General features: G+C 42.1%; 5 protein-coding genes and 4 long non-coding RNA genes across 25 annotated transcripts; 4 read left to right on the top strand and 5 right to left on the bottom strand.

The window, feature by feature from the left end:
* Positions 1–13243: 13243 nt before the first annotated feature.
* On the bottom strand, positions 13244–15262 carry LOC117071107 (E3 ubiquitin-protein ligase arih1-like). The gene is made up of 2 exons (XM_033190870.1): positions 14993–15262; positions 13244–13300 (listed from the first exon to the last, which is right to left on the bottom strand). The coding sequence occupies exons 1-2, from the start codon at positions 15260–15262 to the stop codon at positions 13244–13246; spliced, it is 327 nt and encodes a 108-aa protein (XP_033046761.1).
* Positions 15263–24250: 8988 nt separating this feature from the next.
* CA12 (carbonic anhydrase 12) lies at positions 24251–84464 on the bottom strand. Of its 4 annotated transcripts, none has more exons than XM_033189840.1 (11): positions 83917–84464; positions 77902–77922; positions 47775–47954; positions 46740–46882; positions 42638–42733; positions 41390–41453; positions 40958–41115; positions 39487–39613; positions 32451–32540; positions 27821–27905; positions 24251–27031 (listed from the first exon to the last, which is right to left on the bottom strand). In XM_033189840.1, the coding sequence occupies exons 1-11, from the start codon at positions 83999–84001 to the stop codon at positions 26959–26961; spliced, it is 1122 nt and encodes a 373-aa protein (XP_033045731.1). In that variant the 5' UTR covers positions 84002–84464; the 3' UTR covers positions 24251–26958. The 4 variants fall into 4 exon arrangements, with proteins under 4 accessions (XP_033045731.1, XP_033045733.1, XP_033045730.1 ...); XM_033189842.1 differs by lacking the exon at positions 32451–32540 and adding an exon at positions 28790–28822; XM_033189843.1 differs by lacking the exon at positions 32451–32540 and having other exon boundaries at positions 24252–27031.
* Positions 84465–88893: 4429 nt separating this feature from the next.
* Positions 88894–154799, top strand: LOC117070541. Of its 2 annotated transcripts, XR_004431955.1 has the most exons (4): positions 88894–88962; positions 90198–90376; positions 149182–149418; positions 153850–154799. It is a non-coding gene; the product is annotated as an uncharacterized LOC117070541 (long non-coding RNA). The 2 variants fall into 2 exon arrangements; XR_004431956.1 differs by lacking the exons at positions 149182–149418; positions 153850–154799 and adding an exon at positions 95050–95338.
* Positions 154800–173409: 18610 nt separating this feature from the next.
* LOC117070538 lies at positions 173410–200501 on the bottom strand. Its single transcript, XR_004431953.1, has 3 exons — positions 200459–200501; positions 199613–199697; positions 173410–174033 (listed from the first exon to the last, which is right to left on the bottom strand). It is a non-coding gene; the product is annotated as an uncharacterized LOC117070538 (long non-coding RNA).
* Positions 190480–193905, bottom strand: LOC117070540. The gene is made up of 3 exons (XR_004431954.1): positions 193800–193905; positions 192958–193077; positions 190480–190538 (listed from the first exon to the last, which is right to left on the bottom strand). It is a non-coding gene; the product is annotated as an uncharacterized LOC117070540 (long non-coding RNA).
* An 18800-nt stretch (positions 200502–219301) lies between the features above and the next one.
* On the top strand, positions 219302–309675 carry USP3 (ubiquitin specific peptidase 3). Of its 6 annotated transcripts, XM_033189833.1 has the most exons (17): positions 219578–220783; positions 245570–245722; positions 249162–249222; positions 250311–250426; positions 253828–253959; positions 271220–271303; positions 274280–274361; positions 275773–275855; positions 277517–277630; positions 280559–280672; positions 288101–288247; positions 291758–291864; positions 292033–292113; positions 306491–306609; positions 306856–306969; positions 307098–307165; positions 308871–309675. In XM_033189833.1, exons 5-17 carry the CDS (start codon positions 253931–253933, stop codon positions 309034–309036), a joined length of 1308 nt encoding a protein of 435 aa, XP_033045724.1. In that variant the 5' UTR covers positions 219578–220783; positions 245570–245722; positions 249162–249222; positions 250311–250426; positions 253828–253930; the 3' UTR covers positions 309037–309675. The 6 variants fall into 6 exon arrangements, with proteins under 6 accessions (XP_033045727.1, XP_033045722.1, XP_033045721.1 ...); XM_033189831.1 differs by lacking the exon at positions 250311–250426 and having other exon boundaries at positions 219575–220783; XM_033189832.1 differs by lacking the exon at positions 245570–245722.
* A 785-nt stretch (positions 309676–310460) lies between these two features.
* FBXL22 (F-box and leucine rich repeat protein 22) lies at positions 310461–319834 on the top strand. Of its 2 annotated transcripts, none has more exons than XM_033189838.1 (2): positions 310461–315862; positions 319356–319834. In XM_033189838.1, exons 1-2 carry the CDS (start codon positions 315345–315347, stop codon positions 319681–319683), a joined length of 846 nt encoding a protein of 281 aa, XP_033045729.1. In that variant the 5' UTR covers positions 310461–315344; the 3' UTR covers positions 319684–319834. The 2 variants fall into 2 exon arrangements, with proteins under 2 accessions (XP_033045729.1, XP_033045728.1); XM_033189837.1 differs by having other exon boundaries at positions 318757–319834.
* Positions 319835–326781: 6947 nt separating this feature from the next.
* Positions 326782–558247, bottom strand: HERC1 (HECT and RLD domain containing E3 ubiquitin protein ligase family member 1). 7 transcript variants are annotated; one of them, XM_033189823.1, is made up of 78 exons: positions 558115–558247; positions 498541–499496; positions 485312–485407; positions 474719–474913; positions 472955–473266; positions 471741–471837; positions 471012–471155; positions 469500–469627; positions 465891–466035; positions 465614–465785; positions 463663–463797; positions 462878–463043; positions 449915–450040; positions 448105–448326; positions 444149–444301; positions 443889–444021; positions 442325–442516; positions 439979–440200; positions 437879–438052; positions 433418–433532; positions 433209–433329; positions 430952–431123; positions 428003–428342; positions 427429–427549; positions 421477–421528; positions 413426–413694; positions 410505–410720; positions 409157–409277; positions 408694–408931; positions 408346–408539; positions 406812–406967; positions 404939–405045; positions 403994–404104; positions 400752–400928; positions 394967–395206; positions 394507–394590; positions 392156–392676; positions 388633–389408; positions 386752–386950; positions 383463–383623; positions 380291–380407; positions 379848–380079; positions 378387–378511; positions 376887–377107; positions 375652–375920; positions 374874–374926; positions 373648–373848; positions 372429–372603; positions 369976–370246; positions 369630–369843; positions 367994–368250; positions 366271–366398; positions 365112–365239; positions 363567–363767; positions 361914–362044; positions 359352–359551; positions 358558–358663; positions 356961–357107; positions 356515–356616; positions 355032–355205; positions 353530–353823; positions 352089–352154; positions 351789–351914; positions 350877–351015; positions 349322–349503; positions 348089–348244; positions 347207–347329; positions 346067–346169; positions 343850–344019; positions 342051–342189; positions 339367–339536; positions 337603–337772; positions 337171–337336; positions 336258–336334; positions 334926–335178; positions 334260–334412; positions 330416–330721; positions 326782–327430 (listed from the first exon to the last, which is right to left on the bottom strand). In XM_033189823.1, the coding sequence occupies exons 2-78, from the start codon at positions 499468–499470 to the stop codon at positions 327245–327247; spliced, it is 14664 nt and encodes a 4887-aa protein (XP_033045714.1). In that variant the 5' UTR covers positions 499471–499496; positions 558115–558247; the 3' UTR covers positions 326782–327244. The 7 variants fall into 7 exon arrangements, with proteins under 7 accessions (XP_033045714.1, XP_033045719.1, XP_033045716.1 ...); XM_033189828.1 differs by having other exon boundaries at positions 367994–368199; XM_033189825.1 differs by having other exon boundaries at positions 376908–377107.
* Positions 383694–386733, top strand: LOC117070534. The gene is made up of 3 exons (XR_004431952.1): positions 383694–383771; positions 385448–385496; positions 386635–386733. It is a non-coding gene; the product is annotated as an uncharacterized LOC117070534 (long non-coding RNA).
* Positions 558248–559176: the final 929 nt, after the last annotated feature.

Here is a 559176-nt window from a genome sequence, read left to right as displayed (position 1 = left end):
ACTGAGACCCAGAGGAAATAGTGATTTTTCTGTGGTTACCCAGCAAGCTGGTGGCAAGTAAGATCTTCTCTTACTCCTAGTGCCTGGGGCTCTCCTCACCACACGCTGGGGCCCTTTCAGTGACTCCTAAAGGTACAACTTGATGGCAAGTGGCTGTTCTCATTGGTCTGGCTTCCCTTTGAGACTGGGGATGAGGAAAATCAAACAGCAATGATCACTTCCTGGGTGTCCTGTGTGTTTGCAGCAGGCGATGTACTAAGGATTCACATAAAAGAACAATAACAAATTTCATTTAAACTTCACAAATGGAAGTCAAACAATACCATCTTTATTATACAGCTATGAAAAGAGAGGCCCAAAGAGCTCAAGTAACTTGCACTAAATCATATCCCTAGCAGACGGAGCGGCAGGATTCAAACCCAGAATTCTTTACCAGTACCCAGCAATCTTAACAATTGCCCTCTACTGCCCCTTGGGGCCCCTGTCCCCAGGAACCTGGCCAGCCAAAACTCACATCCCCAGGTGAGTGGCAACCACCAGAAGTGGTTGTCTCAGTCCTTGGAGATGCAAGCCCAAAGAGCCCAGGGAGGTCAGGCTTGTGGGGGCAGGAGGTAAGGGCCGAGTCTCGAGCAGGGAGCCCCAGGGGTTATCTGCCCAAGGTTACCCTGGGGTGACTGTCGAGGATAGGGGCTGGGCTGCTGAAGGGAAAGGGCTGGCTAACAATATTTTGGTAGGGGGAGTGCAGAGGCACCAGGGGGGCCCAACCCAGTGTGCCTCAGGAGTGGCACAGACTCTGGCAGTAGTCCTGCTGTCAGAGGAGGTCTGCAGGTGGGTTAGGGGCTACGACCTGGTGGTTTTTACCTTTTTCTTGGCCGCAGTCAATTTGCTCTGTCAAGTTTCTTCCTGCATGGTGGAGTGGGGAGGGAGGCGGGGTTGGGGCCACATCAGCGCAATCTAAACTGCTAAACACCTCCAGTCACCTACCAGGTAGCTGTGCGACTAAGCCAGAGGAGGAGTAACCAGGACCGCACTAGAACACAGAATAGGGGCATGGCCTCAATGCTCCCAAGCCCATTGGTTGATGAGAAAGATGAAAGGGAAAGGAGGTGTGGCCAGGCAGCAGCGTGTCCAGAGGACCTGTGGCATCACAAGGAAAGCTGCCCATGCAACCGCTGGCCCCTCCCCTCTCCCAGAGTGGGAGGGGCCGGCTTTCGCTGGGTGTCTGCTTAGCTTTCTGCGAGACTATTCACACTGGTGGTCAGAGTTCCTTTCCAAGAAGACCTAAGAGGCCACTTTTCTGTCTCCTGCCCTGGACCCTCCTGTGCCACTGAACCCTCTTTCCTGAGGGTCTCAGACCCCAGGGTTCAGGAGGTGGGTGAGGAATGGACTTCACAGTTTCTTTTCTGACTCCTCACAGCCCTGCCCCAGACTTCCCCTTCCCAGAAATCACCTCCAAGGACCCCTATACAGTGCTCCCCACAACCTCCCTCTCAGAACACCCCCTTCCTAGAGGGTCCCTACCCTGATCCTGGGGACATATCTGCCCCCTTTGCAGTTGGATCCAGTCCCAGGCACTCCTACTTCCCAGCTGCTCTTCCTCCTGCACCCACACAATACCCCTTCTCTCAGAGTGGGCCATGGGTCTAATCAGCCTTTCCCCTCGGATTCCTCTCCTTGACTGAACCAGGACTTACACAAAGTTGCCACGGGGCCTTCTGATCTCCTGCGAGTATGTCTTTCCCGCCCCCATCCCTGCCCCCGCACCACCCAGTCCCCATCCCCGACCCTCCCTCCGTGTGAGTCATTGCCTCTCCTGGCCCTCCTCTCCATCCCAACAGCAGCTGATCCCCCCTCTTCCAGGTCTTCTCCCAGCTGACTGAGGACCTCCAGGTCATTTCTCAATCCCTCCCCTTCCTTTCCTCCTGCCCACCAGTCTTCAAATAAGTGCTATCCTGTCGTGTCCTAGGCCAACTCCTCTCCCTCCCCATCCTGTCTCCTGCCTCTACAGATGCCTTTCACTCCAGTCCAGCACTAGCCATCTCTCCTGCTCACTGGTTTCACCCCTTACTCAGCCCTACCTTTAAACAAACCCACAGCTCCCCAGTCAGGAAAATGCTTGGTGTTTACCCTGGCCACTCCTTTAGCTGCTAATAGTCTCTCCTCTTCTTTTGCAAGCCACCCCCAAAACTCAGCCTCCACCTTCTCTCATCCCCCAGATGGAGTTGCCACTACCACTACCTCCACTCTCAAGTTACATTGTGAAAGACTTGGTATTTGTTCATTAATTTAGCAACTGCTGGGATACAGGTTTGTGCCAGATGGCCCCTGCCCTCCAGGAGGCTCAGGCAAAAAGCCAGTTCCAGGACAAGTATGCACATGGTTCTGAGAGGGGGAGCCCAGGCTTGGGCTTGCAAAGAAGCCTCCCCAGAGATGGCAAGGTCAGAGGCAAGGCCAGAAGGGCAAGCCACAGTGAGCCCAGATGATGATGACAGGGAGGCAACCACAGTTTGCCAAAAGCATTGGGCTGATTTTGCTTCACTCTGAGAATGAGTTGGTATCTGCTAACTTTGACCATGGGTGACTGACTGCAGATCATGCCTTTCTCATTCATGCTAATTCATTCCTTCTCTTTTTTTTCTTTTTTTTGAGACAGGGTCTCACTCTGCCACCCAGGCTGGAGTGCAATGGCATGAACTGGGTTCATGGCAACCTCTGCCTCACAGGCTCAAGCCATCCTCCCACTTCAGCCTCCCCAGTAGCTGGGACCACAGGTGTGTGCCACCACACCTGGCTAATTTTTTTGTAAAATTACCCTTGTACAGACGGGGTTTCGCTGTGTTGCCCAGGCCGATCTCGAACTCGTGAGCTCAAAGCAATCTGCCTGCCTCAGCCTCTGAAACTGCTGGGATTACAAGCATGAGCCACTGTGCCTGGCCTGGAAAAAAAAAATCCACTTCTAATCTAGCAAATTTTGTATTCTTGTTTACTATTTTAGCATTAATAACACCAAGTGACTTACATTCTCCTCATGAGCTGTATGCTAGGAATAAAAGCTTGCCACAGTGGAATTATCTAAACTAGAAGAAATCAATACCAGGGATCCCAACAAAAATCACCAAACGGGGCCACATGTTCATTTTATTTGATATATTTCTGGAAAAAAATGTTTGCCATAGCAAAGTGGAGAGAGGGGAGCCAAGCAGCAAAATACATCTGTAGTGAGGTAGAGAAAACAGTATCCACTAGAAATCTTTTCAGGAAGGGTGCCATTTTGGGTTGGAGAAACTCCTTGAAAGTTAATTTGGGGGAGAAGGAGAGTCCTTGAGGGACCAGGGTAAGGTCAGAACGTTTCCTGGGGGAAAGGGGAGCATTTCTCTGGCTCATAAGGGCACAGTGCTGGAAGGGTGAAGAAGAAAAAGTCAGTCAAGAGTGGTACATTTCAGAACATGAAAGGCCTCACACTGCATAAAATGGACTACACCTTAAGACTTCCAATTTTCAGTAAGACTCTTAGGCCCATATAAAATTCAGGAGACTGGATTTTTTGGTGTGGAAACCACTGAAGAGGCAGATTGTACGTCTAAACTTCAAGGGCGAGACTTCAGTATGAATTGGGAATTTAGAGTGTAGCAAAATAGTCAGACATTAGATAATAAATAAGCAAAGTTTATGAACAGTTCACCAAGAAATACAAATGGCTCTTTAACATATGAAAATATAACTGTGCAAGGAAAAAAAACATGCAAATTAGTTTCCAAGAGATACTTTCCATTTCTTGCATTGGCAAAGAACAAAAATTTCACTGACATAATTGTGAGGACAAATGCATTCACTAGTGGGAATTGGTAAAACTTTCATTGAGAGCAGTTTGGCAGTAACTATCAAAATTAAAAATGCACAAAATCTTTAACCTAATTATTTCAATTCTAGTAATTTATTCTATAGGCATAGACATGGGAAATGACTTTACATACAAAGGTATTCAATGCAGCATTATTTGTAATAACCAATGCCTAAAACCAACCTAGAGAGAGGTTAAATAAAAGTCCATACTATATGGCGCATGAAAAAGAAAGAGGCAACTATTTACATATTAATATAGAATAATGGCCAAGATACATTATTAACAGATAAAGTGCAGAAAACGCATATAGTATCTGTATTAATAAAAGGCAAAAATAAAGAGGAATATTATATACATAATTGCTTGTATACTTAGAAAATATTTCTGGAAGGATATTCAAAATGCTAAAAGTGGTTCTAAAGAGGAGAACTGGGTAGCAGGCAGACAGGGAAGAGAAGACTTTTTACTCTATACCTTTAATACACTCTGAATTTTGTACTATATGGATGTATTACCTACTCCAATAATAGAGACTGAGAAAATGAAAAGGACAACATATCAAGAATTGTGATAAATGCTAAGAAGGAGAAATATAGAACAGTTAGAACAAACAAAGGGGGACCAATCTAGACTTGTTTGGACAGGGAAATTTTTCCTGGGTAAGAGATGTTTAAAATGAGACCTAAAGGGTAAGGCATTAGCTTAGGGAAAGGTGAGAAGAGGTGTGCAGGCCAGGAAAGAATTCTAAGGCAAAGGAAGAACTTGTGCAAAAGGCCCTGAGGATGGAAGAAACTCAGCCAGTTTGCAGCACAGAATGAAGACCAGTGTGAAAAGAGAAAAAGGTAACAGGGTTGGTTGCAATAGGAGAAGAGGTAGAGTGCAGATCCACAAAGGCCATATGAGGAATTTTATTGTAAGGGCATTGGGAAGGCACTAGAGAATTTTGAGCAAGGAATGGCATGGTCAGAATGAACACTTAATAAACTCATGTTAGCTCATGAGTAGAGACTGAATTGGGAGGGGGACAAAAATTGATAATCTAATGTAAACTAAAGGATACTGCAAATGAGACGATGAAACGCTTCACTTGGACTAGTATGATGGCAAAGGAGATGAAGAAAAGGTAAATGGATTCTCAAGTTTAGAGGTGGGAAAACCTCCAATACACAGAATTGGATATGGGGGAATGAGGGAAAGGGAAATGGATGTTAAAGGAAGATTGCCAGGTTTCTAACTTTGAAAGCTGCTGGATGAGTGGTACAGCCAATTGCTGAAATGGGAAGACTTAAGGACAAAGATGTTTGTAGAAAGCTCATGAGGCTGTTTCCCAATATATAAAATCCCCCTGAAAGGGGTCCTGTGAGGAGCAAATGACATTCTTTATTCAATAACTAGAAGCCATTGCTATAATGCTTCAAAATCTCTCCTTTGACCCCAGATCTTGTGAGGAAGATAGAGCACGTTCTGTACAAGGGCCTTTTTAATAAGAAAGGACATTGGTTTCTCAAATTGCAATCACTAAACTTAAGGTGCTTTAATTATATACATAATTAGAAAAATCTCTTTTTAAAAAACATAATAGGTTGGATACTGCAGTTCACACCTGTAATCCCAATATTTTGGGAGGCTGAGGCAGGAGGATTGCTTGAGCCCAGGAGTTCAACACCAGCCTCGGCAACATAGTGAGACTCGTCTCTACAAAAAATTTTAAAATGAGCCAGGCATGGTGGCATGCGCCTGTAGTCCTAGCTACTTGGGAGACTGAGGAGAGAGGATCTCCTGAGCCCAGGAGTTCAAGGTTACAGTGAGCTATGATTGCACTCCTGAACTCCAGCCTGTGTGACAGAGTGAGATCCACTGTAAAACAAACAAACAAACAAAAAGTATCTTCACAGGAAAATCCCAGAAATCACATAAAACATGTTTCTTGTGTCACAGATGGATCTTTATTTCCCTTAGCAAATCTCCTCAAATGTGACCCTGCTTATCAAGATCATTCAAATCATATAGCTGTGCTGGGCATACAAAAAAAAATGGCATTTATCTATTTTTATGGTGGGGGCTGAGGACATAGAAGAGGAATCAGGCATCGATAACTTTTCAGCATCCCCAACATATGCATAAATAAGGAGCTACAGTTGAGTTTTTATATTTTAATGTTTTATCATTCGTACTGACAAGGTCCATAGCCAGCTTTGTTCTGATGCCACCTGCTGGGCAAGTCTGTAGCATCTTATGCCTCTTTGGAAGTGTCCAGTCCTCCCGAACCCTATACCACAAACTCTTGAGAGTCCTGCCAACACTTTGGGAAATATCACTTCAAAATAATATGAAGCTTCAGTGGACTTCATGAAGCATTTTCAGTATGCCCATTCTTGATACTACAGATATATTCAATAGCAATCAATGGTGAATGTGGGCAAAGGCATAAATACTGCATTGTTTGTGAGAAAAAATACTGGAAACATGGAAATGTCCATCACCAGTAACTGTTTAAATAAACTAAGATACATCTATACTAAGACATACTATGCAGCCTCTAAAAGTCCTCAGGTTGTTAAAATAAGTTACATGAAAGAAGAGTAGAAAATATAGTATGCTTCCATTCAGGTTTTAAAAAATAATAAGGCGGAGGTCAGGTGCAGTAGCTCATGCCAGAACTGTAGGAAGCCAAGGTAGGAGGCCAGGAGTTTGAGACCAGTCTAGGCAACACAGTGAGACTCCCCTGTCTCTACAAAAAATAAAAAAAATAAGGAAAAGATATTGACACATTTTAGAAACACAATTTGGAAAAGAAAACACAACAAACTGCTAAGATATTTGTCTCTGTGGAGGGAGTAGAGGCACTAGGGGAGTTAAGATGGGAAGGTGTTGCTTTTCTTTATGATTCTACAAAATTTATAGGTACTTTTAATTTTAAAAACAGTTAATGAGGCCAGGCGTGATGGCTCACACCTGTAATCCCAGCACTTTGGCTGAGGTGGCTGGATCAACTGAGGTCAGGAGTTTGAGACCAGCCTGACCAACATGGTGAAACCCTGTCTCTACTAAAAATACAAAAATTAGCTGGGTGTGGTGGCGGGTGCCTGTAATCCCAGCTACTCGGGAGGCTGAGGCACGAGAATCACTTGAAGCCAAGAGGTAGAGGTTACTATGAGCCTAGATTGTGCCATTGCACTCCAGCCTGGGCAACAGGGCCAGACTCTGTCTCAAAAAAGGAAAAAAATACTAGCTAATGAAATATGCAAATAAAACCATTGTTTAAACTCCCATTCCTAACCGGTTGTGGTGGCTCATGCCTTTAATCCCAGCACTTTGGAAAACCAAAGCAGAAGGATCACAGGCAACACAGCAAGACCCTAACCCTACCAAAAAAAAAAAAAAAAAATTAGCCAGGCATGGTGGCACATGACTGTGGTCCCAGCTACTCAAGAGGCTGAGGCAGGAGGATCACTTGAGCCCAGAAGGTCAAGCCAGCAGTGAGCTATGATCATGTCATGGCACTCCAGCCAGGGTGGAGTGAGACATGTTTCAAAAAAAAAGTTGTTTTTTTTTTTTTTGAGAGGGAGTCTTGCTCTGTCACCCAGGTTGGAGTGCAGTGGCACAATCTCGGCTCACTGAAACCTCCGCCTCCCAGGTTCAAGCGATTCTCCTGATTCAGCCTCCCAAGTAGCTGGGATTACAGGCACCCACCACCACACCCAGCTAATTTTAGTATTTTTAGTAGAGCTGGGGTTTCACTATGTTGGCCAGGCTGGTCTCAAACTCCTGATCTCAGGTGATCCACCTGCCTTGGCCTCCCAAAGTGCTGGGATTACAGGCTTGAGACACTGTTCCCGACCTAAAAAACCTTTTTATTAAAAAAATTAACTATTTCTGAAATTCACTACTGATATGAAGAAAGTCACAAGAGAATATACCTCCCACTTTAGCAAACAACAACAAAAGGCCAGATTAGCTAGAAAAATATGTTTAACTCATCAGAAAACTAAGGACACAAAGAAATCTAAGTTGGGTGCAGTGGTTTATGCCTATAACCCCAGGACTTTGGGGCGCCGAGGCAGGCAGATCGCTTGAGCTCAGAAGTTGGCCATCAGCCTGGGCAACATGGCAAAACCCTGTCTCGACAAAAAATACAAAAATTGGCCGAGTGTGGTGGTACACGCCTGTAGTCCCAGCTGCTCAGGAGGCTGAGGTGGGAGGATCAATTGAGCCAGGCAGGCAGAGATTGTAGTGAGCTGAGATCACTACAGGCTGTACTCCAAGCTGGGTAAGAGTGAGACCCTGTCTCAAAACAAAAACAAAAACCAAAGAAACCTAAATGATCCAAACTCCAGAAAGTGCCAACTCCTTCATAGGAGAGAAGAGACCCCCTAGCTGTTGTTATTCCTAGTTGAACTATGGTAGGAAGAGGAATACTACAGGGGGAGAAAAGAGAAACCTGTTGAAATTTAACAAAATCTTCACAACCCCTTGGAGGCTGGTGTGACATTAGAACCTAGAGGACCCAAATCCACAGAGGAAGGCTTCCCGCCAATCTTACCCCTTAGATGATAACCAGGTACAGGAGGGTGTAGTACACGAAAGTTGTGGATAATAGAAGGAAAGCTGAGAGAGCTTGACTTCTCCCAAGGGCAAAATACCCTTTAAAGATGAAAGGGGAGGCAGGATTGTTGTGAAATCCAACAGAGGCACTCTTGGAGGCTAAGTGGGGTCAGAAATGCTAAGAAACCCATCCCCTAGGCATTGTGGGCATTCCTCTACAAAAGGGCAGGGCACGCACGAGAGCTGAGAAAAATATCCTCCTGTCCCCAGCTCATTGATAAAAAAAATCCTGGCAGCAAGGTTGTAAAGCAGGGAAAGACCTCCCACGTTGATAAAAGCTGGTGGCTTAGCTATGAAGCAAAGTAAGATCTCTGGAATCTTGCCAATGCCCAAAACTCAGACCCTGGTGATATGAGAGTTCTGATCCTACCTTCATTCAAAATATTTGAAGCTAGAGGTAAACTGAATCAAACTAAACTAAAACTGCAATGAAGCCCCAATCTAGGATTCATATACATCACATTGAGCCACCATTCAAGTGGCCTGAAAAAAAATACAAAGGGCATGCCCTGTTTTGGAAGTAAATATTTGCTTCAATTTCTCTCTCTCTCTCTTTTTTTTGTCAGCATAAAATGTCCATCATCCAATCAAATACACAAGTCGTGCAAAAGCAAGAAAATAAGATTCATGGTAAGGGAGAGGAAGGGCTCAACAGAAGCAGAACTACAAAAGACCCGGATGTTGAATTATCAGTTTGGATCTTTAAAATAACTGATACAAGGAAAAAAAAAACAATAAAATAACTGATTAAAATGCTAAAAAGTAGAGTGGAAAATGTGGAAAACATGCATGAAGAAATAGGAAATTTCAGCAGAAAATGGTAATTATACAAATATAATGAAATGCTAGAAATAAAAATATTAGAAAAATATAAAAATAATTCAGTGCAACTATGTATTCATAAATAACTAAAACCAAAAAATTTTAAATGGAGAATTCAATAAACAAGTTTAACAGGTTAACATTGGAAAGCATCAAAAAACTTAAAGATGGTTAAATGGAAAGTATCCAAACTGAAAACAAAAAGAAAACAGGGCAGGGGGAAAATCATCTGAGATCTGTCGGTTTATATCAAATCATCTAATATACATGTAACTAGAATCTCCAAAGAGGAGAAGCAAGAAAGTATGAGACAAGAGAAAAATGTAAACAGATAATGCCCAAGAAAGAACCAGTATTAATGAAAGACATCAACACAGATCCAGGAAGTTCAGTAAACTCTATACAAAGAAAAACATACCTAGACATATCCTAGTCAATCTGCTGAAAAGTAAATATAATGCCCAGATGCAGCCATTGAGAACAACCACACATTATGGAAAGGGAAATAAAAATTAAAATGATGAATGACTTCTCACCAGAAACAAATGAGGCCTGAGTACAATAAAATAACTTCTTTAAAGTACTGAAAGAAGAAATAAAAGGTCAACATAGAATCCTATATGCAACTAAAATACCCCTTAAAAATAAAAGGAAGGACATTCTCTAATAGACAAAAGCTGAGAGAACTCATCTCTATTAAAAACTGCAATAGGGCCAGGCACAATGGCTCACACCTATAATCCCAGCACTTTGGGAGGCCAAGGTGGGCACATCACCTGAGGTCAGGAGTTCAAGACCAGCCTGGCCAATATGGTGAAACCCCGTTTCTACGAAATATATAAAAGTTAGCTGGGCTTGGTGACATGTGCCTATAATCCCACCTACTTGGGAGGCTGAGGCAAGAGAATCGCTTAAACTTGGGAGGCAGAGGTTGCAGATCGCACCACTGCACCCTAGCCTGGGCGACAGAGCAAGACTCAGTCTCAAAAAAACAAAAACAAAGACCAAAAAAACACAAAAACCAAAAAACACTGCAATAGGCTGGGCACTGTGTCTCATGCCTGTAATGCCAACACTTTGGGAGGGCAAGGCAGGAGGATCACTTGAGCCTAGGAGTTCCAGATCAATCTGGGCAACATATCAAGACTCCATGCCTACAAAAAATACAAAGAAAAATTAGCCAGGTGTGGTGGCGCACACCTGTGGTCCCAGCTACTCAGGAGGCTGAGGCAGGATGATCGCTGGAGCCAAGAAAGTTGAGGCTGCAGTGAGCCACATTCATGCCACCACACTCCAGCCTGGGTGACAGAGCCCCTGTCTCAAAACAAAAACAAAAACAGTCCATGGGAGCCAAATGTGGTGGCTCACACCTCTAATCTCAGCACTCTGAGAGGCCAAGGCAGGAGGAGTGCTTGAGGCCAGGAGTTTGAGGCCATCATGGGCAACATGGCAAGACCTACAAAAAATTTCTTAAATTTGCCTGGTGTGGTGACATGCACCTGTAGTCCTAGTTACTCAGGAGGCTGAGGCAGGAGGATTGCTTGAGTCCAGGAGCTCAAGGCTGCAGTGAGCTATGATCATGTCATTGCGCTCCAGCCTGGCAGCCTGAGCAACAGAGTAAGACTGTCTCTAAAACAACAACAAAATTGTCCATGGACTGGATCTGGCCCATGGGCCACTGTTTGCCAACCCCTATAACATACCATCTTAACAAAATAAAAAAGAGAAATACATAATAATCTTATGTAGAAGCTAAAAATGCATCTCACACAATTTAAAAACCCTTCCTAATAAAAATTCTTAACAAATTAGAAATAGAAAAGAACTTCTTTGGGCTGTTCTGTGAAAAACTGACAGTTAACATTATACTTAGTGATGAAATGTTAAAATCTTTATCCCTAAGATTGAGAGAACAAGGCAAGGTGTCTGCTCTCACCACACGTTAAACATTGCGCTAGATATTGTAGCCAGTGCAGAAAGGCATTATTTGCAAACTACACTGTTGTGTATATATTTAATATAAAACTGTATGGAATCTACAAGAACTATTTCTAGAATAAATGAATTTAGCAAGGTGGCACGATTCAAGATCAGCATACAAAAATCAGCCAGGCGCATTGGCACATGCCTAAAGTCCCAGCTACTTGGGTGGCTGAGGCATGAGAATCCCCTGAGCTCAGGAGTTTGAGACCAACCTGGGCAACATAGTGAGACCCATCTCTAAACAAACAAACAAACAAAAAATCAATTGTATTTCTAGATACTAGCAACAAACAGCCTAAAAATGAAAATTAGCCAGGCGTGGTGGCCAACAAGAGCAAAACTCCATCTCAAAAAAGAAAAAAAAATTAAAAATATTTTAAAAACCAAATGCTTAAGAAAAAGTCTAATGTAAGATATGCAAGTCTTATGCAAGGGAAGCTACAAAACATTGCTGAGCAAACAATTTAATACCTAAATAAATGACAAGACCTAATGTGTTCATGGATTAGCTGACTCAATACTATTAAAATGTTCACTCTAAATTGGCCTATAGACTCAACAAAACCCCATAACAAGATTCTAGCAGTTATTATTTATTTGTTTATTTATTTATTCATTTTTTTGAGACAGAGTCTCACTCTGTTGCCCAGGCTAGAGTGCAGTGGCCGGATCTCAGCTCACTGCAAGCTCTACCTCCCAGGTTCACGCCATTCTCCTGCCTCAGCCTCCCGAGCAGCCACCTCGCCCGGCTAGTTTTTTGTATTTTTTAGTAGAGACGGGGTTTCATCGTGTTAGCCAGGATGGTCTCGATCTCCTGACCTCGTGATCCGCCCGTCTCAGCCTCCCGAAGTGCTGGAATTACAGGCTTGAGCCACCACGCCCGGCCTATTTATTTATTTTTTAAGACAAGGTCTTGCTGTCACCCAAGCTGGAATGCAGTGGCATGAACACAGCTCACCCAGCACAGCTAAGTTTGAAAAACAAGATGAGCTAATTCTAAACCTTTTATGACAATCCAAAGAATCAAGAATAACCAAAGCAATCTTGAAAAATAAAAAACGGAAGGATTTACTAATTTAAAGACTTACTAGAAAGCTTCAATAATCCAAAGTGTGGTACTGATGTAAGGATACACAAATAGATTAATGGACCAGAACAGAAAATGTAGAAATACATACACACATGTGATCAATTTTTAACCAAGGTACCAAGTCAATCTCATGGGTAAAGAAAAGTCTTTTTAAGTAAATGTTGCTGGAACAACTGTATATCCACGTTGGAAAAAAATCAAACCTCATTCTGTTCACAAAAATTAATTTGAGATGGATCACAGACCTAAACACAAAATTCCAAACCATAAAACTTCTAGAAGAAAATATGTTCTTTGTGACTTTGAGGTCATAAAACCACAAAATAAAAAAACTGATAAAGTGGATGTTATCAAAAAAATTTGTTCATCAAAAGATCCCAATAAGTGAATATAGTCTTTAAAAAAAAAATCATAGCATATCTATCCATCGAAGGATTTATATCCAAAATACAAATAATACCTACAATAAAAAGACATCCAACTTTAAAATGAGAAAAGACATGAAAGACACTTCATGAAAGATATACAAATGAAAAAATAAGCATATGAAAAAGTGCTCAACATCATTAATCATCTGGGAAATGTAAATTAAAATTAGTTATTTAATGTATGCTGAAATGACTAATATTAAAAAACCTGACAATGTAAATGTTGACAGACACGTGAAGCAACTGTAACTCTCATACATGAGTGATGGGAGTACAAAATGGTAAAACCACTTTGGAGAACAAGAGAGCAGTTTCTTATAAACATGCACTTACCATATGAACCAGTAATTTTCTACTCTTATTTATCCAAGAGAAATGAAAATGTATATCCACAAAAAACAAAAAAAAAGGCTGTGTAAGAATATCAATAGCATCCTTATTCATAATTGCCCCAAACTGGAAACAAACCTGTCATTCAAGGTAGCCCGAGAGCACCTCTGTGGCATTCTCTAGGTCTGCTTGGTTATTCTGTAAGAAGAATAAAAGTAAATTTTGGCTTCAAAATAAAGCTAAAAGATAAACCATTTTCACTGTTTTGTTGACTACAGACTGCTCTCAACACTGATTCCATAACTTTCATAGGTGGTTTAACTGCACCTGTAAAGCTCTAGGGCTTTCATCTCTAATAACTTGTTTGTTCTTTTCCAGAACAATATTTGCAATGTTAAAAGAATTAAAGATTTCATCCATTACTTTTGGAAGAATACTGAAGACTATTTGAAAGGATTTAAAATGTCTCTTGGAATTTTCTCATTCTGAGAGCTGCTCTTTGCTAAAAACTCAAAGGGAAACGAGAAAAAATAGAAACCTATTATTGCTTACATCTGGCTATACTTATTTCTTTTTTTTTTTTTTTTTTTTTTTGAGACGGAGTCTCGCTCTGTCGCCCAGGCTGGAGCGCTGTGGCCGGATCTCAGCTCACTGCAAGCTCCGCCTCCTGGGTTTACGCCATTCTCCTGCCTCAGCCTCCCGAGTAGCTGGGACTACAGGCGCCCACCACCTCGCCCGGCTAATTTTTTTGTATTTTTTAGTAGAGACGGGGTTTCACCATGTTAGTCAGGATGGTCTCGATCTCCTGACCTCGTGATCCGCCCGTCTCGGCCTCCCAAAGTGCTGGGATTACAGGCTTGAGCCACCGCGCCCGGCCTACTTATTTCTTATAAGAGAACACTGTACAATCCCAGCACTTTGGGAGGCCGAGACGGGCGGATCACAAGGTCAGGAGATCGAGACCATCCTGGCTAACACGGTGAAACCCCGTTTCTACTAAAAAATACAAAAAACTAGCTGGGCGAGGTGGCGGGCGCCTGTAGTCCCAGCTACTCGGGAGGCTGAGGCAGGAGAATGGCGTGAACCCGGGAGGCGGAGCTTGCAGTGAGCTGAGATCTGGCCACTGCACTCCAGCTTGGGTGACAGAGCGAGACTCCATCTCAAAAAAAAAAAAAAAAAAAAAAAAGAGAACACTGTACAGAAGATTCAAATTGTATCATCCTTTACTGTGATGGCTAGTTCTGTGCCAGTTACCCAAATGAAGTCCCATCTGCTAGTCAGGCTTATTGTCTAGTCATATATAGATATCCATGTTTTATGCATCAATTTTAAATGAGCATCTTTACTTGAGAAAACATTACTGCTAAAAGCTGGCTTTTTAGTCATTACTTCTCCACTAAAGACAACCATAACCACCACATTAATTTCTAATATTGCAGGCTTAGTTTAGCCTGAATAAAGGTTTTTATTGAGAACTTATGAGTTCCAGGTGCCATATAGCAATTAACACAAATTGTCTCACTTAAACACATATTGTCTCACTTAAACCTCATAATAACCTAGAAAGGTATTATCCTCACTTTAAAATGGAGAAATAAGAGGTTAAGTAATTTGCTCCAAATTAACAGAGCTAAAATACAATAAAGTAAAGATTAAAATCTAGGGCTGACTCCAGAATCTGCGTACCTAATCACTAGCTGGCTAAACAACATCGATCTGAATATAATTTAGGACAGAAATAGAAATTTCTTGTATCTTTGTAATAATACATTCGTCTATCTACATTTTCTGAATAAACAAGAACCCTGAAAACTCTGTATCTTATATATGAAAGATCAGGTAGTCCTATGATACAAGGTGGGCTTTTTCCTCACCCAGAACTACTCCTACCTCAAAGATAATGGACTGGTTATTCTTTTTGAGGAAGAAAGTGAAAACATAAGCGTACATGAGTGTGGCACAACGCTGGCAGAGGACATCAACTGCTGTCTTCAGGAACTGCACCTCAATCCAGGGCATGTTGTGCTGTTGCATCTCCTCCATTTTCTGTTTCACCTGAGCATATAGTTTGTGCTCAAAGCGCAGACTCTGCATGTGGTTCATATAGCGATTACAGTAGAACAGGTACCTCTGCAGGGCTGCCCTAGACCGCTGTCCCATTAAGAAAAATTATAACACGTAAACTGTACACAAAAGCTGATTATCAAATTAAAACCACAATGAGGTATCACTTCACACCTGTTAGAATGGTTTTTATCAAAAAGATGAAAGGTAAGTCTTGGCAAAGATAAAGAAAGAAGCAAACTCTTGATACATTGTTGATGGGAGTGTAACTTAGTAGAGCCATTATGGAAAATGGTATGGGGAGGTTCCTCAAAAAACTGAAAACAAAACTACCACAGAATCCAGCAATACCACTACTGTGTATATATGAAAAGGAACTGAAATCAGTATGTCAAAGGGATCTCTGTACTCTCACATTCACTGCAGCATTATTCACAATAGCCAACACATGGAATCCACCTAAGTGTCCATCAATGGATGAAGAGAGAAAGAAAACGTCATACATGTACACACACACAGGAGTACTCAGCCTCAAAAAAGGAATTCTGTTATTTGTGACAACATGGATGAATCCACAGGACATTACACTAAGTGAAATAAGTCAGGCACAGAAAAGAAATACTACATGATCTCGCTTATACATAGAAACTAAAAAAGTTGAACTCATAGACATACAGAGTATAATGATGGTTACCAGAGGTTTAGGGGGATAAAGGGGTAGGAAGGGAGGGAGCTGGTGACCAAACAGTTTCAGATAGACTGGATGAATAAGTTTTGAGATTTATTGCATAGCAGGGTGAATACAGTCAATAATAATATATATTTCAAAATAAGTATCATTTCAAATGTCTCACCATAAAAATGCTAAGGCAAGGCAATACAATAATTAGTGTGATTTAATCATTCCATTGTTTACATATTTCAGCACATTCCACTGTACTCCATAGATATGTATAATTATGATTTGTCCATTAAAAATATTAATAATTTAAAAAGCTGATTTACTGATGAAACAGTACTGTGATCTAGGCTAAAATCAGGAATAGACATCTATTGCTACTTTTGTTATTTAACACGAGAACTACTTGACAAACGCACAAGCTTCAGTAACCGACTCAATCAACTGGAAGAAAGAGTATCAGCAATGGAAGATCAAATGAACGAAACAAAGCAAGAAGAGAAGTGTAGAGAAAAAAGAGTAAAAAGAAATGAACAAAGTCTCCAAGAAATATGGGATTATGTGAAAAGACCAAATCTATGTCTGATTGGTGTGCCTGAAAGTGACAGGGAAAATGGAAACAACTTAGAAAACACTTTGCAGGATATCATCCAGGAGAACTTCCCCAACCTAGTAAGGCAGGCCAACATTCAAATTCAGGAAATACAGAGAACGCCACAAAGATACTCCTCGAGAAGAGCAACTCCAAGACACATAATTGTCAGATTCATCAAAGTGGAAATGAAGGAAGAAATGTTAAGGGCAGCCAGAGAGAAAGGTCAGGTTACACACAAAGGGAAGCCCATCAGACTAACAGCAGATCTCTTGGCAGAAACTCTACAAGCCAGAAGAGAGTGGGGGCCAATATTCAACATTCTTAAAGAAAAGAATTTTCAACCCAGAATTTCATATCCCGTCAAACTAAGTTTCATAAGTGAAGGAGAAATAAAATCCTTCACAGACAAGCAAATGCTCAGAGATTTTGTCACCACCAGGCCTGCCCTAAAAGAGATCCTGAGGGAAGCACTAAACATGGAAAGGAACAACAGGTACCAGCCACTGCAAAAGCATGTCAAAATGCAAAGTCCATCAATGCTAGGAAGAAACTGCCTCAACTAGCGAGCAAAATAACCAGCTAATATCATAATGACAAGAGCAAGTTCACACATAACAATATTAACCTTAAATGTAAATGGACTAAATGGTTCAATTAAAAGACACAGACTGGTAAATTGAATAAAGAGTCAAGACCCATCAGTTTGCTGTATTCAGGAGACCCATCTCACATGCAGAGACACACATAGGCTCAAAATAAAGGGATGGAGGAAGATCTACCAAGCAAATGGAAAACAAAAAAAGCAGGGGTTGCAATCCTAGTCTCTGATAAAAGACTTTAAACCATCAAAGACCAAAAGAGACAAAGAAGGCCATTACATAATGGTAAAGGGATCAATTCATCAGGAAGAGCTAACTATCCTAAATATATATGCACCCAATACAGGAGCACCCAGATTCATAAAGCAAGTCCTTAGAGACTTACAAAGAGACTTAGACTCCCATACAATAACAATGGGAGACTTTAACACCCCACTGTCAACATTAGACAGATCAACGAGACAGAAAGTTAACAAGGATATCCAGGAATTGAACTCAACTCTGCACCTAGCGTACCTAATAGGCATCTACAGAACTCCAGAACTCTCCACCCCAAAGCAACAGAATATACATTCTTCTCAGCACCACATCGCACTTATTCCAAAACTGACCACATAGTTGGAAGTAAAGTACTCCTCAGCAAATGTAAAAGAACAGAAATGATAACAAACTATCTCTCAGACCACAGTGCAATCAAACTAGAACTCAGGACTAAGAAACTTGGTCAAAATCGCTCAACTACATGGAAACTGAACAACCTGCTCCTGAATGACTACTGGGTACATAACAAAATGAAGGCAGAAATAAAGATGTTCTTTGAAGCCAATGAGAACAAAGATACAACATACCAGAATCTCTGGGACACGTTTAAAGCAATGTGTAGAGGGAAATTTATAGCACTAAATGCCTACAAGAGAAAGCAGGAAAGATCTAAAATTGAAGCCCTACCATTACAATTAAAAGAACTAGAGAAGCAAGAGCAAACACACTCAAAAACTAGCAGAAGGCAAGAAATAACTAAGATCAGAGCAGAACTGAAGGAGATAGAGACACAAAAAACCCTCCAAAAAATCAGTGAATCCAGGAGCTGGGTTTTTGAAAAGATCAACAAAATTGATAGACTGCTAGCAAGACTAATAAAGAAGAAAAGAGAGAAGAATCAAATAGACACAATAAAAAATGATAAAGGGGATATCACTACCAACCCCACAGAAATACAAACTACCATCAGAGAATACTATAAACACCTCTACGCAAATCAACTAGAAAACCTAGAAGAAATGGATACTTTCCTGGACACTTACACTCTCCCAAGACTAAACCAGGAAGAAGCTGAATCCCTGAATAGACCAATAGCAGGCTCTGAAATTGAGGCAATAATTAATAGCCTACCAACCAAAAAAAGTCCAGGACCAGAGGGATTCACAGGCAAATTCTACCAGAGGTACAAGGAGGAGCTGGTACCATTCCTTCTGAAACTATTCCAACCAATAGAAAAAGAGGGAATCCTCCTAATCTCGTTTTATGAGGCCAAAATCATCCTGATACCAAAGCCTGACAGAGACACAACAAAAAAAGACAATTTTAGACCAATATCCCTGATGAACATCGATGCAAAAATCCTCAATAAAATACTGGCAAACTGGATCCAGCAGCATATCAAAAAGCTTATCCACCATGATCAAGACGGTTTCATCCTTGGGATGCAAGGCTGGTTCAACATAGGCAAATCAATAAACGTAATCCAGCATATAAACAGAACCAAAGACAAAAACCACATGATTATCTCAACAGATTCAGAAAAGGCCTTTGACAAAATTCAACAGCCCTTCATGCTAAAAACTCTCAATAAATTTGGTATTGATGAAACATATCTCAAAATAATAAGAGCTATTTATGACAAACCCACAGCCAATATCACACTGAATGGGCAAAAACTGGAAGCATTCCCTTTGAAATCTGGCAGAAGACATGGATGCCCTCTCTCACCACTCCTATTCAACATAGTGTTGGAAGTTCTGGCTAGGGAAATCAGGCAAGAGAAAGAAATAAAGGGTATTCAGTTAGGAAAAGAAGAAGTCAAATTGTCCCTGTTTGCAGATGACATGATTGTCTATTTAGAAAACCCCATTGTCTCAGCCCAAAATCTCCTTAAGCTGATAAGCAACTTCAGCAAACTCTCAGGATACAAAATCAACGTGCAAAAATCACAAGCATTCTTTTTTTTTTTTTTTTTTTTTGAGACAGAGTCTCACTCTGTCACCCGGGCTGGAGTGCAGTGGCCGGATCTCAGCTCACTGCAAGCTCCGCCTCCTGGGTTTATGCCATTCTCCTGCCTCAGCCTCCCGAGTAGCTGGGACTACAGGCGCCCGCCACTTCCCCCGGCTAGTTTTTTTTTGTATTTTTTAGTAGAAACGGGGTTTCACCGTGTTAGCCAGGATGGTCTCGATCTCCTGACCTCGTGATCCGCCCGTCTCGGCCTCCCAAAGTGCTGGGATTACAGGCTTGAGCCATCGCGCCCAGCCCACAAGCATTCTTATACACCAGTAACAGACAAACAGAGAGCCAAATCATGAATGAACTCTCATTCACAATAGCTTCAAAGAGAATAAAATACCTAGGAATCCAACTTACAAGGGATGTAAAGGACCTCTTCAAGGAGAACTACAAACCACTGCTCAGTGAAATAAAAGAGGACACAAACAAATGGAAGAACATACCATGCTTATGGATAGGAAGAATCAATATTGTGAAAATGGCCATACTGCCTAAGGTAATTTATAGATTCAATGCCATCCCCATCAAGCTACCAACGACTTTCTTCACAGAATTGGAAAAAACTGCTTTAAAGTTCATATAGAACCAAAAAAGACCCTGCATTGCCAAGACAATCCTAAACCAAAAGAACAAAGCTGGAGGCATCACACTACCTGACTTCAAACTACACTACAAGGCTACAGTAACCAAAACAGCATGGTACTGGTACCAAAACAGAGATATAGACCAATGGAGCAGAACAGAGCCCTCAGAAATAATACCACGCATCTACAGCCACCTGATCTTTGACAAACCAGACAAAAACAAGAAATGGGGAAAGGATTCCCTATTTAATAAATGGTGCTGGGAAAATTGGCTAGCCATAAGTAGAAAGCTGAAACTGGATCCATTCCTTACTCCTTACACGAAAATTAATTCAAGATGGATTAGATACTTAAATGTTAGACCTAAAACCATAAAAACCCTAGAAGAAAACCTAGGTAATACTATTCAGGACATAAGCATGGGCAAGGACTTCATGTCTAAAACATCAAAAGCAACGGCAACAAGAGCCAAAATTGACAAATGGGATCTAATTAAACTAAAGAGCTTCTGCACAGCAAAAGAAACTACCATCAGAGTGAATAGGCAACCTACAGAATGGGAGAAAATTTTTGCAAACTACTCATCTGCCAAAGGGCTAATATCCAGAACTGTATATGCTATGAACTTTTATATGCTAAAACAACTCTGTTATGGCTTTTGCATTTACTACACTGTATTTTTTATTGGTATTTTAGAGTGTATTCCGACTTATTAAAAAAAAGTTAACCCTAAAACAGCCTCATGCAGGTCCTTCAGGAGGTGTTCCAGAAGAAGGCATTGCTATCATAGGAGAGGACAGCTCCATGCATGTTATTGTCCCTGAAGACCTGCCAGTGGGACAAGATGTGGAGGTGGAAGACAGTGATGTTGATGATCCTGACCCTGTGTAGGTCTAGGCTAATGTGCATATTTGTGTCTTAGTTTTCAACAAAAAAGTTTAAAAGTAAAAAAAAAAATTTAAAAGCTTATAGAAAAAGGATGTAAAGACAGAAAATACTTTTGTACTGCTGTACAATGTGTTCAGAGTTCAAAAGTCAAAAAAGTTAAAAGTTTATGAAGTAAAAATGTTAGAGTAAATTTATTATTGAAGAAAGAAAAGTTTTCAGTCAATGTAGTGTAGCATAAGTGTACAGCATTTATAGAGTCTACAGTAGTGTACAGTAATGTCCTAGGCTTCATACTCCCTTCGCTGATTCACCCAGAGCAACTTCCAGTCCTGCAAGCTCCATTCATGGTGGACCATTTTTAATCTTTATAACAATTTTACTGTAATTTTTCTGTGTTTAGGTACACAAATACCATTGTGTTGCAATGGCCTATAGTATTCAGTACAGTAACATGCTGTACAGCTTTGTAACCTAGGAGCAATAGCTATACCATCTAGCCTAGGTGTGTAGCAGGCTGTACTATGCGGGTTTGGTCACACAACGACGAAATCTAATGATGAATTTCCCAGAAAGTATCCCTATTGTTAAGTGGTGTGTGACTGTATATATATGTATATATGCACTATATATACACACTATATATAGAGACACACTATTTTGTGTGTGTCTGTATGTGTGCATGTGTATTTATTCCTTCTCTCCAGTTCAGCCTTAGGAAAAGGGAAAGCTTGTGAACGTGTCCTCGGGAACTTGGTTTGCTGAATTAAGAGGTGAAGGTAACGTCTCAAGAGCTCAGTAGACCCCTCTGCCCAAATGCAGTTGGCAGTCCTCGGTCAGGCTTAACCCGAGTGGAGGCCAGGGGTTAGAGCTACCATGCAGATTGCAGGTGGGAGGTTGTGGTTGACTTTTTGGAAGTCATTAGTACAAATGCTTTTAGTGCCTTTAGCCCGTGGGGGTTTTACGAGGTCACGGCATGATTGGGATAAGCATGGTAAACTTTACGACCAGAAGGTGTTTCCATGTCACTGGGGCTGTGCAAGGTGGCCCTAGCACTGTCACTGAAGATCCTAGAGCTGTGGGAGCTCTGGGAGCCTGGCTTAGCCAGAGCCAGCTCCTCTTTCCCACTTGGAAGCTAGGGGCAATGCTGCTCCTGTCCCTGGGCTGTGCAATGGAGTGAAGGGGACTTGGGGCAGTCAAGAGTGAGAGGCATTGCCAAATCCCTGGGTGGCTTGCAGTCATTGTGACACACTGACCTGGTTGCAATCATTTTTATGGTGAATTATTCAAAAGCAGTACTCTGGCCCTTATCTCTGCCCAGTCATTCTATAATGAAGAGGCACGGGGTGGAGCCCGGGGCCACCGGGGCCACCTTTGCTGGCATTGTCGGGTCACACACCTTTCCCCTCACATCCTGCGACAGCTGAATCCGAGCCCGAGGACCACGTGCGGGCCGTCTCCAGTGTGGATGGCAGCCCGGCTGGAACGCACTGGCAGGTGATTCCTGCTCCCCAGAGGCCCTGTTTCCTTCCGGAGGCGAGGCTGGAACTGCTCCAGATACCCAGCAGGAAGGCCACGTGACAACGGGAGGGACGTTCCTGTGTGTGTGTGTGTGTGTGTGTGTGTGTGTGTGTATGTGTGTGTGTGTGTATGTGTGTGTGTGTGTGTGTGTTTAGGGGCGAGAGGGTAGGGGTGCCAGGGTCCTGCAGTCCACCAGGCGCCCACGTGCCTGCCACCGAGCGCCATTCACTCCCGACCGCCGGACCTGGGGCACGGCCGGGCCCCCTGCGGCGAGGCGAGGAGGTGGCGGGAGAGGAAGAGCGGCACCCACGATGTGCTCCTTTGGGCTTGATTTTCCTCCTGCCCTCCCGTCTCCCTTCCTGGCTTCACCAGCAAGGCTTTCTTCCCGGGCTAATTTCTGTGGGAGCTCTCTAGGCAGAACCCTCAGAGCCTCTGAAAGGTGGGTTCGTCGTCCTGGTCTGCGCAGGGCATGGATTTTGAGCGCTTGGAATGTGCCTCAACTGAGAAACGCTATTTTAATAAGTTTACATCCAAAAGCCGATCATTGATTCCATTATTTGGAAAACGACTTTTCAGTGTGTTTGGAACAACTCGGATATTGGAATCTTTTAAACTGTAAATTTTATGAAATCTAAATAACGACCAAATATCTGCAAGCAAAATCTAGCATCTGAATCGAGTGTGCTGTCAGTGTAAAACACACACCAGATTTCAAAGATTTTACTGCAGAAAAAACACATGAAAATACTGGTTACTTGTGGAAATGACAGTATTTTAGATCTGTTGGCTTATCTAAAATTAAATTTAAATTAATGTTACTGGTTTCTTTTACATTTTTCTAGTGTGGCTACTGGGAAGTTTAAATTTCATATGTGTCTCATGTTATATTTTATTACATTTCTCTCGGCCCGTGTGCTCTAGGTGGGCGATTTAGGGGGATTGAGATGAGGTAATGGCCAACCTAAAGGAGGGCCCGAGTTCCCTCTGCCGACCTATGGCTCTCACTGCTACGCCTCCCTGATTATCCACCCAGTGGATGTGGAAGTCAGGGAGACGTATTCAGAGATGCTCACTGCCTGCTCCGGGAAGTGCTGTCCCCAGTGGGGTGGGAGCAAGTCCGAAGAGTGCTTCATGGGAACTCTGGCTTCCCGGCTGTCCTCATGCCTGTGCGTGGCCATGACACCTGGCAGGACGCCAGAGGGGGAGAGCCGAAGCGTCCTGTATTCTAGCAGAGTACAGACCATCAGAAATGTTTCAATTCCAAAGCTGGGCCAGGTGCTGTCACCTACTGGAGCCAAAGTACCCTTGAACAGTTCACCTCTCTCAGGCTTAGGGTGATTATAGTGAAAATTGGATGCTTTTCTAAATAACTCAAACAATGATGGTGCCTATCTATAACCTTTACTAGACCACCTTTTTTCACCCCAATCAGAATATGAAGTCTGGATTTAGACAAAAGATTATTTGGAGGGGGTGATAGTATCTTTTGCAAAAAGAATTCAAAATAAGGTAACAGGCAACCAAGAGGGGCTGCCCACCTACTAGGTTTAATACTCTCAGGAGTAAAGGGACATAGGACCTGTTCCCTGTATCATGTCCCCTTGGTTGGGAACATCTGCCTCTTTTCCATCCATCTGTTCAAATCTGAACTATTTGTTCAAGGTGCAGCTCTGATCCCACCTCCTCCAGGGGCTTTCTTTGATTCCTCTAGGCTTCCCAGCACCATTAAGCAGTGTCGTGACCTGCAGCCACACATGCCATAGGCCTCTGTCCTCAGGAAAGTGATTGAGTCCACCGGCATACTTTCCTTTGAAGCCAGGTTCTAAGACGTGGATGCGAGTGACATTATTATTCTGATTAGTTACCTATCCCCATAACGGGGAGCTACAGAGTGCTTTGCAAATAGTAATGCTTTAACCTGACCTCCAAAAAAACAGAAGTCTGATGTGAAAAACATTTATAATTTCTTGTATTTATAGTGTGTATCTTCATTATAATCATTCTTACAATAAATACAGAAGTGCTAGACCATTATCACAGTGGCCTACGGGCTGAGGCACAGGAACTGAGGGTTGTGCCTATGGGCTGAGGCACAGGAATTTGAGACCCCAGTGCTTCTCAAGGGCTGGCCAGGACGCTTCTAGAGAGGCTAGTGAAGAGGAGAGAAATGTAGGGGGAACGTGAAATGTGATTAATAGACTCAATGCAACACACGCCAGAAACAGATACAGAGTTTCTGGTTTTTGTTTTAACTTTTACCAGATGATACTACAGAAAAAGAACAAAGAAAGAGATTCAAGATCCCACATGAGTGAGAATCTAAGGCCTTCCCCCATGGCCCTGGCCCCAGCCTGTGCCTTGTTTTTGCTATTTCCACCTAGGCATCTGCCATGCAGCAGAGTTAGGAGCATGTGGGCAGCTGCTGAGCCTCACACACGACAGTACTGGCATCCTTCAGGGGCAGCTGGCATCAATGGAATGAGTGCGGATCTGAAGAAAGGTTTCCCAGTTCCAAAGCTGGACCCGCAGAAATCCTGTGAGGATTTACAAAGACATTGACAGTGTTGGTTCTTGGAGCATCTTTCTGCCTCCCTGGCTTTGTCTGGTCTCAGCCTCGGGGCTGCAAGCCAGGTCTGTGCTGAGCAGGAAGAGGAGAGGAGAAATGCCACTGTCTCGTATCTCCCAGTAAGTCTCCCTTTTCATGAACAGCCCTTGTGCCAGGTACAATGGTCTCTCTGTTCTCTCACAAAACTCATCCACAAAAGATATACAGAGTCTTTTGACAGACAGTCCCACTGCTCTGGAGCCCTTTCTGTTAGTTTCTGAATGACAATTTTGAACCAAGGCCAAGAGACCCCCTAATTCACGTTGCTTCGTCATGAGGGTTGTCCTTGTCATCTGATGATGCACGAGGCATGCTAATGGCAAGGCCGGGATGCCACCCCAGGCTTCAAGGCTGTTAGAGGTCTTAAGTGCACCCACACATCTGAGCCCCCATTAGGTCACTTGTAACTTTGCCTAGCAAAACAGGCTCCCAAGACATAAGGCTTGCCATCATTACAAAAAGTTGTGATGGTACAGAAGAGAGAATTTTTTTTTCTTTTTTTTTGAGACAGTCTCGCTCTGTCACCCAGGCTGGAGTGCAGTGGCATGATCTTAGCTCACTGCAACCTCTGCTTCCTGCGTTCAAGCGATTCCAGAAGAGAGAATTCTTAGAGTCAGAGGGAGGAGTAGAAGGAAAAAGATATTTAAAAAGCTATGCTTCAAGGGGACATTGCGTGCTGTCAAAATGAGATTCTGAATCAGAAAGTTCTAGGGGTCGGTTACTTCTCAGTCATGGTACTGAGTCATCACCTGCGGGAGGAAAACGGAGGAGCTACGCCTGTCAGAAACTGGCTGTGTGACTCGGGGATGAATATGGAGTATCTTAGTAGCGTTCCATTATTACTGGCCCCTGAATACCATGATGATGCCAACCCCTGCACAGATAACCTCCTGCTTTTATAGCTTGAAATATATTTGATCTAAACCATGATTTGACAATCCACAGAGAGAGAGAGGAGTAGATAAGTCCCCATTCCAGGTTGGCAGTAGGGATCCTGCAGAAGTGGCTGAAATGAAATTTGGCCAAAAGAGATGAAGTTCTACAGTCATTTTGTTTCTGCCTATTTCCTCCAGATTCAAAGGCAGATTGGGTCATCTCGGAACTCATGTCTCCTCTAGGACCCAGCAACAACACATTTTCAAGGAATAGCCTCGTTATTTGTAAAATCTCTAGAGTGTAAAACATAACTGCCCCACTGACAGGAGGTTGGATTTGGACTTAGTATTGTTTTGTTCTGTCCTTACATTGTGGCTTGATAAACAGAATGGGATTCCAATTCTGATTCCAAAGTGAGACTCTTCCAAGATCATCCATGTCTTCTCATTTTCTCCCTCCCTCTAGCTGTCTCTCCCTTCTCATCCCCACCAAGAAGTGGAACTTGAACCTGCCTTTCCCTAAGGTCTGTGCAGTGTCTGTGATCCCAAGGACAGGACTGTGAAAGTGTCCCTAATATATCACAGTGTATAGCTCTTGTTTTTTTTTTTTTTTTTCTCTCTACAACTTGATCCTTCCTGTCCCCATTCGTCCCCGAGTTGTAAGGTGCAGATTAAAGGTTTTGTCATAGCAGAAGGAAATCAGAGGGAGATGCCTCGTCTCCAGAGGAAAGAAGTTGAATTCCCCAAGCAAAACCTAAGCAGAGAGTGCACATTCTTGTCTAAAAGCTTGGAAAAGCAGCAGAATTTCCAGGACACTTGAAAGCATGCTCTGGGGCAAAGCCCTGGATGAAAGCGTTTTCCAACCATTAATGGCCCACCAGCATGGCTTGTGATCCCAGAATTCAGACCACTTCACAATCTCACACAGATATAACAAGCAGCTTAGAGTTCCTGCTGCTTGGTCTGAGAGTGTATCCCATCCATGGATCGGATGGCTCTGGGGTGGCCATGGTCCCAAGGCAAGGAGGCACCCAGCAGAGGATCCCCTGAGGCCTGTCATGTTTGCTTGAGCTACAGAGAACACCTTGAGGTGTCGCAAGTGTCCAGAGAGCTGAAGTGTGTAGGGTCCAAAGCAAGGTCCTTCCTGGATGTGCCCAGGAGCTCCAGGGACCTCAAGCGTGGGCCTCAGTCTCCTCCTTGATGGCTGGCTTATAAATGACTCCCTTGTTATCACCTTTCTTGATACTAGAACAAAAAGAACACATAAGTCTTGTTAGAGAGGAGAGCGAGCAAGCCAGAGAACAGACTGACTCAGGTAGGGAATGAGGCCGTTTTTAAAAGTTGGATTCCTCTCTTTGGAACCTTTCCCCAATTCTGTTGGTCTTGGGAGGGAATGTCACCAAATAAAGCTTTAACCAAAACAGGATTTGTTCATTTTCCAACTGTTCTCTTTCACACCTAACAATACTAGACCTGTATTTTGAAAGAGGTCTCATTGTCACCCCCGCTCTTCAAACCCTGGTTCCATAACAGGGTTCCCAGAAACCTTTTTATTTTTCATACCCCCAAAATAAATTAGGTTTTAGGAAAAGCCAAATGTGACAATAAAAACATGGGCAAAGGGCGTGAAGAGTTAATGTGAGTGAGAGATCAGGTTTTCCTTCATCTTCCTTTTTGGATTCATAGACGAAAACGTGTATGTAAAGATCTTGATAAGAAGACAGCTTTGCTGCATAGCTCTAGGCACAAGCCCCAAGTCAAGAGACTTGTCCAACGCTGTACAATAGCAGTAAGCAAGGCACACACGCTTCCAAATCTGAGCACAGTGGCCCTTGAACCCCTTGAATGACCAGGGTCACGTGTGCGTCTCATGCAAAGGAGGCCAGGGCACGGATGCTTTGGGGACAGCACTCCTAGGGTAAGTGTTGGTCCAGATGACTGTGGCTCTTCATGCCACAAAGCTGCCTTCCCAGGCAGACTAATCGTCATGGACACATGGCTGCCCATTCCCGTTTTGGACCCAAACCAGCTCACCTCTTCCTTCTGAAAAGCCAAATGGACACTGCCACCACAATACAGATGCCAAGCACACCAGCCAGGGCCAGCGAGAGGATGATGCCTGGTGAAGAGGCAGAGGGCACACATTACACTCCTTCCTTCCCCTCCATCTTAGCCCATGGCCCCCGGGTGTGAAATCATGGCCCAGCTGCATAATCACCCACAGAAAGGAATAATTTCCCCATCCCTGTTCTCAGATTCTGGTCTTTGACTTAGTGGGACTGGCTGGAGTATTTTGAGGGGGTCATTTGCAAATTCTAATGGTTTTCCAGCAGGGGCTCTCAAATTTGCACAACGGTCAGCTGATGAGCTTGTTTAAAACGTAGGGGTTATTTATTTATTTATTTTTTTAGCCCAACCCCCAGAGATTCAAATTCAATCTGTTTGGTGTAGGGCCCAGGAATCTGCATTTTACCAAATACTTGCGGCTGATACTGATGCACGTGGTCCAAGAACCACACTTTGATAAGCCCTGGGCTACACAAATAAGAACTTACTCTGTCTTTGCCTGCTGGATTTAAGGCCCATTGGTTGTCTCTATCAGTTTTGCCCCCAAGTTCCATTGCACAGTCCTAAGCAGTCCCAGACGACCAGTAGTCCATTGCCAAGGTCATACAGCCTGTCAGCTGACCTCCACACTGGGCTCTGGCATGTTTTCAGCAACAGCCTCCCACCATGACCAAAAGAAAGTCTTAGATAGGTTCTTTGAATACACACATGCTGTAGAGTGATTGGATCTTTCATTAGAGGAACATTGATTGGCAGTTCATCTTTGAATCAGAGAGTGACTTGAGGGTAAGACCCATAGCAAGGAGAGGGCCAGGAGCCAGAGCAATAGTACAGAGAAGCGGAGAGGATGGGCTGGATCACAGAACCAGATCACACACCAAGAATGACAGTGATCACCCAGCTGCAACATGCATGGCCGGCCGCCCAGCCACATACCCAGACTCAGTCCTGGCGCAGTATAGGCTTGCACTTAAAAGGGGAGAGGAAAAGACTGGAGGTTACTCTAGAGTCAAACCACACCAGATTTGAGCAACGTGTGGAGAGATGCTCTACCTTTTGTTTGGGTGGCAGTACGGGTCTTCAGCAGACACATCTCTAGGGGTGTTCACCCTTGGCTCAGGGATTGCCTGATGAAGTAGAGGAAATTGCCTATCTAGGGAATTCATACTGCAATTCCTCCTTCCCATGCTTTTTTTTTTTTTTTGAGATGGAGTCTTACTCTGCTGCCCAGGCTGGAGTGCAATGGCACGATCTCGGCTCACTGCAACCTCCGCCTCCCAGGTTCAAGTAATTCTCTGCCTCAGTCTCCTGAGTAGCTGGGATTACAAGCACCTGCCATCACACCTGGCTAATTTTTGGATTTTTAGTAGAGACAGGGTTTCACCATCTTGGCCAGGCTGATCTTGAACTCCTGACCTCATTATCCACCTGCCTCAGCCTCCCAAAGTGCTAGGATTACAGGCGTGAGCCACCGCGCCCGGCCCTGATGCTCCTTTATCACAGCAGTTTCCTGGCTAGGGCAAGACTTCACTTCAGGCTTTTTATTTTATTTTGAGACAGAGTCTCACTCTGTCACACATGCTGGAGTGCAGTGGCACAATCTTGGCTCACTGCAACCTCCACCTCCTGGGTTCAAGCAATTCTCATGCCTCAGCCTCCCGAGTAGCTGGGATTGCAGGCGTGCGCCACCATGCTTGACTAATTTTTGTATTTTTAGTAGAGATGGGGTTTTGCCATGTTGGCCAGGCTGGTCTCGAACTCCTGACCTCAAGTGATCCACCTGCCTCAGCCTCCCAAACTATGGGGATTACAGGTGTGAGCCACCACGCCCAGCCAAGACTTCAGTTTTTAATACAACATGACCAAAGAGGAAAGGTGAAGAAAGGTAGGGATCCAGGCCTGCTTGGGCAGGCTCCTGTCCAAGTCCCTGGTACCTGCCTCTCTTTCTAGGCAAGGGATCCATCACCAGACTTCTCCCCCAGCCCATCCAGCTTGTGGTCATGGTTTGGTTCTATGTTTGCTTTGTCCCTCCTGGACAAACTCCTTCACCATACTAGCCCCACTGCTCTGCTCCATGGAACCAGGGGATTATGGCTTCAACCAGCAAGTTACTGTTGGGGATAAATAAGGTGAGAGAGAAGTCCTCAGTGGGGCTGACACCTGTACCCAGTTACCTAAGTCTCATAGTCGGCCTACTAGGTACCTCCTGGGGGGAAAATCACATATGAATCCATTGTCTTGAGTGAGCAGAGGATCCCAGTCATGAAGTCTCCCCTGGAAACCCCCAATCTGTTTTTTCCAAGGTTCCCACAGCCATTCCCCATTCTCCTAATCAGGTCCTCTATCTAAAGAAAGTATAGATTTACACATACCCTGTCTGGTGGTTTTCTCATCTCAATGGAAACTTCTGGCATGTGTGTGTGTCTTGGAGAAAGAAGGGGTATTTGTGCTAACTCACATTGGGAGCCACAGTTGTACAGATGGTGGCCACCCAGCCTGACACAGAAGATCCTGTGCCCATAGAGCCCACAGTGGTGGCTGAGGCCCTGGGAGAGCCCTGGTCAAGTGTAAGATGACAACAGGGGGCCAAGGACTCTCCCTTGGTGCCCTTGACACCCTGGGGAACCAGATCTGAGGCTGCAGCGTGAGGTTTTGCTTACTGCCCCTTCTCCTGTCCTACAGCCCAAGTCTAGCTGATTCCCCAGGAGCCATCAGCCGTGTGCTTTTCCTATTGCCTTTTTCTGCAATTTCACATTGAACCTGCAGCGCCTCCCTGGTCCAAGGCTGGGCCCTGGAGGTTCCTGATCTGGCTTCCCCAAGTGGCACTGGGCTGCTGTGAGGGTTAGCAGAGCAGGCAGGGAGAAGAGCTGTCCCTAAGGACAGGAAGGCCTATTCCCCCTGCTCTGCTGGCCACCACCAGGAGCTCATGACCTCCCAAGTGGCAGAGAGTGGCTCCACTGGTCAGACTCCCTGCCCCAGGCCTCTTCGTGTAATCTGAACACAAGGACCAGCCTGTGGCTTGGGGGGGTGCTCAGGACATGAGTCTCCACCTGGAGGGAGCTTCCAGCATTTGTACAGCACAGGCTCTATTTCCTGCAGGGCCTGTGGCCTCTGCACAGTGGAACTTGGCATTATGGCTGATTGGTTCTTTTTTAAATGTAACCAGAGACTATGGTCCCTGGAATCTTAAAAAAACAAACATAATAAACCTAGCCGTGGTTTTTCTTCCCAACCCTTTGATGAAATACACTCTCATTCTTTGTTCCTTAAGCTCCAGATGCTTGTGGTGCCAAACCAGTTCTCGCCACCTGAAGACTATTACTAGGAAGCCTCGCCACCTGGCTAAGCCATCCAGGCTGGATGGTTTCTAAGGTCGTCTCTTTCACAGTCACCTCAAACATTCTGAGAGCCACACAGGCCCCAGACCACTGAGCAGCCCAGTCTGTGGCTGGCAGAGGTACCCTTCATGCCTGGTCTTGGGGAGCTGAGCAAAGTTATGGACAGCAAGGCCCCAGCAAGGGTGGGGCTTTTCTCAGGGCACATGCCCTGCGTGGCGGCTTCTCTGGAGGGAGAGTCTGGCTTCCCCCAGTTATTTTGCGAGGCTCCTGTTGCAGGCCCTGTAAGCAACAGCATAGTTTAACCCAGTGCTCTGACCCGGGATCCTTGCTCCTCGATGACCACCTGTCAAGGTCTAAATGGACTCTCCTTGGAAACAATGAAATGAGACCAAATAGGCATGAAGACAAAGAAAGCCCCAGAGCCTGGGATAGACACTTTTCAGCCAAGACTTTGATACAGCAAAAACAAAGCAGCTTGACTGAGCCAACATCATAAGCTGCTAAGGAAGAGGAATGCTGGCAAGAGTGTCGCCTGGTAATTCCACCACCTCAGGAAGCCCAGGGCAGGAAGATGTCATTGGAATGCTGTCCCTGCCACTCGAGACAGCACCAACCATCATGGAGGTTCAGCTTCTTTGCAGAAATGGGCTTGATTCCCATTGGAGGCAGATGCCAAAACATCTGTTATCTGATGGGAGAGAGAAAGTCAGCAAGACTTTCAGGACACAGGGAGAACTGTCAGGGCAACCAGAGAACCAGAGCCTGAGAGCGAAGCCAAAGCCTGTTTCCCAGCAGAGCCTCAGCTGGGTGAGAGCCCAGCCTCTAGGATGCTGTAGAGAACAGGCATCAAAGATGGTACAGGGAGGGGCAGAACTAGAGAAATTAACTTTTAAGTTAAAGAAATGGTTTGTTTCTGAATAGAAAGAAGGCAGGCAATTCCCACGGAAGAACAATGGGACAGACAGCAGAAATGGAGACATGCTGGGTCACAGAGGTGGCCTACAAGAGGCATGGAGTGACAGCCCAACAGAAGGAGCTCTCAGGCTGGCTGGTAAGAGGGTGCACACCATGAGGACGTGGGAGAGCTGCCTGTTCACAAAGTGCTCAGATATGAGTCAGGGCGAGCAGAAAGACAGCAGTGTGACACACACAAGGAAACCACACAGATATAGAAAAGCTCGATGGTCACACGCCTTGCCCAGGAAGGTACAGACACCCAGAGAAGGTCGGTGAGCTGCTTGCCACAAGGGCCTTGCTACCTGTTCTGGCGGGCCCAGGAGCTGCGTCTTCCACCGGCATCTTGCTGGACCGAGGGATGCTGGTTAAGGACTTTTGAGGTCTTCTGAAGCCTCAAGCATAAACACAGAAAAGTCCAGCAGGAGGAACAAGCACCTCACTTTCACATCTGGAGGTTCCTGGAACAATAGTCTAGTATTTTCTAGCTCTATTTACAATTCTGTTTGACTGTAATAATCAATAATCCTTTTCAAGTATTATTTTAAAGTACGCACTGTTTACATAGATGGCATGTTATGTAGTGATATCCTTAGCCGTCTCCAGGCTTGTAAAAGAGGTCAGAAGAGTTTAGATTTGTCAGGGGTTTAATAGCTTAAATATACAAAATCTGTTTTAGAGAGGTAAAAACCCCCATTATTACACTTAAAACATCATAGAGTCATCATAGCACTGCAATGCCAGTGCTATTTTCACATGATGCTTTGCTAAGACAAGCAAGAAGCCCTCACCACAGAGTGAAGCCATCTTCAGAGGACATATTTAACCGGGGAGTTTTCCTTATGAATGCTATGCAATCCAAAAAAGAATTTCTACAAAGAAATCTGCCAACACGATAGTACCAGAATACATGGGGGATCTGGTTTTATACAACCATGGCTTTGCCTGTAGATTGCAGGAACGCAGGCCCTGCAGGCAGCACATTGCTCTGAAGGGCCTAAATCCCAGAGCCCCAGGGCAGGTTACAATGCTGGCACTGGGTGCTTGGCACTCTAAGCTGCCTTCTCTGTCCCTGCTGAAGGAATGGGTGGCGGGACGGGGGCCTTTGATCCCTATCAAGCCAGAGCCAGAGAAGGTACAACAGCATCTCTAGGCAACTTCCTCCCAGACCTTCAAAACTGACAGCTAAGTTCTGATCTTTAATTTTTCTTAAACAAATGGGTTGATTTTTAACACTATTAACAAATGGAGACTATAGGAAAATAAGACAACAAAACTAAAAGGCGACAACTGGCCAGGCTTATGTGTAAATCATTCTGCAGAGAAGACACTGGCGAGGGGAGGGAAGTGGAGATGCATCAGGGATATTCTTTCAAGCTTATAATGAGCGCCAGGCACCAGGCCAGGCATAAAAATGAGTAACACGTCAGTCATCCCTGGCCTTAAGGAGCTTGTAGTGTGTGTATAATATATACATATTGTTTTTTTTCTGTTTGTCTTCGCTGTGTGGTAATAATTACTCTATGGTGTGTCAAGTAACATAACAGTGATGGAGAAGTAGTTCTGGCTGCACTGAGGGAGATTAAGTCACCTTCAGGGGAACGGGGAGGACTTCCAGGAGGACGTGATTAGAGTTGGGTCTTGAAAGAATTTTCCAGGTGGAGGAGGGAGGGGGCATCTCAGACATCAAGTGTGTGTGCTTGAAAGCATCTGCCCTACAGTTTTCGGGGCTGAGGCCAAGACAGCAGGGATGGGGCTGTGGGGAGATGATGTGGAAGGACCAGCTAGGGCCCCATCACCAAGGGTGGGGTCCAGCCTTCTGCCCGGCCCCTTTTCCCATTGTCTTTCCTGAACATAGTCTGCCCTGTGCCACGGGCTGTGTTTACCAGCAAGATGACACCCACCATGGGGTTTTCTGTCCCCCATAGCACATAACTCGGGCTGTGCTCAGGAAACATGTGGTGTGTTAAAGGGACTAGGACCTCACTTCTTAGCACCTTGGACCAATGCCCCTGACTGCCCTGACTCAGGCCAGCAATCGAAGGTGGAAACGATGCTGGCTAATCATTTGCATCCTTTGGGAGAATCGATGCTATTCTTCCAGCTAATAGTTTTTATTTATAAATAGAAACTTTAAGAAATACAAGGTCAATAATGACAACACATGCATTCTAGCCTCAAAAAATTAGATAATTAGCCATCTTAGCCATGTACGATTTCTTTCTCCCTCCTTTTAAGGGTTTGTAAAACTGCCCAGGTCTATGCTTAAGCAGATCCTAATTGCACGACTACAAATTTGCCCTTGCAGTTGGCCACCTGGCACCCTCGTCTGAGTGTGCCTCAGCTGGCTCTGGTGGGTGACATGCAGTTGCTCAGAGCAAGCCCAATAATGATGTGATTATAGAAACTTCTTGGCTTCCTTTCGTCCCTCAAGTTTCCATGGCCCTGACACGTTGAACACAGGGCTAGATGGTGTTAGCATTTCTGTCTGATGGGCTCTTGCTTTATTACCCAGCATCTGGGCCCAGTGTTGCTGCCACTGGCTAGGAGGAGGTGAACTCAAAGGAACCAAGAACTAGGCCAAAGCCCTAAGCCTGAGCCCCTGTGATGTCCACCTGCCTCTGCCGTCTTTCCCCTTCTCCGCTAAGAGCACCTGACTTGAAACCCGAACTGACCCCAGGACATGTCCCCTCCCAGGGGCCCACCTTAAGGACAACACGTCTTGCTTTCTCCTTCAGCTCAAATCTTCCATCTGCTACTTGGAAGAGGCACTTTTTTTTTTTTTTTTTTTTGAGATGGAGTCTCGCTCTGTCGCCCAGGCTGGAGTGCAGTGGTGCGCTCTCCGCTCACTACAAGCTCTGCCTTCAAGGTTCAAGTGATTCTCCTGCCTCAGTTTTCATAATAGATGGGACAGGCGGGCACCACCACACCTGGCTGATTTTTTTTGTACTTTTCTTTTTCTTTTTTTTTTTCTAGTAGAGATGGGGTTTCACCATGTTGGCCAGGCTGGTCTTGAACTCCCTACCTCAGGTGATCCACCTGCCTTGGCCTCCCAAAGTGCTGGGATTACAGGCATGAAGCACCACACCTGGCCACTGGAACAGGCACTTTTTAAGAATGGAAAAAAGTGACTGGCATGACTTTCACTTTTCCATAAAGAGTGGATGGTTTAACTAAAGACAACAAGAAACATAGCGTACAAAAGAGAAAAACTCATACAAAAGGGAGGGAGAAAAAGAATGAAGGGGGGATCCTGAAGAAGTTGCTACTTCAGAGGCATTTGTGCCCAGATAAAGGATTTGTACTCTCCTAAGGGTGCACAGTTCTCTCTCATGCCACGTCTCTTGGTCTTACCCAATCATGTGAAAAGAATCTATACTTGAATTCTAAAGGAAGATGGGGAACAAGGTCTCTCTTGGGTTGGTTTGTTCTGCCTCAGTAACTTCAGCCTTACTGTTTCAGGGATAACCATCATCACACTGAAATGTTCATGCCATAAAAGAATGAAGACCAGGGCATGTGATATAAAACTGTAGACTCCTATGACATGAGCAAAAACAATGAGTTCTGGGCCACAGAAACCCTCAGGCAGTGGTTTTCCATGAGGGGAAACCTTGCCCCTCCTCCCTGCACAGAGTTGGCAATGTCTGAAAACACTTTTGGCTTGTACAACTGGGCAGGTGCAGCTGGCATCTACTGGGTAGAGACCAACGGTACTGCCAATGCTACAACACACAGGACACCCCCCATGTAAGAATTATCCTGCCCAAGTTGTCAATAGTGCCAAGGTTGAGAAGCTCTGCCCCCAGGCTAAGGTATAACTGGACTATAAACCTCTTAAGGACAGAAACCGGGTCCTGTACTCTTTTTCTAAGCACAGTCGAGGAAAATAGCAGGGTTAAGTTAAATGATTCAGTCCCAATTGTCCCAACCCGGCTAAACTTCAAATCTTTCCCCAAAGTCCATGTAATTTCTCTCATAGGGAATTATTTTTATTTTTAATTTTTAATTATTTAAGAGATAGAGTCTCACTCTGTTACCCAAGCTGGAGTGCAGTGGTGTGATCGTGGCTCACTGCAGCCGCAAACTCTCGGGCTAATGCGATCCTCCCGCCTCAGCCTCCCAAAGTGCTGGGATTACAAGCATGAGCCACCACACCCAGCCATCCTAGATGAGTTTTTAAGCGTCACTTTTCTCCTGGCAGAATTTTCTGACTCTATAGTTGTTATCTTCCGGAGAAAGCCCTGAGTAAGCCAGACCCTATTTACAAATATGCCTCAGTGGATGAGGCTACAATTTGAGTCTAAACTGCTCACGGTTCACACGGACAAAGTCTCACACCATAAACCTGAAACATCATGTTACGGTCTGAGGCCCGCTCCGAGCTGGGTGGGAGAGGCCTCGTGAACGCAGCCCCCTTGGGCAGATGAGGTTTGGGCCTCCACCCCTGTGGGGCTGCCTCCTCATTTCTCCTTGGAAAGCAGCTCCACTTGCTGCCTGTGCCTTTGGGAAGTGAGAGGCAGGGGAGAATTCTAGCCAAGCTTCTATAATCAGCCTCTAAATGGACAGGTTTTCCCTGGACTACCAGAGTCTCACTCAGAGGAGAAAGCTGGTCCCAGCCTGAGCTTGTGGAAGCACCAGCTCTGAGCAAGCCATGCAGGAAAAGCAGTGGCAACGCTGCATTTGGGCTTTGATCTTGATGTCCTAAGCTGGGAGTGGGTCTCCAGACTTCTTCTGAGAGGCCCCTCAAGTTTCCCCATCCAGACTGGGAGAATCTACTGAAGCGCTTGGCTACAAACCTGCCTGAACTGTCCCACTACCAGCAGCTGCTTAGACACAAGCTGGTCTAAGAAGATGGCTAATTATCCCCCGTGCCACAGTCCATCATTACAAGTGGGGGTTACTTTTGGATGTCAGAGTCAAGTTCCTGCCCGGTTTCTTCCAATCCTCTGTAACTGCCCTCAAACACTGTCCCTGCAATGTAAAGTCAGGATGGGCAGTTGTTAGTGTCCACTTAACCATCACAACATATTAGCACCGAAAGGACATTAGATCATCTAATCCAACCTGGCTTGCTTTTTTTTTTTTTTTTTTTTTTTTTGAGATGGAGTCTCACTCTGTCACCCAGGCTGGAGTGCAGTGGCATGATCTTGATTCACTACAACCTCCACCTCCCGGGTTCAAGCGAGTCTCCTGCCTCCGCCTCCTGAGTAGCTGGGATTACCTGGCAATTTATGGCTGAGGAAACCAAGGCCAAAGAAGGGACACGATTTGTCCACAGCATGCAGCCAGGAGGAAACAAAGCCAGGCCTTGAACCTAGGCCTCCTGACTATAAGGAGAGTTTGCGCCACCCTTTCCCTGGGTGTGCATAAGCTGAGCTCAGAAACAGAACCAGCAATGGGGTCCTGGGATCGCAAGCAAAATTCTACCTGATCTATGTGGGCAAAGTTCCTAATCTCCTGGCAGAGTTTTATGTTTTTGGTTTTAAGAGTTGAAGTAGTTCCATTTAACCCTTGGATACTACATTCTTCACTCAGAAGAATGAGAAAAGACAGCGCTGTATCCAGAACAGATACACAGGGATAATTCCATGCACTCAGTTCATTTCATAGAAAAGAAACTGTTAGTTATCATGACACGGATTCTGAATTTTCAGGAAGGCCATTGTTCACAGATTCTGTTTTCCAACCGAGAAACTGAGGTAAGAGGGAAATGATCTTAACTAGTGGTACCTGGAGAGGAGAAAACACAAAAGACAAATTCTTGGGCAGCTCTTCATGAAAAGAAAGAGAATGACATAATCCTGACTGTAAGGATGGGTCAGTTTCTCAAGCTTCCTGGAAAGGGCTTTCAAATACAGTCTCCATATGTTCAACTAAGTTTAGAAGGTGATAGTTATAACCTCATATAATAAGAAAGGAACCCAAAAAAAGTGCACCAGGTGAGACGAGGAGAGCAGATTCTAACAAGTGCGTTAACGGGTTATCTTTTTTTTTTTTTTTTTGGACGGAGTCTAGCTCTGTTGCCCAGGCTGGAGTGCAGTGGTGTGATCTCGGCTCACTGCAACCTCCGCCTCCTGGGTTCAAGCGATTCTCCTGCCTCAGCCTCCCGAGTAGCTGGGATTACAGGCACCCACCACCACGCCCAGCTAATTTTTGTATTTTTAGTAGAGATGGGGTTTCACCATGTTGGTCAGGCTGGTCTCGAACTCCTCACCTCATGATCCACCCACCTTGGCCTCCCAAAGTACTGAGATTACAGGTGCCAAGACACCATGCCCGACTAATTTTTGTATTTTTAGTAGAGACGGGGTTTCACCATGTTGGTCAGGCTGGACTTGAACTCCTGACCTCAGGTGATCCGCTTGCCTTGGCTTCCCAAAGTGCTGGGATTGCAGGTGTGAACGGGTTATCTTTAAATATGAACACCTGGCCCTGTTTGGGCCACACGTGATGCTGGGGATGAAATGGAACTGCACAGACCAGCCATGAAGATTCCCAAGTTGGGAACCAGTTGAAAATCTACAGTAAGAAAGTGAGTCTGAAAGTGGACTCAGAGATCTGAAGAGAGTGCTGCCTCACCCCTTTCCCCTGACACCCAGTTTCCAACAGTGTTGATGTAGGCACTGAGCAAGGAAAAAGGTTAACATCCTACTGGGGAGTTATTGGTTACAGCTGTAAAAGGGAGACCTGAGCCCTCGTAGCATTAGGAAGAAACCAAGCTATTAAGCTTTGTTCAATTGGGAACTTATATGCTTGTGCAAGCTCCAAGGAGGTTAGACAAAAATGCAGCGCACAAGGGTGCTTCCTTGCCTAACGGGCCCTGCTACATTAGTCATGGATGTGGGTTACACCCACTGTTTTACCTCTAACATAGGAACATTCCTGCTCATTCGGTGGTGGTGTGCGAATCACCTGGCCAGTCCTAAGATAGGCTGGCTGCAGCCTTTGATGCCAAGAAAGCTTAAGGAGGGAAGTTAGAAGTCTGATCTCATGAAAAGGGTCCTATCCTGTGTCTTAGGAGAAGGAATCATTGTCTGGAACAGAGAAGTCCCCAAGGAATTCTCTCTTCCCCATCTGTGCAAGACTCCCAGGCTTGAAGAGGGCTCTGGTCCATCTGCCTGGGGGCCACGGCTTTTTGCTTCTCTACAAAGACTCAGTGCAGGGGGACCCAGTGAGCCCCGCACCTAGTCTCATAAGGCACCTGGCTCCCGTGGCAGCCAGGGAGCTCTCAGCCAACTTCTTGAAGGCATCAGTGCCAGAGCTGAATTCACACAGAAGAGTCCAACATCTTGGCACCACACTCCCGCACCCCCTCCCCCCAGCACTACCTTTCCTCACCTTGGGAGAAGGAGGTGTATACCAGCCTCTCATCGAACTTCTGGACCTGCCGGAAATTGTTGATCATTTCTCTGGGGGAAGGGTCGTCCATGTGTGTGCAGTACAGGGCTGTCTCCAAAGCCAGCAGCTGAGGGCAAGAGCAGAAATAGCCCGCAGGCAGAATGACCTCCTCGCCTGACCCCCTGGCAAGAGGTTAGCTCTCACCTCTTGCACCTGGAAGAAGCCTCTGGAACCAGCTTCTGTGGGGCTGGGTGGGAGATATTAGAAAGCAGCAGGAAAGCCGGAGAACTGCTTCCCTCCACAGTGGGTGACTGGGAGCCGCGCAGCGCTGGGTTTGTCTTCCCAGCACCCGAGACTCCAGGGAAGGGCAGTGCTGTTAGTTCCCAGTTATACCCGGAATCTGCCCTGCGTGGAGGGAAACCTGGGGTGATGGAGTGCTCCTTAGCCTCCAACAGAGACTGCGTTCCTCTCATGAACTTAAATTAGAGCCCAGCTCTCAACCAGAGGGTCGCAGGGCTTGTTCTGATGGTCACATCAGAAGGCATAAAGGAGGGAGGTAAGAGTTTCACAGATCATCTGACTACAGGTTCCATGGCATTTTCATGCACCTACATAGATTACATAACCCATTCCCAAGGCAGTTTCTGGGGTAGGATGTTGCTGCTTCCCCACATGTTTCATCCATCTCTTGGTTCATCACGTCCTCATTCCTGTCCACCCACCTGCTGCCATTTACCAGGGGACTCAGAGCGGAAGCTTATTGTGAAGAAACGAAACAGCTGTGAGGCTGCCTTGGCCGCGTGAAGCTGGGGTGGGGCTGTGAGCCAGGTGCAGTGCTGGCCCCAGCCCCGTCTCCTGGGGAGCCATTTTTCTTCTCATGAATTTAGGTTGTAGAGTACAGGTACGAGCAGTGACATAGAACTCAGATGACCTAACTTTGGGGCTCAGCTTTGTCACTAACCCGCGGGTGATCCCACAAACTTCTACTCTTCTCTCCCATCTCCTATCAAATAAGAAACTTTAGAGATGATGGCTAAGGATTTTGTTCCCCAGTTTGCATTAGACCTTGAGCTTCTTGCGGGGCAGGGACCCTCACTTAGTCATTGCTGCAATCCCATTTGCTAAATGATTTCATCTGATCCTGTCTTTATTCTACCCTGTAAAGGAACCAGGCTCTCTCCTGCCTGGGAAGAGAATGCCACCTCAGCCACTGAGGATATATTAGCGAATGCAGCTTTATAGCTCTTTTTTAAAAAGAACTAGGAGACATGTATTCATTTGCCTAGCCTGACTTCTTTTGAATCTCAGCCTGGAATTTCGGCAGTGCTTTCAGACAACTGTGATATTTGGAGAGGTTTTGAAGAGCTGCCAATGAAACTAAGTGAGGAAATCAAGTCGTTGATTATGATATGGGGGATGATGGGGACTGAGGTGCTGTGTGGACTCTGGCTGAGTTTGGCACGACAGTTACCTGCTCCTGGGAAATCTGCACAGGGTTTCGGAAAACTGTCCAGAGCACAGTAGGGTTGCAAGGGGGTGTGGTCAGGGACCCTCGGTAGCGGTAATATTCAGCAGTCCTCTCCGGAAGCAGCTCTTCAATGTTGAATCCCGGAATGAATGCTTCCTGACCTAGAGAGACATGTTGCAGAGGTGATGCTGTCAGTCTCCCTCCCTAGGGCACAAGTGCAGCTGAACAGGGTGACTGAGCCTAGAAACATGCACTAGCCCCTTTCAGGGTCATCTAACCCCAGGACCTGGTTGCAACATCGTTCAACAACCTGCTCCTCTTACCCTGGTGAACACAGACAGCTCCTGCCCCTTGCGTTTGTTTTTCTTAAAGTCACACAGGGCTGACTACCTCCTTCTCCAGCAGAGAGTGAATATGCACGCAAGGACCCCTCACCTTTGTACTTTACATGTTGAAGGTGACTGAAGATCTTGTCATAGGACGGATTGAAGGGGCCCATCTGCAACAGAGACAGGGCAGGTTACACTGGGACAGAACAGGATGGGCTGAGCCGGGATTGACAGGCAAGGCTGTGGGTATGTTGCCACCACTGCCTGAAGGATCCACTTTACTGGACATTTAGGATGGATCACTAGGCTCTTGGGAGTTAGTGTAATGGTTCTGCCTTCTTGCATCTCAGGATGTCCTGTTTTCAGCTTAAGGCATTGGGCTTCAGTGTCCTGGGGTATGGGGTACAGTGTGTGCTCTTGATGATCCAGATGTGAGCCTGAAGTCTGCGACTAACATCCACGTCACCCAGAACTTAAGGAGCTCTGAGTTCACAAAAGCCACGTCAGACCAATGAGCATGTTGGGAAATGAGGTACGTGCTGCCCCATTCGGACAAAAAACATGCAAGTCAATCAGAAGACATTCCTGTTTCTTGGGATAAAGAAAGAATTCATTCCAGGGTCCATATAGAGCAGGGGTCCCCAACGCCCAGATGGTGGACCGGTACCAGTCTGCGCCCTGTTACGAACCGGGCCGCAGAGCAGGAGGTGAGCAGCAGGCAAGCAAGCATTATAGCCTGAGCTCCGCCCCCTGTCAAACCAGCAGAGGCCTCCCATTCTCATAGGAGCACAAACTCTATTGTGAACTGCGCCCGCAAGGGATCTAGGCTGTGTGTTCCTTGTGGAATCTAACTAATGCTTGATGATCTGAGGTGGAACAGTTTCATCCCAAAACCATCTCCCTCCCTGCTCCCTGGTCCGTGGAAAAATTGTCTTCTATGAAACTGGTCCCTCGTGCCAAAAAGGTTGGGGACTGCTGATCTAGAGGATGGAGCTTGGATAGCAGGAGTTGTATCAAGAGTTCAGGCATCTGATGGGGCAGATGGAGAATGATGACCCTTTTCCAGCACAGGTGCTCCCCAACCGGGCAATTCCATGCCTTATGCAACAGAGCTAGATGTTGGGGCCCATGTTTCCTATGGACCAAAGAACATTCCCCATTTCTGCTGCCCAGGCACAGAAGGTGCTGCCTCCAGGTCAAGAGAAAAGGTGCACTACAGGAGGATACCCCCTGCTCTGGAGTTGACACAGAGCCGATACAGGAACAGCTGATTGTCAACAGGTATGCATGGAACAAAAGGCGGAATCCCAGTCTCATCCCTGCTTCAAATTTCACCTTTTTAAATAGCTCTTACCTCAATGAGAACAGCTAGGACAGCGAGGCCTTCTGACTTGTTGCTGGCAGTGCTGGCGTCAGGATAAAGGTCTGAGTTATAATGGACAATGTGCAGCTGCAGTAGGGGAGAAGCCACCCATTAGGGGATAAGTGACTCATGGGAGCCTGTCGCTTCTGCAGAAGACTTTAATCCAACTATGAGGACAGAACCCCAGCCCCCACAGACCCCCAGACTAGGTTAGGTATCTCAGACCCTCTCCTTATTTTGCCAAGGATAAGGACATGTGCCCAAGGTGGTCAGGGCATGGCTTGTTTTGGTACATTTTAGAGACATAATACATCAATCAATACGTGCAAGATACACTGGTTTGCCGGGCACAGTGGCTCACGCCTGTAATCCCAGCACTTTGGGAGGCCCAGACGGGCGGATCACGAGGTCAGGAGATCGAGACCATCCTGGATAACACGGTGAAACCCCGTCTCTACTAAAAATGCAAAAAATTAGCCGGGCGTGGTGGTGGAGGCCTGTAGTCCCAGTTACTCGGGAGACTGAGGCAGGAGAACGGCGTGAACCCGGGAGGCGGAGCTTGCAGTGAGCCGAGATCGCGCCACTGCACTCCAGCCTGGGTGACAGAGCAAGACTCTGTCTCAAAAAAAAAGATACACTGGTTTGATCGGGAAGGGCAGGACAACTCAAAATGGCAGCTTCCAGGACACAGGTAGATTTAACTTCTTTCTGACTGGCAATCGGCTGAGAGTTATCAATAGAAAGGAATGTCTGGGTTCCAATAAGGGGTTGTAAAGAATAAGATTTTATCATGCAGATGAAGCCTCCACATAGCAGGCTTCAGAGAGAATAGACTGTAAATATTTCTGATCAGACCTAAGGTCTGTATTGATATTAATGAAGGTGGGCTTTTCCTGAATTCCAAAAGGGAGGAGGGTATAATGGGTCATGTCCAACTCCCTCTTCCCATCATGGCCTGAACTAGTTTTCATGTTAACTTTGGAATGCCGTTGGCCAAGAGGAGGGGTCCATTCAGATGGCAGGGAGGTGGGGTGGGGGGGCTTAGAATTTACTTTTGGTTTACACAACCCACACATTTTTGTTGGTTTTTTGTCCTTGAGACTATGACATATGGAGATTTTATCTCTATTTCTTTTCTCTTTTCATTCATCCTTTTCCATCTCATGTGTTTATAAATATAATTCAACATATATTATTGAATATAGCTTAATTCCCTCATTTTGAACTTTAAGTGGCTCCTTCTAATTTAAAAAAATTATATATCAAATTATTTCTTCTTTTAAGTGGTCCTCTATTAAGGATTGCTTAAGAGCTCCTGCTTCACCATCTTCCCCTCAAAGGACTTAGGCTGCCACACTGCCCACACCATCTCAGCCTGGCATCACTTTGAGAAACAGAGCTGAATTCTATATGATTAAAACCTCTGAGGTCCTAAGTCCCTATTTCCTTTTACAGCTGACCTTTGAGCTTGTGGTTTGTCTGTACTTTTCTTACTGTGTTCAGAGGAAGTGAAGACTAATCCAAGCATAAAGGAGCTCCCTGTTGAGGAGATAAGAGAGAAAGAATCTCTTTTTTTTTTTTTTTTTTTTTTTTTTGAGTTGGAGTTTCGCTCTTGTTGCCCAGGCTAGAGTGCAATGGCATCATCTCAACTCACTACAACCTCCGCCTCCCAGGTTCAAGCGATTCTCCTGCCTCAGCCTCCCGAGTAGCTGGGATTACAGGCATGTGCCACCAAGCCTGGCTAATTTTGCATTTTTAGTAGAGATGGGGTTTCACCATGTTGGTCAGGCTGGTCTCGAACTCCCGACCTCAGGTGATTCACCCGCTTCAGCCTCCAAAAGTGCTGGGATTATAGGCATGAGCCACTGCGCCCTGCCAGAATCTTCTTCTATGGACTCCATCCAAAAGAACCACTACACTTTCAAGGTCCTTCCTTAGAGGACCCACCTGAGGGATACCTTGATGTCTTTTCTCTAGTATTGGCATTTATGGTCCATCTTAACCAGACCCTTGGTCTGATGATGTGACTTAAGAGCAGAAAATACAAGAAGTAGAAATATTTTTAGGCTGCGCGCAGTGCCTCACGCCTGTAATCCCAGCACTCTGGGAGGCCGAGGCAGGCGAATCACGAGGTCAGGAGATCGAGACCATTCTGGCGAACACAGTGAAACCCCATCTCTACCAAAAAATACAAAAAATTAGCTGGGCACGGTGGTGGGCGCCTGTACTCCCAGCTACTCGGGAGGCTGAGGCAGGAGAGTGACATCAACCAAGAAGGCAGAGCTTGCAGTGAGCCGAGATCGCACCACTGCACTCCAGCCTGGGTCACAGAGCGAGACTCCGTCTCAAAAAAAAAAAAAAAAGGAAAATTGTTAAATACATAAACCCTGCCAATCTATACCCTAACCTCCTTTGTGAAAGGAAAATAAATCTCGAGACCCCCAAATCACTAAGCCAAAGGGAAAAGTCAAGCTGGGAGCTGCATCAGGCAAACCTGCCTCTCATTCTATTCCTAAATAAGATGGCTACAAAGATAAAAAAGCTACACATCTCACATTTTGCCCACTAGGAAATTCACTGTGGGCCGCAAGGTCTTTACCCAAAAGCAGTTCTGTTGAATTTCACCCTGACAGTGTCAATGGGTAACTTATCTTCACGGGTTCAGGACAAAGGACAGAACTCAAAGTCATCCCTCTGCTTACCTGAGACAAATGCATATCTAATTGCTTCCTCTGCCCATGTCTATTTTATCTTGTAAGAATGCAGATTCACTGAGCTACATGAATGCACAAGTGACTATTCCTCTACCCCATCTCACATGTGAATGGCCGATCAAAAACTCAGAAGATGTGACCTCTTGCCTCTTACCTCCCCACACCTTTTAAACATTTCTCCCTCTTTCCCCAGTATCTGCCCTTTCCCCTTTAAATATTGAAGCCCTGAAGATCATCTTTGGAGAAAGGCATAGACTTGTGCCCCTGTTTCCCAGGCATGCGTCCTTAACCTTGGCAAAATAAACTTCTAAATGGATTGAGTCTCAGACACTTTTTGGTTTACACCTTCTTTATTCCCCATGGGGAAAGCAGAAGCCTCAACACTGCAATTAGCCTGGAGGAAATTTCAGTTCTTGAGCTTCAGGGAAGGGCCTGCTCTGAAATATGTGAACCTCCAGTGGTGCCATCCTTTTGAGTCAGATCCTACCCCTTCCATGCTTGCAAGTAGACCTATGATTAGCCTGAGACATTAAGCAGTTCAGCAGTTATGAACAGAGGGGAATGGTCGCTATTGGCCATGGACTCCCCTGGCTGATCAGTCAGCAGCATTTATCTCCTTGTATTTCCCTGTAAATATTCAGAGCCACACCCCCAGTTCAGGGCTATTGGAGTTCCAAAGTGGAGCATCTCAACCCCCTCCTTGCCCCACCCCATCCTGCAATTGCATAGGACAAATGCTCTGCCCTTCCTCTAATTTTCTTTAGGCATTTTGGGGTAGCACCTCAAGGCGACATGACACGATGCTGCCCTGGGTGACATCTTGTCCCTAGTGAGTCTGCTTGCCATCATGCCCAACACATTAGACTGTCAGGCACCCCTAGACTTGTGGCCAGGTAGAAGAGTGGCCCTAGACCCATGTCCCCATGTTCTAAAAGCAACCCGTGCCGAGAGAAAGGAAAGAGCATCAAAAAGATGCAAACAGCATGACATATGAAGAAAGGCTGAGAAGTTTGGGGGAGCAACGAGCCCAGTGTGAGTCAGCAGGAGATTTTCATCTGCACAGATAGGAAGGCAATGTCCAAAAGAAGGGCATGTATGTCCCACTGGGCCACCCTGGGAATACTGCCTCCCCAGCAGCATCACTCAGTAAAAGACACAGGGACAAACTCAGCATGTTCAGAAGAAGAAAGGGACCAGGACAGTGCAGATGAGCTGCAGGCTGGCATGGCTGCACCCCCTGTGCCAGGGCCAGAGATGGGGCAGATAGCCTGAAGGCAGCCTGTCCCAGGCTCTGGTGTTATCTGCACAGCAGCCAGGTCGAGAGGGTGCCACACCACCCACTGCAGACCAGCCTCTGCCAGACTGGCAGCCCTACTTACCTCGGCGGCGAAGTGCTGTCCGCTGACAGTGTGCTCAGAGCCGTGCGGGTCATTCGGGTCCCCCCAGTGCAGGTGCAGCTGCGTGGCACTGTAGCGAGACTGGAGGCCCTGGATGTGCATGTCCGAGGGCAGGTTCAGCTTCACTGTGGGGAGTGGAGGAGCAGCCTTCAGAGCCCCGGCCAGCTGTGCACTGCCAGAGAGCAGTCAGGTAGGCAACACTCCCTCCCTGGAGCCCAGAGAGAGGCAGGTGGATGGAGTGAGGTGCAGAGCAGAGATGCAGCCTAAAGGTCAGACACCTGGGCTCTTTCCCTGAGAATGTCCCCTCTTCCCCAAAGCAACTCCAGTGGCACCAGCACCTTCTTGGTTCCCCCTGGAAAATGATGCCAGAAACACTAACGCTAGATCAACGGATGGGTATTTATTTACATATTGATGGATCAGACACCTGGAACCTTTAGTGAAGTAGCTTCCGAGCTTTAGAATTGTATAACAACAATGGTAACTGCTATTTATGAAGCATTTACTTCACTCTGCATGTCGACCCCAACATGCATAATCTGCAGTCTTCATGGTACCCATTCATATGTCCATTTCCAGATGGAAGCTCAAGGAGGCTAAAATTCTCACCTAGAGGCTCATGGCTCATAAGCAGTCAAGCCAGAGTTCAAGTACATGTTGGTCCGACTCCAAAGCCTGGGTGCCCCTCCTAAACTGTATGGTTCCTTGAGTCATTTATGATGGTCCAGAATTCACTCCAGCTGCACAGCCAATGAACCACGGGGCTCAGGTCTGTCTCCTGCCCCATCCTGAGAGATGTGCTTCTTCTGGGAAGTGCAGCCCTGGCAGGACCATCAGAGCCCAGGGCCTCCAACATCCCCTGGAGAGAGTGCTCCTGGAATCTCTCAAAGGCGCCCCGGCCCCATCCCTCCCTCTGGATGCTTCTGCAGAGCCCTTCCCTGCCAGATGGAAAAGGACAGGCCTGACAGCCAGGGAGACCCAGACATACCCCTCAGGTCTCCAAGGCCTCTCCCTCACCTGAATGGCCATTGTTGGTCAGGAGAAACTGCTGGTTGGCAGACAGATTGTAGCCTTGGAACTTGAGGGGCGTGAGGCTGGCATCATACTGGAGGATGTCACTGTGCAGGTCTATGGGGGACTGCAGCAGGCCCCCACAGGACGGGTACTTCTTGGACCAGCTGTTCTCCCCATCAGGACCTGGACACAGAGATCCATGCTCAAGATTTAGAGTTTCTCACAAAGGGATTTTCCTTATCTTCTAATTCTCTGTTCAATACAATTACTCCTTTTCTCCTCTTTTCTGAATCCCCAAAGGTAAATCTTCAAGGCCCAGAGTCTCAGCCTCCAGAATCAGGTCCCACAACCACTGAGGACCACCTGCTCTTAAGTGATGTGGGGAAAGAAGGACTAGGGCTGCCCAGGCCAGAGCCAGGAGCCCACCGAACTCTGCTTTATTTTGTCCATTGTTCCTATTTGACACACACGTCAAGACCTGTTGACTTTCAGTAATTCAGCATCTGCTTAGTCAGCACCTATTATGAGCCAGGAATTACTCTGGGTCTTGGGGCTGCCAGGTTGAATACGATAGAAGCCCTACTCATCCAAGCTGGCATTCTAGCGGGGAAGAATTTAGCAAACCTGCCGGGCCACCCCAGGTGGGAAAAATTCGTGTCTCACTGACCACAGCGCCAAGTATTAAGTTGGTGCAAAAATAATTGCGGTTTTTGCCATTACTTTCATGCAAAAACCGCAATTGCTTTTGCACCAACCTAAATAGGTCTTTGTGGCTGCTGGCTTTGCCAGTATGACCTTCCTGATGAGAAACCCCTGAGGACATTGACTCTTGATACCCACGTTTAGAGTAACTATAGAACTCAATCTGATAGGGACGCTTGACAAATGTTAAATAATTACAGGCCTGGAATCGCAGAGTGAAGTACAGAGTTTAAGCTGGAAAAAAAATATGACCACACTGTAAACTAATTATTACAATATAATTGATGCACTATCAGCAAAGAGGAACAGACTTTAAAAAAAGAAATTCCTCCAGGGCTCAAGCTTCTTGCTAACTACTAGAAAACAGTTCCTCCCCTGGAAATGAAAATAAACATGCTATGTGCAGATGAACTTTCCTACTCCCACAGGGAAAAAGTCTTTAAAGAATGTAAATCTATGTTTAAAAGATTATCTCCATGGTAATTAAACAGACTTTCTGGCCAAGGTTTCTCCAGAAAAGCAAAGAATTGGCATGTCATGGCTCGTGAAGATAGACCCAGGGTGTCCTGTGGGCTCTATCAGAGTTGGGGATCAAGCATTGCCATCTGAGGTCCGTTCATCAGTATTTCGACACAAGGAAGGCGAGTAAATGGAGAAAAGGGGAAAGGAATACCACCTCTTCTGGGAATTCTTCCGTAGACCACCACACTGTCTCACAAGAGTGTAAACGTTACATTGGCCCCGCAGAATCCCACCCCCTGGCGTCGTGCTCCCTAACTAGGGGACCTTATCTGAGAGTGGGAAGAATCAGAAGCGATAGCCAGTACCCAGGTTCGTTTAAAACGCTATGAGGCGTTGGTCCCAGGCTTAGTTCTTACTTCTAGGTCCGGAAACACACATCGGAACCCTACTGATTTTTCCGGCTGTCAACCTTAGGCTATGCATTTTCAGAAATGTTACAGCATGATGGAATGGCAGACTCTCCAGTCCAACCTTTCACTGGACACCAGTCTTCTTACTTGGGATACCAGAGTCTCCACTGGGCTATACTATTCTTATTTTCAAGGCCTTAAAGTAACTCAACTACACCAAGATGGTGACTAGGGAAGAGGGAGTCTGGAGGATATCAAAGCAGGCACTCCAGGGCCAAAGTGGAGTAAGACAGCCATTCAGCTGGGGGGCAAACCGAATGCTTTAGGGGCAGCAGGGAGCAGAATGAAGCAACCATGAGGCCTCATGTAGACCCCCGGGGTCAGGAAGAGACACAGCACAGGGTAAGACTCCCTAAGTGAGGCTGCCAGTCTTTCCTGTGCTCACAATACTGCCTGGGCCCACAGCCAGCAGGGCAGAAGCTGCCAGCCAGGCATGAATGCAAAAAACTCAAAGTAAAGAGATGTAGCAATGAGAAGCTCTCTCTTTGCACACAGGACTAAAGGGAACTGGATTGGAAGAGTTTTCTTTTCCTGTAGTGGGGGTTCAAAAAGGTTTCATCAAGAGGGCATTTTACTGCTAGCTAAACAAGAGCCTCATGAAAATAGGAACCCCTCATCTTCGTCTCTGTGAACCCATATTATTAGTAGGGTCACATGCCCTCATGGGCATTTAGGAATCACTTTCCCGAAGAATGAAAAAGAACAGAGGGCTTGGGAAGATGTGACTTGGGGAACGTTTCCTTTTTCTCTTGCCCTAGATACACTTTATTGGAAGTTAGGACCAAATGAGGTATTTGGGGGCAGGAAAGACTAAGGATATTAAAGGCAGTAGAGTTGGGGTTGGAAAAACCTTTCTTGGAAAGAGAAGCAGCTATGTTGGACCAGGGGAGTCCAGAGAACGAGATTCCAGCATCACTGTCCCAGTACCTCAGTGGGTTATGTTCCCTGCTGGAGCCTCCATTGCCCTTCGTACAAATGGTGGGGGTGGTGGTGGGGATGGGATGTGTGTGGATGCTATGTTCTGGAAGCTTCCTTCTGGCTCTTAAGCTCTGATATTTATTAAGAATACTAGGACTAAGCACCTTCACCATCTGTCAGGCGAATTTGAATGAGTCAGAGAGGTTGCTCATGTCAAGGCAGCTACTAGGCCTGTGACAAGGTGCCCAGGGGAACCAGCTTTGGGAATGAGGGCACAGGGCACTGGTGCTCCAGGACTGGCTTGGAGTGGACAGCCATCTGCATCAGGAACCTGCCCTCGTCCTGGCTGCCATCCACAGCGGAGTTCGTCCTTGGGCACTAGTCACAGGTCTGTAGGTCAGCAAGGTCAAGAAAGCCTTGTCTCCTCCTCCTCCTCCTCCTCCTCCTCCCCCTCCTTCTCATTGTTGTTTTATTGTAGTAGTTTTGATCCTTATAACTCTATAACCTGATGGGGTAAGCAAGGCAAGAATTACACCATTTTATAGATGAAAAATAGAGATTTAAGTGATTTGCCCGAAGTTTGACTTTGGCTAAGTAACAGTTACTTCGCTTGGGTCACAGGACTTATGTGTCCTTCAGTATTTATCTAGATTTTGTGCACCTGGAATTTCCTGGCTCCTGCACGCTCTCCTTGAAGGCAAGGACCACGGCTCATCCATCGCTGCGCTTCCCACAGTGCCTGGCGCAGAGCGGGCCCTCACATGTTACTAACCTGAACTCTCAACACCTGTTTCATGCTTGCTCCTTTCCCAAAGAATGCACACCCACCTTAATTCCCTCATATATTTCTTTCCCAAAGAATGCACACCCACCTTAATTCCCTCATATATTTCTTCTCCTCAAAAAAGAGGAGGAAAAATGAGATCACTTGCTCAGGTTCAAAATGTACCTTCCTAGCTTTCTAGCTTACCTGTGTGTAAATGGCTTCTGTTTGGGCCACTCATTGAGAAAGAAATCTGGGCCGGACACAGTGGCTCACGCCTGTAATCCCGGCACTTTGGGAGGCCAAGGCAGGTGGATCATGAGGTTAGGAGATCGAGACCATCCTGGCTAACACGGTGAAACCCCGTGTCTATTAAAAATACAAAAAATTAGCCGGTCGCGGTGGCGGGCACCTATAGTCCCAGCTACTCCCGAGGCTGAGGCAGAATGGTGTGAACCCGGGAGGTGGAGCTTGCAGTGAGCCGAGATCACACCACTGCACTCCAGCCTGGGCGACAGAGGGTGACTCCGTCTTGAGAAAAAAAAAAGAAAAGAACAGAAAAAGAAATCTGATTTCTGCCCTGTAGCCTGGAAGATGGCCTGCCAAGGAAGTTCATAGGGCCTCCCCCAGCATGTAATGGCTAGTGGTGTCCCTGCCTTGCACAGCTGGGGACACTGTCAGAGCAGCCTCCTGTCTTTGTGGCATGTGAGAGATAGAGGTGCCATGAGGGTGGGCACCGGGACAACCAATATCAGAGGTGACAACAGCAGGCCTTTCTGTTCCCTGAGCTGTGACATGTGACTGCATAGCGCTGGCCTTATGCTGGCCGCTACACCCTGGGCTACCATTTTTCAACTCGGTCTCAGCTTTCACACTCATGCCAAGTGCTCCACTGCCAGAAATCCTCCACTGGGACTGACTCTTCTAAAAGAAGCATTTATTTCCAGCTAAAAATTTGCCTTTGCTCTTCTGAGTTTTGACTTTGCCGCCAGTTGGTTGGACTCCTCCCATGATTCTGACACAGGGGGATCACGTGTCTCTCACAATTTGTTTTTCCAAATAAAGCCAAGGCATGATTTCTTTCCTGTCTATGCGTTTTTCCTGCTCTAGGCAAAACAGAAGTGGCCAGAATTCCTGTTTTGAAAGGTAACAAGAGATTAACATGGCACAGCTCAAAATGCCTCCCATGATTTCTGATTGGCAATTGTGAGGCCCAGGGTGTAGGCCCTGCATTATCCAAGGACCAGAATGTTTTTACAGAAAATTTCAAATGTATACAATGTAGAGAGAGGAGAGAAACGAAGCCCATGTCACCCAGCTTGGACAGCTTACAATTCACAAACAGTCCTGTCTCATCTATGCTAAGCCATTCTCCCCTTATCTACCTGGATAACTTGGAAACAGATCCAGATATATTTCATCTGTACATATTTCAGTATATTTCTCTAAAACATAAGGGCTCTTAAAACCACAGTACCATGACCACACCTAGTTAACAGTTAATACCTTAAGATTATCAAATTTAATTAGAATTCAAAATTTTCCAAATAGGTCATAACTTTTTAACAGTTTGTAAAATTCAGGGTTCAAATACAGTCCGTGTATTTTTTGCAATATTGCAATTAGAGGATGTGTTATGGCCTAGATTACAGCTTGATGGTGGAATGCCTCATCAGAGAACATCTGGGCCCCACTTCTCCAAGGCTCAATATCTCAGAGCCAGCTCGGTCTATCCTTTGCCCTTAGTGGGTCATGAACTCCCATGTTTCCATGGGTTAGGCCCTCGCCATGCCGCATTGCAAAGGCTTCCCACAGGCAACCGGCCCCAGCCTTCCTTGTTACGCTGCCAGACTGGCTCTCCTGCAGTAACCAGATCAATCTTGTCATAGCCTGGCTTGGGTGGCACCACCCCACCACCCATCTGTACACTCCCTTTCTCCCTAGCACGCCCTGCCCCACCCCACCAACACCAAGCACAGCCTAGCTGTTTTTCATGGCCTTGAAGTGCCCCAACTTGTCAAAGTCTTCAAAGGCCCCCACATCCCGCCCCAGCCTGCCCCATGGTTCAGCCAGCGGCCCGAGCCTAAGAGCAGGCTATGCCAACCCACCTTCACAAATGCCCTTATTAAAAACTCTGCTCAAATGCCCTCTTCTTTCCTCTGGACCTTTGCAAATTTCGTCCACTCTTCGAAGTCCAGCTCAGGTCCTGCCAAAGCTACCCCAGTGCTTTCTCATCCCTGGCTTGAACTTCTCGGCCAGCTGATTCGGGTTGTGCACACTAGCAAGCACAGTGATGATTGTTAGCATACCTCACCTGTGACTGTTAGCACCAGACTAGTACAGAAGCCTATTACAGACTAGAGCTCAGACTACGAGTTTCAAAGATCTTTGGAAGACCAGAACTTTATGTCATATCCCTACTCATGTCTGAACACATCCTTGAATGAATGTGGAGGGTTTTTTAAGCTCATTTCAGAAATTTCGCCATAAAGAGAGGAGAGAAGAGTATATGTGTGGTGGTGATGGTAAGGTGAGGGTAATGAGAAGGATTTTGGTTTTGGTTTCTGTTTTGTTTTTGAAACTGAGTCCTGCTCTGTCACCCAGGCTGGAGCGCAGTGGCGCAATCTCAGCTCACTGCAACATCCGCCTCCTGGGTTCAAGCAATTCTTCTGCCTCAGCCTCCCAAGTAGCTGGGATTCCAGGTGCCTGCCACCACGAATGGCTAATTTTTTATATTTTTAGTAGACATGGTGTTTCGCCATGTTGGCCAGGCTGGTCTCAGACTCCTGACCTCAAGTGATCCACCTGCCTTGGCCTCCCAAAGTGGTGGGATTACAGGTGCGAGCCACCGCACCCAGCCTGTGTTTTTGTTTTTTATGAAGAGGCTTCAGCAAACTGCTATGCAGATGGCAAAACAGAGCAGAGAAGGAAGGTTGGAGACAGAAGAAAGAGGGGCTCCCGGATGAAAGGTAGCCCCAGGAAGACAGTGGGGGGATCCAGCCACCGGGGTCAACATTAATTCTGCCCCGTAACACTTCTTGGAGGTCATACTCTGAGGTGGACCCCCCTGTGTCTGTGTCAGTGCTCACTGCAGGCAGCTGTCCTGGAGAAGTTGCCTGGGCCCAAGCTCCAGGGCACATCTCTTTGGGCCAGCTACCAACACGCAGTCAGAACAAAACTTGCCCCAACAGATACCGCTGTAATGGCAAAGTTTACACATTCTAGATGATGACACATCCTTTTTCAACAAATAGGCAACATTTCAGGACAATGATAGCTTTTGGTTAGTCCCTCAAAGTTTGTTTTGTAAGGAGATCTGACCATAATAAAAGGCATGTATATCTATATGAAAATGATCAAAAATTATGTACCAAATTTGAATATACATTTAATATGATGGATTGTATTTGCAATAAAAAATGAGTACTCAAATGTTGATGAAAGAGAGAACTCTCCAAATGCTCTCCTTCTTGGAGTGCAATTAATTTTGAAGTTAATGCATTCATTTCTTCAACAAATGTGTCTAGTATGTGTCAGGCATTGTCCTAGGTGCTAAAGATGCAATGGAGAACAAAACAGCTCTAGTCTCTGACCTTGTGGCACTCACAGTCCAGTGTAAGAGACTGATAATAAATAACAAGTAAACCAATGCACAAAGGAAATAATTAGTCTGCAAACCAGCACTGCAAAGGAATTAAACAAGGGCTGCAACAGAAAAACGGAGGAATCCCTGTTAAGCGGATAATGCAGGCAGGCTTCCTGGAGGAGGTGCCATTAAAGCTGAGATTTAAAGGACAAGCAGAACCAACCATGAGTGAAACCTGAGGAATGGCATTCATGAGAGAGGGCCCAGCAAGCTCAGAGGCCCTGCTGCAGTGGAGAGCTGGTATATTCTAGGGACGTGTGATGCATTGACTCAGAAAGAGCCTGGGATCCATCCGGCCTCCCTTTGCCAGGTCTGGGTCCTGCTGTGTGCCAAGGCTGAGCTGGGATCAATTGACACCTGCTCATGTACATTCCTCCATCTGTTAGAAGGATCTTCCTGTTGGGAGACTAGTACCTGCCTCTCTCTGGGGGTCATCCAAGAGTCCTGCTCCTGTGGCTAGAGCCACAGAGAACACAGCTAAGCCACAGGACTCAGAGGGGACAGCAGCCTTCATGTCCCATCTAAATCCATCTGGAAACCAGAAATCTTCAGGATGGTGTCTGCATGTAAAAGCCATTTTTTTTTTTTTTTTTTTTTTTTAGAGATAGGGTCTTGCTATGTTGCCCAGATTGGTCTCAAACTCCTGAGCTGAACCGATCCTCCCACCTCAGCCTCCCAAAGTGCTGGGATTATAGGCATGAGCCACTGCACTCAGCCTAGAAGCTACATTTTAAAAACATGTTTAAAAGACATTTATAGGTCCTGCGGTTCACTTCTGAAGCTGATTAAAATATCTACGTCTTCTCATAAAAACCCAGTGGGTTGAGCCAGTCAGTAGTGTGGCGTTCCCACAGCATCACCTTGGTAAGGGCCTGACCCCCCGCACAGAAGGCCACAACCTGCTGAATTCTACCTGTTTTCCTGCCTGGTAGGTGGAGAGGCAGAGTCATAAACCCCAATGTCCTGCCTAGAAGGAAAGGAGGTGACTGGGGCATGGGTTAATAATCGATGGGTGAGGTCTTATGATTTTATTATGTACAAACAGAGGGCAAGGAATCAAACTGGCATTAAGAGTTTTTCCTTTGTCAGTGTCACCACCGAATCAGAGGTGGTCCTGGGACAGTGAGGGAGGGCTAGAGGGTGAGGGTTACTTATTATGAATAAAGCTCAAAGCTGGACTGCCATAGCAGCCACTCTTTTTCCTTGGATTTTACATTATAGATCAATAAAAATAAACACATTTTCTAAAGATGCTTTAATCCACACTTTGCATCAAACTTTTGTCTTTATTATTTCCATTTTTGTTTGGGTCAGCTAGAGAAGGAGGGTTGAGACTTGGGCTTGGTAAAATCCACCCAAATCCACTCTTGGGGAGGCAGGAGGATCAGTTGAGCCCAGGAGTTTGAGAACAGCCTGGGCAACACAGCAAGACCCCATCTCTAAACAACAACAAAAAAGTGGCTTCTACATGCAGATACCATCCTGAGGATGCCTGGTTTCCAGATGGATTTAGAGGGGACATGAAGGCTGCTGTCCCCTCTGAGTCCTGTGGCTTAGCTGTGTTCTCTGTGGCTCTAGTCACAGGAGCAGGACTGATGGATGCATTAACACAGAGAGAGATGGGAATCATTTCCCATCCAGCCATGGTTGTGGGGGCCAGGAGTGCAGGCTGGAGGCCAGAATAGTTGAACCATAAGGCTGGGGCTGCCAACTCAGCCGTCCACCTGCCCTCAGGAAGTCCTTCTCCTCCACCCCGCCAATAATCCCCGCCTAATATTGCTGGGTGGGGGATGAGGCGGGGACAAAAAGTAGACTCCGCAGTCATTTACACACCGGTGTCAAGGTCTGCGTCGGGTTCCTTCTGGAGGCGAGGTTTATTACAGGGAGGCGGGTGAGGCTTCCAGGCTGCCAAAGGTAAAGGGTGATGATCTATTTGCTTTTGCTTCTCCATTTCTAACCCCCTCTTAGGTTCTCATGACCTGTGGCCTTAGAGTATGTTCATCGTGGAGAGGCTCCGCCCACCGCTCTGGACTTTTCTGTGTCTGCTCCCAGCCCTCCTTTTCGTTCCAGCAGCGCTGAGCTGCTTGCATCCTGCGGACACACCAAGCTGCTTCATATCTCCCTGAAACACCCTCTCGCCCGCTGGGGCAGGATAAAGGGGTTCCCCCTCTTCTGTGCTTCTACCCAGCCTTTGCATTTCTCTTCTACTGCAGCAGCCACACTCATCAAAACAATATTGTCTGCCTTTCCACCCCAATAGTCCAGTGGTTCTCAAAGTGTGGCTCCAGACAAGCATCATCACCGCTTAGGAACTCGTTCGAAATGTGGAGTCTCGGGCCCTAAACCAGGCCTCCGAACCGGACACTCTGGGGGTGGCGCCCAGCATCTGCCGTTGGACAAGACTGCCTGGTGATGCTGCTGTGGGCTGAGGCTGAGAAGCGCTGCACTACGCTGTCAGCTCGCTCTCCGCGTGCGTGTACCTGGCTCCTGCTACAGAGCCTGGCACATGGAGGTGTTCAACAAATGACTCTCCAACTAAGCAACAAACAACAACAAACCACTAAGTTAAACAAACTGCTGACATGCGAACAGCCTAACCCCTGTCATGAAAACTAGCCAGGCCTGAGCCCCGCCTCAGTGCTAACCATGTGTTACCCTCCTTCATCTTCCTTGGCCAATTCATGTGAGGAATTGTGCTAGATGTGAAAGTGCTAAGTCCACAGCAGAGCCCTGTAGCCACCGCCCTCACAAGACATCCTTTTCTATCTTTCTTCAACACAATATTCAAAATAGGGGGCTCCAGGCTCAGGCAAGGACCAGTAACCATCTCTGAACGGAAAGGACTGCAGAAACCATCTTTTTCATGCACTATTATATGCATAACATTTACATGATTAAATATGGTGTTTGAAGTAATTTTTATTCAGTGTTGACCATGAGAAACATAACTTCCTTTTCTAACCATGTTTTCATGGCTTAATTTATTTTTAAAAACTGTTGGCCGGGCACAGTGGCTCATGCCTGTAATCCCAGCACTTTGGGAGGCCGAGGAGGGCAGATCACCTGAGGCCAGGAGTTCGAGACCAGCCTGACCAACATGACGAAACCTGGTCTCTACTAAAAATACAAAAAAAAGTCAGGCATGGTGGCACGTGCCTGTAGTCCCAGCTACTTGGGAGACTAAGGCAGGAGAATCGCTTAACCCCAGGAGACGGAGGTAGCTGTGAGCTGAGATTGCACCACTGCACTCCAGCCTGAGTGACTGAATGTTTCAAATAAAAAATAAAAAATTGTAGTAAAATATACATAATAGAACTTTTTCATTATCTCAAACATTTATTGTTGGTGGGAACATCAAATAATTTGGTGGTGCCTTAAAATGTTGAAATAGAATTACCATACAATCCAGCAGTTCTTTTTTTTTTTTTTTTTTTTTTGAGTCTCACGCTCTGTTGCCCAAGCTGGAATGCAGCAGTGTGATCTCAGCTCACTGCAACCTCTGTCTCCTGGGTTTAAGCGATTCTCGTGCCTCAGCCTCCCAAGTAGCTGGGATTACAGACGCACACCACCACACCTGGCTAATTTTTGTGTTTTTAGTAGAGACGAGGTTCCACCACTCTCGATCTCGTGACTTCAAGTGATCCACCCACCTTGGCCTCCCAAAGTGCTGGGATTACAGGTGTGAGCCACCACACCTCGCCTGATCCAGTAATTCTAATCCTAGGTATAGATCTCAAAGTATTAAAAGCAGGGACTCAAAGAGATACCTGTACACCCATGTTCATAGCAGCATTATTTATATTAGCCAAAAGGTGGAAATAAGTCAATTGTCCATCAGCAGATGAATGGATAAACACAGTGTGGCACAGACACACAACAGAATATTGTTTATCCACACAAAGGCTCATCTCATTTTGATGCACCATTTCTTTTCCAAGAATCTAACCCACCAGATGCTAGAGAGGAGCTGGGATAGGTCTTTTTATTTTCACGACACTCTTTATGGAACCAAACTTATGGCAGATGCTCAGTGAATACTCACTGGTTGAGAAAAACTCTATAGTTTACTTGGCCTAGACTCGAATAGTGGTTGCCAGAACTTGAGTACACATCAGAATCTCGTAGAGGGCTTGTTCCCACACAGACTGCTGGGCCACACCCTCAGAGTTTCTGATTCATGGACAGAGCCCCAGCATCTGCATTTCTAACACATTCCCAGGTGCTGCTGCTGCTGCTGGATTCAGGAACTGCATTTGGAGAACCCCTAGCCCAGAGCCATATTTCTCAACTGTGGCTACACACTGGAATCTCCAAGAGCTCCTGATTTTGCTCCCAGCCCCAGTCCCTGAGATCAGGATTAATTGGTCTTGGTGTTGAGGTGGGAGGGGCTTTAAAAAACTGCCCACATGATTCTCATGCGCAGTCAAAGCAGAGAAGAGCTGCTGTGAAACCCTCATCACATTGAAGGCCTTGTGGTTCTTGTGAGCAGAGCCAGGCCCTTTTTCTCTGTGGTCTCAGGGGGAAGTTGCTTTCTTTTCTTTTTTTTTAATTAATTTTTTATTGTGGTAACATACATAGAACATAAAACTACCATTAGTAAAATTTAGTATATTCACAACGTTGTGCAAACATTACCCCCACTTAGATCCGGAACATTTCATCATCCCAAAGGTTACCTCATACCTGTGAAGTAGTCACTTCCCACTCTCCCTGCTCTCAGCACCTGGCAACCACTAATCTGCTCTCTGCCTCTGTGGATTTGCCTCTTCCGGATAGTTCATATAAACAGATTCATACAATATGTGGTCAATTGCAGGTGGCTTCTTTCATCTAGCATAACGTTTCCAAGGTTCATCCATGTTGTAGCATTCCTTTCTATGGAATAAAAATGGCCTTCATGCCTTTTTATGATTGCATAATATCCTATTCTATGGATATACCACAATTTGGTTATTCATTCGTAGGATTGCATTTTATTGTAGTTTCATATTTGACTCTGGTTAAATTGCTACGGATTCTCTTGTGTAAAATAGTTATTGACCGAAATAAAATGTTGGTGTTTCTCCTGTTTGAGTTTTAGAAAATAAGCGGTGCAGAGTGCTGCGAGGCAGCTGGAAGGAAAGGAAGACAGAGAAAATACAGCCTGGTTTCCAGAAAATGAGGGCCTGGGGTCAACGAGGCTATTATTTGCGACAAGCTCTTGAGTGAAAAGAGAGAACTTCAAATGATCATGATCATAAAGGCATATTCCACACAGGGTGATATAGCAATGTTCCCTGGTGCTCACAGGAAACCAGTGGGAGAGCAAATACTGTGGGCAGAGGCTGCTTTTGTGACAGGCTCCTTTCCTGGCAGAGAGACTTGAAAATGTCACAGGTGCTTTTCATCACTGGTACTGCTGTCTCCCCTGGCTGACAAGAAAACGCTCCCTCTCCCCATCCGCCTTCCCAGCACTCATCTTTGTGAAGAGTGCGAAGCAGTAGGTGGGAAGCCATGACTTGATTTGGCATTTAGACAGGAGGCCGGGGGAAATCAGGGTATCTAAATTGAATGTAACCTTGAACTAACTCTCAGTCATGGACATCCAATGTCTACTTCCTCAGGCGGGTATCCCTTTTTGCCCCTGACCTGATTACTCTCGTCTCCTCAGCTGAGCATCTTCAAAGAACTGTGTACATGCCCGCATCTGTGCCTCCACTTCCCATTCAGACCTCCCTGCTCTTCCACGCCCACGTCCCACTGAGTCCACATAGATTCTCGACCCTCGCACTTCATGCAGCCCTTGACCCTGGTGGCACTAACCCCCAACTCCCGATTTCTGAACCCTCTGTTTCTGGGGATGCTGCTTTGCTGAATTGTCCTCCCATTTCCCTGCCCTTTCTCAGATCTCTGTGGCCATTTGCCCCTCAATGGCAGCTGTCACGGTGGTTTTTATCATTGGCCCCTTCTCCTTCTTACAGACACACTCCCCTGGGGCAAAGCTGTCCCCTCCCAAGGCTTCAACACCAGCGCTACCCCTGCCCAGGTTTCCTCTGAGCTCCAGACCACCTGTCTACTGGGTACCCCCTTTGGATAATCCATGGGATCCTGAAACCAGATGTGGCTGGAAGGGGACTCAGGCAAGCAAATCATTTTTTAAATAACCAAACTCACCATCTTTTCCTTCCCCCCTTCCTCCCTCCAAAGCTCCCCTCAACTCTCTATGTAAGCTGGTAATACCACCCACCACACCAAATGCCTGGCCATCACAACTGACTCGTTCCTCTCCTCTCTTTCAACCCTCACTTCCAACCATCACCTAGAATCACCAGTTGTTAATATTTTGCACACTTGCTTTCTCTCGTGCGCTCTACTGTGTATATGTATATGTACCCTAACCCTAACCATATATATGTACACACACATACACACACATATATATACACATACAACCTCACTCCTGTCCTGAGAAACCCTCAGACAAATAAAGATCGAGGGACATTCTATAAGATCTATGTGCTATGTGCTACAAGGTCTGTTCTACATGCTTCAGAAATGTCAAGGGCAAAAAAGGTCTAAAGAGAGAACACAGATAAATGCTATCTGGATTGAATCCTGGATCAGAAAAAAAGAAAATGCTATCAAGGGTAGTACGAAGTTTGTTTTAAACTTGGCCGCCACTCTCCCAACTGGCACAGCCCTTGTTCAGACCACTTGCCCCACAGCTGTACCCCTCATTGGCCGTGTTTCTCCAGGCTCACCCTCCAGCTCTCCACTCTCCACAACAGTGCATACTAGATCCAGACAGTTTTCTGCTGAAAGTTCTTCAGTGGTTCCTTGAGATAAATGTCAAGCTCTGTCATGTAGCACACAAGACCCTCACAATCTCATTCACTTCTCCAGGCTTTGCTTTCCTCACTCGTCACCTGTCCACAAGTGCGGAGGCTCAGAACTTTTATCCTGCTTGCAGCTAACAAGTTAGTCTGCCAGTTTCATGGATATTGGCAGAAGACATGAGATGCCTGGGTCAGAGACAAAGGATGCATCCCCTGGCATTGAGCAGGCAGGACGTGATCACTGCCCTCAGGGAGCACTGATCACACAAACAGCTGTGTTAGATGTTCTTTTCAGGTTGTCATTGTCTAAGCATTCATCATAGGACCTCAGTTTAATACTCACAGCGGTAGCCAGAGTAACATTTGCACCTGTTTCCCCAGCCACAATTCCACAGAATGATATGTGGACCAAGTGATGCTGGCACATGCAAACTGCTCAGCATCATTGGCTGAGGAACTCAAGGTTCGGGAAACCTCAGTCTTTTAAAGGTGGCAGCTAGCAAACCTGTCTAACATTTACCCCTGAAAGGAGACATGATCCTTATTATACTGACAGCAAATAAATCTGCTCTTTGCCCTGCAGGGAGATATTGTCACTATCATCTAAGACTATTTGTTACATAAACATTCTTTAAAAGCAAGTCTGGAACAAAACCTGTCTAGTGTCTCTGTTCACAGATATGCTGAAACATGAAAGACCCATGGAGAACTGTCTCCCAACACCACCCCTCAAACACTAGGCTGCTGATTCTCTAATTGGGCCACGTACTCTTACCTACTTTTTGGGGCCTCTGTTGCCTGCAATGGGATGTCATCCTCATCCCTAAAACACACACCACCCATGCATATAAATACTCGCATATTCTCCGTGCCCCGCTAACTCCTGTGTGTTTCCAGAATTAGCTCCTCAGGCAAGCCTTTGCTGACAGCCACACATGCCCCCGAATTGAGGTTATTTGTCCCCTTTGTGTTCCACAATACCAGCACACGTCATCATAGCACTTAATGTGCTTCATTGTAATCACCTGCTTATATATCTACCTCCCCCTCACCTACCAGCCCATTGAAGGTAAGGGCTCTGTTTCTGGTTCCCTGTGACCAGCCCACAAAGGGATTCATTAAAGACTGGAGGAGAGAACAAAGGAATCAGTGAATAAACTATTATTTTAAAGCTATCAACAGTTTCTTCCTGACACTTGAGGTGGCGTCGGATGTAAATACAGTGAAGCTGGAAAGCTAGCATGGGGCCAGCGGTGGGGGGATTCATAAGCATCTTCCACACTCTGGGGGAGGCCCTCTCTGGGCTATGGAAGGCAGCTCTTTGATAGGCCCTCCTAGCTACACAGATGTGAGGCAGGGAGCTGCCCAGTGGAAGTATAGCCCCTGATGGAGCAGTCCAGATGCTGCTGCTTCGAGCTGAGATGCTCTGTGCTCTGTTTAATGATACAATAATACAAACTGGATCCATCTTTAGCAGGTTTGTGCCTTTGCAAAGAACACTGTTTTTCTAAGGATGAAGTTAAGCCATCCTAGACCGGATTTCTGTTGCTTCACCTGTGATGTTATTTTAGACTAAGCCAGTGATTTTCAACTGGGGTGATTTTGCCCTTCAGGGGACATTGGCAATGTCTGAAGACATTTTCAGCTGTCACAACTGGAGGGTGCTACTAGCATCTAGTGAGCAGAGACCAGAGAGGCTGCTAAGGATCCTGCAATGCGCAGGACAGTCCTGCACAACAGAGAGTTATCCTGCCCAAGATGTCCACAGGGAAGAGACTGGAAGGTCAAGACTGAACTATTGTGATTGTCCCCTCGTGGCCGTGAAGAAAGAGGAACCAGAGCATGCCCCACCGCAGAGGTTGATCTTGAAGGAGTTGGCTATTCTCCCTGTCAGTCATTCTCTGGGTCAGGAGAGAGTGGTGGGAGAACACAGTCAGGAGGGACTACAGTCCATGGAATGCAGCACGATGGCAGCATCTCCTGACATTGAGGAGGCAGGATGTGATCACTGCCCTCAGGGAGCACTGATCACACAAACAGCTGTGTTAGATGTTCCTTTTCAGTTGTCATTGTCTAAGCAGTCATCATAGGACCTTATTCAAGTTTTGTTAAACTCCAAGAACTAGTGAGGTTTCTTTCCCTTTTCTTTGTTTAAGCTACCATTTAATGAGCACTTTCTATGTCCCAGGCATTGTTCTATATCAGGGGTTGGCTAACTTTTTCTGCAAAAGGCCAGAGAGTAAGTTTTTGAAGCTTTGCAGGCCCTGTGGTCTCTGTCACTACCAGCTCTGCTATTGTAACCCAAAAGCAGCCACAGAGAATATGCCAACAAATGAACATAGCTGTGTTCCAAAGAAATGTATTTATAAAACAGGTGTTGGGCTGGATTTGACCCATGGGCCACAATTTGTCAACTGCCATTCTGTAAGCTTAACGTGCGTCAATTACTGCAATCTGCATAACAATGTTATGATATAGAGACTATGTTCCATTTAATAGACAAGGGAACCCAGGCACAGAAGGATTGACTAATATGGCCAAAGTCACACTGCCAGTGAGTAGCAAGCCTGAGTTCTGAACCGTGACAGTTCACATCCTCCACGACAGCAGACTCTCAATGCTCTTTGGAGGGTCCAGAGCCCAGGCAGTAGCAACGGCTATGAGGTGGTAAGAGGTGACCAGCAGATAAACCCTGGACAATGGTCCAGAGCTGGAGGGAGTGGAGAACCAACCACTTTGTGAACAATCCCTGGGGAGTCTGGAAATTACCCACAGAGGGGATCTGATAAAAGACAGAAACTTTCTGCAGTTCCCCAGGATGGAGCCCGAACTAAAGTGAAGGTTGACTGGCCCCTGAATGTTGACCTGGTGCTGGCTGGCTCAACGTTCCACGTTAACAGATTTCACAATAAGGATGTTCCTTCTGATATTTGACCTATAGCACTCTTGCTATTATTTAACGTTTTTCTTTATAGTAAAAAACCACAAAAACAAAAATATTTTGCTTTTTCGTGGTTCTTCTTAAACCTGAAGACCTTCATCCTGACTACTTCTGTCTCTTCTCTAGAGATGCGTGAAGTATAGTGGGAAGGTCAAGGGCTTTGGAGGCATTTGACCAACCTGCCAATCACAGCTCTGCCACCGACTAGTTATGTGACCTAGGGCACATTTCTTCGCTTCTCTGGGCCTCACTTACAAAATGGAAGTGGCGGTACCTATCTCACCAGGTGCTGTGAGGGATCACTGCGTAAGACCAGAGTCTGGACAAGGTAGACTCTCACACATGCTGGGTCCCAGGCCCTCCTAAGCTGACTGGTCTCAATTCTTTCTTGTTTTCTTAGGGGCTGGTTTCCAACCTTTTAGAGCAAATTCTCTCTGTCACTTCACCAAAAACAAATCTAAGGTTTCCTACATGTCTCCTTTTACTTCTAATGAGATGCGCATGGTGATGTAGCAGTTCCTTTCAGGTCGGTTTCACTTCTGAAATCCGACCATCCCAGATCAGTGTCACCTCCTCTCTGGTGCCTTCCCCGAGTCCCAGAGCCAAAAATAAATAGAGAAATAGCCCATTCTTTCCTCATTCATCAACAAGTGTTTCCTGAGCACCTCCCCGGGGCCAGGCTGTGTGCATCTATCTGCCTATGCAGCTGCTGTGGGGACGCTGACCCCTAGGCTGTGCAGACACACCCTCCTTCTAGATAACCCTCCTCGAGGGTACAAATGGCTCCTTGCTCAACCCCGTTCCTCTTGGAAGTCCTAGAACACTGCTGTGCATGCAGCAGGCTCAAGCTCTAAAACCACGATTGACTGAAACAATTCAGCAGTGATAATTTGACAAGTGAAAATCAGCCTTTGCAGGAAAGTCAACGCTTGATGATTAACCCAAGAAGTGCCCACACCATCATGGGACAGCTATGTGGCTGGAGACATTTGGTGCCTGTAATTCTTAACTTTTTACCAGGGCATAACAAGTTTTCTTACCAGGCATCTGTGCAGATACAGTCCGACTAAGTGATGAGTTGCTCCCTGCTTCATCCTTGCTGATGTACAAGTTCAGCATTCCACTAAAAGACTTATCAAGAGTGGGAGACTTGGCCGGATGCGGTAGCTCACGCCTGTAATCCCAGCACTTTGGGAAGCCGAGGTGGGCAGATCACCTGAGGTTGGGAGTTCGAGACCAGCCTGACCAACATGGAGAAACCCTGTCTCTACTAAAAATACAAAATTAGCCAGGCTTGGTGGCACATGCCGGTAATCCCAGCTACTTGGGAGGCTGAGGCAGGAGAATCACTTGAACCCTGGAGGCGGAGGTTGCAGTGAGCCGAGATCGCGCCATTGCACTCCAGCCCGGGCAACAAGAGCGAAACTCTGTCTCAAAAAAAAAGGGGGGGTGGCGCGGTGGGGAGACTTGGCCAGGTGTGGTGGCTCACAATCTTAGAGCACTTTGGGCGGCTAAGGCAGGTAGATCACTTGAGCCCAGGAGTTTGAGACTCACCTGGGCAACACAGTGAAACAGTGAAACTCCGTCTTTAGAAAAACAAACAAACAGGCTGGGCGCGGTGGCTCAAGCCTGTAATCCCAGCACTTTGGGAGGCCGAGACGGGTGGATCACGAGGTCAGGAGATCGAGACCATCCTGGCTAATACGGTGAAACCCTGTCTCTACTTAAAAATACAAAAAACTAGCCGGGCGACGAGGCGGGTGCCTGTAGTCCCAGCTACTCTGGAGGCTGAGGCAGGAGAATGGCGTAAACCCGGGAGGCGGAGCTTGCAGTGAGCTGAGATCCGGCCACTGCACTCCAGCCTGGGTGGCAGAGCAAGACTCCGTCTCAAAAAAAAAAAAAAAAAAAAAAAAAAAGAAAAGAAAAAACAGCGGGAGACTCTTAGGAAACTGCCACAAGGAGTCTCTTTAAGATTTCACCCAAGCACGGTTCCAAGCAGTGAGCTATAAATGCACATATGAGTAACCTGGAAACCAGCTGAGAGGCTGGGTCCCAGTTAAACTGTACAGGAGATGGAGCTGTGAGTGTGTGCGAGTACAGACACATCTAAGAGTACAGACACATACGCAGATGAACACAGATAGGGAGATGTGGGCGCTCCTCTTCAATCAGTCTTTGCAGCCTGGACTCTTGTCTCGCAGTGTGCTGCTCTCACATGATATCTGCTCACTGAATCACGGCTTGCTGCCCAGGCCCTGTAGTCCTGGCCCATTGTCCAGGCACATTTCTGGCATATGCCTCTTCACTGTGCATGGCCTCTCCTCTGTGTTCCCTCTTCCAATGTGGTCCTGTCCAATGCTAATCACTGCACTCCCTCTGCCGCCCAACCTCTTCCTAAGATGTGTTCCTGAGGGCACTGTTTCCAGATTGTTCCTGGAGGAACCCCTGCACCTCTTTCAGCCCTGTGCTGCTGACAGCAACAAGGACTGGATTCTATTTTGTTTTCCTAGCAACTGCACTGGTGTGTGTGTGTGTTTGTGTTGAGACAGGGTCTCTCTCCATTGCCGGGGCTGAGTGCAGTGGAACAATCACAGTTCACTGCAGCCTCAACCTCCTAGACTCAAGTGATCCTCCCACCTCAGCCTCCCAAAGTTCTGGGATTATAGGCGTAAGCCACCTCACCCAACCACACTGATCTTTGATCCACATTTCCCATGAGCATGTCACAACGAACAGTGTAAAATATTTATTTATGTCAACAGGTATGAAATCTACTGTGTTTTCTTTAACTGCTAAGCCTTTGATCCTGAAGAGGGAGAAGAAAAGCAAGTGAACTCGGCATAATTTGTTCCTGGCAAATCTACACTATTTACTCGTTAAGAAAATCCCTGCATTTCCTCAACGGCATGAGGTGTAGTGCAGGGCACACAGTGCCTGGCATAAAACAAGCATCCACCAAAGGACTGGGAAAGAGCACCAGGCAGCAGTCAAGAGGCCCAAGTTCTGACTCTACTCCTCAGGCTGCTGGAGCCACCCGGCAGTTCTGAGCTTTCCTGGCCTCAGCTGTAGACAGGGGCAGGGCTTAGTGACATGAGCTTCCCCTCCCCTGCCTGGAGCCCACCTAGGCAATAATGACTGTCTGGGTGCCTATTTGAATACTTCGTGAAGCCCAGCAGAGACAGAGCATTCAGCCACAATCAGGCTGCTCCAGGGTATCAATGTTGGGTATCTACATTTCTGGCCCAATTATATCAGGACGCCCATTGCTCCTCCCTTGGTCCAGATCCTCTCCCTTTCCCCTTACATCCCTCTGGTCTCCCTTCCTCCAGGATTTCACACTCAATCCATTCTCCACCTGCAGCTGGGATGATCCTCCTAAAATGCTAATCCCAGTTTGTCAGTGTTCTACTTAGAAGATCCAGCAGTGGGCCAGTGGCAGTGGCTGACGCCTGTAATCTCAGCACTTTGGGAGGACAAGGTGGGAAGATCACTTGAGGTCAGGAGTTTGAGACCAGCCTGGCTAATATGGTGAAATCCCATCTGTACTAAAAACATAAAAAATCATCCGGGCGTGATGGCGCGTGCCTGTATTCCCAGCTACTTGGGAGGCTGAGGCACAAGAATTGCTTGAAACTGGGAGGCAGTGGCTGCAGTGAACTGAGATTGCACCCCTGCACTCCAGCCTGAGCAACAGAGTGAGACTATCTCAAAAAAAAAAAAAAAAAAAAAAAAAAAAAGCAGGTCCTGCAGTTCCTGCTGCCTCTAGAACGAGGTCCCAGCTCTTTGGTTGGCTCAGCTCCTCACGCTCTGGCCCCAAGCCCCTTCCCTCCTCACTGAGGTCCTCGGTAATCTCCAGAACATAGCAGCTTCCTTCTTTGCACAGGCTGTCCCTTTGTACCATCCCCTGCCCTTTGCCTGGCTTGCTTTTACGTGTCCTTCAGGTCTCATCTTGGACATCACCTCCCCCAGGAAGCCTTCTTTAATCCTTTCCTCCAAAATACTGGGTGAAGTCTCTCTCCTCTGTACTGTAAGGCCCTGCTTACTTGCTGTGTTCTCCAGATTCTTAGTCTTATAATGGTAGGAACCAAGCCTTGTCAACCATTTCCTGAGCCCCCATACTTACCCGTTTCTTTAGTCCAATATTTGGTGCTTAGTATTCACTCAATACATATTTGTGGAATGAATGTGAACCATTTATCTCAGGCAAGTTGAAAACTTTGGTTGGTTTTTACATCTGCCTTTGATTAATAACAAGTGGGAAATTTAAAACCATTTCATTAAAATTTGTTTAAAAACTGTTTAAATCATGGTATCCATGTGGTGGGGGAAGGTAGAATAAAAGAGTGGTGAAATGGAGGATACCACTAGTCTAAGGCTTTTTCTAGATGAAAATCCAGAAATCTATTTGTTACAAGGTGTTGGCTCAGGATCAGGAAATAAGATCCCCAAGCTAGAAGGGTAACACGAAGGTGGCTTATTTATTTTATTTTATTTTATTTTATTTTTTGAGATGGACTCTTGCTTTGTCACCCAGACTGGAGTGCAGTGGTGTGATCTTGGCTCACTGAAGCCTCTGCTTCCCAGGTTCCAGCGATTCTCCTGCCTCAGCTTCCCAACTAGCTGAGATTACCGGGACATGCCACCATGCCTGGCTACTTTTTGTATTTTTAGTAGAGACAGGGTTTCACATGTTGGCCAGGCTGGTCTTGAACTCCTGACCTCAGTTGATCTGCCCACCTCAGCCTCCTGAAGTGTTGGTAGGATTACAGGTGTGAGCTGCTTTGCTTGGCATCTTTTTTTTTTTGAGATGGAGTCTCGCTCTGTCACCCAGGCTGGAGTGCAATGGCGCGATCTTGGCTCACTGCAACCTCCGCCTCCCAGGTTCAAACGATTCTCCTGCCTCAGCCTCCCTAGTAGCTGGAATTACAGGCTCCTGTCACCATGCCCAACTAATTTTTGTATTTTTAATAGAGATGGGGTTTCACCATGTTGGCCAGGCTGGTCTTGAAGTCCTGACCTCAAGTGATCCACCCGCCTCGGCCTCCCAAAGTGCTGGGATTACAGGCGTGAGCCACAGCGCCCAGCCAATGTGGCTTCTTTAGATTTGCAGGTCATAGAAGAATAGACATTTGCTCAAGTTGGAGACATCAGTTTGCCTCTGGGCTTCCTGGTGACCTAGGCCAAAAGAGCAAACAGTAAACACTGCCTCATACTTGCTTCAAAACTTTGTTCCACGACATTGAGAGTTCCATCTTTTCTCCTTTCTCCATTTCTGATGGAGTTTCCAGAAAAGCGGTGTGCCAACGAGGGGCCACCTTGGGAAGGCACCAGTCCCCACTTGCCAATGCCACCATGACCTTATGGAAGGAAATCTCACTGTCATCATTACCGAGGAGACTTTGCAGAGCCCTGTGTCCTAGAAGGAGGGGGCAGCATGTGCCATTTGTCCTGAATCTGCAGGTATCATTCTGAGAACTGGATGGGTTGCATCCATTTCACTCAGAATCCATATAGCTGAACTAGTCACAAGTTAATAATTGCAAAATTGTTTAAAAAGTTAAGATGAGCTAAGTGATCCATGTATTTGGAGTTACACCAGCTCTGAGTCAACCTTTATAGACTCAAGGAGGTGGCAGCTAGTATTTGTTCCTTCCTGGTTGGCATAAATTGAATGCTTATCAGGTAATTAGAAAGTTTCCTCCTTAAATGAATACTTATATAAACTAAAAAAGCTGGTGCCTAAATTACTTTGTTTTTACATACTTGTGATAACGACCCAACATCACCAAAAAGTATATGTGAACCGTGAATTAAGTGCAAGTTGCAAAAAGCTGTAGTTGAAGATCTGACATAATTCCCCATCATACTTCTGTGCAATGTCAGACCAGGTGCACACTGGCCGTATTTTTATACCGTTTTGCCTCCACTGTTTTCAGTATTGTGGAAATTAATCATTTCACCCCCTTTCTGTGTGTTCTTAGCATCTAACATGGTGCTTCCCTGTATTTGTGGAATAGCTACCATATCTCATTGCTTCTCGATGCAATTGATAACACGACATATCCCAACTTCAGAGATGCTAAAATGTGGGGAAAGTGGACATCTTAGAACCAATAAAACAGGACCTTTGACTGTAGCAGGTGCAATCTCTCTTTCTTGGCCTGGTGGTGTGGCCTCTGGAAGAGTCTGGCCATGGTGCCTGGGCTCCACTGTGGTGCCTACACCATTCACCCAGCAGTTGCCCCTGCAGAGGAAGAGAGTAACAGACCAGGAAAGAGGCCCCTGCTCCTGAGACTGCAGGATCCCATGGAAACATTCTCTGATCTCTTCTCTTCCTCATGGGAAACCAGGACTTTCTCCTTCCTGCCTGCAGCCACCTTCATACTCATGCTTTGAATTCAGGCTTTTTGCTTGAACGCTTTCTTTTGAGCAGGTTCACAGGGCAACCCACTGGCTCCTCCTCTTAAGCGGACAGGTTGCCAAAGGCTCTGGCCAGCTCTTGGAGAAGCCGTGCCCTGCTGTCACCTGAATGCCCAGGACTCAAGACCTGCAGGTAGCAAGTCGGAGCACAGCCAGAGGCCTGAAGGACCCTGGCAGGACAGCCCCCCAGCTCCTCCTTCCTCCTCACCTGCCAGCCCGCTGCACCTGCAGTTCCAAGGCTTGCTGCTGCCCCAGTGGGAAAAGGGCGCTGCATGGGGCTAGGCTGGTGTAGCTCAGAACCCAAATAGCTCACCCCAAGTTTCTTCCTAGGCTTAGGCCTCTACTCCTGAACCCCAAACCAGGCTCAGCCCCCATGGGCTAGACAGGGAAGCAGAGGATTTGCCTGCTCTCTGGGAGTCTTCAGGAGCATGGCTGAGGCGGCCATGGTTATGGAACCAGATATCTGGTTCCTGGATTCCAGGAAGGCACCAGGGAGATGAGACCTGACTTCACCTTGGTCTGAAGGACCAGGCTAGAAAGGACATTCTGGCCTGTGAGACCCTTGGGACAAGAGCTTGCAGTCCTTGTGTTTTTTACATTCCTTTCTTACTCAAAAAGGAAATACCTTTTGTTTATTCAAAATATAAAAGGAGTATTTCCTGGCTATAAAAACTCACAATTCAGAAAAGTGTGAAGAAGCAGAACCCCTCCTAACAAAAATAGAGCTCTCATGTGTTTGGTGCTGTAGAGTTTACAAGGACTTTCCCTCTATATTAGTTCATTTAATCCGCACCATAGCTCTGCGAGGCAAAGAGAAAGAAAAGACAATTAGCTTTGGGAGTATGTGCTAGGCCCTGTGTGAGCCTCTCGCCATGTGTTATCTTATTTGATCCTTACCACAACCCTCTGAAGCACAGCTGGGATTCTCAAACTTGAGTGAGCAACAGAATCACCTGGACGACTTGTTAAAACAAATTCCTGGGCCCAGCTCCCCAGAGTTTCTGGTTAGGAGGTAGGCCTGGGATGGGCTGAGAATTTGCATTTGGCCTCAGGTGATGCTGATGCTGCTGGCCCAGGGACCACTGATGTAGATGCCATGACTCTGATCGTGTAGCTAAGGAACCAAGGCTCAGAGAGGTTGTTACTTTCCTAAGGCCCACAGACAGAAAGAGGCCTAGCAGATATTTCCATGGAGGTCGCCTGGTTCTGGGGTCTGTACAGTTCCTGCTTCTTCCTCCTGGTTTTCTGCCTCATCTTCTGTTCCACTATGCCTGTCTTTAGGAACTAATGTTAGCTTCCCTGTTTTTACTCAGTTGTGAGGCCAGCTGTGAACACCAAAATGTAGGCGTTTTGGCAGCCACAGGTCAATAGCCTCCAGGATACGCACAAACCCCAATTCTGCAATTCAGGAAAGATGAGAAGTAACTATGAGTGGGCAGGCCTTACCACATCCAGACAGACCCTAGCTGTCACAACTTCAATTAGAAGTAACTGGAACTACAGCACAGATTTAATCCAAGATAGGGGGTCGGATCGCTACCCTCAGCAGAAATCCGTGGGACTTGGGGATAGGGATTCAGTGTGCTGGTATGAAAACCATGTCTGCCAGGCATGGCAATCACCCCTGTAATCGCAACACTTTGGGAGGCCGAGGTGGGGGGGCTCATTTGAGGCCAGGCGTTCGAGACCAGCCTGGTAACATAGCCTGTGTCTACTAAAAAATCTAAAAATTAGCCTGGCATGGTGGCACATGTCCTAGCTACTTGGGAGGCTGAGACAGGAAAATCCCCTGAGCCCAGGAGATGGAGGCTGTAGCGAGCAGTGATCATGCCACTGCACTCCAGCCTGGGCGACAAAGCCCTGTCTCAAAAAAGGAAAAGAAAAGAAAAACATATCTGGGCTGGGCACAGTGGCTTATGCCCGTAATCCCAGCACTTTGGGAGGCCAAGGCAGGTGGATCACCTGAAGTCAGGAGCTCAAGACCAGTCTGGTCAACATGGTGAAACCCCATTTCTATTAAAAATACGAAGATTAGCCGGGTGTGGTGGTGGGCGCCTGTAATCCCAGCTACTTGGGAGGCTGAGGCAGGAGAATTGCTTGAACCTGGTAGGCAGAGGTTGCAGTGAGCCAACATGTGCCATTGCACTCCAGCCTGGGCAACAGAGCGAGACTCCATCTCCAAAAAAAGGAAAAAGAAAAACATGTCTGGCGTTTTCTGGCTCTCCTAAGAGTACTTTGTACCCCTATTCATCCTCAGGATGGCAGCTGGGAGTGGCGAGAAGTGGCTGGAGTGTTTTGAGATGGCCAAGCCTCTCTACTTTGATAGAGACAAGAGCGCTTGGTCTATTCATTGCAGGTGCTCTCTGCTGTTTTGAGCCCTCACTGCAGCCTGCTTTTTATATTGCGATTCAGGTGTGAGGTCATGCAGTGCCCTTATCACTGCTGAAGAATAGAAAGTCAAGAGTTTGCTTCCTGGCCTCCTTTCATGTGTTCCATTTCTAGTTCTGTGTGGGAAGAGGTTGAAAGGGTGTCTGGAGCCCCAAGAAAGTTCATTACAGAAACTAAATGTTTCCACAGATACAGGACAGAAGGCAGGTAGAGGCGCGTGCCTGGAGGACTTCAGGGACATGAGAATGAGTTTTGCCCCAGTGGAGGATCTCACCCTGATTTCCAAAGGAAATTCTTTAAGATGGATAATCTATTGTCTGGGAGAGGAACTGAGGAGCACAGCACAAGGAATACACAGCACTGCCGGGGTCACACCGAGTCCTGCCACAGCCGAGGGCTGCGAGGGCCGGCCCGCCACAACAGAGAACTGGGCAGGCTGACCTGTAAGCAGGTGCCACCGCAGCCACAGCCAGCCGCCCGGCACCCCCGGCCAGGCCACCCTCTTTCCAGGGTTTCCTGAACAGGATGGAGGGACTGGCCTCTCAGGTGCCTGTGGGGCTGTGACAGGGGTTGGCGCACCCCCCAGGAGGAAGGCTTGTCATCCATGCTCTTCTGCCATCCCATCGCCTTTAAGACTTTCCAGATCTTGAGCAAACAGGGATTTTCATCTGTTTCTCAACCAGCTTACATCCAAGAAGCAGCAAGCCAGTATCTGATATCATCAGGGATGAAACACCGCGCCCATTCTCAGATCGCATGATGTGCTCTCGGGTCTAGCTCCAATACAGTCATTCTTTCTGGTTGCTGTGTTTTGAACACACTGAGGTTTTTTTGTTTTGTTTTGTTTTTGGGTTTTTTTTGTTTTGTTTTGTTTTGGTTTGGTTTGGTTTGGTTTGATTTTTTCTTGGGGAAGGACTAAAAAAGCTGTCAGTGTAAGGATGGCTCTCCCAGCCAGCTGGAACTTTTTAACTCTTTTTATTGAATATGAAATATAGAAAAGTGTGTAGACCATAAGCAAACAGCTGGATGAATGCTCAAAAACTGACTGCAGCACCCACACCAAGGACCTGAACGTGCCCACAACCCTTCCTGCCTCCTGGTCATCTTCATCCCACACAGGGCACGTATTCTGATACCTTAGCCAGCTAGAGTTTGTCCTTAGCTCATATGACAACCTGACCTGCAGCTGCCCTCAGTTCAGAGTAAGTGAAGCTGCCAGGCTCAGCGGGATTGATGCGGGACTGATTTCCGGCAGGGAGGGTCCATGTCACATCATCCCCAGCCCCTCTCTAGTGATGCCACCTCAGCCATGCTAAGCCGAGCAGACTTTCAACTGCTGCTTCGGCACCCTAGGAGGAGTGCAAAGAGGTGATGCTGGCCCCATCTTGGCAGTCAGATGGTCGTCCTCTCCCCAGGGAGGAGCCGTCCATGCAGTCAGCCTAGTGACTCAGCTATGAGGATGTAGGGGTAGAACTCCCTTTTTTTGTACTTTTGGAAGTCTTACCATACCTTGTGTGCCAGACAGCGGGAGGCCCCTGGAGAATGACTCAGCAGTGTACGTGCAGAGAAGCTGAGTTCTGCACCCAAGGAAAACCAGCACGGAGCCTTTGGTTGGACTTGCCCCATTCAGTGCGGCCCTTACTGCTTGGAAACTATTTCCCTCCAGCACTTATGCTGGGCCCTCTGTCTACCTGTGCAACTCTGAGCACAGGCGCCAGCTGCCAGTCAGGACGTAAGGAGGAGCTAGCCAGGACCTCCGGAGGAGTTTGCCTCCTTAGCTGTCTTCCTTCTGTCCTCTCCTACACGTCCCCTCTGAGGGCTGACTCCACATCACATGTGCCCGTGTCACTAATAAAAACCAGACTTGCCTTTGTGCTTACCCCATGCATGTTTATGCGTCATTAGACTCTGCCCTCTGCTTCCTCAGCAAAGAGCTGCTCTAATTGTGCGGGGCAAGAGGGACAGAGGGCTGGCCAGAGCTAGTGGTCAGGAAGAAATGCTTCTGGACGGGTCAATGTGGCTGCACTGAGAAGCCCGCCCTCGGTGAACACCACGTCATGATGAAGTTAAGATTTTCTTCCTAGCCAGGCGCAGTGGCTCACGCCTGTCATCCCAACACTTTGAGAGGCTGAGGTGGGTGGATCACTTGAGGTCAGGAGTTCGAGACCAGCCTGGCCAACATGGTGAAACCTCGTTTCTACTAAAAATACAAAAATTAGCCGGGCATGGTGGCGGGCATCTGTAATCCCAGCTACTCGGGAGGCTGAGGCAGGAGAATTGCTTGGACCCAGGAAGCAGTGGTTGCAGTGAGCCAAGATCATGCCACCACACTCCAGCCTGGGTGAGAGTGAGACTCCAAAAAAAAATGATTTTCCTCCCATACCTTGACACAATGTCTCTGTTCCCTGTCGCCATCTCATTCTGCCCAGGAGGGCTGTAACAGAGAGACAGGACCCCGTGCAGATGTGATCTGTGTTTCTATCATACCTGAGAGGCCAGCAGAAGAGGTGGGGCAAGTTTCCTCTGATCTGGCTAGACAGATCTTGGGAACTATTGGTCAGTGATTCTCTGAGAGAGCGCAGCTAACAGTCAGTCGGGGAGTGTGTTAAGAATACAGGTTTTTCAGGCTCCCTCCCTTTCCCAGGCCTAGCCCAAGGCCTAGAAATCTGCATTTTGGGGAAACATTCCAGGTGATCCTGATGTGGGTGACCCTAAGCCGTAGTCTGAGACACACTGGTCTAGAAAACCCCTCACCCAGGTTCCAGATGGGGAAAGTAAGGTCCCGGGGCTGAAATGGCTCACTGGGGATCACACGGAATAAAGCCCAGAACCCAAGTGCCACTTCTTTCCATGCCTGTCACCTCCCATACACAGAACTGCCATTCTCACTTTGTCAGGTCTCTTGTGCTGGCCTTGCCTTCCTCCTCACTGCCACCGCTGTAAACTGGATGTGAAGACACGGAACGGGGTTTCTCCACAGGCCGAACACCTTCCTGCCTCCCTCCCATCCTTACCCCTCCACCTCCTACCACCAAGTAACTCTTCCTAAAACACAGACTTACTCCCTGCCCTGCCCTCTCCAGGAGCACAACAAAGTGGGAAAGGCCTGCCCTGCCCCTGCACACCTCCCCGGTTTGACCCAGCCTATCTCTCCCCTGTAAACCCTTTTCCACATGCTTTCCTCAAACACCACCTTGTTCTTTCTTACTTCTGCTCATGTGCTACTGTTATTGCCTTGGCCAACAGCACCTCCTCCCCGCTCACCAAATCCTCCTTATCTTCCAAGGCCCAGGTGAAAGCCCTCCTCCTCCAGGAAGCCTTCCCTGACCATCTAGCCCTAGCACACTCGTCCTCCTTTGAGCACTCAGAGCTCTGAAGCATTTGTTTATGATGTTATTATTAGCTATTATGTTCTGCTTTGAATTGTGAGCTTTAAGTAATTCCCAGCTACGGACCACAGCCTACCCTTCTATTACCCACCCACTTAACAATGGGCTGTGCACATAATACGTACATAAGGGATGTTAGAAATAACGGAGCCATGCAGTGCTAGGGCTGAGGAGACCTTGGCCTGTAGGTAGCTGGTTGGTCAGTTCAGTGACTTTTCTATGCATCTTGGGCTGGTGGACCTCCAAAGGCTGACCTGTGCAAACTGGTATCAGATCTTTCTCCGGACGGTGCTTGCACTGTAGTCATCAACTTCCCGCCTGTCCCCACCCACAGCCATTGCATCCCATGGCTTTAACTTTGATCACATCCCTACTTGCTTAAAATGTCTTCTGTGCCAGTGAGTCAGTTCTACCCTTCTGCTACCAAAACAATCGATCTTGTGCATCTTCTGTGGCTGTGCCCCAACAAGACATTATCAACATTCCCGCACTTGCCTGGGGACTCGGATGCCTGGCCTGCCACATCCATTCCAGCCAGTGACCAATGTCTAATTCACTGCAACTCTCCAGCTAAGCTGATTTCCAGCTGCTTCTCTGGCAGGTCTGCCAGACGGGGCTAACATGCTCTTGAGACAGTCCCACAGAAAGCCGGGGCAACACGCACCCTTCGTGTTCCTCTCGCTCCATTTAAGACAAGCATCCCTCTTTCACTAAGGACTGACCAGCACCTCTTCATCCATCGCTAGCTTACAATCATGGCAACAAGAAGTTAATTCTAGACATACTGACAGCTTAAGTTCTGGGACCTGAGCCAAACTTTCAGAAAGGAGCCCTTTCTTCTTTGTTTATTACAGGATATGTGTCCTGCAAGGGAGAAAGGCTCTCTCCTGCCCAGGACCCTTGCAGTCTGGAGGTGGGGCAAGTTACCTCCGAATCTTGGAGGTTTGGTAGAAATTCTTGCAGGAATCTGAAGCCTTGATGCTATGACTCACAGTCCAGTGCCCTGAGCAGGCTCGCCTGCTTGGAGAAAGTGTAGTATGCAACCAAGTTGAAGTGTTCCTAGGAGATGCCTTTGTACTCTCTTTCTAGAATACCAGAACTGTTCTTCTGACCCCTCAAAATCACCTCCACAGAGCATGAAGTTTCTGTATTTCTCATTAAATACAACCATTTCTGTTTTCTTTTAAACAAAAAAGTATTTAAAATCTCTACTTACCAAAATAAGTCCACTTGGAACCTACAAAGAACAAAACACAGTAAGTAAGTACAATGGAACCAGATGAGTGATGGAAAATACTACAGATTTTATTTTGATATGAGTGAAATTGAAAAGGAGGTCGATGCCCAGAAATTGAAACTTTTTCTTTTTTTCTTTCTTTTTTTTTTTTTTTTTTTGAGGTGGAGTTTCACTCTTGTTGCCCAGGCTGGAGTGCAATGGCACAATCTCAGCTCACTGCAACCTCTGCCTCCTGGGTTCAAGCGATTCTCTTGCCTCAGCCTCCTGAGTAGCTGGGATTTCAGGCATGTACCACCATGCCTGGTTGATTTTGTATTTTTAGTAGAAATGGAGTTTCTCCATGTTGGTCAGGCTGGTCTCGAACTCCCGACCTCAGGTGATCTGCCCACCTTGGCCTCCCAAAGTGCTGGCATTACAGGCGTGAGCCACTGCACCCAGACAAATTAAAACTTTTTCTGAGTCTGCATCAGAAAGAACATCAGCTTCTCAGGGCAATTGTGCTCCAAACAGCAGCACAGGCAGTTGGTTCATGCAGGGGCTCATAGAAGCAGGAGGGGGCTTGAGTAGGCGCCTTCTAGACATCTTAGAGAAGCTAAACTTTATTATCTGATTAGGCAATAATTTCATGTGGCTCAAAACTCAAAAGCCACCAAAGGGTACATACAGTGAAAGCTCTTCCTCCCACTCTATCTTCCCTGCTTCCATTAGAAGCCTTCCATTAAGGAGGCTAGCAGATGATCGGGAGCCCTTTCACAGCCTGGCTGCACACACACACGCACTGATCGCCTGCTTTCTCTTCACACAAACATTGACACACTGGAAATAGGGTTCTGTGTCTTGCTTTCTCACACTTTACATTTTCTCTCTCTCTCTCCCTCCCTCTTTCTTTCTTTATTTCTTTCTTTTTCTTTCTTTCTTTCTCTCTTCTTTCTTTCTCTTCTTTTTCTTTTCTTTTCTTTCTTTCTTTCCTTCCTTCCTTCCTTCCTTCCTTCCTTCCTTCCTTTCTTTTTCCTTCTTTCTCTCTCTCTCTCTCTTTCTTTCTTTTTGTGAGACAGGGTCTCACTCTGTCACCCAGACTGGAGTGCAGTGGTGTGATCGCAGCTCACTGCAGCCTCAACCTTCCGGACTCAAGCAATCATCCCACTTCAGCCTCCCTAGTAGCTGGGACTACAGGTGCACACCACCACACCTGGCTAATTTTTGTATTTTTCATAGAGATGGAGTTTCGCCATGTTCCCAGGTTGATCTCAAACTCCTGGGCTCAAGTGATCTGCCCACCCCAGCCTCCCAAAGGGCTGGGACTACAGGCATGAGCCACAGCACCCAGCTGGGAAAAAGGTTCTATTTGAGGAAGCTGCTATCCACATCTGAGTTAGAATTCCAGGGGTAGTAGGAATGTGTAGGCAAAGTCCTGCCAGAAATAGAATAAAAGTCACCTACTACTTCCTACTCCACACCCTTCATGCATAAAGGTTCTTCGTTCCTATGTCAAAAGGTCTTTTTCACAAGTGCAGAACTGTGCTCTTGTGACCCTGCTTGCCGGCCTTCCTCTTCATGTCCGAGGAGGGGACCTGAGTAGAGACGCATCCCACTGTGCGTCTCAGGGGACTCATCCAATGAGGGGACTTTGCAACTCCTAAATCCCTCCCTCCCAACTTTTCCCAGGGTCTCCGTGGTTATCGGCCCACAAGGGTACTGATGGAAAAGCGTTTCTCTCGTGGGAATTAGTTTGCAGTAAAACTTAACTGACAAGCAATCTGGTCACTTATGACTCCTGGCATTTCCTACTCAAGCAAATTGTGTTTTTTATAAGTTAAAAAGTGAACTTGCCTTTTTTTTAAAAGCTGGTTAAATCTCATATTGTTTGTTATTCTGTTCCATTTCTTTGCCTCAGTGTTTGTAATTAATTTCATTTTTAATTTTCAAATGTAATTGGTAATTTTTATCAAATTACACTTGCACACGGTTTAAAAAGTCAGATGGTTCTACAAGGCTGTTTAACAAAAACCTCAGTTCCCTGACACTCCCTAACCATGTACGGCTCCCTAGAGCAACCACTTTGGATCTTTTTAAAATGATTCTTTTGCTATTATCTCCATATCTCCATATAACATGCTAATACTGTTTTACCTTGATTATTTTAGGTTTGGGAATTATTTATTGACATCCCACTCTGGAAGAGAAGAGTTTAGATCTCTTTCTTTCACTCATAGCCCATCTCCTATATATAGGTGAGGAAATGAAAGTCCACTAAGGTGAAGTGTCCTGCCCAATATTACATTCCCATTAAGAGGAGTCCCATCACATTTACCATTAATTTACCATTAGTGCCGTGAACTTAGGGAATCTTCAAATCTCCTCAATCTTTGGAGTAGTTAAGTGGAGGAGTCCAGACCCCCTGGAGTATCTGATGAGTATTATGGACCTCTCCCAATAAAAATGTCCCTAAGCTGGCTGAGTACAGTGGCTCAGGCCTGTAATCCAGCACTTTGGGAGGCTGAGGCAGGAGGATTACCTTAGGTCAGGAGTTTGAGACCAGTCTAGCCAACATGGTGAAACCCTGTCTCTACTAAAAATATAAAAATTAGACAGGGGTGGAGGCAGGTACCTGTAATCCCAGCTACTCGAGAGGCTGAGGCAGGAGAATTGCTTGAATCTAGGAGGCAGAGGTTGCAGTGAGTTGAGATCGTGCCATTGCATTACAGCCTGGGCAACAGAGCAAGACTCTGTCTCAAAAAAAAAAAAATCCCTAAGCTTAGACACATAAATTTTTATATACAATTCATTTCAGAAGGTCCACAGACCCCCCTGAAACCAGCTATGGGCACATTGAGAGTTGAGAGTGCAAGATCAACCTCCCTTGAATTAGTAATTGGATGAAGACATTCAGAACCATAGGGAAACCAAACTTGTATGTGACCCCCAAGTTTACTGCTCACCCCTTTGCTGAAACAACAATGAAAAGAAATAAAGAAAGCATTTCTTTAAAACCAAGCTATAGAAGACATAAAACCTCTTCTGGATATTTTTCTTCAGACTTTTGTGTGAGGCGTTCACTAGCAAGATGTAATCCCGGACTTTAGAGATACAATAAGCCAGATCATTGCTTCTTAGTAAGCAGAACAGTTGCAGGCCCAGGATGTAAAATTCCACAAGTAACAGAGGAGTTCACCCTTACTTTTCCCCTGAGGAGGCACAGGACACTCCAGTGATCCTGGAGGCCACTAGAAACACATCTGCAGCCTCAGCACTGCTGCCTTGCCAGCAGTTTGCATTGCACCTGCTCTCATCCAAATCACAGCCTTACACCCTATATCTTCTTCTACCCTCCCCAGAGCTTGCTAATTGAAGTTTTCCCTATTGTTGGAGCTCCCATCCTCAGATTGTTGGAGCTTCCATCCTCAGCATCACACTCCGGAAAGTCCAGGGATAAAAGTCATAGAGTTGACACCTGGGACTGTGAGGTCTCAGTGATGACATAGAACTGGGGACTTGTTGAAAGGCAGCAGCCTTCAGAGCAACATTCCCTGCCCTCCTCTCTGTGAGTGAGCCGGCTTGGGACTCCAGACTTGGCACGTTGGGTATAAATGGCAGTGTCTGGAGGGGCTCAGAAGCTGGAGAAGGGGAGAAGCGGCATTGTAAAATGAAGGTGAGGATGGTGAGTCAAAGGGGTTCATCGGGTGAGGATCAGGGTCCCAGCTCAGATCTGACCTCAGGAAGACTTTCTAAAAGTGTGTGTATGTGTGCGTGTGTGTGTGTGTGTGTGTGCATGTGCATGAAAGTGTGCTTTATTCAAGAATTGCACCCCCTGGTTCCCCACCTCTAGCTGTAAGAACAGAAGGCTTAACAGGATTAAACTGATTCCACAGGCAAGGCCAGACCAAGGCCTCGGGGACATCCTGAGAGAGCAGGCCCTTCCTGGAGGGGAATAGTTTCCTTCCAAAGGAAGGTTATCTGTTCCATCTGGGAAAACTGGGAGGCTCAACCTGAAGCCTGTTAGAACCTGCAGACCCAGCTGGTACTGAGCAGGGAGGTTCCCCTGGAGGGAATGCCTGAGAAAATGATATTTACCAAGATCTATATCAGAGGTCCTGGGCCCTGCCTGCTTCCTGTGCTGGGTGCTAGAACTTTCCCTGAGTAAACATCACCTGGGTAGCCCAAGACTGCCTGGCTCTCCACACCAGGTTTGCGCAGAGCAAGCTCTGCAGAATTCACTGAAATGTCCCCCCAAAGCCACGACAACTAAGAATTCCAAGGGTTTCTCCAGAAGACACTTGACTTCACCTTATTATGCTCCCTCCTGGGCCCCTGACATTGTTCTTGAACATTCTCCAATGCTGGAAGTTTAAATGCACCAGGCAGAGGGCAGAGCACACTTTGACCCCATTACTCGGCTTAACTCCTCTCCACCCCCAACTTTGGGTTCATACTGACATTCTACACCTCAGTGATTTTTGCTTTGACCTGTCCTCTAAGGCAGTTAAAAACCCCAGGAAGCTGCATGAGAATTTACAGAATGAAAGCTGTGTTCTTAGAACCCAGGGGTAGGCAGGCTCCTTCCTCAGAGTGAGGTGAAAGTAGTTTTGACTGCAAGCTTCCCCAATCCCAGCGTGGAGAATTGGGAGAGGAGATAGGAAGGAGGGAAAGGGAGAGGGGAGGAAGAGGGAGAGCAGGGAAAGTAGGGAAGAAAGGAAGGGGAGGGAGGGAGGGAGGGAGGAGAACAGGGAAAGGCAGGAAAAGAGAGAGAAGGGAGGGGGAGTTGCCCCAGAGTGAGAGGAGCAACCAGCTATAGGAAAGAGGGTCAACTAATGGCTGTTTCTCCCTTTTGTCTTGGAGCAGCTTAAGACTAAAGAGATTTCCAGGGAAACTTTGGTCTCAGTGAACCCTGCATAAAAGGAGGATACATGTAAAGTTTGTGGTTTTAAAACTTGATTTTCACTTTTACATCACTCCTTTCTCCCACCTACCGTCTGTTTCTCCCTGACCAGATGAGGGAGATAATATCAACCATATCATGCCAGTTAGTCGATTGGAATTTAATTAAGAGTTATCCAAAGCCTGGCTCCCCTGCCCTTCCCCATGGGCACCGTGATCTCCAAGAGAGGAGGCTCAGAGCTTTTATGCTGCTGAGCAGGACATATTTCCCACCATTGCTGCATAGCCAGGAAGAATCCATTTTCAACCATTAAAATCACTCTCGGTCCAAAATCACTTTCTTATTCCAAAAGATTAACGAACCAGTCTTGGCTGTACACATGTTAGCTCACTGGCCCCGCATGAGCCCACAGTTCAGGTCCCCCCTGCCACCTCCTCCTGCCACCCCACTCAGCCTCCATCCAGTCCCTCAGCCTCCAGATCTTTGGGATTTAGTGTTCTAATTACAATCAGAAATAAGGTGTGTGTGTGTGCGCGCGCGCGCGTGGATGCGTGTGTACGTGCACACACATGTACGTTCAGCATAGTAGAGCCCTCCTGGAGAAAAACAATGATTAAGAATGGGATGCATCATCCCTTTGACTTGTAGGTAAAACTTAATGGTAAAGATCCTGTTCTCCAAAGAAAAGCGCCTACCACTGTCTGCGGATTCTGCACAGGAGTACAGCAAACCTTCCTCTGTGCTTACTCCACTCAAAATGCCACAGTCACCTCTCTACTTTCAAACGTGGATCGGGGGAACACTGTTTTAAATCTTGGCTTTGCCTCTCCTCCCTGGTTAGCAAGTTCGCAAGCCACATCTTCAGAGCTGGCGGTGCTCGGGAGTACACGCAAACATTTTAACACTAAATCTGCGCCAACCGCCACTAGAAAGCAAAGTGCTTCCAGCTCCAACCTTAGCAAAGGAAAACGGAGCATCCTTTCTTGAGACTGTACTATTTGGTACTACGCCTTTCCTGCTCCCCCCAGCAAAGATTTTACTTTATCATTGAAGAGCCTTCAGTCCAGGGGCGGCTAAGCGCTCAGGAGTGTTAGGAAACAAGCAGGCGGAAACTTTACCGTTCGCTGGGGCCGGGCTGGAAGGCTGTTCCTTTAAGATCACCAGGAGGAGCACGGCCGCCGCTTGCAGGCTGCTCCGGGGCATCTTCGCGGGCTCCTGCAGGGCGGGCGCGGGCTGTCCCGGGGACTCCCGGTGGCCGCTCACGCTCCAGCCGCACACAGGGACCGCGTGCGCGCAGCCCGGGTGCCGTGGCGAGCACGTCCGCCCTTCGCTCTCCTTGCTGTGGCGAGCACGTCCGCCCTTCGCTCTCCTGGCTCCCCCGGGCTGCTTTTATGGAGCACTCAACCCCAAACACTGATGTCATCGTGCGGGGAGGGGGTGGGGGAGGAGAACGCCCTGCCCACCCGAGGGCTGGCGCCCCAGATCCTAGGTGAGTTGTAGCCTTGACTTCAGCCGCGCTCTGCGGGTCCCCGGCGCTCCTCAGGGCCAGGGCTGACCTGTGAACCCAGTTCTCCGAGGAGCTGCTGGCAGGCGTGGGTGAGATCCGCCTGCCTCACATCCAGAAGGGTGCGTCTAGGGATCCCGTCAGTGGCATGCCCTTGGTCTGTCACTGGTCCTGTAACAGCCCACTGTTCACCTTGCCCGCTGCTTAGACAGAGCCCATTTATCAAGACAGGGGAGTTGCAATGGAGAAAGTAATTCACGCAGAGCTTGCTGTGCCAGAGACTGGAGGTTTTCCTTCTTTTGTTTGTTTGTTCGAGATGGAGTCTCGCTTGTTGCCCAGGCTGGAGTGCAACAGCGCGATCTCGGTTCACCGCAACCTCCGCCTTCCGGGTTCAAGCGATTCTCCTGCCTCAGTCTCCCGAGTAGCTGGGATTACAGGCACATGCCACCATGCCCAGCTAATTTTTGTATTTTTAGTAGAGGTGGGGTTTCGCCATGTTGGCCAAGCTGGCCTTAAACTCCCGACCTCATGTGATTCACCTGCCTTGGCCTCCCAAAGTGCTGGAATTACAGGCGTGAGCCACCGTGCCCGGCTAATTTTTGTATTTTTAGTAGAGACGGGGTTTCACCATGTTGGCCAGGCTAGTCTGGAACTCCTGACCTCAAGTGATCCGTCTGCCTCGGCCTCCTAAAGCGATCTTGGCTCGCTGTGACCTCCGCCTCTCCGATTCAAGCGATTCTCCTACCTCAGCCTCCTGAGTAGCTGGGATTACAGGCACGCGCCACCATGCCCAGCTCATTTTTTGGTATTTTTAGTAGAGACGCGGTTTCACCACTTTGGCCAGGCTGGTCTTGATCGCTTGGTCTGGTGATCCGCCCAAAGTGCTGGGATTACAGGCTGCGCCCCGCCTCTGGGAGTTTTTAAAGAGTATTTGGTGGGTAGGGGCTTGGGACTCTGGGAGTGCTGATTGGTGAGGTTGGAGATAGAATCACAGGGGGTTTGACTTAAGGTTTTCTTGCAGTCTTCTGTTCCTGGGTGGGATCCCAGAACTGGCTGAGCCAGATCACACCCGGTCTGAGTGGTGTCAGCTGATCCATCCAGTGCCGGATCTGCAAAATAGGTTTTACAATAGTGATGTTATCTCCAGCAGCAATTCGGGAAGGTTCAGACTCTTGCAGCCTGACGCTGCGGGCCCCCTAAACCGTAATTTCTAATGTTATAACTAACTGACTAGTCTTACAAAGGCAGACTGGTCCCCAGGCAAGAAGGGGGTCTTTTCAGGAAAGGGCTATTAATGATTTTGTTTCTGAGTCAAACCATAAACTGAATTCCTTTCTAAGGTTAGTTTGGCCTATGCCCGGGAATGAATGAAGACAGCATAAAGGTTAGAAGAAAGACTAAGTCATTTAGGTCTGATCTTTGTCACTGCCATAATTTCCTCAGTTATAATTTTTGCAAAGGCTGTTTCAGCCCTACTCAGAATCCCCCAAGCACAGTGCTATTTGGGCAAAAGCCTCCTTCGCGCTTTTTTTTTCTTCACGTGCCTGTCTGGACTTGGCACAGGTTAAGGAACTGGACAAGACAGCTATGCTTAGATGAGTTCAGTGCATCCTGATTAGGTTCTTACCTTCCAAGTTTAGATGCAAAGAGATGAACTGAGAATAGGAGAACAGCACAGTGGGGTACACATGAAGAGCTTATTACAATTCCCCCTAGTAACAGGTAAGTAGTTCAATACATCATTCCGTCCTCACTAGGAAGCTGGGGGAGAGGGTCCCTCTTCTGGGGTGGCAGCAGAAGAAAGGGACTTACATTATTTACTGAGGACCTGCTGTGTCAGGCACTTTTTGGGGGGGCTCAGAACACAATACCCCAAAATATGGCACCTTGGCATGCTGAGTGCTTTGAACTGAAGGAAACTGAGAAGGCTCCAGAAACAAGGTCTCTCTGACTTTCTCCCATCCTCCTGTCTTCTTTCCCTCCTTCTCCCACTAAGTGAATGGTAGAAAGCAGAATCCCTCTTCCCCAGGCAACTCAGAGAAACTAGAGCCCCTCTCCTCCACAGCAAGCCATAAAACCTAGAAAGGTCACTCTCTCCCCTCTCCCTTTTCCCTTAAAGACCCTCATTCGAGAGGGGTCCTGCCCCACACCCAGGAGAAAGCAATGCTACACAGAGAGGTCAAGAAGGATCGGAACAGACAGGCCTTGCTGGGTTGCCCTCAGTCTATCACTATGAGATCACACCCTTCTGTTCAATCACATTTCTACATAGCCATCCACATTCTTCGTCAAACCTAAGCAGAAACACAGTTCTCCCTGAATCTTTGGGTCTTCGTTTCTGAAGTCTCTTGTGTCACATAAAACTGAGATAAATACAGCCATTGTGCTTTTCTCTTGTTGGCCTGTCTTTTGTTATTTGAGTGTCAGCTGTGACCTTTATGATGGGGGAGGAAAGGGATCACACCTTTCCATCCCTACGGGCTGTGCTAGATCTTGTGTGTCTTGGTCTGGCTCAGTGTCCAAGCTCTGTTTCCAGTGCACATTATCATCACCTGTTGCTCACTTCTGCCCACTTTTCTCATGTCTGAATGCTTTGAAGTGTGTGCACGCCGCTATCTAGTCATATACATGTGCTTCTGATGCCTTTTATATTCAGCCTATGTCCAGTTGTTAAGTAAAAAGTCTTCTTAACCTGCTACCCCTAATACCCCATAAATCTTCCCGCTGCTGTTGCCACCACTGTGGTCATTTGTGCTTCTGGCTTCCCTGGGCCCTCCACGTGTCTCTGCACTGCTGCAGGTGCCAGGCTCAGTTTCCTCCCCTCTCTATGATCCTACCTGCTGCTGCCTATGTATACCACTCAGGCCACCTGGGCTATGGAAGGGTGTCCACCCCAGTCCTGGTACAGGACCCCCGGGTTTGTGACCTGGCCCGTCATGCCCTCTTCTCTTGGCCACAGCAGCCAGACAGGCCTTCTCTGATCTCACGTCTGTGCTGACCCTCAGCCCGTGCACACTCTCAGGCCAACCTTACTGACCAATGAAGCCACTTGTCCGTGGTGGGTTTGAAGGGATGGAGTAGCTTCTCCTCCAAGAGCCACCAGGAAACAGATGCCACCCACATTTCAAGGGGTGTTACTGCTCTGTCCCTACCAGCTCAGCTACTGTGTGGGTTAATAAAGGGCTTTGAAGTCTCCTTAAGGAAGTTGTTACAAAGACAATCTTGTTACAAGCATTTCCAGACCACAGTAGGCTTAGGGATAATCTTTTCTGCCTGATAGAGAGCCTCGAGTGAGCTCTGGAGTGGTGCAGGAGTGTTTCTCTTGCTCTGATTTGTCATCGAGGGCAGTCTGTCTGTTTAGAAGATTAAATGGACTAGAGGAACACAGCTTGGGGAGAAACCACTGCAGGCTCAAAGAGGCAGAGACTGAACCTGTGGAGGGGAAATCACTTGCGCATGTCACAGCCAGTTAAAGGTAAACTGGGCCATGCACACACATCTGGCATTCCCACTCCAGGTGTTCACCCATCATGTCTGTCTAAACATTAAGTTCAATGTCTCCTTGAACATGTACCTCTAAGTGTTCTCCAGAGATCCCCAGAGATGGAGAGGTTAAAAAGGCAGAAACAGGTGGACTTCATAGACCAGTAAGGCTAGATTGTGAACTAGGTTTCATAGACAGAATGAACAGGGCTGAGATGTTTACTGCATGTCTGTGTCAGAAACGTGGTTAATTAGTAAAGAATGGATAGCAATTAAAAGGGAATTGAGCATGTAAACTGAGACCCGGTTGCCCTAGTGCTTTGAGAGAATTATTATTATGAATGGAACGACTACAGGTATTCAAGTTGAATGTCAAGGATCCCCCCTGACAAACAGCACAGACCCAACCAGCTTAGGTTCCCAACTCTGGGAATCCTTTGTCTGCTTCCTGAGGCTTGTGCAGATGAACATGCAAGGGCTTGCTGTGCCATCATCAGCTGGGGCTGTTGTCAGTCAATAAATAACCCATTGCTCAATGAGTTAGGATAGAAAGTAGACCTTCTGCACTCAAAATGTGGCAGTTGGCCACCAAATGACATGCCTAGACAGGGAATGGTACCCCCTAGGATGTTACCATCAGAATAGACATGAGGATGAGGCTGGTGAATCAAGGGGCAGAGAAGCGGGAGTGAACAAGGATTTGGTGTTAGGAAGTCTGGGCTGGCTGAAGTGCCTACCCCACCACTTTCTCAATGGCTGACCTTGACAGTGATGCAAGCTTTCATCCTCTGTAAAGTGACGGTGTAATCTATACCCCTGGGTCATCATAGAATTGATATATGGTTGGAAGGTGATAAGGCTAGTGAACATTTTCTTCATTCATTCATTCATTCATTCATTCATCTTCTATGTGCCAGGCACTATGCTAGGCTCTTGGAGAGTGCACAAACATAAAACAAATAATCTCATGGCTAACTATATAATTACAACTCTAATAAGTGCAATAGAAGGTTGAGACATAACTGAGAGGGGCCCACTCTGTACTGGGGCGGTGAGGAAGACATCATCAGTGTAAGGATTATATTCTATGACTTCATAAAACCTTTGAAATGCACAGCACATACCAGGCTCTTCTTTCCCAAACCTAGTGCCATTTGGTGGCATTTGCCCTGACATAGTAAGTTGTTAGCCTTTCAGGCATAAAGGTTAGGGTATAGAGAATTTTGTTTCTTAAGGTGATAATTTTATTTCTTAAGATAAGAATGAACTCTTCAAATGGTGTCACTCAGTTGGGAACACACCTTTATATGGAGCTAAAGAAAGGACTGCAGAGAGGAAAATGGACATTTATTGCACCTCTGTTTGCCTGCCACTGCGCTTGGCACTGTATTCTTACAACAACCTGCAGGGATAGTGTTAGGTTTGCCATTTTATAGATAAGGAATCTGAGGCTTAGAGAAGTTGAATCTTTTCTAGTTCATGAGGAATCCGGATGATTTTGTCTCCAAGGCCCAGGCAAACCCTTTTCATGGCTGTCCTACAGATGCCTCAGATTGGTACATTTTCTTACTGGGTGCCTCTAAGAGGAGGATTCTCCAGTTTTCCTTCTTTTCTTTTCTGTTTTCTTTTTTTTTTTTTTGGACAGAGTCTCTGTCACCCAGGCTATAGTGCAGTGGTGTGATCTCTGCTCACTGCAACCTCTGCCTCCCGGGTTGAAGTGATTCTCTTGCCTCAGCCTCCCGAGTAGCTGGGACTACAAGCGTGAGCCACCACGCCTGGCTAATTTTTGTATTTTTGGTAGAGACGGGGTTTTACTACGTTGGCCAGGCTGGTCTCGAACTCATGGCCTCAAGTGATCTGCCTCCCTCAGCTTCTCAAAGTGCTGGGATTACAAGCATGAGCCATCATGCCTAGCCTACGGTTCTCCAATTTTCTAGATGCTGTGATTGTTTATTTGTTGATCAGAGGCACATGTACCAATTCTAGCAATCAAATAATGTTCAGCAGGGGATATGGCTGTGTCTGAGGGACCGAGGGACCCTGTATCATACTCTCTGATCAGTGGATAGAACATTTGCCAAAAGGAGAGCTCAGAGCTTTGAATCGACGAAGGTCTCAAGCAAAGGAAGGAGAATGTGAGCCATACCACATAGCTCTTTTGTTATATTAATGAGCTCTGCTTTGACCTAGGAAGGCCAGACAAGACAGAGGCAGAGAGGGAATGGGGAGGAAGGGAGAAGAGGGAGGAAGGGAAGAAGGAAGGAAAAGGCCACATGGTATCCTTTGGGTAGTGGCTGAGGGAACCTCTAGGCCAAGACTCACATAGACCTATTGATCTGGGTACCAAAGTCTGTGTTTTAAAATATAGCCAGTTTTGTAGTTTTATTCACCTTTGCTTCTTCCCCCTCACAGTAATGGCTTGGAGGCATAACCCCTGTGTGAACCCTGGCTGCCCTGCTCAATTTCAGGCAGGATCAGTTGGAGGACAGTGTGACCTGGAGGAAAGGATGCCAGGCTTCTGACTCTGCCAGGAGCCAGCAGTGGAATGTCAGCAAGTCTTTTGCCATGTTTCTGCTTCTGTTTTCTAATCTGTAAGTCGGAATAAGAATGTCTAACTCCACACAGGGTTGGCAGTGGGATGAGAGCGCTATGGGAAAAACAATAAATAACAGCATTTGTCCTACATAAGATGTCACTCCTAAGAGTAGACTGCACAAGAAAGGAAGTGTGTTTGAGCTCAGCTTTGGTTTACTAATCTAAGAAAATAAAAACTGGATTCCAATAAGGGATTGTAAACTCTCACCCCATACCTGACACCAGTTACCACGATGACTCTCGTCTGGTTACTTGTTCCCTGAGTCCTTCAGCTCCTACTTCTGTTGAGTGGAGAATCACAGCTCTTCGCTGGGACTTTTATAATGCACTCTGCGTGATTAATTTAAACATAATAATTCAAATTTCTATGCACGGGGAAACTTAGCACTTTATGTGAAGTAAACCTTGGTGCAATAGTGTCACCTCTTTCCAGGTGCATTATTCACAATGTCATGGTTAACTGACACTCAGACATTTAGGAGATATAATTAGACTGTCATAGCTTAAGGTTTCTCACAGCCTTCTCTTTTTTCACACCTACTGGGGAACCCACTCTCCTCTAGCCTCAGGAATTTGGTCCATATCCTTCCTGTTCTTCTTGTTCTCAGTCTGAAGCACTGTCCTCTCCCACCCATCTTCTAAACCACAGTGTATTCACAGGCGGCATTCCAGTGAGCTCACAAGTGCCAACCTGAAGTGAGTAGTGCTAATATCAAGCCTGACAACTTCCGCTCGGAGTCAGGCAGGCAGAATGCTATAGGGGCAGAGCTTTGGCATCATCTGAACCTGGGTTTTGAAACTCAGCTCCACCATTCACCACCCTGTGTGACTTTGGGCCACTCAACCTCTTTGAATCTCGATTTCCTCCTGGCTAAAGAGATGAGAGTCCAGCCGGGCGTGGTGGTTCATGCCTATAATCCCAGCACTTTGGGAGGTCGAGGTGGGTGGATTACCTGAGATCAAGAGTTCAAGACCAGCCTGGTCAACATGGTGAAAAACCCCGACTCTACTAAAAATGCAAAAATTAGCAGGGCATGGTGGCCCATGCCTGTAATCCCAGCTACTCAGGAGGTTGAGGTGGGAGAATTGCTTGAACCCGGGAGGTGTAGGCTGCAGTGAGCTGAGATCACGCCATTGCACTCCAGCCTGAGCAACAAGAGTGACACTCCATCTCAAAAAAAAAAAAAAAAAGAGAGAAAGCAAAAAAGAGAGGGTCCTAGAGTAAGTATACCCCAGAGGGAGAAAGGGAGGAATACATTTAATCAGCTAGGCATATGAAGAATTTAGCATGGCGGCACATAATGAGGACTATGCAGCAGTCTTTGTCCTCTGTAGAAACATCCTGACTGGATGAAGGAGGGCTGTTTCTCCGAAAGTTCCAACCCTGGTTTGGGAAACTCCATCAACTTCCATGAACCCTCAGGGAAGAATGAGTAGAGACTTCCAGATATCCCTTTCCCCCACACATTGGCCTCTCATAGAATGTAACTTTGGTCATAACAAACCCAGTCTTACTACTGAAATAAGTTGAAGTCTTCTAAACAAGTAGGCTTAGAACCTCTTTACCACAGGAAATGCCTGATCAGTAGAATTTTGTAGCTAGAAGGTATTCCTGAGCTCAGAGATGCCACATATTATTGAAATTATTAGTAATTTCCTCTTGCTTGAGTACTGAAGCTCTCTACCATCGCAGAAATTCATGAGCTGACTGCTTCATTTCAGGTGCTTCCAAAGAAAACTGACAAGCAACCCCCAGTTGGCTGCATTTTAGTTTGCATTCATCTCCTCTGGGTGTAGGGTAATAGGAGCATGTAGCACAATTCTGCTTCTCTTCCAGCTGGAGTTTGTAGACTGAGCCAGGCCACCTTGTTTAGGCTCTAGTGACTGACAAGAGCTCAGTGGGCTGGAAGCCTAGTGCAGTTAACACTGCTGGCTTTGTAGCATGGACAGGTGAAAGCTAGTAAGCTTCCCAGTAGACCAATTGAGCTGAGTTCCCTCTCTGGCCAGAAGCCAGCCCTGGCAGGGATCCAACTTCTCTCAAGCCCTGAGAAAGGGCTCAGGTGTATCTGGTGGCTGGCAGAGCAGGTAGGCAGCCAAGGCTTCATAGTTCTCACCCACAGCAATTCAGCTAGCGAACTAGAGACACTTCCCCAAGGAAGTGGGCAAGCCCACTGAAATGAGTAAAGAAATCTTAGCTACAGAGTTCCTTCTTTATGCCTGCCCCACTTGAAGTGAGAGTTTGGGTCTCCTTTCACTGTGATTAAAACTGGATTACTTATGCTGGCATCTCCATTTTTTGACACAGCTATGCAAAACTTTTTGATCTTACATGTCTCTATTTTCTTTACTATCCAGGATTTTGTGGACAGTAGAAATGATAGCAAAATATAGTTGGAGTTCTTAAAGAATGTTCGAAGAATCAGAAAGTTCAAACCCCAGAAACTTGGCCTCTCTTTACGAACTCTGTTTCCCCTGAGGACAGTGGTGAAGGGGAAATACCTCCTTAACTCCATTTTTATGATAGGGACTATGCCACTTAATCCCAGTGAATATTTGTAAAATTATTTAGAGACATTTAGGAATGACATCAGAGTCCATAATTACAAAGTGTATTGGTGCTTGTAACTGTAGAGATGTTTGCTTTTAGTGGGTGCATCAGACCTGTCTGATAAGAAGGCTCTCTGGGTTCATATCACCCCTGAGATATCCCAGTTCACAGGAAAGAAGTCAATTCAGAGGCACTGAATGAGAGAAATCCCATTATAATAGGTCTTACATAACTAGCTGTCAGCAGAACGGAACTGCTAAAAACTGGGGGAAAGGGCACAGAAAAGGTGTGGAAGGAGTGGTGCTAACTTGCAGCCATTGTCCCAATAAGAAGGAAGGTGCAGGGAAATGAAAGATAACTCCGTGGCCTCCTCCAGGGCGATGAGCAACATGGTGCTTTTGTGAAGATTCCACCCAGAGCATTTGACGCTGGGTAAAGCATGCCTGGCCAGGACTGGAGACTGGAGACAGAATTTTCTTTTTTTTTTTTTTTTTTTTTTTTTTGAGTCTGAGTCTGGCTCTGTCACCCAGGCTGGAGTGTAGTGGCACCATCTCAGCTCACTGCAACCTCTTCCTTCCAGGTTCAAGTGATTCTCGTGCCTCAGTCTCTCAAGTAGCTAGGATTACAGGTGCTTGCCACCACGCCCAGCTAATTTTTGTATTTTTAGTAGAAACAGAGGTTTTGCCATGCTGGCCTGGCTGGCCTCAAATTCTGGCCTCGAACTCCTGGCCCCCAGCGATCCACCTGCCTTGGCCTTCCAAAGTGTTGGGATTATAGGCATGAGCCACCGCACTCGGCCTGGAAACAGAACTTTAAATGTTGAACTGAAACAGGGAAACATCTTAGCCAACTGATTTTTATAAAAAGTTATTAACAGAGAACTTTTAAGAGAAAAAAACCCTGATAATCCAACCTACTAGATAATGACTCTTCATTCTTACACGTTCCCTTCTTCTTGTCCATGCCAACAAAGACATTATACCTGGTTACTATGGAGAAAAGATACCCTATTGGATATACTACTTTTTAAAAAACTAACATTGGATTATAAACAGTTTCCCACATTTCTACATAGTCTTAATTATTTTAACATTGATAAAATCTTAAGACAATTTCCAAGAAGTCATGAAGCCTGGAAAGATTCGTGATTTAAACCAGGGAGTCAAATTTCTTGAGTGACTTCCTCTAGAAGGTCAGGGAACTCCTGGAAGAGCAGCAAAGCTACAACTTGAAGGATCCAGATACAGATGACAATAGGTAGACTGTTGGTAAGTCAGTGGCTTGATGGCTTAATGGAGACAACAACAGGAGGCGAGTATACCTATAGGGCTGGCCATGCTTGGGGAGGGAGCCCGCTAGAATGGGTCCAAGCCCATAGCCAAGAGCAGAAACCGCCATAGTGGTGGTCAAGGAGGCTTCATTCTAAGTCCCCATGCTGAACAGTGCTTCATCAGCAGACTCTCTGAAGAAGCTTCTGCACCTTGTAGCTCCCAAAAGAGATCAAAAGCCATGACCAAGACCGAGGGAAAGGTGGGGGAGTTGTGGGAGCTGGACACAAAGGACATTTAACTCCTTGTCCCACTTCCAGCAGCTGCCAATCATCCTCCTCCCACTCACTCCTAGCTCTCTTTTGCTCTCTTCTCTATTTTTTTTTTTTCTTTTTTAAGACAAGGTCTCACTCTGTCACCCAGGCTTAAGTGCAATGGCATGATCATAGCTCACTGCAGCCTCGATCTCCTGAGCTCAAGAGATCTCCTACCTCAGCCTCCCAAAGTGCTGGGATTACAGGTATGAGCCACTGTGCCCAGCCTTCTCAATTTTATTTACTTCTGTCCCTTTAACTGACTCCATCCCTCAGCCTGAAGAATCAATGGGCTGTGGTCTTTGGTTCCATACTCTACATGCTGTCCTGGGGGATCTAAGGCAGAGGTCGGGGCAGGAATGAACTCAGGTATCACGGAGAGATTGGTGGGAGCATTAGAAAGTTAGCAATAAAAATAGTGTTCAGGAGAACAAGGTGACATTTTTACTTGTTCCACTTCTGTATTGTTTGGAGTGTTTTTAAATGACAGATATGTTGCAAACTAAAACAATTACATGAAATATTTTTTTTAATTGAAGGAGATGAATGTTTTGTTTTCTAAGAGAAAGAAAAGAAGCTGTCGATAGTGCCAATAAAAGCAGCAGAAAGGTCACTCAGCGCATGTGCAAAGACAAGGTATTGGGCAACAAGTTCTGCAAACCACAGAGTGCACAGAAACTAGAAGCCAGGAAGAACACCGAGATGTGAGAAACGGTGACTGAATGATATGAGAATAGCCATTTAAAGACTTTCACAGAGAGGACAAAGAGAGAGAGCAAGAACAGAAGGAGCTCCTAAGATGTGGGGAACTTGAGGCAAATAAATGGAATAAGGGCTAGGCGCAGGGGCTCATACCTGTAATCCCCCCACTTTGGGAGGCCGAGGTGGGCAAATCACTTGAGGTCAGGAGTTCGAGGCCAGCCTAGCCAACATGGCGAAACCCCATCTCTACTAAAAATACAAAAATCAGCCAGGTGTGGTGGTACACACCTGTAGTCCCAGTTACCTGGGAGGCTGAGGCAGGCGAATCACTTGAACCTGGGAGGCAGAGGTTGCAGTGAGCCGAGATCATACCACTGCATTCCAGCCTGGGTGACAGAGCAAGACTCCACCTCAAAATAATAATAATAAGAAGAATAAGGAGAGCAGCCATTTCTGAAGCCAGGAAGAAATGTTTCAGATGGAGAGGAGCAGACAAAAAAGAGACAGGAGCAGTGAGGAGAGAGCCATTAGATGGCACTGCAGAGAAAACTGTTTGGAGTTCTGAAAATTTTTTATTGTGGAAAACTTCCCAACCCATATAAAAGTAGAGAATACATACTCAGGAGGTGGAGCAAGAGGACTGCTTGAGCCCAGGAGTTTGAATCCAGCCTGGATAGCAAAGGGGGACCCCATCTCTTAAAAAAAAAAAAAAAAAAAAGGAGACAGTATGGTTAAAATGAATCCCTATATATGCATCACCCCTTCCCCAGATTATTTTGAAAGAAATTCAAGACATCACATTATTGCGGTGGCTCTCAAATGTTAGCATGCGTTCCAATTCCCTGAAGGGCTCGTTAAAACGTGGATTGCTGGGCTCCACCCACAGAGTTTCTGATTCAGTAGATCTGGCCTGAGAATCTGCATTCTAACAAGCTCCCGTGTAATACTGATACTGCTGATCTGAGGGCCATGCTCTGAGAACCATTGTAGTTAGAGTTTCACCTACAGATATTTCTCTTTAAAAAGGACTGCCCTATTTAGACATAATCATGATGTTATCAGCACACATAAAAATCAATAATAATTCCTTAATATCATGTTTTCCCAATTATCCTCTAAGTGTTTTTGTGAACCAATTGTTTGAACTGGGATCCAAACAAGGTCTATGGATTGCAATTGGTTAATATGTCTCTTTAGACTCTTTTCCTCTATGGGTAGAGTTTGAATGGGCAGCATGAGAGACAGTTTGAGCAATAGTTGAGAGAGATGTGCAGATGTGTGTCATGAAAACAGTATAGAACAGACATGGTGGCTCTCACCTGTAATCCCAGCACTTTGGGTGGCTGAGGCAAGCAATCACCTGAGACCAGGAGTTCGAGATCAGCCCGGCCAACATGGGGAAACCCCGTCTCTACTAAAAAATACAAAAAATAGCCAGGCGTCATGGTGGGTGCCCGTAATTCCAGCTACTCAGGAGGCTGAGACAGGAGAATACTCAGAGGCTTGAACCCAGGAGGCAGAGGTTGCAGTGAGCCAAGATTGTGCCACTGCACTCCAGCCTGGGCAACAGAGCAAGACTCCATCTCAAAAAAAAAAAAAAAAAGCACAAACTTTGGTTTGGATCCAACCTCTACCACTTACTAGAGATACGTGAAGGCAATGAAGATAGTAAGTCTATTCATGGACTACTTTGACAATTATATAAAAATTATGCTTGTGGAGTGGAATCCATATATATTAGGGCTAAGGAATCAGAAGCTCTGTGACCTGGGGCAAGTACTTAACTTCACTAAGCTTCAGTTTTCTAATCAATAAAAAGAGAGGTTATAGCAGTACCTATTTTATAGGGTTGTGAATGAGCTACTGAGTGTAAACATCTTAAGCACAATATCTAACCTGTAATAAGCACTCAGACTTGGTATTGTTATGAAAATAACAATTATTCTAGCCGCACAATGAATGTCACTCCTCTTCCTCCTAAGTAGGAATGCCTTCTCAGAATCTTGATTTTCAAAGTGATGGATTGGGAGATCCCAAGCCATGAATGTGAGTTTGTGTATTTCCCTTCTTATTTATTTCTCAGTTCAGTTAAAGGCACCATCATCCTCCTAGTTGCCCAGATTAGGACCTTTGGGATCAACCTGAACTCCACCCCACATTCACCGTATCAGTGTTTCCATCTTAAGGTAGCTTCTGGGATCCATCCCCAAACAGAATGCAAGAATCTAACAGTACCTAGCACATGATAGGTCCTTAATCAGCTTTGATTATTCATATTTCCGCTGCCTCTGCTCTACTTCCAACCACTGTCATCTCCCACCTCCACTGCCCCATCCCCTCTTCCCTGGTCTCTCCCACCCTAGCCTCTCAGTCATTGTCCATCCTGCCAGAGTGACACACTTTCTGTTTTCCCCGCCTTCTCATCCTCTCCCCTTTCTTCTCTCCCTCTCTCTGTTTCTGACTGTAACTGTAGTGAGTGAAGTGTGTGGCTCACTCATTATCCATCTGTGTAAGGAGTTTGTTGTGTTGTATTTATTTGATATCCCCCCCTTCATTTCTGATACTCATTCCCCTCCCCCCTACAGGCTGTCACTCTGATATTGTGATAATATATTCTTGGGTATGTACGTGAACTTACAAAATGTTAGAAATGTTTGTTCCCTGGTGCCGCAGAGAAATAGCACTCAAACATAAATTTAATTCTCTCAGCAAGGCAATTTTTACTTTCTGCAGAAAGAGTGCTCATCGCAGATGGAACAATGGCGAAAGCACACCTGGACTGGGGAGGGGCAGGAGTTCTTATTCCTGATGCAGGTAGCCCCTGCTGCTGTGTCTAGGGGTTGGCTATTGGCTAGGGTTGGACTGCACAGTCTAAGCTAATTTCAATTGGCTATTTTAAAGAGGGCAGGGGTATGAGCCAGACTGGCACGGTGAGTAGTTTGGCAGGAAGGACCGTTAGGAACAGGTAACTAAAGGTGACTTAGGTCAGAGCAGGTGGCCAAGGGTGACTCAGGTCAAAGCAGGTGACCAGAATGAGGCAGGACGGAGCAGGTGACCCGGGGAACAGATGTGAACTACTGATTAGTACTGGAGGGAAAGTTGTTTACTTAAACTAGAAACAAGTGGGCAAAGAGAACCAGGAAGTTAAACTTTAAAACGGAGAATCAAAGAATAAGAGAGCTGAACCTACTGACATGCTGATTCTTTGAAGAGAAACTTGCAGTTCACCATATTTAACAAAAAATATGTTATTTTGTGTGGTTTGGTTTTTAAACCTACCTATCGCATTTACTTATCCATTCCCCTAGCAAATGTCCCAGCTCCCTGCTACCAGAACTAATAAGGGAGGAGACCACCCCTCATATCGTCTTATGCCCAATTTCTGCCTCCAAAGAAAGAAGAGGTAAAAATTAAAATGCAGAAATGAAAGCCACAGGCAGACAGCCCGGTACCACACCCTGGGCCTGGTAGTTAAAGATGGACCCCTGACCTAATCGGTTATGTTATCTACAGATTACAGGCATTGTATAGAAATGTACTGTGAAAATCCCTACCCTGTTTTGTTCCTATCTAATTACCGGTGCATGCAGCCCCCAGTCATGTACCCCCTGCTTGCTCAATCAATCACGACCCCCTCACACGCACCCCCTTAGAGTTGTGAGCCCTTAAAAGGGACAGGAATCGCTCACTCCGGGGGCTTGCGACATAGATCCTGAGAGCCTGAGAGTGCTTCTGGGTAGGCATTTGTCCCAGTGGGACGCCTCGCCAGAGCAGTGTGTGGAGGTCCCGGGGGAGGATCAACCCAGTGGCTGAACACCGGGAAGGAACTGGTGCTTGGAGTCCAGACATCTGAAACTTGGTAAGACTAGTCTTGAGAACTTGCCCACTCCATTTGAGTGGAAGCATGGCCTGATCACCCATGGCGTGCCTTTATTGGCACTTTGGTTTTGGTTTTGGTTTTGACTTGGTTTGAAGTGCTTGACAGGACTGGTCTTGGGAACTTGCCCACTCCATTTGAACAGAAGTGTGGCCTGATCACCCACAGGGTGCCTGTACCGGAACTTTGATTTTTGTTTTTGACTTGACTTGGATTGCTTGATATTTTGGTTTTGGTTTTGACCTGGCTTAGATTTCTGGGTGCTCTGATTTTGGTTTTGATTCTGGTTTGGCATAAACTGTAAACGTGTGTGTGTGCCCTTTTTACCCCTTCTTTGTTTTGTGGTGTGCGTGTGGTGTGAGCATGGTGTTTTGTCTCAAGGAAACATGGGTCAGGCACAAAGTAAGCCCACCCCACTAGGAACTATGTTGAAAAAATTCAAAAAGGGATTTAAGGGAGACTATGGAGTCACCATGACACCAGGAAAACTTAGAACTTTGTGTGAGATAGACTGGCCAGCATTAGAGGTGGGTTGGCCATCAGAAGGAAGCCTGGACAGGTCCCTTGTCTGGAAGGTATGGCACAGGGTAACCTGTAAGCCAGGGCACCTAGATCAGTTCCTGTATATAGATTCCTGGTTACAGCTAGTTTTGAGCCCCCCACAGTGGTTAAGAGGACAGGCAGCAGCAGTACTACTAGTAGCAAAGGGACAGTTAGTTAAGGAAGGTCCTTGCTCCACCTGCCCAGGGAGGTCAGCACCAAAAGTCCTGTCTGATCCAACACCAGAAGAATCATGGCAGGAACTGGTACCAGCAATATCCCCTCCTTATCAGGAGGAAGGGCACCCCACCCCTGAGCCCACAGCCCCTCCACCTCCACCAGATGACCACACCCCTACACCACCCAGAGTAGACAAGCAAGGAAGTGAAGCTGTGGGAGAAACTCCTCCCTTGGCAACTTGCTTACCACCCAAGACTGGAATCCAAATGCCCCTGAGAGAGCAACAATATACTGGGGTAGATGAGGATGGACACATGGTGGAAAGGCATGCCTTGGTATATCAACCTTTCACCTCTGCTGACCTTTCACCTTTTACTTCCTCAATTGGAAAAACAATACTCCATCTTACACTGAAAAGCCTCAAGCTTTAATTGACTTTCTCCAAACTATTATACAGACTCATAATCCTACTTGGGCTGATTGCCACCAGCTGCTCACGTACCTCTTTAATACAGATGAAAGGCAAAGGGTGCTCCAGGCGGCAACTAAGTGGCTAGAGGAGCACGTCCCAGCCGATTACCAAAACCCCCAAGAATATATAAGAATTCAACTGCCAGGAACAGACCCCCAGTGGGACCCGAACAAGGGAGCAGACATGAAGAGGCTAAGATGGTACCATGAGGCATTAATAGAAGGTCTAAACAAAGGGGCTTAAAAGGCTACAAATGTAAATAAGGTCTCTGAGGTCATCCAAGGGAAAGAGGAGAGTCCAGTGCAATTCTGTGAAAGACTGTGTGAGGCTTCCCATATGTACCCTCCTTTTGATCCAGGTAGCCCTGAAAATCAGCGCATGATTAACATGGCCTTGGTAATATGGCCTTAACAAAGCGCGGAAGTTATGAGGAGAAAATTGCAGAAACAGGCTGGGTTTGCAGGTATGAGCACCTCACAGTTACTGTAAATAGCCCATCAAGTGTTTTTGAATAGAGATGCAACAAGCTGCAGAGAAAGCCGTAAGGAAGGCGAACGCCAGGCTAGGCAAAATGCCGACTTACTGGCCACGGCCATTAAGGGAATTCCCCCGAAAGGAGAGGGAAAGAAGGGTTCAGGAAGAATACCCAATCTAATCGCCCACACTTGCAATGTAACCAATGCGCCTATTGTAAGGAAATAGGACATTGGAAAGATAAGTGTCTCCAACTGAAGGAAAAGCAAGGTGGTTCGGAACAAAAGACCTCAGATAAAGACGAGCGAGCTTTGTTCAATCTGGCTGAAGGGCTATTGGACTGAAGGGGACCAGGTTCAAGCACTCCCAAGAAGCCACAGTCAGGATTACAATTAGGGGCAAGGACATTAAGTTTTTGGTCAATACTGGTGCTGAACATTCAGTAGTGACCACCCCAGTTGCCCCCTTATCCAAGAAAACCATTGATATAATCAGAGCAATAGGAGTCTCCACTAAGCAGGCTTTCTGTCTACCACAGACCTGCTCGGTGGGGGGACATGAGATAGTTCACCAGTTCTTGTACATGCCTGGCTGTCCCTTGCCCTTGCTGGGAAGAGACTTGCTTAGCAAGCTGACAGCCACCAGCTCCTTTACAAAACAGGGCGCTTTACTGCTAGAGTTACCGGGAACAGGAGTTATCATGGCCCTTACGGTCCCCCGGGAAGAATGGAGACTTTTTCTAACTGAGCCAGGCCGAGAGATAAAACCAGCTCTAGCTAAGCGATGGTCCCAAGTATGAGCAGAGGACAATCATCTGGGACTGGCGGTCAACCAAGCCCCCGTACCCATAGAAGTTAAGCCTGGGGCCCAATTAATTAGACAAAAGCAGTATCCGGTTCCCAGAGAAGCTCTCGAAGGAATCCAGGTTCATCTCAGGCGCTTGAAAGCCTATGCAATCATAGTTCCTTGCCAGTCTCCATGGAACTCCCCCCTCCTGCCTGTCCCTAAGCCAGGGACCAAGGACTACCGACCAGTACAGGACTTGCGCTTGGTCAACCAAGCTACAGTGACTCTGCACCCAATAGTTCCTAACCCTTACACATTGTTAGGGCTGCTGCTGCTGAGGACAGCTGGTTTATCTGTCTGGACTTAAAAGATGGCTTCTTTAGCATCAGAATAGCTCCTGAGAGCCAGAAGCTGTTTGCCTTTCAGTGGGAAGATCTGGAGTCAGGGGTCACTACTCAGTACACTTGGACCCGGCTTCCCCAAGGGTTCAAGAATTCCCCTACTATCTCCAGGGAGGCCCTGGCTCAAGACCTGCAAAAGTTTCCTGCTAAAGACCTAGGCTGCGTCTTGCTCCTGTACATGGACGACCTTCTGCTGGGACACTCCACGGCAGTCGGGTGCACAAAAGGGACAGATGTTCTGCTTCAGCGCCTGGAGGACTGTGGGTATAAGGTGTCCAAGAAGAAAGCTCAGATCTGCAGACAGCAGGTACACTACCTGGGATTCACTATTTGGAAAGGGGAGCGCAGCCTGTGGTCAGAAAGAAAGCAGGTCGTCTGCAGCCTACCGGAATCTAAAACCAGAAGGCAAGTAAGGGAATTCCTAGGAGCTGTGGGGTTTTGCAGATTATGGATTCCAAATTTTGCAGTACTAGCCAAACCTTTCAAATAGGGTTACAAAGGGGGGTGACTGGAACCTTTTGAATGGGGGCATCTACAACAGCAAGCCTTTTGTAAGTTAAAGGAAAAACCTATGGCAGCCCCAGCCCTAGGACTACCAGATTTGACAAAGCCCTTTACACTCTATGTGTCAGAAAGAGAAAAAATGGCAGTTGGAGTTTTAACCCAGACTGTGGGGCCCTGGCCAAGGCCAGTGGCCTATCTCTCAAAACAACTAGATGGGGTTTCCAAAGGCTGGCCACCATGTCTAAGGGCCCTGGCAGCAACAGCCCTGTTAGAACAAGAAGCAGATAAACTAACCCTTGGGCAAAACCTGAATATAAAGGCCCCCCATGCTGTGGTAACTTTGATGACTACCAAAGGACATCATCGGCTAACAAATGCTAGGTTAACCAAGTAGCAAAGCTTGCTATGTGAAAATCCCCTTCAAACGATTGAAGTCTGTAACATCCTAAATCCCTCCACCCTGCTCCCAGTATCAGAGAGCCCGGTCAAGCATAGCTGTGTAGAGGTGTTGGACTCAGTCTATTCTAGCAGACCTGAGCTTCGGGACCAGCCATGGGCATCAGTAGATGGGGAGTTATACATGGATGGGAGCAGCTTCGTTAACCCACAAGGAGAAAGATGTGCAGGATATGTGGTGGTAACTTTCGATGCTGTCATTGAAGCCAAACCGCTGCCACAGGGCACTTCAGCCCAGAAGGCTGAGCTCATTGCTTTACCTCGGGCTCCAGAACTCAGTGAAGGTAAGACGATAAACATCTACCTGACTCTCGATATGCCTTTCTAACCCTCCAAGTGCATGGAGCATTATATAAGGAAAAGGGCCTGTTAAACTCTGGGGGAAAGGACATAAAATATCAACAAGAAATTCTACAATTATTAAAGGCAGTGTGGAAACCTTAGACGGTAGCAGTCATGCACTGCAGGGGACACCAGCGAGACTCCACCTCAGTGGCCTTAGGAAACTCTCGAGCTAATTCAGAAGCTCAAAAAGCAGCATCTACCCCTTACTGGGCATGGGTATTAGCCCCCTTACTCCCTCAAACATCTGACCTGGTACCTACCTATTCCAAGGAAGAAAAAGACTTCTTCCATGCAGAAGGGGGGCAAGTAATAAAAGGAGGATAGATCAGACTCTCAGATGGGAGGGTAGCTGTGCCGCAGTTGCTGGGAGCCACAGTCCTATTGGCCGTGCGCGAAACCACTCATCTAGGTCAAGAGTCACTTGAAAAATTGTTAGGCCGGTACTTCTACATCTCACACTTGCCAGCCCTTGCCAAAGCAGCAGCACAACGGTGCGTTACTTGCCAACAGCAAAATGCAAGGCAAGGCCCCACTGTTCCACCCGGCATACAAGCTTACGGAGCGGCTCCTTTTGAGGATCTTCAGGTAGATTTCACTGAAATGCCAAAATGTGGAGGTAACAAGTATTTGCTTGTTCTTGTGTGAACTTACTCTGTGTGGGTGGAGGCTTATCCAACACGAACTAAAAAGGCCTACGAGGTAACCCGTGTGCTTCTCTGAGATCTTATTCCTAGGTTTGGACTGCCTTTACGAATCGGTTCAGATAAGGGGCCGGTGTTTGTGGCTGACTTGGTACAGAAGATAGCAAAGGCATTAGGAATCACTTGGAAGCTACATGCCGCCTACCGACCTCAGAGTTCCGGAAAGGTGCAGCGAAAGAATCGGACTGTCAAAAACAGTTTAGGGAAAGTATGTCAGGAAACAGGATTAAAGTGGATACAGGCCCTTCCTATGATACTGTTTAAAATTAGATGCACTCCTTCTAAGAAAACAGGGTACTCCCCTTATGAAATACTGTATCCTAGGCCTCCTCCTATACTACGGGAGCTTCCAAGCACTCCCCAAGAGTTAGGTGAAATTGAATTACAGTGACAGCTACAGGGGTTAGGAAAAATTACACAAACAATCTCAACTTGGGTAAATGAGAGGTGTCCCATCATCTTATTCTCCCTAGTTCACCCTTTCTCTCCAGGTGATCGCGTGTGGATAAAGGACTGGAACGTAGCCCCTTTGCGGCCAGCGTGGAAAGGACCTCAGACCGTCATCCTGACCACCCCCATGGCTGTAAAGGTAGAAGGAATCCCAGCCTGGATCCACCAGAGCCATGTGAAACCTGCAGCCGATGAAACCTGGGAGGCAAAACCGAGCCCGGACAACCCCTGCAAAGTAATTCTGAGGACGACAAGCCCTGCTCCAGTCACACCCGGAAGCTGACTGGTCTCGCACGGCCCAAGCATGAGGAGAATCATCAGGAGACTCATTTTCCTTGTAATTTGGACTTGTAGAGTAAAAACTTCCACTGATTTTCCCCACATGGAAGACTGCTCTCAGCGTATACATCAGGTTACCCAGGTAGGGCAACGAGTTAAAACAATCTTTCTGTTCTATAGTTACTATGAATGCCTAGGAACTTTAAAAGGAACATGTTTATATAATGACACTCAGTACAAGGTATGTAGCCCAGGAAACGACCGACCAAATGGGTGTTATGACCCCTCTGAGCCTCCCATGTCCACAGTTTTTGAAATTAGATTAAGGACTGAAGACTGGTGGGGACTCATAAATGATACAAGTAAAGTATTAGCCAGAACAGAAGAAAAAGGGGTGCCCAAACGCATAATCTTGAAATTTGATCACTGTGCTGTCATTAATATCAATAAGTTAGGAAGGGGATGTGGTTCTTTTCATTGGGAAAAAGGCTAGATGACCAAAAATAAGTACATTTGTCATTAATTAGGACTGTGTGGAAATGAATGTGGATACTGGTCTTGTGTCATTTGGGCCACTTAAATAAAAAATGAAAAGGATCCAGTCCACCTTCAGAAAGGAAAAAATGGCCCTTCCTGCACTAAGGGACAATGTAACCCCTAGAGCTAGTAATAACCAATCCCCTTGATCCTCGCTGGAAAAAAGGGGAGCGTGTGACCTTAGGAATTGATGGGGCCAGACTGGATCCTCGAGTAAATATCTTGGTTCGAGGAGAAGTTTACAAACACTCTCCTGAGCCAGTGTTTCAAACTTTCTATGATGAACTAAATGTGCCAGTACCAGAAATTCCAGGAAAGACAAGAAATTTGTTTTTGCAATTAGGCGAGCATGTAGCCCAGTCTCTTAATATCACTTCATGCTATGTATATGGAGGAACTGTAATAGGAGATCAATGGCCATGGGAAGCCCGAGAATTAGTACCTACAGACCCAGTTCCCGATAAATTCCCAGCTCAAAAGAATCACCTGAAAATTTCTGGGTCCTAAAAGCCTCAATTATTGGACAATATTGCATAGCTAGAGAAGGAAAAGAATTCACTCACCCTGTAGGACAACTTAGTTGTCTGGAACAGAAACTGTATAATGGTACCACAAAAATAGTCACTTGGTGGAATTTAAATCACACAGAGAGGAATCCATTTAGCAAATTCCCAAAGTTGCAAACTGTGTGGACCCACTTGGAGTCCCACCAGGACTGGACAGCCCCCACTAGATTATACTGGATATGTAAGCATAGAGCGTATGCCAAATTACCTGACCAGTAGGCAGGTAGTTGTGTTATTGGCACTATTAAACCATCTTTCTTCTTACTGCCCATAAAAACAGGTGAACTCCTGGGTTTCCCTATGCTTCCCATGAAAAGAGAAACATAGCTAAAGGAAATTGGAAAGATGATGAATGGCCCCCTAAAAGAATCATAGAATAATATGGACCTGCTACTTGGGCACAAGATGGCTCATGGGGATACTGGACCCCCATTTACATGATCAACTGAATCATACGGTTACAAGCTGTCTCAGAAATAATCACTAATAAAACTGGCAGAGACTTGACTATTCTGGCCTGGCAAGAAACTCAGATGAGAAATGCTATCTATCAAAATAGATTGGTTCTCAACTACTTGCTAGTAGCTGAAGGAGGGGTCTGTGGGAAATTTAACCTTACTAATTGCTGTCTACACATAGATGATCAAGGGCAAGTAGTTGAAGACATAGTTAGAGATATGACAAAACTGGCACATGTGCCTGTGCAAATGTGGCATGGATTTGATCCTGGGGCCATGTTTGGAAAATGGTTCCCAGCACTAGGAGGATTTAAAACTCTTATAATAGGAGTTATAATAATAATAGGAACCTGCCTACTGCTCCCTTGTTTGCTACCTGTACTTCTTCGAATGATAAAATGCTTCATCGCTATCTTAGTTCACCAAAATGCTTCAGCACAAGTGTACTATATGAATCACTATTGATCTGTCTTGCAAGAAGACATGGGTAGTGAAAATGAAAGTGAGAACTCCCACTAATAAAATGAGTGAGAGTCTCAAAAGGGGGGAATAAGGGAGGAGACCACCCCTCATATCGTCTTATGCCCAATTTCTGCCTCCAAAGAAAGAAGAAGTAAAAACTAAAAGGCAGAAATGAAATCCACAGGCAGACAGCCCAATGCCGCACCCTGGGCCTGGTAACTAAAGATCAACCTCTGACCTAATCGGTTCTGTTATCTATAGATTACAGACATTGTATAGAAATGCACTGTGAAAATTCCTATCCTGTTTTGTTCTGATCGAATTACCAGTGCATGCAGCTCCCAGTTACGTACCCCCAGGTTGCTCAATCAATCACGACCCCCTCACACTTACCCCCTTAGAGTTATGAGCCCTTAAAAGGGACAGGAATTGCTCACTCCGGGGGCTTGGCTCTTAAGACAGGAGTCTTGCCAATGCCCCCACCAAATAAACCCCTTCCTTCTTTAATTCGGTGTCTGAGGAGTTTTGTCTGTGGCTTGTCCTGCTACACTACAGTGAGGTGAGTATTTTTGTCCATGATCCTTTAGGTCCTGTGTAAGAGTTTCTCAGAAGCATATGCCTAGGAGTGGAATTGCTGATGCATATTTATTTTCACAAAGTACGTCTAGTTCATGCCTGCGAACTGCACAACTCTATGCCCATAATGACTCTGTCCAAACCCCTGCACTAAAAGACTTGATCAAACTCTAGCATGGCTTCTAGTAGCTTAAGGCCATGTCCCTAGGATGATTCCAGCCTCCCTTAAAATGGTTGCCTGGCAGCTCAATGCTGCCAGGAGAATTTACTGTTTATTCTGGCCAAAACCTGGTGATAGGCAGATAGGCCCCTAAGCCCCCTCTTAGAGCAGTTATTTTATTTTTTTTTTATTTTTTTTTTTCTGTGATTTCATTTTTATTTTTTTTTTATTTTTATTTTTTATTATACTTTAAGTTCTAGGGTACATGTGCATGACGTTTATATCATGTATAACTCCCCAATGCAATCCCTCCCTCCTCCCCCCTCCCCATGATAGGCCCCAGTGTGTGATGTTCCCCTTCCCGAGTCCAAGTGATCTCATTGTTCAGTTCCCACCTATGAGTGAGAACATGCGGTGTTTGGTTTTCTCTTCTTGTGATAGTTTGCTAAGAATGATGGTTTCCAGCTGCATCCATGTCCCTACAAAGGACGCAAACTCATCCTTTTTGATGGCTGCATAGTATTCCATGGTGTATATGTGCCACATTTTCTTAATCCAGTCTGTCACAGATGGACATTTGGGTTGATTCCAAGTCTTTGCTATTGTGAATAGTGCCGCAATAAACAAACGTGTGCATGTGTCTTTGTAGTAGAGTAATTTATAATCCTTTGGGTATATACCCAGTAGTGGGATGGCTGGGTCATATGGTACATCTAGTTCTAGATCCTTGAGGAATCGCCATACTGTTTTCCATAATGGTTGAACTAGTTTACAATCCCACCAACAGTGTAAAAGTGTTCCTATTTCTCCACATCCTCTCCAACACCTGTTGTTTCCTGACTTCTTAATGATTGCCATTCTAACTGGTGTGAGATGGTATCTCATTGTGGTTTTGATTTGCTCTGATGGCCAGTGATGATGAGCATTTTTTCATGTGTCTGTTGGCTGTATGGATGTCTTCTTTTGAGAAATGTCTGTTCATATCCTTTCCCCACTTTTTGATGGGGTTGTTTGTTTTTTTCTTGTATATTTGTTTGAGTTCTTTGTAGATTCTGGATATTAGCCCTTTGTCAGATGAGTAGGTTGCAAAAATTTTTTCCCATTCTGTAGGTTGCCTGTTCACTCTGATGGTAGTTTCTTTGGCTGTGCAAAAGCTCTTTAGTTTAATTAGATCCCATGTGTCAATTTTTGCTTTTGCTGCCGTTGCTTTTGGTGTTTTAGACATGAAGTCCTTGCCCATGCCTATGTCCTGAATGGTACTACCTAGATTTTCTTCTAGGGTTTTTATGGTATTAGGTCTAACATTTAAGTCTCTAATCCATCTTGAATTAATTTTCGTATAAGGGGTAAGGAAAGGATCCAGTTTCAGCTTTCTACTTATGGCTAGCCAATTTTCCCAGCACCATTTATTAAATAGGGAATCCTTTCCCCATTTCTTGTTTCTCTCAGGTTTGTCAAAGATCAGATGGCTGTAGATGTGTGGTATTATTTCTGAGGACTCTGTTCTGTTCCATTGGTCTATATCTCTGTTGTGGTACCAGTACCATGCTGTTTTGGTGACTGTAGCCTTGTAGTATAGTTTGAAGTCAGGTAGCGTGACGCCTCCAGCTTTGTCCTTTTGACTTAGGATTGTCTTGGCAATGCGGGCTCTTTTTTGGTTCCATATGAACTTTAAAGCCGTTTTTTCCAATTCTGTGAAGAAAGTCATTGGTAGCTTGATGGGGATGGCATTGAATCTATAAATCACCTTGGGCAGTATGGCCATTTTCACGATATTGATTCTTCCTATCCATGAGCATGGTATGTTCTTCCATTTGTTTGTGTCCTCTTTGATTTCACTGAGCAGTGGTTTGTAGTTCTCCTTGAAGAGGTCCTTTACATCCCTTGTAAGCTGGATTCCTAGGTATTTTATTCTCTTTGAAGCAATTGTGAATGGAAGTTCATTCCTGATTTGGCTCTCTGCTTGTCTGTTACTGGTGTATAAGAATGCTTGTGATTTTTGCACATTAATTTTGTATCCTGAGACTTTGCTGAAGTTGCTTATCAGCTTAAGCAGATTTTGGGCTGAGACAATGGGGTTTTCTAAATATACAATCATGTCATCTGCAAACAGGGACAATTTGACTTCTTCTTTTCCTAACTGGATACCCTTGATTTCTTTCTCTTGCCTGATTGCCCTAGCCAGAACTTCCAACACTATGTTGAATAGGAGTGGTGAGAGAGGGCATCCCTGTCTTGTGCCAGTTTTCAAAGGGAATTTTTCCAGTTTTTGCCCATTCAGTATGATATTAGCTGTGGGTTTGTCATAAATAGCTCTTATTATTTTGAGGTACGTTCCATCAATACCAAATTATTGAGCGTTTTTAGCATAAAGGGCTGTTGCATTTTGTCAAAAGCCTTTTCTGCATCTATTGAGATAATCATGTGGTTCTTGTCTTTGGTTCTGTTTATATGCTGGATTACGTTTATTGATTTGCGAATGTTGAACCAGCCTTGCATCCCAGGGATGAAGCCCACTTGATCATGGTGGATAAGCTTTTTGATGTGCTGCTGAATCCGGTTTGCCAGTATTTTATTGAGGATTTTTGCATCGATGTTCATCAGGGATATTGGTCTAAAATTCTCTCTTTTTGTTGTGTCTCTGCCAGGCTTTGGTATCAGGATGATGTTGGCCTCATAAAAAGAGTTAGGGAGGATTCCCTCTTTTTCTATTGATTGAAATAGTTTCAGAAGGAATGGTACCAGCTCCACCTTGTACCTCTGGTAGAATTCAGCTGTGAATCCATCTGGTCCTGGACTTTTTTGGTGGGTAGGCTATTAATTGTTGCCTCAATTTCAGAGCCTGCTATTGGTCTATTCAGGGATTCAACTTCTTCCTGGTTTAGTCTTGGGAGAGTGTAAGTGTCCAGGAAATTATCCATTTCTTCTAGATTTTCTAGTTGATTTGCGTAGAGGTGTTTATAGTATTCTCTGATGGTAGTTTGTATTTCTGTGGGGTCGGTGGTGATATCCCCTTTATCATTTTTTATTGCGTCTATTTGATTCCTCTCTCTTTTCTTCTTTATTAGTCTAGCTAGCGGTCTGTCAATTTTGTTGATCTTTTCAAAAAACCAACTCCTGGATTCATTGATTTTTTGGAGGGTTTTTTGTGTCTCTATCTCCTTCAGTTCTGCTCTGATCTTAGTTATTTCTTGCCTTCTGCTAGCTTTTGAATGTGTTTGCTCTTGCCTCTCTAGTTCTTTTAATTGTGATGTTAGAGTGTCAATTTTAGATCTCTCCTGCTTTCTCTTGTGGGCATTTAGTGCTATAAATTTCCCTCTACACACTGCTTTAAATGTGTCCCAGAGATTCTGGTATGTTGTATCTTTGTTCTCATTGGTTTCAAAGAACATCTTTATTTCTGCTTTCATTTCGTTATGTACCCAGTAGTCATTCAGGAGCAGGTTGTTCAGTTTCCATGTAGTTGAGCGGTTTGGATTGAGTTTCTTAGTCCTGAGTTCTAGTTTGATTGCACTGTGGTCTGAGAGACAGTTTGTTATAATTTCTGTTCTTTTACATTTGCTGAGGAGTGCTTTACTTCCAATTATGTGGTCAATTTTGGAATAAGTGCAATGTGGTGCTGAGAAGAATGTATATTCTGTTGATTTGGGGTGGAGAGTTCTATAGATGTCTATTAGGTCCGCTTGGTGCAGAGATGAGTTCAATTCCTGGATATCCTTGTTAACTTTCTGTCTCGTTGATCTGTCTAATGTTGACAGTGGAGTGTTGAAGTCTCCCATTATTATTGTATGGGAGTCTAAGTCTCTTTGTAGGTCTCTAAGGACTTGCTTTATGAATCTGGGTGCTCCTGTATTGGGTGCATATATATTTAGGAGAGTTAGCTCTTCCTGTTGAATTGATCCCTTTACCATGATGTAATGGCCTTCTTTGTCTCTTTTGATCTTTGATGGTTTAAAGTCTGTTTTATCAGAGACTAGGATTGCAACCCCTGCTTTTTTTTGTTCTCCATTTGCTTGGTAGATCTTCCTCCATCCCTTTATTTTGAGCCTATGTATGTCTCTGCATGTGAGATGGGTCTCCTGAATACAGCAGACTGATGGGTCTTGACTCTTTATCCAGTTTGCCAGTCTGTGTCTTTTAATTGGAGCATTTAGTCCATTGACATTTAAGGTTAATATTGTTATGTGTGAACTTGATCCTGTCATTATGATATTAACTGGTTATTTTGCTCGTTAGTTGATGCAGTTTCTTCCTAGCCTCGATGGTCTTTACATTTTGGCATGTTTTTGCAATGGCTGGTACCGCTTGTTCCTTTCCATGTTTAGGGCTTCCTTCAGGGTCTCTTGTAAGGCAGGCCTGGTGGTGACAAAATCTCTAAGCATTTGCTTATCTGTAAAGGATTTTATTTCTCCTTCACTGATGAAGCTTAGTTTGGCTGGATAGAGCAGTTATTTTAGAAAGCTTGCGATTATAAATCTTTCCTTTGCCCCTTGAGATGTAAATCTCCCACCCAAAACTGTCTCCTCAAGGATCTGAGAGCCCTCTCTTTGAAATGCAGATATTCAGGGAGCTATAGCTCTTCTCCCAGGACGATAAGGGCCTAACTGCTATGGGCGCCTTACTTTAGGAGAAATGTGTTTCTCCTCCAGATAAGCACCAATGAATAAATCCAGGTGGCCTAGTCACATGGACTAACCCTCCCTTAACACCCCACAGTGCCTTTCCCTTAACCTTTACATAGTCTTCAGCATTTTGCATCAGGTGTTGAACTCTGTTCACACTCTACTCTTTTTCCTTATTGCAATAGTCCCTGAATAAAACTTGTCCTGGCTGCTTTCACTGGTGTCTGGCTTTATCTTTGACATGCCCTAGAATAGACTGTTTGTTTCCTTTCCTTTTTGTTTCCTTACAACCTTGCCAGAGTTTGGTATTATCCAGTCTCCTAATTTTCCAACCTCATGGGTAAAAAGACTTAATCTTGCTATTGTTTTAATTTTCATTTATCTAAGAACTAGTGAGGTTCACTGTGGGAGGTTGAGGCAGGTGGATCATGAGGTCGGGAGATCAAGACCATCCTGGTCAACATGGTGAAACCCCATCTCTACTAAAAACACAAAAATTAGTTGGGCATGGTGGCAGGTGCCTGTAGTCCTAGTTGCTCAGAAGGCTGAGACAGGAGAATCACTTGAACCCCGAAGGCTGAGGTTGCAGTGAGCCAAGATCATGCCACTGCACTCCAGCATGGGCAACAGAGTCAGATTCTGTCTCAAAAACAAACAAACAAACAAAAAAACTAGTGAGGTTGAGCAAAACCAGTGGGTTTTTTGAAGTAAGTCACATATTCATATCCTTGCCCATTTTCCTGTTGTATTCTCTTTTTCCGATTGATTTCTAGGACTTTCTTATATATTCTATATAATAATCCCTTGCTGGTTTTGGGAGTCTCAAATATTTTTTCTCAATCTAGCACCTGTCTGTTCATTTAGATAATTATATCCACCATTGTCATTATTGTTAATTTAGACATAGTCATCAATTTGAGGGGCAGGGAATATAATTACACTTTTTGAATATTTTTAAAAAATTCTTCCCCATTTTTAAGGTCATAAATATATTCTGATGTGTATATATATACATACACATGCATATCTATGTTTTGTAGGGTAGTGTTGCACATTCATATCTTTAATTCTTCTGAAGTTCACCTTTGCTTATGGTGTTAGGAATGCAGCTTAATTTTTTTCCATGTAGTGAGCCAATCTTCCCTACACTGTCTGCTAAGCAACTCATCCTTTCCCCATTGACTTGTTTTTCATATATCAGGTACACACTCAACCAAACACATAAGCACACATATGCATTTCTGAGCACTTTCTCACCCTTGTTCTATTTCCATGCTTCTGCACCACAGTTCTCTATTTCCATTATTCTGCACATAGTAATGTTTTATTATATAGCATTGGAGTATACTGGGGCAAGTCATTTCTCTTTGCTCTTTTTCCAAAATTGGCTCAACTGATTGTGGACCTTGTTTTTTTCTTCTATATAAATTTTGAATATGCTTTTTTATTCCCTCAAAAAGTTCTGTTGGGACTATACTGAAAGTGCCTTGGATTTTTAGATTAATTTTGGGAGAATTGTTATCTTTACATGTTAAGTAGTCTTGTCCACCAATATGGCATATCTCTTTGCTTAAGTCCAATGTCCTTTAATAATTTATACTTTTCTCCAAAGATTTATTTTGAATATTTTATTAAGTTGATTTTTAGCAATTTTTTAGTTATGTTGCTCTTGTGACAGTTACCTTATTTTCTATTAAGTTTTCTGGTTGAATGTTGGCTATTGTAGAAGAATGCAACTGAGTTTTATAAGTAGATCTTGTTCCTGACATCCTTGCTGAACATAAGTATTAATTCTAAAAGTTTTTCTATAAGTCTGTGAGGTTTTCTATGTAGATAATCAGATGACCTGTAAATAATGACAGTTTTGCTACTTCCTTTCAAATCCTATACCTAGTACTTCTTTTTCTTGTCTTACCACATTGGCCAGGACCTCCAATACTATGCTGAGGAGTAGCAGTTCTTAGAAGGAAGGTGGATGTATCTTTACCTGTTATCTCCTTCCTGTCCCCTGATGTACCCCCAGGCTTCATCTCCTGCTGGTGCAGGACTAGTGATACTGTTCTGTCTTGCAGTGGAGTTGGGGACGACTATAATCTGCCCATGGAAATACAGGGGAGGAAAACAGTCCAAGATAAAATCTTCCCCACCTACAGCACTTGCCCTTTTCCCCTGCAGTCTGCAGTCACAAACACATATACTGGGCACCAACCATTTGCTGTCCCTCTAGAAACTTCTCACAATTATCACATTAGATTATCAGATCCACCAATTGTACCATTTCTGAGACACTCCCAAAACTAGGTTGACAGAGATAGCCAGTAGTCCCTGTTGGGCCCCCATTGTGTCAGTATCCAGAAGCCAGAATGACTCTTCTAAAATAGTTATAATCATGAGAATGTTTTAATCAAGGGCCTTTAAAGCCCTCGTGTAAGCCCTTTAATATCACATTCAAAGGTCTTAACAAGCTGGCCTCACCTCCTTTTCTACTTCCCATAACATACCCCACACTCCAACTAACCTGGGTGATGTTTTCCCCCAAAAATGCTGTGCACTTAAACCCTCTGTTTACCATACAGTCTTACCTCTGTGTGGAATTCTCTCTCCCCTTTCTTACATTGAGAAACCCTACTCATTCTTCAAAGCTCAGAACAAAAGTCGTCTTCAAGAAGTTTTCTCTACTTCATGCCATTGGTGTAAATCATTCTTTCTCCATACTCCCCGGAGCACTTATCTGTCAGATTTGCCTTATAGTGTGTTGCCAGCAGAGCAAAAGCTGTATTTTTTCCATATCTTTATCTCTAGTTCAGTTTTTCATGCACAGTAGATGACCAATAAATGTTTATTCATCAAGTTAAATAATGAAGACTACGATTTGTAGGAAAGATAAGTTATTAGTAAGAATGAAGTAATCCTTTTCTTGGCTAATCTTAGTTCCAGTAAGATTGAGTGTGAATTTCCAGAAGTGGTGTTATCTTCAGCAATTCTCAGCACCACGCAAATAGGAACGAAAACATATACATAGGCTGGGCATGGTGGCTCACGTCTGTAATCCCAGCACTTTGGGAGGCCGAGATAGGTGGATCACTTGAAGTCAGGAGTTTGAGACCAACCTGGCCAACATGGTGAAACCCCATCTCTACTAAAAATATAAAAATTAGCTGCCTGTAGTATCAGCTACTCAGGAGGCTGGGCAGGAGAACTGCTTGAACTCAGCAGGCAGAGGCTGCAATAAGCCAAGATTGCATCACTGCACTCTAGCCTGGGCAGCACAGTGAGACATCTCATTAAAAAAAAAAAAGAAAGAAAGAAAAAGAAAGAAAACATACACTGTAAACTCCTCGTCATTTTCTTTATCTGATTAAGTCCTCTGAGTGCTATAACACGTGTTCAACTTGTGCAGTGCTGAGCAATTATTTAAAACAAAATGTAGGCCAGGCGCAGTGGCTGGCTGGGCACAGTGGCTCATGCCTGTAATCCCAGCATTTTGGGAGGCCAAGTGGGGGCAGATCAGCTGAGGTCAGAGGTTCAAGACCAGCCTGGCCAACATGGTGAAATTCCATCTCTATTAAAAGCACAAAAATTAGCCAGCCATGGTGGTGGGCACCTGTAATCCCAGCCATTCGGGAGGCTGAGGCAGGAGAATCACTTGAACCCAAGAGATGGAGGTTGCAGAGAGCGGAGATCATGCCACTGCACTCCAGCCTGGGTGACAGAGCAAGTCTCCTTCTCCAAACAAGCAAACAAACAAACAAACAAAATGTATCTGCCAAGTCTAACATATAAGGGCAATTGTGAAAGTTCGCCTGTGGTTAGACATTCCCGGGTTTCTATTCTTGAAGAATCCTGCTAGTCACATCTTTAGTGGGTATCCTTACACACAACCCATAAAATGTACCAATTTACTGGTGAAAATTATGAAAATAAACAAAATTTTCTTTTGTAATTGTTACCTTTATTTCTGATAGGAATTTTCACTAAGTGGGATTCCTAATTGCCCCATAGATAGATTAGCCATGCTGTGGACGAGACCTGAAAAAGGTAGATGAGTAAACTGAAGTAAAATGAATAATAGTTATGTTGTCCCTTTTCTTTGAATGATATACAGCAGTTTCTTCCATGTGTTAATTTATTTCTCCCCTGGGAAGTAGGTCAAGAAAGTGTTATTAAAATTATCATCTTGGTAAACACTGAGATAAGGAGAAATTAAATTAATTTTTTCAGTAGATTGTTGCAACAGTGGTCCTCAATTTGTTCATGCCTCTCTCTACAACATCCTTGGATAATACCTTTCGCACTGACTCAAGGCTTAGCCATGTATCTTTCTTTGGCCAATGGGACAAGAGCAAATGTGACACAAGAAAAAATATTCAAGTGCTTGCATACTGAAGCTTGCTTTCTCTTGCTGCTCTTTTACACCCTGAGACCACCATGCTGAGAACATTATGTAAAGGCTGGGCTAGCCTACTGGAGAAGGAGAGATCACATGGAGCAGAGACAAACCATCCCAGCTAAGTCCTCCTCAACTAACTAGCCTGTCAATGTAATGTATGTGAGGGAGGCCAGCCAACCCAAGCTGAGCCATCTACAGACCTCAGATCTGCACACCAACCTAGATCAGAACTGCTCAACTGACTCACAAAATCATGAAAAATGATGAGTGTTTGTTGCTTTAAGCCACTAAGCCTTGGGGTGGTTTGTTATACCCCCAACCTAACTGGTACATTTCCCAAGAAAGCCTAGTCAGGCTAGATTCTAGGGGTCCCGGTCCCCAGATTCATGTTTAATTGCTACTACTCCTTTTCTGTTGAAAGGTCAAATTTAGATATGCAAAATTTAAGGATATTTATTTATTTATTTATTTAGAGATGGAGTCTCGCTCTGTCTCCCGGGCTGGAGTGCAGTGGCCGGATCTCAGCTCACTGCAAGCTCCGCTTCCCGGGTTTACGCCATTCTCCTGCCTCAGCCTCCTGAGTAGCTGGGACTACAGGCGCCCGCCACCTCGCCCGGCTAGGTTTTTTTTTTTTTTTTTTTGTATTTTTTTAGTAGAGATGGGGTTTCACCGTGTTAGCCAGGATGGTCTCGATCTCCTGACCTCATGATCTGCCCGTCTCGGCCTCCCAAAGTGCTGGGATTACAGGCTTGAGCCACCACGCCCGGCCTTTTGGATTTTATTGAATTTCCCAAGGGCAAAGGCCATGACTTGACTTATCCAGCTGTAATAGTACTTTGTTTTATTAATAAAATAAAACTCAGTGAGGGGCGTTACTTCTCTGAAAAGGACTAAACCTTAGTTGTTTTTACAAGGATAGAAGGGAAAGCTAACTGTTACATGTATAACTCTCAGAATTTATATAGGGCATAGATATTTCTAGTTCCAAAGAAGGTTTTAGACTAAGGAACTCTCCTAAGAAATAGAACAGAGAGGATGGAAAAAGCAGGGCCCATATCTTACTCATGATTTTGTCCCTGATATGGTTTGGCTGTGTGCCCACCCAAATCTTATCTTGAACTACAGCTCCCATAATCCCCATGTGTTGTGGGAGGGACCTGGTGGGAGATAACTGAATCATGGGGCGGTTTCCCCCATACTGTTCATGTGGTAGGGAATAAGTCTCACGAGATCTGATGATTTTATAAAGGGCTTCCCCTTCCTCTTGGCCCTCATTCTCTCTTGTCTGCCACCATGTAAGACGTGCATTTCGCCTTTCACCATTACTGTGAGGCCTCCCCAGCCATGTGGAACTGTGAGTCCATTAAACCTCTTTTTCTTTATAAATTACCTAGTCTTGGGTATGTCTCTATCAGCAGTGTGAAAATGGACTAATACAGTTCTTATGGCCCAGACTAGAGTCTTACAGAGCTGGTAGGCTGCACAACTTCAGGAAACACCACTTACATTGAGGTCTGTGCAAACAGTGCCCTCTCCTCCCACCCCTAGAGTTGTGCAGTGTACATGGGGTCCCTGCATAGCACACAGTAAATATTTAAGAATGAATGTCAGCCAGGCATGGTGGCTCACACCTGTAATCCCGGCACTTTGGGAGACTGAGCACGTGTGTACACACACACATTTGTGGTATTTAGCAGAAGTTTTTTTGTTTGCTTTTGGTTTTTCTTTTTTAGAAAAGGTCTAGCTCTGTCTGTGCAGTGGCACAATTATGACTCACTACAGCCTCAATCTCCTGGGCTCAGGACTCAAATGCTCCTCCCACCTCAGCCTCCCAAGTAGCTGGGACTACAGTTGCATGCCCTCATGCCTGGCTAATTTTTAAAAATTTATTGTAGAGATGGGGGTCTCACTATGTTACCCAGGCCAATCTGGAACTCCTGGTCTCAAGCGATCCTCCTGCCTCAGCCTTCCAAAATGTTGGGATTACAGGCATGAGCCATTACACCCAGCCTTAGTAGAGTTTTAACTGCAAAGAAAAACAAACCGAATTAGAATGAATATCCCTGTTGGGTAGCCTCCAGGAGCTCAAGCTACTTTGCTTTGTCTGTGATAAAGTAGGAAAATACCTAAATGAATTGTATAGATCAACAATAGCCCCAGAGAAGAAACCCACCAAATTCTGCAGGTTAAAAACGATAAAAAATAAATAAATAAATAAATAAATAAATAAATAAATAAATAAATAAAAGTAAGCTCATTTTAGTTAATGGTGACACCTAGTGGTGTATCAAAACTGTGGGGTTTTCTTGGAGTAAACTATTTTATTTCACACAATGGAGTGGGGGAGTCCCTGGGATTGTATACCCTTGCTCCCTTCACAATAAGATAAGGAGGTGAAGACCTGCAGGTCTCCCAGGGTCAGCAAGTGCAGTATTGCTCTAGAAGAGACTGTTTCTGTGTGCTGTTGCAGAAGACCTCAGAACCACACCAGAAGGTCTCAGCCAGCGATCCAGGGACCACTCACCACTTAAGACAATTATTCCTCTCTGTCTATGCCTTTCCACTTGAATTTCACTCTTTCTCCTTGCCCTCCTTCTTTCCTCTTCTGCTTTTACTTACCCCATGTTTATTCTCTGCCCCCTTTCCATTCTTAGTTCTCTAAGCCCATTGATGCCTCCCAAGATGTTACAAACCCCAGAGCGACACGATCTAGTATGGTAACCACTGCCCCGTGTGGCTGTTTAAATTCAAATTAATTAAAGCAAAATTAAAACAAAAATTCAATCCCTCAGTCTCGCTGGTTCCATTTCAAGTGTTCAACAGCACTAGCGGCTACCACATGGGACAGCGCAGACGCAATCATTCCCACCATTGCAGACAATCCTGTTGGAAAGCATGGGCCTGAGGCTTTGTTTACCTCCCTGGGCTCACCTCTTTTCCTTCTCAGTGCCTCTTCTCTAAGTGGCAGTTCTTGAGACAGTCTTCTTTCTGCTCCTCCCTGTCCCTCCCTGCTCACTCCAGACTATTGGGTGACTTTCTGTTTTCTGTATATTATTATGTAAACTTGCTAACATGACCTTGCCAAGGTACACACACAAAATATGTAATCCTGTTGGACAGTTTATTCAGGACAGTGATTCACACCATCTTGTTTTCCATGCATTGGAACACATCAAAATATTTTTAAACTCAACACATAAACACATCATTTAAAACAATTATACCCCAGGCCCTTCATTTTTCTTTTTTAATCTATAGGTTCCTACTTTTTTACCTTGTCTTGTGCTAAAGTAGCTTTAAAATGAAACAGTACATCTTTTTAAAAAATACCTTAAAATAAATATTTTATGCTTAGAACAGGTCTGGAATGAGACACAGGAAACTGGTAACAGTGTTTGACTGGGATGGATATTTATGTTGAGAACCCTTTTATAGTATTTGGATTTGTACCAGGTGTGTGTGTATGTGTGCATATCTGTGTAGATATGTGTATATGAAGCTTTTAAAATTAAATTGAATTATGAATAACTTTTGAAATGAAAAATAATACTTGAAAATAAATCTCACAGCCTTGAAAGGATCAAACCAAAATGATTCCAGGAAGATGAGCTCTCAGAAACAAGGTCATTTCTGAATGAGGCTGCACGATTTGGGTGACAATGTGTCTAATGCATGGAGATGTGGTACTGTGTTAATTTTATGTTCAATGACGATTTGCTAAGAATTAGAAAACCCTGGTAGGTGGCCCCTCCTGATTGCCAATGAAAGTTTACATTAGAAAGAGAGCCTTCTGTCTGGGCACAATGGCTCACACCTGTAATCCCAGCACTTTGGGAGGCTGAGGCAGGTGGATCACGAGGCCAGGAGTTCAGGACCAGCCTGGCCAAGATGGTGAAACCCCGTCTCTACTACTAAAACTACAAAAATTAGCTGTGTGTGGTGGCAGGTGCCTGTAATCCCAGCTACTCAGGAGGCTGAGGTGGGGGAATCACTCGAGCCCTAGAGGCGGAGGTTGCAGTGAGCCGAGATTGCGAGATTGCATCACTGCACTCCAGCCTAGGCGACAGAGTGAGACTCCATCTCAAAAAAAAAAAGAAAAAGAAAAAAAAAAGAAAGAGAGCCTTCCTTTGAGCCTGTCACTTTGGTGCACATCTTGAAAAGGACCTTGGAAAATGCTGAAAGCTAGGTAGATCCTCCTTTCTTGGGGCACACTGAGTCACCTCTCTTTCAAAATAAGAACTAGTTACACCACCGATTTGAGAAAAAGGGAAACTGAGGCAGACAGTAAATTTGGTGTGAGCTGGGATTCACCACACTCTTAACTTCCTGTAAGTTTCCATGGCATCAAAATCATGTAATCATATCCCCAGACCACACTATAGCACCTCTGTGTGAATTCATCTAAATAAAGCGATGCCTGGACCACACCACCCAGGGGAGTTGGTCTGTGGTTCTTTCTGACTGTGGACTTCTACAGTGGCAGCCTGGCCTTGTGGGGAATCATGATCCCTCTAAAAAAAACTAAGGTTTACAACTGGGCTCCCAGGACATGCAGGACTGAGTTTCTAAGGATGGGAAGACAAACAGAAGCCCATTCCTCAGGTTTCTAAAAACAAGACATCTGTCACCAAACTCTTCCCCCACCCCCACCCCAGTACAGAAGTTTAAATTTTATTTAAACCTAGCATTTTATTTTGTTTTGTTTACTGTTTTTGACGCAGGGTCTGGCTGTGTCACCTAGACTGGAGTGCAGTGGTGTGATCACGGCTCACTGTAGCCTTCACCTCCGGGGTTCAAGCAATTCCCCCACCTCAGCCTCCCCAGCAGCTGGGATTACAGGCATGTGCCACCACACCCAGCTAATTTCTGGATTTTTTTGTAGAGTCAGGGTTTCACCATGTTGCCCAGGCTAGTCTCGAACTCCTGGACTCAAGTGATCCACCAGCCTCAGCCTCCCAAAAAGCTGGGATTACAGGCATGAGCCACCGCACCTGGCCAAAACCTAGTGTTCTTTTTTTTTTTTTTTTAATAAATGAAAAACGAGAAAAACAATCTATCTTTTAGAAGGAATAACAAAACATTGGCCTGGAAATTGAATCCCAGGCAGGAAGCATCTGCTACCACTTAATGTTTAATGGTGTAAGCCCCAGACTGCGAAGATGGGCAGGATTTTATAGGTTGGAACTTACCAAGCACCATCTATTTTCTAAACTAATTTTGAGTTGATGTGGAATTCTATGTTTTAGGAAGGCAATTTAAAGGGCACAGAATAAGCTAAAAAGACCATAAGTGAGCAAAAGGGGAAGCAGCTATCGCAGAACAGCAGATGGAAGGGTTTCTGCCTCTGCCTGAATGTAGCTGCGTATTAATTAGATGTTATTGTTACTTGCATTAGAGAAACAAAAAAGTGTCAGTTTTGCACCATAGACAAAATGTATGAAAGAAAAGAGGAGTAGAGGCCTCAGTTAGAATGAGAGAATATCACATTTAAAAAGTGCAACTTGTAAAAAAGCATCCAAGAAAAAAGAAAATTAGCATAATGTTGGAAGAAACTGTTCTGGAACAGCTGCTGTTTTAATCCTCCTAGTCTATTCATGCTGCCATAACAAAGTACCATAGACTGGGTAATTTATAAGGACAGAAATTATTTCTCACAGTTCTGGAGGCTGGAAAGTCCATGACCAAGGCACTGGCAGGTTTGTTGTCTGGGGAGGGTCTGGTCTCTGTTTCCAAGATGGTGCCACAAGGTGGAAGGCGGAAGGGCAAGAGGAACTTACTCCCTCCATCAAGCCCTTTTACAAGGGCACCTAGTCTCAGTCCTCAGCGTGGAGCCCTCGTGGCCTAATCTCCTCTTAAAGGCTTCACCTCTTTTTTTCTTTTGAGACAGAGTCTCGCTCTGTCACCCAGGCTGGAGTGTAGTGGCATGCTCTAGGCTCACTGCAACCTCTGCCTCCTGGGTTCAAGCAATTCTCCTGCCTCAGCCTCCCCAAGTAGCTGGGATTACAGGTGCCCACCACCACACCCGGCTAATTTTTGTATTTTTAGTAGAGACAGGGTTTCACCATGTTGCCCAGGTTGGTCTCGAACTCCTAACCTCAAGTGATCCTCCTGCCTCGGCTTCCCAAAGTGCTGGGATTACAGGAGTGAGCCACCGCACCCGGCCAAGGCTTCACCTCTTAATATCACTATCACACTGGCAACATCTAAAGTTTGGAAGGGATACATCCAAATCACAGCAATCCCCAGACCTTATCCCCAGTATGCGAGACTGTATTCAGTTAAAGAAAACATGTCCTAAAAATGATATATACACTCAGACCTCAGGGAAGGTCACTGATACAAGGGAGTGTGTGATTTTCTTCAGGAGAAAATGACTGATGACCACAGTGGATTCAAAGAGCATGGAATAAAATCATCAGCTTGGTGACCCAGTCTGAAAACAAGAAAAATGTAAGCCAGGTGAAAATAGGCTTTTCTGCAGCCAGGCTGCAGACAAGGGCCAATATCTGTACATGCAAGAAAAAAGGAGAAAGGAAAAGGAAGATGTTGAGGCTTCATCATCCTGGACAGACAGACAAAATGGGTCTATTTATTGTGAGTTCCAAAGCCTGCTGGGTAGGGATGCTTAAGAGTCTGTGGTTGCTTTGGGATCCTGACAGGCCCCATCAAAAGAAAAGCTGTTTGACCTTAGGTGAGTCACATAGTCTCTCTGAACATTAAGATTTTATCTGTAAAATGGGAACGTAAGTTGATGTGCGTAAACTATCTGGCATGCAATAAGGGATCAGTACCTAAAAAGAGTTCAGCATTGAATTCCCGTTATTTTCTTTGGGAAGCATAAGCTTGAGTCGTGTTATCACATTTCCTGTCTTCTCATCAGCCCTGACAGTTAGGCTCATAAAAGAGAGGCCTGGCTTAGGCACAGCAGCTTTGGGCTCCCAGTAGGAGTGGTGGATCATTTTCCTTCTGGCCGGGATCCGGTTGGCCCCAGGTGGTAAACCTAAGAATGACTTCAATTTTTAAACATCTTGTTGCCTTAAGGGGCAAAGGTAAATAAGTCCCAAGAGCCTCGGTTTCCCAGATTCCCGAGTGTTGCCTGCATTACTGCATCTATGTTTCGTTCCAGGTATAAAATGCTAGATTTCTGAATGTGGATTTTCCTTCCCAGGAAGCCTAAAGATAATATAGGTATCTATTTAGTTGAGTGCCTTTTGGCAGGAGACAGGAGAATGGAGAGAATGATGTGTTGAATTTTATTTGTAAGCACAACATAATCCTTAGCAGTGGTTAATTTGCTTAATAAATAATTGTTGAATATTATTACGTTCCAGGGAGATACAAGTGCTCAGGTGAGACAAAGAAAAGTAAAACATAGTCCTTGCCCTTGAAGAGTTTATGGTCCAAAGGGGGCTACAACTAGGACACAAATTATTACACTCAAGGCACAATGCAATAAGGACCACAGACCAGATGGGAATAAAGCTAATCAGGGGTTTTGAAGGAAATTTCCTCTAGAAGATTTTTATTACATCAGCGACACTCTAATAAATATAATACCCTAATAAGTAGTGATTTTCCTTTCTCTCTATTCCCTTATATATCCTTCTCCATACAGTTATGTGATTTTTATAGTGTAGTCGCAGTAAACTTTGTCTCCTGAGCATTGTTATAAGCATTTCCTTTCGCTAAATAGTCTTCATCATCATAATTTCCATCTGTCTGAGTGTAATTTCCTCTAGAGTCCCCTGTTGTGAGGTAGTTGGGCTATTTCCAGTCTTTTCACTATTAAAAATTATGATAACTATGATGTAAGAGGTATCTTTATGCATGTAGCTTTTTTTTTCTTTAGTGTCATTTTGTTTAGCTCAACTCTGCAAAATAGGATTGATGGGCATCAAGGTACAGGGACATTTCTGTCTCTTTTGAAATACATTACTTCATTGTTTCCCCCAGAAGTTTGGGCCCATGTATTAGGCGGGTCCTCCAGAAAAATGCAACCAGTAGAATACATATAGATACATAGAAAGAGGTTTATTCTGAGGGATTGCCTATTATGGAGGCTGAGAAGTCCTATCACTGCTATCTGCAAGCTGGAGGCTCAGGAAAGCCAGTGGTATAATTCCAGTCCAGTCCTGATGATCTGAGAACCATGAAGCTGATGGCATATGTCCCAGTCCGAATCCAAAGGCTGGAGAACCAAGAACACTGATGTCCAAGGACAGGAAAGCTGGATGTCCCAGCTCAAGCAGAGAGCAACTTTGCCCCTCCTCTGCCTTTTTGTTCCATCTGAGCCCTCAACAGGTTGGATGGTGCCTGCCCACATTGGTGAGGGTGATGCTCCTTCCTCAGCCCGTCAATCCAAATGCTCATCTCTTCCGGAAATCCCTCACAGGCACACCCAGAAATAACGTTTTACCAGCTATGTGGGCATCCCTTAGCTCAGTCAAGTTGACACATAAAAGAACTATCTTAGCCCATTTACAATGTCACCAGCAATAGATGGACCTATTTCAGCAAAACAGTGTCAGCACTGGGTGGGCTGCTTTGGGTTTTCTTATAATTTGCTATGACTTTATAACTATGCCATGATGCCTCGTTGTGATTTGAATTCACATTTCTTTGATAACTATTTTTCCATATTCTTCCTAACTGTATCTCTTAAATGAGTTGGCATCCTTTGCCTATTCAGGATAAATGAATAGTGAATTGACATTTTGGGGACAAAAAAATGGCTTAGGCATAGAGGCAGGAAAGCAGGATGTATTAAGGAAAACACAGACTTTTTGGGCTGGGGTGTAGGTTACTAAAAAAATTAAAAAAAAAAAACTGGTGGAGGTGAGGCTAGAAAGGAAAGTAGATGCCAGTGTCTGAAAAAGTTTTTTTCAATTTTTTATTATTGTATTTTGTTTTGAGACAGAGTCTTGCTCTGTCACCCAAGATGGAGTGTAGTGGTGTGGTCTGGGCTCACCACAACTTCTACCTCCAGGGTTCAAGCCATTCTCCTACCTCAGCCTCCTAAGCAGCTGGGAGTACAGGCATACATCAACACAGCCCAGGTAATTTTTGTGTTTTTAGTGGAGACAATGTTTCCTCATGTTAGCCAGGCTGGTCTCAAACTCCTGACCTCAAGTGATCTGCCTGCCTCTGCCTCCCAAAGCTCTGGGATTACAGCTGTGAGCCACCACCCCTCACCTGTTTTGTTTTTGTTTTTGTTTGTTTGAGACGGAATCTTCCTCTGTTTCCCAGGCTAGAGTGCAGTGGCACAATCTCGGCTCACTGCAACCTCAGCCTCCTGGGTTCAAGCGATTCTTCTGCCTCAGTCTCCCGAGTCGCTGGGATTACAGGCGCCCACCACCACTCCCGGCTAATTTTTGTATTCTTAGTAGAGACAGGGTTTCACCATGTTGCTCAGGCTGGTCTCAAACTCCTGACCTCGTGATCCACCCGCCTCGGCCTCCCAAAGTGCTGGGATTATAGGCATGAGCCACCATGCCCGGCCATCTGACCTGTTTTTAATCCTGTAGGTTTTTTTTTTTTCCTTTAATTTGTGCAATATTCCTCATAGAAGTGAACAATTGGGGTGGACTCTCTCTTAACTCCCATGAATCTATTGGACCGCCAGTCAGGAGCAGCCTTCTCCATATGCCTGTCACCTCTAGCCCAATTCCTGATCCTCTTGCTTCTTTTCCACCTGGAGCCTGCTGATTCCTGGGGCTCCTGCCCCACCTGGCTCCTGCCCACCTGCTCCCCACTTCCGTCATCGGTTTGACACTCCTGGAACCCCCAGCCCTTCCTCTCCTCAGCTCCCTGTGACACTCATTCTCAGCGCAGGCCCAGTCTGCTTCTGATTTAAGCTCTGTCCACCTGATCCAGCCTAGGGCCCAACATCAGTTCTGGGCATTGGACCCCAGGTTCTGCACCCCTCCTGGGCTCACCCTGGCTCCCTTAGGGTTGTGTTCCCTCTGTCTTCCAAGAGGGTTAAAAGCCATGAGGACTCGGAGGGAGGCATCCAGTCTTTCCTCCTCTACCTGGAGAAAGAGGGGCAGTCTGGCACAGAACCATAGAGAAGAGAGGCGTGTTGCTCTTTGAGAAAACACCTAGCCTTGGCTCCTGGGAACTGCTAACTGCAAGGGGTTGGCACAGCACTGACAGGCCTTCGGGAGAATCATCTTTCTACCATTTCCCCAACCAGAGCTCCAGGTGCTGCTGAAAGAGGAAAAAGCTGACAAAGTAGCCCTTTTCCCTTCCCATGATAAGGATATTGCGTGCCCAGTTCCAAGCTCTCACATGCCCAAGGCCGCTTTGTCCAGCCAGATCTGCAGACCAGAGATCCCTTTCAGACATTTGGGGCTCAAACCCCAAGTCTCGTGATACCCACCCCGGTGAGGAGCAGCCATTCCTGCAGGGCAGGCAGAGCAGAGACACAACCCACTATCCAGGCCAGGCGCGGTGGCTCACGCCTGCAATCCCAGCACTTTGGGAGGCTGAGCTGAGAGGACTGCTTGAGCCTAGGAGTTCAAGACCAGCCTGGGCAACATAGGGAGTCTCTAAAAATAAATAACAAAAAAAAAAATTAAATAAAAATAAAAAACTCCTATCCATGAAGTAGAAGCCCAGCAGCCTCCCCATTAGCAGGGTTTTGATGGGAAGGGCCACAGCTGTGGGCCCAGTGGTGGGGGTGGGGTTAGCCAGACTTTGTTTCCCTGAAGGCATCTGCGGCTTGTACGCTTGTTAGGAGTCTTGCAGAGGGTGCACAGCTGAATCCCAGCAGCCACTTATGGGCTACTTACTGTGAACACAGTGCCCTGCCCAACCCACAAAGCCAATGTCATTCTGTTCAAACCCCCTAAAATGGGAGTTTGGGAAATGCCAAGGGTTTTGTCTCCAGGTGCTCTGTGTGGACAAGCTCCACTCTGTCTCCGTGGGAGGATGGCGTGAAATCATGTCTGTGGCAGCCTTCTGCAAACAACAAAGAGCTCCACAAGTGTAAGGGATGATAACTGTGGTTCCCAGCACAAGCCACATGCCTTACAACTCCGCGGGCACTGAACGATTATCCGCAGGTCTTGTGTTTTGATATTTGGGCAGATTGCCTGGCTCATCTGCGTGGTTTTTCAGCCTGTGCTTTCTTTGCAGACAAGACTGGGATTTATTTAATCACATCAAAGTGGAGAGAGGCCTCAGCTGGAGTCTGGCATGGGTTGTGACAATGTCATTCAGATTCTGAACTTGTCCTTACACTTACGTGGTGCATACCCCTAAGGGAATTTTGGCAGCTCCAAAAAGGAGAAAAACATGGTTTTTGATCCTGGACCACCATTTGCTTTCATATTGTGGGAGAGCAATTATTAACTTGTCTTCACTTGACATTTAAAAATGTCTTAGTATCTGGTTTTTACTAACAACATCCCACCAGACAGAGCAAGACAAATGAAAGAAAAAGCTTTGAACATTATCTTAGGGACCAGCTGGAGGAAAATAGAAAAAGAACAACCTTATTAACATGTATTAATAGCTCCCCTCCATGGCACACATTCTCATTTTAGCCTCACAATAACATAGGGAGCTATTATCACCCTTTTAAAAACAAATGCACCTGTTATTGAAATAACTAATATTTTATCTGATTTTTAAATGAAAAATAAACTAAGCTTCATGTCCAGATTTATCAATGCAATGGCTTTGGGGATGCTTCTCTCGCCACCAAAACAGGAGCTCTGGTAAATGTGTTGGTTTCATGATTCTTGTATTTTCTCTGGAGATTTTCCATCTGTTCTTCCTTTGGCAGGCCCACCCCTAACATTTGCAAGGGCTGGGATGGGAATGTAAATGGAGGCTCCCTGGCCCATGGCTCATGCCACTTCTCTATATACCCCCGGTTCCGTTTCCTGCCACCGAGGGCCTTGCATGCATGTATGCAAACAACTCTGTCCAAGCTCCAACTGTATGCTTTCACCAGCAAACAGCTGTCCCTTGACCACCTCTTGGGGCCCCTAGGTGTGCACATCAGATACACTTCCCACTTTTGGGAGGATGGATTTGGGAAAGAGTTCAACAAGCCCCTTGAAGAGGGCTTGGGGTCACTTCAACAGAGAATGCCAGGACCCTCAGAGACCCCCAGGGATCTGGGGGTTGCTCCTTGTCCTTGGCTTCCTTTGGCTGCTTCTTCTCACCCCATGGCAAGGGACAAAGTCAGAGAAATGCAGAGGGTACCGAACAAGGACCTCTGCTGCCCTGATCTGGGGTTGATGCTGCCTTTATATTTAGCACTGCCTGCCAATGCCAGGCCACCTCTGCTGGAAGCCAAGGGCAGAGGGTTTGGCTACCCTAGGCCTAGAGACATGGCTGAACCCAATGAGAAACTCCAATGTGGATTTCAGAAGGACTGAATGTCCCCTCCCCCTAAAAATTCTTCCTCTGATGCTGAAACTGTGTCTGAGCTGTGTTTTGTTTGATAGTTTTTTTTCCTAAGGCTGATATGCCCTACTTCTTACTCTGTATTAACAAGGCAGCTTTCAACTGGAAAATCTCAAAGCAACTAGGAACCACTTCACAGACAAAGCAGGGACAAGAGAGGCTCTCCAGGTTCAGGGATTGGGGAAAGGACAAGCTGTCCCTCCTGCTCCTTCCTCTGACAATGAAGTCTCACTCCCTGGGAAAGGCAGAAGAGTCACTGCTACGTGCAGGTGCATAGTAAGCTCTGGGTCTGGAAGCCCTAAGACCTGAAGGAGCACATCAGATCTCAGGTTTATAAGGACCAGAATTTCCAAGAGAAAGTAAGCCCTTACACTTTCAGGAGAACAAATGTGCAGCCATGGCAAGGAGCTAGAGTTTCCTAAAGCAAGCAGCCTCAACCTTCACAGCCTCAAAGCCGAAAGCCAAATCTATCAGTAGGAGAATGAGGATGGAGTTTCAAAAAGAAGATGGGAACTCATTTACACTGGCCACAGGCATTCATGTTTGATACCAGATACACAGTTTCTAAGAAGTCTGTGCATCCGTGCTAAATAAGATGAAAGTACTTAACTCAGGACTTCTCAGGTTTTCTACTGAAGTATCTCTAATGACAGACAGAGCCCAGTGGCTTTGCACCCAGAAGCCCAGGACCATGGCTCAAAGATACTTATAGAAAATGCAAAATTTCTTCCAAGGTTTGTGTTTTGTTTTCAAAATGTATACAATTGTATATTTGGTTTCATTTTTTAAAAAATCTCCATTTGGGCCAGGCGCAGTGGCTCATGCCTGTAATCCCAGCACTTTGGGAGGCTGAGGTGGGCATATCACCTGAGGTCAGGAGTTTGAGACGAGCCTGGCCAACTGGTGAAACCTTATCTCTACTAAAAATACAAAAATTAGCTGGGTGTGATGGCAGGCACCTGTAATCCCAGCTACTCGGGAGGCTGAAGCAGGAGAATCACTTGAACCCGAAAGGCGGAGGTTGCAGTGAGCCGAGACCAGGCCATTGCACTCCAGTCTGCGTGACAGAGCGAGACTCCATCTTAAAAAAAAAAAAAAAAAAAAAAAATCCCCATTTGTTTAGTGGAAGGCTGTAAAGCTGGTAAGTCCATCAGATCATCAGACATGAGGCTTCTACTTCTGAAGGGAGGTCTGAAACAGGTAAGCAATGCAAATTCAGGTTTTTCTAACCAGGTATTGTGACTGATTAATAATATAAAAAGGCTGGCTTCAGCCAAGACACGTGGGGACAGTGATGTCTGATGTTAAGGTTTCTGGTTTTTAGCTATAACTCTTTTATGTTTGCTTCAAGCCTCGGCCTGGTCTAGTACACCTGCTGGCCTTGTCTGAGAAGTACCTGAAATCAGAGAGAGGCCTCAGTCTACCTTTGTGAGAAGGCGGACCAAGTGGAGCAGCCTGGAAAAGGGGTCCCAAGGTGGCCAGCGGTGACCAATGGAGAGGCAGCAAGCCATCACCTGGCAAACAAGCTCAACATCACCTGAGAAACAGAAACTGTTCCCTTTTCAGGACTCCAAGAAGTACTGCAGAAGGAGACAGAATTACTTATTGAAGTCAGGTCATGTGACAGTGTGGAGCATGTCAAGGCTGTGACTAGCATATATGATGCAAACCACACAAAAGGGGCTCATCTGAGCAATCAATTACGAAATGCACCCATTCCTTCCGCACTGCACCTGTTACCAGGCTGTTTTAAGTCCCCACCTGTCCCCTTGCTTAGGTGCCTTTGTGCATTGCACAGCCTACATTTGCAGAACAGTACTGGTTGGCTGTTGATATGGATCTGTGTCCCTGCCATATCTCATGTTAAATTGTAATCCCCAACGTTGGAGGTGGGGCCTGGTGGGAGATGACTGGATCATGGACATAGCTCTCTCATGGCTTGGTGCTGTCCTCCTGATAGTAGGTGAGTTCTCACGAGATCTGGTTGTTTAAAAGTGTGTGGCACCTCCCTGCCACTGGTTCTCTTGCTCCCACTCCCACCATGTGAGATGCCTGCTACCTCTTCATCTTCTGCCATGATTGGAAGCTTCCTGAGGCCTCCCCAGGAGCCAAACAGATGCCAGCATCATGCTTCTTATACGGCCTGAAGAACAGTAAGCCAATTAAACCTCTTTTCTTATAAATTACCCAGTCTCAGATATTTCTTTATAGCAATGCAAGAATGGCCTAACACAGATGTTAAAGAGAAGGTTACACTAGAAATTGGAGACCGTGTAAAAACTTGGGTTTCAAAAATAATGTTTATGCCAGGCTCACGCCTGTAATCCTAGCACTTTGTGGGGGGCTGAGGTAGGAGGATTGCTTGAGTCCAGGAGTTTGAGTCTAGCCTGGGCAACACAGGGAGACCCCATCTCTATAAAATTTTTTTTTAATTAGCCAAGTATGGTGGCACACGCCTGCAGTCCCAGCTACTTGGGAGGCTGAGGTGGGAGGATGGCTTAAGCCATTCAACTGCTGTGAGCCGAATTCACACCATTACAGTCTAGCCTGGATGACAGAGCGAGGACCCATCACCAAAAAAATAAAAATTAAAAATAAAAAGTTCCCTTGAAATCTTCCAGTAACATCAGTGCTCAAGACCAGATGTCGGCAAGCTATAACCTGCAGACTAAATCCAACTTAGCATCTGTTTTTGTAAATAATGTTTTATTGGACCAACAACCATGCCTATTCACTTAGATATTGTCATGGCTGCTTTGACACTATGACAGCAGCTAGATAGTTGCTACAGAAACCATGTAGCCTGCAAAGCCTAAAATATTTACTACTCCTCCTTTATAGTTAAGTTTGCTAAACCTTGCTCTAAAGAGAGACACCATATTTTTCCTGTGGCTTTGCATTCCTGTTGACACACTGCTGAATCCTTCTAGAAAATAACTGCAGCCCGTGGCTGGGCACAGTGGCTCATGCCTGCAATCCCAGCATTTTGGGAAGCAGAGGCGGGAGGATCGCTTGAGCCTAGGAGTTTAAGACCAGCCTGGACAACATGGTGCAACTCTGTCTCTACTAAAAATACAAAAAATTTTAACCAGGTGTGGTGGCGTGTGCCTGTAGTCCCAACTACTAGGGAGGCTGAAGTGGGAGGATCTGTTGAGCTCTGGAGGTCGAGGCTACAGTGAGCCATGATCATGCCACTGCACTCCAGCCTGGGTATTGGAATGAGACCACGTCTCAGGAAAAGAAGAAAGAAAAAGAAAGGAGAAGAAAAGAAGAAAGAAAAGGAAAGAAAGAGAGAAAGTGAGAGAGGAAGGAAGGAAGGAGGAAGGAGGAAGGAAGGAAGGAAGGAAGGGAGGGAGGGAGGGAGGGAAGGAAAGGAGAAAAGGAGGGAGGGAAGGAAGGAAGGAAGGAAGGAAAGGGGAAGGGGAAGGAAAGGTGGGAGGGCTGGGTACGGTGGCTCACGCCTGTAATCCCAACACTTTGGGAGGCCAAGGCGGGCAGATCACCTGAGGTCAGGAGTTCAAGACCAGCCTGGCCAACATCATAAAACCCCATCTCTATTAAAAATACAAAATTAGCCAGGCATGGTGGTGGGTGCCTGCAATCCCAGTTACTTGGGAGGCTGAGCCAGAAGAATCACTTGAAGCCTGAAGATGAAGGTTGCAGTGAGCCACGATGTGCCATTGCACTCTAGCCTGGGCAATAGAGTGAAACTCCATCTTAAAAAAAAGAAAAGAAAGGAAGGAAGGAAGGAAGGAAGGAAGGATAGAAAGAGAGAAAGAAAGAAAGGAAGGAAGGAGGAAGGAAGAAGGAAGGAAGGAAGGAGAGAGAGGAAGGAAGGAAGAAAAGAGAGGAAGGAGGAAGAAAAGAGAGGAAGGAGGAAGGAAGAAAAGAGAGGAAGGAGAGAGGAAGGAAGAGGAAGGAAGGAAGGAAGGAAGGAAGAAAGGAGAGAGAGAGAGAGAAAGAAGAAAGAAAGAAAGAAAGAAAGAAGAAGAAAAAGAAAGGAGAAGAAAAGAAGAAAGAAAAGGAAAGAAAGAGAGAAAGTGAGAGAGGAAGGAAGGAAGGAGAAGGAAGGAAGGAAGGAAGGAAGGGAGGGAGGGAGGGAGGAAGGAAGGAAGAAAAGAGAGGAAGGAAGAAGGAAGGAAGGAAGAAGGAAAGGGGAAGGGGAAGGAAAGGTGGGAGGGCTGGGTACGGTGGCTCACGCCTGTAATCCCAACACTTTGGGAGGCCAAGGCGGGCAGATCACCTGAGGTCAGGAGTTCAAGACCAGCCTGGCCAACATCATAAAACCCCATCTCTATTAAAAATACAAAATTAGCCAGGCATGGTGGTGGGTGCCTGCAATCCCAGTTACTTGGGAGGCTGAGCCAGAAGAATCACTTGAAGCCTGAAGATGAAGGTTGCAGTGAGCCACGATGTGCCATTGCACTCTAGCCTGGGCAATAGAGTGAAACTCCATCTTAAAAAAAAGAAAAGAAAGGAAGGAAGGAAGGAAGGAAGGAAGGATAGAAAGAGAGAAAGAAAGAAAGGAAGGAAGGAAGGAAGGAGGAAGGAAGGAAGGAAGGAAGGAGAGAGAGGAAGGAAGGAAGAAAAGAGAGGAAGGAAGAAGGAAGAAAAGAGAGGAAGGAAGAAGAAAAGAGAGGAAGGAAGAAAGAAAAAGAAAAGAGAGGAAGGAGAGAGGAAGGAAGAGGAAGGAAGGAAGAAGAAAAGAGAGGAAGGAAGAAAGAAAAGAAAAGAAAAAGAAAAGAAAGAAGAAAGAAGAAAGAAGAAAGAAAAGAAAAGAAAAAGAAAAGAAAAAGAAAGAGAAAAGAAAAGAAGAAGGCAGGGGGAGAGAGAGAGAGAAAGAAAAAAAGAAAAGAAAAGAAAAAGGAAAGGAAAGGAAGAAAGCAGGCAGGTTGGATGCGGTGGCTAACCCCTGTAATCCCAGCACTTTGGGAGGCAGAGGTGGGCAGATCACTAGGTCAGGAGATCAAGACCATCCTGGCTAACATGGTGAAACCCCATCTCTACTGAAAATACAAAAAATTAGCCGGACGTGGTGGCGGGCGCCTGTAGTCACAGCTACTCGGGAGGCTGAGGCAGGAGAATGGCGTCAACTTGGGAGGCGGAGCTTGCAGTGAGCAGAGATTGCGCCACTGCACTCCAGCCTGGCGATAGAGTGAGACTCCCTCAAGAAAAGAGAGAGAGAGAGAGAGAGAAAGAATCACAAAGCCTAGACCCTATTGATCACTGAGCCTTGCTGACAGTAAGGAAACACCAAATCCATTGCTGTAGGTTTCACTTCCCGAATAAAGAATTGATGACTCGAGAAAGTGAATTGTTTGCTTTAGTGGGTTTTGCTGAAAACCATTGACTTATTGTCTTTCCTCACTCCCTGACCCTCCTTCCACACCCAAGTGTCAGAGAGCCCTTCCAACTGCCTTCCACATGGTGTTCCTATCACCAGCCAGTTTCAGGTCTTAGCACATCTATCCCCAGTCTATTTCTGGAGCCTCCTAACTACTTTCCCTGCCTCCAATTTTCTTCCTTTCCCCTCTCTCCCTCCTACAATTGCCAAATTAATCTTCCTAAAACAGTGCTGTCACTCCCTTCCTTCAATAACTATGCTCTCACTGCCTACATGCCTACAGCAAGAATGTCAACCCTGCTAGGTGACAGAATGACCTAAATTAAAATTCCGACGCCCAGGCCCCACTCCCTATCCCTCCATAGAATCTGATTCTATAGAACTGGTCTTGGCCCCCAGCATGTGTTTTTAAAAGCTTGGGCATACATGATTTTGAGGCACAACCAAGGATGAAAACGATTGGCTTACAGATATGGTTCAAACTCCTTAACCTGCCCTCAACCCACTCCTCCAAACCTATTAGCCAAAATAGCCCAATGCTATTCCAATTAAGAATTAACCCCCACCCCTAAGACTTGAATGAAGGGCTAGGGCTGAAGCAGCTTCTGCAGGGGCTTCACCCAAAGCCCCCACCAAGCACACACAACCAGCGAAGTGGATGACCAGATAAAAGACCAGCTCAAAGATACAACAGATACACAGACAAGAAAAACAGATGCCTGGACCCTGCTTCCGTTCCTGAGTTTATCGTATCTGAAGAAAGGTGTTCACAGACCTAAGATTTCGTGGGCGATGGAATAGTGAAAGTGCAGTGAAGGGACTGTTAACCTTCCACTTAAGTGACTAACAACAGTTTCCTCCAGTATAAGATGAAAATAATTACAATATCTGCTCCGGAGGACATTGCAAAGCTTACATGAGATAATAAGAATGAAAACGTTTTATGCTATAAAGTGCTTCACAAATGTAAGGGAGCATTTCTGGGTAATCTTGCGATCTGGCTCACCACTTTTTAAAAATAGTTTGAATGAGGTGTGATGTGTATAACACAAAATTCACCCATTTTAAATGTGCCAATTTTTTGGGGGGGGGAATTAATAAGTTCATTTCTTGAATTGGTCTTTGAATCTCAATTAGTTTCCAATAGAAATAATGCTATAAATCTTGGTTAAGTTCCCAGGCCAGCTCTCAGAAGTTTAACCCCAAATAGAGCTGAACTAGAGTATAAATAATTGCCAGGCTGAATTCTGGGTCCTAGCAGGAGGAGGCCACAGGACATACAAAGGACAAGGTGGGAACAGGGTTTCCTTCTCCTTTCCCAAGTACAGGATGCCCCTAGGAATATCTATGAGATGGGAAAAACTTCCCTCTGCCGCTCTCTCTAGATCCAAGTGTGATCCTTGGATTGCCTGCATTAGAATTCATTTATTCAACAGAAATGTATTGAGAGCCGCAATGGGCCAAGCATCTGTTCTTGGCCCCTGTCCCACATTGGGAATCAATCTCTGAGAGTAGGCTCCAGGAAGCTGTCATTTTTAATAAGCTCTTCAAGAAATTAGGATGTGCAACGAAGTCAGACTCCTGTGCTGGGCTGAGTTTCCTTAAATTTAGGATGCCCTAAGCCATTCAGACCAAGGCCAGACAAAAGTATCTATTACCTACCTCCCCTCCAACCAACAAAATCCCCTTCCCCTCAGTGCAACTCCTGTCTGCTCAGTAATAAAAGGAACACATAGCATCTTGCACTGCCCCTGAACATCTCTGTATTTTCCAAATTTTCTTGTTTGGTATTTTAAAGTTAAGGAGAGAATATAAACAGTAACATAGGTAAAGCTGGATCTTATAATTCTCTGTATTTCCCTGATCAGGGCTCTCTTATAATTGCGTTTAACATTTGTTTATTGTCTCTCTCCCTCTTGAACACAAGCTCCTTTGTCTACGATATTCCTAGTGCCTTACACAGTGACTGGCACCTAGTAGGTGCTCAATAAAAATCAGTTGAAAGTTGTAAAAGATAACAGTAATCTCTGGAAGTTAAGATTCCCATATGGTTGCTGATACTCGCAGGGGTAGTCAAATTTTTCAGAGTCTGCCTTTAAACCCTTAATGGATGCCTGATAATTCTCTGCAGTTTCTGACAGATAAATTAAGAGGAAATAAGAGTCCAAGCCATGTGAAGAAAGACAATTTGGGACTCAGGAGCCATTGTAAGGCAGGCTGGCCCTGGGAACAGCCTGCAACAGGCTCTTGCTTTACCACCCCTTCCTGGTTCCACACCTGAGCACTGGACCTACCCTGCCCAGGCCCACCGAGGCCCAGGTACCCCCAACACTTCCTGACTTGGATGAAGTGCTATGCCGTGGGCCATGGGATCTGGCTTCTCTAGTGGCCATCCAGAGGAGGCAGGAACACCATCTAAAAACACGGGTGAGTTGAAGCCCCATGGGTGAACTTTGACCAATGAGAGATGGAGGATAAGATCCTGCAGATAAACTCTTTTCTTCCTCACATCCCAAAAAGACTGTTTTGAGGCACGGTGGCTCCAATGTGCCTCGCTGGAGATCTGTCACGTGATCCCAAATGCTTTGTGTTTCTTGTGAAGCTTCAGCCGGCTTGGCAACGTCATCATGAGCTTACTATCCTGCCTGTTATGGGTTGAATTGTGCCCCCAAAAACATATATTGAAGTCCTACCCCCCAGTATCTCAGAATGTGAACTTATTTGGAAATAGTCATTGCAGATGTAATAAAAGATGAGGTTATACTGGAGTTGGGTGGGTCCTTAAGCCAAGGTGATTGGAGTTATAAGAAGATGAGAGACACACAGACATAGACACAAGGAGAGAATACCACGTGACAACAGAGGCCAAGATGGGCATTACGCCACCACAAGCCAAAGAACGTCTGGGGCTACCAGAAACTGGAAGAGGCAAGGAAGGATCCTCCTCCTAGAAGCTTCCAAGGAAGCATGGCCCTGCCAGCACCTTGCCTTCATATTTCTAGCATCCAGAACTGTAGGAGAACATCTTTCTGTTGTTTTAAGCCAACCCGTGTGTATTAGCAGTACTTTGTTATGGCAGTACTTGGAAATTAGTACACCGTCTCGCTTCCATTTTCCCCTAACTCATGCTGTGCCCTGAAATTGTCCTTCCATAAAGTGTTAGCACAGAAAATTTGCCTAAGGCTCTGTTTTCTAAGGCAGTTAACAAGATTTTATATTTATATACATATATATGTGTGTGTGTGTGTGTGTGTGCGAGTTAAAGTACATAGTGAACTTTTATCAATGATAGATGATTTTTAATATATATGCATTGACAAGCATTATATATATAATACATATAATGCGTTGACTATGCATTACAAGCGTATATCTATATGCTTGTAAATGCATAAATTATTTTTGAAAGGATACATAAGAAACTGGTAAAAAGGGTTGCCTCTGGGGAGGAGAAGTGGGTGGCTGCGGGACAAGGACAGGTTAGAGAATTTTGTTTTCCTTTTTGTACCCTTGTCATGGTGGATGATATGGATTTGTTAGTTCTTTTTTTTAGGTAAATTTAAAACATTTTAAAGACAATTGCCTAGGACGGTCTCTGAGGCTCTCAGAAGGACAAAGAGAGTATAGAGGGACTTGTGTAGACCTGATAACAGGTAAGGAGGGGTGTGGATGTCGCAAAAGATGCCAGCGTATTCTCGACCAAAGGTTAGTCAAGATGAATTAAGTTTCGGGAAATAAACAAGGGCAGGTGTCTCTCTCCACTACAGAGCTAACACTTGAGCAACCCCAGGACAGAGAACTCTCCAGAGAGAAGAATGAGAAGGAGAAAATACTGACTTGAGCAAGTTTAAAACTAAAATGACCAAGAAACACATTTAAGTGTCTGAATTTGCTTGGAATTCACTATTTTGTTATTATTCTTTGTATTTAATCAGTAGTCAAAATGGGAGCTCAAGATATTGTTTAAATTACAGAAAAACAAAATTAGATATTTGAGGGATACTTGAGGTTATAGCTCAGGAAATATATCTACAAACTGAGAGGATTTGGTTTAATCCTCTCAGCCACCTCTATAAGATTAATATCCCCATTTTACAGATGAGAAAAACCAAGACCTGGAGAAGTTCAATGACTTAATCAAGATTACACAACTTTGAGGACAAGCATAGGGGCTCACACCTGTAATCTCAGCACTTTGGGAGGTGGAGGAGGGCAGATCATCTGAGGTCAGAAGTTCGAGACCAGCCTGGCCAACATGATGAAACCCCATCACTACTAAAACTACAAAAATTAGCCGAGTATGGTGGCACACGCCTGTAATCCCTGCTACTCAGGAGCCTGAGGCACAAGAATCACTTGAACGCAGGAGGTGAAGGTTGCAGTGAGCCAAGATCGTGCCACTACACTCCAGCCTGGGCTACTGAGTGAAACTCTGTCTCAAAAAAAAAAAAAAAGATGGCCGGGCGCGGTGGCTCAAGCCTGTAATCCCAGCACTTTGGGAGGCCGAGACGGGCAGATCACGAGGTCAGGAGATCGAGACCATCCTGGCTAACATGGTGAAACCCCGTCTCTACTAAAAAATACAAAAAAAACTAGCCGGGCGACATGGCAGGCGCCTGTAGTCCCAGCTGCTTGGGAGGCTGAGGCAGGAGAATGGCGTAAACCCAGGAGGCGGAGCTTGCAGTGAGCTGAGACCCGGCCACTGCACTCCAGCCTGGGCGGCAGAGCAAGACTCCGTCTCAAAAAAAAAAAAGATTATACAACTTCTAAGTGTTAGAGCTGAGACTTGAATCTAAGCGCATCTAGACTCCAAACCTGATCCTGTCTTCTGGACTGCAGATTTCCTTTTGAGTGGGGTTTATTCCGGCATTTCTAAGAGAGGCTCACACATCTGTCAACTAAGAGGTTCGTTGGCTCTTAAGGACCAAATCATGCTCTTGGGTTGGGGGTAGAAGAGGCAGAATCAGGGGAGGAATGGAAGATATACAGGGAGAGACGTGAACTTCCACTCCCATCCATCTCTGTATCCCTTCTTGGAGAAGGGTCTGTTGTCTAAATGGCTCCTCCTTCCTTCAATACAATTTGATCTAAGTATGTCTCTCATTCTACCCTAATTCCTGACAACCCAATGTTTTGGGGGCCTGATTTAAAATGGCTTGAAGCCAGACGTGGTGGCTCACACCTGTAATCCCAGCACTTCAGGAGGCTGAGGTGGGCAGATCACTTGAGCTCAGGAGTTCAAGACCAGCTTGGCCATCATAGTGAAACCTCATCTTTACTAAAAATACAAAAATTATCCAGGCATGGTTGCAGGGGCCTGCAATCCCAGCTACTCAGAGGCTAAGGCAGAAGAATCGCTTGAACCCAGGAGGGAGGCAGAGGTTGCAGTGAACCGAGATCACGCTACTGCACTCCAGCCTGGGCAACAGAGACACCATCTCAATGAAAAAATTAAAATTAAAATTAAATTAAATGGCTTGAGTTGACAGGATAGACCATTGTTCATGCAATAGGATATCTGTTATTGCCAGAGCATCCCTCAAGGTACAATCTGTGTGTGCCTTAACAGTAATTTTCCCTAAAGGCAAATGAGGTATGAGGTCCGAGTTATTCCTGAATAGGACTAAGAGTCAGGAGGGCACAGATAAACTTTCCTCCACCAAGGTGTTAATAATTATTTGTTAAATAAGTGGATGGATGGAGATGGATGGATGGATGGATGGATGGATGGATGAATGGATGGATGGATGGATGGATGATGGGTAGATGATGGTTAGACGGATGGACTATCTCCTCAGGACCTCTGTTCGTTCTTCACTATCCTTTAATTTATGGTGGCTTACATCATTTCCTTATGTTTCCACCTTCTGTGCTTGGCCTCACTCAGAGATGGATCTAAGGCTGGACTAAAAAGTGGGTCCTCTGTCTGTCACAGACTATTCTCTCAACTTGACTTTATACAATTCAAAGGATTCTGCTTCGGACCAGTTCTGTGTGATTAAAGGGCAACAATGTTTCTGGCACACACTTGTAGATTGTTTATACAAAAATAAAAAGGATAACTCAGAGTATGGAAACTGGAAATCATGTCCTAATTATGGATAGTAATAGGAGAGCTTTGTGTTCACTAAACATGCCTGCCCGCTTGGCCCGCAGAGTTACTCAGTTCACCTCTGTTTTTATGTTTTGGCCTGTTGTCTGACCTCCAGGGCAGTTAACTCATTTTCCATCACTCCTTTCTTGCACTTTCCATTCCCATTGAACTGAACCACTTGGTCTGATTTTCTTTTTGTTCTCCGTTGTCAAGAGAGAGGTTCTATAATCTCAAACTATAATTGTAGATCTGACTATAACTCCTTGCAGTTCTGAGTTTTTGCTTCATGTATTTTGAAGCTGTTTTGAGGTATATAAATTATTAAGATTATGTCATTTTGATGAATTAACACCTTTGTCATTATGAAATTATCTTATCTCTAGTAATATTCTTTGTTCTGAAACTTATTTTGTCTGGTATTAATATAACCACTTTAGTTTTGTTTTGACAAGTGTTAGCATGGCATATCTTTTCGCATCCTTTTGCCTTTAACCTATTCATGTATTTATATTTAAACTGAGTTCTTTTCCTTTTTCTTGGAGATGGAGTTTCACTCTGCCACCCAGGCTGGAGTGCAGCAGCCTGATCTTGACTCACTGCAGCCTCCACCACCTGGGTTCAAACGATTCTCCTGCCTCAGCCTCCCAAGTAACTGGGACTACAGGTGTGCGCCACCACACCCAGCTAGTGCTTTTTTTTTTGTGCTTTTTTTGTATTTTTAGTAGAGACAGGGTTTCACCATGTTGGCCAGGCTGGTTTCGAACTCCTGACCTAAAGTGATCCACCCAACTCAGCCTCCCAAAGTGCTGGGATTATAGGCCTGAACCACTGTGACTGGCCTAAAGTGAGTTTCTTACACAGAGCACATAACTGAGTCTTGCTTTTTTTTTTAATCCAACATGGCAGCCCCTGCTTTAGTTTCAATATTTAGCCTGTTTACATTTATCACGATTATTCACATGGCTATTATAAACACTATAACATTTATCATGATTATAACATATGCTATGTGTTTTCTGTTTCTCCCATTTATTTTTTTTTTTTTTTTTTTTTGAGACGGAGTCTCGCTCTGCCACCCAGGCTGGAGTGCAATGGCCGGATCTCAGCTCACTGCAAGCTCCGCCTCCCGGGTTTACGCTATTCTCCTGCCTCAGCCTCCCGAGTAGCTGGGACTACAGGCGCCCGCTACCTCGCCCGGCTAGTTTTTTTGTATTCTTTTAGTAGAGACGAGGTTTCACCGTGTTAGCCAGGATGGTCTCGATCTCCTGACCTCGTGATCCGCCCGTCTCGGCCTCCCAAAGTGCTGGGATTACAGGCTTGAGCCACCGCGCCCGGCCTCTCCCATTTATTTTTTACTCACATTTCCCTCTTGTCCTCATTTTTTTAAGTAATTGGGTATTTTTCATGACTCTATTTTTATCTCCTTTGTTGACTTATTAGCTATAACTCTTTGCTGTGCTATTTTAGTGGTTGTGTTAGGATTTAGAGTATGCATCTTTAACTTATTGTTTACCTTCAAGTGATATATCACTTCATATAGAAGAGTCTTACAACAAGGCCTGGACGCCTGTAATCCCAGCACTTTGGGAGGCCAAGGCAGGTGTATTTGCTTGAGCTCAGGAGTTCAAGACCAGCCTGGGTAACATGTAACCCCATCTCTACAAAAAATACAAACATTAGCCAGGTGTGGTGGCATATGTCTCTAGTCTTAGCTACTCAGGAAGCTGAGTTAGGAGAATCACTTGAGCCTGGGAGGTTGAGGCTGCAGTGAGCAGTGATCATGCCACTCCAGCCTGAGTTGACAGTGAGACCTTGTCTCAAAAAAAAAAAAAAAAAAAGAACCTTACTTCTTCTATTTGTATACTTCTATTGTATTAGTATTGTATACTTCTATTTCTCCCCTCCTGGCCTTTGTAGTATTGCTGTTATAGATTTACCCCTACATAATTATTAAATTATTTTTGCTGTAAACAGTCAATTATCTTTTAAAGAGACTTAGCTAAGGAGAAAGAAGTCTTTACATTGTCTATATAGTTGTCATTTCTGGTGCTCTTTATCTTTTAGGTAGATCCAGGTTTCCATCTGGTGTCATTTTTTTCCTGCCTGTAAGACTTCCAATAACATTTCTTGCAGAGTTAAGTCTGCTGCGGAGGAGTTCTTTCAGCCTTTGTAGATCTGAAAAAGTATTTCACCTTTGTTTTCGAAAGACATTTTCTTTGAGTGTGGAATCCTCATTTGACAGGGCTTTTTGTTGTGCTTTCTGTTTAGTACATTAAAGATGTCATTCCACTGTCTGCTAGCTTGCTCTGCTTTCATGAGAAGTCTTCTGTCATCCTTATCTTCGTTTCTCTGTACAGAAATGTGTCTTTTATTTTCTCAACTGCTTTTGATTTTCTCTTTATCACTGATGTTTAGCAATTTAAGTATGATGTGCCTTGGTTTTTTTTTTTTTTTTCATGTTTCTATGCTTGGGTCTGTTAAGTTTCTCAAGTAGGCAAGTTTATAGTTTCCCTCAAACTTTGAACATTTTTGACTAATATTATTTTTGGCATACCAGCCCCATTTCAAGGACTCCATTCTCCAATTCCACTTCCATTAGGCCACTTGAAGTTCTCCCACAATTCACTGATGCTTTGTTATTCTCTTCTGCAATGTATACTGTGTTATTAGTCCTATTGAGTGCATTTTTCATTTCAGACATTGTAGTTTTCATCTCTAACAGCTCAATTTAGGTTTATTTTATATCGTCCATGTTTTTCTGTCACGTTCAGTCTTTCCTCTAGCTTCTTGAAATATGGAATATGTAATAATAACTTTTACAATATGTTATATACAAATTCTATCATCTGCGTTATTTCTGGGTCAGTTTTGACTAATTGACTTTTGTCTTCACTCTAGGTTGCATTTTCCTGCTTTTTTGCATGCCTGATACTTTTTGTTTGAATGCCAAATATTGTCAATTTTACCTTGTTGGATGATGACTAGTATTGTATTCATACAAATATCCTTAAGCTTTGTTCTGGGATGCCATTAAGTTACTTGGAAAGAGTTTGATCATTTCAGGTCTTACTCTTAAACTTTGTTAGGCCAGATCAGAGCTGCATTTAATTTAGGGTTAATTTTCCCCCCTCCTACCAATGCAAGATACTCCTTGGTACTCTAATTAATGCAGCCTGAATTATGAGGCTTTCCACTCTGGCTGCTGGGAAGAGGCATTATCTGAGGCTCTCTGTGAGTACCCTCTGAGCACCATTCCCTCAAATCCTTTTGGGTGGCTCTTTGTCTGGTTATTGGGGTATTAGTTTCCTATTACTGCTGCAACAAATTACCACAAACTTAGTGACTTGAAACAACACCACAAATGTATCATCCCCAAATCAAGGTGTCAGCAGGGTTACATTCCTTCTGGAGGCTCTAGGGGAGAATCTGTTCCCTGCCTTTTCCAGGTTTTAGAGGCTGCCTGTACTCCTTGGCTTGTGGCCCCTTCTTCTATTTCAAGGCCAGCAGCATAGCATCTTCAAATCAACTTCTCTCTCTCTTAGTCTCTCTGACCACTGCTTCTGTCATGTCACATCTTACTCCCTCTTATGATTACATTGGGCCCACCAGGATGAACCACGGTAACTTTGCATCTCAATCTCTTTAGCCTAATCACATGTGTAAAGTTCTTTTTGTCCTGTAAGAGATTCCAGAGATTAGACATAGACATCTGGGGTGGGAGGGATAATCCAGTCTGTAAAGTGGTCCATTACGTATGATTCTTGATAGTTACTACACCAATGTCATCTTATTCTCTGTAGCCAACATCATGACACAAACTATTAGTATTTTTTTTAAGCGATTTTGTTTGTTGTCTCAAACTGACCCAGTCTCAGAAGTCTGTAACAGCTTAACCTTCCAGAAAGCAAGCTCAGCATGACAGGTCTGGGACCAAGGAATATTGCCTTTCTCTGGCAAACAATAGAGATGCCCAATGATGCTGACCTTCTGTGGTAGGAACAGTCAGGGAGAAATAGTAACTCTTTTAGGCCCATGTAACTTTCGAATGTTTATACAACTCAAGTTACTTAAGACAACCAATTTGGAGGGCAACTTGACAACATCTAATAAAGTTGAAGACATACGTACCCTCTGACCCAATAACTCTGCTCTAAGCATTGACCTTAAAACTCCCACATGTACACGAAGGGACTTGTACAAGAGAGTCCATTACAACTTAGTTAGCAGTAGCACAAAATTGGAAACATTGATAAGAGGATGAATAAACTGAGATATAGTCATTGTCTGAGTTCTCCAAAAAACAGACTCTGAGACAAAATACAAGTAGTTTATATGGGACGTGTTCTCAAATGTTTGACAGCAAAACATGACACTAAGGAAGAAGCCAACAAGCCACAAGGTGTGTTCTTGTGGTAGACATGGATGTGCTGCCCAGATTCCCCTTCAGGAAGCTGTAGAGGTTGGCGTCAGCAGAGGGCCTCCAGCTGTCAGCTCCTCCAGGGTCTGCCTCAGCCATAGACAGCAGCCTCACCCAAGGTCATGCCCACTTCAGGACAGCCCACAGCCAGGGACTGAGCAAGGTCGGGGTATAAAGACCCAGCCATTTGGGTCCACCATGAGATACTCTAATGGGTGCTACTGTACTTGTTCCCCAGCTCCCTGCAGGTGGACCAAGGCTTTATCAGGCCAGCATCATGGTTCTTCTCCTTCTGCCCAGTCCTGCGTTCCCCTGTTTCCTTTTGCAGGTGTTGATTCCTAATAAACATCTTACACCCCAAATTCTAGCTCAGTATCTGCTTCTGGAAAACCTAGCCTGAGGTGATTATCAAGCAAGTTACCACTGTGGGCAGTGAACTGCAGCTTAATCCTGCTGGGAAATTCTAGGAGGCAGTATAGAGTGATGCCTCAGAGTTATCCTCCCTGAGGAGCAAGGGAGCTGGGGTATTTATCCACCAACTTTCATCAGTCATTGGTGAGGGCTGTTCCTTGGGGTTGTTAAATCCCAGGCTTTTGGGCCTGCTCCATGTAGCAACAGAGCATGCTCCAACAGTGAAAGAAAGCCCGTGGACAATGATGTGTGGGTGCTGGCAGTGGGAGCCAGAGAAATGCTGAGTGTTCAGAGGATATAGGCAGGCAAGATACCAACAGAGATTGCTACATTCACAGAAAGGAATATTAAACAGTTGTGATGTAGAATTAGCTATTTGTATCAATATGGATGAATCTGTCTATGGTCATACCACCCTGAACATGTCCAATCTTGTCAATATGGATGAATCTCACCAAAACAATATTGAGTGAAAAAAATAAGGCTCAGAAGGATCCAAACAGCATTATATAAATTAGAGAAAAATTCAAAACATGCAAAACAAAAATATTTTTAAGAAAGATATACACACACACACACATATATATAGCAAAAGTAGAAAAATATGAACAGTAAATTCAGGAAAGTCATAGTATCAACAAAGAGGGAGGGATGGAATGGAATCAGGAATCAGGAACAGGCCTCGACTACATCTTAAATGTTTTAATTTTTTGGCTGGGTAGAAGGTACACATATGACCATTATATTATATTCTAAATTTTTTTGTATGCCCCAAATTTTAAAAAATAAAACGTTGTAATAAACAGGCTAGACTCAGTGGCTCACACCTGTAATTCCAGCACTTTGGGAGGCTAAGGGGAGAGGATCACTTGAGCCCAGGAGTTAAAGACCAGCCTGGGCAACAGCAAGACCCTATCTCTACAAAAAATTTAAAAAATTATCCTGGCATGGTGGCACATGCCTGTAGTCCCAGCTACTTGGGAGGCTGAGGAGGGAGGATCACTTGAGCCCAGCAGTTTGAGGCTGAAGTGAGTTATGATTACACTACTTGACTCCAACCTGGGCAATAGAGTAAGAACTTAAAAATAATTATAATAAACAAAGTAAAATCTTATTTAAAAATTCAAATGATCTAAAAGACAAGAGGATTGGCCATTGTGAAAAAAAAAAAAAAAAAGATTTGTTTTGTTTTTAAATCAAAATAGCATTAAGGATATTTTTAAATTTAAAAACTCTTTCATGACAAGCCTATAAGAAAATGTAATAGGCGCTACCACTGGAGAGCTGAAACACTCTCAACTTCACATCTTTTTTCCTTTTTCACTTTTATGTTAGGTTCAGGGGTACATGTGCATATTTGTTACACCGGTAAACTTGTGTCATGGGTGTTTGTTGTACAGGTCATTTTGTTACTCAGGTACTAAGCCTAGTACCCAGCAGTTATTTTTTCTGATCCTCTCTCTCCTCCCATCCTCCACCCTCTGATAGGCCCCAGTGTGTGTTATTCCCCTCTGTGTATACATGTGTTCTTATTAGTTAGCTCCCACTTGTAAGTGAGAACACGTGGTATTTGGTTTTCTGATTCTGTGTTTATTTGCTAAGGATAATGGTCTTCAGCTCCCTCCATGTTCTTGCAAAGGACATAATCTCATTCTTTTTCATGGCTGCATAATATTCCATTGTGTATATGCACCACATTTTCTTTATCCAATCTGCCACTGATGGGCATTTAGGTTAATTCCATGTCTTTGCTATTGTCAACAGTACTACAGTGAACATACATTCACATGTGTCTTTATGGTAGAATGATTTATATTCCTTTGGGTATATACCCAGTAATGGGATTGCTGGGTTGAATGGTAGTTTTGTTTTTAGCTCTTTGAGGAATCGCCAGTGCTTTCCACAATGGTTGAACTAATTTACACTCCCACCAACAGTATAGAAGCATTTCCTTTTCTCCGCAACCTCACCAGCATGTTATTTGACTTTTTAATAATAGCCGTTCTGACTGGTATGAGATGGTTTCTTACTGTGGTTTTGACTTGCATTTCCCTTATGATCAGTTCACACCTTTTTTATTGTTTGAATTATTTTTAACATGAGCAGGTACAGCTTTATTGAAAAATTTAAAGCACCTGTAATTCTATCAACCTAACACCACTATTTTCATTTTCATTAATTGATTTTCCAGACATTGTTCACATGCATACACACTTTGCTAATTTGTAATCATATCATACATGTATTTTATACTGTTTATACTTAATCATGTATGATATGTACATAAATGTTTCTCCATTTCTATATAGTCTAAATAATAATCTTTTCTTTCTTTTGAAACAGGATCTCATTTTGTCACCCAGGCTGGAGTGCAGTGGCATAATCTCTGTTCACTGCAGCCTCAACCTCCCAGGCTCAAGTGATCCTCCCACCTCAGCTTCCCAAGTAGGTGGGGCCATAAGCACGCACCGCCATGCCTGGCTAATTTTTGTATTTTTTGTAGAGATGAAGTTTCGTCATGTTGCCCAGACTGGTCTCCAACTCCTGGGCTCACATGATCCTCCCACCTTGACCTCCCAAAATGTTAGGATTATAGGCGTGATCCACCACACCCAACCTAAAGAATCGTAATTTTAATGGTTACCTAATGTTCTGTCCTGTTGATGCATAGTAGTTCACCAACCATTTCCTTATTTGAGATATTTATACTGCTTCTAAATTTCAGATATTGAAATAACTTTATGATAAATATACTTGTGGAGATTTTTATGTTAAATATAGCCTTAGCAGAAACCCCAGGGGTGCAATTACTAAGTCAGAGGGTGTGTCCTTGCCCCATAACACACAAAACTTTTCCTTTGAGGACGATTGTTTACTTAAAGCCCTGAGGCCTCCCAAATGCCTGGGAATCTTCATTTTAGACTTAACCTATTTTAGGCTTGGTTTTGTTTTACTGGATTCTCAGGAGAGCAAAGGAGACAGCTGTGAGCAGATGGACAAATCCCAGTTTGCCCAGAGAAATGTCTGTTTTCCAAGGGGCATAAAGAAATCAGGAGTAAAGCAGATCTGATTTCTAATTCTGATCTTGCTACTGGCAAATTGTGTGGACTCAGGAAAGTGACCGGCCCTCCCTAAGACTCAGTGTCCTTACCTCTGAAATGGAGCTGTCAATCACATCGGCCTCACAGTCTTGTTCTGATGATGAAGTGAGAAAATGCCCACAAGGTGCTGGTTGCAACAGCTAGTGCAGAGTAAGTACTCAGTGGATATGCGCTGATCCTAAGTAAGGTCAGCAAAAACATTCTTCCCACAGACCCGCATAAAGCAAAGTCCTGAATGAGGAGCTAGCGGAGTTGCCTTCCAGCTGATATTTCTCAATGGCTCTAATGCTGGTGAGAGTTAACTAACTGGAGGAAGCAGGGGGAGAGAGAGAATGGAAAGAATCTTCTCTGGAACTACTAGCCCGTATTCTTTGCATTTCCATATCTAGCACGGAAATGAGAGAAAAACTGATGCTTACTGAGCAACTGTGATGTCCCAGGTGCTTCATGTACATTTTCTCCCCAGGCCTCCCTGCAGGGGTAAGGGAAGACTGCAAAGGTACAGGAATGGATGTTGAGGCTGTCCAGACATCTTGCAGCTGAATGTGCGAGATGCTAGCCCTGCATCTCCCAGCTGAAGAACTGTACTCAGTTTGTCTCATCTGTAAGATGGGGAATGATCATTGTGCTGGGAAGAAATCATTTTTATAAAACACTGGGCACATAGTAAGCACCGGCAGTAGCTATAACGAGCAGCTTGCCCCAGGTCACCCAGAAAGTGGCAGCTCTGAGACTGGGGCTGGGTCTCCTGCCTCCAGAGCCCACATTTTTTCCACTGCATCACATTTACCTCTATACAAATGCCCGTGGTCCGTGTGATACAAAATACTTGAGAAATACTTCTATGGCAATTCAAGTAAAGGATTCTTCTGGGCCCTTTGTTTCAAGTGTTCTGTAATCAAAGAATTTATCCTTCCAGTCATTTCTGAAAGCATCCCTTCTTTTTCAGGAGCTTAAAAAGGATGCGGTCCCAAAACATAGAAGGATTTACTCCAGATCCAAGAAGAGAGTCAGGAACAGAGAGCCTGATGCCCTCACCTGGAACTCTCCCATCTCCCTGGATGAGGACCTTCTCCAGAACTGCAGGGCACCCACACAAGACCAAGCAAGTTCAGAGAAAAGCGAAACCTGACTTTAGAGCCTCTAGGATGTTCACTACACCTCGTTGAACCTGTTTGGTTCACAGGTAAGGAAACTGAGGCCCAGTCAGTCACGAGGCCCAGTCAGTCACGTTGGTCGTGACTGCTACTGGCATTTGTGTCTGAGACAAAATTACTAACCACCTTTGTGCTTCTGGTAAACAGTGTTTGAGGTTTAGTGTCAATGTGAGCAGTCGTATATGAGAACATCTCTGACTGTGCAGCTAATTACCACCTTTCTAAATTAATCTCTGCCTGAAATGTGCTGTGGCTGGAGCAGTTCAATTTCAGCATTGAATGTGAAGTGACCATATGCTCCGCAGGCACACAGGGATCCGAATTAGGAGAAAGTTGTTCCACTTGTCAACATGGAAGGAAGCGTTGTGTATTTCTTCTTTCTGGTGCCAGATTTAGCACAGGGAGGCTTCTGCCAGATAATTCCTCTTTGCAGTTGTCCTTATAGCAGGGTCTTAACCCACCACACTAGGTTATTTTCAGCATGGTGAAGCAAAAAAGGAACACTAGTAGCGGAAGACCAGGCTGAAGGAATTGGCTCTGCCCATGGTAGGTAACAAATGGGCTTTGTGATTCTGAGCCTCAATTCTCATTTATCTAGAAAATGGGTGCATTAATATTTACTGTATCTAGACCTACAGCTTTAAATAAAATCTATAGACTGAAGCCTCCCCGGTGTGATTCATGTATACAATTAGGTTCTAGATTCATATATATGACCGTCTACCAGACCTTGCTCTTGAGACCCAGCCCCTGTCTCAAGAACCACTGCCACTTTCTTGATCTGGGGCAAGTTACCAATCACAGCTACCACTGGGGTCTACTATGTGCCAGGAGCTTCATAAACATGATTTCTTCCCAGCACAATCATCATCCCTCATTTTACAACAGTCAACATGCAAAAATGAAGCTTTCCATTTCCTGCCCCCTAAACCTGCTCCTCCCCTCGTCTGCCTCTTCTCTGTGACACCACTGGTTTGCATTCACCTGCTCAGGCCAAAGACCCAGGAGGCCTAACTCCTCTCCCCTCCTCTCCTGCTCCACACTTTTAATCCGTCCGCAAGTCCTGCCACCTTTACCTGCAAAACATCCAGAAGCTGACCCTTTCTCATCACATATACTATGTCCACATAACTCTTGCCACCGCTTTATCAAAATAATATTTTTAAATGCATAAAATAAAATACAGAGACTTATAAAGGAAACCAATCATATTAAAATATATTTACCAAAATATTTTAAAGAATAGATTTATGAGATATTAATGTATGTGCTTTGTCATTACTGCATTAAATAAAAAGATCTGGTGGCAAGTCTAATGACTATTATAATTCCAAAGTAGTGATAAGCATATGCAATATTTCCAGAGAGCTGCGGGGACTGGATTTAATGTGATATAAAAACATCTGTGATTTCTAGTGGTGACAAAGTCCCAGGCACTGCTCATATTATTGTAGTTTGTTGTCTACATTTACCATTGAAAAGAGTGCTAAAACCTAGTTAGAGGCCTGGTGCAGTGGCTCATGCCTGTAATCCTAGCACTTTGGGAAGCTGAGGTGGGTGGATCACTTGAGGCCAGGAGTTCAAGACCAGCCTGGCCACCATGTCATAACCCTGTTTCTACTAAAAATATAAAAATTAGCCAGGCATGGTGGTGCACGCCTATAATCCCAGCTACTCGGGAGGCTGAGGCATGAGAGTCACTTGAACCCAGGGACGGGGCGGAAGTTACAGTAAGCCAAGATTGTGCCACTGCACTCCAGCCTGGGTGACAGAACCAAACTCAACCTAGTTAGAGGTTCGTGAAAATAAAGACTCACACACACACATACATACATCCCCCACTTAGAAGCACATAAACACACACACTCATACACCCGCATACATATTCCTCCACTTAGAAGTACAAAGACTCCCTACATTCTGGTTGAGAACATGTGACTGAGTGCACACCGCAGGCGGCCCTGGCCTGGGTGTTTGCAGCAGCCTCCCGGTGCACCTCCACGCGTCCAGCCTGGCCTCCTCCAGTCTGTTCTCTGCTTGGCCGTCCCAATGATTACCTCCCAATGGATGTCATATTATATCACTGTCCCACTTCGAACCCTCCAACAACAGCCCATCAACATAAATAAAATCCAAAGTCCTCACCACAACCAACGAGGCCCCAGATCATCTGGAAACCACCTTTGCAAAAATTGTATCAGTGAGAAAAATTATAACAGTAAGCTAAGCTAACCTTCCCCTACTCTTGCCTTTCCCTTAATTATTCCTGGGCTGTTGGGCTGAGCTAACTTTGGAAGACCTTTAGGCTGCAGTGTAAATAATAGGCCTTGCACCAAACTCAACTGCTTTTGTAAAGCTAATGGGTGGCCATCAGGCTTGGGGGAGGAGAGAAGCCGGAATCCCCCTAAGGTGCAGATATAAACATTGTCAGCCATTATTCGGGAGGTTATAAGATATCCAGCTTGCCCAATTACTCCTGCAAATAACACCACTATTGTAGATTGGCTTTTTAAGATATCTTTCCAGGCTTTATCCATGTCTGACACCCATGGCTCCATCTGGACTGCCAACTCCACTCCTGTGGCCCCACCCAGAAGCGACTCAGCCCTTCAGAGGACAGCTTTGATCTCCAGTGATTTCATTTCCACTCCAACCAATCAGCAGCAAGCACCCATTTGCTGGCTTCCTCACCCCTTCCCCCAAACTGCCTTTGAAAAACCCCTAACTGAGGAGCTTCAGATGATTTGAGTCCAGATTCCATCTCCCACATGGCGTGGTCAGGCTTGTGTCTATGAAATTGTTTACTACAATGCTGTGGTCTTTCTTTGTGTAGTGAGCAGGAAGAACCCCTCAAGCAGTTACCATCTGGACCCTGGCTACCTCCTCGTCCTCATTTCCACCACCCTGCCCTCACTCATTTCACACCGTTCTGCCCAGCGCTGCTTCTCTCTCCAGTACCCACCTGGCTCCTTCACTCCCTTGGGGCCTCTGTTCAAATGTCACCTGCTCAGAGAGGCCTTCTCCGATCCCCACTTCCCCATGTAAAACAGTCCCCACTCCCAGTCACACTCTACACTCAGGCCCTGCTTTGTGGTCCTACTGAGATGCATTTGTATGTTTCTGTATCTTTCTGTTACAGTGGACATAAACAGGAAGAGAGAGCCACCCACCAGGAATGTCAGGCGAACATTAGGTGATGGTCAGGCGGTTGTTAACAGTTTCTCTTAAGTAATCATCCATCATAGCCACTCCAGGGAAAGGCAGTCTCCCAATATATAGGAAAAAACCTGAAACTGGTGATCAGTAGCTTCCTGATAAGGTCAGGAATTGGGTGAGTGGGCTCACACACATGCACTCAAAGGCAAAATGGTGGAGTTTCACTGGTATATGACCTTATAGGAACACTCGACTGGTAAGGGGAGAACATCTCAAGTGAGCATGCGTACAGCTCTAGTAAACACAGCATCCCAAGTGCTGGCAGGCCACTGTGCATGCCGACAGGCGACCCCAAGGGAAGAATGAGGGGAGAAGGGACGCAAGATCCCGGAAGTATGCCAATGTATAAAAACCCCAACTCAAAAGCGCAAAGTGTGCGTTTGTCTCTCAAGTCACCTGCTTAGCCCTCTTCCAAGTGGACTTTCCTTCCTTTCATTCCTGCTCTAAAGCTTTTTTATAAACTTTGACTCCTGCTCCAAAACTTGCCTCAGCCCCTCCTTCTGTCTTATGTCTCTCTGTCGAATTCTTTCTTCTGAGGGGGCAAGAATTGAGGTTGCTGCAGACCCATACAGGTTTGTCGCCAGTAACATTCCTCATCTGTCTATCCCACTAGAATGTCAGGCCGTATCACTGCTACTGGGATAATGTAAAGGGGCCTATCACGTACAGGGACAGGGTACACATCTGTAGATTTAATAAGTGGAGAAACATGAGGTCCGGATTCATCAGCCATGAGAGTTCTGGCAAGGAAGAGGCCAGTCAGGACAGCTGCTGGAGGGCTGGACCATGAACAGGACCTCTGCCAGCTGGAGTGTGTCCTCTGCTTTAGTGCCTTGTTACATATACCCCGGTCTACTCACCACTCCTGTTGCCATCAGACACTCCATCTCAGAGCCTGCAGTGAGTCCAGAAGAGAACAGGGCCCCAAGCAGAAGGAAGACCTGCAGTCACTCAGCCCACCATCCCGGGAGGCATTGCACAAACTCTGCTGTCACCAACATGCCCCTGGGGTCTTACACTCCCACCCTAGACTAAGACCTCCTCCTGATGCCTCGCAGTGCTCTCCATGAGAGGAGTGTTGAAAAGCACGTGTCTAGGGGGTTCCGCCATCCCCTACAGACCAGCGCTCAGTTGCTCCTCCTGGATCTAGCTCTAGTATGGCTTTGCAGGCCTCACTCACAGTCTTGCCCTGAATCCGGGCTCCACTGTCTCCCTGTCTGATGCACCTCATCTCTCTGTTTCAGTAGAGCTCCAGCTACCATCTACTCCCTGCAACTGGCCTACTGCCCACACCCCAGATCTCTTGTGGAGCTGCCTGAAGAGACAGCCTGCCACAGAAGAAAGCAGCCCTCCTCTTTCATGGCCTTCCACGTCTTGAAACAAACAAAAGCAAACAAAACAAAAGCTTGAGTCCCAGCCTGATTCACCAGGTTTGGTTCCCAACTGTTGGAATTCCCTTCCCAGGGCTCTCAGAACCAGGGCTGGCTGGAGGGGTGAAAGAGGCTGGCCCTGAGCCCAGTAATAGGACACCAAGGGGGAGCTCAAAGCTGGGATCTGGGGTGAAGATGGGGTCTTCCAAGCTGGGAGGCAGACACCAGGCCAGAGAAACTGGCCTGCCCCAGCTCAGGCCTCTTAACCCGTGCAGGGCCAGAGTACAAACAGAGGCCACAGACCACATGCCTCAGTATTTAAAGTTATAAATCAAGCTAACATAACATGAAATCAAATATGTTCTATCCTCCTAGCTTGACAAATACTTTCCTAACGAGATGGAATGCCAGGTTCAGATTTAGAATTTCACACTCCTTAAAGTTCCAAGTCCAAATATAGCATTAGGGGAGGGCCCCCAACCTGGAGGTCTCCCCTCCCCTATTTTCTTTCACTCCCAGCTCTGTCTCACATCACGAGGGATCTCGGGTGAATGCCTCTCGATACCCCAGCCCCCCACAAACAGCTGCCCTTTCCTCCCTTGGCCAAGAGTAAGCGCAGCAGCAGGGCAGTCTGCCCTTGGCTGGAGAGATGGAAGGAGAGGCCATACGGGCCCCGAAAATGCATTTGGGGACTCTTGGGCAGGGAACTTGGGAGTTTCTGGAGTCCCAAGGATGGCCTAGTGGGACAGAGCCACTTGGGCCCATGAGCTCCTTGCCCCATGGGGAAGGGTAGGGCTGGAGGAGGGCCAGGGCAGGCCCTATGAACAGAAGACCCTAGAGTAACTGCCCCGTCCCCAGATCCTGTCACCGAGCAGGCATACTTGGGAGAGTATTCGAGAGTGGAACCCAGGGAGCTTGCCCAAGGCACTAGGAAAGAGAAGTAGAAACCTTGTTAGAGAATGCTAAGGATAGCTGTTAAAGCCTCAGATATTCTACTCATTTTTGGCTGTTTCTAAAAATCTTCCCCCAAAGGAAGATCTTGCTCTCATTGAGGATCTGAGAAAGAATCCTCTGCAAGTAGTTTCAACACATTCTGATCTAAAAATTCTGGTGTGTTAGTCAAAAATACATTTTGTTGCTTGATGGCTTCACTATTCACAAAATATTCTATCCACCCAATTTAAAAATAAGAGCAGGGTATTTAAAACTCTTTCAATAAACACAGATGAAAACAATGAAGCTTGAACCGTTGTTTCAACCTTGTTTTTGAATTATGATCAGCTTAAGGGAGAGATATCAGGGGAAATGGGAATAAAAAGATACAGTGATTCAAAAATAAATGAAGTTTGGCCCTGGCACGGTGGCTCACATCTGTAATCCCAGCGCTTTGCGAGGCCGAGTTGGGAGGATCACTTGAGGCCAGGAGTTCAAGGCCAGCCTGGGCAATATGGTGAAACCCTGTCTCTACTAAAAATACAAAAAGTAGCCAGGCATGGTAGTGTGCACTTGTAGTCACAGCCACTCAGGAGGCTGAGGCAGGAGAATCGCTTGAACCTGGGTGGCAGAGGTTACAGTGATCTGAAGTTGTACCACTGCACTCCAGCCTGGGCGACAGAGTAAGATGCTATCTCAAATAAATAACCTCAGCGAACTAACACGGGAACAGAAAACCAAACACCGCGTGTTCTCACTTCTAAGTGGGAGCTGAACAATAAGAACGCAAGGACACATGGTGGGGGACTACATACACCGAGGCCTGTGGGGTGGGGGCGGGGGGAAGGAGAGCAGCAGGATACATAGCTAATGCATTCGGGGCTTAATACACAGGTGACGGGTTGATAGGTGCAGCAAACCACCATGGCACACATTTACCCATGTAACAAACCTGTACATTCTGCACATGTATCCCAGAACTTTAAATTTAAAAAAATATTTTGGAAAAAAAAGAATAATACACAGATGGACATTCTCACATTGGTGCCTTTTAAGACACTATTGCTACAGATTTTAAGACCATGCTGCATTTTTCAACCACAGGCACCAACAGCGATATCATCTCTAGCTACTTGCCCTGTGAGTTATATGAACTTGTTCTGTCATAGACTCCCAGTCTGTCAACCTTCCTAGCACTGTCTGGGCATGAACTTCCAGCCTGAGATCAGGGAGGGGGTCCATCTTATTTGCTGGTTGCATAAAAGTATTAAGTCAGTGGTAAGAATCAGGCATCTGAATCGCCAGGACTCTTTTTGGTCCCTGTGTCAATCTGTTGCCCATAATAACCAATTTTCAGATAGGACTGGAATCTCTTAAAATGTGGCATCCATATTGTCTCTCATGGTCCTTTCTATAGCCCTATAGTGAAGGCCAGGTACCCATCCCTAGGTGTAGATAAGGAAACAAGGAAGAGAAAGGTGGAGCTGCTTCCCCGGGGTTTGAGAGCGAGTTCGCCGCTGGCAGTCAGGATAAGAACCAAGAAGAACCCAGGTCCCTGCCTCCTGTTGCTCTGTGCTTTCCACTTGGCCTCCCTCTCATCTGCCCACTGCATCTGTTGTCACTGGAGAAAAGTAGGGTGTCGTGGTTCCTGAGCATCTCCTGACTCAGGCCCTGATGCACACAGTGACCAAGGCGGGAGTCATTCTGGGTCCTTCTGATGAGAGGGCATGGGTGGAACCAGCTGCGTGTGGCAGGAGAGGACCCAAAAGGTGACTCTGGGAGGGCCCATTTCTGAGAAGCAGAGGAAAAACAGGGCCCAATGGTGCCTTGAAATTAAACACATGGCAGCCAGGTGGGCCAAATATGGAAACAAAATAACAGCCGTACTCTGGGAAATCACCATCCTGGCCATGTCTGAGGACACTGGTCCAGATTAAAAGGGAGAGAGGGAGGGAAAGGGGGCAAACCAAAGAGGCTGAGCTGTTGCTTTTGGCCAGGTTTGCCCCTGAGAAGAGACGCCAGGGCTACTGTTCTAAGCTGGGGCTGTGACTGCTGGATGAGCCACAGGAAACTGTCATGGGGATGGCTGTAAGAGGCAGAGCTGAATAAATGCATGCTGGATGACAGAATGACTGCATGGACGGGCAGGTGGATAAGTGGAAGGAATGGGGACAAAATGAAGGGAACCAGTGCTCAGTCATCCTTGTTTCCACAGGCAGAGGGTTCTGGTTGCATTTGCCTCTCTGTATTTCTGGAACTGTTTTTCAATTCGGAATGTTGGATTCTGGCTTTAACCAAATTTATTATTATTTGTGTTTAATTGAAGTGGGCATTTAATGACAGCAGCCAAACTCCAGTGAAGAAAATCCCTCAATACATAGCTTGTTGGAAGACACCAAAGAGGTGAATACACCTGACCCCTCATCTCCTCTCTTACCACCTTCCTACCCACTACCAGCCCAGAAAGAGCACCCATGTCTGCCCTAGAGGAACTCTGAGGTCATCTTTGCAGAAATGTTGTCATCTGGCAGGTCACACCTGACCTTATTGCGCTACTAACATTGGAATGAGGACCCACTATGCAAAAACTGCATCTAAACCTATCCTTGTTTTTATCCAGTCCCTGACAAGAATTTACAAAAATATTGACTTGTGACTTGACTGCGAGGGGCCTTTGTTGTTGAATGTTAAGGGTACTTCTGTCCAGGCAGCAGAGAAAATAGAGCACTTGTCTTGCAGGCAGAAAACCTGGGCTCTGTTCTCAAGTGAGACATTTTATCACTTTGGATCTGAGTTTCCTTATTTGCAAAATGATATGATGCTCTACCTCTCACAGGATGTTGTAGAAATCAAGTTGCAAATTAGATGATGCATCTGAGCATTCTTTACGAAGATAAGCCACTCATGATAATATTCATCAAGTGCCTGCTTGGTGCCAGGTGCAGTTCTAAGAGCTTTACATGAATCGGCTCATTTGATCTTCACGACACCATGAGGTGGGCACTGGTATTACCCACACCCTCAATGAGGAGACAAAGATGCCCACCCAAGACCACTCAGCCAGGTAGGGGAAGCCCTGAGAAACACAGCCAGGTAGTCTGGCTGCAGAGCCTGCACTGTGAGAATGACACACACTCTTCTGGGTGTCAAAGCCATCGTGAGAGTCTGAATATAACGTAGCCAAACCTGTCTGTGTTGGAGGGGATGGTTGGGTGGTACTGGCACTGACATTCCAACCAAAGGCTGATTCCAACATGTGTGCAAGGACCACCGTTATTGTACATATTTGTCTGAAGCCATTGGTAGAAATGTTTCTATGGATTAGTAGCCCATGAAATTGTCACAGAAAAGGAAACGGAGGCTCAAGGAGGTTAAGAGCCTTAGACCAAGGTCACCAAGCCAGGAAGCAGCATGAGTGGGATTTGAACCCAAGTCCCCAGAACTCACACATCTGCCTTCATACCAGGTCATGTCGTGCACATCCTGCTTAGATGTTGAGCCCAGACAGCCTGGACACTGGGACAAAGTGAGGGAACACATTGTTCTCCTGCCAATGAGGGTTCTACATGAATAAAAAGCAATAGTACAAAGACACACGTGTGGCCAGGCAAAGGGATCATTTTGGAGTATGGGATACTCTCTGGGAAAGAAGACATGAACAGAATGCAACAGTGAGACCTGGGATAGGGGCTGGGCAGCGATCATAGGGCAGCTCGGGACGCCAGAGGCAAATGCACAGACTCCACAATCTTCCCTCGGGCTATCCTGGTGATGAACATGCCTTCCCCACCCATGGCCCTGCCAAATGGCTCTTCTGCCCAGGGGACCTCATGCCTGGTACACATCATCTGTGTAGTTCGTCAGTGGGGGCCTGGCCTCTGGACTCACCTTGGCATGTCTAGAAGTCCCATACCCTACGCCTTGGAAGGCTAGAAACATACTTCTCTTTAAATGGGCAAGCCCCTCTTCACACCATCATGCTGTTTAAAATTAAGAGTGGACAAAAACAGCAAGTTGGACTCTCAAACCCCTGTGCTTTCCATCCTGGGCCAGAAAACCACGGGGATGATTTCCAAAGCTCTTTCATTTGCCCAAATAGGGTGCCCACCTCACACTATCCAAAGACATTCTTCAATATAGCCCCAGACAGGAGCTCAGAGCATTTTGAGCAACTTGGGAGTTCAACTGAGTCACAGCTTTGACTTTTTTTAGGTCAAGACTATTCATCTAAATAAGGCACAAGAGAAGCTGGTGTTTTAAGCCCTCGTGACGAGATGAAAATAGCTCCCCCGCCTTCCTCCTCCCCACTCTTCCACCTTCAACACCTAACTTACAGAAGTCACCAGTCTGTGGCCAAGGATCGTAATTCAGACTGTGGTTAAGGGAATACCCACCAGGGAGGCTCCTCTGTTAGCTTTGGACCAACAAGTGAGGCCAGGCTTCTGACTGCTGGGCTCTGGCTTGGTCCTGGAGACCCCAAGTGTCTGAGATGTGAGAGATGACACGTGCAGGGCTCTGATCACCCGCCATGTGAAGGCACCAGCTGACCAAACAGAGTGGCCATAAGCTGTGGCCTTGGAGAAGCCACACATCTGGCTGACAAGCAATCGTAGCTGCCTTTCCGGAGCATGTCCCCAGTAGGGATTCACGTAGAGTCACTGCTAAGGTCAGGTTCAAGAGCAAGCACCCCACACAGAAGAACAAACTGGAGACGAGAGTGAGGCCCCTGGTCAAGTTCCACTAAACTGGGCCCTGGGAGGACACACGTGTGTCTTATTCAGTGTTCTTCTGAATATCTAACATGGTGCCCAGCTCATAGCAGGTTTCCAGTGGAGTCCGTTTCTCCTCTGGTGGCTACAGAATCAGTATGCTGTCTTGGAAATGTCAAATGTTTCAGTCCCAGTTCTGCTGAGTAACTTTAGTCCACAGTTTCTTTATCTGTAAAATGGGTATAAGTCCCCCGCCTCCGCCTTCCTCCCAAAGTTACAGCAATGAATATAGGAAATACTTTGAAAACTGAAAGCCTCTGGTAAACTTAAGGAATTCTAACTCTTGCTGATGGGGGGTGCTCTTCCTCTCAGCTCTTACAGTGCCCCAGTTTTAAAGCAGTTAGAACCTTGCAAGTACATAGCTGTGAATTATTTCTTTTGATCATTAAAGAAAGGGTTGGGTGTGGTGGCTCACACCTGTAATCCCAGCGCTTTGGGGGGCTGAGGCAGGCAGATCAGGAGTTCCTGATGGGACTTCCAAACATGCCCATACTGAGGTCAGGAGTTTGAGACCAGCCTGGCCAACATGGTGAAAGCCTGTCTTTACTAAAACTAGAAAAAAAATAGCCTGGTGTGGTGGTGCACACCAGTAATCCCAGCTACTCCCAGCTACTGAGGCAATTGTTGGACCTGGGAAGCAGAGGTTGCAGTTAGATGAGATCACACCACTGCACTCCAGCCTGGGTGACAGAGTGAGACTCTGTCTCCGAAAAAGGAAAAAAAAAAAAAAAAAAGAACTGGCCGGGCGCAGTGGCTCACGCCTGTAATCCCAGCACTTTGGGAGGCAGAGGCAGGCAGATCACGAGGTTAGGAGATCGAGACCATCCTGGCTAACATGGTGAAATCTCGTATCTACTAAAAATACAAAAAATTAGCCAGGCGTGGTGGCGGGCGCCTCTAGTCCCAGCTACTCAGGAGGCTGAGGCAGGAGAATGGCGTGAACCTGGGAGGCGGAGCTTGCAGTGAGCGGAGATGGCGCCACTGCACTCCAGCCTAGGCGACAGAGCAAGACTCCATCTCAAAAATAAAAAATAAAAAAGATACACTCTTGATATTGAACAGACTTTCATATCTGCTCTTGGTTATGCCACTGAAATGTGGCCACTCTTGTGAGGGTTCTCTTGGGCCAACATCCACTGAAGGGACATTAACTGTCAAGTTTAAGTGGCTAACTGTGATCTCAACATTCACATCTCAGCAGTTAACAGTGAAGAAGCGGAAATTCCTCACCTCTCCTATGCACATTAAAATAGAACTGACCGCTGTAGTATCCTTTTTAAAAATAAACTGATCTTTAAAGGAAGATTTCTTACCCTCGAAAAGATTCAAAGGAAAGTGCCACGGACATTAAAGGCATTTCTGAAAGGAGAGTTCCCCAAAGACTTGAGGCAGTGATTTTCAACCCTCTACACATTAGGATCATCTGCTGAGATCTGAAACATCCCCACCTCTGTCCTTACCTTTGAGTCTTTTGTATGATAATGAAGAGCCTGGCAAATTGGTGAATACAAACATTAGCTACTGTTCAGTGAGTGCCTCTCCCCATGAGCAGGCACTAGGACAGGTGTTTGATCAACAGAATTTCATTTGCTCCTTTCTTAAGTGCTAAGAGGTTAGTATTATTCCCATTTTACAGATGAAGAAACTGAAGCCCACAGACACTAGTAACTTATCCAAGATCACCCACAGACTCCTGGGTTTCTCCAGCAGCAAGGATGAAGAGGCAAAGAGAGTTAGGCTTGAGACCAACCAACAGAACGACAGGAAGACCACGCTTTTGTGAACTGTTGCTTTCCTCCTTCCCACCTCAGGGTGTGTAACAGGCTGGAGCCACCTATAAAGTTACCATCCAGAACTGCTGAACCACGGGGCTAGGTTTGACTGCACCTGAATCCAATCAGAGCAATGAAATGAATCCAGGCATGACCCACGGTGTGTGTGTTGTGGGGAGAGGGTGGAAAACAAAAATGACAACAAGGCAGTTAAATGGGGGGTTTTGAGCAATCACATGGGAACTACGGTCTCCAAACCATGGCTGCCCTTTTCACCCTGGGAGACTCCACTGATTCCATCGGCGGGTCTGAACCTTGGCACATTGGAATCACCTGCCGAAGTACTTTAAAATACTGATATCCAGTGGTCCTACCTCCCAGAGATTCTGACTGAATTAGGCAGGTGGGGTCAGGGCTTGGGGGCTTTTCAAATCTTACCAGGTGATTCTAACATGCAGAGGGTTGAAAAATCACTGCGCCAAGCCTTTGGGGGAGCTCTTCTTGTAGAAATACTTTCAATGTCTGTGGCACTTTCCTTTGAAGCTTTTCAATGGTAAGAAATCTTCCTTTAAAGATCAGTGGGATGTTTGAAGAGCAGCTAAAAGTCATTCAGAACTGAATCTGCTGATTAAATGTGAGCCATCCTTCTTTGTCCAAAACAAAGTGAGATGCCCAAAGACAAGTGTCTGGGTTCCTTGTGAGGCTCGGAGGCGGTTTCAATGGCAGTAATTCACTAAGCGTTTGCTACACACCAGAAGCTCTCGAGCTCACGGCTGGTTCTCAGGATCAGTGGGAACCAGGATCCAGGCCTCCTTGAATTTCCTGCCACTGGGGCTTCCTCAGGCTGGCGTCCATTTGAGAAACTTCGCCTGTGTCTCTATCTCCTTGTGGAGTCGTGGCCTCAGGACGTTTGCTTCTGAGGCAAAGATGCTCTGGGGCCAGCCTCTCACCAGGCTGCATTTGATCCCAAGATGCAGCCTGGGGTTGAGGGCGAGTGACTGCCCCGTTCCGTCCTCTGTGCCCACAGGTCCTGCTCGGCTTGCTTTATCTCTCGATGGAGGAGTCCCAGAAGCAGGTTAGAAAAAGAATCAAGTGTGAGAGAGGAACGAAGCTCTGAGACAAAGAGAAAAGGAGCCCATGATCCAGCAGTCTTTTGTGGGAATACTGTGCCCTCACCACTAACCACATGATGTAGCCTTAGCAAGTGCTGAGCAGCTCTAGATCTCAGTTTCCCCATCTGTAAATACGGGCGATTAAAATGAGGTGGGTGCAGCGGCCTGTAATCCCAGCACTTTGGGAGTCTGAGGTGGGAGCATGGCTTGAGCTCAGGAGTTCAATAACAACCTGGGCAATACAGACAGACCCCATCTCTACCAAAAATTTAAAATTAGCCAAGCGTGGTGGCGCATGCCTGTGATCCCAGCTACTCAGGAGGCTGAAGTTGGAGGATTGTTTGGGCCTGGGAGGTTGAAGCTGCAGTGAGCTGCAATGACACCACTGCACTCCAGCCTGGGTAACAGAGTGAGACCCTGTCTCAAAATAAAATGGATGAGTTTCAAGTTCCTTCTCAGCTTTACAATGCTGTGATTGTGAGGTGCTATAGACCTGAATTTTAAAAATCAAGACTCGACGTTAAGATACATGTATTACAACTCTGGCTTCTGCTACCCAGGGGGAACAGCAATGGGCGGGCACAAAAAGTGGCACAAAAACATTGAGCATGAAAGAGTCTTGATAGTCTGTGTTGTGTTCTAGATGTGCCCACGTGAGACCTTTCCAGAGAAGACTGGGGACATTCCCATGATGCCAGAGTGAAAGAAATGTCTTTCTTTGACGCCTTTCATGTAGTTATCGTCATGTCTGTGGTGGTGGTTGTGGAGGTAAGAGGAAATCATTCTCGGTGGGGAGGCCTTTTGCAGGTACCACCTCTCAGTTCGATTGTTTCAGGTGGAGATAAGACTTGCTCATTAATCCTCCTGCTTCTGAGGAGGCCTCACCGCCAGAGGAGGTGGTGGGGCTGATAACTCGGGCCTCATGAAACAGTGTAGCTTCATGCTGAGAGTGGAGTCCATCAGCTCTACATTTCCGATCTTGGACTTGCCATCTACTAGCTGTGTAATTCTGGGCAACTATTACCTCTCTGAGCCTTTGTTTTATCACTGGAAAATAAGTGGGGATAGCATCCACCTTGCATAATGTACGGCAGTTTAGATACCACAATGTCCATCAAGCACGTGGCACATAGTAAGTGATCAATGCACAGTAGCTGAAAAAGCACCACAACCTCCAGGTGTTCGGTCAGCTAGACAATTTGAATCACCTGCACTATCTATTGCAGCAACTACCCGGCAAACCTCATGCCAGGTGAAACTAGCCATTTACCTGGGAAAGCTCTCCAAAAAGCAAAGGCAACTGCTTTTTGAGGAGAGAGGGATTCTCAGAGCCAAGACTTCTGGGTCTAGTTCCTGCTTGTCCTGCTGCCCTTTTGACAAAGCAGAAGGACTCTGCTCCCCATCTTTGGAGGCAGAGGCACTAAATTATAGCCTTCCCCAAAACATGCTAGCAAGAACATAATATAGATGCAAAGCTTCATTGTAATTCCTAAACCCAAATTATTCAAATGCGGGCTAGGGAACAGCCCAGCATAGGAGGACCTGGCTGGAGGGTGCCCACATGGTCTCCTGGAAGCCTCTGGCTGACAGCGCAGCTTGTTGGCAGGCTGACAACTGTAAACCCAGGCTAAATGCATAATGTGCTTATTATACATTTAAGTATATCGCTGATGTTTTGAACAGGTAGCTTCAACAACATTTCAGCACATAGCTATCATTAAGGAGAGTTTTTAAAAATAAGATCCTTTGTACTTGTGGGGGTGTGGTGGTAAGGGAGAAGGGGTATCAACATGATGCTGTAGTCTGATCTTTTTAGCTTTCAAATGATGTCACTTAATGACTTGGACCTAAATACACTCAGGAAACTTAGGCAGCCCCAGTGTGCAGCTGCCTGTGTTGGAGAGGATCTGAACGTCCTGCCTACCCTGGAGTGCCTTCTTCACCACTTTGCGCCAGGCCTAGGGTTGCCCCCATTAGTTACTCTTTGGGGTCATGGTCCCAAAGGGAGAGAAGAGAAGGGACAGCAGAAGTTAGCTTTGTTAGTTCACTTGACATTGGAATCGCCTGGGAGCTTTAACAAATACTGATGCCCGGCCTCACCTGCCTGGAGAGTCTCATAATTTGTCCCAGGTGCAACCTGGGCGTTGGGATTTTTTTTTTAAGTTCCCACATAATTTCAATGGGCATCCAAGGTTGAGAATCATTGCCCCTGTGCCCTCTCACCCCAACACTCAACCCTCACCTCTTTGCCTTCTTCTACTGCAGCCCTGGTCAGTCCAGCAAGCCCTGGGCTGAGCAAACATAAATAACTCCATTGTGAGGTAGGGATCGGGATCTCCCTTTTGTAGATGAAGAAATTAAGACCCCAGAGAGTCTGTTACACAACGTTGCCCAAGGTCACACAAGTAATTAGAGGCAGACAGATCTCTCAGGCTTCAAAGTGGCTCCCAGTTCATCGGCTGCCTTGATAACTTGGGAGCATTAACTCATTAAGCTGTTAATACATCAGAGGATTTCATTTATGGTAATAATGACCCCTTACATGTTTATGGAGCCGTTAGGGTTCACAAAGCACTTTCATATACATTGACTTTTTTAAAGCATTATTCCTCCATTTTATTTTTAAAATGTATTTTAGGTTCTGGGATACACGTGCAGAACGTGCAGATTTGTTACACACGTAAACACGTGCCATGGTGGTTTGCTGCACCTATCAACCCATCACCTAGGTATTAAGCCCCCCATGCATTAGCTGTTTGTCCTGGTGCTCTCCCTTCCCCCACATTTTTCCATTTTAAAAATGAGGAAACTGGAGCCCAGAAACTGTCTTCCTCATGGTCACAAGGTAGAGGAAACAGAATTTGAGCTCAAATCTTCTTACTCCTCATTTCAAAGAATGAAGTACAACGAGAAACTGGGAGGCTGGTGGGTGTCAATGTTTTGGAGGGAGGGAAGATTGAAAAGTTTCAGAGCAGGGCAAGATCTCAGGTTCTCCCAAGGTGAGAACCGAAGAGACATCAACACCCAGGAGGTGCAGACAGAGACTGCGGTCCAGTGTTAACAACTGGGGAATCTCATCGAAGAGTAGACAGGCGCTTGTTGTATGGTCTTTGCAACTTTTCTGTATGTTTTGAAATTTTTTAAATAAAAGTACAAGTAGTTTTAGAAATACCCAAATAGGGCCGGGCGCGGTGGCTCACGTCGGTAATCCCAGCACTTTGGGAGGCCAAGGCGGGGAATCACGAGGTCAAGAGATCAAGACCATCCTGGCTAACACAGGGAAACCCCGTCTGTATTAAAAATACAAAACATGAGCCGGGCATGGTGGCAGGCGCTTGCAGTGCCAGCTACTCGGAAGGCTGAGGCAAGAGAATTGCTTGAACTGGGAAGGTGGAAGTTGCAGTGAGCCGAGATTGTGCCACTGCACTCCAGCCTGGGTGACAGAGTGAGACTCCATCTCAAAAAAAAAAAAAAAAAAAAAAAACCCAAATAATATTCAAGGTGAGCTGTGAAGAACCAGAGAAAATACTTTTTTTTGGCCGGGCGCGGTGGCTCAAGCCTGTAATCCCAGCACTTTGGGAGGCCGAGACGGGCGGATCACGAGGTCAGGAGATCAAGACCATCCTGGCTAACACGGTGAAACCCTGTCTCTACCAAAAAATACAAAAAACTAGCCGGGCGAGGTGGCCGGCGCCTGTAGTCCCAGCTACTCGGAGGCTGAGGCAGGGGAATGGTGGGAACCCGGGAGGCGGAGCTTGCAGTGAGCTGAGATCTGGCCACTGCACTCCAGCCTGGGCAACAGAGCAAGACTCCGTCTCAAAAAAAAAAAAAAAAAGAAAATACTTTTTTTCTGAAACTCGGCTGTTGTTTCTAAAAGCACAAAAGTTTCTGAATTATTTGCCTATGTTACTGCGGAAGTGGGAAAATATTCTGTGTCAAGTAAGCACCGGTACATGTCAGGAGTCACTGGGTGAGGTTTTTTTTTTAAGTTAATCTTTTAATTGAAAATGCAAATAAAAATAGTAACTTGTGTTGACCTTGGCAATATTCTTCTATAAACGTAGATTTATTCAGACTTTACAATTACTTAGTACCCCTTATAATTTAATAGAAATGAAAACGTATATACAGCAGACTACTATATTAAAATAGCTCCACAAAGAATGTATCTCCTCTTAATTGTTTTATAAAATCCCCTGGAAATTTTTGCTCTGGAATGTTGCAAACCCTATTTTTTTTTTTTTTGAGACGGAGTCTCGCTCTGTCGCCCAGGCTGGAGTGCAGTGGCCAGATCTCAGCTCACTGCAAGGTCCGCCTCCCGGGTTTACGCCTTTCTCCTGCCTCAGCCTCCCGAGTAGCTGGGACTACAGGCGTCCGCCACCTCGCCCGGCTAGTTTTTTGTATTTTTTAGTAGAGATGGGATTTCACTGGGTTAGCCAGGATGGTCTCGATCTCCTGACCTCGTGATCCGCCCATCTCAGCCTCCCAAAGTGCTGGGATTACAGGCTTGAGCCACCGTGCCCGCCACACCCTATAATTTTAAAAACAAGTGTTAGAAATGTAAAATATTTAAACATACAGGCCATTGTAATACCCTTTATCATAAAGAGATAATACGCAAAATAAGTTGAAATAACACACATTTTATTATGTTACTCTCCTACCTAAAGACTGAGTGCCCCATTAAGTCAACAAAATGCCGTGCCCCTTACTTGGGCAGTCATAACCGTCACAAGTGTCTGCAACTCACTTTTCAGAAGCATCTCCCTCCTCTGCCCCCAGGCACTCTACCAGCCAGCCAGTCCAGAATTCCTGACTCTTCCCTGTCCTTCCTGCCAGGTCTTTGCAAATACTCTTCTCTGGCTGGAAGGCCCCTCCCCTCTCTGAGCAGGTGCTTGGCTTCTTCAAGTCACTGCCTAACCTCAGCAGTGCCCCCACCCCACCTCACCCCACTCCACCTCATCCCTAGCCAAGCAGAGGTGGCCCTGCCCCTGTCCTGTTGGTAAACGTCCTTAGTGTAGCACCTGCTTCCTTGTATTTTAAGGACATGATAGTGGGATTTTCCTCATTTCCAGAATTGCCCAAGAGCCACCAGCTGGAAATGTTTAACATTTTTAGAGCACCTCCAGCTGTGGGGCTGGTAGCCCTGTGTAAACTTTCTGAAAGGCACAGCGCTATTTCTGCAGCACCAGTACCTCATTTCTCCCCCAAAACCCCACCACTCCACCTCCAATCTCTGCAAGATGCATTGGGATGGGGTTGATGATTAACTTTGTAGGGAGTACAGCTGATGTAAAGTGAGACCATTCTTTGCTATCTCCACCCATGGGTGGGGGGAGGGCAGGGTTACTGGATTGATCCCTGCTGTGCCAAACCCCTATCGACTCCACTGGGGAATGGTACCAGGCTCAAAAAGCCAAAGAAGAGACCCAGAGCCAGCAAAGGACACATGGGGTTTTATTAAGGGCTTACATACAGGGGAAAGAGTCCAGTGGTGGCAGACTGGATGGGAGAAACACAACTGTTTGCAAAAGGCATGTAGTTTACATAGTATTTTCACTTAGTACCCTCCCCCTAACAATCTCCACCTGGCAACCTTCATTTACGCCAAAACGAAGGGCCTCAATTTCCTGTACGCGTTCCACAGGAAGGGCCAGGGGCTCAGATGTTCCTCCTAAATAAGGAATGACTCCGGGTTGGCCGCTCCTGGATTCCTTAACTCAGAACTGCATTCAGGTGCGTCTGCCATACAGGGTCATTCTCAGGGTAGACTCGGGGTACTCATCGCCGTCAGGTGCGTCCACCATACAGTCCCATATGTTAACACCAACAATGTGCGTACCAAGCTAATTGCCCCAAGACAGTCTTTCACAGAACCACAGAGATTTCTGCCCTGACCAGAGCTGCAGGCATTACAGATAGAAGGGGCCAAGGCCACCACTCGAGTCCCCTTCTTGAAAGGTACTGTTGGGGCTTCAGACCTAGGGACACCCTTCCCCGTCATCTCTACCTTTCTCCCTCCCTCTCTCTTTTCTTTTTTGAGACGGAGTCTCACTCTGTCGCCCAGGCTGGAGTGCAGTGGCGGGATCTCGGCTCACTGCAAGCTCCACCTCCCGGGTTCACGCCATTCTCCTGCCTCAGCCTCCCGAGTAGCTGGGACTACAGGCGCCCGCCGCCACCATGCCCGGCTAATTTTTTGTATTTTTAGTAGAGACAGGGGTTTCACCGTCTTAGCCAGGATGGTCTCAATCTCCTGACCTCGTGATCCGCCCGCCTCGGCCTCCCAAAGTATTGGGATTACAGGCGTGAGCCACCGTGCCCAGCCTCTCCCTTCCTCTTTTCCTTCCTTTCTACCTTCCACAAATAGTACCAGGAACTATGCTAAGTAATTTAAAAAAAGAAATATTAATTGCATACATGTCTCCTACTTGCCCCCAGTCTGCAGGGAAACAGTTAAAATTTGTCTCACAATCCAAGCGCTATAATGTGGGAAAGAAAAAGCCCCAGAGGCACAGAGCCAACTCTCCCCCAGCAGTGATATTAGGGTAGGGTTGCCAGATAAAGTACATTTTGCTGAAATTGGAATTTTTATTTTAAAAGATCTCAAATTCAAATTTGAACATAGCACAGAACATGTTTGTACTACAATAATTGCTCAATGCTTCCCTAAAATTCAAATTTAACTGGGCATCTTGTATCTTGTTGTGGTGGTGGTTAAATCTGGCAGCTCTATGAGTAGAGAAATATAGAATAATTGAACTGAATGAAATTCAGTTGCTTTGACCAGTTAGGAAAGCCGCCAGGGCTGGGCGGGATGGAATCAGGTTGCAGACGTGAGCTTCAATAGGAAGAAATGCAATTTAATTTGATTGAGTGGAATAATATATAGAGTGGGTCGGCAGATTTAGGAGATGGGTGCTGGACCCCACTCCTGCTACCAGTCAACATGTATTTTATTTTGTCGTTGCTGCTATTTTGAGACAGAGTCTTGCTGTGTTGCCCAGGCTGTAGTGCAGTGGTGCGATCTCGGCTCACTGCAGCCTCAACTTCCTGGACTCAAGCTATTCTCCCACCTCAGCCTCCCAAGTATCTAGGACCATAGGCGCCACCATGCCCAACTAATTTTTGTACTTTTTGTAGAGACGGGGTTTGCCATGTTGCCCAGTCTGGTCCCAAACTCCTGGCCTCAAGAAATCCTCCCGTCTCAGCCTCCTAAAGTGCTGGGATTACAGGCATGAGCCACTGCGCCCGGCCTAGTCAACTCCTACATCCTCTTAGAACAGTGACCAGAGTGGGGAAAGTGAGGTATTGAGGTTGGAAAATGTAAAGAGACACTTATGCTCAGGTCATGCAGTTGTGCTCTCTTCCCAGCCCAGCATCCCTTCAACAACCCACAGCCCCATTTCCCAGATCAGGAAACCGAGGCTTAGAAAGGCTTAGCAATGTGTCTAGAGTCATTAAATTAGTTATCAGTGGAGTCAGGATGCAGACCCAGGCCTGTGCCTGTAACTCCCTCCCTGTACAGCCTTCCTAATAGCAAGTGGTGAAGCCGAGAGATGAACCAATCTCCTTTCCAGCCCACGCTTCACACACATGACCCCATTTGTGAGGAGTGGAATTTACACATTTCAATTCAGGGTGAGCACAATCTCTGTATGTGGGACAGAGTGGATAGAAGTAACCCACCTGTAGGGCAGGGTAGTAGGTGGGATCTATACAAATTCTTGACCACGGTTCAGCAGTTTGCCACCCTGGTTATATGTTAGAATGCCTGGGAGGCTTTTCAAAATCCCGGGGGTGGAGCCCACACTTCATTTATAAACCTCCCCAGGTTGAAACCTACAATGCTGATAGTCACACTCTTAGCCTCATGAATGTCCAGTTGAGTTAGCAGAGAGAAACTCCAACTCTGAAGAGAGTTTGTTTCTGCCTCTACTCCCCCTGCAAAGGCCTGAGAGTTTTCTGGAGCCTGCATCAGCTAAGCTGTGGTGTGCCATCTGAAAGGAAGGCTGGAGACCTGCAGCCTTCCTGCTTTCCTGTAAACAGCAAGGGCAAGAAGATAGCGAGATGGGTGTTTGGATCCCAAACATGCTTGTTTTAGTGTAGGTAAGACTGTGACATTTTTAAATTCTGAATAGTGGGGTGGGGGCCAAAGAGAGGAAGGGCAGAAATATTACTAGGTCTATTATCTTGCACATCCAAGGATACCCTTTGCTAGGGGTCCTCTGTCTTGCTTTTTTCTTTTTTATTTTAGAGATGGGGTCTCACTATGTTGCCCAGGCTGGTGCCAAACTCCTAGCCTCAAGGATCCTCCTGCCTTAGCCTCTCAAAACATTGGGATTACAGGCATGAGCCACCACGCCTGGCCTCTCTTGCCTCTTTATCCCCAGAGTTGCCTTGTTTATAGACCCAGGACCAGGGGAAGATCTGAAGTTACACAAAATCCTGTGACATGTCATTATAAGGGGGGTGGGCCCAGGACACAGGTACAGGGAGGAGTGGTCTTCCATGTGCCTCGGCTCAGCCACAGACAATCTAAGTGGCCTTAACAGACCACTTAACCTACCTGCATCTCAGTGTTTGTCATCCACAAAATAGAGATAATCACTCATACTCTGCCTTCCTCCCAGACCTGGTCTAAGTGGAATAAAGGAGATACAAGATGCAAGTTACACTTGAAAAATGTTGACACTTCATCCAAGTATATGTGTGGCTGTTAATTTTTGTGGTTCAAATTAGAATTTCATATGTTAACTCTGTACCCTCAGAGAAGGCTGCAGAGATTTCTGTGAAGATCTAAAAGGAATTTTTTTTTGAGACAGAGTCTCACTCTGTCACCCAGGCTGGAGTGCAATGGCACGATCTCAGCTCACTGCAACCTCCGCCTCCCGGCTTCAAGCGATTCTCCTGTCTCAGCCTCCGGAGTAGCTGGGATCACAGGCATGCGCCACCATGCCCGGCTAGTTTTTGCATTTTTAGTAGAGACGGTTTCACCATGTTGGTCAGGCTGGTCTTGAACTCCTGACCTCAGGTGATCCTCCTGCTTGGCCTCCCAAAGTGCTGGGATTACAGGCGTGAGCCACCGCGCCCAGCCCCTAAAAGGAATTTTTAAAAACATTTTTGACACTATTTTGGACTATATTTTTGTAAAGTATTCTAGTTATAAAACCCAGTTAATTTTGCTACTCGAGGAAGATTCTATAAATCATTCTAGCTTCACAGTTCCAGTGACTTAGAACCATGCTAGTCAGGTGTTTCCAAGGACCAGAAACAATAGCATTGCCTTGGAGATTTTTAGAAATGCAGGATCTCAGACTCCATCCCAGACCTGTGAATCAGATTCTGTATTTTTAACAAGATTCCCAAGTGATTCTATGCACATTTTTGTTTGAGAAGCTTTGTACTAGTCACTAAACCTACAGAGTTTGAGAAAAGCTGAGGGGAAAGAAAGAACTCCTATGCATGTTACAGTTTAAGAAGCACTCAGAAAAGTTTCCAAACACTGCCTGAGAGCGAAAGTACCCCCAACATTGCAGTCTCAGGGTGACTGCTGAGATTATGGAAGAGATAAGGGGAAACCAAAGGCAACTAAATGTGAATGCAAGACACAATACATGCCATTACTTGTAAAAGAGACTTTATTATCCCATTTAATGGATGAAGAAACTGAGGTTGATGAAGGGTAGGTAACTTGACCAAGGTCATACAACCACTTAGTAGAGGAACTGAGATCTAATTCATATCTGAGTAGCTACTTTATAAGGCAGGACACATTCCACCATTCCACTCCATTTTTCAAGTAGAAAACCTACTGATAAATGCTCTTTTTAGGCATGTATAAGTCTAGCTGAAGCATAGATCTTCATACTGTAACACTTTTCTCATTGTGGATTTCCTCCAATTTCATTTTCCTTGGGTTTTAATCAGAGACCATCTTTTTTTAAATGTAATTTAGATCCGATAAAATTCATCCTTATTTTTTTTTCTTTTTGTTTCTTTTCTCACTCTTGTCGCCCAGACTGGAATGCAGTGGCTCTATCTCAGCTCACCACAACATCTGCCTCCCAGGCTCAAGCGATTCTCCTGCCTCAGTCTCCCAAGTAGGTGGGATTACAGGTGTGTGCCACCACCACCCAGCTAATTTTTATATTTTTAGTAGAAATGGCATTTCACCATAATGGCCAGGCTGGTCTTGAATTCCTGACCTCAAATGATCCACCCGCCTCGGCCTCCCAAAAGGCTGGGATTACAGGCATGAGCCACCACGCCTGGCCAAAATTCATCCTTTTAAAGTGTTTATACACACACACACACACACACACATATATATATTTACAGAGTTATGCAATGATCACCACTATCTAATTTTCATCAACCAGTAAGGAAACTCCACATCCATTAGCAGTCACTTCCCATTGCCCCACCCCCAGCCCCTGAAAACCACTAAACCACTAATCTACTTTTTGTCTCTATGGATTTGCCTATTCTGGACATTTTATGTAAATGGAATATGATCTGTGGTCTTTAGTGACTGCCTTCTTTCACTCAGCATAATGTTTTCAAGGTTCATCTGTATTGTAGCATGGATCAATACTTCGTTCCTTTCTATTGCCACATAATATCTCGTGGTATGGACATAGCACATTTTCTTTATCCATTCATCAGTTGATAGACATTTAGAGTGTTTCCACTTCTTGACTATTATGGATAATGCTGCTGAATATATGAGTGCATATTTTGTGTGAACACGTTTTTGGTTCTCTTGGGTATATGCTTAGGAGGAGAACTGCTGGGTCATATGGTACCTCTATGTTTAACTTTTTGAGGAAGTGCCAGACTGTTTGCAGATAATATTTTCACCATGTATTGATACCATATTGGATTCAACAAGAACAGAAGTTCTCAAAGTTAGTCAAAGAGACCCAGGGAGCCACAAAACTGAACAGATGAGAAATAGACATGATTCAATGAACTTTAACCCAAATCACATCTGACTGTGTAGATGCAGCAGAGTAGGCAAAAAAATGAATTTGACCAGCACCCAGGAAAGCCAATTGCCTAACAGCTTGCGACTAGTAGAGCACAGAACCCTGGAGACCAGGGCTCAAGTCTCACTAACTCACTGTATGGCCATGGGCAAGTGCAGGTCTCTCATCTACAAAATGAGAAGTTATATCTAGCTGTAATCCACTCTCTATAGTTCTATGGTCAATCCTTGGCACTCCCACATCTTATGTTCATAGTAGTTATGTGCTTTTCTAGTGTAGATATTCACTCCGAGAATTCCTGGAATTACAGGCACACCTGAAGACCTTTCAGGAATGATGACAGCAAGTGGGAGGGGTTTTCCAGTCCTCTGCTCTGTGGCAGGCAGAGTCTGAGATCCCAGGGGCAGAAGGTGCTCAGCCACTATGGACTGCATCATGTAGGCACCCAGCTCTCAGATACTGCAAAAATGAGAATGGGATTCACCTGCAAGAAAGAATAAAACAATGGCAATGGCAGCCACCGTACCAAACTCCACATGTTTATACTTTACTTTTGAGGAATAACATTTATTATATATTTTCACTATAAAAGTAATGTTTTCATTATAGAAAAAGTCAAAACATAAAAAAAAACTTGATGAAAAGAAACATCAATGATAGTACTACCATTCAAAAATAACCACTAATTATACATATTTCAAAACAACATGTTACTGATATACACAATTTTTATTTGTCAATTTAAAAAATAACCACTATTTCCAGTTAGATGTTTATTATTTTAGTTTTGATATTTTTATATTTCTTCTTTGCTACATTGATCTTATACTCTATAGTTTTATGTTTTCACTTATTCTGTCATTAAAAGTCTTCAGAAGTTGGATTTTAATGATTACAGAGTATCCTATCAGGAATGCACTGTCATTTATTTCTATGTAACCATTTGTTTATTATTGGTTATTATTGGGAGGAGGTGTCTCTAAGCTTTGTAAAAATAAATGATGTTCATCTCTGTTTTGGAAATCTCAAACATGCGGGCACTCACAGTCTATCACAATTTAGTTCCAACCTTTCTTTCCATCCTCAGCCACCGTAAGTCTTTAACACAGGGCAAGTGTTCAGCCTATATACACTGATGAAGTCATTCTGGTTGTTAAAACAGTGAAATACTTCAGCACAGGGAAGGGAGGCAAATTGCTAGAAAACCTCTCTGACTCTTGTCCAGCCCTCCCTTACTCCGCCCCAGTCCCTCCATAGGAACCTCCTCCCTGGCCAGCAATCAAGAGGACTCCTTAGTGCCTGGCACTTAACCAGGATTAACTCTTTCCTGCCTTCTCCAGTGTGACCATTGGTTTACGCTTCTTCCCCCACCTGCAGAATAGTTCCTATTCTGTGGCTAAATCTTGCCAGTCCTTTGAAACCCAATTTGAGTTCCACCTTCTCCATAAACCCTTATCCAACCATTCTGATTCACTCTTGGTCATGTGAACTCTTACAGTATTTTGGTGGGGAGAGGGGGAGGGACAGAGTCTCACTCTGTCACCCAGGCTGGAGTGCAACGATGCAATCTCAGCTCACTGCAACCTCTGCCTCCCGGGTTCAAGCAATTCTCCTGCCTCAGCTTCCCGAGTATCTGGGATTACAGGCACCTGCTGTCATGTCCGGCTAATTTTTGTATTTTTGTAGAGACGGGATTTTACCATGTTGTCCAGACTGGCCTCGAACTTCTGGACTCAAAAAATCCTCTCACCTCAGCCTCCTAAAGTGGTGAGATTACGGGCATGAGCCACTGTGCCCAACCTGTTTATTATTATTGTTATTATTGCTATTTTCAGAATACTGTTGACAAAGCATTTGCAATCATGTTTTGTTATTCAACTTTTCCTTTGAGTTGCTCTTTCTCCCCAGCTAGATCCTGAGGTCCTCTGAGACAGAGGTCATACCTTAACTTCTCTCTATTCTGTGGTAGAGACAATGCTGTGTTTTCCTATGATGTTTCCTCCTCCTAGACACAAAGGAAAACTTTTCCTGGACTCCTTTGCTGTTAGATTGGGTTTGAACTTGAATTCTAACAAAGACAATGTAGGCAGAAGTGATGTGGCCCTTAAAAGTTCTCATGAGAGCCGTCAATCCTCTCTGCCCCTTTCAAAGTGACTGGGATGGTATAGATGATGGTTTCAGAAGATGAAGGCAGCCGGGATCCCCGAGTCACCGCATGGAGGAGAGCCACTCAGGAGAACAACTGACCTGCACTGGACAATGATATGAGCAAAAACATCCCATCCTTCTGAAACACAGTATTTGTTTAGTGCATAAAACCATAGACCGCATGCCTGCTTCATTCATCTCTGTACCCCATTGGTATTTGATGAATGTGAATGTTCCTGATGTTAGATGTCCTGCGAAGCAGAGCTTGCATGAACACAAAAGTGACAGGTGTGCCCAATGCAGTCTACTCATGCCACAGGTCCACTCTGCTCACTTGCCTTTCCCATCCTGCATCTGGGCCCCTCACCCTGCTTCTTGGCCAGAGTGGTCCTATTGGTAACTCACATTGTTCCTGAGGTCATGGATTCCTAACAGCCACCACCATCCCCACATCTGCTAATGCCATTGGTTGCCTCGGGTTCCCCTAAGGACAAGGGTCAGGGTGTGGTGCGGCTCCCATCCCTCCCACTGCAGCCAGACCTGAGGCAGGTCTGGCTTCCCAAGAAGTCCTCCAGAGGGCTCCGAGGGAAACAGCCTAGAATGCAGGGGACTCAACCTCCCACAAGGTGAACTTTGACTAATGAAAGATAGGAAGTGGTCAGGCACCGTCAGGTAGAGTGCTCTCCTCTCCTCCAGGTTCTCCATGCAGCCTCTCCAGGGAAACCCCGCATGGCCCCTGACCTGCTCCAGCCCCTCCACACCACCCTAAATCTGCTTCCTGCCTGACTGCCTCATTTCTCTTTTTCCTCCACTCTTGCTTCCCTGAGATATGAAGCCAACCAAAAAAGCGTTATGTGCCTAAGCTCGGCCTCTGGCTGTGTATTTTGAGGTCTCAAACTAAGACAAAGGGAAACTAATATTTGTGGATCCCTATTATGTGCCAGGCACCATGAGCCTTACCCAAGTTATCTTACTTCATTCTTACAAAAACGGGAAGGTAGTGATTATTAACTCAGTCTTACCGGATAAGGAAACTGAGGAAAGAGGAAACCGTGGAGCCAACTCTTAACCGATGGAGCGGAAAACGTCAGGCAAAATCAAACATTGAAACATGCGGTGGCCCCTTCGGTTTTGTACCTTTTGTGGCTCCCTAGTGTCTGATCCTCTGGGGAGCCTGCAGTTTCGTCAGTTACATGCTGCAACAGTTTGGGGTAAGTTGAACCCTCAGCAGCATCTGACCCATAAAATAATGTTACTGCTGGGCCTCCCTTAAAGATAAGAAGGGAGGAATCGAGGATTCCAAGAAAGGCGTCCGAGCAGGAAGTGAAAGGGTAGGTTTGAAAGCAGAGGGTTTGAAACTGAGGGAGCAGGAATGGGAAGAGAGGCCCAGCCCCAGCGGGTCAGGGGCAGGACGAGGCTAGCGAGGCCCAACGGCGGTGGCCCCATGCAGAGATCCTGGCTCCCCGCAGAGGAGATGCCGCTCCCGCCGTCTGCAGGAAGGAAGGGCCCCCGGGGCAGGAGCCGGGTGCAAGAGGAGCCCCGGGAGGGAGCTCCAGGCCTGGAGCAAAGGCGCCTCCTAGGGGCCCGCGGCCGGCAGAGAGCGCGGGACACACGTGGCCACGGAGAGCAGCCCGCCCTGTGAATGGAGCCTTTCTCTGGGCACTTGGCAGAACTCGGGGGACCTCTGTGCAGAGAGGAGGCCCACTGGAATAGAAATAACCTCCGGCTTGCAGAAGCGTTTTGTGGAAAGATTCAGGAGCTCAGTAGGCAGAGCAGTCCCAAGAAAGATATTTGGAATGTTGAAACTTTCAGAAGAAAATCCAGACTGTCTTTAGGGCCTCGAGTAAAAAAATCACTTAAGACACCAAAAGTGCAAGGAAAACAGGAAGGGCGACTGCACTAAAATTAAGAACTTCTAGTCATAAAAAACATGATACAGAGAGGGAGAAGACAAGCCAGGAGACTGGACTGGATCACTGTAACACAACAGGCAAAGAACTCCTGTCCGGAATCTATTTTTAAAACTTCGACAAATCAATAAGAATGAACAATTTAAATTTTTCAATGGGGAAAAGACATGAACAGGCATTTCAGGGATGAGGAAATACAAAAAGACCACCAACATATGAAAAAATGCTCAGCCTCCTTAGTAATAAGGGAAATGCAAACTAAAATAAAAATTAGATACAATTCCACAACCACCAGGCTGGCAGAAATTTAAAACACAGGCAATATCAAGCAGGGGCAGGGATGTAGAGCGATGAGAATTCTCATGCATGGTTGGTGGGAGAGTGGATTGGTACAACCACTTGGAACAGTTTGGCCTTATCTGATAAAATGTAAGACATGCATACCTTATGACTCAGTAATCCCACTTCTAGATAAATATTAACTCTCATGTATAGGCAATAGGAGACATAAACAAGCATGGTTTAAAATAGTCCCAAATTGGAAACAAGTCAAATGTCCATTTGCTGTAGGAGGAATAAATTCTAACACATTCCCATAGTGGAAACTATATAGGTGTGAAATGAATAAACTACAGCTGTACGCATCAACATACAGAGATCACAGATGCAAAAAGCAAGTTATAAAAGAATACTTAGAGTATGATCCCCTTGATCAAAGTTCAGAGGCAAGAAAAACTAAGGTTAATATATAGGAGGGAAAGCTCTTTCTAAAAGTAAGAGAGGCTGAACGCAGTGGCTCACACCTGTAATCCCAGCACTTTGGGAGGCTGAGGCGGGATTGCCTGACCCCAGGAGTTTGGGACCTCCCTGGGTAACATAGTGAAACTGCATCTCTAAAAACAAAAAAAGTACACAGGTGTGGTGGCACGTGCCTGTGGTCCCAGCCACCTGGGAGGCTGAAGTGGGAGGATCAGTTGAGCCCGGGAGATCGAGGGTGCAATGAGCCATGATCACCACACTGCACTCCAGCCTGGGTGACAGAGTGAGACCCTATCTCAAAAAAATAAAAAGCAAGAGAAAGATCAATCAAAAATCGAGGATAGGAGAGTGAAGAGAATGCATCAGGGAAGGACAATAGGAGCTTTGCAGGCACTGGTAGTTATTTTTTCTAAAGTTTAGTGTGTGTTTTGTTTTATTATTCCTTAAACTGTACTTACACATTATATATATATATATATATTCTTGTATGAATAAAGTTTTCACCAAAAGCTTTTTTTGAGAATGAGAGTTAAGCTTTTTTCAAGGGCAGTCAGACCACTATCAGAGATGTTTCTACGTAGCTGAGATCCATCCTAGTTGGACTGAGGGTGTACGAACATAGGACAAACGAGCTGGGAGAGGGAGGGCTGCTAACACGGAGGCCTCACTCTGTGCCAGGCTTTAATGAGCAGAATCTCAATGGGCATCAGATGCTGCCTTGTCAATAAAACACAGCCAAGAACAAGCCAAGTTGCTGGAATTCTGAATAATAATGAATTAGAACTTACTGCTGTATCTAATAATCATTCTGTGACATTTGTATAGTGTTTCACAGTTTATGAAACACTTTTATATGAGTTAACTCAGTCAGTTCCCATAATCCCACTGAGAGGCAGGCAGAGAAGATTATGCCTGTTTTTAATGAGAAAGAAAGCAGGTCACAGCTAATGTGACTTGTCTGAGGCTACACAGCCAGAACTGCATCTTAAACCTCCTGGTCAAGTGCTCCTCCTAGCACAGCTGCTGCCTGCCTGTTCCAAGTGTGGTAGACAGAGATTCTGCCCAGGTGCCTCCTCCCTGTCCCAAGCCCTGCCACATCCTCCCACCTCCCAGCATCCTTCCTGGGAACATGTCAGCCTGTCCTGGGCCCTGCCCCCTTGTACCCTCCCACCCACCAAGCCTCTCCCTTCTCTGGCCTTGAGTTATGCTCCCCTTGTCCCAATCTTTAGGATTTTTCTATTTTTTTTCTTCCCGAAGGAACTTTTCCAGATGCTATTTTCTTTGGCTTTGCCACAAACCCTCTATATGGATTTCTAGCTCCTGTTATACCTCATCAGTTTGTTGGCACTTGTCCAGACCAGGACGTCTGTGGGGTGGTGTCCTGGCACACAAATCCTACCTTGAGTACCATAGGGTGCAGCTGTTCTCACTAGGAAACATATGTGAACACCAGTCTGAAACTCCCCCCGCCCCTGGTGATTCTGATCAGCCTTTCCAGAAGCAGTGGATTAGTAACACCATAGCTGTGGGAGCCAATCAAGTTCCCTAATCTCTCTGAACCTCCACTTCCAAATCTCTGACTTCATAGGTGATTGTAGAAAATTAAGGGAGGTAGTGCCTACTACATGCTTAGTGTTAATCAAATGTTCTTTTCTCCATCTAATCATCCCAGAAAATAGTAGTGAGGTGTTTGCTGGTGGTTTTTTTTTTTTTTTTTTTTGACGTAGTTTCACTCTTGTTGCCTAGGATGGAGTGCAGTGGCATGATCTCAGCTCACTGCAACCTCCACCTCCCGGGTTCAAGTGATTCTCCTGCCTCAGCCTCGCAAGTAACTAGGATTATAGGCATGTGCCACCATGCCTGGCTAATTTTGTAATTTTAGTAAAGACAGGGTTTCATCATGTTGGTCAGGCTGGTCTCGAACTCCTGACCTCAGGTGATCTATCTGCCTCCGCCTCAGAAAGTGCTGGGATTACAGGCAGTGAGTCACCTTGCCCATAAAAGCCTTCCTGACAAAGTCAAGATCTCCCACGGCCGGGCGCGGTGGCTCAAGCCTGTAATCCCAGCACTTTGGGAGGCCGAGACGGGCGGATCACGAGGTCAGGAGATCAAGACCATCCTGGCGAACACGGTGAAACCCCGTCTCTACTAAAAAATACAAAAAACTAGCCGGGCGACACGGCGGGCGCCTGTAGTCCCAGCTACTCGGGAGGCTGAGGCAGGAGAACGGCGTAAACCCGGGAGGCGGAGCTTGCAGTGAGCTGAGATCCGGCCACTGCACTCCAGCCTGGGCGATAGAGCGAGACTCCGTCTCAAAAAAAAAAAAAAAAAAAAAAAAAAAAAAAAAAAAAAAAAGATCTCCCACCCTCACACAGGCCCAGCTTCTAACATCCGCAGTCTTCTTTGAGGAGAAGATCTTGTGCTCTGGCAAAATATTTTAGCTACTGCACAGAACACTGTGTGGCACAGTACTTTGAATTCCCAGAGAGAAGGGCCCAGAGGTCTTGTTGGACGGTATGTAGGAAAAGGAAACCTACTCCCAAGGCAGAAGGCACTCCTAGAGCGTGCTTTGGTAATTATGCAGGCTGGGAGGAGGCAGGCCATGGGTGGGAGAAGAAGGAATGGAGAGGAGAGGAAGCCTGGAAGGAGAGAATCACAGGTTCATTTAAAATAGACGCCAGCTAGGGGTTTAGTCCTCCTCTGGCTTGCTGTGTGAGCTTCCGCAAGTCACTTCACTTCTCTGGGTTGGGCTGTATCTGAAGAGGCCTTCCAACTGAGACACTCAAGGATGCCATGCATTTTTCCAAGTCACTAGGAAACAACCCTCCAATTGCATACTTTTCATTTGCATTATTGTAACCTAGGCTGGTGTCCAACTCTTTTTCATAAACACTGAGAAATAATGTCATTTCCATGACTGAATCAAGCACACCAAGGGTGTTATAGAATCACTTTTCTCGCTTAGCAGTTATGGGCAGCAGAAGAGACTTGCACTCTAGATCCTGTGACAGCTGAGTTTTCTTGGGAAGATTCCAGACAGAGTTATTAACCCAATGAGTAACACCCTATGTGCCATTCTGACCCTCTGAGCTACAATAATGCTATTGCTTTTCTCTCTTAAGCCATCAAACAAGGGACTCATTCAACTCATTCAACTGTTTATATTTTTAACCACAATATAAACAGACATTCACACAAGAGCAATTATAAATAGCACATGTGGGGAAAAAAAAAGAACCTGCCTACTGGCATCCAAAGATATGCTGCAGAAAGCAAATTTGGGACTCTATTTAAAAATATTTTCAAAAATGCCTTAAAGCAATCATATTCAATGTGCTTGATATTGCAGCAAATTTGATTTACTGACACAATATTGTTGGCATTGGAAATTAGTAATAGTTCCTTTGGGAACTAATATGGAAACACATAGGAAGAACTATATCCATGATTATTCAGAAGTAATGGAATAAAAAGCTGCATAAAGAGGCCAACACAGTGGCTCATGCCTGTAATCTCAGCACTTTGGGAGGCCAAAGTGGGAAGATCACCTGAGATCAGGAGTTCGAGACCAGCCTGGCCAACATGGTGAAACCTCATCTCTACTAAAAATACAAAAATCAGCCAAGGGTGATGGCAGGCTCCTGTTGTCCCAGCTACTCAGGAGGCTGAGGCAGGATAATAGCTTGAACCGGGAGGCAGAGGTTGCAGTGAGCCGAGATCGCACTACTGCACTCCAGCCTGGGCGACACAGCGAGACTCCATCTCAAAAACAAAACAAAACAAAACAGTCTAAACTTGAGGGAATTGCTATATAGATTTTGATACAGCCACACATTTGCCTCTTATATAGCGATAAGGATAATTATGAAGATTGATAGCAATGTAGAGATGTTTATTATCAGTCAAATACAACAAACTTCAGGATCACATATGCATTATGATCATAGCTCTGCTAAAAGTCTGCATATACATCTGCAAGGGCTGGAAGGTATTGAAATAAAAGCAGCTGTAGTGTTTGAGAGGCAAAATATTATGGTTTAAATTACTTTTAATTTTCTGTTTATCTCCAACTAAATAAAAGAAAGCATATCAGTTAAAAAAGAACAAACCTTATCACCAAAGTTTCCCACTAGACAATGAGAGTGGGAACCCTGCCTGTCTCCTTCAACAGCATTTGCCAGAGCATGTGTCTGCCACATGGTCGGCGCTCTGTAAATATTTGTGGACTGATTGACCACTGCTGTCAGCCTCTCTGAACCCGTTTAATAAATCGCTGATAGAGACCTCCTGTTTTCGCGAAGGTACCTTCTGCCATCACCTCCACAGTCTCCAAAAGCACCTTCATTTACAAGCAGCCTTTCAAAACCCAGCATCTTCCTCTCAGTGTCACTGGCAGAAGGAGGACATCACCTTAAAGTACCAGACTCTAGGGCCAGCCTGTGTTGGGAGAACCTCCCCCCTTCTTCTCTTGTAGCTTCCCCCGTGGGGGCAGATCTTCACGGGGACACAAGGGGGAGTAGCTTGATCCCTAAATCATCTGGACACTAACACTTTGCACCAGAAGATGGCAGTCTACACCCCTCCTTATGGTGCAGAACCCACACCTTCCTTGACACTTTGACAGTTACTTGTTCAAGTTACTCAGCCTACCTTCCACAAAGGCGGGCCAGGGTGAGGGTGTGACAAGGATGGCCAGGGCCTCAGGCCAAGATCAGGAACTGATGCCTGCTGTGCCTGATGCTGGGAGAGATGGCACCTCCCCCGTTTCACATTTCACAGTTGGGGAAACCAAGTTTCACAGAGGTTAAGACACTGCCAAGTCCCCAACTCCTAGTACAGAAACACTGCCCAGACCCGAGCCCAGCTCTCCTTACTCCAACACCCTCCCTCCTTCCACCATACTGTACTGCCTGCCAGCTCTCCAGCAACAGGAGTCTGTGAAAACATGGGCAAGGATGTTTCTGAACCCATGGTTAAATGCTTTTAAAATCACTATGTCAAATTATAAAATTGATCAGACCCTTTGACCTTGGAATACCACTTTGGGAAATATGTTCCAAGGAAACAATATGAAATACATATTTATAAATAAGTTTATAAAATATAAAAATGAAACAAAAGCACATATAGACTTGTGCAGAACTGAACTTGATATTGCAGTTAAAACTGGAGATAGCCCAGATGCCCGACCGTGGGGCAGAAGCTGGGAAAATTGTGCCATGGTCATTATACTCACACTGGAAATGGCCATTATGCAGATTAGCACCGACGTCCAGCCTGTCACAGGGGGACGGTTATATAAGTTGTTAAAACAAATACTTTCATATCAGCTGGTAAATAGTATGGCCGGAGTGTCCTCCAAGCCTCCTTTGCCCCTCTACTGGGATCCTCCTGAACGTCCCCTGATCCAGCCATTAAATAGTAAATGCCTGGCCCAGCAGCCTCCAGGATCCCACATGAAGCAGTGGTCAATGAACATCTTAGTACTAGCTATTAAATACTTTTAAGCCTCCCCTGGCTAAGATTCTGTATACTCATGGAAAAGCGACCTTATTTTGGAATGGGACAAGATATAGGAATATATAGAGAAAGACATTATGTGACTGAACGGTAAGTAAAAAAAGCAGAACTTAATACAAGGAATAGCAGTGAGGCAAATTTATATTTGTATAAACAAGAGTTTCTGAGAAGCACAGAGTCTAAATATTTGGCAAACTAGGAGGGGAGATCTGAAAAATTTTGTCAGTAGCCTATTTAACAACCTTTTCCCCCTTTCCTTCCTAAAAGAAAGTTGCAGCCCGGGCGCGGTGGCTCATGCCTGTAATCCCAGCACTTTGGGAGGCCGAGGCGGGCGGATCACAAGGTCAGGAGATCGAGACCATCCTGGCTAATACGGTAAAATCCTATCTCTACTAAAAATACAAAAAATTAGCCAGGCGTGGTGGCACCCGCCTGTAGTCCCAGCTACTCGAGAGGCTGAGGCAGGAGAATAGTGTGAACCCAGGAGGCGGAGCTTGCAGTGAGCCGAAATTGCGCCACTGCACTCCAGCCTGGGCAACAGAGTGAGACTCTGTCTCAAAAAAAAAAAAGTTGCAATTTTGTTCACTTGCCTACTCTTCTGATGACCAAATGCTTTGGGGAAGGTTGAGCTCAGAGGTGGTCTGGAGTGGGGTGGGGGTGTGAGTGCAGAGGGCCTAAGCCAGGCATGTGGCTCAATCCTCGTGCCAAGTATGGATTTAGGCATGGGCTGATGACGTAGTTCTGGCAATGGGGTGGAAGGGAAGTCAGCCAGGAGGATTCTAGCAAGACTTTCTTTGCTAACATAAAGGGACAACGACAGGAACATCCCCTGTGTTTCCTTTGAGGATGTCTTGCTTAAAACGAAAACAAACACCTTGTTGCCTGATGAAGACTGAAAGAGTCTCAGAGAACCCAAACCTTAGCCACGACACCTTTGAGTCACTAAATTAACCAACCTTGAAGCTACTCTAATGCTAGCCTTTTTCTTTTTGAAATGACCTTAGTTGGGTTTTCTAGTACTTAGAATGTAAGCTGTTTATTCACTATTATATCCCTATTATCTATAACACCATCTGGTACATAGTAAGCCCACCATAAATATTTGTTTGAAGGGATAAATGAATAAAAAGGAAGGAAAAAATGAATCCTTGCTGATATAGAAAGGTGTTAAGTTTCTTGGTCATCTTGGTGTTAGATTTTTCTGTTTAATATTTTAAAAATATTCATTCAAAGCATTACGTGATGTTGACCAGGTGTATTAGTTCCAGGGGAATAGTGTTATGGGAAGTGGCAGAGAGACCTGGATTTGAGTCTGGATCTGTTACTTACCAGTCAAGGGCTTTTAGGCAAATACTTTATCTTCATTGAGCACACCTGTAAAATGAGGATTAAATTATAGGGTCTCTGTGAGTCTTTTTTTTTTTTTTTTTTTGAGATGAGTCTCGCTCTGTCATCGGGGCTGGAGTGCAGTGGCCGGATCTCAGCTCACTGCAAGCTCCGCCTCCCAGGTTTACACCATTTTCCACCTGCCTTGGCCTCCCAAAGTGCTGGGATTATAGATGTGAGCCACCGCGCCTGGCCGCCCCTACCTATCTTTCTATGTACTGTATCCAGAATCATAATTTTACTTTTTCGGAACTGCTTGTGAGTTACTTTACAGACATCACTCCCCTCTACTCCTTTAGTGTATATGCTTTGTAAAACCAAGGACATTCTCTTAGATAAGTATAGGTAATCATCAAAATTAGGAAATTAACTTTGGGACCAACTATTTTATCTAATCCATAGATCTTATTCTGATTTCACAAATTGTGAAATTTGTGTTGTACGAATTTGGCAGAACTATCCCCGAGGTGGCGCCCTGTTCATCTCAGTGTGTCACGTCGGGAGGTATGTGATGTCAATTTGTTTCATTTCCCGTGATGGTAACAGGGGTCACGTGGCTGATTTGTTGCTATGTCTGAGTCCTTTCCTGGCCCATGAAACCCTTCTCAAGGTCAAAGAGAGACTCCGTCTGATTCATCCTGGCATCATGGTAGCTGAGTACTTGGAATGTTGGGAGGTGAGGAATAAACACCTGCAGAGCCCCTCCCACATGCCTAGCTCTGTGGTCACTTCTCATTTAAGACTCACAGAGGCCGGGCGCGGTGGTTCAAGCCTGTAATCCCAGCACTTTGGGAGGCCGAGATGGGCAGATCACGAGGTCAGGAGATCGAGACCATCCTGGCTAACCCAGTGAAACCCCGTCTCTACTAAAAAATACAAAAAACTAGCCGGGCGAGGTGGCGGGCGCCTGTAGTCCCAGCTACTCAGGAGGCTGAGGCAGAGAACTGCTTGAACCCAGGAGGCAGAGGTTGCAGTGAGCCGAGATCCGGCCACTGCACTCCAGCCTGGGCAACAGAGTAAGACTCCATCAAAGAAAAAAGAAAAAGAAAAAAAGAGAAAGAGAGAGAGAAGGAAAGAAAAGGAAGGAAGAAAAGGAAGAAGGGAGGGGAGGGGAGGCGGAGGGGGAAGGGAGAGGGAGAAGGGGAAGGGGAAGGGAGAGGGAGAAGGGGAAGGGTGGGGAAGGGGAAGGGAGGGGAAGGGGAAGGGAGGGGAAGGGAGGGAAAGGGGAAGGGAGGGAAAGGGGAAGGGAGGGAAAGGGGAAGGGGAGGGGAAGGAAGGGGAAGGGGAAGAGAAGGGAAGGGAAGGGAAGGAAGGGAAGCAGCGTGGTGGCTCATGCTTGTAATCCCAGCACTTTGGGAGGCTGAGGTAGGCAGATCACCTGAGGTCAAGAGTTTGAGACCAGCCTGGCCAACATGGCAGAACCCCATCTCTACTAAAAATACAAAAATTAGCCAGGCGTGGTGGCACATGCCTGTAATCCCAGCTACTCGGGAGACTGAGGCAGGAGGATTACTTGCAATTAGAAATTCTAGGCTTGCAGTGAGCTATGATCACACCTGTGAATAGCCACTGTATTCCAGCCTAACCAACACACCTAGGCCCTGTCTCTAAGCCACCAGGGGATGGTGGCCCATTTCGCAGGAAGCTGCATTTGGGCAGGTTCTGGAAAGGTGCCACAATCCTCCAAGCAGACAACAGGAGGAAGGGCCTTTCATTCAGTGGCCAGTAAGTATGAGTGAGCAGGGCGCTAACAGGCAGGAGGCAGGTGTGGCTGAGGCACTGGATATGGGCAGTAAAGATGGATATGTAGGCTGTGGCAAAATTGCAAAGGACCTTGAATGCCCTGCCAAGGCATTGGGACTTCATCCTGTAAGCAGGGGGTGGGCATGATGGGCTAGATGTTGTAGAAAGTGAGGAGGATGAGTAGAGATGAGCAGGATAGGAGTCAGGGAGGCCCAGGAGACTATCGAGACATCTGGAGGTAAAAGAAGATGCTGAGGGCTTGAATTAATTAAGCCCATCGGGCCAGAACTGGAAGGGCAGTATGTACATTCACACCCCTAGAAGGCAAACTGGCAGGACATTTTTGGTGCTCTGGTTCCAGTTTGCTCTGCATTGCAGAGGCCATGGGACCAAGTGACTGGTCAGCAAGGGCAAACCCCTAGCTGGTTTGGAAGGTGGGGAAGTGGGCTGGGTGCAGTGGCTCATGCCTGTAATCCCAGCACTTCGGGAGGCCAAGGCGGATGGATCACCTGAGGTCAGGAGTTCAAGACCAGCCTGGCCAACATGGCGAAACCCCGTCTCTACTAAAAATACAAAAATTAGCCAGGTGTGGTGGCACATGCCTGTAGTCCAAGCTACTTGGGAGGCTGAGGTAGGAGAATCGTTTGAACCCGGGAGGCGGAGCTTGCAGTAAGCCGAGGTCGCACCACTGCACTCCAGCCTGGGTGACAGAGCGAGACTCCGTCTCAAATAATAATAATAATAAAAAGAAGGTGGGGAAGTGGACGTGTGTCCAGTGTCCACTTCTTTTGAACTTTATTGGAGCATGGGCCTTTATCAGGGACTAATGGCCATAGCTATCTCATTGTAAATTCAGACCATCACCTACATGACCTGTGCTGGCCAACTTGGTCTCATACAGCCCTCTCAGTGTCGGATTCCCCGGGATTTTTATGTGTTACCCACGTGGGTGCTGTGGTCAGTCCCATCATGTTTCCAGCTTAGGAGGCTAAAGGCCCGACCATGAATTTGGTTCTTCGTATTGCACAACAGCAGGGCATTTTAAAGTCAAATTGAGCCAATCCACTCATTTGACACTCAACAAATATTTGCCCATTGCTACTGTGTGCTTAAGAGATTTACCCAAAAGGAACAGGGAAAAGGGTAGGGTGAGAAAACACTGAGGTCATATTATAATGAGAGTGGTTTTTCTAACTGGGGTTTCACTTGGTATGTCCAAATCAGATAGAGATGTGTTTCTCACCAAGTTTGAAAAGGAAATATTATCTTTAAGTCTTTAGGTTCCTAGCTTCATGAAGATGGAGCCTGGTGATACATGGCATCAAATACCATTCTGAGCAACATGTTAAACACTCAGAAAGCACGATGGGTCCCATGTGGCCTGGCAATTTTCCCTAAGTGCATGCAGCTCTTACTCACCCGGGGGCTTGTCCACAGCTATCGTGGTTATGATGACGGTGGTGATGGAGAGCACCCACTTCGGGCCAGGCACTCTGAAAACTGCTTCCCTTACATTCTCTCTAAACCTAACCACACCCTGCAAGGTAAACATCTTACACGTGAGGAAATCAGGGTGCAGGGAGGTGGATGGATTTGTCCAAGATCATACTGTCACGCAGGGGCAGAGCCAGGATCTGAATTCAGATCTTGTCTCTAAAGGTTATGACCATTCCATTGTCGTGCCATCTCCCACCGCTTCGAAATAGGAAGGAAGTTTCCCATTTTTGAACGAAAGCATCTGGCCAATGGATCTCAAACTTTAGTGTGCATCAGAATCTGTGTTAATAGAATGCAGGTTGCGGGGTCTGAGTCTCAGAGTTTCTGATTCATTAGGTCTAAGGCAGGGCCTGCTAATCTGCATTTCTGGCAACCCCAGATTTGCTTGTGTTGCAGCTAGCCCTGGGACCTTGCTCTGAGAACCACTGCTCTTAACAGAAGATGACACTACTGCCTCCTGCTCCTCCTCTTTCTGTTCATTTTGACATCTTCAAAATCAACCCATTTCACCTGCCTGAAGAAGAGGGCCGGGGTGAATGCTGCCCTCACTTCTGCCTATCTGTTTCCATGGGAGTCTGTGTGGGAGGCTGCAGACTCCTCCCTGACCCAGCACAGAGGATTCCTGGCTAAGCCATTTGCTCCCAGTTGTTTACAGACACATCTACTCTCAGGTCACTGCTCTCTCTCTGAACCCCAGGGGGCATTCCCAGGCCTCTCTGGGCTTTCTGTTCACTCACAGCTTCTCTGCAGATTGAACCTGCTTTCATCTGCTTAGTCAAGTGTGGTTTATGAACTCTGATTGCCTACAACACCCTCTCTTCATTAGTCGGACTTTGGACAGGGAATGAGAGATCTTTTCCAGGGTAATGTGGGACACACAGGCTGCTTCTGTCACCTGGGATCCTTGCTGCTCTGGGAAAGATAAACTTTCTAGCAGCTTGTTGACCTTTCCAAGTTATAGTTTGACAAGGGAACATATGTTTCAAAGGCTCGTGGACTTTTAGACTTGGAAGAGATCTTGATGGAAAAAAGGAAGGGAAAAGAACACTTATTGAGAATCTGCCAAGTGTCGGGCACAAGGCCAGAGACTTAATATGTGCCATAGTGTTTACCCTTCACAGTAACCCTATGAGATAGGGTTTGGGTTTTTTTCATTTTAATACCCATATACAGATGAGAAGACTGAGATTCGAAGTTCAGCAACTGGTAAGGGTCACACAACTAGCTAGTGGCAGAACCAGGATTTGAACCCAGGTATCCCCATATTCTCTCTTCTACCGCTTGCCCAGCAGTCCATAGCATTGATGGTCTCCATAATGGGATATCCATTGATTGTCCTGGCTTGCTAAGACACCGTGTGTCAGTCATACAGCGATCAGTGCTGGGGAAGCAAGGACTAGTCCAGTTAGAGAAGCCGGTAGGGGGTGGTAGGAGGAACTGAGGAAACAGGTCATGCTTGAATGCTGGGTGAACAGGTGGGAGGTGCCAGGAGTCTGTAGAGTTGGTAGCAAGAGCTGCTGGGAGCAGGTCAAAGCAAGCAGGACGACAGTCATCTACAAGGGAAGATGAGCAGCCAGCCAGGGGCCTTGACTCCGGCAAAGCTAGCCAAGGCTGCTCTAAAGAGCCAGGTGCCAGCCCTCCTGCCCAGGTGTGGGTCTGCATGAAGACAGTCCCCCCGCCCTCCGTGTCCGTCAGTGTGTGCTTTGTGCCCAGCATTGTGCTAGGTGTTGACGCTCCTTTTATTTTTATTTTTTTTGAGACAGAGTTTTGCTCTTGTCACCCAGGCTGGAGTGCAGTGGCACGATCTCGGCTCACTGCAACCTCTGCCTACCAGGTTTAAGTGATTCTCCTGCCTCAGCCTCCTGGGTAGCGTGAACCATCACGCCTGGCTAATTTTTGTATTTTTAGTAGAGATGGGGTTTCACCATGTTGGCCAGGATGGTCTCGATCTTCTGTCTTTGTGATCCGCCTGCCTCGGACTCCCAAAGTATTAGGATTACAGGTGTGAGCCACTGCGCCCAGCCTCCTTTTAAAAAAAAAAAACAAAAAAAACAAATATTCTTGTTTTCAAAGAGTTCACAGCTCAGGTATAGGTACAAGCAACTGACTACACACAGCCAGAAGAGTATTATTTTTAACACGGTGTTTCATAGCTTAGACTGTCAATTCACATACCCGCATGATGTCCAGCGACCCTCATGGAAACATTTCCGCAGGGGAGAGAGGAAGGGCCCTGTGCAGAGCATTCTGCTCTTCCACACCTGACATCGCATGGAGCCTTGGCACAACCCCTTGAGGAGCACAAAGGAGGGACCTAACATCTCCTTGTGGGGGACGGGCAAAGCTTCCCAGAAGCATGGGTAGAAGCTCTTCATGCCGAAACGAGGAAGGCAAGATCACTGCCATTTCTTCTGCTGTGCCATTTCAGCGTGATGGGCACTTTTAGCTTTAGGAGGAAGGCAGGGGCTTGAGACTGGCCTCTTGGCCTTTTCCTTTTCCACTGCAGTCTGAAAAGCCCTAACTTTTTTACATCTGTCTTCCTGCAATAGCTCCCTCCAGAAAAGCCAGATGTCTAAAGTGCTGGCAAGCAAAGGGCTACTGGGTGTGCTTTTAGCTGACATGGTCTGGCTTGGGAACAAATGTTAAGAAGGTATCTTTTTCCTCGTTCTCTGCCATCCATTTTTCCTCAATGACTATTTTCCTAGAGTTCATCATGTGATAACCATGACAGACCAGGGATAGACGAGGGAGGAGCCATCAATGACAGGTGTCATCTGTCCTCATTGAGTCAGTGAAAGAAAATGTTAGCCTGGAATCAATGACATATTGAGCATGAGGTCGGGGGGAGGAGATTTACATGCATCTCTTAACTAGTGGTGAGTGAGAAAGCAAGTTCTGGATTGGAATTCAGCAGAATGGCTTCTCCCTAAGAGCTGGAAGACCAGGAGCAGGGAGGACATGGGAGGGACCCTCAAAAGAAAGCAGAGGCATTTGCTGGGTGCTGGGGGTCTGGGGAGGCAAGAACCTTCAGGCAGCCTGGGTGGTCACTCGGCTGAGCCAGCACTGAAGGAGCTCTGGAAGGAGGGATTCTAGTCCTCCCGCCCGCACCGACACCAGCACAGATGTGGCTTCCCCCTCTGGTGTCCTCTATGGTGAGAGCCAGGTTGAATGCTGCTCTAGGACACGTTGTACAGCACCCATGGGGATACTGTCTCTTCAGTGGACTCCTGATTGAAGCAGGTGGAGACCCTCCCTCTTCTCACCAGCACTGGGATGAGGCTGTGGCCAGGAGCCAGACGGAAAGGCAGTTTCACATTTGCTCACATAAGAGTGACTATTCGGGGCCAGGCACGGCGGTACACGCCTGTAATCCCAGCACTTTGGGAGGCTGAGGCGAGCAAATCATGAGGTCAGGAGTTCGAGACCAGCCTGGCCAACATGGTGAAAACCCGTCTCTACTAAAAATACAAAAAAAATCAACTGGGCGTGGTGGCAGGCACCTATAATCCCAGCTACTCGGGAGGCTGAAGCAGGAGAATTGCTTGAACCTGAGAGGTGAAGGTTGCAGTGAGCCAAGAAGGCGCCATTGCACTCCAGCTTGGGTGACAGAGTGAGACTCTGTCAAAAAAAAAAAAAAAAAGGAGTGATTATTCAGGCTAATTGCAGTGACTCACGCCTGTAATCCCAGCACTTTGGGAGGCCAAGGTGGACTGGTCACCTGAGGTCAGGAATTAGAGACCAACCTGGCCAACAAGGTGAAACCCCATCTCTACTAAAAAGACCAAAATTGGCATGCATCTGTAATCCCACTTATTTGGGAGGGTGAGGCAGGAGAATCACTAGAACCCAGGAGGCAGAGGTTGCTGTAAGCCTAGATCACACCACTGCACTCCAGCCTGGGCAACACAGCCAGACCCTGTCTCAAAAAAAAAAAAAAAAAAAAAAATGGCCAGTCGCAGTGGTTCACACCTGTGATCCCAGCACTTTGGGAGACCGCGGCTGGTGGATCACTTGAGGTTAGGAGTTCAAGACCAGCCTGGCCAACATGGTGAAACCCTGTCTCTACCAAAAATATAAAATTAGCCAGGTGTGGTGGCAGGCATCTGTAATCCTAGCTACTTGGGAGGCTAAGGCAGGAGAAGCACTTGAACCAGGGAGGTGGAGGTTGCAGTGAGCCAAGATTGCGCCACTGCACTCCAGCCTGGACAGCAAGAGTGAAACTCTGTCTCAAAAAAAAAAAAAAGAAAAAGAGTGACTATTCAAACACACCCACCAGATTCGCTTAATCCTCACAACAACTCTACAGACTATTCTGTTTTTTAACTGAGGAGAAATCCACATAACATAGAATTAACCATTTTAAAGTATAAAATCCAGTGGCATTTAGTACATTCATAATATTGTACAACCACCACCTTCTATCAAGTTGTGAAACATGTTCATACCTCGTTGAGGTTGTTTTCATGCCCATGTTACTGGTGAGCTATTAAGGCTCAGGAAAGTGAAGGGACTGATTCAAGTTCATCAGTGGGAGAGGTTGGACTTGAGCCCAGATTCTGTAACTCCTGTGGAAGGAGGAAATGTCTCTCTTCAGACTTTGATAACAGCCTCTGAACTGATTTCCTGTTCTCCTGTCTCCCTCCTTCCATGTGTCTTACACACAGTGACATTCATCTCCTACTGCCAGGCTCTAAGAGAACTATCTCCCTCCTCAGCCTCCCAATGGACGCTCATTAGTATCAAAATAAAGTGCAAGCTCCGTTCTGCTGTAACCTTTATGTTGATCATCAAGCAACCCGTTTCCCTGGGCCTGTGGTCCTTGGGAAATGCTTGCAAATCCTGGGCTCTGGCAACTCTGGGAGTGGTGGCTGATCCCAGCACAGCTTCTGCCCTTTATTCTGTCCATCAGCTACCAGCCAGACAGCATGCCCTTGAGATTTCTTAAGAGGGATTCGACAGCAGAGTGGGCTCTGCGCACCACAATGTGTATTGCCGTTGGAACCCCGTCACTCGACTTGAGGGAAAGGACAGCAGCCTCCCATCTCTCCACTTTGACTGGCTAAGTTATTTCAAGGTCAAATAATGGAAGCAGTGCAGATATTAAAGATGTCGGTGCCAGTTGTATATATGTGTTCCTTGAAAATATACTTATGGTATATTTTTAGATGCCAAAAGGTAAAATGCTATATATAATATAATCTTGTTTCAGAAAAAATGTTTATATAGACAGAATATATATTTTAACATATGCATCTATTTGCATAAGAAAACATTTGAAAAGATATACCTTTAATGGTAATATTAACATGTTAATGGTGGTTCTCCCTGGCTGATGCGATTTGGAGTGATTTTCATTTTTTCCGTTTGCTTATTTTCATCCTTGCTAAGTTTCTGTTTTTGTTTTTGTTTTTTTTTTTTTTTTTTGAGACAGAGTCTAGCTCTGTCGCCCAGGCTGGAGTGCAGTGGCCGGATCTCAGCTCACTGCAAGCTCCGCCTCCTGGGTTTATGCCATTCTCCTGCCTCAGCCTCCCGAGTAGCTGGGACTACAGGCGCCCGCCACCTCGCCCAGCTAGTTTTTTGTATTTTTTTTTTTTTTTAGTAGAGACGGGGGTTTCACCATGTTAGCCAGGATGGTCTCGATCTCCTGACCTCGTGATCCGCCCGTCTCGGCCTCCCAAAGTGCTGGGATTACAGGCTTGAGCCACCGCGCCCGGCCCATCCTTGCTAAGTTTCTTTCCATAAAAACATGACCTATATAAGAAAAAGAAGGCTGGGCACGATGGTTGTCTGTAATCCCCGCTCTTTGTGGGGCTGAGGCGGGCGGATCGCTTGAGGTCAAGAGTTCAAGACCAGCCTGGCCAACATGGTGAAACCAAGTCTCTACTAAAAATACAAAAATCAGCCGGATGTGGTAGTGCACGCCTGTAATCCCAGCTACTCAGGAGGCTGAGGTAGTAGAATCATTTGAATGTAGGAGGCAGAGGTTGTAGTGAGCTGAGATCGCGTCACTGCACTCCAGCCTGGGCAACAGAGTGAGACTCCGCCTCAATATAATGATAATAATAATAATAATAATAATAATGAAGAGGAAAAGAGTTTCTGTGGGACTCTGCCCTCTCAACTCGGCCTTCTATCACAACTAATTGTATACATACACCTCTACTCTCTCTGCCCCTCAAGGACAGGGATCTCGTCTGACTCATTTTACCTTCTCCATGACATGCTCAAGAATTAATTAGCTAGCCAAGGAGTGGACCCCAGGTTCTACTGTCTCTGGCCCCTCCTGAGTGCAGGTCTCTGAGGCCAACCCCCTTGAGCAGGCCTCCAGGAGGTGACGCTCCTGAGACTTCCCAGGCCTGGGTTTCTGGGGTTTCCCGCTAGGTTCCTTGTCAGTGAGTAAAGCAGTGGTGGCTGCAGGCAGATGCAACATCAACAGCAAGTCTGCAGGCAAAGATGCTCTCTTGCGCTTGTGGGTTTCTTCTCAATATGATTTCATTACTGTAAGGCAGATGTTTCATTGCCAGGGCAACCAGGGGGTGGAATATGCACAGAGCAGCCTCCACTTTGAACTTTATTTTGTTAAACTCCCACTGGGCTCTGAGCTCACTTCCTATTTGTGGTTGCAAGAATGTAAACCTTCAGATCTGCTGGGTTTTTTTGTCTTGATCTTGTTTTGTCTCTTTAGAGGTCTGGCTGACATGTACAGTATCTCCTGCAATTTACTAGTTAGGGTAGCTTGTTTCATTCTCACCCACTCACTTTGATACCTCTTCCTACTGTCTTGTGATCAGACTCGCTCCCTCAAAATAGATGGAAATTTTTTCAATGTATTAAAAATGTACTGGAGGCCGGGCAAGAGGTGACTCACGCCTGTAATCCCAGTACTTTGGGAGGTCGAGGAGGGTGGATCACCTGAGGTCAGGAGTTTGAGACCAGCCTGACCAACATGGTGAGACCTCGTCTCTACTAAAAATACAAAAATTAGCCGGGCGTGGTGGCACATGCCAGTAATCCCAGCTACTTGGGAGGCTGGGGCAGGAGAATCACTTGAACTGGGGAGACAGCAGTTGCAGTGAGCTGAGATCGCGCCATTGCACACTCCAGCCTGGGCAACAAGAGCGAAACTCTGTCTCAAACAAAAAAAAAAAGAAGAAGAAGAAGAAGAACTGGAACGTCAGAATTGGAATTTTCCAATAGGGAGGATACTAAAAGGGACAGCTTTAACTGTCTCTCCCCTCATGACGTGCTCTTTTTCCCTTGGTTTTCCTGCTCACGCTCCACAGCACACATGGGTTTCCAAGCTACACCGAGGGGCGACCAGCCCTCTGTGGCCTTGGCCTGTTTGATGCGAATCCCCCATCTCCCTGGTGAGGCTTGGAGGCCTCAGTGGGAGGAGCAGAGAACTTGATTCCTCAATCATGACAAAACCTACGTAGCCTGCAATTCCCTCTCTTTCCATTCCTTGTCCTAGTTAAAATACCTTTGAATTAGACTCCACTTCTGGAATTGTCACTGACAAAGTTGTTTTCTGGGGAGGTGAGCCTCAGAGGTTTAAACACACTGGCCTTGCCCAGCACCTGACACTTCATTGTTGAAAGGAATTAAACCTAATTGAATAGAATCAAAACCAAATTGAACGGGCAGGTTCTAAACCAGGCTTGCAGATCAGGGCCATCAGCCTCTTAAATGCAGCCCAGCTGAGCCTACCTTTGTCTGGTGTCTGAGAGGAGGAGGGCACAGTGTGAGGGCCCATTCTGGTGGTTTGGGGGTGTTTCTCTTAGCTCGTTGCCTGGAGCGTCCACCTGGTTTCTCATAGCTGCTGCCTGGGGTAAATGACTGGCTTTGATTCAAGTCCCAGAGTGTGAGTCTCTGCAGGGAGCCTGCGAGTGACCCAGCATAAATGGAGGAAGGAAGGAGAGGGAGGGAGGGGAGTTCCCCTACAGTTTCTCAGTGAGGAGATAAGATGTAAGCACTGGAAACATGGGAGAATGAATGATGTGGAATGAGCTGTGTCGCTTGTGACATGAGTCATAGTATTGCCCTCTCTGGATAGATCTCTCCCCTGAAAGTGACTGAGAACAGTCAAACCCAGAGAGGTGGGTACAGTCATCCTAGGGGTGTAGCCTGAGCTTGCACTTGAAGGGAAGGAGGAAAGCCAACCCCTGTGCTAAGATATGCAATTAGTGCTCATGACACATCTGTAATATGTGATTCCCTTTTCACAGAAGGGAAACTGAGGCCCAGAAGGTTCAGCCAAAGCCATCACCCTTGGAGGAGGATAGATCTGGGTTCTAATCTCACAGGTGCCATCCCCTAACGCCTACATAACTTTGGGTCTCCTCCTCCACCAGACAGATCCTGCCACCTGGGGAGAGGTCAGCAGGGGACTCCCTGGTTTGCACAGGACCAACTGGATCAGGTAGGCAAGGAGGAGAAAACCACTAGCCTCTACATTCTCTAATCCAGCTTTGCAGATAACAGAGCCTGGACTTTCAGCTTATCTGATTCCTGGTCAGTTTCTCAATGAGCTGAAACTCCGAGGGAAGAGGAATGTGATTTCCACTCACAATCACCAGACAGGGAGCCTCTTGGGGGCAGAAACTGTTTCTTTCTTATTTTTAGTAAATAAAACAGTACGTAGTATTGAACACATATGAAAGAAAATGCAGCATATCTGTAAGTTATAAAGCACAGTACTAAACGCTGTACCTAAGAACCAGTCCAATCTACCCCTTCTCCCTCCATCCCCCTGCCTCTCCATGAAAGGTAACCACTATCCTACATTTTGAGCTTAACCTTGCCTTCGATTTTTTTTTCAGTTTTAGTAAATATGCATGCATTTCTGAGCTGTATAAAGGTTAGTTGTGCTGTTTTGGGGGCTCTATATAAATGATGTCAAACTGAACTTAATCATCAGTGGTTATCAGAGTTACCATTTAAAGATGAATATGCCCCTACGTCATACAACTCCTGGTTATATACCCTAGGGCACTACTTCTCATATTTTTTGGTTTTAGGACTCTTATACCCTTAAAAATTATCAGGATGGGCACAGTGGCTCATGCCTGCAATTCTAGCACTTTGGGAGGATTGCTTGATTCCAGGAGGTGGAGACTGCAGTGAGCTGTGATCGTGCCACTGCACTGATAATAATTATCAAGGACCCCAAAGAGCTTTTGTTCATGTGGGCTATATTTATTTATATTTACAGTATTAGAAATTCAAACTGAAAAAAGTTAAGATATTATTAATCACCTTTAAAATAAAAATAAACTCAATGGATGTTAACACATTTTATGAAAAAAAAAATTCTATTTATGTTAAAATTTAGGGAGATGAGAGGCATTGTGAGAGGCATTGTTTCATATTTTACAGTCTCTTTATTGTCTGGCTTACTAAAAGATAGCTAGAATCTCTATTTGTATTCAAGTGTTGCAATATGTTGTTTTGGTTGAAGTATATGAGAAAATTCCAGCCCCACCCAGATATGTAATTAGAAGAGGTAGGAGTATTTTAATAGCCTTTTTAGATAATTGTGGATGTGTCATGCAGCCTCCAGAAAACTCCACAGCATACGCCTGACAGGATGAGAGTGAAAAGTATTATGAAAATAGTTTTGTGGCTGGGAGTGGTAGCTCGTACCTGTGATCCTAGCACTTTGGAAGGCCGTGGTGGGTAGATCACCTGAGGTCAGGAGCTTGAGACCTGCTTGGCAAACATGGTGAAACACAGTCTCTACTAAAAATACAAAAATTAGCTGGGCATAGTGGCGTGCGCCCGTAATCCCAGCTACTCGGGAGGCTGAGGCAGGAGAATCGCTTGAACCCAGGATCTTGCAGTGAGTCCAGATTGTGCCACTGCACTCCAGCCTGGGCGACAGTAAGACTATGTCTCAAAAAAAAAAAAAAAAAAAAAAAAAAGAAAGAAAAAGAAAATAGTTTTGCTCGCATGGACCCTCTGAAAGGGCCTTGGGGACCCTTGAGGGTCCCTGGATCACACTTTGAGGACTGCTGCCTTAGTGAAACTCTTGTACATGTGCACCACGGGGTTGTGCAAGATTGTTCACTGCAGCATTGTCTGCGATAGAAAAGAACTGGAAACAACCCAAAATGTTGTCTATCATCAGGAGAATGAATACATGAATGATGGTTCATTCACACATCAGAATATTTGTATAACAGTGAAAATAATGCCTCTTTTCCCCACCTTTGTACATGAGGAGGCTGTGTATTAACAGAGTCCTTGCAGTTTGACTGGCATACACTAGAGTATTAGATGAGGCCGAGCATAAAGTAGGTATTTAAGAGACGGGCAAAATGAATGAACATGCCCAAAAGCTGTGAATGGAGAGGCCAAGCCAGAGTCACCTAATTTCCTGTTGTGACTTTTGTCATGTTAAATTCTTCTCTGGCTGAAGCCCTTTCATTTCTTCTGAAACACTTGATTTCAGACTAATGACAAAAGCTAACTTCCTGTTTTAAAATGATATTTATGCCACCACAAAATACTTTGCAAATGGTGGGAATTAATAAACACAAACCCACAGAGAATCCAGCAAATTTATAAAAGATCTTCCCTTTGGAAGTTTGGGAGCACAGAGCTAAAACAAGTACATTTTGTGTTTAAAATTGTGCCTTCTTCCTGGAATAAAAATATTTCAAGGCAAAAGCATTCCACACTTCCGATCCCTGGTTAGAAAGAACAATGGAGAGCTGTGGCCGGGCATGGTGGCTCATGCCTGTAATCCCAGCACTTTTGGAGGCCGAGGCGGATCACCTGAGGTCAGGAGTTTGAGACCAGCCTGACCAACATGGAGAAACCCCATCTCTACTAAAAATACAAATTAGCCAGGCGTGGTGGCACACGCCTGTAATCCCAGCTACTCAGGAGGCTGAGGTAGGAGAACTGCATGAACCCGGAAGGAGGAGGTCGCGATGAGCCAAGACTGCGCCATCGCACTCCAGCCTGGGCAATAAGAGCGAAACTGTGTCTCAAAAAAAAAAAACAAAAAGAAGAAAGCAAAATATATTCAAGTTTCTATTGAGATAATCACTGATAAGACTGAAAGCCCTGAGCATTAGTATCCTAGCAGCTGCTAACCTTGTGTGAGGAAGATGCTGCATACCTAGAGAGAGTCCCTCAGGGTTGCAAGTTCCTGGTCTTGATAGTTTTGTAAATATATGACCTGTGAGAAATATAAGAAAATAAACAAGTTGAACATAAAGTCATAGTTTCAAACTTTGATGTTTTCACTCAGCCAAAAATCAACAGAATGGTTAAAAACAGACATTTAATGTTTATTTGCCTTATCAACAAAAAATATTCAGGAAGCCTTGGTTTAAAAAATCAATTTTTTGATATTTCCTCCTGAATTAACATCTAGTTTCTCAGACATGAAGGGACTCTACCCTCCCTTTCCTGTGTTCTAACTTTCAAGAGTTACCTATGTCAAATTTAGTAGTATTTATATTGAAGACCCTATAAAATTGAATGTTGACTTCTGGTTAACAAAGCATCATAGACTGAGAAATAGACACATAAACCAATATGAAAAAAAAATCCAGATATAGACCCAAGTATATGTGAATTAATACTTTTAAAGTTGGCATTTCAAATCAAAGAAGAAAAAAGCGCTGTTCAGTAAATAGTATCAAGACAACAGGCTACATATCATTTTCCATTTGGGAAAACCATTTATATTATATTGCTACCTCACTCCTTATTCCAAAATCAATCCCAGATGAATAGAAACCTAAATGTCAAACGTGAAACCATAAAAGTAAAGGGGACGGCACAGTGGCTCACACCTGTAATCCCAATACTTTGGGAGGCCAAGGCGGGAGAATAGCCCAGGCCCAGGAGTTCAAGACCAACCCAGGCAACTTAGTGAGACCTCTTCTCCACTAAAAAAAAATAAATTAATTAACTGAGTGTGGTGCTGTGTACCTGTAGTCCCAGCTACTTAGGAGGCTAAGGCGGGAGAATCTTGGCCCAGGAGAGGCTGCAGCGAGCTGTGGTCACACAACTGCACTCCAGCCTATGCAACAGAAGAAGACCCTGTCTCAAAAAAAAAAAAGGTACAAGAAGAAAATATAGTTGAATATGTTTATAATCTTGGAATGAAGCTCTGTCTAAGCATGCCATGTAATACAGAAACCATAAAAGCAAACATTAACAAATTTGAGTATATAAAATTTTAGTCAGGCATGGTGGCTCATGCCTATAATCCCAGCACTTTGGGAGGCCGATGCCTATAATCCCAGCACTTTGGGAGGCCGAGGCAGGTGGATTACCTGAGGTCAGGAGTTCGAGACCAGCCTGGCCAACATGGCAGAACCCCATCTCTACTAAAAATGCAAAAACCTAGCCAGGACATGGTAGAGGGCGCCTGTAATCCCAGCCTCTTGGGAGGCTGAGTCAGAATTGCTTGAACCCAGGATAGGGAGGTTGCAGTGAACTGAGATCGTGCCATTGCACTCCAGCCTGGGTGACAAGAGCAAAACTCCGTCTCAAAAAACAACAACAAAAAACTTTAAAATTTTCTGAAGAATAAACCTACAAACAAACAAAGGCAAAAAAAACAACAAATAAAAATCATTACAATCCAGTGCGGTGGCTCATGTCAGTAATCCCAATACTTTAGGAAGTCAAGGCAAGCGGATTTCATGAGGCCAAGAGTTCATGACTAGCCTGGGCAATGTGGCAAAATCCCATCTCTACTAAAAAGACAAAATATTAGCTGGGCGTGATGGCAGGCACTTGTAATCCCAGCTACTTGGAAGGCTGAGGCAGGAGAATTGCTTGAACCCAGGAGGCGGCGGTTGCAGTGAGCCGAGATCGTGCCATTGCACTCCAGCCTGGGTGAGAAGAGTGAGACTCTGTCTAAAAAACAAACAAACAAACAAACCTAACCAACAACAACAAAAAAACTTGAAAATTTTCTGAAGAATAAACATATAAACAAACAAAGGCAAAAAACAAACTAATAAAAATTATTGCCAGGCGCGGTGGTTCAAGCCTGTAATCCCAGCACTTTGGGAGGCCGAGACGGGCGGATCACGAGGTCAGGAGATCGAGGCCATCCTGGCTAACACGGTGAAACCCCGTCTCTACTAAAAAATACAAAAAACTAGCCGGGTGAGGTGGCGGGCGCCTATAGTCCCAGCTACTCAGGAGGCTGAGGCAGGAGAATGGCATAAACCTGGGAGGCGGAGCTTGCAGTGAGCTGAGATCCGGCCACTGTACTCCAGCCCGGGTGACAGAGCAAGACTCCGTCTCAAAAAAAAAAAAAATTACAGTGCAGGTGTGGTGGCTCACGCCTATAATCCTAGCACTTTGGGAGGCCAAGGCTGATGGATCACCTGAGGTCGGGGGTTCGAGACCAGTCTGACCAACATGGAGAAACCCTGTCTCTACTAAATATACAAAATTAGCCAGGCATGGTGGCACATGCCTGTAATCCCAGCTACTGGGGAGGCCGAGGCAGGAGAATTGCTTGAACCCAGGAGGCAGAGGTTGCGGTGAGCTGAGATCACACCATTGCACTCCAGCCTGGGCAACAAGAGTGAAACTCTGTCTCAAAATAACAATCATCATCATCATCATTTCTGGAAAGATACAGTACTATTTGTTTTACTGTGGTATATACATATGACATAAAATGTATTATTTTAACTATTTTAAGGTGTATGATTCAGTACATTCAGTAATGTCATGCAATCACCACCAGCATCCAGTTTCAGAACATTTCATCACCCAAAAGGAGACTCAATGCTCATTAGCACGTCCTATTCCTTCCTACCTCCGGCCCCAGCAACTACTCATCCTTTCTGTCTCTTCGGATTTGCCTATTCAAGATATTTCATACAAATGAAATGATATGTGGCCTTTTGTGTCTTTTTTCAGTTAGCAAAACGCTTTCGAGGTCCATCCATATTGTAGAACGTATCAGTACTTCCTTCCCTTTTATGGCTGAGTAATATTCCATTGTGTAGAGAAACCACATTTTGTTTATTCATCAGCCGATGACATGTGGGTTGTTTCTGCCTTTTGGGTATCATGCAAAGTGCTGCTGTGAACATTTGTATACAAGTTTTTGTTTGAACACCTCTTTTTCAGTTATTTTGGGTATATCCCCAGGAGTGGAATTGCCGGGTCATATGATAATTACTGAAAACCTCTTAGTGATTTTTGGATATTGTGCCACATGCATATATTACCTAACAAAAATTTTAATAAAAATAACCAAGTAGAGACAAATATATTGTTTTATAATCACATTTTGGCATCCCCGCAAAATCAGCATTGAATCAATCAGTAGTCTCACAGAACCTAAAAGAAACTGAGGTGTAGGAAGTAAACATATAATCCCATTTTTAAATATGACTCATAGAACCAGTAGGTCTTCAGGCTACAAATACTCCCCGTCATTAAATGCTTCAGCAGCATTGCCCTGGTGAATGTGGGAAGGGCTGGATATTTTCTAGATCCATGTTTTTTTTTTTTAAAGATAAAGCAGCAATCGAAGTTGAATTCAAACCCGTGATTGTATTAACTTGGTCTGACAATTGCATGGACTCTCACTGGGAGCCCAGGCTCCCTCAGCACCACCTGTGTCCCCTAGGGGGCGAGCTGGGGAGAGACCGGAGTCCCCAGGGGAGCTCTGCGCTGGCGGCAGAGAATTGGTCTGGCAGAGCTTTTAGAAACGCAAGAGGATCACCCAAAAGGGATCACAGTGGGGAAAAAGGCAAGAAGAGGAAACACTGTGACAAAGAACCCAGCGCTGGGACACTTGGGAAACGTATTTTCTCAAGCACTTTATTATTTTATTAGTATTTTTTTTGAGATGGAGTCTCGATCTGTCGCCCAGGCTGGAGTGCAGTGGTGCAATCTCGGCTCACTGCCACCTCAGCCTCCCGGGTTCAAGCGATTCTCCTGCCTTGGCCTCCCAAGTAGCTGGGATTACAGGTGCCCGCCACCACACCTGGCTAATTTTTGTATTTTTAGTAGAGGGGGGGTTTCACCATGTTGGCCAAGCTGGTCTCGAACTCCTGACCTCAAGTGATCCGCCCGCCTTGGCCTCCCAAAGTGCTGGGACTACATGTGTGAGCCACTCAAGCACTTTGTTTTTATAAACGAGGAGATCGAGACCCAGAGTAGCTGCTGATGGTCACAAAGGCTGTAAGCATGAAGTCTGGATACCTCTGCTGTGGTGCAATGCGCAGTGTGGGAAGAGAGGCTTTCCACCACTGAGAGGGCTGTGTTTGAGTCCCTCCTCCCTCCCTTTCCACCTCCCTCCCCACTACCACCACTTACTTAAATGAGTGATTCAGGGTCACTAACTTAATCTTTCCCAGCCTGTTTCATTATCTGTATAGTGGGTCTAATGCCATCTTCATCAGGCTGATGCAAGGAAATGATATCATGTATGCACAGGACCTCCCTTATGCTTGGCATATAGTAGATTCTCAATAAACATTTGTTGTGTGAATGAATATTCTCTCCTCTAATCCTCTCAAAGGCAATCATTCTGCTGCCCCAACACATTTTTATTGATGACATTTCAGGCAGTACCTTATGAGCTCTCCATATCTAAAAGGCTGGGAAGGGAAGGAAAGGAGAGGATGGGGTGTTCGTGCCATTCCTGTTGTGGTGAAAAGCTTCTTTGTGAAGTCTGAGCAGCACCAGCTCCACTTGGAGGCTGCAAATCTGTCAGCTGGAGGTCTTCAGAGCTCCCAGGTCCTGGCCTTCTCTGCCAGCAAAGTGGCATACCTGGTTTATAGATCCAGAGGTCTTCTGAGGCCAACAGAGTCACACACACCCCATCCAGTTCCTGCCTCCCTTCCCCAAGCATCTGACAGAGGCCAGTTTGGCTGTTTCAAGAAATACCAATCAAAGTGTTTTATGAGAACTGTTGGTTATGCCCAGCTACACAATCCTCATGCATACTGTCAAACATGTCAGTGTGGTAAACTTTATTTCACTGCATTGTAAAAGTTCAGGTCATGGTTTCTCAGTCTTCATCATTTATACTTTACATGGCACAAGACTTTTAAAATATTAGGTTGTAAATTGTAATTCTCACAATTCCTTTTTTGGGAGGAAGGAAGGTGTGGAGGGGACTAAAATATACTTTATTCATTATTTAAAATGTTACTATAGTACACAAAATGGGAAAAATATAGAAAAGAAAGAAAAAGGCCAGGTACAGTGGCTCATACCTGTAATCCCAGAACTTTGGGAGGCCAAGGCAGGTGGATCACTTGAGGTCAGGAGTTCAAGACCAGACTGGCCAACATGGCAAAACACCATCTCTACTGAAAATAGAAAAATTAGAAGGGCGTGGTGGCATGCACCTGGAATCCCAGCTACTAGGGAGGCTCAGGTGTGCTTGAGCCCAGGAGGCAGAGGTTGCAATGAGCCGATATCGCACTACTGCACTCCAGGCTGGGCGACAGCAAGACTCTGTCTCAAAAGAAAAAAAGAAAAAAAAAAGAAAGAGAGAGAGAAGGAAGGAAGGAAGGAAAGAAAAGAAACAAGAAAAGATTTCCCAGAACTCCACCATTCAACAGATGTTGGTATTTCTTTTTACAATTTTTTTTAAAGACAGGGTCTTGCTCTGTTGCCCAGGCTGGGGTGCAGTGGCACAATCACAGCTCACTGCAGCCTCGAACTCCTAAGCTGAAATGATCCTCTTTGCCTCAGCTTCCTGAGTAGTTGGGATTATGGACACACTACCATGTCCGGCTTACTGTTGGTGTTTATTAGAGGATTTTAAAAACATTTGAAAATGCACTTTTTACAAAGTTGTGATAATAACATCTACAATTTTTAAAATAGGTTTCCTCAGTGCTTAAAAATTGTATTCATTCATTCAACATTTCCTCAATGCTTACTATGTGCCTAGCGCTAGGGTACAATGATGAATGAGATAAACTGGACTTCGTGGCTCACACCTGTAATCCCAGCATTTTGGGAGGCTAAGGCGGGAGAATCACTTGAGGCTAGGAGTTCAAGGCCAGCCTGGGCAACATGGAGAGACCACATCTCTAAAAAATAATCATAACAAAAGTAGAAAATAGCCGGGCGCAGTGGCTCACGCCTGTAATCCCAGCACTTTGGGAGGCCAAGGTGGGTGGATCACGAGGTCAGGAGATCGAGACCATCCTGGTTAACACAGTGAAACCCCGTCTCTACTAAAAAATACAAAAAATAAGCCGGGCGTGGTGGCGTGCGCCTGTAATCCCAGCTCCTCAGGAGGCTGAGGCAGGAGAATGGCGTGAACCCGGGAGGCGGAGCTTGCAGTGAGCCGAGATCGTGCCACTGCACTCCAGCCTGGGTGACAGAGCGAGACTCCGTCTCAAAAATAATAAATAAATAAAAAATAAAAGTAGAAAATAAAAACAAAGAAAAATGAGACAGAGTGATGTGCCTTCTCTTGTCACCACAATTTCAGCTTGTTTATGCATTTGCTAAATGGTTGCTATGGCTTGAATATTTGTCCCCTCCAAAACTTATGTTGAAGTTTACTCCCCAATGTAGCAATATTCAGAGGTGGGGCCTTTAAGAGGTGACTGGGTCATGAGAGCTCTGCTCTCCTAAATGGATACATCCATTCATGGATTCATGGGTTGATGGACTAATGGGTTACTACAGGAATGGAACTAGCAGCTTTATAAGATGAGGATGAGAGAACTGAGCTAGCACGTTCAGTCCCCTCGCCTTGTGGTGCTCTGCACCACCTGTGGACTCTTCAGAGAGTCCCCACCAGCAAAAAGGCCCTCACAAGATGTGGACTTTACAGCCTCCAGAACTGTAAGAAATAAATTTCTTTTCTTTATAAATTACCCAATCTGTGGTATATGTTACAGCAACAGAAAATGACCTAAGACAATGGTGCTACTGAGTAGGGGGAAGCCCTAAAAAAAAAGGGGAACTCTGGATGGGTGTGGTGGCTCACATTTGTAATCCTAGCATTTTGGGAGGCCAAGGCGGGAGGATGGCTGGAGTCCAGGAGATAGTGACCTCCTGGGCAACATGTGAGATCCCACCTATACCAAAAAAGAAAAAAAAAAGCCTGGCATGGTGGTGCAGGCCTGTAGTCCCAGCTACTGCGGGGGCTGAAGTGGGAGAATCGCTTGAGTCCAGGAGTTCAAGGTTACAATGAGCTATGATAGTGCCCCTGTAGATTAAAGGCAGAGTAGGGAAGCATGCCTGGTGAGGACAAGGAACAGCAGGGAGACGAGTGTGGCCAGAGAAACACAGGTGCTCAGATAGTGCTTGCTGAGTGATTGAATTACCCCAGCACGTGGTGCAAACACTTTAGTTGAGTCCCCAGAGTGCCACAGTAGCTCTCAAATTGTGTCTCCCTCTGACTCCATTCTCCCAGGTTTTTAAAAAATATCATCTGTGCAGACGTTATCATCCCGAAATTGCTGATGGATTTTTCAAGATCTCATTCTTCCCACTGTCCTCCTTTAACTCTGATTTAAATGGGAGTCTGCCCATGACTGAGTTTTCCTCTTCCCGGGTCACTTGCAATGGGTCTCTGCAGCCTTCTTGGTGTGATTTTTCCAGTGCCGACAACTGAACCTGGTACAGAGTAAGTTTCAGTTAAAGAGCTCTTGACTGAGTGAATGAATTTCCCCTGAGAGTTTCATTAATCCTTTCTACATCCCCATTCTCTGAGCCTTTCCATTGGTCATACCCATGCCAGCTTTGCTTACTTCTGCTTTTTTTTTTTTTTTTTTAAACTCATGTGAGTTACCATCATCAGTTTTTCACTCTGTTCCTTTTCCTGGATGGGTGCTGGGCACCACTTCTCAGTGGCATTCCCATTGCACACCAGCCTCCTCTGATCCTAAAGAGGCTACAGATCTTTTAGGGAAGGAGGAATGGAATGCCTGCTTACCTGCCCAGCACTCAAAAGAGCAGACCCATCAAGTCAAAACCCTCACACCTCACCTTGGACCTTTCCAACTCCACCCCAGGAGTCTATCAGAGAGGAAATCTAGACACTGTTTGCACCAGTCCTACCTCCCTCTGCCCACCCCTCCCCACACCACAGGATGAGAAGCTACAAGTCAGGCGAGGAGCAAGTTGTGGCTCCAATGTGAGATTGAGCAAGCAGGACTCACACTTTCTAGTTAAATCCAGATTTGTCCTTTTCAACCATGTGACACCTGCATCATGTCACAGCAAAATTTCTTTATGGGACTGTCACAGAGAAACAGGACAAAAACCCTGGACTGGGGTGAGATTTAGGTTTTCCTCTTGGCTCGGGCTCTTTAGGTCCCAGTTTCCTCATCTGTAAAAGGGTAGATTGTAGTCCAAAAGTCATTCATGTGCCAACAGCCTAGCCCAGGATCTTGTCTCCAAGGGAAAGGCTGCCACACAGGACTCAAATCTTCCACAGCAACTGCTCTGTCCCCAGCCTCAATCCCCCCACCCCTCCTCCAATCCCACACCACCACTCCATCGCAGGAACCTAGATGGTGGACAGGCCAGTGGGGATGGTGTGCAGAAGTATGTCGACTTATTCAAGGGAGCTTGGCGCTGAGAAAAGCTGGTGGTCTGCCAACATTCTCAGAGGCTGAAATTTATCAAAACACCCATTTAAGAATGTACACTGAGAACCACAGTTGCCAGACAGAGGGAGGATACTGCTCTGCTCCACCCACCCTTCCCTCCCCACCATACCTCACCCTCCACTGCCCCTGTCCAGGACCGCTGCTCCTGGAATCCAAGGAAAAGGCAGAAGTCCGTTTGGCCGGAGTGTGTGTCTCAATGACAGGAGGGGCTCCCTGGCTTTCTAGAGTCCTACCGTCCTGGCCTCTGTTCCCCTCAACCTCAGTGCCAGAGACACAATGGCCAGGTTCCTTTGAAAATTCCCTTTCTCCATGCTCCAGATTGCCTTTCCTGTACTCCAATTATTCAGGCTCACATTAAAGTATGAAGATGGCTTTGGGGAGGGACTCTGGTAGGTGTTAATCTTTAGCGTAAGGAGATTAAAGGAGCTGGTTTTCTAGGTAGTGTCTGATTTCTTTAGTTGGGAAGAGAGAGGCCCCACCTTTTATAAGGGCCTGGGGCTGCCAGCTTTGTGCCCTTGATTTCTTTAGAATCCATTCAGACTTAACCATCCTTTCTGTAGCCAGGACCAGGCTGCATCGAGGTCATCTTTGTCTTTCAACATGAATATCCTAGTAACTTTCTCCCCAGTACCCACTCCAGAGGATCCAGGGCAAAAGTAAATCTCTGAAAGTGTGTGTAGGATGAAGCTGGTGACTCATGCCTAGTTTATGAGTGGTTAAGTGTGCATTACATGTTCTGCACATTATCTCATTTATCCCTCACCACTCTATGGAGTAGGCACTGTTTTAAGCCCCATTTTATAGGTTTTGGACCTAAGGGGTTTGGAGCGGGTAAGTCACTTGTCCGAGGTCACACATTAGGAGGTGTGCTGTCCATTGCTAAAGCCAAGGCTCACTCTGTCCCTCAAGCCACTGTACCAAGTGCCAAACATTTATTAGGAACCTATTCCAGGTGCAAAACCCTGGGTGTGGCCAGCAGATGATCAATATGCACATGAATGAAGAATGGGTAGCTCTTGAATTCCAGGAGCACAATTTCTAACCTGGGAGGTGGTGTGAACATGAAGAACTCTACTCCAAAGCAGCCTGAAGTAAGTGCTGTCTCAGAGGTAAAAGGGGAGTCCCATAGGAATGGGGCTGAGGAAGGAGATCAATACACACTCAGAGAGAGAGAGAGAGAGAGAGAAACAGAGAGAGAGAGAGAGAGAGAGAGAGAGAGAGAGAGAGAGAGAGCCACAGAAAGAAGGGAGGAAGAGAGAAGGGAAGGAGGGAAGGAGAGAGAACATGAATAAGTGCTGAAGTTTTCTAGAAATGGGCTTCGTGCTAGGCCCTGGTAGATGGGTCAACTTCCCCAGGCTGGAGAGAAACAGGCAGAGGAAACAGCTCGAGCCAGGAGCCAGGGTGACAGCATTCAGGATCTGTTATGCAGTCAGGTCTGTGTCGGAGTGTGGAGAGAGGCAAGCCTGGCAGGTCAGTCAGAATCAAATGGAGGAGAGTCCAGATGCCAGGGAAAAGTCTGGGCTTGCTTCTGGGGGCAGTAAGGAGCTGCTGAAAGCTGCTTATCGATAAAGCATGACAGGCAGGAAGAGACGATGCAAGCTTGCAAAGAAAACTGGTGGTGGGAGGCAGGGATGAGGTCTTCACATGGTTCATCTCTTCTTTGGCCAAGGTCCACTGCCAGGCTGGACACTTGAGGGGGCAGGAAGCGGAGGGATGGTCCCAGCGTTGGGAGTGCTCTGAGCATAGGCTGAGCCTAAAGCCCCTCCAAGGCCTGCGGAGGGGCTCAGAAGGGCGAGTGGCCTAATTCTGAGGGGCAAGGAAAGACCTAAAGGAAACACTGAGGGTCCTAGAGTAGGAGGGGTAGTGAGGATGCACAAGGGAAACTGGAAGGAAATGAACCATTCTGGGACATGGGGAGGAAGAATCTTCAATTCAGCCTAAGGAAAAAAAGTGTCCTTACCCCTTGCCCATTCAGGCTCATTTCTTTGAAACTCTTAAAGAAATGCAGGAAAAAAACCCCTTTTTTCCAAGTATAGTAAAAAGTCAATGAAATTGAGAAACCAACTGCCTGGAACATTCAAGTCACTGGGAATTTTTTTTTTTTTTTTTTTTAAGAGACAACATCTTGCTCTGTTGCCCAGGCTGGAGTGCCTCAAACTTCTGGGCTCCAGAGATTCTCCTGCTTCAGCCTCGCAAGTAACTGGGACTACTACATACATGCATCACCATGCCCAGCTAATTTTTAAAAATTTTTTGTAGAGACAGGAACTCACTATATTGCCTAGGCTCATCTCAAATTCCTGGGCTCAAGTAATCCGCCCGCCCCGACCTCCCAAAATGCTGGGGTTACAGGCGTGAGCCACAGCGCCTGGCCCTGTGATTGTTTTGTGATTTAATCTTAGAAACAGAATAGGTAAATGACCACAGACAAGTTAGTATCAGGATGTCAACCACAAAAAGACCTACTATGGGTGACCACAGAGTCCGCAATATAAGCAGAAGGTGAGTCAGCCCAGGACCCATTTGAGGGGGGTCGAGGAGGCAACCCTGACTAAAAGTTTGCTCCACCCTTTAATGTTTTTGGAGGCCCTAAGTTCTGAAGACCTTATGGAATCCTCCTCTAATATATAATTAAACATTTTAAAATAAAATAAAACAAAATAAAAATAGGCTGGTGCAGTGGATCACACCTGTAATCCTAGCACTTTGGGAAGCCAGGGCAGGGGGATCACTTGAGCCCAGGAGTTTGTGACCATCCTGGGCAAAATAGAAGAAAAAAAAAATTGTTTAAAAAATTAGGCGGGTGTAGTAGCATACATCTGTAGTCCCAGCTACTTGGGAGGCTGAGGCAGGAGGACTGCTTGAGCCCAGAAGTTGAAGGTTATAGCGAGCTATGATTGTGCTATGCTACAATTAAATTACATTTTCTGATTGCAAAATTTTTAACTTCATTAGAGTTGAACTGCTCTCTCTCTCTCACCTGCTTTGCTAATTCCCTAATCAGCACTGCCCTCACTAGCCTGTGACCATATCCAACAGCCCATTATGAGAAAGACATTTCTTTGGACCTTGAAAATGTCTGCATTTTTAAGAATTCCTAATTGAAAGGAAGAGGATGCTAACAGTTCGAGGCAGCAGTGTAGAGGTAGGAAGAGCTGGGCTTGGGAGGTAAACAGCCCGCCTAAAGAACTAAAGGACTAAAGCAAGTTCTTTAGTCTCTCTATGGCTCAGTTTCCTCATATGTAAAATGGGGAGGAAGAAAAGAATAATATCCCTCTTGTAGTGTCCTGATGATGAAATGAATCCACACACAGCCAGAAAGCGTTCAGAAGAGTGCCTGGCACACAGTGAATCTCCTAAGTGTTGCTGTTATCACTTTCACCTACATCACAATGCAGCGGAGGCTCATTCTCCCCATTATAGTTAAGTAGTATGAGGCTCTGAAAAGGTAAGTAACTTGTTTTCAGACACACAGATAGGAAGTAGTAGGATTAGCTGGGAGTCAAAACCCAAGTTAGTTTGACTCTAAAAACCCACTTTCTCCCTCCCATTGTCCTGCAAATTTCCCTGATTGGGGAATAACATTAGGCTTAAAATTTTAAAAATATTGCTTACTTTTTTGATAACCAATGGTACAAAATTCAAAAAGAATAATATGGTATATGGTGAGAAAGTAATTTTCCCCCTCCCTCTCTTCTCTCAGCCTCCCCACCCCCAGACCAACAGCTGTTCCCAGTTCCTTGCAGAACTAGCTTTAGAGTAAGCTTTTCACTGCTAATGCACATTTATTTTCCAGATTAATGTAATTCCCTGAGTGCCTCATCTGTGCCAGGCACTCTATCCTGGTGCTACCACTGCCTTCAGAGGGCTCCTGGGCATGAGTCTGGAGGTTGTTGATGGTGGGAACTACTATATTGACTGCTGCATTTGGTGTTTTTCCCTCTGCAGCCATCTTTTCCCCCTGCAGCCATCTTTTCCCCCAGTAAAATCAGCTTGCACCGTTTGCACACTGGAAAAAGGCCAATTCAGAGCCCCAAAACCTCTTCTGTAGCTTGCTTTGCACAGAACCTGGCAAACCAGGAGCATTATGCTATCAGAAGCTGACCAGAGGACTCTGTGATGCTGGATCTGGGATCAGCTTCCTCCTCTATGAGACTCCTGACCCTTCCAGTTCTCTAATTGCTCTGCCCCAGGGGCTTTTAGGAAGCATAATTTTCCATGAAGCCTTGCTGCTTTTGGGCTCCATTTCTAGCCGGAAGACTCCAGCTGTCCCACAGGTAACTGAGAAAGGCCAAAGAGCTCTAAGCCCCTTTCCTTACTTTCTCACCATTGTTCTTTGGACAGTAGTAATGTTAAATATACATATATTTTTCCCCCTGCTATTGCTGCCAGAAAATATTCATAACGGGGTCAGCACAGAGCTTTCTCAATGACTTCATTATAAAATATGCTTATAACCTGTGGTGTGATTACACAAATGCACAAAAGCAACTTCAGAAAATAGTGCTGATCATAACATAGAAATCCTTGCTGTCTCTTTCCAAACATTAAGTATCTGGCTGAGGGAGATAAAGTAGGGATGTCACCATTTTGGAAGCAGCTAATTCTCATTTCAGAGATGGAGGCTCAGGAGAGGTCAGGCTCCTGGTCCAAGATCAGTGGTAGAAGCAGGACTCCAGCCTGCTTGATATTTGACTTTTGGCCCTGCTTTTTTCCAATGCATCAAGCACCTCATTGAAAGGTCTGGGACTATGAAAATCTATGTTCTGTATGTTTGGGAAATTCATTTTCTGATCAGCTGAATATTCTGAATAGAAGAATGGAGACTTCAGATTAGGGTTAGGAAGGAAGAGGGGAACACAGAGGTGGAGGTTCCCTCAGCCTTGGATTCTTCTCCCCATCACAATTCACTTCTTAAAGTCTACGAGTCTCTCCTTCTCAGTGGGTTGTAAACTCCTCAGGGACATAGTCTGGGAGAGATCTGGTAATGATAAGGTATGCGTGAGGCTGAGAGTCACATCTCCATTCTAACCCCTATTTGTTTCTAGCTAGGTAGGCACTGTGGTTTTTATCTGCATTTCTCAGATGACTAATACAATCAAACTTTTTTTTTTTTTTTTTTTAAGACAGGGTCTCACGCTGTCACCCAGCCTGGAGTGCAGCAGTACGATCACAGCTCACTGCAGCCTTGGCTTCCTGGGCTCAAGCGATCCTCCCATCTCAGCCTCCCAAGTAGCTGGGACTACAGGTGTACACCACCACACCTGACGACTTTTTGTACTCTACAGAGATGAGTTTTGCCATGTTGCCCAGGCTATGAACATCTTATAGATTTTTAGTAATTGTTAGTTTGTTTCTTTACTCTGTCTCCCCTTTCTTTCTGTATCTTTGCCCCCTTATCCCCTCTCCCAGGACCTCGCAAAATGCCACCCTGAAAGATGCCAGGGTCCTGGGATCCAGAATCCTCTACTCACAGTTCTGTGACAACCCTTCAGCAGCCCTTCATCATCTTACCTTGCCAGCCTCATCTCTCAGCCTTCCATCCCCTTGTACATGACTCTTTAGCCAGACTATCAGTTTCAATTCTCTCTGAGCCTTTGAGCTTTTGTAGAAACTGTTCCGTATGCCTGGGACACTATGCACCCTTCCCCACTCCTTCCCCATACTTCATCTTCCTAATGTCTAGGTCTCCGTCAAGTCTCAGGTCATATGCTACTTCCTCCAGGAAGCCTTGCTTGATGCTTCCCCCACCCCCACTCACCAGCCTGGGTTAGTTGCCCCTTGTTTGTGGCTAAGAAACATCCTGTACTTCCCCTCCTAGCACTTATCACACTGTGTTGCAATTGCCTATTTGCTAGTCTGTTTGTCTTATACCTTGCCTCTTCCCTTTGAGGCTTAATCTGTGTGTTGCACACTCTTCTATCTCAAAGCCTAGTGCAACAGTGATATTTGTTGAATGAATGATCAAGCTCAGATCTCTCTAAAAGGACAAAAATCTAACCTTCTGTGCCACCTCCCACATCAATCCTCCTCTTTGTCAAGGTCTCAAGAAAACAGACATTTATGGAAGGTCTACTGTGTGCCAAGCACCAGGCCAGGCCCTTTACGGTGATGTCATTTTCACAATTAAAAGGCTTAAAGCTCCGAATCTAGACAGCCCTTTGACTGAAACTCAGAGGTTCTGATGTCTAATCAGGCAACTAATGAGCAAGGGGAAATAAGTGATACCACAACTTTTTCCATCCTGATAGTGGCAAAGAGATGTCAACAGAATGGAAGACTGATGTAGCACTGAGCTGCTGAATCTTAAGTGCCTGGCACGTGGTAGGAGCACAGACAAGATGTGCCAAGTAAATGAATTATTTGAAGAGGGAACACAAAATGGGCAGACTACAAGCCTAGAAGGCCCGTGTTTCATTCTAGGCCTGGCCTAATGTATTTCTCCCATTTCCTTCATGTGTTATTGATAAACAAAACTGGACATGGAAGTATTTTTGTCATGGGCAGCTGTTCACAGCCCCAGCCAAGCTTTCCTTTTTTTTTTTTTTTTTTTTGAGATGGAGTCTCACTCTGTCACCCAGGCTGGAGTGCAGTGGTGCGATCTCGGTTCACTGCCACCTTTGCTTCCTGGGTTCAAGTCATTCTCCTGCCTCAGCCTACCGAGTAGCTGGGATTACAGGTACATGCCACCACACTCAGCTAATTTTTATATTTGTAGTAGAGACAGGGTTTCACCATGTTTTGGCAAGGATGGTCTCCATCTCCTGACTTTGCGATCCGCCTGCCTCAGCCTCCCAAAGTGCTGAGATTACAAATGTGAGCCACCACGCCCAGCCCCAGCCAAGGCTTTCTTGTGATTTCAGCTCAGACATCGTTGGCTAAAATGGCCACACCTAGCCACAAGGGAAGCTGAGAAATTACAAGTTTGGAAACCAAGAGGAAAAGAAAGCAGATTTGGTGTAAAGAGCAGTCTCTCCCACAGCATACAAAGGCCGTCTTGCCTCTGCTGGTGTCACTGGACGACTGTGAACTATCACCGGATTGCTGGATTCTCTCTCTGGAAAGGCCCTCAATGGTCATTTAGTTCAATCCCCTGATTTTACAGATGGAAAGAAAGATTGGGGCCCAGAGAGAAGTGACTTATTCACTATCAAAGAGTTGTTTGGGGCCGGGCAAGGTGGCTCACGCTTGTAATCCCAGCAACTCAGGGGCCTGAGGCGGGCACAGTGGAGATCAGCCTGGGCAACATAGTGAGACCCTATCTCTACAAAATTTTTTTTAAAATTAGCCAGGTATGGTGGCACATGTCTGTGGTTCCAGCTGCTTGGGAGGCTGAGGCAGGAGGATAGCTTGAGCCCAGGAGTTCAAGGCTGCAGTGAGCTGTGATTGCACTCCAGCTGGGCAAAAAAGGTCCTGTCTCAAATAAACAAACAAACAAATAAGTTGTTTGGTGCTAGAGCCACACTGTTTTGCTTAATCTGTCAGTGCTTTATCTGCAAAGTGGGTCTTTAAACAAGAAAATCTGCTCATCTCCTTCATAAAAGGAGACTTGAATGATAAAGAGGAAAGCATTAAAAGCCGTTTATAATTACAGCAATGGCACCGAACACAAATCTTTCTTTAGTTACTCAGAGGCTTCTCTGTGTCCTGTGGTCACTAAGCGTCTCCATTATTTGGAACTTTGGCTTCTCCTGTGTAATACTGCAAAATCACATATGTGACCATGTGCATGAGGGGTGAAACTTTACCTTTTTTGATAAAAGACCAGTTATTGATTGTGTAAATTTGTGCAATTATTTAACATTCTTTGAGCTTTAGTTCTCTCACCAGTAAAATGGAGATGATAATATCTACCTCCCAGGTTTTTTTGGGGGGTAGGGGCAGCAGAAAGATTAAAAAAGAAATAAAAAACATAGTATTTATTGGGTCCCAACTAGGTGCCACAGTATCAGGCACCTAGTTGGGACCCAATAAAATACAGGTTTCTCTTCTCAAATACTTGAGGTCATTTCCCTGAATGCTTAGGCGACCATATCATACAATTATTGCTATAATCGCTTTAAAAAGGAGCACTTCCAACAACATTCAGTGGACAAATCTTTTTTTTAAGATCTGCTTTTGCAGATCTTAAACTAGGTGCTGAGAATTCTCAGATGGAAAAAAAAACAAAAACAAAAACACCTATTCCCAAGGGAGACTGAAATGTGAACAGAAAATAACAGCACCATGTGAGAAGTGTGCTTGGGTGAGTGATGGAGGGCTTCCCAGAAGAGGCTATGTGCTTCATGGGGAAGGACTAGGAGCAGACCAAGAAGAAAGGGACGAGACAGGGGAGGACACGGAGGTATGAGGAAGCACATTTTCTATGTGGGGACTATTTGAAGCACTTCTGTAACAGTAAAAAAGAAGAAGCTATAATAAAAGGGAAGGGCCAGGTACCTGTGAGAGCAGTGGGTTTTGGATTTTATCCAAAAGATGGGGAACCACTGAAGAATTCCAGCAGGGAGACGATGTGAAAGGGCTGAATGGGAAGTAGTGGGGAGAATGACACCACCAGTATTCCTGAGTGGGGAAGGGAAAACTGGGTGGTTGGAGGCCACACCCACCCCTCTCCATTTATTTAGTCATTCAACAAATAGTTACTGAGGGCCTGCCAGGCTGTATTCCAGGGGCTGGAAATCAGGCAACCAACAGGACTAGCAAGATCTTTGTTCTCATGCAGACTGACAATAGATAAGCAAGTAAACATGCAAGGAAATATCAGGTGCCACTAGGAAAATTAAACCAGGCAGCAGAAGAGTCTCTGAGTGGCAGTGGCCCATTCCCTGCCCCCAACTTACCGAGACTCCTCTTGATATAACTGTGGCTTCCCAAGGAGGCGTTGCTCCTAGAAAAATCTCTACGGTAAATATTAATAATTAAGCCATCTCTCAGAATGTTTCCAATGAGCCTTCCCTGGGTGGGGATAGTCAAAGCTAGTTTTCCCCAGGGCCTGGTCTGCCTTGTAATTGTCGGTTAAAGACCATCAATTCCGCCAAAAGTCCTAAGTTTAAGGTTTTAGGAAAATCATGGCAACCTTGAGACCTTTCCTGAAGTGGTTCCCCTGCAACATATGACCTCGCCCTCCCCTCATTACCCATCCCACTTCCATGTATATATACAATTATCCTTTAAGAGAGAAACATTTCATAGTACGGTTGCAATTTTGCATTCTTCCCCTTTGAAAAATACGAACTTTTAAAACAGGCCCGCCGCTTCGGGCAGGTTTTGCCGCGGAAACCACCCTCCCTCCCCGCCCCCGGATGTCCAGAGGGCTGGGTGGGGAATCCCAGGAGCCGCGCACTCAAGAGCACCGGAGTTGGAGGCTGGAGGCTGGCTCGTCACCATCAGGGCTCCCTGGGATGTAAGTCAGAGCTCCTCAGTGCCAGAGGGATGCCGGCCAAGAATAAAAACGCGAATGTTGTATTAAATGCAGCTGAAGAAACCAGGGACTGAAAAGGCAGATTTCCCAGTGTGTATCATGGTCTTCCCCCATTTGACTCATTTACTCACTGCGGGTTTCTTTTTCTCCACTATTTTCTTATTATGAAAACTTTCAAAGACACAGGAAAGTTCGCTATTTTAGGGAAATCTAGCAAAAGCCCCAGGAGGGCCTCTCTGATTTTGCCCAACTTCCCTGGGCTGCCTGATAGAGCTTGCCCTCGCGGTACTATCACAATTGGGACTAATTTAGAGCCCCTGCTCCCAAGGGTTTTTAATTCTAGCTGGGGAGACCAGTCACTAATACAAACTTTTTTTTTCCTTAAAATAGTTCACACCTTACACAAAGCACTTTCACATTCCTGATCCCATTAAAATTATAAAGCTAGAACTGAAAGGAAATTTAGAGATCATCTCTAGGGGTCAAATACTGGCAAATATTGGGCCACTTGCTAAGCTCCTGCCCATGGCAGACATGGCTAACACACCGCACACTCACTCGTTCATGTATTCCCTTATTTATTGGACATCCTCCATGTTCTACACAGCATGTTAGAAATAAAGCAGAAAACCAGACAGACTTGTTTGCTACCTTGTGGACCTCCAAGGGGAAGAGAGACATTAAACAAATAATTACATGCATTAAGAGTGTTTTTAGGCCGGACACGGTGACTCATGCCTGTAATCCTAGCACTTTGGGAGGCCTAGGCGGGAGGATCACTTGAGCCCAGGATTTTGAGACCAGCCTGGGTAATAAAGGAAACTCTCTCTCTCTCTCTCTCTCTCTCTCTCTCTGTGTGTGTGTGTGTGTGTGTGTGTGTGTGAAGTGTTTTTAAAAGCTGGTGTTGGGGCAGACAAGGGCATCACACACTGGGAGGTACCCTGGGGGTGGGACAGGGTCGGGAAAAGACTCCCTCAGGAAGTGATGTTTAAACTGAAGTCTAGGGGATTAGGAAATGGAGTCTCTGAGAGGGTGAAGAAATATTACATACCAGTATGAAGCATGGCCTGAGTGAGGTCATGCTCCAGGGCTGAACAAGGGGCTATGGATGCTAAGTGGGGGTGGGTGTCCAGAGGAAACAGAAGGTTGGTGGAGCAAGGCCTTAAAGACAAATTGGTTGATGTGGAGAGATGGGTGGAAGAACTTGAGCCAAGGGCAGATACTATTGTTTCTCCTCCTCCTGCTTCCCAGGAAAGCAACTCTCATCTAGTGTCAGTAAAAAAAATACAAAGTTATAATTTATTGGCCACCTAGTATGTGGTGGCAATTGTCATGAATTCCAATATGTTCCTTGCGAGACAAGTATTCTTCTTCCAGCTTTACAGATCTAGAAAAGGCTTGGAACGGCTAGAGACACTTGCTAAGCCTGGCCATCACGTAGGCAGCAGAGCTAAGATTTGAACCCGTGCCGGCCTGCCTTCCTAGGCAGACGCACTTTCCACAATGCCTCACTGCCATAAAAATCCCAGGCCAAGGCTTGCTTTCTAACAGCAATCAAATACCACTTGGAAAAGGGCAGATCTTTGAAGAATCAGAAATACTTCTCGGGAAAGGATGAGCAGAGGTGCCCCCCGTGGGTGGATACCATTAGGCACCGGTCTATGCGGAAGAGGCTGACTTGTGGCGTGGGAGGTAGGGAGGAGTGAGAAGTGACTGACGGGGCGCCCTGGCTGCTCTAGGACTGCACTGCGGGGAGGTGTCCGGCTCTAACCACTGCCCTGCCCGGTTAATCATTTCCTGACCTTCCTTCCTCCTCTCGCTGTGGCCGCAGGATTGCCACATCAGTCTTCCCCCTCCCTCTGCTCGCCTTCTGGCCCCGAGGCTCCTTCGCCGGGTTTTACAAGGAGCCCCAACTTGGAAGCAATATTTGTAATAGCCCCGGACGTCCTCAAGTGCCCCAGTGAGATCGCAGGCTCCATCCAGGGTATGCCAGCCCAAGCGGCCCCTGGAGGCTTGCCCTCTTCCCTAATCCCTTACTAAAAAGAGGTCAGAGCGTCAGGGATCCAATCTCCATACAGATTAACAAGTTACAGACTCGGTTTCCCCCGCGGGAAAAAGGGGATGGTAACAGCTGGTTGGCTGTTACCAGGCTTAAATGCGGTATGTGAAGTGCCTGGCTGGAAGGCCTTAGGTGTCTAACAAATGCTAGATCCCTTCCCTTCTTATCTTAGCCTGGTAATGGGGAGTTTAGCTTGCCCAGCAATCCCAGGTTACGTTAATCTCACTTGAACTTCCACGCTTGTAAGTCCTACGATGTCCTGGAGGTAACGCAGATGGTGAGTCATAGTGACATGGTTTGAACGCGGGTTTGTGGGCGCCCCTGTGGGCCCAGCCACGCAGCATGTAGGTGGCTGGCTAACACCACGTGTTCAGAACCTAGAAAGGGCTACGGATCGCAACTGCCGCAAGGAGCTGAACGCTAAGTCTGGACTGCCCTGGCACCCATGAAACTCGCTGCCCGCCTCCCCCGGGGCCAGGCCCTTGGCCTCCCCAGCTTGTTTCTTCGTGTACAAAATGAGGGCCGTAGCGCCTGTCTGCCCAAGAGGTTTTAATGTTCTTGGAGCGGCCGGATTTTTACCACGAAGCCACGGAGTGGTCCGCACCACGTAGGTTCAGTCTCCTCCACCCACCGCAGGAAACGCCGCGGACGGCTCGGGGTGCCCTACTCGGCGCCCCACCCTTCCCGGGGCCGGGGAAGCGGAGTGACTAGGGAAGTCACTTCGGAGCACAGCCGGACTCTGCGCTACCAGCTGGAGCGCCCCTGGACCCCACCCCGCAGGGTGGACGGGGGCGGGCCCTGGGGCGGGGCTTGCCCGGGGGCGGGGCGCGGAGGGGCCGGCCTGGGAAGGCGGAAGCCTCCAGTCTAGGGGTGGCTGCAGAACCCGGATCTCGGAGTTACACGTTCTACGGAGCGGGGCGCCGGGAGACGGCGGGCGAGAAAACACGGCGCCCGGAAGCCCGTGCTTTCTTTGACGCAAGGGCTCGAGACGCAGCCGCCGTCGGCCGAGCGCCCGGCTAGGAGCGACCCCAGACGGAGACTCCGGAGTTCCTCCGCCCCCACCTCGCCGGGTCCTGGAGCCGCGGTCCTCCTGGCCGCCCTCCTCGTGGCCATGGAGTGTCCACACCTGAGCTCCAGCGTCTGCATCGCTCCGGACGTAGCCAAGTTCCCCAACGGCTCCCCGTCGTCCTGGTGCTGCAGCGGTGAGTGCGGCCACGGGCCGGCCCCGCCGCACACCCGAGGCCCCGGCTCTGCCCGGGCCTGCCGTCTAGGGGCCGCAGGCGGCCGGCGCGCAGACCCGGAGAGGGGCGAGGGCGAGCCGGGCCCGGCGGGCTGGGGAGGGTATGCGATGAGGCGGGCGCGGGCGGGAGCGGCAGCGGCTCCTTTGTTTCCCGAGGCCCGACGGCCGGGCCAGCGAAGGAGAGGGCCGCGAGGGGCGGGAGTCTGCGGAGGCCTCGAGCGCGTGGGTGCAGCGGCGGGCGGGGACCCTGGCCCGCTGCGCGCGCCCTTGCCCCGCCCTGCCGTGGCCGGGGGCTGTGCCCGTCCGTGTCGCGGGGTCGCCTGTGGGGCGGGTGTCCGGCCCCCGAGGGGCGGCCGCACGTGTGGCGGGGCCCGCACCGCGCTCCTCCGCGGACAGGACGGGAAGAGCGCCGCTCTCCGGGCGCAGCTTTGTCTGGGCTGCGGGGCGCGCGGGGCCCCTCTCCCGCCGACCCCAGCCCGGGTTTCCTTTCCTTTCTCCGCAGGCTCGGGCACCTCGAAACCCCGAGAGGCGCTCGGAGCTCGGGCGGCGGAGGTCGGGGTCTTTCATCTGTCAGGAAGGGTGAAGTTTGAAAACAGGCTGCGGGCTGAGAAGCTCGGAGGCTGAGCCAACAGCTGCTTTGGAGGGGACGGCTCGAGTTTGTTTTTCAGACCTTTTGGGTTGTCCGAAATTGCGTTGGGATTCCCGAGTTCCTGTGTTGTGAAACAGTTACTAGGTTTATATAAGGCTTTTGAGTAGCTTAAGCGTTTTAACTCCTCCTGCTGGCCCCCTTGGAAGCCCCAGTGCCCTCTCATTGTCTGCTGTGAGCGACTTCTTAGGATCGCACCGGCCACACGGCTTTGATTACTTCCTGGTAGGGCCCTGGTGCCACCGCTAGTCTTTGTTTATTAGCTTTGAGATGATCACTGCTATCTGGGGTTGTATTAATAGTGTGCAATTCGAACTGTGCACTTCAAAAATCTTAAGTTCATTTGAAGAAATATAGAAAAACGGCAATGGTATGATTGAGCTGTGACGTGTTCCACTGTGGGCCGGAGCTGGGAAGATAGTTTAGAGAATGCCTTAGCACTTTTGACAGCTTACTACTTAAATAGTGATTATGTCCTTGGAAAAAACATCGGTAGGTCCACAGAGAAAAATATACTCTGGGATAAGGAATAGAAATAACTGCGGTTTCCTGGCGTGCTCAGACATCTGATGCTTTGCTTGCCTTATGTAAAGTCAGATTTATTTTTCTGTATGAAGCCTTTAAAAATTAACGGTTAATTGGTTTCACAGAGCAATATTGCAGTTCTTTTGTGAGGATGCAGAAACTTATGTAAATTAGCTTTTACCTGTAAATCTGTCGGAATGTCGAGTATGGAAAAACAAATAAGGTGTATGGCACTGCTTTACAAATTGGTTGTGGTGGTACATTAGTTATAACTGTAGCTATTGCTGTGGTGCTATAATTATAACTTATTTTTTTCTCAAAAGAAATTTGAAGAAAAAAAAAAAAGACCAAAGTAAACACTAGGAAAAGCCTACCTCACAGGGAAAGGTGGGATTACTCTGGCTCATCTGTAGTAAACTACAGGAAGACAAAATGGACAATTAGCACACTTCGGCATTTTCTAGGTAAAATCTCATCAAACTTAAAAATGGCTTCACTGAGCACATACATACATCTAAAAAAAGGAAAAGAACTGTGCAAGTGGCAGATACCCTCTTGTGAGTCAGTCTTGCCTCTTATCAGTCAGGGAGTCCACTTGACTGTGAAAAAGAGATGCAGGAAAGTGAGCATCTCTTGAGGAACTTAAGTTAAAATGGAGCATAACGAGATGTGCTGATAACAAGAATAAACTAGTGTGGGGTGATTTCTCTCCAAGGGGTAGGATGGCGTCTTTGCATCTTGCAACAAAGTGTGTCTGACATACAGCTTTGCAAGCCTGGTTCTAGTCACTTGCTTGAATTTGTAGAACCAATAAAGCGAGTTTTGCAACTTTGTGTGAGTCCATATTCAGAATTGAACCCATTTTATGTAGGCCTCCCGTCTTAACCTGTTGGCATCTATTTGTTGATATAATCCAGCGTTATTGTGTTAAGCTTGATCTTGTTCTTGCGTGCCTGTTGTTTCAGTGATTAAGTGATTAATCTGTGAGTCCTTAACTAACTCATTATCTTGGAGTGTTATATAGTCGTATTTTTTTTCTCCCACACTCTTGATTTTATTTTATTTTTGGTTTTTTGGTAGGGGACCAAAAGGGGAGCCGATGTGTTGAATAATACTGTGACTGGGTATTGAGTCTGATTACGTTCTTATTCAAGAGGGGAAAATCCCTGTTTTGGCACTGGGACAATAAAAGTAATGCCCTTGCCTTATTTTCTTTGGGAGTTTGCAGTTATACCACAGCAAGACAGCCAAGCAAATTGCAAAATGCCACAACATTCTAGGTTCTACCAGTTAGCAGTACCTAATTGGACAAATAGTTCTATTTTCTTTGAGTATCAGTTTCCTTATATAATCTGTAAAAAAAAAAAGGGGGGGGTAATACTTTGTATTTACTTCACAGGTTGCTATTAGGATGAACAAGGTAATTTTTTGTGTGAAAACTCTGAGAAACTTGTATACACTGTTCAAGAGGTCAGAACATCTTTATAAACAGGACTCTGAATAATTAAATATCCAAAGCCCATTAAATGGGGACTAGAACAGACTGGCTTTATGCTGAATGATGCTTTACAGGGAGATACAGAACTCAACAAGATTACAAGAAGTAAGAAGTAATTAAAAATCAGAATTAACATGAGCTTCTTATCCATGGAAGGCACTGTGTGTTAGGTTATATAATTGTGTATTACAGCAGTTCTTACACTTTTTGTGCTAAGGACCCCTTTACATTCTTAAAAATCATTGAGCACCCAAAGAGCCTTTGTGTAGCTTATATCTGTTGATGATATTTATTAGAAATTAAAACTGAGAAAAACTTAAAATACGTATTTATTAATATGCTCACAAATAATAGTAGACCCACTACCCGTAACATAAATTGAGAGTTTATATAAATGTTTTTCAAGACAAAAATTTAGTGGGAAGAGTGGCATCATTTTACATTTTTGTAACTCTTTGTTCAGCTTTATAGAAGACAGCTGGATTCTTATATTGCTTCTGCATTCAGTCTTTTGAGATGTCACATCATGTAGCCTCAGGAACACCCCCACTGCATACTTGTGAGAGAATGACTGTAAACAAAAGTAACATCTTAAATATTATGTATGAAAATTGTTTTGACCTTCTGGACCCCCTGAATGGGTTCTGGAAACTTTGAAAGGTCCAGGACCACACTTTGAGAACCCACTTGTGTAAGCTATAGTTAACAGTTAGACACCTGCTCATATCACAATAACTTTAAAAAGTTAGAGAAATCCTTAAGGCTAGCAACGTTTATGTTTCTGTAGAGACCTGAGGTTTTTGAAATGTATTAGCTGGGGAATAAACCATGGGGTCTAGTAGTCCTTTGCTCTCAAAAAAGGTAACAGTCTAATGTAGCTGGGGGAGAGACAGGAAGCTAACTAGTTAGAAGATACATCCATGTGGTTTAAGGTAAATGTTGAAAATAGCAATCTCCTAATAACGTAAAGGCTGATTTTTGTCTAATTGTTGCTTAAAGGATTCTAGTTTTAAATGAAAAAGTTTTAAATAAAAGCTAGGGCATTCTCTCAAGCTTTTTGTTATGTGCACATACCAGATTAGTTATTTTCAGAAGCTGGAGGCTTGAGCATTCCTTATTTTTGTGGAAAGAGTTTAACCAGTGGGAAAAAACACAAATTGTTTAAAAAGATGCCCTGAATACAAGTGTTTTCATAACTAAGGAAAGCCAAAGACCAAGCATTTGAACTTGAGGGTTTGGGTTAAACAGCCAGTTAAATTAGAGATATTTAGTAGGATAGGCATGCTGATTTTTCCCTGATTAATTCTTCAACGAGTTGAGAGTACCTCTTTAAGTTTTCAGTACACACTTGCCCTCATATTACTCTGCCCAAGAAAAGTAAGTGTAGATCAAGTAAATGTTCTGCAGTTTTGCACCCAAAATTGCAGATAATTCCACCCAAAATACTGGAGATAAACTCTTTTTTAAGAGATCCATTCAGTAGGATGAGGTGTTGATTATTGGTTGGCAGTGGTAATAAATTTGTAATGGACGGATCAGGTTGTGATAAAGGTAAGACATCAACCTTGATGGAGTGATGGGTTATTTTGTATCGTATTTCTCCACAACCTACATTTAACACTCTTGTTTGCCCAGTGGACTAAATTTTCTAAATACAGTCATTTGCTTGTCATTAGGTCAAATGCATTTACTGCTTTTTAGTAACATTCTATGATGAATTTATTAAGTGCCTAACACTTAATAGAGCAATTAGTAAATATTTGCCTAATAAATAAAGGAACTTTCACTTAGATGTGTCTGGCAGGGTCTTTATGTTGAAAATAAATGCAGAGTGAGCTTTCCCCCAGGATGCTTTCACTAGCCCGCACTCCCAGTATTTTAGTCAGTAAATGTTGGCGGGATTGTGAGCAAGTGACCATCTGCAGTGTTGTTATCACAATGAATTTGTGTTCTTTTGGTAGTCTGTATTTATAGATGGGCAGGTGGACAATTTAGTTGTAAATGTGGATGGGGTAGTTAAAAATCAGTGGACAGGTGATACTTTTTTTCACATTAATTCTAAAAACTAGTATTTGAGTTTTATATATCCTTCTGAAGAATTTAAGCTTTTTTGGTAATATTTATAAAGCTTAAGTCAAATGTCTTTCTAGTCTTTCTGCAGTATTCCTCCCCCACCTCATCCACCAGAATCTTAAAGCAGGCTCAGCTTATTTCCAGAATCTCTAAATGATTGGTCATGGATGTGAAATGTGTGAAATTTAGAATGTGCTCCATGTATGTGTTTTGTTTAAAGAGGCTGCAGTATAGAGATTGAGCTTAACATTTCCTTGTTGTAAAGAAGTTTTGACACATTGATCAGAAGTTATTTCCCTAGTAATATGCTTAATCGTGTACAAAGAACATCCTTCATGGTCTAAGCAGAAGAAATAATGGAGTTGGGGGAAGAATTCGAACTCTTTGGTGTGGTTTCCTGTTATTTATCCTCAAAATAATTTCTTCTCCTCATTCTTTGCTTGTACACCATTAGCCTTAGACTCGTGTAACAGCCTACTTTGTCCTCACTGAAATTTATATAATTTCCTTCTCCACTGGAATATAAAAGATTGATTTTGGATCCTTCAAGCTAGATTTACAAATACTTATGTTTTTATAGTGTTTGCAGCTCAGTGAATAGACCAGTGAGTAATTTAGTGTGTAGCTCAGTGAGTAATTTAAATTCCTGTTTTAAAATTTGAGTTCCTCTTCCATCAGGGACTAATTAACATGAACATTTCCCCTAACCTAACCTGCTCTTTTTTTTCCCCTTTTGAGCTTTTTCTGCATCTTTAGCTTGTTTGTTTTTGTTTGTTTGTTTGTTTGTTTTTTTGAGACGGAGTCTCACTCTGTCGCCCAGGCTGGAGTACAGTGGCCGGATCTCAGCTCACTGCAAGCTCCGCCTCCCGGGTTTACGCCATTCTCCTGCCTCAGCCTCCCGAGTAGCTGGGACTACAGGCGCCCGCCACCTCGCCCGGCTAGTTTTTTGTATTTTTTAGTAGAGACGGGGTTTCACCGTGTTAGCCAGGATGGTCTCGATCTCCTGACCTCATGATCCGCCCGTCTCGGCCTCCCAAAGTGCTGGGATTACAGGCTTGAGCCACCGCGCCCGGCCGAGCTTGTTTGTTTTTAATATTTTTCCTTCTTTGGAAACAAAATGTTAGTCTCTTTTGATTAAGCTGCAGTCTCTGACCTATATACATAGAGGTTTGTGTTCAACCAAGGCATTAAAATAAATAGATTTAGTTGGTAGATTATCAGTGTTTGAAGTGGAAAAGATATGCTGTTTAACATGTTTTTATATTTTATGTTTATGCATTGCCTCTTTATACAGGAGAGCAATTGCATTCTAGGTGTGTTAATAGAGCTTTCCTGGACAGATGGCTTGGAAGGAAGTACTTTGATGGGTTCTCAGTAGGGGCTAGTACTTTTTGGAGGGTGTATTTGTGATTAAGCTTACTTTGATTGACAGTTTAGAATGCTGAGAATAGCATTAACAACAGTAACAGCTTGTTAATCTTACCTAGAATTGTCTTGTGCCAAGACCCCTCAAGATGCTCTGAGATTCCTGTGTAGTGGTTTGTTTTGAGAATGTAGGTAAGAATAGGTATCCTTGAGACTGAAAAGAAATTCACCTAAAATTATTCATTGCAGTTGTATCTTAAAATCTTTGGGGTTGTTGAATGAAGTTTGGCTTAGAAATTTGTAGAGATCATCTTTTTAACTGCTGTGAGTCTGCAGATGTGATTATCTGTAGTAATTCCAGATGTTTTCTCATCTATTGGTTTTACTGAGTAGGAGGAGAACTGAGAACAACATAAAGTAACTTCAAAGCAGTTTGCTAGCATTTAATGCTGACTAATTTAATTAATTACGCATTCTTATAGTTTTTCCTGTTTTATTGATTATGAAACTGAGACAAAGGTTACGAGTTGCTTAAGATGCTTGGGGGTATTAAAGATAGCCCAAAGCTTAAACTCTAATTTTGTTCAGACTTTTAGCTTGCTTTTTTTTTTTTTTTAAAAAAAGGAGTCTTCATTTTGTCTTTCAGTATCTTAATGCTTGACAATTTAATGAATATAAAATGTTTGGAGCACATACTTTAATTCCTTTGAAGATTTTTGATATGAAAATATATTTTAAATTCCACATCTCAAAAATTACTTATTTTAAAATTAGGTATTTTATTACCACCCTCACCCAATTTAATATTGAAAGTGCTGGCAAGTTAGAACAAGGAATTGGTGATATAGTTTGGAAGAAACAACTATTTTAAATGTCAACTTTGTTATACTCAGATCTAATATTTCTGTAAGCCGAAATTCATATTGCATTAGTTCGGACATAATAAACCAGCTTCCTCACTATAGCTATGGGTAAAATGCAATTAGCTTTTGGTTATTTTAAAAATGGGTTTCAGTTATTGAAGTCTCTCCACCCCCCTTATTTTTTCATTTTGTTTCTGTTAGAGAAGATTCTTCTTGGAGGTGGTTTGTTGTAGGGTGGAGGAAGGAGAGAATTCTTAAGGTATAGAATTTTGCATTTGCTTCCAGTAGCTCAGAGGTTATTTGAAATCTTCAGTGTACTTTGTTGATTCCATTTAGTTATTCTAAGATTTTCCAATTGTATTTCCTGTAAAAGTTAGTTACAGTCTTTAGACCATAAAAACTAATAACTGCAGTTCTTTTTTTTTTTTTTTTTGTGATGGAGCCTCACCCTGTTGCCCAGGCTATAGTACAATGGCATGATCTCATAATCTCTGCCTCTTGGGTTCAAGCAATTCTCTACCTCAGCCTCCTGAGTGGCTGGGATTACAGGTACACACCACCATGCCCGGCTAATTTTTTGTATCTTTAGTAGAGACGGGGTTTCACTTGAACTCCTGACTTCGTGATCCTCCTGCCTTGGCCTCCCAGAGTGCTGGGATTACAGGTGTGAGCCACTGCTCCTGGCCAATAACTGCAGATCTTAAAATAGATTTCCCCACTTCTTCTTCTTCTTCTTCATTTTTTTGAGATGGCATCTCACTCTGTCGCCAGGCTGGAGTACGGTGGCATGGTCTCAGCTCACTGAAACCTCCACCTCCCAGGTTCAAGCAGTTCTCCTGCTTCAGCTTCCTGATTAATTGGAATTACAGGTGCCCACCACCACTCCTGGCTAATTTTTGTGTTTTTAGTAGAGACGGGGTTTCGCTATGTTGGCCAGGCTGGTCTTGAACTCCTGACCTCGTGATCCACCCACCTCGGCCTCCCAAAGTACTGGGATCCCAGGTATGAGCCGCTGCACCTGGCCTCCCCCTTTCTTAAGATACAAGGAAAAGTGTATCTTTTCAATGTGCTCTTTATGGCTATATACAATGCAGATGAATTTAGGAAGGCAATTTCAGATTTTGAAAACTGTTTAAATTAAACTTGGATATTGAAAAATCAAATTTGCAGTTGTCTTAAGTGTTTGCGTTAGCTAGATGCTTAAAAATTAATAAATGCTAGCTAATATAATTTTATAAGACATTTTGAAGAGGGAATTGAGGGTTTATTTTTAAGATAAGCCAGGTTATATCAAAGATATTGTAACCAACTAGATTTTATTTGGAGACTTTGTACTCTGCTTTATAATCCAGTAGCTCTATCAGTGTGAGCTGTTTCCATTTTTGAGTAGAAGTTTTCTCCTGTTATTTTTTCTTTGTTCTAGCTGGGTTTAAGACAGCCTTTGTAGAAATTGCTTGCCTGTTTATCCTTCACCCACCCTGAAGACTCTTAATTTTATAAACTTGTACTGCCTCATCACCAGAAAAAGCAGGCTGGAAATTAACCATCATATTCCTGCAAGTTTAATTTAACTGATTATAAGAAAGTACAGTTATTGTTTTAGCTTCTTTAAATCTTTGTCCTTGATGACCAAGCTCAGGTTTTTATTTTTGCTTACTTATTTATTTTTTGGAAATGGAGTCTCACTCTGTCACCCAGTCTAGAGTGCAGTGGTACAGTCATAGCTCGTTACAGCCTGGAACTCGTGGGCTTCAGTGATCCTTCCACTCAGCCTCCCAAGTAGCTGCGACTACAGGCACGTGCCACCATGCCCAGCTAATTTCTCAATTTTTTATAGAGATGGAGTCTCGATGTTGCCCAGGTCTTGAACTTCTGACTCTGAGTGATCTTTCCACCTCAGCCTCCCAAAGTGCTGGGATTACAGATGTGAGCCACCAGGCCGGGTGGGTTTTCTTTTTTAAATAATAGATTTAAAATTGTTCATTACTTTGTTTTGAACATTCGTTGCACAATGCTGGGGTACTATTTTGATTAAAGTTTTTGAAGATGAAGTTGGAATTTCTAGAAAACAAATTTCTGACTTGGAATGTTTCCCTGAGATAATTGATAGACAACATGTTAGAAAAATGTTCTACTATGATATTAGGCATTTAAAAAATAACTGTGTAATATAGAGACTGTGACACCAACAATTGTAAAAATTGCTGATTGAGCACATTTTAATTTTAGTTGCACACAGTAAAATGTTCTTTGGTTTAATTGAGATTAACTCTTATTTCCATGGGAATTATTTTGGATATTAATAATGAGATACTTTAGCATTGGAGAAGTTGCTTTCTAACAACTGAAGGATCAAACTTCACCTTAAGTATATGAAGTAGCTGCTAGACCTCAACATTGGTGCTCTGAGAATTTAATTCTGAGAGCTTAAATGCATTAGTTTCATTTTATGCACTTTGAATGTTTTGTTTATATATAGTTTTTTAGAGCCTCGTTTAAAAATATATGTATTTCTAGTTTTTTCCTTTGAATATATAATACAGATTTTTGGGCAAATGTGGGTCATGTTTGAAAATTCTATCTATTGATTGTAAAAAAAATTGACTCTTGGTTTTGGTTAAATAATTAGAACAGCTATTTTAAAAAACTGAAATAGTTAATGGTTTTGGAGTTTGCAAGTGCCTATTTTCTGAAATATTGATTATCTAACCCTTGGGCAGAGTATAAGTGTTTGCCAAGTTTGTATTTCTTTTTTCTATTTCTTCAAAATAAGTCCCATTGATTTTAAAAGAATAAAGAGTTTCCCAGTAAGTACAAGTGCCGTACTTTTTCCCCCTCCACTTTGCACTTTAGTGTTAACCTTTATTACATAACCATAGAGAATGAGGAAGAGAATTATACAATGCAGATATTAAGCCTACTGTTCTCCAAGGAAAGTATTTGATATTAAGAGGTCCCTAAACCTCTCAATTATTTTATTTACTTGTGAGAGGGGGTGCTTCCTTAAATATATATGAGTCTTTTCTTATATTGCATACACTTGCAACTATTATTTTGAAATAATAGTTGAGTGGTGTTTACATTTATGACCTGATTCGTGTCTTTTGAAGTGCCACTACTGTTTCACCATGGACGTGCTTACTCAGGTTGTTGGCAACAGCATGGAATTGCATCAGATCTTGCTGTATTAAATAAATGAAGATATTAGATGTCAGAATTTTTAAATAGTTCATGGCTTTTGTTTTTATTTTCTTTATGATCAGCTTCATAGGGAAAGAGGGAAAGTTATTTTTGAAACAATTTGAGCTCCTAATAATTTTTTGTAGATATTTATGTCTGGTCTTCCAAAGGCAAAAATGGCCCATTTTAACTCTGATTTAGTCATCTGCTTTGGTTTTAGTGGTTTTTAATCCTTCCTCCCACTGTCCTTTCCCCTCATTTAGAAGTAGGAGGAGCACAGTTCCAGTATTTAAAATGAAGATCAAGAGTAGCGTAATAGCTTCATTAGGTGTTTTTCACCAAAATAGGTCTGAATAAGTCTGAATTTGTGGTAGAAGGAATCATAACACATTTGTTTACTGTAATGCAGTTTTTGAGAATATGTTGTTTCACAATACATTGTTTCTATATGTTGTTTCCATTCATGGTGAAAGCATAAGGAATCCATTTAAAAATAGAGTAAAATGCTAGAGCCAGTTGGGGGTTGGGGGCAGCCCCTTGGACAGAATTTGCCTCTGTGTGGGAAGTCAGCAGGACCAGATGCCCCTCTCTTCTTTGGCTCTGTAGGTGTCTGAATCTCTTAACATATAGATGACAAATTTTGGCCAGCTTTGAAATTACATTTGCTAGTGGAGGACACATATCATTAACTCTACAGTGGCAATAAGGAATTCAGTAGGTGTCTGACCCTCAATGATAAACTGCTATTCTAATTTTTATGCTGTGTAATATATTTTAGACTGTTTTATAAAAAAGATAAAAATTGTTTGAGCAATTTCATGAATTGATATGAGTGTTACATCAATTTACTATTTGAAGATTAATGCATGTTTTCAGAACAGTAATACACATTTCTGAAGTATAAAGAGACAGGTAATAGTATCAAAGGGCTTAAAATAGAATTGTAGTCTTCCTTGCCTCCACTCTCAGTCCTGCTGTCCACAGACAATCTCTGTAAGCTCTATTTAGCTTTCTGTCTCATATTTACCTGCATAATTCTAACCAATGCTCTGTTATTTCTTAATTTGCCATTTTTAGGTATTATTCCTTGATATCTTGCTGTGGTAAATGAAGACTTCAGTGTTTGCACCGCTTGCCCTTCGGTCTCTCCACTGCCCAATATAATTAGATTACATATTTTGGTTACTATAGTGATTAATTTTTCTTTCTTGTCCAACATTTCATTTTTTCATGAGTTAATAATTGCGTCTTTTAAAAATTGCTTAGTTTACCTTACACACATTTTCTCTTAAATGTTCCTTTAAACCTGTCAGAGGTCTATGAATATTATTTCCAACCCGTTCAACAGATTAGATAATCTCCAAGCACTAACTCTTTTCTAAACATCTTTCCAGAGCCCTCTGACCTCTGCTCTCATTTGAAATAGTTGTTCTCCAGGCCTACTACTGGACGGTTTTTATCCTGTTTTTCCCTCTGTTGTTCTCTTATAATATTAGATCGCTTATTTCTTGGATCCCATGTCTTCTTTTTCTTGGTTTATTTCATTGTTTTGCTGGAGTACATCAAGCTCCCTTCTCACAGGAGGTAAATTTTTTTTCTCTTTAATTCCATGGCACATTAAGGGAGGTAAATTTTTGACCCTTTGCAAGTCTGACATTTTTATTTTACTTTTATACTTGATTGCTTGGCTGAATAGAGAATATTAGTAAGAAAATAATTTTCCTTTAGAGTTTTAAAGGCATTGTTGGTTTGTTTCTAGGCTTCCAGTATTACTGTTGAGAAACCTGATGCCTTACTGATTTCCTCCTTCATATACGTCCTTTTATTCTTTTTCCTAGAATTCTTTAGGGTATTCTTTTTATCCTCAGTATTCTGAAATTTCAAAATATGTCTGGGCATGGGTAGTTTTTCTTTTATTTTCTTTTATTTTTAATGGGAACTGAAGGGACTTTTTATGTAGAGGTTCACATCCTTGAGTTAAAAGACATTTTTTTGCATTATAAATTTGATAGTGTGCTCTTCCCCGCATGCATTTATATCCCCCAATTTGTTCTTTTTTTCTTTCTGGAACTCTTATTAGTTGGATGTTGGGTGTCCCGGGTGGAGTCTCTGATTTTCTTATTTCTTTGCCTTTTGATTCTAGTTTCTGGTATATTTCCTTGATATTTTTTCTTACCTCCCTTCTGTTGAATTTTGATCATTGTAATTAAAATTTTTAAGAGCTCTTTCTCATTTCCCGGCCATTCCTTTTTCACATATCCTCTTGCTATTGTTTTGCATTATCTACTCACCACTCCAGCAGTTCAGAGTGTGTTGGTTTTGAAGTTTTGCTGTGTGCTCCCTGTGTGGTTTCTATTTGTCCTGGGTTCATCTTTTTCTTTTTAAAATGATTCTTTCAGATTGGAGATTTTCTGTAAAGATCTGTTTTGTCTTTGTCTTTTCATATAACTGAACTTTTTCTTATAAAAAGCTTTGTAACTGGGTGGAGCTTGTCCACAGTCGGCTTCACTGTGAGGTGGGGAGCAAGTCACCTTCTTCATTGGAGGAAGACACTCATATCTGTGCTGAGAATTTTTTCTGGTACCATTGAGTTTTTCGGTCTTCCCTCTGGGAGGTGTGCACCTGGCCACTCATGTTCTGAGATCAGATTGCAGAAGTTCCATGACTCAGTTGTCCTTAGAGCCCCTAATCTCGTGTTCAGTCCTATCCTTACCTGCTGCCTGCTGTACCCCTGTACCTAGAGCTCCTCCCATCTGCATTCTTCCTGGCTGACACTTAGGCTGCAGCTTCCTCTGCACTACTAAGATTGTTACTGCTCCCCTAACTTCTTTCTCACTTCCAAAAACCTGTTGAAATCTTTTGTCTGCTTTGGTTACCTCACATGTTCTTTTTATCTTTGTGGGTTTGTATCTATTTTTTTCCTTTATTGTCATTTAAGTGGGTCTTAGGTGGGAGAGGAGCTAAGTGAGAATTTGTCTGCCACATTTAGTTTGGTGTCCATTTTTAAATGTATGTCATTTGTGATCCAGTTTTTAGGGCAAAATGTTTTGCCCTGTCAGAAATGGATCTTATTAGTTACTCAGAGTTAAATCACTGAACTGAAATTTTACATTATTTGAATAAAAAGTTATATTCAGGTTTACCTTCTCTGATAAACAGAACAAAATATTGTTGCTATTATCAGAGTTAGCAGAGAAAATAGGCAAGCCAGGGGGTTCGACCTTTCTTGGAAAGCCAGATCACAGGCCAGACTTTGGATAGATGTATGCCTGTGAAAGAAAGTTGTAAGGTCATTGGGACTACTGCAGTTAATGCGTTGTAATACTTTTATTGGACTAGTTCATCGTTCGTTAATGAAGGGAAGTTAGTGCCAGGTTTATAAGATTTTTGGCTCTGTACATTGGTAATTTAACCTTCTCCCTTGTGTTTTAGTTTTTAAAAACTGTTAATTGGAAGTAAAGAACACAGATTTTTAATCTCAAAATTTAAAAAGACTTTTGATTTTGATATAACTTTACACTCAGAGAAGCACTGCTAAGAATAGTACATAAAAAGAACTTCCATGTACTTAGATTTGCCAGTCGTTCACATTTTGCCTCATTTGTTTTATCATGTATATATGTACCCTCTGTTTATATATTTCCCCTAATTAATTTACAGATATAACACTCCTTTATCCATAGTTATGTTTTTTCCCGAGAACAGGTCTTTCTTTTCTTTTCTTTTTTTTTTGAGAGGGTGTCTCACTTGTCACCCAGGCTGGACTGCAGTGGTGCGACCTCACCTCACTGCAAGCTCTGCCTCCCGGGTTCACGCCATTCTCCTGCCTCAGCCTCCCGAGTAACTGACACTACAGGCGCCCGCCACCACGCCCCACTAATTTTTTGTATTTTTAGTAGAGATGGGGTCTCACCCTGTTAACCAGGATGGTCTGGATCTCCTGACCTCATGATCCGCCCACCTCAGCCTCCCAAAGTGTTGGGACTACAGGCATGAGCCACTGAGCCTGGCCAGGTTTTTCTTTTCAATCAGCACAGAATATTGGTCAAATCCGTACATTTGATACTGATAGAATGCTGTTACCTAATGCACGTTCCATGTTCAGATTTCCTCAATTGTCCCAACAGTGGCCTTCATAGCTATTACTCCTTTCTGTTTACTTCCCCAGCCACCCTGGATCTAATCAAGGATCATGTGTTATATTTAGTTGTCATAACTCTTTAGTTTTCTTTCATCTCCAGTAGTTCCTCAGCCTTCGTTTTTCATGTCTTGGCTTTTGGCTTTTTTTTTTTTTTTTTCCTTATTCTAAACCCACAGCCAACATCATAATGTCTTGGTATTTTTGAAGAGTTCATTTCAGTTATTTCATAAATCATGTTGTTCAGTTTGAGTTTTCAGAGGTTTCTTCATGATTAGATTCTGTTAATGCATTTTTGGTAGGAATACCGCAGAAGTAATGTTCTGTCTTCTCTGACATCATATCAAGAATTGGTCTGTCTTGTTTTTGGTGATACTAACTTTGATTACTTTATTAAGGTAATATTTGGTAGGTTACTTGGCTATAAAGTTACTATTTTCTCCTTTGTTATTAAGAAGTAATTTGTGGGGCCGGGCGCGGTGGCTCAAGCCCATAATCCCAGCACTTTGGGAGGCCGAGACGGGCGGATCACGAGGTCAGGAGTTCGAGACCATCCTGGCTAACACAGTGAAACCCCGTCTCTACTAAAAAATACAAAAAGCTAGCTGGGTGAGGTGGCGGGCGCCTGTAGTCCCAGCTACTTGGGAGGCTGAGGCAGGAGAATGGCGTAAACCCGGGAGGCGGAGCTTGCAGTGAGCTGAAATCCGGCCACTGCACTCCAGCCCAGGCGACAGAGCGAGACTCCGTCTCAAAAAAAAAAAAAAAAAAGAAGTAATTTGTGGGAAATGTTTTTAGATTATGTATATACCCTGTTTCTTACCAAAGTTTTATCCAATAGTTTCACATCCATTGATGGTTCTTGCCTGAATCAGTTATTAGTAGGATGATTGCAAGGTGATGATTTTCTGACTCATAATTCTTCTACACGTTAGTTTGCATTCTACTGTAAGAAAGAACTTTCTCTCCTGCTTACTATTAATTTGCTTACTTATCTTAATAAGGACTCATCGATTTTTTTTTATTCTAAGGTACTCTTATTATTTATTTCGAGGCTCAAATTAGCTTATATTTGGCTGGTGGGAGCACCCTTAAGCTGTAATTTGTACACGCGCCATCATTCTTTGAGCCCTTTCTTACTTTCTGGCATAAGATGTTCCAGGCTCATCTTGCACTTAGCCTGTTCCAGCCTTGGAATTAGCCATTTCTCCAAGTAGCCCTCATTCTTTTTGGCTGGGAATAATGTTTATAAACTAAAATCTCTCAGCACAGTAGAGCTAAGGAATATAAGTAAATAAATAAACATATCTACATCTCTTTATGTCTGTGTGTATTTGTGTGTTTATCACCATGATTTTACATTGATACCTACAATTTCATTCAACACCACAGGCCTAGTCTTGCCCCCTTCCATATTTGTAACACCTTTCTCCAACAGTAAGAACCTGGTTCCCATTATCTACGAGTATGTACTCATTTGCTCAATTCTATAATCAGAGAATATAGTCCCAGAATTGTAAGAACCATACCATTGTAAAGAAAACCCCTTATAACTAGAGTTCAAACTTGTTTACAGTTCTTTTTGTCTGTATACTGACAACATAAAAAAGTACTATGTTAAAAAGTTACTTGGTTTAGTTTTAGTATCCCTTTTAATACACTTATTTGACATAAAATTTGTTCATTTGTTTGTGTTTGATTTCCATTTTAGTTTTTTTGTTTTGTTTTGTTTTGTTTTTTTTGAGGTGGAGTTTTGCTCTTGTACCCAGGCTGGAGTGCAATGGCACAGTCGCGACTCACTACTCCGCCTCCCGGGGTCAGTCAATTCTCCTGCCTCAGCCTCCTGAGTGGCTGGGATTACAAGCGTGGGCCACCATGCCTGGCTAATTTTTGTATTTTTAGTAGAGACGGGGTTTCACCATTTGGCAGGCTGGTCTCGAACTCCTGACCTCCAGTAATCTGCCCACCTTGGCCTCCCAAAGTGCTAGGATTGCAGGTGTGAGCCACCGTGCCTGGCCCCAGTTTAGATTTTTAAAATCTCATCCTTACTGATTTTATTTTGCTTTTTGAGTATATAAAACATTGTCATGGTTCCAAAAGTTAAAACTATACAAAAAGCTCTACTAAACAGTATCACTACTAATGCCTGCCACTCATTCCTACCCACCCCCTGTAGATAACCAATTTCATTAATTTCTGATTGATCTTTCCTGTGTTTCTTTTTGTAAAGAAAGCAGATGGGTATTTTCTTTTTGCCCCCCCCACAAAAGATAGCAAACTAAATACATCTTTTGGACTTCGTTTTTTTCGTTTGGCTGTCTATCCTGGATGTCACTCCATGTTTGTAGGAATTTTCCTTATTCTCTTTTTTAAAAGAGCTTCTAGTACTTCTTTTGCAGATGTGCCACAGTGAATTCAACCCGTCTCCTGTGTGTGGGCATTTAGGGTGTTTCCAATATTTGTAGTTACAAATAATGCAGCAGTTAATACCCTTGTACAAAGATATTTTTATATTATCAGGTATCTTCAGGGAAGAACATACAAAACAATTAACTTTTTAATTGTGTGAGCAGTAATATGTAAGATAATACTTCAAGCTATTTGTCTGCCTACTCCAAACTTCCCTTCCACTGCGGTATTACAGATGTATCCAAGGCTGTTGAAGTGAAATACTTATCTATCGTAATTATTTTTCTGTTGGGAAACCTTGAAATTAGAGAGCTGGAAGTAGCCTTGGGGACATTTTTCGTCAAGTAGTAGCTGATCATAGACCCTGGGTCAGGGTTCATTTTAAGCAGTTAACTGTTCCTTGTACACACTCATCAGTGCTCTTCTGCCACCTCAGCTCAGACCAGCTATTTCGGATACTTCTCGCTTACATTTAATTTAATTCACAGTAGGTTCTTTCATGCTGAACTGTTGACTGGTCACTCCCTGGAGTTATAGAATGGCAGTAGGACAAGATAATTCTACATGGGATAGAAATAAGGATTTCAGCATCTGTTTTCTCCAATAGGCCTCAGAGGATTGATGGTTATGAACTGTAGATCGTCAGAGGAATGGCATCTTGGATTCCCAGATGATGCTGCTGGTCCCCTTTGGTGATTTGTTTGAGACAGGATCTTGTTTTGTTGCCCAGACTGGAGTGCAGTGGCGCTATCTCAGCTCACAGCAACCCTTACCTTCCATGCTCAAGTTATTTTCCCATTGTAGAGACGAGGTCTCATTATGTTGCCCAGGCCGATCTAGAACTCCTGGTCTCAAGCAATCCTCCTGCCATGGCCTCCAAAGTATTGGGATTACAGGCATGAGCCACTGTGCCCAGCCCTCTCAGCGATTAATGATATCTAGTCTTTTGTTCCAGCTAGTGAACATTGGAGTAGACGGGAGACATCCTCCTGCATTGCTAGATAACCATGTAAAAGGTTGGCTTGCATAGCTTCCCATCAGAGGGGCCACAAATGGATTACATATGTGTTGAAATAAATGATCCCCTCAGCCTAGAGGTGGCTGTGCTCCCAGACAAATCATTTCTGGCTGTGAGAAGCCTCTTCAGTTAATGTGCATATGTCATACAGATACTATTTTCTGTGTGTGCCCTGACATGGGAAAGGTTGGGAAGGTAGGCCAGAGCACAGTCTCAAAATTAGCCTCTAAGAACCAAAGATATTGCTCCTTAAATAGAACCAGGTAATAGAGTGAAGAGGAATTGAATTATTTAGGGTAGAGGTTAAAACCTACTTGTCCATAAAAATAAGCTGATAACCATATATTTAATCTGGTGTGATATGAAATTCTTACCTCTTTGCTAAAACAAAAGTTAGAAATTAAAATATATTTCTAAGTGACTTGGCTTGTAACCCCATTTTATTGGATATTGGAATATGGAACAGTTCATCTTAATGAACTTAGCATCTTTGTTCGTTTGAATTTTGACATTTTATTCATTGCTATACTGATAATGTACTGGCAGTGAACTAAATGAAGTAGATACCCAGGGTATATTTTGGTTGATTAGATTAGTGAACCAGGATTTAATGTCTCTTCTGAATACTTCTGAGTTTGATGTATTCTAATAAAGTTTTGACACTTGAGTTGCTTCTGTACTTAAATGCCATTCTGTTATCTAAACCTTATCTCTTAAAATATGCTTCTCAAATGCATTTTTCCTGAAGTATTGTACACTGGATACATAAAATTCAATGATTCTGACATTTAAGGTGGTTATAATAGTTACATCAATTTTGAAATAAGCTTATTAAAATTGAGTATTTGATGTTTTGAATATAATTTAATTTTAGGTCTGGTATAGGAGGAGTTTGAGGGAGTGGAACTGACATTCACTGAGTGCTTTGCATTGATTAGGCCCTGTGCTGTGTGCACTTTATGTAGTTTGTCTCGTGAAATCCTTACCATAGCCATGTGAGGTAGGTGGGATTTGACCCATTTTACAGAGAGGATGCAGGCTCTGAAACGAACTTAGCTTAAGGTCATAGACTAAAATGGTAGAGCTACAACTTTAAGACAGTTGGTTCTGAAGCCCGTGCTTGGTTCATTATGTCACATGACCTGTATCATATTTATTTTGAGTCTACGGAGGAACAAATTCCTACAAAGGCAATTCATTCTGTTTGGTACATTTTTGTGTAAAAGAGGGAAGGAATTCTTCTGGAAGGGTTCAAGGGCAGGTGATAAAGGAATTTGCCTGGTTCAACCAAAACAATGTGGGGCAGAGTTTCCTGGTCACTGTGCCCCTTCCTTTTTAGGTCAGTTGTGGAACAATTTGCTAGGAATTTTGTGAGAAAATTGGGAGTAGTTCCAGCTACAAAGGCCTGAGATCAGGCATTTCTGGGCATAATGGGGATCAAGTCATGCTGGCTGAGGAATATGTCAGAACTCTTGGGGTAAAGAGAAATAGAAACAGAATTAGTAATGTTCTCAACTCTCATAATTGTTTAGAAGCATTTTTTCAAGTTCAACCTTCAGTAAAACCTGGGGTTTCCTAGAATGCTCATTAAGTAACATAATCCAAAGAAGCAAAAGGAATGAAAGATAAGGCTTTGTGCCTTTTAATGAAGAGAAAAGGGATTTCTGCCACTGTTTATGGCACTTTCTTAAGGATCTTTACCTAGAATTTGGGATTTCTGTGGAAATAGTGCCTCTGACAATTTGAAGGTTTTAAACTTGTTACTGAGTTATTGTTAGGAATGATGTTTGTGGTCGAGGATTAGGTTGTCCTGAGGTAGAGGTGGCACACCTAGATTTGAATTATTAAAATATTGATGTGATACAGAAAGATTTAGTCCAAAGGACAATTACAGCTTAGTTGAAGATAAATATCAAGTCTTTACTGTCGCTACTTCTGTTGTAGAGAGAATAGTATAGTCGTTGGATAGCTTTGAATCCTACTGGACAAAACCTTTTGAAGTTTCTTTTCCATCCTCACTTTTCCTAAACAACAGGTCAGTCATTCCAGTGAGTTGTTTGGTGGTTGTGGACGGTGCTGCGTCACTGGTACTGCTCCCTCTGTAAGTGGTGGTCTGGTTATGTGTTGCTGCATAACAAATAGCCATACATCCTAGAAACCTAAAGCAACCATTTTATTTTGCTTATAATTTTGCGGGCCAAGAATTCAGGAAGAACTTGGCTGGGATTGCATCAGGTGGAGAACATGGGCTCACAGAATTAACAGACTCTGCGTTAAGAAGACACTTTGGAAGAGGATGTTCCAGAGTCTTCTTAACTTACCTGTCTGGTACCTCTATGCTCTGTGGTGCCTCTCTGTCCCCCAGTGGTGTCATAATCTCCCCACTCTCCCTGCACATGGTTTGGGCTTCTCTCAGCATGTTGGTCTCTGGGTAATTAGACTTCTGACATAGCAACTGGCTTTCCCAAGAGCAAGCATTTCAAGCGATAGCAAGAGGGAGCTGTGCATTTCATAAGGCCTGGAGTTGCAGGTTGACATAGAACCACTTCTGCCATATTCAGTGTGTCGGGACAGTCACAGAGCCTGCCCAGATTCAGAGAATGAGGATATAAACCTGTCTCTCCATGGGAAGAATGTCAAAGAATTTGTGGCCATCTTTAATCTACCATTAGCCATTAAGCAAAAAGGAGAGGATTGTTATGATAAATGCTGAACTGACTTTACCAGCAAATGTAAGTCTGCTTATCTAATGATTCAGAAGAGGCTGGTTGTCAGAAATAAGACAGGGATAGAGGCAAAAGAGGAAAGTGGGAAAATTTTTTGTGGGAAAGTAGAAAGGCAACCAAGATAAGCTTTGCTTCATAATTTTATCTTTCCTGCCTTGGACCTGAAGTCTTGGTTCTGTGATCTTGGCCTTGAGTCCCAGGCTGCCACTTCTGACCACTTTGGATTTGGTGCTCATGCCTGGTCTCCTCCCCAGTATTGGGACCTCTGGTTGGCTTCCTGAGCTCTGCATTGGTCACCACTTTGGCCCTGAGTACCTCCCGTTGCCCTTTATGAGAACTCTCTTGTTGCCCTGTTCCCTGGGAACCCTAACCATCCACTCTCAGAATAAGCAGCGTTGTCGGGGCTGGGGAGACATCAGACACTGATTTTGGCTGCACTCGGGCTGCTTGGGCACCTTGGCAGTTGCTTCGTGTAGCTTGATTCCTTCTTTTCTGGATTACATTACGGCTCAGTTCTTGCTCTCTTTTTGTGCCTTCACCAACTCCTCCCCCTAATAATTTCAAGGGATTCAAGTTATAGATAGAAGAGATAGAACTTTTAGCATGGAATAGGCTTGTGAACATGCAGTTCAGAGAGGATTTACAGTGTACAGAAGATTTTGTCTTGCTCTTAAGTATCTAAAAATGTTTCATTTGGAAGGTAAGTTAGGTCTGTCTGGAATATATTTTTACTTACATGTACTGGAATATTTATAGAATTTTTATGATGATGCTGGACTATCCTCCAGTTTTAAGAGGAATAACACTTTTACTATTGATACTCTCACGGTGTGTTTGTGTGTTTTAATAACTGCTGCAAAATTTCAAAATTTTTGTTGATTGTAGTTTTACAGATCCATAGAGTTATATCCCTGGATTTTGATTTAACTTTCCACTCACTCTTGAAAATTCAGAATAAGTTCATTTTATTAGGACAACTTTATAATACCAGTATATTTAAATTTAAAACACTTTAAATTTAATTATTATTATAAAAGAAATGATGCTGTTTGAAAAACTTTAAACAGTATAGTGGCTCCTATCCCCATCTCATTCCTTTTACATAACTGATAACAGTTATTTCTAGTCTTTAAAAAACTTACATGCAGGTATGTAATACATATATAGACTCAGAAACACATAGCATGTTATCTTTTTAAAACAAAAGTTTTAGTCTCCTGGACGACTGCTTTGTAACAGTCAGTTCCTTGAAACACTCTATGAGTTTAATTTGCAGCCCTATCACTTAGTAATGTAGCAAATTACATTACTTCTCTGTGCCTCAGTTTCCTCATCTGTAAAACAGGCCAAATAATGGTCTGTACCTCATTGGAGTGTAGAGGATTAAATAGCACCTGTTTACAGCACACAGGATGTACCATATAAATGTTAACTAAATGAAAATGAACTTGCTTAAAAAACATATCCTAGATGTTTCCTTATGGGTTGCTAATATTTTTAGAGTGTTGCACTTTAAAAATGGTGTAGGGGGGTGGTTTCTGAGTTTCACTGTTGTGGCAGTATGTTTGTCTGTCATGATCCTGAACGGTGATTCCACGCACTTCCCACGCTCTTGTTGCAGTGAGTTGCTATTACTGATGGGCAATGTGGTAGGAATGTGTTTGTGTCTCAGGGATGATGGGAGGCAAGAAAAACTTGAAAACCATTGTTTTAGGAAATTATCCTACATTAGCAGTTAATATTTTTGTTAAGCCTTTTAAGAGACTTAGGTAGAAAGCAGAGTTGGAAGAATTTTATTTATGGAGGAGGATGATATGATTGTTTCATCTAACTTTTGCCAATCCTTATGTTCTCTAAATTATTTTATTTTGAGACAGGGTCTTGCTTTGTCACCCAGGCTGGAGTGTAGTGGTGTGATCTCAGCTCACTGGAGCCTTGACTTCCTGGGCTCACAGGATTCTCCCGCCTCAGCCTCTGGAGTAGCTGAGACCACAGGTGTGCACCACCATGCTCGCCTAATCTTTTTTTTATTTTTAGTAGATACGGGGTTTCCCTGTGTTGCCCAGGCTGGTCTTGAACTCCTGGGCTCAAGCAGTCCTCCCACCTTGACCTCCCAAAGTGCTGTGATTACAGGTGTGAGCCACTGTGCCCAGCATGTTCTTTGAATAATTTTGTAATTTAGAAGGAACGTGATCATCACCTACTCTTCATTTTACGCTAAGGAAATAGACCCAGAACGGTAGTGATGTTCTCTCTTATGTAGCTAGTAATGGTAGAGCCAGTACTAGAATCTCGGTCATCTGATCCTCCTCTTCGTTCTGAATTCTCGAGAAGATAAAGCGCCTTCTCTCCCAATTGAAATAGCTGGTGAATAATGGATGCACTGTAAATGGCTTACCTGTCCGTGCTGTGTGCTTAAACTATTCTGTGTAGAGACAGTGATGAAGTTGTGTCATAAGCAGTCATGTATGACCTTTTGTCTAAAAATTTAGAATTCCAGACTTGTTGGTAGGCCTCGAATATCAAATATCCTCTATTATGAGATTCTCTATATGCATACTAAGAGGATATTGAAGATCAGTGGCTATGTAAAAATAACATATTCAGTGTGGATGTGCTTTTGTTCTAAGAACTCCTTTTCTTGTGAACACAACCTGAAAAGATTCATGTGTAACTAGGCCTCTATAGGCACAGAACTCCCCGGTTTCTGCTCCGGTCTCTCTTGATAAAGGGCCATCCTGCCCTTCCTTTTGGAAGTATAGCATGGACTAAACCACTTTTGACCTCTAGGTCACTTAGATGCCTTTGTGCGCCTTCAGTTATCTGGTTTTCAGGAGAGTTCAATGTTTAGGTGGTTTTAGGAAAAAGACTTGAGTCTAAGGCATGTTTTAGAGGCTGGGGCTCTTCCCACCCTCGCCATGGCCCAGCCTATGTGATAGCTCCTACGTTCTGGAGAATGGCTCTAGCTCAGGAGAGGATAGAACTTCTTCATCTCCTCCATACAAAGGGGCCCTCCTGCCAACTTGAAGAGCTTGAGGCTGAGGTGAGAACAGGGATAGAGGAAGATTCTGAAGCTGTAGCTGAAAAGGAGGCAGTGAAAAGAGCCTAGTTAGTGCCACCCTCTGGGCCAAGAGGTGAGACACTGCGGTCAGGGTTGGAAGAATCCAAGCAAACCGAAGAAATTTGCTGGAGGACAGGATATCTTGGTTTCAGGAAATTTTACAATCTGAGTAAAAGATGAGTTTCATTTATGAGACTCCCAATCACGCTGCTATGGCCGAGTGTAACAGTGTGAGAAATAAATTGCGTGGCTTCCTTTTCCCTGACATCACCTTGAAGTGTAATTGGGTATATTAAAGAGCCCTTATAAATTCCCAGATTTCACTTTTTGAGCCTTCACAAGTGTCTGTCCTTACCACCCTTTCTCTCAAGTACTAGCATTTAAGATTAAAAAAAAAACACTTTGGTTTAATATTTTTGTGTTTTGCTGAATAGATACTATATTCAGAGCCTAAAATATTTTTATTACTGTGTGGTTTTTTTTTTTTTTTTTTTTTTTTGAGACGGAGTCTTGCTCTGTCGCCCAGGCTGGAGTGCAGTGGCCGGATCTCAGCTCACTGCAAGCTCCGCCTCCCGGGTTTACGCCATTCTCTCGCCTCAGCCTCCCGAGTAGCTGGGACTACAGGCGCCCGCCATCTCGCCCGGCTAATTTTTTGTATTTTTTTAGTAGAGACGGGGTTTCACCGTGTTAGCCAGGATGGTCTCGATCTCCTGACCTCGTGATCCGCCCGTCTCGGCCTCCCAAAGTGCTGGGATTACAGGCTTGAGCCACCGCGCCCGGCCTACTGTGTGGTTTTATTGCGTGGGTATATGTATAAGTATGTGCGTGTATATGAGTATTTCAGCTATATTATGTTTCATTTAGGGCTTTACAGACGACCCTGGAAACCTTTAATACTGTTTCCATGGGAGATGTGTTTATCCTGCAGGTAAACTTTTGAATCTCATCTATCTGTAAATTGAAACTACCTTCTATAATAAGATAGTCCCCCTAAAGGTGATTAAAATAAATGGTTTTAAGATTATCTGTAGTATTGTTTGATTTGTACAATTACCTGTTCTATTCTTAACAATGATTGAGAGTTTAATTGAAAGCCAATGTTTTTCATTCTATTTTATATTTGTCCTGGGTACATTAAAGGTTCTTGATTTGGATGAAGTGTGTATAAACAGAGTGAATATTCCCCAAAGCAATGCCATCTGTTGGCTTCAGAATCCCTCATAATACCCTATCCTCTGTATCTTTCTAGCCTTCAAATGTTTATCTGGTGTGACTGTATTATGCCCTCAGAGAGTACTGTATGTTGCCCAGGCTGTCCTCGAACTCTAGGCTCAAGTGATTCTTCTGCCTTAGCCTCCCAAGTAGCTGGGACTACAGATGCAATCACCACCACACTTGGCAGGTAGTAAAGTGGTTTTTTTTGTTTTGTTTTGTTTTGTTTTTGAGATATATTAAAAGGCACAGTCCACAGTCACTTGTTTCCAATGATTTTGGAAGTCAATACTTTATTCCCTTTTACTTTCTCTCCTTAAGTATCTGTCTGTCTAATTGACGCACAATTCACATAACATAAAATTAACCATCTTAAAGTGAACAATTCAGTGGCATTTAGTATATCCACAATTGTTTTTACAACTACCATCTCTGTCTAGTTCCGAAACATTTTCATAACCCCAGAATAAACCCTATACCAATTTCACAGTTACTTCCCATTCTCTTGACCTTCTCAGTCTTAGAGTTTTTTGGTTTTTTAAAATGTGTAGTTGAATTGAGAAATTAAAAAATAATAAAACCTTGTGAGATAGTTGATATTATAAGACTAGCTTTATAATACCCTGTTATAAATGCAGTAACATGAAGAAATGTGTTCATGCACCTTAAGTGGGGAAAAGGAGATCATCAAATTGTGTGTACTGTGTGTAGGTTTACAACCCTAGAGTGAGGAAGAAAGGAACACTTGGTAGGAAACATACCCAAAACAAAGTCACGGGGATTCTGCTCTAGGTTTCTTATTCCTGGTACAAAGGAGGGACAGAATCCTCCATAATTAAAAAAAATCTCTGGGTAGTTAAAAACTTGGGCCTAGGCCAGGTGCAGAGGCTCATACCTATAATCTGGGCACTTTGGGAGGCTGAGGCATGGAGGATTGCTTGAGCTAAGGGATTTAAAACCAGTCTAGGCAACATAGTGAGACCCTGTCTCTACCAAAAAAGAAAAACAGAAAATTAGCCAGGCGTGGTGGCAGATGCCTGTAGTCCCTGCTACTCCGGAGGCTGAGGTGGGAGGATCAGTTGAGCCTGGGAGGCAGAGGTTGTAGTGACCTGTGATCATGCCACTGCACTCCAGCCTCTGCAACAGAGTGAGACCCTTTCTCAAAACAAAACAAAAACACAACCTTGTAATGTAATTATTTCAGGATAATAACCTATAGGAGTTTTTTTCTCCCAGATTTGAGTTACAGTCGTCCTTCCTTCCCTCCCTCCATCCCTCCCTGCTCCCTTCTTTCCTTCCATCCATCTTTTTTTTTTTGAGGCATGGTTTGCTCTTTCACCCAAACTAGAATGCAATAGTGCAATCATGGCTCACTGCAGCCTCACCTTCCTGGGCTCAATTGATCCTCCCATGTGGCTGAGACTGCAGGCATGCGCCACCACACCCGGCTAATTTTTGTATTTTTCGTAGAGATGGGGTTTCACCATTTTACCAAAGCTGGTCTCGAACTCCTGGACTCAAGCAATCTGCCTGCCTCAGCCTCCCTAAGTGTTGGGACTACAGGCATGTACCAGTGCACCTGGCCCCAAAGTTCTTAATATTTACTAAGAGAAAAAAGCTTTGCTGGAGAAACAAAATATTAATGTTCATAATATCTCAGTCCTCCAAATCATACCTCAAACCATGAATAGCTGTTCAAGTGAGCTGTTTACTAGTTTACTTTTTATTTTGTAAAATACATTTTATGGGGCTTTCTCTTCAAACTGTAAAAACATCATATTCTCATTGCTGTAAGGCAAACACCATAGGGGAGTACAAATAAAAAGCTAGCAGTCTCCCTCACAATAGTCTTCCCAAGTACCTGCCTAACAGAGTTGTTTTAGCAGTTTGGTAGGTACTCTTCCACACCTTTCTGTCATGTGGTTTACATGCACATGTAACAAAATTAGACCCAGTTGAGTAAAAAATGCCTTCAGTGCCTTCAAGGATGGCCCTGATAGTGAATATAAATATGTGAATGCACTAAGAAAAGGGAAGGCCTGTGGCAAGTAGAAGGGGATTTCACCACTCAAAGCTTTCATGTTCAAAACTAAAGTTCTGCGCTGGCCAAACTGTAGAGTCCCTCAGGCAGTAATCACTGTGCTCTTCTATTCTCACCTCCTGTCCCGTCCTCTCATACAAATATGGGATGAACATAGTCAAAGGTTTATTTAACTCATTAATGAGGGCACCAGTAGTAAGATGGTAAAGCTGGCTCCACGAGTATTTGGGAACTGAATGTGTATAGACAGTGAAGATAAAAGCGTCGAAATAAAATTGCTAGGTTAGATGCAAAATTGGTTAATATCCTACAGGGTAGTATAACTATAACCTTTGGAGTCTGCTGGACAGAAATTATTTAAAAAACTACATTACCTGTAACTTCGTGGAATTTGGGTCCTAGTCAAGTAGGTCAACTGGTCAGTGGTACTATAATTAACTATCTTTGGGAGGAGCTATTAAACAGTGTTTCAGTATACGTTGAAGGGGCTTACAGTTCTCCATTCACCTTATTTCCAGTTTTGGTTAATTTTTTTTTTTTTTAGCAGTGAGAAAGGCCTGTTGTGATACAGAATTGGGCAAGAGAAATGTAGGTAGAGACCAGATCTTGGAAGAGATGGGTATCCTAAACTAAGAAATTTAAACTTTCTCTTCCACAAATATTTACTGAGCATCTACAACGTGCTAGGTGGTTACTGTGATCCTGTGTGGTTGTGCTGCAGTGCTCCTCCCCTGCCTCTAGGAGGCTGACTAGTGGTTCCCAAGGGGTTGTATTAGGAAGTCGCCTGGGAAGCTACTTTGCACAAAATATTCTTTGTACTTCTTTCCCCACCCCAATGTAGATATACTTGAGTAGAACATAGGTGTTTTCAAAAAGCTTTCCAGGTGATTTTGCTATCCCTCCCTTTTGAATATCATTGTTACTTACATAGGACTTATTAAAAAATGAATGAGTAAACAGCAAGCAAAATTTTAATCAATATTTTGTTTCCATACCTTCTTGCCTTCCCCACCGCTATAATACATCAACTAAAATAATTAATGCCTTGATTATACCATCAGCAAGAATTATGTGCAGTTGTCATATATTTTATGCAACTAAAAATTACTTTGGGAAAACTAGGCTTAGATTTCCTAATTGTAACCTTACATTGTGCCTCTTAGTAAATAAACCGAAAGAGTTGTCATTTATAGTGGTATATGACTTACGTGGCAGAGACATGTGATTAAATGGCTAGACTTAAAAAAATGTTTTTTAATAGGAAAATAGATTGTCGTTGACTGGTCAGAGACTGTGGCAAAAGGGAATAAGTAATAAAGGAGACAAGTGTATATGTGTTTAATGTGGTTAAGCTATTTGAGTTGAGTCAGCAATTAAAATAAGCCGCTGTTGTGGACATGCATTTAAATTCTTTTCAGTATAACTTAATTAGGCAGCCATTTTGTGTAAATGCATTCAAAAAGCACAGATTTGTAACTTCAGCATTCCTACATAGCCATGGAATTTATAACTTAATCACAGGAAAATGGGGAGAAATTGGGAAATAACATGATACAATTGGTATATTGTGTATTTTTCTTTTTATTAGTGTGCCGGTCCAACAAAAGCCCTTGGGTCTGTTTGACTTGTTCAAGTGTCCACTGTGGAAGGTAGGTGAAATACTTATTACTTCACTGCCTATTTGCTTTTTAAAATTTGTCTTTAAGCTTTATGTCAGAGTTTTATTGATTTGGATTTAGTACCATTGTTAATCATAATGCATAATTCTCTGTAGGGCTTCCTTCTCCAGTTGAATCCCTTTGTTCTGTGATAAAACCGGGGAAAACATCTGGGAGAGAAAAACTCTTCATATTGATATTCAGAAGAATTAGTTTGATGACCAAGACAATTTGCTAGTAATATTTGAGTGGAAAGATGAGCTAAGGGAATTCTTGAAGTACAAGTTTACCTAATGGTTGTTTTTTAAACCTTTTATTAGGGTAAAATTTAAGCACACACAAACAGAGATGGTATAATTGAACCCCATGTTCCATTCACCCAGCAATTATCAACAGGAGGCAATCTTTTCTCACCTATTACCTAACCCATCCCCACCTCTACTGACTTTTGAATCAAATCCCAGGTATGATATCATTCTTCTGGGAAAGAAAAAAAAACTTAAAATGTTTATGGATAAAGGAATTCCTTTTGAAAATGATCTCATTGTGGAGTTCATTATTAATTCCTAAGATATATCAAATGTTTCATTGTTCCATTAAAACACTACTTTCTATGGACAACATCTTCTACCTCACCCCACCCCAGTTTAAACCTGAGCATTTCTTCCCAGTTCTTGGCCTCAAAATAATATTATTTAAATAGTAACTCTTCTAGCACAAACTCAAGTAAATATTGTCTGTGGTTTTTCGCCTGGTAGCAGCACATTTATTTCCACTGCTCTTCTAGCTTAGAAAATCTACTTTGAATTTACTGTAGAAGTTAATAGCTTAGCAGTAAGGAAATGAGAAATCATACTGAGTTACATAGGCTGAAATATATATTGTATTTATCTGGAATATTTCCCCATTGTTATTTTTAAATCCTTATTGCATGAAGAGAGCATCTTTGTTTGTTCGGTGAAGTTTTGATTTTTCACATTTTGAGTCCTGGAATTATTTTTTCCATGTGCACTTAAGAGTACCTTTGGAATGTTAACTGCATTTCTTAATTGTGGCTGTTGTGGTTTTGAAATCTCTAGGATTTGGGGAACCTGAAAATACTTTGTACAGATAACTTTTTTTAAAAAAAGAAGAAAAGTAGAAGCACTTAAATTCTGCACTTGAAGAGACAGATTCCTCTCCTAGATTTTGAGAGGTGAGAATTATAATGCAATAAAATTTATGTAGTTCTGTTCTCCAGAAGTCTCATAGTGCTCTACAACCTAAATCTTGATGGTCGCATGCCAATCAAAAGACCTGACAAACTCAAAAATTAGAGATTAATGTTCCTAAACAACAAACTAAAATAGGTTTTGGAAAAATAAATGGAAAAATTTCTAGACTCTGCAGTTGGACTGTTGCCAATTGCAAGCAAGCTTAAATTTAGAAATTTGACATAGTTTTGGAGAAATGTGATGAAGTAGATTAAACAGAAAATTCAGAGTAGCCTGAATTTGGATCTCCATTTTACATAGCTGATTGGTTAATATTCTTTTATCATGCAATCCCAGGTGTTCATTGCCAAATTTATTGGGTTTTTTGTAATTTTAGACCGCTTGTCTTTAGGGAAATCATAAAGTGAATATTCTTCCCATTAGGAAACATAGTTTATCAATAGCATACATGGGTTATAAATTCTGCTGGTCTTCATGACCCCATCCCATTTAAGTTATTTTTCAAATTTTTGTGATTGTTACTGGAAATTTGTGACGTGTGTAGTGAAATTTTTCCTCTTGTGCTGTAGAGCAAAATGTCTAGTTAAAATCCAAAACTAGATGAGGGAAATATTTAATTTCCTGTTAGCTAGTTTATACAAAACTGTTCACCTCTTTGACTAATGTATTTAGGTATTAGGCAAAACATTGCTAATCTTAATATCAGTAATCATACTTCTTACTTTATCTCTGATATGTACCGGAACTATTTATATATCTAATACATTTAGAAACTACAGTGTTGTAGTTAAACGAACTATATGAACTATGTAAAGATGATGAGTTCTCAAAAATTTGCAAGTGGTAATGTGCTTATTCAGTATTATTACTGTGGCAATGAATTACTGTTGTTTTTCATGGTTGAGTACTATAAATATATGATAAGAATAGGCAGTTAAGATGATTAAGTATTGAACCCATATGATACCTTAGAGTTTATCATTTATTTTTATTTATTTATTTATTGGACAGAGTCTCACTCTGTCACCCAGGCTGGAGTGGAGTGGGATGATCTCGGCTCACTGCAACCTCTGTCTCCTGGGTTCAAGTGAGTCTCATGCCTCAGCCTCCCGAGTAGTGGGATTACAGGCATGTGCCACCAACCGTGGCTAATTTTTGTATTTTTAGTAGAGATGGGGTTTCACCGTGTTGGCCAGGCAAGTTTCAAACTCCTGACCTCAAGTGATCTGCCTGCCTTAGCCTCCCAGTGTTGAGATTACAGGCATGAGCCACTGCGCCCGGCCTTACCTTTTATTAAATAGTGTTTCTTGAACTATACAGTTACATGTTATCTTGAAATATGTTGTAAATGAGCCTGCCTTATAAGCAATTGTTGTTTGGATTCTGAATACGTGGTAGTTAGGCATAGAAAGAAGAATGCTAATAAAATAATTGCTAACATTCATTTGTTATGAACTATGGATCATCTAATCACCTAAAAACCCATGACACACAAAGTACTATTACGTCCATTTTACAAATGAGAAAACAAGTACAGAGAAGTTAAATAATTCATCCAAGCTCTCATGCCCAGGATGTGATAAAGCCTACTTTTGAACCCAGGCAGTCTAGTTTTCGAGCTTATCCTCTTAATCATTATTTGACTCTGAAATTCACTTTAGTACAGTTTTATAAACAGAGGACTCAGGTTTATGCAAAAGTGTAAAGTACAGGGAAAAAATGGAGAAAGAACATGATCACATTCTGAGTTGGGGTTAATAGTGCCTTGAGGCCGGGCGCAGTGGCTCAAGCCTGTAATCCCAGCACTTTGGGAGGCCGAGACGGGTGGATCACGAGGTCAGGAGATCGAGACCATCCTGGCTAACACGGTGAAACCCCGTCTCTACTAAAAAATACAAAAAACTAGCCGGGCGAAGTGGCGGGTGCCTGTAGTCCCAGCTACTCGGGAGGCTGAGGCAGGAGAATGGCGTAAACCCGGGAGGCGGAGCTTGCAGTGAGCTGAGATCCGGCCACTGCACTCCAGCCTGGGCGATAGAGCGAGACTCCGTCTCAAAAAAAAAAAAAAAAATAGTGCCTTGAATGTGCCCAGTTTTCCTGGGTAGGGGGGCTAGGTTTGAAGTTGATCCTTCCCAGTTACCATAACTCTCCTACTTTCCCCAAGGTAAGTGTTCCTGGTGCAGTTAAGGTGCCTCATGATGAAAATGTCTTCTAAGTCTCTGCATCTGTTTGTTTTGGTGCCATTTAACCAACATTTGTTTTGACTGAGTTTTCGAGTGGGCCTTGCCTTCCACACATTGCCTGCTTTCTAGGAGCTGGGAAACGTTGCCTCTTAAGGGTCTTCATGCCGGTAGTCAGTGACAGAATTGTGCAGTCTCTAGATGAAGGCACAGATGAATTTGGCTGTACACCATGTGCAGAGGGAGCCTTATTTCAGTTTCATTATGCTTGCTGTAATATTAAATCTGAGTTGGAATGTGTTACATAATTTTTATGAACATAATCAACTTTTGATTATGTTTGTCCATGTAGAGAAATAGCAGTTTTTGTAAGCTTAAGGTGATTTGTGTTTTGTTTGGGTTATTTCTAAACAAACATGTTTCCATATGAGAGAAGCTGATTATTCAGGCATTTAAATATAAGACTGGAAGCTATATTGGTAAGGGTTGGAACATTGTCCTGTTTCTCTGAGTCTAACACTTTATGTTAAACAGCAACTTGAGCAGAGTCTGTGGCCCTGTGGGAAGTGGCTGAGTAATTTACTTAACAGAGCTTGTCTTTGATAATAGCCCAAGTTGGGGAGTTAGTGGTCTGAGAGAAAAAAAAGCTATAGTGAAAGCAGCAGCAAAGGAGTTTATAAATAATATGTGTGGTGTTGAAAGCGATTTGCATAGATTATGCCTTTCCTTGCCTGTGCCTACTCTTGTATATAATTAAAAGTTGACGGTAGTATTCGGTTGCAAAAAAAGGAGCTTAGGCGGATGGATCACAAGGTCAGGAGATCGAGACAATCCTGGCTAACATGGTGAAACCCCATCTCTACTAAAAATACAAAAAAAAAAAAAAAATTAGCTGGGCGTGGTGGCAGGCGCCTGTAGTCCCAGCTACTCGGGAGGCTGAGGCAGGAGAATGGTGTGAACCCGGGAGGCAGTAAGCCGAGATTGTGCCGCTGCACTCCTCCAGCTTGGGGGACAGAGTGAGACTCCGTCTCAAAAAAAAAAAAGAGCATATTTTAAGTATTCAATATAATAAATCACTACATGATTGACTGCTGTTACAGGATTTCTTTCTTATTTTGATTTCATTAATGCTTAATTTTATCATTTCTTACTCCTTTAATTTCCAAAGCAATATTTAAAGTAAATTTTCATTTGGTCTTTGTAAGGTATGTGAATGGCCATGCAAAAAAACATTATGAAGATGCACAAGTACCCTTAACCAACCATAAGAAATCAGAAAAGCAAGATAAAGCTCAGCACACAGTATGCATGGATTGCAGTAGCTACAGTACATACTGGTAAGTTAACATTTTCTGGAAATGGTATTTCTTACTATGTGTGTGCAAGTGTGCTCCCCTCCTCTCCCTTCCCTCAGTCTTTAAGCCAGCTATTACTGCCATTACCTTCTTTTAGAACTGTTAGGATTCACAAAGGACTGGAGCCATCCGGAATGCCTGTCTTTATTCATTCAGATTTTACTTTGCTTTCAACTTCTAGGCCTCCTCTTCTCAGCCTCCTCTTCTCTCCCACCTCCTGTTCCTCATCCATCCTAGCTTCAGGGAAATAGATCTACTTCTTTGTTGTTATTATAATTTCTTTTTCTTGTGTTATTTTAAATTGAAGGATAATGTGATAACCCATGTTCAAAAGAACTCAACAAACCGTGTTCCTCCTGTCCACTGTCCAGTTAACATTTTTGTCATATAATCTTACAAATTTTAACTGCTTTGTTTAAAAAAAAAAAGATTTTTCTGACAGTCTCCCTTTTCCCAGTGTAGTTCCACGCTCCTCTTCTTCCCCAAAGGTGAACATCAAGAATTTGGTACATAGCTTTCCAGGCTATTTTTTCTTTTTTTTTTGAGACGGAGTTTTGCTCTTGCTCCCCAGGCTGGAGTGCCATGGCGCAATATTGGCTAACCGCAATCTGCCTCCCAGGTTCAAGCAATTCTCCTGCCTCAGCCTCCTGCTGGGATTACAGGCATGTGCCACCACGCCCAGCTAATTTTATATTTTTAGTAGAGACAGGGTTTCACCATGTTGGTCAGACTGGCCTCGAACTCCTGAACTCAGGTGATCTGCCTGCCTTGGCCTCCCAAAGTGCTGGGATTACAGGCATGAGCCACCACACCTGGTGCTATTTTTTTTTTTTTTTTTTTTTTTTTTTAGTATCCTTTAAAAAGAGGTTGGCAACAGGTTCTGTTCTCTCTTTATAATATAATATTCATGTCTATTTCATATAAATTACGAAGTAGGTATCTATTTTTGTGACTACTTAGAACTAGGTTATTTAGGTTGTCAGTGATGCTTAATGATCCATATCCATTTGGTTATACTCAGAAAGTATATTTTGCAGTTTTAACTTTGGTGTGAGGCAAATTTCTTTCTGTGACTGGTAAATTATGATGAACAATTCTTGTTTTAATCAGTTTTCCCTGGATTCAAAAGGTTGTTGACATTAAAGGGGGGGGATATAAGCCATTTAAAGGATCGCTTTAGGGATATTTTTTATTGCCAGACAGCCCTTGAATGTTACATGAAGGCATTATTGGGTAGAGATGGGGATTTTAGATAAGTCCAGATAACACTTTTAATTCACTTTCTACTGAAATGATGTGAGAATCCTTTCCACATTGTCCTTAGTCGATAATTGTATCATAGGAAGGTACCCATCAAAAGGAAGAAGAAAGGGTCAGTGGTTTGCCAGGTCTTTTACTTTTTTTTTTCTTTTCTTTTTTTTTTTTTTGAGACAGAGTCTTGCTCTGTTGCCCAGGCTGGAGTGCAGTGACACGATATCGGCTCACTGCACGCTCCACCTCCCAGGTTCACGCCATTCTCCTGCCTCAGCCTCCTGAGTAGCTGGGACTACAGGCGCCTGCCATCACACCCCGCTAATTTTTTTGTATTTTTAGTAGAGACAGGGTTTCACCATGTTAGCCAGGATGGTCTCAATCTCTTGACCTCGTCGTGACTTGCCTGCCTCGGCCTCCCAAAGGGTCTTTTACATTTTTACAGGTTCAACACCGTTAAATTTTGGCTATTGAATAGACATCTTAAGGGTTATTCATTCAGATCACTACTGTTTTTAGTGATCATTTGTGTGGAAGGTGTCCAGACCTGGAGAGAGAGAAGCTAGAGGTAGGTGAAGAGTTCAGTAAAAATGAAAATCCTCCCAAGATTTTCACACAAAGGTTAGTGCTCAGTTTATTGTTATTTGCTGTTGTGAAACACTCCTGCCAAAGTTAAGCATTAGCCAGGCAGTTAAAGCAAACGTTTGCATTCCCCTTTCCCTCAGGAAACTTCCGTACTAGAGTGATGTGGCCACCTAATTCGCAGAACTGTGTGTTTCTGTGTGCTTGTATTTCTGCTTTAGACAACAGAAATTAATATCATTCTTGAAGTATCTGTCTCACATTGTCATGGGCCACATCATCCTATAGTACCAGATACTGAGAACATTCATTCTTGATTTTCAGTTAGCAATGTGAACGAATTGCTTAATGGGGGACTTTGGAAGTACAATTAAATCGCTGTGTGCTATAACAAGTTTGTCATTGTTTTCTTGCTGTTGGTAAGATTCTGAGGAAACTAACTCTTTAAGAAAATTTTAATTATCTTGATGGAGTGAAATTATATTCAAGGCCCTTTAAAAATGTAGATTATATATTTTAGTATCTTTATCCATTGCATTTTAGGGGCATATTTTATTAACTAGAAATGGGAATTGAACTGGTTTTATATCGCTATAGTCTGCTAAAGTATATGTTGTTTCATGGTGGAATTGGAATTAAATGGAAAATCTTGAACCTTGGGGAGCGTATACTGTGATAGAGTCTTCTTGGCCGACTGCCAGGCTTTTGTGTGAAGTTGTACAGAGCTGCAAGTGTGTGGACACCCAGAGCTGCTGAATTCAGGAAGGGAGCTGCAGCTGGTCGCATTATCGGCTCATTTGTGGGTTTTAGAACAAAATGCCAGGGAATCACCCTGTAGCATTACACTGAAGGCCTAAAAGGAATCTGTGATAGTTGTAAATTGATGAAGATGTGGTTTAACATTCCTCCCACACCTCACTGTGATGAAGAAACAAACAGATTTCCTATTTCTGTGTGGAGTGTGTACATGTGTTGTTTTCTAGTGCCCGTTAGTAATTTTACTTCAATTTATTAATTTTCCTTGTACACTAATTTCTTGTGGTTAGACTGAACAATTGATACCAGAGGTAAAACATTGGTGCATTAGGTTTAAGGTGTTTGATTATAAATATCTTGACTAAAGTCAAAGCCTTTTTTGCAGTATGCTCTGTCCCTAGAGAAGTTACAACATATTCTGAGGCCTTCAGTTCTTCTTTCCCTACTTTCTCCTTGCCAAGACTCCCTGCCCTGTCCTATGTTTGCAGTCCTTTATGAAGTTATCACTGAACTCTTCTCTTCCCCCAGTTCCAGTTGTAGCTGAATGTAATCTTTCCTGAACTCACAGCTCTTGGAATCCTTATAATTTCCTGCAGCACGTTAGTTAGTTGTAAATGTCCTTGGAGACTGCAGACACCATATCTCAGATCTTTGTATTCTTCCCAAGTATGCAGTGTCTGGTGCAGAGTAGGCGACATATGTTTGAAAGACTGAATTTTGTTAACTGTCTTTCAGAAACGGGGAAGGTTATATCGGAGCTGTAATACTGTGTCCCCGATCATCTTGAGGGACTAAAGAGCCATATAACATTTTTCCTGCAGAAGACTTAAATCATGATATAGGTGAACTACTTCATTTCCCTCCCAAGATGGACACCCTTGTAGAGCAGTGACCCTCCACCTTGATGTCAACAGGGGCCCAGAGAGGAAGCATGCATTAACCAGGCAGAACCATATAAATCGGGTTACTGTTTCATAAGAGAGAAAGCAGTGCCAAAAGGAACGATTCTGATTTGACACAAACTCACTTCTTAAGGAGATAAGCAGATTAACTTGAAAATGAAAGGTAAATTAATATTTCGATGAAAATAAAAATCTTCCTAAGATTTCACACAAGAGCTAGTGTTTAGTTTACTGTTTGTTAGGTAGTATTTCATTTGCTCCCATCCCGATTTCCTTCCTCTAACCAATACAAATGGAATTTTATGTGCCGTACATTATTGTGATTGAGAAGAAACAAAGATTAAAATTAGGAACTTTGATTTTTTTTATGGAGGTAGACTTTTGGAGTTAATAGATTTAAAATACTGAACCAGTAAGTTTTGACATCTGACATAGTCTTGTCAACTTTAGTATCCTTATCAGTAATAGCTGAATTTTTGAGAATGAAGAATTATGAAAGGAATATTAAAAGTATATTCCTTTAGGGCAGGTAATGTTTTAAAGCATCCTTTCAAATGAAGAAATATTGTGAAATGTGAATCATTTGTCTAGAAAAGAGGCTTGAATTTCAGATTTTAAACACTTGTAATAAATAACAGTTTTAATTAAAATGAACATAAAGCTTTATTTGTGAGTTTAAATAGATAATGAATCATTTCCTACAGCAGTTGTGATTAAAAATTTTTAAAAAGGAAAATATTTTTTTGACCGTTCTTATAAACTATTTGGATGCAAATTTTCAATGTAAAAAGTTAGACAACAGGGAGAGTTTTGTTTATTTAAAAGCAATATTTTGAAGTTCAAGAAGAAACTTTCTAATAGAGGTAATCTAAAACATAAAAGGCTCTTCCTTAAGATATGCTGGTACTTGTTTGCTTTTAACAAAGGATATGGGTTTGCTCTGCAGGCATTCTTCTAATTTTCCATAACTGGCTTCTTTGGTGGCAATACATCAGAGTTTAGTAAGAGAATTTAAAAATACTCTTGCTTCCTAAACAAATTATTTTAGATTTTAACCTTTCTCAGTTTGAAATAGATGAAATCACTAGAATATCAGCTTGCTTTTTTTTTTTTTCAGTATTACTGTCATTTATAATAAAACCAGAGGTCAAATTTGCCTGTAAATATCAAAATGTCATAGAAGTGAACGAAAAGGAGCTTGAAACTTAAGGATCTGTCATGTTTCAGGGGTATTCGTTGCATAAGAGGTTTTATTTATTTATTTATTGGTATTAGTATTATGCATGGCTTACTGTATAAAGATAGCTTTGTAGCCAGTAAATTAAAAGACTTGTTTCTTTACTATTGCATAAAGAAGGTTTTATTTGCATGATTATTCCTCCTTGTTTCAGATGAGTGAAGAATGGTTTGCTTTGGGAATATTTTCTTAGTTCTTCAAGGACAGGATGTGGAAATCTTGAGTCTGGTTCTGTCGCTGGGGCTGGAGTGCAGTGGTGCCATCTCGACTCACTACAAGCTCCACCTCCCGGGTTCACTCCATTCTCCTGCCTCAGCCTCCCGAGTAGCTGGGACTACAGGCGCCTGCCTACCTCACCTGGCTAATTTTTTGTATTTTCAGTAGAGACAGGGTTTCACCATGTTAGCCAGGATGGTCTTGATCTCCTGACCTCGTGATCCGCCCGCCTCGGCCTCCCAAAGTGCTGGGATTACAGGTGTGAGCCACCGCGCCTGGTCAATGTGGAAATCTTGACTTGGGTAACTTCAATAGCACTAACAACAGGAATTGAAAAAAACTGAGAATTTTAAAGCTGAGAAAGAGGTAGAGATTTTTCTCTGTCTTGGGTATGACATTATGTTATTCAGGATGGTAGCAATTGAGCAATTAAATGTGGCTAGTGTGAAGAATTAAGTGTTTTTTATTTTAATATTTAAATAGCCCCATGTAGCTACTATTGGACAGTGCAGCCTCCTTAAAATGTAACATTAAGTATATTAATGTTATAAACTTTCAAAACCTTAAGATAGAAATCTAACAGAAACTCCAAAAAGAAAATAAGCCAGTTTTACTAAATAAAATACTGTAGTTGCAAATAACTATGACTTAAAGCAAATCTAACCCAGTAAGCTATCAGAAAGAAAAATATATAATTACCAAGTAGAGTTAATTTCACCTGAGTTCTATGAACATATTCATTATTAAAAGAAACCTCAGATTATTGTCCCATTGGAAGCAAAATATACTTTATTTCCAAGAGCCATTTCTTGTTTTAAACAACTAATAACATTGAAATAAAAGGAAACTTAAGCCCTTATAGTTTGCCAAAAACCAGAAAGCAAATATCATATACTAAATGATGAAATGCTGAAGCCATTTCCATTATATCAGAAACAAGACTAATACTTCGTGAAATCATTTACATGATTGTCACTATTATTAAGCATTGTTTTAGTAGTTTTAACCATTGCAGTAAGACAGTAGACAGTAAGTCAAATAATTGGCATAAATATTGGAAGCAAAAAATTGTTTCTACTTTCAAATGATGCGATAGAATAGCTGGAAAGCCCAGGGGGACTCTAGTAGAAAACAGCAATGAGTATTAAATATAAGACACTTTGGAAAGCTGATGTATAAGAAATATAAACAAACTAATAGCTTTCTCCTTATTAGTAGTCATCAGTTGAAAATGGAAATGACCAGGCAAAAGTATTCAACAGAATGACAAAACTATCAGTTACACCTAGGAATAAATGTGTTAAAGAAAGGTACAAAGTGAAGGTAATGCCCCTTATGAAGAAAATTTGATATTATAAGTAGTCCTTTTCTCCCTCAGTTTTTGTCTTCAAAATGTTTACTTGGGACAGATTCTGGTTTACATGATGGTCCTCAAACATATTGTGAACATTAAAAAACAAAACAAAACATAAACACCTTTTTACTCAATAAATAACATTTGTTGAGAAGCTGCTATGTGCTAGGGACCTAGTTTCTAGTGCAGTGGTCTCCAAAATAATGCACTGGCAGTATGGGAAGAGCATTTAGAACTACTGCACCGTTTTATTTGGAAGGAGAGAAAAACCTTTGTCAAATGTTTTTGACAAAGGTCTGTAGATGTGATGATTGTGTGCCGTGAGTTACACACAGTCTCCTAAATCAGTTTCACCTGTGATGTCCTCTGTTTACTTTGAGCATTTTGCATTATATAATATCTGCTTAGTTATATGGATTTATTCCTTCCATTTAACATGTTTAGCCAAATGGACACATGTTTTAAAAGGTCTTAAATTCTGCAAGGTAATGACGATGATGTAAACACAAGAAAAGGGCAAATGGACACATTTTCCTACTCCATGCTCATCAAACACATTACAGGATAAAATTGGCTATCTAATAAAAACACAGACTAATAAGACCTAATAAGTTGGACAAAATGTTTAAAAATTAACATGAAGATGATAGGAAGTATGAATCTATATTCACTCTCATTAATGTCAAACCTTTACCTTATGGTATATTGCACTTTGAGAAATTATGACCAGGCATGGTGGCTCACACCTATAATCCTAGCACTTTGGGAGGCTGAGACAGGAGGATCCCTTGAGCCCAGGAGTTCGAGACTAGCCTGGGCAACATAGGGAGACACTGCCTTTAAAAAAAAAAAAAGGAAATTAGTTTAATGATAGTATGAAGATATTGTGAATAGCAAGACATTTAAAATAGTTTATTTCATTTCTAGCTCACTTTAAAAATTACTTTTTTTGTAATATATAATTTAGATTTACTTGTATATATAATTTATTAATACAAATGCATATGTATATACATATATATAGAATATAGTGGATACTCAGTTTTGTAGTTTTTTTTTTTTTTTTTTTTTTTTTTTTGAGACAGAGTCTCGCTCTGTCGCCCAGGCTGGAGTGCAGTGGCCGGATCTCAGCTCACTACAAGCTCCGCCTCCTGGGTTCACGCCATTCTCCTGCCTCAGCCTCCCGAGTAGCTGGGACTACAGGCGCCCGCCATCTCGCCCGGCTAATTTTTTGTATTTTTTAGTAGAGACGGGGTTTCACCGTGTTAGCCAGGATGGTCTCGATCTCCTGACCTCGTGATCCGCCCGTCTCGGCCTCCCAAAGTGCTGGGATTACAGGCTTGAGCCACCGCACCCGGCCTTGTGGTTTATTTTTTAACTTGATTAGAAAGCTGATGAAAATAGCTTGAAGGCTTCTTTTGTAACTGAATGCAGGTCTGGATGCTCACTGCTTGTAAAGTCCAGTTAATACAAGTGAGGTCTGGTAGAAAGAAAGTAACTTTATTAACCAAAACTAGTAAAAGGGGAAGTAGCTGGATTTCTATCCAAAGTTATTGTTTTGACTTTAGTAGACTAGTATTTTTTCTTTTAGAATTAGAGGGGTCATATAGTGCAGGGCAAAAACAGGAAGGAAACGAGTGTTTCTAAAGTTAGAATTTTTTAAAGGAAGTAAACCTACATGAAATGTTAGGCCGAGAAAACGATTGAGCCATGCTGCGTGTTTTCATTTTTGGAGAATGGGAAAAGAATGTGAAGATGGAGATGACCGAATGAGGAATATTGTTTTGCCATTAAATAAGTGAATGGTGCGAAATGGAAAATATTGAGGGATAAGAGAGTTCGTGGTATATGGGATGAAAGCTTAACTCTAAAACTAGAGCAGGTAACACTGAAGTGAAAGGGAAGATTGGGAGGGGAGGGGTGGGAGATAAGAATATCTAAGCAAGGCTGACACTATGGAGACCATCAAATACTATACTTAGTTCAGTTACAGATAGCTATGGATTTGAACGTTTCTGAGGGAAAAGGGAAAAGTATGTACCAAAGGAAATAACCAAAGTATAGAAAAGAATGTTGTTTGAAATGAAGAGAAAAAAGATGAGTTTTTGAGAGTTTATAGAAAGAAAAGTAGCAAGGTTTAGGCAAGGTTAAATACTATACATTAGAAATAAATCAAAATCTAAAAAGGCACATATAAAGTATAAATGTGATGAGAAAATTGAGCAGTGTCATTTTTGTTGTTTATTAGTGTCAATGGTATTTGAAATAACTTTCAAGCTCTGATTTTATTCATTGTTTACCTCCCTAATTATTTAATATAATAAATAGCTTGTGTTTCTTATGAAAATTTACCTGCTACTTGATGTATCTTTTTTCAGTGCACAGTAGTAAAATCAGTTGTATATATCCTGTCTAACAGCAGTATGCATATTATACTATACTGTACATTTAATTAGGAGTTTATTAGCTGTTGGCTTAAATAAGTTTAAAACTACTTTATGATCATATTTGGCTCAATGAATTTGGATTTGAGACTAATCTTTACATAGCCACGATGATAATGTTACTTGTCTCAGTCTTAGAAGTAAAGAAAGACACCAATCTCCTTCTTACCTTCCTTTTTTATATCCTATTTCCTTATCTAACATCTGTAATATATACCCGACTACAATTTTCAAGTATTTTTTTTTAATGTTCAGTGTACTCACTTTTTCTTAAATACTTCTTTCTTTCTATTAAATACACTCCTTATCTGGCAAAAAGTCCATCAGAAGTAGAGCTTATCTTTAGGCCAAGCACGGTAGCTCACAACTGTAATCCCAGCACATTGGGAGACTAAGGCGGGTGGATAGCTTTGAGCCCAGGAGTTCGAGACCAGCCTGGGCAACATGGCAAAAACCCATCTCTACTAAAAATAAAAAAACTAGCTGGGCATGGTGGCACTTGTCTGTAGTCTCAGCTACTCGGGAGGCTGAGGTAGGAGGATGGCTTGAGCTCAGGAGATGGAGGTTGCAGTGAGCTGAGATCACACCATTGCACTCCAGCCTGGGTGACAGAGCCAGACCTTGTCTCAAAAAAAAAAAAAAAAGTAGAACTCATCTTTTCTTGAAGAGTAATTTAAAATCAGTAAGTCAGCCGGGTGCGGTGGCTCAAGCCTGTAATCCCAGCACTTTGGGAGGCCGAGACGGGCAGATCACGAGGTCAGGAGATTGAGACCCTCCTGGCTAACACGGTGAAACCCCGTCTCTACTAAAAATACAAAAAACTAGCCGGGCGCGGTGGCGGGCACCTGTAGTCCCAGCTACTCGGAGGCTGAGGCAGGAGAATGGCGGGAACCCGGGAGGCGGAGCTTGCAGTGAGCCGAGATCATGCCACTGCACTCCAGCCTGGGCGACACAGCGAGACTCCGTCTCAAAAATAAATAAATAAAAAAAAATAAAAATAAAATCAGTAAGTCAAAACTTGCTTAGGTATAAATTTTATAGCCTAAAAGTTGGTCATATAATGTAGGCAGTTCCTGACTTCTGTTTATCACATGAAGTTCTATGTATATGAAGATGCTGAGCCCGGACCTCCTCTCCTAGAGGCCAGTCAGGTTATCTGAATCCTGCCTAGGCCTCTCCTGTCAGTTTCTCAGCACCAGTAGTATATAAAGAAGAAAGGAGAAATCGAGTTTTTTCAAATACTATGGATTTCAGCTACATTTTGGGACACATTTATTTCCATCTAGAACATTTAACCGCAATTTCATAGCATTTATTTCAAAATGAGATACGCATTCCAGGCTTCAGAGGACCAATCTACACGTTTTTGAAACACAACCTATGAGTTATGTACTTTTTTGTACCACTTATTCTGACATAATCTCCTTGAAGGGAAAATTAAGAAGAGTGGCTGAATTTTTTTCCCAGTGTCAGAGGTATGCATAATTCTGACCAAAAAGCTTCAATACAATTGTAGTGAATCAGGAAAAGATTTTTAGAACTTTCAAATCCGTCTGTTTGCCTTTTTAAACACCACTATTAGTGGGACAGTTTCTAGTTTGAAAGCAGTATCTCATCTGAAGACTAAAGCAACCCTGTAACATTTACATTTTCATTTATTTCCCACCTTTGCTACTTACTTTCTTTTGACCTCTGACCACAGAGGAAAAAGAAATCAAACCAGGGGAATGTAGGCAGCTAGAGAGGAATGTGCTGTGAGGCTAGCAGTTACACAGAGGAAGGAAACTAACATTTACTGATACTCTACCACGTGACAGGCACTCTCACCTTAGAAGTTTGGACCTGTGGAAGCGGCTGTTTTCCTTAAAGAATAGCGGTAACAACAATCATAGTAATATATACAACTTGTATAATATGAAATTCAAACAGTAGAAAAGTTACATTCTTAAAATAAATATCCCTCTTAGTGACTGACTATCGGAACACCTAGAATTGGCTCTTAAGAAATATAGTTGTAAAAACCTAAAAAAAAAAATTTTTTAAACCAGTGAAAAACAAATCCAGCCAAAATAAAGTTGAGTTACGGCCAGGCATAGTGGCTTAGTCTTATAATCCCAGCATTTTGGAAGGCTGAGGTAGGAGGATTGCTTGAGCTCAGGAATTTGAGACCAGCCAGGGCAACACAGTGAGACCCTGCCACTACAAAAGTAAAAGAATTAGCCAGGCATGGTTACTCATGCCTGTAGTCACAGCTACTCGGTGGGCTGAAGTGGGAGGATTGCTTGAGTCCAGGAGGTCAAGGCTGCTGTGAGCTGTGGTAGCATCACTGCAGAGCAAGACCCTGTCTCAATAGAGAGAGAGTGCGTGAGCCAGAGAGCCAGGCGTGTAGTGGCTCATGCCTATAGGCCCAGCACTTTGGGAGGCAGAATTAAACAATTGGCCAGGCATGGTAGGGTGCCTGCAGTCCCAACTACTTGGGAGGCTGAGGTGGAAGGATCACTTGAGCCCTGGAGATGGAGGTTGCAGTGAGCTGAGATGGGGCCACTGCAATCCAGCCTGGGTGACAGAATGAGACCCTGCCTCAAAAAAATAAATAGAGTTACAAAAAAACTAAAAAAAAAAAAAAAATGTTAGAGAGTCACCCAGCTGGAGTATAGTGATGTGATCATAGCTCGCTGCAGCCTCCAACTCCCGAGTTCAAGTGATCTTCCCACCTCAGCCTCCCAAGTAGCTGGGAGGGACTACAGGTGCACACCATCATGCTTGGCTATTTATTTATTTATTATTTTATTTTTGCTTTGTTTTGCCTTTTTGGGACGGAGTCTCACTCTGTTGCCCAGGCTGGAGTGCAGTGGCACAATCTCGGCTCACCGCAAGCAACCTCCGCCTCCTGGGTTCAAGCGATTCTCTTGCCTTAGCTTCCTGAGTAGCTGGGATTACAGGCGCACACTACAACTCCTGGCTAATTTTTGTATTTTTTAGTAGAAACAGGATTTCATCATGTTGGCCAGGCTGGTCTTGAACTCCTGACCTCAGGTGATCCACCCACCTTGGCCTCCCAAAGTGCTGGAATTACAGGCATGAGCCACTTTGCCCAGTGAATTTTTTATTTTTTAATTTTCATGGGGATGGAGTCTTGCTTTGTTGCCCCGACTGGCCTAAAATTGAGTTCTTTTTTCTTCCTTTCTTTTTTTGAGATAAGTCTGACGTCTGACTCTGTTGTCCAGTGTAGTGGCATGATCTCTGCTCACTGCAACATCTGTCTCCCGGGTTCAGGCAACTCTCATGCCTCAACCTCCTGAGTAGCTGGGATTATAGGCACATGCCACCATGCCCGACTATAAAATTGAGTTCTTATAGTTCAATAAAGTTAATTTCTTACCTCTTTATGCTAGTATTATAGAATTTTGGAGCAGGTAGTATCTTAGATTCCCTGCATTAGCAGTGCTATATAAAAGAGAACGAATGCAAGTCACATATGTAATTTTGAACTTTTTAGTAGCCATATTAAAAAAAAAGCAAAAAGAAACAGGTGAAATTATTTTTGATTGTATATTTTTTAACCTAGTATATCAGAAATACTATGTCAACATGTAATCAATATAAAATTATTAGAGATAGTTTGCACTTTTTTATGTGAAATCCTTGAAATCCTTTGTGTATTTTACATTTTAAGTACATCTCAACTCGTGAAATTTTCATAAAAAATATTTGATCTGTATTTAGATTCATAAAAATTGCAGTTAAAAAAGTAGATTCACACTGTTTCAAACATTGTTTTCCAATAAATGGAGTACCAAACAAATCATTTTTCTCCAACATTTGTATCTATATTGACAGAAATTACTCTTCAGAATAATTGATTTGACTCAGAAGTGCAGCACTGTCAAAATATCCATGCAGGTTAAGTAAGTCCACTAACACTTGTGAAAACTTATTATTATCAACATGAAATTCAAAGGGGCATCATATAAATTGAAAATCAACTAAGTTTATGCATATCAACAAAGCATTTGTTGTATTTTTTTCCATAGGTTTTGCAGCCACTTCACACAGTGCTGTGCTGCTGCATGTTAATTCATGTTGAAAAATGTGTACAATCATTGATTTGTCTTATAAAAAGCTTCAGTTTTAACACAAATTCTTGTACTTGTCTAGCTAGGTCATAAATAAGCTTTTTCTCTCCTTGGGTCTTCAAATCTAGCTAGTTGATATGCATTGTGATATAGGAGTAACAGTGTAAATCACACTGAGATTTCTAAAAATCTATTCCTGGTTTACTCTTTGATTGTTGAATATTGACAAGCATTTCTTTTGTTTCAAGAAAATCTGAATTAGAGTTACCAGAATTGTAAATCTTTGCAAAACTCTTCCTTGACTCAAGCAACCAACAGTAGCTAATAATGTGGTCATTAAATTCATTGTCTTCTACTTCTTTTTTTTTTTTTTTTTTTTTTGAGACGGAGTCTCACTCCGTCGCCCGGGCTGGAGTGCAGTGGCCGGATCTCAGCTCACTGCAAGCTACGCCTCCCGGGTTCACGCCATTCTCGTGCCTCAGCCTCCCAAGTAGCTGGGACTACAGGCGCCCGCCACCTCACCCGGCTAGTTTTTTGTATTTTTTAGTAGAGACGGGGTTTCACTGTGTTAGCCAGAATGGTCTCGATCTCCTGACCTCGTGATCCACCCGTCTCGGCCTCCCAAAGTGCTGGGATTACAGGCTTGAGCCACCGCGCCCGGCGTGTCTTCTATTTCTTTTAACAGTTCCATAAACTGATGATGATTTAGAGCATTTGTGCATATGTACTGAACAATTTTGGGGTCTTTTTGAGACAGAGTCTAGCCCTTTCGCCAGACTGAAGTGTGCTGGAGTGCAGTGGCGCGATCTCAGCTCACTGCAACCTCCGCCTCCCAGGTTCAAGCCATTTTCCTGCCTCAGACTCCTGAGTAGCTGGAACTACAGGCATGTGCCACCACGCCTAGCTAATTTTTGTATTTTTACAAGAGATGGGGTTTCACCATGTTGGCCAGAATGGTCTTGATCTCTTGACCTTGTGATCCACCCGGCTCGGCCTCCCAAAGTATTGGGATTACAGGCATAAGCCACCATGCCCGGTCTGAACAATTTTAATAGCTGCCTCCATGATACAATCTGCCTCAGGGCACAAATATTTGCATTGTGTTTCACACAGCAGAACAAAGTAATAAGAGAAATAAATCCAACAAATACAGATGTTTGAACATTGTGTTGCTAGAAACTGACTTTTTTATATCTAGCTGAAAGTTACAGATGTAGAGAATTCAAAAATATCTACAACATAAGATCAGTTTTTAAATTTAAGATTGCAAATAGATGAAGACATTTCTCTGTAAATTTGAAGGTCATTTGAGACAGATATACCTATAGTATTAATTGGGCATTATCTCTTCTAAAATTCATCTAAAGCTAAAAATACTTGTAACTTTTCAAATGCTGACTTAATTGATCTTTAATATTGTTAGAAGGGCCTTTTTATTCACTGACAGTTGCTTGATGTCTCAAAGATTTTTCACTTTCTGTAAAATACCTTTTTAGCTTTTTTCCTCATAATTTAAAAATACAATTTCCTTAACTGAAATAATTTAATTTTTCATCTCACCATCTTAAAATTGTTTTCTACATTGAACAAGAATCTGAACTAGTCAGGCGCGGTGGCTCACACCTGTAATCCCAGCACTGTGGGAGGCTGAGGTGGGAGGATTGCTTGAGGCCAGGAGTTTGAGACCAGCCTGGGAAACAGGATACCCCAGCTGTATTTTTAAAAAATAAAGAAAAAAAGAATCCAAGCTGTTTTCTAGCTGGTCGCTTACAAGCTCAAGTTCTGTAAAATCTTCAGGAATTTTTTTGTTTTACATTTAATTCTGATTTCACTGATTGTGACTAATTTTATTGATTATTTTTTTAACTGAAGCCATTTTGTATTAAATTGAAATGCATTTGCTGAAAATATCTCTTAACTGTTGTCTGTTATCTTAAAACTTTTTACACAGCAGCTTTTTAATTTTGCTCTGCTGCAGCAAATTGCAATTGCCATTCTTTGTAAAATTTGTGACATACCTTGTTGAGTCTGTTTTCTTTTCATTTGATTCTTCCTCAGTGGTATGCCTTCACTTGAAAGTAAAAATTTTTCTATTTTTAAGCTAGAAAAATTTAATTATAAAATAATTAAAATAAGTATTTTAATTTAATTGCCAATTATGATTTACATAAGTGTCACTGTAACTTATGGTATCTGCATAAAATGTTCAAATAAACCCATTACAGTGCTACATTGTTGCATAGAAAAATCATTTGAACTGACTCATTCTGTCAGTTGTAGATTGGTGATATGCTTTTGTGTAATGCTAGAAATAACACATTTACCCAACTGTGCACTGCCATATATCTTGCACAATTTAATAATAAAAGCAGAATACAGTTCTACCAAACTATAACATTGTGCTTAACTGTAAAAGATTTTACACTGCTTCAGTTAAGAATTTATATTAATTAAAAGTTTTAAAACTTAAAATTGTATTCCTCAGTTGCCGTAGCCACATTTGCACAGCTCTAGAGTATAGATCAGCTTACTCTGGTGATGAAAGGGTAGAGAGGCAAAGCAACTGGACCCAGTTGGCCTGGAGGAACACAGCAAGTCCGTAAATGAGTCTGTACTTTAACAAATGTAATTTTATATCCAAGGCTGACTTCATGTTATACCAAAAAGGATTACTTTAATTTAAAGAAATAAATCAGTTACTTAATTTACTTTGAAATAATTTATTTGTTTAAACAACCACTTATTTGTGGCAGTTAGAGGTTCAGTTTTCAATTAGATATTAATGGCATCCTATAAATACATAAAAAGCGATCTGAGTTTGCTCTTAGACTTCACTTTCCAGATAAATGCTAGCATTTCGAGTTTTGGACACTGAGTGTTGTTTTATTCAAACTACATGCATGAATTTATACAAACATAAAATGAAAATGTAAGCAGAAATTCGAGTAGAGTAACGATACAATTTCCTTCTTCAGTGAATGCTTAAGGTTTATAGAGGTACCAAATGCCTTAAGCCCAAATTTACAGACAAAGTAGATCTTATCCTCTTAATATTTGTGCTGAGAGGGAGCAAAAAATTAAAACTTTGCACTAATTTAATTTCTTTATGTGGTTGGTATAAGACCAGTGAAGAATTTTTTTCTCCTGCTGGTAGTACTTTGATAATAGAAAATGGTCCAGGATATAAAAGACTGCTTTTGCTATTTGTGGAATTGTTGGGAACTGACTTTAGACACTCAGAATATGTTAGAGAAATCTTGATTGACTGCCTGGGTGGTCAGTTAATGAGAGTATGTGTTAAATAATTACATATATAACATTGTAGTGACAGTTTTCAAAGCATCCACTTAAAATTTTCATTTCTCTGAGTAAAAGACACAAGCATGCTTTTTTGTGTAATCTTTTAAAATTACTTTTCCCCACCTCTTTCTCTCTCTTTCTTTCTGTCTCTTTTTAATAAAATGGTTTTCAGATATAAAATGTTTTTGGGATTCTGCTAGAGATGACCTAATTTTTACTAATTGCTGTGCTTTCACAGTTTTGTTTGCTGAGAATGGCAGTGTTATTTTTATTATTCTTTGGTAGTAATAACAAGTGGCTTCATGCAAAGCTGCATATTCAAAAGAATATCTTAGTGCCAGCTTGTCAGTTGTTTTTGTTAAAATTGGCCTTATCCCAGGAAAAAATTAAATGCTAATGTGTACAAGTTAAAGTTTATATTATGTGTGATTTGTTACATTATTTGCTTATTGTCTTGTAAAACACACAGAGTGTTGGTTTTTAAAAATAGCTTAAATATTTTTCTTCAAAGCACTTATCAATTGCCTGAATGATATAGCCACTGTTTTATACTTTTGTTTTGTAGTGCCTCAGAATGAAATATCATTCTTCTCAACTCATCTGAATTCAATCTCTTTTAATTACATTCTGTTTAAAATGTGCAGCTTTAACTTTAGTTTTTCTATTCAGATATCCCTACAGGCTAATTACCTTTTCCCTGCTTTTCACTTAAATCTCTCCTCCCCCCAATTCCCCATTAATTTGGGTTGGGAAGTGTTACCTTAAAGCTTTAGGCTTAATGCTATATGGAAAGACTCGGTGCTTTTTATTTCATTTTCCATGTATTAGGCACCACTAAAAAGAATGTAACACGTGTAGCAGCTTATTTCATTTTCAAAGGAGGAATTGAAGCGCTTTTGAGTAAAAAACGTGAAAAGAAGCTCATGTTCATTGCCTACGTGGCTTTTAAAAAGACTCTTGAAAAACATTCCATTGTGAATTCCAGGTCCTCTTTAAACTTACCACCAGCAGTAACTGCCTGCAGAGCCATGTGATCATCTTGGCAGCAGCCAGGCCTTTTAGTGATTTCATTACTGTGGTTTCCTCAAGCTCTTTACACACATTGATTAATATTTTCCTTGCAGTTATCGCTGTGATGATTTTGTGGTCAATGACACCAAGCTGGGACTGGTACAGAAAGTCAGAGAACACTTACAGAACTTGGAAAAGTAAGTAATAGGCCTTTGGAAAAAGAAGGGTCTAAGAATAGGGTTGAAGTATTTTTTAGAATTTTTGAGTGGGGTTTTTGTCGATGAGTGTTATAACTTCATGTTTATAATATGATTGAAATGTTGATAAAATAAACCTTGGCTTTGGATATCTAAAACTTGGCCCATAGTTAGTGGTCATAGCTCTGCATTTGTTTTATTTAATATTTGTCATAAACCATATCTAAGTTCCCAAGAACCTGTTGTAAAATTATTACCCAGCAATTTATAAGCTACTCAATTTATTTGCAAGGGGAATTTTGAGGGTACAAGGAAAGGGCAGAAAAAGGGGTGAAATCATCATAGAGTTACTTTTGATAATAGAAAACCCTTGTCAAATGTATTGTGAGGTCTACTAGGAAGCACTATGATTTATGCATCATTTTTAAGAGAAATTAGGTTTAATGAACATATTGTCCACTTTGCATCTGTGCAATAGCACAGGATCCTAGTTTCTTTTTCTTGCTTGTTAGGGGCAGTTAAATATCACTTGACATTAACAAGGAGCTATGAATACTTTGTCATCATAAAGAAATGAAACTATTTATATGTGAACAGACTTTTCTTGATATAGTCAAATAGCTTAGTTAGAGAAAACTCACTGGACCCGAGATTGAAGCAATAAACAGAAACCCAGCTAGCCATCCCCTTTGAAGCTACAGTGCATAGAAGCATGGCTGTGGAATGACTGCTGACTCAAGTGAAATCTGTGTACATCACACCAAATCATTAAGTGCCATCTAATTTATTTTGGCAGTTGGTGTGTAGAAGGTATTGTGAAAACATGCACAAAGCAGGAATGCCTTAGCAAACTTAAGTGTAAAGCCCATAGAATGTTTCAAAATTGCATACTGAAAGGAAATCACCTAACTTCTTTGAGGGCAATACTGAGTAGTGTTTGTTAAAACCAGACATGTATGTCTCATTGACTAACTAGATTATAAAGCCGATACTGGAAGAATAATGATTTCTTTAAACCAATTAAAGTACTTTAGGTTTAAGTACTTTTTGGTTTGTCGTCTTTTGGCCCTTTTTCAGTGTGCTTCTCTTCTAATTTGATGAGCCCTATCTAGGATTAGAGACAGATACACACAGATCCAAAATATGTAATTTTCTCTGAAATTGTTCACAATAAACATGAAGTCTGAGATTCCTGAAGGAATGTATGTGTAGATCACTCTTTGGTGTGGTGATGTCATTGTAAAGGTCTTAGTAAGTTGGTTATTTGTTACAGAAGTAGGTGGCTACCAGAATATTTTTTCTGCCACTTATGGTTTTCTCTAGGTAAAGACTACCCTCTCAGTCTGAAATAAATTAATCAGAACTAAGTCACAGGGAAAAGAGGGCATTTGGGAACCTGCATGCATTTATACAGTTAGGAAATCTTTTATTTCCATTGACCACTTCATCAGATGAAACGTGTCATAGACCACCTGTCTACACGTCTGCTTGACCCCAGTGAAAGTCTACCTTACAGTCCATTTCCTATGTTGAAAAACATTACCTAGATTCATTTTTATGTTTTGCAAACATTGGTTTAATCTGTAGTGGAATTTAGAAACTACGATCATATTTGTGTTTTACTTAACTTTTGACTATTCCACATGCCCTGTGGAGCAGCACTGTCCAGCAGAACTTTCTGCAGCGACAGAAGTGTTCTCTATCCACTCTAATATGGTAACACTAGCCATACTTGGAAAGTGGCTAGTGCCAACTCAGACACTGAATTTTAAACTTCAAGTTTAATTAATTTAAATAGCCACATGGAGTGAGTGGCTACTATATTAGATAGCATGGATCTAGAAGATTCTGCATTTTGAGAGTCATTGAGGATAAAATGTAATAACTTACATTTTTAAAAGGTGAAATGCCTTATTGATATAGGTTACAACTGAAAATGAACTCTTAGGCATTGTCATAAAGAGCATATATACTATGCTTGTGGTTTACCTTCCCCACTTCACAGAATTTGTGAAGGAATAATTGAACACTATAGCGTATAGAATTGGTCTCTTCATCTTGCAGTTACCAGTACTGTGAGAGAGAAACATACAGTTCTGAAGAATATTTTGAGGTTTGAAGCAACTGTCACAAGTTCTCATGTTTCAAAGACATAATTCATGTGGAAATTCTGTAAGAAAAAATAATTACGTATTTACTTTGGATTAACTTGGTACTTTTAGAAGGTGGGAAAGAATTGGCAGCCTTAAAAGTCTGTTGTTTAACCATAATTTTTACTTCCTTTAGATTAATTTGCCTGAGATATAAAAATTTTAAAGTGACCTTTTGGAAATAGAAATAACTTTCTGATAAATTTTAAGCAAAATATTTCTTACATCAAGAAAAATTTTGAGTGATTTTAATTCAGAATTTCTGCACTGATGTGTTTTGGAATGTCCTTTGGCGCATAGCTGCATCTAATGAATGTACATGTGCCTATATTCCTGTAACTTATTTATCATTCCTCAAACTCAGATCATATCCTCATCTATTAAGACAAATGAGCAAAACATGACATCTTTATATCGAAATTAAGAAAGAAATAGCATATGGAGACTTACTGTTAAATTTCAGAACAGTCGTGTCAGACCAGGGTTTTCCTTTTGTTGTGAGGAATGAGCCTTCTGCTCTGTGAAGCTTCGCAGTGGGTCAGACAGTGAGATTGGTGGTGGGGAGTGTCCCACGGGCTGCATCTTCTGGCCAGCTTTGCCAAGGAGCAGCATCCAGCCCACCTCTGCTGGAGGAGCAGTGGGGATTTCCAAGGAAGTAGAGTTCCTCAGTTAACTTCAAATATGTGTGGGCCCCAGTGGGCCTGACGAAGCAGTCAGGGAGGTCTCCATGCCCTAGGTCTTGAGGGCAGCTGGAGTTTATTCTTTGACCTGTGGTGTAGCATGCATATATTAATAACTTTTTCACTATCTGTTTGTGTTTTAATAGCTCAGCTTTCACAGCTGACAGGCATAGGAAAAGAAAACTTTTGGAAAACTCAACACTAAACAGCAAGTTATTAAAAGTAAATGTAAGTAATTAAAATTTATTCAAATGTAAGAGTTAGTTGAGATTTAATCACTGTTTTGTTACAACTCTAACATGTAAAGTTACCTGTTACAGACTTTCTTATAAATGTGTGTCTTGGATTTGGAATATTTTACACAATGTTTGCCACTTGTACTGTCGATTATTGCTGTGACCCCAGTGAGTCCATCTGTCAGCACCTTCTTCCCATCAGCATTACTGCTGTGCTCCTCTGCCCTAGAAAACAGTTCACTCTTAATACCTGCTTACACTCCTTACTCCTCAGAAAACCCAGCCTTCGTTTTTAAGACTAAGTCTTTAGGTTCAGGCAGCTTTTCCTTTTTTTGAGACAGAGTCCTGCTCTGTAGCCCAGGCTGGAGTACAGTGGCGCATTCTTGGTTCACTGGAAACTCCGCCTCCCAGGTTCAAGTGATTCTCCTGCCGCAGCCTCTGCCTCCCAAGTAGGTGGGACTACAGGTGCACGCCACCGCGCCTGGCTAATTTTTGTATTTTTATTTTTATATATTCTGTTTTGAGACGGAGTCTCACTCTGTCACCCAGGCTAGAGTGCAGTGGCGTGATCTTGGCTCATTGCAACCTCAGCCTCCTGGGTTCAAGCAATTCTCCTGCCTCAACCTCCCGAGTAGCTGGGATTATGGGTGCACGCTACGCCCGGCTAATTTTTTCTATTTTAGTAGAGACAGAGTTTCACCGTGTTGCCCAGGCTGGTCTCGAACTCCTGAGCTCAGGCAGTCCACCCACCTCAGCCTCCCACAGTGCTAGGATTACAGGCATGAGCCACCACACCCGGCCTTTTTGTATTTTTAGTAGAGACAGAGTTTCCCCATGTTGGCCACGCCGGTCTTGAACTTCTGACCTCAGGTGATCCGCCCACCTCAGCCTCCCAAAGTGATGGATCACAGGGGTGAGGTGCCTGGCCTCAGGCAGCTTTTTAAGATTAATATCCCATTGTTAAGAAAACGCGTATTGGTCATTTATATATGGCTTAGAGTTAAAAGTTTGGGGACAAAAATACTTGGGGCATATATATTTATATTTTTCCATTTCTCTTAGTTTTTATAGAATCTTAAAAAGGCATTAAGTCTTAAATGTTATTTTAAGGATTTCCTGGTTTTTGCATTGTGTACTCCATGGTACTCACTAATGGTGATTTCCTCATAAGCTTTCAATAAGATACTTCCATTTAGAACAACCCCAGGATCAGAAACAGCCTTCTAAAAATATCCAGACATTTATACAGAAACTAGTTTGTTTCAAATATTCGTTGGACAGAAAAGGACCAATTCCAAATTGGCTTGGTGCTAGAGTTTCAGAGGCCTTGCCTTAGCTTTGATGTTTGAAACAGTTGGCCTTCCCTTGGCATTACTGATGGCCTCTTCTTGCACCACTTACAGGGAAGCACCACTGCCATTTGTGCCACAGGCCTTCGGAATTTGGGGAACACGTGTTTCATGAACGCCATCCTTCAGTCACTCAGGTAACGCTGCAGTCAGAGCTTAAGCGTCTGACATTAAAGGTTAAGAGCTACAGCACTGGCTTCCTATCTTGTCTGCCACTAACTCTAGTCATATGGTTTGGGGCAAGATACCTTAATTTCCTGTGCCTTCGTTTCCTCATCAGTAAAAGTGGGGACAGTAGTTCCTACCTCATGGGGTAGTTGGGAAGATTAAATAATGTAATTTGTTTAACGTACTTAACAGCAGTGTCCGGCAGTGAATAGTTGTTTGCGGTTATTTCCAGTTGCTTTTTGAATAGGCTGGAACTGAGATCAGCAAACTTTTTCTGTGAAAGGCCTGATAGTAAACATTTTAGTATTTCAGGCTACAGTCTCCCTCACATATTCCCCCACCACCCTGCCCTTTATTAAAACAACACTTTAGGCCCAGATGCAGTGGCTCATGCCTGTAATCCCAGCACTTTTGGAGGCTGAGGCGGGCAGATCACCTGAAGTCAGGAGTTCTAGACCAGCCTGGCCAACATAGTGAAACCCCATCTCTACTAAAAATACAAAAATTAGCTGGGCGTGGTGGCGTGTGCCTCTAGTCCCAGCTACTTGGGAGGCTGAGGCAGGAGAATCACTTGAACCCAGGAGGTGGAGGTTGCAGTGAGCCAAGATGGTGCCACTACACTCCAACCTGGGTGACAAAGTGAGACTCTGCCTCCAAAATAAATAAATTAATTAATTAAATAAAGCAACACTTTAAAAATGTAAAACTCGCTTTAAGAGCTGCGTGGTGGAGGGCTAGATTTGGCCTGTGGGCCACAGTTTGCAGACCCTGGATTACAGAGAACCTTGTTCAAAGAGCTTATTTCAGTCATTAGTTGAGTCTTAACCCATTTATGCCAGAGGTTGCAATTTTTTTGTATGAAAAATCAGACCTTGGTGATGACCTTGAGCAGTAAGATATAAATAACTCCCAGAAGCTTAGCATTCCAATAATGGAACACTAGGCATAAATAGGTTAATCAAGGTCATAAGATGAGATGTCTTCAAAATATGAGACAAGTAGTAAAAATAAAATAGTCAACAAGGCTGATCTAAGTTTTGTAGAATAAATTATTTTGAAAGTTGCATACTTTTAGATTTTAATGAGACATCAAAGGCCAGAATAAATGATCTTCCCAAGGAAGGCATGTTTGCTGATAAGAAGCGGAAGGCATGTTTGATCTCTCTTGGAAGGCACTGCCTCTCAGCTTACCTCTTCTTGCTCAAAGAGGAAATTATAGTTACTACCGAATTCTCCTTATGATTCTGTACAGTGTATCAAAATAATATGGTCAGTTTCATGGTTTGTTTTTATTTGAGGAAATTATTGAATACCTGGAAACAAGCAACTGTAAAGAAAGAAATGGTGACTACCTATAACTGGAGGGAAAATTGGGGATTTTTTTGAAAAGGGATTTTGTTTTCAGTTCTTTGTTTTTTGTTTTTGTTTTTTACAAAGTCATCTGTCTATACTATTTTCTTAGAAGGAAGAATCATAATGAAGAAACTGAATGCAAGAGATTGCATTGAATACAATTTAAATGAGACAATTGAAAAATTGCAATTTCAAAATGTGTATGTAGGCTTCATCAACTTTCTTTACAGTCCTATTCTTTTCTTTTTAAAATATTTTTCCCTTCCTTTTAAAATAGTAACATTGAGCAGTTTTGCTGTTATTTCAAAGAACTGCCCGCTGTGGAGTTAAGGAATGGGAAAACAGCAGGAAGGCGGACATACCACACCAGGAGCCAAGGGGATAACAATGTGTGAGTTGCAAGAATATGTCCTTTTGGCTTTGAGTTACAAAACAAATTACTCTCACTGGTGATTTCCATTCTATTATGTGAGCTAACAGGCACATGCCTTAAAAAAAAATCTTCTAAAAATTGTGTTTAAGTATCTAGCTGGCAGTCTTAATAATTGTTGGAATTCCGGCCCAGCATGGTGGCTCACACCTGTAATCCCAGCACTTTGGGAGGCTGAGGTGGGTGGATCACTTGAGGTCAGTCAAGACTAGCCTGGTCAACATGGTGAAACCCCATCTCTACTAAATATACAAAAATTAGCTGGGTGTGGTGGTGGGCGCCTGTAGTCCCAGCTACTCGGGAGGCTGAGGTGGGAGAATTGCTTGAACCCAAGAGGCAGAGCTTGCAGTGAGCCGAGATTGCGCCACTGCACTCCAGCCTGGGTGACAGAGTGAGATGCCATCTCAAAAAAAAAACAAAAAAAACTTGTTGGGATTCTTTTATTTACCAGGAGGGATAAATTTAGCATTCTGCTTATTGACTACAGATTTGGGCATTGGAGAATTGGCATCTAGATGTGAAATGCAGTTCTACGTGTAGGCGACGATGAATCTCATTAGTCCCTGTGAACTGATTTGTCTCACAGTGTTAGGTAATCCTGTCTTGGATACTGAAATTAATTTGTAGTCAACAAATTAGTTGTGGGGGAATAAAGTCAATTTTTGGTTGATACAGAGAGGGGGAAAAAACGGACAAGTGCTCATTAAGAACAAATCCTGTATCCTCATTTGGTGTAGGCCTCCGTTATTTGTGGTTCAGAAGATCTATCATTATGACAATTGTAGGGGGCACATTTTTTGTGTCTTAACTTTACAGCTCTTTTTTCAGAAGGACTGTGGCTCATACTCCTTATGTATTTAATGTTTTCTCTGTCTGCCCCTCCACTTCCACACACTCCCATTCTCACTCATTCTGAAGGACCATCCTGTGATTTGACACTGTCCTGCCTTGGTGGCTGAGGGAGAGTAGGACTCAACATGTCAGAATGATGGTCAGTAGGGCCAGAGTCACAGTGCAGGGAAACTAGAAAGCCAAGCGTGGAGCAGGGCTGGAATGACATCACTGCAAGTGGTGTTTGAAGGGAGTTTCCTTCACAGCAGCATCTAGGATGAATTGAGCAGCATCTAGGATGAGTTGAAAGTGCCTGCTTTCAAGGAGGCTTTGCACTCTACAGTAATCAGGTCAGAGGGGACAGCAGTGAAACAGCAGAAAAAATACATGTGTACGAGTTAAGAGAAGAATTAGTAGTACTTGATATATTTGTGTCATGCAGGGTTGAGTTTCAGACTGCAGAAATTGCCTTTGGCTGATTTAGGCAGAAAAGGTATTTACTGCAGGGATATTGGTGACTAATCATAATGGGTGAGTGAAAAATCAGGTCTGGAGTCCGAGGCAGCAGCACCGCAGTCACAGTCACCCCACAGAACTGTCCTGTAAGGCCGCCACTGCCTCTGGTGCCCAGCGCAGCAGCAGAGTTCCTGTTACCAGCACTGCTGGTGATGGGTGCTGGCGGGCGTGGCCATGCTGCTGCCCTGCACTCCGGATGATGCTCTTTCCCCCACTGCTACCAGAGAGGATTTGGTGCTGTCCCTTCTTCTTTGTGTCACTAACTCCTGCTTCGGATGGGCAGAGCCCAGGCTATGTACCTGTGCTCTGACTGCGAGGGAGCCTGAGAAGGCAAGTGTCTGGCTGTTTAGCTTCAGAAGTGGGAGGCAAACTCTTAAAAGTGGGGATTCTCCAACATAGGAAGAGGGTTCAAGTACTAGGAAGTCAAAAATATGATTTGTATTCCAGGGTCCTACGTGATCGTGAGGGTTGAGAAAGAAGATACTGAGATTCTCTGAGATATCAATCAAGTATCCAAAAATATGGTGCTTATATTGACAGCTATGGAAGTTGAAGTTGAGTTGGATCAGTTTAGCCACAGGTGTAGAAAACCAGAGTTAAGTGACTTAAACATCCATGGTTTGTTTCCTCACATAAAAGTCAGAGGCTGTCTGTCCAGGGTAGTTTGACAAAGCCATCTGGCTCCTCCTGGCTTTCTGTTCCACCAACCTCCGGAGGCCCTGTCCATCCACATAGTCCACCATGGTGCTGGGGCTCCCCAACTCCGTCCCCATCCCTAGCAGGAAGAAGGAAAGGATTAATATAGGACTACTCTTCTTTTTAAGACATTTCCCAGAATTTGGACACACTCAGTTTTTTATTTTGAGAGTTTATATGCCCAGGAAAAAAATGAGAGTTCTATTCCTATGCGAGAAGAAGAGTGTGGATATTGGGTGATAGGAGGGTGTACAGAGAGCAGTAGATGCTGGAGCAGGTCAGTGCACATAGAGGTGAAAGTGACAAGAGGACCTCCAGCAGAAAATTCTTGCTGGAAACTGGAGAAGTTTACATAAAAATAGTCATGAGAAAATCTGACTTTTGGAGTTGAGGGTCACTGGTGGAGAGCCAAGTGGTGAAGGTTTGTGACACAGGCTGGAGTCTGGGGGTGCTAGTGAGTAGCAAGAAGGACAAGGCAGGAGGGGGAGAAAGAGAGCTGAATGCTTGTTTTGCATTTTGAAAACGTACATTCTTAACTAATTTGGCCTATAACTCACCCAGTGCTGTATTGTTTGCTTGCATGGTTTAACTCAGAGTGTAGAAATACGGCAGTGCATTGGCACACTCAGAGTTAACCATATGGTTACAAATTAGCTTTGTCAGAATTACTGCTACTTATATGGGTTTTTGAGATGCTCTTACTTATTTTTCAGACTTTCTTCAGAAAAGACCAAATCCTTTTTAAGTGTTCATTTTGTATGTATTATGCATTTTAGACGAGTGGACGCTGTGTTGAAATTGTAGCCTCTCACTAATCTGAGGGCACTGTCCTTTCCTCTTTTGCAGGTCTTTGGTAGAAGAGTTTAGAAAGACACTCTGTGCTTTATGGCAAGGCAGCCAGACTGCATTTAGCCCAGAGTCCTTATTTTATGTTGTTTGGAAGATTATGCCAAACTTTAGGTAAGTGTTATTTAAAGAAAGGTATTTAAAACATTAATATTAGTGTCTATACTGTTGCTGAAACAATTCCTAATGAAGTGGTTGTATTCTAAATACTCTAAATACTTAACACTGGTTTGGTGTTTTTTCTTTTTAAGAAGAGCAGAAATCGAATACATCTGAGTAAACAAATGTGTTTATTTAAATAATAGACTGTAGAAAAGTCTTTAACAAGAGGTGGGGTATTTTGTTGCTATAAACATAAAGCCCTTATAAATAACTTATGTGCACTAGGAAAAAATACTGGACAAAATTTCCTCAATCCTTTCACAATGTAGAATAATTACAATTACACACTGTCTTGTTAATCCAGCTAAAAAAATTAATATGATCAGTAAAAGTGCGTGGTATTATATGAACTGTTCGGAGCTGAGTTTGGAAGCTCTGGGAAGGCTGTTGTCAAGGGCCTGGGACACACTCTCTAGAAGGCGGCTGTGCCACATCCTGGTGTGGCCAGAGAGCTGCTGTGGTGCCCGTGCTTTCTGTCTCGCCTCGCTTGAGCAAAATATACCTCTGCTGTACACCTAGCTGTCAGAGGAGTCCCCTGCCTCTTCTTGTAGGCCTGTCATCCCTGTAGGGATTCGGATGATGGCAGCTTTGAGGCACTGCAGGTTACGATTTTGGCACCTAATGTACATCCCTTCTCCTTTTAAAAAAAAAAAAAAAACCATGCTGTAGTAAACTTAGCTATCTTTCTTGCGCTATTGCCTAAAAAGATATATTGTTAATATAGAGATATATTTAAAAGGTAATTAACTTCAAAGGACTTTAAATTGTTGCCTTGCTAAAAAGTCTAGCCTTAAAGATCTGACGTAACTAAAGTTAACCATAGTCTTTGTTTTGAAAGAAACTCCTTTTATGTATCATACCATTTAAATCTCCTCTCAGGAAAGACATAAGAATTTGAGAATGTCTTGACTCTTAAGTATGAAAGGTAGGAATGACAGTTAAGTTACCACTAGTCAGGTCTGGACCTAATAAAAAAAAATTCTAACATAATCACCTGGTAGACTCTTGACAGAGGTTTAGTCTTTGTGTTTTATTATTACATAATAATAGTTTCCATTTATTGAATGCCTGCTGTGTGCCACCCACTGGGTATTTTATATCTGGTCTTCATTAAAAAACAAGCAAGAACACAATTCCAGTCAAGGCAGGAAATATTGCCCCCATTTTAGAGGAGACAAAACTGAGACAGAGAGGAGAAGCAACTTGTTTAAGCTTATGCGTCTAGTAGGGTAATGACCAAAATTAGAGTCCAGGTGTTTGTGGAGTTGGCGAATAATAGACGTGTTGACAATGATTTGCCCACATACCTTGAACAAGTCCCATTAACTAATTTGATACTGTTTTCTTGATCCCCATGGTGACCAAGGTCCCTCATTCTTGAAAGCTTAGAAACATTATCATATTTTATACAGTAGAAATCTGCTTTTCCTGTACATCTTTCCACATCTCTGTCCTTTCTAGCTTATGTAGCCCAACTGTGAGCATGATTTAGTTTTTAGCTGTTTCATTTTCATATTGGAATATTCCTACTGATGAAGGAATAAGGAAACCAGGCTGAGGAATTTAGCACGTGGAGTCTCTGGGGAAGATTTCAGATATACATGAACTCTTCCATTTCTTTAATGGCTGATGAGAATAGGGTAATTTGGTATTCTTAGCTGGGCTTGCTCTTAGTTCTGCAATAATTGAGATTGTTCCCCATTTTTATATAATCAAAGAACAATTTTTCTCTTGGTCAGATCTAGATCTTGAGATTATATCATGGACAAAGCTTTAGTGCAGGGTCACTGCACAGTGCCCAGGTGTGAGGCAGGGAGATGGGGCTTGCTTTTTACAGCTCTTACTCTATGAGGTATGCAGGTAAGATTCTTATAACATGCCTGTGTGTAAGTGCATGAATCTTGATTTATGTTTATTTTTAATCCCAAAGGAATGTTTTTTAGGTTTAAAAAGCCCATTTTCCTTGGTTAACACATGACAGTGTCTAGCGAACTTGATCCTTTGGGATGAAATATGAGGACCCTGAAATACAAACATGCATGTAGAAGTAGAAACATCTTTCATCTATTAAATACACAAATATATATACATACACACACCCCCAAAACACACACCCTCAATGTAATCAGCAGCTTTGGATAGAGAAATCATTAAGCCTATTATTTTTTCCCCACTGAAACTAAAAGCCAGTTACCTAGCAGGGAAAATTTTCTTGAAGTTTTGACCTTTTCCAACATACATATGTACTTACCACACTTCTTTTGATTTCTCAGTATGTTCAGCTCTTTCTATCCTTTTGCTTTTCATAAAAATACTTTAAAGTGTATTTTTTTAAATAGGCAAAAACATGTGGTTCAGAATTCAAAAGGTAACAAAAGAATATGCAGTGAATGTTTTATTCTGTTCCCTAGCCATTAATTCTGTTTTCTGGAAGCAACCATAGTTACTAGAGTTTTCTGTATCCTTTCAGATGTTGTGTGTACATGTCCAGGCAAGTGTGTGTGTGTGTGTGTTTATGGAATTTTTAACGTAATTGGTGATGTATCATGTTTTTCCCTCCTTTGAGATGATTCATACTAGTATACAAACAGCTTCCTCAGACCATTTTCTAGTTCTATCATCATTTGTGTCCAAGTCCCTCCCAGTGGCTCTATGGACTGTTTCTAGTCTTTGCTGTTCTAAACAGTGCTACAGTCTTTTACATACACGTGCAGGTATCTAAGAGAGAAAGTGCTGGGCTCAAGGAAATGTGCTTCTGTAATTTTGATAGTCTTTTTTGCTTGACTTTGTCACTCCTTGCTTTTCTTAACACAGCTCTGTCTTGCTGCTTTGCTCTCTCTGTATGTCATGTGCTTCTGCCTACAGCATTTGCCTTGTGGTCCCTATCTCTTTGTCTAGGGTCCTGGTTAAAGCTAACACTCCTCAGGAAAGTCTCTTGATGATTCAAATCAGGTCTTTCTGTACAGTCTGATTTAATATATTTGCCTTGACTTCCCAAGATGAAACTTTATTTTTTTAATCAGTTATTGTTATAATTAATGTTTTAAAATGATGCGTAAGCATTGAAACATAATTCTTATGTTTGCTTGCTCTTCAGGTTTATAGACAATGTAAAGGATTTTTGTAGACAAAAAAAGATCTTTGCATGTGATGCTTTTTTTTTTTTTTTTTTGAGTCCCTCTTTGTAGCCCAGACTGGAGTGCAGTGGCATGATCTGGGCTCACTGCAATCTCTGCCTCCTGGGTTCAAGTGATTCTCCTGCCTCAGCCTCCCAAGTAGCTGGGATTACAGGCATGCACCACCGTGCCTAGCTAATTTTTTTGTATTTTTAATAGAGATGGGGTTTCACTATGTTGGCCAGGCTGGTCTCGAACTCCTGACTTCGTGATCCACCTGCCTTGGCCTCCCACAGTGCTGGGATTACCGTCATGACCCACCATGCCTGGCCACGTGTGATACTTTAACTAAAGTTTTATTTCACAATAGTCTTTTTGGGATATTTGTAAAAATTTTTAAAAATACTATTCTGTTGATATTTTATATCTAAACCATTTTCATTCTTGTAGTCAAGAATTTTGCTATTGTATTAGTGTGTGTGTTTGTAAACACAAGTTCATTTGTGTTCATTTTTGTCATTTTGTTTTCTGGTGTTTTTGTTTTGAGGAAACTCAGTCATGATTGCTGCCAAATACTGAGTAGGAATACGTTTAACTTACTTGCAGATATTTTGGCCAAAACAACAACTTTAGAATTCTTTTTTTAATGTCAATGATATTTTAAATATGAGCAGAACCTAAAATTCTAATGTATCTTAGATATTTTAGATGATACATATGTATATCTCTTTCTACATACAATATATACAGATTATATACTGGCACTGCGGAGACACAGAATAGTCAGTAATGTGCAGGCATGTCACAGTTAAGTATGTGGTGGGATCACATGAGTCCTTTTATGTGTCTATATTCTGAGATGTTAATTTCTTTATTTGGAACATCTGCTTTTCACACTCAAGCAGGTGCAAAGTAACATTTTATTTAATTTTTTTGTTTGTTTTTGAGACAGTCTCACTCTGTTGCCTGGGCTGGAGTGCAGTGCCACAATCTCAGCTCACTGCAACCTCTGCCTCCCAGGTTCAAGTTATTCTTCTGCCTCAGCCTCCCGAGTAATTGGAATTACAGGCGTGCACCACCATGCCCGGGTAATTTTTGTGTTTTTTAGTAGACGGGGTTTCGCCATGTTGGCCAGGCTGGTCTCAAACTGCTGACCTCAGGTGATTCATCTGCCTCAGCCTAGCAAAGTGCTGGGATTACAGGCATGAGCCACCACACCCGGCTTGATCATTTTTTATTGGAACATTTATTTGTCTTTAAGATTTGGGGAAATCTGGTTTGTAGTCATTGTGCCAAAACCTTGTGAAGAGACAGTTGCTGTGTGTTCCTGTACACTGTGCCTCAGCAGTGTTCAGAATGGATGGTTCAAGACCTTTTAGGCTTTCTGTGTTTGCAGCGTGCTCTCTCCCCAAGTGATTTCTCACAGCATCCTCATGACAGATTTAGGAGAAGGGGGTAATCTTTGTCTGACGTGACAAATGAGAGAAGGGACAGTGTTAAAATTGGAGCCACAGTTGGCCGGGTGTGGTGCCTCACACCTGTAATCCCAGCACTTTGGGAGGCCAAGGCAGGCGGATCACGAGGTCAGGAGATGGAGACCATCCTGGTCAACATGGTGAAACCCCGTCTTTACTAAAAATACAAAAATTAGCTGGGCGTGGTGGTGCGTGCCTGTAATCCCAGCTACTTGGGAGCTGAGTGAGGCAGGAGAATCCCTTGAACCAAGGCGTCGGAGGTTGCAGTGAGCCAAGATGGCGCCATTGCACTCCAGCCTGGCAACAGAGCGAGACTCCATCTAAAAAACAAAAAAAATTGGAGCCACAGTTACTTGCGTCTGTTTTCTTTTCTCCTGTATTTCTGGTCTGTCACAGAGACACTAGTTGGTTCTTCATAAATGCATTTCCTCACTAATTCTCAAACAGCTGTTTGGGTGACATTGCCGAAATACGTATATAAAACATAAACACAGCACCCAAATGTGAGGATGTTTCCTTTAACATGATTATAAAATAAGAGAAACTGAAGTTTACCACAGAGTAAATTCTGAAGCCCAGTTGTACAATTAGGAAATGATTGAAAAGATAACTAAAGTTTGTTGAATTTAACATACTAAATAAAATATTTATTAAGGCTTTCAGATAAGTCAGTGAAGTTATACATTTAAATGTTTAGAAAGAGAATTGTAAATGTCTCTTTAGAAATAATTAGAAAAAGTTCCAGTCTTAGCAGCAGGGAGTGTTCTCTGGTAAAATTCACAAGTTGAAATAGACTCACAACCTACCTTTATAGAATAGCTGAGTGTTTCATGATCTCATGTAGTTTAAAGATGTGTTTGTAATGGTATAGAAAACACTAGAAAATAATGCATTTTGATATAAGAGAATCATGGTATGTTTGGACACATAACATTAATGTACATGAGGCACATTGTTTTGTAAAATGGGATGCGCTTGTGTTCACTTGATGAAAATACAAATTGGTATAGCTATAAGGTGCTGGTTTTCATGATACATTTTAGGAAAATTATGACTTAGATATTAGGTTATTTTGGGGAGAGAAGGAAATTTTTTTGTAAGTGATAGAATTTCAGATATTATAACTTAAACTACTAATCTTTGAGTCATGAAAATAATGGATATTGTATTAAATAAGTTTAAGGCACCTCCTTAGATATACAAAGGAACTACCAACTTTGAATGCTTTTGGCTGAATTTTAACATTTTTATTGATAAGCCTTAGAAGAAGTACTTGAACATATATATTGATATTTAGTTGCCAGATAGTTTAGAAAAAGCTATAGTGAAATGCCAGAGTAACTTCTAACTTTAAGTTCCACAGTTCAATTTTTTTAGGGAGATTGTTTTCATAATTTATAATTTCCAGGAAAAGGGGAAAATATATATTGACAAACTCTGGTTGGAAGAAATTTTGTTTGTGCCTGGAAACAAACAGGCACTCTTCTGCCTGGAAGAGTAGTGGGAGTTTTGAATCTTCAGACCAGAAAAACTTAATGATTTAGGTTAAAGAGAACCTTCCATGTTGGCAAAATGTAGACAGAAGTCTTTTTTATTTTAGTTTTATAAAAGTACTTTAGGCCGGGCACGGTGGCTCAAGCCTGTAATCCCAGCACTTTGGGAGGCCGAGACGGGCGGATCACGAGGTCAGGAGATCGAGACCATCCTGGCTAACCCAGTGAAACCCCGTCTCTACTAAAAAAAAAAATACAAAAAACTAGCCGGGCGAGGTGGCGGGCGCCTGTAGTCCCAGCTACTCGGGAGGCTGAGGCAGGAGAATGGTGTGAACCTGGGAGGCGGAGCTTGCAGTGAGCTGAGATCTGGCCACTGCACTCCAGCCTGGGTGACAGAGCGAGACTCCGTCTCAAAAAAAAAAAAAAGTACTTTATATAACAATGCTTTCTTTATTTTATCCAAGTAACTTCCCAGACCTTCCACCTGTACCAGTTTCATTTTGTCTGCCTTCATTCCTGTTCACTGTCATTGATCTATATTTGTATAAGAATTTCATATAGTTTCCTGTCTGACTATACTGTAAGAAGTAACCTAAGAATATATTGTTATATAAATTCAAGTTTTAGGATAGAGCGTAACTATATATGAGCCAAGCATTTTTAAAAAGTATTTATTTATTTAAAAGATGTCGTAAGTCAGAAGTTAGGATGCAGGTAGAGAAGGTTAGACATCTTTAACTCTTTCAGTAAAGTTTTTCTTCCTTTCAGCCAATGTTTAAAAATTAGTATCTTTCAATCTAAGGAGTCATTAATAATTTTAAATCCCCCTTTCTTATAGTAGTGGTTCACACCTGATTTTCTAGTGAGGGTAAGAGGTGAAGGTATGACATTGGAGCATCTTCTAGAGAGGTTATGTGGGCAGGGAGAAGAGTCAGAGTCCACCAGGAAACACAGGTGTAGTCCCATCTCTGTTACTCTCTTGCTGTAGGACTTTGGGGAAGTCACATACCACGCCCCCCATCTCCACAATTTCCTCACCTCTGAAGTGAGGAGATCATTGCAAGTCCAATGAGTTCTAATATTTTTTGGTTTTCAAACCTATCTTTAAGCAGAATTCATTCTTGAAGAGAAAGTCTGTTACCTGTAGAGCTTGCGGGCGTGAAGGTGAGGAGACCTCACTGTGCTTGTGAGCATGGGGCTGCCGTCCTTTCCCATGCCTTGGCCTCTTGCTGGTGTGGCTGGGCACACAGAGCCCTTCCCCCCAGCCTTGTAAGTGACCGTTTCTGTTTGCTTTAGGGGCTATCAACAGCAGGACGCCCATGAATTCATGCGCTACCTTTTGGACCACCTACACTTGGAACTCCAGGGCGGTTTCAACGGTGTTTCCCGCTCAGCAATTCTGCAGGAGAATTCTACTCTGTCTGCAAGTAACAAGTGTTGCATGTAAGATTTCGTTTCCTTCTGTTTTTCAGGAGCGCCTCAGACATTTCTGTTGGTGTTAACTGTGTGTTGGATTTATAACAGAAGGTGGAGGGGTTTCTTAGACATTTGCTGGAACTTTTCGTGCTCTTGAACTTCGTGACCCAGTGAACTAGCACATGCCTCTTGCTTCCAGACCAGAAGCATCTTGTATTTGCATCCTGATTTAGTTCTGACTGTGATTACTTGGTATAGATTATCTTAAATCTTGAAAAAATAGAAAATATTTGTACAATATTTGTACAGTTTAGCATTTAAAAGATTTCCTCCAAATATAATGAATGATGGGCAAGAGACTTAATTTTCATATACAAAAATAATATTTGTTCACTAAAAACAAAAGCTTAAAACATTTTGAATGTGAACTTTCCTAAAGCTTCATTATGGACTTGAACTTTCCTAAAGTTTATCTGTTCTTTAATGAAATCGAGGCATTTGTAAGTTCTCAGAAGTTTTTCTTGCTTCTCAATATGAATAAAACAAAGTTTTTTGGATTGCTTTCCCATGTACTAGTAGCCCACAAATATACACAGAACATTTATTTTGCTTGAAGAAGGGAAGATTTACTGTTATTTTAGCCTGGATTTTGGTCAGTTGTAGCCTCTTTTGTTCGAATGTTTTGAAAAGTTTCATCAGTATTGAGCTACATGGGAGAGATTTACAAGAAGACAAACTCCCCCCAAAAAGAAAGAAAAGAGTAAGTAACATATAGGTGTCATTGTAGTATTGTCTGGCAGTCCGTAAATTGGATGTAGTAGGACTACTTCTTTTTAATGGCAAAGCAGGCTTATAGCTAACCAAGCAGTGTTCGAAAAGGGCAACCAATGTGAATTGCCATACTTCTCAAAATGATCGTCCCTCTAGGTCCTAGTAGCTGTGATTCCAATTAGAGTACAATATAGAAAGGGAAGGACCTGTGACCTGGGAGAATTGTTCTTCCTGCTAGCACCAAATTAAAAAGTATTAAATGAAAAATTGTTTTGTATTTTATCATGGCATATTCATCCACAAAGGATACTGAACTGGGCTCTATCATGGATAGGCTGTGTGAGGTGAGAGAGGGTATATGTCTTTATGATTTTACATGATGCCCAGGGCACCCTGTGGAATCACACTGTGTAATACTCATAGAATGTTCTTTTAGTGCCTCATGAGTATTCAGTATTAATCTATCCCTTTTCATGACATTTTAAAGATTAGGAATTGCAAGTTTCATTACTGAGTTAGGGACAGAAACCAAACATTATCAAATACTAAAAATTCAGATTTCCTTCGGTGCATTGGAGAAGCCATTTCAGGATCTAAGAATATTTGCTACAACTAGAAAAAGGTTCTCTAGTGCAATGTCTTTGTTGACTTGTGCACACACACACCTACCCCTACTGAAGGTGAAAGTGAGGATGGTGGCATGGAAGAAGTAAGTGGCAGATGTGATCTTTATGGTACATAGAAAATCATTCGTGCCAGTTAAAGGACCCTAGAATTATAAGAGCCTATCCAAGTATTCAATATTTAAACATTTGTGGTTATAATAAATGAAACTGATTTTGAATATTAAGTCATGGTATATATGAAACTTAATGTTAAACATGTCAGGCAGCTAAAAACATGATTAGTATCCATTTCTCAGAGGAAGTGATTATGAGGAAGAACTACATTGAGTCTAAATGTAATTCTTAATGAAGCAGTTTCCATTTTAATTAAAGGCAACCTTGTAAGTGAACATCAGCATGAAAGGGTCAGTTAGAGTCCTTTCATTTTCAGCAGGATTTTTTTTTTTTTTTTTTTTTTGCTATGTCCTTTTTTAGTGACACAGATATTAAACCTAAACCTGAAATGGCCACTAGATCGTACAACTCCCAATGCTGCTTCCCCAATGCCATCTTTAAAAAAAAAAAAAACTTAAGACAGTATGTCTTACAAACAATACTTTAAAAAGTAATAATAAAGTTACAGCCTATTTATTTTGCCAGTAAAAGAACGAAGCCTTTTCCTAGAAAAGGAATCAGACTTGTCAAATAGAATTGTTTGAGTAGGTTTTGTCATCATTGCTGTAGGTTTAACTTAAAGTGGCCTAGAAAATACAGTTCAGTGTTTTAGGAGTAATTGATTCAAGTGACAGAAACCACCTTATATTGCTGTTAGCAAAAAAGAGTGTGTATTGGCTCAAGGAACTCCATAAGTGCACGAAGGCGAATAGACATGTAGTACTATTAATGATAGCAAACAATTGAAACTACCTCAATACGCACTAATACTATATTGGTTAAATTAAGAGGAAGAGCTGTGTTAGAGCAGATATTCAGGCCAGGCCAGCTGTATGACCTTGGGCCAACTTAACCTCAGCGTCCTCATCTACAACATGGGGCTAACAGTAGCTACCTTACTGATATGTTGTGAAGATTAATTGATTGAATAGATGGAAAGAATGTGCTTGGAATGGAGCCTGCGTGTAGTAAGTGCTATAATAAGTGCCTCCTACTCCAGCTCTCACTGGTACACTTCCTCGGTGGTTCTTGCTTCCGTTGTATGTCCATGCTCTGACATGCCATGTAGCTGTCAGGAAGAATGAGGTACCTGTTTAAGATACACACTCAGGGAAAAACATAAAAGCAAGAACCAGGTGTAATCTGACTTCATACGAATAAAATAGTGGCAAACACTTTAAGTGCTTTATTTTTGGTAAGTGCTCTTCTAAAAGCACTTCACATACACAACTCTCTCGTCTCCACACTGGGCCTCTGTGGTGGGTGCTCTTCTGTATTCCTGTTTTATATTTGATGGAGCAGAGGCATGAAAAGGTTAAGTAACATTAGGGCAGATAGTTTTGAAAATTGTTCTTAAAACAGTATATTCTTCATCTCCACAAGGAAATTATTTGCAGTATTGAGCTTTTTAAAAAGTGTTTTTGACAGTAATATCCAGCACTTTCAATTGTGAAGTCCTGCTTACAGCAGTTATTACTAAATCTGTATTAAATTCCTTTACTTCCTTTTCCCCAAATCTGACAGATGGCTGTATAAAAACTCTAAAACTATCTCAGATCAAGGATGTTCAAAGTCAAGTAATTGTGAGAGTTCCCTGTTAAATATGAAAGGCCTTGCAAAGATTCCAGTACAAGGCAGTTTCTTCCTTTTGAGGCCTAACTTGGGGAGGGAATGGAAGGAGTCATGTCGCCCTGTGCAGAGTCATGCATGTGATCTGTTATGATAGCAAACGGCCAGTGTTAGTTACTCTTGGGGAAAGTAGTGGGATTGGATGAAGGCATTGGGGGAGGTCAGTGGCTTAAACCTTTTATTTAGTATGTGTCTATGGTTTTGAAGTTTTTATATTAGTTTTTAACTTAGAAATAAATGATTTAAATATTCCCTCAAAGGGAGTCATCTGTAGGGCTTTAACAAATATTTGTAGTTTTTTAAGGTCAAAGAGATGGCTTCTTACTGAGAGATTTTCCTATGTGGTGATTTTGTTTAGAAATGGAGCATCTACTGTTGTCACGGCTATATTCGGAGGCATTCTCCAAAATGAGGTTAACTGCCTCATATGTGGGACAGAATCTAGAAAGTTTGATCCATTCCTAGGTAAGATATTATGTGGCATGTGGATATATAATATTTTATTAAAATAATTTTAATGTTTCCTTCAAAAAATAAGTGTAAAGAGAAATCTAGAAATACATCAGTTTGTGAAATTATTTTTGAGTAGACATATATGACTTTAACAGCTATTTACTTATCTCTCCTTTTAAGACCTTTCATTAGATATTCCAAGTCAGTTCAGAAGTAAGCGCTCTAAGAATCAAGAAAATGGACCAGTTTGTTCATTACGAGGTAAAGATACTTGAATGTTCTAAAATATTTTTTCTTTAAATAATGGAATACATTGATAAGCTTCATCTATATGTGCTATGTGGTTAATATCCTTAATAAATCTGTGTTGTAACTTAAAAGGCAAACTTGAATGTCTTTTCCTACCCTTCAGAATGTTACTGAATAAGAATGTTTGCCATAAGATATTGTGTGAAGCATAAAATATTTCTCATTTTTTTCTTTTTAATACTGACTTTAAAATAGAAGGTCTATAGCAGAAGTTTTTCTGACCAAATGAAACAGAAGTTATTCTGTGGTTATCCCACTAGCATCTATAGGAAGAAAGAATACTCAGCAGAGTTTTATAAATTATGGTATTATGTATTGTTGTCAAGTAGTTTGAGAAATCTCTGGATGATATAACTGCTGCTTAAGCCTAAGGCCCTGCTTTTAAGACTGTTAAAATTCACATTTATTTAGGGAGATTTGAACATATTTTTTCCTTGATGAGTACTAGCTACTGTAATCAAGGCAGAAGACCTTATTTAAAATTTTATCCTAGACCGTAAGTGTACATACAGGTCACAATTAAAATGGCTAATTGTTCCTGCTAGTTATATAAAGAAGCAGCTAGGATAGACAAAAGAGGGCCGAGTCTGTATTTTATCAGAAACTCTACACTGAAGCTAACGGTTTCTACTCTGACTTGTATGTTCACTAAAAGTAATTCTCTTTTCTCTATTTTAGGGAGTGTTGTCATGATAGGTGTTTTTTTTTTTTTTTTTTTTTTTTTTACAAAACTGCACTGTCCAATATGATAACCACGAGTCATGTAGCTATTAATTAAAATTTAAAATTCTGTTGCTTAATCACAGTTGAACCACATGTGCTCAGAAACCACATGGGCTAGTAGGGGGCTCCTGCGTTAGACAGCACTACTCTAGAATCAGATTATCCTAATAGAAATAAAACTCTCTGTTGGAGAAGGGCTAGGCTTCTCTGTGTTACTGGCATTCTGTGTAATGTGAGGCATTTGGCTTGTTAGAAGCAGCAGAGGTCTCAGACACTTGTAGCACTGTTGCTCAGGTAGTTTCTAGAAATCCATCAGATGATACGTAGGATGACTAGACTACACTCCAGTAAGGAACCGGAGCAACTCTGTATATGAAACATTTTGTGGATGCTCTTAGTTTGTTCCTTACCTACACAACCAGTGTTGATTATCTCCTTAACAGGAATACAGAAGAAAAAGCCCCACTCCACTTCTCTGCAAAATATATGGCTATAGTATGTGGGTCCAAAACTGTTTTTGGCCTATTTGAGATTAAGAAAATTCACAGTATGCTTGATATTGTCAAATGTCACACATTTTCTCTTTATATCTAAGGCATGTGAATACAAGCTAACTTAATCATAAATACCTGGTTATTTACAGTGGAAGTCATTGAGAATTAAAGGAATCAGCCTCAAACTATATCATTTTATAAACTCTTGAGTAAGAACAGTACTAATCACATTAGTTTAAAAACTGTTCCTCACTATAAATACATGGACATATATCTGAACAATACTTTTTGTTTTTTTGTGGTTTTTTTTTTTTGAGACTGAGTCTTGCTCTGTCGCCCAGGCTGGAGTGCAGTGGTACGATCTTGGCTCACTGCAACCTCCGCCTCCCAGGTTCAAACGATTCTCCTGGCTCAGCCTCCTGAGTAGCTGGGACTACAGGTGCATGCCACCACACCTTGCTAATTTTTGTATTTTTAGTAGAGACGAGGTTTTGCCATGTTGGCTAGGCTGGTCTTCAACTCCTAACCTCAAGTGATTCGCCCACCTTGGCTTCCTAAAGTGCTGGGATTACAGGCATGAGGCACTGCACCCAGCCTGAACAGTACTTTCTGATATTTAACAAAACTCAGTAAATCCAGATGATCTTTGGCTAGAAGACTCAGAGACACTAGTTTGTTTAGGCTTCTTTCCTTCCTTCCTTCTGTGCTGTTTCCCTCATGTTCTATATGTGGTTCTTACTGACTTTGATAACATTTCAGTTATGACTTATCCCAGAATACTTGAATACCAAGCAGAGTCTCACTTCTTAAGCCCATCCAGGAGAGTGCATGACACAGCTTATAGATGGCCGATTATTCTCCAAACAAGAAAAGTGGCAAGTGGCATCCGCCTTGCATCCCAAGGAGTATTTTCCTTGGCACAGAATCCTTGAAATCTGATGTGATTGGTGTTAGCTTCAGGGGGCCCAGACCATCCTAAGTAGTTTAGGGTTTGGCCGGAAAAGCGTTTCCTGTATTCTCAGCTGGCTTTTGTTTGAATCCTCAGGCTTGATTTTTATTTAAGAGCTTACTGTTGGCTTTAAAAAGTCCATGACAGGGTCTGGTACCTCCTCATTGTGTTTTTGTTGACCACCCTTATCAATTAAGGACACTTCTCTTGGACATCCAGAATGTCAAGGACTTCACTTGACTGATAGACCTTTCTTTATTTACTGGAGATGGAGACTTGTGATTACCTAGTAAGTCTTCTACATGTTTTGAGTCCACTTGACAAGAACTACTTGTGTAATTGTTAAGCTTAGTTTTCCTTTAAAAAGGAAAAGTGATGGTGAGAAAGACCCATCTTAAATAACTTAAATAACTTGAAGTTAACTAAAAATATGCATATTGCAAAAGGCATTAAATAACCCCAGTTCTGAAACCTGACAAAGATACCATGAAAAAGAAAATATAGCTTGATCTCACTTATATTATAGATCGAAAAATCCTAAATAAAGTATTAGCAAATACAACTCAGTAGTGTACTAAAACAATAATATACAGAGATCAAATAGGACTGATTTAATACTAGAAATATAATTAGGTGAAAACAAATGAAAATGCTCTAATAGGCCAAATGCCTGGGCATAGTGGCTTATGCCTGTAATCCCAGCACTTTGGAAGGCTAAGATGGGAGCATTGCTTGACCCCAGGAGTTTGAGACCAGCCTGGGCAATATAGTGAGACCCTGTCTGTACAAAACAAAAATAAGAAGGCCAGGCATGGTGGCTCATGCCTGTAATCCCCACACTTTGGGAGGCCGAGGCAGGCAGATCACAAGGTCAGGAGATCGAGACCATCCTGGCCAACATGGTGAAACCCTGTCTCTACTAAAAATACAAAAATTAGCTGGGCGTGGTGGCAAGTGCCTGTAATCCCAGCTACTCCTTCAGGAGGCTGATGCAGCAGAATAGCTTGAACCAGGGAGTCAGAGCTTGCAGTGAGCTGAGATCGTGCCACCGCACTCCAGCCTGGTGACAAAGTGAGACTCTGTCTCTAAATATATAAATAAATAATATAATAATAAGAAGAAAAGTTAATTGGGCATGGTGGTATATGCCTATATATATATAATCCCAGCATCTTGAGAGGCGTAGGCAAGGAGGATCACTTGAGCCCAGGAGTTGGAGGCTGCATTGGGCCTTCACTGCTCCTGTACTTTAGGCCTGGGTGAGAGAGTGAGACCCTGTCTCCAAAAAAAAAGAAAAATGTCCAAATAAGATACCAATAAAACCCCAAATCCATTACTGATTAAAAGGAGAATACAGGGGTGGGCGCAGTGTAGTCCCAGCACTTTGGGAGGCCAAGGCGGGTGGATTACTTGAGGCTAGGAGTTCGAGACCAGCCCTGACCAACGTGGAGAAACCCCATCTCTACTGAAAATACAAAAATTAGCCAGGTATGGTGGCATGTGCCTGTAGTCCCAGCTCCTCGGGAGGCCGAGGCAGAATAATGGCTTGAACCCGGGAGGCAGAGGTTGCAGAGAGCCGAGATCGTGCCACTGCACTCCAGCCTCAACAACACAGTGAGACTCTGTCTCAAAAACAAAGAGAAGAAAAAACTTTTATTAGGAATAGAAATGTTAACTTGATGACAATTATTAACAGCTATCAGTGATCATCACAGTTGATGGTGAAGCACTGATGATTTTCCATTAAGGCCGGAAATAAGCCAAGAGACCTACTGAAATATTGCTCAGACGTCTTCTGGAAAAACAAGGCAATAAACTAGGAAGAGAAATAAGAATAAATTATAGAAGAAGAATGACCAAATTATTAACATTTGCAGACAGATTGATTATATACCTAGAACATTTCAGGAGAATCAGTTGGAAAATTACAAGAAATATTAACTACTGTCATGGAGAGTTGAGACTGGGCAGGAGGACACCTGCTTTTCTAGAAGCCCTCAATTTAAAAAAAAACACAAGTAATACCTTGATAAATATGTTCTAAACATGGAGCTAAAAAGTTTAGGCAAAAAGCCAGCTGATTTTCTGTACGTAGCAGAATAATCTATTCACAGTAGCAATAAAAACTCAAAAGTACTTAATAAATTTAATAAGGAATATGCAATACTTTAGCAAAACATTATAAAATGACAGATAAAGCCTGAATAAAAAGAGCCACATCATATTCTTGGATGGGAAGACCCAATATTGTAGAAATGTCCATTTTCTCCCAAATTACTCCCTACATTTATTCTAATTTATTCAAAAATTCCTCTGTAAGCAGAAATTCTCAAGAGGAGTTAGTTTTTTAAATGAAAGTAAGGTAGAAACATAGCAATGGGATAGGAAATGTCCTAGAACTACGAATACAGAGCAGGTGCTAATGTAAAATATTTATGGAAATTTACAATATGCCAAAGAATGTCAAATCAGTGGGACGAATAAGAAATTAGGCAATAAATGGTGTTAGTGTTAATGAAAATTAATTTGGGAAAACATTAATTTCCTCCCTGCCTCATATCCTTTCCCTAATTTGAGGTTTCAGTATTTAAATATGAAACATAAAACCACAGGACACTAAAGGAAAGCATCTTTATGATCTTGTCATAGGGGAAATCTTTCTAAGCCAGAACCTGTAATGGGAAACGTTTCATAAATTTAATTGAGCAATGGTAAAAGACCATAGACAAAGTGGAAAAGAGATGATAAACTTGAGACACATATTTGGACGTATATGAAAAAGGTGACTTAGGCAGAGTACATGAGTAAGATATAAATGATCATTATAACATCTAAAAAGTGTTGATCCTCATATTCAAGAAAATGTAAGTAAAACAAGATTGATGAAAAGGATAAAGATGGATGTCAGTGGAAGAGGACACTCGTGTTAGTGTTAGAAGTATAAATTGGCATGATTGATTCTGGAGGGTAGTGATCACCATTTTTAATAAGCATTTCCTTAGACATACTAAATTCACTTACAAGGGTGGACAATAATATGTGTAAAAGATTTTAATTGAAACACTCTTTGTTATTGAAAAAAATCAAACAATTTAAATGTTCACCAGTAGGGCACTGGTTTAATAAACTGTATTATGTGACAATTAAGAAAGATAAAGTTGACCAATAACTACACCATAGAAACATAGCTACAAAATATTGTGTAGTAAAAAACTGTCCATGGAAGTACGTGTGTGGAATAATTCCATTTGTGTAAGATAAAAAACATTTATATGGGTGTTAAAATTCTTAAACAGCATACACTGTGCTGTTCACAGTGATTATCTCAGGGAAGTGAGATTCAGGAGGGAAATGGAACTGAATTATTTTTTCATTTGTTTTAACCAGTCTGTATCACCTTTATAATACCTACTTGGGGGAGAGTAAAAAATGCATATTAACTTAATGTATGATTCCAAACTACTGCTTTGCTACATTAAATTTATATAGTATATAAAGTTGATCTAATAACTTCAACAAACTAGCTTTATTTCCTGCTTTCCATAGAGATGCTATTTTAACAGTTTATTCATGTGGAAGACTGACAGTTGTGAAATATATGCCCTGAAATCTTTAGAATCTTAAAAGTTTCAGAAACTGGTACGCATATATATATATGAATATATAATATATAAGTATACTTATATATTATTTAATATTTATATAAATATATATTTATTTTTTCTTTTAGGAAATGCAGTAAATTACAAATGAAACATTAAGCAGCTTCCTCAGATCCTTACTGAAATGTGAACACTGGATAGCTAGTAGATTCTTTGTTTACAAGCTAGTAAATTCTTTTTATTTATTGATGTTTTTGTGATAAGAGTCTTGCTCTGTCATGCAGGCTAGAGTGCAGTGGTACGATCTTGGCTCACTGCAACCTCCAGGTTCAAGCAATTCTGCTATCTCAGCCTCCCGAGTAGCTGGGATTGCAGGCACATACCACCATGCCCAGCTAATTTTTGTACTTAGTAGAGATGGGATTCATCATGTTGGCCAGGCTGGTCTTGGACTCCTGACCTCAAGTGATCTGCCTGCCTCGGCCTTCCAAAGTGCTGGGATGACAGGCGTAAGCCCCTATGCCTGGTTGCTAATAGACTCTTTACCGGACATATGATTCACTTCCACATGTGAGCTCTGAGGTGAAATTCACACTCATGCTGCTGCAAAATATTGAACTGAAGTGCATTTCAGGGTCATTCAGGCTTTTCAAATAGTTAAAATAGTTGCCAAATCTGTGAATGTTTAAGGGTATATCTAGATAATCTTCCTTTTAAAGAAATATGTGTTCATGCGTTTCTATGTATGTTTGTGTTGGTTTTGTGTGTGTGTGTGGTTTTTTTTTTAAGATGGAGTCTTGCTCTGTTGCCCAGGCTGGAGTGCAGTGGTGCAATCTTGGCTCACTGCAACCTCCACCTCTGGGTTCAAGCGATTCTTCTTCCTCAACCTCCTGAGTAGCTGGGACTACAGGTGCACACCACCACACCCGGCTAATTTTTTTTTTTTTTGTATTTTTAGTAGAGACAGGGTTTCATCATATTGGTTTGGTCTCAAACTCCTGAACTCGTGATCCACCTGCCTCAGTCTCCCAAAGTGCTAGGATTACAGGTGTGAGCCACTGTGCCTGGCCCATTTTTTTTTTTTTTTTAAAGACAGGGTCTCACTCTGTTGCCGAGGCTAGAGTGCAGTGGCGGGATGATGGCTCGCTGCAGCTTTAACCTCTTAGTCTGAAGTGATCCTCCCACCTCAGTCTCCTGAGTAGCTGGGACTACAGGCACATGCCACCATGCTTGCCAGTTTTTTGTATGTTTTGTAGACACAGGGTTTCGCCCTTTTGCCCAGGCTGGTCTTGAACTCCTAGGTTCAAATGGTCCCCCACCTCAGCCTCCCAAAGTGCTGGGATTACAGGCGTGAGCCACTACCCCTGGCCTGTATGTTTTAATAATGGTTTTCTTTATGCATATATTCATTGAAGAATTTGGAGAAAACTCAAAGTAAAAAGAGGAGCATACACATCCCTTATAAGCTTATCATCCAGACATACTGTAGTTCAGAAATTTTATGTTTAAAAACTGTGATTTAAAAGTTGTTTTTTAGGGCCGGGAATGGTGGCTCATGTCTGTAATCCCAGCACTGTGGGAGGCTGAGGATTACAAACAGGCATAGGTTTCCAGGGATGCTCAAGAAACTGTTTAAAACCCATGAAGAGATGACAGTGGTAGCACAGATTGTTCTCTACTAATCCAACTAGGGTTTACTATAATAGCACTTCCTTATGGAACTCCCCAGGAGGCACCCCCGGGCACAACAGTCTCCTTCTGCTTCAGCTGTGATCCTGAGGATGTCCCTACCTCTTGGCAGGCTGTAGCAGCACGGAGAACAGAGAGGGGTTCTCAAGGCAGTTAGGTGGCGCCACCATTTTTTAAACTGAGGGTTTGAAAAACCAGGTTCAGCTTATATTGCCTCTTTATGAATCATCTTATGGGCCTGACCTGACTGTGTCTATTCCTTTTTGGTATCTCACATGGCCTTAGATGAAAAGGACTAACTCTCCATTATCTTGTGCATCAATCAGCAGGGAGACCACTACATGGTCACCTTGTAAGTTTAAGCAGCTCAAAAAGGCAGGGAGGAAGAAAATGTTGGAAAGCAAGAAGATGCTGGGAGAAGCCATAAAGAACCTCCTTTGCGTTGGAGAGAAGATGAGGACAGGAAGGGAGGCTGTGAGAGGCGCTTTGGTTTCAGAAAAGGAGCAGGGTGATGGCAGGGGCTTTGCCTGGCAGGGAGAAGGAACAAGAGAGCAGTCTAGTATTTATGTGCATTTCACATAAATGCAGATGAGTTACTGTGAAATGTTGATACGTTCTTTCAGTAATCTCAGTGCTCCTCAAAGTATCAAATTCCTGAAATTAAAGGTTCTAAATAGTTACTAAAGGAGATTTAGAATACCACCTGCCAACTCAGTAGTAGCCCTCTCTGAATGACCCCATGCTTCCACACATGGGGAGACCCCTTCAGAAAGTGGGTCTGTACAGGTTAAATATAGGGGAAAAAGGCTTCTCTGCTGTTGAGGCGTTTCTACTTCTCAGTGTTGTGCAGCTAGGTAGCATAGGTAACAATGTCTTGCTCGTGAATCTTACAACCATCTGGCTAATGGGATGGAGAGGCTGGGGTGACAGTATCTCGGAGTCATCATATTCTCCCTGCCCTCTTATTTGCCTGTGAAAGTTTCAAGCAGATATTGTCAATTATTTAAAAAAAAAAAAAATAGAGCCAGGCAGAGTGGCTCATGCCTGTAATCTCAGCTACTGGGGAGGATTGCTTGAGCCTAGGAATTTGAGGCTGCAGTGAGCTATTTTACACTCCAGCTAGGTGACAGAGGAAGACCTTGTCTCTTGAAACAATTTTTTAAAAATTGTGGTAAAATATACATAGAATAAAATGTAACATTTTAACTGTTTTAAGTGTGTAATTCAGTGGCATTAAGCATACCCAGAATATTATACAACCATTACTACTTCTAAAAATTTTTGTCATCCTAAACAGAAACTCTGTACCCATTAAACAGTAACTCATTATTTTTCCTCTTATTCTCAGTAACTCTTATTCTGCACTCTATGAATTTTTCTAGGCACCTCATATAAGTGGAATCATACTGTATTTATCCTTTTGTGATTGACTTAGCATATTTTCAGGGTTCATCCATGTTGTAGCATGTCTCAGAATTTACTTCCTTTTTGAGGCTTAATATTCTCCTGTATGTATAGACTGCATTCTGTTCATTCATCTGTTTCATCTGTTGACACTTGGGTTGTTCTTACCTTTTGGCTATTATAAATAATGCTGCTATGAACACTGGTGTACATGTATCTAAGTTCCTGCTTCCAGTTCTTTTGGGTATATACCTAAGAGTGGAATTGCAGGATCATAATTCTGTTTAACTTTTTGAGGTACTGCCAAATTTTTCCACAATGGCTATACCATTTTACATTCCCACCAGCAAGGTACAACAGTTTGTTTTTTGTTTTTTCGAGATGGAGTCTTGCTCTGTCGCCCAGGCTGGAGTGCAGTTGCATGATCTCAGTTCACTGCAACCACTACCCTCCAGGTTCATCATGCCATTCTCCTGCCTCAGCCTCCCAAGTAGCTGGTACTACAGGCACCTGCCACCACGCCCAGCTAATTTTTTGTATTTTTAGTAGAGACGGAGTTTCACCATGTTAGCCAGGATGCTCTCGATCTCCTGAACTCGTGATCTACCCGCCTCAGTCTCCCAAAGTGCTGGTATTACAGGCATGAGCCACCGTACCTGGCTGGTACAATGGTTTTTTTTTTTTTTTTTTTTTTTTTTTTTTTTTTTTTTTTGAGACGGAGTCTCGCTCTGCCGCCCAGGCTGGAGTGCAGTGGCCGGATCTCAGCTCACTGCAAGCTCCGCCTCCCGGGTTCACGCCATTCTCCTGCCTCAGCCTCCCGAGTAGCTGGGACTACAGGCGCCCGCCACGTCGCCCGGCTAGTTTTTTTGTATTTTTAGTAGAGACGGGGTTTCACCATGTTAGCCAGGATGGTCTTGATCTTCTGACCTCGTGATCCGCCCGTCTCGGCCTCCCAAAGTGCTGGGATTACAGGCTTGAGCCACCGCGCCCGGCTACAATGGTTTTAATTTCTCCACTTTCTAGCTAACACGTTATTTTCTGCGTTTGTTTCTGTCTTTTAAATAACAGCCATCCTAGTAACTGTGAAGTAGTATGTCACTATGGTTTTGATTTGCATTTCCTTAGTAATTAGTGATGTCTGTTGGTCATTTGTGCCTCTTTGTAGAAAAGTCTATTAAAGTCCTTTCTCCATTTTTGAATCAGTTTGTTGTTGTCGTTGAGTTTAGTAATTAGTGATGTTGAGCATCTTTTTATGTGTTTATTGGTCATTTGTACTTCTTTGGAGATATGTCTATTAATGTCCTTTCCCCGTTTTTGAATCAGTTTGTTGTTGAGTTTTAGGAGTTCTTCATATATTGTGGCCATTAATCCCTTATCCAGATACATGATTTGCAAATATTTTTCTCCCATTCTGTGGTTTCTCTTTACAGTGTCCCTCAATACACAATTTTTTAATTTTGATAAAGTTCAGCTTATCTATTTTTTCTTTTGTTGGCCTGTGCTTTGGGTGTCATATCAAAATCATTGCCAAATCTGATGTCATGGAGCTTTTTCCCTATGTTTTCTTCTAAGAGTTTTATGTTTTAAGACTTACATTTCAGGCCGGGCGCGGTAGCTCAAGCCTGTAATCCCAGCACTTTGGGAGGCTGAGACGGGTGGATCACGAGGTCAGGAGATCAAGACCATCCTGGCTAACCCGGTGAAACCCCGTCTCTACTAAAAAATACAAAAAACTAGCCGGGCGAGGTGGCGGGCGCCTGTAGTCCCAGCTACTCGGGAGGCTGAGGCAGGAGAATGGCGTAAACCCGGGAGGCGGAGCTTGCAGTGAGCTGAGATCCGGCCACTGCACTCCAGCCTGGGCAACAGAGTGAGACTCCATCTCAAAAAAAAAAGACTTACGTTTCAGACCTTTGATCTATTTTAATTTTTGTATATGGTGTAACTGTCCAACTGAATTCTTTTGCATGTTGATATCCAGTTTCCCCAGCACCATTTGTTGAAAAGATGGTCCTTTCCCCATTGAGTAGTCTTGTCATTCTTGTCAAAAATCAGTTGACTGTGTATGTAAGAGTTTATTTCATTGGTCTGTATGTCTGTCCTTATGTCAGTGCCATACTGTTTGATTACTGTACCTTTGTAGTAAGTTTTAAAATCAAGTGTCAGTCCTATAACTTTTTTGTTCTTTTTCAAAATTGTTTTGGCTATTCAGGATTCCTTAAGAGTCCATATGAGTTTTAGGATGGGTTTTCTATTTCTGCAAAAATTTCCATTGGGATTTTGATAAGAATTGCACTGAATCTGTGGACTGCTTTGGGTAGTAATAATCATGTTAACAACATCAAGTCTTCTAATCTATGAATGCACGATGTCTTTAAAAATTTATTTCAGCAATGTTTTGTAGTTTTCAGGTATAAGTCTTTTGTCTCCTTAAATGTATTCCTAAGTATTTTATTCTTTTTGATGCTACTATAAATGGAATTATCTTAATTTCCATTTTGGAAATACCTAACAATGAATACATTGTCAGTGTGTAGCAATGCAACTAATTTTTGTGTGTTGATTTTGTATCCTGTCTTTTCATTCTCTTGACAGTATCTTTTACAGAGCAAAAATTTTTAATTGTAATGAAGTCTAACTTATAAATCCTTCTTTCATGGATTGTGCCTTTGGTGTTGCATCTAAAAAGCCATTGCCAAACTCAAGGTCATCTGGATTTTTTCCTATGTTCTGAAAGTTTTATACCTTTGATCTATTTTAATAGTTTTGGTGGAGGGAATAAAAGGTCTGTGTCTAGATTTTTTTTTTTTTTTTTGGCATGTGAATGTCCAGTTCTAGTACCATTTGTTGAAAATACTATCCATTCACCATTGTATTGTCTCTGCTCCTTTGTCATAGGCAGTTGACTATATTTGTATGAGTCTATTTCTGGGTGCTCTATTCTCTTCCACTGATCTGTTTTCTTTCTTTCACCAGCACATTGTCTTGGTACTATAGCTTTGTAATAAGTCTAAGTTGGGTAATATCAGTCTTTCAATTTTGTTCTTCTTCAGTGCTGTATTTGCTATTCTTGGTCTTTTTTGCCTTTCCATAATAAACTTTAATTTTGTCACCATCCACAAAATAATTTGCTGGTTTGAGATTGCACTGAATCTATAGATGAAATTGGGAAGAACTGATATCAATAGTGAGTCTTCATATCCATGAACACAGGATGTCTTTATGTCTTTTAAAATTTCTTTCAGCAACATTTTATAGCTTTCAGGTACAGTTAATTTTTTTTTAACTGTAGGGTTTTTTACATGAGATCATGTGATCTGTCAACAGAGATAATTATACTTTTTCCTTTTCATTTTGGATTTTTTCTTACCTAGTTGCTTTAGCTAAAACTTCCAGTATTATGTTGAACAGAAGTGGCAAAAGCAAGCATCCTTGTTTTCCTGATCTTAGAGGAAAAGTTTTCAGTCTTTCACCATTGAGTGTGATGTTCACTGTGAGTTTTCATATATGGGCTTTGCCATGTTGAAGTTCTCCTTTTTCTAGTTTGAGTGTTCAAATGATGATTTTAAATGTGGAAAATTCTGTTTCCTTTCCTCATTTCTTATTCTCCCTATGACCCGCCCTGTCCCCGCCAAGGCCATAGCTTTTTACATGATGTAACAAATACTTGCTGATGAAAGCGTCCATGACTTCAGCTGCAGAGCTCACAAGCACCATAGTGATCAGTCTGAAGGGATTATCAGTGCCAGCCAGCCAGTCTGCTGTGTAGTCAGTGCTCTTTGTAGCCAGAGATGTGGGACTTGGGAGGCTCCTGAGAACAACATCACTCTATTTGCTAGTTTGAGTGTAGAGTCTGAGACTTGCTTCAGGAAATGTAATGTCAAAATATAATACATCCTTTCCCAGGAACCATCCTTGACATAAAATAACAGGTTGACCAGGTTGGCAATTCTAGTATTTGTGGGAAATTGAGGAAAGAATGGTAACTGTCCACTGGAGGTTGAGAAAGGTTCAAAGAAAAGTGAGAATTGAGTTGTAGGGAGGCAGGCGTAGGATGTGCCTTCTAGGTACTGGGATCAGGCAACAAAGGCATATTCAAGACTTTTGTCTAGTCCTCTGCCACACCTTGCCTCCACTAACTTTCCCTGAAAGGGCGCTGTCTGCTACTGTCACAGACACAAAGGCTGACTATGGCTTGGAAACTTGAGTACAGAGACAAGAGTGCTTTTCTGTACACAGCTAGGTTTCTGCTTGCTACCCAACTTTAAACTAATACATTAAAGATACATGCTCTGTAAAGACAAATGATTAACATAAAAGTCAGGATAATGGCTACTTCTGGGCAGAGGAAGGGGAATTATTTTTGGTAAGAAGCACATGGCCGCACAGGTTGCCCACTGCACAACTCTAGGAGAGGCCGTGCACAGAGACCCTGGCTCCTTGAGTACTCAAGAAAATCCAAGTGTGGGGTCCATAGGCATTCATATTTTTTCTACAGAATAACATGCGTTTTATATATCTATGAATATCTGATTGCATCAGGAATTGGCAAAGGGGCCAGAGAGTAAATACAGTTAAGTCTTCATTTAATGTCATCAGTAGTTTCTTGGAAACTGCAAGTTTAAAGCAAAATGACATACAGCAGGTCCTCCAGTAACAGTTTCCTTTCATGTTTAGTTATAACATTGATGAGAAAAAAATTGCTTCACATAGTCACATTTTTCAAGAACCTGCCATGACATGAAGTGAGGACTTGCTGTGTTTTAGGCTTTGCACCACGTAAGATCTCTGCCCCAGTGACTCAGTTTGGTGTAGTGTAAAAGCAGCCAGACAGTAATGTAAACAAATGGGCATGGCTGTGTTCCAGCGAAACTTTATTTACAAAACCAGGTGGCTGGCTGGATGTTTTAGGACTGTAGTTTACTAAACCCCAGGTTACACAATTACATCTTTAAACGAAAAAAAAAAAATGTAGCTGTGATTTAACTAGGAACTGAGAGTACAGAGTCTGGACAGAGAAGGTTGATAGCATAGCCTTCTGTGATCTATGTTGATTTTTAAATGATCTAAATTTGACTTTTTTTATGAGCTTGGAGCTTTGTCCTCTATCATGTAACATATTGACAGAAAACCACAAATGAAACTTTAAATTCATCAGGAAACCATTTTATCAGAATTATCCAGATGAATTTTCATTAATAGTAAAACCAACACAATTGATCACCAGATGTCAGGCATGATGCCAGGTGCTTTACACATGTTGTCTCCCTTACAATAGTTCTTCAAAGTAGGTATTATTTTTTGTCTCCAGTTTGCAACTGAGAAAGGTTAACTTTTCTAAGGTCGTATAGCTAATAAAGCTGAGATTTTAAACCTGGGTCATTCAGCTTCAAAGTTCAGTCTTTTTTCTATAGTACATTGGCTCTATAAAAGGTATCTTGTTTTAATGCTGCCAAAATCAATTTGTTTAGATTGTCTTCGCAGTTTTACTGACTTAGAAGAACTTGATGAGACAGAGTTATATATGTGCCATAAATGCAAAAAGAAACAAAAGTCCACAAAAAAGTTTTGGATTCAAAAACTACCCAAGGTGAGTGTTGAATTTTGAGTTATGAAGCAATTGCTAAGACCATGTCTAATAACTATACTATGTGAACTGTTCTGTATGTCTCTAGGGTTTTCAGTAAAAGCTAAACCCTTTACAGAATGAATGCATAAGGCATGCATGGAAGAATGATAGGGCAGCTAAAATGTTATTTACTGAACTGATAGCAGTATCAAACTTTGAAAGGTAAATTAGGTGTTCACAATCTTTGACCTCATCTCTGTCCTCCAGGTGCTATGCTTACATTTGAAAAGATTTCATTGGACAGCATATTTAAGAAATAAAGTTGATACATATGTAGAATTTCCATTGAGAGGCCTAGACATGAAATGCTACTTACTAGAGGTAAGGTGGTTACCTTTTTAGCATGGTGAAAAAATGGCTCTTCAGTAAGATTGTCATCACACGGAGAGGTTAGAGGTCATCGAGATACTGATGTCATTGACCATTGCTCCTTCTTCCTTGTTCTGTAGCCTGAGAACAGTGGCCCGGAGAGCTGTCTGTATGACCTCGCCGCTGTGGTGGTGCACCATGGTTCTGGGTGAGTACAACAGCTAGCTTCTGGTGGGTGGGAATACCTGGTGGCCAGCCCTATGAGCTGCAGTTTTGAACCACTCTTGATAGTTCTCCCTAAAAATTGGATTCAGATAAAGTAGGTGAAATTTCCTTCAGTTTTGCTGTAGAAGAGTACTCTTGAGATGATGTTATGAAGCCTTAAGGGAAGGTAAATAAAAATGAAATGGAGAATGGTTCATTTGAACCCAGTATTTAGAACCCGGTCTGTTTGTCCACAGACTCCAAAGTTGCTTATTCCTTTACCAATTGAAATTTAAATGGGGCAAAAGGGGAAATTATTTGGAATAACTTACTCCATGTCATCTACTGTAAAGACTCATGTTAAGTCTTGTTAAATAACACTAATTTTTTTCCCTAAAAGTTTGTATTAGGGGTCTAACCTGGTTTTTGGTCTGAGAGTTGCTATTCTACCTTCAAACTTAAGACTACTATATGTGGGCAAACGACTCTCCATGTTGAAAATCCTTTTCCCGCACAGCTGTGAGGTCAATAAAGTAACATCTACACTCACGTAGTGTTATGAAGGACAAGTCTGATTCTCACTACTTTATAGACGCCTGGCTTTTTTCCCCTTGGAAGTATGTAGGATCCTCTATCTTTGGACTTAAATATCATCAAATGTATTCTTGCTTGGTAGTTGGTAGGGACACTTTTAGTTTGGTGCCTTCAGCTCATGAAAATGTTTATACTGTAGGTCTGAACCCATTCTTTGTTCTCTGTACCCCTATTATATGCATAGTGAATTTCCTGGATCTCTCTTCCACATGTCTTAAATACTCTTTAATGATTTCTGTCTCTGTTTCTAAGGACTGTCATGGCCAACTTTTCCAAATCACCAATTTGGGTTTCATCTGTATCCAAATAAAAGATTAGCTCCTCCATGAAATATTTATATTACATCAATCACATTTTTCTGACAACTTTTTCAATAACAGCCTATTCTTGTTTTATGATTGCACTATCTTTTTGAAACTATTAGCACTAATTTAAAAATTTAAAGTTCCCCTAGGTTTTCTGCATTCAATTCCCCAGGGTTGATCACGTTACTTGTTCTTCCTGGTATTTCTTTCCTCTCAAAAATTTGATTCTGTAGGCATGCAAAAAGCTTAAATATGTTTAAAATTTGGTTTTGGTGGTTTATTCTGAATCACAATAAATGCATAGTTAATGATGAGATGGATCTTTATTGTTTAAATAGGGTTTTCCTGGCAGTTACGAAGGTCTCTTCTACCTGCAGGCCTTCTGTCTTTCTTGGAGGGCTGACTCTAAGATTCCGTGTGTGAGTGGGTGGGTCATGCTGAGAGGGGAGAGCCCCGATGACCACAGTGTCAGAGAAGGGTGCCCTTCTTTGTTAAGCTTAGTTTTTTCCTAAGATTCTGATGGGAAAACCTGGTACATAGTTTTCCATGTTTCCGTAGGCCTTGACCTGTGCTTGTTAGGTTGAGAGTTCCTCCTCTGTATTTTCTCCATTAGTCCAGGGCCATCTGCTTTGTATTCTGGCAAACCCTCGATTTCTGGTCAGTTTGGAGGAAGGTAAAAACATGAGTTTAGTAAGCATCTTAAAAGTCTAGGATGTATTCTTACTAAAATTTAAATCTAACATTATGTAGTTTACAGGTCATTTTGTGATTTCTGAGGTCCTTTTTTCCTTTGGTCTTTTGCCTTTACAGGGTTGGTTCTGGACATTACACAGCATACGCAACTCACGAAGGCCGCTGGTTCCACTTCAATGACAGTACTGTAACACTGACTGACGAGGAGACTGTGGTGAAGGCAAAGGCCTACATCCTTTTCTACGTGGAACGCCAGGCCAAAGCTGGATCAGATAAACTTTAATACCTCCTCCAAATCATCATTCATCAACCATACCAGAGAAACATTTCCAGTTTTCCACAAATACTTGATCCAAGATTTAATTTCATTATGCACTTTTCAATTTCCTATTTTGGGTTTAGTTTTTTCAATGGTAGTGACTTACTGAACATGGGCACCAACTAATTTTGTTGTTGTTCTACCAGAAAACCTCAGCAGACGTTTTGATTTGCTGCTTTAGTTGTAATAATTCAATTTTTATATGTAGTTTTAAGAACTTAGTCTTATTTGACTTTTTTATTTTATGTTAATGTTTTCAGTTCTCACTATGAGGCACATTTACATCAATGCTTTTGTTCCTCTCACATGCTGAAAGCAAGATATGTTCCTTATTGTGAAGAGTGACACAACTGCCTGCTGTCTTTTCACAGCTGTAATGGAGATCAGGTTGTCTCTAAATCAAGGATCATGTGTGCACACAACTTGTGGCCCACAAAATTTCACAGTGACTGCTGAGTAATCATTCTTTTTGCCTGTAAAAGATAACAAAGGGCATCATTAAGTAGACCAGGTAATTACTGCTTGTCTCTCAAGGCTGCTGTTTATCAGCACTAACTAAATAAATTTGTTGGTTCAGTTGTACTTGTCCTGCAAATACAAGAATTACTTTCTTTGTTGGTTTTTTGGTTTTGGGGCATACTTGTTTGCAGGGAGGTAAGATGGGAGTAAAGACCAAATAGATGTAATGTTTAAAAAAATGTTGTGACTCACTGACATGGTATAGGTGTTACAGTGAGGTAAAGCCATGGCGTCTGCCTCCTTTTTGAATCAGTCTCTCATTCCCCCTTAGTTGTAGCACTGGAAGTGCTAAAATGGCATGTCCATTTTAGACTTAACTGCTTGTGTTTGACACCTGAGTCAGAGGTGTGAGCCTCTGGGATTTACTTGGCTCATCACCTGCACTTCAGTTTGTCACTGGGGGGTGCGCTTCCACAGGAGAAAATTTAGAATCTTTGCTGCTCTGGGTTTTAACACCTCTCATTGGCCTCTCCTGAGAGGAGAAGTTGAAAGTATTCTCATTTTGAGTAAGTAGAGTTTTCGTTTTGTTTTTTGGGGTTTTTTTTGGAGACAAGAATCTTGCTCTGTTGCCCAGGCTAGAGTGCAGTGGCATGATCTCAGCTCACTGCACCCTCAGCCTCCCGAGTAGCTGGGATTACAGGTGCTCACTACTACACCTGGCTACTTTTTTTTTTTTTTGGATTTTTAGTAAAGACAGGGGTATTTACCATGTTGGCTAGGATGGTCTCGAACTCCTGACCTCAGGTGATCTGCTCGCCTCACCACACCCAGCCAGTTTTGTTTTTAAAAAATAGATTTAACTCAAATTCAAATTTGGAACCATTTTGAAATTTAAGATTTAACTCAAATTCAAATTTGGAACCATTTGAAATTTCCCATTTAAAGAAAGCAGTTGTAGTTTCTACAAGTGTTCTAAGACAGTCCTTTGATTTTTTTGTTTTGGTTGGGGGGGGGCGTTGGTAGACGTAGCCTACCAATTCTCCACAAGAAACAAAATGTATCTTGTATTAAGCCAACAAAACTTTCAGACATTTTTTTTTTCTTTTTTTAGATGGAGTCTTACTCTGTCCCTCAGGTTGGAGCGCAGTGGCATGATCACAGCTCACTGTAGCCTCAACCTCCCAGACTCAAGCTATCCTCCCACTTTAGCCTCGAAGTAGCTGGCACCACCACACCCAGCTAATTTTTAATATTTTTACTGGAGATGGGGTTTCACCATGTTGCCCAGGCTGGTCTTGCACTCCTGGGCTCAAGTGATCCACCCACCTTGGCTTCCCAAGATGCTGGGATTACAGGCATGAGCCACCACACCCAGCCTGTTCTATTAAAAACATCTTGATCATTTTTTATTTTTAAGTTTATGAATGTAAGAACAGTCTGATGGCTTTCCCTCAGGTTGGATATCTGAAGTTGTAGGAGCAGATGTAGCTCCATTTCCATTTTAATATTAACTGGATAAATCCCACATCTTCCCAGAACACATCTGCTAAACACTTTAAGATGACAAGGAGCAAATTGCAATTATGTGTAAACTTACATCATCCAGTACAATGGCCCCTAGCCACAAGTGATTGAAATTGAAATTAGAAACTCAGTGCCTTCAGTCACACTAGCCACATTTCAAGTGCTCAGCACCCGCAGACAGCGTAGGACAGCGCTGCTCTAAATTTTCACTCCAAAGAATAAAGCTTTGCCATCATGTTTAGGTCTTACAACTTGGAGTCCTAAAACATAATAGGGAAATGTGTGCTTAATTTACAGTGCTAAATTACATTAGGTTAAACTGTATGAAACTCTGCTATTTGATGAGTTCTGATCTACAAAAATGACAGCTCCAACCTGATCTGATGTATCACACATTACCACCACATCTAATTGAACCTAAAATGTGAGTGTCTCCTGTGATCGTGCGAAGTATCTCCTATGAATCCGGGCTCTTTTGCTTAGAAGGTAGACAGCTGTAACCTCTAGCATTGATCCTTCAATCTTCACTCTCTGAATGGGCAGCTGTTGAACAGTAAGGGCCTGGGCAGAGTTGATGGTGAAAAAAAGCTGTATTTTTATACCAAATGGAACTTTAGCAACATTGGACTACTTTGTCAGGCAGAGAGGTCTTCAGACAGGTGATACTGTTGGCTTAAGAGATGAACACATCTTCTCTCTGAATTTGTTTTTATTGGTTGGTTTTACTTGAACAGAAACGTTTGAATGGTATGAAGATTCTTTAGAAAAGTGATTGGATCCATTTGAATTGTGCACTTGAACACCAGTGATGTAAATGTGCCTATTGTATTTTAATTTTAACTGTGTAGCCTTACCACCCTATTTTGAAAGCTGATCTTTTGTGCTCTTCAGGGCTTTTCCCGTGTGCCATGTTGTCTCCAGCAATATATGTGGCTTCTCTCTCAGAGCTTCTGCTGAGGCAGGGCCTCGCACTGAGTCACATGGCTCCTTGGAACAAGAAAACTTTCTCAGAAGTCCTCCCACACAGGTGGGTGATAGAAACAGTTTGTGGCAACACAAATCTCTCTCCATGGTGGAGAAACCTTTGCTTATCCACTGTATTCTACTCAGTGTATAGTGATGACAAATATGCTAGAATTAAACCAGTCAAGTATACTGGCCCAGAGTGAGTGTTAAATGTGTATCTCACCTGTGGAACCTACTCAGCAGCTTGGTTTCTGGGGTTGGGGACATATTTATTTCTTAAAGCCAAACCTCTCCATTGGTTTAGTGTACGTAAGTCTATTTAGATACACTTATCCCACTTTAATCTCCACCAGCCCCTAAACTCTCTCCTGTACCCTCTGTTGCTGAAGTGGCCTCTTTATTTGGGCCCTGGAAAAGCCCATGGGAAAAGTGTTCCTGTAGCCAAGGCCTGGGTCCCAGGTGACTAAGAGTAGCCATAGGCAGGCGAGGAAGAAGTGGGCATGTGGTGTCGTCTGTAGTCCAAGGTCTCTGCGTCTCATCAGTGGGTGCAGTGCCTTCCCCTCAGGTGTGAGCGTGATGGACTCTAGACTGCCTTCCATGAGCGCTGGTCATGCTGTGATGTCATCATTTTCCATTAAAACCCAGTGTGTATGATGCCAAGAAGATTAATTGTGCAAGTGACTGATTCATTTAAATTGTAATCACATCCCTTTTCTGCTTCACCAACCTGAACTGTTTTAAAAAGTATCATTAAAAGTCTGTTCTCTTTCCTTTTGACTTATTTCTGAACACCTTTTTTCAGTGGAGCCACATAAATGATGATGTACTTACTCAATTTGTGGGCCTCCTCAGTCAACAGGTAGGAAGCTCTTACAGAATCCCCACGATTTGGAGCTGCTGTACCTGGAACAGGATGATGTGACCTGTACGGGCAAAGTGATGGCTGGGAGATTAGTGCCTGCAGTCAGGTGCCTGAGGTCCCACTCACCCTTGCTCAGTGAAATCACCCTCAGTCTCTTGTGACTACTGATCTTACAAAAATAAGGCCCCTTCCCTCCCCTTTAGAGCTAGACTGTACCCTGAGGCATGAGTTTTGGGGTTCTGAGCAAAGGATATTGGTCATCTTTTAAGGTAAAACAGGCAAATAACTGCTGTTAAACAAACATCCTGCTTACAGTTAAGTTCCTGTAGACTACCTCTCTGCCCCCATGCCTCCTGCAGACGGAACCCTGTTTTGACATTCGTCCTTTGCCTGTTCTTGTCAGTCTTCTAAAATTGAAGACACAGGTTCCTGCAGTTCAAACTGTCATGCATCCTTGTTCCGTGGGGCACATTCTCTTTTGGCAGCTGTGCTGGTCAGAGGCTGCGTGGTTGCTGTCACTGCTGCCAAACAGCCTAGCTCTGGACAAGGCCAAAGGGGCAGAGCTTCGTCACCTCCTCTGGCTGTGCCTCAGACCCTCTGCAGCATGCAGGAGCATGTTCTCCCTGGCCCTGGTAGTCTAGGATGCTTCCTGCAGCCTACCTGGAGCAACAGCAGAGGGGCAAGGCTCTAAATGTGCTCCCTGCCAATCTTTTGCCATTCCAGCAGGGCTGCAGTAGTGCAACTTGGAAGCCACGCTGAAGCAGTGACTCTTACTCAGTGGAAGGCACAAGTACCGCTCTGGCCTTGCAAGAAGTTGAAAGAACCACCTATTCCTAAGGGTCAACCCTCTGAAAAGCACTGGTTTGCAGAGGGTTGAGGAGGGAAAGTGAAGATAATGCAGCTTTCTAATAACACCACCTGTGGTATTACAGCATCCATTTTAAGTGGAGAAGTACACCTAGACAGAGCCTAAATTAGGGTGTCAGCTATAATTGAGCACTACATCGATGAGCTTGAAATAGCAGCAATAGCTGGCTCCCCTTCCTTGGGTTGTTTTTAAGAGAACCCCCCTCCCCTGCTGCACTTCATCTTGGCACAGTGGAGTAACGGAGGCACAGGGGCACCAGCTGAGGCTGGCTTCTCGGGAAAGCCACTGACAATGGCTACTTTCTTCTTTGCTTGACTGCTTTCTGCCTTTAAAGGCAAAGCTGCACCAGCCCTGACCAAACCTTAGTTCCAGAAGTGAGTTCAGCATAGGCTGCTTCATTTGTGTCTATGGGAAAACAAAAAGATTCCCATTCCCTCTTGTTCCAAATGGGAGAACAAGCAAAAGTAACCACTGAGGTGGTGGTCCCTGGGCTGGCAGAGGAAAAACTGTTCTCTTCTCACTATTGCCTAGGCAGAACGTGGCCTATACAGCTGCACCATATCAGCATCCCCCAAGCAAACCAAAAAACAACGCCTGTGATTCAAAGAAGGGAGTGAAGTTTGGGTCCTGGGTTTGGGAGCGAAGCAGCATGAGGAAACGGGTCTGCCATATCGTGAGGCCTCGGGTACTCAGGAAGGGGGAGCTTCACAGATAGTACACCTCCAGGCAACTTGGACTAGAGTTGAGTCAGAGGGCGGGGGTGGCCCCACTGGCTTCTCCAAGAGGGAACAGAGGGCACTCAGAGTGGATGGTGTGCGGTCAAAGGCAAAGATGGACTAAAATATTAAAATTGTTTCAAGCAGTTTCACATTAAGAGCTACCTCATCCATCCTGACATTTTGGGAAATACAGGTTATACATACATAGTAGAAGGCCTTACCAGTGAGAAAATGTAAAGCCAAGTAAATTTAAATTTAAAACACACACTCAGTACTGCTTGACCAAAACTACACAACCACAAAACACCAATAAAACACAGACACACAACTTTGGAAAGAAGCTACTTCAGTAAAATCTTATGAAACAACTCGGGGTAAAAATCTAGCTGCTGGGGAGGCCCAGGAAAATCCCCCTGCCTGGTGGCAAGCAGCAGGACTTGAAGGCCAACTAGCCTAGCCTGGAGACAATTACTGTATGGCACAAAAACAACAGAAATGAGGCAGCAGCCGTGTACTCTGCTCACAACTCACAACTGTCACCCTTAGCTCTTCACACACAACAGGTTTCTTCCTAGTAAGGGTGGAGCAAAAGATTCCACACTGATGTACTAGAAAATCAACACAGTTAACATTTACAATTAGACTCCTTCCCCGTGAGTAGAGACTGCAAAGCCAGACAGAGCTGGCCTGGCCACCGCCACTGCCACCGCCAAAGAAAACGCCTCGGGAAAAGCCAAAAGTGCTTGCAGCTAAACACCATTGTCAGCTAAAGGGGAAAAAAATCCCTTTTAAGGAAAGTAACTTCAATAGACTCCTTTTCTGCCAGGACCTCCAATCCCTCTGAACAGAAGCCGAACCACAGACTGCCGCACGTATGTCTGGGTCCTGGCTTTTCTTCCCTCACCCCTCCACAGAGCTGCAGCACCAGTTGTTAGCCAAAAATAAACACCATTCCTCAACCATATATGTCCACCGGCCCAGAGCTGGGGAGGAGGAGAGCAGGCAGGTCAGCCCGTCCCCTGGCTGCAGCTGCACTCACATGTGGCCACTGCTCACCATGCACATAACCCAGCTCAACCGGGAGTGCCTGCTGCACCTCTTCTCCTTCCTAGACAAGGACAGCAGGAAGAGCCTCGCCAGGACCTGCTCCCAGCTCCACGACGTGTTTGAGGACCCCGCACTCTGGTCCCTGCTGCACTTCCGTTCCCTCACTGAACTCCAGAAGGACAACTTCCTCCTGGGCCCGGCACTCCGCAGTCTCTCCATCTGTTGGCACTCCAGCCGCGTGCAGGTGTGCAGCATCGAGGACTGGCTCAAGAGTGCCTTCCAGAGAAGCATCTGCAGCCGGCACGAGCGCCTGGTCAATGATTTCCTCCTCCAGGTGTGCGACAGGTAGGCCACCTTGCCTCCTGAGCAGTGCTGGCCCCGCTAGCTCTGGCTTCCCTCTTGGGGGGCAGGGAAGAGCAAATTACAAGACCAAGATGGCTCCACCTTCGGGGTGCCTCAGATGAGGCAGGCCCAAGGCAGACATCCAGACCCGCCCAAAGCATGGTTCCCAGGAGATGATAAAATCAAGAGGGAAACAATTGCTAATCCTCCTCTTAGCCTCACAGGTCCTGGAGCTGCTTCAGGCAAACACCAGGAAGTGGGGCCTCCATACTGGTAGTCATTAAGTGCTGGGTGGGCCTGGATTTTCAAGGTCAGGCTCTGGGAAAAGGCTTCCAGATGCATCAATCAGCTCACCCCTCCATTAGGCCTAGCAAGCAGCCCCCGAGGCCTGGGAAACGATGCGGAGGAAAGAGAGGTGGGGGAGCCAGGGTGCTGGGGTCAGCTAAGCCAAACCAGGCTCCAGGGGTAGATGAATTACTGATTTACACAGTACTCCTACTAAGGAGGGTGACTTTTTCAAATTAGCACGCTGATGCTCCACGAGGTGGTGTAATTTGCCCACAGTCTAGGGTTGCCAGATTTTAGCAAATATACAGGCTGCCCAGTTAAATAGGAATTTCAGATAAACAGTGAATATTTCAGTATAAGTATGTCCCAAGTACATCTTGTGTTTATCTGCTAACCCCACCCCAGACCCAGACATAGACGCTGAACCACCAGGCCAGGCTCCCTCCATGGCCCCAGCCTCATGGGTATAGTGACCCAGGCAAGAACACGGAGCTACTCAACCAGCCTCTCACTGAGCTTCTGCCAGTCCTGTGCTGCCTTTGAGGGAAAACACTCCCTTGATCAAACTGGGCCTGCTGTTCATGGAAAACTAGGCTCAGCCAGCTTACTGCCACCCAAGTTCATAGTTGCTATTTGCTGGCAGCACTACAGGAGTGGAAGGAAACAGCGTAGTGACCCCACCTTTCTTTTGAGCTGGGAGAAAACAGAAGATGGGCTTGGGGCTGGGCCCTGACTGGACAAGGCCATTTTGATGGGCTTAACAAGGCCCAAGAATCAGACTAGAGAGTGATATGGCGAGGGGCGGGGCACGAATGGCAGAACATGTCCTGAAATTGTTCCATTCTTAGAGAACCGAGCTTAATGCTCCAAACCTGCAGGTGTGAAGTGGACCTCCCAGGCCACTGTACTGATCAAGCAAGGGGCCCTGCTGTCACATAAAAAGCAAAAGGCTTTGCTGTCAGGGCTCTGTTGGGTCACCCAGTTCGTCCAACCATGTGATCCCAGCTCAAATATTTAAACTCTTGCAACCTCATTTCTCCTTCTGTAAAATGTGCTAAATTTTTCTTATCCAATAAGAGAATGACACAGTGGCACCTGGCACATAGTAGGTACTGATGAACGTCTACCGAATCTGGTTCTTCTGGCACTCGGCTCAGGTCGGGAGGAATGGCTGAGGATGGCTGGGCAGGAAGACAGTCACTCTTTGTTTCTTCCTTGTATCAGAATTATTCCAAAGATTCTTAGAGGAAAAGATCACCCAACACCTTTGAGGCTTAAACACCTAATCCTTATAACCACCTTGAAGGTAACAATTCCTCCCACTTGACAAATGAGAAAGTGGCGCTCAGCAAGGCTCAGACATCTGTCCTGGGTTTGACAGCAAGTCAGTCACCAGCCAGTCACTTGAGCTCCCTGGGCCAGTTTCTTCACTTACAAAACTAGGGGTGCAGAGGTTGACGGGGTGACTAACGAAGGCGCATGAACCTGAAGGAGGCCTGGGTTCGGTGTGACACCTGGCTGCGCCCAGCATATTTTAGTGCCTTACTTCCCACCCCAGGCACAAAGGAGCTGAGCTGGCCCAGCCAGGGGCAGTCACGGAGCTGCAGGGGAGGCTGACGGGGAAAGGGAAACGCTTCCCCAGCCCAGACTCTAGCTCCCTCTGGCTGCGGGGAGCCAAGGCCCTGGCCTATTAGTCGGTCCTTCTGGACTGGAAGCAGGCTGGTCCCGTTTGTTTCCAGGGAAAGCGGGTTATGACTGCCTGTGGAAGGCCCCGTTGCAGGCTCCTCCCAACCCCAGTGATAGACATTATTCCCCCCACGCAGAGCAAACGAAGGCTCTGTGAGTGACTGACATGGTGATAAGCCAAGTCTAACTTGGCTCAAGATCTTTTTTTTTGTTGGGAGGGGCTGGTGAGGCTGCAGCAGAGGGTTCCCCCAAGCTTTCTGGGCAAGCCACCTGGGTGGGTGTCCCTGATTGTCCCTGCTCAGGGCCTGCGTCTAGCTGCCTCCAATCCCTGCCCTTTTCCAGGCTGGTGGCCCAGGGGATGCAGAAACAGCTCTAGTCAACTAAGCTGAACCCGGACTCAAGGCTGACGCGTGCCCCCACCGCCTCGAGGGTTGGGATGGGCCTGTCACTAAGCCACCTCCAAGGAAACAAATCCCTCTTCCCACTCACGTCCCGCCGGGACATTCAGGGGCCTCAGGCTTGAAGCTAGACTGGAGCAGTCCGTCGCCACGCACCGCTCCCCTGCAAGGCAGCACATCCAGAGTGAAAGAGGCAAGGGCTGTGGCTCCTAGAACCGGCATTCCCTCTGTCCACAGCCGCCCCAGAACTCTGCTGGGCCGGGCTCAGGGCTTCCCACTAGGGCTCCCGAGGCTACGAGCCAAGAACGCACGCAAATGAAGGTACGGTGGGGTGCAGGGGCAGAAAGAACAGGGAAAATGGGTCGGCCAGAAAGTCGACGTGGAACCCTGCCGTGTCATCGCAGCCAAGTGTCTTCACCTCGCAGGGCCCGAGTCCTCCTCAGTAAATGAGTCCACCCAGTCCCCGGGGCGGTTGGGTGGCTTTAACAAGCCAGTGAGCCCCGGGTCACCGCACTCTCCTCACAGGTGCCCCAACCTGGCGTCTGTCACGCTGTCGGGCTGCGGCCACGTCACCGACGACTGCCTGGCCCGCCTCCTGCGCTGCTGCCCACGCCTGCGCGCACTGCGCCTGGAGAACTGCGCGCGCGTCACCAACCGCACGCTGGCGGCCGTGGCGGCGGACGGGCGCGCGCTGCAGACACTGCACGTGGACTTCTGCCGCAACGTGAGCGCGGCCGGCCTGCGCCACCTGCGCGCCGCGTGCCCGCGCCTGGCCCTGAGGGCAGAGCACAGTGCCGCCATGCTGCCCGACCAGCCTCCGCGCCCGCGCGCGCCCGCCGCGGCCCTCGGCAAGCTTCTGCCGCGCTAGACACCGCCCCACGCAGTCCCCGGGGAAGGAGCGCAGCCTCAGACCGTCCTGGCTGCGAACCCAGCTCTGCCACCATGCAGACCACCACCGCATCTTCTGAGCCTCATTTTCCCTGTCTGCACAGTGGGGATAAGAAAGCCTACCTCACGTTAAGATTTTATATATAGTATAAACGCAAGATTAAATGGATGTTTGGAAAACACTCGGCTGGTTCTCACTCAACACCACCTCCTTTCCCCTCTTGCTTACGCCCCAGGCTTTCTGCTGTGCCCTCCCCACGGCGGCGGGAGGCGCCTGCACCTTCCTCGGGGACTCCGATCGCCGTTGAATCGAAATCACCTCGGTGGAGAGGACCTGAGCACTCGGAGTTCGCGGGCTTGCGCGCAGGGGTGACGAGGGCCAGGGCTGCCGCGCGCAGGGGTCTGGAGAGCCTCCGGGCGGAGCGACCCCGCGAGAACCGGCCGGCTTCCGGAGTGCTCTGGGGACCGCCGTCTCCAAGGCCCCCGGTAGTGATCTCGGTAAAGCAGGAGGAGGGGAAGCAGGGGCGCAGGGGCAAAAAGAGCTCCCGAGCCGCTCCTCTTTGAGGTTTTGCCCGCACGCGCGTCTGCCTGCCCACCTTTCTTGGGGCTGATGCGCTCCCAGAGTGACTGCACTCGCAATTGTAGAAAATTCGCTCCCAGTTGTTGAATGCTTACATAAACTGCATAGTTACCCATATTTTCTACTGTTCTCATATCGTAAGGGAAAAATAAATGATTTGGAAGAAAAAAAAAGCCTCAAACATTTAAAAACAAAACCAGCAGCCCTGGCTAAGCTTTTGAAAATGGAACCATTATAAGCTGATGACAAGCTAGATTTTTCACCTGTTGGATTTGCTGGACATGAACACAAGCCTGGGCTTCCAATTTCAATTTCAGGGCTGTAGTCACTGATGTGTCACATTTAGTGAAGGCTCTCGGCCCCCCCGCAGCCGCCTGGTCCTGGGTCACTGGGGAGGATTCTGGGCTAGTGGAAGAGGCGAGGAGCACTACGGGCGCTGCTCACACTCCGGCTCCACCCAGCGCCAGCTGCGATAAAGCCCTTCACCCATCCAAGGCCAGGTGTTTCTTCTGTGTTAAAGAGCAGCTTGATCCCTACTCACAGGTTCCTGAATTTATTGCTTAAATAGGGAAACAGCAAGGAAAAAGACCAATTCTGTTCTCATGAAGCTTACCTTCTAGTGGGGGAAGAGGCAACAGGTAACTGGTATATAGGAAGGTAGAAAGGGCCGGACGCGGTGGCTCAACGCCTGTAATCCCAGCACTTTGGGAGGCCGAGACGTTTGAATCAAGAGGTCAGGAGATTGAGACCATCCTGGCTAACACGGTGAAACCCCGTCTCTACTAAAAAAATACAAAAAATTAGCAGGGCGTGGTGGCGGGCGCCTGTAGTCCTAGCTATTAGGGAGGCTGAGGCAGGAGAATGGAGTCAACCCGGGAGGCGGAGCTTGCAGTGAGCCGAGATCGCGCCACTGCACTCCAGCCTGGGCGACAGAGTGAGACTCCATCTCAAAAAAAAGAAAAAAAAAGAAGGTAGAAAGTATTTGGAAAAAAGTGCAGGCTGTAACAAGGGCTATTAGGGATTGCTGGCAAGAGATTGGGGGGTGGAGTGAAGCCTCTGAGAAAGGGTTGACCAATGTAAGCCTCACTGAGAAGATGACATTTGAAGGTATGAAGTGAGCCAGGGGGCCAAGACACTCCTAGCAGAGGAACAGGCAGTGCAGAGGCCGCGGACTACAGGCATGGCTCATGTGTTAGGGGAACAGCAAGGAGATCAGAGTGACTGGGGCAGAGTGAATGAGCAGGGAAGCTGAGTAGCAGATATCAGAGAAGCAACGTAGCCCGCAGCTTAACTTCATGCATTTTAAACCTTTTTTTCCCCATTCTCTTGGGTTTCAAAATGTAACCTTGAGGCAACTCAAAAGCCTTTCTCCTTAGCCTTAAAATCGACTCCACATCCCTCCCCTTTCTCACCTGATATGCTCCCTTTTCATTTATCTAACTGTATGCTACTATTTAATTGTGCGATGTCTTAGAAGTTTCAGGGGCTAGTCTTGAGACAGACCAAGTCTGGAGACCCAGCTGCAAACCTCCAAAAATTACTTCAAAATGGTTAATTAATAACCTGGTCACTGTTAAAATAATGTCAATCCGAAATCCAGGTGGACTGAAACCCAAACTAGCCACCAGGACAAAACACACAGACATCATACTCAGCCCAGTTCTTGTTCTTGCATGTCTTCCTTATCCAGTCTTCCCTTTAAAAACCCCTAAAAATTGCTTTCCCCACTAAAAATTGAAGCAGTTACTTTAAATAGCAATCTGGCTACTTCCCCCTTTACTAGTTTTGGGTAATAAATTTACTTTTTGTTATCAGACTTCGCTTTTGTTAATTCAAACATCTGCACCTGCTTTGTTTGGTTACGGTAAGGGATGGGGGTAGCAGTGGATGGACAGATTAATGTGAGGATGAAACAAGAGATGAACGTTCCCCCTCAGCCCAATGTACCCCCAGAAGGAACCAGGGCCCCATATACAGATGGGAGTCAGGTGAAGTCCCAGCGGCTCTGGATTTTGTTCCAAGCAGAACATGTGGACAGGCAAGCAGCACCCTGTCCCACCCCAGCCCCTCTGGGGACTGCCAAAGGGCTCCTGGCTGGGGCAGTGCTTACTCCAAAAACAGGGTAGCCACAGTAAGCCCTGGCCCAGCATAATCCCTTCTAATCCCTATGTCAGGAGAGCCAGCTCTGTCACACCACTAGCTGCGGTGGAGTGGCAGGACCCTGCTACTAGCCTGTGAGACCCAGGCTGCTTTTTGGTGATTTCCCGGTTTGCCCACCATTGCTTTGCACTCTGGAGAGGCCTTGTTGGGAATTAATTTTTCTCCCATTACTCTGAACACTGTTGAAAGAAAGCTCAGGCTTCCAGGGGGTTCAATGTTTGTCTACAACAGAGCCACTTAAGCCTCAGGCCTTTGTTTTCATCATCTCCAATAAGCCCCAATTCCCAGCATGTTCTATTTGTCCTAAATTGGTGGCTTAGCCTGGAGAACAACAGGAGCCTGGTTTCAGGATCTAATGGATCTGGGTTTCCATCCCATGTCCCTCACTTTCTAGCCCTGTGACCAAGGACAGATCGGCCCTCTGCAAACCTCAGTTTTCTGATCTGAGTATTAAAGATGACAAGGGAACCTTGCTTTTGGGGTGTTTGTAAGGATTGTGATTATGTAAAGCAGAGGTCACTATAGGTTGAGCTAGAATGGGGCAACCTGCATTCCCCGATGACCCCCCTTTCCCATGGAAGCTCTTTCGTAGAGGAGGTTAAGTTCCCAGGTTAACCCTCCAATGCCTAGTAACTCCCCTGCATCCCAAGGCATAGTGATCACAGAACTCAAGCAGTGCTGCTGTGTCCAGTGCTGTTTCTAGGGACCCAAATTGGCCCCCACCTTAGCCAAAGGAGCTTTGGGTTCTGAAGCGAAGGGTCATTTTAGGTGCCCCCAGAGGGTGGGCACTGATGGAGACACATGGCTCTCCACTCTGCCTTCTCACAGACACTGTTCACCACCACCAGGCATGAGCAAAGCACTTAACAGAGCACGACACTTCACTTTATCTACAAAACCACTTTTGGAGCTTCCAGATAGCTACATGCATGGAGGTTCCTGGAGGGAGGGTGGCATGTCCAGGGAGGGCATGGAATCTCTGTGCCCCTTCACCACTAAATTAAAAAGTAAAAAACAACCCTTTCAAACTCAGGTTAGCATAGAAAAAAGGGCCCCCTGCAGGCTTAATCCACCAACTATTTCATCTCACAAGCATTTACTGGGTATTGGCCATAGGCTGGGCCAGGCCCTACCTGGAGGGACTCAGCCCTAGTTGGGAGACATGCAGCTGAGGTTGAAGGGGTATTCTTGAGTGATCTCCAAGCTTTGCCATCCATAGCTTTGGACAAGATATGACATCTCTGAGCCTCAGTTTATTTGTAAAATGGGACCATTACCCTCTCTGTGACATTGTTATGAGATTATGTCTAAATGTGCAGTGCCTGGAAGACAGGGATAGAGGGAGGTACCCTCATATCCTTGGGGGCTAGAAAAGTTGAGTGCCTGGTACAACGCACACATTCCAGGCACTGGGAAGAAGCAAGCCAGGTCTATCTGTGGGTAAGCCAGGCACCCTTTGTGGCAGTCGGAGCTTTTGAGTTGGGCCTGTGGGCTGACCCCAGCTCCCACAGGTTCCAACCGTAAGGAGGATATTCCCATTGGCAGGCACGGCACAGCAAAGGCAAAGGTCAAGAAGCCCTAGGCATTTCCAGGGAAGGGGTGAGCCAGGGCTGATGGGAGCCTGATTATATTCCTGAGCCACCCAGAAATGGCTTGGGATTTTCTGTGCCCTCACAGCCTTTCCCTCAACTCCTGGAATGCTCTTTCTAAGGTCTGGCCAAGGCAGCGAATGGTCACATGCAGGATAAGGTGGTGGGAGAGAGCAGGAAGAACCTCACCACTGGGGCAGGACACTGCTCCCTGGCTGGAGGCTGACCTGTGACCACTTTGCTGGTCTGCACAGGGGCCCCAGCGCCGGCAGAGAGACCAGGGCCACACGCTCTTAGGTCAAGGGTTCCAGATCCTTCCCAGGAGGCAGCAGGCTGCTGGCAGGAGGTGGTGCTCTGAGGCTTGTCTTACAGGGACACACTGGCCTGTTTCTGCACAGGATGAGTGTTTGGAGGGGAAGTGACTGAGCCCCCCTGGCTCTACCACGGCACGCTGACGGGAAGCAAAGGCTCCCAGTTTTAGCCAGGACACACCTATGATCCAGCTTTCCCTCTCCTGACCTTGGATTCTTGGTTTATAGAGGCAGAGATCATCTGACCCCTTAGAGACGTTCCCTCCAGCTCTAGGATTCAATGCCCAAGATCTGCTTCTGGCTAAAAACCAAACTCACCAGATGTAGGCTTCATCTGGCCACAAGTCCTGGGCGAAGGCCACAAAGCTAGGAGGCCCAGAACAAAGCCGTACTTTGAAGGATGTCAGAAGAAATCTTAAATTTTATTTTATTTTTTGAGACGGGGTCTTGCTCTGTCACCCAGGCTGGAGTGCAGTGGTGAAATCTCGGCTCACTGCAAGCTCTGCCTCGCAGGTTCACACCATTCTCCTGCCTCAGCCTCCCGAGGAGCTGGAACTACAGGCGCCCGCCACCTCACCCAGCTCATTTTTTATATTTTTAGTAGAGACGGGGTTTCACTGTGTTAGCCAAGATGCTCTTGATCTCCTGACCTCGTGATCCATCCACCTTGGCCTCCCAAAGTGCTGGGATTACAGGCGTGAGCCACCGCGCCCGGCTAGAAATCTTAAATTTTAAAAACTGATGGTCAAAGTTTTCTTGAGACTGCTTAAGGGTCATAAAAACTGCCAAGTATTTGTTAAGTGAATGAGGCCAGCAAACAACTGCCTAAGCCTCTGTAAGAGCTGAAAGTGGGCCGGGCGCGGTGGCTCAAGCCTGTAATCCCAGCACTTTGGGAGGCCGAGATGGGCGGATCACTAGGTCAGGAGATCGAGACCATCCTGGCTAACACGGTGAAACCCCATCTCTACTAAAAAAAAAAGCTAGCCGGGCGAGGTGGCGGGCGCCTGTAGTCCCAGCTACTCGGGAGGCTGAGGCAGGAGAATGGCGTAAACCCGGGAGGCGGAGCCTGCAGTGAGCTGAGATCTGGCCACTGCACTCCAGCCTGGGCGACAGAGCAAGACTCCGTCTCAACAAAAAAAAAAAAAAAAAGCTGAAAGTGAACCAAGGGAAGCGCCTGACCAGGCCCACTTCAACTCCTCAGATCAGAGACTTGTGCTTCCCCCTCTTCCAGAATTTTCAAAAAGTCAAGAGAGGCCAGGCGCCGTGGCTCACGCCTATAATCCCAGCACTTTGGGAGGTCGAGGTGGAAGGACCGCTTGAGGCCAGGAGTTCCAGACCAGCCTGGGCAACTAGCAAAAATGAAAAAAGTCAAGACAATGAGGAAATAACAGGTTTCTGGCAAAGGAACAGTGTGCGTTATAAAACCATGGCACTGTGCAGATTCCCCTTACAGGGTCAAACTTGAGCAGCTGTCTGTTAGTCCTGAGCCCAGGACCTGCAACCATGAGTGCTGGTCTTCTGGGGGTGCTCCTGCCCCTCAGTCCAGAGCAAACTGTGGCAGCGGCACAGGGTGAGGCATTATTTTGAATTTAGAGACTGCAGATATATCCTTTGCTCTGCATGTCCTTAGCCCAGCTCAGCAAGAGGGACGTAGGAAGCGGCTCAGAAGACCCTAAGAGGCCTCTCCTGGCTTCGTCCAGGATCTTGGCAGCACAGGTGCCTTTCTTTTCTTAGAGAAATTCTCTCCTGGTCCAGAGGCCCAGGCAGGACCTTCCCACTCCCAGCAGGAGGGCTTCAAGCCCAGAGCCCTTCAACGATGCTACTGACTACGCTCTTAGATCGGTATTAGAGGCTCATCCTTACCCAGACCTCCGGGGGTTCCCCCAAAAGCTGTAGTCCCTCCCTGAGACCCAAGTCTAGTTGAAGCCTTTTTTCAATAAAACAAAGATGTCACCATTCTAAATATTTAGATATCCTCACTAGGAAAGATCCATTTACCACATTATCTTAGCTGGCAAAACCTTATTTTTCTATTTCTTTTTGAAAATATACACCTTCTATCTTCCTTGTGGAAAAAAATAACTGCCTGCAGAGGGCTGGCTGGCTGGCACGTCATTTGAGCACGTTATCGGCAAAGACCCTGTCCACGAAGTACAGTGCAAGCAGCTTGTGGCATGAACTGGCTGTAGCTGAGGAAGACACGTTGTCCACGGGCCTGCCTGTCTTCCCGCACACACTCCAAGAAGCCAGAGCCCTTCCAACTGCTCTCAAGACGGCCCCTTCCCCCAGAAACACATGCTTACACACGCTCACCCTGATGCTGCTGAACACACACACAGCACTGAGGGCCTGCAGGGGCTGGCTGAGTTTGAGCACCAAGAAGGTAACCCCTTCCCCAGCCCTCTGCACAATTCCATCATTCAAGGATGTGAAAGCCACTCGTCAGTTCTCACGCTAATTCACACATTCACCCACTCATTCACTTATTGATACACACTTAAGTGCCTGTTAGCGGTAGCTGGCCTTTCTGTAACCCCTTCCCCTTGGCTGCCCTCCCCACAGAGACACACTGTAAACTGCCCTGTTCTTTAATTCCACCACATGCTCATTTTGTCTTTGCAGGTTCTTCACAGGAAGGGCCAGACAACATTACTGTGGTCCTCTTCCTCCTTGTCTGGTAGAGTCGCCCTCCACATTAGCTAGCTGGGGCTGTCCAGAGAAGGATGGGTGGTGCTGAGAGGGGTGGAGCAGCTGAGGGAACAAAGTGAGAGAGACCCAGGATGACAGAAGAACAATGGAAAATAGGGGCTTCCAACCCGGAGGGGTCTCCTAGAACCCCATGGTTCCCTGCTATGTTATTTCCAAGTAAAGCCCACCCTCAGTGTAAAGGAATGTTTCTGAATGGGTCAAAAAGCCGTGAGAGCAAGACCAGCCTGGAAGCTCATCGTGTTCTGGGCTCATGTCTGCCTCAATGGTAGCCCCCAGTCAGAAGCTCCGCAGGAAGCAGTACCAACAGCCACGCTCCAATTCCTGAATCTGCTTTATTTCTCTGCATAAGGAACCCTGAACAGGCAATTCAAATTAAAACAAAATAAATATATGAATATTCATGTAAAACTGTCCTTTCTAATGAACAATTATACACAATGTACAATTTCATGTTCACTGGGTGGGTTTACAAAAAGGTACCATTCCCAACTAAAAATGCACCAAAATGGTTTCATGCAAACTTATCAAAAGTGACCAAAAATATGGAGGGAAAAACCTGACTGAGAGCACTTTGTTTTTGTTGTTTTTGTACAATCACAGAAAAATAAAAACATCTAATTTCTTTGTTACATTTAGAATAACTAAATGTGGCCACTGTTTATAATGTTGGTTTATGTTCCTAAAACATCTACGTAGTTACCATAAAAGTATATCAACATCAAATCAGAAGTGAGCATTACTGAGGGACAGAAGGGAGGGTGAGAGCACCCGCGCGGTCAGTAGTCGGTGTCGGAGCCCTCGGCGTTGTCCACGTTTCTTGAGAGCATGTAGTTGTCCATGTCGATCGAGCGGCAGTTGTTGATGGCATAGCGCAGGCGCTCGGCCATGACCAGCTGGCTGGAGTATGGGGGCAGCCTCAGCTGGAAGAAGCAGGTCTGTGAGGTAGGCAGACTGTCGTAAGGCTGTGGAGAGAGACCCAGAGCTGTGACTGGGAACATCAGAGTGCCATAAAAGGGGGAGTGGAGCTGCCCATGACCTCTCCCTGCCTTCAAGATGGAATTAACATGGCCACATGGTTAAGTCAAGTGGACACAGAGACTGGGCCAGATAGAATGAGCCGAGGCCCCACTGCCCCGTGACCCACAAGGCTCTGGGTGAAGATGTTCCTTCCTCTCCTCACCTCCTCCAGTGTCTGTGTGTGTAAAGTGAGGAGAAACTCTGACTGGCAGGATTGCTTAAGAGAATACACTACACACAGCGCCTGGCACAGGGTGAGAGTGTAGTAAGAAGGCACCTGTCCTTCGTACCCATCCATCAAGAGGGTACAGACTGGAAGCCAGCTGCAGGAATCCTCCAACAGAGCAGGTAGAATGGAAAGAACAACTGTGAGGTGCAGCCGGCTATGGGAGCCTCTTTGCCCCCTTCTCCTCTCCCTGTCCTCATGTGCATTCTGCCTCCTTTGCTGCGTCCTGGCTGCCTCGCACAGCTCACATAAGGAAGGGGCAGTCAATTAAACCCCAGTCCATCCATTTAACTGATGGTGATGCATCCTTTAAAATTATAATTATGGCTGGCAGCAAAACAGGTGTTCAGGATACATTAGGAAGTTAAAAAAAGGCAGAAAAAATTCTACATACATCATGTAAAAAATTGTACAATTGAGGCAAAGACTACGAAGAATTTCACAAAGGTAAAAATAGCTACTACTGGAGAGACAGGATTATATATGTTCCTTATCCCTCCTTGCAAATACAACTATTTTCTAAACAATTCATAATAAAAGTAATGACATTATACTGTTTTTATAAATTTTTAAAAGGTTTGCTTAAAAAAAAAAAAAAAGAACATGTCTTTTCTCACTCAACATCCTCTTGAAATCAGCCCTCCTTCGCAGAGCCCACACGTAGGTGAGCCGCATGTCCTGCTATGGGAGGTGGACGGCCCAGTAGCCCAAATGCACCAGAGCTCATCACCAGAGTGATGACATAGAGCTCAACACAGAAAAACTGAAAGCAGCAAGGAAGGGAGGTGCCACTAGGTGGCTCTGTGACCTAAATGTGAGTACTGTAGAAAAGATCTAAAAGCCACAGAAGAAACGACCACAGTAGTCAGTTACTGAGGCTGACAACCCTGAGGCCTCCTAAAATGGCAGGGGTAGCCCAGGACAGATGCAAGGCAAGGGTTGTTTCCAGAGCTGAATAGAAATGAGCCATTTCCTCCTCCCTACTTCTCTCTGAAGCAAGAAAACAGATTTACAACTTACAGTTCTTGGCAAGTCATGCAGAAAATTTATGGAAAGGCTTTTTATAACCCTTCCTGCACGTGGCTTCTCCAGCAAGCCTAGCCCAGCAGAGCAGCGGCCTGCTGCCTCAGGAGGCAGCACGGGGAGGAGTAGCTTTGGCTACAGCAACTTCCAAGAGTAGCTACTGGAAAAACACCAGAAAGCCAGACACTTAAACTGGCAGGAAGGGCCTGTGTGTGAAGAGGCCCCACTTCCCTTACTGTTTTCTGAACAAACATCATGGGCCCTGCTCAGAGAATTGCCCAGCTCATATGGGAGAGGGGGCTTGTGAAGAGTGGGGATGGAGACAGAGGGAGGAGAGGCACTCCTAACTGAATGCAGTAAGTTCTGGGTTTGAGGGCTGTACCCAGTGTTCAGGAGGTGGAGAGAAGGAGTCTGGCTAGGTCTGCCTTCAGCAGTGGTAGGGGCACTCCTGGAAAGCATCTAGGAGGGGTTCCTGGAGGAGTTGACTGGCACTGGGCTTATAGGATGAGTAAGTGCTTGCCAGAGATAGAAGGAAAGGGGTGCGAAGGAGGACTTACTAAAGCAGAGGGAACAGGTTACATAAAAGCACAGAGTTTTAAAAACAGCCTGGTCTACTGCGGAGAAAGGCAAGCAGCCCATTGTGACCAGAACATGAGAAGTATCAAGATGTGAATCAGAAAGTGGGGCAGAGGCCAGACTGTGGAAGTGTTTAAGGCAGCTAAGGTCATTGGTATTTATTTCGGAGTCAACATAAGGTGCCTCTGAAAGGTCTAAAAGAAGGAGAATGACACGGTCAGATGGGTGCTTAAGAAAGATGACTCTGGCAGCAGTGTGCTTTTCAGACTTTAAGCCCTCTTATTCCTAAGCCATCTGTCAAAATGGCAGCTGGGCTGGGGCTCTGCAGCTGGGGCCTTTAGATGGCAGAGATGCAGCCCTGCCTGCCCCACAATGCATGCCACACAAGCGGGCACAGACTGTTATCGCTGCTCCCCGCATCTCTGGGTTCCTTCTGGGGCACACACCCACCAGTTAATGGTTAATATCTTCATGAAAACAAACAAGGCCATGGCTCAGCGCAGGAACAGGCAGTATGATGATCCCTGTGCCAAATTCAGCTTTAACTCAGGAAGATGCTGGAAGATTTAGGGAAGGTTGCTGGTTGTAGTATGCTCTCTACATCCACTTAGGACTCTTCCCACTGAAGCTAAATGATATTTCTAAACAAATTTTACTGCTTGATTTTCTCATTAATATGGAAATTCCAAGTATTAAGCATGAATCGGCAGGCCTACTTGAAGGTCATAGTTTGGTTTCCCCAACATAAAAGCAACAAGGGGCAGAGGGCCAGGCATGTTGGCTCAGGCCTGTAATCCCAGCACTTTGGGAGGCCGAGGTGGGCAGATCTCCTGAGGTCACGAGTTCAAGATCAGCCTGGCCAACATGGTGAAACCCTGTCTCTGCCAAAATATACAAAAATATTAGCCAGGCGTGGTGGCACGCACCTGTAGTCCCAGCTATTGGGGAGGCTGAGGCAGAACTGCTTGAACCTAGGAAGTGGAGGTTGCAGTGAGCTGAAATCACACCACTGTGCTCCAGCCTGGGCTACAGAGTGAGACCCTGTCTCAACAACAACGAAGCAATAAGGCAGACATGACAAAGAAAGAAAGAATAGCTTACTTACCCTATCAACCTTCATGATTTGAAATCTCTGAGAAATGTCAGCAGTGTTGGCTGGCAGCCGAGATCTTCCCGACACAAACCTCATGAACAGCACCCGCTCTTCATTGGAGAACTCTTCCAGCGTATGCCAGAACCACTGCACCAGCTGATGCTGCTCATCCACCTCACGGTACCGCACCACTTTCTTCAAGACTTCCACAGAGATCTCGGGCATCCCACACACCATTTGCTCCAGCTGTTTTGCCGTGAGGAGGGACAGCAGCGGCACAGGAACAATCCAGGACATCCCTTCTCGGACTGCAGCCACCTGTTCCCAGGAGAGGTTGCTCATTCAATGAGTGTGGGTGAACCTGGCATGTGCTATGGGCCCCGTGGGGCTAGGTGCCTCCTGCTGCCTGCTCATCTGCTCCCCAGACCCTCCGCTTGTTTCTCAGACCGCCAGGCTCTATGAGAGTCAGTCAAAAAGGCCCACCCTCCCTCCCTCTCAACCCTTCTTAGAGCCTGTCCCTGCTGTGGGATTCTTACACTCCTGGTTCCACTTCAAGTCCAATTCAGGAGCCTGCCTTCCCTCTACCACAAAATCCCAGCCCACTGGGGCCCTCTCTGATGTCAGCCCCGCTCACTCATATTCCTAATCATATGTGGCCATATGCTGTCAAACTATGCATGTATGGACACTTCATCTCATAAAGGTAAGAAGCTCTTGGGACACTCATCTAGTTGTCTACTGTTTTTTAAATTTATATTTGTCTTTTGAAAACAGTTATATCCTTTTTGTAAAAATTATTTATGCTCATTGTAAAAAAAAATCTGAAAAGTACAAAGAAGAAAGTAAAAATGGGAAGTCCTTCTTTAGGAAGGCAATAGAAAAGGCAACAAATTTAGTCAAGACACTTGGGTTCTAACTCCCAGCTCTACCGATAATTAACTCTCTTAATTTTTTCATCTGAAAAATGCAGACATTGCTGCTCTCAAGTGGCTCTGATGAGAACTATATATGAGTAACCACATGAAATTCTGTGTGACGGGGTAATTCTACACTGTGCTATTCTCTTAGCATCATAGTGCTGGGCACAGGCAAGGTGGGGAGTGCCAAGTGGGGTGCAACCAGGGGCTGCCTTGACAACTTGTTTAGAAAAATGTCTCCTCCAAGATTATACAGTAGTGCATACCCTACACACAGACTCACCATTGTTCAAGGTTTCATAAATACTTCTTTGCTCCTGGCCAACTCAAAACCATCTACCACCAATTAAAAAGTCTGAGAACCTGAATAGGGACGATACCTTAAGGAAGTGAGTAACTACGTGAGGTGATGGAGATGTTAATTTGCTTCACCATAATCACCTTTTTACTATCTATATGCATATCCTATATTATCCTATTGTACACCTTAAATATATATAATACAATTTATTATATTAAAAAATAACTGGGCCAAGTGCAATGGCTTGCCCTGTCATCCCAGCTACTTGGGAGGCTAAGGCAGGAGATCCCTTGAGCCCAAGAGTTCAAGGCTGCAGTAAGCTATCACTGTGCCACTGCACTCCAGCCTGGGTGACAGAGCAAGACCCTCTCTTAAAAAATAAATAAAAAACTGGCACTAAAGTTGGCCAGTAAGGATCAGAGACTGGCAGTAAAGGCAGGCTCTACTGTAAAGGTCAATACCCCACCAAAGTCTGCCAAACAAAAACAAAAACGAACAAACAAGCTGTTATGTTTAGTGGAACACAAAACAAAAGCTGTTTGGAAAAAAAATTAGGCTGAGGTATGGGACTGGCTCCTTGGAGATGGCAGGGGGACAACTGAGGACAGCTATGGGACAAAGAGTTCTAAGAGATGAAGAAGAAGTGAAAGAGGAAGAAGGGCTTTTTACTGAGAACAGAACAAAGCCAGGGCAGAGCAGAGCACAGCTGTGGAAAGGGAGTGTCCATCCAACCCTCAGAAGAAGGGTCATCAGAAGAGCCTGGACACCATCTTGGAGCCTGGTTTGGGGTCTTGGCTCTGCCGTGGGCACTCAGTGCTTTCTTCTGTGAAACAGTGCTGGCAATCCTAACCTCACAGAGTAACTATGGGAAAAATGGCAGGCAAGAGTGCCTGGCACCATGGCTGGCATGCAGGAGGTTATCAATACATCTCTAGTCAGTTATTTATTCTCTGGGGATTGAAAATATTCATGAACTGGAGACAAACACTAATCCCTGGCTGTGTAAACAGCATCACTGACAAGACCCAACTTCATTAGGCTAAAGATATCATTTTTCTGACTGGACTTGGCCCAAAGCCAAAGTCTAAGAAGGAGCCGGGAGTGAGGGGTATGGAATATGTATACTTCAAATTACTAAACTTCTATGGCTTCACAGCCTGAGTCCAGCTCTTGAGAAGACCCCAACATATTCTGCAAATAAAGTATTGTTGAAATGCTATTAATGATTGTATTATCAAAAGAACCATTTTTGGACATGATATTTACTTCTGTGGTCACTCATTCACACTCCCATTATTTATTAAATGCTTACCTACCTGTCGGCACAGAACAAGGTAACTCAAATGAAATAGAAAATGCATTCTTCATTCAATTTCTTGCAAGCTGAGGAAACAAGACCTAAATTCTGGGGCCTAATTCTTAGACCATAACATAGAAGTATGTGATATATCTTGAGGAACCTCAATGAACTTCAAAGTAAGGAAAAAGATCTCTACAGGTTGGTGACCTGGAGGAAAGCTTGTGTGTGCAGGAGATGCCCTCTTAGCTGAGGTTTAAAGAATAGCAGCAAGAGAGGGAAAGGGAAATGCATGTGAGGTCATAAGACCAGCATTTGAGGGTTCATTTACGTGGGCCCTGACTAACCCAACTAGAGTGGGGGAAAGCAGTAAGCAGTAAGCAGCTGAGCTGGGAAGCAGTAAGACATGAGGACAAACAGGACTAAGGAGGAGTAAGAAGGCAAGGTCTGAATGCCAGATGAAAACGGTCTCAATCCAACCAAAGACCAATTCAGAACCGATTTAAGGCACTGGGTAAGGAGAAGGCCTGAAAAGTCTCTGAATAGGGTTTGAAATATAAATACAAAGGAATCACTGAGTGCGGTGGCTCACGCCTACAATCCCAACACTTTGGGAAGCTGAGGCAGGTGGATCACTTGAGACCAGGAGTTCGAGACCAGCCTGGCTAACATGGCAAAACCCTGTCTCTACCAAAAAATAAAAAGATTAGCTAGGAGTGATGGCACGTGCCTGTAGTCCCAGCTACTGGGGAAGCTGAGGCCAGAGAATCACTTGAATCCAGCAGGCAGAGGCTGCAGTGAGCTGTGATTACACCACTGTACTCCAGCCTGGGCGACAGAGTGAGATGCTATCTCAAAAATAAATAAGTAAATTAAAATAAATACATACATACATACATACATACATACAGAGGAATTAATACAGTAAATAGGCCGGGCACGGTGGCTCAAGCCTGTAATCCCAGCACTTTGGGAGGCCGAGACGGGCGGATCACGAGGTCAGGAGATCGAGACCATCCTGGCTAACACGGTGAAACCCCGTCTCTACTAAAAAATACAAAAAACTAGCCGGGCGAGGTGGCAGGCGCCTGTAGTCCCAGCTACTCGGGAGGCTGAGGCAGGAGAATGGTGTTAAACCCGGGAGGCGGAGCTTGCAGTGAGCTGAGATCCGGCCACTGCACTCCAGCCTGGGCGGCAGAGCGAGACTCCGTCTCAAAAACAAAACAAAACAAAACAAAACAAACACAGTAAATACATATCAGATTTTGGCATAACCAGTCAGCTCTCATTTGGGGATAAACCCAACCATTCATGTGTACCTCCCGTTAAGTTTCATCTTACCTGTCTGTCCATCTCATGAAGTCGATATTCAATGGCCCTCTCCACATATTCCTTCCTATTGGAAAATGTGAGTGGGATACTATTTCCGCCAGGGATTATAGGAACCATTTTGCCATCAGCACTTTGGCCAACAAAAGAATCAAGAGGAATCATCTAGGAACAGAAGAAAAAAGAATTTTTATTACATGGTAGAAATGACAGCAAAAAGCATTTTACATACAAATATGGCACAGCAATAACAAACTCACAATTTTTAAGGATAAAAACAAGGAAAACAAGACAGGCAGGACTGATCCGGCTACTTGATCAGCAGCAACGTGATCACTTAACCAGCTGTAGTTAAAAATGGGACCAAATCTCTCCGTTCCCAAACCAGGCCTGTTGAACTCTGGTGACCCCAGGCCTCCCTTTCCACCTTGGTTCTTCACTCTAACAGGCAGAAAAAAATGAAGGGCGAAAGAGCAGCTAAGGCCAGGAACCTGCTCTATCTATCAGAAGCTGTTTAAACTGCTTGGGTTGAGCTGCTAAAGGCAGCAATGGCATAGATATGGCATGGTTCAGACAGACAGCAAGTGGAAGACTATATCTCAATTTTACACAGAAAAATTCTAGTCTGTGCATATAGGAAGTCAGCACCAGTAGAAACATAGACTGGCCAGGATTTACCTCATGGAAACTCTCCTCGGTAATCCCACTGTCTTCAATGTGAAGAATGCTGTTGAGAGTCTGCACGTAGAGCAGATCCACCTCCTCCAGGTCCTCTAGGGTGAGTGGGACACAGCACAGCTGCTTCCACACCAGAGGGGCCAAGTGAAGGTCCAGAGGCTTCTTTGTGCGAATGGCAACCCCCATTAAAATTCCTAAAAACTTAAACTGCATTAAGTGTTCATCGAGGCAGGCAGAAGGGTTAAAAAGGAACCTGCAAAATTAAAGGGAATATTTCAAACAATATTTTCCTCATTTCTGTTAGAAATAAGTTAGCAATGACAGCTACAGTGTTAGTCTATACCTGTACTGTTCAATATGGCATCCATTAGCCACATGAGGCTAAAGTAATTAAATAAAACTAAAAATTCAGTTCTTCAGCTTCCCTAATCACATGTTGAGTTCTCAAAAGCCACATGTGGACCACATGTAGTTACTGTTTCACACAGCACATGGACTGTATTCTGAACTATTTTTAGAAGAACTATGTAAGGATCTTAAGCTACCTGCTCCAGAAAGCCCTGTTTTCTAAAATCATTCTGTTTTTAATTTACAAGTCCATGAAACAGGATCCAAAATTCAAAATTTTGCAAATATAAAGATAATATGTAATTGCAAATACTAACTTTTGTGACTTGCTAGCATAATAAAACTTTTAAACAAATTTTGGTGTAGAGAATTCATTATGGGGAGGCCATGTGGGCCTTCAGGAACATAAATCAGGTTTCATGACCAAGTCTGAGCTTCCTCTCCCCTCTATATTATCATTGATTTGGTCTCAATAAATACCAAGTCTTGAAGGATGTGCCTGTTTCCCTTTTTTTTTGAGACGGGGTCTCGCTCTGTTGCCCAGGCCGGAGTGCAGTGGCACGATCTCAGCTCCCTGCAGCCTTCATTTCCTGGGTTCAAATCAAGTGATTCTCTTGCCTCAGCCTCCCGAGTAGCTGGGATTACAGGCATGTGCCACCATGCCCAGCTAATTTTTGTATTTTTTATAGAGATGGGGTTTCACCATGTTGGCCAGGCTGGTCTTAAACTCCTGACATCAGATGATCCACCCGCCTCGGCCTCCCAAAGTGCTCGGATTATAGGCATTAGCCACTGCAACTGGCCTGTTTCCTCATCTTTGACAAGAGGATAACAATAATATTTACTCCTTAGGGTTATAATGAGGACTGAAGGGGATAATAGGTGTAAAGCACTTAAAACAGTGCCTGGTACATAGTAAGTACTCAATAAACGTGAGCTATTATTATTATTTTAGACACATAATGAACATTGCTGACTGCATACCTGTCCCTATTGTAACCCACTTCTGCGGTGGCATTGGGAGAGGGTATAAGAAGGTCAACAATACCAGTTTCAAGTTCCTGTAGAAGAAAGAAAAAATTTTTTGAGAAATGACAAATGCATGAAGAGAACAAACCAATTACATTAAAGATCATACTAAAAAGAGTGTATTTTGAGGAATTTATAATGCCATGTGACAACTGATAATTTCACACTTCATTTTCGTGGTTTCAATTTAAAATGAGATTAGGAAATCCCCCTTATGGAAAGCACTCATGTATGAAGAACCAAAAGGAATGAGAAAGTCAATCTAGGGGAGGAGGAGTGGTGGCTATGAAGAGTGTAGTGATGTTTCAAATAGATTCAATAATGATAGTCAAGCATTATTTTAGTCACAGGGTTTACTGGAAAAATCCTGATACTAGGCAATGCTGGAAAGGACAGAGCTGATCTGGAAGCAAAGCTGCCAATGCAGATCTTAAAATTAGAACTGGTCTAATTTTAAGACCAGTTCTTAACATTTATTTTTCTAACTCCCCTGGAATCTGGCAGTTCTACTTTGTTCTAAAAGCACCAGAATAAATCAGAGCACATGGGTGCTCCTGGATTTGTCTGTTACATAAATGTACATATATGCCATTGCTGTTTGTTCTGCCAATATTATAACACAACAGATGGTGAGTCACTGGTAGATGCCTAAGAACTGATATTTATGTAGTAAGGTATCTTGACAAAGCATTTCAAAAACTGTTGCTCTAATTTGCCTACGTATCACTAACAGCATGACTTTATATGAGGCTCACAAATGCATCCTTGCTACATTTACGAAAACAAGCCTGGCAGAGTGATCACTGGAAACAGCAAAATGGCCACTAGCAGACTAGGTAACTCGGCAGGGGACACTGCAGGAATATACCTGGCACATCTCTGTGATGGTATCATCAAACACTCCTCCAGCATCATCAGCCCCTTCTCCAACCAGCTTAACCTTCCACGCTCGGGAAGGCAGACGGAGGTCTGATGCATTCAGCTTAACTACTTGTCTCGCTATTTGGACAAAAATGGGCTTACACTTCCGTCCTCTTTAAAAGAAAGGGAGAAAGCAATGAAATACAACTCTTACCAATTTCCCCAAAATCACATGACATCTTCCCATCAGTGAGTGAAAAAGCTAGTTTAACAGCCAAACACTGTGCTAGGCCCACTGTAACCACACCAGGTACTAATGTAAGTACTATTATATCTACCCTGCCTTAGAAGTGAGTAAACTAAGACTCACAGAAATTAGTAATAACATCCACCTGAAAAAATCCCAGCTCGTTAGTGAAACATACATACATATGCTAACCTGGTTGATATCCTCTTTACAGTTATCTGAGGTCCATAGTTTTTGCCTTGAACCATGGTTTTTCCTATGGAGCGCACCATTGGCAGAGTGTAGACTCTCGGGGCTAACAAAGGCCGAAGTTGTCCCTGTACAATGCCCCAAGTTCCAGCATTATAATGGGATGTGCTGTTCTGTAACAGAAGGTACGGTTATCAGAAATGGTATAATCTAGGCTTAAAAGAAATAACAATTTTCACTTGTAGAACATACATTATTTTGGCTGGGGGCAGCGGCTCCTGCCTGTAGTCCCAGCACTTTGGGAGGCTGTGGTGGGCGGATCACTTGAGCCCAGGAGTTCAAGACTAGCCTGGGCAACATGGCAAAACCCATCTCTACAAAAACATAAAAATTAGCTGGGCATGGTGGCATGTGCCTGTACTCCCAGCTACTTGGGAGGCTGAGGTGGGTGGATCACCTGAGTCCAAGCAGATTGAGGCTTCAGTGAGCTGAGATCACACTACTGCACTCCAGCCTGGGCACACGGTGAGACCCTGTCTCAATATTATTTAAAAAATTGAAAAACAGAACATACATTCTTTTAAAAATGCACTTTAAGAGCATAAACTCAGGATTAGTAACTATTAGTAACCTGTAAAATTTTTTTTGATAAAATATATAATTACTATTTTTAAAAACCTTAGAAAATACAGAGAAGGATACACATATGTATATACAAATTAAGTGATTCCAAATCCTACCATACAGAGATGCCCCATTGATAATTTCATCTATCTCCTTCCAGTTCTTTTCTGTGAATGTATACACAACGTTTTTCACACTGTTATCATTTTGAGCTGCCTTTCTCAATTCACTTTACATTATAAACATTTCTCCCACTAATTACAGTTTGCTAACACTCTGTTTAGTGCTGCACAGGACTCTGCTGCCTGGCTATCTATTTGTCAAATCACACACACACACACATATACCCACACACGATAGCTAGCCACTTTGTTACTGGACTAGTCCATAAATAGACAAATCAGCAAAACTTACTTTATTTCCCCGACCTCCCTTTCCCCAGGACCCAGAATGCTAATTTGTAAGAAGAGAAAAAAGTATCTGAAACTTCTCAGATTCATTTATGTAACAACCCTGACTGTGGTTTTAATAGCTTTGTGTGCTTACATTTTAAAATCATATTCTAGACTTTGCAGAAATGGCACGCTTAGTGGCTGAGTGTGGTGGCTCACACCTGTAATCCCAGCAATTTGAGAGATGGAGGTGGGGGGATCATTTGAAGTTAGGAGTTCAAGACCAGTCTGACTAATATGCTGAAACCTTGTCTCTACTAAAAATACAAAAATTAGCCAGGCATGGTGGCACAGGCCTGTAATTCCAGCTACTCAGGAGGCCGAGGCAGGAGAATTGCTTGAACCTGAGAGGCAGAGGTTGCAGTGAGCCGAGATTGTGCCACTGCACTCCAGCCTGGGCGACAGAGCAAGACTCCATCTCAAAAAAAGAAATGGTATGCTTAGCCATTCATACTTGATTTTTGAACAAACCAAAACACAGAAGGAAGACCACTCTGTGTCTAGCACCATCATGACCAACCTCTAGACTGTCCCTAACACAGCAATAAAATGGAAATAGAACTGTTATCTTATTAGCCATGAAAGCATTTTCCAAAGGCAGAGGGAAAAGCCCTGGGGCCTGGTGAGCATGTCATGGGCACTGCTTACCACGCCAGTCTGTGCCTGGCTGCTTACCACGCCAGTCTGTTACCTGGTTGTTGGGGCTAAGGTTCAGCAGTCTCCAGGACGAGTACATGAGGTCAGAGAAGTGGTAAAGCAGCCGGAGCCTGGCCCGCACCGTGTGAATGCTGACTTCTCTCAGCGCCCCGTACTGGGGGGGCAGTGTGTCAGGCAGGCCCAGCTGCAGAGGTACTGACACACCTGTCCAGAAAGCAAATGGGCACTTGTGAAGGAAACAGCATTGCTTTCACTTTCCACATTTTGAAAAACTTCAAGCATATAGAGAAGCTCATGGACACCCATTCCAACCTCTATCCATCGATTCATCTTAGTTTTTGTGTGTGCATTTGTGTTGGTTTTTAAAATGTCTTTATCGGGGGCAGAGAAAAAAATAAAATAAAATGTCTTTATCATTATGGAAATGAAACCTGGTATTTTCTCTTTTCATTTCCTATTTATTTAACAATAGAACTTAGGCAGTTCCTTCACAAAAATAAGTAAATAAAGCCAAGTTTTTCATTTCACATTTAATAATTACCATCTTCATAATACCGCAAATGTGGGCAAGGACTAGGTAGGCAGTTCTGGAAAATGGAAATGGGAAACTTAGCAGAGCCAACTCCATATTCGCTAGGGATCTGACACAAAGTATTAACGACAGAAACACACAGGTGCATGATTCATGAAGGCTTTTACTGTAAGAATAAGAGTTCTGTAAGAAGCAAAGACTACAAGGCCTGCATCCACAGCTACCCTCCCACAAAAACACAGAGTGAAAATAAGATACAAACTCCCTTGAGTTTCCTGTAAATAAAGACTGGTACAGTGCAATTCCCAGAGGCATTATGCTTGTTCGTAGTAAAAACTAACATTTACTGAGTCCCTTCCATGTGCCTGGCACTACTCTAAGAGCTTTACATGAATGGGTCCACTTACTTCTATAGCTCTTTGCAGTAGGTTAGTTATTATTATCCTCATTTTGCAGACAAAACACTGAGTCTCAAAGTCACTCAGATCAGGAGGAGGAGCTGGGATTCAGCCCCAGCAAGGTGGCCCCAGAGCTTGAACCTTTACCTGTCACATTGGATAACTTCTGCCCTGAAGTGGAAGTGAAATCCCTCTGAAGCCACCGAGTACCTGAAATTGTCAGTGCATAGGCAGCTCTGCTCATTCTAGATTCTGTTAATAGAAACCATTTCCTGCTTGTTTGGAATCTACCTGGAATTCCCACTTTTCTCTCTTAGATATCTAAGAAAAAAAATCCCTATGGGGAAACTTAGGACCCCCTAAGAAATAGAGGGGTTAGCAAAACCGGAAGAGAATGCTGAGCTCTTAGACACAACTTTGCTTCAGGGAAATTCTTGTGCCTTAGACACCAGAAGATGGTAGAAAAACAAGGTTTGAGGGCCTTGTCCAATGGCTGGACACTGTGGCTCACACCTGTAATCCCAGCACTTTGGGAGGCCGAGGTGGGTGGATCACTTGAGGTCAGGAGTTCAAGACCAGCCTGGCCAATATGGTGAAACACCATCTCTACCAAAAATATAAAAATTAGTTGGGCGTGGTGGTGCATGCCTGTAATCCCAGCTACTCAGGAGCTGAAGCAGGAGAACTGCTTTAACCTGGGAGGCAGAGGTTGCAATGAGCCGAGATTGCGCCATTACACTCCAGCCTGGGCAACAGAGTGAGACTCTGTCTCGGAAAAAAAAAAAAAAAAAAAAAAAAGAAACGCCCAAATATGAAGAAATGTGTAAGAATGACAAATGTCACAACATTAAGGTAATAGCTACATCTGAAATGAATGGAAGATAGATCAAATCAGAAAGGGCCCACAGTTGGGTGTTGAGCACACAAGTATGTATTACAATTTTCTTTAAATCTTTGTGTTGCTATACAAAAATTTCACAATAAATTAAAAATAAAACAAACAACAAAAAGCTAGAAGTAGCCCACCAGTCTTGCCAAACATAAGAATAAAATGGCAGCAAGTTGACTGCTGTGCCAATGCACAGGCATCGTGTTTCTAATGGTTAACTAAGGTGAGGAATTTGACAAATGGTCTCAGGGCTTTTAATCTTTATTTCTAACAGTGGGCCTTAGAAAGCTATAATTTGTCATTTCTTTTATATATTAAAAATACTGGCCAGGTGCGGTGACTCATGCCTGTAATCCCAACACTTTGGGAGGCTGAGGCAGGCGGATCACTGGAGTTCAGGAATTTGAGACCAGACTGGCCAACATGGTGAAACCCTGTTTCTACTAAAAATACAAAAATTAGCCAGGAATGGTAGTGCACGCCTGCAGTCCCAGCTACTTGGGAGGCTGAGGCAGGAGAATCACTTGAACCTGGGAGGCGGAGGTTGCAGTCAGCTGAGATCACACCACTGTACTCCAGCCTAGGTGACAGAGCGAGACTCCACTTCAAAAAAAAAAAAAAAACTTAGTTGCTGCTAAAATTATAAATTTTTGCTTGCATAAGTAATATGTATTCTCTTTTGGGGGGTGCAGAGAGGACCTGGTTCATACTGATGTCAGCAGGACAAATGCCTGCTATGAAAACACTTCCAGTGCTGGTAACACAAATAATGCTTTGTGTGGCAAAAGGCTTGATGGTTTCACAACGATGCTGGATACAGTTTGGAACTGGCAAGCAGACAGTGCCATAGGGTACTGCTGAAATAGAAGCTGCAAGAGCGTGAAGATTTCCTTTCTCACCTGGTGCTCTTGGTGGGACAGGTGGTGCTGTCCACGCAGCACTGTGGCAGCGGCCGGCCGAGATCTGCCGAACATTTTTCCCTTGCAGACCTGTTACCAGGGTTGGTTCTCGAACGTGGTTGGTGTGGCCTAGACCGAGCTGGGCATAAATCATAAATATGCAGAGATTCAATTAGAAAGAGGAAAAGAGGAAGTCAATATGAAATTTTTCTTAGAAAGTGGCAGATATAAATAAGTTAATAACTGTACCATGCATCAGCATCAATAAAACACATTCTTTTTTTTTTTTTTTTTTTTTTTTGAGATGGAGTCTTGCTCTGTCACCTAGGCTAGAGTGCAGTGGCACAATCTCAGCTCACTGCAACCTCTGCCTCCCAGGTTCAAGCAATTTTCTGCCTCAGCCTCCCAAGTAGCTGGGATTACAGGCGCCTGCCACCACACCCAGCTAATTTTTTTATTTTTAGTAGAGACAGGGATTCACTATCTTGGCCAGGCTGGTCTTGAACTCCTGACCTTGTGATCCACCTGCCTCGGCTTCTCAAAGTGCTGGGATTACAGGTGTGAGCCACCACACCCAGCCCCCAATAATAAAATACATTCTGATTTTCTCTATCATAACAGTCCTCACAGTTCAGACTGCTAAAAACTAAGCTGCAACAAGGACATTCCAAATCTAGCAGATGAGTCTTAATGACTAAACACATCCTTGGATTTCACTTATGGAAAGGAAATGAATTCTTGGAAAGTTAAGTAATAACAGAATGATGTATGGAGCTTTTACTTAAAACACACTGATTTCTGTGTAACAATACATAAACATATATAAAAACATATATGGAAGCAAATTCTAATCTCCAAATCTCTATACTCAGGGTCTGACTGGGAGAGCCAGTGTTTCAGCAGCTAAGCAAATCAACAGCATTAGGAAGGATCATGTCAAGCCACTGCCAGGAAACTCCCAAAGGGGCCTTCAACGTTAACTCTCCTCTCAGTAAGACTGCAACCACAATGATGAGCGGTTTCCTTGTCTGTTAATACAGGGATGAGGAAACCACAGGAGCCAAACTGAGGCTCCTATGAATAATGCCAGACCTTGAACTTAAGGGTCCCTGGCACTAGGGGAAGCCAGACCCAGAGAGGATTTATGGAGGAAGGGGAGGTGGCTCTGCATGTGGAGCTCAAAGTCACCGTCACAGCACCTCAGACATCTCACACCAAGGTCTCGCCCTACTTCATAAATAGAGGAGGGTGAACACATCCACCTTTTGAGTCTCTTATCAATATCTCAGAGGCTCAGTTTAATCATATAAATAATGTGGGTGACAAGACTCCTGCATAAACCTAAAGATAGTTTGTATGCATGCCATCATATTATAAAATATAAAAATATTATTGTTTCATTCCTTTTTCCAGATCAACTGATATTCCCAGGACCTAACCTCACATCTTGCTGTAGTAATGATGATAATGTTGACAGTAGCAAATCCTTACATACTGCAGCTTACTACATGCCAGGCACTTAACAATGTGTGAGGACACACACATATATACTCAGTTAATCCCCTTAATCACTTTGCTGTACTGTCAGAATTGTTTTAAACCACGGTATAACACTTCTTTGGCCACAGTCGAGAGAGAAAGACATAACTAGACTCACAAAATAATCAGTCCCATGGCAAAGTGATGTGCTTGGAGTATTTTAGTAGATTATTAATTTCCTAGCCTATCTCTTTCCCCAACTGAGGAACACTATGAGATTTCTAGAATATGAGATAGCAGCAAGCCATATAAATATTTACCTGCCCTTCTGAATTGCTCCCCCAGGCATACACATCTCCATTTGATGCCAAAGCAAGTGTGTGTTCAGCTCCAACTGCCACATCTTCAATGATCATTCCAGCCAGGACAGGGATTTGTTGCGGTCGATTGTGATTGCGAGCACGCCCCTCTGGCAAGCCTATCAGGCGATCTGAAAAAACAAAACAAAAACATGTGGAAATGTTTTGCACCACACACCACAGTGCTTTTATATTTTCTGATCAGTCATTTAGCTTCTTATGGTGGAATGGCAATGACACATAAAACTCAACTGAGGCTAAGCTGCTATTCCGGAAAGGAACACCAGGTTCTGAATAAATAAAAAGTGTGAAGCTGTTTCTCTGCAAAACATCACAGGCTCTTTATTCACCAAAATTTTTAAAAAGTTATATCTAAAATTGGTAACTTGTTTCAAAATAAGAGGCTTCTCCAATATCCACATCTTTGAAAAGATAGAGTTTGACTGACACAGTTCAGGCCCTCAAGTTTCTTAAGTTCTTTTTTGAGACAGGGTCTCGCTCCGTTGCCCAGACTGGAGTACACTGCAGTGGTGCGATCTCGGCTCACTGTAGCCTCAACCTCACCTCAGCCTCCTGAGTAGCTCGGACCACAGGTACATGCCACCATGCCTGAGTAATTTTAAGTTTCTTATATTCTAAAATGAGAGATCATTCAACTTGTCCTCTAACTTCCAATCAACCTCTCCCTTCACCTTGCCAAAATCTAGAGGGTGCTAGCCAGCCTTTGATGCACAAAGCCTGCTAGGTCCATTTGGCTTGCCTACCTCCTGCAGCCTAACTTCCACTCTCTCCACTGCACTGAAATTCTACTCTCAAAAGCCATGAGTCAGCTCCTAATTGCCTACTGCAGTGGCTTCTTTTCAGGCTCCAGCCCACGGGAACATCATGCAACCTTCTAATAATGTGGCCTCAGCTTTTCCTGCCTCTCAGAGACTGCACTGCCCTGGCTCACCAGTAACCTCTTCCCACTCCTTTCAAAGCCAGCTCTCCCAATTCTTCTTTTTAATCTTTTTTTTCTTTTTTGAGATGAAGTTTCGCTCTTGTTGCCCAGGCCTGAGTGCAATGGCACAATTTCGGCTCACTGCAACCTCTGCCTTCCGGCTTCAAGCAATTCTCCCTGCCTCAGTCTCCCGAGTAGCTGTGATTATAGGCGCCTGCCATCATGCTCAGCTAATTTTTGTATTTTTAGTAGAGACAGCAATTTGCCATGTTGGCCAGGCTGGTCTCGAACTCTTGACCTTAGGTGATCCACCCGCCTCGGCCTCCCAAAGTGCTGGGATTACAGGTGTGAACCACGGCACCCGGCCCTCGCAAGTCTTATTCTTGTGCCCACCTGCCCTTTACATCAAATGCCCCAGAGCTCTATTTTCTTCTTTTCTCATTCTATACTCTCATTCTGGGTTTTTTAGATGATACAAATAAGGATTTAACTACTACTATTATGCAGCTAATGTCCTAAACCTACATCTCCATAACCAATCCTTCTGGAGTTCAGTTCCAGATCTAAATTCTCAACAGCCTAAGTGGACATTTCCACACATTTATTTAGGGCAAATGGGTCCACTCAACATAACTAAAACTAAGCTCCTTACCCTTCCCCACAAAACAGCTCATGTCCTCAGTCAGAGACATCGATGTTCTCCCACAACTAGAAACTTCAGTCATGGTTTAATTCCTCTTCCTCACACCTGTCTCACATATCCCTCAAAAACGACCCTTGCCAAGAATCTCAGTCCCACTGTGAATGCCAGGCTTATGAACCGACTCAAGATTTGAACCCAGAGTGCCTATGAATTCCTCCAGTTCCTAAGATCTGCAGCCCCAATCCCTAGAAAGGATGAAGAATGAGGCAGGACACAGAGGAGCTCTGGTGGTCAAGACAGTATTTGTGGTAGCATGTCGAGGGCAGTAGTAAAGAAGAGGGGAGAGCCCTTGGCAGGGACTCTTCTAGCAAGAGTGCAGGCTCTGGCATAAGGGGTCTTAATGCGGAGGGGAGTTTGTCTTTATAATAAAGTACATGAAAGAGGAGTGGAAAATTATCTAGTGAAAGAAGGTCATAGTGACTACTCACCACCTAGAACAAAAAAAAGGACTCAATTTAGAGCACATTCTATAACATTGGAAGGCCAATGTTTATAATGATGTGTACCCAAGCAAATAAGCTGAAAAATGTCTTACCTTGACCAAAGGTATACACATGACCATCTTTGGTCAAAGCAACGGAAAACTGAGTTCCACAAGCAACCTTTTTTATTCCAATTCCACAAAGGACATCAATTTTCTGCAAAAAAAAAAGTGTAAGGCACATAACTTTAAGAAGAAGAAAAAAAATCACTCTTGAATTTGCCGAATGGCATGTATCAAGAACTATCTTCCAACAAAAATACTAATTGTCACTTACCTATTCGACCCAAATCCAAACCTGAAATGTTATTTTCTCCTACTGCTCTGCAAACTAACTGAATTTGGGGGAGGGAGTGTGCAGAGGCAGGGGCAGTTTGACTAAAGTCTCCAGGGCCTTATGTGAAGTAGAAGCATTCCTCTGGGTAATAGAGACCACAGGGAATTCCAGGACCTTTTAAAGAACACTAGAAGACCATTTTAGTTTAACATTTTAGCTTTCATGGGTGACAATAACTGCTGTATATGTTCTCCAGAGTGGGTTTTCCTGCCTCTCTGCATACCTAACTGAATATTCACTAGACAGCTATCAGGATGTCACAGACTATAAATGGTGGTGAATCCAAATATAAGCTGAAGCTTTGTAAACCACACTGCTTGTGAAATGTGTCAGGAAAACCCACATAAAACAATCATATAGAAAGTCTTCTGTGGAGTCAAGAAATCTTCTATAGTGTGAATAACAGCTTCTAATTTCTTTCTTTATGGACTCAGATTTCCTTTGTATTGTTTTTTAAAAGGAGATGTGTACCTGTGTAATTCAGTGGTAATAATAAGCAAACATGGCAGCTGCATGCAGAGGGTTACAAAGGATTACTCATAGTTCCTTCCATGACACCCTGGAGATATGTTTCTAATTATTTCCTCTCTACATCAGAGGTCCTACAGTGTGAAACCTGTTTAGGGAGACAGAAGCTTATCCTTGCAGAATTTTAAATCCAGTTTATCTGGATTAATAGGTTATTTAAAATCAAGACCGAGCATGTGGGCATTCAAGAATGCACAACAGAAGCTTCTAAACTTCATTATGAATTACCAAAAGTACTAAAGGTAAATTATTTCCAAATAAAAATAACTACTGACATAGATGAAAACTATTTATGTTGTCTGAAAACCTAGATTCAAGGCAGTACTGACCTGAGGTGAAGATTTTGCAGTGGAATTTCCTAAGCCTAGTTTTCCATAGTCTCCATCTCCGAAAGCCCATACCATGGAACCATCTGCTGACACTGCCAAGGTGTGGTTTAATCCACAGGCCACCTGAGGAAATAACAGTACTCAGTAAGGCAAATCACAAGACCTAAAACACACTCCCCCGTTTCTGGGACCCTTTTTCTCTACTTCAGTGAAAAACTTGGTTATGTTTCCAAATATCTACAATGGTTTCAGAGCATACTACAAATGTTAACCAAAATAAGTCAACAAGAAATAATTCTTAATGTCCATATATAACTTTTTTCTTCAAAGTGAAATCCTTCAAATGTCTGTGGCTAAACCATAATCAGTACAAACGATAGGGGGAAAGTATACCTAACTCAAAAATACTCATTCATATCAAAAAGTATCTAAGGAATGATATAGAAAAAGCCAAAAATATTTCCTTGTTAAAGGACACTCTTGATGTATACAAAACAGAGATAATTACTACTTAGGAGCACTAGCTACCAGTGATGTTGCAATTCAGCCATTCAACTCAAGGCTACCAGACAAGAGCTATTGGTACCTGTACTTTTTAAAGGTTTTATAGCAAGTGGTATTAGTATGTTATGAAGGGGGGTTTAAAAATATTCACATCCTGAAATAAGGGTTACATTTGTTGGTTTGTCATACAAACAAATTTAAATTGACTTAAAACATGAATTTCACATTGGGAAACAGTTAAAATTATCAATTAGACCATAACAAAATGTACATGAGGTTAGGTACAACTGGTGATCCTGATCTTCCTGAGGGTGTCTAAGTGAACACAGAAGAACTGAGAAACAATGATCAGCTAGAATATCTTGATTTATTCCATGCCTGTCCAATCTGATATCCCTCCAGTGCAGTCACTCTCTCTGGAAGTTTTTTGTTAGAGGTATTTCCAAGACCCAGACGACCATAGTCACCATTCCCAAAGGTAAACAGTTTGCCATCTGAAGTGACCACTGCTGAATGCTTGAAGCCACAAGACATCTAAGACAGAACCAAGGAGAAAAAAAACTTTTAAGAAGGGAAACTAAGAAAAATGTAGATCTGCCATTTTGGGTATTAATGTAGCAATAAACTTTACATAAACTTCACTGAAAACTGAATCTTCAAAGCCCAACGTTTTTTAAAAAATTTTTTTTTAAATTTTTTTTAATTTTAAAGAGACAGTGTCTTGCTCTGTGACCTAGGCTGGAGTGCAGTGGTGTGATCACAGCTCACTGCAGCCCTGAACTCCTGGGCTCAAGCAATCCTCCCACCTCAGCCTCCCAAGTAGCTGGGACTACAGGCATGTGCTACCACATCTGGCTATTTATTTCTATTTTTATTTTTTTGTAGAGACAGGGTCTTGCTATGTTGTTTAGGCTGGTCTCAAACTCCTGGCCTCAAGCAATCCTCTTGCATTGTACTCCCAAAGTGTTAGGATTACAGGCATAAGCCACTGCATCTGGTCAACTGGTACACTGATCTGCCCAAGTTGCTCTCCTGCTCTCCCAAGTCTGATCTGTCTCAACAGCCTCAGGAAGCCCAAGCTGAACAGCATACCCTGGAATAACTACTGCTACTCTTCAGCTGTGTACAGATGGCCTAGACTAAATGAGATAATAAATGGGGAAATCATTTGTAAACTATAAGGTGCTATGCCATTTTACAATATTATTTTAGAACACTATTTTCCAGAAAATGCAAATGAACTTAGCTTTTGTAACAAAAATAATAGGTTAAAAGCAAAGTTTTCCATTTATCTGTGTATTAAGAACTGTGTGGCAGAAGTTAAACCACACAATATTCCTTCCAAGAGCCTGCAGCACTCAGTCTGGGCCAACCAGTTGGCTCAGGAAAAAGACCATTCTAACCCATACTAACAAGACCAATGCTAACACCAAAGCCCATTCAAACTTCTGACAAGCTCAAGAATGAATCTGAACATCCAAAACCAATGGATCTCTTATAATGACAGTGTAACATATTTTTACTATATTTTCTGTTACCTAATTTTAAGAAACCTATTCAATAACTAGTATATTTACAATGAAAGGCAAACTTATCCATTTCCTGCCTGACCTGCACCACTTCTTCTCCTTGTAAGGCCTCGATCTGCCTGGGCCGCCGCTGCCTGTCGCTGTTCCCATGGCCAAGTTTACCATAGTCACCATCTCCCCAGCTAAAGACCTCACCACTTTCAGTTAGGGCCATAGAGTGCCCATCAGAACCACAGGAAGTCACCAGCTGGGTCACCACAAAGCCTGGAACAGAACAGAAACCCAATAGCAATCACTGGATGTTAAAACTCTCCTCTTTACTTGCAGCTGCTACTGAATGCCCTCAATCAAAAACCACTGAAATGGTACTATGAAAATAAGAATAATTTCATTAGTTTTTTTTTTTTTTTTTTTTTTTTAGACAGAGTCTTACTCTGTCACCCAGGCTGGAGTGCAGTGGTATGATCTCGGCTCACTGCAACCTCCACCTCCCGGGTTCAAGCAATTCTCTTGCCTCAGCCTCCTGAGTAGCTGGGATTACAGGCACGTGTCACCACACCTGGCTGATTTTTATATTTTTAGCAGAGACAAGGTTTCACCATGTTGGCCAGGCTGGTCATGAACTCCTGACATCAAGTGATCTGCCCGCCTCAGCCTCCCAAAGTGCTGGGTTTACAGGTGTTAGCCACAGTGCCTGACCCAATTTCTTTAGTTTTAAATTGAATTTGTTGAATTCAATTGAACCTAGCAAAACTGGGAATAGTCACCTAAAATAATGACGATGACAAGGAAAAGGAGGATGACAGCAAAGTTATAGTCATTAATGACTGGCTATGCTCTAGCCACTCCTATAAATGCTTTACATGGTTTATCTCATTTTCTACTTTCACATAGAACCTATGAAACAGACACTAACACCCCATTTTTACAATTGGGAAAACCGAGTCACAAAGAGGTCTTGTAGTTTGTGCAATGTCCCAGAGCCAAGGACCAGTAGAACCCACAGAAACCCAGCACACATTCTCATCTCTACTGCTGTGCTCTTCACACCCAGATCACAATAAAAAGAACTTGAACTTCCAGGAACTTGCTTTGAACTCAGTTACTTGTATGCTTTTACGTAAAAAACCGTCTGTGCTCTCTTTGTAGGCTTCAGAGTCACTATGAGTTCAGTTAATGAGCAAGCTGGGAGCGTGTACGGTGGTTTCTCCCAAGTGTTCTCTCTCCAAGTCACACAGAACTCTGATGAAGATGTCCTTGAAAGTCTTTAGCACATTTGCAGATTTCCATATAAACTGATTTTTAATTTTAATGAAACACATGCATGATTGCTACTGCTATTAACATCTGCCTACTTACACTTTTGCAATTTTTAAGCATTTGTTTACAATCTTAAGTGGGTCTCAAAAAGTGTTATTTATATTTCATTGAATTCTAGCATTGTATGGTAAGTAACTTGCAATATAGCTTAAAATATGGAAATTAAGGCTGTACACATGCCTAAACAAGGATTTAAATGTAAGTGAAAACCCGATACGATTTTATCTAGCAAAGGTTTGAGAAGGGCAAAGGTTTGTATGACCAAACCTACATTAGGCCATAGGTTCTAATCATCTTTCAACTAAGGACAATTTTACCTTGTAAGGCTGAAATAACTGTCAGTACATGAAGGTCATCTGAATTTCCTTGTCCTAATCTGCCATAACTTCCTTCCCCACAAGCCAACACTGTGCCATTGGCCTGGATGACAAAGGTACAATTCTGACCACAAATGACCTAGTATAAAAACACAGAATTAAATATTTTATTTTTTATTATATTATATTGCTTCAACATGCAAGCATTTGAAATAATTCCACATATACATAGAATGCCTTTATAATTTTTTTATCCTTTTACCGAAAGAGAAGAGTTGATATAACTATGCAGTCCCTTAACTCCTTGATGACTACAAAACTGCTTATTTAACCAAGAGATGTAGGAGATTCATCTATTTAAAAGAGTTTAGAACAACAAAATGGATGAAAGAAAAAGGAAGGGGTAATAGGGAAATATTAAAGACTGGGCTAGAAAGAAGCAGAAACTCATACATAAGAATGAGTCGTGCAATCTGGGACTAGCTGAGCTGGAGAAGAGCAGAAGACAAAGCAGTGGCCTCAAGAAGGCTTTGGCGCTATGTGGCGCCAGGATTATTAGAAAAGGGGAGTGGTCGATAATATTTGGCTAAAGATCCTAGGAAGTTTATAGCCCCAAAGAGAAAATCACTAATTAGGAGTATCTAAACTGCTAGAAATACATACTGGGCAGGCCTAACGCATCATGATGTTAGTTCATTACACTTAAAAGAAAAATTTAGAAATCTGTTAACTTCTGAAGTCTGATAAAAACCACAGCAAGTTTGTATTTGAAAGCTATATATCATGACTTTCTTTAATGATTCCTCACAATAGATTATGAAATGGACAAGCTTTATCCCACAATAAGACAAGCAAAAGAATTAGAATTTTCAGTTCCCATGTTTCTTTTCTATTTTTTACCCTGTTAGTTACCTGTTGGGCCTGTGAGAATGAGGGAGCTGCTGCAGGTACCATTACATTTCTTCCAGCTTCTGCCAGCTGTCCATGCCTACCAGCACCCCATAAGTAGACATCACATTTACCTCCCAGGTGCCAGTCCTAGAAAACCACAATCATCTCAAAATTAGAGTCATCCATTCACTAAAACAGCCATGTACTAAGTATCAAGTGTGTGCCAGCCTATATGGGAGACACCAGGGTACAAACGCACAAGTATTTAGAATCAAAAAACTGACTGAGAATCATCATACAGTTATCTTCATCTTTACTGACCTCAGGTCTGGAAGTTGCCCAAGACATAATTTGTTCATCCATGCCATTAATCCATTTACTGTTATCCTGAAAAACAGGGGATACATAATGATCAATTCTGCTTAGGCAAGATTCAGCGGCTATTAACAACAAAGTGTTCTTCTAATCATTAAGTCTTATTTCCAAAAAAGAACATGGTAATATAATGAGAAATTAAGAGCAGTTTTATAATTACATCAAACTTGATTTTATGCACTGTCAGTATTTCCCTTTATTATAAACACTTTCACTATCACTATCACTACAGTACTGGTGATTCAAAGCTAGCCATGTGTTTTCTGAACACCCACAGGTACAAGGTCATGAGCAGGACCCCACACCCCTATAAACTTTTTGTGTAGCTGTGGGCAAATCACTTCATCTTTCTGGGCTTCAGCTTCCTCATCTACAAAATTACAGAGTTGGGCCAAATGGGCTTAGAAGAACATTTTCTGATTACAATATTCTATACTTTTGTGCCACATGACATTTCAGTCAACAACAAACTGCATGTGTGAAGACGGTTTCATAAGATTATAAAACCTTATTTTTATTATACCTTCTATGTTTACATACACAAATAATTACCATTGTGTTACAACTGCCTAGAGCACTGAACACAGTAACATTCCGTACAGGTCTGTAGCCTAGGAGTAATCAGACTATACCATACAGTCTTGTATAAGTAGGCTATATCACCTAGATTTGGGTAAGTACTATGTACTCTATGATACTCCCAGTGTCAAGACTGCCTAACAATGCATTTCTCAGAACATATCCCTGTCATTAAGTGATGCATGACTACAGTTACATAATTTTACTCAATTTATATTTGTCTGTTTCACATTGTGTTAACAGTTATCTATCCAAATGTTTGTATACATAAATCTTAAGTATACAAAGAGGTTGTTAGATCATGTGCTGGCCTGTAGTCTACACAGGTATTTTATCTATGTCACAGTTTCTACAGTATACACTCTCAAATACAATCAGAATGAAATGACAATCAGGATGCTCTTTTATATTTTATTTGATGCTAATTAAAGACTTGCTTGAAATGCCAAATAAATTAGAATCTATATGTGGCATATAACCCACAAGATGACCAGGAAAAGATGCTAAGATATTTACAAGTAAGGCACTAACAAAGTACCTATGGACAAAAGAAAGTGAGAAAATATGGGACTATGTCATTGAGAGCTGGCAGGTTTACAAGAGTTCAACAGTGCTTACATTACCAATTCCTGCCACTTATAGAGGCCTCCCACCAGATTGAAAGTTGACTACCTGAAAGAAAAATATTTTCCACTTCTCTTAACTTCTAGCCATTCATACTAGCAAAGACTTACTAGGGGTCTGCTATACGCCAAATACCCATGATAAAATCTCAGCTGCAAATAATAGCAGCTCACAGTACATTTACCATTAGAAATACAAGTTCATCCTCTGGAACAGGTTCTAGATCTGGAACGGTAAAAGATTCTGGAAACTGGGCTCCATTGGTCAGGGCTTCGGCAGCCTTTATAGTGGTTGAGAAACATTCTAACCAGGCCCATTCATTTGGATTCCAGGATGCAGGGTCAGGGAGAGAGTTCTGGTGGTGTGGTGGCACTGGAGGGTTACACAACAGCTGATCCAGATGAAGTCCCACAGCAAGGGAAGCCAAGCATTGCATATAGGGGCTGTGAACAAGCTGGTCGCCACAAACCACATGAGGCTAAAAGAAAATACAAAGATGTTATGTCGAAGAGTTTGTGCCAAATATTCTAAATTAACCTACTGTAGTCTGAAAGTCTGGAGTCTTATTTTTGAAGTTTACTGTTTAAGCCTTTTGCTAGGAAATAAATTTAGATTTAGAATTGTACAGACAGTACCGAGAATTGCTGTATACCCTTCACCCAACTTTATCTAATGTTAACATCTTATACAACCCTGGCACATTTATCAAAACTAACAAACTAACATTGGTACAATACTAACTAAACCACAGAACTTTATTTGGTTTTCCTTAGTTTTCCCATTAATACTCGTTTTCTGCTCCAGGATCCAATCTAAGATATCACACTGCATATAGTACATTTTCATCATGGTTTTTCTTGATTGGAAAAAAAAGCAGGTAACTATTAAACCACAGAGATTTGTTCTTCTCACTTTCCTCCTTTACAAAAGAATCCTGGTAGCTATCAAAGGAAAATCCTTTCTTCTTCCATGGCATTCCCTAGTTGTGGAGCCTGAGTGATTCAGAAAAGAAAACCTGAGCAAATACGTTAGTGAAATTAACTGGGTGTGGTAACAGCTGATTACATTAATGTAGTTTGGCACAAAAAGAAGAAGAAAAAAAAATCAAAGAGTTCTGCTGGGGTCAGTACACTGTGACTATTGAGGGCTGGAAGACAGGCTACTTTAGGATCACTGTCTGGACAAGTTCAAATGCTATAATTCCTCATTCCAGTATTCAATGACCCTACTCAATTCAACATAGCTCTTACACTAAATTTTCCACAAAGATTTATCTCACAAGTGGAGACAATGTTCACTCTGATACCCGCATCCATCCCTATCCCTCAACTTTGGAATGGCCAAGCCATATAAAAATAGATACATGTGTGGGTCAGAAAAGGGAAGATGGAATTCTGCTGCATAGGTATTTTAAGAAGCTTTGGAGTGAATAAACAATCTGAACAACAGTAATACAAACTTGGTGTTTGTTTGTTTCCTTATTTTACTCTGGTGAAAATAAAGCAAGAATAGACTTAGGGTTGCTGAACAACTCTTTTAGGCATGACTTACCTTCATTTGATTCTGCCCAAATAACCCCACTTATTTTCCTCAGACCTCATGCTCTTAAGGGATAAGTTCAAGGCTATAATCAAATTGAAAGCACTGGATATCTGTGGATCTCTAGGAGTGAGTGTAATGAGTTACCTTTTCATAGGCATACTGCTCCTGAAGCATCATGGGGAGCCGCTCCAGAAATGCTCTCATGCAGGGAGCCATGTTCAATCCCAGAACACCCTGCTGTTTCAGTGCTGTCCGACAGGTTGCCAAAACGTGATTGGCAGCTGCCCATTCTGCTGTACAATTCACGACCAAAACATCCTGGTTGAAAATAAATTATGTCACATGATAAATTTGTTTAAATAAAAAATAATGCTATCACCATTTCATCTGTGAAATTCCTTCTAGTAACTGGGACATCTTTGCTTTTTGGATATTGTATATCCAAAAAGGCTATACTTTTAATGCCTATGGAACTTCAAAATATCCTAAATTTTGTCTAAGTAAAAAATAATGAGATATAATAAAATTTGTGAACTACCTCTGATTAGCTGGTACTTTAAAAGGAAATAACGTCAATTATTAACTATTTCTTCAGAACTTGCAGAATAAGGTATCTAGTATATTTCAAAAGTCATGTCTGACATGACTACAAGGATAGCTGCAAAAGAGGTAACACTGCTTTAACTCTGGCTCTATGGCTTATTCTGCACAGGCCACTACTGCCTAGGGTCTGATTCTACATTTTACTTTCAGTAGAACCTTTCATGAAGGTTTACAGCTTATTTTAACATCATTTAACCATATAAAATGTAAATTAAATCGGCACATTGGCTCTAATCTTTAAGGGTATGAAAAGTAATACTGTAGGGAATAATGTTATATCATAGAATTACTTCACAGCAGGGGACGAGCATTTTTCCTAGAATATTAAATTTGAAAGCCAAGATATATTTTGTATACTTAGTTAAATGGCTTTGCAATGCTTCTTTCCAGGGAAAATTTGTTTGAGATAGTTTTTTTTTCCTTTGGGATGGGCTCTCGCTCTGTCGCCCAGGTTGGAGTACAATGGCGCAATCTTGGCTCACTGAAACCTCTGCCTCCTGAGTTCAAGTGATTCTCCTGCCTCAGCCTTGCAAGTAGCTGAGACTACAGGCATTTGCTAACACGCCTGGCTAATTTTTGTATTTTTAGTAGAGATGGGTTTCACCATGTTGGCCAGGCTGGTCTTGAACTCCTGACCTCAGGCAATCTGCCCACCCCAGCCTCCCCAAAGTGGTGGGATTACAGGCATGAGCCACTGTGCCCAGCCTTGAGATAGTTTAGTGCTATTGTCAAAAACCATGGCAGAAAGTCAAAATCTACTTCATCACTTCCAATGGAAATGAAATTGTTCAACATCTAAGCACTGTCGCCGAAGTATGGGGTGTAGTAGAAAAAGTACTAGACTATAAAGCAGAAGACTTAAGTTCTAATTCTCCTTCTGCTACTCAATAGTTGGACTGTTTTGGATAAGTAGTAATCCCTCTGGATATCAGGTTTCTCCTCCATAAAGTGAGGTGGTTACACTATGATTTCTGAAGTTCCTTACAAGCTTACACCCCATCATTTGTTATAACTACAATATTACCTTTGATCTATTTGAGCAAGCAGCTACTCCAACTTCTGGAATCCATACTGTGGTCTGAATAGCTCCAGAGCCTATCACAACAGTTTGCAAGACAGAGCCATCCTAAAATGAGATATATTTACCAATACAGATCATTGAACTTTAGGTATAATTTACATTTAAGTTTATACTTCACATTGACAAAAACATATTCTAAAGTCTACATTTTAGCTAAATTCAGCAATGTCCAATCACATACCTACTACCTCATTGTCTAGGACCCAGCTGATTTTAAAAATACTTATCATTAGTAAGAAAAATGTAAGGGCAGAGGATTCTGAAAGAAGTTTCCTCAGCATTCAAGAGATTACTATATAAAATGTTTCTAGGATTGGTTAATTTTTATCATATGTGTTTAAGTTAATGTCAAAATATTCCTAACATAAAAATAAAATCTATGCTCTTACCCTTAAAGACCAAATGTTCATGAGCCCACCTAGTCCACCAGACACCAGGGCCAACCCATCAGAACTAAAGGCAACAGTCCGAACAGGAGTGATATGTCCCCGCAGCTGATAAACACACTTGGCTCCTGACGATTTCCTACATCCATCCTGAAATTCATTATTTTTAACATGCATTAAAATAAAGATAAATTATAAGTTCAAGATTTATCATTCACTCTTGGAAATTTTATATTTCAGAATAAAATTGGCAAGGGGGAGAGAATTTTCCTCATAAAGGATAGTTAGCTTGACTGAATCAATAATAAAATACCTGATTCTCCTTTGTTGAAGCTGACTTTCATCTTCTTTAAAAAAATGTATTTCTAAACTAGTTTTCCAGTCTTCAAACTACAGAAATAACATCTCAAAGTTCTAATTATCCCTCAGAGACAGGAAAATTCTAACTACTTTGTAACCAGTGTTTTAATTTTTAAATTTTCACTTCATGTAATTTTCATTTTTATACCCTAACATTTGTGAACTGCACATGCTGACTCTATGTAAATAGATTTCTCTTTTTGTCGGCTGATGGTTCTGTCTGTCACACATTTGTTCTGCAGGCTTTAGAAGTGACATAGGTAAGGCCTGTCTATAGGGTTACCCTCCAGCACAAAGAGTAAACCAGACTTATCTGTAGTACTCCCACCTCCACTGCTGTGATATTCTGTGATATTCTCCTATTAGTGAGTTGGCTACTCCTTCCCTCCCTCTTCACCCTTTCTACCCACCCTTAAGCTCCTTCTTCCTTTCAGTTATGACAACATAATACTAGATGTATTCATTACCCAAAGATGACGTAAAGTGTATTTCTTCCAAGGGTATCATGAGCAAAAGGAAGGCAACAGAAGTTACAAACTGGAAGCTCAGAGATGCAATCTGACTGGCCACTCAGTGTTTTAAACAATTTTAAGTTAGGTGCCAATGTTCAATATTGGGAGATTTTACTTAAACATTGGATTCTTAGCATCTATAGAAAAAAAATAAAACAATCTGGTAACAACAGGCTCTTAATTCTGGAAACTGACAATCAGCTGTGTGCCTTTATATAAAGCATGCATGCTTCTTCGTTTTTTTTCTGGTTTTGTTTTTTTGCCCTCTCCAAACCTTCTGACCCTAGCTTCATGAATTTATGTTACTTGCCTAGAGGGCTCTCTAAATATATAAATTTGTAACTTCTGTTTAACGTAAACAAATCATTCTCCATAGCAATGATTCTGGCATCAGCTGAAGATTCTTTGGATGGATGTGCTCCCATGGAGTTTCTGTTTTAATGTACTAACAACTTATGACTTCTCTATCTGTAGTATTAATTATATCCGCTATCACAGTAACAGTCACCACTTAATATGTATGGAATATCTCATTTGACCAAGTAATTATGGTATCTCTGATTTATAAAAAATTAAGCTAATTCAGGATGACAATTACTTATATTTCCCAATGGATCTTGCCCTTTGGGATATGCTAATGACTTTTTTAGTAACCAAGGGAGAATTACTTTGATGTAATATACTTTCCATAGTTTCAGATAAAGTCTTCAAAAACACCAGAATGTTACCTGGCAATTTGATTCCTGGTCCCACCATCCTTCTGCACTAGTCACACTGGTCTGTGTAGTATCTTGCGGAATACGCCAAACACACACTAAACCACTCTGACAGCCACTTAAAAAAATTGATTACATAAAACCAAAACAAGTCAATATGCGTAAGTAAAAATATTTCCAAATTGCAATCAATTAAGATCTGACAGAACCACTACATTATTTTTTAAACTTATTTGTAGTACATACAATCTTTTACAAGAAATATAACCGAGGCCAATATTCTAACAACATCACACCCAGAGATAAGGAGATTACATACCAAGTTTCACACTGGACAATTACTGCTTTTTCTTTTCTCTGAGGTAATCTTTTTTTTTTTTTTTGAGACGGAGTCTCGCTCTGTCACCCAGGCCGGAGTGCAGTGGCATTATCTCTGCTCACTGCAACCTCTGCCTCCCAGGTTCACGCCATTCCCCTGCCTCAGCCTCCTGAGTAGCTGGGACTACAGGCGCCCGTCACCACGCCCGGCTAATTTTTTGTATTTTTAGTAGAGACGAGGTTTCACCGTGTTAGCCAGGATGGTCTCGATCTCCTGACTTTGTGATCCACCTGCCTCGGCCTCCCAAAGTGCTGGGATTACAGGTGTGAGCCACCACGCCCAGCGAGGTCATCTTATAATGTTACACATTATAAGAATAGTAACTGGCAATAAACTCTTTAAGACTACTGAGAAGCCACACTTAATGCAAATAACAGTCTATACTAATATAAAAACTAAGATGCATAGATGCAAATTGACAACATACGTAGCCATCAGTAACTGCAACTTGGATCCTTTCCCTGGAAGGCGGCACCAAGCAATGCCATTTACAATAGAGGGATGGCAGAGTGAATGTAGACAGCGCCAGCATCCTGAAATAGAGCTCCAGAGTTTCACACTGTCTTCTTTGGCACAAGTCATAAGAATATGACCTGTAGGGTCCCACTTCATGCTAATAAGAGTATCCTTAAAATGGAAGGAAGAGAAAAAAAAAATCAGAGTAACGTTTCCTTCACAGATACTTTAAATTCAGTAATATATAACCTATATTTCTTAGCATCTATATTTCTATAACTCAATTATTTTGAAATCAATATTTTATGCAAATCAGATGCTACCATATCATTCCCAATCACTAGACCAACTTACCCTTTAATACAGTCTGTGTCATATATATTGCTGCAGTCAAAGCTCAACAAATGTTAGTAGGATGAATGAATTATGAAATTCTGACTAAAAAGGGATATGTTATCTCTCATTAGCATGTATATTAAGAGTTATCCTTATTGACTGGTAATCATTACAGTATGAAAAAGAAGAGACTTAAAAAAAAAGCTCCCCTCACACCTCAACAGCAAACACTTATAAGAATCTGGGATACGTTTTGTGTTTATATGGCTGTGATCATTAGGCTCTTCTGATTTTATTTTTATTTTTCAATCCTCTTCCACACCTTCCAACTTTCTGGTTTCACGCATTTATGCTATTCGCCTAGATGGTCCTGTAAATATCTGAATTGGTAACTTCTGTTTAAGGTAAAAAAAATCATTCTTCATGAATGGAATTTCTGACATTACTGGGAGGCATTCTGACACCCTGGGAGGTATTCCCAGGGTGTTCATAACTGTTTTGGCTTTACTCTTTCATGGCTTATTTATTTTTACATAGAATTATCCATGTATATCCACTGTCCAAAGATTTTGTGCAATAATAGAACATTAAGTTATAGCTAACTGACATAAAAAAATTTTAAAAGAAACTAGTATTAAGCAATAGTAGAGTAAAAAAAAAACAAAAAAACAAGAAGGCTGGGTGCCGGAGCTCATGCCCGTAATCCCAGCACTTTGGGAGGCTGAGGTGGGCGAATCATGAAGTCAGGAATTCAAGACCAGTCTGGCCAGCATGGTGAAACCCTGTCTCTACTAAAAATACAAAAAAAAAAAAAATTAGCTGGGAGTAGTGGCAGGCACCTGTAATCCCAGCTACTCAGGAGGCTGAGGCAGGAAAATTGCTTGAACCCAGGAAGCGGAGGTTGTAGTGAGCCGAGATTGTGCCTGGGTGACAGAGCAAGACTCCATCTCAGGAGGGGGGAAAAAAAAGCAAGAAAAAGCAACTATCTGGTAAAGATGCTTTTACCAGAATATATACAAATAGCCAACAGGTATATGAAAAAATGCTCAATATCACTCATCATCAAAGAAAAGCAAATTCAAACCACAATGAGCCGTGAGCGTTGGCTCACGCCTGTAATCCCAGCACTTTGGGAGGCTGAGGGGGGCAGATCACTTGAGGTCAGGAGCTCAAGACCAGCCTGACCAATATGGTGAAACTCTGTCTCCACTAAAAATATAAAAATTAGCCAGGAATGGTGGTGGGCACCTGTAATCCCAGCTACTCAGGAGACTGAGGCAGGATAATTGCTTGAACCTGGGGGGTGGAAATTGCAGTGAGCCAAGATCACGCCACTGTACTCCAGCCTGGGCGACAAAGCTAGACTCTGTCTAAAAAAAATTAAAATTTAAATTAAAAAAAATAAAAAAATAAAACTACAATGAGATATCATCTCACCCCAGTCAGGATGGTTATTATTAAAAAGACAAAAAACAACAGATGCTGGCAAGAAAGTGGCAAAAAGGGAGCTCTTAAACACTGTTGGTGGGAATGTAAATTAGTACAAACTCTATCAAAAAGCAGTATGGGGATTTCTCAATGAACAAAAAACGGAACTACCATTGGATCCAGCAATCCCACTACTGAGTATCTACCCAAAGGAAAATAAATCATTTCCTCAAAGAGATACCTGCACTCATACGTTTATCACAGCACCATTCACAATAGCAAAGATATGGAATCAACCTAAGTGTCCATCAATGGATGACCGGATAATGAAAACGTGGTATACATAAACAATGGGATACTATGGAGCCATAAAAAGAATGAAATCAGGTATTTTACAGCAACATGGTTGGAACTGGACCCCATTATCTTAAGTGAAATAAGTCACACACAGAAAGACAAATATTAGATTTTTTTCACTTTTAAGTGGTTATTATTAAAAAGACAAAAAACAACAGTTGTTGGCAAGAAAGTGGGAAAAGGGAACTCATGTGTATACACGGGCCTAGAGTGTGGAATGGTAGACAAGGAAGACTTGGAAGGGTGAGGGCTGGGAGGAGGGTAGATTATGAGAGATCACTTGATGGGTACAATGTATGTCATTTGGGTGATGGATATCCTAAAATCTCTGACTTCGCCACTGTGTAATCTATGCATGTAACAAAATTACACTTGTATCCCATAAAATTATGTTTTTAAAAGATGCATTTACCTTATGTGCGTCAATCAGAACAATGCCTCCTTTCTCAAGTGGTTCCTTTGTTCCCAGTAACAATTTTCCATCAAAATATCCCACGGCAAATGGTCTGTCTTCACTGAACCATGCAATGCAAGTAACAGACACTAACATGATAAAAACAAAAGAAAAAGAATAAGAAAAAGAGAATTATTTGTCATTGTCTGACTTAAAAGACAGAGACTGAAACAAATAATGATAATGTAACCACTGCAAGTAAGTTTCCAAATAGCTCTTTAATGCATTCAGACAAAATGTAGGCGTACAGTGGGGATTCCATGTAGCATACTTTTTAAAAGTGTCACTTAACTGTGACAAGGACTACCTAATTTATAATCTTTCATTCTTTTTCAGGTGGTTGTTGAAAAATAAAGACAAAAATTAAATTGCTTTGCTGATTTTAAGTCACCATAGGTTCTTTCCTTTTGGACCAGAATCTACCATGATACTAAGAAGTGAAATAATTCAAATCACAGAAAGAAAATTACATCTCTTTTTCTGCTGATTTAATATTCCCTATTCAGTATGTTTCCACATTCTATCAAAATGTTCTGTTCTAACAATCTGTATTTCTATTTGCTTCTTTAAGTATATGTAACACTGAAAGGCTACAAAAGAAGTAAAAACAGTATCTGTGAGGGTAGAATGGGAGTGTGGGAATTGAGCAGATGGGAGAAAGACTTTTCACTGTATACGTTCTAAAACTTAAATTTTTCAACCCTATCAAAGTGTTACCTATTTTCAAACAAACAAAATAAACCTCTTCTGTTAATGGAATACCATGTAAGCAGGCACTATGACCTTTGAATTACCCAGCTTCCCCCAGACAACCAACAAAATCTAGTGAGATGCATTCATATTCAAAGGAACACCACAGTAAGAAGAAAGCAGACTTCCCACTCTCTTGTCAGACCAGGAATTCCCCTCTTCCCCCTTCCTCCATTACTTCAATTTTACTAATTTTTTTAAAGACAATTTCATCTCGGCCAGGCGCGTTGGCTCATGCCTGTAATCCCAGCACTGTGGGAGGTCGAGGCAGGGGGATCACAAGGTCTGGAGATCAAGACCATCCTGGCCAACATGGTGAAACCCTGTCTCTACTAAAAATACAAAAATTAGCTGGGCGTGGTGGTGAATGCCTGTAATCCCAGCTACTCGGAAGGCTGAGGCAGGAGAATAGCTTGAATCAGCGAGTCAAGAGGTTGCAGTGAGCCAAGATCACACCACTGCACTCCAGCCTGGTGACAGAGTGAGACTCCTTCTCAAACACACACACACACACACACAAAATTTCATCTCCATCAATGATTATGATCTTTTTTTCTCTTGGACAGTCCTAACTTTTCCAAGGAGACTTGGAATCTGCTATAAATATTAAGCCACACAAAAGATGAATGACTAATATGTTATAATACTATTAAATCTCATTTTGGCAGAGATGTGTGGTGGGGGCTGGGAGATAAATATCTTTCAATTCAGTAACTAAATAGAATTAAAATATGACTGGAAAATTTTGAAAACAAAGCAAAGATAATATTCACTTGGCATTTTTAAAAGTAAGTGTCAAAAAGCTAAGTCTAGAAAGGAAGTTGGAGACTCTACCAACTAGACATAAGTGCAGTCATTTACCATCCTTTCGATAGCAATGCTCCAATTCTCGACGGTGCATGGTGGACACATCAACAACTTCAATCAGTCCCAGAGATCCATCCATCCGTCCCACCAACAACAATTCTGGAGACTCTCCTGACCAGGCTGCAGCCGGACCCTCTTCTGGCCAAGCCAGGGCAGATACCCAATGAGGCTGAATATCTACTAATCCTTTTCCTCCTAAAGAGGGAAAAAATGTTAACTAGTTGTTACTTAATTATTAAAAAGAAAAAAAGGAACAAAAATAAATACTACTTAATTCTAAAACACACTCAAAGCAGTTCCGAATTTCATAATAGCCTGCTAATAAATAAGACTGTGAAGGCAGGATCCTTCATTTATATACTATATATGATCATAAAATTAAACTTTTTCAGCTGGGCGCAGTGGCTCATGCCTGTAATCCTAGCACTTTGGGAGGCCAAGGCAGGTCGATCACCTGAGGTCAGGAGTTCGAGACCAGCCTAGCAAACATGGTGAAATCTCGTCTCTACTAAAACTACAAAAAAAAATTGGCCAGGCGTGGTAGCGCACGCCTGTAGTCCCGGCTATCTGGGAGGCGGAGGCTGCAGTGAGCTGGGATCACGCCACTGCACTCCAGCCTGAGTGACAGAGTGAGACTCCATCTCAAAATAAATAAATAAATAAAATTAATGTTTTTCTGTAACTGTTTTTTTGTTGTTGTTTTTTGATTTTTTTTTTTTTTTTTTTTTGAGAGAGGGTCTTGCTCTGTTGCCCAAGTTGGAGTGAGTGCAGTGGCATGATCATGGCTCACTGCAGCCTCAAACTCCCAGGCCCAAGCAATCCTTGGGCCTCAGCCTCCTGATTCCCTAAGGTTCCAGGCACACATCATCACGCCTGGCTATCTGTAACTATTAATAGGACAAAATGGTACCTTTATAGAAGAGAGTGTAAAGAAAAACACTGAATGTACAGATGTCAAGCACTTAAGTCCTTTCTCAACAATTACTGATAACCAGATTAGCGTTAAGAAACTTACCTGCAGTTAAGGCTAGCTATTCCTCAAATATGTGACACAGACCAGCTATTCCTCAAATATGTGACACAGAACAGCTATTCCTCAAATATGTAAAAAACAAAAATACTAAAAAGCTCAATATTACAATAATTATTTTTACTTTCCAGAGAGGAATAGTAAAAACTGACAAGAATTTATACCTACAAAATAAACATAATAGAAATATTTCAAGCAATTCAAAAGAATACATAGCTTAAAATTCAGTGACGACTACATCTCCTCAAATCCTATTCTGAATACTTAGTAGTACATGAAAAAAAATTTAAGTTTATAACTACTAGGTTAGCTGACAGTCTCAGAAAGAAAAGTCAATAAATGAGCACTTCCTCTCTAATTTGAAGCACACAGTGCATAGATTTTCAAAGTTGTTGGAAGGCTTGTCGAGTTTCAAGGTGAAGAGAAACCACTGTTTGGACTCAGAAGACTAAGAGGAAGGTTTTAAAAAACTAGTTTCAGCAGTTTACTAGTGTTTACATGACTCTTACCATTAACTTGCCAGATATTCACCATCTTTTCCAAAGCACCTGCTAGATATTTGCCACTGATACTCCAGGAAACTGGTGAGAAACTTGGATCGCTGGGTGATCCCAGGCTTTCCTCAGCATCCCCTTCCCTAAAATATAACAGATAAGTATGCAATTCTAATCCCCATCATTCAAAAGTAAATTAAACCCCAAACCTTAAAATAAAGGTTTCACATAGACTAGAGTGTGTAACTGATTCTTCTGTTTCAAAACCTTGGCTAGCAGTATTTAACAGTTACACATTCATTAATATTTGTCATCATATGAAAAATGAATTACCAAAGAGTGATATTAGACTTTTCCTCATTTAATTAGTACACAACTTGCCAATAAACACATCTGAATTTTGTATGGGTTGTACAGATGGTTATTATTCAGAAGACATTGATTCTTATTTGTCTAATCTCTTGGGAGGTCTTCAGAAAAGAAAGAGCTACAGCTGGCTATAAAATTATTAAAAATGCAGCCAGGCGCAGTGGCTCACATCTGTAATCCCAGCATTTTGGGAGGCTGAGGCGGGCAGATCATGAGGTCAGGAGTTTGAGACCAGCCTGGCCAACATAGTGAAATCCCATCTCTACTAAAAATACAAAACTTAGCCAGGCATGATGGCGGGTGCCTGTAGTCCCAGCTACTTGGGAAGCTGAGGCAGGAGAATTGCTTGAACCCAGGAGGCAGAGGTTGTGGTGAGCCAAGATTGCGCCATTGCACTCTAGCCTAGGCAACAGAGTGAAACTCCGTCTCAAAACAAAACAAAACAAAAAAAAACAAAAAAAACTTAAAAATGCTACATTCTGATACAGAAGCAATATAATTACTCTAATTCCTAAACAACTCTTAAAGACCTATGGCAAATTAGCCTACTGTTTTACATAGCTGAATGTTTATTTACCAGTAGATCTTGATTTAATTCTAAGTCCAGATACAGATGGTTTAAAATTATGTTTTCTGAATTGTTATCCTGGAAAGCTAAAAATACACACTGAAGATACAGTAATACTAATCTAAAAGAAAATTTCAAAAACTTTTAGTGACAATATGATTACATTAACACAACCAAGATGAGGCATGTTTAGGATTCTCTTATTTTAAATGGTATACATGTGATGTTAGCACTCACAATCTGTTGAACACACAGGTCTGTTGCAGTGAATATTGCTTCTTGGTAACATTCCATACGCGGATAGTGCCATCATTGCCACTTGTAGCCAAAAGACCTTTTTTATTACACCAAACACATGTCATTACCTAGAAAAGTAGAAACGGGTAAGTCTAATAATATTTGATTCATATGATTTTATTATTTGAAAAAGTTGTATCAAATTTTTAAAAACCTACCATGAAATTAAAAGAAAAGCATCCATTCTTTTCTTTTCTTTTATTGAGATGAAGTCTTGCTCTGTTGCCCAGACTGGAGTGCAGTGGCTCAATCTCAGCTCACTGCAACCTCCACTTCCCATGTTCAAGCAGTTCTCGTGCCTCAGCCTCCAAGTAGCTGGATTACAGGTATGTGCCACCACGCCTGGCTAATTTTTGTATTTTTAGTAGAGACAGGTTTCACCATGTTAGCCAGGCTGGTCTCGAACGCCTGGCCTCAAGTGATCTGCCCACTTCAGCCTCTCAAAGTTCTGGGATTATAGGCATGAGCCACCACACCCAGCCTCCATTCTTTTCTAAATGGCTTGCAAATATATTTGAGGCTATACTTATTTGACGTATAGCTTTAAGGTACTATGCACTAATGCATTTGAATTATCTGAGACCTATTATAATCTTTACTAAATATATTTACTTAATAAGTACTTTAACATTTTATGTACTATAAAATAAATAACACAGACTAAGAAATAATTTTAAAAATTGTTTAAGTAGGCCGGGTGCAGTGGCTCACACCTGTAATCCCAGCACTTTGGGAGGCCAAGGCGGGCAGATCACCTGAGGTCAGGAGTTTGAGACCAGCATGGCCAACATGGAAAAACCCTGTTTCCACTAAAAATACAAAAAATTAGCTGGGTGTGGTGGTGCACACCTGTAATCCCAGCTACTCGGGAGGCTGAGGCAGGAGAATCACTTGAATCTGGGAGGTGGGGACTATAGTGAGCTAAGATCTCGCCACTGTACTCCAGCCTGGGTGAGACTCCATCCAAAAAAAAAAAAAAAAATTAAGTAACACAATTCAACCTTCATTTCTTGTTATAGCTGAGAGACCCTGTGGGTTAGATTAAAATAGTGAGGCCAATTTCTTTTCCTCTTGCGTGTTGTCCTTCAGTACCTGTGGGTGATTGGTTCCATGATCCCCTACCCTAAATTTGCAGACAGATTCCTTATAAAAATGGGGTAGTATCTGCATATAACATATGTATATCTTTCCATGTAATTTAAATCATCTCAAGATTACTTTAAATACCTAATAGAATGTAAATACTATGCACAAAAGTTATACTGTACTTTTTATTTGTATTATTTTTTAGTATTGGATCATTACTTTTTACCCCAATATTTTGCATTGATAGTTGGTTGAATCAATGGATATGGAACCCACAGATAACAGAGGGCCAAATGCAAAAGCCTTCATCTTTTGTGAAGCTATTCCTTTGGTTTTCTTCTCATCCCCCATCCAATTCTCCCGTTTGTATACTATTATATCAAACCAGCATACAGAGAAAGCAGAGTTGGTAACTGCCAGGAACATTTTTGTAATTGTGTGCATGTGTGTGTATGTGTGCGTGTGCAAAAGAGAGTGACACAAAGAGAGAGACCTAAACTTTGAGCTCTTTGAGAAGGGCAGAGACTATTTCATCTTACATAAGGTGATTAACACACTTTACACTCAAAATACTTACTCTGTTCTGATGAGCCTCCAACTTGATAAAGGAGCATTTTCTAAGATCTCCTCCCATATCGGCGAGTGTTTGCAGAGTAGTTTGGTTGTCACGGTCGTGTGCAGCAAGAGTGCGCACGAGTTGCTGAGCCGCCCATTGCCGATGCTGTGAAGACAGCCTGGAGGAGAGGCAGCAGGCTGCCAGGGCATTAGCCAGCTCCAGAGGGCCTACAGCAGAAGGATCATAGGAAGGATGGGCATACAATTGGGCAATTAAACCTGCTTAAACAAAACATGAAATGATGCTCAGGTGAGATCTGGTGGTGGTGAACAAGCAAATGGGTTAACCCATATCTTTTAAGAATTAGCACTTTTCCCAGTAATTATTTCACTAAAATATGCACATAAGAAATAAAGCATTTATCTCACATCAAACTCTGTAAGAAATCCGATTCATTAAAAATATACATTTTAGGCCAAGTGTGGTGGCTCATGCCTGTAATCTCAGCACTTTGGGAGGCCGAGGTGGGAGGATCACCTGAGGTCAGGAGTTCGAGACCAGGCTGGCCAACATGGCAAAACCCCATCTCTACTGAAAATACAAAAAAAAAAAAAAAAAATTAGCTGGGTGTGGTGGCACGTTCCTGTAATCCCAGCTACTCGGGAGGCTGAGGCAGGAGAATTGCTTCAACCTGGGAGACAGAGGCTGCGGTGAGCCGAGATCGCACTACTGCACTCCAGCCTGGGTGACAGAGCAAGACTCCATCTCATAAATAAATAAATAAATAAATTTTATTACACAACAATCAGTAGTCTTTTCTCCAAGGACTCAGTAGACTAAGAAAGCAGCAGGAATAATTTTAAAACCAGGACAGAGACAGCATGCCTTTAAGAAAAACAGCTTGGCTTTTGTTGCTCAAAAGTGATGGTGTGATTGTAGCCAGTCAAGGAACTGGGCTGATAGATCCAAAAGCCAGTACCGGCCAGGCGTGGTGGCTCATGCCTGTAATCTGAGCACTTTGGGAGGTCGAGGTGGGCGGATCATATGAGGCCAGGAGTTCAAGATCAGCCTGGCCAACATGCAAAACCCTGTTTCTACTAAAAATACAAAAATTAGCCAGGCGTGGTGGCATGTGCCTGTAATCCTAGCTACTTGGGAGGCTGAGGCAGGAGAATCACTTGAACCCAGGAGGTGGAGGTTGTACTGAGCCAAGATCATGCCACTGCACTCCAGTCTGGGCGACAGAGTGAGACTGTCTCGAAAAGAAACAAACAAAAAACAAAAGCCATATCTCTTGGCTAAATGGTCCTGATGAAGAGAAAGGCAGATAGTAGTGATAAGTAGTGCCTTCAAAGTGTTATAATCTTAAAACAAAGAGAAAAATCACACTACCTTCATCTAAATTTTATTAAAGAAATCTACCAGGATTATTATCTATGGCAACCCAAATCATAATCTGTAACTAAAATAACATGGTACATTTTCTAATATTTGTTTCCATACACAGTGGAAAAAGTATCCATGCACTTCTTCTATGTTCTAAACTTAAGAAACTCACATGTCATAATTTATCATATACTAACAATGTAAAAACATTATTTAAAAATAAGAATAAAGTCGACTAGAAGACTGTATCTTTCAGTAGTATGAAACCTACCTTTCTTTTCAACTTCTGACTTATCATAGTTAGGTCTTAGTTTGGCCCCTTTATCTGCTAGCAATGCCACAAGGGCCTGTGTTACAACAAAGTTTGGGGAGGTCACAAGCTTGTTCTCTTCAGCAATTCCTCGGAGAAAGCTGGGTAGAAACTTTCGCTGAATTGAGTCATCAACTGTGGTTAGATTTACACCTGTTGCAGCAGAAATCAAATTCTGAAGAAGCAATTGGAAAAACAGGTTTAATTTTTACATGTAATTTTGGAACAAAAATATTTCATTTCAAAAGGCTCAAGAATCAGTCAGAAATAAGTAATGTAATAGGGAAAAGTTCTGAAACTAGCTTACCTGTGTACACAACTGTACCAGCAGTTTGGCAGCACTAGGAGCATTTGATGCCAGACATCCCACTGCTGTGCTCAGATAGGCCAGGCAAGAGATAGGCTTGTTGGCCTTGCTATGCCCACCTCGTGATCGTTCTGAGGTGCTAGCCATGGCAGAAGGGCTGGTGGAGAGGCCGGCTCTCCCTGCCGCTGCCAAGCACATTAATCGAACCAGTGTTCGGATATCTGTTAGCCCCAGAGACTCAAGACCAGCAGCCAGGCTACAACTGGAACCACTGCCAGTAAAGAAAAACATTTCAGATGGATAAAGAAAATGGATTTCTTAAGGGACCATTTGCAGTCCCATATATCATTCACAGCATCAACAACCATAATAAAATGTAACCTGCACTATCAATAGCCATACATGTCCTAAGAGTTGCCAAAGATACCGAGCTGAAAACTGGCATCTAAACTTTCTCTCCTTTTAATAAATATTGGCATATACTTGAAGTACAATTGAACTGCCAAAGTAAAACAGGAATGTTCACAAAGCACAAATTTTCGTAAACTGAACAAACCCATGTCACCACCCTCCAGATCAAGAAACAGAACATTGCCAGTACCTCAGAAACCTGCTTTGGGCTTTTCTCAGTCACGATGCTCTCAAAAGCAACCACTATCCTGACTTCTAAAGCTACAAATTAGTTTTGCCTGCTTTTGAACTTTACATCAATTGAATAATAATGTATGTACTCTTCTGTGTCTGGCTTCTTCAATATTATGTTTGTAAGATTCGTCCAAATCTTGTAGCATTGAGCAGTTCATTTTCATTGACATATACATGAAATCTGCCACAGTTCATTTATCCAAACAGATGACAATCAGGTGGCTTCCAACATGGGGCTATTATGAATAGTACTACCAGAAACGATTGGAGATGTCTTTAGGGGGCACATATTTAAGTATTTCTGTTGGATATACACCCAGAAGTGGATCTCTGGGTCACAGAGTATATTCATGTTCAGCTTTAGTTGATACTATCGAACAGTTTTCCAAAGTGGTTATACCAATTTATTTTCTCATTAACAATGTATGAGAGTTTTAGCTGTTTCACTCACTTTTTTCTCCCTAGTGTTTTAAATGTTTGCCATTCTTGTGGGTGTGCAGTAGTATCTCATTGGTGGGGTTTTTGTCTTAGGTGTTTTTTTCGTTTTGTTTTTTGAGACAGGGTCTCACTATGTTTCCCAGGACAGTCTCAAACTCCTGGGCTCAAGGGTTCTTCCCACCTTGGCCTCCTAATCACATTGGGTTTTAATTTTCATTTCTCCGAAGACTCGATGAGGTTGAACATCTTTTCATGTTTATTGGCCATTTGGAGATCCTCTTCTGTGAAACACTTCTTAATGTGTTTTGCCCACTTTCTTCTGGGTTGTTTTTTTCTTGTTAACTTATAGGAATTATTTACACATTCTGTTGGTTAGATGCATTACTAATATCTTCTCCCATTCTATGGCTTGCTTTTTTACTTTCTTACTTTTCAAATCACTTTGGTAAACAGAGGTTTTCTATTTTATTGTATTCCAATTTATCGATCTTTTATGGCAGATTCCTTTTGTGACTTGCTTGAGGAATTTTTGCTTGTCCCAAGATCAAGAAGAAATTCTTCTATGTTACCTTCAATAAACTTTACTGATTTTTCTTTCATATTTAAATCTAAGGGCCACTTTATAACTATTTGCTTTATATAATATGAGGTTGGGACCAAGGCTTTTTTTTTTTCCTATGTGGATAAACCATCAGACCCTGCTTCAGTTATTGAAAAAAATATCCTTTCTCTATTGCTCTACAGTGTGAACCACTGTCATAAATCAAGTGTTTATTTATATGTGTGGGTCGGTTTCTGAACTCTCTTGTGTACTATCCTATTTGCCTATCCTTGAGCCAATAGCACACTGTCTTATGGAAATTTTGTTTTCATTTCAGGATCCTTCTGCCTTCACTGATTTGCCATTAAATATTCCTGCTTCATCACTTCTTAAACGGCTATCTTTTAGGTATTTCTGATTCTCATCCCCTTTTTACATTACAATCCACAGTCTGAAAACAGCAAGGATCCCCATGATGGTATCTGCAGGCTGACTTAGCTACACAGACGGTCAATACATTTTGACCTTTAGTTTTTAATCCAGCACCATTTGGATCAACAGCCTTAGTTTCCCATTTCAAGCAACAAAATAAAATGTATGCAGTTTACTCAGCTGTGATAATGGCATTATTTTCTACCTAAAAAGAGTCAAGTATTAACTGAAAGACCAATTGAGTGAATAACAGTGATGACTACGTCTAACATCTTTCATTCAACAGTACATAGTCAAGCTTCTAAAATTCTATCTCACCCTCCCAAACACCACCAGACTCCCAGCTAACGTACATTAGAAGTTAACTTAGCATCATATGACATAAAATAACACTTACCTGACTGAGAGAAGAGACAGTGCTCTCATGACCATGGTTCTGGCCAGAAGAACCTGAGCAGCAGCAGTCACTCTCCTTAAAGCCACCACACGGTCATGAGGGTTTGCTAGGGCAGCTGCCTGCTCTCCTAACGTTATTCTCCCAGAGGAACTCTTTTCTACGGAGCCATGGCAACCTGAAAAACATAATTTTGTTTCGTTCTCAATAAGGTAATAAAAAAAATACATCTGAACTACTAAAAAAATTTCCTGTTCTACAGAGGTTCCATAACAAACCAATGTCTTTTGCTCATCTGGAACTTGGTTATACAGAAAATTTCTTAGGAGAAACTCACATATTTCTAAGTTTAAACTTGGATATTTCTAACTTAGATATTTCTATGTTAACAATGTATTTACCATAGGACAAATTTTTCCATTAAGTATTGTTTTGTTCATTTTGTCCATGTATCACATCTACTGATAAGAAAGATATAAGATAGTTTTAAAAACATGCTTTGAGAATTTATAAAGGACTGAATTACCAATACCACCCAATTCTTTATTTTGTATTCCCTATACCAAAAATTTACCACACCCTCTCACCCAAATAAAAAGAAGACTGCACAATAATTTTGAGTTGGTTACAGGATTCTCTTAACACCAAGTTTTTTTTTTCTTTTAAATAACAAGTCTTATAAATCTTTTTATTGCTTCGATATCATGAAAGACAAAAAAAAATTTAAAAGTTTATTTTTTCCTCTTGAGACAGGGTCTGGTTCTGTCACTCAGGCTGGAGTGCAGTGGCTCAATCATTGCTCACCATAACCTCAAACTCCTGGGCTTAAACGATTTTTCTGCCTCAGCCTCCTGAGTAGCTGGCACTAAAGGTGCACACCACCACACCCAGCTACTCTTCTTCTTTTTTTTTTATAGAAATGGGTCTCACCATGTTGCCCAGGCTGGTCCTGAACTGTTGGCTTCAAGTGACCTTCTTTCTTCGGCCTTCCAAAGTGCTGGGATCACCAGCATAAGCCAACATGCCCAGCCAAAACTTAATATCACATTATACCTTCAAAATGTTAAAACAACTGGCTAAAGAGACTTGTTAGGGTGAGATAACACACTAATGGTTGAACCATTAGTCTTAATTACTTTTACTTTATTATTATTATTATTTACCTAAGAAACAAACTACAGTAGATGCTATAAAATCAATGCAAATCAGCATTTCAGTTTACCTATTTGCATTAGAGTCTCTTCCATACTGTTGGTGGCTGTGACCATTGCTACTGATGCTCCTAGTGGATCACTGTCAGGGAACTGAACTGGTTCTGGTACAATGCGCCGGTCATTTAAACCAAGCGGTCCAGCAAGCAATTCAAATTCTTCTTCACCAGTTAGCTTTTCATCTTCATCAACATCCAACATGTCCCAGTCTTCTGGAATTTAAATAAATAAATGTATAGTATGTGAGTATAAATATTACATAAATCTGCTGGCAATGGTTATTCTGAAAACACATCTAAAATGCAGATGAGCGGCCAGATGCGACGGCTCACGCCTGTAATCCCAGCACTCTGGGAGGCCGAGGTGGGTGGATTACCTGAGGTCAGGAATTTGAGACCAGCCTGGCCCACATGATGAAACCCCATCCCTACCAAAAAATACAAAAATTAGCCAGGCATGGTGGTGTGCACCTGTAATCCCAGCTACTCAGGAGGCTGAGACAGGAGAATCGCTTGAACCTGGGAGGCGGAGGCTGCAGTGAGCTGAGATCACGCCACAGCACTCCAGCCTGGGCAACAGAGTGAGACTCCATCTCAAAGAAATAAAAATAATAAATAAATAAATAAATAAATAAAATGCAGATGGACTGAAAGTCCAGTGACCACACAATGAACTACGGCACCATCTCCTGCAAACTTAACCAAACTGCACTCCTGAAGCATAAGTGAGACTCTCAGGGAAAGGGAGTCAATGTAGTTAAATAAATTGACAGCAATAGCAAATGCTACAGCTGGTAATAGAGGTTTAAACTAATTAAAAATACTGTCATGGGTCTAACAAAGAGTTCTTAGCTGTCTGTAATCATTAGGGAACGAGTTATTTCAAGAAAATGAGTGCTCCAGAAAAATCAATGCTCATCTCTATTTATTTTTTACTTTCCACAATTAGGGTGGAAATGCAAAATATACCATATCCTTTCCCTACTTTGAAAAAAAATACACCAAATAGAAATTAATATTCTGTGGTAAAGCTGATGTTTGAAACCAGGTTCTCTTCCTATGACTTTTAAACCAGGGTTGTTGCTATTAAACTACCTTGAGTTTTTAAGGGAAAATTTAAGTTAACATGTACACAAATACAAACACACACACACGAAGGTGAATTTTAGTAACATATGTTAAGCAGAGAGGATATATAAAAAAACATGTAAAATAAAGAGGCTCTCAAAACAAACTACCTTCATACACACTGTCTTGCTTGCCAATTAGATCTGGAGCTTGTCCCTTGTACCTGCACCAAACATGAAGAACATTGCATTTTTATATAAAACAGTTAGTACCCCAAAATGCAAATTAAGTCATTAGAACATTTTAAGAGGTCATTAATAAAGCAGCACAAAATAAAAAAGTATGTTTCATGTTACAGGCTAACATAATAAAAACTGCTGGTATGTAGGTACACACATGCTTACAACATCAATGATTATTTAACCAAACTACTGGGGAGATTTCTGGGTTACCTAAAACAACTCTTTTAACCAAATTCTATTCCATAAAGCCTTAAAGATTTTAATAGGTGACAATAAGGGCAACAAACCTACTCTCTAGGAATTAAGGATGTAAAGAGATAATATTTTTATGGAACTCATTTAATCAAAAGTCTTTTTTTAATCAGGAAAAAGATCTTAATTAAAATGCCAGAAATATGGTAGAAAACACCAATGAAAAGAATTGAGTAGAAGCCTCCTGAGGGTTAAGGAAAGGGTCCTGACCATTACTTGTCAACAAGTCAAAGGTTAACACAGTCAAACTCCAGGGAAGGATATGTTGCCATGCCACTATTCCTGAGAACATGAATTTCTGAAACCCCATCCATCCCTTCTGCCCAAAGTGTAGGAATCATGGGATTTCAGGGAAGGTTAAATGCAACTCCTCACATGAAAAATCTATAGTTCCCAAGACTTAAGGTATGAGGTATCTTCAGGAGGTCTGGATATTTAGACAATTTCAAGGTACCTTTCAGAACTTGTTGTCTTGGATTTGGTCTTCAGGGCTAAGTACTTCTCCCTGCAGGTGCCACATAACAGGTAGTATGGATTTCCACTCCCACATTCACCACCAAACCAGCCATCCACATAGGAACCATTGCTGCGATAGCCCTGGCGGTTTGCACTGCGCCCGCAGCCTGGGTGGTTTCTCTTCATGTGCTGATTGAAGCTGACGACACTGCATTCACACAGTTCACACACCACCACTTCTTCCCTGTCTTCAGACTCGCAAACATGCTGCACAAAAGGATTTCATACCAAATGATTACAGTCAATTTAACATAAAACCAAGAAGTGCCAAGTAGATTATTTACGATATTAAATTAACTACTTTATTACAGATGCTAGAATATTTCCATGTTCATTTAATGCTACATAAATATTTCTTTCAAATCAGAATTCAGATAACACAATCTGAAGGTGTTCTTTGCCCTCTCTCACTCTAGTAAGTTATATCAATAATACAAGTAACTGAGTATCCTACTGAGAAAAGTTAATAAACATGACAATCTGTCCTATCTTGAAACGAGGTTTTTTTAAAAAAAAAAAATAGTGAAAAGAATTAATTTTCATCTGGTCACAAAATGCATACCTATTTTATGAATTTTTGAGAAAAATCATTACGATTCACTTATTTATATAGCAGATTCTCTTTTCTGTAGGACTTACACCTATGAGCTTTTTGGTCTCCCTACTACAAAAATGTAATGCTAAACAATGTATACATACAAACCCACCATGTACCCGTCCCCCACATGGAAGTATTGACAAGATCTAGGTGAGCACTGGTTCCTAGAATTAGGCATTACATTGATTAAATGGAACCTATGAAGGAGAAGAACATGCATTCAGATAGCAATGTGAGCATAGCAGCCATGTTATATAACCTGTCAACATCTACTGGAACTTGATGCTTGTTTTGTAATCTATCTTTGACATCAGAATCAAATATTACCACAGTATGGCTCTATTCATCTTGTCTGGGGAGAGAAGCAATAAAATCCCACAGAGAAAGCAAGAGAGACTTTTCCTTATTAGTTTGTAGGTATCAAAGTAACCTCAGATTTTAAATCCCCAAACATCAGGATGAGATATAAGATTTTTTAGAGTGTTTCAACTCTAGGCAAGGCTGCTGTTAGTAAGCTATATGAACAGGAGGGCAGGAAAATAAGTCACAGCAGCCCCCGCTGCAGTCACACACACCCAGGTAGGCCAATCCAGTACCTCTGGGATCCACATTCCCAGAATATCATTGTCACTGGTCAGGTCTTGTCCAAACATAGCTTCCATTGCTTCATCATCAAGATCAATTTCCAATTCCTCATCTAAATTAAAGTCATACAACGCCCCTGGGTCTTGCTGCAAAGATATTCCTTCTCTCCGACTTTGATTCCTGTGGGCCTGCACGGAGCGGTATAATCCCGCTCAGAACAAAACAAAAAAGGCATTTTATTTGAATGCATAAAATAATTCTGAGTATTTCGCCAGCTCCTAATTGCCATACATGTAGTAACAGCCAATATTTATTGAAGTTTTTTTTCTATATGATTATCATTATAGCAGTGGCTTATGCCTATAATCCCAGCACTTTGGGAGGTGGAGGCAGGAGAAATCACTTGAGGCTAGGAGTTTGAGACCAGCCTGGGCAACATAGTAAGACCCTGTCTTTACAAAAAAAATTTAAAAAGTTAGCTGGGTATGGTGGCATGTGCCTGTACTCCTAGCTACTCAGGAGGCTGAGACAGGAGGATGTCTTGAGCCCAGGGGTTCAGGGTTACAGTGACCTAGGATTGTGCCATTGCACTCCAGCTTGGGTGACAGACCCAGATCCTATCTCTAAAAACAGCAACAAAAACTTTATAAAGCATTGCATGTATTCTCTTACTTAAACCTCTCAATAACCCAGTGAGATATGAGTGCTATTACTATCCCCATTTGCAAGAGAGGAAACACATGTGATAGGTATAATTTGATGTTTTATGGTCTGAGATCCAATAAGCCAATTAAGACAGGTTCTCACCTACATGTATCAGTCACCTTAATTATATGAGAAATATACATCCTATATTTTCTAGGATGGTCTCAAGTTCTCTCACTGTTCCCATAAATTACTGAATCATTACTTATGTTCTAGTATTTCAATGATCAAATTCTGTTTTGACAAATCACATATTCAAGTTTTTGATTTGGAAAATATATTCCTTATAATTTATATTTTACACGCCCAGAACATAATCCTAGACTTTACTAATGTAATGAGGGAATCTGGTCCTTACCTAGCAGTGAAGCCCTAACATCCACAGAGTAGTACATCTGAAAAGCCAGTGCCTACTTTTTTTTTTGGCACAGTGCCCTTTCCAGCTCCTTCTTACCACTGATGCTAAATATTAAACACGCATCATCACTTCTTAAATTATAATTGACTGAGAGCAGAAGGAAGAGCATTTACATAATTTCTCAAAATCTACAAGTGGCCAATATAGACTTCTGCACCCGGGGGAACTTAAAATAAGCCTATGAATGTATGCTATGATTTAAATAAAATTATGTAAATGCATAGAAAATGATATCCAAATAGCTGTTCTGTTAATGTGGAGGGACAGAGCACTTGGTATCATTAGTTTGCATCTTCTTTAATGTGCCTTTATATTGCTTTCAAAATAAGATCTTTCACAAAAAAAAGGATATGAAACATACAATTACCTGCTCTTGCTAGCAATGTGCGAGCAGCTAAGTCAAACTTGTGCCTTCTCGTTACTGCTGAGCGACCTCTAGCTGATGGTCCACTTCCAGAAGCTGCATTCTCTGTATGATCCAAATTATCAGGGCTACAAGTGCAAGTAAGAAAGCAACACAAATTTTTAAAAACCATTATGAAAAGAAAGCATAGGTATAAGCTTACTTGTGGTGTTACTTTATTCTCACTGAGAATAAAATATGTTTATGATAAAATGTGAAACACATCTTTATCCCTGTACAGTTCAATTATACATATATCATTTCCTGTGACCTGAGCAATAACTTTATCTGATTTTGAATTCTGCCAACAACAAAATGATGTTTAATGCAGCTCAAATTTAAATGAGATCAAATATGACCTTAACTAAATTCTAAATGATTAAATACTTAAAATTTGAAACGATTGAGAATCCTTGCCTAGGAAAAACAGGTATTTTGAAATATGTTATGAAAATATTCACTGAGCTTGTTGGAAAAAGCTTGCATGCCATACAGGACACAAGCCTTGGTTACTATATGGCTCCATAGTTAAAATGAAAAATAAAGATCTAAAGTCATAAGAAGTGATGAAGGAAAAAAGATTTTTAGGGAGAATTTGTAAGATATTCTACTACATCTCATTTTAGGATAGGCATTATCACAGAAATCTTTTTACACTTAAAGAGGCATCTTCTATCAGATATTGAAAACTATACAAGAGATGAAAATATAAATATTACACAGAGAAGAGTTAAAAGTCCAATTCTACGACAGGCACAGTGGCTCATGCCTGTAATCCCAGCACTTTGGGAGGCTGAGGCGGGTGGATCACAAGGGCTGGAGTTTGAGACCATCCTGGCCAACACGGTGAAACCCTGTCTCTACTAAAAACACAAAAAATGAGCTGGGCATGGTGGCAGGTGCCTATAGTCCCAGCTACTTGGGAGGCTGAGGAAGGAAATTGCTTGAACCGGGGAGGTGGAACTTGCAGTGAGCCAACATCGTGCCACAGCACTCCAGCCTGGCGACAGAGTGAGACTCCGTCTCAAAAAAAAAAAAAGAAAAGAAAAAAAGTTCAATTCTATCAAATACATTAAATCAAGGTCCAATATTAAAATGAATGCTCGATTTAATATCACTTGTATGAGATAAAATTATTTTATTAGCATGTTTACTTCAAAATAAACTTGTTTCCTTTTTCAGTACAATTTTATACAAAAATTATGAAATTCCTTCTGGCATGAGAACACCTGTTCAAATCAAAACTTGTCATATCACTTCTACCCTTCATAGAAATATAAACTTGTAACTAAAATGCCCATCTTTTCATATAACTATATTTATCAACTTTACATACAATTAGAAGCATTTATGAAGGGATATATAATAAATGGGGCTCTGAAATTTATAACACATGGAACAAAAGTACAGGAACTGGAATTTCACCTTTCACTAAAACCTTCCTCCATTTCAGCAGCATCAGCTGATGGTATGTCTCCAGGTGACTGCAAGTAACAGGGATCATTTGACTTCCCGCCACTGCCTAGAACGGCTGCTCCATGCCTGGAGTCTGCTGTGCTACCCGACTGGGGCTCCTCTTCATCCTCATGCCCAGGGTGCTCTATCATCCACATGGCAAGGACAGTGATATTCTGGGCATCAGCCTCTCCCCGAGCACCTATACAGGGGAAAAACAATCTGATGCTGACTTTGAGCAAAGAATTAGGTCTTTATGTTACCAGTTTAAGAGTGTTTGCTATGATGCTCTTGTAACAAAATATAGTGTTAAAAATCTTACCAAGTTTCATAGCCTCTTAAAAATTATGTTGTCTTTAATAAGCTAGGACTTCTCATATCTGTATACACTGATATATAAAAACTTATCGTACCTGTAGCTTCCATGGCTTTGGCAATCTGCCGAAGAGAGAACCCCATTTCCAGCAAGGGAACTGCAATTGCTGGAGGAGGAGGAGAAGTTGAAAGTCTACTGCTTGGGTCTGACAACGCTGAGACAAAAGGAAGAGAAATAAGAACCTAAATATCACTAGATACCATAAGTAAAAAGTGTCTTCATAGTCCTCAATTTCCTAGTATTGTCCAAGTTTAATGAAATTTTCCTCTACTCAGAATATGTGGCTGGGCACTGTGGCTCACACCTGTAATCCCAGTTTTACTAACATCCATTTATGTTATACTTAGTAAAGATTTGTGTAGAGGTACTATAAGAATATGTAAATATCCCACTCCTCATCTAAGTTTCATATTTGCAAATTTGTGTACTCAATAAAATTTATTTGTAATCTCAAAATCAATACTCATGTACTTTTGTAGTCATTTGTGACATATGCAGAGGGACTAAAAAGTTTAGTCCCTCAACACATGTGTTCACAGCTAAGGTCCAACAAGGTGATGCTCTGCCTTCATGTTTCAGCTCTTATGTGAAAAACAAGTGTCCTTTTCACAGTCTATTTAGTGCTACATTCTTTGCATTTTTGTGCTTTTGGTTGGTGATTTCCCTGATTAAAATGGCCCCAGGCATACTGCTAAAGTGTTGTCTAGTGTTTCTAAGCACAAGGAAGCTGTAATGTGCCTTATGGAGAAAATATATATGTTAGATAACCTTCATTCATGATGAGCTATAGTGTTAGTGGCCATGAGCTCACTGTTAGTGAATAAACAGTATATGTTAATTGTGGTATCTTTAAATAGAATGATGCATAAAACAAGATTATACAGTATACTGATCAGACAACAGAAATGTAACTAGCAGTTCACAGGAACTTAATCCTCTACTTCTCCTAGGAGCAACGGTTCAGTATTTGCTAATTCAGTGTCCATAATGACCTTTTAGAACATAACTATTGCTAATGAGAATCAACTATTATTCCACATATTTAGTAAGTCAGAGGAAAGACTGAACATGTGAAATAGACATGGAAGATGAGATTTAAAAACAAAACAAATCAAATGTCTACCGATGAAAACTACAGTGTCTGACAGAACAGAAAAATACACTGGAGATTAACAGAACATTAGACACTGCAGAAGAAAAGATGAATGCATTAGAAGATACAGCTATAAAAACTATCCAAAACAAATAATAATTTATTATGGAGCTTATAACATGTGTAAAAGTGAAATGTATGATAACAAAAGTATAAATGATGAGAAAAGGAAAATAAAATCATCCTGTGGTAAAATTATTATTTTAACTATGTATGAAGTGATACAATACCACTTTAAGGTAGACTCTGATAATTAAAGATGTATACTATAAACCAGAAGGTAATCTCTAAACATATAAAACAAAGTACAGTTGACCCTTGAACAACATGGGTTTGTGCTGCTTGGATCCACTTATACGTGGATTTTCTTCTGCCTCTGCCACTCCTGGGAGAGCAAGACTAGTTTCTCCTTTTCCCAGCCTACTCAATGGGAATATGATTATAATGAAGACTTTTATGAGGATCCACTTCCACTTAATGAATGGTAAATATATTTTCTCATCTTTATGGAGTCAAAAGTTATATAAAGATTTTCGACTGTTCAGGGGGTTGGTGCTCCAATCCCTGCAATGTTCAAGGGTCAACTGTATAGATAATAAGCCAATAAAGGAGATAAAATGGAATAATAAAACTCATTTAATTCAAAGCAAGTAGAAAAGAAAAAGAGAACAAAAAACAGGTGGAACAAAATAGAAAAAAGGTGGATTTAAATCCAACGATCACATTAAATGTAAAAGGCATAAACACTCCAATTAAAAGGTGGAGAACAGCAGACTGGATTAAAATAAGCAAGACTCCCTTGAAGCCAGGAGTTTGACACCAGCCTGGGCAACATGGTAAGACCCCGTCTCTACAAAAAAAATACAGAAATTAGCTGGGTGTGGTGGCGTGCACCTGTAGTCCCAGCTACTTGGGAAGCTGAGGTGGGAGAATTGCTTGAGCCCAAGAGGTTGAGGCTACAGTGACCCAAGATCAGTCTAGCCTGGGGGACAAAGCAAGAGGCTGCCTCCTAAAAAAAAAAAGAAAGCAAGACCTAACTAATACATGCTGACTTTACCCATTTTAAATATAAAGACACAAATGGATTAAAAGTAAAATGATGAGTAAAGATAAATCATCCTAACAATTTTTAAAAAGCATGAGTGGCTATAATAACATCAAACAAAGCAGATTTCAGGACAAAAATACATCACCAAGGATAAAGGCATTTCATAATAACAAAAGGTCTATTCATTAAAAGTATATAAGAATCCTAAATGTTTATGAACCTACACACAGAGCTTTGAAATGTATGAAACAAGAACTGAAAAGAGGAAATAGAAAAATCCACTGCTATCATCACAGATTTCAACAACACTCTGTAAATAATTGACAGAACAAGTAGACAAAAAAATCAGTAACGATAAAGAAGACTTGGACAACACTATCAGCCAATTTGAGCCTGCTAAACAATTTATAGAACACTCAACAACAGCACAATACACATATTTTCAAAATGCACTTGGAATATTTACCAAAACAGATGACATTGTAGGCTATAAGACAAGTCTCAATAAATTTAAAGTGATTCAAATTATATAAGATATGTTCTCTGATGATAATAAAATTAGAAAGCAATAATAAAAAGATACCTAGAAAATCGCCCAAATATTTGAAAACTAAATAACATACTTTGAAATAGTCCAGAGGGCAAAGAAGACATCAAAGGCAAATTAGAAAGTACTTTAAATGAAAATGAAAACACAGCATTTCAAAATGTGTGGGTTGCAGTTAAAGCAGTACTTAGAGGGAAATTTACAACACTAAAAATGGCTAGATTGGGAAAAATGAGGAGCTGATATGACTAATGTACAGCACATCATCTCTCTCCCAAATGGCCATAATTCAATCCACAGCTTCAAAATGAAGATGATAGCTCAGTTTAAAGGGGCAGTTCCCCTTCATTAAAATCACTATTTTACCTTCTGTGAAGACAAAACAAAATGCCCACATAATGAAGTCCCACACATGTGGAATGCCAACTTTTGGATATCATAATGCATATCAGCACACACACCTGTGCGGTTAGCTGGCCTTGCTGACTGGGAATCAGGAGAAGTTAAACTTTGCCTCCTTCCTACTTCATCAGAAGGAGAGGTGGGTAACGATGATATTGGAGGAGTCTGTGCCCGACGTGTGGGAAGTACAGTGGTAGTTGGGTAACTGGAGAACATTTGCCTTTAAGAAAATAACAGTGGTTAGCATAAAAATCCAATTTACAAAATAATACATATCACAATCTTCTTATAGAAGAATATGCAACCTGGAAGACTAAACAGGTCAGCTATAGTTTAATGAAGAATATGCAACCTGGAAGACTAAACAGGTTAGCTATAATTTAATGGAGGGTGGGGAGAAAAACTCCTCAGTTTTAAAAACGATTATCTCATATGGCACTTTCAGTATTAATGTAATAAAACCTTATGATTCTTTCAGCAAAATGCCAGCAACACAGCAGATGGGGGAAATATAGCCATTAGCAAAATAGATGAAAAATGCCTACCTTCACGGAGCTTTCCTTCGACTATAATACCAAGATGAGAGGGGTATTTTGGTATACATAGTTAGAGTGCAAAGAAGGCTTTTAAATATAGGTAACCTGCAGTTACTTTTAAATATTGGTAACCTGCAGTTACTTTTAAATATTAATATAAACTCACAAGCTAGTCATGAAATTATTCACGTGGATTGAAAGTAATGGTTTATAGGCAAGTTATGGAAAGAAAAGGTAACTGTTTAGTTACCTAGCACAACTGCAAAACAGTACATGAATGATATGCCAGCTGCAGAGTCAGGGACAAGTACAGGGAGGCAGTCCCTCTTCAGTTGAGAATGTGGAGCACAGTCGGGGAAAGGTATGAGGGGAGAACCCCTCTTCAGTTGAGAAATGTGGACAGTGGTTAGACAATAAAGTCCAGGAAGATCCACACTGACTGCTCCTCAGATTTGTCCAAAAGAACTAGGAACTTTCTAAGTATCAAAAATGTACTGTCTACCAAGTCAGTAATACAATGGTATACACACAGGAAGCAGCAGTTCCCTGGTTTTTCCTCTACTAAATGATGTCTGCCCAGTAAGAGCCAAGTACAACTCTAATGAAGTCCCAGCCAATAGCAGGGAAATGAAAACAGAAGAAACGAGAAGTCAAAAGTCCTGGTGAATGCCTATGGGAGCAAGGGGGAATGATTTTACCACTGAATCCCATGCCCACACTAGTAAGAGCTGAAAAGGTTACAAGAGTCATTGATGCTACTGATTTTGTGTGGACGCCTTGAATTCCGTAATTGCCAAAGGGATTAAAAACCATATTAGAATGTCCTATCAGGCAAGCATGGTGGCTCACACCTGTAATACTAGCATACTTTAGGTGGTTGAGGCCAGAGGATCACTTGAGGCCAGGAGTTCAAGACAAGCCTGGGCAACAAAGCAAGATCCCATCTCTACAAAAAAATTTTTAAAAATTAGCCAGGGGCCAGGCATGGTGGCTCACATCTGTAATTTCAGCACTTTGGGAAGCCAAGGTGGGTGGATCCCCTGAGGTTGGGAGTTCGAGACCAACCTGACCAACATGGAGAAACCCCATCTCTACTAAAAATACAAAAAGTTAGCCGGGGCGTGGTGGCACAGGCCTGTAATCCTAACTACTCAGGGGGCTGAGGCAAGAGAATTGCTTGAACCCAGGAGGCTGAGGTTGCGGTGAGCCGAGATCATGCCATTACACTCCAGCCTGGGCAACAAGAGCAAAACTTTGTCTCAAAAAAAAAAAAAAATTAGCCAGGTATGGTGGTACACTTGTAGTCCCAGCTACTCAGGAGGCTGAGGCAGGAGGATGGCTTGAACCTAGAAGACTTTGAGGCTGCAATGAACTATGACTGTGCCACTGTAGTCCAATCTCAGTGACAGAGTGAGATGCTGTCTCTTTAAAAAAAAAAAAAAAGAGAGAGAGAGAGAGAAAAAAAAGAATGACCTATTATTCCTCTATCTTCCTTATTCCTTGAACAGACGCACCTCCTGAAACTGTTATTCCAGTGAGAGAGCTAAGAAGTAGGAGGTATGTGGGGACTGAAAATGGTACTAGGATTGTACTCCTGCACAAGACCACAGCAGTAATTCTCAAAGTGTACACTGAAGCCACTACATCAGAATCACTAGGGAAACTTAATTAAAATGTAAACTATGAGCCCCACCAGACCTACTGAATCAGACTTGCTAAGGGATACAGCCCTAGAGCTTTAAAAAGTTTCCCAGGTGGCTCCTGGGCACACCAAAAATTGAGAATCACTGTAATAGACATTACCCTGTTCCACTGTTTAAGATGTCAGTCTACACAGTGGGAATCATAATGTTTTCTCAACTAAGGAGAGAGGGGAAAGAAAAAAAAGGGAGGCTAACCATTCTGTTTCCCTTATTTCACTTAAGTCATAGTTAAGAGAGCTCACAAAACAGTCTCTCCCTGAAGGTTCTTCTCTCAAAAGTTTTCATTTGTGTATACATCTGGCAAATTAAAGCAAAAATAAATTTAAGTAAGTAAGCATCACTTGAAATTTACAAACATTAAAATAGAGTTGGCTGAAGAAGCATCATAAGACATGCTCTTTTGTTTGAAAAGCAGAGTTGCTTGAAATTTTTTTAAGAATAAAAATACAGGCTGGGCATGGTGGCTCATGCCCGTAATCCCAGCACTTTGGGAGGCCGAGGCAGGTGGATCATGAGGTCAGGAGACCAAGACCAACCTGGCTAACACAGTGAAATCCCATCTCTACTAAAAATACAAAAAAATTAGCCGGGCATGGTGGATGGCACCTGTAGTCCCAGCTACTTGGGAGGCTGAAGTGGGAGAATGGCGTGAACTTGGGAGGCAGAGCTTGCAGTGAGCCAAGATCACGCCACTGCACTCCAGCCTGGACAACAGAGCAAGGCTCTGTCAAAAAAAATAAATAAATAAAAATATTTTAAAAAAAAAGAATAAAATACAAGTATTTAGTTTTTGAGGAAAAAAATACTCAAAAACTTAGGGGAAAAAAAAGATCATGGTAAGAGACAGAATGTTAGAGTACTTGCTGGTCAGCACCACAGTTGATTAGACCTGCGATCACCATTAATTGGCTGTGAGATTTTGGATAAGTTATTAAACTTCTGAGGGACATTTCCAACTTCAGTAAAATGAGCTTGACTATATGATCTCTTAGGTTCTTTCTAGCTCTAGTACACCAAGATTCAGCTGGGCATACTATTCGTAAGAGGACAACTGTGCCTTCAGAAACACAGGCATCAGTATGGCAGACATTAAAGGTCAACTACTCTACCTGAGAAGACTAAGAGGCATCACTCCAGGGGACTCGGATGCAGGCACTGTTTCTGTGTCAGTGACTGGAGTGGTGGCAGTTGTGGTGTCCTCCAGAGAGCTGCTCATAAAGGAGGTCGTGCTTGAGGCTGATGGGCTAGTAGTAACCGGTGTCTGTGCCTGCTGGGCAGGGTCACTTTCTTCGGCTTGTTGATCAATCTCTAGAAACCAAAATAAAGGTTAAGAAAGTAGTAAGGATTTGTTTTTTCAAAAATAACAGTGGGAATAAAAAACTTCTACCTTTTTAATTTAAAAGTTTCTAAATATATTTCACAAGCATCAATTTCTATGAAAGACTGACAGAAAAAAATATTCTTACATATATACATCTTTGTATTCACTATTGTACTCATTAGTTCCAGACTCTACAGGCAGTATTGTAATGAGCCCTTGTAATTACACATTTCTGTTTTTAGAGAAGTGGGTTCTCTTAAAAACAAAAAAAGTCTCACTTTTGGTTGTAAGATCTGACAAGAGGTTCTCTAACGTATCCAATCATTAAAACTGTTTCCTTCACACTTTCATTTTGATGCCTATCTTTAATCTACAAATAGGCAAAGATAAAGGCATGTAAATACAAGAAGAGCAAAAACCTAGATAGAAACTTCACGATTTAAAAAGGACAATTTCATTAAAAAACCCACTTAGTTAACATGTCTAAAAGTTTACGAAGTATTTATACATATATACGTATATTTTAATCTGTTAAGGAAGCCTAGAAATAAACATAACTAAAATATGAGTTGCTACAAAGACAAGTAATTCTATTAAGTTTGATTAAAAGCCACACTACTTCATAATCATCATGATCTTAACATTCCTACTTACGTACACCATGTATCTCTCTCTCTCTCTCTCTCTCCCTCCCTCCCTCTCTCTCTCTCTCTCTCTCTCTCTCCTTACTGTCTAAGCTAAGTCAAGAAGAAAAGGAATAAGCAAAAAGGGAAAGAAGAAGGGGAGAAGGAAAAACAATATAAACTCCATGAAGGCAAGGGACTTTAACTGCTGCCTCTCCAGAACCTAAGAAAGTACCCAACACATAGTGGGCACTCAATAAACATTTACTGAATGAATCTCATTTTTATTTCTCAATTCACATTCTCCCCAAATGTGAGGACACAAGATAAAACAGGGGCTCTTTTTTTTTTTAACATGCAATATGCAGTCTATGAAAGTAGAGACTTTAATTAATTTCCTTTAAAATGTCTCTGAGAAGATACCAGAATACCATGTATTTTATTTTGCTTTTGTTTGTTTTTTGAGACAGGGTCTCGCTCAGCCACCCAGGCTTGAGTGCAGTGGCACAATCTTGGCTCACTGTAACTCTGCCTCCCGGGTTCAAGAGATTCTACTACCTCAGCTTCCTGAGTAGCTGGGATTAAAGGCACGCGCCACTATGCCCAGTTAATTTTTGTATTTTTAGTAGAGACAGGGTTTCGCCATGTTGGCCAGGCACTCCTGGCCTCAAGTGATCTGTCTGCCTCGGCCTCCCAAAGTGCTGGGATTATAGGCGTGAGCCACCGCGCTTGCCAGAATACTATGTATTTTGAGTCAGATCAATAAATACATTTTTTGGTATGAATTAAGTTTTGTTTTACAAAATGTAGTAGTAATTGCTGTGTCCTAACAGTGGTGCAGGTGTAAAATAGCAAAATTATAGACAGAAGATTACTAATATAAAAATAACAAAAAAGAACTGTTTTCCTTAAAGAAAAAGTGATGTGAAAATTGCTTTGACCGAAATTTTTATAAATCACTTACAGAATGTATCACTTCTAACAATTAAGAACATAATCTCAACAGCACAAAAGCAAAAAAAAAAAAAAAAAATCAGTTAACATACCTTGCTTAATTTTGCCCCCAAACTGGTCTTCCAAAAGCCCATGAACCACTAATTTATAGATCATGGCTTGAGCTCGTTCAAGATCAGCTAATCCCAATGCTCTCTTTATGGGTGACCGCATGACTGCTCGCTTCACCATGTGTCGCATCAAGAACTGCAGGGCTGCTCGCATCTCCACGTCTTCATGAACAACTGGAGAACTTGCACAGTCTGAGTTGTGGCCGTTTTCAGCCAGAACTTTTGGTATCAGCAACAGCTCAGCATATTTACTACAGCCAAGAAGGGCACTAAGTGATTTCATAGCACCGAGGTAAAGATAGGACAGCTGGACTGCTCTGATTTCTGACTGGGCTACGTCATGGTTTTTGGACACATGTTCATGATTTTTTCTTTTCCCTTCTGTTATTTGATGTTGGGATTCCACACTTGGCAGTGTTGAATCTAAAGAAAATGAAGCAATTTCATTTTCTGATTTGGAGCTTGTGGTACCCTGACTTTTGACATCATCAGATGTTAGGCCTGTTCGCATATCTAAAGCGGATTCACTCTCAGGTTTCTGCTCAACATCCCCTTTCTCCTCGGATTCATGTCGGTGTTTCTTCTCGTGTCGCTTGGTGCTCTGTTTCCCCATGTCTTCGTGAATGCCAGTCAGATACGTTAGGTCCAGCAGCACAGAAGCCGTCAGGCCTCGGAATCGCGCCACATCAAACGGCAATGGTTCACAGGGTTCCAGATTATACAATGGAGTATCACTAGGCGACCAAAAAGTTGGGAAGCTTTAATAAAGATCAGAATGACACAGGAAGAAGCAAGTGAGGGAAAGACAGGAGGAAGGTACGGAAAATAATGCAGACAAAATAAGGTGCATCATGTACACAATACAGAGAATAATTTACACAAACTAGAGAAATCATTACAAACACAGAGAAAAATGAGACTACTATGAGAAAATGGGGAGATGTGATGCTAAGTGCAGAAGCAATGAAATGTGCATGTGCTTTCAAATAAGAATATTCACTAATATATAACGTATGTCAAGAGTTAGCAAACTTTCCATAAGGGGTCAGAGAGGAAATATTTTAGACTGCAGGGCACATGGTCTCAGCTACAACCACTCAACCCTGCCATCATAGTGCAAAAGCAGCCACTGATATAACTAAACAGATGGGTGTGGCTGTACATCTTTACTTACAAAAACAGGAGATTTGTCAGATAGAATTTGATGTAAGCTATTCAGAAAATTTGTATAATAAATCTAGTTTATAAATGGTTATTTGTAACTTATTTCAGAGAGGACTTCATTTCATAAAAAAGGTTACTTTGTAGTCTCAATTAATGCCTCTATAGTTTAAGCCAAAATATAATTACATATTTCCTGATATTGGCAAGAATTTTCTGAAGTTTAAGAATGATATAATTATACAAAATGTAATAAAAAGCTTTTGCTAGTATAAAGTTTTATTGTTCTAACCTAAAATCTTGGTTCTATATTACCTTCCTAATCATATTTTCCTCTAGGCTCATTTTTCTTGTTTTATTAATTTACTTATTTTGCTATATTGTATGCATGTTTTTTTGTTTTGTTTTGTTTTGTTTTTTTTTTGGAGACGGAGTCTCGTTCTGTCACCCAGGCTGGAGTGCAGTGGCATGATCTCGGCTCACTGCAACCTCTGTCTACTGTGTTCAAGAGATTCTCCTGCCTCAGCTTCCTGAGTAGCTGGGATTACAAGTGCGCGCAACCAGGCCTGGCTAATTTTCTGTATTTTTAGCAGAAAGAAGGTTTCGCCACATTGGCCAGGCTGATCTCAAACTCCTGACCTCAGGTGATCCACCTGCCTCTGCCTCCCAAAGTGCTGGGATTACAGGTGTGAGCCACCAAGGCCCGCCTACTGTATGCATCTTAACAAGGCATCATAAATCCTCTCTGAAACAAGGCAAAGAATGAGAGGAAAGGTAGACACTTCCATGTCACTCTGTAAAGTTGTCACTGGTTTCTTAGCTTGGTAGAATGGAGAGGAAGGTAGAGTCCATTAACCCCTGAAATTGTGTGTAAAGTTTATGTATATGTATTTTTTGGCTAAGATGATCCATAGCGTTCACTAAATTCTGAAACAGTACCACTCCCAAACCACAAAGAACCACTATTTTAGATATTGTTCTGGCCAGGCTCAGTGGTTCATGCCTATAATCTCAGCACTTTGGTAGGACGGGGCAGATGGATCACTTGAGGTCAGGAGTTCAAGACCAACCTGGGCAACATGGTGAAACTCCATCTCTACAAAAATACAAAAATTAGCTGGGCATGATGGCGGGTGCCTGTAATCCCAGCTACTTGGAAGACTGAGGTGGGAGAATTGCTTGAACCCGGGAGGCGGAAGTAGCACTGAGCCAAGATCGTGCCATTGCCCTCCAGCCTGGGCAACAGAGCGAGACTCCATCTCAAAAAAATAAATAATAAAATAAACTAAAATTTAAAAAGATATTGTTCTATGTCATATCCACATGTAACTTTACAGGAATCACACTGGGCAGTATAATGAACAATTATATAATATCACCAATAAATCCATATTTTCAAATGATACAATTATGTAGAATCATTAGATAAATGAGTCTCCTTATCAAAGAAGATATTTGACAAGATGAGTATCCGTTATCCAAAATGCATGGGATCAGAAATGTTCTGGATTTCAGAATTTTTTCCCCCAAATTTTGGAATATTTACATTGTACTTACCAGCTGAGCATCCCAAATCCAAAAATCCAAAATCTGAAATGCTTCAATGAGCATCTCCTTCGAGTGAAAACCCGAAACTTTCTGAGCACCAACATGATGCTCAATGGAAATACCCACTGGAGCATTTTGGATTTTGAATTTTTGGATTTGGGATGCTCACCCTGCATTTCCTTGTAAAGATAGGAAATCTGTACTTTGCACAAATCCTCTCTGAAGGCAAACACATCTAAATGCTGTTAAATACCCTGTTTGAGTCAAGTAAATGTAATTTTCACATCTATTCAAAATGTTTACATTAAGAGGACAGAAATAAGTGGTTTTATAAAAAGGAAGAATACTTAAAATTACTGATAATGCAAAGCCTAATTTCAGTCCATCAAACATTCATATCCAATATTCAGAGCCTTGCAACCATAAAATGCAATGAACAGATTAGCTGGCTGGCTTTTTACTATGCCAGTGTGTAACGGAAATGATCAAAATGCAAAAAGCCAAATGAAAAATTGGAAGAAGAATCCCACTTAAACATATAAACTAATGAGCTTACCATTTTTTCCCCAAAACAAAATGACTATGCATTTTTAAAACCCACTAGTATTTCAAAGAACATGAGTTTAGGAAATTCTCCTTTAAGAAATTACAGTACGAACACCTAGTTGCACGAGAAATATTTTTAAAAGTTAACTGGCAGCTCACCTAAAATACGTAATTACTCACTGTCGACAGGCAATGGTCTATTTCACCATTATATACTCGTTTGCTAAAAGTGTAACTCAACAGATCATACCTGATAGTAATTTCTGCTTCATCCCATTGGACCTTGGCAGACGTGCTGCCCTCTTTGACCACTCCCAGCAGCGTGGCATGGCGCCCAGTTTGCTTGTGAACACACCGACCTCCAACTCTAAGACCAGCATCAACTCCTCCTATCACAGCCAGCACAGGCCACACCTCTATGCAAAGAGTCCTCAGCTGCAGCTCTGAGAGGTCAGCGAGGCCATGCCTAGTATGTTTACCTTTCTCTTCCTCTTTGCTCTCCTTCTCCTCTCTCATTTCATTTTCCTCTCGGCTCTGAACCGAGCGGCTTTTCTTTAGCTTCTGACCTGACTCTTTAATACATATCTTAATTTTGTGCAGCCTTTCCATCATTTTTTTGTTAATGCAGTAAGTCCAACGGTCTGTCCGGTGAAGGATACGGATGAGTTGAATAGTGGCCTCAGCCAGCACTGCTGCTACTGGACTACAAATAGGGTCTCCTGGAAGTAAGTCTCGGGGTGTGCCACGCATCTGCATATCACAAATTTTCACCTATATAAAAGTAAAGAGGGTGAAAAACATATGCTATTAATAGTTCTTAGACACTATAAATTCTAACATGTAGAACCCCATGTTAAACTAGTATTTGGGTCTCTTCATAGTTGTGAATTATATACCAACTCACCCCCAAAGAGTAAGGAAATGTTACAGACACACTGAAGTTAGTAGTAGTATGGTCCACTGGAATAAGCTGCCCTGTTTAAATTTCCTGTAACTCACGAATTCCAGAGATGCTAGGACAATTTGAAAGATGAATATTCTAGAGACCAAGCCTTATGTGACTGACTCAATTTAGTCTAAAATAAGCCTTAAGGATATACTCTTTCTCATCCTCAAGACTCTAGAATAATGAATCCTGGACATTTTACATTGTTCAAGGGGTGCAAAAGTAAAATCATACATCTGAACATTTGGAATAGTCACAATCTGGATACACATTGCAAATAAGACACAAAAGTTAAAAGAGCAGCAAAACTTGGCTTCAAGTAATAACTTTGTATAATCTTAGGAAATTATTTAATCATTCTAAGTCTCAGCTTTTCATTTAAAAACTGACACTAATAATAGCATCTGTCTCCTACAGTTAAAGATTAAATGAGATTATGCACATAAAGTGCTTATTAGTACAGTGCCAGTCACACTGTAAATGTCAAAAAAAAAGTTAACGACTATTAGTATTGTGTTTCTCAAAGGTTCTAAAATTTATCAAAAATGCCTTCTAGACAGAATAAATTGATTGATACATAGTCTAAGGCTGAATGAATCTCTTCAAGGTTCACAGATGGCAGAAAGCACCAGGCCATCATTGGTTAACTGCATTAACCAATACTGAGAATATGTTTATAAATAATACTGATGCATTTAAAGAAACATGTTCTTTTCAGCATAAGTGAAAATAACATGAAAATTTGAACCAGAACATGACAGAAACTACTTTGGGCTGCAAACCTACATAGGGCAAGGGATGATATCAGGCACTGGGCTGCATCTTTACTTCATCTCCAGTTAGTTCAGTTTTGGTTGCCTGGCTGTCCAAGAAACAGTTCCCAGCTAGTCTTAAATTATAATTCCTTAACATTAAAAATATGTATTTTTAAAAACACAGAAAAGGTAATTTTCTTTGTTAGAATTTACCAGGTCCAGCAGTTTCATTATGGAAATATTACACATGATATAACTTGAAAGCTTTCTACTACATAATGGTTAGAAATTCTCAAGACTTGACTTAAGCTGTACTATGCATTCGCAAGTGAAAGGATGGAGTAGGGGGGAAAAAAATCCACCCACCAGCACAGGGAGATCACAAAGTTTTTCTCTGCCTGGGTTTTAGACGAGGTGAAAAAGAAAGTTTACAATGGAGGGTATCCTATTAATACTGTTGTCATGAAGTTCAAATTCACACCATCTACAACACCTGAAAATTCCCCCAGCTGCATGAAAGGTAGTTTCCTCATTATGACTAGAACTTCTATTATTCAGCTGATAGCATCTCATTACATTTAAGATTATGTCTAGATTTCTCTCATATCCATAATTGCCAATGAATTAGATTATCCCTAAACTAGTTCCTATAGTTCTTGTGATTGTACATATGTTTGAAAGTTGACTCACTGTATTCAATTGCCAGAACATGAAATAGTGTCTTAATATTAATACATCATAAAGTCCATTTCTGAAAGTAACCTTCTTCTAGAAGAATGGATTACCTAAGTCAGGTACTTTTAATGGCAGAAGAAACAGCTTATTATATTTATAAACTCCATCTGATGCTAAACAATAAAGTAACAAATATTCTTAAATAAAGGTTTGAGACTTCATTACCTTTTCCCCTGGATTGCTACTATAGAACATCACACATGGGTACAACTCTGCTGCATCCACATCTTCAAAAGCTAATTTGGGTTCCTACAGTGTGGCAGTGGTGAGGAAAAGAAAAAGGAAACAGAAATTTTTTAAATTGACAATATCTAACCACATTAGAACTGAAAGCTTTTACGAGACGGAACAAAAGTTACCAGATCAAATTCTCAATTAACTTTGCTAACCAAGAAAATTCTACATATAATAAGTTATCATAATGTGTTCATCTGTTTCAAAAATCTTATTGGCATTTAACTATCTTCCTGTTTATTGTTAATAAATGTTTTAAGAACCAGAAAGTATTAGAGAGAAAGGAGAGACGAGTAGATAATCTATAAACTGAATAAATGGCACTTAAATAACCAAGTTGACTATAAATAGAAACAAGAAAAATGTAATGCTTGTGAATGGGTGTCAGTACCTCTCCATTTTTCCCAAAAGAAATGGTCCTGGCTTCCATGTCTAACACACAAGTAATGAAATCTCCTTGAGTAAAGCTGGACAATGTGAGAGTCTGTTCTCCATTGTGATAGAGGTTACCACTGTAGGCCCTATAGAGCCACATATCCGAGGTAGTGCGGTGGTTAAAGTCATGTACTGGCCAGCGAGAAACTCCAACACATGTGCCTTCATTCCCTCTGTTTTCCTTCACAATATAAAACTAAAATAAAAGTGGGATATTCATTAATACTCAAAAAATATATTTATATACTATTAACTGCATTAACCAATACTGAGAATATGTTTATAAATAATACTAATGCATTTATGGAAACATGTTCTTTTCAGCATAAGTGAAAATAACATGAAAATAATCGCATCAATTTAGAAAGATTTTAAAACAAACTTATTCTTTATCTTGCAGAATATTTAGAATAACCTTTGATTATCTATAGTATTTAAAATAAGCAATTCTAACCTACAACTTAATAATGAAGCTGAGGAAGTATGTTTAGTCCAGAAATTAATGAAAAATTTTAACTCTTTACATATAGACTTTAACTACTCTCTTGCGTATACTTTGGTTTAGAAAAAGAGTTAATGTGGCAAGCCTGAGACTAGGTGTTTTGTTTTGTTTTTGATTTTCTAAAGGGATGGGCTCTCACTCTGTTTCCCAGGCTGGAGTATAGTAGCATGATCACGGCTCACTGAAGCTTCAAATTCCTGGACTCAAGCAGTTCTCCTGCCTCAGTCTCCTGAGTAACTAGGACTACAGGTGTACACCATCATGCCTGGCTAGTTATTTTTTTGTAAAGATGAGGTCTTGTTACACAGTCTGGTCTTGAACTCCTGGCCTCAAGCAATCCTCCCACCTCAGCCTCCCAAAGTGTTGGGTTTACAGGCATCAGCCACTAAACCTAGTGTGACTACTACTATTTTCAAAAAGGCATGCTTGCAACACTGGTCTTTGGCTAGTATCTGGGAATTTGACTAGTAAAGTTTCTTACACTGATTTAAAGAAAAAACAAAATCAAAAAACTTCCCTTAAGTGACAAACATGACTCACTGACCTAGAACATTTAAACAAACAATGTGGTCTATGCTGAATACTTGCTCTCCTTTTGGGAGTATGAAATTTTGGTACATGTCAGGTTGAAGGTGTCTACGAGACCAGCCCCCATTAAAAACCTTGGATTCTCAATCTCTAATGGGGTTCTCTAGAAACATCACACATATGTTATTTTTCTTGCTGGGGAAAGCTTGTGCACTTGTGCTCATGGGAGGGAGAGAACAGAAGGAAATCTATACATGGATTCTTCTATACCTCACCTGTGTCCTTCCCTTATTATCTGGGTATATCCTTACTGCAGCATTATAGTAAGTCTCCATCATGAGTGTATCAACATGTGGAGTCTGACGAGTCCTTCTAGTGAATCTCTGAATGTGAGGGTGGTCTTGGGGACTCATGACTTAGCAGTGGCAGCAATGAGATTCACTACAACAACCCTGATGCACTAGAATATAGTTAAATATTGCTGGGGAAAAAGAAAGAGACGAAAGGAAAAGATAAAACTCTGGTATCTAGGGGGCTGTGGAGTTACACATAGTGTGAAACAGAAGGTGAGCTGCTATCTGTTGTGAAGGGGAAAAGTTACCTATCAATTTTTAAGATAAATCCAACCACAAGAGAGTTGGTTTGCTACCCTGGATGCTCTTGGCCTTGCTAGCTAAAGTTAGGAAAAAAGAGCAGCTTAGGTAAAAACTATGCTGTTCTTTCTTCCAGGAACAACTTCTTTCCTGAAGAGAAAGGGCCCAAATATTCCCACAAGTGGGCTTTAGATGAACCAGAGTAGAAAAATTAGCTTGTAGTTGCTCTCTCCTCCAGTGGGAGGGGAAAGGGTTCAAAAATCCCTGATAGCTTTGAGTGTGGGTGTAGTGGCTCACACCTGCAATCTTAGCACTTTGGGAGGCTAAGGAGGGAGGACTACTTGAGGCCAGGAGTTTGAGACTACCTTGGGCAAGACAGCAAGAACCCCATCTCTACAAAATATACAAAAACAAACAAACAAACAAGAATAGAAAGGAACTACTCCAGCTATTTTCTTAAGCTGGGCTGCTGCTACTGCTACAGCAGATTCTCCCCCTGCCACAATGGACCTTGTAAATGCTAAATTGATTGCTAGAGGTTTGAGTAAACTTAAGATGTGAGAAGAGAGGAAGAAAACTTTTAAAAACAGCTTTGTTTTGTGGCGACTACATCTGGAAGTATGATTTTTAAAAAAAGATGCAAAGGCTGGGCGCAGTGGCTCATGCCTGTTATCTCAGCACTTTGGGAGGCCGAGGCAGGCGGATCACTTGAGGTCAGGAGTTCGAGTCCAGCCTGGCCAACATGGTAAAACCTCATCTCTACTAAAAACACAAAAATTAGCGAGGCATGGTGATACCGGCCTCCAGTCTCACCTATTCGGGAGGCTGAGGCAGGAGAATCCCTTGAAACTGGGAGGTGGAGGTTGCAGGGAGCCGAGCTTGTGCCACTACACTCCAGCCTGGGTGACAGAGCTAGACTCCGTCTCCAAAAAAAAAAAAAAAAAAAAAAAAAAATTAAGATGCAAAATGTTACAAACTTGTAACTTCATAAATGCTAAAGTATCATCCTGATCAGAGAAATCTTCAAAAGAAAAATAAAATATATTAGTGGAACACAACTTACTTGCTTTTTTGTCACTGGTGGGTGGATTGGAATTTAAACTATATTTTAGAAACAAAACAAGTGTCTATAACTGGTGGGTTTTTGCTATGATTTTTTCCTATTGGAGCCTCTGGGAAAAAGGAGATAAAATAAAAGAGAGGCAAGCTGTAGATGGAGATATAGAGATGTGCTTTTAGTTTTAAAAAACATTCAGTGGCTAATGAGTTCTTATAAAATCATACGTCTAACACTTACAGGCTGATGACTTTCTAGCCTAAGTACATATTTTTGAGTGAGTCAATTTGGACTCCAAGATTGGCAAGCAAATAGAGCTTAGAAAAGCCTTGTTTTCAAGGCTGGACTTAAAACACTATTGTCAGGTCCTACACCATCCAGGGTTTGTTTTTGTTTTTAAGAGATGGGGTCTCCTTCTGTTACCCAGGCTGGCATGCAGTGGTGTAAACAAGAGCTCACAGTGGCCTCAAACTCCTGGGCTCAAGCAATCCTCTAGCCTCTGCCTTCCAAGTACCGGTACTACAGGCACATACCCCCATAACTGGCTCCATCTAGATTTAACTGCTGCCCCAAAAAGCTCACAGCTTGGAATCCTGAACTCACACATTCTAATTGCCTGGACCTGACTCTAAGCTAAAACCTGACACTGTGTGCTCTAGGTTATTTCAACCCAAAGTGAGTTGTGCTCAGCTAAAAGCAGGCACGAGCTGAATGAACAAAACTCAAAATCTGGGACTGTTGTGGATTTGGAACACTCCCCCTCTGTGGGGCCACAAAGTCTGAAAAACATCTTGGATGCTGGCTGGACTGTCCAGGTCTCTTGAAAAGAGCTTGATTTCTGGGAGCAATATACTTCCATCCACTCTTTAAGAGATTGTACTTTCAACACCCCCAGGTGACATCCCAAAATGTTAAGCTTTCTAGAATAGCTGCAGTTTGCAACAAGGGACTAATCATTTGACTCTGCATCCCTCACCTTTCTCCTGATAACACATACCAATAAGGCAGTTTATTAAATAAAACTGTTTCCAGAAAGAAACTCATCTTTTCCAGACTGCTCACTGGATAAATGATTAGGATGAAAGACACAGAAGATTTTATAAACCTATTTTGAAAAAAATAAACTGTAACTGAAATTTTGTCCTGGCCAATTCCTAACCTTTCTGGTTAAGTTGTATATGCAAATGTCTTTGTACGAAAACTCTTCTTCTTGCATCCAATCCTTCTGGACAAAAGGTCTAAATAAAAATAAAAAATGATTTTTAAAAATTAAAAAATTTAAAGTTGTAATTACTAAATGGGACACTCAATTTCATACAGAGAAAAAACAAAAACTCAAGACTTGGGAAAATATGGAGGAGTGGGGAGGGCATTAATGATCTGTTTTTCAGAACTGTTCCTAAAAGTTCTCTATCTTCTGGGGGGGGAAATCTATTGGGCCAGGTGTGGTGGCTCACACCTGTAATCTCAGCACTTTCGGAAGCCAAGGTCAGCAGTTTGAGATCAGCCTGGCCAACATGGCAAAACCTTGTCTGTACTAAAAATACAAAAAATTAGCCAGGCGTGGTGGCAGGTGCCTGCAGTCCCAGCTACTTGGGACGTTGGGGCAGGAGAATCGCTTGAACCTGGGAGGTGGAGGTGGAGGTTGCAGTGAGCCAAGATCAGACCATCACTGCACTCCAGCCTGGACGACAGAGCGAGACTCCATCTCAACAAAAACAAACAAAAGCAAAACAAAACTATTTTGTCTTGAAAGCTGCTGTGAGCACTTTAAATTCAAACTGACTGCTGAGTCTCTCATCAAATTTGTCAAGTCTGTCAAAAGACAACAGTGGGTGGCTCCAGTTCCTGCAATTTCCACAGAACACCTCGAGATGTCATCCACACTCTTGAGATAGGAATGATGGCACAGAAAACAAAATCCTTTAAAACCGACTGCTTTCAGACGGTCCCTCTGAAACCAAGACTCAATTATTCACACTGAACTGGGAGCACAGAGTGGAAGGCCCCATGGGGGCAGGTGACATTGGTGTCATGTTAACCTGTGCTGCCTATTATATGTTCTGATTAGAGATGCCCTAATAATTATAAACTCTTTGTTTCCAAGGGCAACACATATGCCCTAAGGGATTATATTTCTTGTGTGTGCACCTTATCATGATAATACCTCAGTCCCGGACTGGCCAGAGTTGTCCTGTGCTAAAATGATGCCTAATCTACATTTTAAAAGTTAAGACAAAAGCTTAAGAATGAAGCCACATGGCTTTTTCAGATAGACCTGTTGGTTAATGAGATCTGTTGTAACTGGCTAAGTCTAGGACCCCCAAAATGCACAAGTGAAGTGAATATTACTGGTCTATCTTATCCCGCTGCATGGGGTCCTATTGATAGTTTTACTGTATATACACCATGCCCAAGAGATAAAGGAGTAGACTGTGCAAAAGGAGGAGTTAACACAACACAGACTACTATCCTTAGAAATGCCTGCTTGCAATGTTGGCCCTTGGCTGGCATGGGAGAACTTGACTGGTAAACAGTCCCCTATACTGATAAAAATTTTACCCAACTGATATAGGCTGGCTTATTGTATCTAGATTGTACGAACAATATGGTTTATGCTAAATACTAGCTTTCCTTCTGGGAATCTAAAATTTTAGTACATGTCAGGCAGAGGGTACCAATATGAACAGTTCCCTATAAAACCTGTGGGCACTGAATCTCTAATGGGCTTTCCTAGACAAAAACATCACACACGTTGCTTCATTTTCATTGCTAGAGGAAAATGTTTTCTGTGTGACTCCTTATGGGAGGGCTATAGCATGATTTTAAACATCCATTAAAAAAATTTTTGAGATAACTTTAGAATTATAAGGGTTACGAAAATAGCACAGAGTTCCTGTATATCCTTCACTTGGTTTCCATTTATATTATCTTACATAATAATAGAACATTTACATATCATGATTTTTTTTTCAGTCTTTCTACACATTTATTATAAGAATCTGGGGGAAAAAAGGACTAAAAGACAAAATGCTAAAAACTACTTAGATTTTCTACATACCTTCCACTGATAGCACCCAGAAGTTACTCCTGTAGATGCCAATCCATATCCTTTCCCTCCACTGCCATGAGTTAAAATCTGTCCGCTCTCCACTAGGCAACACTGAGCTTTCTCTGGGTCAAAGGATACTTCTTGGATAGGAAGATTCTCATCTTCTTCTTCCAACTCGCCCTGCTTCTACCAGAAAAGAAGCTGGGTCAGTATTTTGGAGTAACCCACATCTCAGGTAAGATACATTCTGAGGCTCCTTGGTTTTATTCCACAAATATTTATTATGTATCTACTATGAATCAGTTACTGTGCAGGCCTACAGGAACACAATGATAAATAGAGCATGATCTCTTCCGGTCATTAGTGGACAGAAGACAAATACATAATGCTAGTATTACAGTGGGAGAAAAACCAAAATTACATAATAGGTATAGTAGAAACATAAAAGTGTGTCTAACCATGCTTGAGAAGGACAAGGTAATGTTCAAAAGGAGGTGACTTCTAAGTTGAGTCCTGAATGATAAGGCAGTAAGCAGCTTGTCAAAGGAGAGAGGCATTTTAAGAGGCAGTGTGTACAGCACGTGCCAAGGCAGAGAGGTGCAACAGAGTTCAGTGATTTAAAGACAAGCAGTATGTAAAGACTGGAAGATGAAACTGGCAGAAAACAAGTCCAGAGAGAGAAGAAATCAAATCATGGAAAACCTTGTGTGTCCTATTGTTTGAATTTTACTCTACTGACATTAGGGAAGCCCACACAGAATGATGTATACAGCAGATCTCTGATCACATCTGTGCTTTATAAACATCATTTTACCAAGGGTATATAGGATGAAGGCAGAGAGACTGACTAATCAGCTGCAAGTTCAGGTAAGAAATAGTAAGGAGGCCGGGTGTGGTGGCTCACGCCTGTAATCCCAGCACTTTGAGAGGCCAAAGTGGGAAGAGCACAAGGTCAGGAGTTTGAGATCAGTCTGGCCAATAAGGTGAAACCCTGTCCTACTAAATATACAAAAATTAGTCAGGTATGGTGGTGGGTACCTGTAATCCTAGCTACTCAGGAGGCTGAGACAGAAGAATCACTTGAACCCAGAAGGCAGAGGTTGCAGTGAGCCGAGATCGTGCCACTGCACTCCAGCCTGGGTGACAGAGCAAGACTCTGTCTCAAAAAAAAAAAAAAAAAAAATTGTGAGGGCCTGAATTCATTCATTCAATGTGCATTTATTAAGCATCTATTCTCTGCCAGGTATCCTATCAGGTCCTCCATATTCAGTAGGGTATTAGGTCTCTGCTCTCATAGAACTTATTTTGGAAGAGAGAGAGAAAAAAAAAATAAATAAGATAATACAAAGATTAAGTGATATGTTGAAATTAAAGCAGGTGACATGACAAAGAGTGTGTGGCAACTCTCTAGATTGATTAGGGAAGGACTCTGTGAAGATGAGATAATTGAGACCTGAATGACAAGAAATTTCTAAGAAACATATCTAGAGGTAATAGCCAGTTTAAAGCCCTAAGGAATGAGCAGGATTACTGTATTCAAGAAATATAAGAAGAAGAAGGCAAGTTGCTTAGACTATAGTGAGCAAAGGGGAGAGGATAAGGAACCCTAGATTTTATCCCAAGAATGATGAGAAAATTGGAGTATTTTAAGCAGGGGACCACCATGCTCTGATTTACAATTTTAAAAGTTCATTCTGGACCCTGTGCAGAGAATGGACTTTAAGGCATAACAATGTAAGCAGAGAGAACAGTTAGGAGGTTACTGCATAGTTCAGGCCAGAGATGATAATGGCTTGGAATCGAGTGACGACAGAAGAGATGAGGAGGTAGGCAAATTCAAGTTACATTTTAAAGACAAGCGAACAGAATCTAGCGATTGTATGGATGGAGAAATGGGGGTGAGGAATCAAGATGACTCCTAGGTTTTTCACTTGAGTAACTCACTAGCAGGCTGGGAAAGCCTGGGGGAAGAAACAGAATGTGATTAAACTAAGGGCTCCATTTTTGACATACTGAGTATGAGATGCCTATTAGACATTTAAGTGATAAGACTAGTAGAAGATGGGGATATAAGTCTAGAATTCAGGAGAAATGCCAGAACTTGAATTTAAAACTTGGGAATCAAGTTTTAAATGAGTCTGAATAACATTTCTTTGAGAAGAAATGGGGATTAACGAGTCTGAATAAGAAATGGCCATATGAGTCTAAATAAGGTTTCTTTGAGAAGGAATGGGGATTAATCCTACACTTAGATTGAATAGAAGAAGAAGAACTTACAAAGGAAAATGAGAACAGCTCATTCTATCAAAGCAGAAGGAGAACCAGGAAAAGTGTGGAATCATGAAAACCAAGATAGAAATTAAGTTAAATGGAGAGATGGATTCACAAGCTATAAATCAATGGAGGCTAGTGACTACATGCATGGGGACATCAGGATAATCTAAAATTCCCAGGAATTTGGGTTTGGGAAACTAGGTGAATGGTGGTGCTTTCAATCAGAAATGCGACAAAAAAAGGGGGGGTGGGGGAAGGGTTTGAGGGGGAGACATCCAGGCTAGCATTTAAGTTTGGAAGACATTGCAGAGTGATCTTTTAAAACCATAAATCAAAGCATCAACATGCTTTGATTGGTCCCCTGCTTTGGGTATGGATGATACTGCTGGAAAAGCTAAGGATCAAACTCTGTGGAACACCAACATTTTGGGATGAAGGTAAGGTAAAAGTGGCACCAAAAAAGAGTTGCTTTCAAAAGGAATCAGGATTGGCAGAGAATATAAGACGATCCAGGAGAAAGCGTTTTGAAAATAACAGAAGGCTAAAGTTTCCAGAAGTAAAGTAAGAAGTGGAAAAAACAGGATACACTATATTTAGCAACAAACACTTATCTTTGTCGTTTAATTTTGCATTTTGATAGAAGATAAATGGTCGGGTTGAAGAAACAAGAAGCAGAAAGTGACTGAAACAAAGTGACTGAAACATGCAGATTACTCTTCTAAGAAGCTTAGTAGTGCAGGACAAGGGAGAAGACAGAGAAGGCTTCACAGATAAAAATGTGATTCAGGAGAGGAGAAATGAGTGAAGCATGGTTATAAGCTGAGGGGAGGGAATCAGTGGAGAGGGAGACAGAATGCTGAGAGAGGAGATGGAATAAATGATAGAACAAGGTGCCTTAGAGGAACAGGCATTCAGAGACAAGTGACAGAATATTCACTTATGCTGTTAAGAAACACCTTTTAGGAAAAACCAATTACCTGTAGTTTTATTTCTTGTTCTTTTTCCTTTATCTGAATAGCATGTTTGGCCTGAGCAATGGGTGTCTCCCACATACAATCGGATAGAAGGGAAAATAAGCGCTCAACAATCTGTTTTATTGAAGAAAAAAGGATAAAATTTGTAAAAAGTACTTTAAGTATTTTTAGAAAAGCTGTATCATGTTAACCATAATATTAAGTCACAGGTGAAGTTTGATTATACCAGTGTTCAACAGCTACTTTTAGTGGTTATAAGTTAAATACCACTTTTCAGAAGTAGTAACCCATTAGAGGCCAGGCACGGTGACTCACACCTGTAATCCCAAGCACTTTGGGAGGCTGAGGCGGGTGGATCGCCTGAGGTCGCGAGTTTGAGACCAGCCAGGCCAACATGGTGAAATCCCGTCTCTACTAAAAATACAAAAATTAGCCTGGCATGGTAGCATGTGCCTGTAGTCCCAGCTACTTGGAGGCTGAGGCAGGAGAATCACTTGAACTCAGGAGGCGGAGGCTGCAGTGAGCTGAGATCGTGCCACTGCACCCACTCCAGGCTGGGCGATAGAGCGAGACTCCATCTCAAAAAAAAAAAGAAATATTAACTCATTAGAAACTGGGTCCCATTTTGCCTTACTATTTAGACCTCTGGTTAGGACAAACACTCTCACATATTTCTTCCTATAGAGGTCCAAACCTAGTAAGAAATTCCAGATTTTTCTTTCCTTCTGACCTTGCAGAGTATTCTCTATCCCTCTACTTCTCACACCCCATAACTTATTTTTTACTCTCTCCTTGGGGGTGAAATAATAAAGAAAGCAGTCCTAAAAGTAAATGTTATGCTATTGAATAAAAGACACATTTACAACTGAAGAGACTGTTAAGTACAGATTTGGGTGAATCATTTTGCAAATACGGAAAACATCTTCTAATAACTTTAAAAATAAAAACCTGGGCCATTTGATCATCTTCTACACCAGATTCACAAGCTGGCAGCACAGCTTCAAGGACATGAAGTGCAAGGAGCCTTGTTCTTAAGTTACCAACCAGAGGAATACCTTGAGGGGAAAAGACATTTTCTTATTATCAATGTGACTTAAATTCAAAGTTAAAATGAACTTCTGGGAAAAAAATTCCTGAGGCTGCTAAACATTTATGGGTGGAACAAACTTGATTTCAAACTATCATCACAAGAATTCTGGATCCATCCTGTACCCATGAATGTGTATGAATATATTCATGGTTATGTCTCAGTTTTTCTGTATACATAATGGAAAAAGCATTGTAAAAAAGTATCTGTGCCAGATACTATGCTATGCTACCCTTTTCACACACATATATTCTATTAATCTTCACAAACTGAACTATAGCCCCATTTTACTACTGAGAAAAATGAGGCTCAGAAAAGTTATGTAACTTGACCAAAGCCACCTAAGCTCATAGAGGCAGAGTTTTAAACAGGTCTGTTAATCTCCAAAGCTCATGATTATTATTCCCTCTCATTGCCTATCCCCGTCCATGCACTGACTGTCTCACAGGGATTGTTAGGGTTAACAGGCAGTAAAGAGACTGTACTTTTCTAAAGTAAGCCAAGGGCCAGGCATGGTGACCTATGCCTGTAATCCCAGCACTCTGGGAGGCTGAAGCGGGCAGATCACTTAAGGCCAGGAGTCCAAGACCAGCCTGGCCAACATGGTGAAACCCTGTCTTTACTAAAAATACAAAAATTAGCTGGGAGTGGTGGTGTACGCCTGTGATCCCAGCAGTATACTTGGGAGGCTGAGGCGGGAGGATCACTTGAGCCCAGAAATGAGAGGTTGCAGTGAGTTGAGATCACACCACTGCACACCAGCCTGGGCGACACAGAGAGCCTCTGTCTCAAAATAATAAAAAATAAATAAATAAATGAAGTAATCCAAGGTAGATAATAGGATATTGATACATAAATATGTAATTAAAAATACATATAACTGTAATAAGATCAGTTGAAAATAAATGAATATGTTTTTTCTTTATCCTCTTAAAATCTAATATAAGCCTTACCTTATTAAAGGAAAAAAAAGGAGCAGTTGTAAGTTATACTAATTAAGAAAAAAAGTATATTGAGCATGTAAACATACAAAATACCATGTGCCATAGAAGATTTACGTTATGTTTTGGCATACTTAAAACAGACTAGAGATTATGAAAAGTTCTGGAAATGGATGGCAGTGATTGTTGTGTAATATTGTGAGTAAGCTTAATGTCACTAAATTGTACATTTAAATGATTAAAATGGTAAATTTTATGTTATGTACATTTTACCACAATTTTAGCAAAAGAGAACAAGAAAGGACTGAATGTAATCTATGTAAACAGACCTTTTAGGGTAAGGACCAGGGATTAAGCTTATTGTATAGAATTGTGATAAATATCAAACAATCAAAAGTCACAATCAAGGCAAAAGAAACCACAACATGTTAAGAGAGACTGTACAAATTCAGATCTGCATCCTGATAATCCAAGAAGCAAGGTCAAAATCTGTGCTAAAATATCATATTAAACAGGATGTTCTCTGCTTACTCTTAGTTTTGTAATCTGAACAAAGAGGATGAAGTTCTCTAGATAAATTCCATGATCTTCTCCAGAGCTACATTATTTATTTTCTACCAATTTTTACTTCTGAAATTAGAGTTTTCTTTTGATCAAATAGGTACACAGAAAATAAGAAAGAAAAGTCTTCAAATCAAGGTTACTCATAGAGTGTTGCTAAAGTCTGGCATTATCTTAATAAAATACAAGTAATATCTACAAACACTCTAAGACAAAGGCAAAGGACATATACCTGAAGAACATTTCTGAGACGCTATATTTAGAAGCACTTCTGTCCACTTTGGGGAAGCCATTTTTGACTGAATCGCTTTTGAAGATACAACTCTGCGAAGAAAAACTAAAAAATCCCCTAGATGGAGTTCGGCTGCGTGTTGTTTCCTAAGAGCAGCTACAGTGAAGAGACAAGTTTAAGTTACAACCAAAAGCCAACAAGAAAGTCTTGTATCACATAATTTACATTGAAACCACAGTAAGCACAAATCTAATTCAAAATCTTAGATTGTCAGCTACTGAATTCTGAAAACTTAAAGAACAGAATGGAGAAAGGTCAGAAAATAAAGCCTAAACCTGAAACATCTTTTATATCTCTGTAGAATGAAAATGAATATGTTATGATTATGATGACTAAGTAAAATAAAGAATTATTGGTGACTAGAGAACAGAACAGCCTAGGAAGAAGTCGAGCTCCTCCTAATTATAATCCAGTTCCCAAGTATCAGGCCAGTCGCAATGGCTCACAACTGTAATCCCAACACTTTGGGAGGTCGAGGCCGACGGATCACTTGAGGTCAGGAGTTCAAGACCAGCCTGGCCAATATAGCAAAACCCCGTCTCTAATAAAAATACAAAAATTAGCTGGGTGTGGTGGCACATGCTTGCAGCCCCAGCCACTCGGGTGGCTGAGGCAGGACAATCGCTTGAATCCGGGAGGCAGAGGCGGCAGTGAGCACAGATCACGCCACTGCACTCCAGCCTGGGTGACAGGGTGAGACTGTCTCCAAAAAAAAAAAAAAAAAAAAACCCAGAAAACAAACAGATATCAAAAGCCTTGGTGCTGGGGGAATTTTTTTTTTTTTTTTTTTTGAGACAGGTTCCCGCTCTGTCATCCAGGCTAAAGTGCAGTGGTGTGCTATCGGCTCACTGCAACCTCCACCTTCTGGGTTCAAGCGATTCCCGTGCTTTAGCCTCCTGAGTAGCTGGCACTACAGGCATGGGTCACCATGCCAGGCTAATTTTTTTTTTTTTTTTAGTAGTAGAGATGGGGTTCCACTATGTTGCCCAGGCTGATCTTGAACTCCTGGGCTCAAGCAATCCACCCGCCTCGGCCTCCCAAAATGTTGGAATTACGGGTATGAGCCAGTGCGCCTGGCCTGGGGGAAAATTTAGGTCAGGACTTAGGTTAGAGATGGCTTGTCAGGAACAAACAGTAAGAAAATATCTGAGTTTCCCCCTAGGCAAAATACAACCTGGGGAAAATCAGTCATCTAAAATCTAGGTCTCAGAGCCCAGACAGCCAAGGAAAGGCTGAACCTAGAGAATGGGCAGTATGGTCACCACATCAGGAGTAACAGACTCTAAGGAGAGGATGTTTGGTCAGAAGCTCACCTAAACCACATATATGTGAAGAGAAAAGGCATTTGTAAATAAACAAATAAAACTCCCATCATAGTTCATAAGGAAGAGTAACTCTACATTCTAATCATATGCACACAATGGGGATTTAATAAATGCTTATAAGTAAAGACAGAAAAAGAGGCTTACATTACCTCTGAAATCTTTCTTCTCAGTTTCTCCACTGGAGTCAACTTTTTTTTCTTCTTCTTCACCCTCTTCTTGCTCCCCTTCTCCAAAAGAGGCCATATGAAGTACACCAGTTTGGGACAATAAATTCTTCAACTGACTACAGAGTAGATCCAACAAGGATTGAACTACTTTGGGACTCAGTTTATCCGCATAGGTCCTATGTGAAATAAAAGAAAAAAATAAGTGGCAAAAACACAGAAGGGCAAACATAGTGCTTAAACACATAAAGCAGAATAGAGGGAAAGGGGGGATTCTAAAATGGAGGAAGACCAGGCCTCATACAGTTCTACAAAGACATCTACCATACTTACCCAGTAGTGATGGCTAGAATCTGGAGCAACCTTGTACTGGCCACTTTCAAAGCTGTGCTGAGCTGGGAAACACCCGTCTTTGGCAACAACTGCAGGGGCTGTCCTAGCATGGTGTCTGTGCCACACAACTGTGACAATACGTTTAGCAGACCAGTGGAAATTGCCAAAGAAACATCTACTGGTTGATAATGAACACTTAGGGCAAAAACTGTAACCAGAAGGAGACGTTGCTGGGCTTCTAAAAGACAAAGAGACAGTTAAGAATTTTCCTTTCAGTAAACAAAATATTAAAATGAATCATTTTCTAAAATATTAATAACATGAAACACTATTTTTAATTATTTATTCTTTACCTATAAGTTTATCTACTAATGTTAAACACAAAACATAGAATGTAACTAGTACCATAACCTCAGGGTAAAATGTAACCTATACTGCGTATTTGCATGGACAGTTTACTTACCAATGTGATGCTTGTTTGCTTGCAGGGCTCTTTCCAGGGTAGCAGACAACTGTTGATAAATTTTATGCACAGCTACCTGGATTTCAATCTGAATATTTCTTTTAGCTGCTCTGATCCCATCCTGAATTACACATAAAGATTTACTTTTTCTATTAGCAACAATAATACCTGCTTGCAAAAAGAAGTAATAACATTTTATTTCTAGTCTATGCTAGAGCCTTATGATGGTATTTAATTATTTACTATATTTCACTATATAAAAGTTTATAATAATTTTTTTTTTTCTTTTTTGAGGCAGGGTCTCACTGTATCACCCATGCTGGGGTGCAGTGGTGCAATTCTGGCTCACTGCAACTTCCACCTCCCAGGCTCAAGCAATCCTCCCATCTCAGCCTCCCAAGTAGCTGGGACTACAGGCACATACCACCACACTCGGCTAATTTTTTGTATTTTCTGTAGAGACAGGGTTTAGCCATATTGTCCAGGCTGGTCTTAAACTCCTGAGCTCAAGCAATCCAACAGCCTCGGCCTCCCAAAGGGTTGGGATTACAGGTGTGAGCCACCATGCCCAGCCTCCAAATTTAATTTTAAATGCTTGATAATTCTTGAGTCTGCATAATCCTTTTTTTTTTTTGGAGATGGAGTCTCGCTCTGTTGCCCAGGCTGGAGTGTAGTGACGCGATCTCAGCTCACTGCAACCTCCACCTCGCGGGTTCAAGCAATTCTCCCTGCCTCAGCCTCCCGAGTAGCTCAGATTACAGGCACCTGCCACCACGCCCAGCTAATTTTTTGCATTTTTAGTAGAGACGAGGTTTCACCATGTTGGCCAGGCTGGTCCTGAACTCCTGACCTCAGGTGATCCGACCACTTCAGCCTCCCAAAGTGCTAGGATTACAGGTGTGAGCCACTGCACCCAGCCGAGTCTGTATAATCTTTCTATATCCTCACAAAGCAGTTTTTCCTGCCTAAATATGAAAGACATAAAGATAACACTTTTTTTCCCTAAGTTATCAAAGGAATCACACAAACTAGGTAAATGATCAAATCTAAAACGTAAGCTCTTGAAACCCATCCTCCCAAACTCCAATCCCTATCCTAATTTGGATCTATTCCCATCCAAACTGGATAATAAAACTGAGCCAGCAAATAATCTACAATAGTACAATAGTACCATGGCTCACCTAATCTCAACCGCAATATTTAGGAAATGAAACCAATGAGCTATCTTAAAAAATTTTAAGTCTTTGTATTTTTAAACTGAATTATAAATACCAAAAAGCTTCACATTATTAAAGTGGCTTTGTAAAATGACAGTTAAAATCTGTATATACTGCAAGGTGTCACCTACCTGATAGTGATGCAATCGGCCACTCTCTCCCTTGGATCCTGTGTGTCCAACAGTGCCTAAACCAAAACACCCTGCTAGGAACTGGAGCCTCACAGACGTGAGTAGTGTGGATGACTGGAAGCCCGAACTCAACCTGCTTCCTGCCAGTGAGATGCTACCTTTTTCTTCCATCCCAGACAATAGAACGAGGATCTGATGAAGTGCCTCTAAACGAAGCTTGAGGAAAAAAACATATTTTAGAGTTCTTCACTGAACTCAGACACAAAGAAACTCTGGATGCCAAAGACAGTATTTTTAACACTTAGAAAATTCTGACATTTCATATGAATCTATTCTATGACACACATTTATTTTATTATTACTTTTTATGAAGATATTTCTAAAAATTCTATAAACATACTTCAGAATAAAAAAGGTTAGAGTACAATAGGAAAAGTAGTAGCTTTGGATGTAGGAGACATGGTTTCAGGGACAGACTCTTTTATCTTACTGTGTGGCCTTGAGAAAGTCTCTTAACTTACTGAATTTGTTTCCTCATATATAAAATAAGACTAATAATACCTTATCTAATCTATTCACACAGCTTCTGTGAAGCTCATAAGGAGATGTACGTGAAGGTTTCAAAACTATAAGGTAGCACTGCTATTGCTTTCTTTATTAAGCTTACATAGAATGAATACTCTTCAGCCTAGGAATGAGAAATACTTCTGAAGTATTTCTCTGTGGTTTTCTTGAACTTCTACCCCTATTTTCCCTAGGAAGACACTCCCCATCACTGCAGCTGATCAGCTTATCCTTCTTCTTCTAAAACATTATTTTGAGATAATTTTAAATACACAGAGAAGTTATAAAGATGGTACAGAGAGTTCTTGTACACTCTTCCTTTAGCTTCCCCAAATGTTAACATCTTACATAACCATTGTACATTTATGAAAACTAAGACATTAACATTGGTATAATACTATTAACTAAACCTAAAGTAAAATAGTATTAGTTAAAATACTTTGTTTTGATTTTAGTTTTTCCATAATGTTCATTTCCTGTTCCAGGATCTAATCCTATATACTGCATTGCATTTAGTTGCCATGACTTTTCAGTCTCTCCTACCCTGTGACAGATTCTGTCTTTCCTTATTTTTCACGACCTTGACACTATGGAAGAGCTGTTCAGGTATTTTATAGATGTCCCTAAATTTTGGGTTGTCTGATTTTTTTTCTCATGATTACACTGGAATTATGGATTTGGGGGAAGAATACCACATAAAGTGTTCTCATCACACTATATCAAGGGTACATGATTTCAACATGTACCCATCACCAATACTGGTGATGCTAATCTTGATTTTTTTTTTTTTTTTTTTTTTTTGAGATGGAGTTTCACTCTTGTTGTCCAGGCTGGAGTGCAGTGGCATGATCTCGGCTCACGGCAACCTCTGCCTCCTGGGTTCAAGTGATTTTCCCACCTCAGCCTCCCAAGTAGCTGGGATTACAAGTGTCTGCCACCATACCCAGCTAATTTTTGTATTTTTAGTAGAGACAGGGTTTCACTATGTTGACCAGGCTGGTCTCAAACTCCTGACCTCAGGTGATCCACCCACCTCAGCCTCCCAAAGTGCTGGGATTACAGGCGTAAGCCATTGTGCCCAGCCAATCTTAATAATTTAGTTAAGGCGATACCTGTCAGGTTTCTGCAATGTAAAGTTACAATTTTATCTCCTTCCCATAGTCTATTTGTCAGAAGCAAGCCACTAAGTCCAGCCCACCTTCAAGGAGCGAAGAATTAATCTCCACTTCCTGCAGGGAGAACTATGAAAGAATTGTGGACATGTTAAAATCACAATAATTAATAAATATTTGGGGGGAGATACCTTAAGGCTATGCAAACATCTTATGTCTCTTTCAAGTTTTGCTCACTCATTTTAGCATTCATTAGTGGGTCTTGATTGCAGCAATTATTTCTGTGAGGTTCTAATCTGAAGCAGATGTCTAATTTAAACTGAGACAAATGGGTCAAAAATGAAGGCTCAGGGCCAGGAGCGGTGGCTCAGGAGGCCTATTTGGGAGGCCAAGGCAAGTGGATCACCTGAGGTCAGGAGATCGAGACCAGTCTGGTCATCGTGGTGAAACTCCATCTCTACTAATAATACAAAAAAATTAGCCAAGCATGGTAGCACACACCTATAATCTCTGCTACTCGGGAGGCTGAGGTAAGAGAATCGCTTGAACCCGGGAGGCAGAGGTTCCAGAGAGCCAAGATCTCGCCATTGCACTACAGCCTGGGCAACAAGAGCTAAACTCCATCTCCAAAAAAAAGAAAAAAAAAAACAGCTCTGATGACCCCTATTGTCATCAACCAGTCTCACCCTAGTTTCTAGGAGACATGTGAAGACTTCTGAGTATACTGTTCTGAGAGACGACAATTTTAAAATGCACTTTTGTCTAGTTCAAACAAAATAATGTGCTGTTCTAGTTAAGAAAGTTATGTTTAGGCCGGGCGCGGTGGCTCAAGCCTGTAATCCCAGCACTTTGGGAGGCCGAGGCGGGCGGATCACGAGGTCAGGAGATGGAGACCATCTTGGCTAACATGGTGAAACCCCTTCTCTACTAAAAATACAAAAAATTAGCCGGGCGTGGTGGCGGGCGCCTGTAGTCCCAGCTACTCGGAGGCTGAGGCGGGAGAATGGCATGAACCCGGGAGGCGGAGCTTGCAGTGAGCCGAGATCGTGCCACTGCACTCCAGCCTGGGCGATACAGCCAGACTCCGTCTCAAAAAAAAAAAAAAAGTTATGTTTAAAAGCTCAGATAGAGGAAAGGTGAAGGCAAGAAATAGAAGAAAAGGAAAGGTTTTCCCTAGAACTATACATTCAATGGTTCAGTTTAAGCTTCCAGAGCTCTCACAAGAAGTAAATATCAAAGACTTACTTCTGCCCTTAACTGCTGCTGTTCCATTGCAATGATGGAGGCCTGGGGACTTGTAGACATACTTTCCTCTGGCTCTTTAAAACCTGGGGCATTCCCCACATCTCCACTCACAAAGCTTACAACATTTTCAATCAAAGTGTGAACTCCCAAAGACTTGGTAAGATCAAAATCAGACTCAAAGGAATAAGAGGAGTTGCATAACCAGTCTCTGCTATGTTTCAGGCGAGCCCAAGAATCACTCAGGGATTCCAACTGACTGTGCATAGGACCTATATACAAACAAAATAAACATATATCAACAGCAATCAAGTGGAGCATACATTCTGAAACTAGATAAGGCTGAGTGCTGCTACCATAACCAACTGGTGAAAAATGGATACTCATGTTTGAATACACGCATGCATTAAGTGATTCTGAGCAAAATGCTTTGGTAAAAACAACAAACAAACAAAAATTAGAGCAATGTAAGAAAATAAAAGGAAAGCCCTGTTTGATGTACCAGTGTCTCTGTAAGCGCTTTAGCAACACGCTGCCACAAGAAAAAGAAAGGCAGAAGCTGTTATCAAAATGCTTAGCTTAAAATGCTCTGCAGTATTAAACCAGATCATCATTTACGAACAAAAAGAAACTAGGCACTTAAGACACTGCTGGTAAGACCTACTCAAAACAAAGATTTCATCTAACTCAACACTACTATTACAAAGAGCAAGTTAAGACTGAACAAAGTCTCTACATATCTGCAATGAAACATTACCAAAAAATGAATATAGAAGGGCAAGTAAACTTACACAAAAAGGAGACACAAACATCACCCTTTGGGTTTCATTAATATAAGGAACATTCTCACTGACTGTGTCATGTGCATATTTACTGCAGGTTGTGAAACTCCTATATAGAGGAAGCAAAGTTTCACAGACAAGAATATATGAGATTTACTGTAAAATGATACCTATATAAAATTATCAAGTGGCATCAAAATAGTTGCTAAATATAATACCATTAGATTTGCCAGTGGGTGTTTTTTAAGCTAAAATATTTATGTTAGACAGCAAAATGTTAACATGTTTGAACACAAGGGCAACTGTCCAAGTCATATGTCAATATTAGCTTTAAATAAATATATTAATGTCCAATTCTTACAAATCTTTATAATTTAACTGATCTCAGGCACATGAATTTGATTAACTACAATCCTTTTGTTCATGACATCCTCTCAGCATTGGTCCATGCATGGCCCAATTTTGAAATCACATTTTTTTTTTTTTTGAGACGGAGTCTCGCTCTGCTGCCCGGGCTGGAATGCAGTGGCCCGATCTCAGCTCACTGCAAGCTCCGCCTCCCGGATTTACGCCATTCTCCTGCCTCAGCCTCCCAAGTAGCTGGGACTACAGGCGCCCGCCACGTCGCCCGGCTAGTTTTTTGTATTTTTTAGTAGAGACGGGGTTTCACCGTGTTAGCCAGGATGGTCTCGATCTCCTGACCTCGTGATCCGCCCGTCTCGGCCTCCCAAAGTGCTGGGATTACAGGCTTGAGCCACCGCGCCCGGCCTGAAATCACATATTTATAATAAATATCTGTGAACACAAGAACTAGAAAACTAACAGTAACTTCTACCTATTTACTCCTCCTCCAGCCCATCTCTTGCTACCTAAAGTTTTATTATCCTAAAGCCTGGGTTTGTTATTTCCTTGTTTTTATTGTTTTAATGTATTCCTAAGATGAATAATGGTTTTAGTTGTCATTGACCTTTAAAAGAGTATCATTTTATATCAACTTTTTGGACATACTCTTTTCATTCAATATAATATTGTTAACATTCATCCATATTACTATGTGTAACCATGGTTCATTTATTTGATTGCTGTATAATATCCTATTATGTGAATATACTAAATTTCTCAATTAGGAAAGCATCTTAAGGTACCCAATAAATATGAATGATACAAATTATATCAGTTATATAACTAGACAGAAAAGTTTGGGAAGATAACTACTTAAACACGAATGCCCACAGAGAAAACAAACTAACACAATATTCAACGTATAATCTTATTTTTGAATTACTATACTGGTGTCAAACCCTAGGACTTCAAAATTCATAACAGGGAGCTAATACTATAAAGTAACTATGAAATAATTTATATTTATCCTAGTAATATAATGTAGAATGGCAAAGAATATATGGTTTATCTGCCTTCTGTGTTTTAGTAAGAATTATTAAGATTAAAAAGGCTTAATTTTCACCACTGCACTCCAGTCTGGGTGACAGGGTGAGACCCTGCCTCCAAAGAAAAAAACCTTAATTTTCAGTCTTGCTGAACATGAAAAATAACAACCTAGCAAACAATTTCCCCAAATTGTAGAGCTGAATATTCTTTCATGTAACACAGAAAAGACTGAAAATCCAAAGAATAGTATCACAGATGCATGATGCATTAAGTTGAAAATATTTCAAGAATAAAGCGGAAGCTAATGCAAAAAATACATACATTCTTTTTTCATTTCCTTAAAGCACCTCAAATTCAGTATCTGTATTTAGCCTTAACTTACAAATAACAGCTTCTGATTCCTCACATTGAACTTGTTTTCTGGGGAGTGTTTTTTATTTTTAATAATCAAATTTCAGAAAAAAAGGTTCTAGTTACTAATACTTATAAATTACTTTTCAAAATGAATACAAAATGTGGAAGGAACTAGTATCAGAACTGCAGAAGAAAAAGAGACCTTAAGGATTATTTAGTCCAATTTTCACAATTGAGGAAACAGAGGCACAAAAAAATTGGTTTGTCAAATAATGACATTAATTCCTTAATTTTATGGGAGGTAGTCTTACATATTCATTATTAACCAACTCACAAATCACTGAAGGAAATTTCAATTGCCTGCCTATATAAAGGTTCACTCATGAATCTACCAATATTGAACTGTCTTCATATAAACCAAAATATTCTATGGAATGGCTAACGAAGCCCAAAATTAAATCCTCTGCAATTTAAAGCAGGGGTCGGCAAACTTTTTCTGTAAACGGCCAGATAGTAAATATTTTTGGCTTTGCAGACCATAAGGTCTCTGTCACAATTACACAACTCTGCTGTTGTAGTATGAAAGCAACCACTTAAACAAATGAGTGTGGCTGTGTTCCAATAAAACCTGATAAACAAAAATAGATGCCAGGCCAGTCTTGGCCTCCCAGCTGTAGTCTGCTGAGCCCTAACAGATGAAATTAACCCAAATGTAACTTAGTATATATAAATAAAATATTAAGAACAGGAAACACACTATACAGAAGCATCAGGATAAATAATTTCCAACAAAATATTTAGTTTGACATGAAAAATACTTGAAACACAAAAACTTATAATTTGGAAATGGGAGATGAAAGAACTTAAATTTTTTTTAAAGTATAACAATCTGATAACTTTGGTTTGCTCTGTACTATCTGAATATAGGAAATATTATATCTGAAAGGGGTATTAAAAGCTTCTACATAACAATTGAGACTAAGCCCAAATCTTGGTATTATTTCATAATCACCTATTATATAAAGAAAATGCAAAATCCAACAAAAAATTTTTGAGATTGTTTACTTGTCCTTACAAGTTTGGTTTTTAAATGGAATTTTCAAAATGAACATGGCAGAGCTGCAATACATACTTTATAAACCATAAAATATGTAGGCAAGCTAAAAGGGGAAAAAAATTAAACATGCCATCATGTACTTGCTTGAAGCTCTTCTTTTTTCTGGGGCTCAACTGGCCAAAAAGGAGTAAATACACTACCACACGAGAATCAGAAAACAAAAGGAGAAATTTGATACAGGAGAGAAACATTTACATTTAATTTTTTTTATATCATCTAATTTGAAATGCACAGACAAAACAGCATTTCGCCCATACATGTTATACCATGAAACACACATGTTGATAAATGTTTCCAGTATTATTTTAGCAATAAAATCCTAACAAAACATTTAAAGACCTAGGGGTGAAAATCAGACCACACAGTATTTTAACTAATAAGATTTCTGATGTTGCTTCTTAAGTTGCTGCTTTGATATCCCACAACTTTTCACTGTATCATCTTCAGCTTAAATATGAAAACTAAAATCAAGTATCTGCAAAAAGGTACTGTCTTTCTGTGAACAATCAGCTTAGTTTTGTACAACCACAGCAAATCTTTTAAGTTTTATCCAAGTACCAAATTACTAACATATTTTTACAGGTTTTGTCAAGAATTTTATCAGGCTGTTATGAAAATTAAATGAGTTATTATAATATTTGTGAAGGGCTTAGAACAATGCCCATATAGTAAGTAGTTTATAAATGTTTACTAAATACAAATTTCATATTGCCTCTGAGGTGCTAAGCAGAAGAAATGTTTCATCCACCTCTTTTGGAAGTAAATTTAGCTGGCCGGGCACGGTGGCTCACGCCTGTAATCCTAGCACTTCGGGAGACCAAGGCGGGGTGATCAAGACCAGTTGAACCAGAAGTTCAAGACCAGCCTGGCCAACATAGTGAAACCTCGTCTCTACTAAAAATACAAAACTTAGCTGGGCATAGTGGCACGTGCCTGTAATCCCAGCTACTCAGAAGGCTGAGGCAGGAGAACTGCTTGAATGGGAACCTGGGAGGAGACTGCAGTAAGCCAAGATGACGCCACTGCACTCCAGCCTGGGCTACAGAGCGAGTCTGTCTCAAAAAAAAAAAAATTTAGCTTTGAAGCCTCTGAAAAGCTGAGCACAGTGGCTGAACTAAATGTATCTGCCCACATTTCTCTGCCCCTTCCTACATATTCACTTTCTTAGACCAAGGACTTAAACCAATTGTGAAACATTAATTCAAGTGAGGGGAGAAAAAGGTTCAATCGTGGTTCAACAGTGTGAATCTTAGTATCCCCATTGTCAAATACTGAGATTACAGGTAATGGGCCCTCTCAAGGAGGAGCCTTTGCAGGCATGGAAAAAGCAGTTGAAAATGTGTATACCCCTGTTGTCATTTACACATCCATTTAACTTCAGTAAATAGGATATAATCAACATCATTATCTCTCTCCTCTTCCTCTCATCAGACTTTTAGTAATTCAAGACCACTGAGACTAGTAACTGCAAATGCTGTTATGAGGGAAAAAATTTTACATTTCCTCCTCAAAATATTGGAAGGGGTAAACAAGCACACAGAATTCTTGGCCAGGCACGGTGGCTCATTTCTGTACTTCCAGCACTTTGGGAGGCCAAGGTGGGCGGATTGCTTGAGCCCAGTTCAAGACCAGCCTGAGCAACATGACGAAACCCCGTTTCTACAAAATAAAAAAATAAAATAAAATAAATAAATAAATAAATAAATAAAATTAGCCAGGCATAGTGGCATGTGCCTGTAGTTCCTCCCAGCTACTTGAGAGGCTGAGATGGGAGGGTCACTTGAGTCCAGGGAGGTTGAGCCTGCAGTGACCTGTGATCGCACCACTGTACTCCAGCCTGGGTAACAGAGCAAGACACTATCTCAAAAAAAAAAAGGAAAGGAAAAAAAAGAGAATTCTCACTTGGCTGGACATTTTTTTGTCCTTCATGGCTCAAGTCAGAATCAGAACACTCAACAGTTTGAATGGCTCCCAAACAGTTCTCACACTTGGCAGGTTCAACTGCCTAATTGAAGATATTATGGCTTAAGGCATCTGGTCCATATTGATAGAAAAGAAAAAAAAAAGAGTCATTTATTTTACTATTATTTAAAAGCAAAACAAACAAAAAAAAACCCACTGTGCCAAAGGGCAGTCACTAAATATACAATATTTTTGTAAAATCTCTTTGAAAATATAATCTCCTAAATATGTTATATCCATGCCTAAGTAATTCACATCCAAATTAGTTTTTTCTTAGTTCAAAGATGAAGATTCTACTTTTATTCCAAAGACATTATTTTGCCACACGCTGACCTGGTTAAGAAGAGACTGAATCTCAAATTACAGTTCCATAAGCATGACAGAGATTTGAGAGAAAAGAACAATTTTAACCAATGAACTATTACTTATAAATATAAACTTAAGTAATACAGTATAAACTATAAATTGGATCTCTTACGCTACTCTGTAAGTCTGGAGCCATTTTCTCTCTAGCACCAAATGATATACATTTATTAATATAACATACAACTTTTAGCAACTATATTCACCTGAGCTAAACAAAATTAGGAAAGTAAATCTGTTCCAAAAATTGAATTCTTAAGTCAAAAGAACTACCAATTTTCAAAGAATTACCAAATAATAAAATGCATATTGCACATTATACTAAACATCACTTCATTTTTTTTGGTATCACAAATACTCTGTAATTTTTTTTTTTAAAGAAACTCAGCAGCTTTGGTATGTTATAGCCTCAAAAGATTTTTCAAAAAGCAAGCTCTGGCTTTATTATTCCTAATATTTCAGAGAAATCGTTCTCTGTATTCTTTTTTTTTGAGACAGGGTCTCACTGTTGTCACATAGGCTGGAGTGCAGTGGCATGATCACAGTACCCTGCATCTCAAATTCCTGGGCTCCTGTGATTTTCCCACCTCAGCCTCCTGAGTAGCTAGAAATACAGATGCATGCATCAATGCCTAGCTTTTTTTTTCTTTTTGGTAGAGACAGGGGTCTCACTATGTTGCCCAGACTAGCCTTCCAAAGTGCTGGGATTACAGGTGTGAGCCACCACACCTGGCCCATTCTTTCTATTCTAATTGTAATTAAGTAATTAAATATTGCCAAATTTTAAGTAACAACATTTATTCTTTTGAGCTATATACATGAAAATGAAAAAACTATGTGTGCATTTCTTTTCATTTCTCAGTTTTTTTTCTATGGATGAGAAACGTAACATTCTGCCAAGTAAGCTATTAAGAGAAGGGTTTCATTCTGAAATACAAAAGATTTAATATCATGAAAAAAAATTTTTTCACAGGCTTTCAGAAAACTGCCACTAGTGGCAGTTTTTAACAATTTACATTTTCACAACCACTTAATAAATGGTTTCAAACAAAAGTACCAGTTAGGGCAGGCATGGTGGCTCAAGCATACAATAATCCCAGCACCTTGGGAGGCCAAGGTGGGAGGACTGCTTGAGCCCAGGAGTTCGAGATCAGCCTGGGCAAACAGGGAACCTTATCTCTACAAAAATAATAAACTAGCTGAGCACGGTGGTGCACAACTGTAGTCCCAGCTACTCTGGAGTCTGGGGAAGGATGATCCGTTGAGCCCAGGAGGCCAAGGCTGCAGTGAGCTATGATGGTGTCACTACACTCCAGCCTGGACAACAGAGCAAGATCCCGTCTCAAAAAAAAAAAGCAGTACCAGTTAATAGAGAAATATACTTAAGAGAGTTTTTAGTTATCCTTGGATTTATATTATCTAAAACTGCTTGTTTTTCCTCAATTTGTACACACAATCATGAGTTAATTATATTATTCATTAACAAAAGACCTTAACTCTCAATGACACTCTAAGTTGTTCCTCATGAAAATTTTTTTTTAGTTTTTTATGTAAGAGATATAGTATCTCTTCATGTAAGAGATAAAGCATCTCTTACATGCTTTATCTTAATAGGCCAAGAGGGAAAAAAAATAGAAACTTTCCATTTCAAAGTGTGTGTACATGTATATGGGGTAAGAAGTTCTCCCTGTAACACCATTTAAACTATAGCAACTCTGTGAGCTAAAACATGGAAAATTATGTAAACAACCCCTTTCCACCATAATGGAATGTACTGTTTTTAGAATTCTATAGGACTTTTTAAAAGTCAAAATACATGACAGATGAGAAAATAACTGATCACTAACTCCTAAACATTCCCAGATTTTTAAAGGGTGTGTATTTTAATGAAAATAGTCTTCCTTTTAACTCTTCTGATAAAATGATTCTGAATTTTTTTGCAATTACATTTCAAAGACAATCAGATCCAAATACATCAGATATAAAAACAGCTACTTGATTTAAGATATTTACTATGTTCTTTTTTTTTTTTTTTTGAGACAGGGTCTCATTAAGATGTTTACTATGTTCTTAATACTTATACTTACCTCTCTTTCTTTGAGATGCTGCCAAATCCAAATCAACATTGCGTCTGCCACTCTATTCAAAGTAAAAAGTAAGTAAAATTTAGTCATGAAAAGTATTTTAAGATTAAGATTTAATAGAGTATTCGAATAGAAATTTACGTAATTACAGCAATGTCTTACTTATTCATCATTCAAGTCAAACTAATAACAAAATGTCCCTAAAAACTCACTGAACATAGCTATAAGGAGGCTCAAGCACATATAACGGAAACACTAACTCAAAAAAGTCACATTAATTAACAGTGCAGAAGAGCAGTAGTTTTCGTTATCTTTTTTCCACTGGAATCTTTATCTTCCAGACACAGGATGATCTTATTAACACCTTCTGGATGCCTCAAGCCTTGAAGTAGTGCCCTATTTTCCAAAATTACTATTCCTTCCTCTAGCTTCACTCTCCTTTCTTTTCAAAACTTCCACTAGCCTTCGCTAGGTGTTTGGAGGAAGAAAATCTGATAGTCTCCATACTAACAGAAAAATAACAGTCCTAAACCTTCTGGTAGTATTTGAAAAGTTTTTAAATGTCTTTTTATAAAACCTACTAAAATAGACAAATCTCAAATTCATTGACTACAGACAGTTTAATAAATCAGTGAAGGTTTACAAGAACAATGGAAGTATATTTCTGTGTGCTATCAGTGTATCTGGTTGGGGGTGGGGTGTAGACAACTGCCTACTTGGCCCATAGAACAAATCATATATGAGTTAAGCTTATGCATATAATTGACATTATGGTATTAGCAGTTTCAATTGTACTCTATCATACAATCCAAAAAGTTTGTGTCAAAGAAGTAAGACTCAGAAGTGACAAAACAAGGCCGGGAGCGGTGGCTCACACCTGTAATCCCAGCACTTTGGAAAGCCGAGGCGGGTGGATCGCTTGAGGTCAGGAGTTCGAGACCAGCCTGGCCAACAAGGTGAAACCCCGTCTCCACTAAAAATACAAAAGTTAGCTGGGTGTGGTAGCACACACCTGTAATCCTAGCTGCTTGGGAGTCTGAGGCAGGAGAATCACTTGAACCCGGGAGGCGGAGGTTGCAGTGAGCTGAGACTGCGCCACTGCATTCCAGCCTGGGTGACAGAGCAAGACTCCATCTCAAAAAAAAAAAAAAAAAAAAAGTGACAAAACAGATTCATTTGAAAAATGTTGTAGAAAATCTTTACCTAGTCACATATATAGATACATGTACCCATGTTGCAGATAAACACACTTTTTCTTATATTCACCTATCTATATATCAACAGAAATAAGCATTATATATTCTTGGACCATTTGGTGCTGGATAAAACACCAAACAGTCATCACAAAGCTCCTCAAGGCATCACTGTGTCAGGCAATAAAACATTTTCATTACATAGTACTTTTGCTATGAGGGCTCATGGAAGAAAACAATCTCAGGCCTCAGAACCAGAAATATCTGGTTCTCTTGAACAATTGTTTTTTATCTTTTAGACACTGTGAATTATGTAACTCATTATGCTTTTCCTGCGTGGTGATCAACCTCTAGCAGAACACCACACGATATGAGCCAAGATAAGAATATCTTACCCAGGGCTTTATTTTCCTCTCTCAGCCTTTTTCAGTCCTAATTCATTCATCTAAATTATCCTTTTGTAAAGTATCTGTTTTCACATGCTAAACCAAATCCTGCGAGAAACAAGGAAGCTAGGGAATAGACTAGAAGGGTGTAGCAAGAAATGTTGGTAAAAATGACACCTGTCAAACAGTTAAACTTAGGGTTGGTATATTCTCTGCTAAAACAGAGAAGTAGATAACACGTCATATAATACATTTTATGAAAGAAGGTTAAAACAAAGATTTGACATTAAAGTGGTTAACTTCAAACATTTTAAAAAAGGATTTCATTCACGAAAAATTCAGAGTAAATGAAGTATCAAAGATATCTTAAATAACCTCATATAGTATAGAAGGGTAACATATTTCAGCTGGAAAACCCAAACTGTCCCAAGTGCTTGCTCCTCTTCATCCACCCCAGGCTCTCTGAAGTTGAAGGCTTAGCCCAGATCTCCCTTCATCTGAAATGGAATCTGCTTTCTCTCTAGTTCTTGTCTCTTCCATCTTTTATGACACTGTCTTTCTAATATTCCATAAGGAAAGATAATCAAAAGTCAATCTGGTGTTTTTTGTTTGAGACAGTGTCTCACTATGTCACCCAGGCTGGAGCACAGTGGCGCAATCTCGGCTCACTATAACCTCTGCCTCCCAAGTAGCTGGGACAGGTGCTTACCACAACACCCAGCTAATTTTTTTTTTTTTTTTTTTTTTTGTATTTTTTTGTAAAGACAAGGTTTCACCATGTTCCCAGGCTGGTCTTGAACTACTGGGCTCGAACTCCTGGACTCAAGCAATCCTCCCACCTCAGCCTCCCAAACTGCTGGGGTTATAGGCGTGAGCCACTGCGCCTGGCCCAGTCTTTTTTAAAAATGGACTTTTTTACTCTTTTTAAAAATTTTCTAAAAACTAAATGAACAACCAGAAAACCTAAATGGACAATCTTGGCAATTAAATCTAAGCTCAATCCTCCTCCATTGATCTGTTGTTCCCATTTGTAATTTTCCAAATGTTTTAAATTGTATTACCAAATTTATTCTTCACAACACAGTTGAGGCAAGTACAACAGGCATTATTCTCCATTTCAAAGATAAAGAAACTGGAGCTCAGGAAGGTTAAATGTCTTGTATAGGTCAAAGTCCATAGTGAGTTTTAACCCTATTCTAAGTCACATTTCATTGCTAATTTCCCAAAAGTATGACACTTTAATTTTACCCATCCTCCTTTTTATATTTTCATTTCAATTGAAATGAGTTATCAATCATTTACAATATGTAAAGCACTGTGTAGGAGATATCAGGGGCATTTAGGAAAAATAAAAACCAAAAAATCCTAGTTTTTCAGTGGGTTTACTGGGAAGACATACTAATAATACATAAATGAATCCAACATAAGACAAACAGTGAATTATTAGAGATCCTAACAAGTTGTTATGGGACAACTGGGAGAGTAAAGTAGCTGGGAAAGCTTTCTGGAAGAGGTAACATTTTAGACAGTCCTTCAGGGAAAGACAGGACATCAGCAAGGAAGGCTAGGAGAATTTTTAAGGCAAATAGTGCTTTCGCAAAGGCTCAAGAGGTATGTTTGGGGTCTGGAAGATGAACTACTATGGCAAAAATGCAGACCACTGCAGAAGAACACTGGTTCCAAAAGCAGGCAGGTGACACTTCCCAGAATCTTTGATTTCCGAGTAGGCAGTGCAGTCACTCCTACATTTGACCGGTCTGTAATTTGGACTTGCGTGGACTAGCCGGTTCTCTGCAGTAAGACAAGATATTTGAGTAGGAAAGTAGCACAACCAGCAGGTAGGTGTTTTGTTGTTGTGTGTGTTTTCAAGAGTTCTAATTTGGAGAGAAGTAGCTAAGGAGCAAAACTGGAAAAAGTAGGGGGACCAATTTGAAAATACCTGCTCCATAAAAAGGTAATAGGGTGCTTTAATTAAAGAATGGAAAAAACCAAATACATGTGGAAATTTTGCCAAAATAGATTAGACAGTTATTTATAAATTAAAAAAAAAAATTCCTGACTACCTACCATGGGCCAGGCACTATTATAGGTGCTTGAGATACAGAAGTAAATAAAACAGCAAAAAATTCCTGTCCTTAAAGAGCTTATATTCTAACGTAGACTAAGACAAACTGATTAATGAATAACTACATTATACATTAAGTGATCGGTGCCCCAGAAAAAAAACAGAGCAAGGCAAGGGGGACAGGGAGTGACTATTTGGAAAAGAAGGAAAACTGCCATTTTAAATAGGGTGGTCAGCATAGGCTTCACAAAAAAAGTAATATCAGAATGAAGACTTGAAGAAAGAGAGGGAGTTAGCCATGCAGGCAATACCACTCCAGTCCTAAGAAACAGCCAGTTAAAGCCCTAAAGGGAACTTGTGTTATAGATTCATGGAACAGCTAAGAGTCCAGTGTGGCAGAAGGAGAATCATTGAGGAGAATAATAGAAGAGATCAGAGAGGCAGTGGGACCAGACCATGTAGAGCCTTACAGACCCCTGGAAGGACTTAGGCTTCTAGCCTGAGAAAAGGGAAGTCATTGCAGGACTTTGAGCAGAGAAATGACATGATCTATGTTTTAAAATTATCACAGGGTTGGGAGCTGGGTGCAGTGGCTCACACCTGTAATCCCAACACTTTGGGAGGCTGAAGCAGGAGGATCACTTGAGGCCAGGAGTTTAAGGCCAGCCTGGGCAATAGAGCAAGACATAGAAATTCAAAAAATTAGCCAGACATGGTGGCACATGCCTGTAATCTCAGCTACTCAGGAGGCTGAGGCAGGAGGATTGCTTAAGCTCAGGAGTTCGAGGCTGCAGTGAACCATGATCACACCACTGTACTCCAGCCTGAGTGACACGGTAAGATCCTGTCTCAAAAAAAAGGTAAATTATCACAGAGTTAGGAGACTAGATAATGAGTCAGACTGATCAGATTTTAAAAATTAATTGACAGAAAAATAAATGAACACAGAGGAATCTCACTAGACTATAAGACTGGGAGTGTGAAGTGGAAGCACAGGGATATTAATGCAGATGAAGGAGAAAAGGAGGAAGTATAAACAAAATGTCATGATACAATGAAACATAAAGACACTGTTCAGCTTTCCTTAGATGAGGAATCCTTCATGGAAGCTTTTTTTTAAACAGTAACTTATTCTTTATGTACTACTTTATACTTTTTCAAAAATATTTTCATATCCCTTATCTCAGTTCACACAATAGAAGAATTTCAGAATTAAACATGGAGCTCATAGATAAGTTCATCTCAAATGCTAGCATTTCTCTATGAGCTGTCACATGATATGACCAAGATCCCACAGCTCTTTAACAGTAGAATCGGGACCAGAAGCCAAGTCTGACACATCACCATATACGCAACAGGCACTACCATCTTTGTATTACACAATAGGACACTAAAGCCCAGGGAGGTCATAGCACATATAGAATCACACATAAGGCAGAGGAACAGCCAAATTGAAAACCTAGCTATCAATTAACTCCAAGTCCAAAGTTGCTCAAGTAGAAGCAATCTTCTAAATAGTTTTTGCTTTATATTTTACCAGTGACACTGTAGCATACCTTTACCTTACTTCCTTTTTATATAAATTAGCATCTTATTTATCTTTACCCTAAATGCCTGCAGTCCAAGTTCTGAGGCATTTTTGATAGTTAACAGAGCTGTTAAAAGATTATAAGTAGAGGAGGTATAAACAGATTTATACTTTAGATATACTAGTCTAGTGAAATGTGGAAGGTGGGCACAAGGCAAGAGGTGAGGCAACCAGTTTGAAGGCTTCTGCACACGTCCACTCAAAAGAGAAAGTTTAAAACAGAGCAGTGGCAGAAGGAAAGGGAGAGGAGAGGTCATTGGAGACACACTAATGGTAAAATTTTTAAGACCTAACTGGATTGGGAAGGGGTGAAAGACAAAGGGATCAGGAGATAAGAAAAAGAAGAGTCAAAGATGATCCCAAGTTTCTTGCTTGGATAGTTAATGTACCATCGACTAAAATAGGGGATAGAAGAGAAACAGGTTTGGAGAGAGTTCACTTGTAGATAGGTTAAGATTGGGGTAACCTGACTCATTTAGGTGGAATGTCCATCAAAGAGTCAGATATATAAATTTAGAGTTTAGAAAGAAGTCAGAGCAAGAGATTGAAACCATTAACACCTATGTGGTAAACATCTATGCAATAAAGCTATTTCTCTTAAAGTTCTTTTTGAAAAAAGTTTTTATATGTCTAAAACAAACATATTACTTACTCTAACCAAAGCTTTACATATCTATACCTTGAAAACAAAAATCTTTCTTTACTGAATCTAGGTATACCTACCAGTGTGTAACCCTCTTCATCTGATTCAGGCTGAGACAAATCAGATTCACTCCTCGATTTGATCAGTCTATAATTTGGACTTGCATGGACTAGCCGGCTCTCTGCAGTAAGACTTTCACTCCTGTCTCACATGTACAAAAAAAAAAAGTTTTTTGATATAGGACTGTTAGTGAAAATAAAATTGAATGGAATTGGAGCACAGAGATAATATACACACAGTGAGGAGTAATGTCAGTTGATAGGAAATCCTGACTCTTGTCTAAGCACAAAGCCCTTCTCAAAATAATTTGCATGTCACTAAACTACAGAGAGATGCAAGTAACTTCACATGCTTTTTCACTGCTGTTGTCTGTATGTATGAAAACCTGTGCCTCATTTAATCAGAAATTTACAGTCCATGCTGAATCAGTATCAGTATTTACATTACTTTAAATTCATCCTACTCAATTTGCATTTCTTCTTTCATGTCTATGTTAACATCAGAACACTGTAACTTTGGAAACAAACCATTTCAGTGCATTAAGTAACACAGGGAAGTGAGTAGGTCATGTTTTCAGTGTCTAGTCAGTCCCACCTGGTCATAAGTCCACCCCCTTCAGAGGCACTTGTTGAAGGTTGCTGCAACTGTCCTTCTTCTCTTCGCTTCTGAAGCTCATCTATCACAGGACTTACTCCTAATATTAACAGGGCACACCGATGGATCACGGAGTTGCACGCAGCAGTGTACACATCCTGACCCTCAGGAAGGTCTGTGCTGACCCTTCGCTCTTGCTGAGACTGAGGAGGTGGATCATCAGCTCGAGCCCCAGACCCTGCCCCACTGTTCATTCTATCTCGGTCTCGGCTACGAGCTACTTCACGGGCTGAGAGGAAACACTGAAAGATTTCTGTAACATGCAACACAAAAACAAGGTCTTAACACATGGGGAGAGAAGAGCAAAGAAAATAACAATAAAAATAGTCAAAAAGTTTGGACCAAAAACTTACTGAAAGAGGGAAAAATTATTTTTTAGACATTATATACAACATAGTTAACTTAGTTAAAATTACATTTAAAATATATTATAATACTATATTTTCATTAAAAATTACATTAGGAAATACTAATCTGCCTTTATAGAATGTAAATGTGATCATATTTCAAATGTTAGTAATGAACTAGATCAGTTATTTTCAACATATGGTCCCAGATCAGCAGCACCCACATCATCTGGGCACTTGTTAGAAATGCAAATTATCAGGCCCACCCCAGACCTTCTGAATCAGAACCTCTAGGAGGGGGGCTCAGCAATCTGTGTTTTAAAGGCCCTTCAGCTGATTTTGAACCCCACAAAAGCCTGTGAAGCACAAGGTTAGATAAAAATAACTGCTTATTTCTAAAAAGTTCACAAGCTTGGTATGAAAAATTTGACGTTTCAAAAAAAAAAAAGACAAAATGTAAGTTACATTAGTTACAACAAAAAGTTCCCTTTCCCTTTCCAAAGTCCATATAATCCCTAACATCTACACTTTGCTGTATCTTAAACACATTAAATAAGCACTGCCACTAAAGGTCTTTGCTGAAACAGAATTTAGTTTTAATATATGGGACAAGATTGCCTCCAGAGTGAGATGGCATCACCAGGAATACCCATCTGACTCCAGCCTTTCCCTATTTCAAAGTGTAAAACATCAGTGGAGTTAACAAGGTTCTGATGCAGTGGTAGATATTTCACAGTAGAAATTTTTTGCACAAATTTAGAGTGAAGATAGTATTCTTCTTCTTCTTCATTTTATTTTTTTTGAAGATGGAGTCTCACTCTGTTGCCCAGGCTGGAGTGCAGTGGCACAATCTCAGCTCACTGCAACCTCCGCCCCCAGGTTCAGTTCAAGCGATTCTCCTGCCTCAGCCTCCTGAGTAGCTGGTATTACAGACGCGCGCCACTAGGTCAGGCTAATTTTTTGTATCTTTAGTAGAGACAGGGTTTCACCATGTTGGCCAGCCTGGTCTCGAACTCCTGACCTCGTGATCCGCCTGCCTTGGCCTCCCAAAGTGCTGGGATTACAGGCGTGAGCCACTGCACGCGGCCCAAAGACAGTACTCTTAATGGGAAACCCAGGCCAAAAAAGGTGGTAAAATACTAAATTCATCAGTTAATATGGAAGTACAAACTTTAAAAATTGATCTGTATATTTTATAAAATTGTGACAATATTTTTGTTAGGCTATTAAAAGTCCCTTATTTCCACAAAAATCAAAGCAATAAGCCCTCTAAGAGTCCAGAACTAGAAATCAATTAAAGGATTAAGAAAATGGTCATTGGTGTTTGGGGCAGACCTGGTTCTAATTCTAGCTGCTACTAACTGTGGCCCAAGTCATACAATTTCGCATCCTTAAACCTTAGTTCATCCATCTTTAGAATGAGGTAATACTAGAACTTTAGACAGCTGTGATAATGAGCTAATCTATGTAAAGAACTTGACCAGTGCCCAGCATATACAGATGCTCTAAAAGCACAGCTAGTTTAAAAAGTATTAGTTCCCAGATGACTATCATTCTTTACCGTAATTGAAGGTCATACTTTACTACATTTTCACCTTCAGTCTGCTTCTAGGAATTTCTAAACTAAGTTTATATTCAACTGCAAAAGTTCCCTCAGCCTAGGTTTGTAAAATACAATTATTTTCCTTCCCCATCTCCAACTCCCTTTACTCCATTTGGACCTTTTTCCTTTTGTTTAAATCATGTTTAGTCTTGTTTCAAGCCCCCTCAAAAATCATTTTTAGAAGTATGCAGAACACAAATAAGTTGATAATAAAGTAAGTGCCAAGTTAATTCACACATACAATCTCAAAACCAAATGCATTGCTGACCATAATGTTTTAGGGTACAGATTGAATGCACACTTTAACTTGAAATAGCCAAATCACTCAAAAGATACTAATAAATGTTTTAAAAGCTTTGACACTTCTCTTTAAACATATAAATAATTACCTTTAAAAACTATCTGTAGCCATAAAGGTATAAAAAGTTTTATTCACCCAGTCAATAGCAGTCTCATGTATATTCCTGCTCCCTATCGAAAAAGCAGTGTAGTCAGCGGGTGAAATTTTTAATTTTAAAAGTTCCACACATGGAAAACAATATGGCTTTCCCAACAGGCATAGAAAGGGGCTCTCTTCCTCACTGCTCAGAGGTCTTCGAGGCTGATGGACAACTTGTTGCCCCAGAGGATATATTTTGAATGGCCCTATCCGATGACTCATGGGTTTCATTTTACGCATGAGGCTCAGTGAAGCAGGTACTGACATGCCTGCTTTCAGAGCTTCTCAGCCCTGAATACGTAATCCAAAAGCATCAGAATAGTACTAGCACAGTTGTAGGAGCCCCTGAAATGTCAGCTAATACAAATTGAGATCACCAGCAGAATATAAAGTCCTTTTAGAAAAACTATGGAGAAAGTTTGCCTTTCTCTTTCAAGTTAGTTCCCCTATCACAAAGCATGCCACAGTTTGTATCTAGAAAGTAAGAAGGGTATACTCACTGCCAGCTGTCATCACTTCATGTTCCCGTTCCTCCTCTTCATCCTCTGGCTCCGGATGCCCCTCTTCCCGGTCTCTCTCAGCCTGTTCTTCCATTTCAGCTTCTTCATCAATAGTTCGAGTAAATGAATGCTCCTGAGGATCAACATCTGCAGAGTCCTGGTTTTCTGATATCTTAAAGAAATTATCAGAAACTACACTAAATACATTTTTTCCAAAATCTTTTTAAAACTTTAAAAAACCTTAAATTTTTTATCATGGAAAATACTGATATCAGTAATAACAATGAACTTTACTACAAAAACCCAAAATATACTCTCTTAAAGATTAGAAATAATGTATGTACACAAAATATATACAGACACATATACGCTCCTCCTTCCTCATTATTTTGATTAAAATGTCATGCTGCAAATTTATTCATATCCATATTGCTATTCAGCTATAAATTCCTACAGAGCTGCAACTTAGTAAGTTGTGATGAACACAATATCAAGCATAAAAGATAATTAAAGCACAGAATTTCCATTCCATTCCATTCTCTTCAAGTTGTTTATGTTACTATTACTCTGCATACATGTTTAATAACTCTAAATTTAAAACAGTATTGGTTTTCATTTTTTTTCTTTAACTTTGCCCCTGAACAAACCAAAAAATAGAAATCCGCTAAGGACAATGTCGATTTTATTCCCCACAGTGGTTACTACCTAGCAGTCATCTAGACAAAGGAAAGAATCCTTAAAACAGATACTCAGTCATAAATACCATTCAATATAAAGCACAAATGAAAAACTTTAATTATATCCTCAGATCCATCATAAAAGTTACTTGTGACTCATGACCATTAAATAACTTAAGAATTTTACAGAGATGGGGATACTGAGTAGTCAGACTCACACAGTACGTCATTTATCCCCATATACAAGTTTCAAATCTGAGCCTCAACAAAACGGCAAATTAATACATTTCATGGACTTTCAAGGTTACTAACAAACAGATCCACAAATATTAAGTCAGTACATGCCAAAAGTCTACAAATGGAGAGACAGAGCTTGGTTTTTTAAATCTGAGGACTAAATAATGGAGTGCAAAGCATTTGATTAGTTAAGTTTCAAAGTAAGCACTACGAAGATGTTTTACTATCCAGGCTTGCATTTATAATTTTATGATCATGTTATCAAGATTACCAAGCACTTCAGAAATTATCTCCTTTTTGCTGCAAGAATTACTTCTGGACTGTTCTTAACAAGTAGTTTCGGCCGGGTGAGGTGGCTCACACCTATAATCCTAGCACTTTGGGAGGCCGAGGCAGGTGGATCACTTGAGGTGTTCACACTACTCACTTAAGGAGTTCAAAACCAGACTGGTAAACACGGTGAAACCCTGTGTCTACTAAAAATACAAAAAATTAGCAGGGTGTGGTGGTGCATGCCTGCAATCCCAGCTACTCGGGAGGCTGAGGCAGGAGAATCACTTGAACCCGGGTGGTGGAGGTTGCAGTGAGCCAAGATCGTGCCACTGCACTCCAGTCTGGGCGACAGAGCGAGACTCTGTCTCAAAAATAAAATAAAAAAAGAAGTAGTTTCAATCTTCATTTCCAATGGTAGACAACTCTAATCATCAGAAGGCCTACTTCCCTTATATTCAGCTAACAATGATTCCCCATTTGATTGTTACCCTTTGGTCCTAGTTGTGTCCTCCGGAAAAAGGAACTCATTTATTTCCTCTCTTACAGAGAAGCTCTTTAAGTATTTTTAAGGCAGCTATTATGTCACATACACACACACACACACACACACACACACACACACACCCCTCCTTGGTTTTCACTTGTCTAAAATGAACATTTTTGATACTTTCTAGTCCTTATATGACATAATTTTTGGACTTTATCAATCCAAGGTATTTCTTAATGTCCCTCATAAATTATGGCACCCCAAATTAAACAGGGTAATTCAAATGTGGCCTGATCAGCACAAAGACAGGGATAGTAATTCCTATGATTTGAATCATTCAATTTGTTATTAATATTTATGCAGCCAACTAAACTTTCTTAGAATCCATATCACACTTGGTAAATGTGAGGTGAAGTAAATCTCACATCCTTTCCTTTTTTTTTTTCTACTAGAAAAAGAACTACTTAACATGTATTGAACATATGCAATGACCAAGGCATATTTTTTTCTCACATAAACCAATTTAGCGCTAGCTCTCACAGCTTGCAGAAAAATATAGAAATTAATTGATTTCAAACTTTACCCATCTGTCCCGTGATGATGACCTGGTTTGAATAAGTTCAAGGTTCTTGCAAGCAAGTAAACGACTTCGAACTTTGTATACACAACGGTACACTTCTGCTAAGTGTTTACCAGGTTGATATCTAAATGAAGAACCAAAATAGAAAAGTTACCTAATTTCTAACATCATGAGAGCAAATATTTGTCTGAGGATAGTTTTAAGTTACTTGCCGGCTTTCTCCACATGCTTGACTAAGTAAGTTTGTGTGTTTCAGAAGAGCTGCAAGAACAAATCTAGACACAGTGTCCAAGAGTGACTCATTACTTAAAGTTGCACTGTCCCAATCTGAAAATAAAAATGATGCATTGACATTTAAGAGGGCTCAGAAAACAGTTCAGAGGTAATTTTTATAGTTTTAGTCATCCAACACCTGAATTTTATCATCTTTCTAAACAGTTACTTAACAAATGCACCTCATTAGATCCCACTTACTGTTCCAAGTGCTGCGGATATAGCAGTGAACAAAACTAAATCCCTGATCTAACAGAGCTTATATTCTTAGGAGGAGGGGGGCGGGAGAGAAAATTAAAAAGAAAACATTAATATGACAGGTAAGTGCTATGAGGAAAAATAAAGCAGGGTAAGGAGAACAGGCACTACTGTATATGTGGGATTACTATTTTATATAGGGTGGTCTGGGAAAGTTTCTGATAAGGTTACATTTGTACAGAGATCTAAATGAAGTGGGGGAAGAAGCCATGTGAAAATGGGTCCCCTCAGAAAAACCTAGTGCAGGGGTCTGGGATGGGTTCAAGGAGGCCAGTGTGGCTGGGGTAAACCGTGCATGCACGGAATGGGTAGAAGACATCAGAGAGCTGGCTGGGGACCAGATCCCAATGGCCTTGCAGGCCAGTACAAGTCCTCCAGGTTTTACTCTGAGAAAAATGAGAAGCAGCATTAGAAGGCTTTGAACAGAGATACGACATGATCTGACTTGTATTTCTGAAAGCTGGCTCTGCTGAGTGGAGAACTGACTGACTTATAGGAACAGCAACAGCAGAAGTAATTATTGCAGCAATACAAGGGAGAAATGATAATGGCTCAGAAAAAGGTAAGAGCAGCAAAAGTAATGACAAGTGGCTGGAGAGTCCACATGTATTTTGAAGACAGAATCGACAGGATTTGTTGATAGATCAGATGTGTGATGTGAGAATATGAGAGAAGTCAAAGGTGATTCCAAATATATTTAAAATGTAGTTGGCATTTACTGAGAAAGGAAGACCACAGGAGCAGTTTTGAGGGTAAGAAGCTGGAATCAGGAGTCTAGTTTTGAATACTTTCCATTAGACATTCTAGAGGAGATAGCGAGTAAACTAATCGCATATACACATATCTGGTATTTGAAGCCATAAAAGTATATACTGTGAATACAAGTACATTTAAGTGGGTGAGAAATGAAACAACATTTCTTCAAATAGAAACAAAGACATCTAGTTGAAAACCCAAATCACAACATTAGATGATGAGGACTAGTCAGGTGCTTTTTCTTCCCTTTCTTTTTTTTTTTTTCTTTTTAAAGAGACGGGTCTTACTCTGTGGTCCAGGCTGGAGTGCAGTGGTGACTGTATGGCTCACTACAGTCTCAAAATCCTGGGCTCAAATGATCCTCCCGCCTTAGCCTCCTAAGTAGCTGGAGCTACAGGTGTGAGCTACTACCCTTGGCCTCTTCCCATTCTTTAATTCTATGTTGGCACACTAGTATTGTACTTTAACAATGTACATTTAACAATGTAGTACATTTCAAATGGGGGTGGGAGAGTTATTGTCCACTCTGCTCCCAGAGGGACTACTAGTCTCTGTTCGTTTGACAGATTTGCTAAATGTCTAGGCTACTTATAAACAAAACAAAACCAACAAAAAACACACTTGAAAAATTTTTAGCCTCAAATTAATTTTGGTTCTTAATTCCTTCTTAAAACTCTCATCTCCAGAGATAAAAATGTTATATGTTGGTTTTCATTTCAGTATGCCTAAGTCAGAAATTTAAGTTCAGACTTATCCTGCTTTATTGGTAAAAAAAAATTGACACGGACAAATATGCCAGATTTTAAGAAAATCTTACAGCCCACAGAGAATCTTAGAATGACAGTCTGTATTATGTACTAATTTTTTCCTCATCAGGCTCTTAAGAAATCATCTGTTCCGTGGAATTGCTTGCTATTCTGAGAACTGCTATGACTAAAAAATCCAACAAGACTCCATTTCAAGGAACCTAATACTCGATTTTAAAAGCACACTAAAATAACACCCTTTGTTGTGTTTTAAATTTAGCAGGTATTATTCTCCTACGCCATTTTAAAAATAATGGGTTCCTTTAAAACACCTTTATTAAAGTTATGCTCATTTCATACCAAAAAACAAAGAACGTTTCCACTATTTAGGAATAAAGTCTATGCTTGCAATGTAAAAGCAATACAACAAACGGACCCATACAACAAGTTTTTATTCACCTTATATCTAGATTTTTCTTTTAAGTTCTCACTGCAAGGTAATAAGTGATAATGTGGTATAGAAAACCTAACCGCATATCCCAAGCAAATGTTACAAATAAGAAATATCAGAAAATACACCTTAGAAAGTAAACTTTTTTCCTCCTCATTACTTTACTATTTAACCTCTGGTAGGAGTCACCATAACAGAATGAATGAATAAATGATTAAGAAACAAAATGGGGCCAGGTGCTGTGGCTCACACCTGTAATCCCAGCACTTTGGGAGGCCGAGGCGGGTGGATCACCCGAGGTCACAAGTTCGAGACCAGCCAAGGCCAACATGGCATAAACCCCATCTCTATTAAAAATACAAAAATTAGCTGGGTGTGGTGGTGCACGCCTGTAATCCCAGCTACTTGGGAGGCTGAGGCAGGAGAATCGCTTGAACTGGGAAGGCAGAGGCTGCAATGAGTTGGGATCACGCCACTGTGCTCCAGCCTGGGTGACAAAAGCGAGACTCTGTCTCAAAAAAAAAAAAAAAAGAAACAAAATGGATGAGATTAAACATTCAAAGGTGTCATCTTACTAGTAGATCTGAATAATACGTATCTCACTGCATTTTCTTTATAAAAAATAAAGGCCAATAAAAAGTAAAAATGTATTTATTTTTGCCATTTTTATCACACAAGAAAGAAAATCCAAAAAAAGGGACAAAACTAATGACAGGATAAGAGAATGACACAGAGAAAGAAAACTAGAGACAGGCGATTCTGAACAATTCTGATCATTGTTTTAAAAAAAGGAGCTAAAAACAAATCAGGTACATTCTTTGAAAATACGTACATAAAATTAATTTTCTTTGTTGTTGTTGTTTTTTGATACAGAGTCTCACTCTGTCACTCAGGTTGGAATGCAGTGGTACAATCTCGACTCACTGCAACCTCCGCCTCCTGGGTTCAAGTGACTGTTGTGCTTTAGCCTCCCGAGTAGCTGGGATTACAGGCACATGCCACCATGACCAGCTAATTTTTTTCCATTTTTAGTAGAGACAGGGTTTCGCCATGTTGGCCAGGCTGATCTCGAATTCCCGGCCTCAAGTGATATCTCCCAACTCAGCCTCCCGAAGTGCTGAGATTACAGGCGTGAGCCACTGTGCCCAGCCTATAAAATTAATTTTCTTAATCAAATAATATTAGAAACTGAAATACCACCACCAACTCGCATAGTACTTTACCATGGTACTTAATAGTATATCTTATCTCAAACTGGTATCTTCACCAGCACTCTAGAGTAGGCAAAATGTTTTATAGATGAAGAAATACTGACCACACCTAGAGCTAAGACTTCTAAGTACACATCCTTTTAGTTATTAAACCAGGGCTTGCGAAGAGAAATAATCATTAAACAGACTCTTAATTGTTAACAGATCCATTTACATAGCATGGAATACAACAGTCCTCCCTTATCCATGGTCTTGCTTTTCATGGTTTCAGTTACTTGTGGTCAACAACTATGGTCCAAAAATATTAAATGGAAAATTCCAGAAATAAACAATTCTTAACTTTTAAATTGCATGCCCTTTTAAGTAGTATGATGAAATCTCACCAAGTCACTTAGTAACCCTCTTGGTTATACAATCTACTGCTGCAGTATCACAGTGCTTATGTTCAAGTAACCCTTATTTTACTTAATACTGGCCCCAAAATGCAAGAGTAGTAATTCAGTTAGCATATTATTATAATTGTTCTATTTTATTATTGTTGTTGTTAATGTCTTACAATGCCTAATTGATAAATTAAACTTTACCATGGGCAAGTATGTACACACAGGAAAAAAAGTAATGTATATAGAGTATGGTACTACCTGTGGTTTCAGGCAATCTACTGGGAGTCTTGGAACATGTCACCCACAGATATAGGGAGACTACTATACTTTAGTAAAATGATTACCTACAAATGTATTATATAAATCTCAATTTTCACACAGTAGGTTTAAGTGGAATACATGTATATAAAAGAACAGTTACACTATTTTCCACAAAGGGAAAAACAAATTGTTTAAAAGTGTTATTCATAAAATACCTTTTCCTATTAAAAAAAAAAGGGCGATCCCTATGAGTTTCACTTACATATCTTGCAAATATATTTGTGAACACTATGAGCTAACTACAAATTTACTCCCTTTAGCTTCTTTATCTTACCTTTACTAACAGCATAGTCCTGCATGCTGATCCAAAGGCTTCGGGCAGGCTCTTTAGAACAACCCAACGCCAAGTCTACATAGACAGCAATTTCAGGCCGCAATTTATAATCAAAAGGCTTCTGTTCTTCATTTCCAGAAAGTGCTACTTCTAACAGGCAACTCATACATTTATCTAAAAAAAATACTCACGTTACCAATTTTAACATCATAAATTTTGGTGCTACAAATAAAATCTTACCACATTTATTTAATGATTATGAAATGATAAACCTCAAACCATTTTAAGTAAACATTACCAAGGTAAAGTCCTTTAATGTTTTACAGTTGGAGGTGGTAACAACCCTCTTACATTCTCCAGAAGGATGTGACACTCTACCAACTGTGACACTCCAAAAAAAAACTCTGGCATTTTGCAGTCAAATGCTTTACCTCTCAGCTATACCCCCAAGCTCTGGCGTTTCGGCAGGCAGAGACCAAAGAAACTAAATGTCCTACACATGCAACAGTTTTGTGTAACAAAAAACCACCTTGTTCAAAACGGAATGATACCCTCTTTGAGAAATGAGGAACACTGAAAAAGAGACTAGATCATTTTTTTTTATAGATTTAAGTAAAAATAATCAGTTAAAAATGATCCATGTAAAAGATACCATGAACAATTTCTCAACTGATATTTGTATTTGTACAGGTGGTTCCTAACTTTCCAGTGGGACATCTGACATTCAGAATTCATTTCACGTTTCAAAAACAAAGAAAACCATGTTCTAAGTGATGATGAGGTTCTTGGGCTAGTATCAAAAATCAATTTAACCCATAATATAACTAAATTATTGTATTGTTGTAATTTTACAAAGGATAATACCTTTTTCTAATACATACAAATAAACAAAATTTTAAGTTTCATGATTTTATAATTTAAAAAGTGAAAATAACATTAAAAAGAAATTGATTTTATTCATATTAAGGGCCAGTTTAATTGAGTAAATATAGAAGAAATATGAGGAGGGTAGAGATAGAGATACTTTTGTTCTCAGGAGGTCCTTTAGGACTGTCACAAGGTTAAACACTGACAGCAGTGGAACTATCTTTATCATGTTAAATACCCCTTGAAAAAACATGGTTTTACTTTCTTTAACAAAATGTTTCATAAACACCAGTCCAACATCATCAGCCATGGCCAAAATCACTTTCTGGTTCATAAATGATGAATGTACATTCATATTTGGAAACGGAGGAAAATCCTCAACTGCTTCCCTCACTCCCACTCTCCAACCCTCCAAATCCCAAAGCATACTCTTTCTTTTTGTTTTTTCTTCTCTTTTCAGCTCTCCTTCTTTTCTCCTTTCCTCTCAATCTCTCTTAGACTTTCCTTCATGGACATATTGAGTCTCTTTCTCTTATCAGAGAAATAATAAATTTTAGATCTAATAATATCATGTAGCCTGTCTAATCCAAATCATTATTTTATAGAACCAAAATGAGAAGCCTAGAGAGATTAAAGGACCAATTCTAGATAAAACAACTGGATTATCTGGGGTACCAGATAAGTCTTCATGTTCAGTCTAAGAACTAGTCTGCCAGCAATATATACAAATGGAAGATGATGCAGAAGGGAAATCTTAAAGGCACTTTAAGTGGCGAAGAAAAAATTAGGACATAATATACTGTCAGCATGAAAGCAAGACAGGCTGGGAGGAAAAGAGGCTACCACTCACATCTGAGGGGTGCTGCACTGATAAGTCATGGTTAAGTACTCTTACAGGGCTTTACATTCTGTGAAGCAGTTTCATAACCTCCAAGTCTTGGAAGATAAGTGATGAAGCATTAAGTTAGATGACTTGCTCAAAATGAGTAATAAATATGACAGAGTAGGACCAAACCTACAATTTCTATTTCTTTTGGGGGCTCTTTTCACCATACTGTGCTGCAGGATTTAACCATTTTTCTTAGGGCTCCAAGTCATAGCCCCAGATTCCCTACACTGCTAATGTTGCAATTGGTGCCTGTCAGTTCTCTATTCAGCAAACTCAGAATAGAGAAATCTCCAACTAAGGTACAAACAGGCATGCATTTTAAATGCTGCAGAGAAGCACATTACCCAATTGAGGAGTGTCCATTTCTACACCATCACTGAACAGTGGCGTTTTCATCCAATATGCAGTGTCCTGTTCCTCTGGAGACACAGGGGAGCCCTGAAGCATGCCACCAAGACATCGCCCAATAAGGAGAGCAATTGTTCTTTCTAGATCCACAAGCCATACCCAGGACTGAGCTGGTTGAGGTAATGGCAGACCAGCAGGATCAATTAGTTCTGGCCCTCCTAAAGACAAAATCATTAGTTATTGTGTCTTTATCTGGTACTTTTAAGATTCAGAGTATTTCTCATGGTCACCTACTGTATTGCAGTAAGATACTGATGTAAAATACTTTACGATGAAAACACAAATTATAATACTTTCTGTATTTTTTCTCTTTACCAGACTGATTTAAAATAATATCCAGAGAAGTTATGCTATCAAACAAAATTTTCCTTGGTAAAGTTAATAATTTTAAGATAAACATTAAAACAACATATGACAACATTATTCCGATCAATTATATTCCTACTTTTCATTATCCAGACCAAAATTCACTATCTTTAGGGAGTACTCTGAGTTTATTCCTCCAAAATCAACACACAAATTTATCCATTAAAATGACATTCAAGATTGTTTAATGCTTTTTAAGGCTTGAATTCAGAATTGTCTTAATACTAAGCTCCAGACCCAGGCTTTCCTTTTTTTTGGGGGGGTGGGCACAAAGTCTCGTTCTGTCACCCAGGCTGGAGTGCAGTGGCGTGAACCTGGCTCACTGAAACCCCTGCCTCCCAGGTTCAAGCGATTCTCCTGTCTCAGCCTCCCAAGTAGCTGGGAGTATAGGCATGTACCACCATACATGGCTAATTTCTTTATTTTTAGTAGAGGGGGGTTTCACCATGTTGGCCAGGCTGGTCTTGAATTCCTGACCTCAGGTGATCTGGCGGCCTCAGCCTCCCAAAGTGCTGGGATTACAGGTGTGAGCCATCACACCTGGCCCAGACCCATGCTTTCTTATTGTACATTTGTTTTTAGAAGTTCTTGACTTCACGAAATGACAGCAATAAGGAACCCATACCAATGAAATAAAAATAGAGATTAACAAATCCAAAAAGTAGTTACTTGAAATGATAATGGATAAGTTATCTAAAAGGAAAATGGATAAACGATTAATAAAATTACTCAAGAAAAAAAATGTCACAAATTTGAAAAATAGGAATAAAGAGGATATAACCATAGATATACTAGAGATTTTTTAAAACCATTAATATTATAAACAACTTTATGCCAATAAATTTGAAACCAACAAAATAACATTCCTAGAAAAATATACATTTCCAAAATGGACTGGAGAAGAAAGATAAGATGGAAGGGAACATTAACCACTAGAGAATGAAAATTGTCAGAGTCTGTCTACAAACAAAACACCAGGGCCAGATAGTTTCATAGATAAATTCTTCTAAAACTTCAGGAAGAGATAACCCCTACCTTACACAAATTATTTCAGTGAACAGGAATAAAAGGAAGTTCCACGTTCATGGTATGAGATTAGTGTAATTTTGATAGTAAACACCAAGAAAGGATAGCATGAAAAAATGAAATTATAGAAAAATATCAGTTATAAACACAGATGAAAAAAATAAAATAAAATGACACCTTACTCACCTGATAGAAATAGACCGAATCTTAGCAAGTTCTGAGACACTTTAAAAAAGAAGAAACTGGCCGGGCGCAGTGGCTCACGCCTGTAATCCCAGCACTTTGGGAGGCTGAGTTGGGCGGATCACGAGGTCAGGAGTTCAAGAACAGCCTGGCCAACATGATGAAACCCTGTCTCTACTAAAAATACAAAAATTAGCCGGGCATAGTCATGCACGCCTGTAAACCCAGCTACTCGAGAGGCTGAGGCAGGAGAATTGCTTGAACCCTGGAGGCAGAGGTTGCAGTGAGGCAAGATCGTGCCACTGCACTCCAGCCTAGGTGACACAGCGAGACTCCATCTCAAAAAAAAAAAAAAGAATAAACCTGGAAAAACTCCATATAAAGCCTAATCAACATCCTGATACGGCTGTAAACTTGACACTTGGACTAACTGACACTTGATCACTGAACTGTATAATGTTAAAATAAGATAGGCCCTCAAGGTCATCTTTCTAACCCCAACGCTTTTCCTTTCGTGCACCAGTCCAGGATTTTTTCCAATAAAATAAGAGGCCTTACTTAAACTTGAAAAGTTTTTAAGATTTCAGTGATGAAATTCCTTTGATAGCCTTGGGATAGATAGACTCCAGTGGAAAAACACAGTGATGTGTGCAACAGGAACAACTTTTGTCAAGGGCATTATTTGCTCTTTTATTGTCTTTACTTACCATGAAGAGGCCACTGTAACTCCTGGTCTTCTAAAAGATCAGCAGCTGGCAGGAGTCTATTAAGGCAATCAAGAGGTGGCAACAAGTCGAGGAGGTAACTCAATAAAGGCCGAGCCACTGACACAGGGAGTAACAGCAGGGAGTTAACAATTTGGCAGAGCATACTGCCAGCAGCTGAGACGTATATCACATCTATGAAGGGAAAGAAATTAAACATGGGACAATCATTTCAAATGAACTTTAAAAAAGGAACCTAAGAAATATTATTTTAGCCTGGAACTAGAGTAGACTCATTCAATAATTCTCTGTTGAACACCTATCTGGTAGCTAATGTAGCATCAGTGTTTATTCCCTTTCAGAAAGTACACCAACAAACACTTTATAGCAAAGCATATGCATTCTCCATACCAACAAATTGAAAGGATTATAAATGTTTTCCTTAAAATGCATCACGAATTTCTCATTCGTTAATTTATCTTCATTTTATAATTTACTCAAGAAATATTTACTGACATACCAGGCACAGTTCTAGGTGAAAGGGACACAGCTATGAGCAAAGCAGTCAAAACTTCCTGTCCTCTTGGTGCTTACCTGCTAGTGAGGGAATGTTTTCATATTTTTTAAACTAAATTTACTTTTTTAAAAATCAAGATCACCTTAAAACATGTGTTTTTATAATCCATATTGGTTTTAAATCAATTTTGTTTCAATATTTCATTGTATATCAGGGCAGAGAGGGCCATTCAGAAATGAGCTCAGTTTGAACATATTTTAGTTGCTGTGGAACAGCCAAATGGAGGTATCTAATGAGGAATGGTTTCAGTTTCACAGCTTGTTCCTTTCATTCTTTTTTTACTGGGGGAACTTCAGAGGTGGCTGGTTTTAGATAAACATTAAATTTTGTAATGTTTGGATAACAAAGAAAAGACACCCAGTATGCAATTAAAGAATGGCTCTAGGACTCAGGAAACGTGTTCTCAGCTAGATGGAAATACAGGAGTCATTAATATATACACGGCTGTTAAAGACATTGAGACTAGATAAGACCATTGGGGGAGGAAAGAGGATTGAAGGCAAAATTCAGAGGATCCTCAACATTAGAGGGCATGTCCAAGGAAGAGGAGCCTATAGGAAGCCACTGAAAAAGAGGAGTCAGAGGAAGGAGAAAAAAGGACTGTGACTACCCAGAAGCCCAAAGAATTTCAAGAAGGAAACTGAAAAAATGGTAAATGCTGAAGAGAAAGGTAAAGAAACAACAGGTTTAAAAAAATAAAAAAAGAGCAGATTAAAAAATCTTACTTTATGCCATTTAAAATTAATCTTTTTGAGTTTATATCAACCAGTGCCTTTAAATTAGGCCTCTGTCATGCCAAGTAGACTCTTTTCAAGATCAGTCACTGCTAACACTACCCCTAAACCAAGACTAAAGGAATCTTCAATACAAAGGAGATTCAAGATCGTTCCTATTCCAGTCAGAGGCTTCTGGCCCTCTTAAGACTTTGGAAAGGCAAGTATTCTTGCTTCTTAATGACTGATTAAATTTGAAATGAAATACCAAACTCACCTCTTAATTTTTCTCCAACACTGCCATTCCAAGGACTTTCTTTGAGCAAATTTGCAGAACGTGAATAAATATCTGTGGCATGAGGCAACAAAAGCTGAAGATGTTTATGAAGCAATGCCACACTGCTTGAGTTCTAAGGAGAAAAAAGTTCCTAAATTACTACTTTGAAAGACTCAACATACAAAAATATCATGGCCTATCCAAATATCTGAGTTTCAAGGTCTCTGAAAGATCACCATAAAAGATAAATAATCACATACCTCACTAATGTTATTGATATGGCAAAATGCCAGCAGCTGTTTCTGTAGTGAACATAGCAGTTCATGAAGATGAGCAGGCTGACTGTTTTCTGATGATGATGTTCCAAGTAGAAATTTATCACTATTCTTTTCTAGCTCTCCAAATGCTTGATCCTAAAATGACACACACAAAGGAAGTTTATATTTGAAGTGCTTGAAATTGAAAGTAACAACCTACCATAAATCTGATTTAAGCAGCATTATATGGGCCAGGTGCAGTGGCTCATGCCTGTAATCTAGCACTTTGGGAGTCTGAGGCAGGCAGATCACCTGTAGTCAGGAGGTTGAGACTAGCCTGGCCAACATGGTGAAACCCCGGTCTCTACTAAAAATACAAAAATCAGCTGGGCACGGTGGTGGGTGCAGGAGGCAGAGGTTGCAGTAAGCCAAGATCGTGCCATCGCACTCCAGCCTGGACGACAAGAGTGAAACTATGTCTCCGAAAAAATAAAAAGGGCCGGGCGCAGGAGCTCACACCTGTAATCCCAGCACTTTGGGAGGCCAAGGTGGGCAGATCACGAGGTCAGGAGATCGAGACCATGGTGAAACCCCGTCTCTACTAAAAATACAAAAAATTAGCCGGGCGTGGGTGGTGGCGGGCATCTGTAGTACCAGCTACTTGGGAGGTTGAGGCAGGAAGATGGCGTGAACCCGGGAGGTGGAGCTTGCAGTGAGCGGAGATCGTGCCACTGCATTCCAGCCTAGGTGACAGAATGAGACTCTGTCTCAAACAAAACAAAACAAAACAAAAGCATTATATCCTTTCTCCTATTACCAATTTTTAAATATTTGCTATAATCCTTATGATACTAGCTATTAGATGGTAAAATTCATCAAGCTACTTCTATTTTTTTCCATTAAAAAAAATAAAAGCAGCTGGGTACGGTAGCTCACACCTATAGTCCCAACACTTTGGGAGGCCGAGGTGGAAAGACTGCCTGAGGCCAGGAGTTCAAGACCAGCGTGGGCAACACAGCAAGACTTCATCTCTATAAATTTTTTTTTGTTTGTTTTTAATTAGCGGAGCATGGTGGTGCAAACCTCTAGTCCCAGCTACTTGAGAGGCTGAGGTGGGAGGACCACTTGAGCCCAGGAGTTCGAAGCTGTAGTGAGCTATGATGGTGCCACTGTACTCCAGCCTGGGCAACAGAAAGCCTGTCTCTAATAAAATTAAAATTAAAATTAAAAAAGAGATATGACAACTAAATATAATGTGTGATTCTGCACCAGATCATGAAGGGAAAGGGCTGGGGTCAGAAACTGCTATAAAGGACATTATTGGGGCAACTGTAGAAATGTAAATGTAGACTATATATTAAATAACAGTTCTGTATCAATGTTAAATTTTCTAAATTCAATAATTATTCTGTTGTTACGTAAGAAAATGTCCTGGTTTTTTAAAAATACATACTTAATATATGCTTACATACTTAGGGGCAGCCAGCCATCCGCAATTTACTCCCAAATGATTTAGAGAGAGAAAACAAATTTGGCTGAAGAGCATAGGGGAATTCTTTGAATGATTCCTGTAACTCCTCGTGAGTTTTAAATTACTTCAAGTTAAAAATATTTTTTAAAAAGAGATGCTTAGTATATTTAGAAAATATCAAAACTCTATTTTAAAAAGTTAAAAGAGGCCAGGTGCAGTGACTCACGCCTGTAATCCCAGCACTTTGGGAGGCCGAGGTGGGCGGATCACGAGGTCAGGAGATCGACACCATCCTGGCTAATGCAGTTTTAGTCTCTACTAAAAACACAAAAAATTAGCCGGGCGTAGTGGCAGGTGCCTGTAGTCCCAGCTACTCCGGAGGCTGAGGTAGGAGACTGGTGTGAACCCGGGAGGCAGAGCTTGCAGTGAGCCGAGATGGCGCCACTGCACACTCCAGTCTGGGCGATAGAGCAAGACGCCATCTCAAAAAAAAAAAAAAGCACCATTTAAACAACCACTCAAATAAAATGGCTGCTACTATAATATTTTTTGGTGTATTTCTTTCCTGATTTTGTCCTTTTAAAATATTTTTCATAATATTGTACTGCATATTCTATTTTTAATCTGCTCTTTTCCAATGGAATCATAACCCATTTTCATAAACCATGTATATATAAAATATAATATTCCATTGAACACATATACCATAAATTATTTAACCACTCCTCTATTTTTAGATATTTCTGCTATTTCCAACTTTATTTCCTATAAATAATCATGTACTGAATACCTTTAGGCAGAAAATTTGGTCTATGTATACAATATACAAGATAGAATATGGGAAAACTGTAGGGCCCTTGCTATAAGTTGTTAGTTAGTACTGTTATTTTAAAATCTTAGAACAAATTTGGTTTAAATCACATCAGAAAGAGACATTAATTTATTATTTCAACCCAAAAGCAGTTAGTATTTTATTTCCATTTCCATATAATATATAAATCTGCCTCAGCCCTAATATTCCTTACAACTTTGTTGTAACATTCCCTGTAACTTTGGGAAAAAGTTTTGGTCATTAACAAACGGCTATATACACAACATTGTTCTTATCCATTTGCAGCCATTACTCCTTAACATCAGATTAAATTTACATTCTGAAACCTGAAAGAAAAGAATTTTGCAGGAAGAATTTTCACTCTGACTTAGTGATTAACCTTTTAATGTGGGTGGGACAGAGCGCTAAGACTTGTATTGGAAGAAAAAGAGTACATAGACCAAGCCCTGAAGAGGCATAGGAAACAATATGAATTGATACACAAACAATTCAAAGTTAAGTTGCACAGTACACTCTGATCCTGTAAGTGCTGATGAGTACAGAGATGTGTAGTTATACACATCTCTAGCTAGATGGGGTTATTTGGGCAAGGTTTCCTAGAATAGTCAAGTCTTACATCATGATTGGTAGAGAAAAACAACAGGAAATAGGTGTACAATGTACAATTCTGGAAAAAGATGAGCTCAGATAAGAACGGTGTTTGAGCCAATGATGAAGGGTCTGAAGGGTGTTGCTGTTGTTGTTGTTGTTGTTTTGAGACAGGGTCTCGCTCTGTCACCCAGGCTGGAGTGCAATGGCATGATCTCAGCTCACTGCAGCCTCTGCCTCCCGGGTTCTCCCACGTCAGCCTCCTGAGTGGCTGGGATTATAGGTGCCAGCTACCATGCCTGGCTAATTTTTGCATTTTTGGTAGAGACAGGGTTTCACCGTATTGGCCAGGCTGATCTCAAACTCCTGACCTCAGGTGATCCATCCAATTCGGCCTCCCAAAGTGCTGAGATTACAGGCATAAGCCACCGCGCCTGGCCTGAAGGAGTTTTAATTTAATACAAAGAAGCTGTATTCTTTAATATAAAGAAGTTATTTAATACAAAGTTATTCCAGCAGTGAGATGCTGAGAAGAGACCAGCAATAGTGACAATAGCTGTAACACCATTAGCAGTGAATCATAATGATCTGGCTTAGAACTCAAAGAAATGGCAGGGGAAAAAAGATGAATTTAAGAAACACTAGAGATTTAGAATTAATGGCATCCTAATATAGGGAAAGCTATAAGGTCCACTGTCCTCTATCCTACTGACCAACCTATTCTCATTCAGTACCAAGTACATTGTTTCATTATAAGATTATGTCTGGCAAGGTTAATGCCTTGCTCATTATTCTTCTCTCTAAAAATGTTCTTGACTATTTTATTCTGTTTATTATTCTACAATACCAGAAAAATCTGGTAAAATTGTAAAATAAATCCCTTTGAACTTCTCAATTACATGTTATTTGGTCCCCACAATATTTCAGAAAATCTGACATGTTTTTCCCCTTAGGGGAGAGGGGTCTAGAGTTTAATTTCTATCAAAGGTGTTTAAATGTCAAATTACCTTGACTAAAGAGATCCCTACCCCTTTATTCTTCTTTTACTGCAACGAAAGAACAACTTACTGTATAAAATCCTAAATTTCTTAAGAGGGTCTTCATCAAAATTTCAGCCAGGTGGGTATCTGGATGGCAGCTCTGAGTGCCATAAGGTTGATCTGACAGATTTCCATAGCCAGTACACACAGAAGATAGGTCAGTTGCATCAGACGGTGAACTATAGCCAAGTAGGGAGGCTACGTGGGTATGATCTTGCAAACTTGTCAGAATGATATCCAGTTGCATTCTCTAAAGAACAATAAAATATGAACAAGTAACTAACATTTGTTTTAGAAAATAAAACAAAAGGATCCCAGAAAAAAACTACACTAATCCACTTAATATCTTATTAAACAATCATCTTCAGGAAGTATGTAATTATAAAAACTACCCAATTAATCCCATTTAGGAAACAGGATTTAGGAAAATACAACTTATAGATTTTTCTTTTAGTCTTCATTATAATACCTAAATCTCTAAGCTAACAAAGCATACTATGCATAATATTTTAGTACTATAAGTAGAGAGGAGTACGAAATGCCAATAAATAGTATGACACACGATTCTACAGCGTGACATTACCAATGACAACTACTTATTCTAACATTTAAAATAAATCACTTGAAATCTAAACTAACGCAAAATATTCGTTAAAAATCATCTGTAGGCTGGGTGCAGTGGCTCATGCCTGTAATCACAGCACTTTAGGAAGCCAAGGCAGGCGGATCCACTTGAGTCCAGGAATTCAAGATCAGCATGGGCAACATAGTGAAACCCCCTCTACAAAAAATACAAAAATTAGCTGAGCGTGGTGGTGCACACCTGTAGTTTCAGCTACTCAGAAGACTGAGGTGGGAGAATCGCTTGAGCCCAGGAAGTTGAGCCTACAGTAAGCCGTGATCATGCCACTGCACTCCAACCTGGATGACAGAGCAAAAACCCTGTCTCAAAAAAAAAAAAACAAAAAAAAAAATCTGTGGGCCAGGCACAGTGGTCTCATGCCTATAATCCCAGCACTTTGGGAGGCCAAAGCAGGAGGATCATTTGAGGCCAGGAGTTCAACAACAGCCTGGGAAATACAGCAAGACCCCACAGCTATAAAAATAAGAATAAAAAAATTAGCCAGGTGTGCTGGCACATGCCAGCAGTCTTAGCTACTCCACAGGAAAAAGCAGTAGGATCCCTTGAGCTCCAGGAGTTCAAGGTTAGAGTGAGCCATGATTGCACCACCCTACTCCAGCGTGGGTGACAGAGCAAGACTGTCTCTAAAAAAGATTTAAAAAGAAGGAAAAGTATCAATACATATTTTATTGCAAAAAAGTACCAATTTTTTTCCCTAAAATCTGTATCTGAATCTGGTAACTTCTACTTGGTTGAGCAAAAGGTACTATTTTAAGGTACATAATATAAAAATGGAAAAAATAAGTATACTCATATCATCAAATACTTTTTCCTAATGGTCACCTATACTCTTTATACAAACAATTTCAGACAAAGTTCTCAGCATGGAACCAACAGCAGCACATGCACTTGATGTCAACTCAGCATACTACAAATAAACCACAGTGTCTGGCTTAGTACCATAAGAAACACTGGAAAAATTAGTCCTTATTCTAATAATTAGCCCCAAATAACTTAATAAATTATCACTTGCTTCACCTAAGGTAGTTAGACACCTAGGAATTCTTCCAGCATAAAACATTAAATAACCAGGATTTACTAGGCCCATCAAGTACTTATGCTCCATGAACACATGGCAATTGATTCGTTTTATTTTCTTCTCAGTCCAAATTTTTATGATACTGCTGGTTTACTTACATAGTAAGCAGAGGCCTACCTGTCCTTTAGATAAGCTTTCCCATCTATCAGGCCCTTGAGGTAAAAGAGAATGAAGTAATTCCATCCGTTCTCGTAATGGAGGTAACAGCATGGTTGCTCCCACTGACAAAGTTTCAATTACCACCTAAAATCAAGAGAGAAAAGTGTACTGATCGGCCTGGTTCTTAGTTTTTAATAAAAACACACTTAAAGTGAATTCACTATTAGGATCATGTTAAGTCTAAAAAAGATGGCATGATAAAAAAGAAAGCACATAAGTCCTCCTTCAGATGCCTTTAAGAAAGCTATGCGCCGGGCGCTGTGGCTCAAGCCTGTAATCCCAGCACTTTGGGAGGCTGAGACGGGCGGATCACGAGGTCAGGAGATCGAGACCATCCTGGCTAACACGGTGAAACCCCGTCTCTACTAAAAAATACAAAAAACTAGCTGGCCGTGGCGGCGGGCTCCTGTAGTCCCAGCTACTCGGAGGCTGAGGCAGGAGAATGGCATAAATCCGGGAGGCGGAGTTTGCAGTGAGCTGAGAATCGGCCACTGCACTCCAGCCCGGGCGACAGAGCGAGACTCCATCTCAAAAAAAAAAAAAAAAAAAAGAAAGCTATGAATAAATATTTTGGATTTGCCACTAAGTAACTAATCATCAACCAACAAATATTTAGTGTTGATTCTATAGCATTCAGCCTGGTAAGGCTCCGTGCAAAGTGATTCGGATGCAGAAATGAGTAAGACAGACAACATCTCTGCTTTCATGAGCCTACAGTCTAATGGGAAAGAAAGACTCTGAGCAAGAAAGTATAAATGTGAAAGGAGTCACACAGGGAAAGTAAAAGGGTGCAGGAACTTGCCTGAACACACAAACATGGCAATTCACATGGCCTATGGCTCATGGCAGATCTCCCTGAAGATTAGACATTTAAGAATTACAGAATTAGTAGGACCTGGCTAGACAAAGGTCCAGGTAGTGGGAACAGCATAAGGAATAGTAGCTGCATTATCTTAGGCCTCATAACTTCTTTGGGTCATGGCTTCTTTATCAGTAAAAACAGTGTTGAACTAGATAAAATCCATAGTGCCTGTAAGTTCGAATACTCAATTTTTCTATAAGTCAATGTTCTATTAACAATCATTGAATTACTATAATGACTGAAAAATTCAAGTACACAAGAAGAATAACCCTTCCATCAAAAAGCATGTGTCCTCTAACACAGTCAAGAACAGAACAAATCTTTAATGACTTTCTCAGGTTACTCTACTCAAACTAAAATAAAGCTAAAATCAAAGTAAAATCAAATTTTAGCTGTGGAAATTCAACAAAGGTGACTAAGGATTAAGAACTGAGTGCACATATTCTGTTTCCAAAAGGCCATCTAAAACAATGGGCAAGGGTTGGGCAGATAATTCAAAAAGACTCCCCTCCCCAAAATGGAAAAGGAAAATCAGCATCAAAATTTTGGAAACAGAAAGGAACAGATTAAGGGTAACTGACTTAAAAGATCTGAAATGGCTACACCCTAAGTCAAAAATGAGAAAAACCAAACAACACTTTGATTTATACTGTAGAATTCCTGGAGGCTCATACACTTCTGCAAGAGGGAACAAAGGAAGAGCTTAAAACAGGATTGGTTGAAAACTGGTTAAGATAACAGGCACAGTTGAAGGCAGGAACACCAAACTAAAATTGGGTGATTTTAAGACAAAGTGTTCATTCTGAATATTGAGACTCCTAAACTCTTGTTCCCTACCAGATGATTGTCACTCAGGTTTATACCTTCTGGTAGTAGCTTAGAAGAGCCTTCCTTTGAAGAATCTCACTAGCCCAGTAGAAAAGACTTTAAGTGACAGGCATGAAATGTTACCTTCCCCTAAAATACAGCCCAGCCATATCAATCTACAAGAAATTTGATAAACCTCATCCCTGTGTAGAGAACTTTCAGCATCAATCAGCCTTTCAGCATCACACTTCTTTTTTTTTGAGATGGAGTCTTGCTCTTGCCACCCAGGCTGGAATGCAGTGGCACGATCTTGGCTCACCGCAACCTCCACCTCTGGGGTTTAAGCAATTTTCCTGCCTCAGCCTCCCAAGTAGTTGGGATTACAGACATGCGCCACCATGCCCAGGTAATTTTTGTGGTTTTAGTAGAGATGGGGTTTTACCATGCTGGCCAGGCTGGTCTCGAACTCTTGACCCCAGGTGATCTGCCCACCTCAGCCTGCCAAAGTGCTGGGATTAGAGGCATGAGCCACCACGCCCAGCGACAGCATCACACTCTTACCCATTATTGGGAAGCCAAAGGTTATTAGAATTTTGAGGAAAGCCTTTATTATGAAAGAGACTAAAACTAACAGAAATGGTCTAATTAAACAAAGAAAGTACACAGGGAGAAACAAGAACAAAAATTAGTATCTTCAAAAAGTGTAAGTCAGAATGGAAGGCTATTAAGAAAGGAACACTTCGAGAATGAAGAGCTTTTATAAATTAAAAAGATAAAAGAAAGAGAAAAATCTCAATAGAAGGGCTAGAACACAGAATTAAATTTCTTATAAAATAGAGGGGGGAAAAGATGGGAAACAGGAAGGAAAACACAAGAAAATTAAGAGGACTGGCTCAGGAGGTCAAGTATCCCAATAATAAGGAGTTCCAGAGAGAAAGAAAGAACACAGAAAACAATGAAGAGGCAATCAACAAAACATTTCCAGATTTTTTTTTTTTTTTGTATTTTTTAATAGAGAAGGGGTTTTGCATATTGGCCAGCTGATCTTCATTTCCTGACCTCAAGTGATCCGCCCACCTTGGCCGCCAAAAGTGCTGGGATTACAGGCATGAGCCACCATTCCTGGCCAAGATAATTTTTTAATATTGAAGGCTATGACTTTCCCCACATCAGTTCATATCATTTTGGAATGTGAGAACACAAAGGACAAGAAGAACTTGCTATATAGCATCCAGAGAGAAAAACAGATTTCCATACAAAGGATCAAAAATTTGAAGCTCACTGATTTTCTAAGTAATACCATTGAAAACTAGAAGACAATGAAGCAATGACTTCACCAGTCTTATGGAAAAATGATTTCCAATTTAGAATTTTATGCCTAAACCATTCATGAAGATATTCAATTGTCAAACTATTTAAGTGTGAGCATATTTTCATTTAATGTATTTGCTATCAATTCTCTCTCAGAAGCTACTGATGGATGAAGAAACCCAGCAGAAACCACCTTAACCATGTGATTGAGGCTGACATTGTCAGTAACAAGATTTATGGATATCATTAAACTCATGTAATAATATACCAAGGACACATTATTTCTGTGGTATCCTTGCCCAAAATACATAACTCAATCCAATCATGAAAAAATGACAGATATTCAATAAAATAATTAAATACTCATGAAATGTCAAGCTCATGAAAGACAAGGAAAGACTGAGGAATTGTTGCAGGACACTAAATTGTTACAGAAGAGAAGTAACAATTAAAAGCAATATGGGATCCCAAATAGGATCCTCCAACAAAACAAGGACATTAGTAGAAAATTGATAAAATCTCTAACAAGATGTTTACTTAATAGTATTAAACCAATACTAATTGTTTTGATAATTATATAATGGTTATGTAAGACATTAACATAATGGGAAGCTGGGTGAGAGACATACGAAAACTATTATTTATGCAATATTTCCTTAAGTCTACAGGTAGTTCAAATGAAACATTTTTTAAAAAAAGAAAACTCAGGGTCAAAGGAAAATGGTGGGAAAGCATACAAGAAACAGCAGCAATATGGTTACTGCAAATAGATAATTACTAGAAGTTTTGGAAATAAGAAAAGAGGAACACAAATAGCTGTAAACAGAAACAGTCTGTGTATAACATCCTGGAAGAATCTATCTCCAAGTACTCTTCTAAGATGGAACAGCTGTCAAAAAGACCCAAAGAATAAAAAGATAATCCAAAATATAATTTTTTAACTTTACTTTTCCTTATTTTATTCAAGTACTTTTATCCTTTTCAAAATCTTACACTACCCCATTTCTGATAAATATTAAATCATCACAGTTCCTACTCACCACCAGGATAATACTCCTCCAACCCCATTTCAGGGCATATGTCCCTCTACTTGAAAAGTCAGTTTATTGTTTTTTTTTTAAATTGACATACAATCCACATGCCACAGAATTCACCTCTTAAAAGTATAAAATTCAATGGTTTTTAGTCTATTCAGAGTTGTGCAACCATCACCACTATTCCATTTTAGAATATCTTCATTACTACCAAAAAAAAAAAAAAAGCCCTGTGCCCATTACCAGTCATTCCCTATATCTGCTCAAGACCTCCAACAACCACTAACGTACTTTTTTTTTTTTTGAGATGAAGTCTCTTTCTGTCACCCAGGCTGGAGTGCAATGGCGTGATCTCGGCTCACTGCAACCTCCACCTCAAAGGTTCAGGCGATTCTCCTGCCTCAGCCTCCCCAGTGGCTGGGACTACAAGCACGCACCACAAAGTTGGGCTAATTTTTGTATTTTTAGTAGAGACGGGTTTTACCATGTTGGCCAGGCTGGTCTCGAACTACTTATCTCAAGTGATCTACCCTCCTCGTCATCCCAAAGTACTGGGATTACAGGCATGAGCCACTGCACCCAGCCCACGAACATATATTCTATTGCTATGGATTTGCTTATTCTGCACATTTCATATAAATGGAGTTATACAGGCCGGGCACGGTGGCTCATGCCTCTATTCCAAGCACTTTGGGAGGCCAAGGCAGGCAGATCACCTGAGGTCAGGAGTTCAAGACCAGCCTGGCCAACATGGTGAAACCCTGTCTCTATTAAAAATACAAAAACTAGCTGGGCATGGTGCTGTGCACCTGAAGTCCCAGCTACTCAGGAGGTGAGGCAGGAGAATCGCTTGAACCCAGGAGGTAGAGGTTGCAGTGAGCTGAGATCAAGCCATTGCACTCCAGCTTGGGCGACAGAGCAAGACTCTGTCAAACACACACACAAACAAATAAATAAATGGAGTTATACAATATATGGCCCTTTGTGTCTGGCTTCTTAGCAAAAAAAAAATTTTTTTTTTTTTAATGAGAAAGTCTCACTCTGTTGTCCAGGCTAGCGTGCAGTGGTGTGATCTCAGCTCACTGCAACCTCTGCCTCCTGGTTTCAAGCAATCCTCGTGCCTCAGCCTCCCAAGTATCTGGGACTATAGGTATGTGCCACTACACCCAACTAATTTTTGTATTTTCAGTAGAGACAGGGTTTCACCATGTTGGCCAGGCTGGTCTCGAACTCCCGGACTCGAGTGATCTGCCCGCCTTCGCCGCCCAAAGTGTGCAGATTACAGGCGTGGGCCACTGTGGCCAGCCACTTAGCATATTTAGAAGGTTTAGTTAGGTTGTAGTATGTATCACTACTTCATTCATTTTTATGGCTGAATAATATTACATTGTATGAATATACCTAATTCTGTTCATTTGTTTATCAGTTGACAGACATTTGTGTTGTTTTCACCTTTTGACTATTATAAATAATGCTGCTATGAACATTCATGTACAAGTTTTTGTGTGGAGATATGTTTTCAATGTTTCTGGGTACAGACCTAGTAGTGGAGCTGCTGGATCATACCACAACTCTATGTTTAACTAAGGAACTGCCTGTTTTCCAAAGCAGCAGTATCATTTTACATTCTCATGCAGTGCATGAAGGCTCTACTTTCTCCACCTCCTCCAACGCTTGCTATTAGTCAGCCTTTTCGATTACTGTCACTTATTGGGTGTGAAGTGGTATCCTCAATATGGGTTTGATTTGTATTTCCCTAATAATTAATGATGTTGAACATTTTTTCATGTGTTTACTGGCTATTTGTATCTCTTCTCTAGAGATATGTCTACTCAGATTCTTTGTTCATGTTTAAAACTGGGGTATCTGTCTTTTTCATTGTTGAGGTGTAACAATTCTTTATATATTCTAGAAACTAGAACCTCATCAGATATATGACTTACAAGTATCTCTCCCATTCTGTGTGCTGTCTTTTCTTGAAAGTATCCTTTGGCCGGGCACGGTGGCTCAAGCCTGTAATCCCAGCACTTTGGGAGGCCGAGACAGGCGGATCACAAGGTCAGGAGATCGAGACCATCCTGGCGAACACGGTGAAACCCCATCTCTACTAAAAAAAGACAAAAAACTAGCCGGGCGAGGTGGCGGGCGCCTGTAGTCCCAGCTACTCGGGAGGCTGAGGCAGGAGAATGGCGTAAACCCGGGAGGCGGAGCTTGCAGTGAGCTGAGATCCGGCCACTGCACTCCAGCCTGGGCGACACAGCGAGACTCCGTCTCAAAAAAAAAAAGAAAGTATCCTTTGAAGCACAAATGTTTTTAATTTTGATGACGTCCAATTTATTTTTCCTTTGGTTTTTGTGCTTTTGATGTCACAGCTAAGAAACCATTGCCTAATCCAAGGTGATAAAGATTTACATCTATGTTTTTTATTTTTTTCTTTTTCTTTTTTTTTGTGAGATGGAGTCTTGCCCTGTCGCCCAGGCTGGAGTGCAGTGGTGCGATCTCCACTTACGGCAACCTCAGCCTCCCAGGTTCAAGTGATTCTCCTGCCCCAGCCTCCCAAGTAGCTGGGATTACAGGCGCACCCCTCCATGCCCAGCTAACTTTTGTATTTTTAGTAGAGACGGGGTTTCACCACGTTGGTCAGGCTGGTCTCAAACTCCTGACCTCGTGATCTGCCCACTCAGCCTCCCAAAGTGTTAGGATTACAGGCGTGAGCCACCACACCCGACCCATCTTTTTTTTCTTTCTTTTTTTTTGAGATAGAGTTTCATTCTTGTCTCCCAGGCTGGAGTGCAATGGTGTGATCTCAGCTCACTGCAACCTCCACCTCCTGGGTTCAAGCAATTCTCCTGCCTCAGCTGGGATTACAGGCACCCTCCACTATGCCCGGCTAATTTTTTGTATTTAGTAGATACAGGGCTTCACCATGTTAGGCTGGTCTTGAACTCCTGACCTCAGGTGATCCACTTGCCTTGGCTTTCCAAAGTGCTGGGATTACAGGCGTGTGCCACTGCGCCTGGTCCTATGTTTTCTTTTGTAAGTTTTACAGTTGTAGCTCTTTTTTTTTTTTTTTTGAGACGGAGTCTCGCTCTGTCGCCCAGGCTGGAGTGCAGTGGCCAGATCTCAGCTCACTGCAAGCTCCGTCTCCCGGGTTTACGCCATTCTCTCGCCTCAGCCTCCCGAGTAGCTGGGACTACAGGCGCCCGCCATCTCGCCTGGCTAATTTTTTGTATTTTTTTAGTAGAGACGGGGTTTCACCGTGTTAGCCAGGATGGCCTCGATCTCCTGACCTCGTGATCCGCCCGTCTCGGCCTCCCAAAGTACTGGGATTACAGGCTTGAGCCACCGCACCCGGCCTGTAGCTCTTATATTTAGGTCTTTAATCCATTTTGAGTTAATTTTTTTGTATATGATGTAAGGGGCCAACTTCATTCTTTTACATGAGGGTGTACAGTTGTCCGAGTACCATGAGACACTATTCTCTCATGAAATTGTTTTGGCACTGTTGTAGAAAAGCAATAAGCCACAGATGTATGAGTTGATTTCTGGACTCTTAATTCTATTCCAGTGATCTATATATCTATCCTTCTGACACAGCCACTCTATTTTTATTACTATAACTATTAAGTAGTATGTTTTTTCTTTTTTTGAGGCGGAGTCTCGCTCTGTTGCCCGGACTGGAGTGCAGTGGCCGGATCTCAGCTCACTGCAAGCTCCGCCTCCCGGGTTTACGCCATTCTCCTGCCTCGGCCTCCCGAGTAGCTGGGACTACAGGCGCCCGCCATCTCGCCCGGCTAGTTTTTTTGTATTTTTAGTAGAGACGGGGTTTCACCGTGTTGGCCAGGATGGTCTCGATCTCCTGATCTCGTGATCTACCCGTCTCGGCCTCCCAAAGTGCTGGGATTACAGGCTTCAGCCACCGCGCCCGGCTAAGTAGTATGTTTTGAAGTTGGAAAGTGTGAGTCTAACTTTACTCTTCTTTTTCAAGACTGTTTTGGCTACTCTGGATCCTTGAATTTCTGTATGATTTTAAGATCAGCTTATCAATTTCCGCCAAACAAAGCCAGCTGCAATTTTGAGAGTGATGGCACTGAATCTGTGAACCAATTTGCAAAGTATTGACATCTTCACAATATTGTCTTGCAATCCATAAACATGAGGTGTGTTACCATTTTTTTCGGTCTTCAATTTCTTTCAATAATGTTTCATTCTTTCAGTGTGTAAGTTTTACACTTCTTTTGTTAAATGTATTTCTAAGTATCCTATTCTTTTTGATGCTTTTGTACATAAACTTGTTTCCTTAATTTCATTTTTTGATTGTGCATTGTTGTATAGAAACAATTTTTGTAAATTTATCTTTTACCCTGAAGCTCTGCTGAACTCTTTTACTAGCCCTAATAGTTGTGTATGAGTGTGTGTTCCTTAGGATTTTCTACACATAAAATCATGTCATTTGCAAACAACAGTTTTACAACTTCCTTTTCAATCTACATGACTTTTATTTCATTTTCTTATATAACTGTCCCAGCTAGATATCAACTATAACTTAGTGGAAATCTTTATTTTATTCCTGATCTTAGGGGGAAGGTTTTCAGTCTTTCTCCATTGAATATGATATCAACTATAACTTTTTCATAGATGCCCTTTATCAGGTTAAGAACGTTCCCTTCTATTCCTAGTTTGTTGAATATTTTTATCATGAAAGGATGTTGAATTTTGTCAGATGCTTTTTCAGCATCCAGATAATCACACTGTTTTTGTTCATTTTTCTATTAATATGGTGTATTATAGTGACTGATTTTCATACTTTGAAAATGGGATACATCCCATTTGGTCATGGTGTACAATCTTTTAGGTAAGTTGCTGGATTTGGTTTGTTAGTAGTTTGTCGAGAATTTTTACATATATCTTCAAAATGGATACTGAAGAATGCATCAGAGTCCTTTAATAGCAGGTCTATAGTTTTTCTTTTCTTGCAATGTCTTGGTCCACTATTAGGGTAATACTGGCCTCACAGAATATAGTTGGGAAGTATTAGCTCCTCTTCTACATTCTGGAAGAGTTTGTGAAGAACTAGTGTTAATTCTTCTTTGAATATTTTGTGGAATTCACAAGTGAACCCATTTGGTCCTGGGCTTTTCTTCATGAGACTTTTCTTTAAGGCCAATAACTCTTAGACTTGCCCTTTTGAGACTATTTTCTAGATCCTGTAGGTGTGCTTCATCCTTTTTTATATATATATATTTTTTATCTCCTCTGTGTATTTTTTTTTTTTTTTCTTTTTTCTTTTTTGAGATGGAGTGTCAGACTATAGCCAGGCTGGAGGGCAGTGGTGCAATCTCGACTCACTGAAACCTCCACCTCCCAGGTTCAAGCGATTCTCCTGCCTCAGCCTCCCGAACAGCTGGGGCTCCAGGCACGCACCACCACATCCAGCTAATTTTCTTTTATTTTTAGTAGAGATGGGGTTTCACCATGTTGGCTAGGAAGGTATCTATCTCTTGACCTTGTGATCCGCCCACCTTGGACTCCCAAAGTGCTGGGATTATTACGCGCCCAGCCTGATTGTGTATTTTCAAATAGCCTGTCTTCAAGCTCGCTAATTATTTCTTCTGCCATCAATTCCGGTATTAAAGGACTCTGAGGCATTCTTCGAAATGCCAACTGCATTTATCAGCTCCAGAATTTCTACTTGATTCTTTCAAATTATTTTAATCTCTGTTAAATTTATCTGATAGGATTCTGTATTCCTTCTCAGTGCTATCTTGAATTTCTTTGACTCTCCTCAACACAAATATTTTGAATTTTGTGTCTGAAAGGTCACAAATCTGTTTCTCCAGGATTGGTCCCTGGTGCCATATTTAGTTCATTTGGTTAGGTCATGGATGGTGTGGATGCTAGTAGATATTGAAGAGTTAGGTATTTATTGTAGTCTTCACTGTCTGGGCTTATCTGTACCCATCCTTCTTGGGCTTTCCAGATATATCTTGGGCTTTCCAGGTATTTTAAAGGACTTGGGTGTTGTGATCTAAACCGTACCTGCTTTAGTAACATTGTGGTTCTTGCAGCCTCGTAGTAGTACCACCTTGATGGTCTTGGACAAGATCTGGGAGAATTCTCTGGATTATCAGGCAAAGACTCTTGTTCTCTTCCCTTACTTTCTCCCAAACAGTCTCAGTGTCTCTCTCTCTCTCCCCTCAGCCACCTAAAGCTGGGGGTGAAGTGACACAAGCACCCCTGCGGCTACCACCACGACGACTACACTGGGTCGGACCTGAATCCAGCAAAGCACCAGCACAGCACTGGGTCTCACCCAAGGCTTGCCGTAAGCACTCCCTGGCTATTGCCTATGTTCGCTCAAGGCTCTGTGGTTCCACAAACAGCCAGTGGCAAAGCCAGTGAGGCCGTGTCCTTTCCTTCAGTGGAGCGAGGTCTCCCAAGCCTCAGGTGGGTCTAGAGGTGCCATCTGGGAGTCAGGGACTAGAGTCAAAAACCTTAGAGGTCTACCCAGTATTCTATTGTACTATGGCTGAGCTGACACTCAAACCACAAAACACAGTCTTTTTCATTCGTGCCTCCCCTTTCCAAAGCTAGACGAGCCTCACCCCATAGCTACCGCCACCCAAGGCCACAAGGAGTATTGCCAGACAAGCATCAATGTTCCCTTAAGCTTAAGGCCCAGGGATTCTTAAGTTAGCTTATGGTGAATACTGCCTGGCCTGGGACTCACCTTTCAGGGCAGTGGGTTCTCCTGTAGTCCAGGGCAGGTCTAGAAATGCCATCTAAGAATCAAGTCCTAGAATCAGGGATCCCAAGAGTGTATCTGGTACTCTATCCCTCCGTGCCTGTGCTGGTACCTGAAGCCAGAAAGTCTCAGAGCCTCACCCAAAGCCCTTGACGTAGTAGCTGGGTATCAAGGCTGGTTATTCACAGCCCATGGGCTCTTAAGTTAGCAGGTGATGCATGTTGCCAGTACTGAGTCCTTTTCTTCAAGGCAGTGGGTTCCCTTCTGGCCCAGGGTATGTCTAGAAATGTCATCTGAGAGCTGGCACCTGGAACGGGGAGCCTTGTGACTCTGACTGGTCCCCTGTCCTGCTGTGATCCAGTGGTATCTAAGATGCAAGACAAAGTCCTGCCCAGTCTTCCCTCTCAAGCGGAAGAAAGGGGTCTCTTTTGGAGCCATGAGCTGTGTAGCCTGGTGTTGGGGTCGGGGTGGTGGGGGGTGAGCCAGCACTCCCTTGGTTACCCCAGCTGGTGTCTCAGTATGTCACGTGCCCCTCTGTCCACTGTCTCTGGTATCAGTTCAGCACTAGAACTCGCCTAAGAGTTGCAGTCCTTTTGGCCTAGGCTGCCTTTCAAGTTTACTTGGAGACACACAGCATTTTAGCCCTCAGTGGTGAATCTTGCAGGAATTCAAATTTAGACCACTGAGATCAGCGATTCCCCTCTGGCTAGGGTTGGTTTAAATGCTCCCTCTGTGGACGGGTGTCAGCTGAGTTTGGTCCAGTTTTCCTTTCTTCTCTAACAGGATAGCACTGAGTTCAATGTCTCACAATTGCTGTGTTCTCCCTCCCCCAGCACCCAGAGACACTCTCTGCACCATACTGCCACTGCTGCAGGGGGAGGAGTGGCACTGCCAATTCAGGACTGTTTTTTCTATCTCTTCAGTGCCTCTTTCGGCGATATGAAGTTAAAACTAGGTAATGTAAGTGCTCACCTGATTTTTGGTTCTCATGAAGGTGCTTTTTTCTGTGTAGAGTTGTTAAACTGGCGCCCTTAGCAGGGGGAATGATCAGTGGAGTCTTCTATTCCACCATCTTGCTCTGTCTCTCAATTTCCCTTTTGATTTCTGTAAGGTCAGTAGTAATATCTCATCTTTCATTCCTGATTTGAGTAATTTAAGTCCCTGTTTTTTCTTGGTTAGTCCAGCCAGAGGTTTGTTGATTTTGTCTTTTCAAAGAACGAACATTTAGTCTCCTTCATCTCCTCAACTGTTTTTCTATTCTTTATTTTTTAAATTTCACTCTAATCTACATTAGTTCCTTCTTTCTAATTGCTTTGGGTTGAGTTGGCTCTTCTTTTTCTAATTTCTTAAGGTAGAAGGTTAAACTACTGATTCGATATATTTCTTTTTTTTTAAATATAGATGTTTATAAGCTGTAAATTTTCCTTCAAGCACAGCTTTAGCTGCATTTCATGAGTTTTGGTATATTAAGTTTTTGTTTTCATTAATCTTAAGTATTTTAAAATTTATCTTGTAATTTCTTTATTTGATCCATTGATAATTTAGGAGTGCACTGGTTTAAAAATTACTGTACTTTCTATTATTACCTGCCAAAAGAGTTTATTTTCTGTATTTTGTATTACAAATATTTATTTTTAAGTTTCCCCCAAATTTAATATTGTATTATAATACTAAATATTCTTTTCCAAACTATACTTTCCTTATTTATAATCAGTATTCTATTCTAGGCCACTTCTTCCTCCTTAACCTGACCTTTCTCTCCTTAGCTCTGGTTACAGTTCTAGTAGATGACCCAGTCCACTTATTCAGTTACCACTACTGACCAAGCCATGCACTAGCTCCCTGCCCTCAGGAACTCATCTTCTGGTGAAAAAAGAGTGACAAGTTTATAAATAAGCAACTAGAATACAATGTGATGTAATGAGAACATACACAAGAAAAACCAAATCTGGTGGGAGGGCAGGAATAAAAAGTTTCTTAGAGATGGCATCTGACCTTTGTCTCAAAGGATGAGTTAACCAAAAATACTCTCACCAAGAAAACAGGAGTAAGAGAAACAACATCCAATTGAAATTGTTCAATGTACAGTTGAATATATTATACAGCTAAAATCTCAGAGAAAGATGTGATTTGAGATAGATTCACAAGTCCTATTCTCTTACCTCTTGGATTTCATCTGGGACAGTTGAGTCCATCAGTCTGAAGAGCAAATTTCGAAGTGGACCTGCCTGCCTCCCGAGAATGCTGGTAGCTACCCCTCCCGCAAGTGCAAGAGCAAGGTGATTTGAAAGTAGCTTCAGGCACAGCTTGAGAAAACTGTGGTGTTCTCTGAAACCAAATAAACTTCTATGAATTTTTGGAACATAAAAGTGCATGTGCTATCCAGTTTGGGTAACATTTTTTTCTCTTCAAAAATTTTGCTGGCCAGGTGCAGTGGCTCAAGCCTGTAATCCCAGCACTTTGGGAGGCCGAGGTGGGTGAATCACCTGAGGTCAGGAGTTTGAGACCAGCCTGGCCAACATGGTGAAACCCCATCTCTACTAAAAATACAAAAATTAGCTCGGCATGATGGCAGGTGCCTATAATCCCTGCTACTCAGGAGGCTGAGGAAAGATAATCGCTTGAACCTGGGAGGCAAAGGTTGCAGTGAACTGAGATCATGCCGCTGCACTCCAGCCTGGGCGACAGAGCAAGACTCTGTCTCAAAAAAAAAAAAAAATTTGTCAAGTCACGAACAACAGTAATTTTTAAAACACGATTTGTGAAATTATGAGTAACTTTTTCCTAGAAGTTATTATCAATAAGTAACTAAGTTTAGCTCTTTTCTAGATTATAAAAAAGTTCCACATAATTTGGGAAAACAAACAAGAAAGAACAGTAAGTCAAAACTCAAAAGGAATAATTTATACACATGCACACACACATACAAAACATACATATAACATACCTTGATGAAGGGAAAGGGAGTGGGGGAATCTCACTGTTTATTTTATCACAGTATCTCTCAAGAAAAGAACGCAGGTGTGAGAAGGTACTCTCTTCAAGATCTACACAATAAGGTCGGTGCCATGCAACAACTTGTCTAGAAGGACACATAAGAAAATAATAAAAGTCTTTAAATGACATTTTTATCCATAATCAAAAACGAAAATTAAAACATATATTGGCCAGGCATGGTGGCTCATGCCTGTAATCTCAGCACTTTGGGAGGCCAAGGAATGCAGATCACCTGAGGTGAGGAGTTCAGGACCAGCCTGGCCAACATGGTGAAATCCCATCTCTACTAAAAATATAAAAATTAGTCGGGCATGGTGGTGTATGCCTGTAGTCCCAGCTACCTGGGAGGCTAAGACAGGGGAACTGCTTGAACTTGGGAGGCAAACAATGCAGTGAGCAGAGATTATACCACTGCACTCCAGCCTGAGCGACAGAGTCAGAATCCATCTCAAAAAGTACATATATATGGCCGGGCGCGGTGGCTCAAGCCTGTAATCCTAGCACTTTGGGAGGCCAAGATGGGCAGATCATGAGGTCAGGAGATCGAGACCATCCTGGCTAACATGGTGAAACCCTCTCTACTAAAAAATACAAAAAACTAGCCGGGCAAGGTGGCGGGCGCCTGTAGTCCCAGCTACTCGGGAGGCTGAGGCAGGCGAATGGTGTAAACCCGGGAGGCGGAGCTTGCAGTGAGCTGAGATCCGGCCACTGCACTCCAGCCTGGGCGACAGAGCGAGACTCCGTCTCAAAACAAAAAACAAAAAACCCAAAAAGTACATATATACATTAAAGCTGAATGACTTCAACAAGATACAAAGAAGACATTATTGATTATGAAAGTGATATAACCTTTCGTTTTAGTGACTAAGGAAAACCAAGAATTTGCCATCTTTAAGAAGAAAATATACAACCACCACCTGTTTTGGAAGGTTTGGATATCCACTCACCTGAAAGCAGAGGGCTGAGTCACATGATCTACTAAAGCCCCTCTGGTTCTAAGAGTCCAGAAGATGTATACTTCATATTAAGAAAAATATCCTGACTCTATAGAGTGATATACTGAAATCTATTAAAAGACAAAATCCTGAAATTTCTTGTGAATACTTTTAAGATCTTGGGACCCAACTCTCTACATATGAAGTGGGAATTTGGATATTTAATGCTAACAGCAAATTATTTATATTCAACTTATTTATTTTGACTTTTGCGTTAGAGGAATAACTATCGATAAATACTTTTAATTGGTTAGAATATCATTTAAAAACTCTTTGAGTCAAAGGCATAGAATGCAAATAAAATACATTCTAAGCTATAGATTAGCCCATGTGTATCTGAAAATATCTGAAAAAACCCAAACATTCTTTAAAATTCAATCTCCTAATAGTGACTAAAACTTACCTACCTGATTGACTAAACACACACAGCACTTTAGGAAAAAGCTAAGGTTCTGCAAAAAGTAACCTCCTTGATTTAAAAGTATGACAATTTTTTTTTCAAAAAAAAAAAATTTCAAAAAGCAACCAGATAAAGAGCGCTGTGGTTAAACATTAAATCAATAAAGCCTAGTTCTGATTTTGATTATTTTAAGTTCCTCTTGATATGCAGCCATTCAATTTTTTTAAATCAGCATGTAGAGATGAGAGAGAATTCAAAATGTTTAAAAGACAATGTCTTCAATACTGGGTATGACTTCTTGTTTCTGAAACATGTCTAACCTCAACATTCAAATCAAAAGAAATCTAATGTCATTTCTATGATAGAGAAAAAGCAACACTATATATGTCTATAAGAGTATTTTATGAACAAAGCACAACTATTTCTGTTTTTATTAGTGTTTCTACTTTCTATTGGTGTCTCTTGTGTTAAAACACACAAGATTTTTTAAACAGAAGCACTCTTACCTGTCCCTAGGAAGAGCAGTCCAGGCTAGACTATGTGATGTTCCAGCTGAAATCTGCTGAATAGCTATGCCATCTAAGCCACTCACTTTCTTTGGTTTAGTAATAGGACCTGTGGAATTTCCCTGACCACATTGCCCCATTGAATTATTGCCCCAGGCATAAACTTCATTATCTAAAAACAAAATATAAAGTATTATATAAAAGAAAAGCCAAATTCAAATGTAATGTATTTCACAAGACAACAGTTAATTATTTCCTTAAAAACAAATGACTTTACCATGAGAAAGAGCCAAACAATGACTGTCTCCAATAGAAACATCAACTATTCTTGTGGCAGCCAGTTCTTCAATAAGCTTGGGTCTCAAAGCAGTAGCTTCTGAAGAACCACAACCTAGACAAGCTCCGCAGCCCCAAGCATAGACCTGAAAAAAACAGAAATACACTACACATAACTTCCTGAGATGATTAGATTGTTGGCTTGTTTAGGGATAAATAAAATCTATGAAACTAAAGCATGGTTTGATAGAACTTTCTGATGTTAAAATCATTTTGATCATTTTAAAGATTGTTACAGCAATTTATCATGCTGCCTTTAAGCGTTCACTGTATAGGCAAACAGCTGATCTGAAAATAAAAATAATTGGTCATAGAAAAAACAGAAAGGTCTTCAGAGAGGGTCTGCTAAACTACTAATTGGCTTGCAATTTGTTGTATTTGCCCCATCTTACCAGCTTTGAAAATACTGTCTAAAAACTTCTCCTTTATGTGTTTCTCACTATTCTGGTGAGATTTAAGATCAGAACAAGGTATGATCATATAAAATGGATTATATAAATCACAAAACTGATGTTTATTATTTAGTTTTAGAAATACCTCACCTCATTGTTACAATAATTATCACTTACAAAGAGGGTCATGTGAAGCAGTAGCAAGATAGTTCCCCTTTATCATCTTCATTTTTGACTAATCAATACCAAAATAAGCACTAACTGATTTAAGATGCTTGGGGAAAGGGTTAGGTGGGGGGAAAAAATTTTGTCTTTCGCAAGACAAATAGGTGAGTGACTGCCAATCTGGCAACCCGAAATCAACAAAATCAAAACAATCAGCAATCTGAATGATTTTTTTTATCTTCAATAGATTTTGGTAAGGTTATATAGACTGTTATCTTTATGCCATCAAATTTGAGAATTTGTCTTTGTCTTGCAATTATTTTAGGAAAGACTGCTGCTGAGAGATTAAACCACTTCAATTAAAAAAATAAGGAGCACTGTACAGGTGTAGTGGCTCAAGCCTGTAATCCCAGCACTTTGGGAGGCTAAGGCAACAGAATCACCTGAGCTCAGGAGTTCAACACCAGCCTGGACAAGTGGCAAGACTCTACCTCCACAAAAATTTTAAAAATTGCTCAAGCATTGTGGCACAGACCTGTGGTCCCAGCTACTCGGGAGCCTGCGGGGGGGAGAATCTCTTGAGCCCAGGAGGTCAAGGCTGCAGTGAGCCATGTTTGTGCCACTGTACTCCAGCCTGAGCAACAGAGTGAGACCCTGACTTCAAAATAAAACAAAATAAGAACATATATTTGTACTTGTTTCCAGATAACTTACTTAAGTATAGAATATAATAAAATTCCAGTACATAAGGCATATTTTAGGAGATGTTAGGAACTAAAGATAAGGACAATGAAATAACGTATAGTCAAAATCATCACAGAAAATTTTCCTGAATTACTCATTAAGTATAATATACAGTCATGTACCATTTGGTCAATAACAGACCACATTATACAACAGTGGTCCCGTAATATCTAATGGAGCTTTGATGCCAGTATTTTTACTGTACCTTTCTTTTTTTTTTTTTTTGAGACGGAGTCTCGCTCTGTCGCCCAGGCTGGAGTGCAGTGGCCGGATCTCAGCTCACTGCAAGCTCCGCCTCCCAGGTTCACGCCATTCTCTGGCTCAGCCTCCCGAGTAGCTGGGACTAGAGGCGCCCGCCACCTCGCCCGGCTAGTTTTTTGTATTTTTTAGTAGAGACGGGGTTTCACCGTGTTCACCAGGATGGTCTCGATCTCCTGACCTCGTGATCCACCCATCTCGGCCTCCCAAAGTGCTGGGATTACAGGCTTGAGCCACCGCGCCAGGCCTACTGTACCTTTTCTATGTTTAGATACGTTTAGATACATACTTACCATTATATTACAATTTCTGAAGGTATTCAGTACAGTAACATGCAGTACAGGTTTATAGCCTAGGAGCAATAGGCTATACCATATAGTCTAGGAGCATAGTAGGCTACACCACCTAGGTTTATGTGGTACTCTCTACAATGTTCTCACAATAACAAAATGGCCTAATAACACATTTCTCAGAACATATCCCACTGAGTGACACATCACTGTAATACTGTCACTCAGTAAGGCCTACAAAGAGTTTTCTCTTGCAGTGTTCCTTCAGTTTGGCACCAGATGAGAAATACTTGGCTTGCCTTTAGAGACTGGGCCATACTGTATAGTATGGTAGGAAGTAAGTACAGAAGAGGCCTGAAAGGGCTGAGACAGACTGAGGGAAAAGCAAATGTTGATCGTCATTTCATGCTCAAGTTTAATGGTAAAGAGAACTACTCTTACCCTTTAAAAGTATTTCTGACTTTACTTTTTTCCATGCATATATATTTGATTTCATATAACTTAAGGTACTCATAATACAACTATTCTATACAGTAAACAATGTACAAGTTCTCTTGGAACTTGGAATTCAATGTAATGGATTTATTACTATTATTATTATTATTACTATCACCACCAATAGTTGAATAGTACTTGATACTCTACAAAACTCTCAATTCTAATGATTATCTTATATGATCATTTGTATGCAAAGCAGAAATTATTACTCCCTCATAACAAAAGAAGCACATGATGCTCAAGGGATGTGTTATTTGCCTGTGTGTATACATCAAATACATAAGCATCTTCTAACTTCAATTCATGGATTCTTACTACAAAACCAATAGTGAGAAATACATAGAAGAGATATTTTTAAGGCAGCAACTAGCTAATGTAATGATGAATAGCCTGAAGATTTTTAGGATACAAGGCATTCTAGTTTCTCAAAGAATAATCAAATTCTATGCTAATTTCAGCTTTTCTGCTCATCTGCCTTGTGAATTAGTCATAAAACACTTTTATACCACTGCCTGACACAAGGTGGCCTCCTATACATGACAGAATAAGTGGTCAGCTCACTTTTTTACTGCCATCACTGATGGATACACAGGGACAAATATTGTCAGTCTATAACTATACCTGGCTCCTCCCTATTCTCAACAAATAGGGTAAGAGTGAAAACACACATGTAAAAGTTCAAAGCTTAAAAGCTATTAAAGTGCAAAGCTTACGAGCCTTTATAAAGGCTCATAAAATTCTGATGATCCTAAGCTTGACTTTACGCTGTTTCTCAGAAACAACTAACTCTCTCAGATTATTTTCCATACCTAAGTGTTCTCTTTACCCTCCTTTTTGATCACCCTCTTGCCTTCTTAATTCATATCACTGGTTCCATCAAGATCTAGTTCAGCTTTCCCCCACTATCCAGAATGTTTTGGAAAAGGTTTAAGGGAAGCTAAATGCTAAAACATTTTAGAAAATCAGTTTAATACAAAGAACAGAGGCTCCACCCACTAAGGTTTACCTGGGTCACACAGGCCAGGTTAGAAAACCTGGTTCCTTCTCAGATACTCTACTTCAAACAGAAGAAAATATTTCATTTCAGCATGTTGCCTAAAAATGTATTTATTTGAACTTTAAAATTTAAATACAATTATTACTTTTTAGTCACCTCATCCTTTGAAATACTCTAAGCCTTTTATACTCATCCCTTAGTCCTACCTGCCCTGTTGACGTCAAAGCAAGTGAAGACTGGCTCCCAGCACAAACTTTGCGAATGAACATTCCTTGTAAAGCTTCAATAACTTTAGGCTTATACACTCTGTTGGTATCACCATGACCAAGTTTACCTATAAAAACAAACACATTAAATAATTTACTTGTTTTAAAGAATCTCTCCTCTTTTTAACACTACCAAAGTTGATAAAGAGCTCTAATGTTTCCATCACTAACCTGACAGAGTTTCTGATAGCTGAGGATGCTAACAAATGAGCATTTTTATTACAAGAAAGTTAACAAATATCCACAGATAGCCTTTTATATCTTAATTTCAAGCAACTAAAATCAAGCAATTTAAAATCACTTTAAAAGAAACAGAAAACTATTTTTCTGTCTTTCTCCCCCTTTAATGGCTATATTTCTAACTTTGAATTTGCTGACATAATATACAGGTATGATACAAGAATATACATGCATATAATTTTTCATAAACTTTTAAAAAGAATCAATAGCTCATGAAATTGAAAATCTGACAAATCATTAAAGAAGAAAAACAAACGTCCAACAATCTACAAATCCAACCACACCAGGAATAAAAAAAGTATAAATTAAATATCATTTTCACTATTGAAATTATTTAACTAAATTCGATACATGCTGTTGTTGAAGACTTTGGAGAAGTAAGCATTCACATTGCTAGCAGGAGTGACTAAAGTAAACAAAGATTTAGTCATTCATTGTGTTGTTGTTAATACTGAAAAAAATTAAAACCATCTAGATACTCAACAATAAGAAACCGGTTTTATAAACTGTGCCACCATCAAATAAAAGAACACTTCGAGCCACTTAAAAGAATGATGCAGAGTCATGCTTGTTGATATAAAAAAGATACTCATGCCAGGCACGAGGGTTCACGACTGTAATACAATCACTTTGGGAGACCAAATCTGGCAGATCACTTGAGCCCCGAAGTTCGAGGCCAGCCTGGGCAATAAAGCAAAATCCTGTCTCTAAAAAAAATATAAAAACTAGTCAGGCGTGGTGGTGCGTGCCTGTAGTCTCAGCTACTTGGGGGGCAGAGGCAGGAGGATCTCTTGAGCCCAGGAGGTTGAGGCTGCAGTGAGCCAGGTTTGCATTACTGCACTCTAGCCTGAGTAACAAAGCAAGACCCTGTCTCAAAAAAAAAAAAAAAAAAAACTATTAAAGTAAAACATATATATGTCAAAACGTATGTAAACTTATATAAAATATACACATATAGCTATACTTTGGTTTTTTAAAAGACATCTAAGTAGAAATGTGTGTAAATATTTGTATAAATGTATATTTATTTAGAAGTCTATTTCCAAAATGTTAACAATGGTTAAAGTAACATTTGTGAAAGCTCAGTTGATTTTTTAATTTCTACTCATCTGTATTTGAGTCTTTCTACACTAGGCATATATAACTGAAAAATAAATTTTTTTAAAACTCAAGAAAAAAGCCAAAGCTACTGATAAATAATGTTTTACATACCATTGTCTCCTCCTCCAAAAGACCATACAGTTCTCCCATCTTTAGACAGAGCAATAGTATGTGAACTGCCACAAGAAACCTCTCCTACATTGCTAATGTCTTTTACTAATGTTGGAATATTTCGACTATTGCTGTCACCATGACCTTGGATAAAACACACACAACAAAGAAACAATGTTAACTCTTTTTCTCTAGGCCTTGACTTCACAAGTAGAATAAATGTTATAACTTTAAAATAGAATTGAGATTTTTTAAAAATGCAATGCAATATGAAAAACAGAATCATTTCTAACATCTTCTCAATCTTCCAAGCTGCTCCTAAACTGGGTCATAGTCACTTCAGTGAACCATTAGAATATTCTTTTCATGCTCTCCTCACAGCCACTTACCTTATGTTGTCCTGTTTCATGCTCATGTTGACTTGTTTTCATTACCCACTAGATTATAAACTTCAGGATCATGATGGTATTGCTTTTATCCCAGAAACCCTACAGTATCTGGTCGTAATAGGGCACACTCAGTAAGTGCTTGCTAGATTTAATTACATCTTAAATATCAGCACTAAAATCTAGGTCTTAGTCTTACCTACATAAAATTATCTTCCTCTGAGCTTAAACTAACAAAACAAATGACAGTCTTTGGCCTAGTAAATCTACTCTCATGGCTTCTCAGTAACTTAATCATTTCTATTTTTCTGGAAGAATAACTTCCATTTTTAAAAAATCTTACCTAATCTTCCAAAGTCTCCTTCACCCCATGTGTATAATTCCCCATCCTCTGTGACGGCAGCACTATGTCTGTATCCAGCTGACACACAAACAACTACCTGCATTGCACACAAGTAAATACGATGAGCATGCACATGTTAAAACATATAGTCTGTATTTGACCCTGTACACAGGGACTTCACAGATACTAATATTCAAACCCATCCAGGAATTTCCATGTACAGTTGTGGAGGCTATGCTCAGGACAAGGATGACTGGCTAAGGGTTCGTAGCGCTGAAATACATGCCTGTAATCCCAGCACTTTGGGAGGCCAAGGCAGGCAGACTGCTTGAGCTCAGGAGTTCAAGTTCAGCTTGGGCAACATGGCAAAACCCCGTTTCTTTTAAAAAATATGAAAATTAGTCAGGCATGGTGGCGCATGTCTATAGTCCCAGTGACTCAGGAAGCTGAGTTGGGAGGACCACCTGAGCCCCAGGAAATCAAGGATGCAGTGGGCTGAGATAGCGCCACTGCACTCCAGCCTGGGTGACAAAGTGAGATCCTGTCAAAAAAAAAAAAAAGAAAGAAAAGAAAGAGACGATGGGAGGAGAGGGGAGATTAATAAAAAGAGAAGATATGGGCTCAGTTTCTAATGGTTCCAATTATTTGTGTGGGTCCTTGGCAATTACTTAGCTACTCTAAATGCCTCACCATTCAAGTCTCTATTAAGATGCCACCTCTTCAAAGAGCACTCTCTGACCTACCTCATTACCTAATACCACACCCTGCCCAAGGTAATCTTTATTGCTCATTTTTTTCTTTAATATGATCTGAAATTATTTCATATGCTTGTTAACTTATTATCTCTATTCTGAAGACTAAAGGATTAAAGTAGAGACCTTACCTGTCTTGTTCACTGCTACACATCTAATGCCTAAAATACTGCCTGACACTTGAAAAGTGCTAAATGTCTGTTAAATGAATGACTCTCGGTTTGCTTATCTGTGAAACAAGGATAATAACTACCTTACAAGACTAATTATAAGAATATAAGAATTAAAATTCAATAATGTATATAAAAAGGTGTTCTGTAAACTATAAAGCAGATATACAAAAGATTAAGCCAAAGGGTTGAAGGGGCAACAGCAGAAAGACCACATCAAAATCTGAAAGATATTGTCAATTACAACACCAATGCATCTAATTATTTTTATAACCAAAAAGAAAGCACATACCTTTCCTTGTAGAGGTCCCTGAATAAGCTTGGGATATTTCTGTGTTGAACTATTTCCATGCCCCAGTTTCCCATAATCACCATCTCCCCAACTGAAGACTTCTCCTTCTGTCGTAAAAGCTAAAGTATGACCATCAGATCCTTTAGAAGATGAAACCTTTTTAATGGATCTGTGAGGTTCGAATGTTAACTTTTTTAAAGTTGACTGATTATTGGAGTCTCCAAGGCCCAGTCTCCCATAGCTGCCTTTCCCACAAGCTCTAACAGAGCCATCCGTAGAAATGACAAAAGTGCAGTACTGTCCAGCTTCAATCTATAAACAAAGAATCATAAATATAAAATACTTCTGTGAGTATCAAAGTATAATATTTAAGGCTGATTTTATCAAAGAGCCTCAAAGGAAGTCTTACAGCAGAATATGGCCTGATTCTCCAGAGAATTAAGGAATATACAGAAATGTAAGAGAACACGAATGGCCTTTTCATGCTCATGACTTTGTTGCTGAGTTCAAATTCTTCATGTATATGTTATCTTTTCAGGTTATTGTCCAGATTATGATTGAATGAAACAACAAAGTAAAATGCTTAATATCCTCTTATAACCGAGAATGGCAAGACATAAAATTTTCCTTCCTATAAATTCCTTAGGGTACATTATGACAAGAACCATATAAAATGTATTCTAAACCTATTTGAAAAAAATACATTTTAATGAAAGTAACAAATAGAAAGTTCTAGCTGGGCTATAAATGTAAAAAAAAAGTGCTCATAAGAAAATGAAAGGCTAATCTAGCAAAAAGAAATTCCAGTTTTTATTTACTTTTTTTTTTTTGAGACAGAGTCTTGCTCTGTCACCTGGGCTGGAGTGCAGTGGTGCAATTTTGTTTCACTATAACCTCCATTTACCAGGTTCAAGCAATTCCTGCCTCAGCCAAGTAGCTGGGATTACAGGCACGTGCCATCATGCCTGGCTAATTTTTGTTAAGTATTTTTAGTAGACAGGGTTTCGTCATGTTGGTCAAGCTAGTCTCAAACTCATGACCTCAAATGATCTACCCACCTCGGCCTCCCAAAGTGCTGGGATTACAGGTGTGAGCCACCATACCTGGCCTTTATTTACTCTTATTTGCCATTTGTGGTGAACTTAACGGTAAAGTCTGTTGCTATTCTTAACACTTTTTAAAAATCGAGATCCCAATGTAGTTATTCAAAAGTTGGAAATGCTGTCAGGGATACTGGGGACTAAAAATGTATTTTTATTTATTTATTTTTTTTTTTTTTATTTTTTTTTTTATTTTTTTTTTTATTTTTTTATTTTTGAGACGGAGGCTCACTCTGTCACCCAGGCTGGAGTGTAGTAGCGCGATCTCGGCTCACTGCAACCTCCGCCTCCCAGGTTCAAGCTATTCTTCTGCCTCAGCCTCCTAATTAGCAGGGACTATAGGCATGCACCACCATGCCTGGCTAATTTTTGTATTTTCAGTAGAGATGAGGTTTCATCATATTGGCCAGGCTGGTCTCGAACTTCTGACCTCATGATCCACCTGCCTCAGCCTCCCAAAGTGCTGGGATTACAGGAGTGAGCCACTGCGCCCGGCCAAAATGTATTGTTCTATCAAAATGAAAAAAACTAATGCAGTATATAGATCAGAAATAATCATCGATAATTTTCACTCATTTAAAAAATACTCAGTATTATTTAATGCAAATAAACATGAATATACACTAGATTATCTACCAGTTTGTAAGCTATTTAGAAAACTTACCGTCTGTGCATCAGAGAAACTAGGAGCCAGTTTCGGTTGCAGTATTTTCTCCTGTGTACCTTCTACCAACTGATGGCTGCTATTGCTCCCCCAAACATAAACCTCACAGGTTTCGGAGACAATGGGAGCATCACCAGTCTGAATACTATCTGGGCTAGCACATGTTCTCGAATAATCAGAAGCCATTCTGCAAACCTATTAAAAATTTAAAATATGCAACAAATAGTCAAGACAGTTTTAGTCTGGGCATTTTTAAATATATATCCTCTGAAATTACTGTTGCCTTTCCTTCTAACACTCTTAAATGCTCAAAGAACCTATTAAACAAAGATAACTAGACTATTTACTCACATGGAATAAACCACTAAAAGACACTAATAAAGTGGCAAAAGTGGGAAAGGGGAGACACACAATCTTTTAGCTAAACATTTTATTATTGCATATAAAACACTGTAGAAAAACAAAGCTTAAGAAATAAAGTAGAAAAAATCAGCATGGATAATCTTAACACCCTAATACAATAAATTTTACGTTTTAAATATATGTCCTTCCAGAATTTTTCATATACAAATTCTTTAACACAGTCACCACACTGGATACATAAAAATGACAAATTGCACAAAAGAGTCATGCAAATCCATGTCTACCTAGTCTTCATGATTGAATAGATAATATTCCATCTAGTAAAAAACATCACAATGTACTCAACCACTTCCCCACCCCCAACTTTTTTTTTTAAATAGGTGGGGTCTCACTATCTTACACAGACTAGACTCAAACTCCTGGGTTCAAGCAATCCTCCCACCTCAGCCCCCCAAGTAGCTGAGATTACAGGCACGCATAAAATCATACCTGGCTCCATTTTCCTTTAATAGGGCATTTATAGTCTATTTATTGTTATATAGGCCATTTTTAAGGATATAGTTGTTACTATACTTTTTATTACTTCCCTAGTAGAGAACCTCAGAAATGGGACTCGATACTCAAAAAAAGACAAGAATCCTATGATTCTTGAAACATACTATATCAAATTGCATTCCAACATGGTGCTATAATACGTCACTAGTAATGTACAAAAGAAGGCTATTCTAAAAACAGCGAAGGCACAAAGCAATTAACATTCACACATATATCTGAATATATAAAATAAAAATCATGGCTTATTTACCATTTCTGTAGAATATAATGGTAAAGTCTGTTGCCATTCATAAGCCTTTTTAAAACTCCAGGCTGCGTGCCAAAAGCATAGGACCCAGGGTGGCCATCCCAGTACCAATTTCACTGAATCCGTACTCATTATGAGTATTATGTTTTTAAATTTTTTTGCAAATGTAAGTGAGGAAAAAGGAAAAGGCCCTTAATTTCACATTTCTTTACTGTTAGCAAAACTAAAGTTTTTTCATCTATTTGTTTACTACATTTTGTGACGTGAACTTCTGCTCACTTATTTATTAGAATTTAATAGATTTTTTAATTGACTGGTATGAACTCAATACAATAAAGATATTAACTCTGACTACAGTGACTATCAATTTGTTTTCTGCCTTTTAGGTTTTTTGATTTTGCTGAATCAAGCAAAACAATAAAAGAAACTTAAGAAGTTAACACATTAGTTTGCCAGCACATGAAATGGGGGATGATAGGGTCCTCTTGGTCAGATACTTTAAATAGTATCCAAAACAACAGAATAATATGTGTGTTAGACAAATATTTTCCAGTGAACATTAGGACAGTATCCGAGGACAGCTGCCAGTCCCTAATAAAAGGTCTGGAATTTTGCTGGAGACAAAGAAGGATAGTGGGGCCAAGAGGGTCAGAATTGTTCATCTAAAGGTCTATCATGGCCATTGTGTTGGCTCACGCCTCTTGATACTGGCCAACCAGGATTCCTTTCCAGGACAAAGACCCTACACTGAGAAAAACTACTGAGAGTAGAATAAAAATTGAACAATAGAATTGAAAAATAGGGACAACAGAAAGGAAAGATGGAAAGGAAAGAGAATACCAAGACAAAAGTTGGGAAGGGGAACAAACTGGAAAACCTTTTTTTTTTTTTTTTAACATTACACACACACACACAAAAAAAAAAACAGAGGGAGGGAGTCTATGGAGTTTAAAAAGCCATCTTAAATCCCACCTCATTCTAAGAGTTCAGGAAAACTAATCCTACACAGAAATAAGCAACAAAAAAGTATTGAGGTCAAATCTCATATGAAGTTATTATAAAGTTGCAGTGAGCCAAGATCAAGTCACTGTACTCCAGCCTGGGTGGCAGAGACACCATCTCAAAAAAAAAAAAAAAAAAAAGACACAAAGGAAAAACAGAAATCTGAATTACAAACCCTCAAAAATGAGGTAACATAACTCAAGAATTAGAAATAAAAGAAAAAAAATTTTTGGAACTGAAGACTAAACTAGAAGAAACCCAAAAGTAAATAAATACAGTAGATAATGCCCTAAGAGTAATGAAAGACAAAAGGCATTTTTAGAAATCAAAAAATTTAAAAAGACAAAGTATTCAAGAAAAACTGACAAGTATTAAAATCAGGCAAAGATCAACACGCACATAATAGAAATCCCTGAAGAACAGAACCCAATCAAAGGAATAAAAATAATATAACAAACTGCAAATTTGGAACATTTTCCTGAAATAAAAAAGATCTGAAAGTACATATTGAATTATCACATCTCTAGGAATATCAACCCAGAATGAATAGTATCAAGACATATTCTATAGTAAAATTACTGATCTTTAAAGGGGAAAAAAAAATTCTTTCGGTTTCTCAGCAAATATGCATGGCTCACATAGGAAAGAAAATCAGATTACCTTTGGACTTTGACAGTAACAGTTTATGCCAGAAGAGAATGGAGTAACATATTTAAGATATACAAGAAGAAAAGAAAATGTGAACTAAAGAAAAGATGAACTAAAGAATATTATCAACACTGACATTCAAGAATAAAGAGCACAGCAATTATCAACATGCAAAAACTCAGAAATCTTGTTCTGATGACTCTTTACTGAGAAATCTACTAGAGAATGACCCTCAAACTATCAAAAAGAATAGACATTGACACAGAGACTAGTATTCAGCATTAAAAATGTAATCATTTGTAGAGCTAATACCAAATGAAGGTTAAAACACAGAGACAGGCTGGGTGCCATGGTTCACGTCTGTAATACCAGTATTTTGGGATCCCAAGGTAGAAGGATCTCTTGAGCTCAGGCGTTTAAGACCAGTCTGGGCAACCATCGCAAGACCTCATCTCTACTAAAAATTAAAAAAAAAAAAAAATTAGCTAGGTGTGATGGCACATGCCTGTAGTCCCAGCTACTTGGGAGGCTGAAGCCGGAAGATCACTTGAGCCCAGGAGATAGAAGCTGCAGGGCGCTATGATCACACCACTGCACACTCCAGCCTGAGCAATAGAGCAAGACTGTCTTCAAAAAAAAAAAAAAAAATGCAGAGAGTATGTAATAACTATATGCCCTATATAGATGTAATTCAATTACTAAAAAACAGGGAACACATACTTTAGAAATTAATTTTTTCAGTAACCATACAGCAGTAGTTATTTGTCTTATTTTAGGACTGCTGTTTACGTGTATATGTGTGTAACATGTAATTAAAACAAATGAGCAATAATGGCATTTTCTAATTCTCATCCTTGTATCTATGGGAATCAGCAATCTTAGTTTAAAAGGAAGAAGATATAACTGTAAAGGTTAAGTAAAAATTCTATAGCTGTGAATTTGAAAGTATCAGTATGAACTCATTAGGTATCTTAGCTTTAAATACACATGTATACACATCCTAGCACTGTCCACTATGAATATAAAAGCCTAGAAATAAGATCAACTCAGTAGCAGTAAGCATTTCTAGCACCCTGATTGTGGTCTTGAAACATCATTTTCCAATAAAAGAAACCAAGACTGTTTTTCAGAAAACTAACTAGATGATTCGATTGGGGGCAAGAAATATGTAAGATCAGCCAGAAACAATGAAACATATCAGAAAGCAAGGAGACTATAAAAGATTATTAGGCTTATGATAAAATAACTTAGGAACTACCCTGAAGAGACTAATAGCCAAAATTGAAACAATATGACCTTCACTGCAGATAATAATTCAGTGTGCTGAAACTCAAACAGGCTTAAATCTGTGGGTTCATAATGATTTATTTTATTTGTTTATTTATTTTTTTTTTGAGACACAGTTTCACTCTTGTTGCCCAGGCTGGAGCACAGTGGCATGATCTCGACTCCGCCTCCCGGGTTCAAGCAATTCTCCTGCCTCAGCCTCCTGAGTAGCTGGGATTACAGACGTCCGCCACCCCACCCAGCTAATTTTTTGTATTTTTAATAGAGACGAGGGTTCCTCATATTGGCCAGGCTGGTCTTGAACTCCTGACCTCAGGTAATCCACCCGCCTCGGCCTCCCAAAGTGCTGGGATTACAGGTGTGAGCCACTGCGCCCAGCCCATGGTATTTTTTAAATGAAGTTAATTGGCCAAGTTTGGAGGATGGTAGGAGGACAATTCATTAAATTGAAAACTGGTAAATAAAGAACAGATGAAAAGAATCAAGCATTTAGTCTGCTTTTCCTATATAAACCATAGCAGAGTAATCAGTCAATAAGGGAATCTCTTCATAAAAATATTGCAACTAATTGTTGGGAAAAAGCTGAGTGTTGGGAGGGAAACTGAGGCAGGGCTTGCATAATGTCCTCTCGAATGTGTCTAGACTTGCTGGCTCCTTGCTTCTAGCCCTCCTAGGCGCCTAAGCTCCTATTCCCATTATCTCAAGTAGCAGAACCATCACAGTTGTAGACCATGTGCCTGCCCTTTTGACCTCCACATTCTCACCACCTGTTTCTTTCTTTGATTACCAATAAATAGCGTGGGCTCCCAGCGCTCAGGGCCTTCACAGTCTCCACAATAGCAATAGCCCCTCGGTGTCCCACCTTTCTCTCTCAAACTGTCTTTTTTCCTCAATCCTTTGACTCCGCCAGATTTTGTCACCCCCACATTCCTGGCTGTCCAATGTGGGGTGAAAAAGACCCCGGTGAAGGAACGCCAGAGCGTGTGAAAGCAGAGGATACAACATCAAAGGACACCCGAGGAAGTCTAAAAGCAGCTCAGGGGGAAAGCTGAGCACTTGGAAGAAGCAGGGTAACAATGGAACAAAGTGAAAGCAGTCATTCTGCTTAAATTTCTTAAGGCATTTATTACGAAGAGGGGGAGTGGAAGTTCGTACTCAGAATTTGTTACCCCTCTCTCTAGTGCAGTAGAGTAGTTTTGCCCATGGTTCCCGGAACAGGGGACTAGGGAGTTGGATGAATGGGAGAGAACTGGCAGAGATTAAAAAAAAAAAAATGTATAAAGATGGAGCAAAAATTCCAATCTCGGTTTGGTCAATGTGGGCGCTAATAAAAGCAGCTCTTGCGCCATTTCAAACAGATGATGAGGCAGATTCAGATGAGGAAGAGGAGGACGAGTGTAAAGAAATATTCAGATTCTGAGTGTGAGGAACAGGAAACCAGAGGAAATAAAGGGAAACTGAAAAAAGTATGTTTCAGCCCATCAGCTCCACCTGCTGAATTAAGTGAAAGGCCACCTCCTCTTTCTCCTCTTAATGGGCGAGAAGATGAATTAGCTACAAAACTTTACTGCTCCTGTAGTTGCAACATTAAAACCTGGAGCAATTGGTGCTATACAAATTTCTATTCAAAAGGCTAGAGCCGAGGGAGACCTTGAAGCATGGCAATTTCCCCTAACTATCATCCAGCAGGGAGGACAGCAAACGTCCTTCCACTGTGTTTCCAAAATGCATCTACAAAGGAGAAAGATATATAAGTAAAGAAAAGTGTACTATTCCTTTAAAAGCCAGGGTAAACTTAAAACCTATAATTGACAATTGAAGGTCTTCTCTGGGACCCTATAACACTCCAATACTACCTTGTCAGTGTAAACAAGAGAGTAGCCGGAAAGCACTGAAACCACTAACAAACAGTAGCCTTCCTACCAAAAATCTTTAACCCAGTAACCCCTGATAGCCCAAATGCATTCGATCTGTAACAGCAATTGCTTTGCTAACAGAAGCAGAAAAATAACTTTTAGAAGAAACCTCATTGTGAGCACACCTCACCAGTTCAGAGCTATCAAAAAGCAAAAAGGTAGCTTACTAACTCAAAAATCTCAGAGGATGGGGCTATTCTGTTAGAAAAAGATTTAACATTAACCACTGAAAATTCCCTTAACCCAGCAGGTTTCCTAACGAGGTATTTACATCTTAATTACCATACAAAGGTCCGGCCAGACCTAGGAGAAACTCCCTTCAGGACGGGAGGATAGATGGTTCCTCCTGGGAGATTGAAGAGGGGGAGAGAGAGGGGAAAACACACACACACACACACACACACACACACACCACACAATGGGTATTCAGTAAGTGATAGGGAGACTCTTAACAAAAGCAGAGTTAGGAAAATTGCTTAATAATTAGTCTGCTCAAACGCAGGAGCTGTTTGCACTCAGCCAAGTCTTACAGTACTCACAGATCAAACTATCTCAATCCTGACTCAAAAGATTACCTACACCCTCTCTGAAACGAATTTGCATAAGAACTGTTTATGGGACTGCATCTTGATGGGGCAGCTGGGTTGTTATGAAATATTCAGGAACCCAGCCCAGCTCTAGAACTCACCTATAGCACAAAGACAATGTTGGGCATGCTGGTAGAGGACCACTAGAATCCAGCAGCCCGGACCCCTTTGTGGTCAAGAAAGGTGGGAAAATAGGTGCAGGACTGCTACATCGGTAAGCATAACTAATCTGATAAGCAGAGGTCCATGGGTGGTTATGCACCCTGGAAAGGAATAAGCATTAGGACCAAAAAGAATGCTCCAGGACTAATGCTCATTAGAAAATGACTAGGGGTGCTGGCATCCCTATGTTTTTTTCAGATGGGAAACGTTCCCCCCAAGGCAAACACACCCCTAAGATGTATTCTAGAGAATTTGGCCCAAGAGTGTATGTACCTTTTTCCCTCTCAGACTTGAAACAAATTAAAATAGACCTAGGTAAATTCTCAGATAGTTATATTGATGGTTATATTGATGTTTTACAAGGGTTAGGACAATCCTTCGATCTGACATGGAGAGATGTTACTGTTAGATCAGACACTAACCCCAAATGCCACCATAACTGCAGCCCAAGAGTTTGGCGATCTCTGGTATCTCAGTCAGGTCAATGATAGGATGACAACAGAGGAAAGAGAACAATTCTCCACAGGTCAGCAGGCAGTTCCCTGTGTAGACCCTCACTGGGATGCAGAATCAGAACACGGAGACTGGTACCGCAGACATTTGCTAACTTGCATGCTATAAGGACTAATGAAAGCTAGGAATAAGCCTATGAATTATTCAATGATATCCACCACAACACAGGGAAAGAAAATCCTACTGCCTTTCTGGAGAGACTAAGGGAGGCACTGAGGAAGCATATCTCTCTGTCACCTGACTCTATTGAAGGCCAGCCAATCTTAAAGGATAAGTCTATCACTCAGTCAGTTGCAGATATTAGAAAAAACTTAAGTCCACCTTAGGCCCGGAACAAAACTTAGAAACCCTGTTGAACTTGGCAACCTCAGTTTTTTTACAATAGAGATCAGGAGGAGCAGATCAAATGGGATAAAAAAAAAAAAAGCCACCACTTTAGCCATGACCCTCAGGCAAGCGGACTTTGGAGGCTCTGGAAAAGGGAAAGGCTGGGAAAATCAAATGCCTAATAGGGCTTGCTTCCAGTGTGGTCTGCAAGGACACTTTAAAAAAGATTGTGCAAATAGAAATAATCCGTCCCCTCATCCATGCCCCTTATGTCAAGGGAATCACTGGAAGGCCCACTGCCCCAGAGGACAAAGGTCCTCTGAGTCAGAAGCCACTAACCAGATGATCCAGCAGCAGGACTGAGGGTGCCTGGGGCAAGCGCCAGCCCATGCCATCACCCTCTCCAGATATGCTTGACCATTGACAGCCAGGAGGTTAACTGTCTCCTGGACACTGGTGCAGCCTTCTCACTCTCCTGTCCCGGACAACTGTCCTCCAGATCTGTCACTATCCGAGGGGTCCTAGGACAGTCAGTCACTAGATACTTCTCCCTGCCACTAAATTGTGACTGGGGAACTTTACTCTTTCACATCCCTTTCTAATTATGCCTGAAAACCCCACTCCTTTGTTAGGGAGAGACATCCTAGCAAAAGCAGGGGCCATTATACACTAGAATTAGCAGAAGGAAAAAGGGTAAGTATATATACAGACTCTAAGTATGCTTACCTAGTCCTTCATGCCCACGCAGCAATACGGAGAGAAAGGGAATTCCTAACTTCCGAGGGAACACCTATCAAACATCAGGAAGTCATTAAGCCCCAAAATTCTCCTTACCTCTGAGTCTACTTCCTCCGATCCCTGCCTAAAGATAATTTTATGGGGAAGAAGAGTTGCTTGTGTCTCTCCAGGTGACAATCAGGTGCCTATGTGGGTGCCCACCAAACATGTGAAGATCTATCGTGAGCCACAGCACCTAGTGGACCCACCCGTACAGTGCAAATTGAAGGTTTAAGGATTGCCTTTAAGCCTTGATTTGCTTTCTCTATGCCTTCTGTTAATCAGAAAAGGCCTATTTCTCACTATCAGTGACCTCCTGGCTACAGCCACAAAAGTTTTTGCTTCTGTTTCAGTAGATTTACTAATGTGGGGGTGAGGGTATGCTTGCGTTTTTGCAGGAGATGAGCGAACCGTGTGGATGCCCTCAAGATGTGTACAACAATGGAACGGGAGACTGGAGGGACCCATGAATCCCAACCATGGCCCGGGTTCCCCTAGTATGAGCCATGAGCCAGCTGAATCTGAATGCAAAGATGGAACAAGGACTGACCAGAGTCACGATGCTTAATGGACCAGTGCTTTCTGACTCAGCTCCTCTCTACCCTGAATACAGGAGCCCCTAATAGTTAGGCAGGAGTATCATCACCCCTATTCAGCATGAAGAAGTTACAGAAGAAGGACCTTCATCCTTCTGCAACCCCTAGGATTAAGGGTCCTTTTGTAAAAGGGAAAGGGGAGGTATGTGGGAAACATTCAAACCAGAGTGACTCCAGTTTGAATAAGGGCTAAGAAAAATGAAGCTGGATCACCAACTGGCAATTAAAGGCTGCACAGCCTGCAACTGCCTTGCTCAATTAAAAGAGGCAACCTCTTGTAATAATGATAGCTAGTAATAATGATAGTAATAATGATACCTTCTCTTTTACAAAAAGAGGGCATGTTGGGAAAAAGCTGAGTGTTGGGAGGGAAACTGAGGCAGGGCTTGCATAATGTCCTCTCGAATGTGTCTAGACTTGCTGGCTCCTTGCTTCTAGCCTTCCTAGGCTCCTATTCCCATTATCTCAAGTAGCAGAACATGTTCCATATAAATGCTAAACCATCACAGCTGTAGACCACGCGTGTGCCCTTTTGATCTCCACATTCTCACCACCTATTTCTTTGTTAGATTACCAATAAATACCGTGGGCTCCCAGAGCTCAAGAAAGATAGGGATGGCCCCCTGGTGTCCCACCTTTCTTAAACTGTCTTTTTCTCAATCCTTTGACTTCACCAGACTTTGCCACCCCCACAACCTGGTGTTGGGTCTGATCACCCCAACACTAATAAAAAGAAACAACAGAATTAGAATATCATATTTTGCAACCAAGCACAAATGAATTAATGTAGTTATTAAGCATCAACGGCTGCTAATACCACAAAGACAACCAGATGGAACCTAATGGAAGAACACAACATGTATACAGTCTTGCTAAAGACCTAACACCTGCGACTGATCAAGCCTCTGGATCCAGCTGCCAATTTATAGGAAATACAGAGGATAAAGAAACATACAGAACTGCATCATGAGTAATCTATTAGCAAAACCCAGACTGTGGGAAATGCTACAGCCCAAAAAGCCTAGGTTCCTGAACAAACATATTGAAGGAAAAGAAAAATGAAGGAGGGAACCTAAAGACTAAAAGATTTAAAAGACTTTCCTTTTTTTTTTTAATGGGCACGACTATAGTGTTTAAGGATGCACATCTGGTTGACAGAAGTATAAAGAAATACAAGGAAGTGATCAAAGTCACAATAGTGGTTACTTGGGGAGGACAAATAGGTTATGACAAGGCTGTGAAAGGGCTTCTGCAACGACTAAGAAAATTCTCTCTTTACCTAGGTACATATTAGAAGGGTATTTTATAATAATTAAGCTATATATGTGTACATTTTTCTATGCATTTTACCTAATACAAAATTTTTTCAACTGAAGTTACCAGCACATAATTCAAAAATTAAAACAAATGAAAGGGTATACACATTGAAAAGCATGTCTCCTACTCACCCCTACCCCACCCTAGATACCCCAGTTCCACTCTCTAAAGGTAACAACTGGTGCCACCTCCTTTTGTAGCTTTTCCAGAGAAAATGGATTATTTTTAAGGGATAAATACATGCCATAGCATTTTAACACAAAGTTTTCAATACAAAGGCCATGATTATTACGTACCTCTTCAAAGAGACATAACGCTGCCTCGTAAAGGGAGCACAAGCCATCCGATGTTCTGGTTGGTTCTCTCCACTGACTCCGATCAGCAGATGAACCCTATAATTGAAACATTGTGGGACACAGTGTAGGAAGGGGAGAGACATATGAATTAAAATTACTTAAACAGTCTACAAAAACACCTATTTGAAGACCTGTTTATATAATTATGTGCACTGAAACCAAATCCTAACATTAGGTCATGAAACTAACTTTTACAAGGAAGTTTTATTAAACGAGCTGGCTACTGCATCACATGATGAATTACATGCCAATCCCTCACTGATTACCTTATTAAAAAGTGATTTATTCCAAGGGACACAGGGCTCTAGAAACAATCAAGGAAGCAGAATTTTGCCAGTTACCCACTCTTTGGGTGACCAATATCCAGAAAACGTGCTCTCAGAAAATACTCCCAGTGGGTATATTGCCCACCTGCCTCCCACCTGACAGAATATAGCCAGCTTTAGTAATGACTTGACCAAAGCAGCAGAAAGTCTGTCCCTCCCTTCTTAGTTTCACCACAACCAAGGTCCCAGTATTACAGTAGGTAGCTAGTTAGACATGAGCAGGGCAGGAGAGGGCCACCCCCCAACCCCTACCACCAGGTATGTCAGGTGACCATCAAGTGATGGTCAGGCAGTGGTTAACTGTCCCTCTAAAACAATAATTGATTGCAGCCAGTACCAGGGAAAGGCAGTCTCCCAATAGACAGAAAAAAACCTGAAACTTGTGATCGGCAACTTGTTGATAAGATCTCAGAAGCTGGGTGAGTGGGATCAAGCATTCGCATTAAGAGGTAAAACGGAGGAGTTCAACTGGTATATGACCTTCTAGGGACATTCAGTGGGTAAGGGAAGAACGCCTCAAGAGAGCATGCGTACAACGCTGGTAAACACATTGCGCATGCTCCCCTCTCAAAGGCTGGCAAACCACTGTGCATGTGAACAGCCTACCCCAAGGGAAGAAACACAGGACCCGGGAAGTATACTAACATATAAAAGCCTAAGTCAAAAGTCAACCTGGGCACTTGATCTCTCAAGTCACCTGCTTGGCCCTCTTCCAAGTGTACTTCACTTCTTTTCTTTCCTGCTCTAAAGCTTTTTAAATAAACTTACACTCCAGCTCTAAAATTTGCCTCAGTCTCTTTATGCCCCTCAGTCAAATTCTTTTTCTGAGGAGGCAAGAACTAAGGTTACTGCAGACTCATAAGGATTTGCCACTGCTAACACCAGGAAGTCAGTTCATCTTTTTCCTAGCACAGCTGAGGAATCACAGCACCTCTCTGAGACTGCCTACTCTCCACAACAGGACCCAATGGGAGAAATCATTATCTCATTAAAAAATGATAGGACAGGCACAGTGGTTCACGTCTGTAATCCCAGCACTTTGGGAGGAGGAGACAGGCAGATCATTTGAGCTCAGGAGTTCAAGACCAGCCTGGCCGACATGGCAAAACCCCATCGTTGCTACTAAAAATACAAAAAAAAATTAGCCAGGTGTGGGGGCACATGCCTGTAATTCCAGCTACTCGAGAGGCTGAGGCAGGAGGATCACTTGAACCCAGGAGGCAGAAGTTGCAGTGAGCCAAAATCACGACACTGCATTCCAGCCTGGGCAACAGAGCAAGACTCTATTTCAAAAAAAAAAAAAAAGATAAATCAGAAAGTGAACTAAATATCCATTGTCCCTCAAATTTCCATATCCTTAAGTCTTTAGAGCACAAATGTCAAGTTCTTTCTATAATTTATCCATCATATAATTGTGAAATTTTCATCAGTGGCTTTATTTCAAAGGATACCATATTGTAAAAATAATTGTATTCTAAATTATCTCTTCACAGATACATCACAGAAAAGTATATCCTCTACAGGGGAAGAAAGACTGACTTAGGTAACCCACAAGATCTCATCCAACTCTAAGATTCTCTGATTTTCAAATCAGGCTATTTAAGTAACATGATTCCAAAATAATAATTTAAAAATGCATATTTTGGACCAAGTACAAAATTCCAACTAACGTCTTCAAATGTCCACAGTATTTACACCTAACTCTAAGGTGTTTTTTTTTTTTTTTTTTTGAGACGGATTCTCACTCTGTCGCCCGGCTAGAGTGCATTGGCACAACCTCAGCTCACTGCAACCTCCACCTCCCGGATTCAAGTGATTCTTGTGCCTCAGCCTCCCAAGTAGCTGGGATTACAAGCCTGCACAACCATGCCCAGCTAATTTTTGTATTTTTAGTAGAGACGGGTTTCACCATGTTGGCCAGGCTGGTCTCGAACCCCTGACCTCAGGTGATCTGCCCGCCTCAGCCTCCCAAAGTGCTGGGATTACAGGCATGAGCCACCATGCCCAGCCTAACCCTGTTTTTTTTTTTAATATTTATTTACGGATTTATTTATTTATTTTTGAGACAGGGTCTTGCTCTGTTGCCAAGGCTGGAATTCAGTGGCAAAGATTATTGCTGTGAAAAGGAAATAAAAACTTGAGACTCCAATGCACCCTGACAAAAGAAAAAAATTAAGCTGAAGGCTGACTTATGCAAGAAGCTGCCTTTCCTTTTGTTCCAAAGCAGAGAGCTACAGATGAAAGGGTGAACATCCTCACTATGTTCACCTTATCTTATATAAAATGCCTATCTACTGAGCACCAGAGAAATACATAATTCCACTATTCTGCTCCTTTTCTCTTGCAATTTGTGGATTCAGTAATGTGACCATACCCTCCTTTTTTCCCCTCCAGCCTGCTTCTCCCCTTTAAATAGTGCAGCCCTCAATATCACCTTTGTAGAAAGGCACAGATCTCTGTAAACCAAAACTAAAATACAAAAGCCCCCAGCAACCAACTGAATGGACTCCCTCCTACGGGAGGGCACTCTCAACTTTTACCTGAAGAACTGATTCAGGCCAGGACGGGAAGTGGGAGATTGGACACGCCTCATTATACCCATCCAGCATTACACCCGTCAATACAGACCTTAAGTCTGAAAAAATCATTTACAGTCTATTCTAAGTCTGCTACTTGGAGGCTTGGATCTGCATGATAAAACCTACCTCTCCCCAACCCCTTATTGTAACCCACACATTCCTTTCTACTAACTCTTTCAACCAACTGCCAATCAGAATGTTTAAATCTACCAAAGACCTGGAAGCCCCCTGACCTCCCATCCTTTCAGATCAAACCAATAAGATCTTACATGTATTGATTGATATACTATGTCTCCCTAAAATGTATAAAGGCAAGCTGTACCCCAACCGCCTCGCGCACCTGCCACAAGGACCTCCTGAGGCTCTGTCACAGGCACGTCCTTAACCCTGGCAAAATAAAACTTTATTTATTTATTTATGAGACAGAGTTTCGCTCTTGTCGCCCAGGCTGGAGTGCAATGGCTTTCTAAACTGAGAAAGATCAATTTCTTGTCTCAGAAACTTCTTGGTTTACACTCATCTCCCAGGTATTGTCCTTAACCTTGACAAACCTAAATTGATTTGAGACCTGTCTCAGATACTTTTTGGTTTACATAACTCACTATAGCCTCGACCTCCCAGGCTCAAGTGATCCTCCCACCTCAGGATCTATTAATAAAGTTTATTATTAAGGCTTATTAACTATTAATAAATATTAAATTGTATTTATACTATTAATATAATTATATACGTCAAACAAACATTAACTTCATCAACATTAATCCGATTAATCTGATCAGTGCTGATTTATGTTAGTTATATATTATATATTAGTAATTAATTAAAATTAATATCATTAAAAGCATATTGGCCAGGCGCAGTGGCTCACACCTGTAATCCCAGCATTTTGGAAGGCTGAGGCGGGCAGTTCACTTGAGGTCAGCAGTTTGAGACCAGCCTGGGCAACACGATAAAACCCTGTCTTTACTAAAAATACAAAAATTCTCAGGGCATGGTGGCATGTGCCTGTAATCCCAGCTACTTGAGAGGCTGAGGCAGGAGAATAGCTTGAACCCAGGAGGCGGAGGTTGCAGATCACACCACTGCACTCCAGCCTAGATGACAGAGTAAGACTCCATCTCAAAACAAAAAACAGCACATTAATAAAGCTTATTAACTATTAATGACACTTACTTAGAATTTTTTAAGTTTCGTAATACACTAAAGGTTGGTTTTTTTGTGTGTGTGTTATTGTTTTGTTTTGTTTTTGAGATGGAGCTTCGCTCTTGTCGTCCAGGCTGGAGTGCAACTGCACGATCTCGGCTCACTATAACCTCCACCTCCCAGATGCAAGTGATTCTCCTGCCTCAGTCTCCTGAGTAGCTGGGATTACAGGCATTCATGCACCACCACGCCCAGCTAATTTTGTATTTTTAGCAGAGACAGGGTTTACTCCATGTTGGTTCAGACTGGTCTCCAACTCCCAATCTCAGGTGATCCGCCCACCTGGGCCTCCCAAAGTGCTGGAATTACAGGCATGAGCCACCGTGCCTGGCCTACACTGAAGTTTTATAGGTTTTTCATTTGTGTGTGTATGTGTTTTTTTTTTTTTTTTTTCTGAGACAGAGTCTTGCTCTGTTGCCCAGGCTAGAGTGCAGTGGTTCAGTCTCGGCTCACTGCAACCTCCACCTCCCGGGTTTAAGCAATTCCCCTGCCTCAGCCTCCCAAGTAGCTGGATTACAGGCGCACGCCACCATGCTCAGCTAATTTTTTTGTATTTTTAGTAGAGATGCGGTTTCACCATGTTGGCCACACTGGTTTCAAACTCCTGACCTCAGGCAATCTACCCACCTCGGCCTCCCAAAGTGCTGGGATTACAGGTGTGAGCCACTGCACCCAGCCTATAGGTTTTAAATTGCTCTATATATTCATCTATCCTTTTTCTATTCCATCAGGTAAATAAAACAATGGTAAAATTTATACCAATACAGATTGGGCAGATATAGTTTATTGGGCAGATAAACTATACATAATTGCAAATTATTAAAACAGCAAATATCCCCAGCACTTTGGGAGGCTGAGGCAGGTGAATCATCTGAGGTCAGGAGTTTGAGACCAGCCTGACCATAGTGAAACCCGTCTCTCCTAAAACTACAAAAAATTAGCTGGGCATGGTGGTGGGTACCTGTAGTCCCAGCTACTGGGAAGGCTGGGGTAGGAGAATCACTTGAACCCAGGAGACAGAGGTTGCAGAGAGCTGAGATCACGCCATTGCACTCCAGTCTGGGAGACAAGAGCGAGGCTCCATCTCAAAAACAAAACAACACAGCAAATATCCTGCTACCTTCAAATCACTGAAATGTCAGTCACTTTGGAGAGTCCTCCCAAAAGCCGACTATTACGTGGCAGAACTTTTTTGTCATCTAACAAGTTCCCCCTCGGCCTTCAAAAGCTGCTATGATGAAGTCCATGCGAATGACTGACTTTCACACCACTCTCCTCACCCCAGCAAAGCTGCAGAGAAGTTTCATCTTCAGGCTCTTCATATAGCTTCCTTTTCTCTAAGATCTTTATTTTTTTATTTTATTTATTTATTTATTTATTTTTTGAGATGGAGTCTCGCTCTGTCACCCAGGCTGGAGTGCAGTGGCGCGTTCTTGGCTCACTGCAAGCTCCGCCTCCTGGGTTCACGCTATTCTCCTGCCTCAGCCTCCGGAGTAGCTGGGACTACAGGTGCCCGCCACCACGGCCGGCTAATTTTTTTTTTTTTTTGTACTTTTTTTTTTAGTATAGACGGGGTTTCACCGTGTTAGCCAGGATGGTCTCGATCTCCCGACCTCATGATCCGCCCATCTTGGTCCCCCAAAGTGCTGGGATTACAGGCGTGAGCCACCGCGCCCGGCCTCTCTAAGATATTTATAAATTTACTAGGTAAACTTTCCTATTGTCATAATCTCTATTATCACCCACGCCATTAATAATCATTATTCTTAATTATTCTCTTCAGCTGTCCCAAATCCCTCACTTCTCAGAGAGCTTTCAATAACTATGCTAGCTAATCAGAGCCTTCCAATCCCAGCACATTGCTCATTGTCTTCAGATCTGTGATTCTATTTGACTGTTTCTCTTATTGCTGGGTCATCTGCTATTAACCTGCTGCTGCCAAGTCAGTTTTTCTTTTTAATTATTTAGGATAGTGCTTCTCAAATTTCAGTGTTGACACGAATTACCTGGTGATCTTGTTAAAATACAGATCCTAATCAGTTAAGTATAGAAGAAGCCTAAGATTCTGCATTTCTAACAAATGCAGGTGATGCCAATGCTATTGTCTGTGGCTCACACTTTGAGTAGTAAGGCTTCAGAGTCCAGACTCAGGTATGGAATCATACCAGAAGCTAAGTGTTTAAAAGTAACTAGTCCCTAGACATACAACATGTTGCTACACCAACAAATACTTGGTTGCAACCTCTCCAAATTCCCTAATTAGCTGTGAAGCATTTCTGAGAAAAAACGCAACTGTGATCTGTGGCTTCATTATCTAAAAGCCACCTCTAGTGATTACCAAAATGAAAACAGATAAGTAGACTGATGCACCTTTCTAGGAGCTGGCACCAGGGCCATCATGATCCCTCTTTTATGCCTTTCTACAGTATGGAGAAAAATGCTGAAAATAGCATAAAGTTTTTAGTGATAAACTTGGGTTTAAATCTAGGTTCCATCACTTACTGGCTCTGACTGAAAGGGTCTCATCTTGAGACGGGAATGATGCCCACAACATTTAGAGCTGTTACATAATTAACTGAAATTATGTGCAAAACATGCTTAGCACAGTTCTCACTACATAGTAAGATCTCCAAATGGATAGCAATAATTATTATTTTGCATTATGTATATATATTGAGAAAGAAGAGAAAATACTGGGAGCCTTTAATACATGACTGCCAAATATAACAATACCAAACCAACAAAATATCCTACCAACACTGTAATAACTGTTGTTAATTTCTTCCCAAAAAAGTCAGTATTTAAGGCTAAGTCTACTCCAGCTTCAGTCAATTATGATTAAAGGCACATCTAAAACTCATTCTACACAGGCCGGGCATCGTGGCTCACACTTGTAATCCCAGCACTTTGGGAGGTCTATGTGGTTGGATTACCTGAGGTCAGGAGTTCAAAACCAGCCTGGACAACACGGTAAAACCCCGTCTCTACTAAAAAATATAAAAATCAGCCGGGTGTGGTGCCGGGCGCCTGTATCCCAGCTACTTGTGAGGCTGAGGCAGGGAGAACTGCTTGAACCCGGGAGGCGGGAGGTGAGCCAAGATTTTGCCACTGCACTCCAGACTGGATGACAGAGTGAGACTGTTTCCAAAAAAAAAAAAACACACACACATTCTACACAGAATTCTTAGTGTATTTTGTAAATATACTGGGGGAAAAAAAAACAGGGCTAAAGCTGGGCATTTTTAGAGAAAATAAATTTTGAAAAATATAGCCCATTAAATGTATAACTTCATTTGTTCACATTGTCAACAATATAGAAAGTTAAATCGTCCAAAAATAAACTGGAAATTAAACTAAATTTGGGGGCCAGGTTGTGGTGGCTCACGCCTATAATCCCAGCACTTTGGGGGGCCGAGGTGAGCAGATCACCTGAGGTCAGGAGTTTGAGACCAGCCTGGACAACATGGTGAAACCCCATCTCTACTAAAAATACAAAAATTAGATGGGCATGGTGGTACATATCTGTAGTCCCAGCTACTCAGGAGTCTGAGGCAGGAGGACTGCTTGAACCTGGGAGGCAGAGGTTGCACTGAGCCGAGATCACACCATTACACTCCAGCCTGGGCAACAAGAACTAAACTCCATCTCAAAAAAATAAGCCGGGCGTGGTGGCTCACGCCTGTAATCTCAGCACTTTGGGAGGCTGAGGCAGGCAGATCACCTGAGGTCAGGAGAAGTTCGAGACCAGCCTAGCCAACATGGTGATGCCCCATCTCTACTAAAAATACAAAAAAATTAGCCAGGCATGGTGGCAGGCACCTGTAATCCCAGCTACTTGGGAAGCTGAGGCAGGAGAATTGCTTGAACCCGGGAGGTGGACGTTGCAGTGAGCTGAGATCATGCCACTGCAATCCAGCCTGGGCATCAGAGCAAGACTCTGTCTCAAAAAATAATAATAATAAAATAAAATAAAATAAAATTTTTGGTTTCACAGGTCTTTAGTTACCTTCTTATCTACTATACAAAATAACAATTTTTCCCCCACATTTGTCTCCTTAAGATATTCAAAGACATAAGACTAGATGGAGTACATTTCCTTCCATTCTGGTTGTTTGTACTCAGAATTGCTTCAGTAACTCCATATTGCATATGGATGGGATCAAGTCCCCAAAGCCTATAGCATGGGATACAGAGCCCTGCCTAGCTTGCAGCCTCAATCTCATCTCATTCCATTCCATACATCCTGGGGCTTTCTCTCCCACACCTCAACTGCTTTGTGAGCCTCTCATCTGAAAACTTCTCCAGCTCCCCTGACACACACGCCTCACAATTGCTGGCAAATTCCTCCTACTTTTCAACTAACTTCAGGGGTACCTCCTCCATAAGACATTTTCTGCCCCTTTGCCTCCCACCCTCTTCTTTCATCCCATCATCTCCTCCCCAGTACAGACTTCTACTATAGCCCATTATCATTAATTTAAAATGTCTGTTCATTCCTCTTTCATTACACTGTGGGCTGCCTAAAGAGATGGATGCTACAAAGTTTATTCATCTTTTTAATCCAGTACCTAGCAGTATCTGGCACCCCATGTGCAGTAAACACCTAGTGGCATCAAAGGCGAATGGCATACATGTGGTTATTTTTTATAATTTGAAGATGTACACTGAGATTACTTCCCTATTCTCATGTAAGTTAATGAATATATTGTGTGTTCCCACCAAACTCATTATATATGTGTGGGCAGCAGAGATTAAGAATCACACAAGTAAATATAATTTACAGATTGAATTTATTTTTGTTAGGTCTTGTACCAGATACTCAATAGATGGTTATGTGGCCGGGCGCGGTGGCTAATCCCAGCACTTTGGGAGGCCAAGATGGGCAGATCACGAGGTCAGGAGATCGAGACCATCCTGGCTAATACGGTGAAACCCCGTCTCTACTAAAAAAATACAAAAAACTATCCGGGCGAGGTGGCGGGCGCCTGTAGTCCCAGCTACTCCGGAGGCTGAGGCAGGAGAATGGCGTAAACCCGGGAGGTGGAGCTTGCAGTGAGCTGAGATCAGGAGCTATCTGGAGTGCCACTGCACTCCAGCCCGGGGAACAGAGCGAGAATCCGTCTCAAAAAAAAAAAAAAAAAAGATGGTTATGTGTCTCTCCCTCTAACTTATAGCTTGGAGATAAGTTCTGGACCAGTTACTCAAGGATAGAGAAATTCAAGACAGGGAGGATCAGGTCAGGTTGGGGTCTAGTGTAATCAGAAGAGGCTCTACAAATTTCCTAGTTCTCAGACAACAGTAAAGTATAAGAAACATGGGTTCTAGACTGGGCACGGTGGCTCACGCCTGTAATCCCAGCACTACGGGAGGCTGAGGCAAGTAGATCACCTGAGGTTAGGAGTTTGAGACCAGCCTGGCCAACACGGGGAAACCCCGTCTCTACTAAAAATACAAAAATTAGCCAGGCATGGTAGCAAGTGCCTGTAAACCCAGCTACTAGGGAGGCTGAGGCACAAGAATAGCTTGAACCCGGGAGAGGGAGGTTGCAGTGAGCCAAAGTTTACACCACTACACTCTAGCCTGGGTGACAGAGCAAGACTCTACCTCAAAAAAAAAAAAAAAAAAAGAAAAGAAAAGAAACACGGGTTCTGGAGACCAAAAGCATCAAATACTATCACTGACTGTGCAAGAAGAAATAACAAATACATAATTCAGTTTAATAACCATTCCTTTCCCTTAAAACCAATCTGAGATTTAATTAAAATTCAATCTAATGTAGGCCTGAGGTGGCTTTGAGAGAGCTAAATTAAGTCAAACATATATTCCTTCCCAGAGTAGATCTGGAATTCTGAGAAAAGCAATCTAGTTTTTTGTTTTGTTTTTGTTTTTTTATTGAGACAGTCTTGGTCTGTCACCCAGGCTGGAGTGCAATGGCGCAATCTCGGCTCACTGCAACCTCCGCCTCCCAGGTTCAAGCTATTCTCCCTGCCTCAGCCTCCCAGGTAGCTGGGATTACAGGCACCTGCCATCATGCCCGGCTAATTTTTTTGTTTTTAGTAGAGACAGGGTTTCACCACATTGGCCAGGCTTGTCTCAAAACTCCTGACCTCAGGTGATCTGCCTGCCTTGGCCTCCGAAAGTGCTGGGATTACAGGCGTGAGCCACCGTACCCGGCCAGCAATCTAGTTTTTTAGAGGCATGTCTGCCCCAATAAGGAGCTATATTATCGGGTATGGCCATAGAGGGGAAGGAGGGAGGCACCTCCCTGACTAGTGAATTTGCTATTTTGTCTGGGAATGAGAGGCTAGGGAGAAAGAAAACTGGAAATCCAGTAATTAAAAAAAAAAAAAATTATTTTAGATCTACTTTAAGGTAGGCCTTCATGGAAACTCCATCTCTACTAAAAATACAAAAACAAAAATAGCCGGGGTTGGTGGCAGGGGCCTGTAGTCCCAGTTACTCGGGAGGCTGAGGCAGGAGAATCACTTGAACCCAGGAGGCGGAGGTTGCAGTGAGCCGAGATCACGCCACTGCACTCCAGCCTGGGCAACAAGAGCAAAACTCCATCTCAAAAAAAAAAAAGGGAGGGGGGAAGGAAAAATATTTAAACTATCCAGTCAATTATCAAATATGCATACAAGCCTAGACAATGAGGCTAAATGGACACTGAGAAAAGAAATCTAGTTTCCTGGGGTACCCTCTTCCCATTAAGGAGGAATATTGTAGAATAAGACCTTAGAAGGTAAAGTCCTCGAGGAAGAGGCTTCTGCCTCAAGGTAACTAGCATTTTGTTCAAACACACCATTGGCACCATTTAATCATATAACTATATTGTGCAATGATTAATATCTTTTTTGTAACAAAGGTACTGCAAAATAAATAGCCCGTAGAATGAGGAATTAAGTGACTTCTTACAGAAATATTAACATGTGACCATGAATAGATACATTATTTTAGGTCATTACATGGCTTGACAGACTTGAAAGGAGTATAACATAAGAGGATGTTACCAGAAAGCATTAAGAATCAGAAAACAAAGTTAGAAAAACATGTGCAAGTGAGAGGATTTGAATATTGAATAAGAAAACCCAAAGAGGCCTACGTGCCTCCCAGAGCTGGTCCCTAAAGCCTTTTTAATTAATTACATCATTGCATCCCTGGGCACCTCAAGTGAAGAGTACAGAACCCATGTCAACATTCCATATCTCAAACAAAGCATGGCATGCTTTTATTTTTATGTAACAGTAAGAAACTCAAATTTTCATAGATCTTATGATCTAAAATCCCCAAGCACTTACCTATGATAAAATGGTAAAAAATGACCCAATATTTACCATTCAGTTCATAAATGCAAAAAGCAAAGTAAGTGAAACTTAAATGTCCCTGGTTTGAAAATAAATTCAATATAATTGGTTTTTATGAGACACTCCTATCCAAAAGCTTTCTACTTGTTGGGAGTAGGGGGAGACTTGAAATACATATATATCATTTATAAGTGACATTTTTAGTTATTTTAACTAAATAGATTTGTTGGTTGATACCTGGTAACAAAGGATACCTTAAAGACTAATCAATGTAAGCCGGGTGTGGTGGCTCACACCTGTAATCCCAGCAGTTTGGGAGGCCAAGGTGGGCAGATCACCTGATGTCAGGAGTTCGAGACCAGCCAAGGCCAACATGGTGAAACTCCGTCTCTACTAAAAGTACAAAAATTAGCCGGGCATGGTAGTGCACGCCTGTAATCCGAGCTACTCGGGAGGCTGAGGCAGGAGAATCGCTTCAACCTGGGAGGCAGAGGTTGCAGTGAGCTGAGATCACGCCATCGCATTCCAGCCTGGGCAACAAGAGTGAAACTCCATCTTGGGGGAAAAAAAAAAGACTGATCAATGTAACCTAATTAAAAATAAGTCAGCTTTTAAGTGTTTGAGTCTTAATATTTTAAATTGGTATTTTAATTTTTATTTTGTTTTTGAGACAGATTCTCGCTGTGTTGCCCAGGAATGCTGCAGCATGATCTCTGATCACTGTGACCTCCGTCTCCCGGGTTCAAGCGATTCTCCTGCCTCAGCCTCCCAAGTAGCTAGGATTATAGGCGCACAACACCACACCTGGCTAATCTTTGTATTTTTAGTAGAGACGGGGTTTCACCATGATGGCCAGGCTGGGTTTGAACTCCTGGCCTCAAGTGATCCACCCTCCTCAGCTTCCCAAAGTGCTGGGATTACAGGCATGAGCCACCGTACCCAGCCTAAATTTGTATTTTAACATTTGAATTTTTATTCTTAGTTTTTCAGTCTTACAAATTCTTGACATTGATTACACTCCACTATTTTATTATTTATTCTTTAATGTAGTATCCAAGGTTATGATAGTCAAATAATTTCCTCTGACAACACACTCTTCACAGAGCTTTGCTTAGCTCATCACTTCCGTTCATTCAGGTCTCTACTCTAATGTCACAACTCAGTCATTCCCTGACCACATTAACTATAACAGCAACTTTTCACCTCCCAACCTCTGTCCTAAGTCTACCAGTCTCTATTCCCTTTCCCTCTTTTATTTTTCTTAGAAATTTTCACTACCTGAAATTATATATTTATTATCTGACTCCTCTACTAGGCTGTTAGCTCCATGGAGGCAGAAACCGTATCCCCAAGGCTGTAGCCCCAGGGCCTAGAATAGTACTTGGCATGTAGTAAAAGTTTAATATAAATTGGGAAAGATGAAAATAAGGTTTTTTTACTAAAGACCTCCTGATCACTAGCCAAAATATCTCATTTCTCATAAGTCTGCTAAAACATAAAGTTAGATGAATTTCCTAGTTCATATGAGAATTCAGAAAGCTAAAACCACAAACCTGACTCCTGATGCAGTAGTCTCAACACTGTACCAACCACATATATTAACACGCATAAAAGTTTCTTCACTCCAAGTATATGAAATATTTAACTCAACAACCACCAGTCTCAAATCATTCACTGTTACCACCAATTCATTAAAAACTTCATTGACTTTTCCTAAAACTGTTATGAGCTTTAAAGTTGAGATTTATAGTACGTACCAAAGAACGCCTCATTTGCATTAATATGGTCATAAAGCAGTCAAAGCTGATCATTCCTTCCTGGCTTGAGAGTAGTTTGCTTTTCTCCATGGTATGTACAACCGCTGAGGCTCCCAAAGCCATTTCTATCCATTCAAGAAGATACCGTAATGAGCCTCGTTGAGCTGCCAAACCAAGCAGCAACTCAGAAGCTAATCTACGACCTAAAGTGTCTGCCCCAGAATTAGGAATAGTTACTCCTTTAAGAAATGTTGTTACTTGCGATAAGCAGTCCAAGCCCATAGGAGGAATCTTGCTTTCATTTGCTAATGATAACGGTGGTAAAGAGCTCACAACTTCAATTGCAGTATGAATAACATCGTTGCAAAGACTGAGACCAGGTCCTGACACAGGCATCATCCAACTTTGTCTTAGAAGTGCAAATAATAAACTTAGACCAGTTCGAACACCCATTTCTATAAGTGCATCAGTGCTTGACCGGGGGCGTTCACTAACAGAATGGACATCTGCTGACCCAGAACTGCTCTCTGGAGAATGCTGCTGCTGCTTCACCTTGCCTTTGTCATGGTATTTATTAGAAAGTGCATAAAAGACACGCTGGAGTACAAGCAGTCGTTTTCTAAGTGCCCCAGCAAATGGGGAATCCGAACACACCATCTTTGCCAATGCTAGCTGGCTGCTAAGAAGAGCATCCAAATAGTGGTCCTGCTCATCACTTGAAAGAGACTCACGTTCAAAGTCTGGCAACTGTGGTCCTTTGAGGCATAAAACTTGTTGAGGCAAAGGTACTACTTCCTTATTGCTAACCAGTTTAGAATACAGAACAGCAACTCCCTCTCTTGTAGCAATAGATTCACTGTCCTCTGTAATCCAGGAGCTGTTCAAGTGTTCAAGCCATTTCAGCTTCACTGGTGGAATCATAGTTGCCATGTTGATTTATCCTTCAGCCATTAGTCCTGCAAAGGGAGAAGAGAAAACAGTCAAAAACATACAGAGGATTCATAAAATGTTCTAAAATTTCATCTTACATTACAATTAATTATTTCAAATTGGTGAAATGCAACCGGATGCGGTGGCTCACGCCTGTAATCCCAACACTTTGGGAGGCCGAAGCGGGCCGATCACTTGAGGCCAAGAGTTCAAGATGTTCCTGGCCAACATGATGAAACCCCATCTCTAAAAATACAAAAATTAGCCGGGCATGGTGGCACATACCTCTAGACCCAGCTACTTGGGAGGCTGAGGCAGGAGAATCGCTTGAACCTGGGAGGCGGAGGTTGCAGTGAGCCGAGATTGCACCACTGCACTCTAGCCTGGGCAACAGAGCAAGGCTCTCTCTCTCAAAAAAAAAAAAAAAAAAGTCTGGAGGTTCATGGCACTGTACGAATGTTACTATTTTAGCTTTGATAAATGTCCTATGGTTATCTACTAAGATATTAACATTAGGGATAAATGGGTGAGGGGTATATGGAAACCGTACCATCTTTGCAACTTTTCTGTAAATCTAAAATTCCAAAATACAAAGTTTATTTTAAAAAACAGTAATTTCTGGCCAGGCGCGGTGGCTCAAGCCTGTAATCCCAGCACTTTGGGAGGCCGAGACGGGCGGATCACTAGGTCAGGAGATCGAGACCATCCTGGCTAACACAGTGAAACCCCGTCTCTACTAAAAAATACAAAAAAAACTAGCCAGGCGAGGTGGCGGGCGCCTGTAGTCCCAGCTACTCCGGAGGCTGAGGCAGGAGAATGGCGTAAACCCAGGAGGTGGAGTTGGCAGTGAGCTGAGATCCGGCCACTGCACTCCAGCCTGGGCGACAGAGCGAGACTCTGTCTCAAAAAAACAAAACAAAACAAAAAAAACAGTAATTTCTTTAGATGTACCTTTTCCATTCAGTTCTGATTCCACTGTCAGTGTAACAGTGGGTTCTACATGCTGATGACTCCCAAACTTTTATCTCCAACCCAGGCCTTCTCCCTAACTCCAAATTCATATACACAATTGACTACTTGGCCCCTCCACATGGCTATCTAACAGTTTCGGTTATGGCTGGATATCTCAAAATGAACATATACAAAACTGAGCTCCTAATCTACCACTACCACTACCCCACCCAAACCTGTCCCTCCTATAGACTTCTTCCTCTCAATAAATGGTAACTCCATCCTTCTACTTCCCTGGGCCAAAAACTTTGGGACTCATAATTGTAGAATGGAACACCCACTTTGGAAAGGTGTCTGGCAGTTTCTCATAAAACGAAACATATATCTAACCCTATGACCCAAAAATTCCTCTCCTAAAGATTTATCCAAAACAAAACATAAGTCCATAAAAAGACTTCAATCAAAATAGTGGCTGCCTCTAGAGGGTGACGGCATGAACTGACTGTGAGGAGCTTGAGGACACTTCTTGAGGTAATATTCTATGTCTCAATACTGGTGTGGAATACACAGGTTGTACATTTGTTAAAACCTAGTGGGCTGGGCATGGTGGCTCACGTCTTTAATCCTAACACTGAGGGAGGCCAAGGCAGGAGGACTGCTTGAGCTCAGGAGTTGAGACCAGCCTGGACAACATAGTGAGATCTCGTCTCTACGTAAGAAAACAAAAATAAAAAAACTCAGTGAAAGTGCACTTGAGATTTTTACATTGCATTGCATGTAAACTTTACCTCAACAAATACTGAATAGTTAATGATATGCAAGCTGAAGTATACTTGAGGGAAGTAAATAGACATCTGTAATTTATTTTGAAATGCATCAGAAATAAGATGCATTGATATACATTTTTTATATATACACAAAATTTTTAATTACAAAATATTGCAGGGAAGGTATCTCTCAAGCAAGTCCCCAGAATGTCACTTATGATAGCTGGTAATAGAGAAAGATCCTCAATCACCGAAGGGAATTTAGTTTTCATGATATAGGCAGATCATCAAGAAAGCACTCCAGTGATAAAGATTCCAGACTACAGTAATTAAAAGGAGTTTCTCATTTCTCAATATGCCCTGTTAAATTCTAAATATAAAATCTGATGACACTTGCCTTCACAAGTTTATGATTACTATGCTTAATTCATGTTCCTAAGATACTCGGAAAGTATGCACTGAGGAGGGGGAAATCATGATCCTCCGCCCCACCCTGACTTCATTTGGTATTAAACACCAGCATTGTGCAGAGGACATAAAAGTGCCTTATTTACCTCCATCCCTTCCCACATAAGCCATATGTAATTGTGCTCTTTTAAATTTGGAAGGTTTAATAGCTGTACAGGGATACGTTGTTATTCTAATTTGTATTTCCCTGATTACTAATAAATCTGAACATCTTAAGTTTGTTGGTCATCTGGATATGCTCTTCTGGGAAATACTTACTCATGCATTTTCCTATTTTGTTATCTTGTCAACTTGTAAATATTTTTTGTATTTTATCACAGTCTGTCCTCAACACTGTAAATATTTCTTCTAAATCTATCTTTTACAAACACACACATCTTTTATTTTATAGCTTCTGTTTTCCATTCTTGGTCAAAAGAGTATCCCTGCCCCACTCTCACACCCAGATGCCACATGAATTCTAGATTATCATCACCTGTATAAAAACCACCTTGATATTCTTGAGAGTTTTTTTTTTAAGAAAACACCTGAGTCTTTAGTCCATCTGGAATTAAAATAAATTCTACATTCATCTGGAAGTTTAATACACTCTATATAGCACAGGCTGAGTCCAATTTTATTGTTTCCAGGTAGAAGGCTAGTTATGCCACCACCATTTATTAAGTAATCCAGGACTTCTACATAGTTGAAGGCAATGGCAGCTGCACAGCTATCTGCCCAAAATTTCATCCCCAAACAGTAAAAAAACAAGAAGGAAAAATTAAATTCTATACCAAACCACAACTGTAGCATAACTTGAAGACACAGAATACCAAATTGCAAATAATTGTAAATAAAAAGAGAAAAAGTCAACCAATTCAGGGTACATGCTTTCACCTCCATCCACCCACAAGGCTTTGTGGCAAGCAAAGGCAGACTAAGAAAAACTGCAGAAAAGACAGAGGAGAAAGGCTAGTGAAGGCACCTAAAAATGATTTGTAGTGACTCCCAGAAAGATTAAATCCACACCGCATCTGAAAACACTGGAAAAGTATCTGGGCAGATCAGAGCACAGACTACGGGGAAGAGATTTCAAGTACCTTTAATTTAAAGCATAAGGCATGGTTTAAAAGAGCAGGTGCAATTAAAAAAGACAAGTGTTAAATAAGCATTTGTTGAAATGCAGAGGAAAGAAAAAGCAAAAAGGAAGAGAGAAGTATGCTTTAACAACTGAGCAGTGAAGGGGAAAAGAAGAAAAAGGGGAAATACTTAGTGTCCTACAAGACAAAATAGACCCATAAAATTGAAGACAGAACAACCGTTTCCTCAAGTAAAACAAACAACATTTCTGCTATTGTATTTGGACTTTGCTATATTGACTGAAGATAATGCAATTAAGAATATTATAAAATATTCAATATCATAAAAATGAACATGAGAAAACTCAAGTGCATACAGAGCTATTGCAGAAAACAAAACAAAAATTAAATTTCACATTTATCAATTGAGGGAAATTCCCTGATAACAACAAAGCAAAAGAAAGTTTAACAATCCAAACAAAATTAAATAAACTGAAACATATGATGATATGAAAAACCCTGAATCAAAAATTCAAAAACTGAAAGCAGAAACAGACAAAAAGGAAGAAAAAGAAGAAAAGGAAAGGAAAGAAGAAAGGGAAAGAGGTAACTGAACTCAGAAAAGAAATATGAAGAAAAAGTCAAAATTATCTCAGCAATGAAGAATGAATTATAAAAGTGTTCAAAGGCCGGGCGCGGTGGCTCAAGCCTGTAATCCCAGCACTTTGGGAGGCCAAGACGGGCGGATCGCGAGGTCAGGAGATCGAGACCATCCTGGCTAACACGGTGAAACCCCGTCTCTACTAAAAATACAAAAACTAGCTGGGCGAGGTGGCGGGCGCCTGTAGTCCCAGCTACTCGGGAGGCTGAGGCAGGAGAATGGCGTAAACCCGGGAGGTGGAGCTTGCAGTGAGCTGAGATCCGGCCACTGCACTCCAGCCTGGGCGACAGAGCGAGACTCCGCCTCAAAAAAAAAAAAAAAGTGTTCAAGGAAGAGTAAACTCAATGACATAAAGAAAAATAAAAAGGGTCAGAGAGAAATAAGTGGAAAGAAAAAAAGAGTAATATTCACATTATTGGATAACGTGAGGAAGAAAAACACAAACCAAACCAAACAAAAACAGAGCTGGTTTTATAGCTGTAATGCAACAAAACTTTCTAAAACAGAAAAAAAATCTGAATCAATATACAAGGTACTTGGGAAAATTAACCCAGACAATCAACTCCAAGAAATAGCCTAGTAAAACTATTAGATTTCAAAGATAAAGATAAAATCCTAAAGACCTCCGAGCAAAGAGATGAAATGACTTTAAAAAGCAAAAGAATTAGCCAGGCATTATTCTAAAACAAAATAGCACAGCAACAGCTTTTATAAAGCAAAAACTACAGGAGATGCAAGGAAACATAAATAGAAATGCTAATAACATGAGACATGAATATACCACTCTCAGTACAACATGGATCAAGTGAACAAAAATAAGAAAATAGAAGACCTAAACAACAAAATAATTCACTTCACCACTAATCGGATCTATTTCTGGATTCTCTATTCCAGTCCACTTGTCTATTCTTACAACAACAGCGACTTGATTAAAATAGCTTTATAAATGTATAAATGTTCTGATGACTGGTAAGGAAATTCTCAGAAGTTTAAGATTATTTTATTCAGGCCAGGCGCGGTAGCTCACGCCTGTAATCCCAGCACTTTGGGAGGTCAAGGCGGGCGGATCACGAGGTCAAGAGATGGAGACCATCCTTGTCAACATGGTGAAACCCCGCCTCTACTAAAAATACAAAAATTAGCTGGTCGTGGTGGTGCGTGCCTGTAGTCCCAGCTACTTGGGAGGCAGAGGCAGGAGAATCGCCTGAACCCAGAAGGTAGAGGTTGCAGGGAGCCGAGATCACGCCACTGCACTCCAGCCTGGTGACAGAGGGAGACTCCGTTTCAAACAAACAAACAAACAAAAGATTTTTATTCAATTATATGCCATCCCTTCCAACACACTACTGAGGTTCTAATCTGATTAGATGTATGTATTTTCAGAAAATAGACATTTTTATGAAATTTGTTCATCCAAGGACAAAGTGTGCCTTTCTATTTTTTCCTATCCTATTTTAGATTTTCTTCATATAAGTCCTGTGCTTTTCTGTTGATTCTTAAGTATTTCTGATTTTGTGATTACTATGAATGGAATTTCCTCATTTCCATTTCTGGTTAATTACTGCTATCTAGTCATCTGGGTAAATCCATATATTTTCCAAAATTATACAAAAATAGAACAGGAAATGAATCAAAGAAACAGACACCATCTAACAACAGGAAACAAAGGAAGAAAACAAGCAAGTATTAAAATGGTAAAGCAGACACTAAAGGTCAGCTATAAGACCAAGTACAGCTACTACATCAACATCTGTAAAATTCACCTATTAAAACCAAAAGACAAAGATTGATATGAAATGATAACAATAATCTATATGCTAACTGAACAAAACATACATGAAAGTAGTTATGACCCAAAATTTATAATCTCTGCTATAAATTAAATGTATAACTATAAATCTAATAAGTAAATCATTTTTAAAATGTATACCCTGTCTATAAGCAATGGATCTAAAACAAGTGATTTCAAAATGTTGAAGATAAAACGTAGGGTAATGATATAACAAACAAATGCAACCAAAAAGAGTATCATCTATTAGGTAATAAATAGGACAAAAAGGGTTACTTGGTAATGATGAACAGTATAATCACTAATAAGATAAAACTGTCACAAACCTTTACGTATAAGCAGAGTAATAAAACAAATGAAGAGGAAACCACAGAAAATACAGGAAAAATGGCAACCACAGTAATAGTCAGAGACTTAAATACAGCCATACCTCATTTATGGCACTTGACTTTACTGTGCTGTACAGACACTACATTTTTTTACAAATTGAAGGTTTATAACAACCCTGATTTGAGCAAGTGTATTGGTGTCATTTTTCCAAAACTATATGTTCACTTCATGTAACTGTGTCACATTTTGGTAATTCTTACAATATTTCAAAATTTTCATTATTATTACAACTGTTATAGTAACCTGTAATCAGTAAGCTTTGATTGTTACTATTGTAATTGTGTGGAGGTGCCACAAAGCACACCCATATAAGACGGCAAATTTAATCGACAAATTGTATGTGTTCTGACTGCCCCACCAACCAACCATTCCCCAGTCTCCCTACCCTTGGGAGTCCCTATTGCATAAGACACAACAATATTGAAATTAGGCCAACTAATAACTCTACAATCGCCTCTAAGTGTTCAAGACAAAGGAAGACACCATGTCCCTTTAAATCAAAGGCCAGAAATGATTAAGTTTAGTGAGGAAGGCAGGCCAAAAGCTAAGCCTCTTGCGCCAGTTAGCCAAGTTGCAATGCAAAGGGAAAGTTCTTAAAGAAACCAGAAGAGCCACTCCAATGAATACATAAATGATAAAGAAGTGAAATCGCCTTTTTCCTGATATGGAGAAAGTTTAAGTGGTCTGGATAGAATATCAAACCAGCCACAACATGCCCTTAAACCAAAGCCTAAGCCAGAGCAAGGCCCTCTCTTCAACTCTATGAAGGCTGAGAGAGGTAAGGAAGATGCAGAATTGTTTGAAGTTAGCAGAGGTTCACTCATGAGGCTTAAGGAGAGAACCTGTCTCCACAACATAAAAGTGCAAGGTGAAGCAGCAAGTGCTGATGTAGAAGCTGCAGAAAGTTATTCAGAATATCTACCTAAGGTAATTGATGAAAGTAGTTACATTAAACAACAGATTTTCAATGTGGACAAAATAGCCTTCTATTGGAAGATGCCATCTAGGACTTTCACAGCTGGAAATAATTCAATACTGCCTTCAAAGGACAGGTTGAGTCTCTTGCTAAGGGCTAATGAAGCTGGTGGACTTAAAGTTGAAGCCAATGGTCTTTTACATTCTGAAAAACCTAGGGCACCTAAGAAGTATTATAAATCTACTCTCCCTGTGCTCTATAAATGCAACAACGAAGCCTGGATGACAGCACATCTGTTTACTATACAATTTACTAAACATTTTAAGCCCACTGTTCAGACCTACAGCTCAGAAAAAAGTTTCCTTTCGAAACATTGCTGTTCACTGACAATGCACCCAGTCACTCAAGAGCTCTACTGGAGATGTACAAGGAGATTCATGTTGTGTTCATGCCTACTAAACACAACATCCATTCTGCAGCACATGGATAAAGAAGTCATTTTGATTTTCAAGTCTTATTATTTAAGAAATACATCTTGTAAGGCTACAGCTGCCATAGATAGTGATTCCTCTGATATCTGGGTAAAGTCAATAGAAAATGTTCCGGGAAGGATTCACCATTGTAGATGCCATTAAGAGCATCCATGGTTCATGGGGAAAAGGCCAAAGTATCAATATTAACAAGAGTTTGGAAGAAGTTGATTCTAACCCCCACGGATGACTTTGAGAGGTTCAATACTTCAGTGGAGGAAGTAACTGCAGACGTCATGGAAACAGCAAGAGAAGTAGAATTAGAAGTGGAGCTCGAAGATGTGACTGAATGCAGCAATCTCATGATAAAACTTTAACGGATGAGGTGCTTCTTATGGATAAGCAAAGAAAGTAGTTTATTGAAATGAAAGATATTCCTGGTGAAGATGCTGTGAATATTACTGAAATGACAACAAAGGAATAGAATATTACATAAATTTAATTGATAATGCAGTAGCAGAGTCAGAGAGGACTGACTCCTTCTGAATTTTGAAAGAAGTTCTACTGTGGGTAAAATGCTATCAAACAACATTGCATGCTACAAAGAAATCATTCATGAAAGGAGGAGCCAATCAATGCAACAAACTTCACTGATGTCTTATTTTAAGAAATTGCCAAAGTAATCCCAACCTTTCAGCAACCACCATCCTGATCAGTCAGCAGCCATCAACATCAAGGCAAGATCCTCCATGAGCAAAAACATTACAACTCCTTGAAGGCTCAGAGGACTCTCAGCACTTTTTAGCCAAAAAAAAAAAGGACTTTTTAATTTAGGTACGTACATTTTTTAGACATAATGCTATTGTACACTTAACAGACTACAGTGTACGCTACACATAACCTTTATATACACTGAGAAACCAAAAAAACTATGTGACTTGCTTTACTATGAAATTGGCTTTACTGTGATTTATTTGCTATACTGTACTTTTCGTTTTATTGCAGTGGTCTGGAACTAAACCACAGTATCTCTAAGGCATATGCCAGTACTTGACAAATAAGGCAAAGTACAACAGTATATAAACCACCAGTCCTTAAATCTATTGGTAGACCATGAATTCCTTTGAGAATCTGATAAAAGTTGTGGACCCTGACTCCCCAAAGAATAAAACTCATGCTCATACTCATAAAAATACGAGCAAATTTCCAAAGGTTTCCTGGATGTCCTGAGGTCATCTATGTAATCCAAAATGATAAATCTAATCTAAAATATTATGCATATCCTAAAATATGTTCTTTTTAAGTACCAGTGGAAAATATTTTCAAATTGACCATTATACAACACATAATTCAAAAGTATACACATAATTTAGACCACAGTTCTAGCCAGAAAGTAGTGAAACCAAAAAGTATTTACAAAACTAAAATGAAGCAATCTTCAAGACACACTGTTAAAAAAGAAAAATATGCAGTTTCTGTACACTGTAATAGTTCATATACAGTAACACACCTATATTAAAAAGGGTTTATATATTCATATATCATGTTCATAAATGCATGGAATAAATGCTGAAAACATTTTTTTAAAACCTAGGAACACTAGTTGCCTCTGGGGGAAGGAGAACTGGGTTACTGGGAGCTGGGGTAGGAAAGATATCTGCTCTTCACTGCAAAAACTTGAATTTCTTATATGTGCATGTATTATCAGTGCAATTTTTTTTTTTTTTTTTTTGAGATGGAGTCTCACTCTTGTCACCCAGGCTGGAGTGCAGTGGCGCAATCTCGGCTCACTACAACCTCCGCCTCCCGGGTTCAAGCGACTCTTGTGCCTCAGCCTCCCAAGTAGCTGGGACTACAAGTGCCTGCCACCAAGCCTAGCTAATTTTTTTGTACTTTTAGGAGAGTCGGGGTTTCACTGTGTAGGCCAGGATGGTCTCGCTCTCCTGACCTCAGGTGATCCGCCCACCTTGGCTTCCCAAAGTGCTGGGATTACAGGCGTGAGCCACTGCGCCTGGCCTATCAGTGCAAATTTTTAAAAAACATTTTTAAAGAAATCCAAAACAAGGCAAAAGCTAAATTCTTGGAAACTAAGTTTCTTAGACAAAGAGAGGAAGGGGAAAGGAGTTACAAATTATCTAGAAAGTTACATAAAGGAAACATTTATCAAAATAAAGGGAATGTAGTCAAAGTTGACTCAAATAAATATATAAAGACTTAAATGCTCCATTCATAACTAAGAATTAAATGAAAGTCAGGTGTGGTGGCTCACGCCTATAATTCCAACATTTTAAGAGGCCTAGGTGGGAGGAAGCTTTAGGCCAGGAGTTCAAGACCAGACTGAGCAACATAGCAAGAGACTGTCTCGACAAAATGTTTAAAAATTATCTGGGCGTATGGTAGTACACGACTGTGGTCCCAGCAACTTAGGTTTGGAAGGGAGGATCGCTTGAGCTCTGAAGTTCAAAGCTGTGAGCTATGATTGCACCACTGCACTCCAGCCTGGGCGACAGGATGAAGCCAAGTCTCTTAAAAAAATTTAAATATATTAATAATTCAATTCAAAAATAGAAAAACAAAATAAGAACATTAAGCTGGGCATGCTGGCTAACACCTGTAATCCCAACGCTTTGGGAGGCCAAGGTGGGCAGATCACTTGAGCTCAGGAGTTCAAGACCAGCCTGCACAATATGGAGAAACCCCATCTCTACAAAAAATACAAAAAATTAGTCAGGCATGGCAACGCATGATGTGGTCCCAACTACTCGGGAGGATGAGGTGGGATGATCCCTTGAGCTCAGGAGGTCAAGGCTGCAGTGAGTAAAGATCATGCCACTACACTCCAGCCTGGTCAACAGAGTGATACCCTGTCTCTAAATAAATAAATAGGGAAGCAGAAGGGGAAGAAAAGGGAAATTGGTAAATTAGAAAAATTCAAAAACAACAGGATTGATATCTCAGAGAGATGATTTTCCTTTTTCTTTTTTAGAGACTGGGGTCTCACTGTGTTGTCCAGGCTGGTCTTGAACTCCTGGACTTAGGCAATGTTCCCACTTTGGCCTCCCAAAGTGCTGGGATTACAGGTGTGAGCCACCATGCCCAGCCCAAGAGATAATTCTTTAGTGGAAAAAATGAAAACAATTAGCTAACAAAATTAAGGAAAAAAAAAGACAAAACATAAGGTACTCAATATTATAAATAAGAATGGAAAGATAAGCTGGATGCACTGCAGAGTGCCTGTAGTCCCAGCTACTTAGCAGGTTAAAGTGGGAGGATTGCTGGAGGCCAGGAGTTCGAGGCTGCAGTATGCTATGATTGTGCCTGAGAATAGCCACTATACTCCAGGCTAGGCAACACAGCAAGATCCTGTTTCTTTTTTTTTTTTTTAATTTAAAAAAAAGGAAGAATGGAAAGACAGCTGTGAAGAGCAGTTTGGTGGTGTTATCTCAAAAATTTCAAAACAGAGTTTCCATATGGCCCAACAATTCGACTCCCAGATCTATATCCAAGTGAACTGAAAACTTGTACACAAACAGTCATTGGAGCATTACTCGTAATAGTCAAAAAGTGGAAACAACACAAATGACCATCAAGATATGAATGAATAAACAAAATGTCGTATAATCTATACAGTGGAATATTAATCAGCCATAAACAGGAATGAAATACCGATACATGCTATACTTTGAGCCTTGTAAACATTCTGCCAATTGAAAGATGTCACACATAAAATGCTACATACTGTATGATTCTATTTATAAGAAATGTACAGGATGGCCAAATGCATACAGATAGAAAGTAGAATAGTAGTTGCCAGAGGCTAGATAGGAAGGGAAAATGGAGAAACTGGTTAGTGAGTATTTTACTTTGGAATTATGAAAATGTTTTAGAACTAGATAGAGATGGTAGTTGCACAATACTGTGAAAGTACTAAATGCCACTAAATCACTCGTTTTAAGATGGTTAATGGTACGCGATGTGAATTTCAACTCGATTATTGACTGATTGATTGACTGATTGAGACAGTTTCACTCTTGTTGCCCAGTCTGGAGTGCAATGGCATGGTCTCAGCTCACTGCAAACCTCTGCCTCCCAGATTCAAGCAATTCTCCTGCCTCAGCCTCCCAAGTAGCTGGGATTACAGGCGCCCACCAACATGCCCGGCTAATTTTTGCATTTTTAGTAGAGACAGAGTTTCACCATGTTGGCCAGGGTGGTCTTGAAGTCCTGACCTCAAGTGATCCGTCCACCTCGGCCTCCCAAAGTGCTGGGATTACAGGCGTGAGCCACCATCCCCAGCCTCAATAAGTTATTATTATTATATTATTATTTTTGAGATGGAGTCTCACTCTGTCACCAAGGATGGAGTGCAGTGGCATGATCTTGGCTCACTGCAGCCTCCACCTCCAGGATTCAAGAGATTCTCCTGCCTCAGCCTCCTGAGGAGCTGAGACTACAGGCATGCACCACCACACCCAGCTAATTTTTGTATTTTTAGTAGAGAAGGGGGTTTCACCATGTTGGCTAGGCTGGTCTCAAATGCCTGACTTCAGGTAATCCACCCACGTCAGCCTCCCGAAGTGCTAGGATTACAGACATAAGCCACGATGGCTGACCAATAAATCATTTAAATTAAAAAAATATATATATGGCAGATTAATGCTTCCCCAAAATGAACTGAGGGTTATGTTACTAAAAGAAGAGAGATCAATGGTGGGTAAACAAATAAAAAAAGTTGGTTACATCAAGAATGACTCTGATGAGTCAAAATACTACAGAGCCAGACTCTACAGACATAGAGTGTCTGTAGCCAGACACGTCTACAGTCCCAGCTACTTGGGAGGCTAAGGCAGGAGGATCCTTGAGTCCAGGAGTTCAAGGCTGTAGTGCACTATTATCACTCCTGGGTAATACAGCAAGACTCCATCTCTTTAAAAAAAAAAAAAACTTACTAACCTGGACAATATGGCAAAATCCTCACTCTACAAATAATACAAAAAATTAACCAGGCGTGGTGGTGCATGCTTGTGGTCCCAGCTACTGGGGAGGCCATCTGAGCCCGGAAGGTCAAGGCTGCAGTGAGCCAGTATTGTGTCACTGCACTCCAGTCTTGGTGACAGAGTGAGATCCTGTCTCAAACACACACACACACAAAAACTTACAAGCCAGTTTCATCAAATTGAATTCAAAGGAAAGAAAGTTCAAGTGCATTTAAAGAATAGGAAGTAGATCAGAATAGCTAGAATACGTAAAGACACTAATATAAAATTGTAGGAAAATGAAAGCAGTTCAGAATGTGAAAAAGTTAACAAACAAATGAATTTTGATTTTTATTCTATAATCTATTACAAGTCAGACTGATTTGGGGAACAAAAGTGTTATCTGCACCTAACACAGCATCTGATACCTATATGCCCTCAATGAAGGATGCATTTCAAAAAACCCCAATTTGACAGTTGTTTACTGTAAATTGGAGAGTGGGGATAATATAGTTGGGATACTACTGAAATAAATCAGTAATGAGATTTAAAGAAACTATACTTGCAATAAAACAAAGCTCTGATTGTTTTAAGGAAGAATTATATCTATTATGACTTCAACAGATAATTCCTAAGCTACTTTAAATGTTTTAGGGCATAGAGCAAAGAGTCTCAGTCCTTTTTAAGCAGTCAATAAAGTAACAACACCAAAACTCAAGGAAGCACAAAAAGTACAACTGTAATACTACCACAATTGTGGATTTCATAATCTACAATTAATAAAAATCTGCAATTAAAAATATTAGCAGCTGGCACAGTGGTTCACGCCTGTAATCCCAGCACTTTGGGAGGCTGAGGCAGGTGGATCACCTGAGGTCAGGAGTTCAAGACCAGCCTGACCAACATGGTAAAACCCCATCTCTACTAAAAATACAAAAATGAGCTGGGTGTGGTGGCAAGTGCCTGTAATCCCAGCTACTTGGGAGGCTGAGGCAGGAGATCGTGCCACTGCACTCCAGCATGGGCAACACAGCAAGACTCCGTCTCAAAAAAAAAAAAAATTAGCAAGGAAAACGAGAAAGTACATTAATAGGGGTTCATTCCAGGAATATAATGATGGCTCAACATAGAAAAATCTATTAACATTAACCAATTTCATGTTATGTTGAGATGTGAAAAATACACTTGATAAACTGCAACATCCATTCCTAATAAAAAATCTACTAATAAAGCAGGAATAAAAGGTTTTTAAAAATGATTTAAATGATTTAAAATTACTTATCACAAAACAAAACCATCAGCAGCATTGACTCTAGAGTCAAGTAGAAGACAAGAGTGCCCACTTGTCACCACTATTATCAATAATGAAATTGAGGTCCAGCACGGTGGCTTACGCCTATAATCCCAGCACTTTGGGAGGCAGAGGTGGGCAGATCACCCAAGGTCAGGAGTTCGAGACCAGCCTGGCCAACATGGTGAAACCCATCTCTACTAAAAATACAAAAATTAGCCTGGTGTGGTGGCACATGCCTGTAATCCCAGCTACTTGGAAGGCTGAGGCAGGAGAATCGCTTGAACCCAGGAGGTGGAGGTTGCAGTAAGCCACGATGATGCCACCCAGGTCGCTCCAGCCTGGGTGACCAAGCGAGCCCTGTTTCAAAAAAAAAAAAAAAATGAAAGAAGAAAAGGAAAGCAGGGAGGGAGGGAACAAACGAATGAACGAATGAAAGAGGGAGGGGAGGGGAGGGGAAGGGAAGGGAAGGGAGGGGAGGGGAAGGGAGGGGAGAGGAGGGGAAGGGAGGGGAGAGGAGGGGAAGGGAGGGGAGAGGAGGGGAAGGGAGGGGAGAGGAGAGGAGGGGAGGGGAGGGGAGGGGAGGGGAGGGGAGGGGAGAGGAGAGGAAACAAAGAAATTGAACAACAAAGTGTTATGTATTCTAGACATTTTTATTATTTACACATGATACTGAACACCTTGAAAACCCATCAGAAGAATCCAGCTAAATACTAGAAAGAAGCACAGTAAGGTAGCTGATTACAAAAAAAATAAAAAAAATCAAGTTTCTATACACAACTATAATAACCAGGAATTATATACAAAGCCCCCAAAATTTCCATTTAGAGTTGCAACAAAGAACATAAAATACCTTAGAATAAACTGAACAAGAAATGTGCAGAAATTTTATTGGAAATAAAATCCTGCTAGAGAACAAAAGAAAATTTGTAATAAATGGAGAGCTAAACAATGCTCTTGTTGAAAAGAATCCACATTTTCAGGAGTTAGTTCTCCTTCAGTTAATGTATAAAATTAACTCAATATCAACCTGGATTTGATAAATTGTTTCTTAAGATTACCTATAAATACATAGAAATTGTGAGGAAAAAAAAATTTACAAACTGAGCACACGCCTGTAATCCCAGCACTTTGAGAGGCCAAGGCAGGCGGATCACTTGAGGCCAGGAGTTCAAGACCAGCCTAACCAACATGGTGAAATCCCATCTCTACCAAAAATACAAAAAAATTAGCTGGGCGTGGTGGTGTGCACCTGTAATCCCAACCATTCAGAAAGCTAAGGCAGGAGAATCACTTGAACCCGGGAGGCGGAGGATGCAGTGAGCCGAGATTGCGCCACTGCACTCCAGCCCGGGCAACAGAGTGAGACCCTATCTCAAAAAAAAAAAAAAAAAATTACAAACTGAGAAAAGTCCTAGCTTGACAGATATTAAAAAGTATAATGCCAGAATAAAACAATGTGATTCAGGCACAAGAAGAGGCAGCTTACATTACACAATATCAATAGAAAAAAACTAAGATTCCAGATGGAAATCTAAGTACATATAGGAAGTTAGTACATGATGAATGTCACATATCATAAAGGTACTATTCCAAATGAATGCGTATGTTCTACACGTAACACAGAAACCCAAACTGTACAAGAAGACTTGTTTAAGGATGTTCACTGCATTTTCTCTATAATAGAAAAACAACCTATATATTCACCAATAGGTAAGAAATAACTAATGTGATATAGTCACACGATACCAAAGTATATACTTTACACTATAAAGAAAACACACGCAAATCAACAAAAACAATGTGAATTTTTTTTTTTAAGTAATTCCACAGCTCCATTTTTTTTCTTTTATTTTAGGTCCGGGGGTACTTGTGCAGGTTTGTTATATAGGTAAATTACATGTCACAGGGGTTCAGTGTACAGATTGTTTTGTCACCCAGGTAATAAGCATAGTACCGGATAGTTTTTTGTGTTTCGGTTTTGTTTTGTTTTTTTGAGACAGTCTCACTCTGTCACCCAGGCTGGAGTGTAGTGGTGTGATCTCAGCTCACTGCAACTGGTTCAAGCAATTCTCCTGTCTCAGCCTCCAGAGTTGCTGGGATTACAGGCGCACACCACCACTTCTAGATAATTTATGTATTTTTAGTAGAGACGGGTTTCACCATGTTGGTCAGGCTGGTTGGTCAGGCTGGTCTCGAACTCCTGACCTCAGGTGATTTGCCCACCTTGGCCTCCCAAAGCGTTGGGATTACAGGCATGAGCCACCGTTCTCAGCCCCGATAGGTAGTTTTTTGATCCTCACCCTCCTCCCATTCTCAAACCTCAAGTAGGCCCTCGTGCCTGTTGTTTCCTTCTTGTCTCCTTAAGTACTCAATGTTTAGTTTCCACTTATAAGTGAGAACATGCAGTATTTGGTTTTCTGCTCCTGTGTTAGTTTGCTTAGGATAATGGCCTCCAGCTCCATCTATTTGGCAGCAAATGACGTGATCCCATTAATTTTTATGGCTGCACTGTATTCCAAGGTGTATATGTACCACATTTTCTTTATCTCGTCTACCATTGATGAGCATTAAAGTTGATTCCATGTCTTTGCTAGTGTGCACAGTACTGTGATAAACACACACATGCATATATCTTTATGGTAGAATGATATATATTCCTTTGGGTATATACCCAATAACGGGATTGCTGAGTCAAATAATTCTGTTTCAAGTTCTTTGAGGAATCGTCAAAATGCTTTCCACAATGGCCGAACTAATTTACATTCCCACCAGCAGTGCATAAGCACTTCCTTTTCTCCACAACCTCACTTGGCATCTGTTATTTTTTGACTTTTAAATAATAGTCACTGATTGTTGTCAGATGGCTTCTCAATGTGATTTTGATTTATATTTCTCTAATGATTAATGATGCTGAGCATTTTTTCATATCCTTCTTGGCCACATGTATCTTTTTGTGAAAAGTGTCTGTTCATGTCCTTTGCCCACTTTTTGATGGGGTGTTTTTTGCTTATAAATTTAAGTTCCTTATAGAATCTGGATATTAGACTTTTGTCAGTTGCATAGTTTCCAACTATTTTCTCCCATTCTATGGGAGTTATCCCCAAACTGCAAATTTCTATATGTCCGAGGAAAGGACAAACCCATTAAACCTATAAACCTAAACTTTATTTTTTTTTCAACTTTCTGTGTTCTAGTTAGAAGCGTGATAGAGTCTATCAACCCTTTGAAAAACTTTTTCAGGATTTTTGGTTGTTAAAATGATGTTTGTAAAAACAAGCCTTCTATAAAGATATCTTTCAGTTTTTATATACCCAAACTAAAACAATAATAGGATTATCTGTTTACTATTAGATTGTCTGTTTACTATTGAGAGTTTCTTTTGCTGTGCAGAAGCTCTTTAATTAGGTCCCATTTATCAATTTTTTTGTTACAATGCTTTCGGTGTTTGTGTAATTTTTAAATGTTCAAAACAACACACACAAACAATATTAGAGGAACCAAACTACATAAGTTAAAAGGAAAACCCCAAAAGTCTGTCAAAACAGCTAGGTTTGAATCTAGGCTATACCATTTACTAGATGACTGGGGCAAGTTACTTAATTTCCCCAGGGCTCAATTTCCTTATCTGTAAAATTTCCTTATCTGTAACATAATGGATAATAAAAGAACCTCTATCACTGCCATGAGGGCTAAATGATACAACACATATAAAGTTCTTGGAATCAACGCCTGGAACTCAGTACATACTCAACAAACGTAAGCTGCTATTATGATCATTATTATTTTATTATTGCTATCTCTACCACTAATACTGGTTGTAGATATAAATGGAGATTTATATAAAAGTACTTTTTAGACCCGGTGCAGTGGCTCACACCTGTAATCCCAGCACTTTGGGAGGCCAAGGCAGGCGGATCACGAGGTCAGGAGGTCAACACCATCCTGGCTAACACAGTGAAACCCCGTCTCTACTAAAAATACAAAAAATTAGCCGGGGGTGGTGGCGGGTGCCTGTAGTCCCAGCTACTCAGGGGGCTGAGGCAGGAGAATGGTGTGAACCCGGGAGGCGGAGCTTGCAATGCGCTGAGATCACGCCACTGCACTCCAGCCTGGGCGCCAGAACGAGACTCTCAAAAAAAAAAAAAAAAGTACTTTTTAAATACTAGAATGATAGACACCCAAACTCAGGATAGTGATTGCCCAGGGGGTTGGCAGGTATCAACTTTGTGTGTTATGTTTCCCTTTTTCTAATTTTAAAAATGACTGCACAAACACTTGCTAAATGCTGGCAGAAGAAACACAGGAGGGTTTTCTTTTTTTTAATTATCTGTATTTCTCTTCAGTCTTAAATTTTTCTCAAGAAAAGGAAAAACAAAAAAAGTCTGTATGACCATATTGTTTTCAACTGCAATATAATCAAAAGTTATAATCTCTATCCTATTATTGTTTTAATTTGGGTATATAAAAACTGAAAGATATCTTTATAGAAGGCTTGTTTTTACAAATATCATTTTTCTCAAAAATGTTCAGATTTATATGTATATATGTACTGTACATATATATTACAAATATAAGCGTTATGTATATTCTGAAGACGCCTTGTACAAACAGAAAGACGAATCATCAATGCAGCAAGATTTGCCAAAGATAAAGGGATGATCCTTTTCAAAACAGTATCAGCAGAGGGAAGTTTAAAGAACAAAATAGAACATCAAACTAGTAACATTTCCAATAAAACTTTTAGTTACTGGATAAATTCTGCCTATTTCTTTAACACATTATGCTCTACGCAAGTGAAAGTAAAAAACAATTCATCGAGGGAGTTCAAACTGCAAATCCAGGTTCCTTCAGTTCTAAAACACTTAAACTAAAATCAATTCGATGTTTAAATGTTTTAAGCTGTAAGCTCATTCACATGAACTATAATCAGCAGTCCCTCTCTAAATATGAAAATTTAGAATGAATTTTTTCCTTGCTAAGAATAAAGAAGTTGATATTTCTTCAAATATTTTTCAAAAGCAAGTTTTCAAACCATTTATTTCAATGCTAAATAATTATCTGTTGGCAGTAGCATCTCCTATGTTGATGCCCCACCCAATTGTTCAAAAACAAAATCATTGATTTAATCAACTACTTTCCAGTGTAATTCTTGTTCTCAGCAACTGTCTGAGTTGGGGCAAAGTGTAATAACTGGTAACTGACTTAATTTTTCATTTTCCCTAAAACTCTAATAAAGTATATAGTAGGTTCACTGACTGATAGCTTTATATTCAATTGACCAATATTCTCAAACCTTAATGTCTTAAACCAGTTTATAATCTCTTACCTTAGCTACAAAGAGACCAGTGTGATTCAACAACATTAGATGGAATCAGGAAATTAAGGTTCTAATACCCAAGAAATGATCTTGGGCAAGAACACTTACCCTCTTCTCCAGGCCCATCTAAAAAATAAGGGATTTGAACAAAATAATCTCGAAAGTCCCTTCCACTTCTAAAATATGAAAATGAAACCCAAATGTTCAATACACAAAATTGGTTCTTACTACATTCTATCCACCTCTGGAAGGAATACAAAAAGAATATAAATAACTTCAAGTGCAGAAGATATTACCGACTTTTCAAAACCCTTTCCAGATATAACCCTATCAGCAAAACAGAATGAATGCATGCTTCCAGGAGTTTGGAGTATCCCCAACTAATTGTTCCCTTTTAAGCAAGAAATTAAACTCCTACAATTTTGGCATTTTTCTTCATAATATATGGTGTGGTTTTAATGTAAAATAATATTTCACATTACCTTCTCTGATGATATAGAACAAAAGAACTCAGTTTCTTCCTATTACACTTTCACAACACAGAACACTTCTGTGACCAAATGTGTGGGAGATTTTCTCCACACACCAAGCAAGCAATCTTGCAGCAGACACCAGCTGGGTGTCTTCTAATTCAATTCAGTTATGACACTATCTACCAGGAGATAGCAACAGATCTCCCAGGTTGAAGGCTCAGTCCTAGAAAACTGTCTCCCACTTCTGATTCCAATTGCAAGCCCCAGGTTGTTTTATGTGTGCTTCTGACCAATTAGCTATAAAGCAGGGTTCCCACACCGCACTCCTTGGATTTGATTAATTTCTAGAGCAGTTCACAGAACTCAGAAAAATACTTATACATACATTTATGGGTTTATAATAAAGGCTATTACAAAGGGTATCAATGAACACCAGATGAAGAGAAGGATAGGGCAAGATATGGGGCAAGGGATCCAGGGCTTTCATGCCCTCTCTGGGGATGCCACCCTCCAGGAACTGCCAGAGATGTCTGAACCAGAGCAACTCCATCTTGAATAGGGGCTGTGTAAAATAAGGCTGGGACCTACCAGGCTGAATTCCCAGGAGGTTAGGCATTCTAAATCACAGGATGAGACAGGAGGTCGGCACAAGACACAGGTCATAAAGACCATGCTGATAAAACTGGTTGCAGTAAAGAAGCTGGCCCAAACCCACCAAAACCAAGATGGCCACGAAAGTTGCCTCTTGTAGTCCATACTGCTCATTACACACTAATTATAATGCATTAGCATGCTAAAAGACACTCCCACCAGTGCCAGGGCAGTTTACAAATGCCCTGGCAATGTCAGGAAGTTACCCTATATGGTCTAAAAGGGGAAGGAATCCTCAGTTTCAGGAATTGCCCACCCCTCTCCCAGAAAACTCATGAATAATTCACTGCTTGTTTAGTATATAATCAAGAAATAACTATAACTATCCTTAGCGGAGCAGCCCCTGCTGCTGCTCTGCCTATGGAGCAGACATTCTTTATTCCTTTGCTTTCTTAATAAACTCGCTTTCACTTTACTCTGTGGACTCGCCCCAAATTCTTTCTTGCGTGAGATCCAAGAATCCTCTCTTGGGGTCTGGATAGGGACCCCTTTCCAGTATAGAACCTCTATGGGTTCAGCTATCTGGAAGTTTCCTATGTTAGAAGCGTGTGAACCAAAGCAACTCCACCTTGAGTAGGAGCTGGGTAAAATGAGGCTGAGACCTACTGGGCTGCATTCCCAGATGGTTAAGGCATTCTAAGTCACAGGATAAGACAGGAGGTCGGTACAAAATACAGGTCACAAAGACCTTTGGATAAAATAGGTTACAGTAAAGTAGCTGGCTAAAACTCATCAAAACCGCGATGGCCACGAGAGTGACCTCTGGTTGTCCTCACTGCTATACTCCCATCAGCGCCATGACAGTTTACAAATGCCATGGCAACGTCAAGAAGTCACCCTATATGGTCAAAAAAGGGCAGGCATGAAAAATCCACCCTTTGTTTAGCATATCACCAAGAAATAACCATAAAAATGAGCAACCAGGAGCCCTTGGGGCTGCTCTGTCTATGGAGTAGCCATTCTTTTATTCTTTTACTTTCCTAACAAACTTGCTTTCACTTTGCTCTACAGACTCGCCCTGAAAATTCTTTCTTGCGTGAGATCCAAGAATCCTCTCTTGGGGTATCAGAACCCCCTTCCTGTAACACCTGAACCTGGTCTTTTTGTGGTTTTATGGAAGCTTCATTACTAGGTATTACTGGTCGAATCACTGAGTGATCAACTCAATCTTTGGTCCTTCTTTCCTCCCCTCCCCAGAGGTTGGGGATGGCACTGAAAGTACTACCCTCTAATCATGTGTCAGTCTTTCCAGTGACCAGCCCCAATCCTGAATCTAACCAGAGGTGACCAGCCATCAGTCAATTCATTAGCATACAAAAGACACAGATCACTTTGGAGATTCCAAGGATTTTTGGAGTTACACTCCCGGAGACATGAGGAAGACCAAATATATATTTTACAATATCTCACCTACCATCCATTAAAACTGGGACTCTAGCAGGAGATGCTACTCTTTCATATTAGAACAGCTAAGATCCCTACTTTCCCACTCCCCGTACCGGAGGAGTTTAAGAAAAACACATAAAGGGTGCGATGGCTCACACCTGTAATCCCAGCACCTTGGGAGGCCAAGGAGGGCAGATAACCTGAGGTCAGGAGCTCAAGTCCATCCTAGCCAAAATGGCAAAATCTTATCTCTACTAAAAATACAAAAATTAGCCAGGCATGGTGGCGCGTACCTGTAGTCCCAGCTATTCAGGCTGCTGAGGCAAGAGAATTGCTTGAACCCGGGGGGCGGGGGTTGCAGTGAGCCAAGATCGCGCCACTGCACTCCAGCATGGGTGACAGAGCAAGACTCTGTCTCAAAAAAAAAAAAAAAAAAAAAAAAAAAAAGGAATAATCATCCTTTTCCCTAAATGACCTAATTGAACATTTAAATGACATACAAATTATATCATTTTAAAATATAGCAATACAGTTTTCAAGCACAAGTTTCTGCTTTAAAGATCTTAAAATCTTGAGGAAGGAAAAAGTGGGTCAATTGTCTTAGTCACTAAAGCTTGCCTTTTACAATGGTTTCATTAAAATGTTCTGCTTGCATCTATCAATTGGAAATAAAAGTTCAAAGTAGATAAACAGTAATGATAATTTTAAAATAAAATAATAAAAACATATTTCAGAAATGTGAATGAGAGATGTTGATAGCACCTAAGATTACAGAAGTAGAAATAAAATTGAGAGAAAAAATATCAGTTTAATATAGGAAAATTAACATTTAATTGGAATTTAAAGTGGGTTGATTTTATTTTCAATCAAATAGAAAAGCTCTGATACAAAAGGTTCCTATTTTGAATTAATCTGAAGATATTTCATGTTTGCCATTTGAACCCGCAGTATGTTTGAAATGCTTGTTTCCTGGTGCCATAAAGAAACAGCACTTGAACATAAATTTAATTTACTCAGCAAGGCCATTTTTATACTTTCTGCAGAAAGGGTACGCTCGCCAGCAGTTCTGGCACCAGAGTACACCAAACAAAGGAGACAGGGTCATTTATAACCTGACGTGTCCACCCTATTGCTGCATCCGGTTTCTGTTGGCTGGAACAGGACCTCACATTCTCTGTTTGTCCCAACTGGCTAGCAACTCAGAACTTTTTAAAAGAGGTGGCCAGGTGCGGTGGCTCAAGCCTGTAATCCCAGCACTTTGGGAGGCCGAGACGGGCGGATCACGAGGTCAGGAGATTGAGATCATCCTGGCTAACACTGTGAAACCCCATCTCTACTAAAAATACCAAAAACTAGCCCGGCGAGGTGGCCGGCGCCTGTAGTCCCAGCTACTCGGGAGGCTGAGACAGGAGAATGGTGGGAACCCAGGAGGCGGAGCTTGCAGTGAGCCAAGATCGCGCCACTCACTCCAGCCTGGGCGACAGAGCGAGACTCCGTCTCAAAAAAAAAAAAAAGAGAGACAAAGGTAGAGGAGAATAAAGGAAGGAGAAAGTTAACTTGCGAAATGCTGAGAAAGGTAAAAACATCTTTAAATAAGGAAGAGGAACAGGCTATGACCTAATGCTTGTTTGGACCAGTATAAGCATGCCAGGGCAAATAGGCTAAATTGTGGGAGCTAAGAACATAAAGTACATTAATTTCTTTATCACAGCTAGCAGATTTTTAAGAATGTTAGCACAGGTCTTTAAATAAATTTTGCTTCTAAGAGAAGTTACTATTTATTCCTAGTTAAATGGGGAGGAAAATCTTTGAAGGGGAACCTTTATTTTTTACAAGTATAATAAATTAATTATATTTTTTAAACTAAATTTAGTCCACTACTAAGGGGTGTCACGAAGCCCATATGCCAACAAACATATTTTCCAACAGTTACATCTTCTGCAACTTTTAATAAGTTTCTATTTCATTTAATATGTGGATAAGGGTACTGAAATGTGACTAAATTCAATAGTTTCTAATGTAAATTCTAAATTAAAACTTAAATTCACAAAACTGAAACCACCTTTGCAAAATTATGACAGTAAGAGAAATCTGACACAGTTAAGTCCATTTTGCTTCTAACTGCAAAGCTATCCTTGATCATTCCTGGGTGTAGACTGTAAACCAAAAGTAGCTGAGACAGGTCTCAATCAATTTAGAAAGTTTATTTTGCCAAGGTTAAGGACATGCCTGTGATCAGCCTCAGGAGGTCCTGATGACATGTACCCAAGGTGGTCAGGGACAGCTTGGTTTTATATATTTTAGGGAGACATGGTATATCAATCAATACTTGTAAAATGTCCATTAGTTCAGTCCAGAAAGGCGGGACAACTTGAAGCAGAGGCTTTCAGGTCATAGATACACTGAAAGATTTTCAGATTGGCAATTGGTTGAAAGAATTATTATCTAAAGAAAGAAATGTCTGTGTTACAATAAAGGGTTATGGAGACCAAGGTTTTATCATGCAGATGAGGCCTCCAGGTAGCAGGCTTCAGAGAATAGATTTTAAATGTTTCTTATCAGACTTAAAGAGTCTTGTTCTATCAGTAATTCCAAAAGAGAGGAGGCTATTATGAGGCATATCTGACTCCCCCTTTCCATCATGACTGGAACTAGTTTATCAGGAATGCCCTTGCTGAGAGGAGGGGGGCATTCAGATGGTTAGAGAGCTTAGAATTTTATTTTTGGTTTACAAGACCAAGCTGATTTTCAGAGAAATTTGAAAATTGTTTCATGTTATTAATAACTATCTAGGGATTTTTGTGATAATTCAGTTGAAGTTCTGAAATGTCGTAGGTATACAGTAAAAGTTTTGTAATCTCCTGACAGGTTTTCTCTGCCTGCTGCACAGACAAACCTTAAAGCAAGGATGATAATAACCTTTCCCAAAATTAAACCACCTTCATAAAACTAAAGAAAGGCCACAAGGTTAGGATTATGAGAGGGGCCTGAATTCTGCTAAGATGTAGGCATAGTTTCTATCATCCCTTACTGCTCAGGAGTCATATGGCTAGAGGTCACGAGACAGGTATAGCTTCTACCATTCCTTACTGTTCAGGAGTCGTGTGGCCAGGGGTCACAATATTAGTGACTTCCTCAATTACTCTTATAGAGAAAATCATTATTATAGAACCTAAGATTGGTTCTTTTATGTTATCTTTCAGAATGACTCCACCTGGACTCCTGCCTCAAGACTTAACATCCTGTGGCCCCATCCAGAGGCAGACTCATCACATCAGGACTGTTTTTCACACTCCAGTCATTTTTTTTCTCTGACCAATCAACATTCCCCATTCCCTAGTCCCCCACCCACCAAATTATCCTTGAAAACCCTAAACTCCAAGCCTTTGGGGAAATACATCAATTTGAGTAAGAACTCTGTCTCATGCATGGCATGGCCAGCCTCCTGTCAATTAAACTCTTCCTTTACTGCAACGTAGTGGTCTCTTGTTAATTGATTTTGTCTGTGCAGCAGGCAGGGAAAACCTGTCAGGAGATTACAAAACTTTTACTGTATACCTATGACATTTCAGAACTTCAACTGAATTATCACAAAAATCCCTAAGATAGTTATTAATAACATGAAACAATTTTCAAAAAATTAAATAGTATGACAAGATTACACACAAGGTGAATGGCAGAGTCAGGATTTGAATATAAGTTCCCAGATTCTGAAGTCCAGTGCTATTTTCACTGCCCCATAGTATCACTCCCTGGAAAAATTAACTCTAAATGTTGAGTTGATGTGAATGAGAATCAAGTGTTACAACTTCTCAAAACACACATGTCCAAGTCCCCAGCCCCACCCAAGCTCACTAAAGCACTTAGAGAAATGTGACACTACCACCTGCTACTTCTCCCTTCAACCCCAGATCAGTGCTTTAGGATAAAATTTAATTGAAAATTCTCTCCTTGCTGTAGCTTCCTTATTCAGCTCCTTGACATAACAGCCACTTAAAAAAATCTTACAGGTTCTTAAAACCACCAAGTCATTCCAAGTCTTCAAACCACTGCTTCTATCCTCTTCTCCTTCACTTACTAAAGTCCTTCCTCTTCAATATTCAAACTTTACCCCCCCAAAAAAAAACTTTACAGGGCTTTTCAGAACTTGAAAACTAGTGCTTTCTGATTCTCTAACAGGACACCTCTGACTTTGAAATACAATTATTTAGGATTGTTACTCCCCTAACAGACAACGCACTCCTCACTGTTAGGGATGGATTCCACCTTATTTTAATTCTCTGCCATACAAGCTAGACCATCATAGTGTTTGTTAAATTAACTAATTAATTACTACTACTTTCTACATTTAAATATTTTTGGCTACCAAAATGGTAACTCATAGATACATTAACGTCAGTTTTTTATAAGCCCTAAGCATTTAGTGGTTGCACACTATTTCTTACTTCAGTGGATTTATAAATAAAATATTTTACCATCAGGTTGGGGGGGGGGTCCCAATTCCAAACTCAAAGCAAAAAGGGCACAAATAATTTCTTTTTTAAAAAAGAAGATTTTTTAAAACATCATCTCTGAGTTTACTTTTTAAGATACGTTTAGAAATAGGTCATATTTGCACATTTAATTTTCAGACAAGTTAACTCCAAATCAGTCAATGACATGGAGTTGTTCAACAAAATTATAAACTCTGTAGCTTAGCAGAGACACCCTCTTCTGCCTATCTCTTTCCTCAGCTCAGTTCTGATACTTAAGGCTTTAACAAAAAGTAGCTATTGGCCAGGCACAGTGGTTCACATCTGTAATCACAGCATTTTGGGAGGCTGAGATAGAAGTATCAGTTGAGCCCAGGACTTTGAGACCAGCCTGGGAAATATGGTAAAATCCTGTCTCTCCAAAAATTAAAAAATTAGCCAGCCATGGTGGCTTGCACCTGTAGTCTCAGCTACTCAGGAGGCTGAGGTGGGAGGATCACTTGAGCCCAGGAGGTCAAGGCTGCAGTGAGCTATGATCATGCCACTGCACTCTAGTCTGGGTGACAGAGCAAGACTCTGTCTCTGAAAAAAAAAAAAAAGAAAAACAAAAATACAAATATTGATCCTTTCTGCCAGTATCCAAAGGAGGCAAAGATCTACAAAACTCTGGGAAGAAAATTATGATCTCCATGAGTAGTAGTGGAGATCAGTTACTAAGGAACGAGGCTTTGAAAGCAAAGAAAAATATGGAATTTGAGGAAAAGACAGAAGATGGAAGATGATGGGACAATAAAATCCCAAAAACTAATGGTAAACACTTAACAAGGATAGCTGCAAGCAAAACTAAAATTGCAGAGAACCCAGAAAGGGGTCAGAGAAATTCTGTGAGCAGGTTTCAGGAGCCATTCCTAAATCAGACTCAAGATACTCTAAAACATGGCCAGGTGCAGTGGCTACCATCCATAATCCCAGCATTCTGGGAGGATCATTTGAGGCTAGGAGTTTGAGACCAGCCTGAGCCCACACAACAGTTGAAACTCCATCTCTACAGGAAAAAAAAATATTTTTAATTAGCCAGATGTGGTGGTATGGGCCTGCAGTCCTAGCTACTGGGGAGCTGAGGCAGGAGGATCCCTTAAGCCCCAGGAGGTCAAGGCTACAGTGAGCTATGATCGTGCCACTGCATTTCAGCCTGGGTGACAGTGAGACCTTGTCTCTTAAGAAAAAAAAAAAAGAAGAAAGAAACTGGGGTATGGGGAAATATTCTCTCCACTGATGCATTTGTTAATATTTTTCTGTAATAAAAAGTTATAAAGTCTATTTCAAAGGCGAAAAGAGTTCAAAATTTTTCTGAATAGGTTTACTCTAAAGAAAAAAATCTCTCCTCTGACAAGAAGGCTAAGAACTGACCTCTCCCCTTGCTCTCTCTTCTATAGGTGCCTGAGATCCTTAACTCCTGGAAGGCACTATGCTCCTTTGTATTTCAGGAACTTTGCACAGGCAGTTCTCTCTATTTAGAGCCTTCTCGACTCCACCCTCTTTCACCCAGTTAATGTTTAGTCACAAGATATCAGTTTAAACAGTACCATACTAGAGATATTAATTAGGTACTCAGTAACAGTATCACTAGTTGAATTAAATGTCACTTCCTCTGGGAAGGTATCCCTGGCTGTATCCATGTGAGATTAGGTCTCTCCCAAAATGTTCACACAGCATCCAGTACTTTACCTTTATAGCACCTTGCATGGTTTGCAATTACATATAATTTGTGCGATTTGTTTAATGTCCATTGGTGGCATAAGAAATACGTATTTGATGTTTGTAATTTCCTTTGTGATAGGGGAATAGGAGCATCTTTTGTTATTCATAACAAGCCCCTTTCAACCATACCTGAGTTTATGCTAATGAGGTGACTCTTAGTGGGCCCCTAGATAGCTTCAGGATGAAGGCTGGCTGCCAGAGAAACCAACCAAGTGATAAAAGGGATGGAATTTTCAGTTCCACCACCAGACTTCAAGGGAGAGGAAAAGGGGTAGAGATCAAGTGAATCATCAATGGCCAGTGATTTAATCAATCAAGCCTATGTAATGGAGCTTCCGGAAAAACCCCTAGACAGGGTTCGGAAAGCTTTCAGGTTGATGAACACATCAAGATGCTGGGAGGGTGACATGTCAGGAAAAGGCATAGAAACTCCATGTCTCTACCCTTGTATCTTGCCCTACGCATCTCTCCCATTTGGTTATTCCTGAGTCGTATCATTTATAATAAACCAGTCACTATAAATAGGATGTTTCCCTGAGTTCTGTGAGCCATTATAGCAAATTACTCAAAGGTGAGGGGGTAATCGTAGGAACTCCCCCATTTGTAGGCAAGTCAGAAATGTGGGATTCAATACGTGCAACTGGCATCTCAAGTACTGGTAGTCTTGTGGGACTGAGCCCTTTGTAGTCTTGTGGGACTGAGCCCTTAAAACTGTGGAGTCTGATGCTAACTCTGGATAGTTAAGTGTCAGAATGGAAATGAACTGCAGGGACACCCAGTTGGTATCTGGAAAGTTGAAGAATTGATTGGTGTGAGTAAAAAACTTACGCACGTGTTGTCAGAAGTGCCATGAGTAAAAACAGCAAAGACAATCTCTCACATTAGTCTATAAAGACTATGAGGGCAGAGGCAGTGTCGATCCTGCTTATATCCCTGGTGTTTATTAGCATAGGTAAAGCATAGAGGGAGCTCAATAAATATTTCCTGAATTAAGCTGAGCAATCTGAATCCAGGTGGTCCATTATGCATATTGAATATAAGTTAATCTCACGTATTATCTTACTCTGAACTAACCTAATGTAAGCAAGTCCAAGTGTGGTGGTACCACAGTGGATATATCCTAGGGATTCTATCTGCAGTTCACTTCAGTCTCCTCCTCTTAATGTACATACATTTTTGGATCCCAGAAACTCCCAAGGCTTTTACCTATCTCATATGCTAATGACTCCAGTCAAAACCTCTCCTAAGCTCCAGACCTGGACATCCACTGCCAGCATGATACACCCACTCAGATGTACCAAAGGAATCTCAAACACATCATGTTTAAAACTGAACTCTCGACAACTACCATCCCATGCCTCCCCCCATACACAGTGCTCAGAGAATCATAAGAGAAAGTGTCAATAAAGACTTCTTAAGGGTATTTCTGAAAGTGCAGGAGGAAAAGCCCATTTGCAAAGTTCTATAACTGAAACTTAAATGTATACTGTGGTCCAGGTCTCCCCACTCCTGCCACATGTACTTCTAGAAGGCTTCATTAGGCTGAATGATTGATGTTGGCACTCTTATTCATTAAACCACACAAATTATCAATGGTTAGCTGTGCAAAATTAAACTCCTGATAAAAAAGAAAAAAACTTTTTCATTGTTATTATTGCTATTTAAGAAAGTACACTTAGAAAAGGAAAAGATTTAATGAGTTCGCTGGCAAATTGTTTTTGCTACATCAATAATGAGAACTAGTCAAATAAATCTAGAAACAGACGTGCCTATTCAGTGAGTAAAGAACTACAGACAAAATCAAATCAAACTAATGGGTTTTCACTTGTATTCTAGAACCACCAGTTCACAATCCTGATGAACCAGCTAAATACTGGCAAAGGAAAACGGTAGTTTTGTTTTGTTTATTAATTTACAGTAAAAATTTATACCACTAAAAGCCAATTCTTTTTTCCACTCCTGGTGCAATGCACAAATCCAAACTGATATACATACATAAATTAACAAAATTTGTCAATGAAAAGGTTAGAAAACTACTAAGGAACTGGGAAAAAACCAATCAGCACTACAACTATCTTTCTAAAACTGAAATAAACAAGTTACTGCAAGTAAGTTTAAGTTCCTATAAGTGAGTTTACCAAATTCTGAAGTTTTTAGCATTCTCTAGGTGAACAAAGCAATAATAGAAGTTAACATTCACTGAAGCACTTCCTATGTGGCAGAAAATACATGTATTATTTACTCTTCAGAGCAACACAATAAAATAGGGGCTGGGTGTGGTGGCTCATGCCTGTAATCCCAACACTTTAGGAGGCCAAGATGGGAGTCTCACTTGAGCCCAGGAGTTTGAGACTGGTCTGGGTGACACAATGAAACCCCATCTCTATAAAACATAATTAGCCAGGCATGGTGGTGCACCCCTATAGTCTCAGCTACTTGGGAGGTTGAGGTAGGAGGATTGCTTAAGCATAGGAGGTGGAGGCTGCAGTGAGCCATAATTGTGCCCCTGGGCAACAAAGTGAGCAACCCTGTCTCAAAAAATAAAATAAAATTTAAATTTAAAAAAACTAATAAAAAGAAAAAAGTTAAGTACTTGTATTATCCCCATTTTCCAGGAAAGGAAATGGAGGTACACAGAGGCTAACTAGTTTGCCCAAGGTCGCAGTGCCAGTAATTGATACAGTAAGGATTCAAACCAGACTAGTCTGCCAGGTGACCCCTTAACCACTGTATCATGCTGCTTCTTATCAACATCGTGGTGTGTATCATGCTTTTTTTTTTTTTTTTGAGACAGGGTCTGCTTTTGACGCTCAGGCTGGAGTGGCAGCGACACAATCATAATTCACTGAAGTCTTGAACTGCTGGGCTCAAGCTGTCCTCCCATCTCTGCCTCCCAAAGTGCTAGGATTATAGGCATGAGCCAACACACCCAGCCCCACACTAACTTTTTAAAAATTAAAACCTCAGAAGGTTTTAATGAACCAACTGCCAATTCCGTTCCTTCTTAAAAGTCTTGTTGCTATGATAAAATACGTTCCTCCTAACCACTCTTTCAAGATTATTAAATGATCTCAATTGGGTAACAAAAAAACAAAGCAAAACACTTTTCACAGTCTTCATAGAAACTTGCAAGGCAGAAAGGCAATGGACTGAGAAGAACAAAACAATTCTAATTGATAGAGAAAACATTAAAGATGTATATTATCTGACTTTAAAGCTTATTATTAACATAAAACTAGTAACTAGTAATCAAGACACGGTATTGGCAACAAGATAGTGGTACTTTCATCAAGATAGATCAACAGAATAGAATTGAGGGTACAGAAATAGACCCACATATATATGGCCAACTGATGCTTACCTAAGGTGTCAAGGCAGTTTAATAGGGAAAGGATAATCTTTTCAACAAAAGGTGCTGGACCAACTGAATATGCAGATAGGAAAAATAAACCTTGACCCTAATTTCATACCATATACAAAAATCAACTCAAACTGATTCACAGACCTAAACTTAAGAGCTAAAACTAAAAAATCTCTAGAAGAAAACATAGGAGAAAATCTTAGCAATCCTGGGTAAGATTTCTTAAATAGCATACAAAAAATTGATAAGCTAGACCTGATCTAAATTAAAAACTTTTGTCTTTCAAAAAGCACTGCTGGCCGGGCACAGTGGCTCATGCCTGTAATCCCAGCACTTTGGGAGGCTGAGGTAGGTGGATCACCTGAGGTCAGGAGTTCAAAACCAGGCTGGCCAACATGGCGAAACCCGTCTCTACTAAAAATACAAAAAATTAGCTGGGCGTGGTGGTGGGCGCCTGTAATCCCAGCTACTCGGGAGGCTGAGGCAGGAGAATCACGTGAACCCAGGAGGTGGAAGTTGCAGTGAGTCGAGATTGTGCCATTGCACTCCAGCCTGGGCAACAAGAGCAAAACTCTGTCTCAAAAAAAAAAAAAAAAAAAAAAAGGCACTGTTAAGAAAATGAAAAGGCTTAGATATGATGAAACACATACATAAATAAGAAAATGAAGCGGCAAGCCCCAAGATGAAAGAAAATATTTTGTAAAACATGTCCAATGAGACTTGTATCAAGAATATATAAAAACAACCCTTACAACTCAATAAGAAAACTCAATTTTTTAAATGAGCAAAATATCTGAACAGACACTTCACCAAAGATATATAAACAGCCAAATAAGCACATGAAAAGATGTTCAACGCCATTAGTCAGTAGGGAAATGGAAATTAAAACCACAACAAGATACTATTACAAATTCAATAAATGGCTCAATTTAAAGATACAGATAAGACTAGGTACTGGTGAGGATGTCACCACCAATGTGTAGAACTTTCATACACTGCTGGTAGAAATGTGACATGGGAAACTGCTGTACCACATATGCAACAATTCTACTCCTTGGGTATTTGCCCAGAAAAATGAGAACACATGATTACATAAAGACCTGGTCATGAGTATTTATAGCATCTTTATTCATAATAGCCAAAAACTGGAAACTCAACTGTCCATTATCTGATTAATAGGTACACATCATAATATATGCATACGATGGCATACTACTCAGTAACAAAAAGGAATGAACTACTGACTTTGCTTATTCATTATAAGCAAAATGAATAAGCATTATTATTCATTATTTGGAGATTCAACATGGATGAATCTAAAAAGCATATGCTAAGCAAAGTAAGCCAGACACAAAGACTACATAACTATGGTTCTAGCTACATGAAATTCTAGAGTAAAAACCACAGTGATAGAAAGCACATCAGTTGTTGCTAGTGGCTAAGGAACAGGTGGAGAAGATTACAGCCAAGAGGTAAAAGGGAACTTTCTGGGTATGATGAAAAGAGACTGTATCACGATTGTGGTGGTAGTTACATAATTGTATTGACATTCATCAAACTGTTGACTTAAAATGGTGAATTTACTGTGTGTTAACCATACCTCATCAAAGCTGACCAAAAACAAACAAAAGGTCAGACACTATGGCTGATGCCTGTAATCCCAGCACTTTTGGAGGCTAAGGCAGGAGGACTGCTTGAGGCCAGGAGTTCAAGACCACCCTGGGCAACACTGGGAGATCCCATTTCTACAAAAAATAAGTTAGCCATGTATAGTGGTATGCTTCTGTGGTCCTAGGTACTTGGGAAGCTGAGGCAGGAGGATTGCCTGAGCCTGGGAGGTCAAAGCTGCAGGGAGCCATGATCATGCCACTGCACTCCACACCCAGCCTAGACAACAGAGCAAGACCCTGTCTCAAAACAAAAAAACAAACAAACAAAACCCAATTACTTGTAGGCCCTGCCTCTTGTCCACCCAATGCTGGTATTCCCAAAAGTTCTAGAACCTCCTTTTCCTTCTCAATATATTTGTTTTCTTAACATCAACCACTTCCTGTTCATTGCTAAAGCTTAACTCATCATCACTACAGATACCCCCAAATCACCTCTGATAAGCATTTCTGCAGAACACAAGCGGTTTTTTTTTTTTTTTTTTTTTTTTGCTTTGAGCTAGAGTCTTGCTCTGTTGCCCAGGCTGGAGTGTAGCTGCTATTCACAGGTGCAGTCATAGCTCAGTGCACCCTCAAGCTCCTAGGCTCAAGCAATCTTTCCACCTCACCTACGTAATCTTTACCTGCAAAATCCACACTTCTCCTTCAAAGGCCTATCTCAAAGGTGACTTCTTCCATGAAGCTTTTCACGTTGAAATCACCCTACGCTCACCAACACAGATTTAATCACTTTCTCCCCTAATTCTCTTTTGCTTACACATATGTACATTTATCATACTCTGCCTGGTTTGTTATTATTCGTGTACCTGTCTTCATCACTACTGCTCCATCCACCCCACAACCAGACTCATGCTATGAAAGGCTGGTACTCTGCCCTACTCTTTTATCCCTTTCAGCCACTGGCACCCCAGCTTTCTCACTGCAAGTGCTCAGAACACTGTGGAAGAGGAATTAATTCTGATCTAACAAGTCTACGGAGAAATAACAAAATGAGCTGCGGTGGGGGCTATAAGGATAAATCAGATAATAGACTGTATTCTGCCTTTGTTGTTGTAAGTTGGAACTCTGCCCAGAGAGAGATTCCCCCCACCCCCTCCGAGACGGAGTCTTGCTCTGTCACCCAGGCTGGAGTGCAGTGGTGTGATCTCAGCTCACTCTTGGGTTCAAGCAATTCTCCCGCCTCAGCCTCCCTAACAGCTGGGATTACAGGCATACGCCACCGTGACCAGCTAATTTTTACATTTTTAGTAGAGACAGGGTTTCACCATGTTGGCCAGACTGGTCTCAAACTCCTGACCTTGTGATCCACCCACCTCAGCCTCCCAAAGTGAGCCACCGAACCCAGCCTGAGTGATTTTTTTAAGGCTCAAAATCCACTAAACCAAATCTTCGTCCAAGAGCATTTTCATTATAACACTCCCCTACTTTATAAATTTGCAATAATTTAAAATGGGTGCCGGACTAGGCATTCTCTATTCGCCCCCAGCCTCCTCAAATTAAGCCTATTCTCTACCCTTCCAAGCTCTGCTTTGCACTCTTTGAGGCTGACCTCTGGGATTATACTGCCCAAGTTTTCTTCTTACTTCCAGTTGCACTGGGCCATTGAGAGGCACACATAGAGGAAATGGGAGGATGAGAAGTAAAAGAAATTGGGGGTTTTATTTCTCTAGTTCCCTTCCCACCTCACAAAGCCATTTCCTCTAGGGCTACAGGTCCTGACCACTAGCTTGGCTTCCATTGCTCCAGCTCTCATCAGACTTAAAAGTATATTAACGACTTCCCAATAGTGTTAGGCCTTGGGAACATGACAATACTCTGTTGCTCTCCTTAACCCTACCCAAATCTCTACAACTAGTACATTTATTTCCTGGCAGGACTCTCACTGATATAGATAGCTCCCCAGGCTTAAAATCACTTAGTCTGCTTAAGGCTCACTATCAACTGTCCCCACCAACCTAATAAATTTTACCACCCCATGCTCCCCAATTGTCTCTGCTCTAGTCAGGTAGGAATTCCTACCAATCCCTACATCACTCAGTTGAGATATGTTCACTCCTACCTTTGTGCCTTTACTCATGCTGTTGTCCTTTGTAATGCCCACCCCTTCCTTTCCACTTATATTTTCTACAGTTACTAATTCAAATCCTACCTCCCCTGCCCCCTGCCCAAATTAAACCTGCTTGAACAACCTTAACTCTCAATTATTTTTCTCATCTTGGAATTTCTGTATCTGTCACAAGGAACTACTTTGAAAACTATGAAAATAAATATTAGTTGTTACCCTATATGGTCTCTAATTGTTCATCATATATCCCCTAAAGGTAAGTAACATCAGCTATTTTAAGTTTCTTCTTTTGTATTCCTTTATAGAAGTTTAGCATAGCATTATAGTAACTCTAGTTGACCAAAAAAAAATACATCACTACAATGTTCTAGTACAAAAAGTTTGTGACAAGCAGCTATAAGCAAATTTATTATGTTTTTAAATGATTTTGTTTTCAATGTAATGATTCTGAATAATGGCTGCTATCAAACATGGGTGTTTCTTTTTTAGAACATCAATGTACTTTTTTTTTCCTCAAAGAAACAGGGTCTTGCTCTGTTGCCTAGATCAGACTGCAGTGGCACAATCATAGCTCACTGTAGCCTTGAACTCCTGGGTCCAAGTGATCCTCCTGCCTCAGTATCCTGAGTAGCTAGGACTACAAGCACATGCTACCACTCAGCTAATTTTTTTCTTTTTTCCAGAGACAAGGTCTCACTATGTTGCCAAGGCTGGTCTCAAATTCCTGGCCTCAAGCAATCCTCCTGTCCCAGCTTCCCAAAGTGCTGGAATTACAGGCATGAGCCACTGTACACTGCTCATCAATGCACTTCTTAGTGAAAGAATCTTTGGGGGAAAAAAAAAAGAGTGAAGTTAGTTATCCATTTGTCAAGTTCAACAGTCTGTTATGGTAATAGATACAATTAATCCAGAAATGCAAACAGAAATGTCAGCACATGCAAATACCTTAATTTGCAGCTGACCAGTGGCCATGAAGCAGACACTACATGTCAACAGAAGTATACTTTCTAGAGCAGTGAAGATCCTGAGGGTCCTTACCATATTGTCTATAGAAAACAAATCACCTCCCACTTCTTTAGAACCATCAATCTGTTAGCAACTATAAAGGAAAGCCTACATCATGACAATCAACATTTTTAGTAAGTTTATCCTCACAGAACTCCCAATGTTATATCCAATTGATACTTCAAGAACTCATTCTTACGCCCTCCCTAAATAAAAAATTAAGAAACAGCAAAAATATCAGAAGTAGGTACTCTGACTAGCTCCTCAAATAGTCACAGAATACTTATATATGAGTATGATTTTAAGGAGAAAAAAATAAAATTCAAAAGATTATCTGAAAGAGTTAATGGTATCAAAAGAAATATGGAAGGAGGAGGAAGACACAATAGTATCAACCACTGACTGGCTTCAAAGTTACCTTTAACCTCTTTATCAAAAAATAAACAAAAATAAAGGCATGAACCCCCCAGTATATTCTAATGAACCAAGGGTCAGTCCTATTTGTGCATTTTTCTAAATCTGCAATTACGTGTTAATTTTAAGAGGTATTCTGATTTACCACTACAAAGATCTTAACAAGAATGTGCAAAATTTATCCACAGTAAATTCCACTGCATACAAAGCAGTGCTCCTAAAAGACTCAGAACCTCAAAGCATATAAAGATATATAAGCAATTACAATACAACATGATAATGTTCCCATAACAAGGCTACACATGAGGAGCTGTCGATAACACTAAGACAATGAAGGGAAAGAAGGGCCACACACAACAGACCAATCCTGGGCCACTGCAAAAGTTGAGTTGAGAAATATAGGCCTAAAATAAAAGAGCAACAATATACTGAGCTTTTAAGGAGATGAATTTTAAGGACATTTAGAAGGTATACTCAGCGGGACTAGGCTCAGTCAACATTTTCATAGTGTAGTTTTAATCAAGAAACAAAGTACTGTTTAAACTAAGAAATATCCTATTCATTGCAGCCTTGTTCAGAATAGCAACAACAACAACCAAAAAAAGTAATAAAAGCAATGAAAAGGGGAAATGATGTTTTTTGCTTTTTAAAAAAAGAGATAAGGTCTCATCACTATGTTGCCCAGACTGGTCTCGAACCCCTGGGTTCAAGCAGTCCTCCTGCCTCAGCCTCCCAAAATGCTGTGATTACAGGTGTGAGCTACTGCACCCAGCCAGGAAACGATCTAAAGTCTACAAACAATAAACTGATTAAATAAATTATACACATAAACTAGAATTCAAGGCAATCATTAAAATGAATGAGGAAGATCTACAATTATTTGGAATGTATTAAGTTGTAAAATGATAACTACGATATACTAAGTTAAAAATATATTAAGATGCAGACCAAGCACCCACATCAAGGCATATATACAAAAGAATTAAAAGTAGAGACTCAAACAGATATTTGTACACCAATGTTAATAGCAGCATTATTCACAATAATCAAAAGGCAGAAATAGACCAACTGTCCATTAACAGATGAATGGATAAACAAAATATGGTATATATACATACACTGAAACAGTACTCAGCCATAAAAAGAAATGAAATTTTGATATACACTATGAGTAGATCTTTAAATTATGTTTCATGAAATAAGCCATTTGTGTAAAAATAAAAAAAAGAAGGGCTATATATATGAATGCATTACTATAGTGGTTGAAAATCTCTGGAAGACACATAAGAAACCAATGACAGTTAACTCTGGGAAAAACTAGGAAAATGAAGACACAGTATGAATAAATGAAAGGGAGATATATCTTTTGCTACAAACTTTTTCATACTACGTAAGTTTCTCATCATTTGTATATATTGCTTAATTTTTTTTTAATTTAAAAAAAAGGGCAAGGATAGTTTTCCATGGATGCTAAAACCAGTGGAAAAGGGTTGTAGGAGAGACAATTTTCACATGATCTCAAAATACCACTGCCTAATTGCTTATTAATTACAAAGGGGAAAAAAGTGTACATTTGCAAAGAAATAATCTGGCAATAGTTACCACCTTAAACAAGCAATCAAACTTAGTGTCACCTATAAAGAAGGAAAATGGCATTAAGTGCCTCCTGAGGTGATTTAAGGAGTACATAACGTCACCTACATAGTGTTAATGAAGTAAATGTTTAACTCAAATATATAATATTAAAGAACCAAGAGGCAAATTCACATGGTAGGACATTGTATAAGACAACTGGCCTAGATTCTTCAATAAAGTTAATGTCATTTGGGAAAAAAAGGCTGAGGATTATTCTAGATTTAAAGAAACATAAACACCAAAAGCAGTATGTGAATGTGATTGGATCCTGGAACCGAAGAAAACAAAAAGCAACTATAAAATACACGGGGGAAATGAAAAAGATTTAAACACATATGTTGCATATTACGTGATAATGAATTAATGTTATTTTCCTTTGGTGTGGTAAAAGTATTGTGGTTATGTTGGAGAATGTCCTTCTTAGGGGATACATGCCAATGTACTGAGAGAGGATGGGGAGTACAATGATGACCACAACTTATTCTCACTGAAAGCAAAATGTATGTATGTTTAGAGGAGAGGAAAAAAGCAGTTGTAGCAAAATGTCGCAATTTGTGAATCTAGCTGAAAAGCGCTATTATTCATTTTTTCTATAAATTTGAGAAATTTTCAAAATCAGAATTTGGGGAGAAGTATAGAAACAGCTGAATCAGGCACAGCTGAGCCCCCAAAACATAAAAGAGGAAAGGAAAAAACCAAAGGTTATCTTTTACAATAACAGTATATTTAGGAATTAAATGATAAACATGGTTTTTCCATTATTAACCATGTTTTTCCTGATGGAGCATATGTAATAAACTCATTCATTCCCAGGAGTATCTGTATTAAACAAATTTCACTTTTAATTTCCTTACAACATAATCATTTTTCTTTAAGTAATTACATTGAATCCATCTCTATAAATTTAGAGCTAGATTTGTAACTCTCGCTCAAAAATGAGCTGGCAGAAAAACACTGTTCCCACAAACACAGACACTAAGTTGCCTACCCTTCCTACAAGTAAGAGAAAATCCAGACGGCAAGACGACAAGTTTACTTAGGCTTGTCCTTTGTACAAATTACACAGAAGGAAGCTAAAGGGCAGCGAACAGCCTGGTTCACCAAAAATTATAGGAAGACAGAACCTTCCATCTCTTAAATCTTCAACCCACATTTTCATTGTTTCAAAACAGTATGAATTCCTATATTAGAAAACATCTAGGCAAATCTGCATTGTAACATGACTGCAGATAAGTTTTAGTAAGGAAAATCTAAAAGGCCAAACTGATTTGGAAATGTGTATGTGCTTACTTTACTTTGAATACATCTATTGCCTTGAGAATTCACTTTCATACAACACACTGAAGTCACACTATAAAGATCTGATTCAAGGCCGGGCGCGGTGGCTCAAGCCTGTAATCCCAGCACTTTGGGAGGCCGAGACAGGCGGATCACGAGGTCAGGAGATCGAGACCATCCTGGCTAACACGGTGAAACCCCGTCTCTACTAAAAATACAAAAAAACTAGCCGGGCGAGGTGGCGGGCGCCTGTAGTCCCAGCTACTCGGGAGGCTGAGGCAGGAGAATGGCGGGAACCCGGGAGGCGGAGCTTGCAGTGAGCTGAGATCTGGCCACTGCACTCCAGTTCTGCACTCCAGTTCGGGCCTCAAAAAAAAAAAAAAAAAAAGATCTGATTCAAAAGAAAATGGGAAGTTTTTCTTGTTTCCTCATCTTGAACTGTATCTAACTCCCTCCTGAAAATCTCTCAGGTTGACAAAAAAATAAGCAGAATATGAAAATAAATCCAATGTGAGCTATGATTATGATCTTCCTAAAGGCATTTGTGATCTTCCAAAGTCCCTGTGGAACTTATGAAGCTGCACACTCACTACACATACACTTCTATGAATGTGTATCACACTTACTTAGCCTGTAAGTGTAATGCTTACAGGCTAAGATGGAACAATGAACTCACATTTGCCTCTGGCTTTTTCTCACTGAAAAATGTCCTATTATTTACCTATCAAGAGTTTCTCGACATCACTGTAGTGAAGGCAAACACACTCTTCATGGTTGGGTATTTTTTTTTACTCTGTTCAAATCCTCTAACATGTTAGTCCGGTCTCATGCTACTACGAAGTAATGCCCAAGACTGTGTAATTTATAAAGGAAAGAGGTTTAATTGCCTCACAGTTCCACAGGGCTGGGGAGACCTCAGAAAACTTATAATCATGGCGGAAGACGTTAGCAAACACATCCTTCTTCACATGGGGGCAAGAAGAAGAGTGCCTAGCAAAAGGAGGGAAAGCTCCTTTTAAAACCATCAGATCTCATGAGAAATCACTATCAGAACAGCATGACGGTAACCATCCCCATGATTAATTTACCTCCCACTGGGTCCCTCCCCTCACACGTAGGGATTATGGGAACTACAATTGAAGATGAGATTTGGGTGGGGACACAGCCAAACCAAATCACCTAACATTTCCCAAAATTTGTTCCTCAGATTACTTAGTTCCTCAAGATGTTATAAGGAGGAAAAAAGGTTCAGAGATCAAATAAGTTTGGAAAATATTGAGTTTAATGTTAAACAGGCTTCTTTACTGTAAGTCTTTTACATGTTAATATGTACTTGACATTCCAAGATAGAATAAAGTACACATTGTTTCGCAAGTTTATTTGACTCCAGAACCCTTTTGTCAAGGAGCCACATTGGGAAATGCTGCTGTTCCAGTTCTTTGACAACTTTTAATAAAAATATGCTGTCTTATGTAAAGTCAATATTTTATTAATCTGATTCACACAACAGGTCTGTTCTCAAGTTCATGCTGAGAAATCTAGCTCAAGAAACTAATAACTACTGCCCTGCATAAATTACTTTTGAAATTTCTGAATATCAACATTGTCCTCTTAAAAAGAACAAACATCAGTGACCAGTTCCCCACTCTAAGTCACAAGCTATTTATTTCATGATGAGATTTTAACCTATTTATTTACCAGCATCCTTTAAATAAAGTCTATTTATTCAACATTCCCAAATTTTCAATAATGAGGACTTGCACTCTTCCTTGAAAGGAATTCCACCACAGAACCTTGCCAATCAACCCAGTACCAGTGTTGGCATATAGTGTCCTCAACACACAACTTACAGTGCTGAAGAAATACTAAAAAAAGAAAACGCCGTCTAACACATGAATGAAGAAGGAACAATAGAATTTCACTATTTTGCAATCCCTGATGAATTATGAAGTCTAAGCAATTATCATCAATAGCTGCTAACATCACAAAGAGACATAAGACCTTACATATCTCCTGATGGAAACACAAATCACTCCTATGAAGTATTCTTACTGAAAGAAAAAAAATACAAACCAACCTATCCATTTACAGGAAATTCAGGAGACAGGAAGAACATGTTAAGTGACATTACAGAGATGCAATCAGCAAAATGAGACTAAGGGAAACTTATCAGGGCAAACAACCTGGTTTCTCTAATTTAAAAATTAAGAAAAAAAAAAGAGACGAAGAGAGCCTAAGATTTTAAATGATGTAATAAACATGTCAAATTGTTGTCAAGTATGAACCCTATTTGGATGTCACTTCAAGCAAATAAACTATAGATCTATATTTATCTATAAATCAGAGAAATATGAAGCCTGATTCATATTTAATATTAAGAACTTGCTATACATTTTTTGGTATGATAATGTTATTATGGTTATGCTATAAAAAGACAGACTCTATCTTTTAAAACTCAACATATTGAAATATCTGAAAGGTAAACATTATGTATGTCAAGGATTTTATTTAAAACAATCCAGGGGCCAGGTATGGTGGCTCATACCTGTAATCCAAACACTGTGGGTGGCCGAGGCAGATGGATCACCTGAAGCAAGGAGTTCAAGACCAACCTGGCCAACATGGCAAAACCCCATCTCTACTAAAAATACAAAAATTAGCCAGGTGTGGCAGCACATGCCTGTAATCCCAGCTACCTGGGAGGCTGAGGCACGAGAATCGCTTGAACCCAGGAGGCGGAGGCTGCAGTCAGCCAAGGTCACGCCACTGCACTCCAGTGTGGGTGACGGAGTGAGACTCTGTCTCAAATAATAATAACAACAACAATCCAAGGATTGGGGATGAGGCGTGCTAGACAGAAATATAGATGAAACAAGACTGCCTATGAGTTGACAATTCTTGAAGTTCAATACTGGGTACATGTGAGCTCTTTATACTATTCCCTCTACTTTTATGTTAATATATATTTAAAATATATTATAATAAAAAGATAAGAAAAAATGCTGTATGGGAATTGAATTATCATAGTATCTACCTATTCCCATTATATTAATCCAGAGTCAGGCACAAGAGAGTATTAATTACTAAGATCAAATTATATTTCTAGAGTACCATAAGCAATCATTTGATATGAACTTCACAAGCAATCAACATGCTAAGCTCTCCTATGTAATTACTCTTATTTGCAAGTCTGTTAACAGTATCTAACCAATTTATAGCTCTCTGTGAAAAATGTGTTTAAGTATTATTTATTTTTTTTAAAATTTTTATTAAATAAAACAACAGTCACAGAAAAAAAACTGCAGACAATATTGCAGAGTCATTGCTGTCTTTCTAGCCCTATGGGCCTTTGGTACTTCTGGAATTTATTGTCAGCAGAGTTACTGCATAAGCACTCCAGCTTACTGAGCTCCCAAACAGGACTAGTTTTATCTTGTGTACAAAAACCCTTTCCTGCCTGCCTACTCTGAAATAAGGAGCCAAACCGACAGATGGCAGACGAAAAGGAAGAGGGAGGTGATAAGGAGGCAGTACAAGACAGCACCAGGAAAAAATAACAGAAAGAACTGAAAGACATCTTAAATACGAATATAACAATATAAAATTCACCAATTTCTTAGATTTTTACAAAACAAAGTCACATTTTGTCACTAATCAATTACTTTAAGGCTAAGTGACTCTGTGAATTCGTATTGGATTTTACTCCTTTATATGGCATAGCTTTGAGAGTTTTGAAAAATCCTTCTTAATATCTTAGACCAATTTAAATTAGCCAAAGTATTTCAAACTATTCTCAAAAGAACAAGAGAAATGGGACATACCAAACTTTTATCAACATTTCACCACTGCCACACTTCTGCCTTTTTAGAAGCTACCAGACTTTCTTTTTCAACTTCTAAAGAGTAAAGTGCCCCACCTCTATGCTAATCCATAGACACAATCAAAACCACTTCAGTATTACTGCAGCTAGTAGGTTTTAATTAAAATATTGGTTTAAAAGATACTATAGTGTTGCCATTAGAATTATAGTTTTAATCTAAATGACATTTATGTATAAAACGCCAAGGCTTTTGGTATAACAAACATTATTTAAGAACATGTCAATTACCATAAGCCATCTTGATCCATTCCTAATGCCAAGTACCTCTTCTGCTTCCAGATTAAGTAGCTTTCCAATCACTTATTTTAGAGAACAAACCTGCAGCACCACACAATACAGAAGCCCACTACTCATACTCTGGCAATTTTTCAAAGAAATAGCAACTTCTAGGCTTTGGTCGCAGAACCAGAACCAGTTCATTTCTGCTCGCATCATAAAAAAGAACAACTAGAGGTTGAGATTATTCAGGGGCTCATTCCTAAGGCAGTTCCCTCTCTCTTCCATGGAAGTTTGTCAAATGGGAGAATAACATCTGCCTGCCTGTCTCACAGAGGTGTTATTTATATCAATTGAGAAAATGTTTACAAAAGTATTTTATAAACTAAAAAGCTATAAATAAATGTAAGTTGTTATTCTCTACTTGTTTGTACTCTAGACAGTTTGCTTAACTTTCCTCCTTAATATCATTGGGTTTCAAGGACTACCAAGAAAAACTTCGTATTTCAAGGAATAAAGATTCACTGAGATTCACTTTTTAATAGCAAAGTCCAATCCTTACACCAATTACTGTTCTCTTCTAACACCTATTCTTCTCCTTGGCAAAACAGAACTAGAAACATGCTTTAAGAAATCAAAGCCATAGGTTCTCTAAAGTTCTGTCTCATTGTCACCATGAATTCCTGAACGCCCATATACCACAGTCTTGCCCACATGACACTACTTGGATGGGGTTTTACATCAGCCAAAACTATGTCATTGAGGCTGGCCATTTCTATGCTCTGCCCCCCACAGTCTCCACCAACACTTTTTCATTTCTGAATTCTCATCCAGTCTGCATCACTTCCTAGCTGAGTATGAGCTTAGGCAAGTTACTTAACCTCTCTGTGCTTTAAATTCCTTATCTGCAAATAAAGTTTTAGCTCATAAGTTTAAACGTGGGTTAAATAATACATGGAAAAACGCTAAGAGAGTGGATGTTAAGTGTTCCCACCACAAAAATGATGACTAAATGAAGTAATGTATATGTAAATTAGCTAGATTTAGTCATTCTGCAATGTATATATACTTCAAAACTTCATGCAGCACACAAGAAATACATACAATTTTATCTGCCAATTTAAAAATAAAAAATACATGAAACTGCTTAGAACAGTGACTGCACAGTAAATGTTCAGTATGTGCTAGTGTTATTTCTTTATATGTGCGTCTGTCTACTCTTCCACCACACCACCATCATTAAATTACATAAATCTTTCCATCATTCTCCATCCCTCATTCTTTCCAAAAGAACGAGCAAATTTTGAGAAAGCAGATACTATGATCATATTACTGACTAAATTTCATTATACATGACTGAATACTTGGTTATATATGAAAGTTCAATGATACCTCATAAATAATGGCCCATGATGCTTCTAAATTATATTAACACTGAAATATAATCTTCCTAGTTCTAAATTAGGTTAACTACTTATTTCCAATGCTATCAGTTATCAAGGCTGCTTACTTTGAATTATATCACATAAAAGTGGCCATGACTGAAGAGTTTTATGGTATAGTGACTAAAATACCGCAAAACTTTAAAAAGCTTTCCATAAATACTACCGTATTTTTAAAAAAACAACAATTTATCTCAAAAAAAAACCAAAAGCAACAGAGATGTTATCCTTTTTTTTTTGCTTTTGAGAGGTCTGGCTATGTTGCCTAGGCTAGTGTTGAACTCCTGTGCTCAAGCAAACCTCTGACCTTGGCCTCCCGAAAAGCTAGGACTATAGGCATGCCACCACGCCCAGCTTAACAGAGACTTTAAATCAGGAGTTTAGAGTGAGGAAAAATAACTTACCAGAAACAAGAGGAAATATTACTATCATATTAACATTACTACCATTATCATTAGGGGACAACCAAATAGCTTAAACACTTGCAACCAGAACAAGAGCTAAAAATTCAAGTTTTTGGTTTTTTGGGTTTTTTTGGGTTTTTTTTACATATTAGCATACTCTATGAACAATTATATGCTCTTGATAATGTTATAAATTCTAAATCCTAACATTTCACAATGTAAAGGGGAATCACTTGAACCAAGGAGACAGAGGTTGCAATTGGCCGAGATCATACCACTGCACTCCAGCCTCGCAACAGAGTGAGACTCCATCTAAAAAAAAAAGAAAAAAAAAAAAAATTCAGCAGGGTGTGGTTGTGCACGCCTGCAGTCACAGCTACCCGGGAGGCTGAGGCGGGAGGATCACCTGAGTCTTGGGAGGTCAGGGCTGCAATAAGCCATGATCCCACCACTGCACTCCAGCCTGGGAGACACAGTGATACCCTGTATCACAAAAAAAAAAAAAAAAAATCAGTTAATCTAATTTAGAGACAGTTTTACTCTGGAGTTGTACTCCTAGTTTACTACATGCTGGGGACTTTTCTAGGCAGTGAAATAAACAACATATCTAATATTCCTGTTTTCATGGAGTTTACATTCTAGTGAGGGAGACAAATAATAACCAGGTAGGCAAGTAATTCAGTATCAGGAAGCATAAGTGCCATCAAAAAAATAAAGCGAGAAAGATAGGGGATACAGGGAGGGACCACTGTTTTATATTGCATTCACTGAAGATCTCTCTATAGGGGTGAAATCTGAGGCACTCTCTTTAAACAGAGGCCTGAATTATGTGAGCGAACCAGCAGTGCAAAAACTTGAGGAAAGGGATGAACAAGTTTTAAAACCCGGGAGTGTGCCTGGCTCGGTCAAGGAATACGGATAGTTCAATGTAGGAGAAGCGGAATAAACAAGGAGAGGGAGGCAGGGACTACATCATGTAGGACCTTGCAGGCCATGGCTAGGAATTTGGCTGTTCTTTTAATTTAAAATAACTGTATTTTAAATTATTTTAAAACAGCCAGGTGCGGTGGCTCACGCCTGTAATCCCAACACTTTGGGAGGCCGAGGCAGGCAGATCACTCAAGACCAGGAGTTCAAGACCAGCCTGACCAACATGGTGAAACTCCGTCTCTACTAAAAAGACAAAAATTAGCCAGGCGTGGTAGCGTGTGCCTGTAATCCCAGCTACTCAGGAGGCTGAGGCAGGATAAGCGCTTGAATCCGGGAGGCAGAGTTGCAGTGAGCCGAGATCGTGCCACTGCACTCCAGCCTGGTCAACAGAGCAAGACTCTGTCTCAAAAAAAAAAATTATTTTAAAATAATAATAATAATTTAATTTAGAAGTCATCTAAAGCATTAAGTAAAGGAGTGATTAACATTTGAAAAGGTCATTCTAGTTATGAAGTAGAAAATAGCCTATAAGAGGTCAAGTGAGAAAACAACGAAATCAGATAAGAGACTATTATAATTACCCACACAGGAGATGGTGGTGGTTTAAACCAGCATAACAAGGCAGAGATGACAAAATGTGGTCAGATTAGAAATGTATTCAGAAAATAGAGCCAAGACGATTTGCTAATAGACTGGTTAAAGGGTACAAAGAAAAAAGAAGAATCATAGATCACTTAGGATTCCGGCCTGAGCAACTAGTTGAATGGTCCTGCCATTTACTAATACCAAGAGCAGATTCGGAGGAAATAATGAGAATAGGAATCATACCTTCTGTGTTGTATAAATTTAGTTTGAGATGTCTATTAGACAGTTTGTTATATAAGTAAACTCATGTCATGTGTTTGTTGTACAGATTATTTCATCACCCAGGTATTAAGCCTAGTATCCATTAGTTATTTTTCCTGATCCCCTCCCTCCTCCCATTCTCCACTCTCCAACAGGCCCCAGTAACTGTTGCTCCCCTCTATGTGTCCACATTTTCTCATCATTAGCTCCCACTTATAAGTGAGAACAATCTGATGAACTATGATACTCAATCTTGGGGAGGGGTTTCAGGCTAAAGATATCAATGTGAGTCAATAGGCATACAGATAGTATTTAAAGCCATAGAACTAAATAAATATAGATGTAGAAGATTTTGTTTATTTCATCCTCACATCAGCCCTATGATGTAGCAACTATAATTATTACCATTTTATAGATCAGAAAACTGAAGTTAAGAGATTAAGACTTGCGCCGGGCGTGGTGGCTCAAGCCTGTAATCCCAGCACTTTGGGAGGCCGAGACGGGCGGATCACGAGGTCAGGAGATCGAGACCATCCTGGCTAATACGGTGAAACCCCATCTCTACTAAAAACTACAAAAAACTAGCCGGGTGACGAGGCGGGCGCCTGTAGTCCCAGCTACTTGGGAGGCTGAGGCAGGAGAATGGCGTAAACCCGGGAGGTGGAGCTTGCAGTGAGCTGAGATCCAGCCACCGCACTCCAGCCTGGGCGACAGAGCCAGACTCCGTCTCAAAAAAAAATAAAATAAAATAAAAGAGATTAAGACTCGCCTAACATCATTCTGCTAACTGGCAGAAGAAAGAAGCAGGTAGGGGAAAGAACAGATCTAACTGACGACAATGCCCATGACCTTTCTCAACTGGAGTTTGTTATCTGAACCTCAGAACATTAACAATGGTCGGAGTGGATACTTTCTCAATTCTCACAAGGATGGTACATAACTAGTGCCATCCTACATTGGAGAGAAGATAATTCTTTACATATAACAAATGTCCAAATGTCTTTGGACATTTGGGTTTAATTCTCTTATGAAACACAGTTGAAAGAAACTATACTATACTACCATTAATCCATTATTATTATTCCATTACTACTATTAGGAATCATTTAAAATGAGAGAGATTTCTGCACAGCAAAAGAACAATTAACAAAATGAAAACGTAGCCTATGGATTTGGAGAAAGTATTTGCAAACTATGTATCTGATACAGGGTTAATATTCAAAATATGTAAGGAACTCACACAACTCAATAGCAAAAAACAAAAATGAATAACCTGCTTTTAAAATGGGCAAATGACTTGAATATATATTTCTCCAAATAGGACATAAAAATGGCTCAACATCACTAATCATCAGGGAAACACAAATCAAAACCACAATACGGTATCACCTCACACCTGTGAAGATGGCGATTATCAAAGAGACAAGAGATAAGTGTTGATCAGGGAGTGGAGAAAAGGAAATACTTGAACGCTGTTGGTGGAAATGTAAATTGGAACAGCCATTATGGAAAACAGTATGTAGGTTTCTCAAAAAATTAAAAAGGGCCGGGTGCAGTGGCTCACATCTATAATCCCAGCACTTTGGGAGGCCGAGGCGGGCGGATCACAAGGTCAGCAGATAGAGACCATCCTGGCTAACACGGTAACCCCATCTCTACTAAAAATACCAAAAAATTAGCTAGGCGTGGTAGCAAGTGCCTGTAGTCCCAGCTACTCAGGAGGCCGAGGCAGGAGAATCACTTGAACACGGGAGGCGGAGGTTGCAGCGAGCTGAGATCATGCCACTGCACTCCAGTCTGGGCGACACAGCGAGACTCCATCCCAAAAAACAAAAAAAAATTAAAAAGAAAACAACCATATGATCTAGCAATCTCTCTTCTGTGTTTTAACCCAAAAGAAATAAAAGCAGCACCTCAGAGAGAGACATGTACTCCCATGTTCACTGCAGCATTATTCACACTAGCTGAGATATGGAACCAACCTACATGTCTTATCAGTGGATGGCTCGATAAAGAAATTATGATACAAACACACTCTGGAGTATTATTCAGCTTTCAAAAAGGAGATCTTGCCATTTACAACAAAACAAATGAACCTGGAGGACATTGTGTTAAGTGACATAAGCCAGACATAGGGGGAAAAAAAAAGCAAAAACACTAAATCACCTTTTCTATATGTGGAATCTTAAAAAAAAAAAAAAAAAAGTCAATACACAGAAACAGAGACTAGAACTGTGGCTGGGAGAGTGGGAGAGAAGTAGGTCAAGGGAACAAAGTTGGAGTAATATAGGATGAATAAATCTAGAGATCTAAAGTACAGCATGAGGGCTGGGTGCGGTGGCTAAAGCCTGTAATCAATTCCAGCACTGTGGGAGGCTGAGGCAGGGAGATCACCTGAGGCCGGGAGTTCGAGAGCAGCCTGGCCAACCTGGCAAAACCCCGGCTCATTAAAAATACAAAAAATTAGCTAGGTGTGGCAGTGCACACCCAGCCACTCCGAAGGCTGAGGCATGAGAATCACCTGAACCCAAGGTGGAGGTTACCATGAACAGAGATCATGCCACTGCACCCCAGCCTGGGTGACAGAGCAAGACTTTGTCTCAAAAAAATAAATATACTATGAGCACTATAACTAATGTTAGCATATTATATACTAGAAATTTTCTAAAAGTAGATTTTAAATGTTCCTAGCATACAAAAAAAGTAACTATGTGAGATGATGGGTATGTTAAATTGCTTACATATAGCAATCATTTCACTATGGATATCAAAACATCATGTGTACACATTAAATTTATACAATAAATAAGTAAGTAAGCCTGAAATAAACAAAATGAGAGAGAAGAGACTGGTGAACAATATGTTACCATCCTGTGACTTTTTGTGGGCTTATCTTGTAATCAGTAAAATGAAGTATTATTTGAAGTTTTTATAGCAGCAAAGGTGATTGTACTTTAAGATTATCCCAGGCCTTTACTGGTTCCATTCACAATCAGCACTCAGCATCTATTTTCCTGGGAACATCAGTTCATTAGAAAACCACTTAAAAAAAAAAAAAAGAAAGATATATATATATATATATTTTTTTTTTGAAACAGAGTCTCACTCTTGTCGCCCAGGCTGAGTATAATGGGGCGTCTCAGTGCAACCTCTACCTCCTGGGTTCAAGTGATTCTCCTGCCTCAGCCTCCCAAATAGCTGGGATTACAGGCACCTGCTACCAATGCTCGGTTAATTTTTGTTTTTTTTAGTAGAGACAGGGTTTCACCACGTTGGCCAGGCTGGTCTTGAACTCCTGACCTCAGGTGATCCACCCACCTCAGCCTCCCAAAGTGCTGGGATTACAGGTGTGAGCCACCACGCCTGTAATAATAATTTGTTTATTTATTTATTATTATTATTTTATGTATTTTTTAAATTAATTTTTTTTTTTTTTTTGAGATGGAGTCTGGCTCTGTTGCCCAGGCTGGAGTGCAGTGGCTGGATCTCAGCTCACCGCAAGCTCCGGCTCCTGGGTTTACGCCATTCTCCTGCCTCAGCCTCCAGAGTAGCTGGGACTACAGGCACCCGCCACCTCGCCTGGCTAGTTTTTTTTTTGTATTTTTTAGTAGAGACGGGGTTTCACCGTGTTCACCAGGATGGTCTCAATCTCCTGACCTCGTGATCCGCCCGTCTCGGCCTCCCAAAGTGCTGGGATTACAGGCTTGAGCCACTATGCCCGGCCTAAAAAAATAAATTTTTTATTTTTTATTTATTATTTTAAAAAATAATTTTTTTAAAAGAAAATGAATGGAATATAAACTCGTCAAGTGCCAGAATCTTTGATTTTCAATTAATGTGTTCCAAACACCTGGAGCAGTCCTCTTTCTGGGAATGAACCTAAATTTCCAGTCTTGCTGGGCAGCACTTGTTACCCTAAAAGATGGGGATTTCTTCATGTTGTCTCAGTTTTTTGGCACCACTAAAATCTAATAGGATTGCCCTAACCCAGAACTTTAAACTTGCAGTTTAATTTTCATTACAACTGCCCTCCTTCCTTATGGAACTATGACAGGTTCCAAGATACTGCCATTACTGGTCCAAATAACTACCATACCATGGGTATCAATATGTACTGTATGTACTGTTCAAAATAACTATGTACAATGTGAACCAATAACTACCGTATCACATATTCTAGAGGAATAAATATTCTTAGAATTTCAGTTATCCTTTGTTAAACTCCACAAGTATTTTAGAGCACAGGTACTATGAATCAATGTAGTACTTCCATTAAATGCAAAATGTTAAAATGAGCAATCCTGACTAGGCCAGAACTAACGGACTTCACCTGCACATAATAAGCTACATGTATGAATGCAATATTAGTGGACAATGTATTTCATTTTCAAGCTATAAGAACCAATCATCTACAAGCATTAAGCGCCCATCCACAAGGGGTCACCAGAATGACTACTATTTTTTGAATCACTTATCTCTGGTTAAAAAAAAAAAAAAAATATATATATATATATAAAGTATGACAACATATTCTGTTGGTGCTTTCACACATTACTGGTGAGAATGCAAATTGGTACACTTGTGAAGGAAAATTTGGGGATTTGGGAATATCTAACAAAACCACATGTGCACTTAACTTTTGAACCAGCAATCACACTTACAGAAATCTACCTTGAAGAAACAGTTCTAACAATACCAAAATACTATGTACAAGGCTATTTACATAAGAAACAACCAAAATGCCCATACATAAATGAATGGTTGAAGAGGTTAAGAAACATTTACACAGTCAAGTCACAGCTGTAAAAAAGAATAGGCTGGGTGCAGTGAGACCAGCCTGGGCAACACGACAAAACCCCATCTCAAGAAATCAACAAATTAGCCAGGTGTAGTGGTGCATACTTGTAGTCCCAGCTACTTGGGTGGCTGAGGCAGGAGGATCGCTTAAGCCCGGGGGATTAAGGCTGCAGTTTGAGCCATGATTGTACCACTGCACTTCAGCCTGGGCAACAGAGTGAGACTGTGTCAAAAAAAAAAAAAAAAAAAAAGCAAAGAAAATGAAAGGAATATCTCTTCAAAAGAATGAACTGATTTGGAGTCATTTCCAGGATATACTATTGAGTGAAAAAAGAAAAGTGCAAAAGAGTGTAATATACTCTTCGCATAAAAAAGAAGGGACTAGGAAAACAATCTAGCAGTTGCTCAAAAAGTTAAACATAGAGTAATCATATGACTCAGCAATTCCACTCCTAGGTATATATACCCTTGAGAATTAAAAATATACGTCCACACAAAAAATTGTACATGAATGTACAAAACAGCATTATTCATAACAGCTAATAAGTAGAAAACCAAATGTCCCATAACAGCTAATAAGTAGAAAACATAATGTAGTATATTCATACAATGGAGTAACATTCAGTTATCAAAAGGAATGAAGTAATGATACATGCTACAACATTGACGAACCTTGACAAAATTATGCTAAGTGAAAGACGCCAGGCACAAAATGCCACATATTATATGATTCCATTAACACAAAACATCCAGAATAGGTAAACACACACAGACAGAAAGTAGATTGGGAAGAGGACCTGGGAAGTGATTGCTAATGGATACAGAGTTTCTTTTGGGGGTGATGAAAGTGTTCCAGAATTAGATAGTTGTGATGGTTGCACGATCTTGTGAATATACTAGAAACCACTGAATTGTACACTTTAAAAGGGTGAGTTGTATGCTATGTCAATTGTACGGCAATAAGAAACTATATGAGAAGAAAATGAATATAAGAGAATACCCACATATATTTTCATTTGTGTAACAGAAATAAAGGAAGGGACAAACCAGAAACTAAATAGACTGTGTACCCACAGGGCATGGATAAGAGGTAGAAACAAAGATGGGGGGATGAAAAGAGATAGTAAAAACAAGGAGAGAGTGACATTTTTTAGTACAACATTTTTCTTTTTCTTTTTTTTTTTTTTTTTTGAGACAAAGTTTCGCCCTTGTTGCCCAGACTGGAGTGCAATGGCGAGATTTTGGCTCACCACAACCTCTGCCTCCCAGGTTCAAGCGATTCTCCTGCCTCAGCCTCTCGAGTAGCTGGGATTACAGGCAAGCGCTACCACGCCCGGCTAACTTTGTATTTTTAGTAGAGATGGGGTTTCTCCATGTTGGCCAAGCTGGTCTCGAACTACCAATCTCAGGTGATCCGCCCGCCTCGGCCTCCCAAAGTGCTGGGATTACAGGCATGAGTCACTGCACCCAGCCCACCACACCTTTTTATATAGTAGTGTTTAGTAGTAGCAGTGTTTAGTAACCGCAATGTTTCATATGCCAAAAAGTATTAATAATTAAAATCATCTAGGGTTGGAGGGAACCCAAAATGGAATAGTAACAATAACAAATGAACCTAATGCATTAGGGATGAATAAGATTAACTAAACTAAAGGGAGTAGGAAAGAAAATAACTAATCTAAGTAACTTTGGAAAACTATTTTGACTAGACACTATAAGGCTAAAGACAAAAATAACTACATACAAATACTCTAATTAGTAAAGATGTTTTTCACTAGGGTACAGGTTAGCAATCTGTAACCACTTCATGTGTATTCTAGAAGTCAACAAATTAGTAAGTCTACTCTAGATCATGAAAGCCAGTTTTGTGACAGAGACGGAAGTTACAAATAAGGAACGGGAGAAGGTTAGGATGAACTTTGTGGTATTGGATTAGAATAGGTGTCAATATGAACCCACGGTTTTAAACATATATAGAAATAAAGGCAGGGTACTGTGGCTCATGCATGGAATCCCAACACTCTGAGAGGCCAAGGCGGGAGGATCACTTGAAGTCAGGAGCTCAAGGCCAGCATAGGCAAAATAACAGGACCTCGTCTCCACTAAAAATTTTTTAAAAATAATCAGCGGGGCATGGTGGGGGCATGTCTGTAGTCCCAGCTACTTGGGAGACTGAGGTGGAAGGACGGCTTAAGCCCAGGAGTTCAAGGCTGCAGTAAGCTATGATCACGCCACGGCACTCCAGCCTGGGTGACAGAGCGAGGCCCTGTCTCAAAAAGAAAGAAATATCATTATGTGTGTGCGCGCGCACATATGTTTACACATATATGCATAAAATATATGTATGCACATATTATATATATACAAAAATATATATAATATACTGATATATTTCCTAGTTCTGTCAATTGAAGTCCTAAGAGCAATAAAACTCCACTAAACATAATGAGTATACAGATTTTGATTTTAAATACTATTCTCCAATAAAAGGAACCAGAACTCCTTGGAGAAGTAGTCGACTCCAGGACTGGTGTAAGGAAAAATAAAAAGAACAGCCTGTGGCCCCAGAATATAAGGAAGTGCTTGAAGAAGGGTAGAGGCCAACCTGAAAGAGCTTCCAATGGCCAAAGCTGGAACAATTCGAACAACAAAATAAATAATGATAGTACTGGATTATAACCCATAGAAAATAGAGATCCATAAGAAGACACTAATATAAACAAATAATTGAATAAATAAGTGAGGGAAAGGGGACATCTCTCCCTTACAGAAGAATTCCAATTAATAAATGCAGAAGGAATGAGGGAAATACAAAATCACAATTAGCCAAACACCACAGTAATAACTGTTGCTGACAAGATCTACCAATGGATGTTAAAAATCAATGGGAGAAAGTTTGAGGAGAAACTGTATATCCACAGTCTCAAAGTATCTCCCCCAAGATATGTATGAACAATAAAGGGAAGAATAGTAACTTTACCATGAAGAATACCGCTAAGGGTTCAAAGTTAAAATATCACTAGCAAAAATACATGTCAACACCATGTACCCCCTAACACGATGCAATGAGAAGGACACAACATCACTTCTGTAGTTTTCTTGCAAAACATGCTTAACCTCAATCAAATCATGAGAAAAAACATCAGACAAACCCAAAATGAAAGAAGTTCTACAAAATAACAGTACTCATCAAAAATGTGAAGGTCGTGAAAAACAAAAACTGAGGAACTGTCAGAGACTGGAGAAGATGAAGACACAACAACTGAATGCAACGTGGGAACCTAGATTAGATCCTAGAACAACAACAACAAAAAAAGGCATTAATGGGAAAAACCAGTGAAATTAAGTAAAATCTACAGTCTAGTTAATAGAATTACACCAATGCCAACTTTCTGGTTTTGATCATTGTACTATGGTTACATGTAAGTTGTTAACATTAGGGGCTGCTTGGTGAAGAGTATGTAAGAACTCTGTACTATCTCTGCAACTTTTCTGTAAGTCTAACATTATTTCTAAATAAACCATTAAAAATAAATAAAATCCATCAACCAGTCATCTGACACAACTGTCACATCTTCTTGCTCAAGGATCTCATCTGAAATTTAAGTCCCATTAATTTAGAGAGCCCAGTAGGAGACATCAGAACAAACTAAAATCGGCCGGGCGTGGTGGCTCAAGCCTGTAATTCCAGCACTTTGGGAGGCCGAGACGGGCGGATCACGAGGTCAGGAGATCGAGACCATCCTGGCTAATACTGTGAAACCCCGTCTCTACTAAAAATACAAAAAACTAGCCGGTTGAGGTGGTGGGCGCCTGTAGTCCCAGCTACTCTGGAGCCTGAGGCAGGAGAATGGCGTAAACCCGGGAGACGGAGCTTGCAGTGAGCTGAGATCCAGCCACTGCACTCCAGCACGGGCGACAGAGCGAGACTCCGTCTCAAAAAAAAAAAAAAGAATAAACTAACATAAAAATCGGATCTGGCATCTAGTAAGTAAATAACTACTTTATGCTCTTTTTCACTTTTTGTAGTTAAAGAAAATGCTAACAGATGTGACTTTACTGGCTTTGCAAATTTCTTTGTAAATGATTTGACCAACTTTTTATGTTTTCAACATCATGATAATCTGCAATATGTGCTCATAACAATGTATTTTATGCGTATGTTAAGCTGAAGTTGTGTAGAGTTTTGTTGTTGGTTTTTTTGTTTGTTTGCTTGTTTGGTTTTTTTTTTTTTTTTTTTTTTTGAGATAGAGTCTCACTCTGTCTCCCAGGCTGGAGTACTGTGGTGCAATCACAGCTCACAGCAGCCTCAACCTCCCAGGCTCAATTGATCTTCCCATCTCAGCCTCCCTAATAGCGGGAACTGCAGGTATGCACCACCATGCCCAGCAAATTTTTGTACTTACCATAGAGACAGGGTTTCACCGGGTTGTCCAGACTGATCTTGATCTCCTGGGCTCAAGCCATCCTCCCACCTCGGCCTCCCAAAGTGCTGGGATTACAGGCGTGAGCTACTTTGCCTGGCCAAAAGTTCTACTTACAGTTTTAAAAAACACCTTCAACAGATTATAGTACATTGTTATTATACAGTTATCCAACTATAACATTCAAGTTTTGTTTCACAAGTTTGTTTTTATCCTAACACAAACGTCTCACTCTCCAAGCCACAATGTCATCATTATCATCATTTTAAAATCTGAAAATCTGAATTTTAAAAGATCAGCTCCTTCAATACATCCAGCCCTTTTTTCTTTTTCTATTTCAAATATTAGGGAGTATTTAGTATGACTTTTTTGGGGGAAAAATGCTTGGCGACATTGGAATTGTATTACTATTTATTATTTGCACCCTCTACTAACCAATCCAGTCCAATCAACAACACATCCTCCAAAATTCCTTTAAATTAAGTGAGATTTTCAAGAGATGTTTACATGAATAAGCAGATTAAGTGACGCATTTACATTTGCTTTCTCTTCCATGCACCATCAGGGTGCCTGCACTGGAAATGGAATATATGACCAGCAAATGAATGGATGTGTCACATGTAAACAGCATGACTGGAAATTTAAGAAGCAAAATGATAAGAACCTTCAGGAAAGCAAAATTCATAAAAGTTTAGAATTACAAGAGGCCTTAATAGGCCATTTAATCCATTCCAATAACAACAACCGGAGATGACAATCTATCCTATTTTTAAAAGGCTCCAGATTTCCAACCTCCCTAGATATCTCATTCTGCCGTACAATCTTGTCATGTGATTTGGGGGAAATATTATGACTGTTCTTTGCCCTACCTAATGCTGTCTTTTCTCAAATAATATAGCAATACATCTTAACTCACTTCCAAGATATATAAACGTGTATAGGTGCATAATACATATGTATATGTGTCTGTGTATGTGTATATATATGTATATGTACATTAATGCATAAGACAGGCACCTAGGACACTCAATTTTGCTTGTATAAACACAGGCTTTGGAAACACATATATTAAAGGGACATACTCATCCCACATTAATCACAACAGGCACTATGAAACAAACAATGTCACAGAACAATTTTGGTCTAAAAATATCCAGTAGAAATCAATTTCATAAAACCTTGAGGTAAATAGGTTTCTTCCCACTATGAATAATCATAGTTTCTTCGCCTTCTACAAATACTGCCCCATTTTGAGCAACCACCACTAGCAGCATTGTAAAAATATAATACATACATATATACTAGATCCAAATAATGTTTTAACGTTTGGTTTTTCAAACCACTTAGCTAACAATCATTTTGGAAAAGGGCCCAGTGAAAAAGATAGTGATGGCAGAGTTCAGCCAGTGATAATGAACAAGTAGCCAGTTTTAATCAAGCAGTCCAGAGAACTGATTCAAATAAAACAAATCATTTTTGGAACATATATAGAATGAGGAAGTCCCAAGCAAGGATTTAAAAAAAAAAAAAAAAGTGTCTGTTAGGAAATACACCAAAATGTTAACCATGAAATGCCACCTCTGGAGATGTAATTACAAACATGGGTTAGTTTGTTCAGATTTGTTATTCCTATCATTTGATTATCTCTATATTCTAAGTATTATAGACATTTCTTAAACTAAAACAAATCTGTCCCTGTGTTTCACAGCTCTCTAAGATAACATGTCTTTTACATAACCTCCTGGGAAAGGTGGTACAAGCTCCTGTTTTCCTCGTGTCTCCCAGTAACCTGCCTCCCATCACAGAACAGACTTCACCATGTTCCCCGAGGTAGCTCCTGTCATCACCATCATCATCCTCATCTCACGCTGAAGACGAAACAATGCGCCCCGCCTCGCCTCCCGGTTGCAAAGGCTTTATAATTTGTTGTTTTATCGGGGCGGGAGATTTGGAGAAAGGTTTAGCAGATGATGAGCTGCCCCCACCCAAAGGCAGAGGAGAGGAGGAAGACACGTCGTCCCAGCCTCCACCCCGCAAAAGGCGGCCGGCGCCTGGGGACACCGGGGTCGCGGCTCTCCCCGGACCCTGAGAGGGAGTCGGCCGCCGCCCTCGGACCGAGCCCCAGCCGAAGCAGGGGAGCTGGTCAGCGGATAAAGGAATGAGGCAGAAAGAGACGCGACCACCGTGGGGCCAAAGCAAAGACACTGTAAGCTTCTGGAGGGGCGGGTCCCTCGGCCCTCTCCGCGGGCGCTTGGGCTTCTACGCTGCTCGGACGCGCCCGAGCGGCAGAAGGCCTCTAGAGCCGGGGACCCGGGAGGGCCGCGCCGCGCCGAAAGGGCTCCCCCAGCTCGCCTGCCGTCCACCCGGGACCCCAGCAGCACCGCTCGGCTGCAGTCCCGAAACGGCCCCGGCCGGCCCTGCGCGGCCGGCAAAGTACACACACATACACAGGACCAGGAGGACAGAAGATGATGCGTTACCGTATGCGGCTCTGGAGCTGGCGGGGTGGGGCGCGGCTCCGGCGACTCGAGCCCGGTTCGGCAGAAGCTGCGGCGGTCGCGTCCTTTATTTTTGCTGCTGCAGCAGCAGCGACTTGTCAAAGGGAAAGACGTAAGAGGCGGCAGCAGCAGCGGCAGCAGGAGAGTCTCGCGAGATTGGAGCGGAACTCTCGCGCAGCCGGGAGCCCTCGCCCCGCCCAGCAGGCCCAGCGCGGGAGGTGAAAGGGGAGCGGAGAGGAACGCTGCTCAGGTGGAGCTGGGTGTTGAGCGAAGAGGGAAGGGGATTTGGGCGCTAGGGGAGCCAAGCTAGGTGCTGGGGGCACTTTGCCACCGCGCGGCCCTCACCTTTCAGCCCTCGCGGAATCCGGGCAGCCCCGACTGCCTGCGGGGACCTGACTCCGCAGATGAAGCACAATTGGGGGCGTTTCACAAAGGGTGGTGAGTGGGGGGGCCATGCGGTGCGCCCCGTTTTCCTCGTGGTGGGGGGGAAGACTCCCCCGCCGGGCGCGGCTCGGGAACACGTGGTACGGCCGGCGGCAGGGCCAGGGCCACACCCCTTTATCTCCGCCGCGCACCCTGGCCCCACGCTCTTTATCTCCCATCGCAGCGGAGGGCCGGCCAAGTTCAGTCACATAAAAGCGTTTCACTTGACCTACTCTTCCACTTTGTTCATGTCTTTGCGCCTTACGGGACTGCCAGAACCCTGCAGATGCCAGGGCCTGGCTCCTAGGTTTTCTTTTCTGCTTGGGAACACTGAATAAAGTGTCCTTTGGGTGACTTACATCCTTGATCATGACCTCGACCTCCACAGTGAAACCCCATGAGGGGAAGGACACGGACTGGCTGAGTCCTCACCGTATCCTCAGTGCCTAACATAGGTCCAACTGGACATTAAGTTGTTGAGTGAATACCCCATCTCCATCTTCCTCTTTCTACCTGGTTTTGCTCCTGGACTTCCGCCTTTCCAGCCACCTTCTTGGTGTCTTTCCTTCCAAATATTCTAACGAGCACCAATTGTGTATAACTGACCGATGACGTGGGGAC

This window comes from Trachypithecus francoisi, unplaced genomic scaffold, assembly GCF_009764315.1.
Source record: "Trachypithecus francoisi isolate TF-2019V2 unplaced genomic scaffold, Tfra_2.0 Lachesis_group3, whole genome shotgun sequence".
NCBI lineage: Eukaryota > Metazoa > Chordata > Mammalia > Primates > Cercopithecidae > Trachypithecus > Trachypithecus francoisi.
This window is presented reverse-complemented; position numbering and strand designations above follow the sequence as displayed.

Excerpts from the sequence above, each read along its gene's own strand:
- USP3 (XM_033189830.1), top strand. The coding sequence starts at position 220,693 with ATGGAGTGTCCACACCTGAGCTCCAGCGTCTGCATCGCTCCGGACGTA. Across the intron at positions 249,223-253,827 it reads TCAAGTGTCCACTGTGGAAG|GTATGTGAATGGCCATGCAA; the intron begins GTAGGTGAAATA and ends GGTCTTTGTAAG. Across the intron at positions 306,970-307,097 it reads TGAAATGCTACTTACTAGAG|CCTGAGAACAGTGGCCCGGA; the intron begins GTAAGGTGGTTA and ends CTTGTTCTGTAG.
- HERC1 (XM_033189823.1), bottom strand. The coding sequence starts at position 499,470 with ATGGCAACTATGATTCCACCAGTGAAGCTGAAATGGCTTGAACACTTG. Across the intron at positions 358,664-359,351 it reads TTGCAGTTACTGATGGCTAC|TGGCTGTCAGAGTGGTTTAG; the intron begins GTATGTTGTCAA and ends AATTTTTTTAAG. Across the intron at positions 356,617-356,960 it reads TGAACATTTGGTCTTTAAGG|GATGGCTCTGTCTTGCAAAC; the intron begins GTAAGAGCATAG and ends ATCTCATTTTAG.
- CA12 (XM_033189839.1), bottom strand. The coding sequence starts at position 84,001 with ATGCCCCGGAGCAGCCTGCAAGCGGCGGCCGTGCTCCTCCTGGTGATC. Across the intron at positions 42,734-46,739 it reads GACAGCACTTCGCCGCCGAG|CTGCACATTGTCCATTATAA; the intron begins GTAAGTAGGGCT and ends CCCCTACTGCAG. Across the intron at positions 27,032-39,486 it reads ATACACCTCCTTCTCCCAAG|TATCAAGAAAGGTGATAACA; the intron begins GTGAGGAAAGGT and ends TTTTTGTTCTAG.
- LOC117071107 (XM_033190870.1), bottom strand. The coding sequence starts at position 15,262 with ATGGGACAGCGGTCTAGGGCAGCCCTGCAGAGGTACCTGTTCTACTGT. Across the intron at positions 13,301-14,992 it reads ACCAGTCCATTATCTTTGAG|AATAACCAAGCAGACCTAGA; the intron begins GTAGGAGTAGTT and ends TTCTTCTTACAG.
- FBXL22 (XM_033189837.1), top strand. The coding sequence starts at position 315,345 with ATGTCTGGGTCCTGGCTTTTCTTCCCTCACCCCTCCACAGAGCTGCAG. Across the intron at positions 315,863-318,756 it reads CTCCTCCAGGTGTGCGACAG|GTGCCCCAACCTGGCGTCTG; the intron begins GTAGGCCACCTT and ends CTCTCCTCACAG.